The sequence below is a fragment of the Anthonomus grandis genome, chromosome 11 (genome assembly GCF_022605725.1).
Source record: "Anthonomus grandis grandis chromosome 11, icAntGran1.3, whole genome shotgun sequence".
Taxonomy (NCBI): Eukaryota; Metazoa; Arthropoda; class Insecta; order Coleoptera; family Curculionidae; genus Anthonomus; species Anthonomus grandis.
In genome coordinates, this window is record NC_065556.1 from 21585782 (window position 1) to 22162497 (window position 576716).

The 576716-nt window shown below is 30.7% G+C and overlaps 2 protein-coding genes, 1 long non-coding RNA gene and 1 other non-coding gene across 6 annotated transcripts; 2 read left to right on the forward strand and 2 right to left on the reverse strand.

Annotated features, from left to right (window-relative positions):
• Positions 1-215: 215 nt before the first annotated feature.
• Positions 216-31647, reverse strand: LOC126742307 (chromosome alignment-maintaining phosphoprotein 1). Its single transcript, XM_050448947.1, has 18 exons — positions 31401-31647; positions 31226-31342; positions 30955-31173; positions 30721-30900; positions 30222-30671; positions 30110-30169; positions 30000-30053; positions 29780-29951; positions 29523-29727; positions 28772-29475; positions 28586-28720; positions 27807-28021; positions 27652-27754; positions 27428-27583; positions 4828-5013; positions 1418-1571; positions 575-840; positions 216-518 (listed from the first exon to the last, which is right to left on the reverse strand). The coding sequence occupies exons 1-18, from the start codon at positions 31510-31512 to the stop codon at positions 257-259; spliced, it is 3750 nt and encodes a 1249-aa protein (XP_050304904.1). The 5' UTR covers positions 31513-31647; the 3' UTR covers positions 216-256.
• A 32079-nt stretch (positions 31648-63726) lies between these two features.
• LOC126741979 (protein tiptop) lies at positions 63727-345440 on the forward strand. 3 transcript variants are annotated; one of them, XM_050448485.1, is made up of 4 exons: positions 194367-194381; positions 285768-285842; positions 340127-340313; positions 341157-345440. In XM_050448485.1, exons 3-4 carry the CDS (start codon positions 340198-340200, stop codon positions 344407-344409), a joined length of 3369 nt encoding a protein of 1122 aa, XP_050304442.1. In that variant the 5' UTR covers positions 194367-194381; positions 285768-285842; positions 340127-340197; the 3' UTR covers positions 344410-345440. The 3 variants fall into 3 exon arrangements, with proteins under 3 accessions (XP_050304441.1, XP_050304442.1, XP_050304440.1); XM_050448484.1 differs by lacking the exons at positions 194367-194381; positions 285768-285842 and adding an exon at positions 63727-64217; XM_050448483.1 differs by lacking the exons at positions 194367-194381; positions 285768-285842 and adding an exon at positions 255596-255891.
• Positions 124814-126098, forward strand: LOC126741981 (uncharacterized). Its single transcript, XR_007662452.1, has 2 exons — positions 124814-125904; positions 125973-126098. It is a non-coding gene; the product is annotated as an uncharacterized LOC126741981 (long non-coding RNA).
• On the reverse strand, positions 175434-175504 carry Trnag-gcc (transfer RNA glycine (anticodon GCC)). The gene has a single exon. It is a non-coding gene; the product is annotated as a tRNA-Gly (tRNA).
• Positions 345441-576716: the final 231276 nt, after the last annotated feature.

Consider the following 576716-nt stretch of genomic DNA (forward strand, 5'->3'; position numbering starts at 1 on the left):
GGGCCAGACCACACATTCGTGTCTTGGTCCGCGGGTCTCCGTCAATGTGTCCTCGCTGTCACACATACGCCCCTCGTAGATTTGTATGCGGTGTCCTGACAAATTGTCCTCTCTGTTTTAGCAGCGTACGATTTAACGGCTCCTCGTTCATTTCTTTTCAACCAGTTTTTTTTTGGAAGAGAGAAAAACGAAACCTTTAATAGGGATGGAAAGACTTTGTCTTTTTAAACATAATTTTATTTAAAGAAAAAGTACATTAAAAATGCTCCCTAAAAAGCTCCTCATCTTCTTCACTCTGGAACGACACTAAAGTGCCAGTTTGATCAACATCATAACGCCCAATCAGATTCCACGCATCCGGAGCGGATATTTCGACAGTGGCCACGTCATCTTTCGGTATAATGAACATCGGCAACATCTGATCCAGCGTTCTGTCCTTGTTCTCTAGTTCGGTTGGTTGCATCACCGGATCCTCATTGGTGTCCAGCTTTAAGATACCATCAGCTTTTGGTATAATTCTAAATAAAAAAAGATAAATGACAAAAAAATTTATGATGAATTACTTATGACATACTTCTCAGTAATTTCTTCAGGTTCATCCACATTTTCGGAAATGTCACCACAGTAAGTGCTGTCTTCGTTTGCCTCATAGATTCCAGTGATATAGGTGGCTGCCGTATTGTTCGAACCAAAATCCTCACGATGGTGTAGGATGAGGTGCTTTTTGAATTCTGCACCGTTGTTAGTTTCGTAGTTATGACGAGATTTGCAGAATTTGCACTCGTATACGGATTTTCCAGGGTGTTTTCCCGTGGAGAGAATATGGCGTCGAAGATTTGCCTAGAAGGATCATATTTTGTTCAGTCAAAGGATTCAAGGGAACGGAGTAAAATGCTTAGAAGAATTATCTTCAATTGCCTGGAAAGATAGGAAATGAAACTCTCTATTCTTTTACTCAAATCTGTCCCAAAAAAAGACATTCGACTATCTAGAAGAGATAAAAACTGATCCTAAACTGCCTGGACAAATTGAATAATGACCTCTATAAAAACCTATTTTCTACTTCTAGAAAAGCATCGATTCCACCAACCACTTCTACGAGTCTTCATGATAAACCATGGTTAGATATTTTGTTCATCAAAGTCATCCTTATTCTTGATTAAACCTGCATCATTCATTCAATCTGTTCAAGTTACATTTAACAGTTATGTTACTCCAAAAATCCACGGTCACATAACATCCATACTAAGCACGTTAAACTCTGGAAAGGATATTTTTATACGGTTACTGAAGATTCAGTTCAGATTGAGGCTAACAAAGATCACATGATCCACTTGATACAGAGCTATTTGCTATTTGGATGACTCACTAGTTGTACTATTTTTTTAAATAAATCAACTTAAGTAAAAATACTTACCATATTATTGCATTTATAATCACAATAGGGGCACTTATACGGTTTCGCCCCGGTATGTAGCCGGACGTGTCTTTTCAAATGGGAAGTTGATCTGCAAGTGAACTGGCATACGTTACAGCTAAACCTCTTGGTCTCTTGATGAATAATCATATGTCTGCAAGTTAAAACTATGTGAAGGAATTTGACACTCTCTTGCAAATATTTTATGAAATAACTAAGTGAAGGATATGTCTCTGATGAATTCATTTAACGTTTTACTTCCTGCTCTCCACACAGATCCCCCAATCAATCTTATTCAGTGGTTAAATAGGGTATTTATACCTTTCTAGCATACATGGACTATAAAATCCGCAAAATTAAAATGAGGGAGTACTAATAAGTGGCAGAGTAAGTATAGGGTGATATATATGGGGTTGTAATGCCCATCAAATGAAAGGCAATTAAATTCTAGTAAAAAATATCTTATGAGTTTGTTTTTGAAAATACATAGTTTTTGAGTAAATGGGGAAAAATTGAACCGACACGTACCCCTAGTTCTTTGGCATAAAAATTTTATTTACCTCGTTTCTAGTTGCAATATATATCAAATTAAAGAAAATTAAATTTTCTTTAAAAAGTATTCTGTGAGTTTTTCTGGGAAGTGTATATTTTTTAAGTAAATGGGAAAAAACTGAACCGACACGCACCCCTAGTTCTTTGGCATAAAAATTTTATTTACCTCGTGTCTAGCTGCGATATATATCAAATTAAAGGAAATTAAATTTTCTTTAAAAAGTACCCTATGAGTTTTTCTGGGAAATGTATAGTTTTTAAGTAAATGGGAAAAAACTGAACCGACACGTGCCCCTAGTTCTTTGGCATAAAAAATTTATTTGCCTCGTTTCTAGCTGTTATATTAATAGCAGCCAACCGATTTGTTACCGAGTTCTAATAAAAAGCAACATCTAGGACTTAAAAGGATCGAGATCCAAGCAATGCTTTCTGAGATACTACGAGATGAGTAGATCTTGGTTTAGTTGACCTACAGATTTCAAAAGGTGATTTGTCTTTGAAAAGCTGCACATAATCTGTATACAAAATGTGCTATAAGTTCTATCATTTGGGAGGTGTAAAGTGCAAAAACTAAAGGCTTTAAAATTGATCCCTGGGAAAAGTGGAAAACCCGAAAGACAGTTGCTTAGAGTCAGAACCAAAGGCAAACGTGAGAAAAAGTTAAAAAGAATTTAAGGGAATGAAATCTGAAAAACCATGATAGCCTAATAAATCCTGACTCTTTTATTCTTCATTTAGGCAGCTACAGTTATTAAAGATAAAAAACACAAGAAAATGAGTCATTGCAGGAAACTTAAAATACAGTTTGTTACACGCCAGAAGTACGAAACAAGAAAATTTACGATTTTCCATCTTAAAAATAGAGAAAACCGATTCAAGAAAATCCAAAATAGACTTATGGAATTCGGAAATGAGGCTTAAAAAATCCAAAGAAATAAAGGAATTATTCGTAATAGTCGAATAAATTCTAATTTTTAAGAAAGCGTTAAGTTATAACCTGGATGATATTCATCATTTCATGTAGTTGAGATTGGAAAATTATGAAATTCCAATGAATGCCATTCACTTTAAGCTTTTGTCGTCCACCCTGAAGATAACTTGCAACAAGCTTACAAGACTGACTATCCAAAATATTTCAAAATTGCTAGAAGAAGCATGCGATTTATTTTGTCAAACGCTTTTGAGTAGTCAAGGAGCATTAAAGTAGTCAATATATCATTTTCTATAGAGTAGAATATGTCATCCGTTACTTGACCAACTATATCCTGGTCGAAATCCGTACTGTATTTTCGGCAATATATTATACCGTCAAACATGTTTCTTTATTTGATTATTGAGGATTCGTTTTAAATAAAGTTGAGATAACATTAACTGGTCGTAAGACTTTTAGCTCAAGTAGATTATCTACCTTCGGAAGAGCCTTTCCATTGGTCAGAGAAACATGATGTTTCATGTGTAATTACAAAGAGTATTAACAAACAATAATAGAGTAGTATGTCAATTCCAATATCGTCATCTCCTATAAAGCATCATGAACCTTCTCTAAAGTAGCAAATCTAAAATTAAATATATGTGGATTTGATGAACTATTATTTGAGTAAAACCTCAATAAATCTAAGTCTGGAGCAACTTGAGAAATACTTACAAAATTATATCCTCTGCAGACCAGTGATCGTTAGAAAAAATGTTAATACATTATCCGTAAACGTTTAAGTCCCTTATAAGCTTTCAGTTCTCGACCGACCCATTCAATCGACTTTGACTTTCAAGATATCCCTTCTGTTCTCTCCCAGTTATAATACATAACATTTTTATTTCTTCCGGGCAGTTGAGTGGAATTGATCACCTCACAGAAGGTATGTATAGCATCAAGTTCTAACTGGACTTCCTGGACGAAAGTTTTAATTTTTTGTATGTCATTATTTATAAATAGAGCAGTGGTATCCAACTCCTTAGATGAATTTTGAAAGTTTTCAAGCTATTTAATTGTATTTCATCAGTTATAGAGAGCACTGGATTGAAACTCGACTGCCTGGAATATTTTTTTTATTTCCTTCAAGCAGTCGGATACAATTAATGAGTTTACAGACGGTAGGCATAGCATCGGGTTCTAATTCGACCTATCAAAGCGTTATTTTTAAGTAATAATTAAAGATAATATCAAAAAATGCAATTAAAAGGTTAGCGAATGCATCCACATTTGCATTCATATTTGGTAAGTAAAAAACATCATTAAATGATGATTACACTTAGTATATTAATTGGAATGCTCTATATAACTATGTAGTTTCCACAGAATTAATAATTGGTTGTATCAAAATCGCGTCAATTCGCGCATTCAAAGAAAAACCGAAAAATTTACTGAATTTTCTGATCAATCGGGGTATATAGAACATAAATTAGGTGAGTTACACTTGTACAGTCGGATATAGGGTCGGGTTAAATTGACGTTCGGTAAGCCATGGCCGTGTAATTAGGCGCTTATCGAAGTCTTGATCTGGTGCCCGGCTCTTGTCTGCGCGTCAAGACGGAACTTTATTGTCACGTTCGCGAACCCGATAGTTCGGAGCTTTACCTTATCGGAATTTAAACGCATTTTATGCCGAAACGTTGTACTCATTAACGAACCTTTGAAAAGGGAATTTAAGACTTTTACAATGGAGGTTTACTGGGGCGTATTTTGTTTCAGATGGCAAGAGAACCACTAGGAATCACACTCACATATCTTAGACCTTTTTTCTTCTTTTAGCACTTTCGTATATAATGTGTGAGAAGAAAATCATTATTGAAATATTACATATGCTGTAAGGGAAGTGCCAAAGTTTAAAAAGTGACTTAGAAAGGGTAAAATAGTATACCTGCTCAGTAATCTCTTGGTTTTTCCTTTATACCCGCAAAGGTCACATGCGAAATGCTTCTCGGTACCGTGGGTCTGTAGATGCTCTTGTAGCTCACTCATTTTCCTGGCTAGAAAGAAACATCCGATCTCTGGACATCGGCATATCTTACCGCTGTGGGTCAGCATGTGTTGTTGAAGAATAAATCTGTAATAAATGAGAAGATTTGAAGAATTTCATCATTGATATTCTCCGCGCCCTTAAAAGACTAATAGAATATTTGATTAAAAATTAATAATAAGAATAATAGCTAACAAATTTATATAAAATGAGCCGATTGATTCTGGGAGAGATTCTGGGACGAGGAAAACTTAATCAAACCCAGGCAGTAAGGTGTACGTTCAATATGCGAAACTTTCCGAAGTTGACTTAGGTTGTAACAACAGTGCATCAACTCTGATGAGGTACCACAATGTCATAACTAAGACAACATTATTTTTGTTTCTTGAATCAAGATGATCGTTGATATCAACCTTCAATTAATCGTTGAATAGATGTTTTATTGATTTCACATGATCTATGTATACAGAACGTTTCAATTTTGACTCATCATCATTCTGTTCTTGGTAAATATAATAAGGTTGTCAAATTGAAGCAAGGTGCGCTTGCACTACAGTAATCTCAGTTTGAGTATAGAAAATTGTGCACGTATCTAAGTCACTCCATTTCAATTAAACCATTCTATAATTATTATAATATCATTACTATTTTAAGATAGATTAATGTTTCTTTTTAAAAATCAAGTCTGCAATTACAATATTTAGCTCCCGGAAATTACGTTGATCGTCATGATGCTTTTATAATATCTATTGACCGTTGGTTTTTGATATAGCAACGTCTACGTTGCTAATCGACCTTTCTTCAACGTTGATTTAACTGTTCTTTGCTACTTAAGAAGCTAGTAAAGCAGTAGAAGATAAACAAATGAGAGTCAATGCTACTGCCAAATCTTTTAAAATCTCACAAAATACACTGAAACGTCGTCTAAAATCACAAAATTATTTCAAAGGAGCTATGGGACCGTCTGCATTATTGGGGACAGAAAATCAAGCAAAAATCGTCAACCACATAAAAAAAAATGCAAAATCGAGGACATACTCCTTGTCGAAATTCTATTTGAATTAACAGAGATAGTGAAAAGAAATAATATTCAAATTCAAATTCAAATTCAAATTCAAAACAAATTTATTTATCATGAAGGTAAATAAATAATCATATGCAATATTGTAGCATAATAATATACATATGTTGTACAACCTATCAAATACATGATAAATAGGACCATGCCTCGATTATAGAGAACCGTTTACACAGGTTCATCATAAGATAGAACCTGTGTGGCATAGCCCTTCAAAAACCTTAAAAGTAAAAAGTAAAAAAAAAAAGATTTTCTTAATTAATCGAGACATGCATGTATTGAGTATCATATTTAAGTATTTAAGTAAGGCAAAGCAGGCGGGGGTTCTGGATATGCAGGAAAGGTAAATTAATTAATATTTATAACAATAATAAGTAGACAGCAATAGAAGGCCGAGCGGCTCAGCTCTTTTAATTTTTATTGTAGATTAAGTATTGTTTTTTTGAGAATCAAGCAGTTTATTATGAATATATTTTTTATATGCAGTAAACGGAAAACTTTTGCAATTAGCCGGAAGTCTATTCCAAAGTTGAGAGGCGACAAAAACAAAAAAAAATTTTGAAAATTTGCTGTTCTATGTTGTGGTATTCTAAATAAATTTATAAATCTAGTGTTATGCTCATGAAGAAAATTTGTAAAATTGTTAGCTAAATATAATGGCTCCCTAGTTTTTATAACTTTATACACGAAGGAATACATATGATATTTTCTACGATTTTTCATATTTAGAATTAAGTTATTGTTTAAATAAGGAGAAATGTGACTTCTAAATGGAATTTTGTAGGAAAAACGCATACAACAATTCTGAAGTTTTTGTATTGAGTAAGCGGAGTCTTCAGTCAATGAATCCGAATATACCACATCACAATAATCAAATAAGGATAAAACAAGTGTGTTACATAAAAAATATTTAGTTTTAGGAGGTAAATGATTTTTTAAGCCGTAAAGTTTTCTTAAGCGCATGTATGCAATTTTGAGCTTATTCTTTATATGTGTTTGAAATGAAATACCGCTATCAATGTATACTCCTAAGTTTTTGACCTCTCGTACTACTGGTAGCTGTTCATTACGAATTTTTGCATTTAAAGTTGTTGCTGCATTAAGGGCGTTCTTTCCACCACCCAGAAAAATTATACATGATTTAGACGAATTTAATTTCAAATTATGGTCGCAGGAAAAGTTATCTATATTTTCTAAATCCTTATTAAATTGTTCTTCTATTATGGGTAGAGTTTCACGTGAAAATGAAGTATACAGCTGGGAATCGTCAGCATATTGTTGTAACATTGAGTACTTTATGCAGGATTTCATATCTGCAACATACAATGAAAAAAGCAACGGCCCCAAAATAGAACCCTGGGGAACACCAGTAGATACAGGATAATAACTTGATTTTTCAGTTGTAGAAGCCTTGTTGATTACTACGCAATTCACTCTATTATTAAGATATGACTTAAAGAAATCAATCGCGTGATTCGAAAAACCAAAATAATAAAGCTTTGCTAATAACATTTCGTGGTTTAAAGTATCGAAAGCTCTACTAAAATCCAATAATCCAAGACATGTTATTTCCTTTTTTTCCTCATTAATCCTACAGTTATTAAGAAGGTGTACTAGACTCGTGGTAGTGCTAAAGTTCTTTCTAAAACCCGATTGGCAGTCCGGGATGATATTGTAAAAATCGATAAAGCTGCATATTTGTTGGTGCACAAACCTTTCTAAAATTTTAGAAACCAGAGGCAGTATACTAATGGGTCTAAGGTCTTTAAACCCTTTTGGATTAGCCACCTTTGCTAGAGGTTTCAAAATAGCTTTTTTCCAAATTGTAGGATAAAAATTTTGTAATAAGCAGCTATTTAAAATATTTAATAATGGTTTTGTAAGATATGGTAGGCACATTTCTAGATCTTTTAAGCCTATGGAGTCTTCACCTATTGGGTTACAGTGTATTGTTTTAATGATTTTAATTAATGTTGGCTCATCCAATTGTGTAAAATTTAGGTAAGACCTTGTGTCAAAATACCTATTAGCTTTATAAAAATTAAGTTTTTCATTTGAAGTTGTATCAGCTGTAGTATTTAAACCTGAAAAATAGTTCCTAAGAGCAGTTGCATTTAAAAACTTGTCTGGTAAGCCAGAATTCCTCTTACAGCCAAGGTTTAATTTTCTTGCAGCATTCCAAAATTCTCTTCCATGCTTTTGTGACATTGTGTTGAAATAGGTGATTTTTTCCCTCGCAACAGCATGCTTAGTGAAATTCCTTAATTGCCTATAGTACTGGAGGTGTGCTTCAGTTTTTTGTTTCAAATATCTACGATGAGCCTTATCTCTTTCTTTCATAAGAAATTTAATATTATTTGTAATCCACGGCGTAAACGGTTTTTCTTTTACCTTTTTGGATAATAGCGGAGCATGTTTATTTATTAAAAATAATATATTCCTATTAAATATGTTAATCTTTTTATCTATATCTTGTGTATAATATATATTATCCCATGGTAGCTGTTCTGCGTCTAAGTTAAACTGATCGCGATTTATATTATTATAATTTCTATACTGGATGTATTTAACAGTATCACGTCCCTTGGCAAAATCCAAAACAGTATATACCATATTATGGTCTGAAATGTCTGGCGAAATACTTACTGAACCTGATTTTTTTATGATTGATGATTGGTTTGTTATAATATCAATGAGGCTGAAACTATTTGCAGCAAAATTTATTCGAGTAGGTTCTGTAATAACCTGTTTTAGGTTAAAAATTTCTAAGAGTCTTTCAAGTTTTTTTTTCGGTGAATGTTGTTTTAAAAAGTCAATGTTAATATCTCCAACAAAGATAACCTGATCGTAAAATGGCAAGGATAAGCTACATATTTCCTCTAACCAATCAATAAAATGATCCGCATTAGATGAAGGCGGACGATATACAGTTGTAAACAGAATTGATCTTTTATTTATATTAAGTTTAATGCTAGCATATTCAAAATCAGCTGAAATTACATTAAAATATATATTTTCATTTTTATATTTGTTTTTAATGTATATCCCTACGCCTCCACCCCTTCCTACTCGATCTCTCCTAATAAGTTTGTATCCAGGAATTTCGAAGCTACTGCTATCATGCTCAGGAGTTAACCACGTTTCTGACAGTCCCAAAATGTCAAAGTCGTAATCAAACACATAATTTGAAAATTCGTCAAATCCGGTATTCATCGATCGAATATTAGAATGCGCAACAGTAAAATTCATACCTACCCTCTTATAATCTTGATTCATCAAATTATCTTGCTGATTAACCGCTCGTATTGCTGTATTAACCGCCATCACCCCATAAAAAATATCCTGACCCACGCACATCCACCCACCCCCTTCGCCATGACAGTAAAACTAACAAATATTTAATACAAACTATCAACCATACATTCTCAAAACATAAATTTAATTGAAACAAAACGCATATCACAACAGCAGCACTCACTATGCTTTGACTAAACATTGCATAGGTGCACCTTGGCCTATTTAAATAATATTCACAAGATATAAGATTACATCCTTGAGATTTGAATATATCAAAAAGAAAATTAATAAATGAAGTGATCACATTGGATCTTGTGTCGTAACTTAGAACCAGAAGTTATTTTTTAACTAAACTAATTTATAATTGTAATTTAAGATGAAAAAAATAATTATAATTAATCAGTGTTATATAAATATACACACCAAACTTATACACATAACTGTGATTAGAAAAACTGGATATGAAAGACAAAAGTTCATAAGCTTTAATCATTATATCATTATAATTTTAATAGAGTGAGAGTAAAAAAGATATACAATATAGGCCTTGTCCTTCCCATCTGTATAGACCCAATTACTCAAATACCGAAGATTGAGAATCTTAATACTACAAACTAAATAACTAATAACCCAAAAAATAAATGATACACAGAGAGCGTAAGTTTTTTGAAAAGCATTTTGAAAGGTAAATAATATAATATGGAGTTTCCTGATATAAACAACATAAAAAATGCAAGATACATGAACTGAAAAAAAAATTAAAACAAAAACCAAAAAAAGAAAATCACAATGAACCGGAAAAAAACACCATATTCAAGTCGTTAACCTTCTTTGATCAATTCAACACATTTACACTTTGAACCCAACTTAAAAATAAAAACACTTACATTAGTAATTACTCGGGTCCTGATTGTTGTCGTTCTTCCTTGTAAGTTCACCCAGTTTGTCTTTAGAATTTATTAGCACTTTAACACCTTTATGCACAACAAACACTTGCCCCCCTTTGGTCCAGCAGGAGTTTTTATATTGAACTTGAACTTTTTTTAACAAACTATGCTGGGAAACCGTAAGCAGCTCGGATAACATGACTTTTGTCCCCTTCAACGACCGTTTACTGTAGAAAATTTTATCGCGCAACCATCTCTGGCAAAATGAGACCACAACTGGCCTAGGTTTTAAGGCCAGCTGTTGATCTTTACTGCCCAGCCGGTGACAAAAATTTATATCATATTTGCGTACCGGAATATTTATTTTTGTAGAAATGAGATCAATAATACCGTCGTACAGATCGTCATTTGAATTTTCTTCAATGCCGTGAACTAATACGGTGTTTCTATTGGTTGCCGTACTGTGTTTTGACACTTGAAGGTTTAATTGCGTAATGTTTTGACGGATATTATTTATGTTTTCTAATACAGTTTTTTCAAAGGTAGAAAATCTTACTGATAACTCAGCAATATCCTCCAAATGAGAGTTATCCTTTGAGGTGGATGTCGATGTGGTTCTTGCTTTTAGATTCTTCTTAAAGCTGTCAAATTCGATTTTAAACTGGGACGCCATTTGCTCTACTCGTTCATTCAACTTTTGGATTTCGGGATTTTGACTTACTTGGGCGTTTGACGAATTAACTGTATTTCTCCCCATGGCTGGAACTACTTAAAATAACACCTTAAACACTTGTAACTAATTATTTTTACAATAATAGGACATAAATTAATGAAATTTACGGACCGAGGTGACCGAACGTTGTACTTATCTACGCCGGCGCATAATCTATGGTATAACCATAACTTCTGTTTAACAGTTTTATTGTGAAGAATCTTTCTACAAAAAAAAATTAATCGACTTCAATTTAAAACCTTTCTAAACACATCTTGGTCGAAATCTGTCTGCTTTGACAACGATAAGACTTTGTTTGCTCATTAAATATGCAATTCCCGATGATATCTATTTGTCAGAAGAAACACAGATATGAAGTAGCTGACGTCTAGGTTTCTAAAATTGAAGCTGGGAATAAAAACACAATTTCCTGTGAGGCATCGTCACCTGTAAGACTTAATTTTAGATCAATCGAGCACATCGAAAGATACTCTTGATAGTTTCAAGCTGCAGGCTTAAATTTGAAGTTTATGCAGTTCAGTTTTAAGCTTCTTAACCCAAAAAAATTAATAAATTAAACAAGAAACTTAAATAGGAAATTTATTAATTGCAGCTGATTCCTTTTAAATTGACCTACCTCCCCAGTGAAGGAATACCGAAACAGAAGAATGAGAATCAAAGAAAGAAATCCGAAGAAGAGAATATAAAGAACTGCATCAATTGCAGTTCGAAGATCGACTCAACATCTGAATCTCACTTCAACTCTGATGACCTTGTGAAAGAAGACTATGATAGGTGATTTGTGAAAGAGTGGGATGACAATAATTGTGTAGGTCATAGGATGAACTTCAATAAAAGCAACAAAACTGAATTAAGTGTTCAACTTGTTTTCGTTGGTTCCACGATGGTTGTTCTAGATATGAAGGCCAAAGTGTATAGGTATATCACTCCCAATTATGTGGTCAATTTCATCCTTACACCTTAAATGAGTTGGACCATTGTATAAACAATTATTTTAGATCAATATAACATAAAAGTTTTTTTTTTAGGTATACGTATTATTTATTTCGATTAATGTCTTTAAGTTAGATTTATTAAGCTTAGAAAAACCATGTTCCATCTCTCCTGGACTAAAATGGAACGTCTTGACATATGGATTGACTATTTCCTTCACTCTATATGACCATAAAACAAGAAATTTTCAATAATTTGTGGATAAAGCATGAAAAATGGCAAAAGATGGACTTATGGCATGTTGACGAATATCTCGGTATATGCACGTCTCCTGAAAAAAGATCAAGAGGACACTCTAAGGATATTATAAATTCATATTTTTAAAAGAAACACCTTATATTTCATTCCATTTTATCTAATGGCACATAAATCTACAAAATAACTCCATTTCACTCGTTCGGATTCTTGGGCCATTACAACTGTAACTGTAAAACTAATTATCAATATATCAGCTATTTTAATTTGTGTTTTATGCCGGCTTCATGTTGTGCTGCGGGGATACCTGTAATAAGATAATTCAACTTTATAAGTCCAATAACTTTATCTTCGGTGTGGTGCATTTTCAGTTATTCAATGATCTTATTGGGATTTTATACGATTTTATGATATAGGCGCGTTTGTTTCGATTGGAATTGCGGAAGAAATCTCTTTAGGATCTTAATAAGTATTAGAGTCTGGATTTCTAAGCGTATACTGCTTATTGTAATCATTAAAGAAAAGTGCATTTATTTTTTTTAGATATCTATTGAATAAAAGAGGATTTTGTTTACCAGGCCTCGTGTCCCATGTATATATCACACGACAAATTCAGATGCCTGTAAGAAATACAATAATGATGCCAAAAGCTTGAAAAGCATGAATCAATTATATTAAATTTATAGAAAATATACAAAATTACGCAAGTGCTTTAAACAAAAATGAAAAATTACTGCAAATATCTGAAAGACACCAAAATATATTTTCAATGTATGAAAGGCATAAAATTATTAAACCAAAGTCTTGGTAGACCTAAAAAATTCCTTCAGATCCCTAAAATAAATGAAAAATGACTTTACAAACAATTCTTTAAAGGCACCAAACGTAATTTTTAGTGGTGATGATTCCAAAAGCCTGGAAAACATTTATAATTATAGCAAATTTGTGGAAAACATATAAAATTAGGTCAATGCCTTGAACAAAATGAAAAACTGTCTTAAGGAACAAAACCATGTCTGGAAGTCTAGAAAAAACAAACACTTTAAAGAAAAAATTTAAAATAGCATCAAATGCCTTAAATAAATTTATGACTTTAAATGCCAAGAATATAAAACAAATGAATATAAATGCCTAAGGACGCAGGAAGTGTCCCACTAGTCCTAAAGACAATATACAAAATATAATGCAAATAGCTATAAAGAACTTCTAAGTCTTATAATAATACTTCACCTAGAAAAAAAAACTAAAAAAAATACTTTAAGGAAAAAAATTCTAATAGTTTCAAATGCCTTGAATTAATTTATAATGACTTCAAATGCCTGGAATATTAAAGAAATAATTTTTAATGTTTAAGGACACAGGAGGTGTCCCATTACTCCAGAAGACAATTTAAAAAATATATTGCAAGTAGCTGTAAGGAACATCAAAGTCCTGGAAGAAAACTAAATATATAGAAAAAACAAAGAAATTATTTCAAGGAAAAAATTTATCAATAACTTCAAATGGCTTTATTAATTTAAAATGACTTCAAATGACTGGAATATATTAGAAATAATTAAAAATTTTCAAGGACAGAGGAATAATGTCCTATAAATCCAGAAAAATACTTAAGGGACATCAACGTCCTAGGATAAGACTAAGTATCTAGAAAAACAAAAAAAGTGCTTCAAGGAGACAATTTCAAATAGCATCAGATGCCTTCAATAAATTTATATTGGCTCCAAAAGTTTGATATATATTAGAAAGAAGTGTCCCATTAGTCCAGAACACAATTTAAAAAATATAATGCAAATAGCTATAAGGAACTTGCAAGCCTTTGGATAAAACTAAATACCTAGAAAGAAGCAAAAAAAATATTTGAAGAAAAATATCTACTAATAGCTTCAAATTCTAATATTTCTATAATAATATTTCCAGAAATTAAAAAAAAAATACTTTAAGAAAAAAAATTCAAGTAGCTTCAAATGTCTTAAATTGATAAATTTATAACGACTACAAATGTCGTATCTAAGAAAACAGGAAAAGTCTCATTAAAAGTAGAATGCATGACCTGGAGAACTAGAATTTCGATAAAATTTTATCAAGTGTTAATTTATTTGTAAATATATTTGTCCGTAAAATAAATTGCAAATGCAGAAAGACAACGCGAACACGCTATTATTTCAATCTTGCTGTTTTTCCACACTTCCTCGTTTTGCAATTTCCCCAATATTGCCGTCTTATCTTACTATTCCCAAATTAGCTTTGTAGGTCGCGTGTACCATATACGTCATGAAAACTACAGTCATGAAAACTACAGTTCTTTAAAGCATACTAAATAGCCTCCAAAACTCATCATTTTATTGAAATCGTAAAAAAAAAACCATAAATCTCTCAAAATATTACATTAGCGAAGGACGTTAAGACACCGTATTCCAACAATGGACCATCAATCGAAATAGGTCCGTCCTCCATCCCACACCTACAGGACAAGGATGGGCGCGCCATCTCGCGATGCCAATCTTGCCAATTTTTCAGTCGGTCTCGCGAAAACGCAATTTATTGACCACCACGGTCTGTTATATATGCCCTGTGGCCCCTTTGGGATCGAACAATAAATTTTACCGCATTCTTCTTCTTCTTCTCCTCCTTCTTCGGAAGTATCGTGTATATATGGCTCTTCTTTTTCTTGATCTCTCATCATTGAAGAGCGCTTGCATAAGGATCTTTAATGTCAATTGTACAGGTTGCCATGGCAGGTGAAAAAGAAAAAAATCATTAGTTGACTATAAGGTTTAGCATCCGCAAATTCCTATATTAAAGTAGCTTGTAAGGTTTATATAACAAGTCCTGGAAATTCTATAATGAGGATTTTGTCTATAATCCTCCGCAGATTATGAATGCTGCTGCACTCTATCTGACGATTTCAGTCATGTACAATGTGCTTCTCATATCTATGAATTAAATAATTTGTATATATATATATATCATCCTTAAAAAAAATATCAAAAAATTAGAAGACTGAATGACTTATTGTATTTATGCTTTTACTGAAACTGTTTGTATACTTTTTAATTTGCCACTATGCACATACACTCTTCCCATCGTCTGATCTTATCCTATCTTTAAATTAGGAGAAAGTAATTTAGTGAAGAACTATCGCTCAATCTTCATTTTGTCAAGTTTTACTTGAGATCTGCTTTACAGCAATCTCTCAAATTAAACATCTTTATCAGCATCGTTTTTTCAGGATCACTAATTTAACATTATTTTTCAGAAACGCATAATATGAGGCTATAAATTGCAAATATGAACTTAATCTATGACTGTGCAATGTATCTGCATAGCTTTGCTAAGTCCTGTAATAGGTTGTACCAAGATCTCAATTTCTTCCAAACACTTCTAAATTGTGACTCAGTTCGTGGTATATGGGTATCTGTTGACAAAGACCTTACCTTTAACGCTAATGTAGCTCAAGGGATATTTTTTTAAAAAGCAATATTTTATTATAAGATTAACAGAACTATGTTCTTTCAGCAGAACAATTTTGTTTTTAATATTTTTAAAATATTTTCCCTGAGATTCAGCCTGAAGTTATTGCTTTTAAGGTTTAATGCACTGTCTCTTCATCAATCTGCTGTTTAATCAATCTGCTGTAGTGACGCTTTAATGTTGATCTACTTCGCATGACTTTCAATAATTTCAAATCTGTTCTATAGATAGAATTAGTTAGTTGTTTAAGCAGTTAACCTTTTACCTACTATTGGTTTTATATCGCACCAGTTAATGATTTTGATCTTGTTGCATTACTGTAAATATTTTAATAACTGTCTTATTATTGGAATTTATTTCCTGTTGAATAATAAGACTTTTAACAGCTAACTTTCAAATCAATTCAGGTATGCAAACAAGATATACTAACAACCTCACTACGGTTGGACATATCACATCCCACTATCAAGGAAGTACCATATGTATATGATAATAATAGCCTACAATAAATTACCCTATCATATAAAATCTATTAAAAAATCTCATACTTTAAGAGTGTACTAAAGAAGGTACTTGTCGAAAATCCCCTACATTCCTATAATCAGTACTTTGAAGTAGAGTTAGGCCAGGCGTGATAATGTGTGTAACCAAATTTTAATTGAGAATTGAAATATTACGTGTTTGATTTTAAACTGTAATTGCATGACTTTGACTGTTATAGATATAAGTTTGATTTTATTATAATTCTCTTGTTAATAGTTTTCTTGTGAAATCTTTGTATGAAGAATAAATAAATAAAAAGAATAAAAAATCATTATCTTTTTTCTATCTTACTGCGAAAGCCATGCCGGAAAAATAGAATTTTTAAAAGATTTATGCAGTCATTGGTAAAAAAAATTATATAAGAAAAGAATTTAGAAAAATTCAATTTTCCAAACATGAACCCAAATACTTGGGAAAAAAATTATGTGAAACGGAAAGAATAAGCTAAAAATATCAAGATGAAGAAGGAAGAAATTCATAAATTCTTAAAGGACTACCGACCGGTTAGAAAGGTGTCCGCAACGCGCTCTGTATATATTTAATATTCTCTAAATAAATTTTAAACTTCAGTCATAACTTGAAAAAATATAAAAATCCGGTAAAACAAAAAACAAACCAAATAAAAAAAACGACGAGGAGAAAAAGTATTATGAGCACCCGGAGTCCGCGTGTACAGTCGTATTCCGCAATTTGAAATCCATTTGGTTTTAGGGGCAGTCATTTAGACCCGGGCCGGCGACATGTTTAACCTGTAATATATTGCTTTGTGTTAACAATTAGTGCCTAAAAAGTGTTGTTTGTGGGCTAGTCGGTGAAGTGGTGCAACGGTAAAGGGACACAAATCGGACAGTGAGCATTTGCGCCGTTATTTACGGCTCATATTTCGCCGTAAACTGCGCGTAATTAGAGGAAAGTGCGGTCAGGTGAATTATTGGACACCGCGGAAGGGTTGAAAAGTACTTAGAGTCCGTTCGAGTAAATTTCGTCTAGAATAGATTTATGTGTGTGCTTTCTCAGTTTTTTTTCGTAAAAAATTAAATTTTAATCGAATCTTATCCACAAAAGGCTTCCAGTTCCACGTGATATCACTTGAAGAGAGGGAAAATATTTTACTCCTAAACACTTCCCTATTACACTTTCTCCTACACAATACAAGGTGTCAAGTTGAAAAGGTACCACCCTCTATATTTCTACCCTTGTATAAAATTTAAAAATTTCAAAAAACACGTCAATATTATTTTTAAGGGGGACATTTTTTAGGTTAGTTTGAGCTTTTTGATTGAGAAGTTTGCGAAAAATCAAGCGAACTTGATAGAGTTCCTCAACTAGTACTTGCGTGGTAATCACTTTAGTAATGATTAACAAATTAGTTAAAAAGTTGTTAAAAAAAGTCAAGCGTTGTGGGCTCTTAAGTATTTTTTAGAAAATGGTGTTTAATCTTAAGCAAAGAACGGAAATTATTCTTATTTACGGAGAAAGTTAAAGATGTGCAAGAAGAACGGCAGCATTGTTAACCGAAAGATATACTAATAGTCAATTAAATCATAAATATGTTTTTAAATTAATTGCTAAGTTTATAGAAACTGGTTTGGTTGCAATCAAAAAAAGAAGTAATCGTCATATTTTGGATGTGTTCTCTACATCACTTCGCAGTGTGTCACTCCGGGTACGAATGTCTCATGAAACAGTAAGAAAAGCACTAAAGTTACATTAATTTCACCAGTATAAAATGCAAATTCTTTAACAGCTTTTTGATGACGATTTTGATAAAAGAATTGAGTTTTATGAATTAATGACTAATTTTATAAACAATAATCCAAATATTTTACAGAATATTTGCTCTACTGATGAGTGTTAATTTTTTTTTAAATGAAAATGTCAAGAAACAAACTTGTTGCTACTATCGCTATATTTCTATTATACAGTATTGGCAAAAAGTAAAGCAACTTTTAAAAGAAATATATTTTTTCTCTCTTCTCACTGCCTTATTAACTTTAACTATTATAAAATATAGATGAGCAGTGTACGTTTTTAGAAAATACATACAATGCTAATAAAATCTGAAAATATTTATATATATATATAAAAAAACATTTTTTGACCTGGCCAAAAGTAAAGCAACTATTTATTCAATTTATGTTTTTTAAATACCAAAATAATTTTATAATGAAAAAACTAATATTTTGTAAAGTTTCCATTATTTTTAATATCTTCCAGACAACGGTTCCGCATTGAAGATACCAGATAATGTGGGGATCTATATTTTTCCATGCCAATTCTATAGTTCTTCTACATTTAAATAGGTTTTTGCTCTTGTTTTCTTGTCCAATATTTTCCATACATTTTTTATCGGATTTAGATCCGGAGACTGCAATGGCCACTTCAAAACCCTTATTTTTTCTTGGCTAAACCAAGCCTTTAACTATTTGGACGAATGTTTGGGATCGTTATCTTGCTGAAAATAATACTTTAAAGGCATTATTAACATTGGTACCTTTAAAATGTCTCTATAAACAAATCGATCCATAATACCAACTATTCGATGTAAAGGACCAATAACAAATCCTGAAAAGTAGCCCCAAACCATAACGAAACCGCCCCCATGCTTTACAGTTGGAACAGATTTAACAGTTTTATATATTTTGGATTAAACCTAAATTTCATTGCTGTTAAATAGACTAAACTTTGATTCATCACTCCAAATGACTCTTCCTGTAAATTCGATGCGGGCACGTCTGTCTTTTTTCGAGAGGAGAGATTTTGGCCTTCATTTGAGAGGAAAACAAAAATAAATTTCTTTTTGAACATTTTAAAATTTGCTTCTCTTCATACGGGGTAGTTTTATGGTCTTCCTGTCTTCAATCTTGAAGACACATGGCCTTCCTTCTGAAGTTGCTGTAAAATTCGGGATACAATTAATTTATGAATGCCAAATCGTCTTGCTATTTACCACTTTTTTCGCATCTTCACGAAATAGATCGACAACGCGACTTTTAATTTGTTTCGGTATTACTTTTCCTGTAGGTAATACGAATAAACGGGTTTTAAAATAATTATTTGATTTTATTCTAATCTGCCATATTTATAATATGACCTAAAAGTTGCTTTACTTATTGCCAGGTCAAAAAATGTATTTTTTTTGTCTGTTGAAATATGTCCGCATTTTATCTGCATTGTATGCATTCCTGGGAAGGCACAGGGGTCATTTATATTTTATTATAGTCAAACATAAATATAAGATAATAGTAAGAGAGTAATTTTTTTTTTTAAGTTGCTTTACTTTAATAATACATAACTGTAGGACCAATGAAGAAAATCTAACCGGTGAACTCTACCTTAATCTGCTGGAAGCCACAATGAGACCCCTTAATGACACCTAGCTTTCCTGATTTTCTGGCAGATGAATTGGTCGACAGGGAGCGATTGAATGGCCACCACGATCACCCGATTTATCATCTTTAGATTTTTTTATGGGGACATTTAAAACCAATTATTTTTAAAACACAACCTAGTAATTTGGAAGATTTAACAAGAAGAATCACAGCTGCATGTAGAGAAATCCAGACAGAACGTTTTTAAAATGTTAGAAAGGAGTTTGAGAGCAAAATTTATTACTGTTTGAAAAAAAATGGACATCATTTTGAACATTTCATAAACTAAGTTACCTTTTATTACTTTTTTATGTTCTATTTCATTACAGTAGTTATTACTTTAAAAAATAAATATCTTTGCGGTTTTAATTTGTTTCTTATAAAGTATTAGCAAAAAGATAAAGTATGTGGTATCTTTAAAAAGGTAATTAAAAGACCCTTAAAATAAGGTATCACTCGACTTCCATTTCCATTTCAAATTTTAGAGGTTATATCGACCCCCGCCAGGAGGCTGCTACAATTTGATTGAAAACTAACCTAAAAAATGCCCCATTGGCAGAAATATAGGGGGTGGTACCTTTTTAAATTGACACCCTGTTATATGATAAGATAAGCCACTGATGTCCATTTTAATAAAATCCAAAGACGTTTTCTCCTTTAAACGTCGTTCTCTAGTAATTAATCCGCTCTCGATGGGCCGTCTTCCTCAGAAAAAAAAAGAGCGACGTACGGAAAAGGGCAGAAACCCAATAAATCCATCGTCTAGTTATTGTGTGGCCGTTATTTATGTAAACGAATCAAAATGTTCGTCGGTTCGGTATTCGGTTCCCATCAAGAGCATCAATCGCTCGCGAGGTCGGAGAGCCGTGACTGTGCCCCTTGCGCTTCCATAATTTTTCGGCTATGACAGCAGTATTAAAAACACTTTTTACGGGTTGGGTTCAATCGGACCGACGAACTACCAACGTTGGGACCTTCTTTTACACTCTTCATTTTACTCCTTCTTCTTAACATTTTATACACATAAATTGTATCTATTATTAAATGTCGCTCAGTTCTCAATAGAGCCGTTCAGTTCTCCGTCCGACCATTTGCCACCAGACTACATTTTGTTGCAAGAGGCCTTGGAAAGTTACCAAGTTAATTTCGTTTAAATATCTTTAAGGGAGGGTGCCTATCAAAAAGTTGTTTTAGTGTAGTGTAAACAAATTTTACTTTATCGTCCATATCATTTATAGTGTAAATGTAATGATTCAAGATCTTTTTAAAAGTTGATAAGATTTATATTATTAAAAAAGCGAATAAAGAAATATACTGGTCCTTGTTATTCCACTTGAAATTGAATTTTTAAATATACCGCAAAATGGTTAGACAGAAAGGCGTTTTGGACCTCAGGGTCCTGACAAAATTACTAAGCTATGCTCATAAGTTTGTTGATTTAAATTGTGAAATTCCAAATTTCCAATTTAGCCCCTCGCATGTAAATTTGATTATAACTCAGAAAGTTCTTGAACTAAAGTATTTCTTAATACACGAAATTGTTCAGTAATATTGCTAAAATTTCGAGTGAAAACTCCATTAAGATGTCTTAAGTATTTCTTGAATAATCAGGGATAGGAATTCAATTTTTAAGGGAAAAAAATGCTTCAAGACATAGCTCAACTGAAACTGGTATAGTTTAAGAAGTTCTTCACTTAAGTAAATATTTTATGCACGGAATTATTCTTCAGGAATCCCTTTACAATTTTCCTAAAAAATTATGAAAATCCCTTACAAAGTTGCTGAGTTATACTCATGAGTGTGTTGACTTAAATTAGGAAACACATTCTTGAAATTGTCATTTTATTTACCTAATAGATTATAACTCAGAAAGTTCTTGAGCTGTAGAAATTCATAATATATCAAATTGTTCAGTAAGAATTCCTTAAATTTTGAATGAATTACTAAGATGAAACCTCACTAAAAGGCATTAAGTGGTTTTTGAGTAATCATGGATAGAACTTTAATTCCTGAGGGAACTAATGCTTCAAGGCATGCCTCAACTTAAACTGCTGTAAGTTAAGAAGTTCTTCACGTAAAATGATGATTTATGCATGGAATTCATCCTCAAGAAATCCTCTATACTCTCCTAAATATTTCAATTTCCTATAAATTTGCTGAATTATACTCCTGAAAATGTTACATAATTTTTTAACCTCATTCATGTGAGTGGAGAAATTCTTTAGATATAAAATTATTTAGTAAAAACTTCTTAAACTTTAAGTAAAAGCTTTATTAAAAGTGGCTTTTGAGTAATCAGAGATAGAAGTTCAAAAATCTTTGAGAGAAAAAGTGCATCGAGGCATGCCTCAACTAAAACTGCTATAGCTGAAGAAATCCTTCACTTAAAAAGATGTTTTATGCATAGAATTAATCCCCAGGAATCTCTTTATACTCTCCTAAAAAAATTATGAAAATACTTTACAATAAATTCTGAAACTCATTCTTGAAATTCCCGGTTTATCCCATTATAAATGAATCTGACTTACTAACTTAAAAAGTTCTTTAGTTACAGGAATTCTTCATATATAAAATTATTCAGTAAAAAGTGCCTAAATTTTAATTGAAAATTTCGTTAAGATACCTTTGTTCATGGTTTTTAAGTAATCATAGATAGAAGTTCAATTTTTGAGGAAAAGTGCATTCAGGAATAGCTTTACTAAAACTGCTGTAGGGTAAGGAATTCGTCACTTAAAATGATGTTTGATGCATGGAGTTCATTCTCAGGAATCCCTTCACAATTTTCTAAAAAGTCCCAGAATTGTCACCTGAAAGTCACTTTGAAAAAGAAACTATGGATAAATCACAATCACTCAACTTTGATTGATAAAGTCCGAAAATATCTTCCTAAAAGGCCCAATTAAGAGAATTGAGGTTTCACTTGTTCAACACTGGAAAAAAAAACAGAAAATCTTATTATATTTGTGCATAATTTAATTGGATACCACTCGCATTTCATTACAATAACATATACAAGTTATCCCGTATCTTCAAATTTTAAAAGCTTAAAGGACACTTACTTGTATATAAATTTTTATTTATTCCATCACGCCCATGAATGTTATTTGCAGAGATTAATAAAAAAAATTGTAAAGCAAATAAAGAATGATTTTATTAAAAAAGTCAATTGAGAATATTTTTAAAATGCTTTCAAAAATCGTAAAAAAAAAAGAATTAAAGATAGAGTTACAAAATTCTTTGAAAAAATATGGATTATTATAAAGGGTGTCCCAATAGGAACGCACGTTTTGAATTGCGCAGCATTCTTTTTTTATCGCAGTATGTCAAAAAAAAAACTGAAAAGAATAATGTAAACAGTTTGCGATTAGTAGCCATGGAACGATATACGGTCGAACAACGAATTATTATTGTTAAAACACACTACAAATATGGAGAATGTTTTGCGCAAACAGTTCGTAAATTGCGGGACATTTTTGGTCGACACGATGCACTAAATCACACGATTGTCCAAAGACTAATTGATAAATTTGAACAAAATGGTTCTGTCGTGGATGTAAAAACACCAGTGCATCACAGTACTACCGTTCTGTTGAATTGCCTATAAGATTCAATTGACCCAAGAATTAAAGCCAGTGGACCATGCGACGTGCCGTACATTTTCTTCTTGGGTATTGCAAAAACAACAAATGAATGTCGATTTTTCGAAAAAATTTTGTTTACCGAAGAGGCACACTTTCACCTTAATAACTTTGTTAATAAACAAAATTGCCGAATTTGGGGCGAAGAAAATCCTAGAGTCATTCATGAGAAGAAAATGCATCCATTAAGAGTCACTGTTTGGTGCGGACAGGTTGGACAGGTGGAGTAGTTGGACCGTACTTCTTCGAGGACGAGGCTGAAAATACAGTTACCGTGAATAGCGAACGCTATCGTAATATGCTCACTGAGTTTTTATGGCCTCAATTGGATGGTATGGATACGGGCGGTATGTGGTACCAACAGGATGGTGCGACATGTCACATTACACGTGAAGCAATTCAATTGTTGCAAAGAAAGTTTCCCGGTCGTGTCATTTCATGGAATGGAGACCAGAACTGGCCCGCAAGATCATGCGATTTAACGGCTTGTGACTTTTTTCTTTGGGGTTTTTTAAAATCCCTCGTATACGCTAATAACCCAACAACAATTCCACAGTTGAAAAACGAAATTAGACGTATTATTAGCGAAATCGGGCCGCAATTATGTGAAAATGTAATTGAAAATTTCTCAAAACGAATAAGAGTCTATCACGAAAGTCGAGGCGAGATTTGCCAGATATTATTTTTCACGTTTAATTGCAGTCTATTAGCTTTACATTAAAATATAAATAACACTCAGTTTTACATAAATTATGACTTTTATTTACCAATTAAAATGTGCGCTCTTATTGGGACACCCTTTACAAGAAGCAATTTGGTTTTAGAGAAGTGTCAAAAGAAGATGCAAAATTTTATTTGACAACAAATATATCTGACAAATTTGAAACTAATTAGTTTGTGTTTTTCTTAATTTGCCAAACTTTTTGACATGACTAGTATACAATTTTAATCATTTAAATAAAATTAATATTGGGAGACATGCATTAAATTTTAATTTACAGATCAGTAACAAATTATCAGTAAAAAAATTATTAAAATTTCTATAATTTATAATTTATATGATAATAATAAATTAATAAATTTCTATTTATAGCTTGGTCGAATTTAGCATCAAAAATGTATTTACGTAAGTCCAATTTATGATTATGCTTGCGTTATTTTGTATATTTTATTCTGAAGCTGTATTAGCGGTTAGTACTAGATACATAGATATTTATATTTTACTTTTATTGGCTGTTGTTTTATTTTTATATTTGTAAACATTTATGGATCTAAAGAAAAGTATAACATTGCTAAATGCTGAAAGACCTATCCGTCATGACTGTAATTGTGAACCAAAACAAATAAACTTTTAAAATAATAAATTACCAAACTTGTTATATAAATATATTGAGTTTAGGCAAGTTTACTATTTGAACTGTAATATTTGCATCTACTCAAAGACATATTTCTTTTATACTACCTAGAGAAAAAAATTTTTCCACATGAAAAAAATGCACAAAATTATCACAAAATAAAAAATAAAATAGATCTTTGGTAAAATAATAGTTTAGAATATATTTGCAGACAAATAACAGGTTTTAATAGTAATTTAATGTTAATTTATTAGAAAATTATTTGTACAATTATTACTCATAATGACTACAGTAGGGTTAGTATTACAATTTTGATTTAAACAATATTTTTAAAGCATTTATCCTTCCTTGTTAACCTCATCAAATTCTTATAGGAAATACAGGAAATTTTATAATTTTTGTGCATAATTTAATGAGATACGAAGTCTATTTTATTTTCACCATATGAACAATTTTGGAATATATTAGCAATTTAATCAAACGGACTTTTTAACCCATTGTTCCTTCCTTAATAATTTTACAAAACGTGTTTAAATAAAAATTTACATTAAAATTACGCATAATTGAAGCGGAAGAATAATAGATTGTTTCCATTAGTCTTGATAGAGTGTCTCTAGTATATAAGTATTAATAATACATATTATAGCTTTTTCACAATATGGCAAATAAAAAATAACATCAATAATTGATAGAATGTAAACCGTTAATTAAAGATTCCCTATTAATTAATTGAATCTAAACTCCTACATAAATGACTCGTGTCTACTTCTTTTATAGACATTTTTCTTTATGAATAAAATTGTATGTGTTGTAGAAAGAGAATTAATGAAGTAATTATTTAAAAATTTTGAAAAATCTTGCAGTTATTAGTACCTCTAGTTAAATTTAATTTACGAGCATTTTTCCAAAATAATTCTGCAGATTTATTGGAAAATAAACGTACATATTTTTTTCACGAGCTATAGCATTCTTTATAAAATTTCGAAGTTATCTGTAGTGTAATTAGACATCAGTTTTATATAATATAAATTTTCGGTACAGCTGGTCCCCAACTTTAATATAAGTAGTGTAATGTTAGACGTGATCCACGATGTAAATGGTATTTCTTTAATTATTTTTTAAATTAAAAACATGATATATGTATTAGAAATATTAAATAATTTATGGTAAGAGTATCCATCTCAAACGCGTCTCTAATAACATTATTATAATCTCTGAAAGATATAAATTTTATAGGTGGCATATCATAAATAATTTCACGAGATAATTTTTCCTATTTTTTGACTAAGAAAGTTAAAAATTGACTAAAAAATTTTAAAATTTCCAATAAAAATAGGGTGATTACAAAAAGATACACTAAGGCTTAAAATGTCTAAAAAGTTCGGAAGAGGAGGTTTCTATATAGTAGTAAAAATTACATTTTTTTAATTTTATATATAGATATTCACATGATTTTGAACTTGTTGAGGTTGAAAACCTTAATAATTAATATGATTTTTTAAGTACACCCTATGTTGGTAGTCTAACTGGCAGCCACTTAGCCTAAATCAATGTTCATCATAGAAAGGATTCAGCCAACTTTCTGCAATCCCCACCATCTCAAATTTATTATTATAAACACAGTAACAAAAATTATCGTATAACCTATATTCAGTGAGCATATATTTAGATGTGCAAAAGTGAATAATCAATAAATTATAATATATTCTATTACTACTTAGATTTGACAACATTCTTTAACACATTTATCCTTCTTTTATAACCTGCCAGAGTTATTACAAAAAATATGGAAAACATAATTATTTTTGTGCATAATTTAATAAGGTACGAGGTGCATTTTACTCTACCATATGAGCAATACCAAAATGTATTAAAAATTCCTTGTACTAGTATTCCTTGTTTAGTAATTTTGCTAAAGCTCCTAAAAGAAATGCATAATTTAAATGGATACGACTTGCATTTTATTATAATTAAAAATCGTGAAATAAAGGTGGGTGGACCAATCAAGAGAGCACTCTGGACAATCTTTTTTGTCATAAAATGATAGAATTGCAACAATTTTAAAATCGAAATGTCCACTTGCTCTATTTTAATTTTATTCTGGCATGTGATCCATCACTTCTTTGGTATTTGTGTATTGACGTCTTTGCGCCTTTTTCATTATTTTACTGTCTTAATTTTAGTACTTGCGAGAGTCCAGATTTTATTACGTCGTTGCACCGCATCAGACATCTGAATTATTCTTTCTATAATAGCCTTAAGGGATTTTCAAAAAGAGTTACTGTTTAATACATTCAAAGTCTCAAACGGAGTCTGAAATATTACCATCAAGATTAAGGCATATTTTGTTTGTTTCACTCCTAGTGGCCACATTTTTCGGGGGATTTCATTCAAATTTAGGTAAGTACACTAATATTAACCCATTAAAGAATATAGGAAGATTTATTAAGATTTTAAAATTTTTTTGTTAATAGATGCATAACCTTAAAAACCACGATGAAGCTCAATATATTAGCAATTTCATAAATGGCGAAATGACGCTTGAAAATGTCCATTTCGGTGGGCATAAACACACACACACACAACATCGGAGAATTACAGAAAACAGGAAAATTTAAAGTCGTCCGCGCGCACGGTATCTCTACATTATTAATATTATTTATTACATATTGCCTGAGTGCCCGTAATTTATGGCCCTAGTATCGAAAATACCGTTCGGTTCGGTTTTAGGTAAAGCATTTTAATGTTTGCTGCACGAACTAAGTGCTTGTAAATCAACTATTTATATTTCCTCTCTTTGTTTGACATTTCAATGGGGGAGTTATTCCTTTTTACATAGTCACAACCTAACCATATATCACGAAAATATGTTGAGAACAACTGATTAATTCATTGGCCGCTCAAGAGAATATAATCAATAAATTTATAAAATTAACTTACTTTCTGGTAAATCCCACTCCACAGGTCGAACACAAGAACTTCTTCTCTTCAGTGGCTTCCCTTTGGGGTTGTTTCAAGTTTTTATGGATTTTTTCATGGTAGTGCAGCGTGTTCTTTTTTGTAAAGCTCGCATTACAGGTTGAACAAATATAGGGTCTACAAAATATCAACATTTATAATTTTACCGCATTAGGGTAGAAAATTTTACTTTCAGTGCATTATACCTTTCTTTAGTGTGTTGCCTCACGTGTGGCAACAGTGACAGTTTCGGAAAAAACTTATCACAAAGTGGGCATTTATATTTCGGTATAGGTTTTCGTTTAATATCTAAAAGAATTGATAAGATTTTTTTCAATCATTTTACAAAAAAAATCAATACCCCTTGCATCCAAATACTGTATAATCAAAGGCTCAGAATGCATCAGAGACTCGTGGTACAGCAGCTCAGAAGGTGAATCTGAAGAAAATTGACATTTGTCGCATTGGTAGGCGTTTTGGGTGTGTTGTGGGATATCTGGAAATTTGCACGCCTTGGCCCTTATGTGGTTTGCCAATTCTTGGGATACCAGGAAGTTTTTTCCGCAATATGGACATCTAAAAGGGTTAGAAAATTAGGTGAAATCAAATTCTTTTAATAATTGCAGACGTACAGGTTCTTAATGAAATGCTACTTTCCAGATTCAAGTAATGACTAAAAAACTAAATACAGTACAATTCGTGTGATTAAAGCAATAACTAATCAATGAAATGAGAAAGAAATTCCAAGAATTACAGAAAAGAAATATCTTATCCTATTTGAGACATGGTTTTCCACATCACACTTTTTCTCTTTTTTTTTCCAAAGATTTTGGAATTTTTCAGATGTTCTTAATAAATTTAACTTTTAGGTCGAATGCTTTCCAATCTGCCTATCACTCTATATAAGATCAGTAAATATTTCTGAATTTATGTAAATGACTCCCATTATGTTTGGGGTACTTTAGAACCCCCTATACTAAACTACAAATTTCTTTCTTTTACAGTTGAAACCTATTGAACTAAACTCCTAGTCATACATACAAGTTAAGTTGAATACTCAAAAATTAAAGTTTTTTTAGAAGAACTTGCTAGAAGATCCACTACTGGTCAAAAATCAATGAAAAACCATATCTTTCATACCTAACTTTATGCTCTGGATGTACCTCCTTAAGATGCTCCTTCAACAACATGAAATTTGGAAAAGTTTCATCACAATATTCACATCTTCGTTTCGTGCAGGCACCTCCTGGTCTCTTCTTATCGAGAAGTGTAAATCTACAATTGAACCTTAACAACTAAAAACAACCTCAATAACTAAAGTCTTACCGATGTTTTGAAGACCCTCGATGCTTCTTCGCCTCCAACTTAGAAAGAAACTTCAAATTACAAACGCTGCAAAAGAAGTAGTGCTGCTTATGCTTCTTGAGCAAGTGACGTTGTAAACAAACTGCTCGTAAAAATTTCTTGTCGCACTCTTTACACTCATAGTCATCTTTGTCATACTTGGGAACGTTAGAGGAGTCGTGATTCAGTTCTCTACAGTGATTTAACAGTTGGATGTTTAAGGTGAAGGTCTCCTCACAAGTGAGACATGCCATTTTGCTCATTTTCTTAATAATAATCGGAACCGACCTGTTGATGACAGACACAACTTCCAAATGTTCCTCTGACGATAAATGATTAAGCATTTCTTCAGTGGTGTTCAATGAGGTTTTACAGAAACTGCACCAATAGTATCCTTGATATTCTTGATCTTTAGTGATATGGAGTGAAGATTTCCAATGGTCCAAGAACTGAGCCTGAGTATTGCAGAAGAATTTGCAAACGCTGCACTGAAAAGGACTTTCCAGGATTACGCTTAGGATGTTATCCAACACCAGCTGTTTTGCCAACTTGGTGGATATGTCTCCTTTTCTCACATGATAGTGGGATATGAGGTGTTTACCTATAAGGGTCTTATTAACTTTTGAACGACACACTGGACATATTTCAAAGATTTTACGTCTATTGCGTTTCTTTTCTGCTGAGGGCTAAAAATCAATTATTAAGAGTGAACTTTCTAGTAAAATAAATTTACCTTTTTATTTAAATCATCTGCAAAAGAGTCATCGGGACTTTGCTCAACTTTTAATGTTTTAATAAAAGCTGCATCGTCAAACTCAACGTCTGCAGATGACCTTTTAAAGTGCAGTTCTGACTTCAGGTGGCGCTCGTAGACTAGTTTGGAGGCCAGGCGTCTATTGCAAGGACTACACCAATACTGAACTGTACCACTCGATTTTCTAGAAAAAATGTTTTATTAAATATTATATTAAGGGTTTCGGGTGAATTTACCTTAAAAGAGGATCATCTGAATACCCTCGAATATTTTCAATTTTTATAGGAAAATTTGCTTCTTCTACTTCATGAGGAGGAACAGTTGTTTTTGTATCCAAATTTGATACTAGACTAGAGGAGGGTCCTGGTTTATTATTCAGTGAGCTGGCTTCAAAAGCAGCTATAGAAACTTCAGAAAAAATCACCCGTTTTAGCTTGAAAATAATAAAAAAATTACCTTTTGCTGGGTCACTTAAGCTTGCATCTAACTCTGACTTTGGTTTCCATTCTCCTAAAATTCAAGCACCTTATCACATACTTGTAATAATTAACATTGAGAAAATATACCTCTTGTACACTGCTCAGCTGTAGAAATCTCATTGCACTCAACTCTCAACTTTGATTTTCCTAAAAACAGTCAACACTCTTTAACAAAAATCACAACTAAATCATCATTTACCTTTTCCTTTGCCAATAAAAGAATCATCTTCATCTTGCTCACACCGCGGTTTCCACTTTCCTTTTGTGTGACCAGGTGGAGGATACTTCCCACCAGCACTAACCTCTTCAGGCTTCCACTTGCCCCTCGTGTATCCTGGAGGAGGATACTTACCTCCACTAACCTGATCCTCCATAGGTCTCCACTTACCTTTAGTGTAGTTTGGAGGAGGGTGCTTACCATCATCTTCCGCAGGCTTCCATTTACCCTTTGTATGACTTGGTGGAGGGTCCTCCTCAGGTTTCCACTTGCCTCTGGTGTGACTGGGAGGAGAATGTTTACCTCCAGTATAGTGAGCTGGATATTTCCCTCCTGCACTTGCTTGTGCGTCTTCGTCAATGCTTGGCTTCCATTTGCCTTTGGTATAAGAAGCCGGGGGTGAGTGGGGTCTTTTGGGCTTCCATTTACCACCTAAATATTTCTTTGATTTATAAATAAAATTAAGTGAGTTCATTGGTACCTGTGTAGGTTGGTGGAGGTACGTTCCACTCTCGTTCCACTGGTCTATTATTCCACTGGACCGGTGAGCTTGGCTTCCATTTGCCCCCGGTGTAGTACTTTGGAGGCGCAAAGTCTTCCTCTGAAGACTCCTCGTCCTCGTAGTCATACTCTTCTGAGTCATCTTCTGAGTCCTCATATACTGAAGGAAAAATCAATAAGTTCTAAAGGTTCTTCAATAAAGTAGTTGACATACCGATTCTTGGTGGTGAGCTGGTGCTAGCAGCATCTTTTCTCCTTTCAAGGTTTGCCACAGCTTTAATAAGTTTGGATTGATTGTCTCCAGTGCCTAAGTCTTTAAGCTGATTGCCACCAATCCAGACATTTTTTCCAGACTTTGACTGTTGGGGTTCGGACTCTTTCGGGATAGTTGCACTTATTTTGCTTCTGGTTAGGATACCATTGAAGTTTTTGCCTAAAAAAGTACTGCAGATCAGCATAAGGGTTAAAACAGAGAACATTTTAACCTGAAGTTGAAGGCACTGGCTTCTTGGAGCTGCTTCTCAGCTCGAGAGATGAAAAAAAGTCATCGGCTTTCAGTTCTATCTCGTCTGGGGGTAGAAGCTGACTTGCAAGCGGGGTTTCTAAAGAAGATGTGAGTGGATTTATGCTGATTTAAATGGGTTAAGTGGGTTTGTTTACCCGGTTCTAATACTCTGCCGCAAGATTCTTTTTTGTGGCTTACATAGTTGTCTAGTCCCAAGATTGTTGCATGGCATTTGAGGCAGTAGTGAGTGTCGTCTTCGAAGTCCATGATTTTTGCAACGATGTGGCAACAATGTTGGAGCGATCAGCCACGGATAGTGACGAGTCTTAACCTGATGGGCTAAAATAAGACTTGTACGCAGCACATTGTTGCCGTATGTCAGCAGGTAAGTGAAAGATGAATGTGTTTAAGTTATTTTTATGTACTGGAAGGTATCGATAAGTAATATACGTATATCTAAAGTCGATAGTCGTCGGCTCTTTCGACGACATCGAGGAAAATGGCAGTTGTAACTCAATAATTTAACGCCCACTGTTTTATTCAACCCGAAAGCAGTATAGACTCTTTACGATAGTAATACAAAAGAACAGAAAACCGATCGATGTAAGGAGCTATTATCAGGCCGTCACCCTTCTTCCACGGTTCTGACTGATGCGGAACAGACTTTTATAAATTTTTCAGCTCATTATCAAGTTTTCTGTTTTATGCTGAGTGTCGCATAGGGTATAACCAATTTGAGGGACGCTATTAGGGGATTTAAATGTCAAAAAAATTTAGATGATATGATGGTGAGTAAAAGACAATGAGACAAAAAATGTGCAACTCATTTTATTTTTGGGGTATATAGGGATTTTTTTATAGTAATAATGACCATTTTTAGTTATTGCTTTAAATTATTTTCGTTGTTATAATGCTAATAGCAATAAAAATTAATGCTAATCAAAAGATGACAGGTCAAAAAATCTATGAAAATAGAGAAAAAGCAGCACTAGCACTGGCCTTTTGGTCCAGAAAAGCTTGATAAAAGACTCAAAAATTTTATTTTCTTAGTATAATAATTAGAATTTTGACTTTTATTACAACAATTTTACTAAAAAAAAATTTTTATTACAGACAATTTCTAGTTTTATATAGTACATCTGAAGGATATCCTGAAGGATATCTTTGAAATTTCACGAAATTTTGATGATTTTGTTGACAATTTTCAAGACTGATAATTTTCTCTGTACATTTTAGAAATTGTAGATAATTTCTTCGTAGACAGATAAAGGCAAATAAAAAAGAAATAAAATAAAATAAACTTCTGTTTTTTATTAAAGTTTTGAATTTATCAATGTTTTGATATTTTAAAATAGTTTTCTTATTAGGTTTTAAAACATTTTTTAAGGCATTTTTCTTCTTTTTTTTGACTATTTTTGAAAAAAGTTCAAAACTCTGATTTTTTAAAATCTATTCTATTCGGAATTTGGTAAACAAGGAAAAATTAAAAGTAAAATTCTGGTTTTTTGAAGTTAATCTCTGGAATTCATCAGATTTTTTCGATATTTAAAAAAAAATTCAAAATCATTTTCTTCTGTATTTGAAAAAATTGATTAAAAATTCATGGGACCTTGACTAAAATTCAATACAGGATCACAATAAACAACTTGATAATGGCGATCAAAAGACGAAATGTCTAATGACAAATCCAATAAAAATAGCAACACAAAAGTGCAATAAATTGTAAAAAAAACAAAATTTGTCATGAAAATTTGTTTACAGGAATTTGTTCTCCATTAATCTCAATATTTATACTTTCATATAAGTGTCTCAGAATTCCTGAATTACAGCCATATAAAATGATGTTAGATTTAGCAGGGTTAATTTTTAAGTTATGCTCATTAGAATAATTAACTATGTTTAGTATATCCGATTTAATTTTTTGCTCAGAAATATTAAAATTTAAAAAATTGAATGGCACGTATATCTGAGAATCATCAGCATATTGTTGTAATTTACAATGTTCAATACAGTTAGAAAATAAAAGGGGTCCCAATATGGGGCCCTGAGGAACACCAATTTTCGAGTCAAGTTACTTTGAGTGCTCCAAACTTTCATTGTTGGTTTTTAGCAACACCGAATATGATCTATTTTTAAGATAGGAATAAAAAAAAAGAAACTGTGGATTCGGAACAACCAGAATATCCTAACTTTGCAAGGAACATTGAGTGATTTATTGTATTAAACGCTTTGCTAAAATCAAGCACCGCCATGCAAGTACTTTGTTTATATTCTTCGTTATCTAACATTTCCACCAGACTAGTAATTGTACTATAATTCCTCCTAAATCCCGATTGCGTATCTGGAAGTATACCAAATGAGTTAACAATTATAAAGTTGTTGGTGAATATGCTTTTCTAGAATTTTAGAAACTACTGATAAAATACTTATAGGCCTTATGTCTTTTAGTTCTTTTGGATTAGGGATTTTTGAAATGGGTCTTATAAGTGCTTTTTTCCAGATATCGGGATATTTATTTGTAAGAATGCAGGTATTTAAAATGTTTAGAAGTGGTTTTTTACAAAAAGGTAGGCAAAGCTTGATATCATTTATACAAAGTCCGTCAGCTCCTATAGCATTTATTATTCCATTTATTTTCTTTGTAAAAATTTAATTTGGTTTGTGATATATTATTGTTAATTTGGTTAATGCATTGAGAAAAATAATTATTTAGGGCTTCTGGAGCACTAAAATTACAAGGCAAATGGGTATTTTTTGATTTAGTTAGATGTAGTTTATTAGCATTTTTCCAAAAATCACGATTTTTTTTTGTAGAAAGTGTGTTAAAATATGATTTTTTTTTTTGCAGTTCTTTATCTCGGGGCCTCATAAGCAATTTAATATTGTCAGTTATCCAGGGAGTAAATGGTTTATTTTTAATAGTTTTAGTCTTAATTGGCGCATGTTTGTCAACTAAACAAAGTATATTGTTGTTGAAAGCCACAAGTTTATCGTTAACGGAATTTGGGTAATAGATACTATCCCAATTAAGTCTTAAAGCGTCATGCTCAAATAAATCCGTATTAATAACACTATAATTCCTACATTTCATTTTAAAATGTCCCTCTTTACTTTTAGGGAACTCAAGACAACAGAATACTAAGTTGTGATCACTAATGGTTTGTGGCAAAGACAACGAAACGACTCCATTAATTGGGAAATGTTTATTTATAATAATGACATCAAGATACCCTACTTGATTGTATTGTTAGATATATTCCATCTTGTAGGCTCGGTTATTACTTGATTTAAATCAAATGTATTCAAGAGTGCTAAAAATCTATCAGAAAGTCTACACTTCTTTAGTAAATTAATATTAATATCCCCCATAGAAACCACATGATCAAATAAAGGAACAATATTTGTAAATAGATCCTCAAGGGAATCAAGAAAACTGTTAATATCTGATGAAGGTGGACGGTATATCACGGTAAACAAAATATTTTTGCTAGGAGTCTGAGTTTTTATGCTTAAGAATTCGAAGTTCTGTGGCGGGTTGTGAATATGATAAACTTCAAAATTAACATATTTTTTAACATATGTTAATTTTTCTTGAATTTTGACAAAAAACATCCAGAATTTTGGTTTGGTAAGAGAATATTAATTGGAATTTATTTTTTTTGTGACCATTTTATATAACAATAATTTTCTATTTAAATTTAAAAAATTAAAGGAATATTTGTTTTATAAATTAAAAACTAGTAACAAAAAAGGAAAATGAAACAAAAATTTCAAGGATATTTTTGGAACTTTACGAAATTTTGATATTTTTAGTAACAATTCTAAATTTTTTTAATATAAAATTACTTGTATATTTTAGAAATTTCAGATAATTTTTTAATTTTGTTGTTAGATAAAGGTAAACAAGGAAAAAATTAAAAATGAAATAAAAACTTATTTTTTAAGATTGACTCCAAAATTTATCAATATTTCAATATATTAAAATAATTTCCTTTTTATGTTTTAAAAATTGAAAGGCTATTTTAATGTAAGGCAATTTTAAAAAAACTAATCCAAAACTTGGTTTTTTTAAAGATATTAATCGGAATTTGATTTAGTCAAACTTATGTGGCAAAGTGAAACAAATTATAGTTTTTTAATGTTAAAAATGTCCAAAAAAATCTGGTTTTGTAGACAATTAAACATATAAAATAAGGAAAAAATTAAATTAAAATTTTTTTAGCTATTGGTTTCAAAAACGTTTTTTCTTTAATATTTTTCAGTTTTTTTAAGACAATTTTGAGTTTTGTACGCAGGCAAATGCAAAGAACGAAAAACTTAAAAAAAATAAAATTTCGATTTTATCGAAATATTCCTATTTTAAAATAATTGTCTATTTCCAAATATCAAGGTTTTTCAAGTATCAAATTCTTTTTTTTTATTTTCACTTTACTTATGTAGCTTTTTTTTTAGAAACCAAAATGGCTCTAGTTAAGCCAATTTTTTATAAAATAGTTCTTTAAATAGACACAACTGCAGATACAGTGATAAAAATCCGCATGTTTTCAGAGAAGGATACACACAGTAGCCAGACAAAATCAATGTGTGGGCGGGAATATTGTGTGATAATATTGTTGGGCCTCTATTTATTAATAATAACCTTAATGGCGAAACTTACTTGAAAACCACCATTCAACCCAGAATTATTGAAGAATTAGAAAATCAGTTGGATATTCATGGGGGTTGTGAGGACATTTTTACATGATGCGTTTCCTGATCAGTAGATTGGGCAAACAGGTCCCATGGAATGGCCGGCGAGGTCACCAGATCTAACAACCCTCGACTTTTTTTTCTGGGGTCACTTAAAAACTGCTGTGTTTAAAACGCAAGCAGCGAGTAAAGGTGATCTTCGGCAATTGTTTTTATTTTAACGATAAATAAATTTATTTTGAATTTTTAATTTGAACACATGGCAACATCGCTTGGAAAAAAACCCAGGCAAGTCTATAGCGAATAGACGACCGCGCCTGAGAAACCATTTCTTTCAAATGCTTTATGAAATGCGATGTTGCCAATACGTCTATATTTTTCTAAAAAATTGTAGTAATATTAAGGAAAATACGTAAATTTACAAGTCTTATATACATTCATGCCATTATATAAGTAATATATAAAGATCCTCCTGACAATGTTACGTAAAATATGTAAATTTCATCAACAACCTGACCTACTTTTCAACCGCGTCGTAGTGGACTGAGGGAGGGGGGATAGATGGAAAAAGGGGGGTTATCAATAATTAAAGAAAAAAAAAACCCGGACGATACGCCCCTGCGCACAGGCTTGTCCAAGGTGGGCCATTATGGTGCGTAATGGGGGGCCGCGTAAGACAGTGCGCGCAGAAATCCCATGCATCGATTAGACATAACGTTGTCGGGAGACAGACTCCATCCCGTACATCGTAATGGGGGGATGTTGAACGAATAAAGGGGGATAAAGGGGGCAGCTGACATTATAACGTGAAAATTATACCTTATGTTTAGCCCGGGGTATGAATATCTAAAATTTGCGATAACGAGTTTGTTATATTGGAGGTCTTCTTGCTTCGGAGTGTCTTACATTAGTGGTTTGAATTGGTTTTCTTACTTATGTCGGATTTTTTTTTTCAGTTCTTAGCAGTGGGGGCAGTTTGCTCTTTTTTAGGCTTTTAGCTCCTCAAGGCTATACTTTCAGTTAAGCACTAGGAGTAATAGATGGACCAAGACTTTTGCCGAGCAACTTCTCTACCTGAGAATATTAAATTCAGGTAGCGTTAATTGGGGTAAGCAGAATGTGAAATGGGCAATTGACACATTAGAAAAATATAGACAAAAATATATCGCCTTGTGGTCTGTCTACTAATGAAAGCGCTCCAGTATTGGACAAATAGGTATGGTGAAAATAAAGTGTCCATTCAGTGTTAGAAAGCTCACTTCGAAGGAAGGGATAAAAAATAAAAACGGAGAAATTAATTAAAACCACAACTAGATAGACTTTAAATAGAGGAGTATGTTTTTGGGTGTAAAAAGATCATTTTGAAATTTGAAATATTAGCGACAAAATAAAATATCAGTTGATCGATTCTCAAAAATTCAGAAGTATGGATATTAGAAATAATATATTAAAATAAATTTAGACGTTGTTATTAACATTTTTTCTCTTACTTGGTTTTTAATATATTTTAGTTACGTTTTGTATTATTTTATTCCTATAAATAAATAACATAAATTCCACGCAAACAAGCAAAAAAACTAGAGAGATAATTTTCTTACTTCTTTTATAACCTGATTATTCTGCTTATAATTGTTTATATATCTTCACTGATTTAGTGTACAGAGTGTGCATATTATTTATTGTAGAGGGAGGGTAGTTAAGGACGCCGACTAGTTAAATTGCGAGATTTTTATTATATATATTATATAATTTAAAAGAATATACAAGATCAAAATATATAGACTGTTTCATCTGAGGACTATAAAAATTTACGTAAAAAAAAGATTTAAATCAAACTAAATACCATATCTGGCAGAATAATTCAAATCTAGGAAATTTACCCATTTTTTTAAATATATTTCATGCAGGGTTATTTATATTTATATATAATTATTTCTACTTAAGAAATTTTGTGTTAAATTGAAAATAGCGTAACGATAATGTAAACCGAGAAATGACACAAGTATTACACTGCACGACATCTCGAAGATTAATCGGGAGTCTTCCGGAACAGCGTTCTGCCGAGTATATAAACAGCCGCATTCGCGATAGTTGTCAGTTGTCAGTACAGTGAAGTAAAGTTCGTAATATGGAGCGATATTTAAAAAGTTGTAAATAAATACGGTAAAAATAAATATTTCTAATAGTTGTGAGTGATTCAGTTTACGTAGTAAAGTGTCTAAATAATTTAGATGACTATTTTCGATTAATTTAATTTACACCTAACGAACGAGAAAAACACTACAGTATAATTTAGCCTCACAGCCATTTCATTACAAAAAATGCATTATTTAAATAAAATAAAATACTGGCTTAAAAATCTTCTATATTTTAGGAACTATGTAAGTATAAGTATAGATAGTAATAAAGAGGCCACTAAGTCACTTCACACTTGATCCATTCTTTTGCGAAAAAAAATCATACACGACTTTTGGTATTGGTAACAATTGGTACCAATGTTAATAAGTTCACAATTTCATTACAAGAAAAATAGACTTAAAAATAACTATAAATCTAGGTCCATACAAATTATTATTGCTCAAGCAGTAATTTTGCAATTAAATAGAAACTATTTTGACCTCGTCATCATTATATTACCTTAAAAACACCATTTAAATAAAATAAAATACGAGCTATCTTAAAATACACTTTTAACGCTAAAAATGCATTTTACGATGGTTTTCTTTCTATCAATAGATATAAGTTTTTTTTAAGCTTTTATTCACAGAACGTTTTTTAGATGACTAAAACTACTTTAAAATATTACATGAGATCTACTAATTTGTTTTAAATATTTACAAAATATGCCAAAAAAACTTTATTTTGTAATTAAAATTTTTTAGAAGATTTATTCTTTTAAATAATTTATATCTGGGTCTTATGTGCTTCAATTTTTTCTGTTCTTTCACTTAGTTTCTTAAGTTGCATTTAAATGTGTTAAATAATATATATGGAAATTGTAGAAAACCCAAAATAATTTACTGTACTTTTTAAGTAAATTCATACATATAAATAAATTCTTTATTTTTCAGAAATTTTTATTTATCCTTAATAAAAATTGGCATGAAATTTATATTCTAAATATATATTATTATTTCTTAATTTTTTTTAATCTTAATTCTATATTTTTTTGTATTTAATTTTTTTTTATCTTTAAATATTAATTAATTTTATTTATTTATGCATATTTATTCTTTAAATTTCATTCTTAAAAAATTTTTCCCTTGTGAGATTACATAATTCATTAAGTACGCACTTTTAATAATTACTGATTTAATAACAAGGAAAAAATTAAGAAGTGACAAAAATGTAATCATTAATATACAGTGCGTTTTTCTCTTTTTCAATTTAGGATTAATAAAATATTTTTTTTTAAATAGATTTATTCGTTAAAAGTATATGTAAACTTTTTGTGTTTTTTGGCGAATTCAAATATGAAATTACCATTATAATGGTAACTTTAAAATAAAAATACATTTCATGTAAAACATTGACATCAATATTTGTGGTAATTATTTAAGTAATTATATATAAAAGCATAAAAGTTATATAATGAAATGAGCAGAGAGTAAATTTTCTGTTCTACAAAAGAACTTAAAAAGTTAAAAGAAGCTGCTTCCAAGGGACAATAATGAAAAACTTTGGCGCCCAACAATGTGGGGCCTAATAAAAGCGAACAATTTCGATCTTAAATAAACGATACTAAAACATCTGATAATTGAAAAAATACAAAATATCCGGAATTTCTTAGGATCCACCACTGGCGATTCTCGCAAATATAAATGCCACCATGCAAGTAGTTTTATAAACGTATGTCGTCTGTCGTAAATACCAATTTATAGAAGGTTTATTTTGTGGTGGTCTTTATGTGAACTGCTCGGTAGCCAATTAAACAGATTTTTTTATCAGCACTGAATTGCAAAAACCTATTACCGGTGACATTAAAATTAAAATTAACGGGACGATATTTTCGATTTTTAATTGAAGATCTTGAGTGATTTAAACTTTTCTCTGTGAATTTTAATGGCGATTAAGATACGGTTGTTTATTAATATATGTTAATAAATAAAAAAAACCGACAAAAAAAGAAACGCTAACAAATCAAAATCCTCCCTCAAATCTCAGTCAGTTCAGGTCATCTTCATCTTTTAATTAGTGGGTTTCACCTGTTAAGAATTCGACGTTCACCCGGGCCTCAATAACAATAAATTAAGCCGGAAAAAATAAACCTGACTTTTTAATTATATTCATCAACGTAATACCGCGATAAATATTCATCTTTATGTTACGTATCCTTGGCTCTGTTTCCATTATGTTGAATTACAATGAAAAATCCCTAATAAATACTTCAAATCTCTACAATAAATCGCGTCACAACACACAACAAAAAAAAAGAGAAAAGAGAACCCGCCGAACACGGATTCCAAAATCACATATCAACTTTGGGACAGTGCCGGAGAAAGTGTATGGAAAATTGAACTATTATAATACTTGTCGAATTAAAAAAAAAGTAATTTTTTTAACAGTTCTAAACCCCTTCTATTGTAAAATGACGTAAACTAGTAGTTTATTTTAAATCATTAATAAATAATTTGCAAGAGACTTCTCGTTGTTTACAATTTTATTCGTTATTCATTAAAATGTTCTACTCTTAGCTAAAGTGATCATTAAGCGAAATTTATTCGATAAACTTCTATATGTTAACTCATTTTCTTGTAAGAATTTAATGGTTACATTATTAAAACTTAAAATGATTTGTTTAATTAAAGTTCTGTGTTCGTAATTTTCACAGTATATTGGTTAAATTTAATAAAAAAAGTTCTTAAAATGAACATTAAATTAAACATTTTTTTTAATTGGCAAAAAATTGCGATATTTTTGATACTATTTGAATACCTTAAGTGAGTTTTCTTTTTCTTTAAGTAATTAAAAAAAATAAACCGTTTTAATACATTTGTAGAAGTCTTGCTGCTTATTCATTAAATAGTATGCATTTCTTTAATAGCATTAACAACTTTTTTTTCATTATTTGATACGTATATAAATAAGCTTAAAAATTAATGCTATGTTGGTTGTAAAATTGCATTTTTAATCATAAGTTTATTCATTAAAATCAAGTCCAGCTATATTTTCAATACATACGTTTTACTTTAAATATATCTTAATAACTAAACATACCTTTTAGAAAATAATACTCATAGCTAATAAACAAAGTCTTATGACAAATTTAATTTGTAAAAGTTATGTATGTCAATTTATAATTATAATAACCTGTATGTTTGCTTCCTTATAAATTTATTTTTTAATTACCCAGCAGAATTATTCATTAAATTCATGTTATATGCTCATTTCTTAATGCATGAATATGTGCATATCCCATTTTATTTATTACATTTATTAAATTCCTATTAACTTATTTAAACATTTAATGTATATTTATAGTATATTTATTCGTTAAAAGCGTATTGCTATATTTTATTTGAAAAAAATTATATAACTTTACACAAAAAATGCTTTTTTTTCAATAATTGTGAAATTTATTATTACTTTTTAATAAATGTTTATACAGATTAATAAAATTGGTAAAATTTAACGAATATACTTGTTTTAATAAATGATAAGAAAAAATCTTAAAATTTGAGGAATAACATAAATTTAATGAATAAGTATGCTGCTAATTCAATTATTTAATTTACGAAAAAAATTGTCAATATTTAATTTAAATGTAAGGAATAAATTAGCCTAAAAATTAAATTTGTATATGTGTGAACTTTTCTAATTTTCTTTTTCTTCTTGTCATTTTATTTAGGGATTGATTTAACTCTTGTTAATTTACTTTTAAGAGATATTCATTTGTTAAAAGTATTTTGCTTTACTAGTCTTTTGCTGAATAATTACATTCAAAATTTAACAAATAATATTATCATAAAAAGAAACTACATAAGTCTTGTGCACTTTCTTGCTACTTATTCATTAAATATTATGCATTGCATCCATAATAGCATTCAAAATTTTTTTTCATAATTTGAAACGTATTTATTAAATTAGCTTAAAACTAAAATAAAATAAATTTAAAAACTTCAATTACAACATAAATTTAACGAATAATTATGCAACTCGTTTAGCTACTAAATGAAAAAAATGTTCTCGTAAAATTGCATTTTTATTCATTAAAATCGTGTATTACTTTTAGATTATGTATTGAAATTGGTAGTCACAGCTTTTAAGCTAACTACTATAATAAATTTAATTCTAAATCTATATGTCAATTTAGGATTATAATAACAATTTTTTTTTTAATTTTTTTATTGCAAATTAAAATAGTTTTAATAAAAAACGATTCACCAATTTAATAAATTAAGTGAAGTAAAGTTAAACATCATAAAGACAAAAGCAGTTGACATTTTTTATTAAATTTATAAATTAAAGAACATCGCAAAATGCCATTAACGAATAAATATATTTAAGAATTTAGCTTAGTAAAATAGCAATTTAAAAAACTACGAAGAAAACCATATTTTTGAAAATAAAATAACTAACAAAATAAAATGCATATATTTATGAATTAAATTCATTCCTGTATTAATGTACATATTCTGCACTACATCTAATGTACTGATTTCATAGTTTTTTTTTAAAATTTAAAACACGATGAACACATCATGCTCAGTTTAATATGCTCGTAATTTAACTATTTAATCTGCCATTATAAATAAAAAACTAATGAATAAATTAATGAAGTATTGGTTTTGTTCATCATTTTATTCTATTTAAAAGCTACCTTTTATGGCTTATTTATTCGTTTAAATTATGTGGTAATGCTGGGAATATACTTAATATTAACATACTTGTTAATTAAAATTAATATTAAAAACATAAACATTTTTTATGTTTTTATTTTTTTCAGCCTAATTATTTTGAATCCAACCAAACTCAACTCACCCTAACTAAGTTTTAAAAAAATCTATAAAAGTTCAATTTTTTCTAAAATCCATTAAATTTTACAAATTAATAAATTGAAAAAAAAATTAGGTCTCAAAATTGAATAAAGAAGGTATTTTTACGTAAGATAGTGATTTAGCAGTTTTTCCAAAAACTCATTATATTCACATAAAATACAAATATTTTCTTCGATTTATATTTGATTTAATTTCGAAATGAAAAAACCGCATATTTAAATGAACAATTCAATTTCCTTTAAACAATCACTATTTTCGAAATGCTGATAATTCATAATCCAACGTTTTTACTTGTCAAACTTAAAGACGTGCTTAAAATGGTTCAAGAATATTTAGAAAATGACTCAAATTTTTATTTTGACGTTAAAATAGATATTTCTTTAATCTTCTGTTTAAATAATGCAAAAATATTTTCAATAAAAGAAGATTCCGTTTTATTTTCAATCAATTTTCGTTATAATCTTCCTCAATAAATAATAAATGTATCATTAAATATGAGTTAAATATCAATAGTTTAATTGCATTTTATGCCTAAAATATCCATAATATTTTCATAGGACCTTTATGGGATAATCCAAAGAATGTTTTAAATACATTTTTCGAAAAGAAGCTTCATCAGGGTTGACTTATTCACCATTTTTACCCTTATAAACTAAGTGTTCTACGGCACTGTTTAAATTAAAATTATTTGCATAAAAATCACATAAAATCCAAGACCCAGTACTGTCTACTCGGACGGACTTGACGGGCACAAAGGCAGCTTGTCCACCGTAAATCACCGATAGGACACGGCACCTCTCTCGCTCTCTCCCGGTATTCCGTGTAAGGCCGTTTCGTTTACTGATAGGATATGGTTCTTTTTCGGATGCATGGGAATTGATATACAAGAAAGATATATTAGGTAAATTGGAATAGGTATGTATATCTGATATTTCATTTGGGAATCGGGACTCGTACGTAAATATTTCGCTTTTAAATAGGTGCAGTCAATCGGGTAAGGGAGTTTTTATGGGGAATACAAATTGGGAGCGCTATTTGATTGCAATTTTGTAAGATCTCAGGATATTTATATCACTTTTTGGAATTACCATTACATTGGTAAATCATCTTTGAAATCTTAAATGCCTAACAAATGGAAATACAATAGATAACTGTGCCTACAAAATGGATTAAATAATTATTTTTGGGCATTGAACAGACAATTACGGCTAGGAAAAAGATTAATATGCATCAAAAGTGACCTATAGGTGAAAAATAGTTAATGATAATTGAAAAATTAATTAAATGTTAAATGTGGTTCTTGGGTATAAAATAGATAATTTTGCCTGAACATGTGTGTTGAGTTTTTGATCTTAAGTACAATTGCGCCTGAAACATCGACGAAATGTCAATTCTCGGGTCTAAAATTAATCATTAGGCCAAATAAAAAATTTTTTAAGCAATGAAACTATTAAAATAATAATATAATAAGAAACTATTAAACAAAAAATACTATTCATTATTTTGTTCTCGTAATTTTTTTTTCTTTATTGTTTTAAGCTGATATTTACTTAGTTATTCATCTTATTGTTAAGAGACATTTATTTGTCAAAAACACTTTTGCTTAATTTTTTTATCATCTAAACAATGTCAATTAAAAAAATGAATAATTATTTAAAAAAATTAATTTAATTTGATGAGATTTTGTGAAAAACAAAAGATATACATGCAAAAACGATGTCTAATAAATGACAAAAAAATCTTGAGTTATATTATGCGCTTAACAAATAACTATAACATTATTTTAAACACTAAATAAAAAATATATATTTTTTTAATTGTAAAATTGCATTTTTAATGTATATTCATTAAATTCGTATATTTATATTTGCTTATGTATTGAAAACATTAGTCACACCTAATAGGCTAGCTTATATGACAAATTTAATTCGTTAAAATTATACGTATTTACGTATTTTTGTTTTTTTTTTATAAATTTATTTTTTAGATATCCAGCAGAATTACTTGTTAAAGTCACGATGTACCCTAATTTTCTAAAGTATTGTTTCTACTTCTTTATAGTAAAAAAAATGCCTTTAATCTAAAAAGTACTTTTTAGTTAAATATAATTATTTTAAATAAATTTAATACATTATCAACACTGTGTCATCATTCATTATTTTACTCTTGGAAATACAGTTTTTTTTAGTAGTTTTTTCTAATTTGTATTTACTTCACTACGTTTTAATGCGTATTAATATGTATATCAAATTGTTTTAATAAATTACCTAAAAAAAGTCTAAAAATTTTAGGTACAATGTACATTTAATGAATAATTATACTGTTAGTTTAATTAATTAATTTAATTAAAAAAATAGAAAAATTTATTCTGTCTCTAAAAATGGGTTAAATGTCGACAACTGGGATTAAAATAACAAATTATTCCTAACAAATGGATTAAAAATATTAATTCTTACCTACTTTAAGTACCCAAAAACTGATTAAATGTTGAATTTTAGACCTGAGTTCAATAATTATGCCTTAGATGTCCACCCTTGCACCTTGCAGGGATAATTGTACTATAGAAATTGTTTACACCAGAGTGCCGAGTATATAGTCTAAAACTAATTATAATTCTAACTAATTAATTAATATAATCAAATCTCAAAAATTTATCTAAAATAGCTTAAAAAACTTAATTTAAAATATATTCTGAGGAAATATTCCCCATTTTCACTTTTCCAGGAATAGCATGCATTTGTTCTCAGGTTTTTTAAGGCACTTTAGAGTGCTTTAAACGGAACATACTCAAAATTTTACTGTTTAAAATGTAAATTTTCCAGTCATTTATAAAATTTCTAAGCAATTAAAATCACTCCTTGGAAAGGTTTTTTTTATTTTAAATAAAATTTAAACTGCAGAAAAAAAAATTATCATACAGTTAATTATTTTCAACTAGTTGATATTACATCGTTTTCAAGCGGTTAATAGCGTTATTGACCTCAACTGCATAAGTAATTGCGTTTTCTTTAAGAAACTGTTTAACTTTTTAATTCTAAATATGATTCCAATGCTTAGAAAGTTTAAGAAAGCATTTTTATTCACGGATTAAAAATAATTAATTTTCCAGGCATTTAAAGGCAATGGAGAGATTCAGTGAAGATCTTTTCTTGAAAAATTCTTTTTTTAATATTTTAATAGGGGTGTGGTATGCCTGGAAAAATATCAAAAATTATTTTGTATTTCAGGCAGGAAGTTCAATAATAATTCTCAATTTTGCAAGCGGTTGAAGCCATTTTGACATTTTTTTTTAATTATTTTGATTTAATAATTCTATTTTCCAAGCAGTCAATATCTACATAAATTAATTTTTTTGGAAATGGATAATGTGTTTAAAGAAGTAGTTATTATCTATTTTTGGGCCCCAAGATCCCCTTAAAATAGGTAAAATATCAATTTTTGATCCTAAATTTCACCATGTTCACTAAGATTTCCATTTTTATTTTTTTTAAAGGCATTTAAGAGTGCTTTAAATGGAAGATTTTTAGAATATTCTTGATATAAAATTTTAAGTAAATAAAAAATTGTCAACTTAAATGCTTAAAATATTTAAGAAAAAAAATTTTTTCCAGGATTTAAAAGAAACATAAATTTTTAGGTATTTAAAGTTAATAAAGAGCTGTTCTACTTCAATCTCTAAATTTTGAGTTTTTTTTTTAATTATGGAAAGTCACTTATTTACTACCATGCGCACAGTACTTACTTTACACACTTCCCGGGGCCTGTTTTAAATAAAGTTTCACTTTTTATGCACTTGTGCCTACAGAATTCAAGCAACACATCTCATATATATATTATACCCGTAAATATTTATATAATGATTTTTTAGTAAATTGTTGATTTTGGTATATGAATCAACCGTATATGGTCAAAGTATATTTATTAAACTGTAGAATATACGTACATCATATACGATTCTGTTTACAAAAGGCAGAAAATTTTGGCATTTAAAAAAATCGACACGGTATTTACATGTTTAGTTTTTAAACTTGATTACTACACCTTAAATATTTAATAAAATTCTTTTGAAAAATCACTGTTTTTCATCCATATTTTCCAATCTAATAACGCTGTTTTTATACTATATATTTATATATAAAATAAAAACAAATTTTAATAAACAGTGTTATTAAATTAAATATTAAATATATAATTTCTGCAAAAACATTGTTTTTCATCAACACAATCCTTACCCTCCCCCACCCACTGACATTTTTCCAGCGTATTATTTTGGAAAACAATGATTTTTGAAAACAATTTCTTACTGGTAAGTTGTGTGGGGTGGGTGGGGGGACAAGGGTAAGGTTAACGAAAAATTGGTGTTTTGCAGAAAATAATTGCCGAAGAAAAAAATGCTTCTCAAGAAAATTGTAGGTGATAAAAAAATCTATAATTTTTGTATCTATACTTTTCTAACATAACCTTACGATATTTAAGTAAAATGTGAAAAAACTCTATTTTATTTCTCGAAAGCAAGTCGTATCGCTATGAAAATTGCAGCAGTTGTTCAATTTTTTATGGCAAATAAAAAGAATTAAATTTTTTATTAATTAATCAAAGCCTATTGGCTAAATTCTAGATTAAGAACAATATTCAACGGACAAATAGATCATATTTTACGTGTTTATCTTGAAAACTTTCAAATGATCCAGAGATTTAATAAAAACCGGTTTTATCGCAGGTTAGAGCTACAGAGCTAAGCAATTCCCATCCAACCCTGTAGGAAAATCAAAACTAACCATTTCCTTAAAAAATAGTAGATCTTAATCTAGGAAACCAGAGCGCCCTGCCTTTACTGCAAATTAGCAACTCCTTATGGCATAAAACCCCCGAATTCCAGCATCCATTGCCCATTCCGAAGCAAGCAGAAATGCAAATTAAATTCATTAATTCTGGATGGTAAATTTTCCATAATCCCTGCCGGATTCGACGATATATCTTAATTTTATGGGATAGTGAGGAATACCGGGCGTGACGTAAATCAATCCGACTGGCGAATTAACGGACTCGCAGCTCGCGGTATATAGAAAACAGTAAACTGGTCGACGATAAACTACGGACGAAGAGGTGCGAAGGCCCAGATATTAAACCCGCGATAATAAATCCCGTTTAATTGAAAATTCTGGAGATTTGCAATTGGAATTTTTCCCATATAGTGCCGCTAAAAGTTTATTTTAACCCTCCATTATTATTTTAAGTTTATTTCATTATTTCGGCAATAAAAAGGAATTACAACTAGGAAAAACTAAGTATAATTTGATTTGGCGTTAAAGTCATTTTTCTTTTGAAGACGGATAACGACAGACGAAAAGTGGATACAGATACAACCGTTAATGACTATAAATCAATTATTGCGGTTGAGGTGGGATGACAAAGCGGACTAATCCGTTAATTCGTACAAAAGATGTTGGTTGCCCGTTACTATCCTTTGGGATGATGGATCCATTATTTTAGTTCGTCAAAATATAGAAATTTCTTGGGAAGATTAGTGCTAATAGATTTGCGGTTTTCCACTTTGATTTACGGGAAATAGCATATTAGTTCATAAAGTTTTAAAACTTGAAAGTGAGTGACTTTTTGTAAATTTTTATGTAAATGCTCTTAACAAATGCAAACTCATATTTAAGGGTTACTTTACGAAGATGGTGTATACTGTACCATTTTCTGAGCAAGTACTTCAAGCAAAATCTTTCATTTTCTTAAAGCAACAGTAGAAAAAAATTGAACAGAAAAAATTTTGTTTGTACTCTGCAATGGAGTTGTAGTTTACTACATTTACTAGTTTACTACATACTTGTAGTTTACTACATAGTTCACATTTACATTTACTATAAAACATTTCATTTATTTAATACTAAATATCTTTTATATATTATTTTTGTCATGTAGTTAAAGTGTTCTTTATTCAGTGGAAGCAATTTTACTAATAAAACAAAAATAGATTAGGCCATAGAAGCCATTTTTGCAAAAAAAAATAATGGGAGTTTAAGTGCTTGGAAAATTGTTAAAAGTAATCCTATTTCCAGGTAGTGAATCATCTTAAGCAACTTTAGTATTTTCTGGCATTAAAAATTATTTTCATAAAAAATAATTTTATTTTTTTAATTTTGAAATGAACCTACATATGCCTGGAAAATTTAAAAAAATATGTACCTGCTTGGAGAATTATATAATAAAGGGCCATTTACTAAAAGAAATAATTTTAAAAAAATCTCCCAGGCTTTAAGAACTCCCATTTTGAAATTTTAATAAAATATTTCTCAAATAAAATTATTTCTAATATATACAAATATCAAAATAGCCTAAATCGCCTGGAAATTGGGAAATTAAAATAAAATTCCTGCCTGAAAAAAAATTCTTTTCAATTTTTTTCAGGTATTTAAACTCCCATTTATAGCTTAAAATAAGAAAATGGTTTGTAATGCCCAAAGGAGATTAGCAAGTTACCTCAACCACCCAAAAAGTTAAATACTAAGACGATGTTCCTTGCCTAGAACTATGAATTTAAAGAAAATCTAAAATTAAAAATTGGTAGACTCATTTAAAATTTAAAAAAAAATTTTTTTGAAGAAAATTACTTCTAATGCTAAAAGACATTAAAATAGATTTAAATGCTCAAAAAATTACGAAAATATAATTACCCGGGCATATAAATGGCCGAAAAAATAGAAATATGTTAAATGCCTGGAACTAAGATTACTTTTAAAAATTTTCTTATTTATGCAAAAAAAATTAAAGTCGCTCCAATTTCCTAAAAATTTGAGGAAAACCTTCTTTTCAAAATTTTTACAAGCATCTTATCGAACCCTTTAGAGCTTAGAAAGCAGTACCTCAAATAAAAAGGTTTTTAATTCCTCAGAAGAATAAAAAATTACTTAACCTACCCGGAATTTTAAATAATAATACGACACTACCTGCCATAAAGTGAAAATTTAAAAAAAATCATCCTGGCATTTGCAGGTCCATACAGAATTTTTGTAAAAATAATTTCTAAAAGGAAATAACTCCTGATGCCAAAATAGATTAAAATGGCTTCAACTGCCTACAAAATTAACAAATTAACATAAATTTAAGAAAAATTATTTTAGAAATTTAAAGCTACATTTAAAGCTAAAAAAATAGTTTTTCAAAGGCAATAGCTTTGATAGGATAACAACTAATTAACTGCCTAGAAAATTGGAAAATATGTGTACTATTATATTTACTATACCTGACAATCCTTGTAATGGTTGCAGAGCTATTGTTCTTAAAATTAAAATTGATAAAAAACTTATTTAAGGAATTCCTTAAATCAAAGTTGGTTGAATCTTATTTGAAAGTAAAGTTGCTCGGTATATAGATGAACAGGGAAATATTTATAAAATAATAACATGTGCCACAGCTAAATTTTTAAAAGTTCTTAGTAATTATGTTTGTTCGTCAACTTTTATCAAAACTATTGTTATTAGTATTTTTATGTTATTATTTATTTCATAAAAAATATACGTTAATATGTCGTCTTTGCTTTTTATTTTTTCTTTTCTTTAATCTTAGTATGTCTGAAAAAAAAATTAAGAAAAAAATTCTTCCAAGTATTAAAAAGTAAAGGCTCATTTAAAGGTAAAAAAAGAAGTTTTCCGAAGAGCCTGATTGTCTTTTAACGAAAACAGAAATATTACTTTACCTGCCTAAAAAAATTAATATTTAATACTTTTAAAATTAAATAGTAAATATTTTGCTCTCAATATCTCTGGTTTGATTATTTAGAAATAATAAAAAAGCATTAAATGACTTTTAATGTGTAATAATATTAAAATGGCTTGGACTGCCTAGACATTTGAAAAATATAAATAAAATTGTGAGCTGGAATAAAAATTACTTTTCACAAATTTGCCAGGCATTAGAGCTTCAAAATTTTCCAACAGTTTTCAAAAGTTTTCCAGGCATTTGTAGGTCAAATTTCAAAAGAGATTAAAATAACTTTAATTATCTGGAGACATTTATTGAGAAATAGCCATTGATTTTCTGTTTGGAAAAAAGAATTTAAAAAAAATATTCCAGGCATTTGAACCTTAGTTAAATAAGTAGTTTTTTTAAGTAAAAAATTAAAATATTTTTTAATTACCTGAAAAGTTATTGAATATTTTACCTGAAAATGTTAATATAAATAAACATGTATTTTGCTTGGCCTAATTAGTTTGTTACAGATTAGGCACGAATATGGCAATCAATTTTTAAGAGAAACTTGTAAGGTTATATTATTACATACAGTGGCCGCCTAAAGTTCCGCATAAATCCGATAAAAATTAGAGGCATGATTTTTTGAGAAAACGCTCGGATCTGTCGATTTTTATTTTAAGTTGCGCATTATTTCACATAAATTTTTGTATGCAGGGTGGAACAAAAAAAGATATGACGTTATCGGTAATTTTTTTTAAATTAAATCCTATATTTTTTATTGCATTTATGAAATAAAGGCGAAATTCCAAGCAAGTTTCGTATGAAACACCTTATTTCAAAACTTAACTGTTTCCAAAATATTTACATTTAAATAACAAGTAAATAAATAAGTACGTCTATTTACAAATTAAGGTAAAATCAAGGATAAAAATAATGCTATAAACACTGCCAATTATTTCTATTTCCATGGTTGCACTTGTAAAGAATCTCCGTTTTCGAATGTCACTATCAGTTCGAAAATCAATAGTTTTTATCAGAATAAATTATGGCTAATTTAACGGAAACCCAACGAATTGAAATTTTGATGATGCTAGGGTACGGGGATCGAGTGCGCACGCAAAAAGAAGTAAGTGAACTATTTAATGCCAAATACCCAAATATCCTATTTCTCAGTCAACAGTTAAAAGAATAGAGCACAAATTCATAACTTCAGGTCATGTTAGCGATTTTTCGAGATCAGGTCGTTTAAAAATTTCTGAAGAAATAAAATTAAACGTTCTGCTCTCCGTTGAAGAAAATCCAAACAATGCAACTTCACAAATTTCAGTTGATAATATAGCCGGAACATCAGTAAGACGCATCTTAAAAGCAAATGAATACCACCCTTATAAAATTAGACTAATACATGAATTAAATGAGGACGATCCTGATCGAAGAAACCAATTTTGTGAGCAAATGATGAACATTTGCAATAATAACCGTCAGTTTGTGTTACGAGTTTTGTTTTCGGATGAAGCAACTTTTTGGATGAAGAAAACTTAACAGGACAACGTTATTTGAATTTTCTTCAAGAAGATTGTATCTATTTATAGGTACCTAATAAATGATTTTAAGCTGAGTTACCCTTATGCAAAGACCACAAGACTACATATTTATTTAAAAACCTCCCTAGAAATGCAATTATTTAAATAAAAATGTGCAGTAATTTAATCCAAGCATTAGAAGATTACCAAAATGGCTTAAATAACCTAAAAAAATAACAAATTAAAATAAGTTTTTAGCCTGGAAGAACTATATTTTTTAGGAATATTCCATCGAAGGCATTACAATATACCATAAAAACCCCTAGAATAAATGTCATCTGAATAGAATCTTCATGAAATTGTGCATAGACAGTCGGAATATCCCTGGTATATTTTTATTATTTTTTTTGAATAAATTTACTTTAGAATATTTCTTAAGCATTGAAGTTCCATACTGCAAAAAGCTTTAGTCAAAGAGTATTCGGCAGAAGAACACACCTTGATAAATTAATATACTCTATGGATATAATTATATCTAGAGTCGTCTGTATATGAAATATTCATTGTCTGGAATGATCTTTTTTTAACTTTCACATTTGATTTAGAACAAAGACATTTGAATTAATAAAAAAGACAGAAATAACAGCATTGACATGGCGTCAAATAGACTGAAATACTTGATTCTCAATATCCAAAAGCCTCTAAATTTAAGCATTACATTAAACTTATTTAAGAACATGCTTAAAATAATCTATTAATAGAATATTATAATAAATAATACAGAATATTAATGTTCCTAAATTATGAATCAAAGCTAATCTAAATAAAGACTTTCGCTGATACCCTATAAAAATTAATCAGAATATACGACATAAATAGTTCAAAAACAACATAAAATATCACTTGTAAACCCTAATTTTTTAACGTAACGCTATATTTCTAACGGTACACACTCGTTGTCTCCCCAGTTCACGCAAAAACTACGGCTGGCCGATGCACAGTTTTTAGGTTATATCAGTTTATATAGCCCCAAAAACGCTTATTTCCGCTTATAAAACCCTTATGACTACTTAAAATATATCCCGATATAACACGTTTTACTTACCGTACGGCAATTAACAATTTCCTTACTAAAAAACGGGTTTTTAAAGGAAATAACGAGGAAGATTTTACACGCGAGTACAGCGAACTTGTCGTGGCGTACACGGATTGTCAGGCAAGCGATTAGTTCTTGATATCGCCGTATATCGAGAGTATGGCGTTGCTGACCTTTAGGTACTAGGAATTATATTAAGGTTTTATAAATGAATAAGAGACAGAATTTTAAAATAGAGTTGTATAGAGGATTATAGAGTTTAATTGTAATTTTTTGTGCTACTAAGAAATCTTTTTTTTTTAATTTATTTTTTTGTACTATAATTTTAATAAAAAAATATATAAAAATAATTACTTAAAATGAAATCAAAAAACTCACAAAAAATTAAATATAATGAGTAGTGAGTATATGTAAGGACAAAAATTAATAAATAATTCTCTGAACAAATTAAAAAAAAAAACTTGGTTTACATCATTGATGTATGTACGTGTTATTAGAGTTTATTGATTAAATGTTATTTTTCACAAGAAAATTATTTAAAAAAAAATTATAAAAATTTGTTTCATAATTTAAATTCGGTGAGTAAATCTACTCATAAAACAAAATAAAATCAGTTCAAATATTTTATTTATACAGAATAAAATTATAAATAGCTGATAATATTTATAAAAAGTGTAACAAATAATTTTCAGAGAATTACAACTCAAAAAAAACCATGTCATATTTGCATATATCCATTATTTAATGAATAAATCCACTGAAAACTAAAAATTGATAAATAATAATACAAATAATACTAATACCCTAAATAATAATACAAAAGATTTCCAGTGAATAATGTAGATATTAACCAGCGATATATGAAAATTTCAGTTTTCATTCTTACATATTTCAATCTGAAGCATCATAAAGAATCGTTATAAAATTGTTTTTTCTATAAAAATTGATACATCCTAGATCCAAATAGTAGTATAAATATAGATATAAAAGGAAAGTTCAATTATCATTTATATATCGCTTTCCTAGTCTAAAATATCATGAAAAATATGTAAACTACATGCCAATATTTAAAAAATTGTAGTAAATAATTAAATAGTTTTATAGTAAAACAACCGCATTTTTCACTAACAAAGTCAATTTATTTCTTATATACATATTTTTACTTAAGAACATTCGAAGCTCCACAAACCATTAATTATATACTACATACTAAAAGAAGGCAAATGTAATAAAAATAGACAATAAATACATAATAGACTCACGGTTACCATTTACTTTCTATAATAATGTCTTATTCCACCCTTTCTGGCAGCGTTGCCAAGTAAAATCGTAATAAAATATGAAATAAAATAAATACTAAATATTTTTCCTTCTATAGCACTTTTATGTCGGGTTACAATGTTGTAATATATTAAAATAGAGCCTTTCAAAGAAATTTCCTTCTATAATAATTAGATATGTGCTATTACTTTAGATTTTCAAAATTAATTATAATATAATAAAAAACCTTAAATTCATAAATTACAATATGTGTATATACATTTTTGGGATTTCTATGTTAAACAAGGCAAGTACATTAATCTATGTTAACTATTTCTAAGAAATATTAAAAATGTAAGTACAAAAATATTCAGATGTTTTATAATTTAAATATTGAGGTGCGAATAGTATCCATTTAAGTTATGCATTAATATATTATATAATAAATGCTTTTTTTTATGTTTAATTAATTTGTACTGTGGGTGATAATTAAATTTTTAACTTAGTTATAGACCAAATTATGTATAGGGTAAACTATTGTTGTATGATCCATATTATCTATATATGAATGGATATCTCCTAAAATTTTATATGGAACCTTGATAAAAAAGTTTAATAATACTCTAACAAGTTAAGAAAAAAAATATTTATAAAAAAATAGGTTGGTGCGTATCATATTCAATTAAGTTATGCTTTCATATTAAAATATAATAAAATTAAAAAATATGTTGTGTATATTTTTAAGGAAAACATCTCGTTTCAAGTAAATACACTTATCAATCAAGAGAACATATTAATAAAGGAATTTTTATGGATTTTTAGTTTTATTTCTTAGGTGTAATGCCTTAGATTTACATAGAATTTTTTAGATTATTCTGGATATTATAATATTCAGAGGTCAATCGTATCCATTTAAGTTATGCATAATTATTATATAAAAGAGCATTTCGTCAGCATAAATTTAAAGTCGATCCTAAGTCATTCTGCCGAGTTTTAAAATATTTAAAGATTAGTAGTAGCTCAAGTACTTCTCATCCTAAGGTTAATTTAATGATTTTCTTCAATACAATGACTCAATTTAAATTTAAATAAGTAACAGAAGAACAAGTAAATAAAGCCAGACTTAAAATTAGGAGCACTGCATCTGCACCTGTATATCTAGATTGACGATTTTTTTTAACTAGTTTTTAAGGGTGGTTCGTTTTGACATGAAAGCATTGTATTATACTTACACGTATTCGAAATATTGTTAGTGATAAATACTTTTATCTAAACTATCGGGAAATACCCGTTTAGTTGTAAAAATTCAAAACGTTTTGAAAAAAACAAAATAAAACCTGCTTAAATCGAGGTTTAGTAATGTTAAGCTAATGAGGCAATCAATCTCCGCAAAATTTTTATGACAGAGTACTCGAAATTTTATATCTCTTATGTAGCTATGTTGATGCACATGAACCCACAGAAACAGCCCCTGTAGGAAGGGAATTATATAAAAACTGGCCTTAACTAATGTCATTTCAGATTAAAGAGAACCATTAGATGTATTAGACCTTCCGATTAGATTATTTATATAACCATTGAATAATTTAGTTAGATCTTACTATCCTTTTATTTATTACTTATGTTAATATTATATTAGTTTACATTAAATAGATTTATTTTTAATATTATATATTTTAGGCTCCTTTCTATGTTAAGTTTGTGTTGTGCCTTATAATTTAATTTTTAAATAAGTTATAAAAAACGAAATGATTTTTAAGGTAAACTACTCATATATTATCTATAGATTAATATGAAACCTTCATAACTAAGTCTAAAAGTTTTACAAATTTAATATTAAAAGACAAATTGGTGAACATCATGTTTAATAAAGTTATGCATTGAAATAATAATTTAATATTATAGTTAAAAATTACATGTTAAGTATATGTTTAAGTGCATTCAGTATTGCTAAGTATTCCTTTCGTATTTTTTTCTTTTGTAAAATACGCTTCAGTTTCAGCAATTTTTAAAACCGCGTATCCTAGAAACAGTTGAATAAAAGTATGAAGTTTTGTGTAAAAGCCAAAAATTTAATCATATATACGATGTTTTATTGAAAACAAGCAAGTTGGTATTGACTACAGCTACATGGGACACCATGTATATAAAATTTTTGTTAAAAAAATATTATTTAACGTATGCGAGCGTTTTTTTCAAACACGTCCTTATTTATTTTTTATGGAATTTGTTCCACATTTTTGCCGTTCACTGCATTTTTAGGGGCTACAAGCATCTAACATTTGCTTAGTATAACGTTATTACTTTTTAAGTTACGCCTCAAGCCTGGAATCACATATTCCAATTATGAATACAAAAATATGTTTAACGGAAAAAATTCATCATTATTTTATCTTTGACGTATCATACAAATCTCACAACTTGGCAACGTCGCGAACGTCATTTTTCGTCATCAAGCCGGATCACATCTCTCAGCGATGCTAATGCGCACCGGGTCGGGGTCACTTTGACAACGGGGAGGCGCCTCCACTCCGAGACTCCGCCCCTGCCTCCACGAGACAACGAGAAGAGGCAGTGGCCCCTTTCTGGGCGCCCGTCGACCTGTCAATCTTCCGGGGGCCTTCAGCCTTCGCGATGTTGATATGCGGCCTCGGCAACGTGGTTTATTGCTCCTGATAGCAGCAGCAGCAGTTTCGCTCGCTATATTCGCTTTTCCCGCCACGTTTATATTATAGCGTGTAGCGTCGACCAACCCGTCGATAACAACAGGTTCCACAATTTACCGATTTACAGTTTCAGGTTTTCTAATAAATAAAATTAGTTTTTGGGATGTGATCTTGTTTCATTAGGCCTCCTAGTAGTGATTAAACGAACAAAAACATTCGATTTATTAAAATTTTCCAGAATATTATCAGTAATATAAAGTGGCATCTCATGTCTTATTAAATTATGCATCTTAAACTTATAATAATTAACGAAATAATTAATTCGTTTAAGAACGACTAAGTTTTGCAAATTCTTCAGTGGCATACCGTGCTTTATGACATTATGTATGGTTTTAAGCGAAACATAGCAGTTTGTTAACAATAATTTAAATATTGATGGTTATTATACGAAACAGAGACATTTACTAGCAGGTCAGTTTTTTTTTTGAAAAACCCTCAGACTGGGGCATGTATGACACCACCACTAAAATCTTTAATAGAAAGGGAGGCCGTGTGATATCTTGTTTTAAAGGTTTTTCAATTTCCTTTATAATGATATAAAATTAATGTATTTTAATTTAGTAGTTTTGGAGATTTATTGATTTTAAGGTACATCAGATTAGTTTGTACTGCTTTCAGAAAAAATTTTAGGAAAAGTATTTACTTAATAAATAATAAGTGCTCTTTTTCAATACGCCCATGGTTTGTTAATTATTTTGTTGTTGAAAATAAAAATTAGGGCATTTTTTGTTGCACAAAGAGTTGCTTATTAAATAAAGATAAAGGAATGCCTTGTACCTATATAAAACAGGAAATTACAATTGATTCGATCAAACTTTGTTGCTAAAATACCTTTTAGTTCTTTATACATAAATTAAGCATGGTATATTTCACAGCAGAAAGGGTTGAAATTATAAAAATATTTTTCGGAAATAAATCGGTGCGCTAATACAATAGCATAAATATTTAATAAACGACATTCAATTCAATTTCGAGAAACTAGATCAGTCGCCAATAAAAAACGCCACATTGAAAATCCCATAAGGAACGAAGCAATAGAAGTGTGGATGTTAGGGCAAGGTTATGTAAATCTCACGTTAAGTACTCGCAAATTGGTTACTGTGTGTAATGTTAGTCGACGTAGTATTCAATGGATTTTAAAGGCCTATAGTTTTCATTCATATACTCAAATTCACCATCATTACATCAAGTACAAGAACTTAATGAAGACGATTTTAGCAGGCGATTACAATATTAGTGAACGAATTAAAAACAATAAACATTTTATATTTAACACTTGCTTTTTGACAAATGTTCCTTTTTCTTAAATGGCGTAGTAAAACATTATAACTCCCGATATTGTTCCGATTCTGATCCCAGAATTTATCATGAGGTACACACAAATTAAATGTTTGGGCTGGTATTTTCGGCGATCATTTAGTTGGTCCCTTTTTCTTACCTGGAAATTTGACTAGTGAAATGAATATTTAAAATTACTGCGTCATAAATTCTGAATTAACTGCCACAATTAATAATCAGAATGATCGGCAGTATATTGTGAGTAGGTTGATATTCCGACAAGATGATGCTCCACCACATTACGCATTACGTTTTCGACAATATTTAGATCAGACGTTTTCATAGTGATGTAGAAGAGGTTTATCACCGCCAGATTTATCACCTTTGGATTTCTTCTTGTAGGGTCACTTAAAAAGCAAAATCTATTCTACTCAGCCATTATCGTTTGAAGACTTGCGGCAAAGAATTGTGAATGAGTGCCCTCAAATTACTCCTCAAATGTTGCAAAATGTGCGGCAACATTTTGAGCAAAATGCTTATAGCTGCATGGAAAGTCTTGGTGGTCATTTAATTGCTTGACAAAAACAACCTTATTGATTCTAATAAAGAATATTTCTAAGATTTGGAAAACGTATATAATAAACAGTCTAAGGCTCATTATATACGAGTGAGGGGAAAAACAAATATATTACTTTTAATATAAACTGGCAAGAGTTCAAAGGTCAAATAGCCATTAAAATTGAATTTTTTAAGGAAATCTAAAAAAATAGCCTAAACTACTCAAATTTTTAATATTTTCACCTCAATTTTAAATGCTTACAAGGCAGCAATCTTAGGTGAAAATGTATTTAAAAAAATGTTTTATGAACAAGAAATTCATTGGCTCAAAAAAAGGTATGAGAAAGTTTAGTATGTGTTAAGAAAGCTCCATTGTCAGCCATTTTTGCTTCACTTAAAATTTGTTTAGTAGAGGGTAAATGTGTTTAATTTAAAGCATTTTAGATTAGAATATTTGCTAGAATTCGTATGTAAATACTGAATTTCATTTTCTATTCTTTTATATCATATTACTCGTATTTATATATTATTTATTTAAGATAGTATCTTTTCAGACGAATTGAAATTTCTAGTTATTATTAAATTTTTTTTGTACAGTTTAGGTAATTTTAATATACAAAATCTGGTCGCAATTAATAACTAAGTTATTTATTAGTTATAAGCAATTATGAAAAACCGTTTAATATATAATTTTTTTTGGGAATAATAGAAATAAACGGTTAAATGCAACTCGTATCTATTTAAGTTATGCTTCTTTTATGGGCCATGACTATTTTGTAATACGATTGACCACCAAATAATTAACTTTTAGGACAAGTTATTAATATATTATCCGGGAAATCATCTATGAACCGCTAATGTTATCTTAATTATTCTTAAGAAATATTTTTAACTTCTAAAAAATAATTAAATAAATCGCTAAATGTGTTTATATTAAAATAATTTAAAGAGGATCAAATTCATTTAACTTATACGTTAGAAGCTTATCTTTTTTCCAATAGGTATTTATTCTTTGTAATACCTAAATTTTAAAATCAGGGTTTAGCTCTATAATTTTCAGGGAAAGTCATGGTTATAATGTATTAGAAATATATGTAATACTATATATAAAATGTATAAATTCGTATAGTATCTCTTATCCCTCTTAAAATGACAATAAATATAATAATTTAGCAAGTGTCGCATCCATTAATGTTATGCATCATTAAATATTTTGTATATTTCTTTTAATTAGGATTCTAATATTAATAATTCTGTCTTATAAACTTTCTTTCTTAATTATTTTTTCAGTCAATTAATTAAATATATTATTATACAATATGAATGTAAAATAATTCACTCAGTAACGCATTTATGTAAGTAATGCATTAAAATTATTTTTTAAAGTATTATCTCCTATAAAACCATGAAAAACCCTAAACAAAATAAAAACTGTAAATAAATTAAAATAAAATTAATTTTGTGAGTATCATACTCATTTAAGTTATGCATTATTCAACATTTTCCTCCTAAAAACATACTATTTTTGCGGCAAAACTTAAAACTATTAATATTTTTAATTTATTATAAGGTGCTGTTAAAACCGCTAACTTCATCTTGATATTCATTATAAAGCTCCTTAAACTAAGCATCTTTTTTATTCGTGGATAATTGTTCCGCATAATTCAATATAGAAGTTATTTGAGGCTCACTTAAAAGCAAAATCTTGGGTTTCCAATAATTAGTTATTAAAATAATATTATACCTCTTATTCATATAACACTTAAATCTACAATACTTAAATCTAATTGCTACCTAATGTACCTACTTATTTGCTTAAGTACATTGAGTGGCAATTGTAGTTTTCTTCTTTGCATATTTTTGTTTGTAGAATTTACATCTACGACCATCTGAACATGTATTTAAACCAAGACCATGCGTTTTATTAGACAAAATACAATTTGCATATTTTGCAGTATTTACATTACAATTTTTAAAATCATGATATTTACAGCATACACTCTTTTCTCCTAAATTCTATATTCGTTGTACACCAAACAACGGTTTCATCGTAGTGGCATCAACTTCCATAACCATATAAAACATTTTATTAATCACATTTGATTTCTTAATAATTTTAATTTTCTTATTGAAAATATTATTTTTTTTGTACTTGTTACAAGTTTAGCTTAAAATGTGTCTGAAAAATAATCTTATAGACAAAATTTGAATTTATTGGCTAAATAGATAGAAAGTTTAATATGTGTTAGAGAGCCTTTAATGCTAAAAAAGCTCTATTGTCACCAATTTTTTTTATATTATTTTTATTAATGGTAAATCTATATGATATTATATTGAAAGCTTTTTAGCATTTTCTGCTTCTATATCATATTACTCGTATTTATTTATTTCTTAATTAATACAGTATCTTTTTATATGACTTTAAATTTTTAGTTAATTGTGCATTTGAAGTTAACTAGGTTTTAATATAATAAGAAGTAATAAAGTATTTTAAAATTAATATATATTATGCATGAATTATTAAATAAATAAATTTTTATGCCAACAATAGAAATAAATGAGAAAACGCATTTAAGTTATGCTTTTTTGTGGCTCATAATTAGTTTGAATAATTATTTACTGACCACCAAATTATTTACGTTTAGAACAAGATATTGATATTATATTATCCAAAAAATCATATATAGTTAACTAATGCATTATTTTATAACAAAATATTTTCCTTTTTAAATTAAATTTAATTTAAACATTTAAGTTTCAAAATGATTTTTGGAAAACTTTACATAATCCTGGGTGGATCTTAGCTCACGTTACGACTTTAATCCATTGGTTTTTCTCATTTTGCCATGAATAATATAAAAAAGCTCCATTGTCAGCAATTTTTGTCCCATTTAAACCTGTTTAAGTTGAGGATAAATGTATTGAGTGCTATATTACATTCTTTTTCAAAATTAAGTATAATAGCAAGCATTCAATTTAAAATATTGCCTAGAAGTTCATATGTGAATTCTAAATTAATGACTATTTTTTCAGGCTTTTGTATTATATAAAACGCAATTATTAATCATACATAATATAAATTATATTTGCAGTCTTAAAATAATATTTTAAATTTTGCATTCGTATTAATTTTTTGGTGACTTTAATATTTTTAAGTTAGTTTCAAAATTAGGTATTAAATAATTTTTAAGTTATTAATTGTTGTTTTTTTCTTGAAAGAAATTATTTAGAATCAAATGCCTTAATTTTGTAAATAAATTATTTATAGCATTTGACTCAATTAATACAAATTTTTTTATATAAATAATAGGAATGAATGGCTAAATGAAGATCGTTTTTCTAAAAGTTATGCAGTTTTTTTGTGGATAAATAAGTATTATTTCTGAGTCATATCTATGAAAATATGTCATGCACCAATCAAATAAAATTCAGGATAAGCTATTTATATATATTTTTTTTATTGGTAATCATTTATGGATTAATGCGACATTGACAATTCATAATTTCTGAAAAGAAAATTCCTAAGCATGTTAATATTAAAGTAATTTATAATAAAAACCCTATTAATTTAACTTATACATTGTTTTGCATTAAAAGGTTTTTTTTTAAACCAATTTAAATTATTTGTTACAATTAGGTTTCTAAATGATTTTTAGATGGCTTTAGCGTTCTATGTTTAAAAACAAGGCAGGAATATATTCCATTAAAAAATATATTATATAGATCTATGGCATTCCTATGTAGAACTCTATAACATCTCTCAACCCTCTTAATATAATTATGAATACAATAATTTAGTGTGTACTGTGTTTATTTAAGTTATGCTTCATTAAATATTTTGTGCAAAAAAAGTACAAAAAATATTATTAAGATTTGATGTTTGTCATACATTATTGCGCACTATTTATGCACATTTAAATCTTTTCTTACCTTAATTACTTTATTTTGAATTATATTAATTAAATATTTCGTTATATAATATATATGTAAAATAATTAAGTGAGTAAGGCATCAATTAAGATCATTATTTTTGGAGTTTTGTGTTTCATAAAACCATAACGTAATTTGTGCTTTTTTGTCTTTTGCAGCATTGTGTATACTACTCTTAATGATTTCTTAAAAAACTCTATACAAAAAACCAAAATATGTAACTACATAAAATTAAAAATAGTTTGGTGAGTATCGTATCCATTTAAGTTATGCATTATTCAGCATTTTTAGCTTTTTCTTCTAAATGCTGTTTTTGAGGTAAAACCTGACCACTAATTTGATGTTCTTCTAAAATTAACAGTTTATACCGTCAGCAAGTCATATTAAAAAAATCTCACATTTAATCACGAGAGGCTCGTTTAAAGATCAAAAAAATCCATCAAAAACAATCTGAAATTCGCATCTTTTTCCTTCCTCTTCTTATCCAACATCTCCAACAAGCTTCGAATTTCCATACGCACGACGACGTTTCGAATTCAAAAGCTGACGAAACGGCGCGTCGTTGTCTCTCTTCTTCGGCGTCGCGGACGTCGTCGTAGCGTCCATCGCGAAACGTTGAAGAGAGAGTGAGAGAGCAAGTGAACATCGGAGGAGGAGGAGGGAGGTGGGAAGAGGAGGGAAACGTCGCGTTCCGCGCTGTCACTCATTTAGTTCGCGAAGGCGCTGCTCGCGAGAAGGTCGCCAGAACGAACAAACGAACGTACGAATGTCGCGTCATTTGTTTTGATGCTCATTTGTTTCGGCGAGTGACAAGGACGCGATGATGTTTTGATGCTTTCACCTGTCAATCTTGTCACTTGACGGCTCGTCTCCTTGCCCGATCGCTACCGATCTCCCACGATGTATACGAATCTGTGATGTGCGTTTATTTATTTATCTTTTTTTGTTTTTAAGAAAAAAAATTGGTTGTTTACAAACAGATATATATATATATATATTTTAATATAAATACGCTTGTGCCATATATTTGTTATAAAAAAAAAAACATTTTCTTTTGTCGAAAATCGTTTCTGATGAATATGGGATTTTTTTGCTAAAGGGGTGCTAGAATAAACTTTCAAAATTTTGCGACACTTGAGGAGGTTGGAGGCTGGTGCCCCATCCACTTCAGCCAAGATGCCCAGAAGGAAGCAGGACTGTCCTAAAAGAATGAAATGTAAGTTTTATGCTTTGCATTAAAACTTTCTCGATTGTTAAAATTGTATATAAATGTATGTCCAATTCACGTAATTTTACAATGATTTTGATAATTAAATTTAGATTAATGTTAAAGATATGAGCATCATCCGGATTAAAATTATGCATTATGAAACTTTTTGCGATTTTTTTTTTCGAATAATTATTTTTGCATATTTTTTATAATGTAAATTTTTTATAATAAATTAATTATTATTAGCGTTTGAAAATTTGGGCAATTTTTCTGTTCGATAAAATTCGTCATAAATAAGAAATTGTGCCCTATATGCAGATTGTCCTAAAAGAATGAAATGTAAGGTTTATGCCTTGCAATAAAACTTTTTTTGCGGAACTTCCCTGGTTGTTTAAATTGTTTATAATAATATAAAATAGGTGTCCAATTTGCGTATAATTATAATAATTTTTATTAATAAAATTGGCATCAGAAGCATTAAAGTCATGCAATATTAAATTTTTTAAAGTTTTTTATAATATTAAATTATTTTGTATATAATTTAAGTTATATGTTTATTTTTTTATAGTAAATGTTTTATTAGCATTAGCAAAATTTGGAAATTTTTTCTATATATAAAGATTTTTGATAATAAAAAAATATGTTTAGTTTGGTTCATTTCGTAACAATTTTAATTACTTAAAATAATTTAGTAAGTTATGGGTATCGTATCCATTTAAATAATGCACTATTAAATTTTGTTGGTTCTCTTTCTTAACAATAAACAATTTTTATATTATAAATTTGCTTAATTTCTTTTTGTTATAATTTTAATTCTGTATTTGTCTCTTTAATATAAATTTGTTAATTACACTTTTTTTAAATAACTAAAAAACTTTATAATATATAATTAATTTTATTTTGTAATTTAATCCACTTGCTCGATAATTAACTATTACTTGTATAAAATCTATTTTTTATTTATTTTATAAAAAATTTATTATTTTATTTATATTCTTATTTAGGGATAACTATTTAAAGTTAAGCAGTTTAGTAAATACTTCGGGGATAATTTTCTGGTACCATTAATTTTTTTATGAATTTAACATTAATTTTATTAAATCTACTCGTTTATATATGAAAAGCTTTTAAATTTTTATACAAGGTCCTTTAAAAAATATAAAAAAATATTTCATAATTTATAAATACTAATATAATTAGGTGAGTATCGTGCCTATTTAAGTTATGCATCAATTATATTTGTGAAAAATATGTACTATTATTATATAAGTATTTTATATATTTTTTTATGCCTTTTAGAAGAAAAATATTTTTTGTTTATTGTGTATAAGCGTTTGTTACTTTATCAAAATGAATCTGTTGAAAAAGCTATGAAGAGTTTAAGAGGTTGGGCAAATTATTAAATAATATGCAATTAAAATTAACAATTTAAAAAAATACTAATTAGATATCTAGTATAATAATATAGTAGTTTTTTAACACAAAAACTCGATAAAAAATAAACCAAAAAATCGATAAATGTATTGGTAATTAAATAATTGGGTGAGTATCGCATCTAATTGAGTTATGCGTTAATAACCGATTCAGGCTATTTTCCTTAATTAAAATAATTATTTGGTTATAACTGAAATTGTAAATAAATTTTTTAATTTGAGTCCTAAATTCTAAATCAAAATTTATTGTTTAAATATGAAATAATTGCCTACATACTTATTTATACCTTTAAGTAAAAACTATATTTTTTTATACTTGTGTGGCGCTTATATAAAACTTAATAAAAATAACATTGATAAATGGTTTATTAATTAATAAGGTATCGTATTCTTTTAAGTTATACATTATATTTTTTTTTACTTTTCTCTAGGTTAAAATTTCTTTTTCTTTTTAATTAAATTTGCTAACGCTTTGTGACTTTGTGACAAGTATATTATAGAAAACAGGTGTCCAATTTGCATCATTTTGTAACGATTTTTATTATTTAAAATAGTTTAATATTAAATATGTGAGCATCGTAAGTATTAAAGTTATGCTTCTTCGTTAATTAACTTCTTAGAGTTTTTTTTAATACAAAATATTTTTTGTTATAATTTAGGTTTTGTATAAATTTTTTTATAAAGAAATTTCCTGTATGTCTCAGTTTTATAAGGTCTTTGATAAAGAAATGGCGCTTTATAGGAACTATCGTTATTTAACGTAATTTAATAGGTAGTTAATTTATGTGTATCGTACACATTTAAATTATGCATTATTAAATTTTGTTCGTTTACTTTCTTCATAAAAAAAAATTTTGTTGTTATAATTTTTTAATTCACTCTTTTATATAAACTTGCTACTAATTTTTAAGTTATTAAAAAGCCATATTATGACATATATAATTAATTTTATTATGTAATTTGAATTCCTCTTATGACAATTAGCTATCAATTATCTAAAAGCAAATTAATATTTTTTTGTTTATATTATATAATATTTCATTTTCAATTCAAAGTGACACTTTAAAAAAATAATAAAAAGTTAGTTATCAACGCCAAATCTTTGGTACCAATTATTTCTTTGTACATGACATTAGTATTCACTTTATTAAATTTAACTCTTTATTTATTGATAGCTTTCTAGTTTTTATAGGAGCTTTAATAAAAAATGATACTTTAACAGTAAATATTACAATATTAACATTAATATTTAAATAGATGGGTGAAATACTATTTAAGTTAGGCATTACAAAAAAAAATCCTGATAAACACTATTTTAATTGAATTTTAAGTAAGTTTGCAGCAATTATATTTCTTTAAATAATAAATAATAATTCTGTAATGGTTATGTATATATTTATTTTGTCCCTTAAAAAGATTATATAATTTATTTTCAAATAAAATCCGACACTTTCTTTTAACTATTTAAAAGAAAAAATAATGTTTTTTTTATTTATATAAATGTTTATTTAATGGCGTTTATTTGATATTTAAAAAATTCATTTACATTTAGAAAATATGGACTTAAATAAAAAAAAAGATATTTGCAATTTTATTTACAACCAAATAATTATTTTAGTTAAGGAAAATAGCCTAAAATGGTTATTAATGCATAACTTAAATGGACGCGATATTCCGCCAATTATTTAATTAATTAGATATTTATTGATTTGTTTATTTTTAATTGAGCTCTCGTTATTATTAAAATACTACTGCATAGTTGCTATTCAATTATTATTTATTTATATAGGAACTATTAAAAAAACATTTAAATTTTAATAAAATAATTTTTCTTTAAAACCGTTAACTTTAATTGCAAATTACCAAAAAAGGTATTTAAGTTATCAACTTAAAGTCTTCATATTTCTTTTAATAAATTAACTTTTACTTATTTAAAATAAAAATATGAATAAAGTAATAGACATTTACATTAAATAAACAGTTTTGTTTTCTTTAAAAAAGTTAAAAGAATATGTATGTTTAAATTTGTAAATAATGCTTATAAGATTTGTTTTTAATGGTAAAAAAATTATATAATAATTATGAAATTAGTGTTTATTTTTTCTTAAAAATATAATTATGACAAACTTATTTAAAATAAAAAAAATATTCTTATTAGGTTTGTTTATTTAATATAAATGTGTTGTTGTTATAATTATGTTTAATATGCATAATTTTTATTAATATTTTAATAGTAATAATAATTATAATGTAATAAATAATAATAATAATGTAATATTCACTAATAAATAATAATTTTTTTAATGAAGCTTTTCACTTTTAGAGGTTAAATATAAAAATGTTACTAAACTGTTAGAAATTATATAAAATAAACAAAAAATACATATCTTTTACATAATAAAGTTAATTATATAATATATGACTTTCTAATTATTAAAAAAAATTATTTACAATGTTTTATTAACGAAATAAATATAAAATTATGACAAAAAAAACGTCAAGAATATTTAAAATACAAACAGTGTATTTTAATAAGAAAGAAAACCAACAAAATTTTGTAATGTATAGTTTAAATGGACATCACGCTTATAAGTTAAACAATAAATAATTTAAAATAATCACACAATTTTTTATTTATGAAAAATCTTTCTTCCTCTTTTAATTCCTCCATAATTTACTGCTCAGAAATGTTTATAATCTTTAAAAAAATTAAAGTGATTAGATAATCAATAAGTAAGTGAGTATAGAATCCTTTTATGTTATGCATTATTTAACATCGTAGACTTATTTTCTTAATTTTATATTATATTTAAGTCGGCTAGTAATTATAGATACTTCATCAAAAATTAATAAAGCAATAAATAGAATAATAATAAAATAATTGGGCCAGTATCGTATCCATTTAAGTTATGCATTATTAAATATTTTATGGGCTTTTCCTATATTTGAATTGTTTTTACACTATTATTACATTTTAAATATTCTTTTAATCAAAGAGTCATGGATAGCTTGTTCAGAAAATAATAAGTGGAAAGATAAATATGTTGGAAAATAATTTAAGCAAATAATAATGTATGGCTAAATTAGATACAATATACGTTTAATAATGTTAATGTATTTTCTTATAATTTTACTTCAGAATACGAAAAAAAATCTGAAAGTTTCTAGAATGTAAAATAAAAACGGACATTTAAACACAAAAAAAGAACTAGTTCATAATACTGTAAAAGTTGCATGACCCAAAGTTATCACTAGGGATCCTAAATCATGCGCTTTTGAAAATAACCGTTTCGAAAGTTGACGGATTTATATGTAGCCGGCCATTGTTAGCCGGTATAATAACGAACGCAATAATATTTCGTACGGTAATATAAATAAACACAAATTGTCGGGAACGAAATGCTGTTATTTTGATTTAGGTTGTATTTTATTTATATTTTTTTGGGATTTTTATTTTAAATGGTCACGGTATTGGGGACCTACGAATGTTATGATAAAAGCCCTAAAATACCAAGTGGGGCTGTTTTACATCATAAAATGAATATTTTAATCCAGAATGTATGAAAAAGGTAACAGCATGTCGATTTGTAAATGAGGACCAAAATAATTCATTTAAGATAGTTGAAACTGCTTAAAAGAACCAAGGTAACATATTCTTTAATTTCTTCAACTGCTTGGAAGAAAAACACAATTTCATTAGCGGGCAGTTCAAACTGCGAAGACAATAAATCTAAAACCATCTGCTTAAGAAAATATGTTAATTTTAAACAACTGCCTAAAAACTTTCCTTGTTAAGAAGTTGAAGATCTAGATGAAGAAGATGAAGAATATATTTAACTGTGGAAATAATTATTCAAGCAGTTGAGGCTTTAATTATATAAATCTGAAGGGTGAATTGTCTTCCTCAACTGCTTGGAAGAAAATTATGTTTTAATTCCAGGCCGTTGAATTTCAAGAAAAATCAGAAATATCATTTTAATTATAGTATATAAGTACAAAACGTAATTTCTCTTTTACAACTATTTAGAAGAAAAATAATGATTTAATAATTCCATGCAGTTTAGGGTCGAATTGTATAATCAGAAATAGTTATTTTAGATTCCAATCAGTAGAGATCCAATAAAATTTTAGTTTACATGAACAACATAAAACTAGTGAGAAAAATAGAATTTTCTGAAAATAAATACCTTGGTTTTACTAAAAATATTCCTTTTAATGGTCCCAAGTATAAATCCAGCCAATTATATTCTTATTTAAATAAGATACCCAACTTAATACGCCATAGCGTAAATCAGATGTCAATCAGTAACTGATTTATAGTTTTGTTTATCAATTTAATATTATTTTTTTAAATAATGGCAGATGGTATTTTTGTCAGCCGCTCACATATTCCACAGTTAATTTATGGTTATTAGAACGTCTACATGGTAACTATCGTCAAATTAATGAATTTAGTGTCGTCTCTCGTCTGTTTTATTATCAACCTTGTTTTTTAATTTGGGGTGATAAATATACTCGTTTTACATATAGCAGTTCGTTAAATATGCAATAATAATATATTAAATATTTGTTTAAAATTCCTGCAGGAAATTCGGGATATTCTGGACATAGCTTTTTTATATAATTACCCTTCTTTATAATACCTCAGACTGAGTAGGCTATATAGAAAAACCTCTTCACAACCTTTGGTTCTTTATTACTCGATACTGCCACGTTAAAAGGATTTAATTAAAGTAGCTATACATTTAACGAGAGAGGTGTTACACGGCATAATTGTATAATCCATATATTTGCAATATATTAAGGTCAATAATTAGCTAAATATGTTAATTTTGATGGTAATTACACAAGTAATGCTATCTTTGAATACTGCTTAAGACAGACAGAAAGGTCATATAGGACTATTAGGTGTTTTTATTTCATACTTTTCTATTATACTAATTGGCCCTGAGAAAAAATTCAAATTTAAACATTTTATAGACTAATAAAAGACACACGTAGCAATTTCAATATAATCTAAAACAAGTCGCTCGATACCCATATTGACCGAGGCAATTTTATTCTGCCTACTTAAGCCTCCTTTGCCGTGTAATTTTAAAATTCTGGTTTGTCTCGGAGCGATATGCAAAAGAAAAGCATCGAACAGGTTTCGCTGGAAAAAAATACGCGATGCAACCGCTTATCTACCATCGGGTGACGGCCATGTTGGTTACGCACACACATAAGTATATTACCTAAAGAATATGTAAAATTAGCGCATTATATTATGCTTAATGTATTCATTAAATTAGTGGAAATGCACTTTGGTTTTTCGGTTTGGTCCGTTACGTTTATGAAGGAGTAAAGGAAGGACTATGGTTAATTAACTTTTATTGATAAATGAACTTTTTTTTTGCTTCAGATCATTTGCCATAAGTTTGTTATAATAATGCATAGCTAAATTCGATACGCAACCCGTTATTTATTGTTTAATTCTTAGTCTCTTAATAATAGTTTTTGTTATTATTTGATTAGGTTTTTAATGCAGATAACCTTCATAAAAAGGAAGAAGCACCTACTACAATAACTGGATTATAAATTAGCATAAATAGTGCATAACTTAATTGGGTACCATAGCTTTTTATTAATTATTTAATTTTTATTTTTAATTAAATTTTTTTTCATAGAGAAAGATATTTGTGGGTCTTTAGTTAACAGATTTAAAAATGTTTATTATACAGTGTATTTACTTAAGCAGGCTGGCAAGATATGGGAAACTTTTTTGTTAGTTTTATGCGAAAAAGTACTGCATAGTCCAAAACCTAAGATGCAATAATGAAATATAAAATTCTATTAGTTATATACGATATTTGTCAAAAATATTCAAGAGTACCTTTATTTTTGCGAATACCGAAAATTGTTGTAAAGAGTAATTGGTTAGAACTAAAATGATATTCAAATATGCAATTAAATTAAGGTATTTTTTTTAATTTTATCGTTCGAATACGTATATTTTATTTTAATGATTTTTTTTTAATTTTAAATCTAATGTTTATTATTTATCATAGTTTTACGATATTTTCAAAGTAAAAATAACGTTTTTTTCCTTAACTTAACGCTATATTTTCCTAAGCATATTAAAGGCTATTGTATCATATGCAAAAAATCTAATAAAAAATCCGTTAGTTTGTAATATTTTCACCTAAACCATACTGGTAAATACGTTTGAGAAAACAGATTAACTTTTATCATAATCTAAGTCTGATCGGCCCTCAGATCCATATATCTGATTAATTCCCTACTATAAAAAAAAAACAAACAACACAATTTAACCGAAGATTATGATTAAGTTCGGTCGAAATTTCATCAGCAAGAAGGGTCAAATTAACCTTCCGAGATAACTTGAGACCGACAAAAAAAAATTAAATGGTCCGGCAACGTCCACAAATTGGCCTGTAACCTGTCATTTACCGGATCAAAGTTGCCCGTTAGTGTGTAATAAAATGTTTTATAGTCTCTTAGTGATTTTAAGAAGATTTCATTGCAAAAAAAGAGCATATTTTAATTAAGTGACCATCCTATCCATTTAAGTTATGCATCGAAAATGCAATTGAATTTTTTCCCGTAAATCGTTCTTCTTGAATGGCACTTTTCAATATCGCATTCAGTTGTTTGCTGCCAACAAGGTTGCATGCTTCGTGAGCATTTACCTTTAAAACTCCAATCGGTAATTAGGCATCGCTCGATGCTGCTAAAACAATAAATTTCAACCCTCCCTCCCTCAATTACACCACCCCACCATCCCATCCATCCATCAAACTAATTATCTCCAGTAAAAATTTTCAATCACGCGACGAAACAAGGGCGCACCTTAACAAACAGAACAAAGAATGCCGCATCGCATCATCCTCGTGTTCTACACCCCCCTTCGCCCCTTCGAACTCCCTCCCCCCGCATCAGCGGGAGTTTCGCTTCTCCAAACTGCATTTTCTCCCAGGTCAGTCAGTAGCGTCGCCTTACCACCCCTTACTAGCCCTCCTCGCCCCCTCTTCCTCACCCTTTTCCGTCAGTTTCTGAGCTGTCCGTCTCCCGTCAGCCAGCCGTCGATCGATCAGTCTGTGGCTCAAAGCGATGCACGCTCAGGTCAAAAGACGTCTGCCCGGGCTCCGGCGACAATACCCCCCTTAAGTTTCCTCCCCCCATTCCACCCCCTAACGGGTCCCCTTTTTTAGTTACGTGCCCCCTGCCACCCTTTTCGAATTCGCGGACCACGGTTTAGGGTTAAGATGGACAAAACTAAAACTGGATAAATTTTTTTAAATATGGCGGTGGTTCCTGGTTATGTCAAAATGACAGTTTTAAGTTTTAAAATGCTGGATAGAGGTCGTCTTAAAAACAATAAATAAATAAAATCCCCTGGGACGATTTTGTTTTATTTATACGAGTCCAAGAGCCGGCTGCAAAATTGGCAGGATATTCCTTAGTGAACCTTTCAAATTGGAAAATATAGCACTTGATGAGTTACTTATTTTATTGGGTATTACGTCACTTAGAGCAAAAATCAATTTAGAAATTACACGTTCACGCTCAAAAAATTGAAAACAAAAATAAAATAGACTTATTAACGTATTTAAAAGAAATATGAACTCAAATCTATAATTATACCGTTCGATATACTTAATTAAATTTAAGTTCAATAAGATTTAAATACAATAATTTACGTGAGGTATAATAGATTTTTTATATACCTAGGAGCTAAGGTTTAATCTATTAACGTTGATTGAATACTATTATTCAATCAATTGAATTGATTGAATACTATTATTCAATCAATGCTAGTAATCTCTGACGTCGTTTCTTCTTTTCAATTTCCTGCCTAACATTGTTATGCATATTAAAATTTAAAAAAACGATAAAAACAACAAGAAGACCTACTTTTAAACAATACCTAATTTGAACCAAGGTTTCGGTAGTTATATCTACTACCGTTATCAAGGTAATTAAAGTAAAATTAAGTTAAATTAAAAATATAAACACAATATACTTATCTTACAAATCTGCTATATATAATATCTTTAAAACTCCATCCTAAATCGAGAATAGGTTAAATAATTATAAAACTGTTTTGAAAGATAACAAAAAATTCAAACGTTACTTCTTTAAAATTAAAGGGGTGTGATCTTAATGTAAATTAATGATAGAAAATATATGAATATCAAATATTTTAAATCAATAATCAATTTTGAGAATACCCTGTTCGATCTCTCTTTTTAGCAAAGGAATCCATGTATTATTAAAATCAAGCGAACAAGTAGCTAAGCATTTATCTTCATTTGACACTATAAATGCACGTTAACCTAATTTAGAAATTGGGTCCTTTGCTAAAATTGAGAAAGCATTCCAGTCTATTCTATGGTTACTGTCAAATGCATGTTGTGTAATTTTAGATTTTTGAAAATCATTGTTTTTTATGTAAGATTTATGTTCAATAATTCTTTTTGGTAATGGTCTACAAGTTTCACCTATGTAAAATTTACCACAAGTACACAGAATTTTATATATTACATTTTTATTCATTTTAATTAAAAGGTTTAGTTTTTGTTAATAAATATCGTAATGTGTTTTTGGGATTTAAAAATAGTTCTTATATTAAATTATTTAGCAATTCTTTTGAAATTATCAGAAAAACCTAAAATGAAATAAATAATTCATTATGAATTCGTCACAATAATACAGATTTTACTTAAAGCACTTGATGTGATACAAATAAGGAGCCACCAATAGGAGTTATAAAAAGCGCCTGGTTTTAAATAAATTAGACTTTGACCATCTGAATTTCTGGTCTGAGTGACTTAAAACGAAAACTTAATTTTAATGCTTGAAGCATTTTATCTAGAAGCAGCCTTCTTTAAGGAAGTCGAAGCAAACATACCAGGAATTAAATCAAATTAAACTATTAAATTATCACACATCATAAGTGTTTACCTACAAGTCGTGACACATACAGAGAATTTTAATTTGACACAAGTAAAACAAAAATAAAAAACTTTCGGCGTAAAAAACATTTTTTAATTTTTTTTTAAACCTTGGACACGTCGATTTTGTTTTTGAGGGAGACAATTTTTAATGAGCGGCACCCTCATGCCAATTACCCCTTAGGAGTAAGTGGGTTAATTTGGTTAAAATCCCAAATAGAAAGATGAATCCTGCGATCCTTACTTCAAAGATCTTTTAATTCTGAATAACACTGCCAAATTTGCAGTAGTTGCTGTCATTTTTCTGAATATCAGAGTTGATTGGAATTTCAAAAGTAGCAAAAATTAAAAAGCTAATTGGGACTCTGTTTGGTTATTTTTTTACAAGACGAGTCGATCTTATTTTGAAAGGGGTAAATTCTTAGAACATTGAAAGGCTAGAATTAGCATTGACGTTGAACTATGGGCAATTTGTTTGCTTTCAAGGACAGGAAGGTCAGTCAAGCGATTAGATTCTGAGATTTTCTGAATAGGAATTACATTAGTATATTTCCACTGACTAGAAAATTATTAAGGTAAAAACATCAATGAGTAAAGGAAAAATTATAGATATCTTTATTTTATCTGAACCAGTAGAGTCCGATTTAATACTGCTAAAAATGTTCATAACATAAGCAGAAGTAACTTCTGAGAAGGAATTAGATATAGCATACCTAGTGTCAATAATCCCAAGAAATAGTCCATCTTTTCTCAAAGAGATTGGCTTACATTAAATAATAATGAAACAAACTCCAAGTCACAGGCCTCAAATTTATTAAATTAAAGTCCTAGAATTACACGCGTTTCGCCCATACTAGGCATCATCAGATCCACTTGTGTATTCACTAATAAAAAAAATAAAAAAGAAGCAGAGAACAGCACTACATGATACAAATCAAGGGTAGAAATTAAGTTCAAATTGGTAAAATCAGACAGAGCTAGGGCAAATTTAATAAAATTTAATTTAATTTAATAAAATTGAGATCTGTGACTTGGAGTTTGTTTTATTACTATTTAGTGTCAATAATGTTACTTAGCATGTTTTGAATCTTGCTGAGTAAGATAAAGCTAACAAAGTAGTTACTAAATTTTTTAGAACTTTTAAAATATACTTGGAGTTCTTCGAGGCTAAATTAATACTTTAATAAATAACTTAATATTTTCCAAAATTCTTTTGGATTTGATTTAAATTTAGAATAAAGATATGATTTTTGACGAACATCTGTTTTACCAAAGTTCTAAAACTACTAAAGTTCTAAAGTTAGGAAATTCTTAAAAAAACAAAACGACCCAAATTAGGAACTTTTATCACCGATTTTTCGAATTTCCTCCATTGTAATGCCTGTCACAGCACCGAGACGTCGACGTTTCAATCTGAAGGAGACGGACAGCGACACCCGCTGCAACTGCAGCAGCAGCAGCAGGAACAGCAGCATCACCGAGGAGTCGGGGGGACGGGATGAAATTTCTGGAGTTCTGGAGTGGCATTGATTTCATATTTGTTATTCGGCCCAGTTTTTCTTAGCGTGACCCCGATGCATTTTCGCATTGTTCGACAAAAATGCACGTTTTGTATGTGATTTTTTAGAAATTCTGTTTTTTTTTTGTTATAAAATATATGAGTAAAAATTACTAAAAAAGTTCCTTTTTTACTCTCTTTTGAATTGGGGACAAGCGAGGAACGAGAACGTTTCAATCCGACCGTCACGTCAGTTACGGTTCACGTCCGACAAGGACAACGTTGTTCCCCCGGAAATCTTTGATGTCTTAATTAGTTCTCTGGATTCGGGAGCGTTTTGCTCCTGTAGGACAATTTGACAATACGCTGACGACGTTATCTGTAGTTTATATTTTATTAATTTCTGATTAAGGGATATTAAATGTTGTTTTTTTCTTAAGTCAACCGTTGGTACTTGTTTTTTTAGCGTAAATTTGAAAATACACCAAAATCATGATACACGCTCATTAAACTATAATGTTTCTAGCTACTGACAAATTGTTAACGAATAGTTGCATTCCTTATTTTAATAAGTTACCAGCAAAATTGAAAAAGGTGAAAAAAGAACATTCCATTTTTTAAAAAAATCTTTAATTATCATTATGTAGCACATGTTACTAAATAAATATATTTTATTATTATTATTATTATTACAGTTATACTTCGTTTTAAATTGTCTGTCAATTATTTGTTTTTTGAAAAATTAGCTTCATTTGACTTTTGGCTACAATTCAATTAACTGTTTAATGTATATACAAGTTTTATATTATATGGCTCTTAGAACAAAGAAATATTGAATTGAATTTGCCGCGTTTCTTCTAATATCTCAACCTCTTGATCGCGACCTTTTTATGGAATATTTAATCATTTCTCTGGAACCCAGAATTCCAGTGATTGATGTATTATCTCATTAGTCCTTAGTCGTTCCTGTGTCTTATTTAATTCGTTTTTGAGATAATCCAATCTGCAATTCTTCTCTCATCGTCTTGAGGTGTTCAGTTTTTCAGGTTGATCTTCTTTAAGGCTATATCCAGTTTTATGCCTGTCGTTAAAAGGCAATGTATGGATTCGAAACCATAGTGCTAGAAATTCAAAAAGTTCAACGTGTCCTGCCTAGAGAATTTCGCTACTCGTCTGCAAAAATGCCTCGAGAATAAACGACGCCACCTAAACAATGTAATATTTCGAAGCTCAGTGGTTTATTTAAATTTAAAGGATAATGTTTAAGCAATATATTAAAATAGTAGATTTTTAAATAAAGGGGAAAATAATTACATGGCAGCCTTTTTTAAAATCGCCATATCTCCCTGCCCTGTATTTTATTTCAATGATTTTTCTAGAATAACTGCCTGGAGAAAATTTAGGAGTTTTTAAAAAATTACCTAGAGCTAGAAGAACTGAAGATTGCTGAACATCTGTAGACGAGTCGATAAAACTTATGAATTTTGATAAAAATGCAACGAATTACAGGCATGTAATATTTTCCCATAATTTGGTAGTCCAAGCACCTAGAAAAAATTAAGAAATTTCCAAAAAATATAAAATTTGAGGTAAAACCTTCTATTTTTTAGAAAAAGTAAAACCATTAAAATTATCACTTTAGGCCTCTTTATTTTTCCTTTAATGAACGTTTTACTAAAAAACTTTTGATTTTCTCAATTGTCTTATTTAACTTCTTCTACTATTTCTTAAAATAGTATTCTTTTCTGTATTTCTTTAATTCTTTGCTAATGGTGCCAAAAGTAAGTAAAGGAGGATGCACGTATGTAGGCGAGCCAATAAAACCCATTAATTTTGACAAAGAGGAAGCCAATTAAAGGCATTTCACTTTTCCCCAAAATTTGATTGTCCAGGTGCCTGGAAGAAATAAATAATTTTCCAAAAGTTTGCCAATTTATAGCATAACCATCTCCTATGCTTCAAAAAAGCATCAAAAGTGTCCTTTTAGGTACTTTATTTCGCCTTTTGTTACCGTCTTACTGAACATTTTTTAGTTTTCTCATTTTTGTTGTTTAATATTCTTACAATTAGCTTTTTTATTTTAATTTTTTTCTAGCCTGTCCAAGACCCAAACAACTGAAGAATTTCAAAATTAATCCGCTTGAAAAATTGGGGCAAATTCATCTGTCCAGCACAATAAAAACCTTTAAGTTCGCCCCATTAAGCTCTTATTTTCTTTGTTATTAATGTTTTACTAACCATTTTTTAGTTATTTCGATTTTGTTGTTTGATGTTCACATTATTTGTTTAATTAGTAATTTTTTCTGTTTTTTTTTCTAAATCTCTTATTAATGGTGCCAAGAATAACTGAGAACCTGGAAAAAAGGTAAACTATAATAAAAAACAAATAATTAAAGATATTTAACTCTCATGTCTTAACAACCTGTAAGAAATTAAGGGATTACGCCTCCTTGAAGACCGTAATATGAAGTCCAAATTCTAAATTTTTTTCTGAGAAGATAGAAACCAGTGAAAGAAATTATATTGTTGATTTAAACAATGATTAAAAAAATGTATTAAATATTTTTAGAAAATCCGAACAATCGGCTTTAAAGGATTTTATTAGAAAAGTTCTAATGTATCAATTATGCAAATTGGCGAAATATTGTGAAAGATATAATCAAATTCCACATTTGCACCTGAATAATAGGATAAAGTCCATCTGGTTACGAGCAGTGTTTTCCAGATAGTCTTGGTTTTACTTGTATGCAAGGAGAACTATGTATTTGTCCCTAAAATCTCTCTGAATGATGCTCAGATTATTCGGTATATTTTAGTAGTCTTTTAATGCCGTCGTAAAATGATTCTATTTCCTCTTCCTGGTTCCTGTTTCCTGATCCTGATTCTGCTTATATTTTTTAACTCAGATTAACCGTACAATACGAAGCATGTTACACTCTTATCCATGATAGTGCTTTATCGATATTACGCTGTCCAGAGTCTGGCCATCTGCAGAGCATTATTAGATAATTTTCACTAAAGTCAATTTTAATCTTTGCATTTTCTTGATGATTTCGTCAGTCTCATATAGATTAGATACATTCTATGATTCAATGTGATTTTTAACTCCGAGGATTCTTGGTAACCTTTTTTTCTAGAGACTGAGGGTCATATCTTTTTATGTACTTTTCTTGCAAGATTAAGTATTATAAATATTGTATATATTAAGACGACCACAAATATATTTTGTTTTTCACTGGATTCACGAATTTTTAATTTTTTTTTTACATTAAAGAATAAAAGCGATTTTTTTAAGAACTTTTATATTTGATCTTATATTTTACATTTAATTTTTAAAACAATATAAAAAAGTTGCTTGTTTTTTTTTAATTTAAAATACCTTTTCATTATTTTCTTAGGAAAGCGAAATTATTTAGAAATATCTAAATTCTGCCCTATCTTTAGGCAAAATATAAAGTTGTCAAGCATTTTAGGGTAATTTCTTTATTTGTAAACTAAGTTTTTTCTCAATTAAGTTTTTACTTTTCTGTAACGTGTTATGTCTGTATTTTGCTTTATTTATATTTACAAATTTAAGCTTTACCATTTTTTTTAAATTCTTTTTAGATTTAGTTTTTTAAACAAACGAAAAATAATAAATATAGCATATCATCGTGGAAAAATATATATTAAATATCTGGAAATAAAAAAAATATTTCCAGGCATTTTTTGATTTTTTTCAGAAGTTCCAAGTTCCAAAAATATAAAAAAGCAATTAAAATTAATACATTTTAATTGTAGTTGCAAAGGAATAAAAAGTGATTTTTAAGTTCAAATAGATTAAAAAAAGTTTACTTTTTTTCATAATTGAGCATAAAATATGCAAAAAAAATGATAAAAAAACACATTTTTAATATTACATAAGTTTATTATAAATGAATAATATTAATTCATCATATTTAAACCATTAATAACAAAAAAGTTGCAATACAAAATGTTAATTTAAAACTACCATTATTTCTCTAATATGTGTAGCAGCCCATATAGGAACTGTACTAATAATATTTATTCCATGCATTAATAACTCTCTTATACCAAATATTAATAAATGAATATAAGTTCTAAATAAAAATCACCAATTAGAAATCTTTAAATATAAAAATCACATCCTGCCATTACAACAACATCCAAAAAACAAAAATTAAAAATTCTTTTAACCTTTTTTTCGAACGGGCATTTTTGCATATTAATCGAGTCCGGTCGGTCATAAAACTGTTTTTCCTTTTAAATTTTGCAATAAATAACGAAAAACAATCAAATAAATTCTGTTTCATCAGCAGATTAATCACCGAACAGTATGATGAAACGTCCGAATAGAGTGAATTAATGTTTTCAGGTTTCGAATCAGGTATTGGACATATTTTATATAATAAATAAAACCCGGTTTTTGTTAGGATTTTGTTTAAATTTACCGAGTGAAACGAATTAATTTGGAAGTTTTTCGGTTGCCCCGATAAATTGGATGAATTTTAAAACGTTGTGTTTTTAACTTGATAACGAACACTCGGTTATTATTGTTATTGAAATTCTCCTGCTTTTTTTTATATATTATGTATCAACCAGGTTCAATTTTTAATTAAATTCTTATTGATTTATTGATTTTGTATGAAAAATTTTAAAATCGACGTACTAATGCAATTAAGAAAAAATCAAGTGCAATGATGATATGAATCAACTTTGACAGAAAAATAATTAAGACTAAGGTACTAATTATTATTTTTTTTTATTTCAAATAATATAATGGTTTTTAAGTCAGAATAATAAAGACAAAATAAGTGATTTTCTAATGGTAATAGACATTCCTACAATGCTCCACCATGTTTAAGAACATTTTGAAATAATAAGGGTACTTTTCGCATATTATAAGAATGTTAAAGTAATAATTTATTCTAATAATAAGTAAGTAAAAATTATAGCAGAATAAATTTAGTTATTAAAGAAAATTAGAGAAAAATTAGAAAATATTAGAGAAAATTAGCAAAAATCCTCAAAGACAATTGACAAAAGTTTAATAAATAACTGTCATTAATTGCAATTTCGAAAACTTTTCAAAAGTGAAGGAATATTCAAAAAGAGAGATATTGGCTCTTGATAAATACATGACATAAGGTAGATTCGTAATCCACTGTTTGAGGGATGAGGTATAGGTATAATTTGGAAACCTTTAACCACAAGTCTATATATTTCAACAAGTCGGGTCACTCTTTTCTTCTCCTCGAAATGTCAATTATGGAAAAGTAATATTATTTTAAGATTATTTACGCTAATTTTAATTTTTGATTGCTATAATTGTATTGCAAATATAGCTGATATTTTTAATACACATTTCCAGACAGCACAATGTGTCATATGGACAATCAAAGGTTTCGTCTTTCTGGTTTAATAGACATCTGTTAATTTCTTTAAAAAACACAAGGTCCGTAGGATGTTACAAATATAACAAAGTAGTACTAAAAGTAGACCCTTATAGGACCATTCAATAAAATTCAATGGTCTTAATATATCTTTGGTAATGATTTTTGTAACTTTAATATCTAAACCTATAACTAGACGATATATGAGAGGATGATGATAAGACTTATTATCGTAAATTTTAAGAAGTACTTAATATTTACTCATTCATGTTAATATATTAACACAAAACAAATTACAAAATACTGCTTATAAATGGAATAAAAGTTTCTCCATTAGCTCAAATTATATTTTAACTTCGTTAATCTATCGTAGGTCCTGTATATTTAAGAAGCATTTTTCGACCAAAGATGGACGTCTTTTATTTTTTTTTAAATAAGAGTGATATGAATAATGGTTTCTTGAGAAAGTTAATCCACTGGACTCAAATTAACCAATTATACTTTTTAAAGCATCTTTTGGATTTTTTTTTGCTTATTTAAAGTCATATTGGGGTCTATTTGCACGAAACTTTTCAATCTTTTGAAAGGCCAAAGAAATTCCACTAGAAAATGTTCTTTTTCATAATTCATTCATATGCTTGGAATAAAATAAAAAAAAATTCTTAAAATACCTTAAAGGTATAAAAACTTATTTGCAATACCCCAGAGATATAAAAGAGTCTAAAATAAAATGAAAAATAAATGAAAGATATTTTTTATACTTTTCAGGCCGCTGATTACATAATTTTGATATCATCCAGGCATTGTAAATGACTAAATGACAGAAAAAAATTATAACCTATGTAAAAGCTTAAAATAACATTGAAACTGTGTTTAAAAATTTGGAATAAAAAGTTAAAAATAATCCAAAGGGCTCGTATATAAAAAACATGAAGTTACTTGAAATACCTGAAAAACATGAAATAGTTATTTATGTAAAAGTGTGTAAAATGATCCATTTTTTATGAATCGGAAATTTGTCATTCGCCTAAGGCTCACGCCACAATTCCCATGGATAAAAAATAAGAATTTTTTTAAACGTGTAACATATAAAAAAATTTTTTTAGTACCTAGGAAAACATAAAAAAATCGAAAATTGCATTTACATACTAATGCGTAAGAAATTACTTTACGTACTAGTGCGTAAAAAAACGTCAAAAATTTTTTTAACAAATTAAATGTCAAATAAACGGCTAGTGTGCACTAGCGCGTAATAAATAAAACTTATAATTATAATTTTTTTTGAATTTGAAGTGAAAAATTACCGAAAAAATTAAAAAATGTAAAAAAAAACCAGATGCCTAAAATAAAACATCAAATACTAATAAATCTGAAAAATCACTACCAGTAGCTTATAGATAAAAAAATGGTATGCAATTCCTAAAATAAATATTCCTTAAAGGATATAAAAATTAATTTCCACTGTTTGAAGGATATAAAAAATCACAAAAAATACATGGACACCTGGATACCTGTCACTCTAGGTATTTGGAAGGAGCTTAAAATAAATTCAACTGCCCAAAATTACTTTAAAAGACCAAAATTCATATAGAAAATTTTAATTATAAACTTTTTGCAAAGTCTTATATTTTGATAATAAACGACGCGTTTAATTTAGGAAAAAAGGAAAAATTACATTTTGCAAATGAAATTTTTAAGTTTTCTATTTTTCGTTTTATTTCAGTTATTAAATATATTTTCTTATGTCATTTGTAATAATTTTTACTTTTGTTCCAGGCATTTTAAAAAGTTTCTTTCTTAATTTTAATCTATTTTTTTAATATCTTCTAGTTATTGGATAACTCAAAATTATTATCCATTATTAATCCAGGGACAATTTGACTTAGTTTGGGCCAATCAATTAAAGGATGTCTCAGGTCATTGAAATTCACTTGTTAAAATTTCAAAATCTCTTTTAAGAATGGCAATTTCTTCCGTATGTTTATTTTCAAGTAAACAAAAATCTTACTTCTTAACTCTTTGACAAGAATCAACGCATATGTACATACTTATAGAAAATGGTCAATAAAAAATCAATTGGATTAAACCTACATAAACTAAAAAAAATATCTACATACAGAAGAAATTACTTTTTCACCTGTTACTTATTTACAAATTTTCTTTTTTTCAATTCAAAATTATTCAAAATATTACGCTTAGGGTCTTCCTCTTGTATCCCTTATTTGCAAATTAAAGTATGTATTAAATTAATTTCTATTCCTATAAGCAAAGAAAGAAAGTATTTGTATTACCACTTTAACATAGGCACACACAGTCAAAGAGTGATGCGAGTGATGCGAGGGATACTTTTGTGGAATTTCGAGAGTAAGCCAAGTTGTTGAAATATATAAACTTTTCTTTGAAAGAAAAACAATAAAATAACTGCTCTGAATAAAATCCTAATCAGCACGCAACGATGAAAGCAAAGATAACCAGTTCATTATGTCGCTGACTTTAGTAATTGCTCCAGGCAAGGTCCTTATGTTATGACAATAACACTTATTTGCGCGCCTCACCGACGACTGTATTTACTTAGGCCGGGCTCATTTAGTGCCATACCTCCTCGTTTAACCGCTTTTATCTAAGATCAGGCCTTTTTACGCCAGGGTTTAAGCTGTACCGGTTTCTGAACGCATTTCCACTTATGGGCTTTTAACCAGATTTATTCGAATTCTTCGAGAAATTAAACGGCCCGAGCGATACGCGTTACTTGCTTGCTCCTGCTTGATGATGGTTCCAGGACGCCTTTATACCACTGTTTTGGCATTAACTTTTATATACACATTGATTTAAGAATTAATGGTTGAAGGTAATTTATGTCAGGATGTTGAAAATTTTGAAGAAAACCATCTTGAAATTCAAGTCAACTTTTTATCTTACAAAACATGTTTACCACTAAATATGTAACTAATGGAGTGAGAAATCCGATGAAGCATCGTTTGAGAAAGAAACACGCTAATTTAATTATATAATAATTGTATAGTCGTCACAAGAAATTTCAAGTTAATCAAACTTAAAGCGGTCCCAACTGTATCGACTGCGTCTGCATACTCAAAAATGTTATGGATTAATGTAAAAAATGAAAATCTAAAAAAAGTCATGCAACATGATATGAAAGGAGAAATTTTGGAGTTTTCTACCATATTACGTCATTTAAAATCACCAATATGGAAGTTGAAGACCAATTATCCTTTTACGATTAATGTTTTTCATGTTATATGAACTAAGTTTTGTAAAGTATGTTAAATAGTATTATGAATAGTAAACAATTTATAGATTTGCTGCTCCATTTATCAATTAACATTAATTATTTTCAGTATTTAAAAAGTTAAGTATTGTGAGTATTGTTTTTCCACTCACCGATTCAATAGACTATAAGATATTGAACCTTTATACCCACTAAGAATAGTGTCTTGATTTTTGAATATTGCTAATGTTTCGTATGCCTCTAATTTTCTATTGTTAGTAACTGTTTAAAAAAATTTTAAGCTGTCTATCCTAGCAAATTGGGCAGTATTTAAAATATGTTTAGCACATGTTCTTTAAATCTGACATTAATTGATTTGCTTGTTTGCCCTATGTACTTTTTATTATAGTCGCTACAATTATTAAGCTCATAGATCCCGGACTTTTCATTGGTCCACATTTTATCTTTTGGGTTTCGTGATTTCTTAATATTAATAATAATAAAAATGACTTTATTAGTAACAAATAAGGCTATATAATTTAAAAAAATGCTTTAACTTTTACAATAAAAATAATTAATAATAATCACGATTAAGGAAAAAGTCGTTTATTTTGGGATTGTTTGAGTGAAAATTTGAACCTTAATTATATAAAATAATAATATTTATGCTAAAATAATTTATATTTTGAGTAATATGATTAAAAAATAAATATTTCAATAGAACATTAATTTTAAGTAGGGTTTGCTAGTTTGTAGTAACTAGTTTTGCAATTTTTCAGAATTTTTGAGGAACATTTATTTAAAAAGGAATTTAATTTAGTAAAATTAGATTTTGAAAAGGCAATTGAAAAAATTAAAAAAAATCCAGGAAAATGAGAGATTAACCAAAGTCATTTTTTATTTAAATTAAATTATTTATTGGTCTATCACAAGCTGTACTAAAAATTAAAATACTGATGCAAAAAATTAATTGCAATAGGCATGAATTAATTGTTAGTGGCAAATAATTAATAATAATCATTATATTTATTAATTCTATATTTTTTTTTAGTTTTGGTTTATTTAAATATGTCAAATTAATATTCTTAATTTTGGCTTTTCTATGTAGTCATTATGCTAATAAAGAAAGACGATTATTATTTAGGTATATGTTTTTCTTCTGCAATTTATCTTTGTTAAAGTGGGGTTTTAAGCTAATATAATATAAATTGGGTATAAATTTCCAGGTTAAATAAATAATATAATAATTGAGTAAAAATAATTTTTTTCAAATTAAAACCGCTGATTTTTTTAATTTTAATTTTGACTATAATTTTTTTTCAAGAATTTTTGGAAATTGTTAGAAAGTTGAAGGTAAAATTAAAACATTAAAAAAAAATAAAAAATTCAGTCAGGTGAATAAATTTTTAGAAAAAGCTACTGAATAAAAAACTCTAAAATGTTTAAAAAATTATTATTTTGAATTTCTTTTATAATGAAATGCCAAATAAGCCTAAAAAAATATAATTTAAAAAAATATATATAAAAATCAAGTAGCTAATTTATAATTTAAAATTATTAATTTATATCTAAAAATTCTAAATAATTTTTAAATTATAATAAGAATGTTTAATAAAAAAAAAATAATTTGGGATAATTAATTTTTTTTACCTTTAGCAAACAGAAATTGGATATTTATTGCTGACCTTTTGCAGGATTTTTCAGCTCTAGCAATAAATGTAATACATATATGACTCAAAAGAATTAACAAACATTTTAGCAAATACGCTTTATAAAAATCGACATATTCGTCGACTTCAAATTAGTATAGAAGATGTAGAAATAAGTTTTCTTGTTGTTCAGTAGAAACTAATATTAAAAATATTATAAGGAAACCTGTTGAAACCGATATAAGAGGAATGGGGTATTAGGTAACCCAGAATGTGTAGAATTTGTAAAAATCAACAATATAACACGTATAAAAGCATCAACCATTAAGAATTACTTTAACCAGATGCTTAAGGCAAAATTTTAAATTATAAAAAAAGTTCTCATGAGAATAGGTTTAAAATTTTTTATTTATATATTTATCAATAACCAGCAATAAATGAATTAAACCTGGAACTCAACAGTTGCCAATAATACAATGGCTTGGTAGCTCTTAGAACACTTCAATAAAATTATTTGCAAACCTTCAATTTTTTTTTATTTATCCACAACACACAAAACTAATTTTAATTAAGCAAGAGGGTGAAGCATTTTCGGCCTACTAAACTAAACCTTCCCAATTAATAAAAAACGTTAAATTTTGTAAATAATTGAGAATTTAAACGCCTATATTATGTCACTATCAAACTTCCTTGGAGTTATTCTGAATATATTTAGAAAGGCCGTTCAATTACAGCCCTTACAAAGATCCTTCTTAAGAATTTATGGGCTATTCCTGAAACGTTAACTGAAACGTTAACTGAAAACACACATATATATTATTGGAATATCTTTGTATTATTACCGTTAAATATCTCCTAAACGGCCATAATTTTATTACAAACGAAATTAATTTTTAATTGGCAGCAAACGCATTTACCTGAGCAATAAAATGCGCTTATGATAGCATCTGGTTGCGAGACAAATAAACGCTGCTTAAGAGTCCGAATTAATTTAACGGTAGCGATAAATCAGGGCAACAAAATTGCAACATAAAAATCCGAGAAAGCATATTTCGTATATAGCAATCAAAAGCGCCAAATATTAAGGAAAATTAATACAGTAAAAAAGGCGAATTTATTAAGACAAGTCTTCGAGTCGGTCACAACTCAGGCATTTTATGAACTTGATCCGCCATTGCTTGCATGCTGAGTGTGTGTATTGTCAGTGATGTATACGTCCGTGGTGGCCATATTTTAAAGCGGTATAATGCGGTGTCCGGAGAAGTTATGGAGATCCTGCTTTAAAAGAATGTTTTTGATCCGCGGCCACTTCTCAGGCCTATTCGAAGCCGACATGATTTGTGTCTTATTAAAAAAAAAGCTACCTGAAGATATTTATAATATTGCTGAATTAACGACGGTGCCTTCCATTATTAAAGACATTGTAAAAAGAGTACTAAGCTGCGTTCATTTCAATTCAGTTATAGTTAATTGAGCAGTAATTCAAAGCTATTCTTTAGAATTATATGGCATAAATATTCTTGATTTTTTTTTAAATCCAACATTTGATAAATCAGTAATTTAATATATATTTATTAATTAAATTTAGAACATTGAAAGGCTAGAATAAGTAAACAACAACTTTGTTTGAGTTCAACATATGTACAAGGGCAAGGAGAGTGTTCTATTTACAAACATATTCATTAATTCTCTCATTTACCTTTGAATGTTGACTTCTTTATAGAGTATTTTATCATATTTTATGTAAAAAAAGTAAAATTTTAATGATATTATAAAGTGTTTTTTTTCCATTTCTACATAAGCATTTGGCATTATTGCGTCATAGATGTTTTAAGCAAACAAACTACCCATAATTCCATGGCAATGCTAATTCTAGCCTTTCAATGGCCTAAGTTAAAAAGTAAATCTGGTTGTTTTTTTCAGATAATTTTTTCAAAAATTTCCCTTAAATATCTGAGAATTAATTAATAATTAAAAAAAAAATAAATTGGTATTAACTAATTCTTATTTAAACATAATAAGCCAAAAATACTCTAAACAATTAAAATTTACGTAGTGAGACATTTTAATTATGTCTATTACCGTTAGAAAAATTACTTGTTTTGTTTCTATTATATTGACTTAAAAAGAATTACAAACTAATAACAAAAAAATTAGACTATTGATTATTTGGCTATAAAAGCTGATTCGTGACTATTGAGTTTAATTTTTTCAATTGTATTAGTACTTCCATTATAATATTTTACCTTTAAAAGTAGTTTTTTCATACACATTAATAAATCATAATAAACTTAATTTAAAGTTAAATCAAATTAATACACTTAGTTTTTTAAATACTTCCTTTCTTCTATTTCTTCTCCCAATAACTTATTACCTTAAACTACATTTATTAGTTAATGGTTTTTAAATCTACCGAAAAATGTATCTTATCAATCATAGTCAAAATTTAGTTAATGTTTAGCTTAGTCTTGATTATTTGTCTGTCAAAGTTGACTCACTGCACTTAATTTTTTTTTAATATTGCCTTAGTATCTCGATTATAATATTTAATTTTTAAAAGTAGTTTTTACCATACAAATCAATAAAACAAGAAGATTTTAATTAAAAATTGTATTTGGTTGATACATAAAGAATAAAAAAAAGAGAAGAATTTCAATAGCAATAACAACCGAGTGTTCATTACTAAATATTTAAACATACTACCAGATTTATTTATAATCATATTATAGGATATTCTCCCTCTTCTCCAGCGAATAAGACGTAACATTACCGAAAAAAGGACACATTCGTTATAATTGGGGGGGTCCAAAGGTGGACGAGATAGCCCAAATATACAATTCCCCGACATCCTATTTATCCTTGGGGTTGGCAGCACATCTTCGTGAGCATTTTCCCGTTCTATGGGCCAACGCGGACCGGATTTTGATGACTGCTGCTCGATAAATGTTAATACCCCAATATGCAGTATATTTGTCAGTTTTTGTTAAAAGACCGGGGTGAGAAATGAGGGGATCGTGTTTTTTTTTTCGTGGATAAAATGTTGTTTAAATTGGGATAGAGAGAATTTTTAAGTTGAGGTGATTTAAAGTTAAGGGTGAAAAACACTTAATATTTTAGGCTTAATACTTACTCATGCTTGGTAATTACAATCTAATATTGACCAATTATTCTCTAGTATTTTGGCACAATAAAATCTTACCAGTTTTTCCATAAAATATACTATTACTAGGCAGCAACTGTGGTATTTATGTAGTTTTAAATTCTCGCCTAATATCATGGAAAAAATTGCATTTAAATTGACCAGTACAAAGTGTTGTAAAAATTTAATAGGACCAGCAATTGTGATATGTTTATTGTGTAAAAAATCTATTTCGTTAATATAAATATCATTAATTAACGGACTTACTGCAATATAAAATATGGCATTTATTTGAATATAAAAATTGATTATGCTTGCTATTTAATTAAAGAAGTAATATGTAGCAGGGAAAAAGTGATACTTAACGAAAATGTGTCATTTATTTTAAGGTTGGTGTTAGATTAAAGCCGGAAATAAATTAAAAATTAAAATAAATTTTTAGAATTTTGGTCTCTTCTACATTTGTTTAACCTATACAATACTTCAATAATCGAAATCAGAACTAAGAGACTATTTCTTGCTATAAATATTTATTAACTGGTATATAAAAAAAAAATTAGGAAAAAAAGCTGGAGCGTAAATTGAACCACTGGATACAAATTGAACCATTGGGTACGAAGCATAAAACGTTTAAGCTTCGTACCCAAATTCCTTCCATCCAAATTTAAAAATTAACCCAATTCTTTGTTTTAATCTAGTTTATGCTATTTTTTACTACCATAAAAACTCAAAATATTTGTCTTTCAAAATGTTGCATTCAAAAAAAAATTTATTGCTCATGCGTAAGCGAACTACTGATACAATTCGCTGACTATTTTTGATGATATTGTACAAAGCAACCAATATGCAACTGAACATTACACTTGGTATAGAGGTAAATTGTATGACTATGACATACTCAACATTTGCGCCACGAATTTTGAGTATGAGGAACCATTAGGTGCCTTTGGATATCGAATTACCTTAATTTATCAATACATCTACAAATATTAATATCTCTTAGGGGTCTACGAATATCAATTTTAAGAAGACTCCGAGGTATTTTATGTGGGGATATCTAAAAAATGGTGTTTATAGGTGAAATTTTGAGAGTGAAGAGTAAAACGTGTACAATGTAATATTTTAAGATCACTCATATATTAAGTTTACATTGAAATATAATAACACCCCAAAAAATTGTTTGAAAAAGGAACAGTTAGCCAATTTATTCAACTTAAGACCTAGCAATCGTAGGAACTTTCAATGAAAAGAACTATTATGATTCTCTTGGCCAAAAAATTAAAATTGTTGCGTATTAGACCTTGCTAATGTTTGAGATATAAACTGCACCATAAAAACTAAGTTTTTTTGCAACAATCGGCAACGTTCTACTCAAAGTAAAGTTTATAAATCTAGGTTAAAATATTATGCAAGCTTTTTTGGACAGGACAGAAAAAAATCAATTTAAATTAGGTCGACGTTTCGGTAATGTAGCTTAAACCTTCTTCAGGGCAATGTTTTAAAACTTTTACACTATTTATAATAAAATAATGTTAACATATGGGTAGGATAATTATGAAATTTTAATAATTCTAAGCCAGTTTTAGACTAAAGCTGCCATTTTTTTACTTATGTTTTACCAGCGAACTTAAGGAAAACATAAAACTGACTTAGATTAACTTAATTCAAGTATTTTTATTATGTATACAAATACAAATTTCCATGTGAAATTAATAAAAATAAAAAATGTTAATATTTTGCTTTGCTTAATTGAAGCTATATAGCTTTTCAAATAATGATAAAAAATTAATTATATTTTTGTTAATTTTACACCTGCATTTTCATCATAAAAACATGAAATTCTGCAAAAATTGTCTCAACAATAACCTTTAGTGTACGTGCACATAGGACGCGATTAAGCGATAAGCTTTGCTATGAGATACGATGCTATGCGATGCTATGCTTTTGATTACTTGCTATGTTTTAATAGAAGGCGATAAACAATAGCGTAGTAACTTTCAAACCTCTGCCTGCGTCAGTTCCAGCTACCATGGAATTATTATTATTAGAAAATTCATTTTTACGATATATGTATATAAAAAAAAATGAAAAGTAAAAAAAAGAAATGGATGCATGAAATTTATCGTGAACGATTAACCAACAGGGAATTTCATTATTTGTTCTTCGAATTAACCCTATATTCTGACAAATTTCGAGAATACTTCCGAATGTCTTTGGAAACATTCATACTTATTGAAAATGGTATACACATAACCATTAGTGGAAAAAGTGACAACAAACTGGAGGGTTCCAATCAGCGTTAAAGAACGCCTTGCCGTAACGTTAAGGTAAGAAAAAAATGCTTAGATATATGTGAGTACTTAAATATTTTATTTCAAATTCGTTACAGTTATTTAAGAAAAATAAACAAATTGAAATATGTCTTTTTTTTTCTTCAGGGGGGAATTGTGTAAGAACTATTTGTTTCTGTGGAATAAGCGGCTGAAGCCAATGGTGTTGCCACAAAAGTGTGTGTTATTTGAGGCTGATGAGTTGGCATATTATTGGCAAAACTTATATTTTCAACATGGTGCTTGCTCACTGTGGCTTGGTAAAGAAGTTCCTGCATCTTGAGACGAAACCACATATTTGTTTCGAAACGAATTTTTTTTAGCGGTGTATAGAAACTCATAAGAAAGTGATTAAAAAAACGGAACGTCAATTTTTTGTTACTCTAATTTCAAAAATTCTTCAATATCAAAGTCTTCTTTTCTTTTAGCTGCTTTTTTTGCAGAACGTTTTGGCGGATACTCACAGTCAGTTGGCTCTTGACGCACATTTTTATCTGAGCTAGTAGTTGCAATAGTTTGGTTGTTGTGATCAGATAATAGTTGTTCTGATTCAATTCTTTCATCCGGAGTATAAAAGAAAGAGAGAAATAAATGATCATTGAATACATCTTCGTTTAGTTGGCTTGCGTTATCGTCAGTGGGTGTGTTGCCAGTTAGCTGTCTCGGAGTCATTTGATCCTTAAGGAACCATAAAATCTTAAAGTAAGTCCACTTTGAACTAAAGTTTGAAGGAGTTTCGTCTCCAGATTTAGGTTTCGGCAACTTCCTCAGCTCATTTCTGAAGACATCTCGTAAAGATTTCCATCCTTTTTTAGCAGCTTCTTCTAAAAAAAAATAAAATTGTATGTTTTCAAAAAGTAATCTTGTTTTTATGAATCAATTATTAGTTAAAAATTAACAGTAGAATGTTGACATATCTCTTAACATATCACTACAGATAATTCACTAAGAGCCAGTTCTACAAACATGGTATAACTTTTTTCCTGGAGTAATTACTATGACAACGATTGTTGAGACAATTGAAATTTTAGCAATTATTCTAAAAATAAACTTATTCCATGATTGTAGAACTGGCCCTTAACCTGATACCGCAGTGCAAGCCAGTTACCTGGAGGGTAGTGGGTAGCCAGGCGCTAAGCAACCCTCCAAGTAACCCGCGAGGTATGTTTCCGACGAGCGATTTTAACCAGAACAGCCGCATTGCGAGCCCCCTCCAACTTAAGCAGCGTAGCAACTCGCCAAGCAAGCCACTTGAGTATCAATCACGATGGATATTTTCAACCAGGCGCGAGGTGTTTGGTCGCAAAATAGAGAAAAAATTAATTGCGGCTGTTTTTAAACGCAAAGCTATATGAGACCCAGCAGACGAATTAAGAAAAAACTCAAAAATCAAGGGGCATGATTTTAAAGTCACTCACGGGAGCTACAATTTACGACTGAACTTGATTAAATTGGTCATTGTAATAATATTACGAATCTAATCAAATAATTTTTCATAGAATTAGTGCGCATAAGGTATATTAATCTCTACCCATTAACCTTCACCCTCTACCCGTCAAGCTGCTCTTCATTCGTCTATAGTGCGGGCTCGACTTTAGTGATAATAACACACTAATTGATTCTCCTTTTTCCAGGTTTCTGGCGACAGGTGCCTTAAGAGGCATCCTATTAGAAGCCTAGCATTCTCTTTTCGCCTTGGCGTTTCAACTGTGGCCAAGATAGTTAAACAAACATGTGAAGCAATATGGAAAGTTTATGTTGCTACATATTTGCCGGTCCCGACGAAACAAATTTCTGACCATAGAAGTGGGTGCATATGGAAAACAAAGCAATGGAGGAATCTTTCAGTCGTCACAAAAATATGCTTTGTTAAAAAATGAAAAGTTTAATTTACCCAAGACAACAACATTACCTGATTCAGACATAGAATTCCCGTTCTATTCGATTGGAGATGAAGCATATCCGTTGACACATTTCCTAATACGACCATTTCCTCGAAGGCAACTCACAGATGAAAATGAGAATTTCAACCGTAGGTTATGCAGAGCTTGGAGGTGTGTGGAATGTGCATTTGGTATTCTAGTTGCTAGGTGGAGAATATTAACGAAAGGAATAGAGACCGACCCTTCCGTAGCAGAAATCATAATTAAATGCGCTTATTTGCTACACAATATTATAATATACCGAGAAGGAATCCATGATTATGATATAAACAATCACGAACAAACTTGCAGTGAGATGATCAGCCAGCCTGCCTCACGTGTAAACAATAAACAACAGAGCGTCAAAACAAGCATATGAATTAAGAGATATTTTGAAATCGTATTTAGTAAACCACTAATATAATTGTTATTATATTTCTCGTAAATTAAAAAAGTTTTTTTTTAAATATAAAATAAACTAGTATATAAACACCATGTTTAACTTACTTGAAACGTTTAGTTCTGCAGCTACCTTCTGCCATAATTTCTCAACTTTGTCCCGATCTCGATAGCCTTTGTTTTGTTGATCCCATAGTGGAAGACGCACTCGGACTGCATTTATTAATTTTTCTGCATCCATATCAAATGAAATATGGACAAATAAAACTAGACAATAACTAGCAGCTTGAGGACCCAAGCGATTAAAATCAAACAGACGCGCGCGATCGCGTTGCATCGCATCGCATCTTAAAGCAGCAACAAGCGCGATGTTTGAACGCTTGCTTTTGATTTTGGAGGTTTGTATTAATCGCACAGCACCGCATCGCATAGCATGGCTTATCGCTTCATCGCGTCCTGTGTGCACGTATACTTACGTAGTCTCTAATTATCGGCAATCAAATAAAAATATTTTGTTATTAATTTTTTTGAAAATAAATAGTGGTTTATCAACTACGCGTTATAACTGGAAAGTGTTTAAATGTTTAATGACAACTGCTCTTGAGGAAGTGTTTTTTATGAGTCTTTAACACAGAGGAAGTTAGAAGCAGTGTTGAAAGACGTTTCAAGAGTAAAGAATAATGAAAACGGTTAGTTTCTTTTACTTATTTTTATATATTTGAACAATACATTATTTTCAGCAAATTGATATAATCTATATTTCACCTAATGCTGACATATTAATAAATGAAGATACTGACGAGCATAACAATTTACGGAATAGCCAAATGACATAGCTGGAACTTCTGAGTTGTACATTGCACTAGAAAATGAGAATGATGTTATAGGTATAAATGACGCCAAAGACCCTAGAAATGCATTAGAATGGGATTCCTTAGACGATGAAATATTGGGCTTCAAGAAAGCTGCTAGTACCTACAAATATGGAAGATGATGTTGATTTACCAAAGTGGAAAAGAGATCAGAAAACCTATACTCCCAAGCCGAATCAATATACTAAATTTTAGTTTAGGGGGAATTTGAAATAACAATCTTCATGGAAAGTCTCCTATTGAGATCTTTTTCTTAATTTTCGATCAAGATCTAGTAAAACTCTTAAGAAATTTTCTGTCCTTAGTCTATGTCTGCAGTGGAAATCATTAAATCAATAAAACTTTTTTCTCATTTCAATTAAAAAGATTTTTTTGCCACATCGACCATTCGTGATAATCGAACAAGTGGTTTATTAGACCATAAAACTATTGGAAAAGCTAAACAAGGTATTTTAACCACTTGGATGAGTAAACAAATAGTACTGCAACTGGATTGAAAAAACTAAACATTCCTCTCCTCTTCTTCTTATGGCAAGGTATTGGCAAAGTAATATATTTTTAGTAATAGTGCAGAAGTTTCAATCTTTCGGAAAGACTCAGAATTCTGTGTACTTCCAGGCTATGCCAAATTGGTTTTAGCTTGAAAAGACTATTGAGGAGTTTCTGGATAAAACGTATTTTTTACTTGAATTTCTACTGCATTCCATATTTCTTTTATTATTGTGAAATGTTTTTATTTTACGATTATTTGTTTACTGTAGATAAAAAATATTATTTTTTTACTTTTTCTATGATTTTTAAATCTAGATTGGAAATTTGAAAAAATTTATATGTCAAAATATGTTAAATGTAGATTTTTTTTATTATCTAGCTTGTGCTCCTATCGCAATTCCTTGTCCGTTTACAAATCATCTTAAAATATAAGAATTCTTATTATTAATTAATAATGATCACTGACGAAGTGCATTATTGTTTTATGCTTCGATGCAATTGTTGGATATAAAGTAGGAAAGTGTGTCTTAAAATATACCAATTGTAGATTTAAAAACAATTTTTTTAGCATCATCTTTCTTTCTCTAATTACCATCTATGTCACCATAAAATATTGATGTTTTTAAGTCTGCTATTTACAGTTAACGAGTTGCATTTAATTACAATATACCCCACGAATATTCACTGTGAGATGGATAATCATGTCCAAAAATGGACTTAAAGTATATATTAAAGCAATTTTTTAAGTGTATACCTCAATTTATTTCCCAATTATCATCTAAGTCGTCCTAAAATGTTAATTTTCATTACAACGAACCAGCACCACTTCATTACGATTCTCCGCGATCGTTGCATATAAGGTATAAAATCGTGTCGAAAAGCGGCTTATATTTTTTACGATTTTTTTAGGTTTTATTAATAAAACATTAAAATCAATATATTGTGTGTATTCTGGTTGGTATTGTAAGTGTATGTCCAACGTTGTTTATACTAAATTAAGAAAATCAATTTTATTTAGTTTAATTTTAATTGCACAAACATTTTTGTTGTTGTATTTTAGCGCCCTGAAGATGCAAATATATTTTAACACGATTGTACTTTTATTTTATTGATCCCTAAACTCAACAACATTACAATATATTAACATCAATATGTCCTATGGTCATTTGTAGTATATTTTTGCCTTAAATATATTATCTTGAACCCCATAAGGCTTAGTGCTAAACCACACCTGTTATACCTTAAAATTAACGGTTAAGTACAGTTCTGCCCACTACCTACCATACTTAATCTTCACTTCTAAATAAATTATTTTAATAATTTTCCCACTTTGAAATAAACCCATAATAGATAACCTGATTTATGTTCCGAGAAATGATTCACAGTTAAAAGCACTGATGCGCATATATGTATACCTGTGAAAAACAGGAATATTTTTTTATTACCCGATTAACATTCTTACCGTCATAAAATATTGTTTATTCTGTGTATGATAAACGTTGTTTCATATGTGTAGGTAACTGATTTATGAACAAAAGCGAGATTATATCAAACGAATAAAATTTATTGATATTGGTTGTGTCAATCAGACACGAACGGCCGATAAACGTAAAACGAAACAAACAAAAAAAAAAGAGGAATTTCTCCTATAAATTCGTAATTAATTTATGGTGTACATGCGAGCACACAGATTCTGATTAACAAAGCCTATTTATATCGCCATGTCATCTAATTTCATCAGCCATAAAAATTATGTTACGCCTATAAATTCATATTATGTCTGTGACAGAAAGCTTTTAGTCTCTTGTCACCAAAGAGCTCATAAAAATGATTCATTTAAAATAGCTCCGGACCAGAAGCCACCACGTGATGTCATTTCTATGTTTACAGTGTAAACGTTTTAAGTAGTACCGAAATTAGACTTAATTAAATTAAAGAGGGTTTTTTTGTGCTAATTTTAATTAGTTTGAAATAAGCTTGTGTGAGGTAATGTGCAAAAAAATATTTTTGGTCTTTTCAGTGTAGGATATAATTCCTTGCTGTGCAAATTTATATGAAATAGGCAGAATAAGCCAAATTTTTTAATTCTTGATAGATTTATGAAAAAAACTAAAAATAAACTTTAAAATCATTAATTATGTATAAAATTTGTTGCTCTGTTGGTCGGTATTATTTAGCAATTTGATAAAAATAAACTAAAAGGTTCATCCAAATAATTTGTTCTTGTCTGCCTAATTCAAATTTATTTTCTATAAATATTTCACAAAATTATCTAAGATTTTGCCAATTCAAGAATATTTATGCATAACTTAAATGGCTATGACACACTTTTATATGTTACCTCTTGAAAGCCTTATTAATTAAAAAGTATGTTCCACTCTATGCATTTAAATTATGTATGGAGAATGGCTGATTGACAGCTTAGAATAAAATAAATTTTACTTACTTTGATGATTTTGATCGAAAGCAATGCGTAAGTTATTTAGACTAAAAAATTAATACAGATATGATTTAATTATCTTGTCGCTGTAGTACAGATTTTGATTATAACTGTACAATAATTGAAGAAAATATCCCAGAAGAAATTCTGAAAATGCATCAATACCAACTCTCAATACTTTTCTTTTATTTATTCTATAAATTGTGTGTTATATTTTGTCATTTTAATAATAAATATGCCTAACTTAAATGGTATGACACACGCATATTTTTATATAAAATAATTAAGATTTTACTAAATAAAAATCAATGACAAAGATCAAAGACTAAAATTATTAAAAAATTATCAAAAATATTAGTTTCAATACCAGATTGGAAAAAAGTTTTGGAATTATTTGTCCTTTATAGAAATAGATCATTTCTTTACAAGAAACCACCATTGTAACACCGTATTGCCATCTAAGATATAAGAAAACTTTAGAAATTAAAAAGTGTGTATCATAGCCATTTAAGTTATGCTTATTATTTTTGCTACATTCATTTCAAAGTATTTTCTGCTCATCTGTTGAAGAAACCTATTATATGCCTGGACTAATTAAGGTATTTATGTTGTAAAATCAAATAATCATTATTCTTTTGTAGCTGTAGTATAGCCTTTTAATATGGCTTTACAAATAAAATTATGTCATACAACAATATTAGGACAGATTTCGACTCATTAAACATTATCTAATATAAAAAATGAAGCCTTTGTTTAATAAATGTTTGGAGTGTCAGGTATGATAATACCTAACTATAACACCATAATCTATGAAACCAAATAAGGAACAAAATATGCGCAAAAGCTTGGAAAAACACCATTTTAATTATTCTAGGCTGATAACACGCAATTTTATTTATTTCAGACTATTGAGGAACAAAACTATGTATAGGCCTATGTAAGGGCCTTTTTTGAATATATCCCTATTTTATTATTTTCTTTTATATCATTAATTTAATTAAAAATAATTTTGTATTGACAAAAAAGAGTTGTACATGATATATAGAGAAAATAAGTTAGTAAACCTTTCAGAAATTAAAACTTAGCATTTGCCTGTATATAGAAGACATTTAATTTTCCACCAAGTTCTTCCTGCTTCACTGTCTTTATCTCACAAACTTATACGAGGAGGGATTACACATAGCACTGTACTGTTTTTAGTTTCACACCAAGAGGCTAGAGTTCTTGAAGCTAAAGAATTACATCCCTATAAAATAACAAGCCTCCAGGAACTCCATGAAGATGACCCAAATATGAGAATACTAATTCTACAAATGGAAAATGTCCTATTTTCTAATGAATCAATGTTGGTGGTAAATGGTGAAATAAATCGTCAAAATTGTCGATATTGGGCAAACAAAAATCCACAGTGGATGAGCGTAGGCTATACTCAACATCCAGAAAATGTCAATGTTTTAGTAATGATTGAGTTAGAGGACGACTTTTATTTAAAAAAAAATCCTAATGGAGCACATAAAAGGATTAAATGATGTACCTGTTAAAAAATTACTTTTTAAGACATCACTATTTTTTATCTGCAATAATAGAAAATCTCAAGTATTAAAACTCGTATGCTATATTCACTTTAGTTAAATATTTTAAGAATTTTAAATTAATTTTTGATTTTATTGTACCTATCTTTTAGCTTTCTCAGATTGGGCTTTTAAATTTACTTAGGGTATAAAATAGTACAGTTTTATAATAGTATTTATATTAATTTAATTATATTTTTGTAATCTACATTATTCTTAAAACGCCATTTCAATTGCAATGTTTGCTACTCAAATAACATTTTTTATGCATAACTTAAATGGACATGATTGTTAGTTTTTTATGTTTAATTTTTTAAGTCGTGTTTATAGCGGGCAAGCAACTTTGCTTTTAATTTTGATCAATAACATTTTCAGAAGTCTAAGCAGTAAGTTTCTGCTGTATGCTATGAGGATGACATAGACATTTTTGGTCTTTTTAATAGTCTGCATGCAGATCTTGATAGGGTTTATGAATAGTGAAAAGTTAACAGATAACCCACTTAATATTTAGAAATGTAAGAAATCAATTTCCTTGCGTAAAGATGAGATTTGAACTATTTTTTAATTCTTCAAGCAGGACCATTTTGTTTAAATACCTAGTAAAACCGTACCCACTGTATGCTTGTCTATTATGATTTTCTAATTTTTTTAGGTTGAATGGTGTATATTCTAAGAAAGGCTTCAGTTAGATTTCTAAATTTGATGTACTGTCTCTTCAGCAATCTTCTGTTTGTGAAAGTTTGTTGTTCTGATTTAAAATATTCAACAATCAAATTCATACTACAAATCTCTTACCAGCTTTAAATTTTGCTGTTCTTTACACCCATACAAGAAGATACAATGTACTTTATTTTAACATTTAAGGGCACCAATTTGACGAAGAAAGAGACCATATATAGAGAATGCAACTGGTTCAATAATTTAAAATCTGTTATTTCAGATAGAATTAGTTTGTTAGTTATTTAAGTACTTAATATATTACCTACTATTAGTTTTATATTGCACCACTTAGTAAGTTGGATATTGTTATTTGGTAAATTACCGAATCTGTCGATATTTCAATAGTTGTCTTATTATTAGTTTTTTTATTTCCTGTTGGACAATAAAACCTTGAATGTCAATTTATATTTTAAATCATTAATTTTACAAGAATACAAATAAATGTTTTAAAATAGATCTGTAAGTAAAAGTATTTGATGGTCTAAGATTGTATAAAATAATTTATATTTTTTCTATAATGTGTTGCTTTCGATTCATTTAGTTCTATCATATGGATAAACTAAATAAATCTTAGAATCTAAAAATATTGTTTATTTTTTTACAAATTAAACATATTAAGTGCATAACTTAAATGCCTGTGATACACGTAAGTATTTAAAGTTTTATTGCATTATATTGCACGTCTTTAAGGTGTTAAAAAATGAATTTGATTATTGACTCTATATAAACGACTTCGTGTAAAATAAACTGAAATTGTTCCTATTAGAATACATTGATGTGGAAACAAGTAAAACTACCCATTGCAATAAATAAACTATAAAAACGTCTAAAAACTCTCCACAAATTCTCATATTGCGGTGACATATAATTTCTAATGCCTATTTATAGGTCATGCAGACTGGCGGTTAGAGTAATGTTTCCGCGTCGGTCCGTCATAAATCTATCACAGAGCATAATAATTAAAAAGAGTATTATTAGTTTTGTTTCCAAACGCTTGTCACGACACACCAGTGAAATTTATTGTTGCCAACAGGCTAATGTTGAATTTATTTGAATTTTATGACTATTGTAAAAATAAAACTTGAGTAAACGATAGAGAAGTTGCTTATTGGTTGCTTAAAAAGAAAGCACCGTTTTTTGCGAAAAAGCCAAAAAGTGTGTATCAGAGCCATATAAGTTATGCATAGAAAGTGTTACGATCCTGGTAAAATTTCCAAATAATTAATTGTATGCTTTTTTAAATGAATTATGCTATAAATTACGCTGACATTTACCCTTTTGCGAGATAAGTCGTGAAACAATCAATCACAGGTTCGCGGAGAAGGTGTGTATTAACGAGACAGCATCAACCAAAGTTGCTGTGCAAGTTTTTCGTTTTCTCATTTGCCATTATTTCTTGCCAACGTCGTAATTCTTTTTATACAATCCCACAAACGTGTATAAATTACATGTGCAATCGTTGATAAATTACTTAAGGATCGGTTTTGGTGGCAGGAAAAAGTTGGCATTATATAAGAAACAGAATACTCATACTCTAGAGTATAAAAAATTCGTAATACTGAAATCAATTTTATAGTGGATTTCCTTATATGTTAAAGAGTCTAGTTAGCGATTATGCTTACTACCAGATTGTGTATTTAGTCATAAACATAAAACCAAATCATATGATTAAATTCCAACTGAATGCTAATTAGAAATTTTATGAATTTGTTGACCTATTATAAACGCTCACGTATAATATAGGCATTTATGATTATTGCAATAAATCTTTAAATTATCATATTTATGATGACCAAGGATTGTCATGTTATAGCCGTTTTACGATGTATTAATTTAGTATGATCCCGTATTTAAGGTTTAATAAGCAATATTCAGTGTGTTACGTATGCCAAAGACCAACAGTGGTACATCACTCTTTAATTTAAAAAACCCATGTGTAAGAGATCCTGGAAAGGATATTGTATTTGTGATTAAACGATTATACCATGCAATTGATCAAAAGTCAAGGCTTATCTTTACAAAAAAAAAGTAGCCTCTTTTAAAATTTCTTTACCTATTCTTTTACGAAATTTTCATTTTTGCATCTGCATAACCAGAGATTTAACTAAGATTTTTATTTAGTTTAGATATTTTTCTAAAATTAATTTTCTTGTACTGGACTTGAATACCAAACCTAATATTTTAGAAATAAACTAAAAAATGCAGTAATACAATACAGGTATTTCCTTAGTACTTTTGTAAATAAAAATATTGTAATTGTCTATCTTAAATATCCTGAATTTACTGCATATTTCATTCAGTTTTATTCAGTTATATAGCACTTTCATGGTACAGGTCTATCTTTTAGATTAATAAATAATTTTTTTATGTTAAATCCTTCAAAAACTACCAATGATTATGCCTTTAATAAATCCTTAATTAATTATCTATTTTAAAAAACCTTGAAAAAATAAGAAATACTTTAAAACAAGTAACCCTAAGTTAAGTAGTTTGCTCATAAATAAATATATAAAAACTCTAAACAAAATGAAAATGTATAAGCTCTCGATCTATTTCTTTTTATTTTTATTTTATCATTTATGCATAGCTTAAACGGATATGATATACATACATTTATATATAAAATAATTAGGATTTTACTTATCAAAAATTAAAGGAAATAATCAACGGTTGAAGCTAACTGTATGAAAATGTTTTTCACCTAGACTCGCAAGCTTTTCTTTACATGAATATAAAACATTATTTTCAGCACCAGATTGGGAAATAATTTTAAATTATTTATCTCCTATAGGAATAGATCATTATTGTCCAAGAAACCACAATTGTAACACCATTTTACCATCTAAAAAACTATAAAACTTTAGAAATCAAAAAGTGTGTACCATAGCCATTTAAGTTATGCATATTTTTTTATTTAGAACAATTTTTTCGGGAATTTTAAAGCATTGTAAATTTCCTTCTGGTCTGTTAGGGACATCTCTCATATGCCTGAGTTTTTTATTTGTATAAACTCTTTGAAGGTTTATTAGTCCAGAAGTGCATTCCATAGCCATTTAAATCCTTTATAGAGAGTACTAAATAGCTGATTAGTAGCTTAGAATATGATAAATTTTACCTTAGTTGCTCAGAAAATATACAGAAGCCCAGATTTCCTAGCAAAAAAATTTGAATTACCAAATTTTAGGACACATGCCTAAATTATATTGAAAAACATACCTGAAAAAGTTGCCTTAAATAATATAATATTAATATATAAATATTAATTTCTAGGGATACAAGTCTAAGTTGCATGGAAGAAATTTAAAATTATCCAGTTTTGGTTATCTAGAGTTAAGTTACCTATCTACTCAATTTACCTAGAAAAAGATACAGAATCTGAAGTTATTTGAGAAATAAATATTTAGTTGTAAGGACGAATAAGGCGTTACAATAAGGACCAACGCCTAAGTGACATAAAAAAAAATAAAGAAATACTCTATACTTTAGAAGTGCAAACCTAAGTACCTGGAAAAAATAAATTAATATGAAAAAAAATTAAAAATACTAAGTTCTGGTAATCTAGAGTTATATTACCTAGTAGACCTATGTTATCTAGAAAAATATAGAAAATCTGAAGTTTTTAAAGAAGGAAAAAACGTTAAAAATACTCAATTCCAGGAGCACAAATCTAATTTACCTAAATTGTTTAAAAAAATATACAGAAACTCAAGTTACCTAGTACTACTACTAGCTACCCTCTTACTTATTATTGTAATTTTTTACATATTTTGCTAGAGTCTGTCTCTGGTATAAGTCCACTCTTTATCTGAAGGCAGTAAACAAACACATTTTGCTACATTTGCTAATTCTTTCCATTTCTCAACTTTGTCTATTTTTTTTCAATGGTTAGAAAAGGCTTCTAAGATAATTTGTCTATTTTTCTTTAACTTTTTGTAAAAACTGCATTTTCCTCTCAAAGAGTACTGGTTTGCTGGACGAAGCTACAAATATTTTTTCACTTGCAGTAGATGCACTTTAATGCAAATGTAGAATATGTCAATTGTTACGGGAAATCAGGACACTTGTAGCTATTATCGAATTACTTGTAAGACATTCAATTCTAAGCATACATGCCTAAGTTGCAAGAAATAAATTTAAAAATACTAAATTCTGATAACCTAGAGTTAAATTACCTAAAAAAATAAACTTAAACTTAAGTTATGACAAACTTATTTAATCTTTGTAGAAACATGTTAGATAAAAACTTAAAATATCAAAGCAAATTTTTAACAATCTTAAGTAAAGAAAATACACAATTTTTAAGACATATGCTTCTTAAGTTCCTTAGAAAAAAACCTAAATACTTAATTCCAGGAGTACAAATCTAATGCTGTATATTTCTTTGCAACCAATTTGCTTATCGTAATAATAATAAGGCTATTGAATTACTATATCAAGACAATACCCAATCCGTACTGCAATTACCGTTTAACATTATCCTGCAGCAAAACGTCACTAACTCGAGTGATTTAATGCCTCTAAGTAAGTCCGATTGTCTGTCACCTTGCCGGATAATTTGCTGACGTTTCCAGATCCCTTAAATCCATCCAACACACGTGTCGTTGACGTATTATAATAATAATCATCGGATCCAAGTGAATTAGTGTATTTGGACTCAATGCAGCATAACCGATTAAAAAAGCCACAAAGAAATATTCCGACTGCACTGGCACCAAAATATACTTCGGCATTCATAAGCCGATATTTCAGCGAGGTTTATGTTGGCTGCGGAGTGCTCGACGGGCAAAACTGAAACTATGTGACGAGTGATTGACGGCTTTGATGCATGCAAACTATGATTCATTCCCAACGATGTATACGAGCACTTGCCATTTTGGCTCGCTGCATCGAGCAGTTATGAATATTTTGCCAGTGATATTGCCATCGATAATGCATACGTTTCGATGATATAGTATTGATGGTTTCAATGACTTGTATAAACAGCAGGTTTATCACTTGCTATTTTAATGGATGAGCATAAGTGATTTTTCAATTTTGTGAAAAAAAAGTCAATTATCTATAGAATTGATGCTTGGAATTAAAATAAAATTCCCAAAGATATATGCCTCAGTTACATGGAAAAAATTAGTTCATCCAAGGCACACACATTTACATCACCTGGAAAAAATATATAGGGATATACACTCAAAAAGCCTCCATTCATGTTATGTTATGTGGAAAAAAAAGTCAATTCCAGAAAAGCAAACCTAGGTTGCCTGGAAGCAAAATAAACATAAACCAAATGGCCTGTACGACACGTATAATTAATACATGGAAACTTAACAAATGATGGCCTGAAAAAAACATTAAAAATACTCAATTCTTAGGACGCATCGTTCGAATCCACCTGTTTTTTTTGAGATATCTAATTTCTAACAAAAACACTCACTTTCAATAAAATTCTTTCAATAAAAATTAAAAAAAAACAATAATACAATTTGCATAGAAGAAAATACTCATTTCTAGGGAGGCAAACCTAAGTTACCTAAAACCAAATAAAAATATTCATTTCAAAAGTTGTCTAAAGAAAAAAACAGAATGGATCCCTATAATTAGCTTAAAAAAATATCTGGGAATTATTAAAAATACTCAATTTAAAACACATAGCTGTCATATGTCAATTTATCCTGTTTTTTCCTAAATACTAAATCTCTTATTGTCTAAAAAAAAAGGCACTGCTAAAATCATAAGCTATATTTCTTAAACAAAAAATTTAAGATCAAAATCTATATTTTTTGATAGAAAATGACAAATACAATTTGCCTAAAAAAAAATACTCAATTTCAGGGAGAAAAACTTTAGTTGCCTAAAAAAAGAATTAAAAATACACATTGCTGACATCAATCAAAATTTTCCGTATTTTTTTGTAATACCCAACATTTTCTTGTCTGTAAAAAAAAATATGATGACAAGTTACTTTGCTTTAACAAAAATCACAAAAAAAAATACAATTTTCCTTGGAAAAAACAAGAGTTGCCTGGAAAAATGTAAAAACACTCAATTCCTATACTGATAACTCATTGCTGATATAGTTCCCATTTTTGCTGGTTTCTGAATATCTTTTAGACTCGAGAAAAACACTCAATTTTTGGATCATAAACTATTTTTATTGACTGAGTTAAAAATACTCAATTTCGGGAATGCAAACCTCAGTAGCCTAAGCATAAAATTAAAATGCTCAATTTTTAAGGCTGCAAACTCAAGTTGCCTGAAAAAAATTTAAATCTAAGCTGTAAAAATAGAATCTTGAGGTAGATATTCTAAAATTACCTGAAAAAGAAATGCTCAATATTAAAGAATTATTTAATCACTGCCTAATCAACCCCCTAATTGCCTGGTCAAAAGCAAAATCCTAAGCTGTAGAAGCGAGAAAATATTAAAAAATACACTCACATTAATTGCCTGAAAAATAATTGAAATATACTCAATATGAAGGATAATTAAGTTGCATTGGAAAAAAAAAATAATTCCAGGAACATAAACTTAAGTTACCTGGAAAACATTTATTTTTAAGGTAAATATTAACTGCCTGGAGAAAATAAAAAAAAAATACAAATCCAACTTGATTCGATAAAAATTTTTGAGAATTACAAGGATTCAAGCCTAAGTTGCATGGAAACTATTTTTCATTCTAAGGTAAATTCAAATAATCTAGAAAACCATAAATATATAAGTCTAAGCTTTATATTAAATACATAGATTAGTTTGAAGAGTTTTTTATAATATTTTAAAAACCAGGTTGCTTGGAAAAAAATTGCAAGAGTAATGCTTTTAGTGATGAATATATTGTATACAGAGTACATTCATAAAAAACAAGAAAACCAATTTTTTTTTGTATTTTGATTGACTCTTCAAAAAATTACCGTATTAAAAGGCTCCACTACATCTACAAAATAAATATTATTTGTTTTATGTTACAATACAAATAACTTTATAAGCTGAGGCATATAAGAGCAGCCCCCAAGAGAAAACTCAAAATCTTTGAAATAACTGAAAATATATAGCAAATGCATAACTCAAATGGCTATGATACATACATTTTAATTTTTAATGTTTTCTGATACTTTAGATAGTAAAATTGCGTTACAAAAATGGTGTCTTTTGAAATGATGATTTTGTTTTCCTATACGAGATAACTGGTTTTACACATTTTCCTATTCTGGAGCTGAAAGTAATGTTTTCAATCCATGTGAGAAAAACTTTGCGAACGTAAGCATAAATGGTTTTCTAATAATTTCAGCTATTGATCTTTGCATTAAATTTTAAATTAATAAAACCCTAATAACTTATATATAAGTATGTGTGTATCATAGCCATTTAAGTTATGCATAGTTATTATTAAATTGATAAAATAATTACGATAGAATAATTAAAAAAATTGATAGAAGATGTTTTTAGAATTTCTTCTGGAAAATCTTATTCAATTAATATTCAATCATGTTAAAAAGATGTACTATTGAAACAAAATGAATAATAGCTTTAATATTTCTTTACTCTAAGCAATTCAAATAATACTTTTGAGCTTTTGAAATTTTCTAAACGTAAATAAAATATATTATACTCTATAATCAGCTATAGCTTAGACTAGCTATCAATCAGCCATTCAGCACTCTCTATTCATAATGTAAATATCTATCAAATACACTTTCTGATTGATAAGCCTTCAAAGAGTTTATATATAGGAGAATATGAATCATAGCCACTTAAGTTATGCATACATGTTATTAAATTTAAAAAATATTATATACAATTTATAAACCAATTAAAGAAAATGGATCGTATAAGTATTGTATATCCGTAATAACTGTGCTATTTTTTTTACTCTTAATCACTTCAACAGCCCAGGCTTATAAGAGGTATCAATAACACACTAGAAGCAAATAAGAAAAAAATTATATTATTTGGTGGTTTTTTGAGGATTCAAAATTCTCTTTGATTATAAAAGGTTAATAAGGCTGCAAAATCCTGAAACATATAAAAACATTAGTTTTATTACCTAAAAGAAAATCATCACAATTTCATTTATCTTTAAGAAATGCAAATTCAAATACCAATAAGAAAGTACTTGAGTAGTTCTTAAAGCAGTTGTACGTATACAAAATAAATTAAATCTAAGACATATCCTGACCTTTACCGATCTCCTTAGAAATTCTCATTACATCAGTAATAAAGAACTAACGAACGAAATAAAAGAAACGCTTAACTGGACTGACATTTGGAAAACGTCATGTCAATATCCATTGTTATAAAAAAACTAGATAATGATACTGATATTTTAAATTGTTCCCCAGCTTGTACCCACTTAACGGCCGACGAAAGTAGAACAGTACCCGCAGTAATTTTCATGAAATCCGATACACATCACCGATATGCATGGCCGACCTTAAGGCCAATAAAATATATTGTGGTTTTGGTATTATAGTGACATATTAATTTTCGTTTATTTAATGCGATAACGAAATTAGATTTTCAACAATAAGAACGTGCTTTATATATATAAACCCAAGAATGGTATTCTATAACCTCAAAGCTTCATAAATCTTCTTAATAAGCGTTGCATATCATTTTTTGTTGTTGAAATATTCCCATTATTTCTCAACTGTTATGTGCGAATAAATAACAGAACGTCATAAGGTGAAACATATTTATTGGCGAGGCAGGTCTAGCTGTTGCAGAGTTGCTTCATCTGTTACATATTCATCTTTTATAATTGTTTTTATGGTAATTATTTGCAATTATTAGTTCAGGTTGTATTGTGTTTGCTCTGTGAAATCATTTAATTTAGACATAATTAAGACATAAATAATGTAAGGATTTAGTTCAGATTTAATTAGATGTAGGTTACGGAGCTCCCTATATCTCAATTAAAATTACTTAAATGCGTTTGTTATTTTTGTAGGTAAATGCATAAAAATATTATATATTTAATAAGTTATGTATATTTGTTGTTTCAGTAAGTTTTATTTTTATTATATTTTTTTAAAATTTAAGCTCTATTTATTGTTGTAGAAGTGCTTCTTTTATAATACTTTTTAATAGCTCTAGTAAAAAACGTTTCACGTATATAAATTAAAGAAGTGCGAGTAATGACCAACGAAATTATGCATTGAAATTCTCATTTTTTTGGTAAAAAATCCATTGAACGAGTTATAGGTTACATTTATATTATTTTAACATTTACCATACTTTTGAAAATACATTTCTACTGAGAATATCTGAAAACAATGTTCTTATTTTCATGTAACAATCGGTTTAAAAATGTCCTTTTTTATGTATAACTGGCAAACAAATCATGTTTAATGCAAGCAAATAGTTTATTAAGTACTTAAAAAAAAAAAATTCTGTGCATAATTTAATAGTATATGTGGTACCTTTACCTAAACTGTTAATAAAAAATAGGAGACGTATTTTTCATCTTTACAAGTATTCCAATATTTTTTACTGTTTTAAACTAATTTCTAAATTATGCCAGGCATTTGTCTTATTTTTTTGTTGCGAGGATTTGGTATTATTACCAAGAAATCTGTCCAGAATTTTGATTTAATTTTCTATAATATTCATTAATTTTTTAGACAGTTATTCCAAGAGTCCGAATTGCTGGAAAAAAATTAAATAATATTTCATATACTTAAAAGAAAACTCAATATTTCTAGATGACATAAAAACGACATCAACTGCCTAGAAGACAAGAGAAAAAATTCCAATTCCTGGAAGATCAAAAATTTCGTTAAATGATGTTGAATAATAAAGAACATTACTCCAAAAAATTGGAAATAATAAAAAATACGTCAGCTGCCTGGAATATAATAAACAATTAATTTAAACATCTAAAGAAATATGAAATACATTAAAAAATTTGCCTCAAAAACCTGGAAAAGGTGAAAAAATATTTTTAAACCCTGGAAAAGTATTAAGTTTAAATGCATGTAAATTAAAAAACAAATTACAATAAATGCCTGAAATGAACTGAGATATTAACTATAAAAATTCGCAAAATAGATCATACAGCAATTGCTAGTTTACTACAATAAATTCAAGTTTTCTCACCAAATACTGGAATATATATAGAAAATAAATAGGTACAATATTTCTCGATTTACCAAAAGCATATTATTGCTTACATAAAGACCTACTGCTAGAAATGTTAATTTTTTTCATTAAAAGTCTAATTATTCTGGAAAAAATCTAATAAATGAGCGACTTATTTCACTAACAATATTAAAATATTGATAATAAATTTCTATCACTATTTTTATGATTCTATTAGTGGCAATTATTTACTTTATAAAAAAGGTTTAGGAAATTACCGTGTTCATTTATTTCTTTCAAGCATTTTCAAATTTTACATGTAAAAAGGTAGATAATAATTATATCAAATTAAGAAAGGCATGTCGTGACCATTTAAATTATGCAGGTGAAGTGTTATGGCAAATTCCTTTAAACAAACAAAGCATTTTATTTCAAATATTTAAATAATTAATTTAAATTTTTAAATAAATTTCTATTAACTGGCCACTATTTTTATGGTTTTTATTGGAAAATGTATTTTATAAAAAATGTTTAGGTGGTTATTGTTTTTATTAATTTATTTCAAGAATACACAAAATTTTATGTGCCAAAAAGCAAATAAGCATAATGAATAAAGAGACGAATGTCATGACCAATACAATTATGCACTAAGAGTCTAAACTAAAAATTCCCTTAAATGAGCGATAAATTTAATTAATAATATCTAAATTTTGAAAATAATATTCTACTAATTTGTCGATATTTGTATAATTCTCTTAATGAAAATATTATCTATTTTATAAAAAAGGTTTAGGTAATCAATGCTTTTATTTAATTTTTGTCAAGAATATACGAAGTTTTAAACACAAAGAAATTGATAAGCATATTACATTAAGAAATGCAAGTCGTGACCACTTAAATTATGCACTAAAAGTCTCATAACAACTATTAAATTTAATTTCTGAGTAACTAACTGGTTTCTATTTTTATGAGACTTTTAACTAAATTATTTAATTTTACTAAGAAGGTTTAGTAAATTCTTTTAAGTATATGTAATGTTCTAGATTCCCTTAAGTACCGGTGCCTTTGATAATTTTTCTTATTACTTCATCTCTTTTTTTTGTAAACCTTTCTTAAAATATAATATATTTTTAAAATTAATATACACATTTATAAAAGAAAAAAAAATTCTATACCAACATTAGCGTGATCCAAGGCCTTTAATTATGTGATTCAAAAAGTTGTATTAAATTAGCTCTTACGTTACAGAATACATAAACTCTTAATATTTTCAAAATTATATTCACAATTCTTTTAGAACGTTTAGAAAATTTTGCATAAAATTCAACTCTTAATTCATAAAATATTAGAAAAGATCAGGTTTCAGCGCCATCAAAGGCTTTCTTGTAGTCCATAAACTTTAGATGTAGGGATATGTTTTATTTCGTTGTTTTCTCTTACTTTGACTGCTTTCAGTGTTTGCACATGATCTGTAGTACTAAGGCTCTTTCAAAACCCTGCTTATTTTTAAATAATGCAAAGTTTTATACACAAAAAACCCAAAAGACTATTAACTAAAGAAGTGTGACTAACGACCATTTGAATTATGCACTAATTTGCTAAACACATATCCTTAATTAAGCAATGAGTTTTATTGATATTATTTAATTTAATATTCACAATTAATTTAGAATAACTTATTGTTATTTTTATAATATTTTTAATCGAAATTATTAATTTTGATCAACATGTCTAAATAGACACCCTTTTTATTAATTTTATCTTAAAACTTATACGCCAAAAACATCACAACGCATAATAATAAAAAAATGACACTTATGACCATTTAAGTTATGCATAAGTTTAGTTTTAATGTTGAAGACTACCCAAAAATTTAATGTGAAGTGAAAGTCCCGAAGAGTTATCGGATTAATCGCGAACCATTGGATCACCGTTGATTTTGGGCGAGTCGCGCTAATGAGGAATTCCGATCTTTTACTTAAAAAAGTTAAAAACCACTAACGAAGGCTATTTGTTAACCGAAGACTGACTTATCGCTTCTGATACCAAGAAACGATACGTGTTCGTGTTAGTGTCGATTTGTTGACGCATTTTCAGTAGCGGTAGCCAATGGATAATAATGCAAATTATTTTCTTTTGTATGATTGTTTTTTTGTTTCCAATTTTAGAATATTTGTTTACTTAAACTTATCCTAAATTATTTGTTGTAATTTTACGGCCAATTTTCAAAAAGGATTAGGTTACTTTATAGGTCTCAAATGTATCAAAAATCTCTTGGAGGGTGTGAAACATTATTTCAATTCCCTGGAAGGTATAAAAAAATTACAAAAGCCTGGAATAAAAGAACTCTTGCTTCTTAAGTTTTAAACACCCATAGGTATGTTTTAAACTATGTGTATGATAACCCAGCATAATCTATTTAAATTTAACTTGAATTAATCTGGAGTAATTTTATATTTTTTTGACCTTTTTCTCAAATAATACGCGAGTCGTTACTGCAAAAATAATATTCTCCCTAGATAATATATATATATAATCAGTTTTCTATGTAAATTAATACATTATATGCCTTGTTGTAATTGTTCTCACACATATACCTGTCAATTTACATAACGCACACTAACTTATCTAAAATATCTATTATCCTTTTGCTGATGACTAACACAATGTCGACAGAGCAAGAAATCGTAGAATCCCACACGTACTTATTTTCTCTCGCATTAAATAAATTTATTATAATACATTTTCCATTACTGACGTATCAATACTTTTACCGATCACGGAATATTCTCGGAGTTTTAGTTCCGTCATAAAATCAGGTATTTTATTTACTGGCTGATCGTTATCATTTCTCAACGCCGACGATGATGACGATGATCAGTGATGCTATTAAACTGTACGGGTTTTAGTTCTTTGTTTCCATTTGATGGACCAGAGTAGGAGTTATCAGTTTTTTTATGCTAAGAAAATTCAAGTTTTGTGGATGTAAAGCTGGGTAGTTCATTTTATATGGCAAATGGCAAAAAAGGAAAGTTCTTAGAAAATATGTCATGGCCCAGTTATTTTTTTCGATGTTTAGTATGAGAAATTAATCAAAATTCAATTGCATCATCAGGTATCACAAGCCCTGCTCACTTTAGGTATAACCCAGTGAAATTAGAAATTAAATATAAAATAATTCGGACAGGCCATTTTTTGGTTCAATTTAGTGAACCCCCATTCCAAGATGCCAAATTCAAGTTTTTTAACTAAAATGTTGGGAGCAATAAATTTTGATAATCTGATGTTAAATATACATCTATCTACATGAAACATGCAAACTAAAGAATTGAATGCATACATGAATGCCTTTTAGAGTACTAAAATGAACTTTCTAGATGCAACATGCATTAAATCAATAAATATATTGATGTGTATAAAACTTTAATCCAATCACGTGCAATTTTATTTCAAATTTGATTCTGCAAAATAATATATATATAAAATGGAAAAAATTATATTGCTGTAAACAAAGAAATGTTGTAATAAATAAATTTAATATCTGAAACAAATGTTGTGTCAAATAACGTAATGAAATTATTGTGCTTATTATTGAACCTGATGCTGCATTCAGTATAATTTAATGTTGAACGCATCCCCCAAGCCAAATTTTCTGTTACACAAGAAAATGGTCTATTACAACAAAAAAATTAAAAAGCATGATTGCATACCTTATGAACCAACTAATAGGGTTTGTAAGTAACCAATAGATTATTTGATTACTTATAATTTGCTATATCAAAAATACGTGTCCGAATATTTTTTATTATTATATAATTTTATAGTTAAAGTAACTCAATTTACTAACTGCTCGATATCGTTCGTTGTACATTTAATTAAGCATCTTTATGTATTCCCCGTTCCTAAGTCTTCTGGACATTTTTTTAATTTTATTCCAGCTAATTGAAACCTTTTGATTATTTCTTCCAGGTATTTAAAATCGTAAAGTATAGACTTTTGTGGTAATTTTTGTGTGTTTCAGGTACCTCTGAGTATTCAGATTTTATTACTTATTTTAAGTTTTTTTTTTTAATCGAATTCTAAATTTTAAAACGTTAAATTTGAAAAGTTAAATAATTTTTTAACGTCTTTTAAATCTTACCCCATTCGCAGACAAAACAAAATTTTTTGGGGTCTTCCTAGGATATTTTTTTTTTTTTAGAATCGGCATGTCTTAAGGTCATTTATTATATGTCAGTTAGATGTTTTTTGTTTGTAGTGTTTTTTGGTAAAGAAACAGCCAGACTGCCATCGCAGACTTGTCCCTTTGGATAACAACTTGCGTTATATAGGGACAAGACAAGACTTATGCAGACAATATATTTATTGAAAGGTTGCATAGGTACTACGAAATAATATACGAAATAATATAAGAAACTACAAAAATATTAATTCATATGCTTATAGGTATAGGTATTACAAAAACCGAAATTCATTTATTGGAATAAAAATTTTCAAAGCATTGCCCAACACACAATGGGGGATGCGTTTCGCAAACCTTACATCTCCATGATGTCTGCCCGCGTTTGTCATGCTTAGAACACTCCCGGCATCGCAGGAAATTACTTTTGCGTTTAGAGTTGGGCGGGACTGGTATTTTTTCTAAGGTAACGGTAACGTTTCTGGTAACGAAGGTTCTGCGTCATTCGATGCTGAACTGATATCCTCGTTCTCAGAAGCGGTACTTTCTTGAGTTTCATCAGAGCTATTATTTGATGGAACATAGTCTTCATCCACACTTTAGAGTTATGATAAGGATCCTCATCACTTTGTTGACTAGCCTCATCCGAACTAGACGATGCTGATTCAGCAGTCTCGACTTTATCATAAAACTTTAACAGCCTAGCTTTTTCTTTTTCGTCCATTTTTCTGCAAAAAAAATTAAATTTTACTGGTACTGCCGAGACAAGTAGCTAATATAATACAGAATGTCATTCACAGTATGTACTTGCCTAGATTTTCTGGCGAGGAGGGGCTCATGCAATGAGATGTTTTTTATCTGTTTTGGTTACGAAAATCTATACACATAAAAAAATTTTGAACCTAACCTAACTACCACACAACGAATTTTCGGGCTACACAACGGTAGCTACATAAGCAAAAACGTGTAAAAACAAATTATTATACTGGGCCCTAGATATTTATTGTATCTACTACTTTTCAATGTTAGTTTTCTATTATTACCACCAACTCCAGATTGAAACTGGCTAAAACCATATGCAAATACAATTTCCAAAAAAAAAATGAGCCCCTACTACTTATTTTTCACCTCTAAAACTTACCGAACACAGGTGCACTTTATTGGGACACAAACCACGTCTGATTGTCTAACCTTATATAGATTTTGTCTGCACTTGCAGTCTTGGCGCCAAAAAAAAAGCTGACTGTCAACACATGCGCAGGTTACATATATGCATACTATACGCTTCGTGGGTCGATTCGCAGTATTATTGTAGTATTTAGTGGAACACAACAGATCTTTCTAAGCCTTAGTACACTCTAATAACGACTGCAAATGAAGACTTGTCCTCTGGGGACGATCAAATTGCGTCTTCATATGCAGGCGTGTCCCTGCACGTCTGTCTGCATATGTAGACGTGTCCGTGAATGGGTTACAATCAATTTTAGAAGTAATGTGTATATTTTCTAAGAGTCAAAGTAATGTTGAAATGTGTTATGAAATATATGTATGAAAATAATGTTAAAACCATTTAAGACACATAAAATTATGTTTGTAGGGCACAATAAAAAGTTCATAATAAAAATTGTGTAAAAAAAATTCAAAATCTTACTACTCTTAGTAAGTGGTTCTTTTTTTTTAATTTTTCAAAAATTTGGCATATTCGTATCGTGGGCATTTCAGACTTTTAGGATAATATTCAGTTACGGTACAGGTGCTTTAATTTTCTTTCTGATGGTGTTTGAAGCAATTGATTTTTTTTAGGACTATTTGGACCATGGTTCTCGGTATCCTAAGCAATAATTCCTTAAATATTCCAGATTTTTTAATTCGACCTTGATTTTATAATAGGGTTTAAATCAACTTCTTTTTTTTTAAACTTTGAACTTCTTTTTATTCCTTCACGTAATTTTCCAGAGTTCTTCAACCACGTATTCCTGATAAATAAAACAGTTTTTCACCAAATCCAAGAATAATATATTTGACGCAACTGGAATATCGGTTTATTTATTTTAGAAAATTGTAGTGATTCTTTATGCCTTTCAGGCCTTTTAAGCTATATTAAGTAAATCACATATTTTTAAATCACTGTATTTTTTTGGGAAAATATTAATTTCATTCAATGATATTCAAGAATTCTTTATGAACTCTGTATAAAATTCCCACTGTTCACCTTCTATTTAATTTAAACCAGCCAATCATGACTCTATTTAGGAACCTCGATTAATTAATTCTTTTGGACCAAATGATTTGTTACTAAGTGGAAAGTATTTCACAAAATTAATTTAAAAAAAATAAATATTATATTAAAAAATTAAATTCAAAATGGTCGTCCATATAAAACAAGGGAATTGATTCGACCCCTCGCAGCCAGTACATTAATTTGCCCCAGTGGATAATAAAATTTTATGGAATAATAGTGTCATTATGTATTGTAATAGCACGTAATGTGGGGGTAATTTATTATTTTTGGGTCCGCGCTCATACAATCGGATTATAATTATTCGTTCAGTTCTTTGTGTCTATAGTGCGAATCGTCGTTGCCCCGTTGTTTAATGGGGAATCAATATCGACCGGTCGTTTTCAATAAATTTTAGTCGCCAATCACAGTAGCGCGCGATTTTTCGTTTTGTTTAAACAATAGGACCACTGCGGATTAAAGTATTTAAATAGTTTGAGAGATGTTCAATTCTGATTGGGCACACTCGGACAGAAAAACACAACTTTCGGAAGATCCACTTACTGAACTAGACTTAATTAAAGTCTGAAAAAAAATCATAAATAATGCATAAATCGACGATTTCGAGCAACAAGTAAAAAATGCAACAGTTGAACCCGATGGGCAACGGCAGATCCTGACGACGCCGATCCTGCTCGCTCGTTAAGTGGGTGTGAAAAGCAGGTTGTATTTATCAGGGAACGTGTCAAAACTGTTATTTTCCTAACGGAATAAAATGCGGCAAAACAACAACTATTCGTACTTTATCGGCTTTCAAGAAACAATAATGGGACTGGATGACGATGTTCAAAGCTTCGTGGCTTTCGATTGAGGCGGACATCTATCGGCCTATCGACAAGGCTATTGTATCATACCGGTCGATATTTTTAGAAATCGGACTTTTGTGGGCGAATTTTTCTGTTTTAGGCCCGGTATTGTCGGATTCGCTTTCGAGTTTTGCGGTTTTTGTTTTCGCTTTTTGTTCAGGTGTTGTTTTTTTTAAATGTTGTTTGGCCTGATTTTGACTGAATTTTAACGCCTAAAATTAATTATTAGTTATGCAATAATTAGGTAAACTTTTATCCAAATATTTAAATCATACATTAGCCCATTTTTTTATTACTTTTATATCATTTATTATAGCAAATAAGATATCTAAATTGACTCAAAATAAACTCCTTTTGTGTGTCTTTGTAAAAAAAAAAATACAAAATTTTAAACCACATGTAACCGATATTATAAAGGACATATTAGCTTGAACATATTTGGTGACAGGTATCATTTTGTAGGAAACGATAGAGACCAAAAGTCCATAGGTGGAGACTACTTAGTGCTTAGTAATTAAATATAAATGAGTTATTAAATACCACAATTCTAGTGACACAATTTTTTTCTTAATTTTTAGATTCTAATGGAGAAAAACTTAAATGCAATAATTTCGATGTTCTATTTAAAGCATATTTTAATATACCATTTTATATTAGAAAAAGCTGTAAAAAAAAAAGATTTGAAATATGTTCCTAAATATTTATAATTTTAAAGAGCTTTGATAAATCCTATGGGTAGAAATGTGAAACATCAAATTTAACTGGTCTCTCAAATTAAAAAATTAAAACCCTAAAAATGTTTTCCCTCATAAATATCAAGGCTCTATTGACGTTTTTGTATAGCCTCTAAATTTTTAATAAGTCAATTATTAGTGAAATTTTACTTAATATTCTTAAAATATTTTATATTACTTCAATCTGTAAGAGGGGAGATAAAAGCCTAATTCGAAATTATAGATCAATAAGTGTTTTAAATTCCTTAGACAAAATCTTTGAATCAATAATTTATAGCAATATACAGGGTATCCCATTATTCAAGCTAAATATTTTACTAGCAGATTCTGAAAAAAAAATAGGTTAAGGTAAATTTTCCTAGTCCCAAGGTCAAAGACAATCAAGACTTAAAATACTACCACCTATTGACTTTAAATTTTAAGTTAAAATCAGTGTAAAAAAATTAATTTATTAGCAAAATATGGCCAGGAATTAACATTTTTTGGTTTTATTTGACACATAACTAATTGGTCTTTTATACCAGCATTAATTAAGCTTAATTGGCCAGTTGTTTCTTTAATTAATTCAAAATTTTAAAATGTTTTATTAATTAGTAAAACTAAAGAAATCCTCGTAAAGTTAAAATTTTAGAAGCAAAAATTTGTGCTTAAAGAACGCTAATTATTTAATAGTTGTCTTTTAGTTAAAACAATAGCCAAAAAAAATATATTTTATATTTATTAAACCTGCCACAAAAGTCTTAGCGTTTTATTAGAAAACCTCCAAAAAAAAGATGTATCATAAAGTAAAAACTCAGATATTGTAGACATCTTTGTGCCAATTTTTAAGATTATTGCTTAGTTTATTTTTGTCAAAAACAGCTTTAAAAATAACCAAATTTTAATTAATTATATTCGTGCTTTAACTATGATAATCTTAAGAAGAAAAATCATTTAGAGAAAATTTAAATATTTGGATCAAATCTGGTCGAAAAGTGAAGAATATGACGCAACAATAAACCTTATAGTGACTTGGGTTTTTTTTTCAAACTTAAAAATATTTATTTAATTATCTTTTTACATATCTAAAAGAAACCCAGAAACTTATTGCATAAATGCTTTAACTATATTTTTAGCATGTTTGGTCATAAAAATAGTTTACTAGGCTAAAAATTACAGTTTGCTTAAATTTTAGATGGATTAAATGAAAAACACCCATTTAATCCATTAGAACCCAAGAACATCCTTGTTTTATTTTTACATTGGAAGCAAACCTCATATTCATAAATATTCCCCAGTGCAATTCCACTATTCCTTCTGGTAGTAATTTTGTTTGCTATTAGAGCATGTAAAATATGATTTAACGCCTTAATGCGCTTTGACACCACATAATACATGCATTTTACACATCGCACATTGTGGAGAACAATAATAGAATTCATTTCCTTCTGTCTCGTGTAAGAACCTGTAGGAAGCAATTTTTTACTAGCATTTATACTCTTAGCATAAAAGCGCAAGGATGCGTTTAATCAATGCCACATCTGAATGCTTCCTGTAAGTTTATCATTGTCAATGTAATCATTTTCTTATATATATATTTTAATTTGCTTCAAGCACATAAAACTGTAGTTTATTATAGTCGATAATATATTTATATACGATTTTTTTTTCTACCGCATTTGCACGCCATCCATTAATGGTTTTTTTGGGGGTAGCAGACCCTGTATATTATGGCAAAGCCAGCATGTATAATAAAGTCCCGTAAATAACTCAAGTTTTCGTTTAGGAAACAGCCGGCTTCACGCCACATCAGGGTCTGAGCGACAGCTATCGAGATTTATTGCAGTTTACTTTCACTAATAATTCATTTTTCGCAAAGAACTCCACTGACGCAAATAGAACAAAGGGACGTTACAGAAACCTCACAGTCATTGGCGGAACATGTTTGTTTTATCTTTTTAAATAAAATAATATTTTCAGCTTGAAAATTCAATAAAATTATATTTTTGGGAAATCGGTCAATCATGTTATGCATTAAGTTATGCATAAAATTAATATTTTAATTTTCTAAAGTGAACACACAAATTGTGTGGATTTATTATTATAACAAAATAATTGATAAATAATAGAGTATAATATTGTGCGTCATAACCTATTAAGTTATGCAGAGAAAAAATTTTAATCATTTAATTTGAATTAAAGATGTTTCAATTATCATTTCAACAATATTTTTTATAAACTAAATAGTTTTAACAATTTAGATATTATAGCCTATTAAGTTATGCAAGGAAAATCTGATATCATTTTAATTTTATTCTATTATCATGTTTTAAATTCCTGAAATGAAAACAAACATTGTTGGAAAAGCAATAAAACAGCAGAATTAGTTTTTGAATTTTAATAAACTTATGATAAAATTTCAGAATAAGAAAATGTAAAAAAAGCGTCTTTAATACAATTAATTTAAAAAAATTTTAGTCGTATACATAAATTAAATTTAATTGCCTGGAAATGTATAATAAATTTAAATACAATAAAAATAAGATAAGATAATGAAACTGTGAGTATCATAACCTATTAAATTATGCACATAATATCTAATTTAAATTATAATTGCCAACATTGCCTGGTCAAATAAACAATTTAATGTTGATAAAATTAATTTAAAAATATTTTTAGTTGCCTCAAATATGCACCAAAAAATGAAAATGTAAAGTCCTGAAAAACTATAATAAAATAACCAATGAAGGTCACAGAAATTCTGGTCATTAAATATATAAAAAGTGAAAATAATTCAGATATAAATATTTAAACTAAATATATTTATTTTTTAATAATATAACATGTTTTTTCTGCTAAAGACATCATCAGTCTAAAAATATGAAATAAATCCAAAATTTTCGTTTAACCTGCTGGTAAAATATAATAAAATGGCAAAATAAATAAAAAAAAAGTATTTTAATTTTCAAATTTATTTAAAATATATTTTGAGTGACAATAAAATGTACTTTTAGCAGCTGGATGAGTATAATAAAATAGCACTTTATGTAATTTAAAAAAAATCCTTTATTGATATATTCTTAGTTGCTTGTAATAAACATGAAAATTTAATTTAAGTTTATAAAGAAGTATACTAAAAGAATAAAAGACGGTTACAGAAACCTTAACGTTATTAGCGAAACATTTTGGTTTTACCATTTTATTATATTTAAAAAAATATTTACTGCTAAAAAATGCAATAAAATGATTTTACAGGAAAATGGGTATCCTCTCCTATTAAGTTATGCACAAAAATAATTAAGATTAATTTTCAATAAAATTATTGAGCACAATGTTCTACTAAGCTATGTAGGGAAATTTCATTTGTATTCTAAAAGTTGAATTTTACTGCTAGGAAAAATACAATAAAAAGCCATCATTAATTTTTTGGTCTTATAATACTGGGTATTGTGCTCTATTAAGTTATGCAGAGAAAATCATATTTAATTTAAAATTGCCTTCAAATATTGTTCTAAGTACAAAATTTATTTCAATTATTGTTTTAAAATTTTAGTGCCTAGATGATTGACTAGTAAAATTTTAAAAATAAAAACATATTTAATAAAATCCATTTTGGAATATTTTCAGTTGCCTGAAATAAACACTCAGACCATACTTTTAGGCTTTAACTTTTTATTGTATTTAAAATTGAATTTAGTTCTTGCAAATGGAATAAAATTATATAATGGGAAAGTGGATATCATTCATTACCCCTAAATTATGCACAGAAACTATTAAACATGATGATCCACTGAGTTATGCAGAGAAAATCTTATATCCTTTTATTTTTATTCCAAATGTTGCGATTTTCTAGAATAAATAGAAAAATTTAATTTTAGTGCTTTAAAAAATCAATAAACCGACAATATTATTTTTTTGATATTATAAGCCTGTACCGTGTACCCTATTAAGTTATGTGGCAAAAATAATTTTAAGTTCGAAATTGGCTAGAACTATTCTAATAAACCTAGACAAATAATATTGGATATTTTAACCCAACCCAACTGCCTGGAAATCAGTACCTCTGCCTGTAATAAATACAATAATTTAGTTTAATAGCTTCGAAAGTGCAATAAATGACGAAAGAAATAACTTGCTATAGGCATTGTACCCTACTATATTATGCAAAGAAATATAAGCATAAATAAATACAAAATCTACAGTATTTAAATTAAATATATTTGTTTTTTAATAATGTAACATATTTTTTTAATTTAAGGCATCATAAGTCCAAAGACCATCATCTTCAATTAAGTTATGCATAAAAAATTAATATATTTACAATATTCATATAAAAATTTTCTAATACGTAAAAACTAATATTTAATCATTCGATGCTGTATTTTTATTTAATTTAAAACCTGTATACTGTAACACAGTAAAATCATGAAACCACGTATTATAATTATATATTTCAAGTACTTAGTGTAACAAAACAATTATTAAATTAACTACAAAGCCCTCCCGAAGCGAATTAACAGTTAATTACTAAAGAGAGAAATTTATATTTTTATTACTTCCGAGCCGGGGTATGAACATAATTAGATCGAATAATTACGTGCTCCGATCAAAAACACAAAACGATTCATTATTGCCCTTTTGCGTAACATATTAAAGCATCAGTTTGATCGGTCACCTATGAAATTGGAATTTGTATGTATGTATGTATGTATTTATTTTGTCTGCGTTTGAATCTTATACCTGCGTTTACCTGTTAATTCGGTATGTTACAAACAGGCACGGGATATTCTCAAAAAAATACATATATTTATTACTAACTAGTGAATTTTTGTGTAAATTCTTGAGTGGATCGTTAAGCCATGTTGAAGTTATTAGAGCAACAATTCAATCTAAAAATTCTTTAATGCATGGCCTTAATTCAAGTACTGAAAGGTCATAGAAAAAATTAAGGTAAATGCATCTGCACGAGTTTAATAAAAGGCCTTATTAAGTTATGCAGAGAAAATTAATTTGTATTTAATATTTGAACTGCCTGGGAATAAATGCAGGTGGATCACTTATATAAGCAAAAACTAGAAATAAATTTATTCATTAATATTGGAGAATAACCCCCGAACAATAACAATAAAATCCATACACCCCCGTGCCGGTGTTCAGTCAGATGTCAAAATTGAATCTGGATATATGCAGATATCAAAGAAAATTAAATAATTAATGTTGTACGAGTTCACTGATTTACAACCCGATTATCGTCTGATATAACGTCGGGTTTATTATTTTACTAATTTACCTTGGGTTGATTAGATTTGTTTGTTTTACGCAGTCGAATGTAAAATGCTCCTATTACTAGTCCGCAAGTTTTTATTTATTATAAAAGGATTTTTAATTACAAAAGTATAAAACGTAATTAATTTTTAATGATGTTTAAATGGGAGATGCTCTATTGGGTGCTCATAAATTTTAACCAGGACAAATGAGTATGGCTCTAAAGTTTTTTCTACGGTTTGGTACTTATTGCGTTTTTTTACAAGTTATTGCTAAGAGTTCATATTCAACATTCAACATTCTTTGTTCTGGCCACTTTGTAATGAAGGTTAGCAAAGAACCTTTCTCGGATATTTAGGTTCCTGGACATTTTTTCGATTAAAAAATTATATGCAGTCGGCATATTATCTGTAAAGGCAAAATCTTTTTTTTTTAATAGGCTAGCAATTTTTTTAATACGAATAAATGTAATAGATTTGGATAAGAATGGTATCATAAGTAAATTTGTTGTGGTATGTATTGGGTAATTTTTTTTAATTATTTTTTTTTTAAACTAAAACTAATTTTTTTTTATTTCTTCTTTTACAGTAAATTACACAATACTAGCACAATTCAAAAATCTGATATTTTAAGTGTGTTAATAAGCGTTTTGACACCAATTACGGATCTGTATTTTTATTTATTCTTAAAAAATAAAAGAGGACCTGATGTTGGTTCAGTTTAGGCGGTTGAGGATAAAAATGTAAGGTTCTAATAAACATTTAGTCGCCTGAAAAAATTTTTCAATTTTTAACTTTTTTCGTGCACTTAACAAATTTCTTATTATCTCTATTTAAATAAAAATAAATTTATAAATTAAAATAACATAAAAGTAAAATAACTTCATATTAAACCAGTCTAGGCAGTTGAAGAGAAAATTTATAAAAAGTGCCTTTTTATTCGCTAATTAACTGCCTGGAAGAAATTTCAAAATTTTTATTTTATTTCAGATATAGTATTCGTCAAAACAACTCATTAACGCATCAATATTATATTTATTTTTTTACTCTGTTATAATATTTTTTCTACCATTACATATTAAACAAATATGACTATTTTAACAGAAAACACCATAGCTATTAAAATTCGAGATGAAAAAAGTTAATTAAGTTACTAGCAAACAACTATAGATTTTTTAACTGAACATTTTAAGATTCTTTCATATATACCATATTCAATTTTTTCCAGGAAATATAATTATTTTTTAAAAAATATAACAAGCAGACTAAAGTCTTCAACTACCTGGAAAAAAAATGTATTGTCAAGTTCACATGTTGTGTCCATGAATTACTCAACGTCCTCGATAAAAAGTTCCAAGTAATCACACATATGATTTTAATCATATACAAGCACTATAAATTAAATATTATATTACAAACACGTGAAATTTATAGACAGTTTTGTTCTTATTGGTGTATTTGATAAAAGCTAAGAATTTAATTCTGTAAAACCCTATAAACTAAAGTCAAATCTGTCCAGATGATTATTAAAACAATTTTCAGTAGCAGAAGTTATAACATCTAGACGTAGCACAGGTAGACTTCCAAATATCGAACACTCTATTTGCCAAAAACATTTGACGTGTTTTTATTTCATAATTATTTTTTCAATAATTCTCCTAGACCACAGCTCCAATAATAATAAAGAATTCTGAAATTTAAAATAAAATCAGCACGTTCCTTCCAAGTTAGTAACTTGAGATTTGAACATTTCTTGCAGTCGGTTGGTATTGGAACACATAAACCATACAGGACCTTAATATCCAATAGACGGCCATATAGACAAGTGTTTTTTACAACTTAATAAAATTGTGAAATTTCACAGTTGATGCAATATGCTGGGACCAAAAGAGATCCTTAGTTACTATTAGTCCGAGATGTAACACTATACATTTGTCCACGTTAAAAGGAAGTAACCATTCGCTGCACCACTTCCAAATAGAGCACAGATCTGTTTGCAGTTGCTTTTGGTGAGAAACTAAGGGAAGTGCGTAGATTTTTGTGTCGCCTGCAAACATTGACACTTAACATTGTAGTTCTAAAGGCCAAAAACGGAGCCCTCGGGGACTCCACTCGATAGTTTTTGTATTTCAAGAAGTCTAACAAACCTCCTTTAAGGCCAATATATTCTAACTTATACAACAGTCGTTTCGTAGGAACTGCATCAAATGCCTTAGCAAAGTCAAAGTAGATGAAATCCATTGGTTGATTTTTGTGCAAGAATGATATAAGAGGCGCAACTAACACTTTACAATATTTAAAAAAAAATGCCTATTATTATGATTAAGAACTGCATAACTTAATAGGGTACGACGCGCAGTACTTTGGTTTTAAAACTGAAATATTAATTTTGCCATTTTATTGTATTTTTTTAGGCAGGAAAATTTAATGTTTCCTTTGATTCCAGGCAATTGGGACATTAGGAATAAAAATCAAATGATACGATATTTTCTTTGCATAACTTGTTTTTTGTGATGTAATATATGGACCATGCCTCGAAATGACGTATTTAGGTTTTACAAAACTTGTATTAGATTATATATTTGGTATCCTCAGACGCAACATTATTTCACATGGATTAATGGATGTTAAGTGGCCTAAAATAGAAAGACGCAGGAAACATCAGACATAAATCTCTTGTTGATATTTAGACTATTTAATACACACAAAGTCTTGGATTCGGTTCCATCTCTGGGAACATTTATGGGTATGATCTTAAAAAAATTGTTTATATCTAATGCGTAATAAGTAAATATGAATTTTTGATAAATTAGTTTAATTCATGTTCTCTGAGCTGTTCGTCTCTTGGATTAAAAAGGGAGTTTTGAGGGTGTCGCATTTTTGTTACTAAAGTTTCTGCAGTTGTTATCTTTTTTAAAGCAGGTAGTCCGAGATTAAAAAATATTCTGTGGCCATATTCTAAAATAGGTCTGAAAATTGATTTGTGAATTTTTATTGCCATTCTGATATTAATTAAATGGTTTTTATACATTAATGCTCGGAAATGCTTTACTCTGTTTATTGCTTTAGAGTATTTCTATAAACTGAATTTGGTATAAATTTTAATCCTCAGATATTTAGCAGTCGGCAATGGTCTAATGGATTGGTCGAGTAAGGTTATTTGAAATGAAGTTGCTCGAATTGAGTGGAGGCATCAATATTTTAATGAATTTGGAACTGTAATTTTCCAAACCAGACCTCAATTTATTGAGTGTGTTATTGATTGGCAGCTTCTGAACAAGATCTTGCATGTGTAATTAATACGGTGTCATCGGCTAACTGCAAGATATATTTATTCACCTATATATAAGTAATGTTCAGTTATGTCGTATACATTATACAACAATAGTAATAATTCTGATACGTCTTGTTGAGTATATTTTTCTGTGTAAATTTTTTAAAATTTATTAATAAAAAAATATATTTGTAGTTCTAGTTTTCAATTGGTAATTTGACATTTGCACTGATTTTTTAAATCATGTTATTTTAAATGACCAGTTATTTTGTCGAAACACATAACTCTTAAAGTAAGATTATCATTCCTTAGAGAGAACGTCTATATTATATTTCGTAATTACTTTTAATCAAAAAAACTAATGAGATGCTATTGTTATGCTACACATTTTCTTCAATTAACTCACCTATAAGAAAATCAATAATGACAAACGTGAAAAACACTTACCTTATCCATTCGCAATACCCAATTACCGAAAGTGTTGTTGTATTTCTTGAAGCACAGACCAAAGCCGGGGTCGTCTGAGAGTGCCTGTCTCCATGCATCACTCGAGTGACACCCGGTGCCCCATATATCACGTGCTGGGGACGTCTTCTGGCTACCCCCTCGCCCCCTTTCTCCTCTTTCTTGGAATTCGCGGGCTCCCTTATTTGCATACAGCGACAATGTCGCCCGTTTCTTCTTTTTTTTTTATCTGGCGATTTATGGGTCCTCTAATGCGAGACGAACGACTTGCCAGGGCAGTCGATTAGACGAGTGGATTTATTTTATTTTTGCTCTTCTGGGATCGAATAACATTTCGTAGTGTTGATGCGTTTTGGAAAAAATATGGTTTTGACATTCATACATGATTTTTACATTCATAAAGCATAACTTAAGTGGATATGACCCTGCTTTTAATATTGTGTTTTAAAATATGCTTCTACGTCTAAATTAAAATGATGTGGTGTAAACGTGTCATAATAAAGACAATAAACAGAAACCTGAGTTATTCAATGTCAATTGTGTGATCTCAAATTTTGTGAGTTGCCTATTTTTTTTGTTCTAAAGAAGTCAAGAAGAAAAAAAGATAAAAATTCTTTAGGAATATATTCCATTGAGATTCATAGTAAGTTTTCTCGGTTTCTCAACTTATCAGTTTTACAACAATCATATTTTTTTCAGTTTGGTTGATGGCGCCTTTGAGCGAGATTATCAATATGCATACAAAAATTTTTGAAATCGTCAACTTATTACAAGATTTTTAATTACCACCAAATTATGTCCTAATATCAGTGGATATTATTGTTCTTCATTTACAAATGTCCCAGCATACCTTGTCATTGCAATTTTAACAAGAAAGTGAGATTGAATAATAGACTGAGGGACGTTATCATGGCAAGAAGTTACAGAGCTCTTCACTTTAATTTTTCAAATTAATTGTTTTAATTTTAAAGGTCAATTTTACCAATAAATTTTTGAACTAGGTATGGGTAATTGTTCATCACCTATTTGCTCCGACATCATTATAAGTGAACTATAAAGAACATGCACTAATCAATTATCTTTTTTTTTAAGCGTTTATCTTTTTTCAATTATCTTTTTTTTTCTAGCGTGCCTGCTGAGAAAATTGATGTTCTTTTTAACACATATAACTGTTTTCATTAAAAATTGCAATTTACATTTGAAATAGAGTATAAACAATTCATATATATCATAGCAGTAGTATTCCTTCAAAAATAAGTAAAAATACAGTTTTCTAGTTTTAATTGCATAAGCTTACACACCTGAAATTAGGCTTATTAGTCATATAGATTTATTGTACAAGAGTCCACTGATTATTAAAATTTTAAAAGGGATTATTTTGCGTTTTTTTAGCATAGATTTCCTTATTTGTTTGTATGCATGCTACAGCAGGTTATATTTAATATTTATCAATTTAAACTTATTCTTTTTTATTCACCGATAGGTGAATACACGTTAGATTTATAATACTATTTCCTTAATTCCAAAATGCTTAAAGGCTTATATTTTAAATACATAGATGGTACTGGCTAACACACCTGAAATTAGGCGTTGCTTGTTTGTAACTCGTTAATACTACATTGGTTTAGTTTTTCCCTTGACATTTTATTATTTACAAAATTATCTAAAATATAATGAAAACTGACTCGAACATTCTCAGAAAATGTTTTATACTATTACTTTAAACTAAGATATTACTCTAATATAGAGTTAAGTTATGCAATACGAGCTACGAAAGTTTAAAGCAAAAATTAGCCTTAAATATAACTTTCATTATTTTATGCACATTTTAATTAGGTGGAACGCACGTTCTATAAATTTTGAAAATTATCTCATCATTTTTTACTAGGACATTACTTTTATTTTTAAATTATAAGGTGAGTAGTGCAGCTAAATTAATAACACAGATGAGTAAAAAAATGCCTAACAAAAAAATTATTACAATAATATAATCTAAAAAAATTTAAGAAATCGTGCATAATTTAATAATATAGGATACACGTATTCTTATATAATTTTAAATTTAGCTCAAAATTTTTAGCTAATACATTGAATTTATAATGTTGGTAGTAGAACTAAGTGAGTAAAAAGGGAACTGAAAAAATAAATCTAATAATTATAACCTAATAATAATATCATCAAATAGATGATATTATTATTAGGGTACCTTCTGACCAATAAAAATAAATAATTATTGTCCATATATTTAAAAATGGCCGAAAGGACAAAATTAAAAACTACAGTTGTATAAAGAAGATCCAATGCAACAAGTTTAATTAATTAATTAATCTTATATTAATCAAAGAAGGTAGGCCAGTAGATATCAGATATACTGACTTTTATAAAGCATTTAATTAGGTTTTTTTTGATAAAGTTTTCATACTCAGTTGAAAAGTTAGCTTGGTGATTGTATTTTGCTATATTATGATTTTATATGTATTCTTATTATTGGAGTTTGCTCTCTTATTTTAATTTTAGTGCTTTGTATTATATGATAACTCCTATTAAACATTTAATATGTTTATATTCTGGTAAATTTGTGACATTTAATAGAAAATTTAATGGAATAAATAAATAAATGAATTTCCTTGATGACATAGAATAACCATGTAATGAATTAGGGATACAAGAAAAAAACAAATAATTTCTAAAATAAATAAAGAGTCTACTTATAGTTTTATGCAGGCCACATAAAAAAATTCATTTTATGACACACCTAAAGCGTTTGCAAATAGAAACGTTTTATTTATGGCCAGCATATGTATAATCAAAAAGTACACCCATAGGACCCTTCTGTAAATAGAAAATTACATTAAAAATAAAAATCCAACCGTTAAGCAATAAACCCGCACAAATACAGAAATATGAGCATAATTTTTCACCATTACCCCCATTGACAGGCACGGCCCCTGAAAGAGCAAATCTATCTTTTGTTCGACAACTATTATTTATTTAAAATTTATGGGCCACAACTGCGCGTCAATCAAACAAATAAATTGCGCCACGGTGACGTTTACCGATGGGTGGGGGTCGGCGAGTTTTGATTTATTCATTTTCGTTTTTTTTTTTTTCATCGTAAATAATCAATAACTAATTGGCATGTGTAAGCTAAGCTAAGCACTAATATTTTAGGCATAACTTAAATGGATATGACTTTCATTTCTTTAAGTTTGTACCTACATATATATGTAGGGTATTGCAATATATTTTGGAAATACGGGGTGTTAAAATTCATAGAAAACAATAACGTAAAAAAAGTACGAAATTAAATTAAACAAAAAAACATTTTCAACAGGTATACATAGTCCCTAAAGAAAAATAAACAAACATAAACTTCTAGATTAAATTACTCCTAACATTGTAATTTTTAATCTTTTTTATAAGGAAATATAGATAAATTTCTTTAATTGAATTTTTGTGTGACAAAGCTTAACAAGCTAAAAAGCTTAATGGAGAATATTATTTGTTATACGTTCGGACGTAAATGTACTCGTAAGAACTTTTAGTACAAAATCCACATGTTCTCTAGTAGTATATTTGTGCATATTTCTAAATATTCTTGTTTTTTTCACAATTGTATCCTTACGGAAAAACTTATTTTTGATATCAAATTTTATATTAATTTTAATTTTTGCTCTTTTATGACTTGAAATGTCAGTGGTGTATCATACTTATCAGTGGTGTCCATACGTGATTTTTAATTTAATATTTTTGATTAAAAATGGTAACATTGTTGAATTCCTGGCAAATTTGTTCGTGGATGCAAGGTTTTCCAGTAAAAAAAATAAATACCTTCTACTGAAAGTGTTTTTGCAGAAAATCTGCAGATCGAATCTCATGATGCATCATATCCATGATCTTGAGACAGAAACTCATCATTCACTGTCACATATATAAAACAATTCATTAATAAATTTAATCCATTAGAAGAGTTTACCAAAACAAAAACACTTGAATATCCGAATGATTAGTATTAGTATAATTATAGTAAAGCCAGCCGAACTATATAGAAATTCTAGATATCTTAGTTATGTTGAAATCTTCAGCTCTTTTCAAAGGTCTAAATCACTAAGGACCAAAATATAAAACATTTTACAGAATCACTAGTAAACTTGTCTCTCTAAACTAATGGTTAATAAGAGGCCAAAGAACTGGAAATGGCAAAAATTAATTTATCTTGGCTTCACATCTTGAACTAGGTCTAAAGAGCTTAAGTTCATCTCATCCTTTTCTGACTTAAATAAAAAAATATCCAATACATTTTTCAAAGAAAATTGTAACTGGAGCTGATATTTGTGGCCATAGATGAGATCCTACGAGGCAATCTAGGAAATTTAAAGTATATCTCAACAAACAACGAATTTATGAATGAGTTACGTCCATTGGAGATACTGGCATAAACCAGAGATTTACGTAAGGATTGTGATGGATTTTGGAGTCTCACCAAGAGGTATCAGAGGCTAAGAACTTCGAAATGCTAATAAGTCATCTTGGTTTTATGTTGGACTGGATGTAAAGAGCTTATCTCGTCCTTTTCTGAGGAAAATTAAAAATTTCATTACTATAAAGTTCATATTCGAAGACCTTGGAAAGTATGAACAAAAGGCAACGCATTAAATTTGCTCCAAACTGAAAAAGGATCTAAGAAAAAAATTGCTTTTAGAAAATTCAATGGCGTACCATTTTTTTTCAAGAATATTTAAATAAGAATGTATGCAGACACTCGTGAGATTTAATTTAAAAATTATTTCACATCAAATAATGCCTTTTGTTACTCCAAATCCGTGCACAAAAATTCATAACTGATATTATATTTAATAATTATTTATGCATAACCAAAATGGATATGACGCTTTTTTGCTTAAAATTATATTAATAAAGTTATATTTCTTGTTAATTATTATTTCGAAAAAAATACATTTTAAGGACTTTGCTGTGGATATTTAAAAAAAACTATTTAACCATTTTTCGATGTTATTTTTGGTAGGAAATTATTTTGACTCAGTTTTGAAACATGGTTTTAATAATCGTGGAGGTTTAAATATATATAAAAAAATTTAAATTAAGTCGAATTTCCTTGTCAATTGTATGAATTCTGGGTGACTTTATTTTATGTTTGTTGCCAATTGGTTATTTTTTTTACGTGATATAATAATTAGACAAAAAAATAATAATTTTTTGTATTAAAAAACCAATGTTTAATAATTTTATTAAACTTGTACTAAAGTTATATACAGGGCTGTGATTTAATAATAAATAAATTCAATAAAAGGGGTGGTATTTTTTTTTGAAAAAATCTTCGGACACGTCGATTTAATTTTTAGATCAGGGATATTTTGACAACTATATTATTACTCTGTACATCTACAGAATATCACAGAAAAGTGTTATTTTTTCTTAATTTTTTTTTGTCCATTTTTTATATGAAAACCGATCGTAGCTTTGAAAATCATGGACGATTGTAATGGAATTACGTTTATTATGTCTGAAGAACATAATCATCAAAACTGACTTTAAAAACAAAATTAACTTTTTATTCATTATTTGACATATTTCTCAGCTTTAAAAATCATACACGATGAATAATTTATGTGAAAAAATGTTGGATCATTTTAAAGGGACCAGGAAAGGAACTAATTGGGTCAAAACTCAAAAAACCCCAATGTTTACTTAATTTTTGGTTATAAAACAAAATATCTCATATTATATTAGAAAGTCTATTAAGCATAACAAAAATGGATATTACACTGCTTTATTTAAAATGTTTGTTAAATACGTTTTATGGCAATTATCACTTATTCTCATTATTATTTAGACAATAATTTGGTGCATAACCAATACAAACATGAGGCTCATTTCCTTAATATAACATTTTGCTGTTAGGTTTTTCTATTTCCAAAGAAATAAAAACAATTTAAGCACAAATTACAGGTGTATTTTTCTCGACACTTAAAATTGGGATTTAAGTGATGATTTATACAGGTTATAAAGCGTCTTTGCTCGAAAAAGGATAAAGCATTCATCATGCAGTTTATTTCGCGGCAACTGTCGACACATAAATATGCCAGGGGCACGGCGAAAAATCGACGAAGGTTGTAAAAATGTCACTGTTAATTTGTTGATGTGAAACGTTGCAGATGCCCTTCTTTATTGAATTTTTACCGGGGTGCCGGATAACTCCTTTAATTTATGAACTGTCGGCTTGATCTGGCAACAACTTTCCACCATATTTTTTTATTGCTTCTAAATTAACAGCGTTTTCAACAAAAAAATTGAGAAAATTCCTTTTATTACATACAAATATTATTAATTTTAATGGTGAAGGATCACAGTACACCAGTAATTCATAAATCGCATATTAAACTGGCAAAAGTGCACAAACATCTCTAAGAACCGGTTAAAATGGGTCAAAGAAATTTACGACGAAACACACACAACATCTTAAAATAATTACATTCATTTTATTGCGACAGTTAAATTTTATATACCAAGTGAAATTGTGCGTTTTTGACAGAAATATTTATTGATATTTTTTATGACATCTCATACAAGCCGGCTGTTCATTCGCATTTATTTTAATAAATAGTCAAAAAAGTGACTCCTTAGGAAAATTAGCCATAATTACGAGCCAGTCGTTGTTGGATTTACGACCCTTATCCCAGATGGGGTATTAATATTTACATCTGGCTCCGAGGCGAAACATTACGCAAGCCGGGGGACCATAAGACCCATTGCCAAGAAGAGGAGACAAGCGGGGCCCTCTCAGTCGCGTAAATCACTCAAAAGTGACGTGGAGAACGCTGACTGCACAAGATTTGCGACTAAGCAAATGTCACAGATCGGCCAGAAAAAACAACCTTTATCTTCTGTCTGTCCCCGGGATTCTCTCTATCTCGCTCTCCGGCTCCTACGTTAAAACCGGCGTGACGTACGACCGCATACTTGTTGTTTGTTACAATAGAATGGAATTTGTTCTTGTTTGTATACACTGACTTTGGGATGTTTGAACTCCAAGTTTAAAAAAAAAACGTGTTTCTCATTTAGTCAGTCAAGTTCAATTCGAGCTTAAATTAATTATTTCTGCATAACTTAATAGGATTTCATACCCGATATTATAAGATAAATTGTAGATTTTCCGATATATTCAAACAGCAACATACAAATACGCTTGCATTTCATATAAACCATCTATGACGATTTTTTTCACCTAGAATATTATAACACAAACGGACATATTGTTAGAGACAACATTACTAGTAGAATCAGCAAAAAATCAAAATGCAAGGGACCTTAAATTAGATCGGTTAAAATTAGATCTTCAGTCTATTAGTCTTACGGAAATTATATGCATAAACGAGAACTGATCTTATTAATTAAATAATAAAATTATTGACTAATCACTATCTTCTCAGAAACCCCTTTAAAGAGTGGAGGAGTGATAATATTTCCTTAAATTGAGTATGCCTGCTGCAGTTTATTGATGAGCGATTCCAGTTTTCATCTAATCTTCTTGGGCGATATAAATTTTTTCTTAAATTTAGTAAATTATTTAATGTTAATGCGTCAAGGCTATTAAAACCAACCAGCATAGTTTTTTAAAATATCCACATTTAAGGTTGATTTCAATAACATCCAGTCAAGGGAGGCTCGGGCAATGGAAAATGAATTCTCTTCCTTGGGCCGGAATATTTGAGGATACTATTAATATTGTTGATAAATTCAAAGAATAATGTGACTTTACTAGGCAAGATTGGGATTTTTTAGTACCCTTGACTTGAAAATCTATTTTTATGAAAAACTATTATAATTTTTAAAAAATTTCAAAAATACTAAAAATTTTCCTTTAAATAACTTTAATATATATAATTTTTCTACTACAGTTACCGTTTTCAAGTTAAAAGCCAAAATGCAGCTTTACTAGACAAGGTTGCATTTTTTTAGTACCCTTGACGTGAGAATCGATTTTTTTGAAAATTATCCGATTTTTGAAAAAAATTCCGAGGATACTCCTTGGTAGTGAATTTTCTTTATATAACTTAAATGCACCCACTCTTTCTAATAAAGTAACAGTTTTTAAATTACATGCCAAAATGTGATTTTACTAGTTAAAATTGGATTTTTCCCAGTTTTCAATTTTTTACTTCCTACTGCCATAGTGCTTTTCCTTGAACCCTGATAATAATATTAATAATGTATTTATTTAGCTTGAGCTACAAAAGGTAATACATAATATAGATAATATAATACATATTTAAAAAAATAATAAAAATTTAAATCAATAGAAAAAAAAAATGCTAATAAATTGAAAAAAAAATGGTCTGCTTGTACAAAATGGCATACATATACAAAACACAAAAAGTCTCACATACAGAAAATTTATTAATAAAATTAAGGCCTAAAATAAAATAAAAAAAAATACGAGTTACATTTGTAAAAAAAAAATAAATACACATACACACTACAACTACATAAATAATGGTAAAACGAACGATAAAGCAAAGTATGTACAAATAAAACTTACAGAAAAAGTATAAATAAAACACGAGTCTAAAATAAATTACTAAAATAAAATAAAGTAGAAAACGTAAAACTAAAATAATATAAATATAAATACAAAGTTTAAAAATAAGTTTTTTTTTAACTCTATTAATAAACCCAACTTTCTTGGAAAATTTTCTCATGGCGTAATCTGCATGCGCAATAAAATCTAAATTTGCATCCAAAATTGTACCTAAATACTTTCCCCACCTGCGCTGATATTCACATTGCAATATTTATTTGATTATTTTTCGATTTGCTTGTAAAAAGGCAAGATTTTTGATTTATTTGTATTTAAATATAATTTGTTGATACAAAGCCAGCTGAAAATTTTAGTTAAGTCAGTATTTATATCAGTTATTATCTGATCAATTGCACCCAATCCAGAAGAAACCACTTTATATTATTTAAGATCGTCGGCAAACAGTAGACACTTTAAGTGTCCAAATATTTCGAAAATGCTTTCTATAACATGTTACTTAGCTTCTACTGAAAACTTCTTTAGTATGATGTTGGGGTATCAACCCAACATCCAATTGTTATAAAATATAAATAAATATAGAGGAAGGTAAACATACCACTTGCTTGCTATTTCATTAAAAAAGCCCTTCTCATCTTTAAAACAGAAAATTATGGGATACGAGGAAATTCCTTCAAGTGACTAATGGCTTTTAAGTAACCGCTCACAGAAAGCAGTAATAAACCAAACCAACGTAACATTTGTTTCCGAGTATTTAGTCACTGGGCCACTTTTGTTCATAATTTTTGTTAATTGTAATTTTTCTATCTACTCTAATACCTGACGCTCTTAGCGGATGACACTTTTGTAGTGTTATAAGAATCAAACAGCTTCAAAGCTTAAATAAATTTTAATTAGAGGTAAATAAAGTTCTTTGTAATTATGCTTTTTACTCAATTTAAAACTAAGTTGAACACGGATTTGATATGAGATATGACAGTGTTAATGGGCTGATAAGCTTATGTTTGTTACTCCCTTAATATTTTTAATATTGTTTTTTAGACTAAGAAGTTTCATTTCTTGTATTATATTTATATTTTTTTGTAATTTTATATAATGGTATCTGATAACATCTTAATTAACAAATGACGGTTTTTTTTCAAGTTATTAAAATAATGACAATTAAAAAGGTTTCTCTGCATAACTTAAGAGGGCCCGAATCACGATTCTATATAGAACTTTATGAAACATATTAATCCTTAAAAACCTACAAGCCTAACCTCAATGGTGGTCCATTTCCGACAACCTAAACACCCATTTAGCTGACAAATTCCAATTTTACTTATTGGCATCTGCCTATAGGGTCGTTGATTCTACCACTGTCGCCGGTTAATGGCAGATATCAATCACGACATTCAACGTTAAGCGGAGGAACACGTGACTCACCGGTCTTTTCCTTTAACAGCCGACCCTTCGGTATTTGATGGGGTGTAAGATTAGAAATTTATAGTTATTTTTATGTGAGTGTTTAATTCCTATTTGTGAATCTTTTCCTATATCTTACCATTTATTAACATGAGAATCTCCCTAAAATACTAGAAAACTAACCTGATTTCCAAAAGAGTAAAAGAAACATGTTTGGCTCAAAAACACTTGACGATCGAGAAGAAATGTTCGGGGTGGGGGTCAAAGTAGAGGGATGTTAAGAAGGAAAGAGGGCGCCCCCTGGTGGCAGCCCGCTGCCCTGATTTATGTCATTCCGGAATCATGGCTCTCGTCGGGCGCATACAGCGCGGATATTTATTTTATACATCTGTTCGCCTTGACGTAATGTCCCTCCATATATCGCGTGCATGCTTTTAGACTGAAGGCTGTTAAGGAGCGAGACGGCCAGGGAAATTGACGGCTGAACCAGGGACGGAGAAAACAGTTCTTTCTTTTTTCTCCCTTTTTTTTTAAGGATAAAAACTTCTTTATTTTTGGCAAACAAAGAATCTTCTTTTGACGAATAAGCATAATATTGTAACGAAATTCGGGAACACACTTTTATTGGCAACGTCAAAAACACTAACCCAACTCTCGCCTTGATTGTCGTTTAATTATTTTTAAGGTAAAAACTGACTAAACAATTAAAACTGAATATAGATTATCTTTACGTTCACGTCATCAGTCTTTACTTCTATTCAAGACAATCAGTATACTATTGTAGTAGCTTTAATATACCCCGAAAACTTAGAGAATATAATGAACGAATGTCTTGAGTCGAAAAGAAATACGTATTCTAAAAACCATGTGTCAAACAAGGATAAATACCACATGTTAAACAAACAAAAATAATATTCGTGTTTCCGACATTCGATATTTGACACAGACCATTGGCGTTGTTGTTTTGTAGTTTTATTTTTTGATATTTAGATTTTCAGCTGTTTGTTTGCTTATTTGCGGTTAGAATTTTATTTCTATTAATTATTATATTTAAACAGTTGTTTTGAAACCTTTTACTAGTGTTTAAATAATAATCAGGAGTTGCTACTTTGTTATGATTATTATAACATAACCTCAACATGCCGGGAAAACGCTTGAATTCTCAAGCACGTGTCCTTGAGAATTCAAGTGTTTAATGATCCAGCCAGTGTTTGATTTTTATTAATTCATTCATTCATTGTAACAGCATCAACATCCAGATCTGTCAAGGAATTTAGATAGGAGATAAATAATATGGGACTAAGAACTGTTCCTTGAGGGACACCAATGTGTCTCTAATTTTCACTAATTTTGTTTGCAGTCATTAAGATATGATTCAAATAGTTGTAACACATTGCCTCTGATTTCATAATTCTCTAACTCGTTAAGTAGTTTTGTTTGGGGCACTGTGTCGAATGCCTTAGCTAAATCTAAGAAAGTTGCAATGCTTTTCTTACCCATGTTTATATTGCTTGTTATTTTTGATACTAACTTATATATTGCATCTGTAGTATTTGACTGATTTTTTGAAATAATGCAGTTTTCCCCAAAAAAAGCAAGAAGTCTATCTTTAAGACATTTTTCGAATATTTTACCAAAATTATTCATAACACTTATAGGTCTAAAATTGTTAATGTCATGTATATTTCCTGATTTATAAATTAAAAAACTTGTGAATAACATGATTATAACATTTTCAGTTTATTTCCAAAGAAATGCATATTTTCTTATTTGATTTTGTACTTTTAATTACTCTGGCCATAAATATGGTATTACGAGAGCTTTATTAGTTCAAATTTTGTATCCATTTATCACTAAAAATAGAAGTAACGCATAGATTCAATGGTTGGTTATCATCAAGAAAAACCTCGCTAAATTTGATAAAATCAATTTGTCTTGTAGAGCTCCTCAGTACGATTATAAACCATTCAAATAATCATACGACAATATTTCATAATTTGAATGTTTTATAATTATGAATAGTTATGAATATTCATGATTTTCATAATAAAAGCAAAGAGTAACTATATAGTAGTTATAGCTTGATAAAAGATTAATGCGACGAACCAACGAGCCTGTTTTTGGATTTGAGGTTAGCTTAGACCATTGACAGCATATCTGGTAAACAAATATCATAAGCGAATGTGCAGGTATATTTAAAATCAATATAGTCGAGTTATTTAACTTTTTTAACTAGATAATGTAAAAAATAAAGCACTTTTTAAAACTTAATTAATAGTTTATTTGAAGTAGAAACCCTCAAACCGACGACACTGAATTAACAGCTGATTGAATCGGATGAATGTCGGCCATGTTTTAATGATGACGTGAACGCAAAGATTTGTTGATCGAACTATAAAATGTTACGAAGCGCGTCCTTTTTAAAGCCCGATGAAACAGTTTGGAAATACCAAAGACGATTTGAAAATACCAGATCAATCAACGCCTCCCGAGCTATCGGAGTCATAATAAGGCGCTAACCGGACGATATACTACGTCGTTAATTCTGGTGACCACATGAAACGGACCTTTCCAATCCTTATGAATCTTTGGTTACTTGCCCTTTGTCCTCCCTGGATTATATATATACGTACTCTGTCCCCAGGATTAAAACCATTAGATTACGCCTTTATGTCATAACGTGATTTCATTTTGTTACTTTCTAGATGAAGTTTATCCCATGCCTTTTTATGGACCATTTGTAAATGCTCTTGTAGATGCTCGACGTACTCCTCAAGGCTTTCTGCATTGTCGGGTTTCTCAGTAATAGTGTTTAAAGGTAAACGAAGTTCGTCACCAAGTACAGCTTTTCCCAGTAGAGTTGTGGATAAAAAAACGATATGCCAATAGAAATGGTTTTGGAATTAGACACCAATACGACAAATCCAGTTCTGGAACTGCACTTCAGCTACTGTCGTTGCTTCTTGTTTTGGAATCGGATACACCTCTGGCCACTTACTAAAGTAATCCATCACAACAAGAGCATATTGATTTCCGGAGCTACTAGTAGGAAAAGGTCCTGCTACATCTATGGCAATTCGTTCAAAGGGTGCACCAACAAGATATTGCATCATTTTTCCTCTTGTCCGGGTTCTTGGACCCTTGCTTGACGAATACTGCTCTCACTGTCGACACCAGCGTCAACATTTTCATGACTGTTTCGCCAGTAAAACCATTCTCTCACTTTTGCCAAGGTCTTACTAACTCCAAAATGTCCTCCGCCAACACCGCCATGGACAGCTTCAAGAACTTCTGAAATTCGTTTTCGAGGAAGGGTTGTCAGATGTCTTTTCTTTCCTATCTACGCTCTCCCAGACTCTTTTTAACAATCAGTCTTGTATAACCAACGAATTCCATTGAGACCAATAAGTAAATAAGACCAAATACTAGTTCATCACACTGATCCTGGATTAAACTAGCTGCATCCCACTTTTTACGACTGTTAAGGCTAATACGATTACAAGTAAGTTCTTTTGGATGCTGTTTTAATTCTTTTTATTTTTTTGAATTAGAATTTTATACCTAGAACTAATTTTATAATGGTTGTATAATTTTTTGACTAGGTGTGTGTACAGTGTACAATGCTTGTACAGGGTGCCCGTTTTATTAGGGGCCTATACCTTTTTTCAGAATCTACAGGGTATGCAAAAAAAATTCTTACAGAAGTATTTTCGTTTTAAGCGAATTTTTAAACTAATTGAGTTTCATTAATACAGGGTGTTCAAAAAGTGCTGCACCGACTTTAACACTAGAATTTTTAATAGAACACCCCGTAAATTTTTATATTTTTAGGTTTCTTGGGAAAAATAAAGGAAACTTTCATAAGAGCTACCTATCATTATATTATCTATTATTCTGTAGCTATGGATACAACAAGAGTGGATATTAACCATTGTTATTTCACAGTTTACTACGGTGAAATACTAAATTAGCAAAAGTTGTTCAAAGAGCGGTATTATTGTAGAGAGTTGAAATTATATCACCGCAATAAAATTCTAAATATATACTAAACACTTAGATTTTGGTAAAGGATATATGTATATTGATTAATAGCTTATCTTGCTTTTTTTAAAAATGCTATATAAAATACACGGTATTCCTTTTAAAAAAACTGAAATATTGCGAACTGAAAATTTAAAAATATATCTTGTTACCTGAGACACCCTGTATAAATTTAAAATACCCTGACACCGTCAGTCAATAGGAGGTAGTCTTCTTAAGTCGAGGTAGGAATTTTATTAAAAAGTCTTAAATACCAGCATTACAAAACACTGTATGCCGAGGACGTAAATTTGCTAAAAAAAATACAAACCCTTAATTTCTGTCTAAACTACACAAAATTCGGAGAGGTAGTTCTTATGAAAGTTACCTTTATTTCTCCCAAAAAAACCTAAAAATATAAAAATATACAGGGTGTCATATATAAAAATTCTGGTGTTAAAGTCGGTGCAGCACTTTTTGAACACCCTATATTGATGAAACTCAAATAATTTTAAAACTCGCTTAAAACGAAAACACTTTTGTAAGAATTTTTTTTGCACACCCTGTAGATTCTGAGAAAAGGTATAGGCACCCTGTACATTTTCACATATATATTTTTGTACTTTTAATTTTAGATTGTAGACATGATCCAGAACTCTTATCCAGAGTAAATCATTTTGCTGGTTTCCTGGTCAATTTTACAGGTTCCTAATGAAGAAAATAAAAACAGTATATAAACAGTTAAAGTCTAAGTGGTGCGCCACTGGTGAATCGTGCCTCCCCCCCATTCGTTAAAATGACGGGTTAGTAAATTTCACTTGATTGACGGTCTCGGATAAAATCGGTTCGATTATTAACTAATTACTTTGATGTTTTGTTTTATATATAAGACGGATAGGTTTCATTATAGATCGCTCAGAGCTTTCTTCTCGATGCTCGTGCACGGAAACGGTGATTCAGCGGTTTATCTTTGTCTTATTAGGTTCGGTTTATGATTCGAACAGCGGTAAGATTATTAAGTTCAATTGCCTATTGCGAGTTCGGTTAAGGGTTTATTGTTTTTGATGATATATTTAATCGGTTAATCTATATGGCTTTAAAAATTGAAATTTTTATGTAACTTTTGATGAAATGATCAATTTCAAGATCGTCACTTTTTCAACTACACAATATGGTATCAGCAGCCTCCAACACAATTTCATTATATTGAGTATATTGTTGTAGTTCTTTTGTCGTAATTTATATGCATCGTCACCATATTTCACTGATAACATATAAGTTTATCTCTTTTTTCAATAATGAAGAAGTTATTCCAGTCAGAGATAAAATTGACCAAAGAGACAATTTTAGAAAAAATCGCTAATAGAAAAATGATTAAGCTAAACAGATTGAATTGAGTTTATATGACTTCTTAGATATAGCTCTCAATTAATCTAGAATCTTAAAAAAACGGTTTCAAGTGCCTAGTTTTTTCCTTTTAGGTTAATGATTTTTTTCCAGTCTTTCTATATTTTTAAAATGCCTGGAAGATTTTTTTTTTAAATAAAATATTTTATATGGCCAGATAAGGGCAATAAAAAAGAATGACCCACCTTTAAAAGGATTTTTCTCTTCTAGATTCTTCTATATTTTTTTCTTCCAGTGACTATTTTCTTCTATGGCTATCCATCTAGATCATCATTATTTTTCACTCTATTGTAAAATTCAAACGAGATTTCTCATTCTGGGTCTCTTTTTTATGACACTAAAAGGTATTGAAGCTAGAAGCTTCTTCTTTATTAATCTTAGCTTTTAAGTGGATTTAATTGAAGTATAGGACTCAGTTAAATCATTAACAGTGATTTACCGCTATTTGGTTTCAATTAAAAACAAGAATTAATAAAGATCAAAAATTTAGATCGAAACTAAATGCAACTTTTGCTTCTTGTTTAAGATAAATTATATACAATAATTTTTAAATGCAACTTAAATGTTTTAAATTTAACTATTATCCTATTTTACTCAATTTAAAAATCCTTGGTTTTGTTTATGGAATAACCCAACTTGTAAAATAATAATAAATAGATTTAAGGTAAGAGAGAATCTTACTCAATTAGAGGTTTTTATTGCTAAAATTATGGGAACGAGGAGGGTCAATTCTACGTCAAAAATAACAAAAATGACAGCAACTAGAAAAAATTGTAAAGAAAATGGTAAACGTGCTAGATTTTTTGGGTCAAACTCACATTCAAGTGGTCTATTTTTTTATCGATCGTTAAAAGTTTTTTTTTGAGATTAAATTAAGGATGATTGTTAGTGCAAAAATTAGGATAAAGATTATATTTCTTTGGAAAAAAAATAATTTTATTATTTATACTATTAGTATAGATTTTTTAATTGAAAGTCAAATATAATAAATTGTATTATATAAATAGGTTATCTCCCTCATCAGTAGATAGAAATATAAAGGAATAGCCATCGATACTACATCGATAAAATGTCAATATCAAGTGGCAGATGAGAAATTGACCAATGAGAAATTGACCAATGAGGTAAATTCAAGAAAAATAGTATATGGAATTTTTTTTTGATTATAAAAGATCCAATTGAATTCAATCAAAGGCTTTCCAGATATGCATAGTTTAAGTTGTTTTTCAATAATTTTGAAGCCTTGAAAGAACTGTTTGAAGTGCCTGGAATACAATTAGTTTTTCCCTTCAAGTTAACGATTTTTTTCTGGAACAAAATATTTAATATGTGGTCGAATAAGTAACGTATAATGAGAAATTAAATAATTGATCCGTAAAAATTTGTATGTCAAGACAAGACTTTCCTTCAGTAGATAAGAAATGACTCCCAAAGCCTATAAATGGAATTTAAATGCCTGAAATAAATTTAAAAAAGGTTCTGGAAAAACTTCAAAATATTAAAAAAAAACTGTACCTAAAAGAAATAAACACTTTTTTAAATCTAACTCCTATTAATTTAATATAAATAAAAATATAAGTAAATCGTTAATGTTTATAGGTTTAAATAGTAAAAGGCACTTGTACCTGAATTAAATTTGAAAATGGCCCTGGAAAAAGTTTGTAATATGGAACATAATAAAAATTACTTTAAGTACCTGGAAAAAAACTATGATTTTATCAGACTTCTTATAAAATAATATAAATGAAAATATAAGCAAATTCACAATATAAATTACTTCAAATTGTAAATAGCCTTCGCGTGCTTGGAATAAATTTAAAAATTGGAATATGGAATATATAAAAAAAATTCTGGATGAAGAAATGTGAACAAAATGAAAAATCAATCTAAAATAAATAACTCATAATTTGATTAATTTCAAAAACATTAATTATGTCAAATACTTGAAAAATTCAAATTCGTGGAATAAAATTAAAAATTACTTTAAATACCTAGAATATATAAAAGACATATGTTAGACCTTTGAAAAAAAAAACATGAATTAACCAGCTTCTAATATTTAGAAAAAAATTTAAAAAATTAATAAAAAAAAATCAATTGGCTGAAATAAAATTCACAGGGACCTCAGATATCTTGAGCATATAAGAGATTACCCTAGATCCTAAAGAATTTAAAAACGTCCCTACCTCGATTGTAGAGATAATCCTAAAAAAAAATAAATTAAGGTGTGGTCCAAAAAAAATAATTTCTGCGATTTACTATTAATGCAATCTTAATCAGGTTTCAGGTCTCCCTAAAAACACGAAATTTAAAATAATTTCTTCTTTATGTCAATTTTTTTATAAATACCATTTAAATTAACGATCAAATGTAAAAATATCATTTAATTTTATCACTTGCTAAAACTTTTTATTTCACTCTCTACACTGAACCACATATTCTCTTAATTCAGAGAGTAAAATAAAGAGTTTTGATTTGAGATTTGAACATTAATGTCAAGAGATCGACCTACAAGTCTTAAATTCCCGTAATGCATATTTTTTTGTCAAAAAAAAGCAGTTTATGTAAGTAAACAGTCAATTAATGAAAAAAATAGGTCTTCTTCTCAATTGAAAAATTTTTACGCCATAGTTTCTACTTCAGGTACCCTGTATATAAAATTTGTATTGCAAAAAACGCGCAAATGATAATGCTAATCGACGTGTTCGAAAAAAAAACACCTGAATTTTAAATAAATTTGTTTCTTTCATCATGAATGAATGCACTATAGTTCTATAGGTCGTCAGCCTATAATACTAATTTTGAGGTTCTTGAAAACGAAACATCGTTAATCTAATTTAATCCAGAATACAAAAAATCATAGCCAGGATGAGGAAAAGGATTTGTACCATTTCTTTGTCCATATCCTCTATACACCTTTAAAGGTAATTTTAATATTATTTTAGTTCTGTAACGGCTACCAATTTGAATATTAATGTATCATTTAGTTTTTATTTTTTTTTAAGTATACCAGTTTCGGCTTTTTCCGTTATTTTAAACCTTTGTTTATTTTTTTGCATTTCTCTTTATGTGGTATGTACTCTTTGACAAAGCAGTTCTGAAGATGGTCTAGCAAAGTCTAGTCGACCAAAGCGCTTAGGGGATAATAATACTTAAAAATTACACTGACATATTAAAACGTTGTCTTATTTAAAGGTATAGTAGTATAGTGTTCTACATGATACACATACATCTTAGAACTTTGAATGCCTAGAATAAGCCTACCTGCAAATCACAGGCGAGGTTGTTTGATTTCACCATCTTTCAGACAATGATGTTCAATCGACTTTCCAATTTTTTATTTAATATATATTTTTCTTAATCTACTGCAGATATTTGCATATTTTTTTAATGTGTTCTATTTTATAACAGGTAAAAAATATGCTCTTTAAAAGTATCGTTTATTTGCTGACTATTAATATATACTTTAAGAGTTATCAACAAATTTTTCAGAATAAAAAAAGATTCCTAACAAAAAAAAATATGAAAAAAAGCAACTTGGCGACGTAGAATTGTTTGAAATGTATCTCTTGAAATTCCCAATGAATTTTAATAATTTTTTGTCCAGGTATTAACAATCAATAATTAAATCGACAAAATACAGTTTTTTGTGAAAATTACTTAAAAAGTCGAATATTAAGGAAACGAAAAAGGCTCCCAATATATAAAATTTATTATATATTACAGAAAAAAGTTTAATTCTAATCTTTTGGAAGTTTACCTTATAATTAATTTTTCCAAAAAAACCTTAGTTTGTCGAGGTTTTAACTAACTAAATAATACCCGCTATAAACCGATTTAGTTATTCATTGTTAATATCTAGACAAAAAATTATTAAAACTCCTTTGGAACTCCAGCAGATACGGGCATTATATTGATAAAATAACAGTGGGCGCGGACTATAAATATTTTGCTCGCAAACGACATATGCTGCATTCTCGATTTGGTTGCTGGATATCGACCAGACACTACCTTCATTTTTGTATTATTTGTGCAACATTTCGGGTTCTAATAAGCAATAAATTTGCTAAGTTATAATAATATACTTAATTACAAAATTTTATGAATATTTTAGTAAAAGAAATGGAGGAAAAAAGCTTAATTTTGGTATCCAATACTCAATAGATACTCCACAAATCTGTCGTCTTTTATAATATTATAATCTAGAAGGATCACACCATTTGACCATTGATACCTCACTCGCCTGTGAAAGGAACGATTTGAATTTTCTTTTTCTCAATATATGTGACACACTTTAGACTTCTTTATAATTTTTCAGCAAAAAGGGAGTTTTTAGTTTTAATAGTAATTTAATAAACGCACTGAAACCATTCAAAACACCCTTTTAATACTAATATTATACGAAAGGGGCACCATCCAAAAGTAAACGAGCGCAGTTGACAAATACCTTTATCGCGAGAATAGTTGTTGCCGCTGTGTGTGGAAATATGGTGATTTAAATAATCCAAATTAAAAATATTTTATTATTAGTGTGTAGTGTAAATATAGTAAAAAATAGTTGTGTTTATTAAACGAATTTCACTCTTTTTTTTGCTTTATAATAAAAAATGCAATTCAGTTTCTGCTAATTATAATAATTTATTATCTCAATTTATTTTCATCTGTTAAAATTGAGTAATCACTGGCAACATAGAATACTAAGCATGTTTTTGAACAAAATATCCCCTCTACCCCTGTGTAGATGTTGACCTCAATCCAAAGCAGCCAATATTTGTTCTAGTGTATTCAATGGTCTAAGACATACACTGAAAACAAATGTCTTAAATTGAAGGACATAAATGCAGTATTTGAGTAAACTCGACCTTCCAAAATCACTCCTTGCTCTTCTAAAACTATTAAAAAAAATTTACGATAAAAACTATAGAAACATAATTTTGCCAAAAGTAGATTTCCCAAATCTGTTTGATCCTACCCTCTCAGCTGCTTCAAAGTCATCAATTTTCTAAAACATTCAATTTTTTTAAAATCATAATTATCAATAAAAAGAGAGCTTCTGAAGAAGAAGGGTTATAACGACACCCGATTCTTTCCCACCGAATCTTATTTAAGAAAACAAAGGTGTTAATGGTCCGGTCCATTTATCACCCCGACAAGTATCGCTCAAAACTGGGCCGGTAATAAATGTAACTCGTGATGCCCGCAGTAGAAGTCGGAGATTGATAGCAGGTATATAAAGAAAAAAGGCCGTGCCTTTCGCCCTTAATATGACGATTTTTCACCGCGGTTATTAATAGAGCCTCTATAAATAACGAGAATTCCAGTAGCTTCTAGAATCAATCGGAGCTGTCGTCGGACAGAGAGTGATGAATACAGTCCATCAGTCGTCGCGCGGCCTAATAAAAGCTCGCGCTGTCTGAGCGATTGCTGTCGTTAGAGCCCTGCCAACTGACGAGATATGGACGACGATAGAGGCCCCCGTTAAGGACCTCTCTAATGATCTTGAATTTAGGTAAATAATTGACAAGATTTGTTTTTTTTTTTTGCTTGTAATTGTTATGATTTTAATTGCCCCCTCGTTTATTTGAGGTCATTAGATGGAGATCCTTGGTTTTGTTATTCAAAGAAAACTTGAAATATGATAGGGTATAGACCAGTTATTTCAGAATTTTTAAGTAATTTTGAGTTGATTTTCTAGGGGTTTTAGGGCAATTTTTTGTCATCTTTTAACAATATTTCTTGCAGATGTTCCAGATATTTGAAGACATTTTTCCAGGCATTTAAAATGTTTATAATTTTATTTTTAAGTTACGTCTGAATATGTATAAATTAGATTAGACCAATGTATCCACAATTATTCTACCAGTGCTTGAATCAAGGTTTAATGGCAATTTCAGGAAGCTAGAAATCCTAAAAAGTAATATTAATAAAATAGGCTTTAAAGGCAATATGAACCAATGGATATAACGGGTGTACAGACAAATTATTCATAATATAAGAAATAATAATATTAGGACCAAAATGCTACTTGCTATAGTATTGTAATATAAACTAATTATAATACTTATTCTTTTACTTATAACCTACTCCATTACCTGATTTTAGAATATAAGTAACCAAATAAGGATTTTTTACCGACTCACGATAAAAGATACAGATAAAGACTTTTATCCAAAAATTGAGACTTTTGTACACTTCACTTATATTACACGCATATTTAAGAAAAATGTTAGTTTGTAGTGTTTTATTATGTCTAAATATAGTTTTACCCTCACAAGCAAGTTCTTTTGCTTTTGAGTTTTTTTGCTTCTTTGAAGCTGTTGTTTTATTCTTCATATTTAAGTTATTTGTACTGGCAAATAAACACTATTTTTATTATTATTATTATTTACAGCCAGTTAAGGCTCGCGCTCCCTCTAAGGGTGCGGGGATCATTTACTTATCCCAGATACCTCCGATATCAAAAGGATTAAGCTCTGTGGTCTGTGGGGGTCTTTTCGGTGCCCTTAAGTGACCTGAAATGTAGAGTTATCTCCTAGGAATTTTCGGGTGCGAGCAGTTGCCAGTAGTACTGCCTTTTGCATGTGCTTATATAAATATTTGCCAGTTCCTAGTTGTTTAAGGTATTCCAGTAGACTCTTTGGTATTACACCCGTTGTCGATATAACAATTCTCCATTGCCTTCTGATTTGAATTTCTAGATCTCTGTATTTGGCGATTTTCTCAGTGTGTTTCTCTTGCAGATTATTGTTGTTCGGTATGGCTACGTCAATTAGAGTTGTTTTCCTGGAAATTTTATCTATTAAAATAAGATCTGGTCTATTATGCCTTACATGTTGATCGGTAAGTACACTGCGGTCCCAATATAACTCGGTCATTTTCCACTACGGGTTCTGGAGTATATTTATAATACGGAACCTTCTCTGTTGTATAATAAGTTCCAACTTCATTGCCAGCTCCTGATGTAAAATTTTCCCAGCTGAGTCGTGCCGTTCTTTGTATTTTGTTGCTGCAAAGGCCTGACATCCTCCTGTTATGTGCTGGATTGTCTCTGATGTTTGGCATCCATACCAGCATTTGTCGTTTTGTACGGACGGATCTGTGACGATGTGCTTGAGATAATTTCTTGTTGGTATAACCTGATCTTGGATGGCGAGTAGAAAGCCCTCGGTCTGGTTCTGGAAACATCTTGCCTGATACCAACCAATAGTTCGACGAAGCAGTGTCGACATGATTTTGGCTGATCTCATTAGGATGCCGCCCATGAAGGGGCTTCTCCATCCAGATGCGGAGTTTCTCCTGGTCCGTATGATGGTAGTTGAGCGTTTCATCGCTCTTAAGTTGTAGAGGAGTGGAATCGTCTATTTCATTTATTGCGCGATGCAGCGTGGAATTTTCTCCTTGCCTGTAAAAATAGGATCTTAAGTTGTGATTTGTTTTTCAAGTTGTTTACCCAGATCTATTAATCCTCTTCCTTCAAGGTGGCGGGGAAGCATTGTTCTTTCAGTGGCACTTCGAGGGTGGTGGTTGTGCGTTTTAGTAAGTAGGATCCTCACTTTTCTTTGTAGCGTTTCTATGTCTGTCCTACTCCAATTAATTACCCCAAAAGAATAACTAAGAGCTGAACATGCGTAGGAGTTAAGTGCCTTAAACATATTTTTGCTGTTGAGATTGGTTCTCAAAACTTGTCTTACCCTTTTCACAAACTCGTTAGTCAGTTCGCATTTCATTGTTTGTTGTTCAATCGTTTGTGATTGTTTCGTCTCCAAGTATTTGTAAATTTCGTGTTCGCCCATGGCCTCGATGGTCTGGAAATTCTGCATCTGATATTCTCCTGGCTGAATTTTTCCTCGGATTATATTGAGAGTACGGCATTTATCTAGTCCAAATTGCATGCCGATGTCGTTGGAGAACTCTTCTACTATATGCAGCATTTGGTTTAGCTGGTTCCTAGTTGCAGGCATTATTTTTAAATCATCCATATACAGTAAGTGATTTAACTTTGCAATCTGGGTGTTATTATCTCGGATGCTAAACCCATAGTTGGTAGAGTTAAGACGGTTCGAAAGAAGGTTCATAGCAAGGCAGAACCATAATGGGCTCAGTGAGTCCCCTTGGAAGATTCCTGTTCGAATTGGAATGTTGTTTGTACTTACTGCGCTTTTTCCCTGTACTTCGAGCTGGATCGTTGTTCTTCAACTTGCCAACTTGTCATAGCGCTCTCTTTTTATTATAATTATTATTATTACTATTATTATTATTATTATTATTTTAATTATTAACCTGTGTCAGACGTTTGGAATTATTTTCAATTTTATTTCAAGTATTTTATACGATCAAATGCAATCGTTATTTTTTCAATTTGCAATCGTTGTTTTAGGAATCTTTTGCAACATTAATAAAAAAATTATTTCCTAATATTATGCATTTTACTCTATACAAATAGGCATATATTTTTTGAGATATTCAGCTTTAAAGTGAGTGCTTGCCTTCATGATCTTTGGATCCTACTAAACAAAAATACTTTTATTTTCAAAACTATTATTTAGATTCTTTTGGATCCAAGACAAAATTTATAAAAAAATTACCACTCAATATTATACATTTATCTCATGCAAATAGGCCTATTAGTTTTTGAGATATTTAGCTTTAAAGTAAATGCTCACCTTAAAGAACAAATATGATCTTGGTATCCGACTACTAAGCACGGCTGAATGGCACCCCATTCTGCGTTTAATACTTTTTGCTATTGCCATACCTGTTAATGTCAAGAGATAAGCAAGGTAAGATAGGAGTAAATTTCTTACTTCTTTATATAAACCCATAACTAAGTTTGACAAGTGACAGGAAACTTAAAAAGAGAAACTGAAATGAAACCGCCACTTTGCGTTTAACACTTTATGCTGTTGCCATACTTGTCAATGTCAAAACAATAGGTAAGGTAGTAATGCTTTAAACTTTTATTTAATAAAAGTGACAGGTTGTTACATAAGGAAAAAGAGAGAAAATTCATATGGCAATAAGAAGTCTCAATGTATAAGTTATATTTGCTTAGAGAGGGTATAAGTCATGGTATAAAAGAAATTTTTTATAGTCTAGAGAAGTTCATGTCATAATAATTACAGAATATTAGGAATAATAATGTCTCATCAATTGAACGATTTTTTTCACTATCACTATCATTTCATTTGTTAGTGACAACTGGAGGCATGGCACTTGTCAACTGCCACTGTCACACCACAATTGATGATTGAAACTAAAAATAAAGCAGTTATTTCGTAAGCGATCTAACAGCTATATTCTGTCAGATGTCAAGTAAATGAAGCAAAGTAAAGGATGACAGCTGTCAAATCAGTTTACCGAATTTTTTCACTGTTATTATTCCTGTTACTGTCATTTCATTTGTCAGTGACAAGTGAAGGCTTCGCACTTGTCAGATTGGCATTGTCACAACACAATTAATGATTGAAACTAAAAATGACTCAGATATTTGATAAGCGATCTAACAGCTGTGTTCTGTGAAATGTCAAGTAAATGAAGCATGAAGGATAACAACTGTCAGTTGTCAATAGTAGTTGTATGAGTAGCCGTGAAAAATTAGACCATTTCCTTTGACTTCTTAGACACGATGAGTCCAAAGATGCTGAAAAAAAGAAAGATTGCATAATTCCAGGTGTGTCTAAACAAAAAAGTACCTTAGTTCTAAGACTGTTGTTTAGATTTTTTTGTATACCATATAGCATTAATAAGGAATTAATATTTTTTTATTATTCAATTTTTTTCATGTAAATACACCTATAACTTTTTGACATACTTAGCTTTAAACTGAGTGCTGACGAACAAACTGAATCTCAATATCCTACTACACAAAAAGTTCAATGTTCTCAACTATTACTTAGATTATTTTGAATTCAAAAGAACGTTTATAAAAAATTGATTTTTTGATGTACCGCATTTTATTTCCGACGAATAGGTCCATTATTTTTTGATATATTGAGCTTTAAAGTGAATGCTGCATTTAAAGAACAGATTAGATATAAAACTATTGCTTAGATTGTTCTGGATTAAAAAGAAACAACATTTCTAAAGAGTTGATTACGTGTAATATTATGCTTTATATTTAATGCTAGTAGGGCCATTAGTTTTTGAGATATTCATCTTTAAAGTAAGTGCTCACCTTAAAGAACAAACATGATCTCGGGATCCTACCATACACAAAGTTCCTTAGTTCCAAAACTGTGGCTTGGATTCTTTTGGATCCAAAACAACGTTTATAAAGAACTAATTTATAAATATAATGTCTACCAGGCTCCAATATTTCAAATAATAAGGACTGAATATCTGGAATAAAAAATATCTAAAAAACAATTCTGGACGACGACTTAGACAAAGCTGCCTTAAAGGCTCTTTCTAATTATTTTAATATAATTTTAAAATATAAGTATTTAAAGAAATTTAATTTTTCTTGTTTATTATTTTGAATTCTAATAAAAATTCTTTCACTGGTATTTTAAAATCTATCTTTGGAGACTAATTGTACAATGAATGTCTCGTTTCAGGAAGTTAAAGTCACTTGATGGATTTTCTAGGCATTGTCAATCATTTTCCATTTTATTTGAAATTTTTGAAACTCATGAAGTCGGGATTCTTCTAGGCTTTCGCACGTTTTTAGGTTTTCTAGTCATTTAAAGCTATTTTCTAATTTATCCTAATATTTGAAGGACGTCCTTTAAAGTTACCAGATAGCAGAAATTTGAAGTCAGCTTTAATTTAGTATTGACATTTGAATTTTTTTCAATTATTTTACTTTTATTACTATACATTTTAATATTTTCTTCTAATGGATTTTAAGATATTTTCTTTTTCTGTTGAATCAAATGAAATCGTGATTTTAGGTTTCAATAGTCATTCAAGGCTGATAAAATGTTATTTAACTTCATTCAGTAAATTCATTTTCAGAGTCATTTTTATATACTTTTCAGGTATTTAAAGTAATAAATAATTTTACTACAGAAATTGAAAAGTAGTCTTTTGGGTTTTTTTGATACTTTTTAAATTTTTTTCGGATCTTCTAAATTGTGTTTCTTAGTCCAATGAATTCACGCTTTATTACATGTATGTCTTTTAAAATATTTTTAAATTTTATTTTAGGCATTTAAAGTGATATTTGTATTTGGTTTTCACACCTTTTGAGAATTAATATTTTTTCCTGGCATTTGCCAAGAGGTCTTTGCCTAAAGGCTTATTTCTTCGTAGTGATTTTATATTCCAGGTACTTTTCATTTAAATCAATTTTAGACAACATCTAGATATTTAAAAAATTATTTTAAATTTCTTCATAATTCTTTTTTTTGAATATTGGTTTCTCTGGGCATCTTGATATTCTGAGTACTTTGATATTTCAAATAATACCTTATTTCTGAACTTTGGCATACATTTCTATTTTATTCCAGGCATTTGAAGTATTCTAGTATACTCTTTGTTTAGTTTTTTCTGATAAGTAATTTCTGCATTTATAAATAGCAGAAATTATAACTGTTTCTTTTTAAGAAATGTGACGTATATATTAAGACCAACTTAATTGACTGTCAATAACTAATCCTAAATATTTGACTCTTTGTACTTTATTAAGGCTTGAGTTATTCATTTGTGTATTCAGTTTGATATACGTTTATTCTTTTGTCTAATATTGTAAAATATTTATTTGAATATTATTTTTTAATTTATGATAATACAACTTATTCAAATTTAGTCCCAAATCCCTATTTACACATTTTACCAATGATTCCGCTCTCTCATCGACATACACTTGAAAAACGTACTTCCCAAAGTATTTCCTAATATGATTACTGCCCGATATTTAAATTATTTATTTATTCTAGGCATTTTTTATTTCAATTAGTTTTTCACATCGCGTCTAGACATTGAAATAATTTTAAACATGTATTTTGAGTCGTTGATATTTCAAGTAATGCCTTATATCTTCAATTTGAAATGATTTTTATTTTATTTGAGGCACTTAAAAGCATATTCCAGATATTTGAAATAATTTATTTATATGAGAAATCAGGATTGGATATGAAAATCGCGATTTGTTCCTTCCAGGCACTTAAAGTCATTTCGTTATATGTTTCAGGCAATTTAACTAATATCTTAGTCATTGTCTTTCAGGCATCAAATGTTCAAAATGCATAAATTTTAGAAAAACGCATTAGGAATAGGAGAGGAGAGAATCTACTTAACCCAATAATGTAGTGTCTTGGACAAATATACTCACTCACTCAATTTGTTTAAACACTAAGTAAAAAAGTTATTTTCGCCACTGACAAACGTGTTTTCGATATTTCGAAGTAGCAGTTTATCAAACCGACACCCTGATTAATATCGGACTTTTTAATGACTGCAATAACTAAGAGCCCGGTTGACATAAAGTCCCAAGTGTTCTATTTTCCGTTCCTATCGTCAAATCCCCCGCATGCGAGAGAGCCGGCGATAAATAATAATTTTCTCTATCTATCACCCGGACCGTCCCATTAAACGCGTCACATCGACAAGAAATACTGCCGTAGAAATATTAATTGTGAATTATTTTCATGTAGTTCTAATCCTGGCCAGTCATAAATCTGGCAACGCAAAGACGACACATCCGTCAGGGAGCTTTGCTGGCCTCTTTGATCCGAGAAACTGCGGATCCAGCTTTATTGATTTATTAGCGACACGTGAATTCATTATAGTGCCTTTCCTTGTGATCCCATTATACGATCGTGTCACTTCGAACTCTTTAAAAACTATTTTCGTTAAGCCGAATTAGTGTCACACCTGGATTACGTACTAGGTTTTCATTGGGAAAATTCGTTTCAATTACAGAAATTAGTGCTATAGTGTGAAGTTCATATTATCCTAAAGTAATGCAACAATATTGGCCTCCTTAGCTTCTTCGATTTATTTATCAAAAATTACGGGACAAAAATGAAAATCTGTCCAAATGCGATCAAATTCAAAACAGATCTTTGGATTTGGATCAAAAATGTTTGCTTGATTAATGCAAATTTAATTTTTTATTTGGGTGCAGCATACTTTGTGTATACTTTCTAGGTATTTGAGCCTACATTGCAAATTCTTTGTAGTAATTTGATTAACTTGAAGGTGGCACATGTTAACACTAGATTGTTATTATTCCACTTTTTTGTTTCCAAAATCAGTTTTTAGTCTCAGTTGTAATAATTACGATGTCATTGGGGTGATCTTTTTCAGATCTGACATCGATGTGAACTTTGTGAGGATAGTCGGGTATAACTTTTTTCTCAAAGTCGATTTGCATTTCTATCAAAACTATTAAGGCATTACCACTTATGCCTTAATAGTTTTGATCAATATAGAGTGCATAAATCATATATCAGACTCATCTAAATCTATAATTTAAATAGAAAAGATAGAATTACACTGTATCTTTGGAGATCTAATTTGATAAACATGAATCATTGGCACATTTGTATTAACAAATACGTAATTTTATTGTCATTATTAAATACATATTTTTTATGTTATTCCTGCCTTTGATAATGTTTTTAATAATTAATATTAAATATTATGAACAATTGTTTCATTCTCCTCTAATAAACAAACACTATAATGTATGTTCTTCGCCAATCAATTATTTTCTTGTCACTTTTGAATTTTTTTTTTATTTATTTAATTGCTTGTAATTTTTTTAAGCTATTTATTCCATTTGGATTAATTTTTGTTTAAATAAATAATAAATATTTTTTTCGAATCACTTAATAAAAATTACAAAAAAATCGAACGAAGAATTTATTCTTTAATTATTCATTAGAAATGTTTGAATTATTTTATATATTCTCCAAACTTAACAGTCTCCAATTTAAATAATTAAAAGTTAATTCTTATAATTTTTTATTAAATAGTTCATTATTTTGGGTAATAATTCATAAAGAGTTCATTAAAAAAAACTTCTAATAAAGTATCTTTGTAAATAATTCTTAATTAATAAAATCTTTTTTGATTTCTAGATGAATGTTTATTGATTTTTATTGTTTAAATTTTTGTAGCAATTATTTTGTTGCGTTTATATTTATTAATTTTTTCTTTTTTAATTAAAGACCTTTTTATTATGCACAACTTTAATTGTGATTTAAATGTTTTCAATTATCCCTTTTCCCACTTAAAAACTCACGTTTTGACTTAACCCAACCTAAAATGTAATCGTAATTTAGTTACCCGTAAATTATTTTTCCTTTAATTTTTGTTATATTTCTGGTTCCTTTTTCATTGGGTTTCATTCTACTATTTTTTTTTAATTTTCGACCCTGGTCTACCAGTCTGTCCAATAAATATACAATACTTTCTTGTCTTCTAAGAAACTAGAGAACTTTTTTATTTTTTCCAGACAAGAATTAATAAATTAATTAAACTTCTAAATTGAAGATTTACTTGTTTGACTTAAAAAATAAAATTTTGCAATTTATATAATATTTTATCTAATTTTTAATAATCACTCTGAGATATTTAGTATACTAAGAAGAACTGTTTTCTTTATTCTCAATTGATTATCTAAGAGGGTTTCTTTGACTTTAAAAATAATTTAAATCTATACCATATCTTATCGAAATTTTAATTATTTCCATGAGCCGTTAAGTAAAGTAAGTAAAATTTTCTAATTTATTCTTGCCAGATCTAAAATTAGATAAGTAATTAAACTTCTATCTTAATTATTCAGTTAGGTTTGTTCGACTTAAAATAAGGAATACTTGATATTTATGCCATATTTTATACCCTATTAGGCATAGAAGAAAAAACCTTTTTTACTCCTTCCAGGAGGTCCGGGAATTAATTATTTAAATAATTGAATTTCTAAATTGATTATTTGATTGGGCTTGTTTCACTTAAAAAAAGGAAATTTATATTATATTTTATCTAAATATTAATTAATAAACCTTGCCAAAGGGAAACTAATTAATACAAAAAATTATTCAAATTTTCAAACTTGAAAAAACTACTTAATTACCAGAAGAAAAAGGAAAGGAAAAATCAATGTTATATTTAAACTCTTAATATATGTATTTCATAAAGTTGGCATTTTCTAAGATGCTGTTTTATTTAACAGCCAAGAAAAAAACATTTATATTTTATTTTACTTTAACCATAGTCAGTTAATGATATTTTTTTGTATTATCTTGATCCATTTTAACTAACTTAAGTTGTTATTTCACGTCTTTTACGCAATTAAAGTTTAAAAAGTAATTTTTTTAACTGCCTGAAGGTAAAAGAGAATGAGGGAATTCCAATCCAATTTATAGCAATCTTCCAGTCCAATTTATAGCTTTCGATTGCGTAAATAATAATTTCATTCAAAATTAAGTATATAATGATTGTTTATAATGATAAAGCAATCATACGATTGAATATTACTAGTCATAAAGTGACAGATCAATTAAAAAACTTTTTGTTGCTTCCAGCCAATCCTAGATTAACAAACAGACAAAATTAAATTATTCATTAACTTTTATTTTAAATAAATCTTTGCTTTATATACTGTTACTTAGGTATATGAAGTATTTTAAGGTATGAGCCATGAAAACCACTTTCGCGATAATAAAATAGCAGCCACTATTACTTCTGCAGGTTTTTAAAAAGTCAATATTACTGATTCAGGTTAAGTCATTTAAAAAAAATCATCATTTTCTTAGAGGAATTGAAACAGTTCTTTTGCCGATACTTTATTTGATTTTTATACATTATGAACCGTATGAATGTTGCTCAAGATCTAGCAGCATTTGCGTTGATAATAAAAACATCTAAAGAGTTTCCAGAAAACAAGAAATTCAAAAACTAATGAATGTTAAACCTGCTTTTAAAAATCCACAACAAAAAGTTATTCAATTTAAATACGAAACTCAGAATTAAGAAGAATGTGTAGGTTTTGTCGGGAAATTTTTTAGTCTATTTTAAATTTTACAGGTATATTGGCCTTCTTCCTGGAAAAATACATTCTCTCGTAATTTACAATAATACGTAATTGTAAAAAAAGCCTAGCAATTATTAAATTTGAGAATTTCAATAATTTTTATGGTATTTTAAGGCTTTCTTTAAAGGCTTATTTATTTTTTTCATCTAGTAAAAGTAATTTACCAATATTTTCTTTCTGCCTGTCAAGCATTAAGTAATAACATTGTTATTCATTCATCTTGTCAAACGGTCTTGTTGTACGTAAACATGATATTAAAAAATCAATGGATAAATTAAAAAATTCTCAACAAGGGGATCTTCAAATTAAATGCAAAAATCAAAATTAAGAACAATGAATGAATTTCTACGGAAAATATTTTCAAGCACCTTCAGATTTTGCAACTATATTGTCTTAAGATGACTTGTTCTCTGGTAATTTTCAAAGACAAAAAATTTAATAAAGAAGATTAATAACCTAGCAATTATTAATCTAATGATCTCAATCCTATAACCCTTAAATGATCTGTAAAGTTCAAATAATAAATGATCAATTTGTTTTCCAGCTATATAGATCAAACTCTTATACGAACGAAAAAAAAAGTGATAATTAACCTCTGATAAAAGCGTCATCCGCAATCCCGCTGACCAGCAACAAACATTGAATTTCCAACTTGACCGAGGGACAAGTAGAAAAGAATAAATCATTCAGAAGGACAATTATCTGTTGGTACGTTTTACATTCGGGGTAATGATATCGTTACAAGGCTGTCCGTCATTTTGGTGTCGCGGACATGACGACACGGACATGCGACATGTCGCCCAGATTTAAAACGCGTCCTGTCTCTGACGTTATATACTGATGCTGTCCTTTGCTCGATTATTTTCAACCAGGTCTGATGGGAAGCCTTTTTCTGCTCGCTATGTTACATTGTGTACTTTATTTGAGTATTTATTGACTTAATGTAGGTATTTAAAAAAAATGAAGTTTTTCCTTAGGGTTTTTAACTAAATTTGTTATTCTTTTTTATTTCTTTACAGAAATGTAATTGAAATTGAACTCTTTGGTGGATAATTTATTTCTGGTCTTCTTGGACTTATTCTATCTATTTTGATGTTAAATACAAAGGAAGTTTTTCTTTAGGGTTTTTAACTAAATTTGTTATTCTTTTTTATTTCTTTACAGAAATATTATTGAAATTGAACTCTTTGGTGGATAATTTATTTCTGATCTTCTCCGACTTATTCTATCTATTTTGACGTTAAATACAAAAGAAGCAGCCTTCTACGCTAGTAAAATCACGTTACTTTTTAAATTTTAGGTACTTAAAGCCATTTTTCGTATGTTCCAGAAATTTTTCATTTTATTCCCGGCATTTCAATTTTTCCCAATTATTGCGTTCCTACAATATTTATTTTTTTATTTAGAAATTTGAAGTCTTTCCGTGAAAGCTGCTTCAATTATGAGTACTTTCTTCCAGTGCCATGTTTAAAGTTATGTAGACCTTTAAATATAGATTCAGTTTTATTTCATGTACTGCAAAGGAGAAAAATAGAACTGCTTTAAAGCCTAAAGTCTGTAAAAAATTCCTTGAATTATTTTTTCTTAATAAATATAAATAAATAAATATTATGTTATGAAAAAAAGATCTTTGAAATATAACGCTAAGATCAGATGAAATTAAAATCTTATTATTAAACCTAATATTCAAGTTATCAACAGTTTTACCAGAAATTAGTTTTTCTTTAAAATAGTCGGGACAAGATGGATTCCTAATTGTATTTAATGAAGAAACGAAATGCAACAATCTGTGCATGGCCGTTTTTAGATATCCCAATTTCCTGGTATAAAATTAGATACATCATCAAATTTCCGAAATCCATAAGCAAACCTCACACAAGCATTTTGAACTTTTGGAATACGTACCCTGCTTTCCAAATCTAGAAAAAACCACTGAATCACTGAATCACTATAATTAAAAACAATATATTTGCGTAATTGTTTACGTACCTTAACATTTAACATATTTCGGTTGCTATACAGTAGTTTTATCGACATAAAAATGTCTTGAAAAGCAGGTGTTCTTTCAATCCCAATTGATTATCTATAATCGCTCTTAAGTTTTTAGCAGACGTTACATATGTCAAATCTCGTATGATCAATAATCATAATATTTATATTAGATTTCAAAAACTGTCTTTGATTTTTTTTTGTTAAATATCGTAAGTTGAGATTTATTAGGATTTAGTTTTAAATTTATGCTTCCTAAATTCTAATATCTTAAGTAATTCTACTTTATTAGAGTCGTTGCAATGAACAGAACCTAAGCAACACATTATATATTATTATTGTTAAATATATATTTATTGATCGATTTTTTAGTAAATTTTTAGTTTTGGTATGTTTATCAACAGAATAGTAGAATATACGTTTATCAAATGTGATTCTATTCACAAAATGAAGAAAATTTCGCCATTTAAAAAAAATTACACGAGACTTACATATGTAATTTTTAAACTCAAGTACTACACCTCAAATATTTGATAAAATTCTACTGAAAAATCACTGTTCTTTATCCATCTTATCCAGTCTAATAATGCTGTTTTTATACTAATTATTCATAAATAAAACTTTATCAAATTTAAATAAACAGTGTTATTACCATAAATATTGAATATAGGTTTTCTGCAAAAACATTGTTTTTTATCAACACAACCCTTACCCCCCCACCCATAATATTGAAACTAAAAGCAAATTTTTTACATTAAATATTTAATAATATATTTATATATAATTGAATCAAATTAAATAAACACACAGTGTTATTAGATTAGATATTTATAACGAAACGAGCTGTTATTCGTGCGTATTATTTTAAAAACAATGATTTTTGAAACCAATTTCTTAGTGGTAAGTTGAGTGGGGTGGGTGGGAGGGTAAGGGTTGTGTTGATAAAAAACAGTGTTTTTTGCAGAAAACTTATATTCAATGTTTAATTTAATAACACTGTTTACTTTAATTTGGCAAAATTTGATATATGAATAATTAGTATAAAAACAGCGTTATTAGACTGGATAATATGGATAAAAACAGTGATGTTTCAGAAGGATTTCATCAAATATTTAAGGTGTAGTAATAGAGTTTAAAAACTATACAGGGTCCTGCAACAGTGCGTCGATCTTCCATAAAGCCTAAAAAAAATAGGTTAAAATTTTCTAACCTCTTAACAAATTTTTGGGACCTGATAGCGCATATCTGGAAAATATTTTGAAGTATACAGGGTTCAAAAAAGTAAGGCGATATAAGCAGCATTTTTTTTAAATGGAATGCCATTCTTTTTATTTTATTTTTAAGACCGCCTTAGGCTACCAAGCATACGCGCCAGATATGGCTGCTTTGCCATGCGTAGTTTCACTGAAATAATTTTTTTTATAAAAAAAATCTAAAAATCATTACATCATTTAATTTCATCTTGATACTAGAAATGTTAATTCAATGTCAATATTGGACTTAATTGGGATTCTAGAAGAATGGAGAATTACTTTGACTTAAATTGTTTCCTTCTGTCATATATAGGGTGTTCGTAGTTAGCAATCATATTTTACGCATTTCAAAGTTCCATTTCTCGCTTTTTTTTAATGGAACACCCTGTATATTTTTTATCCATTTAATGAAGATTTAATACATGAACATTTTTTATTGTGTAAACATATTAGCTATCTTTAGTCGTTTTTAAAATATTCACGATAATTATCCGTAGATAAAAAATGTTTAAATAAGAACCAGGAAATCTGCATTCATAACAAAATAGATATTTTAATACCTTTTTTGTTGCCAAGTAAAATATTTCACCTGTTTTTCTAAATACATTTTTGACATTTTGGTGAGAATATCATTTTTGTATGTGTATTATCACCTTAAGTATTCAGTTATTTGAAATATCGTAACTTTGTTTGTAAAAGAAATTTGGAGTTTTGTTTCAGAAATCTAATCTGAACGAAAATTGCATACTTATAAAATGCATTTTAGCAAAGACGAACTTGTTGACATGATATTTGTGTTGGGGGAATCTGAAAAGAATTGCCTCTTAGCCTCTCGAATGTCTGGGGCGCGCTATCCTGATAGAAGATGTCCAGAAGAAAAAATCTTTTAGAAGGTTACTAGCAAGATTTGTGGAGACAGGGAGTGTTTGTTACCACAAGCAAGATAGAATGAGGCCTGTTACTAATCAGGAGAAAGAGTCAGATGTGTTATTAACGGTAACCGAGCATCGGAGCATATCAGAGCAGCAGTTGGAATAAGTGAAAGATCAGTGCAACAATTTAAAAAAAAAAATCATTTTCATCCATACCACATCCATGAACATCAAGCACTTTTTGATAGGGATATACAAAGCCGACTTGAATTTTGTACTTGGAGCAGAAATAAATTACAAAACAACCTCATGTTTTTTAATAATGTCCTATTTACGGTGAGGCAACATTTCATAAAAACGGATCAGTAAATAGACATAACTTTCATTATTACAGTGCGAACGTAAAGGTTGGAATAAATTCATTTAAAATTCAGGGGTATGTTCAAAAAAAAAACGCTCGGACATGTCGATTTTTATTTTTAACTGCGGGTTTTCTTACTATAATTTTATGTATACAGGGTGGCCCAAAAATAAGTTACGGTCATCAACGTAATTTTTTTAAATGTAAACACCTATTTTTTATTTTAGATTTAGGTTCTACATCAAATTCTAAGTACATTTCATGTACCATGTCCTATACCTAAACTCGACCGTTGACGATTGAACACAATAAAAGGCTATTTTTGGAAGAGTTATTTATATCAAGCAAGAATACATAAAAATATTTTAATTAATTTATTAAGTGTTGAAAATGGCTGCCACGAACCTCTTGGCAATATCCCAGTTGATGCTGAAATTCTTGTAAAACGTTATCGATAACAGAAGGTTCTATCAATCTTATTTCTTCCGTTATTCTAATTTTTAAGTCTTCAATGTTGTTTGGCCGATTAACATAAACTTTGGACTTAAGATACCCCCACAAAAAAAATCTAAAGGAGTCAGATCCGGCGATCTGGCCGGCCATTCAATTGCACCCCTCCGACCAATCCAACGTCCAGGGAAAACGGTATCCAGGTACTGGCGCACGGGACGAGTGTAATGGGCTGGAGCTCCATCTTGCTGATACCATAAGGAATTATCTAATATATCCGGGTCTTCTGGATCGGGGTATAAAGTAGCAAGGCATGGAACCAAGTCATTTTCTAAAAACTCTAAATACCTCTCACCATTCAAGTATCCGTCAAAGAAAAAGGGCCCTATAACCCTGTTTTCAATCACCCCCGCCCAAACATTTACTTTTTGAGGGACTTGGCTGTGGCACTCCATCATCCAGTGCGGATTTTCAGTAGCCCAATATCGGCAGTTTTGCCGGTTTACACTACCATGAAGACAAAACGTTGCCTCATCAGAAAATCCATTTTTTTTTGAAAATTGTGGATTAGCATGGCACAAGTCCATAAGTCCTCACAAAATTCTAAGCGCCTATCTGGGTCATCTTCATTTAGTTCATGAACCAATTGAACTTTGTAAGGGTGCCATTTATTTATACCTAAATACTTGACGGATGTCTGGGATATCTGATTTTCTAACGCAATATTGCGAGTCGTTTTATGACAAACTTCTTCAACTGCCAGCAAAACATTTAGTTGCTTCTCTTCTGATATACTTGACCGACCTTTCGTATAATTATCCCTGACATGACCCAAATCCCGATATTTCTGTTCTATTTTACTGACAGTACTTTGAGATATACGTGGCCTATCAGGATACTTGGCATGATAAATTTCACAGACTTCCATCTGAGTGCGCATCCTGTTTCCATAACCAATCATCATCAAAATCTCTATTCGCTCTCGCTCACTAAGACGTACCATTTTTTGAAATTTTAATTTTATCTTTTGATAAACTTAACACAAGCAAAACTTTGCTTAGGCATCTAAATCAAACTAAATTCACTCAAAATTATTTGATGTCAACAAATTGTGACAAGTTAACAATCAAAAACACCAACCACAAATGTAAATAACCAAACAATAACTGATAGGTTGCTTGATATAAATAACTCTTCCAAAAATAGCCTTTTATTGTGTTCAATCGTCAACGGTCGAGTTTAGGTATAGGACATGGTACATGAAGTGTACTTAGAATTTGATGTAGAACCTAAATCTAAAATAAAAAATAGGTGTTTACGTTTAAAAAAATTACGTTGATGACCGTAACTTATTTTTGGGGCACCCTGTATACATAAAATTATAGTAAGAAAACCCGCAGTTTAAAATAAAAATCGACATGTCCGAGCGTTTTTTTTTTGAACATACCCCTGAATTTTAAATGAATTTATTCCAACCTTTACGTTCGCACTGTATTTATCCGAAAACCCCCATTTTATGCGGCAGATCGACTACCAGCATAGGTGGTCATCAAATGTGTGGGGTGGAATTATTGGAAGCACCATTATCGGTCCCTATTTTTTTAATAGTCATCTCAATGGAGAAATGTATCTTCAATTTTTACAAAATGAACTGCCTAGATTACTTGCAAATATTCCATTAATTACTAGAAACCGAATGTGGTTTCAACAGGATGGAGCTCCTCCACATTTTTCTCGAAATGTCACTGAATATTTAAATGTAACCTTTGAAGAAAAATGGATTGGAAGGAATGGAACTATTAGTTGGCCAGCCAGATCACCTGACCTAAGAAAATTAGATTTTTTTATGGGGTTTTGTAAAAGAAATTGTTTATAGTAGAAATCTACCTACAACGGCAGTAGATATGGAGCAGAGAATACGGGATGCGTTTGCTCAAGTTTGCCACAAATGCTACATGAAGTAGAAAGAAGTTTTCAGGAATGTATTAATTTATGTTTTGAACAAAACGGAGGACATATTGAATACTTAATGTAATAATAATAAAATGATAAATTTTTTTATTATGCTTGTTTAATTATTATCGTGAATTTTTTAAAAACGACTAAAGATAGCTAGTATGTTTACATAATAAAAAAATGTTGATTTATTAAATCTTCATTAAATGGATAAAAAATATACAGGGTGTTCCATTAAAAAATAGCGAGAAATGGAGCTTTGAAATTCGTAAAATATGATTGCTAACTACGAACACCCTGTATATGACAGAAAGAAACAATTTAAGTCAAAGTAATTCTCCATTTTTCTAGAATCCCAATTAAGTCCAATATTGACATTGAATTAACATTTCTAGTATCAAGATGAAATTAAATAATGTAATGATTTTTAGATTTTTTTTATAAAAAAAAATATTGCACTCAAACTGCGCATGACAAAGCAGCCATATTTAGCGCATATACTAGGTAGCCTAAGGCGGTCTTAAAAATAAAATAAAAAGAATGGCATTCTATTTTAAAAAAATGCTGCTTATAACGCCCTACTTTTTTGAAGCACCCTGTATACTTCAAAATATTTTCCATATATGCGCTATCAGGTCCCAATATTTTTTTATGAGGTTAGAAATTTTTAACCTTTTTTTTTAGGCTTTATGGAAGACCGACGCACTGTTGCAGGACCCTGTATATGTAAATCTCGTGTTAATTTTTTTAAATGCCGAAATTTTCTCCCTTTTGTGAATAGAATGGGGGTTATTAGGGGTAGTAAGGGTAGGGTTAACTAAAAACAGTTTTTTTTGCAGAAAATGTTTGCATATATACAGAAAATATATGTATCGCTCTTAAAATTGCAATAGTTGTGCTATTTACTATCGCATTAAGTTTTTACAATAATTTTTTTGGTTCTGTTTAACTTTTTATTATTTAGGTTCAAAAATATAGTTTTTCAATTGTTAACTATTGGTATATTTATCAAGCATACATGATCAAGTTATATTGTTTAAACTGTAGAACAAAAAAATAGGATATGCAGACATGAACTAATATTAAGACCGTAGTATAATAAAAAATATTATTAAACGCTTTAGAGAAATCTGATATTACCAATATGCTAGGCATATTTTTATCCTAGGCTCTAAATATATCATCAGTTACATCAAAAAGTGTTACTGAAGTGTTTATGATTAAAGATAGAATAACTAGACATCAGATTATAAAGAAAAAATTTCAAAAATGTTAGAGACTGCAGAGAAAATACTTATAAAACAAAGCTCATTAAAAGCTGCAGGAGTACAAGTTTTAGGCAGAGGTTTTCCCATTAAAGTTGGCCATTGATCTGAAAAGTAACCCTCTTTGATACAACACTTTTAGATCTTAATGTCTAATACCATCGCAATTCTTTTCCTTTTAATAGAGAAAAAGGTTATATTCTGTTCATTTTTGATTCCATCAAACCACTTTAACTCTTATGGACATTTCACGTAAAATTTTTTTTCTTAAATCAGTTTGCCTGGTGATTATTTTCTTGATGAAAAAAAAGTAGTCTGCCCCTAATACCACCAAACAATTTTGCTACCAAAATTATTAATTTCTTCATTGCATATTAATAAATGTCTCATAGCCATTTAAGTTATGCACAAAGCAATTTAAATAATATAAAAACGAACGAATAACACTTTTTGTAGAATATTGTTGTAAATCTAATAACATAGCAATTCCTTTTTCTTTAATGCCCGACTTCATAAAACCATGTTGGGCATTTAAGACAAAAAAGGTTTCCTTAAATCAGTTTTCTTGCTGATTAGTTTCCTAATGAAAAAAAGTAAAGAAAAGTGGCATTTTGTTCCGCCCCTGACACCACCGAAAACCATTTTGACCCTTACATAAATTTTTTAAAAGTTTCCTTAGCGGTACAGAGCAAAAACTAATACCCAATATATATCTGAAAGCCATCAACTCTGTCAAAAACTCATAATATATCGACACCGATATCTGAAAGGTTGAAACGTGGCAACTCACAATGAGAGAACTGATGAATCGGGCCCCCTTGACTGATTTATGTCCAACTGGCTAAATTGTGTGTAAATGGATTTGGCCAAAATGGTTTGTTCAAGGGTCTATGGGTCGGGATCAATATCCTTTAGCAGTTTTAAGTCATGAAAAATATATTTAAGAGTTAAAACAATTTTTATTATTATTGATATTATTATTGTTCTTAGTACAGCTTCAATATTTCCAGGTCTACTGTTTCCTCAAGAAGACTTTTAGGCACAGGATAACTTTGGTATCATAAAAACTTAATACTCTACAGTGTTCTTTAAATAATTTAACTTAATTCTCTTCTTGGGTCACGTAAATCATTTTTTTATTCATTATAACCAAAAACAAACTAATTACGAAATTATCCGACACAAAATTTACCCGATCCAGTCACAAAGTAACTTTTGATCTTAAAACTTTACATGAATCCCAATTATCTAATCCGACGCACCGCCCTTTTAACAAATTAATACTGAGCAACTACCCAGGGGCGGAAACTTTGATGCAGAAAGGAATATCTCAGATCTGATTTACCTTTGTAGTATTACGGTATTGACGAAAGCGTTTTCTTTTGGGATCGGTGAAGTTCAGTTAAGATATCAGAACATGCAATGGAAGTCTTAGGATTAAGTATATTTGTATAGGGAGAAAATTAAATTCAATTTTTTTAAGGGGCTGGTAGGGGGTTTCTGCATACTAAACTCAAAAACCACTTTTGAAACCTGGGGAAAGAATTTTTATTAATTTTTTAAGTTGGGTTATTCGTTAACCTAATTGAACTGAACTCGAATATCCCCTTTGAAAGTAGCAAGTATTTATATAAGTTCTCCTTTAGATTTAAGAGCAAGGAAGTCCAAGAAAATTTAAGTGTTCGATTTAAGTTACAATTCTGCCAAAAAATAGCAAGGAATAATAAATTTCACTTAAGAAAAAGTTTGGAACAGGCCTGGAAATTTTAGAAAAAATAAATGCACCAAATAATTCTGAAATCTAATTTTAAATTGAAAATAACTTTAAATACCTGGATGATATCAAATGCAATTTTACTATTTTATACTTAAAAGAAAAAAAATAAATTAGCTTTGAAGGAAAGGCTTCCAATACTAGAAAAAAAAATCTCAAAAAAAGAGAAAATTAATTAAATACAACACTTCAAGTGCCTGGAATACATATAAAGGCTTGGAAAGTGTAAAAAATACCCCTTTATTCTATATTATTCTATTATTTAACGTTAAAAAAAATTCTAAATGCCTGTAAAATATATAAATAAACTCTAATTATCTGAATAAAATTAAATGCAGTTTTATCAATCTTGATCATGAACCAAATTGCAAGCTTTATATGCTTGGAAGAGTACTGTCTGGAATAGAATAAAAACTGACTTTAAATTTTTGGTAGATATAAGAAGTACCGATACCAAATAAATCGTCAATTCATCAGGTTTGAAGAAACTGAAGGAATATTAGGAAAATATTTAAAATGGCTTGTGATATCTGGAAGACCTAAAAACGAACACAACTAAATTTCTCCAAATACTCTTCTTTAAATGTCTGCATTAAGATCAGTGTTATTCATCGTCCACAAGTGTTTTTTAGATATTTACTCCATATATAAAACATATAAAACATTGGACTCTGGAAGACATAAAAAATATTTAAAAATTACTTTAACTACGTAAAAGAAAAAAAAACATAAATGCATCAACTTCGAAGGAAAAAAATTAAATTGCCTCAGAAACCTGAAGTATGTAAAAACTTGCGTTAATTAATTTTTTTCCTAATTCGTTGCTTAAGGTCTGTAAGGCCAATATTTTAGCATTTTTTTAAAATATTTTCCAAAGTTTAACATCAGTATGAAAGAAATGAGTAAAGAAAGACTAGTATGAAAAAGTATTAGTTTTTTCTCTGTACCGCTAAGGAAACTTCGAAAACATGCCTAACTTAAGTAAATATGATGCACATTTAATATATTTTACAGGAAGTCTTATTTATACCTTTCTACACAATTTAAATTGCTTTATGCATAACTTAAAGGGCAATGATACATTTATTTATATGTTTTTAAGAAATTAATAATTTTCTTTTGAATTTTGGCGTTTTTGACTTCTAAACATATTTTAATTTTTTACAGTTTATGAATCCTGGAAAGAGACTTAATTTTAATTAAAGAAAAATAATTTTAGAAAATTAAGGCTTCGATGTCAAAATACAAAAAGTTATCCGAACCCTTTTCTTACAAACTGCTAAAGCTTAAAGACCGTAAGAGGCATAATTTAAATGGATCTAATACAGTCTGTTTTATGTACATATAGTTTTCTCACATAATAACATTTATATTTTTAAATATCTTTTTTTTTATCTAAATTATTGAAACTTCTGCAAAATAAATAAAAAATTATCTATATATTGTACTAGATTTTTAACATAATGCTTATAAAAATACTTATAATAAAAACACAATTAAAATCTTAATTTTGTTTTCAGAAATTTTGATTTTTTATTGACCCCGACCTTAGTGATCACTAGATGATCTATAAACAATGTAACTTTAAGCAGTTGAAAAAAAATAAATAAAAACTAATATAAAAAAATTAAATTACGAGACAAAAATAATTATTTTTACCCTCGACACGTGTTTCGCTAATGATGTTAGCATCTTCGGGAGAAGATTAAAACTCTATAAAAAACTTAACATCTGAACATTAAATCTAGATTTTAGTTAATAAGGTTAAATAAAGCAGTTACAAAAAATGGAAAAAAGCAGGTTAGAAAGGTATCGCACAACCATTTTTTAAAAATAAAACGTTGGTATAACTTTACTAGATATGATTAACATCTTCGTAATAACAAAAAAATATTTATATAATTTTCTTCCTATTAAATTGTGTTGCATAACTTACATGAATGTGATACACTGTATTTTAGGTACCCCGAGTTTTTTTATCTCATGACATAAGATTTTTAGAAGAAGTTTTTTATTTTACGAGAGTTCTACTTTAAAAATGTTTTTCCAAGGCCAAAATTAAAGAAATGAGTGCGAAAATAACCGATTTAACACGTTCACTACCAACGTCCAGTTAACTAGCATGGTATCTTTCATAGGGTACCGCGTCTAGTTAACTAGACGGATTTCAAATGCATATATATTCGGTTCATTTTAATTGACTCAGTATTTAGTGTTGGGACAGAAATTACTAATAAATTTTTATGCTAGAAATTTATTTTTCTAATAAATTTGTTAGTGCAGAATACCCCTAATGTGTTTTGTAGGTTGGCTAATATTCTCATTTTAACTGATTTGATGAGTGTTTACGTAGCGGTTGAGATTTAAAGTTTGTAATTTTGCTTTTTTTGTATATTATGGCTGATGATCGTGACTTACCAAGGTAAGTACAAAGTAAATAATAATGCCGTTGTAGTTGTACATGTATGTAATATCTAAAGTTGTTATTTTTCAAATATAATAAAATTGAATTATATTGTAAATATATATTTGAAGTTAGGTTAATTTGGTGGTTCTGTCAAAACTTATTTGCGATATTGCCATAACTTGCTAAAAGTCTTTGATTTACATGGTATACTCTTTTTTTGAAATTTTTTGTTGCAGATCTGTTTGGCTTATTTTATATTACGTCTTATTATTTAAATTGGGCATATGTATTTATTTACAAATTAAATTGATAATGAGTAAGTATTTTTATCGGATTGAAGCATCCTAAAAGCAAGATTCTAGTTTGCTTTTTTTTAGCACAGTTAAAAAATAGATAAACATTATAAAATACGGTATATTTTATAATAATAATAAATAATATATTTAATTCACATAATGATATGCATTAGGCATTAAAAAATAAAAATAAACTTTCAGCCCTTCTGGATACAATAAAAGGAAACGTCACTGTATTGAAAATCAAAAGCCATTAACAGAAGCAGAGCTAGAGCAATGTTTTCTTGAATCAAAAGAAAGTGGATCCGATTTTTCTAGTGACGATGATTTACAAGACAAAACATTTGTGATATCTGATGAAAAAAGTTCTGAATCCGATGACGTCGATAACCTTTTCGACGGCTCCGAGCCAGAAGATGACGACGCTATTCAGGACCACCCTGCACAGATCCTCCTAATATTCCATTTACAGGGGTGCCACAAGTGTCTCCAAATTTAAATGTAAATGAAAATCCGTCACAATACTTTTTTGAACTTTTTGATGATGACTTAGTTCAACTAGTTTGTACAGAAACAAACCGAAGAGCACATGCAGTATGCCAACAAGGACCAGTAAACATAAGAAGTGGAAGGACACAACTGTTGAAGAAATGGAAAAATTTATGGGTTTGTGTATACTGGGAGACATGATAAAATTTCCTGTTCTTTCTAAACAGTGGAGTACTAACCCATTATATTTCCATCCAATATTTGGCAAAACTATGGCGCGCAACCGATTTCAGGATATTCTTAGGATGCTGAGATTTGTAAATCATGATAATGTTGACATAACCGACAAATTATTCAAAGTCCGCCCAGTTTTGAATAAAGTTTTGGGAAACATAAAAAAGTGTTCTATCCTAAGCAACACCTTTCAATAGACGAGGCAATGATAGATTGGCGAGGCCGACTATCTTTTAGGTAATACATTTCCAATAAACACCATAAATATGGAATAAAATTGTATGAGCTGACTACTGATGATGGTTTTATTCTAAACATCGTTCCTTATACTAGCAAGGGTACTCTACAAGATGAGAAGTCCTCGCACGCTGAGTCCGTTGTAAAAGATTTTTTTAGATAATTTTTATACTAGTTTGAGTTTAGCAGAATTTCTTTTGCAGCAAAACACGACGATGGTCGGAACATTGCGAGAAAATCGGAAAGGAAATCATAGGGAGACAATCAAAAAGAAATTGAAAAAGGAGAAGTTTGTTGGAAAAGAAAGGGAAAAGTGGTTATTACAAACTGGAATGACAAGAGAAACGTGCGAATGATTAGCAGCAAGCATAAACACACAATGGTTGAAATTGTTGCTAGAAGAGGTACAAAAAAAATAAAACCGGCTTGCGTTATTGATTACAATAAGCATATGTCCGGTATAGATCTTTCCGACCAAATGCTTTCCTACTATTCGGTTCCGAGAAAAACGTTGCGCTGGTACCGTAAAATATTTTTTCGTTTATTGGATATTTGTATTTGGGATGCTTGTTACATTTACAATAAATACCAAAATAAGAATATCGTCCATTTAGCATTTCGAGAAAGTCTTCTAAAAGACTTATTGGGCCTAAACGCAATAAGTTTGCCGGCACTTAATAATACGGAACAGATGCCCTTGGTGCAGCATTATTTGGAACCGGTACCATCAACCGAAAAAACAAAAACGGCAATGAAAAGATGTCGAAAATTCGAAAGCGAACTCGTTATCAATGTGCAAGTTGTCCATGCTTTAAAATAAAGCATGAGTAGTAATAATGTATTTTCTTTACTACATTTACTTCTATAACTTTGTTAATAAATATTTTGTCTTAAAAAAAGTTGTTTTTCTTTGTGTCCAGTTAACAAGACAGGGGTATATTTTATGAAAGTTATAAAAATATACCGACGTCCAGTTTACTGGACGGTTGAAAATAAAGGAAAAATACATATCTATATAATATTTTCACTCTATGTATTAATAAAAGTACATAAATTTTTACCTAGTATATAAATAACCAGTTGGTCCACGAGGAAAGTTTAACGTTTTAGGCGCGGTAGCGAACGTGTTAAAGAAGTTTTCTTTCTAAAATTCCCATGGGAGTCAAAATAGTTTGATGGAGTCACAAATAGAACAATAAGTGTTTTTTAAACGAAATTAAGAGAATTTCCGTTTTGCCAGACCTTAATTTTTTTAAATATTTTCCAAACATCAGATTGGCAAAGGAAGAAACGAATCACGAGAGCCCACAGGAAAAAAAAAACTAATTTAAGGAAACGTTTTCCGTTTTAAATTGCCAACTTTGGAATAAAGGCAGCGAATTTGCTAACCAGGGGGCCGGCGGCGATTCGGACATCAAAGGAGGGCGCGCCATTTGATATTCCGAGATATAATTGAATATGAAATGTAATTTTTAAACTTCATCAACATTCTTGTTTAATTCAATTGACGTTTCAATAAGCTTTTTTTGGCAAAAGGGCTCCAACTCTCTCTCTCTCTCTTTCTCTCCCACTCACTCGTTCCGCGACTTTGTGGGATTAAAAACTGTCGAAATAATTCCCCTTTTCAATTACTTATGCCCGCAGACGTTTGTGCTTGGATTTTGAGGCTTTTTTTTAAATTTTTTTTCTTTGAAAATATGCTAAAATGTTTTTCAGTGTTTTCTGGCCATATTTTATCACTTACGCATTGAAACTCCGAAAAAATTTGTAAATTTTGTTTAAAGTTACCTAAAGGTCATCTGGAGAGGTGTCAAGGCTAAGAACTAAAAGAATAGAAAAAACGTCATCCAAAATTTCTCATCTGATAAGTCACTTTGAAGCATAAAAAATCTATCTTCTTTATTGCTTTAAACAATGATGATGAAACTACCTCTTAATGCCATGGAAAATATGAAATAAATACCAAAATCCAAGAAATATTACTGTAAACAAAATAAATTTGAAGGAGGAAGCTAAAGACGCTTTTGTCTGGAAACAACGAAAATATGCCTAATGAGATATTTTTTGATGGTATCATTTGCACACAGAAGGCTGACATTGCATAGAAATTTAATAAATATTTTTGAAATAGTGTTGAACGTATTATACTTAAGATAATTCTCGAGAGGCTAAGTGATTCTACAAGAAACCTGTACCAACTAGTTAAATGACAAAATTTAATAACAATTTCATGAAAAGAATGAAAGGAATACTTGAAGACTTAAATAATGTTGGTCAGAGTAGGTTTTATGTAATGTGACTTATGCTAATTTTTTAGGCATAAAAAATACTTTAGTGAGAACTGGTATCTTTCCAGATGCTTCATAAAAACTACCTACTGATATTCCTGTTTCAAAGTACAAAATACCAAATGAGGTCATGAATTCTGGCCTATTAGTACTGTGCCAGTCTAGGTGAAACTTCTTCAAGTTTGTTTCAAGGAACAACTTCTTGATCACTGTAAAAAGAATAAATTGATTATCCTTGTCTAGTCAAGCTTCCATGAGAATCACTTATGTGAGTTTGTTCTTGTTGTTATAGTTACTTGTTTTCTTAAAACCATTGACTCTGATACCTATGTTTTAGCTGTGTTTTTAGATTCTAAGAAAGCATTGGAAACAGTGAGCAGGGAAATTTTGATTAGAAAATTAGAGCATTTAGAAGTCAGGAATAACGTTTTGACGTGGATTCAGTCTTACTTGTCTGATAGAGCTCAATGTTTTAGGTATAAGAATGATGTGTCTCCAAGTATTAATATTAAATATGTTGTGCCATGAAGAACAGTCTTTTGCCCTTTGTTCTTTGAGTACATGTAACTCAAAAGTATAAAGTTGCTATTTGCAGATGACACAATGTTGTGTGTAGTAATCAGAGATGTTCTTCAGATACAGCAGGACATGAACATTAAATTGCATAAATTATTCTCCTGGCTCTGTGGAGTAATAAATTGAGTTTGAATGCAAAGAAATCGAAATTTAGATATTTGGTAAAAAACTATAGATTATTATTATTTACTTATCATTATCTTTTATTAGCTGAATTTATCTTTTTTCTTCCTATAAAAAAAGCTTTATTATCAGTATATTTTATGGTACAAATCAACTGAAGTTGTTGAATTTAATTATAAAAGCAAATAAAAAATACTGCATCGGCCGGGAATCGAACCCGGGCCGCCCGCGTGGCAGGCGAGCATTCTACCACTGAACCACCGATGCTACATTGAGTCAGGAATAATAGAGAAATATTAAATATCTATCAAAGTTCGAATGTTCAGTACGTTGCTGCTATATTTTAAGAACATATTTAATGCCTGAGATAATTAATTAAATTAATAATAATAATCTTAATCAATCTTTAACAATAATTAATAATATTAATCCACTAACTGATCCAACAAATTATGTGAGAAATACCTATAAGTAAAACTCATCATTATATCTAAATATCATTATTTATGAAATGTTTTTCGATCTGTTTGATTTATTTAATACTTCGTATTGTCTTTAAAACATATTTTTCTTAATATTATTTTTTAGAAGTTCTTGCGGTTCATAGAACTGAAAACTTCTTTTTCCAATTTTAATGGAATTGCCATTAAACCTCAATTTTGAACTATGATAGAATAATTATGTCAAAATTTATTAATTGCATCACAAATTAAATCATACCTCACATACCAGATTTTAGCAGCATAATCGGGCTAATAGCAAAAAAGTTATAGTCGTCACGTGACCTGGAATGCAAATGTCAATCATCTGTTAAAATTTATTAATTGCAAAAAGTAGACCTTAATGGTTTAAAGGCGATTTCCAGAAAAATCTGCTACATGTATTTTATAAAACAAAATACCACTATGGTGCTACGTTTGCAACGATAAAAATTCAAATATAGTTATCACCATAGGTAAATTGTAAAATACAGAGTCTAAGTTTTTCCAATTTAAAATAAACTATTACTTTTTCTAGCCGTAATTTTTCGAAAAATATTTAGGCTACATTTGTTAAAATTTTCTTAAAACTTCCTTATTACCTAAGCTAGCTTACACTGCACAAATGCTTCCAAAAATGTTTGAGACCGTTTTAAAAAAATATTATGAATAGTGAAAAAGTAACCTCACATTTCATAAATCTTGTTCAGAAAAGCTATCAAAGTAGTTAGAACATTATTCCAGGCACTTCAATTAACTCAGATCCTTGTAATAAGATTCTTAGATTATCTAGAATTGTACGATTCATAAGAAAGAGATGCGGATTGAATCATATTACCCTCACTCAGACTCAGACCTCTGTTACAGGATCCCCAGGTTATCTAAAATTGCATGATTTATAACAGATAATTCAGATTACTCTCAATTGCCTTGAAGATCTCCCAGATCACATAAAATATTATTCGAGGCTCTCCAATTGGCTTAGATCCTTGAACCAAGACTCTCAGATCATCTAGAGTTGCCAAATTTATAGGAGAGAAGTGCAGATTAACTCAGATTACACTCAATTGCCTGGAAGGGCTTTCATAGTACTTCGAAGAATACACCAAGCTCTTCAAGTGACTCAGACCTCTGTCATAGGACTCTCAGGTTATCTACAATTGTATGATTTATAACAGATAGGTGCAGAATAATTCAGATTACTCTCAATTGCCTGGAAGATCTTCCAGATCACATAAAAGATTATTCTAGGCTCGCCAAGTGGCTCAAATCCCTAGAATAGGGTTTTCAGATTATCTAGAATTCTAAGATTTATAAGAGAGATGTACAGATTGAGTCAGATTACACTCAATTGCTTTGAAGATCTCTCAGAATACTTAGAAGAATATTTTAGGCTCTCCAATTCGCTCAGATCCTTAAAACAAGACTCTCAGATCATCTAGAGTTGCAAGATTTATAGGAGAGAAGTGCAGATTGACTCAGATTGCCCTCAATTGCCTGGAAGAGCTTTTAAAGTACTTAGAAGAGTACATCAGGCTCTTCAAGTGACTTAGAGCTCTGTCATAGAACCTCAAGTTAGATAGAATTGCCTGATACATTTAAGAGACAGATGCAGATTGACTCTGGTTACTCTCAATTGCCTGAAAGATGTCCAAGATTACATAAAAGGTTAATTTACGCTCTCCAAGTGGCTCAAATCCCTAGAATAAAATTATTAAATTAGCTAAAATCACAAGGTTGATAAAAGAAAAATGCAGATTACATTCAGTTGTCTTAAAAGGCTTTTAAAGTAGTTCAGAGTCTCCAAGTAGCTCAGATCTCTGGAATAAGACTACTAAATTATCTAGAGTTGCAGGAATATTAAGAAAGAGACGTAAAGTCGGAAAACTAAGATTCTTGCAGGTTCTCCAAGTAGCTCAGATCCCTGGAAGAGGATTTTTTAGATATCCAGAATTTGAAGGTTCATAAAAGAGAAATGCTGGCTTAACTTAGATTACTCTAATTTGCCTAAAAGAGCTCTTAGAGTGCAAAGAAAATTATTTCAAGTACTCCAAGCGGCTCAGATCTCTATCAAATACTGGCGTTGCTAAAATATCTAAAAACCGTTCAACGCCTTTTTTTCTATACGATATAGGAAGTGTTTCTTTATTTATTATGTATTTTTAAATGTATATATTAGGAAAAAAAATCATCTGAAAATACATGAATAATTAAGCCAAATTAAAGGGGTAATAGACCTTTATTTAAAAAAAAAAATTTTTTTTACTTAACACCATATAAACCTATCTGAATCACTGTGAATCTTTCACAGTGGCTGGAATTCCTAAGGACTTTCCTAAGCTTAAATAAAGCAAGATAACTGTAATTTCTGGACGGGAAATAATGAAAAATAGCTGATATTACTATACACCATCAGCAGCGTATCGTTAACAATCGTTGGCATCGAACCGCATTCCGTTGTTCTCCTGGGCTTTGAGTGGTCATTATTTTCGGCCAGATACCTAATTACCCTAATCTATTAAAATAAATTTGATGCGGCTAATTAACACCCGAAAATATACAGCCAAGACATCAGACGGATTTTAAATTGTGTCACCGATTAATCACTAAGTGGGGTTTTTTTCACCGTCAAGTTTAACCGGACGACATTCTTTTGGAGTAAGGAATGACATGAGATACCGTATATGCACACTTAAAACAAGATTCTCATGTGTATTTCATTTTAATTTAGTTAACATAATCACATAATATATTTCATTATTTAAATAGATTAATAATCTTTAAAATATTTTATAGAAATAAAAAAATTGCACTAATTCAAAAACGACTGTTTTTTTTTTAATTATATAAAGCCTTCAAATTAAAAATATATGAAGGTATGAAATTGTGGACGAAGGTATAAAAACTGGTCTAAAGAACTGGCATAATGCATCTGATTTTGTTCTTGTCTGATCACTGTTTTTCCTGATTTTTATTCTCATTGTACCAGACCAGTTGTAAGGTTTACCTAAAAAAGACGTATTGAAAATTTAGGGTATTGACGAAAATGTTCTTAAAACATTCAGAGGTAAATAAAAATCCACTTAAATCATATAGAGCGTTGAAGAAGTGCTGTGTGCCTCGATACTGTAGAATTGCGTATGCGTAGTCAACCAAATCATTTTTACTGTACAATTTGAGTACTACCTATATACTACGATAATAATTATAATTAACAGCCACAAGTGAAAAAATTAACTTGAATATTTACTGTTCACATTCAAGAACATGACGAACAGACCCAAGTTTTGCAAACGTTTGCAATTTCAAATGTAATTAAAAAACGGGATCTTAGATAAAGTAGTGTAAATTGAGGCCTATTTCATTTCGAAATAATAAAGAAATATAATTACTGGGACCATTTGAGGGTCGGATGGAGAACTGAACGGTGCACACCTGGCCATGTTTGGGTTAAAATATGTGAATTTTAATCTAGAGTGTTACGATTATGTACAAGCAGTCCAGTAAGTTTGGAGAAATTTACTGAACCTTCATTTATTTGTTCTAAGTCTATTTACAGGCAGTTGATTTAAACCAGAGTTCGTCTTCTTCTTTAATGACGTCAAATGCCTGGAAGAAAATATTGAATTCTTCTTGGACAGTTGCTTTACTAAATCCCGCACTTTTTCCTGAATATCATCAAGTGCTTGGAAGAAATTATTGAATTTTCCTTTTGTAAACAATTGATTCCTTTATATCCGCTTTCTCTTAATTTTAAACATTGAATAAGAGTTTGGAACCCATTCGAAGATCGGATGGAGGACTGAACGACGCGCACACTTGGCCGTGTTTGTCTTAAAGTATGGGAATTTTATTCTAGCGTGCCACGACTATGTAAAAACAGTCTAGTAGGCTTGAAAAAGTTTATTGTACTTATTGTTTTTGCTAGATTGAAATGAGGATCAAAGTTTTTTTGCAGAAATTATAGATATTTTGATCGATTCATCCAATCTAAAGGTACAATTTTGATACTCATTGTTAGACCTACAACGTCGAAAAAACCAATGAAAAAAATATAAATTTGAAGAAATTCCTAGTATGATTTGCAAACATTCGGAAAATAATTACTATGCATATTTTTTGCTCATAAAAAATTTATAGTTAATATAATTATTAATTTTGTATTCTATTCTAAATTATTTTATTTTATGATATTAAGAATTAATATTCACCAGTTATAAAGACGTCATATCACTGTCATTAATAAGCAGACTTTTATTTATTTTATCAATTAAAGATATTTTTTTCATAATATAATGAATAGTTGTTTTATTCTCATGAATAGTACGATATCTACAATATTAAAAAAAATTAGAATTTAAATCACATAATTTCACAATAAAGTCGCTAACAATAAATGGGACAATTTACCTTGTAAAGTTTAAGCCTTGAATTCCTTAAATTAAGAACTGGGAATACTCTTAGGGCAACTAATTAAATTTTTACTTAAAAAACTTAATTAATAGTGAATCCAAGAACATAAGAAAATACTTTATATTGAGTCTTTTGAGTCAATGTTAAATACAAAAATCTTTAATTAAAGATCCGGTTTAAGTTACTGTAATAATTCCGTATTTTATTTATGTGGTATCCGAATCTAAAAGAAAAAATAAATTTCCGTTAATCGAATAAATTTGCTCTTTCTAATAATAACATTCTATACTTGAATTACTAAATGATATATAATTACTGATTTTTAATTTTCCAAGATTTTGGGATCATTCGAAGGTCAAGTGGAGAACTCAACGGTATACACCTGGCCATGTTTGTATTAAAATGTGAATTTTAATCTAGCGTCTCACGACTATGTAAAAGCAATCCGGTAGGCTTGGAAATATTATTGAACATTCATTTGTTTCTTTTAAGCCTACTTACAGGCACTTGAGTTCTTCTTCTTTAATGACGTCAAATGCATGGAAGAAAATATTGAATTCCTTTTGAATACATAGTTTTTCACTCAGTTTCTCGCTCTTTCCTTAATAACGATTTTTTCTTTAATGAACAGTTCATTTTCTAGATCACAAAGTTATTTTTCTTTTTCTACGGCTTGATTACTCCATATCCTCTTTCCCTCAAATTTAAACAAATTTGCAGATCTTTGATTGTCTAAAACTTTGAAACTCATTCGAAGGTCGGATGGTGGACTGAACGGTGCGCACACCTGACCATTTTAAAATATGTAAATTTTAATCTAGCGTGCCATGACTGACTATGTAAGAACAGTCCAGTAGGTTTAAAAAAATTTATTGTATAGTCACTTGTTGCTTTTAGGCCTACTTACAGGCACATGATGTAACCCAGAGTTCTTCTTTAATGACTTCAAATGCCTGGAAGAAAATATTGAATTCCTTTTAAATAGACAGTTGTTTTACTTAATCCCTCACTTCTTCCTCAATAAAGAATTTTTCTTTTATAAACAGCTGAGTTTCTAGAGTTCATAAATTAACTGGGAACAAACAGGATGTTTCACTATATTATTATTATAAATCAAAACTATACTAACAGTTTATTTTAAAATACATGTGAAACATTCAAATACATGTCTTCTAATTATTTAAAGAAAAAACTAAAAATCTGCTATTTTCTAAAATAAATTCCTAAGGCTAAACATCTCTGAACGTCAGCTGCAGCCCCCGTTCCCGAAGCTTGTTATCATCCCGGAAAGTCTATTATGTGACGTTTCGGGATAGTTGACCAGGACGTCCCATTATCGACAAACGTCCCACTGACTGAATGCACTGGCTCGCGAATTTCTTAACAGACGAGAGACGACTGTCTGTGACAAGTTGACGTTAAAGCGCCTAAAGGATTGCCTAGACATAAAATCTTTTCTGAAATGGATCTGCTATATAGGGTTTAGTTATCTTTCGAAAGGGACAAATAATACTTTTTGTAAAAGAGACACTGCACACTGACGTTGTTAATAATGTTATCAGTTTTATGCTATTCGGGTGCTTTTGAGTTTGAAAACTGAATTCGCTTTGTAATAATTTCATACAATCGGAGAACGTAAAATTCCCTTGATAGGTTTATGTAAACATAAAAAAATAGAATAATTTAAAGACAAATTTACTAGTAAGGAACCCTTAACCCTATAACACAAGTTGGCCTCTAAAGATGCAGGATTTTTGGCTAATAAAAAAGATACGACTCTACAGGTTAAGAGCAAACTAAAAAAAACATGAAAATTATAAAAATTTCCCATAGAAGACTTCAAAATTTAGGATTTTTCACTTTTTCGGTATCTCTATTTGTTGGAATTCGAACTAACTATACCAACCTGTCCATCACCTAGGTCCCGAAAATACCGAGTTATAACAAAATACATGAAGATCTAGGGATGTGAGAGTAAATATTCAGAATTTGCGATTTTTTATGTCAGATCACACTAATACCGGGTTTTAATTTGATCTGAATAAAATTTTCCTAAGTACAGAATTTAATAAATTTCTCTTAATTTTTCCCTATTAAAGTCCCAAAATTATTAACAAAAAAACTCAATTTAAATGGTCATTTTTGGCCTCTCTCTATGTGCCGCTAGTGGATTTACTGTTAACGTATAAATCACCGCAGAGTTGGAAATATAGACCATAAATTCGCCGATTTTTAAAATTGAGTCAGTTCCACACACAGATAAATAGAGTTCGGAAAGGTAAATCGTTATAATTTTATGATGCAAAGATCCTGTTTTCGCTAATGCGTTTTATACCGTACTTCATAATGCAATTTAGTTATATTTTATCAATGACAGTTTATTAAAATACTATGCGGTGATAGATGCTATAAATTCATCTGCGTTGAGAGAATATAAGTGGGCAATGCATATACGCTAGCCAACTCTAGATTAAAAGCTTTTTTTTGTTTAATAAATTCTTTTGCCAAATATATTTATTTATATCAAGCCACAAATATATTAATTTATTGCAGTTATAAAAAATATCCAAATTTATAGATTTCTTATATGCAAAATGTAAGCAAGTAGGAGCCACGGCCCACTGGATATAAAGGTCTCCGGAATATATTCCTCGAAAAACTCAGAAGTATCAGCATCGGAATTGCCCGATTACCGATCAAATGGAGCCGAAAGGGTCTTCGGGTAAATTTCCTTCTCAAATGTTACGCTTCCTGCTTTTCTGTAAATAGTTTCCGAGAAACAACGTTGCTGTTTGCTTCATACGTTTTTAATAAAAATACCAAATAGGACTCTCCTGCGATCATAAATTAGCCAAAAGAACCGAAGAGAAAAAATCCCGAACTGACGATGGCACTGGGTCTCTGCCCGAGAACTTTTATTATTTATAGATTTGTTTATTCCGACAACTTTCATATTCTTTATCGTGGTGTCATTAATATGTCAGTGACTAGTGCTGATTTCTCGAAAAAAGACAAGAAATATGGTGATGTTCCGCGCCGTTCGGGCTGACGATATATCAAAAGCCCACGCTACGGGTTCGACCGTATGAAAATGGGGGATTCTTTAAGAAATGCCCAAGATGGTCGAACGAATGCTTTAGGACCAATATATGTTTTCAATAAACCAAAGAAATGAAAGTATTTTAACTGAAATTAATTGTTCAAGACGTCTTGAACGTGAGTGGTAACATTTTAATTCTGGATAAAAGGAAACAGATCAGCAATTGATTTAAAAATTCAGAGATTGGAGGGACACAAAGTCAAATGGTTTCAAATTATGTTTATTTTTTAAAAAACGATTACACGTCTTTCGCCCTAAGGCATCGTCAGATCTAAAAGAAAATAGAAAGCAACCCTAGTATAAAAACAACAATGCATAGACAAGACACAAATTACAATGTTGAGATATGACTTACCGGTAAAGCTACTGGATTAACACCACAACCATTTAAGTTAAAATAAAAATAAATACTTAAAAAATAAAAAATATTGTTGAAATCGACACCCATTTTATAGGCAGTGATGCGTATACGCAACACTGCACTAATGATTTATTTACAAAAAAAATGCCTTTTCGCCTGAAATATGGGCTGGTACCATTGACGCAAGGTTGAACAAAAGTGACAGAATTAAATTTGAACCATTTCTTTCATTTGCTTTCTTGTACGAATTTTTTAAAAAGCCGGATTTTTTCTTATATATGGCCGCACATTTTTAAAAATCATATACTCCTATTTAATGTTTTTATTTCCAAAGTTTTATATTTTTTTAAAACTAATTACATTCCAAAGTACACCATAAAATTGAAAACCGGGGCTTAGGTTGAACCAGGGTTTTCCTAATTAGGTCATAAAATATGCTGTTGCGTTCTCGCATCACCGGCCGAATAACTGAAATTGCCTGTCACAAGTGTGTCTATAAGATTATAGACAAACGTTTTAGGGCAGTCGACTACTATGTTTTATTTATACAATATTTAGTCTGAGTGTGTATCTAATCGAGTGCGTGTTATTTGTAATAAGAGTTGTTTGTTGAAAAAAATGAGAAAATTTCTTACTCAAAAGGAGTTAGAGTTGGCCTTGGAGGAGGTTGTAAATGAGCTTGAAAATGAAGTTGGTAAGTATTTCTTGTACCATTTTTTCGCTTTTTTTTAATTATACAACAATAATTTGTGATTTTTAGAACAAGTCGACGCTGTCTACATTCCACCCGAGGTAGATCAACTTACAGACGAGGATCCGGAAAATATCGAAAATAGCCAGAATGGAGATATAGCGGGAATTTTCGAGATCCACACCGTTCGAGTCGAGATTTACGATGAATCTGACGAAGAAGATTTAGCAACAAAATGCCAAAAAATCCTAGAAAAAAAAGCGGTAAGTTACAACCCGACTTGGAGATCTGGATTATTCATACACAAGAATTTACCTTTATCCAAAGAAGAGGAACACATTAAAGAACTTAGGGGCGAATTGGAGGGTTTGTCACCGTTAGACATTTTTTTCAAATTTGTCGATGAGAATCTTATGGATTTGATTATCCAATAACAGACACGAGTTTCATCTTTCACAAGAAGAACTGCTGAATTTTCTTGGGATCCTAATTTTGTCTGGATATCACAGCTTACCCCAGACAGATATGTATTGGTCTTTAGATGAGGACAAAACTGTGCATATTGTCAGAGACGGCATGAATAGGAATAAGTTCAGATCGATAAAGCGAAATCTACACTTGAGTCATAATAATAATCTGGATGAAAGAGACAAGTACACAAAACTCCGCCCTTTTTTTGATACAATGAATGAAAAATTCTTACAGTTTGGCATTTTTTCATCTATTGATGAGCAAATGGTTCCTTATTTTGGACGCCATTCTGGTAAGATGTTTATAAAAGACAAGCCTGTGCGTTTTGGTTTCAAACTTTGGTGCATTTGTTCGAGTGGATACCTCTACAAGTTCATTCCTTATATGGGAGCAGCAGAGAAGAACAGTGATATTAGACTTGGTGCGACTGTAATTGTTGAACTTTTGTCAATTGTGAAAAATCCGCAAAATCATAACGTCTTTTTTGATAACTTTTTTTCATCCTACAAGCTCTTATCTCTTTTGAAAACCAAAGGCTATTTTGCCACAGGAACGATTCGCGAAAACAGAACCAGTCATTGTCCTTTGGTTGATAATAAAGTCATTTCAAAAAAAGAAAGAGGCTTCTATGATTCCCAATTTGATGAATCCACACACATTTTATTGGTAAAAAGAAACGATAATTCTATTGTCATGGCAGTTACTACCCATTATCATATAGAACCTGTTACTTCTGCTAAAAGATATAATAGAAAATCGAAAAAAGAAGTGTCAATCCCACAACCAGCTGTAATTTCAAGATATAATAAATACATGGGAGGAGTAGATTTGCATGATAATGGCGTGGCAAATTATAGAATCGGTGTGATGGGTAAGAAATGGTGATGGCCACTATTTAAAAATACAATAGACAGTACTTTTGTCAATTCCTGGAAACTCTACAACACGGTGAATCACAATAAAATGTCACAACTGAATTTTAAATCAATCATCATTGCCTAACGCTTATTAAAAACAAAGAACTTTGTCGCTAGACCACTTCCCTTAGAACCACCCAGTGAAGTGAGGTTGATCACTCCGGACATGTAATCAGTAGGACTGACTCCCGAAGAAGATGTCGTGTATGTAGAAGTCAAACAATTTACATTTGTGAGCGTTGCACTATTTATTTACACGCTGACTGTTTTCGGCAATATCACTTAACACTATAGGCCATTGATGCATTTACGCAACACCACTTATTTCAGAAAGTACCAGATTTATTTCTTTTCTGATTTCACATATGTGTTTCTGTAATGTGTTTTTATAATTAAAATATATAATTTAAAAATTTTAAGTTTTATTTCTATCCTTGGCGGTAAATCGGTTAAATCCGGTTGTCAAAACTAAATAAAATAAAAGTAAACAAAACATGCAGAATGAGGTTAAGTTGAACGGGAGAACGGAAATAAAGAAAAAAAAATAAAATAAAAAATAAAAAGTGAAATATGACTTGGTCGAGAAATGAACCAGCGACCATCGGGTTCGTAGGCAAGCGCTAAACTCATGTGCTATCCAGGTCGTGATAAATTTTGTTAAAAATTAAATGCGGCTCAAAGGTGAAAACATAATTCACACAAGACAGTACCAGACTCCTTTTTGCCCTTGTGATCTCTATCTTTTCTAATAAGTCAAGGTTCTTTCCCTTGGGGCACTCATGAAGGATTTTTACATTTTCCGGGATGGAAGGAAAGTGTTTTGAGGATAACAAATAACTTGCAAAAGCCGATTTAGTCTCGGTGATTTCGGTATCTTTGTGTTTAATATATTCTCTTAAGTGTTTCTGCATTCTCTTTTCTATTTTCCTTCCAGACTGACCAATGTAAACGGCATTACAGTTAAGTGAGTAAACTCCCAATTGGGTTTAGGGTTCTCCTTTATCTTTAATGTTTACAAGCTTTTTAAATAATGTGTTGGAAGTTTTGAATGATATCTGTAAATTATAGTTTTTAAAAAATTTAGCCAATCGGGAGGAGATACTACCAAAGTAAGTGAGGCAATGAAATTTAGAATTTTTAATGCTGTTGTTATGGATTAAATTATAGGAAAATTTGAAATAAATTTTATTAATTATACTTAATGGAAACCCATTATTTACTGCACTCTGTTTAATTATAGCTAACTCTTTTTGAAAGACGCTTGCTGATAATGGTATTTTGAATAACCGGTAGAAAAAGGAGTTGAATGCAGCAAATTTATGAGAATACGGGGAATTAGAATCAAACTGGATAATGTTATCCGTCGAGGAAGGTTTGCTATAAATATCAAAGATGATTTTGTTGTAAGCTTTAGTCAGCAAAAGGTCTAAAAAAAGGAAGCTTACCGTCTTTTTCTTTTTCTAAAGTAAAAGTTATGTTAGAATGTAGAAAGTTTAAAAATTACAAAAAATTATCCAGTCCGAGTTCATCCCCACTCCAGTCCAAACAGACAACATCCACATAACGTTTGTAAAAAACAATGTCCTTGGCGAAGGTACTGCACATTTTATGCATAAAAATCTCACTGATGGACGGGGACCGACAAGAGCCCATCGCCAACCCATTGGTCTGTTTGAAAAAACAATCGTTAAATTTAAAGAAGTTTTGGTCCAGAAGAATCGATAATAAAGTTATTAGGTTGTATATGATTAGTTTAGGTAAGGAGGTTTTATTTAACAAATTCAAGAGAAGATCAACGCAATCTTTGGGAGGTATACTTGGAAAAAGGTTTTTACCATCTAAAGATATTAATATCGTTTTTTCAGATATTGGTGTATCTTTAAGGGTGTCGGCAAAATCTATAGAATTTTTAGTGGAGTAAATGTTATTAATTGCTGTTATATCTCTTAAGACTTTATTAACCCACGAAGATAGTAAATAGCAAGGTGAATGTAAAAAACAAACTACAAGACGAATGGGGTAGCTAGTCTTATGGACTGTAAAGTAAGGGTGTTTTCGGGTTCATGGGGTATAACTTATACTTATTAGTGTGGAAGAAGTCGAGAGTGAGTGCGGTGTTATCTAAAGTATTTTTGAGTTTATTATAAAATGAGTATATTGGGCCTCTAGGAATAGGTATAAACTCATTTGGATTCAAAAAATATAGATCTTTTTCGATATAATGACATCTCTTTATGAGTACCAAGCAATTACCTTTATCTGCCTTCGTGACAATCAAGTCCTGAACCCTGATTTTGTCTTTAATTGTTTTTAGGATTTTCTGATTATAGTTCAGCCGTTTTTTGTTACGAACGCTTGAATTGAGGAAAGTAGTTAACTTTAATCTTAAAATATTTTGCAGAGAAATATCTATGTTTTGAATAATGCTTTCGGCCTATGAGAAAAATTATATTTTAAATTTCGTTTTAACACATCCTCTTCCGCTTTAGAAAGAACAACGTCGCAGAGGTTTAGAAAGCGGTTTTTGAAAAATAAACACAATTTGAGACCACTGACTTTGTGTCCCTCCAATCTCTGAATTTTTATTATTAAGAGGTCTCCTTGAGAAAAATGGACTACTTTTTTGAAATTGAGCAATTAATTTGTTGAATTGGCTTAAAATTTGTCTTTTGCAAGTCCTTTAAATTGACCTGATTTCTGCCTAATGAACTTGCACAGTATTTGCTAAGTTTAGTCTGCTTAGTCCTGCAAGGGTATCTGCGAAGTTTTAGACATGGAATTGTTTGAATAAAATCTGTATTGTTTTGATGAATTCATAATGAGTTACTCATTTTATTGGGTATTAAATTACTTATAGTAAAAATGAATTTAGAAAATACTATCTCACACGCTCAAAAATTGAAAAGAAGAAGAATATAGTCTTATAGACGTATTTAAAAGAAATATAAACTTAAATATTTGATGATACCGTTCGTTATATTTCATTTCGTTTAAGTTCAATAAGTTTAAAATACACTAATTTACATAATGTATAATATTTTTTTTTGTACTTAGGAGCTAAGGTTTTCTCTATTAATCTCTAAGCTCGTTTTCTTTTTTTCAATATTCTGCCTAAGCCTTTATAATTTCACGGTTGATTAATAACTCGACATTTTTTTTACCTTGGTTAAACCAACTGGCCAGCTTTTCTCTTTATGATAAAGTAGGAAAAAACAAATAAATAAAAAAAATCAGTTTAAATTTAAGACCAATAATATTTTAAGCCTCTCGAGATCAGACCAAAATCAACTGACAAACTGTTTTAAAAGATGGAAAATTGGAATTGTTTCATTACTCACTCGAAAATCCACATAAATTCTAAATTTCTGAAAATTGTTTTTTTTTGCTAAACCTTTCCTTACTTATATCCCTGCATTCGTAGACCATGCATACGCGTAACTTCTCGAGATGTCAACTTTTCTTGGCCGTTCAGCTCCAGACATTTTCCCGTGGATTTTCCCGCCCGATTTTCACATGCTTGACGTCACACGTGACAAGGAGTCACAACCAGCCGTCTAACGTCTCCTCTTACGTTTGTTTAGGCACTAACTAAGGCGTAAGTAGAACGTATCCAGTTTAAATCTAATGTAATTTTTAAGGAAATGTAAAATGTTACTTAAATAACAGTTCAACGGTTTATATGGTACTAAAAAGGGTTCAAATAGAAGAGGATTATCAAGAAATCATTTGGTTAAAAAAATGTTTTCCCATCATTTGTAATATTTCAAACTGAGATGGAATAAGAATTATTAGTGGCTGCTCGTGGAAGGGGGGTCAAAAAATTATTGGAAGCAGTTTGACATGCCTCATTAAAGTCATTCTAGATCTCATACTTTTGGACTCATTTTCGATTATTCTATGTATTTGAGGTCATTTTAAGTCAAGGTAATTTTAGGTCCTATACCAGTAATTGGATATAATTTTTTGTTATATTTCTTAGGCATTAAAAATATGTTTTACCACCAAATAAACATTTTTTAAAACTGTAAAATTTAAAAAAATTAATTAGTAATAAAAATCACCATTAACCATAATAACTTAATTACTTAAATCATTAACCACTTAAATCGATTGTAGATGAGGTAAGGTGACAAATAAGAGCTTTGACATAAATATTAGAGAAAAATAATACATAGGTGACAAAAGTAGTAATGGTAAAAGTAGCATGCCGTAGAACTATGGGCAGTTTATTTGCTTCCAACATCTCTGATGCGAATGTGGAAATTGTAAAAAAAACTCTTAAAGTCCAATCGATATCCAGCAACCAAAATCGAGAACGCAGCATATGCCGGTTGCTAGCGATCAATTTATAGTCCGCGCTCCCTGTTATTTAATCAATATAATGCCCGTATCTCCTGAAATTCCCAAAGGATTTTAATAATTTTTTGTTCAGATATTAACAATGAATACCTTAATCGACTTTGGGAGTTTTGAAAGTTATAGTCGTTTATACTTTTCTACATCTAACATTTCAATAATTTTTTACTAAAAAACTTTCGTTTGTAGAGGTCTGCAACCATATTAAATCGATTAAGGTATTTATTAGTAATTGATCAAAAAAGTCTTATTCGAATCCTTTGGGAGTTTTGGAAGTTATAGTCGTTTATATTTTTCTACATCTAACATTTCAATAATTTTTTACTAAAAAACTTTCGTTTGTAGAGGTTTGCAATCATACTAAATCGATTTAGATATTTATTGGTAATTGACCAAAAAAGTTTTATTCGAATCCTTTGGGAGTTTTGGAAGTTATAGCCATTAAGTTTTTTTAATACATGTAACAATTCAGTAATTTTTTACCAAAAAACTTTTGTTTGTAGAGGTTTGCAACTATTTAAAATCGATTTAGATATTTATTATTAGTTGCGTAAAAAAGTTTCATTCTAATACTTCGGGAGTTTTGGAAGTTATAGCCATTAAGTTTTTTTAATACATCTAACAATTCAATAATTTTTTACCAAAAAACTTTCGTTTGTAAAGATTTGCAACCGTCTGAAATAATAATTATGTTTATTTTCAAATGTATGTAAAATAACAAAAGAAATACAAGTAAATTTAATAAACATCGGCAACAAATACATAATGCCCCCAGCCCTCAGGAGCTAGTACGCTGTGCGAGGACTTGCTGGTATTTTTTTTCGCCTTAATATAAACCTAAATTGCAACAACAACAAAACTAAACTAAGTTACAAAACAAACAATCTAAACTATGAATCTATTGCAATTGCAATGCTATTTGCAACGCATAAAAATTAATTAAAACTCATAAAACTAATCAAAAAAAATCAAACAATTCAACAAAACATTTTTATAACAGGATTACCAAACTAAAGACCTACTGTATTTTGTAGTCCTTTGAAAAACTGTTATTACCGTACTGCACTAAAGGAAGACACAGATCAAGATTAAAATTAAAGGGCCATATAAGTGTACATGTTAATTTCTAATATTTACCAAACCATCAATAAGCTGTCTATTTTGAAGGATAATAAATTTTTTGATCCTACTTTTAACCAATCGCAATGAGTTGCTTCCTAGAATAACACCTCTCATTTCTACTGGTAAAAAAGTATAACATCTGGCAAGAAGATAAGTAAAAAAATTTTGCCCTATTGTCTTCCTAGTGGTTTGTGAGGAATTCTGTTGACGATTTTTTTATTATACTGATGGGTAATTAAAGAAATGTTTGACTTATATTTGTGTAAATATGTTAAAATATTATAAAAAAATATTTGACGAATATCGAAAATTTTTGTTTCACTGTACAGTAGATCTGAGGAATATAGTCTAGGTTTTTTATAAATAATTTTAATGATACTCTTCTGAACGATTCCTAGGAATTTTAAAAATACGACTCTAGCCCCTCCCCATCCTAAAATTCCGTATTGAAGACGAGATTCTACCAAGGCATAATAAATTATTTTTAATCGGTTTAAATATTTATTAGTAATTACATAAAAAAGTTTCATTTGAATCCTTTGGGAGTTTTGAAAGTTACAGCTTTTAAATTTTTTTTGTACATCTAAAAATTCAATAATTTTTTACCAAAAACCTTTTGTTTGTAGAGATTTACAACCAGCCAAAATCAATTTAGATATTTATTATAATTTATAGAAAAAAGTTTTATCTAAATCCTTTGGGAATTTTGGGAGTTAGAGCCATTTTAAAGTTTTTTAACATTTAAATTTTTAATTAATTTTCACAACAAAACCTTAGTTTGTAGAGGCTTGAGACCATCGTCAGTCGATTTAGGTATTCATTGTTAATATCTGTACAAAAAATTATTAAAATCCACAGACGCAAGGAATCACCACCAGTGACGTCGTTAAAAAATATTTATGTAATAAATATTTAATAAAAATAGAGTACACTTTACATATAAGTAATAGTACCACGTATAAACTATTTATGTGTTATTAACGCACTTCATACAGTAAAAGTACGTACCTAATAAAAAGCATTTATGTCAATTAAATATTTAATAGATTTTGAATAATTCATGTTTTTAGATACAAATTTTTAACGTTTTGCATAATTTTATCATCAGTTAATATATACAAGGTGCTGACTTCTTGAAAAGGACAGTTATGCTATATCGCAAATTAATCTACCTAATGTCTTGATTAAAAATACATAATAACTAAAGATGGGTACCTATACATAGGTATTATGCAATTTTCCTGCTAAGACAACAGATATGATAAAATAAGTCCTGTTATTATAATTATGAACAAAACTTCAGTTTTCTTTTTTTTTTCTGGTCTACTTTTAGTTAAGTGTTTTCAAAAAAAATTGTATTTTAAAAATATTTCACTGAAATTCGTATTAAACACACACATTCACATTCAAGTTTTTATTTAGGCTGATTTCTAAGATCCCCTATTCTACGTTTATGAAGACGGTTCCCCCATTATGAGATGTTATGAAAGTATCGGTTATTTCATTTACTACATATATCATTTACATACATATATCATTTACTTGTGAAAACATCGGATTTAATGGCCTTTTTTTATACTGCAGCACAAGTTCTTACCATCGTAACAGTTCACTAAAACACTCAAATGAGACTTTTCTTTTTTTGAACCAGAAACTAAATAAAAAACACAGAATCTCACAAATTCCCAGTGTAAACAGAAAGTCGTTTCACGTTATGATAATAACGTGAGTTGATCACGAGTGATAATAATTTTTAATAAAATAAAATATTTAAAAAAATATATTATTTTATATTTATTATTATTTAAAATAAAAATAATAATAATCATATTAATTTTTTTTTGTTTAAAGATGTTGTATTTACTCTTTTTTAAATCTAAAATGGAAAACAAATAATTTATATTGTGTGTTAATATATATACATAGCTGAAAATTTCCTCTTTTGAAAATACGTGTAAACCTGACAACAGAAAATCGGTTAATATCTTTGTAAACAAAACATGTTGCACCTGAGCACATGTTGAACTTAAATATAGTTGTTGGTTACTGATTCTAGTCTTATATATCAACTACTTTTGCAACTTTTTACAAGTTTAACTTAATTTAACCCATCATCATGAAATCTCTTATATCAAATCTTACATCTCTTTATTATGAGGGAAATTCATAATGCTTGAAAAACTTAAAGTAATGGAAGTAGAAAGAGTTTACTTTCCTTCAAAAATTAGTATTGATTCGTTTAAAAAATACTATCAGGAAGCTCTCATGCAAGTCTGGAAAGTTTCACTTTCTCCTGCTTCTTCATGTATAATTTCCTAGTGAATTTATTTACAGCTGCACGGAATACTTCAAGAGAACGCCTTCCTTAAATTTTTCTCTCTATATTAGTTTGCCTCAATTTGATAAAAGCGTTTGATAAATTTCTTCTTCTTTGCTTATACGACGCAGCACTTTGACTATCTTATTTCTGGATTTTGTTTCTTGTGACTGTTCAGCAGTTCCATTTATTATTGTGCCTAAATAATAATAATGTTGAACTTTTGTTGCAATTGCAATGCTATCAATTGATAAATTTACATCTATATTTTGTGGTTTTGTGATAAGCGTATCGTATGATTTATTTAAATTCATGTTAACTCCATATCGTTTACATAAGTCATTTATCCTTTAAAGTAGATTCTGCTGAATGCTGCATGTCTGAAATACAATTGGTCTAGCCAAAGACTGTATGTACATAGCAGTTGTAGTCGTTCCATTGCTATGAATAGATGTTTCGATATTTTCCAACTGCTCCAGGTAAACTTGAATTAAAACGTTAATAAATTATTAAAGGTCCATTTCCGATCAAACGGATTGATGTTAATGAATACGGAAGGAGATCAAATAATATAAAACCGGAAACTGAGCGAGCAAGATCCCGCGCCCTAATAGATTTCTATATGACGACGATACGATATCCTGGGTGCATCGGTCGTGGCATTTTGCCAGACGTAACGAAACTGTAGCTGGAGCGTTTCGTATTTTTATTATTAGACAATTTTGCCGCTTCTTTATTACGGGAAATTTACATAGACGAAAAGTTGGACCGAGCCGAGGGGCACCGTTAAAACAGAAAACCGACAAAGTTGCAGTGCCGCGTTCAAACCGAATGGCACATTCGCGATTTTCGCTCAAGTTTGCGCTGCTTGCTTTCACGACGAGATGAGTCTCTTCTATGTGAAAACTTTCGGGGCTGTACGTATAGAATATCGCCTTGATGGGTTTCGGGTATTGTCTGAAATATAGCGGCGAACTGTGGAATGCATTTTGCAATTTTTTGATATTGCCCTCTGTTTTAGTTTGCTTTTTTTATTAACAAATTAGGTTAACAAAAAAATTGACTTCTTCAGTAATAATTTGGAAGCTGATTCACAAAGAAACTGCTTTAATACTTTTATATTATTCTTTATGGGAAGCATAAAATAATTAAAAAAATTGAAAATCAAAAAAAAATTAATCTCGTGAAATCTTCTATGTGCATATTGCATACTATGTACTATTGCATTAGTTATTAATAAAATGTTAGTGTTTTTACATATTAAAATATCTCTCTGCAATCTACTCTGTAAGGCAAACCTCCTATAAGACGAACGGCCTTTCTCTGCAGTCTAAAAAAGGTCCTTTTTGCTCCTCACTATAAATCCAAGTAAGTGATTCTTACTCACAAGAGATGTGAGAATAATAACAAAAAATATCAGTATCCTTATTTAAACGTATTTGGTTCGCTGTTTTTAAAACCAAATTATTGTGAATTGTCTGTCTGTGTTGTTTATCATAGAGTAATATATAGAGTTGTTTATTATTACTATATAAACCCTTGCTAATTACAAACCTTCAATAAAATTGTACCAATTAATGTGGAAACAGATAATAAATGGAATCAAAATAATAAAACTAATATTTTAAAATGCTATATTAAGTTTATTGAAATTTTGTCTCATTTTAGGTTAGGATAATTTTCTTTCATAAATTTTAACGAAATTCTTAAAGAAATACAAGAGAAATCTCAGATCTAACGCAACTACTAGTATCTTAAATCTAACTAGAATTCTTAACTTAATATAACTTTCTATTTTGTTTTTGTAAACATAACCTCCCATAAACTTTAATTGTTTTGTTTGCCTATAGTTGGCAAAACTAAAATTTGTCAGAGTGACCAACATCAAAAGGACACAATCACGCAAAATGGCAGCCACCGAGTAGTGGTCATTTACTTTTCATTGAATTAGCGGTCCAGGTATATTTATTAAGTTCGTATTGGGACTATACATAGTTGGAAGAATATTTTTAAGAGCCTACAAGAACAATTTCTTCTTCGCCTTCAACGCCCTTCGTAATAATACGTATTCCAATATTACCCCATAATCATTTAGAGTTAAATAATTAAAATACTAGTGAGTTGTTCCATTTATAAAAACACAAGGGAGTAACCTAAAATAAAGCCTCCCTCATACATAAAACATATTTGAAGTTTAATCATTGACATTACGCCTGAATTATGTACCCCAACATCGACGCCACCACCATTAACAGATAATTTTACACAACAATGTAATCGTTTCGCTAAGTGGACGATCCGCCAAACGGCCGATTCTGCATATGGGTACTAATCTCATTTAAATAATCCGCGTTTAATATAATAAAACGAGGAATTCTGCACAATATTTTACTGATAAATCGACATCGGCCGCCTCTTCGCTTTAAAAACAACTACCTCCATCTCCCTCTTGACAGTTAATTGAATGTCCAGGTGGTGCGTGGCCTGCTATAAAGTGTCATAAACTATGACTTCGCATGTCCATATAGTACCTACAATACAAGACAGCCGGGTCTTGTCTCATAAACAAGACATCAGCCACATTTTTAGTACTAGTAACGCCTCGGCACGGTGACTTTACCGGGTGGTAAACTTGATACCTTTCTATGGATTTATTATATGTTGACTCGTTTTCATTGATATTCAACACATAAAAGATACATGATTTGTTTACAAGGTATCTTAAAATTCACTTTGTCGGGGTCCTTATGTAATATCTCGCAACTCCACTCATTATAAATTAAAACGAAATTTCTTATCAGGGTAAAATTTCTTAAAAGTGATTTTTCAGAACCATTAGATTGATTTCTTAAATAACCTTATTTCCTCTTTTTCTATTAGGAGGTTCCTTTTTAGAATGTTTGTCTTCTGGTATCTAGCTCATAAGCTTTATTTATTAGAGGTCAGACGTAGCTGACCATCCAGCATCTTTCTTTTGTCAGAAATAGTTAAAATTCATAGGATCAGAAGGAAGAAGTGTACTTAGTTCCCTTTACTCCTATATTTCTCACTTTATCTCAAATCAATATTGTAAACAATTTTAGTTGAACTACTTTTTAAGGTCCAGTTTTTTATTAATGTTCTTCTTCACATTAAAAGATGGATTGATAAAATTGCTTCAATGACCTTGTCAAAATTTTAATTTCCTTTGTATCAAAGTAGATTTCTTTATACACTCGTCAATATTTAAAAAATAGTCACCTAGTAATTAATGCAAATCAAGCCAATTTTAAACTGTGAGAAAAGGACATGCTATATATATTTTAAGAATACTTAAAATGTATAGTTTCACTATTTTTTATTGTTTACTCTTAAGCTTAGACATGATTACATAGTTTTATATTTCACTTGTAACTGTTATATAAATCCAGAAAGTTTTAGAATAAGAAGGTAATGCCTAAAGGAGTAAAATTCTTAATTGGTGAGTGATTAATTATATAACAGGATAACTGCAAATAGATACATGTTTAACTGTGTAACCGATAATAATATTTTGAAAATAATTAAAAAAACTTAATCGAAGTCAATTGATCCAGACATATTAAATTTAAATTTAATATTATTCTGTTGTCTATTTTTAGTTCCTCGTATAACACATTACCTAAAAAAACCAGCCTAAATATTTAAATGACCTCCGTTAAATTTCAATTTTTATCTTAAGTCATGTAAAAGGTAATGGATATTTAAATTATTATTTCCTTACAATAAAACTAAAACAATATTTTACCAGAAAAAAAATTAGGTTTTAGAGAGGGATATAGCAGCCCAAGGGCTTTGGCGGAAATATCAGACTCTATAATTAGACATTAATAGAGTTTCTGTTGTTTATGTTCTTAGATTATTCTAAGGCATTCGATATTCTAAATCAGAGGATGTTGCTTGCCACTTTAAAATTTGCCGGATTTTTATAATGGCATTTAAAACCAATGAAGTTATATTTAATAAGTAGAGTCCAGAGTTCGTGTTCACTCTTTTTGTTGGTATTTCACAGTTTTTACATTTTTAATTTACACATCTAATGTTCATGAATATTTTCAGTATTGGTCGTCTCAAATGTATGATGGTAATACTTAGTTGATCTATAATATTGACATATCTAAAACTAAATGAATGTGTTTGTGTTAAGTGATCTTAGTAGGTTGTCAGATCAGTGACAAAGTCTACTGTTACATCTTAATCCAAGGAAATGGTTTTTCAGACATATCCTTGTCTCAGTTCTTTAATATTCCCGGTATCATTTAAAAATTATATTTTTCTATTGCAGTTTATTTAGTTACGTATGAAAACACTCATTTCATAATAATTCTTTGCTTATTTTTAAACTGGGTCCAGGATATAGATCTCAGGAAAGGCAAAATCTCGACATTTTGGCCGACTTTTCGAACATATCCCTGTCTGAGTTCTTTAATATCATTGGTATCATGTTAAAATTATGTTTTTCTATTGCAGGTTATCTAGTTACGTATGAAAACACTCATTTTATAAAAGTTTTTCGATTATTTTTAAGCTGCGTCCAGAATATAGTTATATGAATAGGAGAGGCAAAATCTCAAATTTTTGGTCGTTTTTTTGGACATATCGTTATCTTAAAGTTTAAAATAAATCAGAGTAAGTATTGATTAAGCATAATGCCAGAAATTTTGTATTATCAATAGATTATAAATTATAGTAAAAAAAATGTATCAGTTAAAAATAGCACACTTACCTTAAATATTTAAAAATGCTTTATTCACATCTGTATTATTAAAATTAAGAGACCAAATAAAAAACACTACCTGAATCCTTAATTTTATGTCATTTTAATTTTTGCGATTCTATATGTTGTCTGGCATAACAAAACGGCGTATTTAAACATTGCAAAATTTCTGCTTAGGATTTATATTTGGAACACGTAGACGCAATAGTATAACTCAAAAATTGAAAAATGTCAAATGGTTAGATATGGCATTAAAAAGAAAGATTCATTATATTTCATTCCATCATAAAATTTTAAAAAGTCAGAGCCATTACCACAAATTAAAATTAGGAGCATACTGCGAATATAAGACATAAATATTTCATTATTGTTTCAAAGCATAATACGGAAATTTTTAGAGGGTCCTTTTTATGTAATGTTGCTAATTTGATGAATAAATATAAAGTCTTCGATTTTTCCCTATTAATTAAAAGATTTGAGAATGTGATCTGAAAAAAGCTTTATTATTCTTAGTACACTATATAAATTTGTACATGTATTAGAACCGTGCATTACCTTATTTTGCTTTTTCTTTCTCTTCCACTATTTTCAGATATAATTTTTATGTTTTCAAAGAAAATCATTGGTAGTATTATTTACTAATTATTAAAAATATTATTAACGCATTACAATGACAAAAAAAGACAAGTAAATTTCATACAGAATAAAAATAAAAAATCATTATGTAAATGTCAGTTTTTTATTTAAAAAAAAATTGTTTCACAAAAAAAATTAAAAACTGACACAGCTATAGTCGGATTACCGAACAGTAAATGATGTGCGCGAAATATAGGCCCGTTCATCGATGCTACCTTGAAAGATTTAGACGAGGAGAATTATGCCTAGTTATTTTAAATTATTTTACCGTACAGCTTTGCTTTGTAAGCAGCTTTTTTTAAAATATAATACGGTCGCCTGTAAAATGGGTCCAAACCGATTTTGAGGTTGTGCCAGGTAATGATATAATAATCCCTTTTAAGTATTTTGTTATGCAAAGTTATGTTAATATATTGGGGTTTACCGAAATGGGATAGGTAATTTTAACCACAACATTTTTTGTCATTTTTACGTATAAATTCGCTCCTCCTGGGACACACTGTATATTAAAAATATTTATTACCTGCTGCTTATGCTGTAAACTGGACTTTTTGCACTTTGTTGTATGCTGGATGCTCGTTATCACATGTTTTATATATGTTCATAATCACTTCCTTTTCAGCAATGGTCAAATGTTTTCGTACTCTTTTCTTGGGGGGTGACAATGGGGGTGTACGTGGCGCGTCAGCCATTATTTGTTAACAAACAAATTAACAAAAAAATAAACATCTCAACTTTTCAATATTGCGAAGATTCAAATATTCGAATAGCAGAAAATTCAACCAAAACGATCTAAAGCCGCTCGACTAATAAATTTAAATAAAACCCCTAGGCCACACCTCCGGCGCAGAACGATCACGTGACCACTCTATCTGTTCGGTAACCCAAGTATATCAAAAAAATTAAAAGCTTTAAAAAAATTGAATATTTGAAAAAAATTGTAGGCAAAATTCCTTAATTAAAGAATAAAATAAATAAATCTTAAAAAGCATGAAAATCAAAAATATATTCCAATATATCAGCTATTTAATTAAAGGAAAAATTAATAATTTCTCTAAATTTTTTTAATAAATTAAAAATTGACTCGGTAATCTAAAAAGCATTGAAGTATTAAACAAAAATAAAAAAAGCCTTTAAAATTTTGTATAAAGCGTTATTTAAGTTAAGATATTATAGGATTATTAAACTCTTTAGTACTATTTTTATTATTATTTTAAGAAGGATAGTTCATTTTATTTATAGTTACTAAGTTCTGAATTATAGGGTGCTAAAGTAGAAACAAAATATATAAATTTTGTTTTTTTAGTTATAATTTTTTACGTAATTTTAATGCAATTAAAAAAATAATTAGGGATATCTGTACAAAGAATAGGTCTCTAGCGATTATTTAAAAAAATTTATATGCTACTACTACTTTTTCTTAAGACTCCTTTAATTTTTATAAAAAATTCATTTACTCACTTGTTTTGCAAGTTTTGCATAAAAATTATACGTCAAATTATTAATAAATATCTATTTTTATTTTTTTTCGTCGTTGAAATTCGAGGCACAAGAACATTTGTTTCAAAAATTAATTTCCACTTGTACGAACTATTTTTATTAATTTATTTAAAATATCTAAGGCAGCCCCAATAAAAATAAGCAATAATGTTAGATATTTGTCAATAATTTGACAAATCATAATTTTTTTTTTATTTATTAAGAGCAGCTGCTGTCAGATGAAATATTAAAAATAAAATTTGACTTAAGGTTAATAAGGATTCCTTAATTTTTTATTTTAAGAAAAAGTAGTGGTGTACATAATTTTTTGCAAAAAATATGATTTATTTCGTTAAAATTCGAGGCATAGAAACACTTTTTTTATTATTTATTCTCAGCTTGGCCAATAATGATTTATTTTTTATACTTGATAGGTACTTCTAAATATTCTTATTTATTTAAACAAATTATCTACATTTCCTATAAAAATAAACAAGCATTTTAGATATGAATAATTTGATCATTCATAAGAAATTTTTTCATTTAGTTAATAGAAATATTAAAAATAAAATTTGAACTAAAGTGAATAGGACTTTTTGAAATATTTATTTAAAAAAAAATATAAGCGTACAAAATATTTTGCAACAAATGTCTAGTAATTATCGTGTATAGATGCTCCATTATCTGTAGGATGTAACCCAATTTCATCATATTGGATACAATACTCTATAAATGGATAATGTATACACTACTCTATGGATACACTTCTCTCTATTATAGTCGTGTTAATTTTAAATGTCCTATTTTTTGTTTTTTCTTAATATATTTTTCTTTCAACTCTAGAAGTTTAAATTTTAACGTTTTAATCTATAAAGTTTTATTTATACTAACATAATATTATTTTAACCTTTATTCTAGCCGTATTTTATTTATGCCGTACTCTATTATGTACCCTGTATCATATTTGGCATACTTGTTTATTCTTCGAGGTTTATTTATCAACTTGTAGGTTTGCTTTACATATAGTTAGTAATATGTTTTTTATTTAATACCCTTTTAGTGTTAATATACTCAATAAAATATATTATCATTGTTATTAAATTTATTATAAATTATAAAGGAATCAATCTCTTGGCCATTTTAATTATTCAATTTAAATGCTAATTATATTTTTAGTTTTACAAATTTTAAATAACCATACTTTTTTTTTAATTTAAATTTGTAAATACCCTCTGAATAAATTATTATAAATTTTATTTTAAGCAGAAATGTAGTATAAAACAATAAATATTTAAAATCAAGTGGATCCTTTAGTTTTAAAAATTTTAATATTTTCTCAATAATTTTTAAAACGACTTAAGTGCTTTAAGGCATTTTCAAAAGAACGAGATTTCTTGGCAAGTGCTTATCATAAGATAAAATTTAAAAAACTTTTTCACCCTCCCAATTAGAAATTTCGATCATTTTAATGAAAAAAATACTACTATTAATTAATTGATTTTTAGATTGACATTAAAATGAGTTATGAGCTGCAAACGTGTAAATTTCCTTTCTATTGTCTAAATCCATCGAAACCAATGACTGAAAACTTTCCTAAAAATAGATGATACATCTTGTGCAAGGTCGAATTAAGTTTAAGTTTGTGCAGGAATGATAGATCCGTGAAGGACTATCTATCTTGTCAGAGACAGTTCCAGCCCATATCAGTCACTGTCTCGAGCCGCGAGCCTTTTTTGAAATACATCCGTCACCATAATATTTATTTATAATCTACTTTTCGGATAAATATATATTAGAAATATTTTTTTTTTATATTTTAATATTAATATTTATTTCGTGAAATATTTCTGACCAGTTTGTTTCATATTGCTGCTCTTGACGTGGAGCTTTTAAAAGTAAAATGTTCAATAAATTAATCAAACCGAGTCGCTATAAAGTATATTATTTAAATAGGCCTTAATTGGAAATTACTGGTAGGGCTATTCTTTAAAAAAATGATACTAGGATGCAAAAACTAATTCAAGAATAATTTAAATAGCACCAATTAAACCATTATAACAATTTTTCACCGGTCCCGATAAAAACCCCCCGAAAACATACACAGTAAACATAATTTATTTCCTGGTTTTTATCCGTTTTTAGGATAATTTCTCATTACCATTTAAATCGGATCCGCGCATTTATTTCTAAAATGTCAAACCGTCAATATAAAATAACCGGGGAATATATTATTATATTTATTTTAAAGTTATTTTATACGGATTTAATCAGAAAAATTATGGCCTCCGCATTGACATGTCGGTCGGCGGCGATCTATCTTTTTGTCAGAACAAACATATGACGTCGGTTTAAACAACAAAAAAATAAATGTATTTAATTTATTTATATATTTTATAATTGTTTCGTTCTAGAATAAAACAATTTGTCGCTATTTAAAATATGATTATTAAATTATAATTTATGCAATGTTCTTTTACGAAAGAACTTTTAAACAAGGTATAACTCGAGACACTATTTCATTTAAATTTTTAAGGATAGTTCTATCCTGACTCAGAGTTGACAGATGGATTGACGTATCCGAGCTTTTTCTTTTTAAAACCCTTACGACCCCGACAAGGTAGCCGTTTGGTTTTCGTTTAGCCACCCTATATATCCCTATCTGAGTGTAAAAACTAGCAGCGCATTGGAATAAAATGGTGTTTTTAGGGTGTAATTAGATGTATTACAATAGAAAAACACTATTTCCAGCCGATCCAAACACTATTGAGAAAATGAAACGATGATATAAAAAATAGATGGAAAAGTCTATATAATGTCATACCTCACTTTCAAAATTAGAAAAGGATGGGAATAAAATTATATTTTTTAGGTATATTAAAAACATTATGAAAGAAAAACATTACTTTTAGCCGATCGAAACAATATCTAGAAAATGAAACGATGATATATACAATAGGTGGAAAAGTCGAGTTCTCATTTATATAGCCTTATCTCAGTTTAAAAATTTTAAAAAGTTGAGAGTTAAATGATGTTTGTCGGGTATAGTAAGACAGATTACGGGAAAAAGCACTATTTTCAGCCAATCCTGGCATTATTAATAAAATGCAATAATGATATAGAAAATAGCCGCAATTCTCATTTATATATCCCTATCTCAGTTTAAAAATTAGAAAAGTTTGGAAATTAAATGATGTTTTTCGGGTATAATAGAACAAATTACGGAAGAAAAACCTTATTTCCAGCCGATCCTGGCACTATTAAGAAAATAAAACGATAATATAGAAAATAGGTGCAAAAGTCCAGTTCTCATTTGTATATCCCTATCTCTGTTTAAAAATAAGAAATCACACAAGAATATGCAAAAATCTTAATTTTTCGAATCTTAATGTTTTACTCTCTCTTTTTTTATGGAATTCTTATATAGGTCATTTGTTGGTATATCAACTCCTTTTGACGAGTCTTAAAGCAGTTAAAATAAATTAGTCGTTATTGAAAACACCCTGTATAATAAAGCTGGTCTTAGTTATGTTTCATTTAAAAAAAAAAAAGAGAACTGTATATTCAAATTCAAATTCAAATTCAAATATATTACATAAAGTGTTATTGTTACATAGGAAAAATAGATAACAACCCTATTTCATGAGAGATGAAAAATAACGTTAAATACCTATATACCTAATGTAATAATCCAAGAAGAGGAATCGGCCTAAGGCCGAAAAAAAAAATTTTTGGATAATTATAATATTTTTTCAATTCAGCAGGCAGTGTGTTAAAAAGAACTGGTCCATAATAGGTTACAAATCTTTGGGTCACATTTGTACGTTTAAATGGAATAAACATATTTATCTCTTTTGTTGCTCTTGTGAGATAGTTGATAGAATCACTATTAATTGGTGATAATGTAGTATGGACATAGTTTAAAGTAGAATGGATATAAATATTTCTGACACTTAGTACCTAAATTTAGATTATTATATAGTTCACCAGTTGAAAATCTATATGGTCTTTTAAATATTATTTTTAGTGCCGAATTCTGAGTGATTAACAACTTCTTTATAGTATTGTTATACGCGCAACCCCATATAATAATACAGTACCTTAAATTTGATTCTATTAGTGCGTTATATAAAGTTTTTAACATTTTTACATTTAGGATTTCACGTACCTGATACAATTTATAGAAAATATTCCTAATTTTTTTATTAACGAATGCAATATGTTCCTCCCATTTAAGATACTGATCCAGTATAACCCCCAGATATTTGATTTTTTCAACTTTTTTTATTTTGATACAATTACATGCATCATTATGCGATAAGCAGTCATTATTATGAATAACAATCTCTGTGGGCGGTGGTTGATCTACTGACGTTGCGGAAAAACTCATATAATAAGTTTTATTAAAGTTTAAACTTAAAAGACTATTGTTGAGCCACTCATACATTTTACTAAGGCCAATTTCGGCTTTTTTAAAGACTCTCTTCCAAGAATTATCAGAAAACAATAATGCAGTATCATCTGCGTACGAAATAACTTCGCAGTCGTCCAATAAGCTTCCTATACTATTAGTATACACAAGGAAGAGTACTGGTCCCAGCACTGTCCCTTGTGGAACTCCGGTTTTAATGTATTTAGGAGAGCTCATTGTGTTCTTAATCCTAACAAATTGTTTTCTATCTGATAAATAATTTTTTAATAAGTTAAGAGGCCCGTTTCGAATACCAATTTTTTCTAAACGGTTAAAGAGAATTTCATGTGAAACGGTATCGAAGGCTTTCGAAAGATCCATAAAAACTGCTAAACTTTTTTTTCTGTTTTGTAGATTAATGTTAATATTATTAACTAAATCAAATACGGCTTTCTCCGTATTTTTTTTATCTCGAAAACCATATTGCTTTTGATATAAAAGATTATTCTTTTCCAGGAAATTCATTATTCTAGACTTTAAACATTTTTCAAATATCTTAGCAAAGTTATTTATGAGAGAAATGGGTCTATAATTAGTAGTTTCATCACGATTATCTGATTTAAATATAGGAGATACCAGAGAGACTTTCCAATCAGAGGGTAAGTTAAACGTTGAAAATGACAAATTTATTAAGTAAACTAAAGGTTTTAAAATATGAACATGTATTCATTTAATTAAATTAGTTGAAATTTTATCTTCTCCTGGTGCTGAGTTATTTTTTAATGTTTTAATGTGCATTATAAGTTCATTTGTATTAACTGGAAAAAAAAACATGGAGTTAGGATTAATTTTAAATTTTTCTTTAAAACTCGATGAATTTTTATTGATATTTTTTTGAATTTTTGAACCTACATTTGTAAAAAACTCATTAAAGGTATTACTAATTGTTACTTCATCTGTTATTATGTCATTATTTACTTTTATTTTAAAATTATTTTGAGGCGCTTTTTTTTGATGGTTGGTAATTTCATTAATAAATTTCCATGTTTTTTTGTAGTCATTTTTGGATTCATCTATTTTTAGCTTATAATAATTATTTTTTGCCAATTTCATTACCTTAGTTAAATTATTCCAGAGTGCAACTTGCAAGCTTTCAGCATCACAACCAAACAATTTGCTTCAGATTTCCCTCCTATTAAACCGATTTTTATCAAAGAAACTTGACGTTAGAGTGAACCCTGAAAATTTTTTAAGAGATTGCATTTGCGATAATAAGATGGAAAAAGTATATATAGTAAATCCAGGTATATCGATATATACAACATTTTCACCCCCTTAGCGACAATGTCTCGGAGGTCTCATAAACACATCAGCCAGATTGAGAGGCATCGCAACATTTCTATCAAGTTTGAGACACACGTGTGGCTTAAACTGTTATCCGCCATTGTGCCCTGTGACATTTTTACTGCGAAACTTTTGTTATTGATGGCACCAGACAATTGTGTTTCAAAGCTGATACAGTTATATTTTTCCGGTACGCGACGCTTTTGTTTCGCATTCTCTGGAAGATTTTATGCCCCCGTGTGGCCCGGAACATTTTATATTTTTGTTATAAAAATTATGAGGCTATAAAGCTATTTAGCCAGTTATTATTGGTACTTTTAAGGGGTTTTATATAGAACATTTTTCTATGGAGGTTTATAATTTATGGAGACTTTCATGAAAACGTTCTGGTTGTAGGACACTCCTTCTACTTCTGGTCTCTCTTTTTCACAAATCGTTACCTGACTGTTTTATAATTGAGAAGTTTGAGAATACAGTTAAGAAAATAAATTATTTTACCGCATAATCTCTCATTATGCCTTAATTCTTCTTAAGCTATATAGAAAGTCAGCTTTTATTAATAATGTAAAATAGACTTTACCAGACACTCAAGTCAAATAAATAATTGTAATTTTAATGAGTCACTTATTAATGCTCCGACTACCTTGAAGCCTTTCAAAAATCCTTTGACCTATTTGACTAGTAATTGTGAATTAGAATTCTGTTTAGTGGTTTAAGACATACCGATATATAAAAACGGGTCTAAGATGAACTTTAAAAACTATCAGCCAAATTTCTTTGATCCCACTTTTTGGTAAAATCATTGAGTCCTTACTGAAGGTTACTTTGAGCAAAATTCATCGCTTTATGTTAGGCAACATGGCTCTAGATATCAACACTTAACGGATACAGCGTTCAGGTACTTTTTAAAGGGCTGTAAGTGCAGTTTTCATTCTGAGGCAATAATTAATGATTGGTAAAAAGCTTTCGATTGTGTTAATCCTTCATTAGTCTCTTATACCAATATAGAAAACTGACGCTCTAAATTCTTTGATCCATGTAACGCATTCAGCATTAACGTTTAGCGTTGCTTTTTAAGGTACCTTTCGGGATTGACCGCGTTAATATTAGTGCAACCAAGGGTATAAAATAAAAGGATGGCTAATTTTTGACGTACGTCAAATATGACAATAATGACGTTAATGAAATTTTAACTGTCGTCTTCGACGATGGTCTTTTTTATGTTCCCTTCATCAAGGGTTGATAATTTTATTTTCTATTTTTGACATGTCACAGTTCTCCATTTTTTACAATTAATTTCTAGTTCCTAGACGTCCATTTTCCACCGATAAAAATGTCTTTGAAAAAAGAATTTGAATTTCCTTGTCTCAAACAAGTGGCCATTTGAAAACGAAACAGAGCCTATTTTGGGTCCCTCAGAACATTTACAAAAAAATCCTCGGACCCGTCAATTTTTGATTCAAGGGGGAACCATGTTTTTGCTAGTTTCGCCCCCCTGAGGGCAAAGCCCTAGCGGGGGTAACAAGGGCCCCCAACATTTTAAATGGAACGGGGGGTCGAGTCATACCTTATTTTGAAGGTATTTTTATGTGGATTATAACCCTAAAGTTTTAAATCGTTACTATTTGCCTAGTCGATACAGGGGCTAATAAAAGTTACAAAAACACGTCAACATTTTTTATGAAAAAAAATGCTTGTAAATTTAGCAGTTAAATAAATACCCGTAGGTATCTATGCCAATTCTGCAAGGGAACTCTTGGTTATTTTTTGTATTGAGTAGAAGTACTTCTTCTGATCCACTCTCCGTAGATATTAAAAGTTCTCTGAGGGTTCATTGCCTATTCTTATTTATCTTAAGTTGTTATCAGAAACCTGTGTAATAAAGTAGGTAAGCTGATCGGGAACTTCCATTTGTTTCAAAAAGTACCACAGGTTATTTATTCTACTGTGTCAAAGGCCTTGCTGTAATCCAGGAAGCATATAATGGCCCAGACTAATTTACGAGTAGTTCTCTTGTTCCTCGACCTGGCACCAGACCTGCTTGTTCTGGATTAGCAAGAAGATAGATCTTAAGTCTTTCCTGTATGATGTGCATTAAAATTTTGTTTGTGTGATTTATTAGGGCATTGTTCTGTAGTTACAGCACTTATCAATGTATAAGGATTTTATCCGTTTGTCTAGCAATTTTCCCGTTTTTCATACTTTTTGACAGATTTGGTGTAGGTGCTAGCTCTGTGACCATTGAGCGATTTTCTATTTCTAAGTTTTTAAAGTGGTTTCTCGGCTTTGTTTCTTAGAACTGATGGTGCATGCATCTGAATGAAGCGGAAAGTTTTCCTGCACGTAGTATAGGATTCTTATAGTATTGATGCCATCTTCCTTCCTATGATTTCAGGTAGGAAGCTATTGAGCTTCGAAGGCTTTTTAGAGAGAATCTTGCTTTTTTAAATAGATCTCTTTTTTAAACGGTCTATAAGAAGATATGTATTTTGTCTTTTAAATTTAACATTCTACTTAAATCGTAAGTCGTATAGAAAAATTCATAGAATGAATAAGCAGAGGTACAACGGAAGAAATTAGCAGTGCATTTGGCTTAATTAACATATTTTTAATCACTATTGTATTTTTATGTTAATTCTTTGATGCCTTCTAAGTTCCTCTCCATAAATTGTATAACTTTGCTCTCAGAATATATATTTTTTATACAACTTATAGTTTAGTCAAAAAATCAATTCCTTCAAGTACAACAACAAGTTCAGAAACTTTCCTCACAGATCGCAAATGACTATCAGACACTATAGTTTATAAGGAAATTTCTGTAGTAGTGTCAATATTCTAGAGAAAAGAGGATATCGAACCTCAAAAAAGAGAGATAACCAATGCAACGAATCATTTTCATTCGGACGGACTGCTGATGCGAAATGTTTATCCTCCGGCACTCAATGACGTCTAGTCGCGTGCATCGGGGTGCAAAGATTGGGTAGTAAATTTTCATTTTTACCGTTTCCTTTTTATTGAAATTACGCGGTTATTTACTGCCATTAAACCGGATAGAACTATTCGATATTTTTGATTTAATGCGTTTTCACTCGCGCTAGTCTCCTCCATGTTTTGTCAAAATCATGGATATACGTATCGTTCAACGAGTTTTGGATTTGGCGTAGCTGTGAAGTGTGCGGTTATAGTCCGATTTATTGACTTTGTCGAATTTTGTTGAGCGGTTTGTCATAAATCTCGGGCATTTTTGCTTATTTGTGATAAATGTTTACGATCAACAATAAATATTAATGATGTGCGGCCGTAATGTTTGTTTTTGAACCTTTGAGTTATTAGCGATGTTTTCGGGTAAACTATTATGTTTATAAGAGGGAAAATTTTACGCTTTATTCCAAAAATTGCTTTTGCACAACAGATATAATTATAAACTTAGTTGTATTAAATTAATTCGAATAACAAAACCTGTTTCGTATGTCAACCAGTCCAAGTTGATAAAGCGACACTTGTTGATTACAGTGTATATCGTTTTCCTCTGATATGGAACGCACAATATCCTAGTCTGCTTTATTCGATTTACTTCGCCCCTTTGGCAGCACTGAGGAAATTCTCCGGAAAATGTATCCTTAAAAGTTGGGGTTTACATACAGCTAGAATTGTATAAAACATTGAATAAGGAAATGGTTTGAGTATGTCATTTTTTGAATTTAAACGGTTTTTGCTTGAGAAGCAACTAAAAAAAATGTCACTTTTAGGGGAAGGAATTTTGTTGGTATATAATGGAATAAATTATGCCTGGAAAACATAGTTTTCCGATGATCCACACGATTGTAGAAAAATCCAAATGTGAGATTAAAAAATATTGTGAACTTTATTTCTTTGTCTTTGCCTTATCTTAAATAACAAGAGGCATCTAGAATAATAGTATTAAATTAGTTTTTTTTTATTTAAATAAAAAACGAAAAAGGTATTTTTTTTTATTTATATCCCCATCTTACTCTAACATATTTACTGTATGGTGAAAATCTGATAATTTTTTGATGTATCTGTGAAAACGACGCGACAAGAACATAATTTCCAGATGATCCAGACAGTGATAGAAGACAAAAAGATAAAATTGAAAAAAGAGGGCAAAGTTTTATTAATACATATAAAAAAAAGTGTTATTAATACATTTAAAAAAAAAAAAGTTGTTATGAACATATGTCCTAAACGTCTTAAATTTTGAGATACAGTGTGTTAAAGTTTTCAAAAAAAAATAGATTTTTAATAATAACTTATGGTAAATATATTCCATTGATCAAGACGCATTTTTTAATGTGGAAAAAAAAATTTTCTCAGCTAGTGGCGTTCTTACAGGTCTTCAATTGAATATTTCTAGAAAAAAAATACTACGCCACTGCTTTTTCTTAAAATAAAAATTATTTTTAAAATCCTCAATTACTTTTTTGCAAATTTGATCTCTCATTTTTTATTATCCGACGCATGGTTTTCGCTTAAAAAAATTAAAACAATCTTACGTCGGACGGAAAAAAACCAACAGATCAAATTTGCTAAAAAGTAATTGAGGGTTTTAAAAATTATTTTTATTTTAACAAAAAGCAGTGGCGTACTATTTTTTTCACTAAAAGACCTGTAGGGACGCCACTGACAGAGAAAATATTTCTTTTTGCACATCAAAAAATGCGCCCTGATGCATAAAATACATGTAGGGGAGACCGGGGCAGGTTGTAACAATTTATGGTTTATTTTTATTGTAGCAAAAACTTTTTGTCTTACAAATTTCGTATTTTTCTACTATATTCTACAAACCTTTATAAATGTTATAAGAGACTTAATTTTTTATTTATTATAGTATTATTTTAAAAGTATCAAAAATAAAGCAGGCATGATTTTGGTACAATTTACCCCGTCCTTGGGGTAAGTTATACCATTTTGGGGGTAAGATGTAACATCGTTTTCTACTTCAGAAAACTAGCTTAAATTATAGTTAAAGCAATGAGTATGAACATTTTGCTTAACAGGAAAAAAATAAAATGAAAATAGCTACAAAATAAACATTTATTTTTATTAAAAAAACATGTAATCTAACAAAAGAAAACAAAAATAAAATTCTAACAAAATTTCAATAATATAATCTTTATATATCAATAGCTTTTTAACGTAATAAGAAAAAACATAACTCAAATAAAGATAAAGTTCAAAATATGCATTTGTAGAACCAACAAACATTTTATTCGTCGTCTGAGTCACAGTGATGGCATATATAGAATCCGAGATCACCGGGAGTGCACTCATCGTGTGCCCACTGCTTACGTGTTTTGCATTGAATCCATCCTCCTCCTGATTTGCTATTAGAAGATTTCTCGCAGCAAACAATGCAAATTGTACCGTCTTCATCAGATTCATCGTCAGAAGACTCAAGAACCTTTCTTTTGGCTGCTTTAACCTTTGGCGCCAATGGTTTCCCTTTTTTTACAAGCTTTGCTTTAGTTTCCCACTTTAAAGCCTGCAGTTCGGGCGTATCAGTTAAAACAGCAGACTTTTGTTTTTTTCCGGCCTCTAGTTGTTTGTTTTTTTGGCGCAGACTTTAGAAATGGTCTCATAGGAAACGTGATTAGATGGTACAGCATGAGAGGTAGAAGGCAAGTCTTCAATTGCAGGTGTTAAACCAGCCAGATGTAGAGCTTGAGCAAAGAACTTTGATTTCCTAAGGCACAACCATCATCAGGTATGAGCGGGACATCAGGTGGTACTTCTTCATGTTGACGGTCTTCTTGTACGTATCAGTTATACTGGATGGCAAAAAATCATCTTACCCAAAAATGTTCCTGTTAAATGGTCCAATTCCAGTACATTGAAAGCCTTTGGTAATGTTATTTTGTGAAAGTGCCTCACGAGCAAGTCCTGGAATATAATATATTGTCATAGATTTTCCAGGATGACTACGCATCCAGGAGTCTTGTTGGGACGTTATATATTTTTTAAAGGACCATAAGCTGACCGGTCAAGAGGCTGGAGGCGATGGGAACAATGAGGTGGAAATGATACTAATACAATTCCATTTTCTCTGGCAAATTTAACAGTTTTATATGCCACGTGAGATTCATGGTTATTCAGTAGTAGTAGGATGGGTTTTTCAGTAGAAGGCCGAATGTGTGAAATAAAGTGTTGAATAAATATAAAAAAGTCATCCAACCTGATCCATTGCCAGCTCCAATGCATCCTGAAAGCGCTTTCGAGGAAATAGAAACATCGGCGGACGTGGTTTCCAATAGCGCTTACTGCAATGCATAGAGTTACTAGAACCCCTCTTTCACTGGATATTATACCCCCAACTTGTCTTGTGCCTCTTTCGGCTATAACTTTTCCTAGCCTTTGAACTGTAGTCAGCCCAGTTGCATCCAGATTCCATATGTCAGATGGAGTAAATTGAAATCTGTCCCGGACATTAGCAAGTTTGTCATAAAACAAATCAACATTTGTCTTATTAAAGTTTCTCACACATCCAATACTGGTTGCCTCGGGAACTCGAATGGATAAATTAGGATGTTTTTTAAGAAAATTCGTTAGCCAATCTTCGCCCGCTGTCCTAATTTTAGACCATGACTCAGGCACTTTAAATGCCATAGCATAATCATAAGCTAATTTTCTTACCCCTTTTGGAGAGAGACCAAAATAAATTTTTGCACACCGCTTAATATAAAGCTCAAGTTCATTCATTTGGGCATCTGTAAATATTTGTTTGTGTTTACTATACCCAAACTTTTCTAATGAGACATGTGTAATATTATTATTATCGTTTTTTTCATTAATTTTCTTAACATATCGGCTAAGTGTTACATGACAAATTTTAAGATCTTTTGCTACTGATCGAATGGATTCATTATTTAAAACTCTGGTTATAGCTTCCTCCATATCTTCTTTGGATGTCTCGTCCCTATTTGTTTTCTTCTTATAGTTTCTCATGCTAAAACTAAACAATAAAAAACTATTATCTTAACCGTTGCAATTTTTGGGGTAAGTTGTAACACGTTCCAATTTGCCCCGAGCTAAGTGTTTCAACTTACCCCAGCAGACATGTGTCCACTATTTTATTTTATTTCAAAAAACTAAAAGCTGTAATAATCGGCAACACTGTAAAAGTGCAACTATATACCCTAACAAACAGCACCTCAAATTAAGTTGAACAAATGGGAATACATGCAAAAAGATATTCAAATTATATTCCTACCTTCAAATTTTACTTTGACGTCACAATTTTCCTAAACCGCACTTAAATTTCAAACGGAACGTACGCACTCTTCGAAAGTTGGTGGTTGACTGAGAGGCACTAGAGATGTGTAGTTCACGAACGAACTAGTTCGAATGAACTACTCTCCGTAGTGAAGGAGATGAACTAGTTCGCAACAACCTTAAAGGCTTGTTCACTGCGAACTAGATAGGCGATCGCGATCGATGTGACAAGGATATAGGAGCAGAACCAAAACCGACTGAACGTAAAATCAAATGACTCATTTTGCATTTGCGCCGATCTTTCGTATTTGGTTCATTTCAGCTATTAGCTTGGTTTGTTTTGGTGGTTCTCCGATATTTAAAGGTTATGTTTTCAATTTTGTCCAGTTTATAGATTTCAGTTTAATATTTAATTATTATCAGTGACTAGTAAGAGTATATTTGACTTTTTTCTTTTGTTAAGACCGCGGAAGTGTACAGTGAACTGAAAAGTTTATAATTGTAAATAATAACTTTACATTATATAACATCGAAAAATGTCTAAGAAACGAAGTGATGCATGGACGCATTTTGACGTTGTGCCTGAAAATAATAATAAGGCTAAGTGTTGCTACTGTAAGCAAATTTTATCAATATCGGGGGGATCGGTTGGAAACTTGACCAGACATATAAAAAAGATTCACCCTACTATACCCGCTACAAGATCTGAGCCACCTCCACATGTTTCGAACACTGATACTTAAGCTTCATCTCAGTTAACTATGTCTAAAATCACAGAAGGACAAACATAAAATGGTAAGTTATATTTAATCCTTCATATTTCCTCACGCCCTGAGGGCTTCCACCTCACATATTTCCCGACGCATACAACCTACAGCGATTCAAGATAAATGCCCACAAATATCTTCGCGCAAGCACCACTCCATGAGTGGCATAGGACTTTCCTCTTGTGCTTGTGTTTACCATAAAAAAAAAATAAAAAGAAAAAAATATATATAACTGGAACTGCGTATAATATGTTAACTTTAAAGTTTGAAAATAATAAATAATAATGTGTCAAGTAAAAACAAAATAACTGGAAAAATAAAAAAAATAAAGTCTTTTACCGCAAATTCTAGTTATTTCAATATTTGCTTGCGTTCAAAATAATTCGTTTTTAAAACGATTTTAAGAAAAATTATCTATACTTTTTAATCCAGACTAATTTTAAGTTCGTTATGACCCTGGAACCAGCGAGATCCACAATACTCAGTGTAAAAAATTTAAGGTGAGTCAACTGCAATCTGATATTTCAACATACTTACGAAGTACAAAGCCGATACCTCTTTCTAAAAGCAATGAACTGGATTTTCAGTTATTAAGGATGATTGTCAAAAGATACTACCCTTTAAGTATGGTGGGAGATCCGGAATCTATCAAATTAATGGAACTTGCTTTTCCTAGATACAAGGTACCTAGCCGAAAAACAATAAGCGACAGTCTTATGTCAAAAAGTTATGAAAAAATAAAAGAAAAAATTGAAGCACAACTTTTTTCCGTCGAATATGTAAGTGTAACTACAGACTCCTGGACTTCAATAAATAATGATAATTTTACTGCACTGATAGCACATTATTTATTAGAAGAAAATGGCTTATTAACTCTTAAATCACATTTAGTTAAAAGAATTATTAAGATCAAAATTTGAACAATTAAAATAGATAATAAAATTGTCTGCGTTGTTAGTGACAATGCAGCAAATATTCTGGCGGCTGTGAGAAATGGTTGGTGGAAGTCCAAAGGTTGTTTTGCTTATTCAATTAACCTTTTAGTCCAAAATGGTTTAAAGGAAATTTCAGACCCTTTAAATAAAATTAAGGCGATAGTAACGTTTTTCAAACAAAGTTCTTCGGCGTTAGCAAAGCTAAAAGAAATTCAGAAGCAAATGGAGCTTCCTAAACTTAAATTAAAGCAAGACGTGGTAACCCGGTGGAATTCCACTCTAGATATGGTAGAAAGGGTGGTTACTATAAAAAATGCCCTGATTTCCACTTTAGCCCTTGTAAACGCAGAATTAAATATAGTTTCCGCCACAGATTGGGCTATGTTAGAAAAGTTGACAGACATATTGCGAATTTTTCAAGAAATCACAGAATAAATCAGTGCTGAGAAAAACGTTACTATTTCAAAAAATCTAGTCCTAGTTTATGCAATGTATCAGCATATCCAAACCTTTTACACGCAGGAAGATATAGAGCCAAAACTTAGGGCGGTACTTCACGTTTTCCGCGAAAAAAAAAAAGATGAAAGAAAATATGCGAACACAGTTGCAAATCTTCGAAAAAAATTGCCTCATATTTATTCCTCTAAAAATGCACTTCAACCCATAGAAAATCAGGAAGCACCTTCAACAACTCCATCAGAAAAAAAATCATCCATGTGGTCCATGTTTGATGAAACTGAAACAGCAGTCTTTAGTAGTTTTCATATTAGTTATTTCTTAGGTTAGTTATTCATGTGTTTGAATACCAACTTAGTTGTTCAAATAACTATGACTCATAATTAAGTTTTGAAAAAACTTGATTTTTTTGTCTTAAAATTTAAAAAGCCTTTTAAGTTGTTTAAGTAAAAATTTCATTCACTTTTTGGATAAATAAAAACCGTTTTATTTGTCCTTTTTTAATTGTATTAGGTTTATTTATTCAGTTATTTAAATTTGTTTGAATTGACGAATTAAACGTCTAAAAGTCTGAAAACTATGTATTTTATCATGGTTTCCTCATTCGAATAATTTTTAGAAGGTTAAAATTGTACATTCTAGTTAATTCTACTATAAAAGTAAACGTGAACTACTGTGAACTAGTGAACTAGTTCAATGAACTATTCTGGATTATGAACGAGACCGAGTGAACTAGTTCACGTAAATGAACTAAAAATCCCATCTCTAAGAGGCCCCAAGGCCTGCTTGTATACGCAATACGAGATTTGCCGAGTAGCGCCGGCTTAAAATTCGGCTACTGTTTCAACTTACCCCGTGTTGCAACGTACCCCGGTCTCCCCTACTAAATTTCATAAAAATGTCTATAATATTGTTTAAGTTATTATTAAACAACTGATTTTTTTTGGAAACTTTAACACCCTGTATCTCAAAAGTTAAGACGTTTAGGATATATGTTCATAGGAACTTTTTTCTGAATAGGTCCAGGAATCACTATCTTAAATATTAGCACGTATTTAAGGAACACCCTGTATATACTCATCTGTCCAACGAGTGTTTCTGAATGAAACTATTTTTTTTATACAGGGCGTCCCATAAATAAAAGTAAATAATTTAACAGCAGATTCCTTAAAAAAATGAGGTTAATTTAAATTTAAAAGAAGTCGTTCATTTTCTCAAAGAGACCTTAATTCAATAATCTAAAGAAAACTACTATACAAAGTCTCGGTCTCAAAAGTATTTATTACTTGTAACAGTTTGTTAACATAACAATTGTAACAGTAGGTTACACGTGTTTCGCTCATATTAAGAGCATCATCAGACCTTAAAAATTGACTACAAATAGTACATGCTTTACGGTCACATTATACACATACACTAGGTCATGTAGTCATACACATATTATTTAATAAATACTTTTGAGACCGAGACTTTGTGTAGTTCCTTTTAGCTTAAGTTAAATTTGTCTGGTCTGAAAGTCCAAGAGAACCAAGATACAGGATGATAAACTTAATGTCAATCATACTTTTAGCATTTATTGTTCCTTTTTAACAAAATTTTAAATATGTTTTTTTTACATGGTAAATTTAAAAATTAAACTTTTTTTTATATTAAGTCATAGAGGACTCCACTAGGAACATTCTTAATTTTTATTTAAATTTCGTAGTTTTAGAAGAATAATTTAATTTTATTTTTTTTTAAATATGCATTGTCCGCTTTTGTTAAAAAAGAATATACTTTAAATATTTTGCTACCATTACATTTTTTTTAGATATTTAAATTCTGGATTTCTAGTCACGTAGGAATAAATGGAAGTAAGATGGCTGATATAAGTCATAAAACGGTATTTTCCACGTATATGCCAGAAATATGTAAAAAAATTGTGATCAACTGTATAAAAATACAAATAAACTTCCCGAAATAAAACCAACATTTAAAAGTCTTCCAAATCTTTCGACAAGAGAAAATACACTCTGTCATGGACTAGATAGGTCAAACCCACTTAAAAGATTTATTTCTAATGAAAAGGGAATAAGCACCTAGAAAACAACTGAAAAAAACTAAGAAAATATATATTGTTATTAGATTTTTAAAAGGACCTAATTTCTATCTATGACAGAATTTAAAAAATAAATAGTAAACTACTACAGGACTTATCTGTATCTCAATTATAGACTATTCATGTTTGTGTATGTATTATTTATAGAATTATACATATAGACTATAGTCCAAATTTACTGTAAAGTCAGAATTATCCATTAAATACTGACAAATACAAGAATTAAATACAGCAAGAAAAGATAACAGTAATAGATAGTAATACACAAGAAAAGGTGATATATTATATCTTAAAGTTTGAAAAGTCCAATTCTCATATTTGCATCTCAGTCTAATGTAACTTAATAGATAGCAAAATTACGTTTCTTTTATATAATCGTGTAAACTACGTAAGAAAAACACAATTTCCATATACTTCAGACTGTAATATATAAATGGACGACTGATATACAATAAAGAAAAATAAATATTTCATATTAGAATCCCACAAACCACATATAATTTTTAAGCAAATAAAAGAACGCCAAGAAAAAGCTATAAATGTGCAAAGAAATCAAGAAATCATTTGGATAATAGAGAAATTCTCCCTATTTACACCGATGTCTTAGCCAAAATCAATTAAATAAATTAGTTTACTTCGAAGAATGCCCCAATTGCCTCATATACATACGCTACTACATAGAGCATACACGCAAATACACACACACACTTAGCCTGATTTGTAGCTGTTTCGCTCGATTCACCAGAGCCCATCGAGCATTTTAATTGGCATGATTCCCAGTGCCCTCTCTTTTGTTTTATTTGTTTTTATTTTATCAACATTTAATCTGGTAATAAACTACATTACTCTATATACCCGAAAAACTGTTTAAAACCTTAAGCAAAACACTCGATAAACGTACACCGACCCTCCCAAAAAGTATTCGGCTGATTACATCGTTCCGGCTCGGGGGGGCGAATATATCCGCCCTTAAAAGAGTCCGCTGCATCCACTCTACAGTGTTAATATGGTCACTATTCCCGGCTTATATACGGTTATGTATTCCCATTTTCGTGAAATAGATGCTTCGTTTTATAATGAAGAGTAGAAAGGAACATTTCAGCTTTTCCGTTTGGTCATTGTAGAGTCCGAACCCCAATAAGATAAAGTGCTTTGGCGTTTCTTACTCCGTATTGAACTGACAGAACTTTCTGAATTAGTTTTACTTTAGATGAAATGGGGGCACGTATATATATATATTGCTTTGTTACGTTATCAGGACAACTTTCATCAAGCCGACTAATCAAGCAGTATGATTTTGTGATCGATAGAAAGGTCATGCTATTCTTGATTGTGACTAATGATACAGTTCTTAAAAATCAGGTTCAATATCCTTTGGTCGAATTCGATATTGATTATTCGAAATTCTACTTAAAAACTTTAGGGTATGCAATTTCTTTGCCGCAGAAACCGCATTTTTTAATTAAAAGTATTTTCGATGTAAAAGTTGCATGTCACCAAAGTAATAACTCATCTAGGCATCAGCTGTCCTTAGAATTTTTACCTGGGAACTTAATAAGGGCACTACAAACTGCGTCACCTGAAGATTGATTGACTCGGCCTGTCGGCTTGATGGACAATTCATCAATCAGACCTGCCTCTAGTCATGCCACTTGACAACTGTCGCTTGATACCGAAGAACTGCAAAAATAAATGGTGTGTGTTTGTTCGGGGTTTTTGTACCTATCGATTAAGTAAACTTAATTTTTGCTTTTTTGGTTTAAAAGTTGTGAGAAAAAATTGTCTATACACAGATTTTTAGATTATGTTCATCGCTAGGTTGTTTTTATTTATCCAAATTCATGCCAATATACAGGATGGGTCAACAAGGTTTAAAGCAAAGATAGCATCTAAACTATACGACATAGAGCAAAAACTCTATAGGAAAGTTGTCGCGTTTCTAAAAATCTAGAAACTAAAAAATTTTTTTACATATTTAGGATCGGTAAAAAAAGCTAGCATAAAATATTGTTTTTTTTTTAATAGAATATCCTGTATATTATTTCACAAAATGATTAGGCATGGAATATATCATTTTTGAAACTTGCATGCGTCGTTGCCAGGTAATTAAATCTTTTGTGTTTTTTAAGATGTTTTTTTTTTAATTGTAACTAACTACGGATTCAACTTAAACGAAATTTGTATCACAGTTAGTCTAAGATCCCTGTTGAAGACCAGCAGCAATATTTTGTCATTTTTGTATTACATAGTGTTTGCTATAAATTTTTGAATTTACCAAAATTAAATCATTAATTAAAAAAATTATCTATGAGATACCTTAATTTTTTGCTATCCTATACCTAGTTAAATAAGTTTCTAACACGAGGGTGTTTTAAAAAACTTTTATTATGACAGGGTGTGACCGACTTACAAGACATACGAGCAAAGAGTTATTAAACAATAGGTTACATGAGAATATATAAGCTTAAAGTGATTACAAAGCATAATAAATTGAATACAAAGCATAAGATAAATAATTAATTAATAATCATATTTAAATATACAGGTCGTCAAAATTATACATATAACTACCTAAACCGTTAATTTTTTAGGATATCTTAAGTTCTCTGTAAGGTAGTCATAAAAAACGTATTGTGGGTATTTTTATCAAAACAGCTAAGCAAAAATTAAATTATTTTTAATATGCAGTTAGTTAACAAAGCCATTTTTACGACTAGTTCTCTTCTAGTTAATCGATCTATTATAAAGATTAATTATTAAATTAGTTAGGATTTTTAATTTTAATTATTCATGATAATATTTCCACGTAAGGAACTCATAGATATGGTATATGCTCTGGGAGCTGCTGAAAGAAATACTATTTTAGCTTCTAGAATTTATGGTCAACTATATCCTAAAAGAAGACATTCCCAACCACAAATATTTTCAAATCTAAAGGACTAATTTTAAAGAATTGGAAATCTAATATATGAAAAATATAAACAGGTGAAGTTAAAGATAAAAAAAAAGCCCTAGATAGCTTACTAGAGAGTTTTCTTTCAATGCATCACTAATTTCTTATTAGAAAAGATCCTAATGCATAGATTTTCATGGTTCTTATAATAGAGGCTAAAGAACATTGAAACCAAAGGAAAATTACTCTAAAAAAGGAATGAATTTATTTGTTAAGAAATGTTTGATTAAGGAGAGAGATGTTTTTAACAATATCTTAAGGGTTAGTGGTATAAAATGGTAAAAACATGTTGGTATAAAAAATCGTTGAAAGTGTCTGGCGTTAAAACTGAGGGAATCGCGTCATGGCGTTTAATATTTTTGTTTGTATTGTTTTTTTTATTTAAATAAACATAGTGTCATCGGTATACCAATTTTTTGCTTAAAAATAAATTTGATATTCAAGGTATCTATTTTCATTAATGGACTCTGGAACCAAATTAAACTATTTTAAAACATTTGAATTTCTTACTGATATCTAAATTGCCACACTGCTTATTTTTATTTTGTGAAATAATAGGAGCGTCAGCATGTATAATTATTATGTCCCTGCTCTCCGCCTTAAAAATCGTATTTTTCGGCAAATAAAAAATTCATATATTTGGCTTTATGAGTAGCGAAATGACGAAATTTGGCATGTCAGCTCCTAATACATTGATAATTAGGGATCTGTAAATAATTTTTTTTTCGGTACCCACAAAGGGAGCGGTACCAAGTTAAAGTCAAAAATTAGTAAAAAAACGTGTGAAGTTCCTTTCTCCGGCGAGAACTCAAATTTAAAGCCTTTAAACGACTTGACATTTTTAGCACATAAAGGTTATTGAGGGCTTAAGAACTGTAAACTTTTTGGGCAAGATCCGTATACAGGGTGAGTAAATATAGGCGAATCAAAGTGAGTAAAAAAAAATTTAAACTGTTTCAGAAGCTAAACTATAATTTAAATAAAAAAAGTGTTTCGGCCAGAATGCTTAGTTTTATATAAGAAATGACATATTTGGAGCTTTTTTTTTTTTTTAATTTTTAACAAGTTCTGGCATTTTCAGTTTTTTGGAATTTTACGCTAAACGGTACTTATTTTGAAAGAATAGTTTCTACGAAACAAAAACTTTATTATTTCTCCTTCAAATGCCATATAAACGAAATTTTTGTGAAATATACAGGGCGAGCAATAATGAATTTTTCCCATGAAGGTCCGACCCAAAAATCATATTTTCTTTAATAACTTTCTAGTGGCGCCACCTGGACCATTCATATTTTCAGGTATTAAACAATATAATAAGCTGATTATTTACGTGTAATTAGAATTTTTCTAACATTAATAGTTTTTGAGATATTTGCATTTTTGCGTTTTATTCATTTGCGGCGTCCCTGTACATTATTAGAAAATGAAACCTCATCTATAAGATCCCAAATTCTGTTTTACAACACATACTAAAATTTCAGCATCCAAGATACATTAGAAGTACCGAAAAAAATCATTTTTTCTCAAACAAGTCAATTTTCTCCGATTTTTTCTTTAAACGTCACCACAAGGGTGAAATGATCCGATATGGCCGCCAACAGCAGGTATCTCGGCATGTTATTTTTGGGAAGGGTGTCACAGTTTCGTTAAATTTTCAATGAAAATTACCCGGAACCTGTCAAGTAAAGGTACCGTCTAATCAGAAAAACTCTGAGCTTTCCGAATATGTGCATATTATTTGGGGAAATTGTATATTGCGGCCAGGAAAATTCGACAGTGTTTGACGTCTTCGAAAAATGCCGAATTTTCCACACATTTCAAGGCCAACTCGGGTGGCTCAAAAACAAATTGGCACTTTTTATTCATTTAAAAATACTGGGATTAATACACCGTAGATCGTATTAATTTATTTAATGTAGAATATGGATTTAGGTATTATAATAGGTATTATAATATTATTATAGGTGAGTTTTAGGATGTTATGCATTTTTAGTATTTGAGATTTGTTGAGGAAACAATTATTAAATTTTTAAAATTATAGATTTTAGGGTCACATGACTATCAAAACTTTCTTCCTATTTGTTCGAATTGATTGAAATTTGGTATTTGGGCTTAATTTAGGATACAAGTAATAAATTTTTACTGATATTTTGACATATTGAATTTTAAAGTCACGTGACTTTCATAACTCTTTTGCTATTGATCCGATTGGGTTGAAATTTGGTGTTTGGAGTTTATTTAGGATGCAATTAATATATAATAAATGTTGATAGATATTTGACACATAACACATTATATTGACAAACAACGCGACTATATAACACATTATGGTTCTTTGAAGCATGATACCCCAACCTCACTTTCCTTAGCATATAAGCTTTGACTTCCCCCGACTGACCAGACTTAAGTACACCTGATAATTTTTGTTTTTTTAAGAACTCCTTTATAGCCATTCACAGATAAGATCTAAAGGTTCCAAACTGGTCCCCACGGACCAAAGCTCTCCCAGACCTAGATTGTCCTGCATTATTTTTTGATCATTATTAAACCAACTAGGCTAATTTGCCTGAATTAAAGGTAAAAACATTTCATTATTTTCAGAAAAACTTTTAAATATGCACTCTATGCACTATGATATGATTTCTACTGCATCATTAAAAAAATAAATTTCCAATTCCTATCTTTAGTTTAGTTCAGTAAGTGGTCAAAAGATATGGCTTCTACTCGGTTATAAAAACTAAACTTACCCTCCTAAGTTATCAGTCTATATATCCTGTTCTCTGTTTTGCAGTTTTTGAACTTATTTATCTGTGATCTATGATTAATTAAATCGGGTTAAAAAATCTTATTCTAATAATAAATTAAAATAAATATGGTGTTTTTTTTTTAATTTAATTTTAGTCGACAATTTCTAGTTGGCTGAGCTAAAGCTAAGAAATAATTAAAACACTTAAAAGTAAAACAGTTATTTTTAAAATTTAATATTCCTACCTACTTGGAAAATTAGAATATTAATTTACCTAATTTAAGAGACACTTAGTTCTATACATTTAACATTAGAAAATGGAAATACTCGCATAAATCTCTACTCATTGAATTTTTAAAATTAATTAAATGACTGAAGGAACGCGGATGTCATAAACAATTCCGAAGTGGCAATTTAACATTTACTGGTGAATTTCGATTAAGGCAATAAATTTAAAATTATTGATCCGATACTTAATAGAAATTTCCTTGCGATGACATTACTATGAAGACATCGACATTTATATCATTATTTATGTCAGTTTTTGTGCTAAAAATTTCTTATTTTTACATAATCCTCCCGAAGTAATATTGATTATTCTATTAAAACCAGGCCAATTCATCCTTCTTAAGCCATTGATTTACAACGAATCCAAGTCACACAGACAATAATTTAAAAGGTATAACTTAACCATTACTAAAGTAACGTCGGACGTAAAAACCAATAATTCAGGGGGCCCCATTAGAAGACGTCACTTTTATTATTCCCCGGCAATATTTATCGTGATAATATCCAGAAAAATTATGTGAGCTCGCTCTGTGTGACTTGAGTGAGCATAGCCTTCAATCAAGTTACGGGGCGAGTGATATTGACTTACAGCTAATATTTATGGGCAATTTAGTGTCATTTTGCAGGGCACCGATATTGCTCTGATAACCACTTGCCTATAAATCAAAGTAATGTGCTATTATTGCACTGTCGGCGAAACTGCCACGATCCTTGGGACCCCCCTCTTCGATTTTGTTTTATATTACGTGTCGTTTAATTTAAGATTTATCAGGGATCATTTTGGATGGAACTTGTTATTCTCTAATTGAAAACTTGTGAGTAATACTGCTTTATCAAACCTTTAAGAAATCGCGTTAAGTTGGCTTAGGGCAAATATTCTGGGCAATTGCAAACGCTTAAAACGTTTCTAATCTTAGACCTATTCGTCTCCTTCCATTTCTTTTTAAGTTATTAAAAAAAAATATTTTTGAGCATGCCTTATTCAGGCTTTAGATCTTTGCATAGTATCACTACAGCCCTTGTGAAAATGACTGAAGTTGACTGAAACATATCGTCCATTCTTTCTCCAAGAGACCACACAAAAAAAAACAAAATGTTTATATAATAAAAAAGCTCGCTCCTATCGGAGTATCATCAGGCCTAGACATACACCTACGCAAATTTCATTACAACAGTTGTTGATTTCTGCTTAATGAGACCCTGACTTGGAGTTATTTACTTACTTGCTATATTTTCCTTCTGTTTTTCCTATTTACCTCGGATTTTTCAGATCATCTTAATATTGTCAATGCTCATCAATATCATGACGATCTCTAGCTTTATTATTGTTTTGACTATCAAAATTCCCATAGCTGAATCACGTAACAGAGATGATCCTAAAGTGATGTATGAGATGTCATTTTCACAAACCACATTAATTAAAGTGAAAGCAGTATAATCAGTTGAACAAAGGTAAACACAAGAAAAGGGGCAGGGATGTTATTTTTTCAAAATTTAATTACTTTATCAGTCGTTTCTTATAAACTCTTGCTATTACTCGAAGAACTAAGAGTAAGTTTGTTAAATAATTTTTTTATGATTGCTTTTTCTAAGCCCTCATATTTATATGTGAATTTGACAAATATCTTACAGTAGGTTGAAATATTTATTTTAGCAGTGATTTACGTGATTAAATTACCTTAGTTTAGTTATACCTTTGTTTCTATTGAGGAGGTTGAGGATTTCATGGACAGAATATGTGACCAACTTGGAGGTTTTAAGAACTGACTGGAAACAGTTGCCTGGAAGAAATGATCTTCAGTCACCTAGAAAACGAGCATATTTTCTATATATTTGATTTTTTTCCTAGGTAGAGGCCTTGGAACTTTTCCAAAGTTCTTTTGGGTGATTTCTATGTAAATCAACAGTTATTTGGTAGTAATTTTCTTTTAGTAGAAAAAATAGTCATATTTATGATATGCGTCATAAGGAAAAAAATTATTGAAACGTAAAGAATTAAATATAGAATTACTTATTTTAATTTTTTTTGCTAAAAACTATGCATGGAATAAGAGAAAAATTATAAATTTTTTTCCAGCCAGTTAAACAGCGAATAAAAAGGTGCTTTTTTCTGAATTTCAACTTTAACTGCCTATACTGATCCAAAATTCAAACATTTTTCTAGGCAGTTGAATGCCCAATAGAAAGTTTCTTTTTTATCTTCAAACACCTAGACTAAACCAAAATTAGGTAGTTTTTTTTTTTTAACTACCTCGAAAATTACGAGAAAAAATATATTGAAATAAAGTTGCCTATACTTTTTTATTTTTCGGATAGCTAAAGTGCGACTAAATTTCTTATTAACGATTCAACTGCCTGGACAATGACTCTATTTACCCGGCATTTGATTTTCCGCATAAATACGTACCTATAACAATAAATTTCTATGTTAGGATATAAAGTTGAGCCAAAAAAAAATTAAAAATGTAGAACCGTATTAGGACTAAAAAATACCCCATATATATCACAAGAAACTTACTTACGATCTCACCCTAATTCAAAAGTTTTAAACATATTCCTATAAAAAAAAAATTACGCTGCTTTTATAGATAATATACCGGTCGTATATAATTTTTCAATTTAAAAAATGTCCACGAAATTAAATCTCCGAAAAAGGTTCTTTGCCAAACTCCTTATTATCACATCAAAAAATCAGCCGACCGGTTAATATTCTAGAAAACTGCAAGACGTCGCCGTCTTACTAATTTAGTATGGCATCCGCACTTCTGCAGAAATCTCATCAAGTCCTCCGACCTGCATAATAACTTGACGTTGCCACGTTTATCCTGCGGAATTTTACGATATTAGGAATTTTAAATTATTCTTTTACTTAAGTGTGTAATTAGATTAATTTAATGAGTCTTCAGCTACATACCACCTAATTCAAATTTGTCCTTAACCTGTTTAATACTTGAAAGTTTTCGTTCAATTTTTTCTTAAAGTATCTGTATTGTGTTCTTCAGCTCTTCCTGGCCCTCTTTATATAGTGTTTGATTATTTATGCTATACCCACTCTAAGGTCAACAATAATCAATTTTCAAATAAGGCTCTACTACCTAATACTTTTATTACACTTCTCATGTCGTTATAAGCATAAATAAATGAGGAATCTAAAATATTGAAAAATAATTAAGCAAGTAAAGGAAAATGGTAATTTTAAAACCTATAACCTTAACTTTTTCATTTAAAAAAGTATTTTACACACATTTACTTTTAACACACTTTCTTATTCTCCAGCTATTTTTTTAAGACTTCCTTCACATTTTGTCAAAGTTTCTCTTGCGTTTTTTTATCCCTTGTACCTTTTCTTTATTTTTGCTTAAATTTTTTCTATGCCATCTTAGTTTGAAGTAACTAAAACAGTCTTTACTAACATTAGTAATTTAACTAACCAAAAATTAAGGCTGTTTTAATAAGAAAGCAACATTTGAATTACGCGCCATGTTTGACTGTCATTATGGTCACATGATTATGATGTGACAGATGAAAGTTAGTAAATGTGGAGCATTAAACAGTAGAATAATGAGCCCTGATTATCAAAAAATATTATCAAAATGGTAAAGCTTTAAATGCCACTATTCGTAAAGTGCGTCCAATATTCGATCGAAATAATGTTCCTAATTCATTTACGGTGAAAAAAATATTCAAAAATTGAAAAGTACTGGTTCAGTTAACGATGTGAAACCCACGATACGAGATAGTAATGGTCGTTTAGAACAAAACATCACAGCAGTTCGTGCAAGTGTGATAGAAAGACCAGAGACATTCAGCATCACGCAGAGAATTGGACATTTCACAGAATTTTGGACAGGCAGTCTTCATTGATTCTTCACTTCTACTGACTCAACCACTCCTACCAGCAATTGCATCCATAATCAATTGCTGATTTTGCAAACAAAATCATTTTGAATGATAAGGTCTATTTTCACTTCGACAGCTTCTTTATTAGGCAAACTGTCGCATTTGGGGCTAATAAAATCCACAAATGATTTATCAAAAAGCAATGCATCCAAGCGTTTCACTGTATGATATGCATTATGCTCTGGAGGAATAATTGGATCGTTCTTCGAAATCGAGGAAGGTAATGCAGTAACAGTCAATGGCGAACGTTATTGCGCTATAATACAGTTTCTTGCGCGTTATTTGGAAGCTATTGATCTTAACGACATGTGCTTTCAGCAGGGCAGCGCCACATATAATACCGCCTGGTCATGTTGTTTCTTGATTTGGTGACCAGAATTGGCCTTCAGACTCCTCCAGTTTAACATCTTTAGACTTCTGTAGGGTTATTTGAAGTCCCAGGCTTATGCCAATAAGCCTGCCATCATTGAAGCATTGAAAGGCGAAATTAGACGCTGTATCAATAATATACCTTCACATCTATACAAGAGCGTTATTGGAAATTTTGTCGAACGGATCCGCATAAAGTCGTGATCATCATTTACAAGATATTTTGTTATATATACAGGATGTCAATTTTAAAACTTTTGGTGTGAATATCTCTGAAACTAAAAAAGTTTGAAAAGCCCAAATTGATACAAATCACAGTACTTCACAGTCAAAAGTAACAAAAGTTTTTCTAATCTGATAAAAAGTTTATTTACTCAGTTAGATGATTGGACTGCTGCATTATTTAACTAAAGAAAGGCATGAAAGAGGCAACTAATTTTTATATTTGAAATAACAGGATCAGTGAAAAACAAAAAAAGAGTTCAGAATTAGTACTTAATGGAGCGGTACAAGTATTTTGCTATGAATCCTACATTATCTCTAGGACAACCTTTAGCGAGAACGGAAATTTGTCATAAATCTATACGTCATATACTTAATTGAAGTCATTTCCATCCATAAAAAATGCAATTTCTTTAGGAATCGCTTGAAGATGACCCTGATCAAAGAATAGAATTTTGCGAAGGAATGACAGAAAACATAATACTCTTAAGTCCGCATATTTTCAGGAAAGGACACACACAGTATTCAGAGAAAATCAATAATGTGTGGGAATATTGGGTAATACTATAGTCAGACCTCTATTTATTAATGGTGAGGCAATTTTGACATGACTTTGGGGAAGAGGTCCAATGGAATGGCCGGCGAGATCACCAGATCTAACACCCCTCGACTTTTTTCTCTGGTCCACTTAAAAACTATTGTCTTTAAAACGCGACCATCTTCACTTGATGATCTTCGGCAATGAATTATTACAGAATGTACATCTATTTTAAGAGAAGTGTTTTAGAATATGAGAAATGAATTTAAAAATAGATTATACTTGTGTTTAGCCGAAAATGGAATGCATTTTATGCATCTAATTAAATAGTTATTGCTTTTAAAGTAATGCAGTATATACTTATAGGAATAGAGTACAGGCATTATAGGGAAAAATATCTTCAAATAAAAATAAATTAAACAAATCTGCTGAATCATCAAGCACCCTTTGCAAAAAATTACAGTTTTAAAATAGGTAATACCGCAGAATTATATAATATAAAAAACATAAACTAATCGTTAACTCAATTATACAACAATATATAATCACATAAACCAAAACCATATTATGTGAATCATTAGAAAAGCAAAATACTAATTATTGATTATAAAACTTTTACTTAGCAGAAAAATAATGCAAGCTAAGCACTAACCCTAATAAATCAATTCCTAATACAAAAAAAAGCAAAGTTACTCATTCATTAATGATGAAGTCGGAGAATATTTAAAAAGTAATGTAAAACAGATTTTCCATTTTAAGGTAATATGTTGTTTAAAAAGCATATAAATTTATGCACACTAAATACAACCTGATCAAAAGAAATTAGACCCTGACGACGAGGAGCACACTCAAAAAATATGTGCTGAAAGGTCTGCTTTACATCTGCGTTACATAGAGTGCACATATCGTCTAAGATATCATAAGATCTATAGAGTAAGAAAATTCATCAAAAGTAGCCTTAAAAAACGGCAATTAGCAGTTCAAACATGGCAAAGAAACATTAAATACTTAAAACAATTTCCCTTAAATTGTAAATAGTTTTTTGGTTTATGTATGTTTAAAAAACAGCTATAAAAAAGAGGAAATACTAAAGCAAATGCAAATTCAAGGTCTTTTTGAATACAAACCTGCTTAAATTTATCCAGCAAGAAAATTTTATTCTTTTTTTTGTATATACTTGTCAACGACATAAATAGCAAGTTAAAATTATTAAAAAAAAAATTACTTTGCCACAAAGTCTCTTATAACAAATGTGTGGGTATATGGATGGTTTCAGAGCTAAAAATTTGATTAACTAATTTAAAAATAATTAAGGAAAGGTGTTTTACTCCAAATTCTAGATGCACAATGGTGTCAGGTGATTTTGGAGGCAGAAAAAGTAACTTTTTAAAAAGACTGACCTGTACACGTTCCAAAACCTTAATGTAGTAATTAAATAAAATAATACTTTATAAAAACATTGTTAATTTTATTTAACTTATAACTTTCTTTGAGCCTGTATAAAATTTTCGAAAAATTCTTGTCCAAGTGGATACTACTTCAGAAGATGTTTAATTTAAGATACCATAAAAGGGGTAGTGGTATTTTAAATTTTGTTCTAAGTGATGATTCACCTTATAACCAAAATATGGTAGTTGAAGTTCCCGTTACCTTTATAACATTTGATATTTGCATTGAATGTTTTCCAATTGATACCCCGTATAATTCCGAAATGTATGTGTTCTAAATCTATAAATATTTCAATAATTTAATACAAAAAAACCATGTTTTATTGAACACTTTTATTAAAATGTCATTTATTATATAATCCTAAATCCGATCCGATTACAATGGCAACACGGTACCCGAAGGAAGGATTAACGAACACCGAAACGAACAAAAAAGACCCGGCAAGACGTTGATTCAAACCTCCGTCACGTCACTCGCTCGTCTGATGTCATCTTCGGGTAAGTGACAGGGCGAGTGACGGACAGCCAGTGCTGAATTACGAACTGGAATTTTAATTCGCGGCCGGGGCAGACAAGAAGTCGACTTTAGCTTCAGCCCCAACTGATCTACTCAATCTTAACCAGAAGTAAATTAGATCGGAACGACGAAAATTTCTTTCTTTAGGATTTTTATTAGGATAGGTACAAACAGTGCTTAGTTGACGTTAAAATATCAGTTTTTAAACGAAAAATAAATGTTTTAAATATTTTAATATCTATTAAGGGTTTTAAATTAAAAGTCTGTCAAGGCTTTCAGAATCTAAGAAAGAACTTCAAGCTTGAACTTTTTTCAAGAACTTCAACCCTTTATTGGGTGCATAGTTGACAAGTGTCCGCATCTTCCTTTGTTTACTCAGAACTACCCAACTTCAATACCTTTCCATAGTAAAGGTATTAAAACTTTATTGTTACGTTATAATCAGAGGCTTTTATTGACATTGAGACTATAGTCTATGGTTGATACGATCATGGATATAAAATATGGGATATTTCTTAAAAATGATGTTGATATTTTGGATATTATCGATTATAAATTTTCACGTAAGAGGAGAAATAGTTTTCTAGTATTATTAGGTTGTTGCCAGCTATTCATATTATATGATTCAAACTCAGAATGAAATCCTTTTATTGTTTTCTCGTTCAGAATTTATGATAATACATTTTCTCCGTATATGTTCTGCCTAATCTTCCCAAAATCCTTCTTTTTATTTTCATACAACCTTTTCAGTTGTTCCTGACTTTGACAGATTAGAATAGAGACTGCAAATATTAAATCCTTTTTCTATCAAGAAGCCAGTAAAAAGTTATGTGCATGAAGGTAATGTTGATGTTACTTTTTATCTTGGTCAACAGCAAAGCACAAGTTTTTATTCAAAAGTTTCCCTGGGAACAAAATAAATAAAGGTGCTTATGAGATTCATAAAATCTTTCATAAATATTGCTAACTAATTGACCCTGCGATAATATCTATCTCAAAAATTAGGATTATCTGCATTTTAAAGGAAACCACTAGGGTATCCTTGAATAAAAAAATATGCACTCCGGCGCAGTAAGTGGAGAATAGAAGCAAACTTGATTGATATGTTGGTGCCGATTTAGATAAGTGCTATCCTCATTATACTTGATGACTGCAAAACTTGATGTTTGAACAGGAAGTTCATTGACATAAAAGATAAAAAAGTAATGGACCCTTTATAGACCCCTGAGGCACATCTGTATTAATTTCTGACGAGCTCCTATTCAAATATTCATTTTAGTTCTCTGCAGATGGCCAGACTCTGGACAGTGTAATATCGATAAAGCATGATCATGGATAAGAGTGTAACGTGCTTCGTATCGTACGGTTAATCTAAGTTAAAAAATATAAGCATAATCCAAGTTAATGGTTCCACCGTAGACAAACCCTAAGAGGAAACAGAATCATTTTACGACGGCATTAAAAGACTACTAAAATATACCAAATGATCTGAACATCGTTCAGAGAGATTTACGTGACTAATATTCAAATTCAAATTCAAATTCAAAAGCTTTTTATTTATCCCAAAATAAATTACACTTCATTTTTAAATATAACAATAATCTCGGTTGATGATAAATAAAGGACTACCCTGCGATTAATAAACCGATTCACAAGTCTGGAATTTTCAGAAATGTGTAGAGCGCCCCAAAAACTAAAACCTATAAAAAACTAAAACCTAAAGAAAAAAAAAATCACTATTTATACTTAACAATAAAGTTAATAATTTTCAGTTTATGACAATAATTTTGGTATCCGGTCAAGCACAAGAACCCCCCATAGGTCACTAGGAGAATAGCACTAATAATTCATTATTATTTATAAATTGGACTGACAGAGAACGCACAGATCTAGCCACAAATAGTCAGATAATTTCAACATTTTCTCACATTTTCATTAAATTGTACGTTGCTCTTGCAAAAGTTTATTTTTAATGTGTTTTGAAAATGTAGATATTGCTAAATTTTTTTTTTCAATTGGAATATTGTTCCATATTTGAGGTGCAACAAAAGCAAAGGATTTTTGGAAATTTGCAGAACGGTGTTGCGGTACAAGAAAATTGCCAGTATAGCGAGTTTGGTGATAGTGATCTCTAGATATGAAAAGTTGATATAAATATGGCGGTTGCTTGGATTTTAAAACTCTATAAATAAAATTGGTTAAATGTAGCGTACGTCGATTAGCCATAGATAATATTGAGTGTTTATTTAAGTGTGGAGTAATATGATCTCTATACAAAATATTATATGAAAATCGCAAACACGCATTTTGCAACTTCTGAATAGATTTAGAAATTCTGTTAGTCAAAGAGCTGTGATAAATGATGTCACCATAATCCAACAAAGATAAAACAAGAGAGTTACATAAATAGTATTTTGTTGTTGAGGGCAAAAATCTGTTTACTTGATATATTTTCTTCAATCTTAAATAGGCAATGCAAAGTTTCTTTTTTATATGCGTTTCGAAAGTTAATCTTGTGTCAAGGTAAACACCTAAATTCTTGACTTCTGTGACAACAGGCAACCTTTCATTATCTATCATAATATTTAAATGTTGATTAATATTTGCTATTCTGGCTTTGTTCTCTCCCAACAATATTACACATGATTTTGCAGCATTTAGCTTAAGATTATGATTATTTGCAAAACTTCGAATTTTTTTTAGGTCATCATTAAGATTTTTCTGAAAATGCTGCAATAGATCTTGATTAAATGAAATGTACAGTTGGGAATCATCAGCAAACTGTTGCATTTTGGAATTTATAACCTCTTTGTTCATATCTGCAACGTATAATGAAAACAATAATGGCCCTAATATCGACCCCTGTGGGACGCCCGTTGTCACCGGTATGTAATCAGATTTAATTTTGTTGGGCCCATTATAAAGAAGTGTACTCTGAACACGCCCGACTAGATAAGATTCAAAGAATTTTACAGCTTCCTGAGAAAAACCAAAATGGTGAAGCTTAGCCAACAACATCCGGTGACACAGTGTGTCAAAGGCCTTACTGAAGTCTAATAGGCAGAGGCACGTGATTTCTTTCCGATCCTGATCAAGCCTTACATCATTCACCAAGTTAATTAGGCAGGTACTAGTGCTAAAATTTTTTCTAAATCCAGATTGGCTAGGCGGAATTATTTTTTTAGATTCGACAAATGAAACAATCTGTTGATAAATGTGCTTCTCCAAAATTTTTGATATAGCCGGCAAAATACTTATGGGTCGAAGATCTTTAAAGTCTCCTGGATTTGAAACTTTTGGTAATGGTAAAATAATAGACTTTTTCCATAAGTCCGGATAACTATTTTCTAGAATACAAGTATTAATAATATTTATTAAAGCATATTTACAATAAGGAAAGCATAATTTAATATCTCTTATTGATATCTCGTCTTCGCCTGTGGCATTAGTGCTAATAGAATTTAAAATTTGGATTAATGCTTCTTCGTCTATCAGACCAAACCTTAACTCCTCGGTAAATGATTGATGCCTATTTTGTTTATAAAAATTAACCTTTTCATCTGAGGTAGTATATGTACTTGAATTAGAATTTACAAAATAATTATTTATTGCAGATGGATCTGGAAATAGCTGAAAAATGTCATTGGTATTTTTAGTTTTGGTCAGATTTAACTTTTCAGCAGATTTCCAAAAATCCCTCCCAGACTTTGTAGAAAGAGATTGAAAGTAAGCTACTTTCTCACGGGCTATGGCATGTTTAGTCGTATTTCGAAGTTCCCTATAGTATTGCAGTTTGGCGTCGGTTCCATGCTGTAGATATTTCTTGTGGGCCTTATCTCTTAATTTCATTAGCGACTTAATGTTATTCGTAATCCATGGTGTATATGGCCTCTCCTGGATTCTTTTTTGTTTCAAGGGAGCATGCTTGTTAAGTAAAAACATGATAAACGAATTAAAAATGTTTAATTTATTATTAATATTAGTTATATAATAAATAATATCCCAATTTAGTGCTCGAGCGTCCCTCTCAAAGTCACTCACTGTAATATCGTTATAATTTCTAAAAGAAACAAATTTTTGAAATGGCTTGTTTGAAATCAAATTAAAGCATGCAAAAGTTAAACAGTGATCAGATACACTTTCTGAAATAGGTACCACCTCACACCTTTCAGGGATGAATGTTTTACTTGTTATAATTAGATCTAATAAACTCGAGTTATCTCCAGTGTGACTAAACCGAGTAGGGTTTTTAACATATTGCTCCAAATCATAATTTTGAAGCAATTTGACAAAATCATTTTTTGGTGTAGTTTGGTTTAGAAAATTAATGTTATAGTCTCCGACAAAAATTGGATAGTCACAAAAGGGTACGGTAAGACTTAAAATGTCCTCAAAGCTGTCTAAAAAGTTATTAATGTTTGCAGTTGGTGGTTTGTATATTGTGGTGAAAATAACAGATTTCTTACCTATGTTAATTTTTATGCTTAAATACTCACAAGATTCTGAATTAACTTGAAATTGAAGTATTTCATATTTTAAATGACTTTTTAGGTAAACACCTACTCCTCCACCCCGGCCAACTCTATCCTTTCGAACAAATTTGTAGCCATTAAGTTTAAATGAAGTTTCGTCATGGGAAGGTGTCAGCCAAGTCTCAGTTATTCCTAATATCTCAAACTGATGTTGATGTACATAGTGTGAGAATTCATCGAATCCTGTATTAAGAGAGCGTACATTCAAATGTGAAATTTTAAATAGATTTTGACCAGAACTAGCGCACGACCCCATGTCATCCATTATCATTTAAAATATAATTCTCCCAATAACCACCAGCCGGAGCCCCTATACTGGACCAAAATAGATGCCTTTTATTATTTATACTTAACATTAAAATACAAACTAAAAACCCACAATCAAAATTTAAAGGTGATTTTTTTATCACAGTTATAAAATGATGTATATCATGCATTTATACTAATATGCCCTTAAAGAAGTTGATCCACTAATTAAAAAAAAATGATATGCTGAATAAAAAGCTCATTATAGTATTATCTCAAAATATAGTTTAATATAAAAAAAAATAAATTTACCCACAGAAAGGGAATATGTGGCATTAGCGCAAAATCATAAGATATAGGTACAGTCTTATTAAAAAAATAATAATAAAAAAATACATGTTAGATACACAATACGTAATACCCACTTCCCAAAGCCAGCCACAAATCATACAATAAATATATGTACATATTACTTACACTTAATTTTCTAAATTTCTAGATTTCTTAAATTTCTAAAAACTTACTTTAATAGATTTTATTAAAAAAAAAAATATATACATATATATGCATATGTAGGCTTATATACTGTGTACATACGCCAGATATGCTGTGCAGAAATGAAGGGCTACTTAACTTTGCTTCCCTTCCAAATAAGTCTTCAAGTTTTTTCTTAGCCAATACAAAAGGAAGGAACCCATTCATTTATACGTAAATCTAGGCAGCAATTTTGATTCTTTAGCCAAATAATAATTATTATTCGGAGTCACTAACCTGTCTGTCAGTTTGTGTATTGGAGGGCAGCTTACCGATTACGTCATTTAGTTTATCCATTGATGTAATAACCAACTTAGCACCCTCATTTAACACATACACTCGACCCCCCATAGTGTAACACGAACTTGGGAAGTATTTTTTGCACTCTTTAAAAATTTGTAAATTATCGACGGTAAGTAATTCAGACAGAAAAACTCCCGAACCTTTTAAGCGTCTTTTATTATTAAAAATGTTATCGCGTAGCCACCGACAACATACTGAGACTACTACAGGTCGAGGTTTTGTTGACACGGATGGTTTTTTTACGCCTAAGCGGTGACAATAGTTTAAATCACTTTTACGAATATTTACTCCAATTTTTTGGCTGATAGTGCTGCCAACCTCCTGATATATGTCCTGGTTTGCTTTTTCGGGAATACCGTGAAGCAATATAACATTTTGATTAGCCGCCATATCAGCTTTTAGCGTAGCAGATGTTATTTTGGAGATATTATACTTTATATCCTCGATTGATTTTTTTACAGAAGTCTCAAATTCTAGGAAACGTTCAGAGAGCTCTTCTAGGCCATTATTTGACTTACTTGTAGATGTAATCGCTCTGTTGTCAAGATCTTTTCTAAATTTATTAATATCTTCGGCGAACTTGGCAGCCATTTCTTCCACCTTGTCATTAAGCTTCTATACCTCACTAAGGTTTTGAGGTAAATCTGCCCTTTTTTGGATTCTTCTGATCGGTTTGCAGAACGAGTAATTTTCATTATACACCTAACTAGAGTTACACACACTTTCTATGAAATAAATTACATTAAATGAGCTTAAAATAGTTAAAAACTGTGGATCAACAATAACAATAATCCTATTCGCCACACATGCGCATCAGTGATCATCATTAATACATGGTTCTCCTTGCATACAAGTACAACCAAGACTCTCCGGAAAACACTGCTGGTAACCAGATGGGCTTTATCCTATTTTATCCTATTATTCAGGTGCAAATGTGGCATTTGATTGTATCTTTTACAGTTTTTCACCAATTTGCATAATTGATACATTAGAACTTTTGCAATAAAATGCTTTAAAGCCGATTGTACGGATTTTTTAAAAATATTTAATAAATTTTTTTTATCATTATTTAAATAAAAAATTTAGTTTCTTTCAGTGGCTTCTATATACTTAAAAAAAAATTTTAGAATTTAGACTTCATATTACGGTCTTCAAGGTGGCGTAATCCCTTAAGTTCTTACAGGTTTTTAAGACATGAGAGTTAAATATCTTTAATTATTTGTTTTTTATTATAGTTTACTTTTTACTAAGTCTTCGTCTTTTTCTAGATTCTTAGTTATTCTTGGCACCATTAGCAAGAAATTTAGAAAAAAAAACAGAAAAAATTACTAATTAAACAAATAATGTGAAAATCAAACAATAAAATCGAAATTACTAAAAAATGTTTAGTAAAACGTTAAAAACAAAGAAAATAAAAAGCTTAATGCGGTGAACTTAAAGGTTTTTATTGTGCTGGACAGATGAATTTGCCCCAATTTTTCAAGCGGTTTAATTTGGAAATTCTTCAGTTGTTCGGGTCTTGGATGGCCTAGAAAAAAATTAAAATAAAAAAGCTAATTGTAAGCATATTAAACAACAAAAATAAGAAAACTAAAAATTGTTCAGTAAGACGGTAATAAAAGGTGAAATAAAGTACCTAAAAGGACACTTTTGATGCTTTTTTTAAGCATAGGAGATGGCTATGCTATAAATTACCTAAATTTTTGAAAAATTATTTATTTCTTCCAGGTACCTGGACACTGAAATTTTGGAGAAAAGTGAAATGCCTTTAACTGGCTTCCTCTTTATCAAAATTCATGGGTTTTATTGGCTCGCCTACATACGTTCATCCTCCTTTACATACTTTTGGCACTATTAGCAAAAAATTAAAGAAATACAGAAAAGAATATTATTTTAAGAAGTAGTAAGGAAATTAAACAAGACAGTCGAGAAAATCAAAAGTTTTTTAGCAAAACGTTAATAAAAGTGAAAATAAAGAGGCCTAAAGTGATAATTTTAATAGTTTTCCTTTATTTGTAACCTAGCAGAAGGTTTTGCTTCAAGTTTAATATTTTTTGGAAATTTTCTAATTTTTCCAGGCGCTTGGACAACGAAATTATGAAAAAAAATTACATGCCTGTAATTGGTTGCATTTTTTTATTAAAATTCATAGGTTTTATTCTACAGATGTTCAGCGATCTTTAGTTCGTCCAGCTCTAGGTAATTTTTTAAAAATTTCTAAATTTTCTCCAGGCAGTTATTCTAGAAAAATCATTGAAATAAAATACAGGGCAGGGAGATATGGCGATTTTAAAAAAGGCTGCCATGTAATTATTTTCCCCTTTATTTAAAATTCTACTATTTTAATATATTGCTTACACATACAAAGTCTGAGACAATAAGTTAAAATATTACCTCTCATAGCAAGACTTGGTGTAACACAGTCAAAGGCTTTTGAGGGAACACAGAAAATGCCAGAGATATACTCACATTTATCAAAGTGTATAATTATGTAACTATTCATCTCCATAAGAGCCTCTCTGGTAAACCTATTTTTATTATTTACAATAGAGATAGAACTTCATGTTTTTCTAGAAAGTCTGAGTGTCCACTACTGAAATATACCTCTATTAGCTTTATTTAAACTGGTACGAGTGAGATGGGCGATAATTTTTAGGATTGTTTTTTTGATCTCTCTTTTTTAAAGTTGGCCTACGTTACTAAGGTTTAAGACCTTTTGAATCGAATAATCATTTAAAGGACATACCTTCATGAGTCTCTCTCTATTAACAAGGATAATAAAGATTTGAAGATTGACTTATTGTGTATGTAATGATTATGTATGTTGAAGCAAAGGTGAATATGAACTAAGAAAATCTACCATTTTAATTGCATGAAACTTGCCTCTTATTGATTCTTGGATAGATCCAATAACTTGTTCTATTTATTTTTAGTTCTCAGTCTTATTTTGGTCATGCTTTGAGTCTCTTAAAGTATGTGTTAGAAAGTTGAAAAGACCCAAAAACTGTGGGCCTTGAGTCCCAGTGCCTCCATATTCAAATTCAAATTCAAATTCAAATTCAAATATATTACTTAAAATTGTACAGTATTGTTACAAAGTTAGTGTTTGTGCCCTAAGTCACAAGTGACTTGTCGGGACACAGTATTTCAGAATACAATAATAATTTAATAATAAATTTGAGAGCTTGTTATAAAAACCAAATTAAATTAACTTAGATTAAATTTGTAAAAGTAATATTTAAATTAATTCATTCTTTTATTCTATCATTAAATAATATTTGCAAATATACCTGTAATTATAACATTTTTTTACATTAGAAAAGGTAGCTTTAATAAAATATTTTCATAGTTACACCTGATCCATTCGGTTATGCGTATATTAAATAGTTTTTTTCTTATAGCCTTAAAAGCGTGTGGTATGAAATTAAAGATTCTTGGCCCCACATAAGATATATGACGTTGACAAATTGTAAAATCTACTTTAGTCAAATAAACATGTTCTCTCGTGACAGATCTAGTAATATTAAGGCGTTGGGGTAGAATCTTATAAATGTTTTTATTCTTCATAAAGTTAAGGGTGCTCTTCAGGTAAAGTTCTCTTACAGTAAGAGCACCATTTTCCAAAAACAAATTAACTGTTGGGTATCTTTTTGGTTTTTTATTTATTATTTTTAGTATATATTTTTGAGTGATAACCAGGTTTGTTAACATTGTGCTACACGCACTACCCCAAATTCTTATACCATAATTTAGAATGGATTCAACCAGAGCCTGATAGACCATCTCCAATAACTCACGAGGCATAAATTCGCGTAGTTGATATAACTTATAAATTGTTTTCCTTATCTTTTTAGTTATGTAATCAATGTGCATATTGTATCTTAAATTTCTATCAATATAGACGCCGAGGTATTTTGTGTACGAAACTGAAGAAATCCTAGAGTCGCAAGTACAATTTTCCATCTGATTTGCAAAACAAGGATAAGTATGTATAGTTAGTTCCACAGGTTCTTCTTGTTGATTAGTGTTATAAATCGAGAAATTTATAAAGTGGGTTTTATTACTATTTAGAGTTAGAAGATGCTGATCCGTCCAAAGTTTAATTAATGTGATATATTTTTCAGCTAGCTTTTGCACTTCTGACCATGATTTTGCTTTTACTAGAATTACTGTATCATCAGCGTAACAAATAATAGAACAATTTATTTCAGGTAAAATTCTTGTAAGGTTGTTTATATAGATCAAAAATAAGAGTGGCCCCAGGACTGTACCCTGTGGCACACCACATTTAACTGTACCCATCTCTCCAACAAGATTATTAATTTTTACTTGTTGTGTTCGATCACTAAGATATGATTCAAAGAGAGCTAACTCAGTACCTCTTAAACCTACGTCACCCAGTATTTGCAAGAGAATGTGATGTGCCACAGTGTCAAAGGCTCTTGCGAGATCAATAAAAATGCCTAAGGTCTTATAACCCTCATTAAAACCATTCAATATTCGCTCTGTTAATTGTTGAATTGCATCTTCAGTACTCATTTTACTTCGAAAGCCAAATTGAGAATCTGATAATAATTTATTATTTTCTAAATGTTTTTCCAATTTAATTTTAATGCACTTTTCAAGTAATTTATTCAGGGTACTCGTTATTGCAATAGGCCGATAGTTTTCAATGCACTGGCTGTCACCAGACTTAAATATGGGAGTTATTATGGAGTTTTTCAGAATATTTGGGTAAATGCCTGTTTTTAGTACTAGATTTATCATGTGTAGTAAGGGCTTCATTAACGCTATATGATTGTCTTTAATTATCAATGCAGAAATACCAACATAACTTCCATGAATTTCGGATTAAAATTATCAAACAATATAAAGACAAATATGATAGAACTGCTAATCAGATTCATGAAAAAGATTGCTTACTAATTAAGCTTGTGACAGTCTTCATTTGGGAAATTTGGAAAATTCCTATTTAAGCCGTAAACTAAACCATGTCATCGATAAACTCCAGCATCGGACATCAAAAAAACCTTTTCCCGCACGTTCGGCAAAGCTATTTTTAACCTTCTCCTGCAAGTGACATCAGAGCTAGTTAGAGTGCACTTATAATTTTGTTACGATCCCCGAAAGGATGACATTAAAGCAACTTAAATAAGCTGTCCATCAACGTCAGGAAACGGGGAGCTAAAGAAACTTTATGTCTCGGCAAAATCCGATGTTTTAATGACGTGTCCATCGCAAGTGACGTTTTGTCGATAGAAAGGCTCGGAAACGTGTTCGCATATATATATACACACAGTATGGGCCGTTTGGCCGTTCTTTGCCAATAAAAAATGACGCTGTTATATGGAAAATGATATTTACAAATAGCATTTATATTACGATAATTTATTACGTAAAACTAATCTTCCCGGATGTATAAAAATTACCCATAAATAAATTAGAATCACCCCCTGTAGCCTGCATTTAAATTCGACGTTATATTCAAAATTTACGAAGAGTTATTCCTCCTTTCTCTCGGAGATGCAGCCATAATCGTAAAAAACTACGACTATCGTTTTTTATAACGCCCATTCAAATAAATTACGGGTCTCACCCGGCTGTATTCGGAAACCAACTGCTTTCAGTGTTTTCCTTATTGTATTGAAAAGATACGCTCTTTCTGCTTGATTAAAATATTTTTTTATAAATTTGTCACTGCTGGAACCTTGTTAATATCTCTATATTAAAAATTAACATTTTTTCTTTGAAGCATCACCTAATATACTACATTTATGTATCATTTATCATGAAATTATACATTATTTGCAATTAGTTTTAACTCTGACAGTTCCATTAATTTTGCCTATGGTGTATCTACATAAGTTCAACTAAGTTTCGTGGTGTAATTCTCGTATCTAGTTTAAAAATATCTAGGAATTATAAATAAGAAGAATAATTTATTCACTTTAATTAGTATATGCAGTAGTCAAATATTTAAAAAAGAACTTATAGGAGCTAAGAAGGTGTGTTATTTGTGTATCAAGCATCTACATGATATCCTAAAGTACCGAAAATAAATAATTTTTTTATGATTTGCTGACCTGATAAAAAATTGAGAAAGTTGAATTTTTCTTTATCTCTAGAAAATCTATTATTGTATATAATTATTGCAATAATATAAAGTAATATTTGCACTATATTAAAAAAAAGAGAAGAAAAAAATAATTGTTGGCTCAAGGTCTTTTGAGACTTTATTTTTAACCATGAATTTTTTTTTAATTTTCTTCTCTTTGAAGATTTAATTTAATTTCTTCTCAGTTTTCCTAACATTTCTAACAATTTTGTAAATTTTCTACAAACATATATTAACTTAATAAACCTTTAACCCTTTATAACATCTTTGCTATTTTCTCGCTTAATAATATAGTTTATTTAGTAAAAATTGTGCTCGCTTTTTACGTGCATCTTGTTTGATTTTCACTTTCCTTTGAATTCTTTAAAAATTATAAAAATACTTTTTAACTTTAAAATTCTAGTTTCTACAATTATTAGAATATAACATATTATTTTTAGCTTTATTCACAGGCAGTTTATTTAAAGAATTTATTTCTAATTAGTTATATTTTATAAAATAGGTGCATCTTCAGTACTATTTATTGTGCTTTCTTATTTGCATTTAATTTAAATTCGGTTAATTTAGCCAACAGTTGACGAATCATTATATTTCTATAAACTAAATTTTGTAGTAAGATCAAATATAATATACTCATAAATATAATAGTCAATAATAATAAAATAAATTTAACGAGGTTATATAATGAGAAGATGACATGATATATTATCAGCATTAAAGGCAAAAGCAAAAAAATAATAAAAGACCTTTAGCTATAAATATACAAATTAAAAATATTTTTCATTTGATCCATCTGGATTATATTGCAAATATGTTATGAGATGCACAGTGGGGTGGGTCGTTTTTATACTTTTTCTTTTATTTTGACAGACCTGTGGTTTAAGAACTTGCTATTAAGTAAAATAATCTCGTGCAAATTTAAAAAAAAATCATCAGCGTTTGCACCCCCCGCTACCCCCCCAAAAATACAAAAAACAATATAAAAAGAAAATAATTTGCCTGTGCTATAAAATAATGTAATATAGTCCTCTAATTACGCAAAAAAATATTATTAAATTGTAGACATATTTAGGCCCCCGCCAGCTCTTAAACCTAAAATTTTCAACTTTTCCACTTTTGTATATAAACAGATACAAAATAACCCAGAACTCACCACGGAGAGGTGGCTCCCATCGAGTTCCATCCCTGCCCACCCATCCACCCAACCATATGAGCAATTTCTAATTTCCTATTTCATAGTCTGATTTGGTATTAAACTTTGGCATCTGGCTTATAGATGCTATCTATACGTATCCAACTGTCTCTGTTAGTAAACCCATATACGGCCGACGATGCCTCTGTCACTAATTTGACACGTCTTTCAACAGCCTGCGTATGGCAGGGTAACTTCCATGAATCTCCCTCTGGATAGCTGCTAGTTTTAATAAATTCTTCAATTTCTTCATCAGACAGATGCTTCGTCATTGATGGCTCTGTTACTTTGCACTCTTGCCAATTTATTAAATCAATATATGATTCAGCTTCAAAATTGAACTTGGGAATTTCAAATTTTCTTATCGTGCTATTCAAATTTACAGGAATTTTTTTCTCATTCGACCTGCAACTTAATATTTTTCTGTACCCTAATTCTCTTATATGACGATGTGAGTCAAAGATCATCGTTAGTATAATACTTTCAGGATGGCCATAAAAGCCATTTCGTTGAATTACAGGATCAACTACAGCTTTAAGTTCTTCACTTAAATATTGAATTAGCTGCCAAAGGTGAAGAGCTCCAAATGTGCACAATGGTACAGTTTTTACTCGAAACCAAATCTTCACATATACTCGCAGAACATATTTTGTCAACAATTTTAATTTAGGCGGGGGATTTCTTATCGCAATGTAAGCCCACAAGATACGATTTGCTGTTGTTAGCCATCTTGCGTGAGATAACTTGCCAGGTGATTTATTCGCTAAATTAGATGGACAGTTTCCAGTAGATATGGCAGCGCAAATCTCGTATAAATATTTTTGATCGCTACTTAATTCTTTTAAATTTACCTCAGGCAAATTAACTTTGATTGTTTCGTAGCACACGACAGATAATCGCTCACATGTTTCAATAAGTTTGCCGATAGAACCCGAGAATGATAATGGTCCTATGGTATTTCCGTCCAGATGTCGAACCAAATGTCGCAATGGCAACTCGTTTGCATGTAGTTGACATATTAGCCATTGCAAAAGTCGTTTAAGATGTAATTCCAACAAATGTATTACACCACCGTGAGGCCCAGTGTTAATAACAGTACCATCGCAGACAACCGCAACTAACTTGCTAACTAATACTTCATTTTCGGTTAAATATTTTAGAATTGTTGAAGCTATGGTCTTTGCAGTACCATTTTCAGGTATTACGTGTCCTATATAGTCGCCATCTGGTTCCTTTAATAACACTATATATTCTTCGACAATGATTTTTCTAGACGACGATTTACCCTGTTTTTTAATGTGAAGATCTATCTTTGCGTCCATCAAAATAGAGAGCTTGAAGACTAGTACCATCTTTTATTATATTTTTTTGTTAATCAAGTCGTTGCCTTTTTCTTTGTCGATCTAATTTGGACTTGTCTATTACATAAGATTGTTCAGTTATGCATATCAATCCAACATCTTCCAGAACTGCACTGGCGATCATTGCTCCTTTTCTACTTGATAATCCAGCTCGGTCTGTTGCTTTTGCTAATGCAGGAAAGTCGAGGGTTATGCCCGTAGAAGTTGACGGCTCTGGTTCGAAGTCTGGATCATAGTCTGGTTCGCTTTGCACTGATATATCTGATAGATTGCCTTGTTTAATTTTTTTTTCTGATACATTACGCGAAATGTTTTGTTGACTTTGATCCTTCGGAAAATAAAAATTTTTGTGAGTGTGTTTAAAGCTATTTTTAGTTGTTTGAAGCAGCAGTCTTTAATAATACTAACGAGGGGGGGGGGAGGGGTAAAATAATAAAATAAAAAAAAAGTAAAAATTGGTATGGACCATTTGACAACTTTTTTTACTACAGGCATAAAAAACCTAGAGAACCGACCCACCCTAATGCACAGCCTTTAATTTAAAAAAAATTACCAATAATTATTTGTATGTAATTTAAATAACTTAAGTAGTAAAATCATTCAGTGGTAATTTTAGATTTATTCACATCAACCTTATTTGAAAAATGTTTTGGTGTTTAGAAGTAAGATAATAAATAGGCAGGAATTCAAAGGAGTTAAACAATAATAATCAAAGAATTATAATTCTAGATAGTAAATAAGAGGCGTTGCTATTGTAATAACTGGAAATGATTCCCAAGGTATTAACATTAATACTAATTACGGGCTGTATCAGAGAGACGTTAATAGATGTTTCAAAAACAAAAAAGTATTTGCCTGGAATAAGTCCAAATATATCCAGATATTCTAAGAAGTTATAAAGCATAATACCAATAGCATAGGCAATTTATTTTTTAAATTAAGAAGCACTTAAGCAATTAAAAAAAAACTCTCTTAAAAATTAATGGACCTAATTTTGGGTTTAAATAAGATAAAACTGTATTTCCTAAGAACACTATGATTTAGAGACTAGAAAGAAAGCAAACGTTGATGTAAGATTCTTGAGCTATACTGTCTCAAATTTAATACTTTTTAGTTGTACAAGCATTAAAAAACTGACCAGTTTGACTCAGGTGGTTGACAGGGTGTCTTTTAAGTTGAGTAATTTATTTTAATACCTTGCAAAGTAGTATGTCCACTAGTTTAGTGTTTTCATAAAATGGGCTAATTGTCCACCCAAAATAATCAGGAAAATAAAATATGCACTATTAGGCACATGCAAAAGGTTGTACTGCTAGTAACGTGATGATCAGTTTGAAAGGTTATGAGAAATTATTTACACAAATTTGAATAAAAATTCTGTTATCAAAAGGAATTGAATAAAATTTAATAAAAATGTTAAGAGCAATGCAAAGCATTAAAACTTAAGTGAATCCCCAACAAGCGAATCCAAAACATTTTTTTTTAATTTTGTTATACAGAAACTTTACCTGCATAATCTTAAATACAAAAAATCGGTATTTAAATGGAATTTAAAGAATCATTTTAATAATATTCAATAAAAATCAATTAAATTAAAACATTAGAATGCGAGTTGTAGTAGAGCGAACCTACGTATGTATTGTAAAATGTCTCGGCATTAATCTATGACTAAACTTAAATAAATTGGAGCATCACAATGCAAGTTATAGGCCAGCAAACCCAAAACATTTTTTTTAAATTTTGCCATACTGGAACGTCGTCTTAATAAACTTAAATAAAAAATCTATTGTTAATGGAATTTAAACATTTTACAGAAATGTTAAAAAAAATCTTGTTATTATATAGTATCAAAATCAAGCCAATCGAAAAATTAGAACGTGACTTATAGGTCAGCATATCCAAAATAATTTTTATAATTTCACTATACTGAAGCGTGACCTCCAAGAACTGGAATAAAAATTTGTTATTAACGGCATTTAAATAAAATTTCACGGAAATATTTATGAAAATCTTAGTATTAATTTAGGACAAAAACTAGGTAAATCGAAGCAATACGATACGAGTTATAGGCGAGCGAACTTAAAACTATGTTTCTGGTTTTTCTATACTGGGGCGTCACCTGCACAAAGTTGTATAGAAAATTTGCTGTTGAGGGAATTTGAATACAATTTTACAAATATGTTAATGAGAATTACAATATTTACTAAAATCAAGTAAATGGGAGAAATAAAATGCAAGATATAGGCCAGCAAACCCTAAACAATTTTCCTAATTTTGCTATGCTGGAACTGAATATCAGTTTGGCAAGCCCTATTTCCTGAATTGTCAAATGTAATTTCAGCATAGTTTTCTTGCATAGTTTACCCAATTGCATTAAAAAAAATAATTTCATTGCCATCTTCAAACTAAGATAAGGAGACAAAAATAAAATTTCAACTTTTCCACTATACCTTAGCATAAGGTTACCTTTAGAGCTTTCAAACGAGTATCTCCCAAACGCCCTAGACTATTTATAACACTTCTACAATATAAACAATAACAAAAAACCACTTTACTTCGCTCTAATCAATCATCCTTCTCTATAACAACCAATCCATCACAAAGATCAAGGATGACCAGACAGATAGTCGATATTATGTTCAATTAAAAAAACAACAAACAACCGGGCAGAATTTGTTTCGTTATTTAATTAATATTTTTCGTATAGTTAATACAGATTTATGTCTCGAATTAAACGCTAACAATTATAGTCAATGTCAGCCATCAATCATGGCAGTTTCATGGGATTGACCCCGATCGTTAATTTAGAAGTATTAAGTGTGTATATTATAATTTGGATAGCCTGAACTATTTACTGGACTAATAGTCCCATTTGCATACTTAAAATAATTTCTAATATAGGCATTAATTCCTACTAATGTGAGTTTCAACTATACAGTGGATAGTCGTTTATTTCTACGATTACTCACGCCTGCCTGAAAAAAAACCAGGTAGTTGACTTAAGATTACGAAGACAAATGACTGCATCAATTATAACTTGCATAGTAATTTACTTTTATCGAGCCATACAGCTAATGGGGATTTATGTCCCGAATTAAAATTATTAACTCGTCCGATTTATAGCCCACGTCAGCCATCAATCATGTTGCCCAATTACGAAAACATGTCAATAACCTTAGGCCTTAATTTTTCGACTTGAAGAAGTAGTTAAATATGTAAATGGCGGACTGGTACATGTTCCCGGACTAATAAATCAACATATTGCTTTAAATAGAGTGATTTATTCCAATTATCATAAATTTTGTTTAGTATGATAGACGTTTAGTGTGGCCGTGCACGCATAAGTCGTAAATCTAAATGTTTATTAAAGTAAGAAATAAGAGTGGCCTAGTAGCGTAAACTGGATATGATAAAAGCAACGTTTTGGTACTTTTTAATGGGAATTAACACTTTTTAACAAGTTAGATATTTTTGGAAATCACTGTCAGTAGACGCTTTTTAAATTGTATTTAGACCATAGGACTTTGGAGATCAAATCTAAAGCATCTGGTTGATAGGAGCAAGCTAAACAATTAATTCAACTAATTTTTCTTATGAAATAAGTAATTTGTATTTGTATTGTGTCACTTTTTTAATTTTTAAATTATAGGCATGTTGGTAACTAAAAAAAGAATTTTAAATGCAAAATTAACTTTTTTATCTTTCTTTACTTACTAAGGTCATCTTAGATTGAATTTAGTTAAAAAATAATAGTAAGAAATTCTATAATGGTAAATAAATTAAATAATACTTTATTTACAAAAATTTTTTTTTGATTTATTCTTAGCCTTTCCAGGATAGGATATGATAGGATAGGATTTTTAGGATCGTTTTTCATGTCATTAACAGAAACACTTTAACTTTTCCAAATATTATATTTTGCTTCATAAATTGTAAATGTTATAAAAAACCATTTTTTTAGGTCACTTTTATATTGTCAAAGTATTTCTTGCTGTCCCTATAATTTTCCATAATTATCTTATTTTTCCCAAAATATGTTCGGATCAATTCAACGCAAGAAGTTATTGAATTGAATTCTTATATTTCTAAATTAAAATTGGAAGCTAAATTGGTTGCCAGGGCAAATTTCAGAATTTCGATAAAATTCTAGCAGTACTGCAATATGTATTGGTGCCCTTAACTTGGCCACAGTATAACAATAAACAATAACAATAAGTTTATTTTTATACTGTGACTTGACCTTAAATTATCTAATACATAACTTTAATAAACCTAGTCTCAGAAAACCTCTTGGATTTTCTGTAACATGAAAGAAATGTGCTGGTTTAGTTCTTCAAACATCTTGATGAGCAATATCTTATTATTCAACTTGTCATGAATATAAATGGATAAAGGATTTCCTTGGTCTGACCATAATAGTGCCTCCAATAATCTTTAAATGGAGTTTTAAATGATCTTTTAATAATCTTTAAACCTCGAAATGGAATTTGTAATAAACGATTATGAAATATTATAAATTAGTAAGGCTATGAAACTTAAAGTTTCCTTGCACAAGTTGCAAATTATGCCTATAGGAGAAAGTCTAAGTAAGTATTATCGTGATATAAAAAAATAAAAAGACAACGTCTTTATGGATGATTTGAGTACAAAACGGAAGACAAAGCTGTAGAAATAGAATTATCTCTTTCGGAAATTTAGGAACGTAGTCGCAAGAAAACGATATGGAATTCACTTATAATTTAATCATCTAATTGACATTTATTACGCATGATCAAATTTTGATAGAACCATCACATATCAAGGTCATTGTTTTAAATTGATTGACCCAATTTTTGAATTTGATCAGCAAGTTGTTTTGACGTATGGCACACAATCAGCTGATGACTTTTCTGATCATAGGTTGATGTATATTAAGACCAGAAAACAGACGCCAAAATTGACTACCTCCGTTCTTTAAATGATTCACATGATTGCGTGATTTTTATTTTTTAGATGTTTTAGAGTCCTTAATAAATAAAATAATATAGAAAAAAAATAAAGATATTTAAAGAACTTCTTTCTGTAGTATAAAGTGTTCACGCTCTACATAAAATTGTTAGGGTCACTTTGCCAAAAGCTCCTTGGCTGAACACAAATTCAAGTCTTCTTGTGAAAAAAATAAGGCTCTATAAAAAATTAAAGCTTCAAAATCAGTTACCGATTTTTAGCGCAACATTTTTAGGTTTTTTAGATTAAAATACTCCAATGCAGGTTAAGTTTGAGTAGCTATAAGCTATACGTGCTTCGCTTTTCTTATCGGAACTTCATCAGGCCTTAAAGTAAATAAGAAATAGTACAAAAAAAAACGCTTATAAAATATGTTTTTTTTTTTTCAATAAAATTTTAATTTTTATTCATATTTTATATGCGTTCATTTTGTACTATTTTTTTTTACTTTTAGGCCTCATGATGCGATAGGAGCGAAACACGTGTAGCTTTTAAAAAAATATATATATATGACCCTGACTTGAAGTATTTTACTTTTGTTTTTTATGTGGTCTCTTAGAGAAAGAATGGATGAAATGTTTCTATTAGACTTCGCCTATTTCGAATATAATTAAAACCTATCTATAAAACTTTATGATGTACAATTTGACGTAATAAAAGGCGAATATATAATTTAATCCATAAATATGATTTTTTTTTATTATATTTAATAAATGAAGACAATCTGTACCTGAGTTATCTCTGTACAATGGCTGTCGTTAATACTGTAGCGTTCATATTAAAATACCCTAAATAACAGTGACATTTAACACAATCAGGCCTAGACAATAAAATGGGTTTTGTCCGTTTCGGACGCTTCTGGTGAAATGTTAACATAAGCCAGTCGTGTTGCGGCCATTGCGGTAAATCAATCCAAAACTGGGCCCGGTTTGATGCCGCGGCAACGTGAATTACGGCCCTGTACTCGTTTTGTTGCTGAGTTTAAGCGATATATTCGCCCATAGGTAAACCACGCTTATATTACTATCCGACAAAACATTAACATGTCACCTGTCTATATACACTCGTATTGGTTTTACATAAAATAAATTTAAACAAATTTAAGACGTCACGGGAATCATTAATAATTCTTTGTTTTTACTGAATTAATCCTAATGGCCGAATTAGGATTTATAGATTTACTAAGCATAATTTGTGTAACAGTTTGTAAACAAGTAGTCATTCACGTATTTAGATTGGCAAGTTTACAAGCTTTTTCTAAATAAGTCGACATCGTTTCTTAATGGGTTATGCAAAAGAATTTATATTTTGTGGGTTTTAATTAGTATCAGAAGTACATTTTACAGGCGTATTTAATTATTTGCTCTATATTCTTAATGCAATTTTTTGTTCAGTATATAATTCAATATAATTTTTTAATTTAGTTGAATTTATAGGAGCAAAAATTGACATATTTTTATTATTTGAAAGAATTGCCGTAACTTTAATATAAAAAGGGCGTAATCGGCTAAAACTAAATGTTGGCAATATTTAAAGACTTTTGTCAAAAACCACAATTTTAGATTTATAATTTGTTACTTTATTCTAGTTTATATTTAAAAAATAACTTTCTATGAGATAAAAACATAAACAAAGCAAATGCCTTAGAGGCAAAAAAAGTAAATTTTAAGTTAAAATATGTTAATAAAAATTCATTTGTGCTCAGTTAAGTTACGGACTCAAAAATAAATATTTAATTATTTTCGTATAATTAGCTATGAGATATCTTTTAAATTCATTCTTATACTTTTCAAAAATTCTTAAAGAACTACAAAGTTTGTAGTTTTTCGATTTGTATCTTCGGCTGGTTATAACATAGCAAGTTTCATTCCTAGTGGAAAAGAAATTACACTTTCTTTATATGGATATGTTTATCCTATAGATAGCTTACTCTTTTGAACTGCATAATATTTTCTTCGCAAAAGCATTTTAATAAGAGGATAATCGTCACGCCCATTTAAGTTATGCATTCAAACATAACTTTTAGCTTTCTTTCTATATTATGTCTTAGTTTTTTCAAACCTAATCTCGGAGTTTATTTCCTACATTAATGTGCGCATGACCACAAAGCTGATTTCACTAGGGAGCAAAATTTTCATACAATAGAGAATGTCCTTTGCAGATATGTTTCTTCTTACTTGACCAATGAGGTAAATGATATAGGAACTAGCATTTTAAGTACGTCAGTAGAAAGTATATTTTAATTTTCGTTAAGATACAAGAAATGGTGAATCATGGCAATTATAGAGTTCGATCGTAATAAAAAAAGACATAATTGCACCGGTGTGATACATCACACTGAAATCACTTTCAGCACTTAGTATGTAAGACATTAGTTCAAAATAAATATAATTTTCTTGGATTTAAAGTTGTAAGATTTTTTTGTTGGTTTTCTTCTTTAAGAAGCACCATAAGGTTACATGTGCCTAAAAAGATGCAGCTCATTATATCCTTAAATTGATACTTCTGGATTAATAGCTTACGAGATATCAATAATAAGCGGAATGCTTGCTGCTCTGGACAATAGCGTGTTGACAGGGGCGGCTCAATTTTTTTTTGCCTCTAATTTAAATAATTCTAACTACATATAACCAAAAATTCAGATTCATTTTTTAAACCTAATTTTTAAGTCAATACATTTAACGAGCGTATGAGCCAGTAATGTTTTTCCATTTTTCCAGGCATTTGAGTATTAGCGAAAAACATTAGTTAGTTAGAAAAGCTGCTAGTTATGCCTGGAAATGCAGGGAACTATTTTTATTGACTTTTTTTACTTGACCTGCCTGAAAATACGAGAAACTAGAACTAGAAAACACTTTCAGCTGTCTAAAAGTATGAGAAAGTAGAACTTGAAAACTAGTCCGTCTGCCTAGAAATACGAAAAACCGAAACTAGAAAATTACTTCAACTATCTAGGAATGCTTTAGCGAAAGTATAATTGTATCGACTTAAGTCGGGCATTTATTAATAATTATTAGTTTAAAGGTGTCCAAGTTTGACTCATTGGTCAATGTACTTTAAAAATCGGCAAGAAAATTATTTTGTCTTACTCAAAGGATTGTGAGTAAAAAATACCTTAACAGACCTTGATAAAATATTTAAAAAAATTGTCATCGTAGCCATTTAAGTTATGCATCTAAATTAAGCTATTAGAAATTTATATTTTTTTAATGATTGTAGACTTCTGTTAACATATTTTTATGCATATGTGACTGCATGTACGTGAAATTTAAATGTCACTTTAATACTCATGGCATTAAAGTGACATGGGCATAGGTATGGCAGTATTGTAACAAGGTTTAAAAGTTGCAAAATGTATATCATACGGTTGCTTAGAAAGCTCTAAATTTTATGTATTATGAAGGAAAGTAAAGTTTTTTAATGTATCCGTCATATAACTAGGAGTTCCTACTCTATTATATAAGAAAACCATCTTTCTTAATGAAAAAATTGCTATTAAATATATTTTATACATTGTTATTGATACCCATTTAAGTTATGCATCAAAGAAGCAAATCAAGAACACATCTCATTCTCAAAGAGATCAACCTGCTGTATTATTAACTACAGTGCTCTTAAATGTCCCATATCATTTTCTAATTTAACCTTTGTATAACTAGAAGTTCTTACTTTATTATATGAAAAAAATTTTTTTTTTAATTAATAGACTCCTGTTAAAATATTTTTATAATTTACAAATCTATATCAAGTTATGCTATTCAATGTTGTCAAATATTTATGTTTTTTATAGGTTGTATACTTTTTGTATGTGCATACACACAAAATTTCAACATAGTCTTAATTTAACAAATATGCCAATTGATACGCTTTAAAATCACAACAGGTCAGAATTGGCAAAACAAACACCACATAATAAATTTTGAGGTTATTGTGTCCATTAATAGTTTACAAAATACTTTTTTTATGTAAACAGTCGTTATAGGTTCTAAGAAATTTCGTTGCATAGTTTTTTCTTTATTTTAGAAAAAACTATGCAACAAGAGTTAAAAGAGTTACAGGTTTCATCCTAGAATTTTAAAACATCGCTTTTATATTAGATTAACATTTTTATATTCTATATACTATTATTAGGGCTTAATCAAAATTACATAATTATTAAAAAACTATGCAAAAATCACATTTAAATTGAAAAGAAAAAAAACGTATATCATACCCATTTAAGTTATGCATTTAAAACAGAAGTTTTTCGATGTCGATTCATTTATAAATTGCTTCTTTTATTTTGGAATAAACAAACATTATTTAAGACTGTACAATCAGTTCTAGGGGAAATAAATTAAGTCTCTATATCTGAATTTAAAAAACAATCAGGTATCATATTATTTAAATTGTTTTAAAAAACTCAAAAATGTTTAAGGTAAAATGAAAATCCTTTAGTCTCCCTCCACTTATTTAATAAACATTTAGTTAATTTAAAATTCCCTACATGTTTCGGACACAGTAATGTCCATCATTAGGGGGTAAAAGGTTTAAAATTGGTAACAGGCTTCTAAAAATATTTTTTTACATAAAAAATATTATTTTATCATGTAAATGCTAAATTTTAAAATAATAATTAAAAAAGGCGCTTTTTATGGAAGATATGAAAGCATGTTTTTTTCTGTCTTAACCTCAAGCAAATAAGAAAATTATAAGAAAAAATACTCCTACATGAAATTATATACCTCAAGCGGTATGAATTTCCCTGCTGGTGAAAATTCAATAAGCGAAATCAAGCATTGCCCTTATTACAAAAAAAAAATATAACTGTTATCGATATTATATAAAAATCACCAGTAAATAATCATGGAAAAGAATTAAATCCAGATTAACTGGTTATGTTGTTATTATTATAAGAAAAAGTTCAGTTATTCGTGTGCATAGGTTAAAGATTAAAAAATTCTTTAAGAACTTCATTCACGTTCAACATACTAGAAAATTACGTATTTTCTACAATAGCTTATACAGCATTATTAGTAATGAAATATTTAATAACAAATGTGTAACTTGGTGCACTAGAGAACTTAGAATTTTCTAAAATTCTCAAAAAGTCAGTAAAAAATAGTTTTGTTAAAAATATTTTAACAAACAGCCTTTCGTATCCATTTAGGTTATGCTTATAAATAACAAAAGATATTTATTTAAACAACTAAGTTGAGCCATATTTTAATGTATTACAGAATCCTTTCAGTAAATCATATACATACGTATGTAGATAAAAGTGACATTTCCTAGTAAAATGAAGTATTTATTTTAATTGCAGTAGAAACTTTACTTTTTCTAGTAACTTGAAGTCTATCTCTCAGAAGATTGACATTTATTTTGTAAAGAAAAAAATAGGTTTTTAAGAAAACATCCTTTTTGTTTTATATGACACATTTATTACTACAAAAATACCAATTAATGGTGCAAAAACAAAGAGGTCAGAATTGTTAAAATAACCGCCCCATAAACAAAAAAACACAACCCCAAAATTAATCCCAATTATCCCGCTCATATATTCTAAATCAAGAACAGTAAAACCCATGCCAAACGCACGCTACGAAACACATCTCATTCTCAAAGAGATCAACCTGCTACACTAACTATAATACAAGCCGATGACACGTATGTCCATCTCGGATAGTGACAGATCGGGGGTGGAGAGCGGATCGCTGTCACAACCACTCACAAACTGACTTTTCAAAGGGCTCCCCCCTCCGCCTTTTCTAGTCCTAAACACCGCGGAAAGGGCACCTCGTCGCGCCATGTAAACAGTTCAAGTTTGCCTCTCGTTACGATCGGGTCTCTGCCGAAGTAGCATCGGAAATGGTCGGCTTATAGACGTCGCGATTTTTGATTTAAAAGTTTTAATTTTTTTCTTGAATGTGATTTTTGACAGTGATCTTTTTGGATTATATCGGTTATAGTATTATTTTTTTTGGTCTTTGTAATAAGGCAGTTGAAAACGGATGATGTTTTGTTGAGAATTCAGTTCGCAGCAGGTGGAAACATGAGAAGCAAAAGTGTACCTGTTAATTTGTTGATTAGGAAAATTCACACCGCTTTAGGTACATGTTTTTTTTTAGATTTTAGGAGTTCGTTTTGTCATTTGGACTTAGAAAAGCTTTCGCTCGTGATCACTTAAATTACCACAAGTTAGGACTTCGAATCTGAACTAAGTTTATATTTCTTTTAGTGGAAAACAAACCTAAAGGAACCACTTTATTAAGTTTTGAACGGAATTTAAATAATATGTCACATTTAATATTTGACAGTAACCATAAATAGAATCTGACTGTTTTTTACATTCAGATATAAGAATTACATAGCCTAAAGTGTTGCTTAAACTAATACTTGTTTATCTCAAAATAAAACAAATAATTATAATTAAATCAAGATTCAACGTTGGCTTTAGGCGCATAACTTAAATGGTCAAGATTTACTTTTTTTTTTAAATTTTTCACACAGTTTTTTAATAATTACGTCGTTGTTGTTAAGTCCAAGTAAACAATTTATAACATTTAAGAATTGTCATATAAAATGTGTATTTCTAAATTACTTAATAAAAGTCAACTAATAAGTAACATGTTTTATTTAATTCTTGAAGATTAATTGAAATTAGATAAAACCGTTTAACATGCCTATGAAACTCTTAATATTCGACAACTTTTCCTAAAATAAAAAGATTTTTCTTAAAAGATGCAATAATATAAATCTACCATAATTTTTTTATCCACCTGAATAGATATTCTTGCATCATTTATAGGCATTTTATCAATATAATATTTTTTTATTCCGATTAGTTTTTCGCAATAAAACACTTTTTATTGGAATTCATGACGCTAATAGTTACATTTTTTATGATATACAAAGTTTCTTGGTGCAGTTCATTGCTTTTTTATTTTTGCATTAACGACTTTAAATTATAAGAAAAAGTTAATTTTTTTTTGTAATACTTCTTGTTATTAAATTTCTTCGTGTGATATTTATATTCATTTATATATATTTATCCTATTTTAAATTACTAGTAAACAAAAACAATATTTTTTCTTATAATTTTCTTATTTGCTTGAGGTTACGACAAAAAAAACATGTTTTCATATCTTCCATAAAAAGCGCCTTTTTTAATTATAATTTCAAAATTTAGCATTTACATAATAAAATAATGTTTTTTATCTAAAAAAATATTTTTAGAAGGCGTGATATTAGGATACTTAAAGTTTTCCACTATAATAAAATAAAAACGTAATCTTAGGACGTATTAATGAATTATTAAAACTGAAAATATAACCAAACTTAACTACCTAAATTAATAAATTTTCTTGTTATTATTAAGCATAACTTAAATGGATACAATAAACTTTTTGTTAAAATATTTTTCTAAGATGCGTAGATTTTAAATATTTTTGCTTGACTTTATGTTTGGTACTTAATTACTACTAAAATTTAAGGTTTCCTTTTGCCAATACAAATTTGTATTTTAAACATAAATAACCGTTAAATGTATTAATATTCCTCATATTAAATATAATGCTTTATAAGTAATTGTAGGAAAGACGATATATTCTTGCACGTTGAGCCTGAATAAAGTCCTCGAGGAAAATTTTAATTTAGAGCAATGTACATAACTAATTAAACTTTCCTTATTAGTTAATCTGGATTTATTATTACAGTTAATGTTTTATTGGAAATTATGTTCGAAGCAGGTGGAAACATAAGGAACAAAAGTGTACCTGCTTATTTGTTGATTAGAAAAATTAACACCAGTTTACATTTGAGGAGTGCGTATTGTCATTTAGACTAAGATGAGCTTTGACACATAGTCACTTAACAAACCGCAACTTCAAATCTGAACTGATTATAATATTCTTTTAATGGAAAATTACCCCAAAAGAATGAATAAGTTTTAAGGAGAATTTAAATAATGTCACATTTAATATTTAATAGTAACCGTAAATACGATCTGATCCTGACTACTTTTTAAAATTAGATATACAGATGTTATATAGCCTTAAATATTGCTCAAAAGAATGCTTGTTTACCTCATAATAAACCAGACAAATTATAAATAAGTCAATATTCAGCATTAGCCGGCCTTAAATGTTTTAAATGCATAACTTAAATGGGCATGATACTTTTTCTTAGTATTTATTCATTTCAACTTAAATTGGTGTGCTTTTTGCATGAAGTTCTTATTAGTTACGTAAATTTTGTCAAGCCCAGTAAATGATTTATAAATTGTAGAATTTTTAATAAAAAACATGTATTTCCAAAGAACTTAATATAAAGCAAGAAATATAAAATACATAATCTAAAAGTGATATATTGCACGTTTAGGAGCAAACATGTTTAATTTCTTTTTTGAAAACTCACTGAAATTAGGTGAAATCTTTTAATATTCTTGTGAATCTCTTAAAATTTATGATACTTAAAAGAACTTATAACCTATAAGCCTATTTTTTATTTTTTTATGATACACGATATTTGCTGGTGTAAGTGACTATTTCTCTCTTTTTTTGCATATATTATTTTAAAAAACTACCGCTCAATAAGGCCTTTAAAGTAAAAAAATTAACCTAAAATAAACAATTGATTGGTTTACTAAGGAGAATTGAAATAATTTGATACCTGATGGTTTTTTAATATCCGAAACACAGACTTAATTTATTTTCCTCAGAACTTATAAGACAGTCTTAAATTAAGTTTATTTGCTTTAAAATAAAACGAGCAAATTATAAATAAATCGACATTGCCAAACTTTTGTTTTAAATGCATAACTTAAATATGTATGCTCATGTAACATATTGCTCCAAAGTACTCAGACGTCCAGACATGTTAAATTTCCATTATGATCACAATTAGGTATGACAAGAATTGGGAGTTGAAGGCTTTTAATTTACCTTAGTTGTTGTTTTCTCTTAGTAAATTCAATAGTCAACCATTTTTATAGTTTATCAAACAAGTTGTAATAAAGTAATAAAAACAATGCAATACTTAGAGAATAAAAAAGATTTTGCAAATGTTGTTGTTATCTATAAGCATAACTTAAATGGATACGGCAAATTGCATGTTAAAATATTTTTATTGTGTACGTATTTATATTTAGGCTTGATTTTTTATCTATTAATTTTTGGAAATTCAAGGTTCTCTAGTACAACAAAATACAAATATGTTTTTTTCTGCGGAATTAGGCTTTAAAGAGAAATATTATTTGCTGAAGAATTATTTTTTAAAGCATAACTCAAATGCCTTTTTTGAAGTCATTATCTTTAATTATTAATAATGATGCTTCATTAATGTTAAAGTAATTGCAGTAAATAAGGTTTACTCCCTTTTTGATGCTAAGTTAAAAAAAATTAATTATTTAACTATGTAGAAGACTAATAAAACTTTCCTTTATAATATTAGCATAACCAGTGAATCTGAATCTCCTAATCCCGCCATAAATCTTTAATAAGAACATATTTTCCGGAGTGTGTATTTTTATTGGTGATTTAATACGTTTTTCGTTTTGACAAATTATTTTTAGCCCCGCCGAGACCCCCGTAGCATATTTTATATCAAACAGATTTTCAGGTATCATGTTTATTAAAGGAGAGTTAAGAGACGAATTGAAAAAAGCCATATGGTTCACCATAAATTCAGTTCCTGTGGACTCTCTTTGACATATAAAGGATTTAAAATTAGAGAAAAAATTCTTTTTTAAAAGTCACCTCTCGGATCGATGTAATAGCGATAACTGTTCACCTACGGCGTTTCCTAAATCATTATTTATAATGGAAAACAATAATATTTCCTAACGTTTATTTATGGCGCCCATAAGTAGTAATTATGTAAATTAAAATATCCACTTTTCTCTCTTGAGATTAGACCGGCGTTAATTTTTTTATGTTCCACGTAGGAGTCGGATTTATGTTATTTTTTCCTAAATAATTTACTTTTATAAAACGACGACGTCAATAAAAGTCGCTTGACTCAATCCGTAATTTTAAATCAAACTTTACCGGTCCATTGCAGACGACAAATGTCTGTTTAAATGTTTAATTTAAACTTGTTAAATAGTCGCTGGTAAGCAAGTTATAAAACTTTTCCAAAGTGACGGCTTTCCCCTTTTCAGTTGCCCCATTAAATATTTGTTTTTCAATAAACCCGAGTTCTCGCTGCAGTGACAATTAATTATATTTCTTTTTTTTTTCATTTTGAAAATCTTATCAGACTTTCTATAAGCGTACTGACGTTGAAGATGTTTGGAAACCCAATTAGTGTCGGCAAACAAAAACAGTATCAATATTAGAGCAGCAAACTTCAGAGCTAAGAAATCAAATAGAGCAAATCAGATTTAATTTGCCTGAATCTTAATTGCACCTGGACGCATAAATCAGTTAAAAGTGTGTCAGCTGCTTGTGTAAAGGAGCATGGCCACCAAACGAATTTTTATTATTTGATTTAGTGGTGGCAGGCTTGAGTTAATTTTAGAAGATTTGGGTCGAACTTTTGTGAAGCATCGACATCTATTTGATAAGCTGCTGCTGTACATTTTTTGTAGTTTTTTTTAAATTATTATTTATTTATCGTATATTGGTTAAAAGCTGGTGTTAGGTTAAGCTAATAAGTAGGTTTTACTACTTACTGCCTCGCAGATTCATCAGAGGCTCTCTATTCAAGTATTTTATAGAGATGACAACCATATCCATTTTAGTTATGCATTTTAGGAAGGACTGCAGAATAACTTTTAATAAAAAAGTCAAATGTTTTATAAAGATTGTTAAACGATGTTTTGTGAATTTCTTTTTTAGTCTCTGGCTATTCACAGATCTTTAAGTCCATTTTGTGGTATAGTTAAATATTTCAGTTTTTTCTAATAGTATTTTTATGGTTTCCTTAATTGCAGTTAAAGAAGATTTTAAGGGGTTCCAGTTGTTAAGAATCACACTTCTTTGCAGCTTTATATTAAGGATAATTATTGTTTCATAAAAGGAAAAGTGATCTTATATCATTCAGGTTCTTTTGTAAGAAAATTCTAAACAACTCATATTTGTCTATTAGAATTCTAATGATTTAATCACAGTAAAAAAAAACTTTAAAAGGAATTTTAACTAATATGAGTTACATTATTTTGAAGTTTTGTTGCGAAGATATTCACTAACTTACAAAAAAAGGTAGTGATGTTATATGGTCCAGGCTTTCATATAAGAAGAATCTAAATAAATCATCTTTTTCTACTGTGCATTTGAAACTCATTTCTCAAGTATTTTTAAAAAACGACAATCGAGTTCACAGAAGTTAGCATGTAAAACTTGATTATTGTTTATTTTGCTTCATCTTTATTGCGCATTTATGATTACAAACATGTCTGTTTCTAATTGTAATAAAGCCATTAACTGAAATTCATTAAAGCAAAGAGAATTTTGGAAAAACTCGTGTATAGTACTACAACGGAGAGTCTAAATTCTATCAGAGGTACCCAGAATAAAATAATATGTCTCTAATTAGTCAAATATTTAATTGCCTCAATTAAAGTCTTAAATTCATCAAAACAACTTTTGGAAAACTGATATTTAATATCATCAAAGATAAAACTAGCTTCTATTAGACGTGGCCAGGATAAGTTGTCTAAGATGAATGTCCAAATGCCTTAAGATTTTATGCAGTTCATGTCTGGTGATCAAATAAGAATTTAGTCTTCTTGATCTCAAGGCCATTGGACACCATACTAATGGTATTGCCTGAAGGCTGCTCCAGAAGTTTTATAAAACGAGTAATCATATTAATTTGCCAAATAAATAATATGCAATTATTGTCCAAATGCTATTTATATCTGGTAAGCAAGCAGGCCACTTACCTTCTAGATCTTAAAACTATAGGACAAGTTTTGCTTAGTACCTGCATCATAAGTAGAACATTTGATAAAAAGCGTGATCAGGCCCACTTAAGTTATGCATTTAAAATTTGATAATTGTCGGTTTTTCTCGCACGGGTACTTTTTTAGTTTAAATCCTCATTTGTGCTGACAGAAATGTCTGTTATTCACTGTGATAAAGCCTATATCTAAAATTAATAAAATCAAGGTAATTTCTGGAGAAACTCGTGTATAGTCCAACTGTAAAGATTCCAAATTTGATTGAAGATACCCAGAATCAAATTGTCCAATAATAGTTCCCAATAAGTCAAATATTTAATAATCTTAATGTTGGGTACGGTATGCATTAAAAAATTAATAATAATTGATTGTGGTTGGCTTCATTTGGTGATTATGGCGTCTATTTGAAATTACATGTTTAAATTAGTCCAAAATTCATCAAAGCAAAGTAAATTTTGGAAAACTCATTTTTAGTTCTAATAAAGGAGATTTCAAATTCTATCACACGTAGCCCGGATAAGTTATAAAAATCTGGTCTAGCAGCATTAGTCAAATATTCCGTACTGATCGTTAAAACTTTATTGACCCCAATATTCCCTGTTATAAATACCAAAAATTTCCCTGTTAGCAATTTTGGTAAAAAGAGTAATCATGCCCATTTAAGTTATGCATTTACTATTGTCCAATTGCTGTGAAACTCTATGCATTTCATAACTGATTCCGAATATGTAGAGTTAATCTCTGGATTTAGCTCTTTGAATAACTAATTAATTACCATCTGCATCAGAAGTTCTCTTGCAAAAGAGATTTTATAAAACGGGTAATCATATTAATTTTAAAAATAATCATTATGCTATTATTGTCAAAATATCATAAAATTATAAGGAGTTTATATCCGGCGAGCAAGCAGGCCACTTTTTTTTGGACTTTAAGGCCATTGGACACAACATTGCTTAAAATGTGCATCAAAAGTAGGAAATTTTATAAAAAGCTTTATTGTGTTTACTTCAATTATGCATTGAAAAAGATTTATGGTGTTATGATAATCCAATGGCCTTTAAATTAGAAACTGTTCATATCTGGTGACAAAGCGCGCCAACTCTTGATGTGTATCTAGGTTGTTATGCATTGAGAAATAATTATTATTCAATTATTGTCCAAGAATTTTAGATATCTATGGAGTTCATGTTTAATGAGCAAGCAGGCCACTGATCTTTTGGATCTCAAGACCATTAAACTTAGTAATATCTTGTTAATGCATCAGAAGTAAAAATTTTATAAAAAGCATGATTATGTCTACTTAAGTTTCGCATTAAAACATAATTATTACGCAGTCATTTTCCAAGTACTTTATAATTCCATGCACTATATCTGGTGAGTAACCAGGTCAGTCATCTTCTAGATCTCTAGGTCATTAAACATAGTATTGCCTAATGTGTGCATTAAAAGTAGACGATTTTATAAAAAGTGTGATTGTGTCCACTTAAGTTTTGCATCAAAAAATAATTATTATGCAATTATTGCAGAAGGCCCTAAAACTATATGGTTTATATCTAGTGGGTAAGCAGATTACTCGGTTTCTGGATCTCAAGGCCACTAAACATTGTATTGCTTAATATGTCCATCAAAAAGCATGATCGCAGCTACTTAAGTTATGCATTGAAAAATAATTATTATGCAATTATGGTCCAATTGTCTTTAAATTATATACAGCTCATATCTGGTCAGCAAGCAGGCCACTCATCATCTAGACCTCAAAGTCATTAAACACAGTATTGCCTTGTATGTGTGTCTGGCAAAGCAAATTTATTAAAAAATATGATCGTGTCTATTTAGGTTATGCATTGTAAAATATTTATTAAGCTTTAGATAAAGGTTTAAAAACACTTAATATTTTTATTAATTTAGCGAAATTCAGTAAGATATTGAGCAAATGCAGATATAATCAACCAAGACATGATGATTATGTTCGTATGACATCAAGTATACTCCTCTATTTCCTAAACACATATAAAATATACCGAAGTTTTTTAATTATACTATTTAAATGGTAATCCCAATAAGGAATTTAATGGTATTCGTGAGTGCATAAAAGAATTTTTTTCAGTAGTTTAGGTATTTTTTTATTTCTTCCAGGCAGTAGAATCCAGGAGTTCCTGGACGATTGAATATATTTTTTGAGGCCAAGCAAATATAAAATCCAGAAAATCGTCGTTTTGCGCCTGGTTTTAAGTTTTCGCATTTTTCTTATTTAGTTTTGTTAATCTTTCTACAGTTTATTTGTCTATATCTTATCTTAATTTTAATTACTCACATTCTTGGATAATACAAGGAAATTTTTTTTTCAGCAGTTGCAGTACTTCTTGGTCTCGTCCAGGCAGTTAAGACCAAAAGTATTTAAAGTGCCTTAAAGAAAAACTTGATTTCTATGATTTTTTTAGGTTTTCTCTTGCACTATATTGCTTATATGTGTCTTTTTTTTAATCATATATGACTCATGAAATGATTAATTTCCAGGCAGTTTAGTCATGGACAGCCTGGAAGAATAAAAGAATTTTTGAGACTAGATATATACTAGATCATGGAAATAGTCACTTTACACCTGCTTGATTCTAGTTTTATCACTGTTTTCAAAAGTATTTTTTAAATTTCTGGGTTTTTTTGTTTAATTTTGTTGTTGTTTTTAAACTTTATTTGTCTTTATCCTACTTCTTTTACAACAATTTTTGAATAATACATAAATATCTTTTTTCAGCAGTTGATGAAATACTTGGATTCTTTCAGGCAGTTGAAGCCAGAAGTACTTGAAATGCCTGGAAGAAAACTTGATTTCTATGAATTTTTGGGTTTATTTTTCTATGCTAAATCCAACTTGGTCAGTATATATGTGTTTCTTTTAGTCTTATCTACATACTACATATCTTTTCTTTGTCAGTTAAACTCTGGACTTCCCGGGCGAATAAAAATATATTTTTTTAAACCAAGCAAATATTAAATTAGTGAAATCGTCGCCTTACGCCTTTTTTTCCTAGTTTTATCACTATGTCCGCATAGAGAAAGTTTATCGGATCTGATTAGAATCACCGGTCACTGTAGACTCAAATAGTCAGAATTAAGAGGCGTTGTTTACATTTGTTTAAATTGCTATCTTAGTAAGCAAAAACAATGTGTTGAGAATAAAAACAACATAAGCAGTAAGCAAACTACTGAATATGGAGTTCAACAAGGAAAAGTCATAGAGCCGCAATTAATTATCATTTAAATAATAACTCTATTTGATCTTGCTTGAGAGAATTGTCTGTTTTGCAGATGATTCTGCAATAATATATAAAATAAAAACATGGCTAGAATTACAGAAAATAGTCGAAACTGGCCTCTCTAAAATTTTTAAATGATTTAACAAATATATTTTTAATAAAAGACTAACAGCCAAAACCGGCGTCATTTTCTATTTATTCTCTTTATATGAGTTAAAAGAAAGTATTGCCTGGCATGTGCATCAGTAGTAGAAAATTTTATAAAAAGCCCATTAGTGTCCACTTAAGTTATGCACTAAAAAATAATCATTACGCAACTATGCTTTAAAATTCTATGCATTTCACATCTGGTGACCAAGTAGGCCACTCTATTCCCTGCATCTCTAAGCTTTTAAGCACAAATACGTGCAATATCATGAATTTAATACCTATATATATTTTGGTTGTTCTCCGCCACTGGTTCGCTTCAATTTTCTCTTTCTAGCTCCCGCACATTAATATTTTGTCCCTTGACGGATAACGCTATCGTTTACCTCCTGCCATTTACCTTTCAGTCCAGAGGGGCATCCGTTCTGTCCGAGCTGATTGATAGCTGGCAATCAAGACCTGCAGTCACGTAAGCGCCGTGCCGATGAACACACCGTTTTTCATTTTGTGAAATAGACCGACGAGGACCTATACGAGAAAAATTGATATCAATTGGGACTTTTAATGATATTTGATCGGTTTACGAGGTCTAGAGCATTACTAAGTAATTAACTATAATAAAAAGAATGATAGAACAACGGTAGCATCTTTGTAAGAGGGGAACAGAAAGAACAAAACGGGCCACCCCCAAAATACAATTAACCCTGCCGGTGCAAATTATCCCTCTCTCGATCGAGTTAACCCGGTATCGGGGTCTCGAGGGGCCCTTCGACACATCAAACAGCGCGGGGGTTAACAATTGGCTTGGGGTTGATTTCGCCGCTCCAAAGCCGGAACAATGCCAAGAGAATTGTATAATAAGGTAAGGAGGTGCGAATTGCTTACCTTTTTTTATATTTGGACCCCAATTAATTATAGAATCTAATTTAGGGATTTGAGAGTTAATTATGTATTTTTTGTTGGGTGCCTAAAAGTGACTCTTTTATTATATGCTGGTATATTAGCCGACTCACGTATAAACTTTGACAATTTTAAAATAGTTTAGAAAACTTTCAACTTTATAATCCAGAAAATCTGAGCGAAGTCGTAGGAAAAAAAGCCTTCAAAAAAGCGTTACAGCGCCATTAATCAGAGCCGTTTACCGGTTGATTTATACCAGGTACTAAATTACACTACCGAAGATTTAGAACAGCTTTTGTAAAAGACATATGACCCCATCTGGAGATTTAATATCAAACTCTTGACAAATGCGGTCATAATATCCAGGCCCGTATCAATTTTAAAATATAAACGTACGAAGCGAGATCTTTTACAGTCTTTACGTTGCCCCGTTCTCGAAATGAATAATGATTTTTGATACCGGCGTCCGTCCGCTCCTTGTTCCTTTTTAAAAGGAGTTTTTATCGTCTTAAGGCTTGCTTAAAATTAAGCATTAATTATTCTTCTTCGAAGCATTTGTATTTTACTTGTTTTCAATGTTTAATTCTCCGTTTCAAGTGTGTATTTACAGTTAAATGCAAAATATTTCATTAGAAACTGTAAGAATAAATAAAACTATGTTGAAGGGAATATTGACAAATTCATCAAGAAACGCTTAACGCGGGATAATTAGTTAACAGAACTAAACTGTATAATTTATTCGCTGTTGTAGGCTTTAATTACAGGGTTTTAGGCCATAGTGCATCGTGTCCTTTTAAGTTATGCAGTTAAAAATATACGAACCCTTGAAAAGTTTTGTTAGGTTACCACCTGTTTTTTGGATGAATTATAAAATTTTAATGAATGTGTAATCGTGGCCATTTAAGTCATGCATATTTATTTTCCAACATTTTTATAGAATATTATTTTGTGGCTATCAAGGAACTATTTGTAGTATAAGAAACATACAAAAAATAATTGCAATATCAAAAAAATATTAATGGCGAGTTTATAAATTAAATCTTTAGGAACGTCAGGGTTAATCCAACCTGGCTAGTATAAAAATTAAATATATTTAGGTTATATTATTATAAACCCCCGTATCTTAAATTTTCTAGAATTTGTATAATTGCTTGCATTGACTGTCAGTATTCTCCTGAGATTATTGGTCTATTTTGGTAAAAACAATGAAAACAATTCTAAAGATTTCGAGATTCTTACATCAAACTTTAAAAAGGACGCGTGTCGTGATATTCTGAAGGGTAAAAAGTCAGTTGTTTCCACGACAGTCGGTGCAAGTTTTTAAGTCTGTGATTATTTTTAACTCGTTAGGAAATTCCAAAATTTCATTATAAATATTATGACGTTCTAATATAATTTAAACCACTAATATGCTGCTTGTTTCAATATCTTTAAAATCTTAAGAAAATGGTACGTTATAATAATAGATTTCTTTCATTTACTTAATTTTTTTTTTTACAAAATAGCAGTTTCAGGACGGTATATCTTAAGATCTTTAATAGAAATTCCATCAATTTGTATAATATAATAAATAGCTATATAGCTTTCTCTTCATATATTAGTTTATCCGTTATATGTATTTTTTTTAATGTTAATATTAATTTCTTAAATGCTACAGAGTTTAAAAAATATATTAAATTTTTCCGATTCAATCACATTATTAGGCGAATAGCTGCTTTTATTTTTGTAAAATTTATTTTTTTACCATTATTTGAAAATTCTTTTTTTTTAATAACTAAATGTCTCTGTAATAATTTAGACTATCTTTAGCTTTTTTTGACGCGCCTAGTAAACTAAAAAATAAATAGTTTTTCTTTCTATATATTTTAATTTATAAGGAGCATATTTGGTAATTAAATAAGAAATATTAATAATCATGCCATGTCAGTTAATGAGCTTCATTTTTAATGCTAAGGTATGTGTATTTTCATAACCCCGGCATTTTATAGCTTTATAATATGGCTTGCATTCAGAAATATTTAAAATTACATAGAATAAACTATGATCAGTAATATTTAAGGTATCAGAACAGATTCCCATATTTCACATTTAATAGACTAATAATTATTACGTCGACCAGAGTACCAGTATTGGAAGCACCGTTTTAAAAGGCAAGGTATCATCCTGTGAAGTTATGCATTTTACTGAAACCTCAAGTATTTCAAAATGAAAACCAGATAAGTAATTTACTAATTTATTGAACTATAATAGTAATAATAATAATAATAATAATTAATATTATTATTATTATTTTTATTTATATATAATAATTATTATTTAATAATACTAATCTTTATTTAGCATACATAGCTACATAAAAAAACAACAAATTTCCCAAAAAATTAATAAAAATAAAAATACATATAATATTAATAATAATGTTCATAAAGCTAATTCAACAACATATTTAGTTAGCAAGAGTACATATATAAATAAGCAATAAATATAAAATGCTCGGTTAATAAACATTCAATAACTCTTCTACTAGTAATAACTGCTAATATAAATGAACTTTTTTTTTAATATACCGAAGGGACTACCGTGAAGTTATTTAATTCTGATTTTTATATACGGTAGTAGTAGTCGGCGCGAGTAAGTGGAGTCCCTTGGCGGCCGAACAAATCGGTCGGTGTCAAAAGGGCCGCACGCGCCACCACAATGCAGCCATTCGGGCCCTGCTTTGCTTCTCTTCATCCTTCACAAAGGGATTTTCCGTATCCGCGACTTTCTTGTGCCTCTTTCTTTATTTTGTAGGTTTCTCCTTGGGTTTATTATTAAATTTTTTTGGTGCTAGGTCAGGAGTAAGCTACTTTTTAACTCTTAATTTGACAATTTAATTAGTCACCAATATAATTTTTTTTGGATGCATATTTGGATAAGGCTCTTATTGTAAGCCCTACAAATAATTACTTATGAAAATTTTAAACATCTTTTCCTAATTAACTAAAATATCCATTAAAGCACGTTTTGAAACTATAATTTTAATGCATAACTTAAATGGACACGATTACTTTTATGTTACGATGATGCTTAAAATCAGTAATACGCAGTGTTAAGACATTATATATCTCTACGCTTATTCATTTTGCAGCTGATACCATCGACCTTGTTAGGTATCATCCCACAGATCAAGTGGAAGATATTGAATATGAGCTTTAACAGATCTAAGACATAAAACCAAAACTTCAATCCTAATCTTTTACCCTGAAATACATATGTTTATTTTTTTGAAGTCATACTATAGGACATGTCTCAGAGCTGAGTAAAAAGCCTTCAAAATTAATTTTTCTTATAGGGACATCATCTAGAAAAGTATCTGTTTCCAAACTTATGGCAGCCTACTATTGATTTTTTCTGACTGATTGGAGATATAGTGCTCACTCGAAAATAATTTTTCAACTTCAAAGACCGCATTATGAACAGCACTTTATTGTCTTAGAAATTTTTACTTTTCCATCTCTGTCTAAACAGAACTAATTTGTCTACGTTAAGGAGAATGTCTTACTTTTTAATACCAACTGATTTACGTGAACACCTGACTTGGAACCGTAATAGTGATAAAGTTTTACTAACTTTCACAGATTATTAAGAATTCGGAGTTGGTAATATTAAGTTTCTTAATTGCCTGCCAAGACATGTAAGATAGCTAAAGAGTACAAAGTTTCTATTTAAAATTTTAAGTTACTTAATAAAAAGAGCGTCAATTGAGGTCTGTCTCCAAAATAACATTTCTAACATGTAATATACAGATATACTTATTTTTCTTTAGTAAGCTTCTATCAATTTAAAATGCTTGTCATAGATCTTAGTAATTGGAAATCTAATAAGAACTGTTAAATATTATTTAATTTGATTAGTATATGCTTATAATCTTTAATCAATAGCAATTTAAAATTTGTGTAAAATCTTATCCATTTTATCTTGTAAACAGAAAAACTTAGTATAATCCAATCTTTGACCTCGTAGGTTGGAAATATTAATATATATTTGATATAAAAATTAAATGCATAACTTAAATGGACATCTTGGCTTTTAAACTAAAACTATTTTTTTAATAATAAATTATTGCTCACAAAAAGTAGAAATTTCTTTTAAAGGGAAAATGTAGTGTTTCTTTTAAAATATCCAAAGCTGAGTAACCCTGTCGTTTATAGACTGTTTTATAAACTCATATTTAAAGCCTGTTGCAGTGAGTTTAATTTAAATTTGTCTATAAAATGTTCAATTTCTCCCACAATCTGTAAAAACTTATTGCATAACTAAAATGGATACGGGGACACTCTTATCTACAATTAACATAGGATCAATAACAAGCAGTATAAAATAGCTATAGGGTCAAGATATTATTCTGATGGTTGAGTTGACCTAAGATTTAATTTTTAATTTGAAAAAATAGAACATACTTTTTAATGCATAACTTTAATAGACTTGATGCTTTTTCACTTATTGTACGCAAGTAGAAAATTGGCTTACTATATAAAATGAGTATTTTTTTTAGCAAAGTACATGACTCCTGATATTGTTAGATTATTAATTTATAAATATATTTTTATTATTAATTAATAACTAAATGTTAGTGGCAATCACAAAGTTATTTTTCTCGTGGACAGTGGTGACTTTTGCAATAATTTCGTACTTTGTTGTCTTAATTTACTGATTCTTTTGATAATAGTTTTAATATTAATAAACATACCAAATGTTCTTGATTCATTTAAATTTTCTGATGTAACTAGTACTGATATTGTTAAAATAATTTCTACAATAAAAAAGGGCAGACCTGTAGGTGATGATATGGATGTTATAATGCTACCTTTAATAGCTCCATACTTACATAACGTTATTAATCAAAACCTCATTAAGTTTCTGTAATTTTCGAAACTATTGAAAGTTGGCTGATTTTATTCTTATACTATATAAAAATATTTCCAAGGAGTCTTGCCATAAATTCTAGTTTTTCGTAGTTGGTAGAATATTTAAATAGTTATTATTTTACTTTTAATGATTTACACATTTTGGCGGAAACCCCAATATAATAGAATATTCTTTAACCCAATTTTTCTAGTATTTTAAAGTGTTTAATTTTAAGACCAAAATAAACTAATTATTCTCCCTATAAACCAATTAAATCAAATCACAACAGTTTGATTATTATTTAGATATACCATAATTGACACAAGATTCTTCATTCATCAAAATTTATCATAAATATACTTTTCTGGTAAATAAAGTGTACTTTGCGTTTTTGAAACTAATACCCAATGCATGTGTGATAGAGGTGATAGTGAGCATCTGTAAGTAAAGATAAGGAAGATTCGGTTAATTCTTCTTTATTCCACTTTCAAAAAAGACTTCAAAAAAGACCTCCAATTAAAAAAAAAAAAGAAAAACGAAAAGTTGAGTGCAGGCGGACTTACTCAAACTGATATACTTTAAGATAGCGACCATGATAGCATGTCGAAAGCTTAAGATTAATTCAATAAAACAAAAACCGTAGCATTACCAGCATTCTGAAAAGCGTCGTCTAGTATGTCAGATGGAGCAGTGGAAAAGCTATACATTATCCGAAGTTCCAATAATTTTTCTAAGACTTTTTAATGTGTTAGTAAGATTGACATTGATCTCATTTCATTAAATTTAATAAGATTAGTTACTTTATATAAAAGTAAAACATTGCCCTATTCATCATTAACTATTTATTATATGAGTGATATAGGAAATTATAAATGGATAAACTAAAGAGAACAGTGTAATCTTTTGACTGTCCGCTCTAAAAGACAATATTAAGAATAATATTTTAAACTCATTTATCTCCATCGTCAATACAAGGAAAGTGTTGCTTATGTAGTCGATTATTCCTGTAAAAAAGATAATAATTCTGAATTACATTTTTTTAAGTTGTTTGAGAAAAATGCATATTTAATTCATTCTTATTTTCTAAATTATCAGATTTAATAATTTCTTCAGTTTAATAATTTCTTCTAGAATATAAATTAAGTAGTATTTTTTATTATTATATAATCAGTGTCAATTTGTTTGTCTTGAAAAATCGATTTTATTTATATTTTTTCTCTGTTTTTGGACTGATTTGACCAATTTTAGTTTATGTTTTTTATTTTACTTCAAGCTTTGTAAACGAGGGTATAACACACTCTGTGCGTATTTTTTGACTTTGAATTTGATTACTATTTTAATTCTAATGTGCCTAAAGTATCAGTCTTCATTTCAAAGGTTTTTCAATAATTGAGTGTTATCGGTCATCCATGGACTATATGGTTTCATTTGTTTATTTCTTACTTTCAATAATATACAAATCGACAATATTTAATATTGTTGAAGTTAAACAATGACTTTGCAATTAATATTATCGATCAAGTAGATTGAGACCCAAAAGGTGCCCTCTAGGAGAGCTTAAAATTTGATAATGGAAAAACTTATATTTATAACTTTTTTTATTCTCCCTATATAATTTTAGACGATACAAACAAATGCCTACCAGACCTGAATGTTCACAACGACAAAACCAGGTGGGTAACGCCATAAATTATATGTCCATCAAAAAGCTTATACGTATTTTTGGAGCAAACATCATTTTCGTTCCGAAATTGTCATGATGATTGATGGATAATTTTTGTAAATTCATGTACACATATTATTAGTTTTTGAAATACTATGCTCGGGCTGCCAGTCATTTCTCACGAAATTTTATCAATAACGTTTGATTGATACCTGGCAATCCATCAACTTAATATCTGGGTTGACATCCCGCTCTGTACCCAGCATTAGTCCGAATTTTAATTGATAGCTAGTGGTAAATATAGTTCCCCCTTATCAATTTTATTCCAGTTTTTCAGCGTCATAGATTTATTACTCTGACAATAAATTAATTTAAAGTGGTTAAGTGGCGGTCTAATTAAATACCCTTATTGAATAAAAACTCCATTATCTGACCAGAATATCTATAAACAGCCTGAAAATAACTAAAAAAAAAACTCTCTCAACAAGATCATTCACTGTCATTTAGGGGGGACAACAACCGACCAATCTGACAAGTGACATCATTAAAATTGTTTTGATCCGAGGAAAAAGTAATTAAAATAAAAAAAAACGACGAGAATCCTTCTACCTGGGCCTTCTCGCTGATGGCACATTATGTGAGGGAAGATTGACAGCGGAGATTAACGTTTTTAAGGTATCGACACTTTTTCCCTACGTGCAAGAACCGATTAATTGGACTTGATGGACGTCACATGTCACAGTTTTATCGAGAGCAGATAAACTCGACTAGACACCAACCGACGACTCCTGTCATGAGGGATTAGATGAATGGAGTCCCCCCCGGTTTTTTCGTTTCGCTTTTTTTTCTCACTGTTTTTCTTTCATCTTTTATATCTTATTAGAGTCGAGTCTCTTGTGTGGTCAAGATGTCTTGGGTTTAATAAAATATTATCAGCAATTTTGTTTATTATTTATATTTTAGGTTGTAGAAACTCAAATGCCTTTAATTAGACACACTTCTCTATCAGTATAATTTTTAGGCTTCTTTTTCATCAATCTTGATGCAAAGTGTAACCATTTAAGTTTATGGACATACCCAGATTCTCAACTCTGGATTTAAATTTATATCCACCTCTTTTAAACAGACCAGTTTAACTAAAGTTGATCTTTCGGTTGAATTTACGTATCATCTCATGAAACAAATGACTTACCCGAATCCTCCGCAAATCAATCAATCTTGATGCGAGGCGTAATTTTTAAAAGTCATAAAGCGCGATGGACAAGCAAGCAGGCAGCGTAAGTGGAGAGGTGTGCTTTAAGATAATAACGGCCATAAGTCATGTGCTAATTGTGTCCCAAACACGTGGGCGACACTAAGAACAACTTACACGGAGTTTTAGCTCTCTGATCTCTTTGGGCGATTCTACAGGGGCGTACTATTCGGATGTAGTTTAAAAAAATGTAGAAGATGTGATTTTAAAATGGGAAGTTGATGTATGCTAACGTGTATGCATCAAAAAAAAATTGAGTAGGTTATTTCTTTGATTTTAGAGATAGAGAAGTGATTTTAAGTGAAGTGCGTGAAATATTTAAGTAACTTTTATATATCAATGAAAAAAAAAACGTGAGGATTCAACGAATTTTTAAGAAAGTAGTAGTTTTAAGAAGAAAGTAGTCTTCAGAAGTAGCTATTTTAGGCCATATTGTGCAAGATCCTACACTGAGCACAAGGAAGTTATCAACTGTGTTTGGTATTAAGAGAAGCAGCATTCAGAAGATATTTAAAAAAAAAAAACAAGTTTCATCCGTACAAAATGCATCTCGTACAAGAACTAAACGAAGACGATTTTGATAGGCGAGTACAATTTTGTGAAACTATATCTGAACAAGCCGCCAATGATCCACACTTTCTATTTAATGTATGTTTTTCTGACGAATGCTCCTTTTTTCCTAAACGGTACTGTGAATCGTCACAACTGTCGCTATTGGGCTGATTCAAATCCCAGAATATTTCGTGAGGTGCATACACAACATCCTGAAAAATTAAATGTTTGGGCTGGCATTTTTGGTAAACATATCGTAGATAGCCCTTTTTTTACCTGGCAATTTAACAGGAGAGATGTACCTTTTTTTTTTTTTTTTTTTTTTTTTTGAGAGGTTTAGGACATCTGCATGCAGACTCCCCAGGCATTGGTGTTTGGTCGCCTGGGGGAGTGTGGGGATAGGGTGGCCAATCCGGCTTAGCCCCGACCCACTAAAACCTTTTCCTCTGATCATCCCTGATCCATCTGGAACTGCGCAAGCATTACTTCAGATGGAGGAGAGTTTTATCTAGCTTTCTTCCGTTTCTCTCTCTTCAGTATTCTTTTGGTGTAATATTTCATACAACATGTTACTTATTTGGTCCCATTTTTCTTCTCTTTCTAGCATTTCGGTGATAATATTGTCTGCAGTAAGTCTTTTCCTGAGATTGTTGTACACTGCCTCTCTCTCCTCTCTCCCATCTGGGACAGTAGAAAACCGTGTGTTCGGCTGTATCTTTTCGCCACATAGTATAGCTATCATCTGTTTTTCCTATCATTCTCGTAAAAACCCTGAAGCTTCCATGGCCGGTTAGAAATTGCGTCATATAAAAATTTACCTCTCCATGCTTTCGGTTTATCCATGGTTCTATCAGGGGTATTAGTCTTTTGGTCCATCTGCATGATTCAGTATCGTTGTCATTCCATTTGTCTTGCCATTTTTGAAGTGTTTGTTCTCTAGCTTCTCTCTTCTTATGTTTTCTTTCATTCTTATTGGTGTTATATAAGGCGTTTTTTCTTCCACCAGCAGCTCTATAGGATGTTGGTCTGCTATTATTAGTAAGGCTTCTGTTGGAGCAGTTGGATAGGCACTGCAAATCCGTACCGCGCCTTGCCTCTGTACTCTTCTAAGGATTTGTCTATTTTTTTTATATTTCATGGCATCGCTGAGGGTATCAGCTGCGTACAGCATTATAGAGTTAGCAACGCTAGCTAGGACTTTTCCGTTGCTGGGTCGCGGGCCTCCTATATTAGGCATGAGTTTGCTTAAGGCCATGGACGTTTGACTTGCCCTGGAAGCTATCTTCTCGATATGTGTTCCAAAACTCAGTTTCCGATCTATCCATACTCCAAGGTATTTGACCGCATGTTTTGATACTATTTTTGCGTTGCAAATGTTTAATGAGGCGTCGATTTTTCGCTTCTTCTTTGTCACTATTACGAGTTCTGTTTTCTCTGTTGCAAGTTCTAATTTGTTTTTTATTAGCTATTCATTAGTGGCTGTGAGCGCTACTTCTATTTTTGCTTGGATTTCCTCTAGGTCTCGTCCTGTGATTACCGCAGCGACATCGTCAGCATAACCCACTAAAGTGACTCCTTAGGAGAGATGTACCTGGAGTTATTAGAAAATACAATTTATCCAGCAATAGTGGAGATGCTAGAAAATAACAACGAGTACTTGGAAAATTGTCTAGTATTTCAGCAAGATGGGGCGCCACGCTACTATGCTGCAAGGGTTCGTCAATATTTGGACCAAAGGTTTCCAGGACAATGGATTGGAAGAGAGGAGCTATTAAATGGCCTCCTCGTTCCCCGGACTTAAGCCCGTTAGATTTTTTTTTTATGGGGCATTTAAAAACTAAAATGTATGCTAGTCAGCCAACATCGCTAGACCATTTGCGATAAAGAATAATTGATGAATGTCGTCAAATCACCCCAGAAATTTTGAAAAATGTACGGGAAAGGTTTGCACAAAACCTGTATTATTGTATGGAAGTCGAAGGCCAACATTTTGAACATTTACTTAATTGATTTTATCTTTAAGCCCTTTATTTAAAATTATACTTTTTAAAATTTTTTTGTAACTTTTATTAGTCCCTGTATCGACTAGGCAAATAGTAACGATTTAAAACTTTAGGGTTATAATCCACATAAAAATACCTTCAAAATAAGATATCACTCGACCCCCCGTTCCATTTAAAATTTTGGGGGCCCTTGTCACCCCCGCTAAGGCTTTGCCCTCAGGGGGGCGAAACTAGCAAAAAAATGGTTCCCCCTTGAATCAAAAATTGACGAGTCCGAGGAGTTTTTCGCAAATATTCTGAGGAGCTCGAAATAGGCTCTGTTTCGTTTTTAAATGGCCACCCTGTATATGACACTGGCTTGTTCCTCTCATCAAGGTGTCCTAAAACATCAGTAATTTGGTCACGGAATCCTTGTTCTTCACTAAATATATCTGGTTCTAAATCAAACTGTCCCCTAAGCATAGACCATATACACCTACGCCTGTAGTTTCCGATTACATTATTTTTCCAGATTTAAAGATTGGCAATAAATAACTGTGCTTCCAACGAGTTAGCTATTGCTAAATCTAATGTTCTTTTAAAAATGATATGGAATAGAAATGGGCATACTCTCATTAACCTGTTAAAAAGGCACTTGCTTGAAAGGCATTTTGACTATAAACTGAAGAAAAAAAAATTTGCAAAACCTTCTACATTGTTGTCACAGCTAACAAATTCTTGATTATTATAATCCATAATAACAGGAGTTTTACTAATTGCTCTTTAATTGTTAATCCTAAACAAAAAAGCTTTTAGGGTCACTATATAATAGGTAATTTAAATTCATAATATATTTAGACTTGGTAATAAATATCTGTCATGACTTTATATATCTCTCTTAGTCCTGAAAACACAAAACCTCGTATATTATTACTTCATAGAATTTAAAAATAGAAACATATTTCAAAGATTCATAAGAACCTCAATTATTGTGGTGATTTCTTTTAAATTAATAAAAAATAATAAAAAATGCCTGACTACTTTTATGCTTTAGGTGATTTTCAAAAACTTAATAGTCTCTTAGATTTTAAAGATAGAGACGTGATTTAAAGTTTTATAAGTGCCTCAATTAATAAAGTAATCTTTTTTGAATCAATAAAAAAATCTCAAAAATCAATAAATTCAGGCACAAATTATAATTTTTTTTTTTCTTTGAAACTTCTTTTTATTTTTGATGATAGATATCGAGACATGATTTAAAGGCTTGCAAGTTTAGTATCCCAATTAATAAAGTAACTTAAATGCATTAATCGAAAAAAAATTAATTTTGTCTTTTTGTCAGCCACTTTTGTGTTTCAGTCCATTTTCAGAAGCTTCATCATTTCCTAAAATCGAAAGATAAAGGAAAAGTGATTCAAGGATTTACAAGTGCCTCAACAAATAAAGTAATTCTTTTTTATTTAATAAGAAAGTTGTAAAAATCAATAATTTTTTGAAAAAATTACGAGTGCCCTTTTTTGGTATATCTTTGTGTTTTACGTGGTTTTCAAAACTCTTGTCATTTCTTATATTTTAAAGCTAGAGAGGCGATTCAAATATCTCTAAGTACATCAATTAATAAAATTATTTTTATGTATCAATAAAAAAATTTTAAAAATCAATAGTTTTTGAGTAAAATCACAATTTGTCTGTTTTTCGGCCTTTTTTGTGTTTCACGTGATTTTTCAAAAATTTTATAATTTTTTTATTTTTGTACACGTAATTTAAAGCCTTACAAGAACCTCAATAAATAAAATAACTTAAATCTGAAAAATTAATAGTTTTTAAGCAAAATTACAATTTGTCCTTTTATTAGCTCTCTTTTTATATGGTTTTTAAAAACTTTATAATTTTGATGATTATACAGCTCAAAATAAGATTTAAAAATTCACAAGTGTCTCAATTAATAAAGTAGTTTTTTCAAAAGCTTTGTCATTTCTTAGATTTAAAAGATAGAGACATGACAGAGACGTTACAAATTTCTAATTGCCTCAATTAATGAGGTTGTTTTTTCAAATAAATATGTAATTCAAAGAGTGCCTCAGTTTATGAAGTAGCTTTTTTTTTGTAATAAAAAATCTAAAAAATCAATAGTTTTTGAGAAAATGACAATTTCTATTTTTTAACTTAGTGTTTCAAGCAATTATCAAAAAAACTTCAATACTTCTTAGATTTTAAATATAGAGACACGATTAATATATTTCTAAATGCCTCAATTAATATGTTTTTTGAATAGATATAAAAGTCTCAATAATCAATGGTAATTGAAAAAATCACAATTTGTTTTTTTGGGCCATTTTTTCTTAATATTTAATGACTTTTTTTTTTAGAGTTAGACACATTTCATGTGGATCAATAAAAAAATCTGAGAAATTAATACATTTAAAAAAAACTATTAAATTTTTTGTTGCCATCTTTGTGTTCTTCAAAAACTTCCAAAGGTGTAATTTAAAGATTTATAAGTAACTTAATTATTGAAGCTATTTTTTCTGAATCAATAAAAAAATCTTATTTTTTTTTTGAGCAATTATTAGGTTTCATGTAATTTCCAAGCCCTTTATAAATTCTGTCATGTCATTATCATATTATCATAGTGCCTCAATTAACAAAGTAATTATATGAATTAATATAAAATTTAAGAAATGAATAATTCTTAAAAAAAAATAAAGTAAAAAATCCACTTGATTTCCAAAATTTATATTAAAATTGTTAAATATATTTATTTAATGATTTTTTTGTAAATTTTTGGTTTTGGTATATTTCTTAAACTGTAGAATATACAGAAGAAGGGATAAAGAGAAAAGAAACCGAGAAATTTTGACATTTAAAAAAAATTTACTCGGGATTTACATATCGAGTTTTTAAACTCAAATACTACACCTCAAATACTTAATGAAATTTTTCTGAAAAATCACTATTTTTCATCCATATTATCCAATCTAATAACGCTGTTTTTATTCTAAATATTTATATCTAAAATTATATTAAATTTAAATAAATAGTGTCATTAAATTAAATATTTAATTTATATGTTTTGCAAAAACATTTTTTTTTCATCAACGAAACCCTTAGCCCCCCACATACCCCAAACATTTGCCCAGTAAGAATTTTTTTTGAAAAATCACCGTTTTTCCTTCATATCTTATAGCACTGTTTTTGTATTAAATATCCATTAATATACATACATATAATTATATTAAATTTATATAAAGAAACTGTGTATTAGATTAAGTATTAACGACGAAACGAGCTGTTATTGACGCGTATTGCTTTGGAAAATATTGATTTTTGAATACAATTTCTTACTGGTAAGTTACGTAGGGTGGGTGGGGGGGTAAGAGTAGCGTTATTGAAAAGCATTTTTTTGTATAAAATAATTGTCTGAGAAAAAATTGCTTTTTTAGAAAATTAAAGATGATAAAGAATCTATATTTTTTGTATCTATACTTTTCTCGAGTAAAACGTGAAAAGAACACTATTTTATTTTTTGAAAGCAAGACGTATCGCTATGAAAATTGCAGCAGTTGGATAATTTTTTATTGCAAATAAGGGAAAATTCAGTTTTTTTAAGATAAAACATTGAGTTTAAAAAAAAAAAAGTTTTTTTGCGTTCTAGAGAACTTTGCATTACTTAGTTTCAAAAATGCAGTTTTTAAATTAGAACTTTTGGTATATCAACCGAATATGGTCAAGATATATTTATTAAACTGTAGAATATATGATACGTTTACATAAGGGAGAAAATTTTGGCATTTAAAAATTAGGGCTAATTAATCTTTTAAAACCTCTGCAATTTAAAAGCAAAGAGCTTTATGACGTCTGTTAATATTATTTTTTCTTGAAAAAATCATCGAAAGATTCATTTACTAAACACCCTATATACATTTGTGACCTATATCAGTCTACAAACATTATCGACATGACCGGTATTACGACGTCTAGATATCATAAATTATATTAAATCTATTTGTGGCAAACATTTATTTATTTATATTCAGCGGTGTCTCTCACGGATGATTGATTGGCGTACTTATGTAATAACCATCTACATGGAAACATTTGTTTTTATGCCACGACCAGGTGCAATAAAAGTGATTTTTTTTACCATTAAAGAGCAAAAGAGGAAGGGACATTATAAAATATTTAAATCTACAAAATAACCCGGAGAGCTGTCTCTGATCTGACAAGATTTAAACAGATCCCGGCATTCAGGAAATTCTTTTCTCGATAATCAGGCGACACGAGTCCGATTTTCGTACAGTTAATTTGAAAGTCAGAGAGAGTGCCGGGGAGTTGAATGACGGACGCTTTTATTATTGCCCGGAAAAGGGCCCCTGGAAAGAAGAAGAAGAAAAGTATGTGCTAATAGAACGCAATATGTCAAGAGTGAGGGACCAAGAGAGGAACAGGGCGGGCAGGGTACGCGACATTGTGTTTTTAAACGATAGTGTTTGCACTAATAAAACGGATAATTTTTTCGGTCTAAAAATGATCCATATAAGTTGTAAATAATATAAAGAAAAACCTCAACGACGGTATAGTCATATTTTGGACGAACATAAAACATTTTCTAGATCAAATTAAATCATATATTATTATGTTTCATGAAAATCTTGCAATTCTAGTAATTTTTTTGATAATAAAAATATTTCCTGATAACGGTATATGGCATAAAATAATTATCATGACAGTGATTTTTTTAGAGAATTTAATTTTTGTCTATATAGGGATTTTAACTATTGATTCACCAGGAACCAGTTAAAAATTGTATTTACAGATCAAAAAAAATATTCTTCCTACAATTAAAAATAGAAATAATATTTTACGGATTAATTAATGCGTAATCGGTACTTAATTATATTCTTTTTTACAAGTCTAGAAATTGCAAAATATCTTATTTTATATGTAAATATAAGGTTCACTGAAGTAACTATCATAATATTTATTTCAGAAGCAACTTTTTATTATTTAAATATTAGTCCATGTAAAATTAGTAAAAATATTTTTCATTATTTTATTGGTAGATTTTCAAAATGAGTCACTCTCTCGAAACAATTGTTTCCTTTATTAGCTATTAATTATTAATTATTTTATCTTAAAAAACATTTTTCATAATCGTTGACCTAAAACGTTAACAAGACGAGTTTTTTTTCAAAAAGGGTGAATTTTTCAGTTGTAAAACAGCAACAAAATTTTTTTTTTGCCATCTTTATAGAAGTAAACAATATTCTCAACAGTGATTTAAAACCTCTAGAAAAATGACTGTTTCATTCAATCACTATTGTGAATTTAAAACATTTATACTACCAGGGATTTTATAAAATTAATCAATATAGAAATGCTGAAATAGCGTTTTTTCACTTAATTTGTCACAAATATTAAAACGTTCATCTTAGTAGTGAGTCTAGACGTTTATAGGCGTAAAACCTTACCAGTAATTTTTTAAATTGATCAATGTCGAAATAATGGAACATTATTATTTTCACTTTAGCAGTTTGTTTTAGCAGTATTTCTAAAGCTTTATAGTAAGCAAGTATCAAAAGTTATTTTTTTATACTAGCTTTATATTGTTAAACGATTTATTTGAGCAGTGATTTAAAACCTTAAAAAATCACTGAATTCCCTAACAAATTTATAGGATTAATCAACGTGGAAATGCTTGATTATACTAAGAGTGTAAAAAAAGAAAATTCAATTAAATATTTATTATGATTGTTTCAGTTTTTGTTGAATAATATACGTAATAATTAAATTATAATTTTTTTCTTATTTAGTCCCTTTTCCATCTAAGCTGTTCTAAGCTGGTGTCAATAAATGACTTAAACACAACAAAATAACTATCTGCAGAGTGATTTTTAGGTTTACCTGCTTTATACTAGCAAAAAAATTTACTCAGCTATGGTTTTATTATGTCACCTACTTTTTAAAAGTTTGTAAAATAATTTTATTTGCAATCATTTAATACACTATGTAAAAAAAATATGTTTTTTATCAATTTGGTTATTTTAACATAATTTGTTGAGAATTATTTTTTATAGATTCAGGTACTCAGTATCAGGATTTTTTTTTGTATATCGTTAACATCTATGTGATAAAATATTAATTAGAATAGTGATTTTCGAATATTTGGTGGCAATGATTTTAGACCCTCGTCCAATGAAATTACAAAATAAAAACTGAACATCATCAAAAAAATATTTGAGATTTTCAAAAATTTGACTTAAATCTATAAAAAAATTTTCATTTTCTTGAAGTGTACTTCAAAAAAAAATTTTATCGGTAAAATAAAAATCTCGACAGTAATTTTATTGATTCAGGTACCTAAAATCTTAAAAATAATTTCTTGTTTATGGTGGATATGATTTATCTCAAAAATCATTATGCAAATTATTTGACTTAATTCATTTTAATAGAAAAGTATTAATATTAGAACCCTATGAAATTAGTGCATAAGTAAGTTATAGACATAAGTATATTCCTAAGTATCATTATCCTCCAACAAAGACTAATCTACCAAATAAATTATTCTTGTAACAATAGTGTTTTAATAATTAAAGGTATAATACAAATTTTCTTTGACAGCTCCCGACAAATTATTTCACATTTGTTTAGCAACAGAGTACGAATAAACGTTAAAAAATTGCTGTATGCTAAGGAGTTCTAAAATTAGGATAATTACGGGTATTATGATTATGTTAAAGAATATTAAAGTTTTTTTTAAATAAGACATTTTGCGAATCTTTATTATGTGATAAATAAAGGAAAACATGTGATATCTTTACCCATTCGTCATCTACAAAACTGAAAATTTATTTAAGAAGGAAATAATGTGATTTTTTTAGGAATATTAAATGAAAAACGCATGCCAAAATTTTGTAGATTTTGAACTGATTTTAATATAGAAAAAGTTATATTTCCGTAATTAAGTAAAGACAAGATTAATGAGTTGCATAAGTAATATTAAATTTTTTCTAAAAGATGCCTTTTAAATTTGTATAATTACTTTAGTCACAAATAGGCAATACTTAATTTTTTACTTATATGTATCAAATCATTAAATGTCTCAAGTTCTGTATAAACATATACTTCTAGCTATTAAAAAAAATATATAATAGCTATTGGCGAAGCAATAGTGGCTTTATATTTATATAAAAATAAGAAAACCACTCTGTATAGTTGCATTAAAGTCGTACTGATTATTTTTTGAGCGCTCAATTTTTAAACATTTAGGTCTCTCATCGCCTATCACCGCCTTAATTCCTCTGATACCCTGAATAATATATTTAATATTTTTAAGTAAAAGGTTAATTTGTGAATAATACATAACAAAAACATTTTTTTAAGTTCTTTTAAAATAATTGTTTATCGTATCCACTAAGATTATGCAGATTCTTCACATTTTTTAGTTAAAAACAGTTTTGTCTACTCAATGTGGAAGAAAATTTGTACCCTTATTAAACACAATTCTTAATATACCAAATATTCTTTGCTAATTCTTGCGTTAGCATTTTAAAATCTTGAAAACTACTTATCCCCGTTCATTGTCCAATATTCCGAAACAACGAAAGCTTCCCTCTTCTTATTCCGCTTTTTCCTCCTTCAATCTTACCTTGTATTAATGGTATTTTCCTCTCATAATATGTCTAAGTATAATTTTTTTCTACGTTTTATTATTTTGAAAAGCACACGATCATCTATTTGTGCACCTCGAACAACTTCTTTATTTCGTATGTGGTAAAATTTTACATCTCAAATGTCTCTAATTTGTTTATGAAACTTATTTTTAATGTCCAGTCTTTACACCATTTAAAAAACTCATTAAAAATATTATTTTAAAGGTTTGTATGTTTGTAAAATTTTTATTTGTAAGGAATTTTTTGAGTTTAACGAAGATTGCTCTTGGATGTCCTAATCTACATCTAATCACTTGCTTTGGGTACCAATTTTGGTTCAGCAGACATCAATATTCTTCTCATTTACTTGAATTTTGATTTGTGATATATACCTTTGTTTTTATGCCTAATTTTGTGCTTGTTTTATTTATATAATTCAATAAATTCGAAAGATCGTTTGGATTATCTGCGACTATTACAGTATCATCAGCATATTTGATATTGTTGATATATATCACGTTCACTTAAATACCTATAGGGTTATCTGAAACAGACACAAAACACTCTTTCCAAGTGGAGATTAAACATGATATAATTGCATATTAATTCCAGATTTACGATATTCTGCCTGTGTCCACTATCATTTTATTATTTTCATCTCTAAAAATTTGTGTTGTTTTTTTTATATATCCCAACTATTCCTTTCACTTTTTTGTGTAAGTCGAAAAGATCATTAAGACGACTGAGATTTTTAGCTTCTGCACATCCTTTAGTAAGCCTTTCTTGCTGCTCTAATATCATTTCTGATTCTGCTTTGCTTTTAATGTGTCTACTTGTTATTATCATTCTGAATTTTCCATAGTCTTCGTTCTTCTATTAGCTCTAATATTTGTAGGGTTATCCATTCGTTTTTTATTATGTATTTGTTATCTTAGAGAAACTTTTCGTTTGAGAGTTCAAAAGCTTTTTTCCTTTACCATTACTTACTGGAATTATGGTTTCGAGTTGAATATTTAAGTATTGGGTGTACTTATTCTGAATGTCCGTGTTTTTGAGCAGTTTTATGTCAAACTTTTTATTTTTTATTAAAATAATTTTAATATATTGACCATCGCGTCCATTAAAGTTATGCCTTTAACAATACAAAAAAATATAATTATTTAAATTCATCATAATTATCATAGTGGTTAATCATTACAAAATCCTAAAACAAAATAAGTCTTTATCCCCGATCCCCCATCGAGATTCAGCTTCCGAATCAATGCGCTCCGGTTCATCATTGATTTCTTTAGACGGACAACGCGATGAAACGACACCGAAGGGATCGGAAAACTCGGGGCGTCGCGACGGCTGCGGGGGGGCGTCGGGGGGAAAATGTCACTCGGACAACGACGCTGTCACTCTCCGAGACGTCTATTCCGAAGGCCCGTCTGCGGCGACTTACCTTCACGTCGACGGAAAATCGATATCGGGAACTGTGAGGAGGGTAAAGGGGGTGACATTGGGCGATTCTACTTTTATCAGAAGTGGGATTTTTATTGTCCAGTGGCGGTCTTTTTAAAGAATAATTAGAAGAATTATTTAAAAAGATTTGGAATATTGCTGCTTTATGCTGAATTTATGCCAATAGGCCAGCTTAAATTCTGGAACATTTTGTAAAGATATGTACACCCTATAGATATTTTCTTCCTTAATGTTTTTTAGCAGATTAGTACTTTCGGTTACTTCCGATTTTTAATTTTGGAATTAAATTTCCAATTAGAGGTTAATAATTTTTTTTTCTTTTCAGGTAAGGGTCTATGCCAAGACAGGACAATTCTTACGAGATAGAGTGACCACACCATGTCTTTTTAAAATTTAACAGGTTTGATTAGAAATATATTTTATGAAATTTGTAGAAAAACCTGCTTATTTTTGGTCAAGCTAAATATACGTGCTATTAATAAAAATATATATAATAAACCCTAAAGAATTAGTCATATTACTAGATATAAACTAAAATTTTTATAGGGTATTTTAGATATTACCGAATAAAATATATACTACTTTAAATTTCTCATAGAGCCAGGGTATTAAAGCCATTTACAATATGCATAAAATTATAATAAATAAGACATAAACTATATACAAATTAATTGCTTGAACATAATAAATTTTCACTTTTTAGTACACAAATCTCTTCTAAGATACTCCTATAAAGTCATTTGTGGCATAACCTTAGGTACACTATTTTTAAAACATATTTGTGCTTTTGAATAAAATAGTTATAGAAAATATATTAAATTATGTAACTTGCTTCTAATTTTATTCACTTTTGCCTGGCCCAAAATATATACGTATATATTTTTTAAATTATATTAAAACACCAATATAAATGCGTGATAATTTGACATCAAATGAATAATATGTATCACGTTGTCAGCGAAATTGTAAATCTTGACATTCTGGCCAAAAACTTGTTCAAAATCAACAAAAGACAGGTGCGAGAAAAATGACCCGTCCCTCATAATTAACCCGGATTAAAACTATTGTTGACATACATTTTCAAATTTATATTTGTCCACGTTAATTCCTCAGGTTCAATCTTTTTTTAGTGTAGATTGATTATTTTTAGCGTTTTGAGAGGACAAATTATCGTAAGACCCCAGAGGCCGTTATTCTTAAAATACGACCCAAGTAAATATGTCAAACTAATCGTTTAGTCCTGCTTTATTATGGCAGGCCTGTATAGTACACCGGCTTAACATAGTCATGTCACAAAATCACAAATAAATGCGTTAAGTGGTAATTTAACACGCTTTCCCAGAACAATAGCTCCACGTCACGCTCAAACGAAACTATATAACCTAAAAATAATAATATCTAAATAGTTTCAGCAATTAAACATGTCTGGCCACTCAGACCTCTATTAATAAAACGCAGCCTGTAGCAATCTTTTGTCATACATCAACCACCATTCGCGTAAATTGTCTTTGTAGAGTGGGACAAGTGTTAAATGCCAACGTTTGTGCGGGATTTAATGACACGTTTATTTTTTATTAGACGAGGAAATGTTGTTGAGAAAATTGTTGGGTGATAGAATGTATAATACAGGCTTGGAAAAATAGCTTTTTTTTACTAGGTATATTGCAAAAATGTTTCAAAAATTCTAAGTAATAAAAAAATTCTTAAAGATGAAAAACTCGAATTTTCATGAAAGTACCCTTATCATTTGTATTTTTTTATCATTTTATTAACTTGTGCGTATATATGGATTAATTCGCTTATTTATAGCCATATATTATGTTGGCTTGTTACAATTTTAAGCATAATTTAAATGAACATGATACAACAATTCTATAAGACATTATTAAATTAGCGAATAATATTGTATATTTCATATGTTGGAATGGTTTGGGTAACCTCAATAGAAGGTATATAAAATATAATTGTTTTATGAAAAAATATTCATAATTCTCAAAGGGAATTTAAATATATTAAAACCAAAATTTTAGTCAAGAACAATATGTATTTTAAACATATTTAAAAAGGTGACGCATGTTTTGCCGCCTTACGGTATCATCAGACCTAAATAAATTAACTTATTTTTAATTTGTTGTTGCATCTATTTAATTTATTTGCATTTTTAAAAATTAAATCCTTAGCAGATAGCCTAGGTTTATTATCTCGTGTTATGTGAAATAACTGTCCCAGTTGTATTAGTGGCTGTTTTAGATAGGCAATTGTTCTTTTTATACTTTTGGACTTATTTAGATCCAAACTGTATTATTTATGTATTGGATAGGATGATGGCATGTAATGCGACGAAACACGTGTCATATTTTTAAATATTTTTTAACATGAGGCTTGTGACTAAAACTTTTTGTTTTTATATAAATGCATTAACTAAATCTAAGAAATCTTCTAAAATCATTATAATTTTATGCATAATTTAAGTGAAGATAATAAACCTGTTTTATAATAATAATAAAAATAGTTAAATTGTAATGTAAATAAAGTCATTTTAAGTGTTTAAATTTGTTAAAGATTTTCGGAAAATGGTTATTATAATTGGAACAAAAAATATATTAAAGACGTTTTATTATAGATTTAGAGTAATATACCTAAAAAATGTATTAATTTATGTATCTTTTAACTTTATTCACTTTTGTTTTAACATATTTAATTTATAGCTGGTCCTCTAGGGAACCTTTTAAGTTTATTACATTTTTATGCATAACTCTAATGGATACAAAATGTAGGTTATATAAATATCTTTCAGATAATTTAAAATATTAGGTATTTTAATTGGTTTCATTAAAAGGTGATTTTTGGAAGGATTTTGCAATAAAAAAAACCAAAGTTATTTTTGAGTAAAATCTAAGCAACCTTTTATATTGGATATTATCTTATGCATAACTTAAATATATGTGGTATACTAACTCTATGATTTCTTTCCAAAAATGTTTCACCAAATTTCATTAAACTTTCACCAAGTTTCGTGAAAAACATTTTTTTTTGTAAAAAACCAGATTTGATAAAAAACCAGAAACTGGTTTTCTTGAATTTTTTACATACACTTTGAGGTTATATAAAAAAGATGTGTGGTAACTTTTGGTAACTTGTTTTGCTGGAAATCGAGATAAACTATTTTTAACCCTTAAAAACTCACCTTCTTCTACTTCCCGACCTCAGATCTTTCATTAATTATTTTACATTTATATTAATTTAATGGTCATGATACACTAAATCTATAACATCTATTTAATTACTCAATATCTTTTTAACTCTTATATATTGTGTTAGTTATACTAACGTGAGTAAGAGTTATAATTAAAAATATATTTTGTTATACAGAAATAATAGAGTTACATAAATATTGTAAAACGTATATAAAATATAATAATTTTAAGTTGTACTTACAAAAAAATCTAGGAAATATTCATTACAAATTCCATAAATGAATCTATTACATTTAGTTGATGAGAATATTAAAAATAATTAATTTTTAATTTAAATGCAAATTATTTTTTAATTTTTTGGTTTTGCAAGAATTTTCAGAAAAGTCGTATAATAATTGAAACAAAAACTTTATTAATGTATGTATCCTTGTTTTTATAAATTTTAATTTATACCTGGTCTCTTAGGTGATTTCTAGGCTTTCAAGTTTATTACAGTTTTATGCATAACTTAAATGGATACGAAATCTCGGTTATATAAAGATATTTCAGATAATTTAAAAAAGTAAATGTTTTAATTGGTGTCATTAGGAAGCGATTTTTGGGAAAAAGTAGGATTTTTTAGATTTTCTGGTTCGGCAAATTTTCCTATGGGTTAAAACTTTACTATTTTTCAGGCCAAACAACTTTTAGAGCTATAAATAATAATATAATAATAATACTTATCAAAACATTCGCACGAAATAGTAGGCACACTTTAAGATCATTACATAATATAATTAACAGCATTAAAATGTTAATCTGTTTTTAGTATTAATACTAGTGTTTCTGTAAAAGTGCATTAGATTTCTGGAGACTGTGTCAGATTCATTATCCATTTGTAGAAAAAAAAATTGTATATCTGTGATGAAGCATTATTTATATTGCAATTTATCAGAGTGTTTATATTTGTATGCAAGATTAATATTTTTTAGGGAAGTTGTGTAAGAATGCTTGTTTAAAATTTGGGTTAAATTGGAAACACTATTAGTTTTCAGTTGATTACAGATTAATAGTATATTCCCTGTTATAAACCTATCTAAGTTAACATTTTTTATAGCAATAGATAAATAAATCTGTATCATACCCATTAAAGTTATGCATAAATTTTACCAATTTTAGGAGATTTTTTAGGTATGCTTATAGATTCAACTTCTAATTTTCAAATCTCTGCAAATTTGAAAAACAGATTTAGTCAACTATCTTGACTGCACCTAATCACTAATACTATACGAAGATTTGGCATATAAGTAGGATAATGAATAGACCAAAAGTTGTCCCTTGTAGGACGTTGGAGGACGTCCCTCGTATCTCGAGTAATTCGAAAGTCGAAATCCGCTGAATGCTGGAAAGTTCACCGTGGTATAGCAAAGGCAGCGACCGGCCAATAAATTTCCAAGACATGTAGCAAATACATAATCAGCAGCATTGGCGGTGGCGCGAAAGCAGCTCGGGCCCGAAAATTAATTCGGCTCACGTTAACGAACGTTACTAAATTAAAGGAGAGGCCATGCAGAAGGACCGTTGCCCGTTTTATTGTACTGCCACCGGCCACTGCGGTCAGCATCGTTGCTGACACACACGCTACTGCAACTTTACTGCTGATTTATTTGTTGTTTTAATTTACGTCGCCATTAATTAGTGAATTTTGAGCGTTTCTGCAAATTTCTGCATTAATTAAACCGACTCGCCGTTCGTCATTCTGTCCCGAGCTCGAAGATATACAGTCAGCAACGAGACTAATATTAACAGATTCTTCTGCGCCTGTTACCACTTCATTTGTTAAAATTTACCCTATTTAACGTGTGTTAGCACTTAATTAATATTTTTAGTTTTTTTTTTGGTAAAAAAAATTGTGATTTTCAAGTTCGCTGAAATAGTACATGCTTTCTTAGTAAGACACAATGTCAAAGGCACAAAGAAAGGGAAGAATTAAGTTGATTACACGAATTTTTAACAGTAAAATAATAAATCTCAAACGCAAGCTTAATAAAATACCTTTAGAACCTTCCTCCCAATAAAAATACACTACTTATACACAAAACTATTACCCAATAAAATAAGGCTAGGTTATAACCATGAGTTGCAAAAATTAAATTAAGTTTAAAAAATTAAGGAGAGTTTGTTGATGTGAAGGGTCAAATCCACCATCCTTACAACTCTAGACAACACGTGGTAGAACATCAATTAAAGTGTTAAATTCAGGTCGTTGGAAGTTAAATGTGGCTTAAATTTAAAATCGTCATTGACACAATCGAAGCAAAATTAATGCATAACCTTTATGGAAACGGTGCATGTTTCTCTAAAAATTGATGTGAAACTATATCTCTCGCTAATATTGCCATAAACAATTTTTTATTAAATAATGTGATTATCGCCTTTTTTTGGCTTTAGTTATTTCCATCTTCTTTAATAAAACAAACTTCCCAAGCAGGCTGAGATGGTGATTTTTTGCGGAAAAAGAAACATAGATGATAAACTTTGTGCTTCTTAAAATCAGGCCTACGCATTTTAATTTTAAGTCCCTTTATTCTTTTTTCTATAGTATTCGGTTGTATTGTTATTGTATCTGTAATTGGCGCTCGAGGTGATTATACTTAATAAATAAATAAATAGCTCGTTCTGAGAAAGGGATTTTAAACAAACGATGTTAGAAGCAAAAATAAAAGTATCAAATGTGTGCGTATAGGGAGCATGAAAATTATATTCGTATGTATGTATACAAATAACAAAATTAAAAACCTGTCAACTTATCTTCACCTTCGTTCGAAATATATTTATATGTCATTAACGTATCTTTTATAAAAAGACAAACGTTAGCCAAAAGAACTATTGTAAAATTGTGCATAAAAGACCTTGCTTAAGAATGGTGACAAATAAAGCGTCCATTGATAGAGCTGTTACTTGTCTAAACAAATTGCTATTAATCATCCTCGAAAAATTTTGTTTTAATAACACAAAATAAAGTTAAGACTAAATTTTGTGTTACAATATTTGTGGCAAGACTGATCTATTTTAAATATTATTAATTAACGAAATGTATTCACTTAGTAGGAAGCTTGAGGAAGGGTCCTTAATATCTAAAGAAAGTAGAACTGCATTATCTGTGATCAGCATATCTTGAAGAAGGATTTCAAATTGTGTGGAGTATTTAAGTAAATAGGAGCTAATAAAGTCAGTATTCTGTTTTAAAACATAATTAAGTCAAGAGGAATATTTATAATAGGGCGAAATGCTAAAAAAAATTGGTCTATCCTATTAGACCCATTTTTTCTTGGTACTTTTCTTGGTACATCCAGTCTCTTGTGCTCCTGGGAGGCCATAAAGAATAGGATCTTCGGGATTCATAAGATTTGGTTTGGATTGGTTGTAGTATTAAAAAATTTTAATAGACAATAGTACGAAGGAGTAGAGTCTCTATTTATATGTTGAAAATGAACCGAGTTGAGGAACTTCATGATTTTATTGATATAATAACAATAAATAACAGCCTTCACAGCTCTGGTTAATATTAAATCGTTATCTTTAATTTTTCGTTTAAGTGATTTCGACTTTGTTATTCTATTTTGTTTTGTATTTAAAAAAATAAAAAAATTAATTTAGAGCAATATGAAAGAAAATTATGCATAACTTTTATAAACGCGATGCATGATTCTTTAAAAATATATAATAAACTCGCTAATATCGTCATATAACCTTCTTTATTTATTATTTATCATATATGTATTGATTATATGTAAAAATTTTGACGTTTATGAATTATCCTTTATGCACTCTTACGGATATTTTTCTTAAATTATGCATAACCTTTGTGAACACCAACATTTTTCTTTAAAAAAAATGTTATAGTCGCTATTAATCATGGCATTTTATGTACAATTTATGTACAACATGCAGCTAAAAAATTTAGCTAGTGCCTCATTTATACCATGCAATAATAATTGTCTTCAGTGACACATCTGTCTACGAATGATATTGGTGACATGACCGCATATGGGTCATAACTATGTTTCCTTATTGTAATTTTGAAAATTCTTTTCTTTGCTTGTTTTTGCAAGAGATCAACCTCGTGTTCTAGGGTATTTATAGCCCTTTTATCCCCTTGAGTAGTGCTTAGATTTTCCTTATACCTATGGGTAGTAGCATTAAGACAACTAAATATACGGTGCAATTGACAGAAAATTAACAAAAATATCGGATCAGATCTATGTTGTTTATTCTTACATAAATTAGAGTATAACCAATGAAAAATTAGCTAATATTGCCATAAACCCTTTTTAATGTATTCATTATTATGGTTTTTATGCATATGTAAAAACAGACTTATATAAGTTATTCTTTATGCATTATTTATATGTTTTCCTCTAAAATCATGCATAAACTTTGTGGACATGAGACATTTTTCTTTAAAAGAAAATCAGTACTTGCCAATAACAAGATTCCTTTCTTTGTAGTGATTTTAACATATAGAAGTTTTCAGTGCTCTCATTCTAATTCAAGTATGCCCTAATGAAGTACGTACATATTGGAATTAGATGTTTTTTTATTGATAGACATTTCTACGGCTTATAGTAAAATGGTTTGAATTTTAAAAGATAGCCGAATAGCTAATTCCATATTTATACCATGCAATAATAATTTTCTCCAGTCATAAATCTGTCTAGGAATGATATTGGTGACATGACCGCGTATGGGCCATGACTCACCGTGACAAATGCGACGCGCCTCTACGTGACAGTTGACAGACGGTGCTCGCTTCCTAATGCTCTTCCTTGGCGACAGTCTATTGTTAATATCGGTTAACTTGCATAATAATGTGCCGTGTTTACAACAGCCGAACTACGTCCGTAATACACCCTGCCCATGATGGACTCGTATCTGTTCAATGCCTGGGCTCATCATCATATAGTTGCCGCTATACATGCGTCATGGGGCTTTAATGAGAGTTATTATTAGGAATAACCATTAATCAAGGGAACAATGACGCATATTAGCAAATTTAACAAAAGAGGGAGGTCTAATGACCGCGAGATTTCTAAAAAAATGCTATTTTGGAAAGTGAAATAGCACTTTTAAGATGTCCAAAGTAACACACGATAGTTGTGTTTTTGGTCAGACTTTAACTATAAATACCGGATAAAATGTCTGTGTGATATACATTGAGGAATTTAATATTATGCTCATGTTTGTTCGCGTTTAAGAAGAAGGGTTATGCATGTTAAAACATACAAGCACATATATATTATATGTAAAAAATATACAATTAATATTTTATAAAAGCTAAACGTTTGTGTATGATGGTATATTGTATACTTTAAGACGGTTATAAAATGCGTTTAATGGAATGAGCTTTTTTTTAAATTTAAAGTTTATTATCATGGTAGATTTTTTTTTTAATTTGTAGATATGTTTTATGCCCCAGAAAATATTTTTCGATGTACAAACAAAATAATTTTTATCATTGACGTCCATAAGGGATTTATCGTAAATATTATTTAATAAAAAAAAGTACACCACTGCATTTTTTTACCATTATATAATTATTGTTTCATACAAGGCATTTCCTATTTTTTTATATTTTTATACATTTCTTTGTGTATAATATTATTAATATGATAATGTTATTACTGATTAATATGAAAAGTATATAGGATCCTACATAGTGTCATATATGTGATATCCGGATTAAAATATCGGGGTAATAGTTTTAATGAAAAAAAATTCTTTTTGAACCTAGATAATGAAAAGTTGTCTAGAAGTAAAAAAGACTGAAATTTTTAAAACTTATTGACATATAAAAAAAACTAAATGTTCACTTTCACTTATAACTTTTTAGTGTTTAGTTTTTCGTGCTTCTCAATGTTTTTCTCCTTGCAACCTTATGCATTTTGTAGTTTGTATATTTTGTACACTTTTTTTGATACCAGTTTTTGTATGTAGCCAATATGCTAAATAAACGATATTATTATTATTATTATACACGAAAACTTTAAGATTATATAAGAAAAGTATAAATACAATAATTATAGATTTTTTTATCACCTTCAATTTTTTTTAAAGCATTTTTACTTTGGCAATTATTTTCTGCAAAAAAACATTTTTCATTAATTTTACTCTTATCCCCCCACCCACCCCACACAATTTACCAGTAAGAAATTATTTTCAAAAATCAGTTGTCGTTAATATCTAATCTAAAAACATAGTTTGTTTATTTAAATTTGATATTATAATATATATGTATATTAATAAATATTTAATATAAAAACAGTGCTTTATATTGAATATTACGGACGAAAAATGGTAATTTTTCAAAAGAATTTCTTACTGGGCAAATGTTTGGGGTGGGTGGGGGGGGTAAGGGTTTTGTTGATGAAAAACAATGTTTTCGCAGAAAATATATATTTAATGTTTAATTTAATACCACTATTTATTTAAATTTGATATAATCTTATACGTATATAAATATTTAGTAGAAAAACAGCGTCATTAGATTGGATAATATGGACGAAAAACAGTGATTTTTTAAAAGAATTTAATCAAATTTTGAGGTTAAAAACTAGAAATATGAATCTTGTGTTAATTTTTTAAATATCGAAATATTCTCCCTTTTGTAAATAGAATCGTTTATGATAGTTTACAATTTAATAAATATACCTTGACCATATATGGTTGATAAATATACCAAAACCTAAAATTTACTAAAAAATCGTTGAATAAATATGTATCTTATGTTAATAATGTATAATGTACCGCTTGGAATTGCTGTTAGTTAAATGCAACCCAATTTAACTTAAGTGACTCCTGATGGCAAAATTTGAAAGCTTTATCCTATAATATATGCGATGGAAATAGAAATTACTGTGGTGTTGATCTATGTATGTGCAAAAAGTAAATGAGTCCTTATGTAAAAAAAAGATCTTTGTTAGTACCCTGCCTTAATGAATATATCAGACAAGTCCGGCCGTTTACATAACTCAAAAAAAAAATACGAAAAAAAAAGAACCGTCACGGCCGGCTCAACTAAATTAAAATTTATGAATATTCGACCGATAAATCGTAGTGTGTGAGCCCTGAAAAAGTTTTCTCTTCCTCCGACTGCGACTAAAAACGTGCCCAAAAGGCCTCTAACCAAGAGGGTATTTTAAGCCAGCTGTCATAATTTGATTTAGAGCTGTCATTATCTTGCGTCACACGACGGATATACTGCCTTTTTGCAGATGTGACGCCTGTACGAAGCATACACTGAGTACCAATAAATTAGGCTCCCCTGACACATTTAGATTTCACTGCAGTGACATTATATAAAATAAGGTTTCGGACGTAAATCAAGTTTGGGCTGACGTTATAAAGTGCCCCCGTTTCTTTTTAAGCGCTTAGCTCGATGTAAGAGGTCGGAGCTTGTTTTTTTTTCGAGTTAGTTTTACCAAATTTTTAATACCAATAGGGCGTTTTTTCGAAAAATATCCGGGGGTCTTGAGGGAGCATATGGTATACAATCTAATATCTGCTGCCTACATGATTATGTTTTGCCTAAATATTGTTAAATTAACTTATTTACATATTTTGTATTAGTGTTGCTTAATTTTTACTTTTTTTACATTTAGTATTTTTTGGAAGATTTCTATTGAAACCTTTTAAAAAAATTTTTTAAAGAAACTAAAAAATATGGAAAATAATAGAAAACGAAATCAGGCTTTTTTAGTTTAAATTAAATATCCCTTTAAATATCTTTTTTTTCCAGGCATTTGATGTAATTGTTATATAAGAAAACTGAAAGCAGTTGATTTCATTTTCAGATACATTTTTTATTTCTTCCAGGCAGTTGGAACCTTATTTTTTCTTCTAAGATTTTATTATTTTATTTATTTTTAACAGCCTACTTGAAAGAATTCAATGTATTTTTTTAATTATGTGATAATAATAATAATAATCAAACACATAAAAATATTGGAAATAATTAAAAATTTATACCAAAAAAAAAAATTAATAAAAGAAACGCTTATCCTAGTCATTTATTATATAAAAAAAATAATTTATTAAGTGTATTATATATATATATATATATATATATATATATATATATATATATATATATATATATATATATATATTAAGTGTATGTATATAAAAAATGTTAATTAAATATATGTATATACGGAGAATATTCATATATTTACTTAACCTTAATGGAGAATTTAAACGGTAGTTAGGATGGTATATTTAATTTTATATTATACTAATATTTGTATAGCTTAACGTTGTATTTTACTTTTTACTATTTATTCGCTTACTTTTATTTTTATTTTTTATATTTACTATTTTTATAAGATATTGTAAATATGTTTTTAAAAATCATAATATATATTATTTTACTTGTATGTAGCAATATGCTAAATAAATAAACATTATTATTATTATAAAGAAATTAAATGAAGGAATCGAGATCCTGAGTTGTTAAATTTTATTGTTTTAAATTGTTGATGTTATTAAAATTTAGACATTCTGAATTAAAAAATATATATATTTAAATAAATAAAAAACCTAGTTAAATTACATGCACATTTTAAAATAATGGAATAATATAAAAAAAATGAAAATATTACAAGTAATAGAAAAAAATTAAAAAAATGAAATGCAGGTGAATTTGAAGATTTTATAGATCAACCAACTAAAAGAAAAATGAAAATAATTATTTTTTTTTTAATTTGATATTTCTTTGTTTTTTTTTATTTGAAAAACTAAAAGTTTTGTAAAACATTTTAATATTAATTTTTATCGAAAATACAGAGAATAAAACAGGTTTAAAAAATATAAAATGAAGTAAATATAATACGTATAGAAAAAAAATTAAATGGAAGAATCGATATTTTAAGTTAGAAGTTACGAAGAAGTTAGAAGTTACGAGAAGTTAAGAGTCAATAACAGAAAAATACACGAAAAATACACGATGGTGTAAACTCGTTTTATTTTATATTTTTTTTTATTGATGTTAGTGTGAGTCAGTGTGTGGCTTTTGTATTAAGATAGGTCTGATGATGCCCTAATACGGCGAAACACGTAACCTAAAATAGATGCTTGATTTATGAGACTTTGAGTTTACTTTCTTTCTCCTTTGTTCTTAGAAGTCCTAGGTTAAAAAAAATATATTTAAATTAAAGAAGAAACTAGAAATAATTAATTAATTTTTATGAAAATATTAGGTAAGAATAATTAAATGCAAGTGTATTTGGAGATTTTAGAAATCAATCGACTAAAATAAAAATTGAAATATTACATAATTAAAAACAAAATAAAATTTTGCTATTTTGTTTTTTCAAATAAATTAAGGTAATAACACTTTTGCAAAATATTGTTAAATATATAGAAAAAAAATTGAAACAAACAATAAATTATAATATTTAAATAGTTTAGAAGAAAAATGTATTCTAAGTATTTTATTTAAATAAAAAATATAATTAAATTTTGTTTTTAAAAATTTATAAAAAAAAATTAATAAATGAAATTTTGCGATATTTTTTTTTTTTTTCTTTGAATGATTAAAAAAAATCAATATATTTGACAAATTGTTGGTTTAACTGTCTTTAAAGTTTGAAAATACTTTATTCTCAATCAATCATTTAGAGCCTTTTTAGAGTTAGTATAGTTATTAATATTCACCTTAATATCCTAGAAATGTAGAGTGCCTAATATGGTCTCATTCTATTAGAATTAAGTTTCGGTAGAACTAAATATACGAAAAACGTCTTAAGCAAAATATAAATTCAAAACAATTTCTATAAATTTCCGGCCATAATAAAACCAAATCACGTCCGTCCAGTTAGCAACACCATTCGGAAAATCGTTCCGAAAAATCTGAAAGAACTTAATGTCCAAGGAGCGAACGGATAGCGCAAAAAGACCACCCGGGGTCCTTTTTTTCGCAGCTAACTTCCGAGGTGTGCTGATTGCAGCTATCATCAGCCGGGCACTTTGCTGAGCGAGTGGAATGAAAATAAAGCGACGTGGAAAGGTCGGACTCTTCGCTTTAACATCGCCTTAGGCCAAATTACCTTACGTCTAATAAAATTAAATAATTTTTACTGAAAAGAGTTGAATCCTAGAAACACACAAGGAAGTAGTAACTCATTCTCGTTTGCTGCAATAAAAGCTTGATGAAAGCGAGCATAAAGGTCCAAGAAACCGCAGGATTCATTAAATAGAAAGCATGTTGGGCGCCAAACTTTTCTAGCCAAACATAAAAAACCCAATTTTTCACCTACACACTGTTTTGCCTATATGCCAAGCCTCATTCAAAACCGTACACTTTTAGTAAACATCCTGCTTATTTCCCCTTATAAACCCGGAACCGTTCGCGTCCTTATCCGAAAATTATCCAGTTAATTTCCTACTTATTCCCGTTGATTTTCGACTTTGCGTTGCCCAATTCCGGCTAATACGTCCCGAAGGAGTCACAAAACATTTCGGGAAAGCGCGTCACCGCCGTCGAAAAACGAATGAATAGACACAAAAGGGAGAGATAAAGAACGCGCCACCACGCCACCGGGGGTAAAAGGAATAATGCATAATTCCCTCATAAAATATGTCAGGGGGTGAGGGGGTTTCGCGAATCGAACGCTATCCTTCAAAGGGGGGCAGATTCGGCCTAAGATTTATATGGCAATAAAGTACTATAATTAAACGGGGAGGGAGGGGACACCAGAAACCGGGCGATGTCACTTTGGGTTTGATCTATAAATTTTAAGGGGGGTGACACAGGACCAGACCGGGTGGTCGAGAAGGGTTAGAGATCAAAGTAACGTCATGGGAAACCACAGGAATTTAAAATTATGATGTAATTCCTGTATTACCTTTTATAATATTGATAGAACTTAGTATATTCGGTTCTTCGTTCTTGACTTCCTCATCGGTCATCCATTTTTTGCTTCTTTCGTATTATTGTACCACTACTTTTTTGGAAGTTGTTTTAGAGCTTACCCTCATTTCTTGTGAATTTGTCTGTCTTAAGGAATCCCCAATCTGCTATTAGATTTTGCTCCAATTTTTGCTTCAATTGTTCCATATTGCCTGGTTCTAAGGTAGGAGTTATTTTTTCTAGTTTTGAATTATGATGTAAGCTAGTAGGGACTCATTGTCACTCTTAAACTTTTTTCCACGAAGATTTTTCACTTTATAAACGCTTGATTTTTATGAGTTTAATTTTTGTGTTGCACTTATGGAGATATGCATGTGTGACGGAATCATTCCTCTTTTCCAAGCAGTAGCTTCCGATCAGTTGCCTTATTTGTTCACCTTCTTACCTTGTATACATGTTACATCTTTACTGAGTATTTTTCTAATATTTCTTTCTACTTAGTACTAGGGTTTATTCATTTCCACTGTAAGAGACAGTTGGCCCGTAAACCTAAACTATATATAAGTACCTTATCGCGATAATTTTTGAGTTGTTAGGGTTCTAGCGGAATACACTTAATTCGATTTATTTATTAATGACTAAAACCACTGTATGTATTGAATAACATTAATGAACTATTAAGTCATTACATTTCCATTTTACAAGGAAAATTTATCTAAATATAAGCCTTTGAACCAAATTAAATAATTAAAAAAATTAATGCATAATTTTAACGGATATCATGTCCCTTTCTTTGCATGTTAAACTAATTATCACAAAACAAAATTTAAATAAGTTATAATTTGGTGGAAGCTTATTTTTAGATAGGAGTCTCATTTATTTATAATATAGAAATATTTGTTGCTAAGTTATGATTGGCATTATTAAGTAAATTTTTTCAGTTAATTAATTCAACTTTAATCTCCAAAAAATACTTTTTTTTTAAACTCTTAAGAGCCTGTAAAATAGAATCAAATATTTACTTGATCAGGCGCATAACTTTAATGGAATTGATGCCAGTTTCTTTATAATATCAATATTAAGCAAATATTTCTTATTTAAGATTTAGGATTTAAGTAAAGAAATATTTTTATAATTTTACTTAGAATTAAGTTATTAATCACTTTAAAGAAGAGAGCTTAAAATAGGTTTTAATTATTAACATATTTATTGATTTTATTTGTTAATTTTTAATTATTAAGTTTTTATAATTGTTAAAAAATTATTACATAGTAGATATCCAATAAATATTTATTTATATAAAAACAATTAAATACTTTGGTTACTCTTTATTTTTCTGTTAGTAAATTCACTTACCTACTAACAATATAAAGAATGTAATTATTATTTTATTAGTTAAAATAACAATATTAACCCAATATTTACTGATAAAGTATAATTTTATTAATGAATCTCCTATAAAAAATGAGTTAAATAAAGTTCATATTTATTTTATGAATGTACAAATAATTGGTACCAAAAATTATGCCCCAATTACTCACCTTAAAATTGTACATATTTTTCAAAAATTTCACGTTTAAAAGTTAATCAAAAAAAAAAATTTGTAATTTATTAAACAAAAAAAAATATATATTTTCTTTGACATAGTAAAGAATTAATTATCGAGCAAACGAATGAAATTACATAATAAATTTAATTATGTATTATGGCTTTTTACTTGTATAAATATTGATATTGCAATTTTTTTTTCTTGTTTAGTAATGTTTGTTTTTCTCGACGTTTCGACAATTAATTTGGTGATCATCAAGGCTCTGTAAAAATATTTCGAGACAATATTCTGAAATTTTGTCTAAAATTTTATATATTTATAGATAGTTTTAGGGATCAAATAGGTTGAAAATTATGCATAAATCCTTATATGTAAAATTTGATAAAAACTTTAATAGATACAATGCTGATTTTATTATAATATAATAATTATTATGTTACTTATTTTTGCCATTATTTCGCAATTTTTTTTGCTAAATAATCTGACTATCCAATATTTAAAACTGAATAATTTATGCATAACTTAAAGAGCTGCGAAACCCCTTTCTTTAGCATATAAGTTAATAATTATATACTTATTTCTAACATAACGCAATGAGTTTTTTACAATAAAATAATTCTTATTAACAAAAAATTTTTATAATATGATACATAATTTTAATGGAAAAAGTGCCAATTTTTTTTTATTATAAATAATATAATTTTTTAATTGGTGCTTGTTTATCTAAAGGTTTTGACAATTTAATTAGTGAGCAATGAAGCATTGCCACAATAATTTTAGGCAATTGATACAGATTTAATTAATTCACTTATGATACTTAAAATTGTATTTAATATCTTTTCTGAAAAAACTACACATTTTTATTTAATTCCTGTGGAAATTTAACGTCAAATTAGATTAATTGATTGATTGACATATGTGCTAAGTTAATTATTTTTTAATTGTGATTGGCATTACTCAACGAGCTTTCTGTAATAGCATTAGTTTACAAATAAGCAGGTTTATTTATTAAATATTTAAAAGTCATCTTAATTTAATTTTATTCGCTGATCTTAGTGTCCATACTTTTGTCTGCCCTATACACTTATTATACTGATTTATAGTGTTTTTAACATCTACATAAAGCAAATACAAATTAAGTATGCATTATTATTTTAGAAATCCGATTCTGTTTCATATAAATAATTAGTCCAGCGTAAATCACTTGTCAAAACGTAAACCGTTTTTAAGAAGTTTATTAGCGTCTGTTTTATTGTTTTGTAGAAATAATATACGTAGCTCCGGACAGATTTATGGACCTTTTGAACTCATCCAAGTGTTGTATTTTAATTTGTTCATGTGTCGGAGTAATATGTCAGGCCTGAGTCACACGAAAAACGATAAAAGGCATTCACATATCAGTTACAAAAAGACAAAGAGAATAATAAAAACCGCTCGTTGAAGTTCTTCGGTTTTCAAATAGATCGCTACTACTTTGCTATCATTTCAACAACAAAAATCAAACGTCGGCACACACCGTAAAAGAAACTAATAAAACCCATTAGATGGTCGTAAAGTCACACCGTAAAATTTAACGGACTTCGGCGTAAAGAAGTATAAATCGCGGAGTTTCGTTAGTATGCAACTCCGATCCCTTGATTATTGCTCCGCTCCTGGATACGAAAATCGTTGCTCTCGCGGGAAACCAAGTGGTAGCATCCATTCTGGAAACCGAGAAGACCTGGAAGTGAGATATAGTTTCTCTGTCGAGATCAGTGTACGATAATGTACAAGGCTGTTTATAAGAACTTACTCGGGTTGGAGAACTTAAGAGCTATAACAGTAATAATTAGTTTAAATTTAAAGTTGCAATGAGAACTACAAGTTTTAACAATAAAAAAGTTTCTTAGTAGAAAGAAATGAGCATTGTAGGCTTAAAGTCGGAAACCAAATTTGAGCTTTGGCTCAGTAGTTTGAGCTTAAATTTTGTCAATTGGTAATTCTATAAAACCTATAATTCAAATAAATAATCATCATTATAAAAAAAGAGCATAATTTGCATTAAAGTTATGCACTAGTTCAGACCAAGTTATTAAAAAAGATAATTTTGTAGAAGGAGTATAGTAGTATTTAAAAAGTGCCTACATTACAACTATTATTTCTTAACATGAAACTCAAATTATAAAAATCGAGATGTACCAATAATAACTAAAAATACTAAGTTTTTAGTTTAAAGAAATTAGTGTTATAGTCACTAAAGTTATGCATTAGATTTGGGCTAGTTGTAAAAAGTCTATATTGTACCACGGACCCAGTACCATGAGCTTTAATCTGAGTGAAAAAATGACTCCTGGAAGAAAAAAATTATTTTCTTTTGTTACTTGTGATATTTATAAAGTCGGAGACAACTCTTCTTAAATATTTTAAATGCATAAGAAAAAGGTTTTATTTTTTTTGATTTGATGAATATACTTAATTAATTGGGTTTATGTTACACATTAATGTTGCAATTAGATCTACAAGTAAGCACTCTCTTTGTAAAAGCAGATGAGTATCATAGGCATTAAAATTGTCCTCCAGATTTTGTACTGAACTGAATTTTACTATTTGAGCATTGTATTCATTACAGTTTTGCATTGGTTCTAATAAACATAACTAATAGTAAAAAATCGTAAAACGGATATAGTAGCCATTGAAATTATGCACTTTAATTATTACTATTTTATTTTTTATTGTATCAAGCTCACCATGAGTTTGATACTGAGCACAAAAAATAATTTTCTAGAAGAAATTATTATATATTGGAAGATGACGCTGACATAATTAAATAGGCTAAAAAATATGAAAGTATGTTAATATTAATGAAAACTATTTAATTTTTGGTTGAAAAGAAAGTAGTGTCATAGCCACAAAAGTTATGCATTAAATTTGGACCAGTGGTAAATAGTGTAGTTTGTAATACTGACTTAGGATAATGAGCTTAAATTTGAGTGGAAAAAATAATTCCTGGAAGAAAAAAATTATTTTTTAGGTTAGGTTTAAATTTATATAAATCACAGATGAGTTTAATTAAAATTATTAAATATATTAAAAAAGTTGTTTTGCAATAATAATGTAACGAACATATCAATATATATCACTAATTTGAATTATCTAAACAAAAAGACTTTGGGTTATAAAGAAAGCAATTAAAAAAAACCTGAAATATAAAATATGTCAAAATAAAGTAATAGTTAAAATAAACACATATGAAGGATAGTAAACAATGAACTATAGAATTTTAAATAAAAAAAAAACAGAAAAAATACAAAATTTAAAAATAAAAATACAATATTTGCTACTACTTATGACTTTACATTGCAAAATATTTTAATGTCCTCATAAATAATTTAAATAATTAGGTATTTTGTAAGGGTACTATTTGGGGTGCATAGATGTATTTTAAATGTAAATAATTACACAAAATAATTAATTTTGACGCCAAATAATTCCTGAAATAAAGTTTAAAATATTTTTAAATTTATGGGATTTAAATAGGTTTTATAGGCATAGAAGAAACCTAAAAATAAAGTAAAATCATTCGGTGCTAAATTACTGAAATAAAATAGGCAACTTGTTTGAGATAACTAACAAAATATGATAATTGTCTTGTTAATAGTAAATAATTTATGTGGTGAACTAGTCTGAAAAACATAAATCCTCATCCTTAGATTATCACAATCCTTTTCTTCTTTATTTATTGAACGCTCTCCAGTTAATGAAGGGTTTGTAGTAATACTTTTAAATATCACAATATTTTTATTCGGTAATATAAAAAAAAATAGTTATTTTCATCAGACCATTTATAGAATAGTGGTATCATCCGAAAATGACGTAAATGATTTATTAATGGTTATGGACGTTAAGGTCATGATATTTTCACTATTAAAATAAATATTGTTCTTAAAATATTGAAAAAAACAGCAGACCAACTATAACAGTCGTTGGCCAAAGCATTGACAGTATTTGCAATATACAAGTGGTCCATTACTTTGTATAGCCATCTTTGTTGCCGTCATTACAAGTGACACAGATTTTAAAGTTAGCATTGGTGACTAGACATGGATGGATGAATGGATAAGTTCTATGAATTATGGCAATGAATACTTAAGGGTTTACGCGGAGGTAGTTGAGTCAATTTTTGCAGTATTAAAAATGTAAACATTCCTTTAATTGTCTGAAGTGAACTATTTTTTTTCCAGGCAGTAGAATTAATTTCTCTGTTTTGAATGAAATCTCAATTAAAAAACGATTCTTCCAGGCTTTTGAGACAAATATAAATTAACTGGATAAAAGTCGTTTTGTTTAATTAAAAAGATAAAAACTGCTTTAAATACCTGGAATAAATTAATCATTTTTTTCAGGTACTTGATTTTATTTTCCTGTTTTTTTCAACCTTAATATAAAAAAAAAACTTCCAGGCTTTTGAGACTAACATAAACTGCCTGGAAAAATTTTATATAACTTTGCTTCCTTCCAAGAACTTCAGTTTAATTCTGGAAAACATTCACATTTACCTCAACTGCCTGGAAGAAAGTTGTTATTTTTTGTTTTATTCCAGACAATTGAGCACATTTTCATTCTTCTTCATTCGTCGTTTTCTATCCAAACCTCTATTTTTCTAGTAAGATGTAAATGACAAACAAGGTGGCAAGAACCGATCCTTGGAATAAGCTTATACTAGCAATTTTAATTATATAAACGAACTATGAAAAATTTATTTAAAATTATTAAATAAATTTGGAAGTTAAGTATGTTCTTATTAAAATCGTTTCTTTTATTGAATTTTTATCACAAATCATTGTTAACTCAAATTTGATAAATTATTGTAATAACTTCTTACAAAACTTGTTAAAATTAAAATTGTAATTATGTCTTTAAAACCTAACGAAAAATATATTTTAAATGAAATCCAACTGCATTTAATCAATTTTTTATTTTATTGAGTCTTGTACAATCTTTTATTAAAGCTCTATTCTTATAAGTAAATACTATCAATTCCAATATTTATTTGTATTGTATAGTAGCATAAAGCATATGCAGTACCTATAAATTTTTTTTTTAATTATTAAATTAATTTGGTAGTTAAGTACAGAAACTCAATAAATTATTGTAATAGCTTCTTACAAAATATGTTTTAATTAACTGTAATGATGTTCTTAAAAACCTGAGCAAAAATATATTTCAAATAAAATCCAACTGCATTTAATCAATTTTATATTTTCTTATTACTTTTATAAGTCCTATACGATCTCTTATTAAAACTCTATGCCTATAAGTAAATACTATTTAATTCCAATATGTATTTGTATTTTATAGTACCATAAAGCATATGTAGTACCAAAAGCAATTACCCTTTTTAATCAATAAACCACTCCGACTGCTACTTTATCATTCAAAATCGCCCATCAAATTATTTTATGCCACACCACGAAATCATTACTTAAAAGGTCATAACGTTCGGTTTATTTACATCAAGCCGTTTTACGGCACTTAATAGATTGTAAAGTCCTTTTTTCAAAAGTAGTACCGACAAAGGAAGCGGGAGTCATCAGCCCGTAATCGTAAATTTGTCATTAAAATATTCACCTTGTAGATAAATCACTGTTGGTAATAAACCAATCGTATACAACCGGAGGTACTTTTACGGTTTTCGGTTAGTATGCGATGAAGGGTTGCGCTACTCATCATCAATTAAAATTTTTCCGAACAGTGACGTATCTTGGGCATACGAAAAATCGTCGTCGATAATTCTTGAGACGGCTCACTGACCTAAGATAACGAGTGAGATTGCAAAGTCTCGACACAAGTCTTCAATTATTCCTACGGCCCCGCGTTGTCAATAATTCTTTGAAAGCAACAATTAAAATGCAACTCAATCAATCAACGTACCGATTTATTCAAAAGTCACATCATATACATCATGCCCTATCTGACAACAGTCATCTTATGTTCAGGTCTTTTATAGGCACGCATTCTCTAAGCAAGAAAGGTTTTTTTTGTTGAGGATCAATTAAGGGGAATAATTATCAGTTTTTTAAGAAATTTTCCTTAAAGGGAGTCATGTTTTGAAAAAGAAATCATTGCTTATTGAGAATTTGTTATTGAGAGGTTTTGGCTAAAGGAGGCATTACAGTGTTGATGAATAGGTTCCCAGTAACCGTACACCAAGAAGGATTACCTGATATTTTATCAGTTCTTTTTGTTGTTTTCTCACATTCGACGAGTCATTGCGATGAGGATGTGGAGACAAGAGCTGTCATTTCACGGGACGAATACGTTACGTCAATCATCACGTATCGGGTTCAAGATATGCGATAAATTTTTTTTTCGCTTTTAATCTGCTTGGGCTTGGCAGGGTGCTACATTGTTGGTAAATTTACACCAGCTTAAAGTAAAGCCAATGGAAGCTAAAGAAGGAATCGTTTTTATTTAGAAAAATTGGGTGGTAGATGTGTAAGTAGGGCATAAAAAAGTAAAATTAAAAGAACTGAGTGTGATGGCCATTAAAGTTATGCATCAAAGTTGCACTCAGTTGACTTATTCGATCTCGTCTTATGTTTCGTGTCTTATTCATCGACTTCGTTTTTTCCTCCTGGACTCTTAATAATATTTTCTTTGTCTCTTTTCTGAATTTTATAAGATCTTTCAAAAATGCTTTTTAAAAAAATTAGAGGTTACAAAAAATCTACAGTTTTATACTTTTCTCACATAACAATGCAAGGCGTATTGATATGAAAATTGCAATAGAGAAAATAAAATAATAACTTATTTTAGGAATTGTAAAATTAATTAATCAAGGGAATATATAAAAGACATATTTGTCAAAAAAAAACAAAGGCGTTGTATTTATACATATATACATATATCAACTATATGTTGTTTATTAATACTATAAATAAATAACTAAGATCAGATAACAGGAATTCTATTTTTAAAGTAAAAATATTTGTTTCTTTCTTAAAATAACACAACAAACATTAATTTCTTGAATAATTATAGAGATGGTATATCTCTTATTAAAATATGCATACCTAAGAAACTAATCATTAAAATTAAAATTTACTAAATAGGCCCACAAAGAAATATTAAAATAAATCAATTTTTTTAAAAATTGTTTTTATCGTTCAGTTAATTTAAAAGATATTAGGTTATTTGAATAGAAAAAATTAACATTTTTTTACTACTAGGAAATAATTAAATTCTCTTAACTGTAATTTTAATTATCTAGCAAACAACATAAATATTTAATTAATGAGTTTACTTCAAATATATTAATTCTAACGTGACTAAAACGTCATTATAAAATGTAAATAAAAATTATTACAAAAAAACAAAGTAAGAAAAAATATTTTTCGGAGGCTGACAAAATGAGTTTTAGGTTTTGATGAAATCGTGAGTAATTTTTATTTAAAATAGAGTGTAAGAAATATAGTGTAAATTTGTTTTCAGAATTTTAAAATTAATGAATAGACCACAGAAATTCTATTTTTAAATTAAACATGTTTGTTTATTCCTTTAAAATATATATTAATACAATTGAATACCTACAAGTCTATTTTTTTTTAATTGAAAAAACTTCAATTGGTTATAATAAAATACTATATAGAATTAAAAATAATACGCCTTTATGAAAATATAAAAGTGCATGTTGTTAAATATTAATCAAAATATTAAATTTACCTAAAACAATTTTTTAATTGTAAAAATAATGTGTTAAAATAATGCCAATGGAAGCTAATGAAGTAAGTCCTTCTGAAAAAAAAGTTGGTACTTACATAAATTTGAGTCATAAATGAGTTAAATATAAAGAATTGTACATCATCGCCATTAAAATTATGCACCAAATTTTATGCAATTACTTAAAATATTTTATTTTGTATGGCTGTTTTAGAGCCACATGTTTATTCACACTGGTGCCTATAAGAGAGAATTATTTCATGTGAATATGTTTATTTTAAATAAATTAACTAAACAAATAATAATTTACTAAATAAATGTAGAAATTATATACGTGTAATTGAATGATGCATACCTAAATATCTTAAATGTTTTAAAAATTTCCTATGTAATTTACCTAATATAAGAGAAATTACGTTAGTCAAATAGGGGAAAATCCACGTTTTCTACTCTTAAGTAATAATGTTAAAAAAGGTACTTTTTCTTTGGATAAAACGCAAAAATATTAAAAATAGGTGCATATTTTAAAATAAGTTTAATGCTGCCTACTCAAAATCGAAGCTATTACGCAAGTAGGTTTACGACTGAAACGGAACGTCCTAAAACATCAAACGGTAACAAGTCCGTAACAGATGTAAACAATTAAGTTGGCAGTAAATTAAGAATTATTTACAATCCATAAAGAACAATGAGACCGAAGCTAAAACGTCTGTTGGAAGAAGATCAGCACCGGCAGTCGAGTTATTTACACTCTCAAGTTGCGCCGCTTCCGAGCATCTCGCTACGAATAAATCACGAATAAATAATGAACAACAAACAAACGCTTATATTTATTAGCCGTAAAAGTTTGGCAGTTAAAAGGAGCACGCATATCGCCACGGAGTTTTCGATTTCTATTGTTATTGGGAAGTTTTTAGTAAACAATACCCAGAATTGATTTTTCTTTGGGAAAATGTTTAGTTTTATATTCTAACTTTATATAAATATATAAATAAATAAGCAAAACAAATGTATAATATATAATTAATGGTAAGTTAATCCAAATTCTTGCAATGATTTTATAAATATACCTAAGCTAATTCAAATTTTAATAAAATTAGGTAAATTATTAAATTCGTAAAGACTCCTCCGCATTATTCAGTCATAGAATTTATCAATAGCCTTTATAAAATCATCACATATGCTTACAATTCCCAACTCACATAAAACCATGTCTAAATCTATCACTCGTTTCTTAACAATAGTATTCAGTACAGCTTTTGGTGTTTTGTACCTTGGGAACTGGTATCACTGTAGATGCTTTCTAAAAATCTAGAAATTGGCCCAATGAAACTGAAGTATTATTAATGTGAAATATTTGATTTCCCATAATACTAAATGCATCCCTAAAAGAAAAGTAAGAAATTCTTTTAAAAAGTCACTGTTTTTCTTCCATAATATCCAATCTAATAGCACAGTTTTTGTAATTAATATTTATTCATATACATATATATAAATATATCAAATTTAAATAAACAAATTGTGTTATTAGATTAGTTATTAACGACGAAACCAGCTCTTATTTATGCTTATTGGTGGCTAAGTGTAGGGTTAATGAAAAATGTTTTTTTTTTTTGGAGAAAATAATTGCCCAAGAGAAAACCTCTTTTTAAGAAAATTGGAGGTGATAAAAAATGTATGGTTTTTGAAAATATATTTTTCTCTTATACCCTTGAGGTTCTCGGGTACAACGTGAAGAAACCCTATTTTATTTCTCGAAAGCAAGATGTATCGCTATAAAAATTGCAATAGTTGTGCCATTGTTTATCGCAAGTAAGTAAATATTTCGTTTTTTAAATAAGTCAATAAGTTTTTTTTTATTCTAGACAACATTTTATTACCTAGGTTCAAAAATACAGTTTTAAATTAAAACTATTGGTATATTTATCAACTGTATAAGATCATGGTATATTTATTAAACTGTCATCTATGTGTATGTACAAAAATGAGAAAATTTCTAATAATTAATAAAATGTTAAAATAATTCCAGTTTTAAATCTAATTTTAAATAAAACAATTATTTAATATTTGTTAACTTCTTACACTGTTTTCCTTTTGTCTTATTTAGTCGTTAAACCATTTTTTCATACTTAGTATTTTAAAAATAGGCCTCAATTTGCGAAAGTATTAATAAAATAAAGCAAAGTATACATTTGTTCAATATTTGGATATGAAGATTTTCAGCTTAATTTTTTATCTTTTAGAAAAATATTTATCAGCTTTATATTTGATGACTAAGATATAAATTAATTTTAAGAAAAAAAAATCTATTTTGCATATAAATGAAAAAAATTGAAATATAAATACACTATAAGTTTTACTAGTGTATTTATTCGCTAGATTTGTTAGAAACTCTTTGTAATTTATTAAAACCAAATTGTTCAATAAATTAATGAATTAACTATTAATCATTAAAATGCGAAGAAGGGAATTAAGGTTCTTCTAGGTAGTAGCAACCTAATTCTCAACTAACTAGACTGCTTCCTTATCAATTTCCTTTAATTTACTAATATTTCTTTAAATATTACACTCTTTTTAAAATTTTTCACTGGATCTTTAAATTTTCTCTTTTTTTAAATTTTTGCAATATTTTTTGCATTGTTTTCTTAGTATTTAATTCCTTAAAATTTATTATTGAAAGTAAAGCTAAATCTGTAAAATTATTTATTAAATCTTTATATTCCCTTTTTCTTCACATGCTTTTTTTTCAATAAGTCCTAGTTTTAAGTAGTAAAAAAGTGATTTTTTATTAATTTATTGCAATGCTTTCTTGTCGATTTTTTTCCTATATTTGATATTATAAAAAGAGGCTCATCATAATACTATATTAACCTAAAATTAATCCTCCTGTAGAGCATTCCGATTTACGATCTATTGGTATTTTACCGACATTTTCAAAAATATTAAAGAAAGGAGTCGAAATTCAGGTTACCTGTAAAGCTACGGTTCTGGAATGAAAGTAAGCTAAGTGTTATTTTTTTTACTAGATTACTTAAAGGCTTTTGATCTTTTAAACCATAAAATATTAGTGTCAATTTTCTTTTTATTGGTTTCTCATGCTTTTGAATTTTTTAGATCATTTCTTAGTAACAGTGGGCAGCAAGTTGTTTTTTAAAATTAAATATCAAATTTTGAAAAAGTAAATACAGGTGTGACCCAAAGAAGGATCCTTGGCTCTTTGCTTTTTACTATATACACATCTCAGTTTTATCAATGTCTTGATTTTTGCAGATCACACACAAGTTTACTGCTTATTCCTGATAGTAAGTGCAAGTGCAACTAACGTAATAAATGTAGTAAAAACGTTTTTTTCAATTTACTTTTTGCAATGTTTTTTTTTTATTTATTTGTTAGATAATTTTTTTTATTTAGTATTTTGAAAATATAGGTTATAAAATTATTTTTTAACTAAATCAAAATATTTTTCTTTCGTTTTTTTATCTACCATTGAATAGAAAAATAAAGTATCAAGTAGAACACTTTAAATCAACTGCCTGGGAAAACATATTTATTCATTCCAGGCAGTTGAGTGCACTAAATCATTGGACAGAAATGAAAGTATATTTGATTGCGTAACAGAGAGAGACAGAGACTCTAAATCAAGTGCTTGGAATCTTGAGGGACGCCTGATAGATGTGCGGAGTCTTCAGTAGGTAAGGAAAAAAAGACCACCAGTCAAGAAAAGAAGGAAAAGAAGAACTTTAAGATAATGCCATCGTGCCTCGTTTTTTCGAAGGCTTTACTAAGATGTAAAAAGACTGCTTAGACCTTAATTAGCAAGATATAGTAGGCGGGTAAAGTGGTTTACTGGAGTGATTTTTTGTAAAGCCGACTTTTGTGCAAATCTGGATACATCGGTTTCCAACTGAAATATTTGCTTTTAGAAAAACATTAGTCGGTCGTATATTTTGGGATTAAAAAATACCTTAAACACAGTTAAAAGAAACAATTTTTTTAGTATAGCCCCTTTAAACTCTTTAAAACTATTAAATTATTTGCGCATTTAATATTCATTAAATTACGAAGAAACACATCAAGATTCATAGAAATAACGTAATTTCTAACTAACTTTATTATTTCTTCACCAATTTCCCTAATTTTCTATGTAATTCCTTGAATATTGCACTTTTTTTTTAATAATTCACTAAATCTTCAAATTTCACTAAACATTTTACCAAAATTCCCCAAAAAATTTATTTAATGGCTTATTAATAATTCCCTCCTTTTTTCACACATTTATGCAAAAACCGTCATTTTTAAAGACCCTGTATGAAAAAAGCTCGTACAGCTTCACATGTGCATACACATGTCGCATCACTCCGAACAATTTACGATGAACAAGATAAATCGATGGCCAAAAATAAATTTTAACATAATTGTAATGTCCTCGGTAAACAGCATTGCATTCTGGTATATCGAAGTTCGATGTCACTCCATTTATACCCAGTCAACAGCTGAGTGGCCCGGCACCTGTTCGGCATTCCATCAAAACGGTCGGCCATTTTTCTTTTTCAAATTATGAAAGCTAATTAACGAAATTTCCTAGTAAACTAGCGTTTTCCATTAGAGATGATCGAGAGTAATTGCCGACGATTTGTTGTATTTGTGACTGACCTATTGTTACGTGTCGTGCATATCCTGGATATTTTGCCTCGTCCGTTCTAATTTTGTTATTTCGAAACATCGGGGATACTTGTCACGATTGTCTGATAAATTTATTACGGGGCGAGATGTTTTTAGGAGACAGCGGTATTATTGGATTTTATCCTGGAACGCTCACTATCACTCTGTCTCCTCAGATTTTTTTAAATGTTTTGCTTATTAGTGCCCTAGTCTGAGGAGACTCACAGAGGTCGAAACGGGTCCTTTGAATGCAACCCTCAATTTATTCTTTTCATTCGTTTCAGTTTATTCGGTTCAAAACAGGTTAATTTTATGATGGTTTATTTATTTTTTAAACTATGTTGTTAATTTAAACTGCATTACGAAGAAAAATAATTTTTTTTAGTACTGGTCCTTATTTCGCTATAATCGATTTAAAAATAACAAAGTTATAAGTAGTTTATTAAATTAAATGACCAAAGTAATTAATTGTGTCCAGGGAGTAAAAACAGCCACAACTTTCTTATTTTTTAACCGATTTTGCTTATTTTTAGCTCCTTAAAAAAAACAGCTTATAGCATACTAAATCCCTTATACGATGCTTTTTATTTCATATTTGTAGCTGTACCAAAGCTACAAAAAAATAATATTCTTCTTACAAGAGTTCTTAAATAAAAAGTTAGACCTTCGAAAATTCTACCTTATTTTATTTAAAACCACATATTTTTTAAAGGCTCTTATATTTAAAGCCTTCTAAATCTCTTATATGAAGTCATTAAAATCATGTTGAGAGTTCTTGATTAAGAAGTTAGAGTTTCGGGACTTCTACCTCAGTTTACTTAAAGTAACTTTAATACTTCTTTAAGTCTCTTCGGCTTAAAGCCTCATTGATGACCAATAAAATTCTGATTATAGTTGTCATATAGACACAAAAAATTGCGTTTTTCTTACAAGATTCTTGATCAAGAAGTTAGACGTTCAAAATATATAAGTTATTTCACTTAAAGCCTCTTTAATATTTTTAAATTTTTTTTTACATCAACTTAAATAAATAAATAAATACATAAAATAAATCCTATTAAATAAGACGATGTTTTATTTATGGATATAGCTCTAAGGCAACTATAAAAAATAATGTTTTTCTCACAAGGCTTCTTGAAAAAGTTGGACCTTCAAGAATTCTACCTTATTTTACTTAAAGCTCTTTTAACATTTTTCAAAGTATGATACACAAGGTCAAAACGTATAAAATTTTTGGTGCGAGGCTGTTTATCATGCGGCTGTAGCTATTATACAGCTACTGTTAATAAGATTTTTCTTACAGGAGTTCTTGATTAAGAAGTTCTGGGACCTCTGGGACTTCTACCTTATTTCTCTTAAAGCCCTTTTAATATTTTTTAAAGTTTTTTACATCAACTTAAATCCTATTAAATAGCCTAAAAGATGCTATTTACTTCATGTCACAAAGCTACAGAAAATCGCATTTTTCTTACAAGGTTTTTGATTAAGAAGTATAATATTTAGGATTTGTAATTACCTTCACTCGTTCATGTTTTTGTTATATTAGATTCCATGTTCTTTCGAATTTGTCCTTTATATTTTAAAGCACTTGTAGTTATAGATGTCTCCTTTCAGAAGACAGTTGACCGTAAATTAAAGACGTTATTACGTTTTTCAAAAAGTATTCATCGATTGACCCTCTTGAATTTTTTGAAAAGTAGAGGAATGTTAAAAAAATATGGCGTTCTTCTTCTTAAATGGAATTTCATGTATAATCCTTGGAAACTATTAAAAACTAAAGATTCAGTGACAGAATTTAATAAATGGTTGTAGGAAAATTCGATTACATAGCAGAAGATGCATGGTACCTTTTTTATTTTTTTTCCCAATTTAAGGAAGAAATCCTTAATTTTCCGTTTGCCTGGAAAAAATATATTTTTTAATTAATAAATAAAAAAATTAAAGTCTTATTATAGTACAAAAAATGTTTATATATAAAAATATTGGGAAAGAAATGTACTCTTTTTGCCTAAAACCTTTGTGAGAATATTCTCAATTATTTTAATCAAAATCATCAAAATATTTTCATTAAGGATAAAAGTTATGTCAATCAAAATTGCCCCAATTACCTAAACCCTTAAACAAAAATGACATTTTAACCCTTAAATCTATCCTCATACATTTTTCTGCATGAAGGTGAACATATTCCAGTTGCTCCTGAATTATGCCCAAAATACAGTTTGAGTTTTGAAAACCTAAAAGATAATAAAATTGCCTATATCTTAAAAGGTTTCTGAGGTACAAGAACCGTTATGACATTCAATTATTGAGGAAAAAATTCTATTCATGGACCAAATTTTTTTTAAGAATATTCTTATCATTTTATAAAAATATTCCCAGGAATAGTGGAAGTTTCTGAAGAATATTAGTTTATCAGCAAAAACTGCTTTTTTTTTAAATGGCAAAAAAGCTGTTTTATTTACCAAAATTATCAATCAAAAATTATGCTTTTACCCTCAAATCGATCTTTAAGAATTCTTCTGTTCTTAGTTTATGCTAAATCAAGTGCGATAATGAACAAAAAATACAAATGTGGCAATTTTAGTTCTCAAAATTCTCAAGCAAAAACCTTCATGTCCATTTTCTTTTTATTTATTTTAAATATGAGCCTTAATCTCCTGAATTATTATCACCTGTTATAAATACCCTTAGTTTATAATCATCCTGTATGTATATGGGGTACTAAAAAAAAATTTACAATATTGCCGATGTTTGCCAGCACACAGGCACCATAAAGCGGCTAATATCATGTAAATTTATGTAAAAAGCCACATATTAACCAATTTATAGGTTTTGTTTGCCTTGCCGGTAGTATTAAAAAAAAAGTGCCTTGCGTAAAATATTAATTTAGTATGTTTACCGATAAACAGACGGTAAAACAACAATTTTTCTTAAAAAGCGCGGTAAGCGACTCGGATCGACTGATATCACTTATTGTTTGTAGATTTTGTTAAAGTAATGCCGCTTTTGTGTTAAATAATTAGTTGTTTAACGGCGGGATCATAAATTTGTTAAGAAATTTGCTTTTTTAATACGTTGGAAATTTTCCCTCCTATTGTCTTAATTAAGCACAGAAAAGGTTAACTTTGCTCTTAACAATAATTTACCAATAATGAATCATTTGAATTCAGTTTTAAGCATTACGTTTTGACGGTTTTGTTATGACTCATCTGCAGATGCATCATCGGCCACGTTTTCCGTATCTCACTTCGTTCAAAACTTATTTGCCAAATGCTTTACCTATTGTCAATAAAATGACATAAATTTCTTGCACAGAAAAGGAAGATTAACAAGAAGAAGTACAAAAGTAGGACCATCAGAACCAAAAAGTCACTTGTCAAAGGAAGCTGAATTTTTCTTTTCCTATGCCTTTCAGCCCTTGTTGTTTAAAGTGAAATAATTAAATTCTATATTTTGTCTTGATTTTTTGTAAGAATTAATTTGTGGTGTCACCGTAATCATAACATTGGAGCAAGAAACTTTTTTATATTGAGAATTATATGCTTGTTACTTTTTGCTCAAGTATGTACTTCTTTCTTTATTTCTTTTAAGTCCAGAATAAGTTGTTACTTCATTTTTAATTTTTCAACAGTAGGTACCTCGTTTTACTGAATATAACCTATCATTGTCTCTCGATTTACTACCAGATCTATTTATTTTACTTATTAATTACTAATTTCCAATGTATTTTTCTTTGTTCAACTTATGATATCGTATTATTTGAAGTCATCAGCAATATTCATTTACCATCCCAACCTTTATATAGAGATGCTCCAAGGACAACTTACTTGACATCAAGGAAGAACAACAAGGCTTCATCCATTTTCTCAAAGAGACCAGGTATACCATAAACAAACGAAGAAAAACAACCAAGTCACGGTCTCACAAACATTTATTATTGACGACACGTGTTTCGCTCTATTAGAGCGTCATCATCAGCAGGTCTAAAACTAAAACACCAAAATACACATCACCTTTTACCCACAAATGATTGATTTGACACAACAATTGTGTGTAAAATGTGATAAAATGTGTATTTTGGTGTTTCAGTTTCAGACCTGATGATGCTCTAATAGAACGAAACACGTGTCGTCGATAATAAATGTTTGTGAAACCGTGACTTGCTTGTTTTTTTTTTGTATGTTTATTAAGGAAGACATCCATTTCTTGCAGAAAAAAAATCATTTGAACGTTTGTATATATCTTTTTGACGCCCTTGTGTAAAATCAATTAATTGTGTTAAATGTGATGTGTATTTTGATGTTTCAGTTTTAAACCTGATGATGCTCTAATAGAGCGAAACACGTGTCGTCGATAATAAATGTTTGTGAGTCGTGACTTGGTTATATTTCTTCGCTTGTTTATCAACGAAAAAGTCCACTTTATGTAAAAAAAAATTATTTGGACATTTGTTAATACCTTTTTGACGCCCTCTTTAATAAAAATTGAAAATTTGCAGCTGAATTGACTAAATTTAAGAAAATAAAGTTTTTATAATTTTACAATAATAAAAAAATTATACACATGTTCAGAAGGATAAGAAGATAGGAAAGAAACAGTAGGCACCTCAGAACATTAAAGTTATTTTTCTAAGACATCTGCATTTTTCTTTTCCTTCTTCTTCTTCTTTGAAAACATTTACATTCAGAATTATATACTTGTCACTTATAGTTTCATTTTTGCTTAAGTTGTTACTTTAATTTTGAATTTTTGCACGGTAGTTTATTTTCCTGTTAGAAAGTTATGCTCGTCTTTTATCTACATCTTAATGTAGTCTCAGATCTATTTCTTTTATTCATTAACTACTAATTTTTAATTTCTTATACTCTTCTTGTTTTTTCTTCTTGTAGCTATTTGCACCATTCGATTAATTGATTCCAGCCTTTATATTAGGATTTCCATTTGAGCTTATAACATACTTTATGAAAATCTATTTTCAGCTCCATTTCTCACATCAACTGACTCATCTGCATATGCATCATCGGCATCTAAATTTGATAAATTAAATATGATTTGCCAAATCTGTGGTGCAGGCAAGGCATATGTATTGCCCGCAAATATGTAACAAAAATTACGCCGACCAAAATATATAAGTCGATCATCTAAAGTGGTTTTCTTGCCCTATAATATTTATTAAAAATGCATTATTCTTGAACGTTTTACTCAATAAAACCGAACCCATTAGCAGCATGCCCCCAGATAGCATTAACAATTCAATTTATGCGATCAATGAGGTGTTCTACGTTTTGTCATTAACATAGCGACAGTAACAATATAATTGTGCTAGAAAGCAAGATTTATAGTTTTATGTAACTGGTATTGACCTATCATTGTTTCAGTAATGTACCATACATGAGAAGGCATAGGACAATAAGAGAATATGCTAATCATTCTTGGTCAAGCATTGACTGGTTAATATGGTTTTAATCAACTTGAGAATAAGTTGATTTTTTACAGGATCAATTATGTTCTTTTTCTTGCCTCTGGAGATATATTTAACACTTTTAATGAAGAAAACTCAGTCTTCTTCTTGATTTAGATATATTGTCATTTGGAAATCTTTTAACTAATCCATCCTCTTCTCTCTGTTCTTCTTTTTCTTCTTCTATTAGTTAAAACCAAAGAGCTGTCTGCTTCAAAAGATAAATTCTTCATTTCCAATTAATTAACCTTGATCCTCTTCACTGGCCTTCACACGATAGTGGCATTAAGTTTTGTTCACAAATTTTTTCGACTTCTAATAAGAATAGCTGTATCATTGCCGTATATGATGTTACTCAAAGCTTTGGTATATTTTATTTTACAAGTTCTTTATGGCGTGATGATCCTTGATCCAATGGCCTTTAGTATCTGCATTATTAGCCAGCAGAGCCTTTAAGAATTACTTGTTTTCAGTCTTTCAAATTCCTGTGAGATCCAACAATCTGAGGGCTCGCAAGATGGAATCACCAGCAAATAACAAATCATTCTTAAATAAAGAACATGGGGAAACTTAAACCAGAGTATCTCTGATGATCCAGGTTCACTAATACTGTAATAACCAGGTTATATTGAGTAACAAAAACTGAATAATTATTATAAACTACTTAAGGCAGGTAAAGAAACGATCCGGTACCATACTCTCTTGCATTTTTCGTGCACCTTGTCCCCTAAACTTCGAAACAATACGACCTCTCCGTCCGGCCAGTGGCAACTTTAGCAATTTATGCCCTATTGTCTTTCATTTGAGCGCATATTTCTCCTATAAGGCATTCTTCTCGGTGGCATAAGGTATTCGCCTTTCAGCCTCCCGTGTATATACCGTATCTCACGGAGAGTGGAGGCCCTCGTATTTATGCCCGCCTGCCCGTTTTTCTCCTATCTAATGTCTTATCAGGAACCGTTCTTGTCAAGGAGGGGCCTTTGTTGAAAAATGGTGTAGTACACCTGGTACAATTAGTTCTTGGAAAGGTTTGTATCGAGTACTACAGTTACCTATTATATTAGTATAAGGCAAAGTTGCATCTAACAGTAGATTATCAGTTGAAGCTGTGTCATTGGTAGAGCAAACCTCAAGTTGAAGTTACAAAACTACAGTACGTTCAGTTACAAGAGCTTCCAGAACTAATGATGATACTGTAGTATTATTAAATAATTTTAATAAAAAAGAAAAAGAAGAAGAAACTCTAGTAAAAAATGAAGAAGAAAAGGTCAGTCCATGAATGAATTTGGGCTTAAGTAGATTATTCTTTTTATTGTTTATTGCTCTTTTCTCAGATAAAAAAGTTCCTAGCATTAGTGAATATAATATACTTAAAAATTACACAAAAAAATATTATATAATATATTAACAGAAGAGGAACAACAAGCATATGTGTCTTAAAGGAAAAACAGGAGAAAAAAAGGATTTTTGAAAGGAAAATAAAAGTACAGATGAATAAAGAATGTAAAGAAGTGGTAGAGATGACACAAAGTTCTATTGTAGAAAAAGAGCTAAACTGAGGCAAACCAGTGTAAGCTGAATTGGCAATTTTAATGTAAAAACTGGGATCATTTAATGTTAAGTGAATGCTGCTGATGACTATAGATGTTATAATATTATAAGTCCATCAAAAAAGAACAAACAAAACAAAGGGGTAGAAAAAATTGAAAATCAGTAATTAATAAATAAAATAAATAAATGTAAGAGTAAATTGCGAGATAGAAAAAAGACAAGAATAAGTTATTTACAGAAAAACTAACTACTACTGAAAAATAGAAGTATTGAAGAAAGGAGTAGTTAAGTAAGTTAAGTAGTTAGGCATATAGGGTGGTCCGGTTTAAACGTCATTAATTTTAATGCGTGCTAGAGAATTCATAAAGAAATAGACTTTCATCATAAAATTTTTCTCAGAAATGTTTAATAACAAAGATACAGGGTGTCAAAGTTAAGAATAATTAATTGTTTGTTTATCATAACTTTTAAACTACCAACTCAGTTTCAATTAAATTTCGCGTGCAGGTTATTGTAGTGAATTGTTAATTACTGAAGAAGCCAATTTTTAAAAAATTGCCAGTGGCGTAACATACGGAGGGACCTGGTCCTTTTTTGCCTCAAATCTGCGAGGCGATAAAATATTTTTTTATAAGATGTCAACTGTTCGATTCTCCATTTAATTTGGAAAAAAACGTTACTCTTGCAAAATTATGATTTTAGGCACTGTTCTTAAAATATCTTAATTTAATTGTTTAGAAATACCTTCTAAAATGTATAAAAAATGGAAATCGGGCCTTGATTTGTAAAACAGTTGAATATAAAAGATGACCAAAAGTAACCTTAAGTCATTATTTCATTTGACATATTTAATTTAAGATTCAAGCCTAATTTATCTGTTAATTAAACTAAGATATTTTAAATACTGCTTTAAATCAAAATTTTGCAAAAATAACTTTTTTCCCAAATTAAATGGAGCATCTAAACAGTTGACTTTTTATAAAAAAATATTTAATCGCCTCGTAGATTTGAGGCCTAAAAGGATAATGTCCCTCCGTATGTTAAGCCACTGGCAATTTTTTTAAAAATTGGCTTTATCAGTAATTGACAATTTACTACAATAACCTGCATGTGAAATTTAATTAAAATTGAGCTAGTCGTTTAGAAGTTAACAAATAAATATTCTTAACTTCAACACCCTGTATCTTTGTTATTAAACATTTATGAGGAAATTATTGTATTTTAAAATCTATTTCTTTTTAAATTCTGTATCACGTATTAGAATTAATGACGTTTAAACTGGACCACCCTGTATAATTCTCAATATACAAAAGCTCCTTAATCAATGTCATAAATATTGTGATACCATACATTTATTTCTACAAAGGAGAACAAGAAAAGAAGGAGAAGAAGAAGATGTAGACACAACCTGCAACAATTTCCTTAGATTTCAATGAAAAGCAAAAAAATATGGACAAGAAAAATTGAGATTTTTAAGAACAGTAAATTCTTTGTTTTGATGTTCCTATTGTTTATTTTTTATATTTTTTACCTTCTTAATCTTCTTCTCTATTTTCAATAACTCTTATGTTACTCCATTAAAAATCCTTACCACACCGTCTTTTGTTCTTAGATTTTTTTAAATTTTATGTTGTTAAATTGATTAAAATAAGCATTACTTAGATAGTTTGCATCCTGTTTTTATTTATATAGCTTAAGTTTTTTTTTATCTAGCGGTCTAGATAGAATTTTTGATTTTTCAAAATCGTTTCAGATTGCATATTTTAAAGGTCCTCTGGTGTCTCTTTAATTTTTTGTGGTTATGTTTTTTAATTGGTATGTTTTTAATTTTGAAAAAAATTGTTTGGTAGCATATTTATCATTAAAAGCCATGTTAACATTATCATGAAAAAACTCTCTTACAATCTTTTTAGAGAGCTATCCTATTGGAGCATATCGGTGATAAATAATTTGCTTCGACATTAATCCAAAAACATGGTAAAAACTGACCATTAAAAATGATGTATATACGAAAAATGGTGAAATCTAAAAGCTCTATAACTTTTTGAAATGATAACATACATCGATCTTTATTATGTCCCACTTTCTTATGAAAATTGCTATGACAAGGTCTCTTGGAACATTTGTAAGCCAAAAAATACCATCATAACATACTTTGGTGATAACTGAAAATCTTGCAATAAATTGACTATTTCTTTTGCATAGCGATAATCTCTCTCAAGAGCACCATCAATTAAAGTGGCTAGAAACCTAATAATTTTTATGACTTGAAGGATATCTTTGTTTTGCTCTACGACAGCGTAATATACTAAGAAAACAGACACTAATTTTCCCCAGACTGAAAAGCACTCATCTTTTCACCTGTCCGCTTGCCTATCACGGTGACGAGAGAGAACATCCTAATGTTTTGCTGAAAAGGAACGCACTGTTGTCGGATTTTTAAGAAAATTTTGAAGTTTCCAAGTGAATAAAAGCCGACATATGATAAATTTTGTACTATTAAAAATATCAAATGGGCCTCATTATCACAATTTTCAATTTTGGTAGTAATTGCGAGCAATCAGTGTGAAATAATGTATATAAAACCAGAAGCGCAAAATAGTTTCTACGAGTTTGCAGAGAATAAGCCCTAAATCTTCCAAGTAAATCTTCGTGTAGAAAGCCCTTGATAACACAATTATACCTTAAATATTTAAAAAATTTCCTCTGAACCTGCTCTAAATAATGAATGTGAACGTCTGAAAAGTACAATGTTTTCACGGCTTCAACATTTTTAAAATATATTATATCGGTGTAAATTAGAAGAATCAGGTATTATAGTATCTATATAGAGAGTAAAGAAGAGTCTGGAATTGAAACATGATCCTAGATCCCTTGACTCGTTTTAACGGATTTTTTATTTTGTAATTAAAGGTTTCGGGTTTAACTTATTAGTTAAAGTCATCATCACATGACATTTGCTTACATTTAGCTTTAAACCATTATCGAGACATCAATTGTTAATCAAATTAAGATTATTTTGGTAAATTTTATAATTGCATATTATCCGCCTAAAGTAAAAAATCACAGTTGAATTTATCGCAAATATAATTTAAAATTAATGAAACAATAATAGTGCAAGCACGGCTATGAAGCTTAAATTTTGCACCATATAATTTAGTATAGTTTGCTTGCGTACACAGGTATGATTGAAAAAGAGCGACAATATAATTTAGTTTACTTAAAAATATGATTGTTAAGTTAAGATAGGTGATATCAACTTGGTCACCGATATTTATAGCCTCGGTCATTAATTATAACCCTTCCAACAAAAATGCAAAATCATAATCAGAATATAAAAATATATAAGAAAGTAATTTGCAAGGATGTAACGACTTATTAAGAAACAGTTAATTTAGTAATATTTTTTTATAAAATGACGTAAACTATATAGCAAATTGCAAAACAAATACATATAACAAAGTACAACTGGAAAACAAACAAATATAAAATTCAAAAAATCTTTGATAACAAGAGGATTAATCAATCAGCAGTAATAAGTCAAATAAAAAAGAGAAACAAACAATATCAAAAATAAAAGCGATTATAAACACAAACTGCTTCACCACCAGAACAAGATTATATAAAACCGAAAAATACATTAATAAAAAAACAATTTAATTACTGTAATTACAGATGACTAAATTCCCCTAAAAGAACTAGTTAAAAACACTGATATTTTTTTAAACACTCCATAAACTATATATAGAACTTTAGTACATTTTTAACAAACAAAATATTTGAATCTAGATATAGTATTTAAAAGAATTAAATCTATATACAAATTTGATGACAAATTTAAATTATTATGTATTATTATTATTTATGTATTATAGACTTATAAGTTAATCTACCACGTTAACCAGGATTTTTGATATAACCCATATATTTAAAATAGTTAATTTTCTAGGTTTAAAGGAGTTTCTACAAAGGTAACCGTTGTGCCGCAATATATTTGGATCTGGCAAAAGCCTTCAATATTAGTTTATGAAAACTTTTGTCAATACTAAATGATCGAAATAAAAGAACTGGTTCTAGATATAATTAAATCATAACTTACTGGACGAAATCAGTTGGCAAAAATTGGAGCCGAAAGTTGACGGTTAACTTCGGAATTCTTACGTGTCACCATGCGTGTCACATTTTTCATTTTTCGTTTTATCATTTAGGTAAGAACCTGGGAAGCGGTATGACACTTGCTAATATAGATTTACAAAAAAATGTCTTTTCTTTCCTAAAAAAAGGCTTACTGAGTAACCCAATAAATGTCAAGTTTTATTTAAAAAAAAAAAACAAAAATAGATTTTCACAGGTCCTTTGGCCGCAAGATGCCTCGGAGTAACGACGATTCACTGTTGAAATGACATGGTACTTACAGATAATTATACTGAAAACTAAGATCTAAGAAAAAGTAAGGAAAAAATAATATAATAAATTTGATTTCATATGTTTGTCTACTTTCCTGCGCTATATGCCACGTGTTATTTCTCTTGACTTGTTATTTGTTAAAGATTTTTTTTTTATTATTGCATTTTATTAATTTATTATAATAGTTAATATTAAAAAATTATTAGTTCCTTACTAACCCCATAAAATCGACAAAGACAATTAGTTCTTGCGTCAAAGAAATAGGACGTTTCATATTATTTGCAAAACTGTTACTATAATTTAATTTCCAAATACAAATATCATAGGATTCGTTGAACTAGATCTTCCCTAATAAATGACTTCTGTAATTTTGAATTATATTAACGACGTGAATATTAAAAATAGCTTTTTCTGATAAAACCAAAATGTGGCAACCCCGTAGCATAAAGAGATGTCTAGGCAAACCGATTCATCCGTCCGTCACTCAAAACCGAGGGCCACAATGAGCTCTGTCACTCAGCCGCCGCCCTCGCCGCTCATTCTCCCTGATAGTCTTCTTATTACTTGTCAACCCTGACTCGTTAGAGCCCATCAACATCACCACGCTTTCCTCCTTTTATTTATACCTTTATTTTAGTTATATCTCTACGTCAGTCGATCCGACGTTTTGTTTTTTTTTTGCACGGCGGCTCTGTGTTAATTTATTTGACAGAAAGGAAAACTTTTTGGTTTTGTTTTTTAAAGGGTATTTTGGAGGAAAGCGGTAGGGATGATTTAGGTATCCAGGTAAGACTAGCATTCTAATTTTATAAAATTCAATGTTTAACATTATAAATAAATGCCACTGCTTTTGAGTTCAAAATACTTTTTTAAACGATTGCGTTCATGATTTACGTACCAGATAAGCTTCATAAAACTTATGATTGCTGTGGTTGCTTCCAAAAGTGCATCTAAAAACCATGCACCCTCAACCACAAATCCTTACTTATACCAAATAGGTCTCTAATAGTTTCTTATTCATAGATATTATATAATAATATATTTATTAGTGCACATATTATTTCTTATAATAGAGTAATCGTTTAATTTTAAAAATGCTTTTAAACACAAATTATTTTTGCTATTAGAAATATTGAGATTTAAGCATTGGAATCTTATTTTAGGCTTATATTTAAGATCTACGCCGTATTAGTATTTTACTTGTTTTATTTAAAGTTCTGGAAAGTATGATTAAATCATTTTATTCTTAAAGTTTTATAAAATGGTATTTGAATATCACTAGGGTTTTACGAAGCAGTTTAGTACAACTACTCGCCTGGTAAATATTATCACTGACTTTAGGTATCATGAAGAACAAAAAACAATTAACAACTTCATGTTTATTGGATTTTAGTTAGGCATTCGACACTCTAAATCATAACGGTAATAAATTGCAGTAGTAGTTTGTGACCTGTAGTTTATAACACTAAGAATTTGGGTTTTGTTTTTGATAACACTTAAAGCGCTTAAAACATCTAAATGACCTAAAACGTCACTTATTGACTCAAACTAAGTATTCTTTGTGCAACTCTTTAATATTATCATTGGTTGATTATAGTGATATAATTTATAAAAACGTTATAGTATTGGAGAATTCCTTAATGCGGTTTTCTTTTAATATTTTATTTTTTTAAATGTCATTTATATATCATATTGTTCTTAATTCTGTGCTCAGATTGTGCATTAAAACGGGATTTAAATTACAAGAAAAATTTATAAATATGATAAATAAAAGGAATAATATTTATTAATACACAGTCGAAGTACACATGATCCCCTTTTCCTTATAAGAAAACAATATAATATTTTTTGTGTGTTTTGCATAATGATTGTATATGCTGGTAATATCTACCAAAATTAAGTGTATTTCTTTTAAAATAAACTTCTATTTGAGTTCAAATAGGAGCATAGCTACAATACTAGAATAATATAGTTAACATGTATTGCTCATAGACTTAAAATAACCGAAAAGTCTCCTTTGTATGCGTGTGTTAAATTGTTTACTGCCCTACCAGATCATATATAAAGAGCATTAACTTTATTAAAAAACTAAAAGATCTAATTAAAAAAATATTAATAACAAATAAACTTTATTTTATAGATTTATTTCGATGTTTTTTTTGTAGTATTTTTTTGTTCTGGCGTAATTTTACTTCAGATGCATAAATGTATATCGATTTAAAATTTTAAAAGACATTAGCAACCATTGAACTAATCGAAAAGGAGGAAGATTAAATAAATTTATATAAATAAAGAAAATAGTATTTAATAATGCATAACCAAAATGGACATGATTCCCTTTTCTCCATAAAAAAGCATTTATCTCGTGATTTATTTGCCTTATTTATGGTTTGTTTTTCTTCACTTTTCTTCCCAGACGAATAAGTATGATAACAAGTTAGCCAAATTTTAAGCCTTTAAGGTCTCATGTATCATGAGAGATAGTTGAAAACTAAGGTTGAAGTTACAAAGCAGTATAGAAGAAACAAACAATTTTTTAATGTCAACAAAAAATTAAAAGGAAGAATCGCAATTTTTTAGAAAGCTCAAAGAAAAAAAGGTTATGGATTATGATTTATTAATGCATAATCAAAATGGACACTATCCCGTTTTATTCAAATTAATCTATTTATCTTATGATATAGTTTTCTTTACTTACTACTCATTTTGAGGTTTGTTGTCCTTCACTTTTCGCCCAAGTGACAAATTTGTATGATAAGTTCTTCAAATTTTAAGCTTAGATTGTGAGTGATATGAAATGACAAACTAGGATTTACCATTTAGTTAAAAATTAATAGCAGTCATTAAATAATATTTAAAAAAATTTAAGAAAAACCTTTACAAATAATTTCGTTATTATTAAATAATAATGCATAACCAAACGGACACGCTCTTTGCGCTGTTAGAGGACTATTTTCATTGGCTTTTCTATTATTAGTAAAAATCTTTTATAACAAGTAAGTTATGTAATACAATTTAATTTAATTTTTTAACATACAGCACAAATGAAATTATACAGTTAAAATAAATTGTTAAAATAAAATTTTGAAAACTAGAAAAATAGGTAATAAAATGGTACTACAGGTTAAAACTAAATATAGGTACTTCTCATATGAAAAAAAGTGTCATGCGCAAGATACCTTTTAACTTATTTTTTGTACTGATTAAAGTTAATTATAATTGGTACGCAGTTAAGGGGCTTTATTGCAAAATGCCTTGAGCCATTTCTGGATGTTTCCATACTATTGTTATTTTTTGTGGAGTAGGTGTAAAAATCCTAATGACATTTGTATGAATTAAGATTTTATTTAATGTGCACAAACCCTGCATGATATACACACAGAATAAAATTAAATATTAAGGCTTATAAAGGAATTTTGAATGAATACGATTGCATTTTCTTTGTTGGCCAAATGCCTTATTAATTTGACACAAATAACGCTAGGTAAGAATACCATAAATTAAAATAGAATTGAAATTATAGTTTTACTAAAGGTGTTGTTCCTAGGTTAATTCTGCATATAAATGTACGCCATTCCATTTTACATTCAAGAAACAAAAATATTAATCCACTCTGAGTTACATTAATACTGCAGTTTTAAATTGCTTAAAGATAAGCGATTGGCAAAAAACCATTGACATAGATTTTTTCCTAAGTTTTGTAATTAAGATGTTCAACTTCTGAGGGGTGATAGTTCATATAAAAAGTTGTCTCATTGAAAAGAAACACGGTCTTGAATAGACATCCTGATCTAGATTAGAAAGATACAAGTTGAGCAGGTGAATGGCCTCATGTTGAAAATTGTAGAAAGATACAAGTAGTAGTAGTTATTTTGAGAGAATGGTATATGTATATGTGAATCAAATGCCTTTGTGAGACCTAGAAATGATGCAAGGGTATCAAGATATTTGTCAATAGAAATAATTACAAGACAAATAAATATACAAATGCATAACCAAAAGATACATAGTGCCCTTTTCTTTATAATTAAACAAATATCTTGTTATACTTCATTGTTTGTTTTAATTTGGTCTTTTTGAGGTTTACTTTCCATTACTTTTATGAACAATTCACTGGCCACATCTAATTAACGATCATTAGAAAAAAAGACACGTCAATTAAAGTTTCACCAGTCGCCATATCGTGGGTCACCAGACAGTACGTGTATAGTAAGTATATAGACCCAGGAATCTTTCCTGCAATAGATGGATCGCCTCGACACCATTTGACATACATGTGTGGGTGGTTTTACGAGTTCGCCGCCGATGCCGACCCTGTTGCATATTAATGGCGCCCAGGACTTAATTTATTAGTGCCGATTCCACCTGCATAATTCGTGTCAATTGACGTATATAATGTGTTTTACTGCAGCGGCATCGGCGGGCGGATGCATGTGTCAATCACATGTCGGTCACGTGATCAATATTTTAATGTATATTTAGAGGGGTTTTTATTCTGTAATAATTTTTAGTTAGTAATTTTTTTTTTCAATTTTAAAGCAGAATAAGTAATTGGAAAGTTAAATAATGTCTAGATACAATGAAATAGTTATTTTGTTACTGAGAGTTGAAGAAAGCAATAAATGAGCAATGTAGATGTACCATGAAGTACTCAAATTTTCTTGGGTGAGGAGTTTATTTTACCTTCCAACCCAAAATTTCTACATTTAAAAGAGCTGATTATTGATTTAAAATATATTTTGCCCAAAATGTCGGATTTCGAAAAACGAACCCTTAACCGAAACTCCGTTATCAAAATCATTTAAGCGATACATAATTCAATAAATGAAGGTCTGGACTTCCTGGAAAGTGACTTATTATTATTATATGCTACTCCAAATTCAATTTGAGATTTATTCAGGCTTACCAAAATGCCTTACATAATTTTATTTATTTCTTCAAAAAAGTCTCTAAATAAATTAGTTTATAGCAGTTTGGTTTGCCATGATGCTCTAACATTTTTTATGGAAAAATTGCAGTTCTGATGTATTAACTCCTCAAAATGCCTGAATTATTATTTTTATTGTGTTTAAAATATTTAGGTTTCAATAATATTATATACTTCAACTGACTACTACCTTCTTAAAGAAATCCAATTTCTTATTTATTCCAGGCAGTTTAACCCCTATGTATTTTTTGCTGTTATTCTTACTTGGATCTGGAGGTAAAGTTCATCCAAACTTGCTGATACTTTCTTGAAAAATTTTCTTTTCCTTTTTTTGCTTAAATGATACTCAAAATATTATTCCAGGAATTCAGTGTATCCATAGTAATTTAGATTTCTGGAATGAAATTCCAAAAAAAAAGTAAAATATTATTTAAAAGTTTATTCCAGGGAGTCCTAGTAAGTCAGATTCCTGGAATAAAACCATCAAGTTATCAAAGAATATTAAATTTCAAAGATATAATCCTGGAATTCCTCATTACTTTAAATGAGCTAGAAAAAGATGTAGAATACTTAAAATACACATGACACACATAGTGAATCAGACTGGAATAAAATGTAACTTACGTAAGATAATTAAATTCCATAGACCGTGGAATTTTTTATACTAAATTAAAAAGATTATTCCAGGGATTCCCAGTAAATCAAATTCCTAAAATAAAACAATCAAAAAATATTAAATTTCAATTTTTTTTTGGCTTGGACTAGTTTTTTTTGTACGCGGTGTTCGCAAAATAGACGGAGATATTTTAATGGGTGATTCTCTTGTAAAAAGATATGAGAAAAAGTTTTAATAAACATGGGTCCGGAAATGCACAGTTTTCAAGATACAGGGTGATTAATTTTTTAAAAAATATTAATTTGAGAAGGTGTACAGAAATAGATGATGGACATTTTCAACATTTGTTGTTGCATTAAAAAGCTCCTAGAAATGTTTTTGATGTTTTGTTTTCCAAGACACCTGTAATTTTTTTACCAAAAATTAATAAACCCATTTTATCCATTGGCATGCAATAAAATAATATTTTTTTTTGTCCAATGCTTAATCAAACAACAAATATTAAAGTTGAAAAAAAGGCAGTGGCGTATATTTTGAAATATCTCTGTCTATTTTTCGAACTCCCTGTATAGTATTAGTTATCATAATTTTAAACTTTAAATAATCAGGGCCATAATTGGTAACAGGGTCAATGTGACAATAATTGTCACGTGTTAAATTATTTCCTTGCAAATAAATCTTGTTTTTTTTGAATATTTAAAAAATCATCAAGAGATAGGATTTTAATGTTTTGGATTACAACTTCTCTTTCTTTGACATCTGTTAGGACATTTTTTTTACAAAGACACTTAATAAAGTCAATCACTTTTCACGTCTTTACATATTAGTTTTTGTGAAGTTTTAATATTAATTTGAAATAAACTATTTTAAATTTAAAATTAAAAAACAAAATATGTTCCACCCTAAAACTGACGTAAAACTAACTTTTTTTCATTCTAAAACCGACTATTTAACCTATGCAAACACCCAACTGTCACATAATTCGCCCTCACCATAAACTCATGAATCTTTTTTAATCTTCCTGCTCGCATATATCGCGTATAGTACAAAGAAGCTCAAACATACAACGGTAGCGAACGAACCAGGCACAGGCCTGGTGCACAACAAACATATCTATAACAAATCAGGCGCTTTCACGATTTACAAAAAAAAAAGCGAAAAAAGCGAAAAAAAAAATGCACCATCGCGGCGAGAGCATGCAGGAGCCGGCGAGGCAGCGGAATCGAAAGGCGGAGTGAATCCTGCTTCATCTGACCAATGACTCGGCGGAGCGACTCAGCATGTAGATACAACTGCTTAACGATACTAATTACTTTGATTTATCGTCGTATTGTTCATTGTTGTAACGAGTACGCCCTCTTTCGGGCCGCGCTAGAAGGAGCGCGAAGTGGGGAGTTTACATGCCGATATGATAAATTTAGGATGCGAAACGCGTTATGCATAACTTTAATGGATATTGCGATAATTTATGGGAATTATTTTTCGAGCGTGGCATATTTGGGTTAATTCAATTAAAAACGATAATTAAGTCAAATAATTAAGACCTATTTTCTTTATTCTGATATTTTGATTTTGAGGCGTTTAACTCTGCCTTGATTATATAAATGAAGAAGCACAGTTTATGACAGACAAAAAAGGTATGTGTGACAAAACCAAAGGCAACATGGTTTACGGATGTATTAAAAATTATCAAAAGAAGGCGAAATAAAACATTCTCTAAATATAAGCGAACAAAAAACTAGAAGATTAGCAAGCTTATGAAGAAATCAGGAATTATTTTACAAATGCTGCTCGAAAATAGAAAAAGGCCTATTTACAATTTGTAGCGCGAAAGCGCGAAATAATAGTAATAAAGATAAGTAAGATCTTAATATTTATGGGAAACAAAAACACAATATAGCAAGACCAAATCATTTAAGGAATCCCGAAGATATAAACAATTTTTTTATAAAATCAATTAATGCTTTAGCGATAGATATCACTGATGTTTGTATAAATAAATATACAAGTAGTTTGGTTATTCTTGGTAATCGGTCTGTTTAAATTTATAAATAAAAATCCTTTAATTTAATTTAGGAACCTCTATATTTCGCTACTAATTTGTAGCTTCTTTAGGGGAAAGCTAAAATAAAAAGAAAATTAATACACACTATTAAAATGTTCAAATGGTCCAAGAATTAAAATGAAAATAATTTAAAGTCATAAAATATATACAATGTGGAAATTAAAATTTTACATTAAGAGACATATACATAAAAAAAGGACTATTAGAAGTTAACGTTACATCTTAACGTTTACAATTATAATAAAATAAATCGAACCTACACAGTTACTAGCCTGTACATGATTTTACTTCTTATTCACAATATTCCCTAAACAATAGGACTGTGTTTTTGCTGATAACAATAAGAATATTAGATACGAGGTTAGTTATAAAAGGTATACTATGAAACAAAAAATGTGTATTATTATTATTTTAATAAATTGCAATATATCACACTCAGTTGGTATATGTCAAATCTAGAATTAATCATTGTTGATATGAACCATTTCCATAAACCAGCATTTCCGGTAGTTAGTCTCAGAATGCAATATAGTTACATTAATAATCAAACTGGTGGTTCGTATTTAAAAAATGAACCGCCAAGGCACAAGATTTTTTAGCTATGCGATAATCACTCTTATGTCGCGTAATTCTCTGTTTCAGTTTTTGGGTAGTTTGTCCAATATAGCAACCCTCAAAACCTGTACAAAGAGTGTTCTAAACTAGATAAGACCTTTGTAAAATAGGCGTTATATCCTTCGTTTTAGAGGAAATGCCCCTAGAAGTGGTTGTGTTGTATTTGGTAATCTTAATATTTGGTACTGACTTTAAAGTATTAATTAAGTTATTTGTTAAACCATTGATGTAAGGAAGTTTTTTATATTTAATTATTGTAGGAGCACCATCATCACTAGGGCCATCGAAAAACGTTGTTAATAATTGTATTTTAGCTTTCCTCCTGAAGAAGCTACAAATTAGTAGCGAAATATAGAGGTTTCTTAATAAGAATAAAGGATTTTTATTTATAAATTTAAACTGACCGATTCCCAAGAATAACCAAACTACTTGTATCGCAGTACGATCGAGAAAACGATAATAATTAACGATAAACAGGTACATCCGACGAGCAGTTTTTAGTTTACACCCTGTTTAGAAATTGATGTATTAAATGCAATTTTTACTATTAAATCAAATGCCTGTGGGTCGGATAGTATAACGATCCAAATAATTAAACTTTGCTGCCCGGTTATAGTCCCTTTTCTTACACATCTTTTTAATGAATGCCTTCTGTGTGGCCAAATGCCTGATCTGTGGAAATCATCTGTGGTTCTTCCTTTGACCAAAAATAATAAACTAATAACGTTTTCTGACTTACGACCTATAAGTTTGTTATGTGTGTGCTCTAAGATCCTGGAAAAACTAATTTACGCCCAAGTGACTACTTATCTAAAGCACTACTCTCTCCTTAGTCTTAATCAATCAGGCTTTCGTAAAGGCTATAGTATATCTATTTTATTGCGCGTCCTATACGACATATATGAAGCAGCTGATAAGGGTAATACTACAGCACTGATTCTGCTTGATTACAGCAAGGCTTTTGACACGATAGATAACAAGCTTCTGTGCTTTAAGTGAAGTTTTTTTGGATTTTCTCTTTCGTCCATTCGTTTTTTTTGAGAGCTACTTATTAGGTAGAACTCAGTCAGTGCCTTTTGAAGATGGGGAATCATCTTTGAGGCCTTTGACTAAAGGCGTGCCACTGGGATCGATTTTGGGACCCTTGCTGTTTGTTATTTATACGAGTGACATAGATTCTATTGTCAATAATTGTATAATTCAACGACACCTAAATATATACCAGTTTTTCTAAAGCAAATGCGGACGAAGCTGTTTAAAAATATTGGATTGCGACTGAATCCGTCAAAGTCGGTCGTAATTTACATTAGTCCTGATCATGAGTGGGCAACGAATAATTTGGCTATTCATGTATCCCAAACTCCAATCCCGATCGTAAGAGAATGTAAGAATCTCAACATTATAATTGATTCTAAGTTACGATTTCGCTGCCAATTGGCAAGGGTCCTTCAAAGGTCGTATATGTCATTGCGGAATCTGTACAGAAGTAAAGATATACTTGAACTGCCGTTGAGAAAGGTTTTATGTGAAACATTGGTTCTCTCTCATACTGCTTATTGTAATTTTGTGTATGGCCCAGCCCTGAATGTAACATCAAAAAAAAGATTACCACGCTTGCAGAATTCATGTATACGTTGTATTTACAATTTAAGGGCCCGTGATCACGTCAGATACAAGTTACCTGCACTAAGTGGTTAAATATGCAGGAACGAGAGACGGTACACTTCGCATGCTTTCTTCATAGAATTATCTCTAGTGAAGCGCCTGAGTATCTTAGAGATCGTTTAACTTTTAGATTCTCCACTCATAATCGTATTACACGTCAAAATACCTTTTTTAAATATACCAAAGCATCGCACAGCTATGTTTCAATGTAGTTTTTCGTTTCTTGCTTTAAAAATATATAATAGTTTGTTGCATAAATTGCATAATAGGTTTTAAGAAAAACACAAAAGGGTTTATGCTGAGTAAATATAGTTCTATGCCAGGGTTACTCTTAAATATATTTTGATTATTTTTATATACATCATAATTATTTTTACTAATTAGGACTGTTTATACCAGGTAATTTATAATAATATGTATTACGGATATCTGTATGCTCGGTTAAGAAAACGGCTTTGGCTACCCTTCGCTGAGTTTATTAAAAAGTCGTTTACTATTATTATTATTATTGCCTCAGACACTTTATCTTCAGGTACTTTAGTTTTCTATGATTTTGTAATACATTTTTTAGACCATACTAATAGTCACACCAGAGTATTATACAATATATTGCAGTCTTTTGATTTGAGCATGCATGTCAATCAACTTATCTTACGTAAAATACCACTCATCAACTATAATTGATTATGTATGTACAAACTTATGTTAGGTAACGAACACACAAAATTGTCAGTGCACAGGTGCAGGGTTATCTGCCAATGAGGCTACTATAGATAAGCCACAAAGATCTTTACAAATAAAACGTGGACTGTAGACTCTACGAAAGAAAAAATTTTGCTAGGTTTAGGCATCAGTGTTATAAGGTTAATCGTCTTTGAACATAAATAAAGGACATTTCACAAATTAATATTAAATAATTTTAATGATCATTTCTGATAATCAATGTAAAAAGTAAAAGAATAAAAGGTGCCTATATTATATTGGGAAATTTTCAATAAATAACGAAGCATTTATAGGGTATGTTAAAAATTGTAGGAAAAACTATAGAAACAATAATTATATTTCAGTTCCCGTATCAATATTTTTTCTAATAAATCTAAGGAATCCTGGCATATTATAAATTAAATAAATTCGAAAAATATCAATTTTTGATAAAAAAATTCGATACGGGGAGGTTACCTGAAAAATGAAAAATCACAAACTTTGGAGGTCGATATCTCGGCCTCTATGTATAGCATCGGCAAAATTCTAATGGTTTTGACTAAGTTTCGTCCTTTTGAATCCAACAAGATTATCCGCAAAATCGTAGCTCTCATGTTAGCTGAGATCTCGCATTTTTGGTGTCTATTTAAGTGCTCAAAAACGAGGTCAAAAAATGACTTTTTCCGAATGTTCAAAGTGTTCTCATTTTACTCGAATCCCGGTATACCCGGTGTTTCGTGATGTAGGTGATAGGAAAAAACCGCTGATATTGTTAGTTCGAATTCAAATCAATTTTTTAAAATTCAAAAAAGGAGGAAATTCAAAATTGAAGGTCGATATCTCGGCTTTTGTGGGTAGACTTAAGATTAAGAAGAAATAATTTTTAAATTGTATTTTTATTAGTGTTAAATATTATTAGCTTAATGGCATATATAGTTGATAGTCACTTAAACAATTTGAAAGTGTAATTTCGATATGTTAGCAACATCAAATAAAAAAAGTAATGGTGATAAAATTGAACATTGAGAAACGTCTTTTTCTATTTTGTAAAATTATAATTTTAAAATATTGTTTTCTATGTACTGGTATTACGCTGAAGTTTATACGCAAAAGGATGTTTTTTTTAAGCACACAGAAACCATACAAGTCACTTTTAAGATTCAGACTTCTACGCAAGGACGAGAACGTCCCTTGCTTGATGTGACGTCAAAAGTTAGACACCAGGCGGATGATGTTTGTGTTAGTTGCTTTTTAGTAATTAAAGAGTCTATTTTTTTTGTAATATATTTGAATTTATTTATGTTGATTTACTTTAGAGATGACCATGACCAAACAGATCTTTGTCGAATACAATTTTATATAGAATGTAAAATTGTAAGAATAAATAGAGTATTCCAGGTATCAGTAGCCATGTTTAATAATTCAACTACTATGTTGCTTAGTTTTTTAATTTTAAGCTTTCTTATAAATCACAGAAAGAAAAAATATTTTTAATTTCAACTATTTTATTATATCTGGTTTTTAACTTAACATCTAGTCCTACTTGGTATTACTACAGCTTTTGACAAGGCATGTAGTAGTGCTAACATGTTTCCTGAAATCACACGGAGAGGTTAATTGGAACTTATCAGTATATGCAGTTATTTGAATATATAACAATCGTTCTATTATTTCTTCTTTTGAGTCGTTCTTTTTTACTATTGGCTTGAATATAGCCTTTTTTCAGATATCTCGAAAAAGCTTCTAAAGAATTCAACAATATTGATTAGGGAAACAATAGGGAAACAACAAACCAGCATAATAATTTTTTTATAATGTACAACTATTTTGCAGTTCTTTTCGAATTTTTTTCTATTATTTGATTATAGTAACTATTATTTCCTTAAACTATTGCTTGTTTTAGTGATCTATACTTATTTTATTAATAGTTTAATGTTATTTATAATCCATGGATTAAGAAGTCTTAAAATTATAGTAAAAAATGTTTCTGATCATTTCTCATTCTGAAACAAAGAAACTTTAATAAACGATCTAATAGTGAAATATGCATAACCAAAATGGATATGATTACTTTAGAGGCTTTCTCGGTAATTCTACTTATACTTGAGTCATTAGAATTCTAGCAGATGATGAAAAATCACCATTTTCATGATAGAAGTTCGAGCACAGGCACCTGGTTATAAATTATGTGATTCTAGAATTAAAGGATTCCCTAAAAGTTGTTTCAATATTTATTATAAGAATCCCTAAATTTTTTTCAGAAAAAAAAAAGATATTAGATTTTTTGTTACCTGTACTTATTACATTTATGCATTTTTATCATTAACAGTTAATGTCTTGGTATCTGATGATAAACATATGATTAGTCTTGAAAAACTTCCTAAACTATGATTTAAAAAAAATATATATTTTAGCAGGATGCTTTTTCCAGCAGCAAATATTATAAAAATTAGTAAAAAACTATGTGTGCATAACCAAAATGGATACGACTATTATTTTTTTAATTATGCTGCCTACCGATATAAATTTCCCTAGCAAGTGTTTGCTACAGAATCCATATCTGGTAATAGGGAAAGCCCTCTACAAACCATTAGTCCTACCACATATTTATGGATTATGGTGATAAGGTTAGATAATATTTAGAAGCTTTATGTAATGACTTTCCCACGTTAGTCGCATAAGAATTTAAAGCTTTTTGCATTTTTTTCAGATGCTCAAACAATTGCTTTTTTACAGAAAACCGATAAAAAAATATTAAATTCCAAAAAGAAAAACTACTAAGTTAAAACAGCTGACTTAGATTTTCCAGTCACACAATTGCTTCTGACCTCAGACTGCTTATCCTATCTAAATAGAATTCCTTTTTTGTGTCCCATCTAAGAATTATCAAAAAACTTGAAACCGAGAGTATTTGCTGCATCTTGACTATTTCTTAGTTTTAGAGAAAATTCTGTTAAGTGTCTGGATAAGTAGTAAACAAATTGGATCTAAACAAATGAGTAAACTGAACCTGACCAGCTAGATTTAAAGGCTCTTAAAACTTTAATTTTCCATCTAGTTGAGTAACTAAAAATAATTGGTGATACTGCGGTTTCCTTTTCTCATTATTCAACAAATTATCTTCCAGCGTTGCTTAAATTCTATTTCTAATCACTCCTCCAGTACAACTCTTGGGGCAATTAATATACCTCTTTTCTAACAACAAAAAAAAAAGAAAATCTCCAACCACGAGTTACTTAATACCTAGAAAGCCGGCAATATCAGATTGCTGTTAATGAATGTGCGAGTGGTCCGGCGTCGATTTTGATCTTTCGCCAATTTATAGAATCGTTCTTGTTCATAGCCCCCGGGCAGCTTCTGACTGGGATTCCTCGTGTAACCGGCCTCAAACATGAACAATTTGTTGATAACATCGTACCGAGACGAGTACCGTGCTCGTATCTTGTCGAAGCGTTTTTCTTTTGCGGTAGCAGTAGCTCACATGAAGATCGATTAAAACTGGTGTGCTTTTGGAGCAAAACGTTTATCATGGTACTGTATCTGGGCTCTTTTACCTCGGAGGTACCACCTCGTCAAGTCAGATGAATAATAAAACCAGAGTACCGTCAAAGGAGCTAAACAAAGTATTATCTTAATAAATTCAAACATTACACATGCGGCTGTTATCTTTAGCTAGGCGCATCTTTTGAAAAAGTAGGTAATGTGAGGGGAGCTTAAATTAAACAGTGGTTTTATGACACTGTGTGGTTATAAAAGCGGCAATTTTAATAAAATTGGCTTAGTTTTATGTGTGATTTTGATGGTGAATAATCGACGTTTTTGTAAAAAAAAAGTGCTTCCGTCGTTATTCTTCAAGGATTAGAGCCTGTAAGTTAAGATATTATACCTATTCTCAAATTGCTTAATAAAAAAAAAACATATTACCAGTAATTTACCCACATAATTTACTATATACACTCGAGCAGTTCAACATTTATCCGCTTACAATTTTCTTCAACTCGGCCTTACGACACCACATATAGCAAAAACAAATTCCAACACGTTTTTTATTAAACGTATGACTGATGATTGCTCGTATAACAAACTGGTCCACATTAATAAGGGAACAATTTACTGTGGAAATACAGAAGTTATAAATCATTCAACCGTAGTGACATCTGTGGCTCGCCTTGAACTATCACGCTCTTAACTGGTCGCCATCTTGGTCTCACTTTATACCAGGTGTTGCTACTTTGATGTGCCTTTAAATTTTTTTTTTGAACATGACGACAATTTGGCGCCCAACACTATATTCTACTGAAAAAGATCAGTTTCTCGCTTAAAAAAGTCACCCAGGCCCTAATTAACGAACGCCGGTCATTAATAATTTACCGTTGAAAATAATGACGAGTGATATGCATAATTCGCTAGTAAAACGGGTGGCTGATATTCAGTTCTCCATCTTCCATCTGTTATTTTGTTTCTCAAGTTATAATTCCGCGATTTATGTGATGGCTCGACTTTATATCTTTCATTATAGTTTACATAAATTGAAACGTATTAACTTGCTGCCTTTTCATTTATTACCGTGCAATTACCTGTTTTGATTTTTGCAAGAACCGACCCGATTTTAGCTTTCACTTCTTTTTATTTATTTATAACTGTTGAATTTTTAATTAAATGGTCGTATCCATTGTTACAGGGGAAGGCGGAGAAGAGGGATCACCAGAAGAGGGCGATGACAAACTAGAAGGCGAAGAGGAAACTGGATCTATGACACCCACTTCTGTCACTCCTCCCATTGAAGAAGGCCAGTCACCACCACCTGGAGATGTACCTTCTCCCGATGGTAGCCCCAGGAGCTTTAACGAGGAATCTACATTACTAAGGTAAGCATTAACTAAAAAAAAATGTGTACACCATACCCAAGCAACACACGATAGTTAAATAAACCTTTATTTTTGGAATATACTTGTGGTGTATATTTTTGGTTGAACTTTAACGATAAATATTGGATAAAATGTTCGCGTGATATATGTTGAGAAATTTATTATTTTGTTTATGTCGTTTAATTTTGACCAGAAGGTTTATTACATGTTAATATTATACAATAATTATTTTTTAAACGTTAAATGTTAAAGTATGGTATATTGTATATTATTTACTCATTCTATTTTTGGCGTGCAAGAAAAAAAATAATTTTTACCAATGGCGTCCATCAGGAGTTTATCGTAAAAATTTTTTATTACAAAAAAAAGTACACCACTGCATTTTTCAATAATACATTATATTTTTTAAACCGTTGTTTAATTTTGATACTTGAAGAATACCTTGAACATATAGGGTTGATAAAAGCACAAAAACCTGGTTTACTACTTATAAATAATGTTTTTACAGATTTTAAAAATACGTTGAAATAAAAAAATACAGCCTTTTTTCAAAAATGCAACTTTTTGATTTTTCCCAAATATTTCAAAATCGGAAAAAGATAAAATTGTTCTGAAAGCGGAACTTAATTTGTAACTAAATGCCCTATAGCTTCCCCCCTCTTAACCAATTTTCTATCTCTTATAGTTTCCAAGATACTCATACATGTACACCCAATTTGGGCCACACTGTATATTTAACGATAACAATATATAATGTGTTGCTTGCGTAGCCATTTAAGTTATGCACTCTTAAACTTTAAACTCACAACCTTCACAAAACTAACTCGCTTCTATCTTTTTCAGAGACCAAAACTCCCGGTGCAACTCACGCGACTCCTCCGAGTCCCACCTGCTATCCCACTATCCATCGGGAGAAGCTGAAAGGATGCTCGCTGAACGTGCAGCCCTCCTCCAAGGAGTGCCCCTAGGTGCTGCCCTAAGTCCCGTAGGAATGGCCTTACCGCCCTCCCTACCCGCAGGGCTCTTACCATCCCAAAGTGCTGCAATGGCTGCTTACTTGAACGCCGCTGCGGCAGCTGTCCAGTCACATCGGCTCATGATGACTTCCCCACTTCCCGGAGGGTTCAGTAGGGCACCGATATCTCCTTTGATCAGTTCCACTTCTAGTCCACCCGGTTTGCTTGGGCAGTCATTGAATGATTTATCACCAAATGCTGAAGGAATCCTGGATTTTAGCCGAAAATCGAACAAGGAGGAAGAGACTGAGATTGATGCTGTGAATTTGGTGAAGTCCAGTACTCCACCTCCAAGTGGTAGCACCCCTTTAGACTTATCGGTGAGCAGCAGGAAACGGACCTCTGAAGAGCCCATACAGCAACCCCCTCCCCGCAAGCCGAAAATGGAGTTTAAGCCGACGATACCTGCTTGGCCTCCGGGGTTGGGGGCGCAGCACCTGCCATATTTTGCTGCTGCTGTAGCTGCGGCCGGTCTATCCCCTAAAAACACCCCTAATGACTTATGGAATGGCAAATTGAAGCCCAGCACTCCTGCTCCAAGTGATGCTACAAAAGCTCTGGAGAAAATGAGCGAGCTGAGCAAGATCGGTGGCGAAGATCTTTTTAGAAACATGAGCAGTTCCGTGCCTGGAAACACCACCAGTAACAGACACAGCGCCTGGCAGAGTCACTGGCTTAACAAAGGTGCCGAACAAGCCAAAGATGTCTTGAAGTGCGTGTGGTGCAAGCAAAGCTTCCCCAGTCTGGCAGCTCTGACCACTCATATGAAGGAAGCTAAGCACTGCGGAGTCAACGTTCCCGTCCCACCAATGCAATCAACCAGCGTGCTACCTTCTCAATCCCAAATGACTTCTCCATCAAACACCAACAGCTCAAGCAGCGCTGGATCGAGCAAACCAAGCCAAAACGACTTGAACATGCTCATAAAAGAAACCATGCCATTACCAAGAAAGCTGGTGCGTGGCCAAGATGTTTGGTTAGGCAAAGGAGCCGAGCAAACACGCCAGATCCTAAAATGCATGTGGTGCGGCCAAAGCTTTAGATCCTTAGCTGAAATGACGAGTCATATGCAACAAACCCAACACTACACAAACATCATTTCACAGGAGCAAATCATATCCTGGAGATCTTCAGATGATGCCAAAGGTGGCGGGGGTGGCAGCACGAGCAACCAAACTCCCCCTGGTGGCACCAGCAGTCATGTCAGTGCAGTTCTCACTTGTAAAGTGTGCGATCAAGCCTTTAGCTCCTTGAAGGAGCTTAGCAATCATATGGTGAAAAACTCGCATTACAAGGAGCACATCATGCGCTCAATCACTGAAAGTGGAGGTAGAAGAAGACAGACTAGAGAGAAGCGAAAAAAGTCTTTGCCGGTGAGGAAGTTGCTGGAGCTAGAGCGAGCGCAGCACGACTTCAAAAACGGGGAGTGCGGTACGATCTTGGATAAGCTTCAACGTGATCCCACAGGCGCCGGCCGAATAACATGCGAAAAGTGCGGAAATAAAATAGAAACAAACATGTTCGTCGATCACATCAGGCAATGCGTGGGAGGGATATCGAGTAACCAAAGAAACTTTCTAAAAAGCGCCTTGATGTCCAACAACGTCATCCTGCCTCCGGAGAGTCCTGAGAGGAGTAAAATGAAGACTCCATCCGACAAGTCACCATCACCGACGACTCAAAGATCCCCGTCAGTAAGTGACCTGAGCAACAAAGAATCAAATCCTCCCACAGAAACCAATAACGGTTCAAGCCCAAGCGTCTTGAACGCCATCGAGAAACTTATTGAGAAGAGCTTTGATTCGCGTTCAAGGCAAAATCCTGGATTTTCTGGACAAGGGCAGCCGCAAGCCCCAATGGGGTCAAGTATATTAAAGAGACTCGGGATAGATGAGAGTGTTGATTATACCAAACCTTTGGTAGACGCCCAGACCATGAATCTCCTCAGGAGCTACCACCATCAACAAAGCCACTATGGCAGAAGAGAAAGAAGCGGCAGCGAGTCCAGTTCGTTATCTGAAAGGGGCAGCAGTCGCGTCGATTCACTTACGCCAGAAAGGAAAATGGATCCCCCTGGGATCCCTTTAACCAGCACCCCTCGATCCACACCTGACATCAAACGCGAAAAGAGCCCTATGCCTGAAAAGCCTTCTCCCGTAAGCGAGGATGTGGTGGTAAAAAAAGAAAGAGATGATGATAGTGACCGACTAAACGAACCTGCATCAGAAACACCACTTAAAATAAAAAAAGAAAAAGAGGAGGAGGTTGAAGAGGACGAGCGGCAAAGCTACCACAGCAACGGTGACGTGGCAAAAGATGAAGAAGACAAAAGGCGGAGCCATACAGCTTCACCTCAAGCTAGTACGAACGAACCACCACCACCAAGCAGCCCTTGTCGAAACTCAACCAGCAGTCCGGCAAGCAGCGATCGCTCTGGTACCCCCAGAAGCACCACCAGCGATCGAAAAAGTACCCGAGGGGGAAGTTTGGGCGCATTAAGCTCCATGTTCGATAACTTATCAGGTGCTAATAGTTCAAGCGAAAACGCTTCGACATCCGGAACGAAAAAAGGGTCGAGTCACCCTCTGGCCGCATTGCAAAAACTTTGCGATAAGACTGAAACCCATACGAATAATCGAACGCACTCGGCCACGGTTACGTCGGCAAATATACCGAGTACCACCACGAGTTCCGCTGGTACCACCCCAGGGGCTATTCTAGCGTTCAGTTGGGCATGTAACGATGCGGTGATGACACCAGATTCGATTATGAAATGCGCTTTTTGTGATACACCGTTTATATCTAAAGGTGCCTACAGGCACCACTTGTCTAAGATGCATTTTGTGAAGGATGGGGTTATTCCGGATCCTGTTACCCTTAAGGCTACTGCGGGTGGGAGTAGTAGTAGTAGTAGCGCGATCGGGGTTCCCTTGAAAGGGACAACGGTGCTTCCTGGTGGAAGTGCTTCGGTGGTACCACCGAAGAGTCCGCCCAACGTGGGGGGGTTCGAAGAAAGTCCTCACTCGAAATTTCTAAAGTATACTGAGCTAGCCAAACAGTTGTCTAGTAAATACGTGTAAATATTTATAAAATTACATTCCTATTTTGTAAAAAGTGTTTTTGGGAGGTCAAAGAGTTAAATGCGGTTTGAGTATCTTGTAAATAACCAATTTGTCAGGATTTTGTTGTAAAAAATAGGCCAGTTTCTGACTCTTTGACTCTTTTTAATTTTAGTCTTGAAGGTATATACGCCCGCTTAAAAAGTCGGGTCCTTTGTGATGTTATCATATCGTAAATAATTTGATGCAAAAAGTGGAAACCAGTAGCGTTACGGTTTTTGTAGGTTATAGTTGTGAAGTTGTAAATTCTTTGCAAATGAAAATAAATCTCAAGTGATGATTATTGTTATACGAATTTTGAGTCAGTGTACATAGTGTATAAGTCAGTACTGTTAAGAACATTCAGTTTTCCCTTGAAAAGTGGGGCAAGCCGAAGCTAGGAATCTCGCTATATCCGTACTATTTTTTTCATGTATACAGGATAAAAATTTTATACAGTTATTATTATTATACTCTGTCCTGTATAAAAACCTTGAATTTATTTTTTTTTATTAATTTTCGCTTTGGCTTGTCCCCACTTTTATCAATAATAAGGTAAAAATAGTTGTTGGTTTAAAAACCAGATTACCTTCTAAAAGTATTAAAAAGTCGTAGTAGTGTAAAACCTGTGGTTTCTTTTAAAGTGATACACTGTGTTTTGTTTTTTGCGAAAAATTGGAACTGAAAAAAAAACGAATTTTGTAACGATTTCTTTGCTTTCATTCTTTACTAGATTGGAATCAAAATTATCTTACAAACCGTCAATACTTAGTATACGTATTTCATGAATATCTCTTCTTCCAATAAAAAAGTTTTAATGAACAAAGCGTCTATTTATTAAATAAAAAATTAATTATACTACACTGAATAATACAAAAGATGTATACGCAATTATAGCTAATAATCTTGGCGAAGCTCTTTTTATGTTATATTGAAATTTTTTAAATTTATTTAATTATTTTGTTGTATTTGATCGCGATAAAAGCTCAAATAAAAATATATGTTAAAAAATTAAGTTTTTGGCTGTTTTATTTAATTTTTTTGTTTTACCTTAAAAAAGGTCAATTTTTCTTGACCGGATCAATATTAAAAGAGGTGCAGCGATTTGGGTCGAATTGGGTAGGTATCACAACAGGTGGGTACTTTAATCTAATTATATTTCAACATACAATTAAAAAATAATTATAAAGAATTCATAGCTTTGCAGTATAATGCTTAAAAGTAGTCAACTACATTTGAGTTAAATTCATCTTTTTTTTATTTTCTCATGCATACTATACTGTGTATCAATATTATTAATAAACAATATTGTTATGTAGATCTCCATAAAATCCATTGATGTAATAAATTTTATTTTGACAAGAAGGTGAGTTAACTACTTTTATGCTTTGGACCGCAGAGCTATGAACTAATACCAGGATTTTCAAAAATATAACTTTACCCTTACCTTCTTACCAGACATGTTCACTAGCTGAAATACAACTCAAATTCTTTTTTTTTTAAAGATACAATCAAATTCTATGCAATACAAAGAGCGTTATCTGACATTAAATTCAACCTCTTTTAGTTCTATTAGTTTCTACTTATGAGATATCCAACCTAACTTCCCTTTATTAAGGACTTATAAAATATTAACAATCCAATTCTCTTTCAATTTATTTCAATATTAACGTAAGTTCAATTCAATCCTATTCAATTTTTTTTATTATGAAAGTATAAGAGGTTTATTAGATATTTAATACATCTCTGATAATAAGAAAGATACTTGCTTACAAGGAAATTTTTTTTCTCAGCAAAATGGAATGCTAATCTTGATTAAAGGGAGATGCAAATCAATGAGATAATTAACATTCAGAAGGATTTGGACAGGTTTGGGGGGTATTAATATCAAACTCTCTTTAACCCTTTTGCGTCGATTGGGACATACTTGTCTCATCAAAAATTTGGTTTTGAAAATGCGACTTTTTTATTTGACAAACTTTAGTGACTTTTAATTTATTTCTTTATTAGTACCTACCACAATGACAAAAATAGCTTAGGTTTATTTTTTTAACGTAAGTATAGTGTGGGCTATATATGTCCCAGCCGTATATTTGTTTGGGTTTTATATGTCCCAATAGTAAAATAAACCAAGATCAAGAAAATGTTCTTCCAGATTTACCAAGTATGTCAGAAACGGAGTTTCTTGAAGATTATCCAAGCATTAACAGCTGCGGTTAACAATAGCTTGTAATTAACTTTTTTCCACCATTTTAATGACTTGCGGTCAATGTTATATAGGCCTGTAAGTTGATCGAACAGGTCTACGCCCCCCATAAAGGAATTATATGTGTGTATTGCTTCGGGACAACTTAGTGTCATTTTTTTACCATCTTTACCAGTCCTTGCAACCTCGACTACATGATCGGTATCCATCCAATTGAATGCTTTTGTACCATAATTATAGAGGAGACATGCAGTGTCATCTTTTCACTGTCTTTTTATTAAATTGCTCAAATTTCGGCATATTCTTTCGAGTGGCTATGCAAGTTCCAACTTGAGGGAAAGGTAAGGTGTTCATTAAATTCACAGAAGTAAAAGAACGGTCATAACAAATAAGTACCTGGTTATCTGTTAAAGTTTCTGTCAATTTTTTTACTACTTGTTCACCTAGGGTGCCATTAATGATACCCGGTTCTCTTTCAGAATAAATATTAAAATCATAAACATAACCCGTATTAGAGTCGCAGCGTTCCCAAATTTGTATGCCTCTTTTGATTGGGTTTAATGGTAAGTATTGTTTTAATGATGAACGACCTCGAAACTTTATCATAGACTCATCTATGGATTGAAATTTGCTTTCGGTTCTAACTTTTGGGAACGTCGATTTGAGACACGCAATAATATCTTCAATATAATAAGTTTTACTGACGTTATTTGGCTTTTGTGGATGTTTAAAATACAGTTTACTAGCCAGAAGTCTTAAGGTACCTATTCACGTTCCCTGCCTGTCCGGCTATTATCGTCACTCTCTACACACGTACAGTTTGTTGCTAGGGTTTCTGTCGACAGTTTTCTATCCGATGCGTTATTTGCCGGACGTTTGGTTCACATTCAGTACTCACATTCAGTTAATGATTGACGACATATCACAAGAATACGCTGCAGCTATTGTTATTATATTGTCACAAAAACGAAAGAAAAGGGCAAAAAAGAAAATGTGGGGTAACTGAATGGTTAAAAAAACGTAGTTCCTTATCACATTTGGAACTTATACGAGAACTGCGGCAAACAAGCGACAGTGATTTAAAAAATTACCTTAGAATGGACAATGACTGTTTTCAATAGTTATTAAATTTGGTTAAGCCGTATATTGCAAAAAAAAGACACAATAATGCGACAAGCAATCAGCGCTGAAGAAAGATTGTTAGAATCCGAATTATATCAAATAAAAAGTTGGTATTGGTAAACATGTTAATAATACATAAAATACATTTCCTACTTTACGTTACTAACTAACTAAATGGCAGATACACAATTATTTTAAAACATGATTTGACAGATTTAGATTTATGGTTGTATTATCGGTTAACTTATTAGTAATTCCGTAATTTAAAATATTGTTAATCAAATGTTCAGTGGTGTTACGTTGATCCTCTGTCATGCGTTGTAATTTCCAAGCAACATTGCGCCAATCGTTCAAAACTCATCGTCTGTTCTGTTTAGCACTTCGTGTGCTTTTTCAAAGATTGATGAGTGATTTTTTGTTTTGTTGTCTTTCGGGGTGGATGTTCTTGATGGTGATGATGTTGATGGTGGTAAAAATGGGCTTGTTGTCTCCACATCATCTGAATCATACTCCGACTGCTGTAAATGATAAAGATTAAAATAATAACAATATTAATATTAAATATAATTTTCAATAATCACATAACAAAAGCCCATGAATGGCAAGAGGTAGCTACAAATTTTTGGAACAGATGGAATTTTCCCAATTGCGGTGGTGTATTTGATGGGAAGCACGTTCGTATAGTTAAACCCAGAAACAGTGGGTCTTACTATTTCAACTATAAGGAATATTTTAGTATTGTTCTAATGGCCCTTGTAAATGCTACCTATGAATTTGTTTATGTAAACGTTGGTTCCAATGGTAGAGTATCGGATGGTGGTGTCTTCGAGTGCACCGATTTTCATGACAAACTATTGAACAAATCATTAAACTTGCCAGATAACTAAAATACAACGGAAAATTTAAATTTTGTATTTGTAGTAGATGATGCGTTTGCATTGAACGAAAATATATTGAAACCATACCCTCAAAAATTTATCTCCGGAGCAGCGAATTTTTAACTATCGTTTGAGCAGAGCAAGACGCACTGTGGAGAACGCTTTTGGGATTCTTGCAAACCATTTCAGAGTCTTTCATACCGCAATAAATATGGATCCAAAAAAAGTTGATTTTATCGTGCTTGCATACTACACAATTTCCTATGCAGGCATTCCAAATCATCGTACACGATCAAGTACTTTCGACCAGGAAATGGTAGATACTGGTGAAATAGTACAAGGTGGCTGGAAACAGGGTCACACTTTAGATGGGCTGCAACTGGGTCACAATAAAAATGTGCCGAAAAAGGCAAAACAAAATCGTGAAAAATATAAGAAGTATTTTATAACTACCTGTAAACTATCTTGGCAAGATAATTTTTTGTAGTTATCGGTACCGAATTGGTAATTGTGTATTACTGTTTATAACTATTTATTATAATTAAACAACATGGCTTTGTATTATGTGATTATAAAGAAAACATAAATATAGTGAAAGTGACTGAGTATCAACTTACCGCATTTTCATTAATTTCTTCATCGTTATGCATTTCTTCTTGTTGTACATCACTATCTGAAGAAATAGTTGTCCGACACTCTTCGTGCTCAATAGTAAATAAAAGACTGTCATAATACCACAACACTGGCTTATACAAATCATCTGGAGAAGAACCACTTCTTTTCGATTGCTTCACTTTCTTCAGCTCTTTTGGAAAAGCACTTTTCATATAATTTATTTTATTTTTTACAGAATCGACTGTAGCATGTTGATCCACTGTTTTGTAAAGTTGCAATAACTCCTCATATGCCTTATTTCTAAGTGCTCTATTAGCATATACTGCATCTTTTACTTTCCATAAACATTTATGGGCACGGTACATTTCAATAAACTCCTTTGTAAATTCTGGATTGTTAGCCATTGCTTTATAAAGGGGTAAAAATTTTAGTCTAGAGTAAAATCAGGCCGGCCGGCAAATAACGTCCACAAAACACTACCCACGTTGAGTTTTTAACAATTCGCGATGAAAGACAGGACACGACCTGTCCCCCAACCGAACGTGTGTAGCGAGAACTGGCCGGCCGGCCGGGGCCGCCTGAACGTGAATGGGTACCTTAAATCTATCTCTAGAGATAGCTTCTTTTATAGCCTGGTTGCCCAAAGACTTATGGGAAGCCCAATAATGCTGCATTTGGGGCAATTTATTATAAGCCATTATAAAAAAACACCCTGTTATAATCATTATTTCGTGTGAATCAGTTAGAATTTGTTTCTTGTTTCGAACCTCTTTAAGAATTTTTAGGCGCTCATTGGTACACTGGGCAATATAAACAAATAAAGAAGGTGGCATCAGTTTGAGAAAAATATTCAGCTTTGTACTTCCACGATTGACCTGAGGTATTATTGTACAGTTTTACGGCATTTTCTGGGACCTTATACCGGGGTGAAAAATTATCAATTTCTTCCCAGATCACAATTGAACTATCAGCAGGAAAAGAGGCCGGAATATTAAGTTAGATGAATCAGGGGATTCATATAGGTACCATCTGGATAGAAAGATGACGTTCATGGTTCATTAGAATTAATTTTAATTTTTTTGTTTTTATTTATCGCAATTTTTTTGTTCTTGCGTTTTTTACTAAGCTCAAGAAAATCTGAATCATCACTGGAATCCGTTTCTTCCTGCTCGTATCCACTGCTCTTAAAGGGGCCTTCCTCTTCATCTGATGATAAACCTGCTTCTGCTAAAGCCTCTAGTTTTCTTTGTGTTAAACGTTTCCTAAAAAAGAGTTTTATATAAAAAATGGCTAAAAAAAGGGGCGATAATAAACCAAGTAAGTAAAAGTCGGTGGGACATATGTGTTCCACAAGAATTTCCTAATTCCATATTCGAAAAAATATCCGTAATTATTTTAAGCTGTATAACACGATGTTTGCTAAATTTGAAGCAAAAACAATAGCACGCTGTTGGTTAAATGACTGTACTAACTACCTATTCAAAAACAATTGACTGCGCTGCTTGAATATTTTGTTGACAACCATTGCTGAATGCGGATGGGACATCGGGCTATATAAAAATCATTGCATAATGTACCATCAGTATTTTTTGAAAGTTGGATGATATATATGACCCAACAGTAATTTCAGGCTATTAATTTACAAAATAAAGTCGACGCGAAAGGGTTAAATATCTAGTAGTGGGTTTCGAGGTCATTTTATAGAATTTATGAATTATCTATTAATGAAGAACCAATAGCTAGAGCAGACTCTCTTAAGGATTTCGAAGATACACTTCGACTAGAGTTAACATTTGATAACTGAATAAGTTTTTTAACTATTTTAACAATGTAACTCGATTTAAACTTTTATATTGTTCTTTGGCTCGTTCTATGCTTGAATCTGCTACTAAATGAATTAGTAAAATATAGATTAAATGCATCCTTAAACCAGTTTATGTTCTTCTAATGATTATAAGTTATCACTCTTAAAACATGATTGGCTTTGTATTTGGTGGAGAAAAGACTCTCTTTTAAGAACGTATCTTCCTAATTAATAATTTACTTTACTTTTTAAAATGGACCAATGAATAACCTTAATGTTGGGAAAGTTGTAAAAAAGAAAAATAAAAAAAATATAAGAAAATAAAAGAAAATTGTTAACCTTAAGGTTGAAAAATGAAATTATGAGGATTAGGTTAACTTGGAGTTAATGTGCTGACAAAGTCTTTGATAATAAATACTGGGTTGAGTTCATATTAGAAAAAATAAGATAAGTCGAGTTATACTCAGATTGGTACTAAAATCTTAGACAATGAACTTAAATGAAGCTAAAAAAATATCCAAGATAGGTTAAACATAAAAAAAGTAAAAAGTTTGGATTAGATCTCTGATAAGCCCCGTGTTCATTGATATTTAACAAAATTTAGGGCAGGTTGGGCTAAAGTTAAAAACAAAATATATTTATTCATCTGTATGTATAGATTAACCAACTTATCTATGTTAGTCAAAGGTATGAAATAAATTAATTTGGGTTGGACACCTAATGAGCTTCGTACTTCTTGATTTATTATCTATTCTTTATTATTATCTATTGGGTCCAATTGGGCTGGATCTATGGTAAGCTCAGTATGTTCGGTTAGGTATCTGATAAGTTTTGTGTGTCTTGATAAATATGGGATTCAAATTAATTGGACCTGTGATGATAAGCTTAGTTATTTAGGAAAATTATAATTCGTAAGTGTGTAAAAATATTAACATAGGTTGAGCTTAATTTAGAATTTTTTTTTTATTAAGAATGTTGGATCTGCTGATTAATAAATTAAATGCCTGCTAAATACTGTTTCGTGAGACTAAGAAATATTGGGAAAAGTATCTCGGATAAGCTCAGTTTTTATTGGTAATTTAGGAAAAATGAATTCAGCTGGTCTTAATTCAAGTAAGCCCTGCTTACAAAGTTTTAATTTTTCCGAATTTTCTCTGGATACACTGCAAATATCAAACCACGTTCACGTCTTTATAATCCAAGCTAAGTGCTCTTTGATAACTAGCACAATTTTACAAAGGACATCTGATAAATTTAGTATTTGCTCATAAATAGGAAAAATTAGAGCCAATCGAGTTTGATTTGTGATAAGCTTTGGTAATGATTTTGATAAGTATCTGTTAATAACTGAAAATAAATAAAAGTTGGTTATATTAGGAGTTAATATGAAAAAAGTATTTTTTTAATTTAATAGGTTTGAAGCAGAGCTGTTACAAAGGTTAGACGGCTAATAAGTTTCGTGTATTTTGATAATTAAGAGAAATTCAGATCTGTGATGATAGGTCTTATGTATAAACCATTGACAATATTTTTCCAGTTATTGATTAATAAATTAGTACTCGAGATGGGCAGAATTAAGAGAAAATGTGATTTTCTTTTAATTAGGTTGATTAGAAAGATGATATTGAGAAGCAGAAATCTAATATATCTGAAAACCTAAACAAAATGCCTAATAAATCATTAATTATATTGATTAAAATATAGATGGCTAAAATTTAAAAGAGTTAAAGACTTCTGAACAGTTTCGGATGTCTGACGGACGTCTGATAACTCAAAATAATTATACATGTTCAGTTATTAAAACTCTAAAGCTTAGTTAATTAAATCATAATACTTTTGTTGTCAAAAATATTGATGTTTTGGAAAAATTAAAATTATATTAAAAAAAATTGATAGTTTTAGTTAATTTTCCATTGTTAATTACATTGTAACGTTTTTTTGTTTATAGATTTAAATTTATGTGTAGTTTTTGTAACATAAACCAAAAGTTGCTTAGACTTTTGGTTTATGTTCAATTGCTTATACAACTCTGAAAGCATAACTTAATTGGCTACGGCGCTCAATTTATTATTTATGTGATAATTCATTTTAATAAAATTGAATAAAAATTTAACAAATACTTAACGATACTATTTAAGCAAGTTTAAAAGCATAATTTATACGCCTCTACTTTGTTATGTTAGTTTTGGGAAGTACGATGAATGGTAATGAAATTTAATACCTGGCAAATAATGTACGGTGGAAATAAGAAATATGAGCTGCAATATCTGACAAGCTTAATTCATGTGGATAATTTAGAAAAATGTATTTAAGCTAAACTGGGATCTGAAAAATCCTGTATACAAGTCTACATTCACGTCTTTAAAACTCAAGTGGTCAAGCCCCTCGTACGACTCATTCATAAATAAGCAAGGAGAGTACATATTTATTCTTTAGCCTTTAACTTGTGATACTCCAGGTACTGATCAGAAAATTAGGCATTAATTGAAACTGAATAAGTCCTGTTTACATTAACATTTTCAACTTTTACAAACGTTTTTTTGGTTGATACAATATACTAGAAAGGCCCCCAAACTAAATTTGTCGTCAAACGAGAACGAAAATGTAAATACCGACCCACATTTACGTCTTTAAAACCCAAAACAAACTGCGAACGCAACAAAGTCAAGGGCCAGACCCGTCCCTTACGACTCATTCATAAATAATTCAAGGGAGTACATATTTGTGCCCCGGTGCGGGCGGAAGTACACACTTTAACTACTTCACTGTCGTCTCCTTTGGATTTCACACATTTTTCCAACTGCCAGAGTGCACCGACTGCTTTATATTGTGTGTAAATGCTTGTAAAATCGTTTGCAGGTAATTATGTCTGCTAAATAAATAAGCCAGTTATCATTTTGTCGCTGTGACGATTTTATTATAGAGCTATGAGACACTAATGTGATACACAATGATTCTGTTTAATTCGTGGGAATTTTTTTTTAACCTGTATATAAAAATTAGTCACAATACTGCAAATAAAAGCTGTTAATTGATTGAAAACAATTAAATCGATAAATAATTATCTCACGAATGGCCTCAGTCGTAAAACATTAGCGAGACAATATTTAAGGAGTGGCCATTATGATCTAAAGTTTTTTTAATAATAGACGTAATTTTTCATTAAAGTTTGTTATAAATCATATTTTTTTATTTGCTGAGAGTAAAATAACATTTAATATTCAAGCAGTTATATTGTGGTGGTTTTTGTTGGAAAGCTATTTGCATAAATATGTATAAGTGCATGTTTTTTTTTAAATTAAATTACGTCAATTTTCTTTAACCTTTATCTGTAATATTGCAGGTAATGCTTTGACAAGCTGTTGATTTAGTGAAACAAGCAGTAGGTAATGTAAGTAATTTAGAAAATGATTAGGAGAGATACGATGTCCGTGACTCTGAACTGATTTTGTCTCTTCTAAATCCGTATTCGTGGTTTCAAATAATTTTTTTTTGGTTTACAGCATTTATTTCGATTTCGTTGCTTCTCTTTTCTATCAGAGAAACATGTTTGTGCTTTCGTGCAACTCTTTGTCCTTATGTTGTGTTTGTAGCTCCTCGATTTCTTTGCACTTTTTATTCATCCAGTGCTCTTTTGCATTTTTCGTCTCTCCTTGTATGTATTTATTTATTGATTTACATTTCTCATTTTTGTTTTTTACTGGGCGCAGGTCATACAGATGTTCTCCTTCTTGTTTAAAAATTCGAACGGGGATTTATTTAATTAAGCCCAATAACCTTAATAGAGAAGCCTCCGCTGCTTATTTTATTTCAATTCTTATATTTCTTTCTTTTTTTTCCTTTATTAAAACCCAACGGTTATTTATGGGTTTATATTTATTACTTTTTCCACAAATGTTACAGTTACAGATGCCCCCCAGCTCCTCGAGTTTTGATGTCTCTGTCATAAAACTTGATTGTCTTATATTGAAGTTTTGCTGTTGTCTTTTGTTGACTGCGTCCCGTATCTCACCCAGAAATTGATATCGCGCCCGGCTTATGTCTCTCGCAAGACGTCATTAATGCCCAAAGTTTCACGCTACCGCTGCCGCTACTGCTGTATTCTTTAATGAAAAAGAAACTTTGGGTTATTGGTGACGTCTTAATTAAAATTCTTAGTGTTTTCGTTATATCTATTGTAAAAGAAACTGGTTCTATAGTTAAACCCATAAAATAATCAACCCCTTTTAGACAAATTAATTGAAAATCCCGTCATCACGACCCCCCATTTGGCCGCTTGGAACGATGCGGTCTCTGCAAACAATCCATCTGTCACACGGTTGACCAAAAATAATTTTCTCAGCGTTATTATGTTTCAGCATCGTTAAATCATAAATTTACCTACGATGTTTGCTTCGTCGTTTGGTACAGTTGTTCCGCAAATATTGGACTAACAATTTAATAAACATTCGAAGGCTGCAAGAAAACCCTTTATTTTTTTTCTGTTGAACCCTCATTAAAATGACATCTTTATTAGATCTGATGGAATTAAATTAAAATTTTAAAAATAAAATAAGACACGAACTGGTTATGTTGATACACTATTTGATGAAGCATCGCATTTGTGGCCGGTTAAATTATGACAAAGAGGCATGAAACTCTTGAGAGTCAGCCAGTAGCTTCGGGTACCCCGCGGTGAATTATCATAAACATCGAAGATATTAATTTAAAAAAATTATTTGTCACTTTCAACTTGTTGTTTTTAGTTATTTTTTTTTTATTTGGTCACTTGGTACAGGGCTGGTTTTACTTCAGATTTAAATGGACAAGGAACTAAAAATGATTTTAAGTTTATATGTATGATGAAAAGTGTATAAAAGGGTGTATAGTCGCGTAATTCTTACTAAGCTACCAGGAGACTCAATTAGCACAAAAATTAATCCTATCTGAGGCAAATGTAAAAAAACTGCTGAATTCGTTTAGATAAGCAACATGACTTTCCAAGAGTCTGGAATAAGGAAGCAATTTGAAATTCATTATTTTTTAACGTTTACAATGTAGTAGTAGAATGTCGATATTTAGACCAAAAGGTGGTAAGAAAAACCTTATTTATTGAGTCTAAAAGTAGTAAAAGTATTTAGTCTTAGTATAAATTTGCAATATTAGTTCTACATGACTAAATTCTTGCTTTATATTTTAAATTTAGTAACAAAGAAATTGGCAAAATAGCAAATATAAATGAATGTATATCTTCCGTGTTCGTCGAGTGATCTCTTAAAAAGAGCAAAATCACGGGTACTCGATACTGTTTTACACTAAAAAGACGGTACTAATTCAGGATGATAATGGTTGAATATGCGGCCATGTTACGTGAGCTACTGTGAATTTCGTATATTAGTGCAATTAAAAGCAAAAATTAAAAAACTCTAGGAAGAGGAAAATATGTTTTTTAAAAAAGAAATTGAAAACTATAAAATAAAAAGCAAAATTCTTTTTGGCCTTAATAAGGACGTTTTTTGAAAAAAGAACATGTACCTGCTAATCTAAAAACAAAAATAAACAAAAACTGGGATGATCTGACTAAAAATCAGCAAAAGGATTTAAATAAAAAAAATATATATAAAACCATTTAAAAATTGTAAGGAAACAATAACCAGATAAAAGCAGCTGAAAGTAAGCGCTCAAAAATTTAAAAGAAAATGTAAATATTTTATAATTTTTTTAGTAGAATAATTTAATTTATGTAAGTTTAAAAAAATAAATCTGCTAATTATTAAACAAAACTGTTTTCACATACTGTTTTTGACTTTAAAGCCCACAGCTACAAATCCATAGTACATAATGATTTAAGCCGTATTAACTTAAAGCATTTTGATCATAATTTTATAAAATTATTTCAATTGAATATCTGTTGTGGCGTTAAAAATTTTGATAGCTTATTACTCCTATTGTCACAGATTAAAATAAATTTTGATATCAAAGTACTGACAGAAACTTTTAAGATAATGAACACAGATATTTTAAATTTCATGATATGATTTACTTTATAATCATAGTAATATTAGTTAAAATTACGGTGTTCTTATATACCTTATAACGAATATAAACTTTATTAACATCGGTCTAGCTGGATTAAAAAATATCTCTTTTAAAATTTAGCGGCAGATTCATTTAAGAAAAATGATGTTACATTTAATTTTCCCAATCGAAAGGTAATTTTCTTGAGTTTTGGCGATAAATTTTCCATTTACCGAAAAAGGGCGTTTTTGCATTACGCACTTAATATAAATAGCCTTGAAGATCCTAATGGCCACCCTATACGTGCCAAAGACCATTTTTTCCTACAACTAGAATTAAGTGAAAAATTAAGAAGATTATTTTTAAGATACGTTGTATTATACATTCTTTTAATGTTTTAGACGTTTGAAGTAATGCTTCAAAGAATTACAGGCATTCGAAGTGATACTCATAAAATAGTATTTGACATTATTTCTAATTTCTTCCAAAGATTTGAATTTAGTTTAAAATTCCTGCCTGCTATTTATAGTATATTTCTGGATATGCTAAATTCATTTCTCATTTCCAGGCATTTGAGGTCATATTTTGGAAAATTAGCTTCTTTATTCGGTCTATTTTTAAAGCAATTCAGTTTGGAAAAGTCAATTCAATAGTTTTTTCTTCTTCTTTAAGGCAATTTTTTTAACAGTCAATTGTTTTTTTCTTCTTCCTTTTTTTACTGTTTTTTTAGGGCTAGATTCTTTAATTAAATTTATTATTTTTCTTTTTTTTTTTTTTTAATTAACTCTAATTTTATTAAAGGTATGTGTCACTTGGAGTGCCTCGAATAATTTCTAAACTACCTTAGGGACCTTAAATACTTTAATTTTTTCTTTTCAATTCCCTTTTTAATCTTCTTCTTTTTTTTTCAAGGCTAGTTTTATTTATTTATTTTTTATTTTTAAGCAAACTTCATTCGTTCATTTTCAAAAAGTTAAGGAATTGACTCGAAAAATCGATTCAATTGTTTTCATCTTCTACAAGTAATTTAAGGCGAATGTTGGAATAATTAATTATTTTCTTCTTCCACCTCTTTTCTTTTCCTATATAAAGGCCAATTTTCAAAATTGCCTTTTTCGATTGTTTATTTTTCTACAGACCTAATTTCTGTATTTTTAGTGGTCATTTGGATTGCATGGAATAAGTTTTGAGGAACTACTTTGAGGACCTGAATCACTTAAATTTTTTTTCTCCTCTATCACTATTTCCCTTATTCTTCTTTGAAACCTAACAACTTAAGTAGCATCAATAATAGGTACTTTAGAGATTACTGGTCCAGTTTTTCTTTTATTGTTCTCTTCTTCTACCTTCTTCTGTTTTTTCCTTTTCGAGAATTTTTTTTAAATTAAATACAGTACATTACTTTTCCTTTTTTTCTTTCCCTTTTAAATTAATTTTATATTTTTCAAAGAATCCTTTGTCTACATGATGTACTTAGACAAATCTATTGCCGTGTCAACAAAATTATATTTTGAAAATATATTAAATAACGAAACAACCAAGAAAATGATGAAATGACTATGAAATTCGATCAAAAAAATTTGTAACAAAAACCAAAAAAATCAGAAAATTAAAAAAATTAAATGCAATTATATCTAATAAAAAACCAAACAATGTATTTGCTAAAAATAAACTTTTTTAACAATAAACCTGAAATGACAAACATGTTTTTTAATTTTATTTCTTAACAGAAAACAAATATCAAAACAAATATTAAATATTATAAAAGATTTGAACAGCAAAAGATCTCCTGGATTTGATGGTATACGTACCGAAATCTTAAAATCTAACTTATAGCTTATCAACATAACATTGAATCATAAAAATTAAATAAATAAACGCTCGGAAAAATAAAAACATTTGTTTCTTGGCTTATTGTTGATTCTAGTTTGCCCACAATAACACCTAGAATTTAACCCATGTAAAAAATAATTCTACGCTCTTATTATAAATGTGTTTTAATTATAACTTAAGAAACCTAGACTTAGGTAAGAGGTGTAATGTATAAAAAAAAAATACTTTTATACTATTTTTTTTATAAAAAATTTTTTTAAACGGATTGTACCTGAATATAATTTTAACTGTGTCGTGGTTTTTGTTTTTTGTTGTTTAAATTTTTGTAACTTAAAGAACATTTATTTTAATAGTGTTTTTTATGTACTTGAAATTACTTTGTTTTATCTCTGTAATTAATTGAATCCATTTCAGTGTCCTGAGGATGACTTAATATAAGTCGAAACGTCGACATTTAGGTAAACAGGTTTCTGTTTTATTTCTGACCCCACCCAACAACCCTCCGCAAAACTTAAAATTATTACCAAAGCATATAGATTTCAACTGTGTTATACTGTGTTATTACATAGAAAAATTTCACACTCATTACCGTTTTTAATAAATAAATGTTTAGAGAAGGGCAATTTTCCAAAACAAATTAAAATAGGTGTTATTTCTCCCTTAGTAAAATCTGAAAATAGGCTTGATATTATAAACTACAGTCCAATTTCTCTGATATCAAATATAGCAAAAATTTTTGAAAAAATTCACTATAGGTCGGGTAAAAAATGCGTACAATCATAAAACTTTTGAAAAAAAATACAAATTAATATCTTATGATAAATATGGGTTCATAGCGAGTAAATCGACAGAGGATGGAAGTTCTGAACATACATCACAAATATATAAGAATCTTGATGATATTACAATATATAACAATCCCAAGAGGAATGTAAATACTGGATTATATATATCTAAAGACTTATATTAAAAGGATGAAGACGGGTGTGTCATACAAAAAGCGAAATGCCTTTAATTTTTTTGATAATACCAACTTATGAACTTTTATTAACAATTATTGTAAATTTTTGGTGAATTTTGTAATCTGGTGTCTAATTTATTATTTATTTACTACTACAATGAGTAAAACAAAGATGAGTAGATATTAAAGGTTAGTTGAACTTGTGGAGGTTAATAGACTAATTCTGAATTTTCACTAAATCACTAATTCCAGATAAAAAAGAAGATTGTGTAGTGTACAGAGGCTAAATATATATAATTAATATTAGTTTAACTTTTAATTATTAGCAATTAAAAAAAATTATCTTAAACAAAAGAAGAAACATCACATAACACAAAATTTAGTATAATAACTTACACTCTTCGACTTTTACGCGTGGAACACTAATAAATATTTAAAAGTTCGTCATAGACTTTTTACCTTAGAATATAATATTTAGTTTCTTCAAAATGGGAAAATTGAACAAAAATTATGCATAACTTAAATGGACCTGTTGGCCCTTAAAAAAAAATTTTCTAAATAACAAATTAATGCTAACAAGAAGTAAGAAATTCTCTTACAGAAAAAATTTAGAGTTTTTTTTAATTATATAAAGCAGTTTAAGCCTGGCATTTATATTCTATTTATTTATAAGCTCGTATTTCGGACATGTTGCAGTGAGTGTGATTTAAGTTATTCTGAATCTATAAAATGTTTAATATTTCTCCCAACTTATTAGAAAGAACAACTTAAATGCATAACTAAATTGGAGACGATGACACAAGTACATTACTACATTAATTCATAAATAAATAATTAGTGGCAATCAAAAAGGTGTCCATTTTACTTATTTTTTAAAAATGTTATCAAAGTGCCAGGGGTAAATCATACGTTTTCCTAAAGAAAATCCACAAACCTAAAAGAATTTTCATATATATTCTTAATATTGTAGTAAATTTTTGGGTTAAAAAAATAGTGTTACAATAAGTGGAATCAAGATGAATATAGTTTTTAAATAGAAAATTTCAAATTATGGTAGCGACATAAAATACTACAAAGAATTAATAATAATTTAGGGCCTAAAATATTACGAAGAGTTGCTAATATTTTAGGTATTTTTTTAAAAGAAGTTTAATTTTCAAAGCGAAGCTCCATGACGTAATTTTGCAGTTTACCAATTTTATATGTCGCAATTAGTGGGACAAAAATTAGTGCCTATTTGGTCTCTTGAAATCGAATAAAAAACATGATATTCTTAATAAAAAAAATGAAGAATCTGGAAAACTCAAGTTCCTAAATATTAGAATTGACAATTTCCTTGAAAAATCATCAAAAAAAACCGCTTCTTTTATTAATAAATTTCCATTTAAAACTCTCCTTAATTTTCAATTGGAAAAAAAAATTATCAAATCTCCAAAATCTGCAACGTTGGTAGAGTAATATTTTAATAAAGTAAATTATTGGCTTTTACGTCAGCGATACTTTAATTTTTCCACCCAAAATAATATTAATAATCGAAAATCCCTTAAACCAGCTATCGTCCATTTAATTTAAAACAAAATACAAAATAATTCACTTAGTTTTATTGCCCACGCGCATTTTGATTATTAATATAAATAACGGTATAGAGGCGGTTAATATAAATAAAGTGATATTTCAAAAGTTTTTGATATTTGGTTGACTTCTATATGCGCCCGGTGATTTAGGACCATAGCGTTTTTAATAATTTATGGAATATTAAAATTATTTTACATTACCGAAATAAACGGATTAATAGCGTAAAGCGAGCCTTTTAATAATTTTTTGCGCGTATCAAATTAAAAACGGCGTCGCTTGATGTACGTTTTTTGTAATTTAACAGAATAGTTAATTCGTTTAATTTACTTCGTGTAATTATTATGCGGCTTTTTTAATAACTTAGACCTTAGAGTTTAGGGTTTTGTCATTTTATTATGCTTACGTATGTTAGTTTGGGTGCTTTTTTAATTGTTTTGGGCACTTAATTACATTTAAAAAGTGAAAGAAAATTATTGGAATTGCGACTTAAAAACACCCATTTGGTAAATAGAAATGCATAAGTTAATTTGCCCTTAGCTGTAAAATTATGATTTAGGTTATAAAAAAAATTTTAAAAATTAAATAATTTTTTCGCGAATTCGTAAATTTTACGTAGATTTATTTCCTTTTATCTGTTTTATGAGCTCGTTCCTTTTTTTTGGTCGAAAAGATTTTTCTGCATTTAATTAATTTTACAATATTAATTAAGTAGAAAAGTGACGACTAAACCTTGTGACATAAGAAAGTTGGTCAAAGGCAACTTATTATTATTAAATAATAAATAGTTTAAATATTAAAACAGAAAATGAAAAAAAATATTTTATAAAATCTTAAAAAAATAAAATTTTTTTAGAAAAAATAATTCTAACCAAACTTTATAAAAATTACCACTTTATGAACTAATTTAATTCTACCGATTGCCTCCTATTTTTATTTAATTTGTACTTAATAAATAAATTCTAAAGAATTAATAAAAAAATTCAAATCTTTTAATAAGATAAATTATAAGTAAAAACTACAATACACACAAGACCATAAAATTAACTGAACTAATAATTATGTTATATGCAAAAAAACCTTTAAAAGTTATATCATAAGTTAATTTACCTTAACGTTTTAAAAGTTAAAAAAAGAAATATTTCGCGAGGTTAAATTTTGTGTAAAATTCATTTATTTCTTAATTTTGGAGGTGGTTTTACTGTATTTATTTATTTTAACAATAAGTAGAAATAAGACAAGGCTCTCTTCTGATACAATAAAGTAAGTCCGCAACAATTTAGATTTATTAAACTATAAAAGAATTTAATTAAAAAAAAAATTATACAATTTAATTTTGATAATATAATTACTTTGTTTTATCTGTTGGGCACGAATTTTTAACATTATAGCTTGCATACTTTCTGTTGGATGAACGTTATTTTAATGAACATTTTTCAAGAGAAATTTAACTAAATTTAGTTTTATTGTTAATTGAAATGTTGAAAAAAAACGAAGCTACATAAAATTAAAACAAGAAAAATTATTTTACATTTTTAATAATTGATAAATTTAATAATGTAGTAACTAATTTTTTAACAAAAATCATTTTAGTTAGTTTTTTTAAATACAATTTTTCGATTTTTACTGTATACAAAATTCCATTTTAATTGAAGTTAATTAGTAATCCTTTGATGTTAGGTAACAGGGGCTTAAGTCAAAAAATATAGTTTTTTAGAAAACGAATTTGAAAATTTAAAAAATTGCTGTAAATCCGATTATTAATTTAAAGCCTGAAGGTTTTGATATTAGTCAGAGTATTTAATTCTTTTTTAGATCAAATACTATTCATTATCTACAAAAGTGTATTTTCAAAATTTGAATAACTTAAGTTTTTTTTTTAGCTTACTGATTTTTAATAAAGGACTTATGTCAGAATGGAGTAACTTTTAATAAGGCAAATGTTATCAAAATACATATTTTAAAAAACACAAACTAACTTTTTTTCCCTTAGAAACTAATTGATTCATTTAGCCTAAGTAAGTATTTAATTGTTCTACTGCTTCATCCACTAGATCTGGGTCATTATCAATAACCTTAGTATCGGTAGGTAAATTTTTATAAAATTGGTGAAACTTGTGGTTTATCGTAAAATTGGGATTTTCACTTTGAGCCTTTATAAACATAGCAGCGACATGACTGTTTCGATTTTGTCCACCACATGTGTCGGAATAAAAAGTTATATTATTTACATCAATGGGCAAATTTTTGATGTGAGTGTACAAGCAGGAAGCAATTTCATTACCTTCCCGAGCAGCCAATGCTTCATGCCACATGTAATGCGTCGATTCTCCATTGCTATCATGCACTGTTAATTATACGTTTAGAGCTGACGTTTATAGAATGCTACTGAAGAAGTTATAAAGGGTGTTGGAAGGCACTGCTGGAGATCAAAACTAAAGCATTTTTTATGGGGATTTATTTTAGCTTCCGTCTTCTTCCATCTTTAGTTTTTGCTTCGCATGCAGCATTAGCTTGGTTGTGATGCAATTCCAGTTCCTTCAGTTTCCAGTTTCCTGATTTAGAAGCAATCTGTATTTGCATACTAACAGTGTCGCATTTATAGCAGGTATCAACATATGGCTTTTTAAACGATAGTTTTAATTTGTGAAACTCTTTTTCATATATCGTTCTTCCCACGGGATTTTGCCTTTCGCAGATTTAGGTGCGATGGTACCTTTTAATACCTTTTATCATTTGTACGTCTTGTATAATGACTCTCGTGAGAAGGGAACGATTTACTATGTGTACGCACTTCATTTAATTCCTGTTCAGATTTTTTATTTACTGAAGGTGTTATACCTCTTTGATCTTCAACAGTAATGCCAGAAGTGCTTTGCATTTTGTTTTTTAAAACCACTTTTATAAACTTTTCCTTTTCATCCAAAGTCTTTTAAGAACAATCTTTGCATACAGATATTCTTTTTCCATTTATTTCAAAAAAATATTCGTAAGTTACTTCTCTGCTTTTTGAAGAGTCGCGTTTTCTTTTACGACTTACTTGGGTATCTTTGGAATTAATTAGATTTGCAATAAATGTCACCCTTTTGCTATGGGATCCTAAGGACCAATATTCATCAAAATTTTTTTTCGAACGTCTTCATTTAGTTTTTGTGAGCATTTTTTAAAGGCTTCACATGTCTTGCATTTACCATTTTACCGCTTATATTCACGTAACTTTGTCCAGAATGAATTTTTTCAGTTCTCTCTTTTCTTACAACTGATGACCACTTTTTTAATGGTTTATCTATATAAAATTTTGCCCTTTCTGCTCCAATTATTGTTGAGGAATCACTAGGTCTAGCTTGATCAGTTATATTTAATTTTTCTTGTGATTCTAAAATTTAAAAAATTTAACGATCTAAAAACTTAACATACTACCTTGAATATTAGTAGAGGAAATATTAGCCTTTGAACGACTTATTTTTCACTGAATGGATAATAAATCAATGTTGTCGTCACTGCTTTCACTTTCAGATTGTCCAGGTAAATAGTCCTTATATGCATAACTGTCATCTGAATTTAAGATAGCTGTCAAATCTGCCGTCAGTGAAGGGGCTGGCGATGATGTTACAGACCCTATATCTGGGATCTGATCTTCTGTTATTGTATCGCTGATAACTAGAAATGTAAGATTAGTCAGTAACATACACGATAAAATTACAAGCAAAAATGGTTCTTTTACTATACCGTTAGTAAGTTGGGTGATCAGTATTAGGCATTTCTTCGTGATCATTATCCAGTGTATGGGAGTGTGAAATAACTAGAATTAATAATTTATATTTTTGTAAATTTATATTGAGGTTATGTTATGTCGTATTTAAATACTTTACTAATAATAAACATAAGACAATTTTAAAAATTATAACAATGATATTTACCTGTTTCTTCACATTTTCTTGCCAATTGCAAAATAAGTTTACTTAATCTTGCACTCATGTTAACTCAACGATTTTCTACGATAAACAAACAACGACTACACATAAACTTCTAACTACGTGTAAATTGCACATAGATAATAATGATAAATTGATACGAAAGTCTTAGGTCAGCAATGCAATTTTAAATTTAAAAATAACGTTTTGATATAAAGGACTTAAATTGACTTAAGTCATTATGACTCTACTTTCCTTTCACAATGTTTTGTTACGAAGGTCTTATATAAACTTAAGACTCTATTACCGGACCAGAATTTTTTTTTACTTAAGTCCTTTGTACCAATTTATGGGGCCTAAATAAAAACGGTACGACTTAATTCTCTAATATCACCAGAACGAGCAAAAAATTTTGACATAAGACCAACATTTTTCGGGATTTCGTCAAAAAGTCACTTAAGACCTTTGTACCTAACATCAAAGAATTATTCTGGGACTAGTAGCGTCTTTTAATTTTTTTTTTGTCTAAATAATTTTATATTTTGACCCTTTTTTAAAACTAAAAAAAAATAAAAGCGAAGAATTAATTAGGAATTAACCGCATTCTTTTATCTCATAACTTAAAAATCGCAATATATATTTATATTAATAATACAAATATAATAATGATCAAGGTAATTTTTCCTTTGTTTTAATACAATGCAATTTGTTGCATTTAAGTTCATATTTATGAATTAATTATACAAATGCAAAATTATTAAGGAAATATAATATTTTTATATATTTCTACAATACTCTTATGATTCTAATGAATAATTTTCTAAAATCACAACTTAAAATTACAAATAGAAACATTTTTTTTAATTTAATTTTGAGTATATTATACTATATAAGAATAAGGTTGTCTTATATAAATATTCAATTAATGAATAAATCTACAAAATTAATTTTTTTTTAAGTAAATAATTAAAATTAAATTAATAGCTGTGGAAAAATACAATTTAAATAAGATCCTATAATCTTTTATTAAGATAAATTCCATTACTAGACCTCCATGAAATATAAAAATAAAAGTATTTAAGAGTGACAATTAAATATTCGAAGAAAAAACAGCTACAAGAAAATATCATGATTTACTAATTAAGTTCTACCGGTTGCTGTTATTTTTTGTATATTTTAAATTCTCTTATTTTTACTTAGGCTTTGTTTACAAATTTTACAATTTTTTGACAATAAAGCATTTTATTATTATTATATGCTTCACATTCTTAATTTATATTAATTTTTATTATATATTGTTTAACTGAAATCTAAACCTTAATTATTCTAAGCTGTTAATTCATTTTTTACTCATACTATATAAGTAAGTTCATTTACCTATATATTTACCAGATAACATATGTATATCATTATAAAGATTTGGATGGTAACGTCAAATACATTTACGAATTCTCGATTTTGATTCTCCAGTTTAGTCTCTCCTAGTTTCTCATTGTGCACTTGTTGTGCTTACATAATGGGAAATTAAACTAGCGTTTTATAAAAATTAATAGTTTCGCTTTTAAATAAATTAATTAATTAAAAAATATAATTTTAATTACTATTTATTAATTCGTAATTAAAACACAAAAATGAAAAGTCAAAATTAAAATAATTAAACGTTGTAAAATATATATCTACTAAAATAAAAGGAAATATAATTAAGTTCTACTAGTGCATTGTTTTTTTTTTCGAAAAAATTGACAATGAACATATTTAAAAATAAATGCGCCAAGAAGAAAAATATAAATAAGTTAAAAAATATGTCGACTAAAATGAAAATTAAAAAAAAAATTTAAAAATGTAGTCTAATTAATAACTAGAAAGGATCAAGTGGAGAACCGTGGAAAATCAGAAACCCTAAACTGCAACTCCTGTTCCAATCCATCGAGATACACGTCGTTAGTTATAGTCCGTGGCATGATTTAAGAGGGCTTTTAATGGCCCAATAAATAGTGGCATTTCAATACACGACAGCGATCACCAGCCATTTTGCTATACATTAACGGTTAGGTGGTCCGCCATTTAAGTCAGTCTTTAGATTTTGCGGGAATCGCCGGTATGCGGAGGGTTAGACCGATATGTCTGCGTAACTTTATGGAGAAACGGGATGACAATTGCGAAGATAGGTGCATGGCACCGCATAAATTTAAGACCGGTCCGCGCGTGGGTCTGCCTATTATTTGCACGGTAATTCTCAAATTAGGACTTAAGTTCCATGTAAGTAAATGAGAATTTTAAAACGGCTTGTAGATATGGTTAGATTAAGTTAATGAATAAATCTAGCCAAAGGATTCATGAGAATTATCTAATTTAAAACACTGTAAAATCTCCCCTTCTCTGCGAACATATAATTTACGTAGATACCTAACACATTGTTAGCCTATTATCCATAAAAAGTTACATGACTAAAATCCTGATGGAACAAGTATGGGCAAAAGCCACTTAAAGGAAGGACAAAAATTCCTTTATGTTCATTAAATATGACGGAAAACATGCGCCACCTGTTAATAAAAGAGGACAAATGAATATTCTTCCATGCACTTTCCTGCGGTATCATTCCATCGAAAAAAAAAACCGATCCCTCTCTCACCTGCAATTACTATTATTTATTAAATTGATCACAGACCCAGAACGGAACGGACAATATAAAATTTATAATGACAAGCGAAATAAATGTACGTCATAATCATTAATTAGAATGCAGATTTAACCCGGCTATGTTTATTTCTTATCGCGATCTGTTTTGCAGGAAAATAAGTTATTTATGGTCGGGGAGTTACCTGTTTTGACTTGTACAATTCAATGCGGACTTATAATATTATAAATCACAGAAAGCATTATCGTGATTGGGCCTGCCCAGCAATCACTCACAAATGTTGCGGATATTATAAAAGGCGTCAGGGGGTTTTGTTTTAATCCTTTTTATAGTATAACATCTCATAAAAGGCACCAGTTTAATGAGTAAGTGAAGTGAATATTATTAAGTAAAATAATTAATTAAATTTAACCTTGAAGCTTTGTGAGGATGAACTAATATTAGTCGAAACATCGGCAGTATTAGGGGTTAAGATCAAAGCTTTATTAGACTCTAAAACTGCTTAAAAACTCAAATCTATTAATGTCAAAATGCACGAATATCCCTTAAATTAATAAGAAATCGTTCATCATATCCATTAAAATTATGCACTATTTCTTAGGAAAATAAATATTTAGTTTACATAATCATAATACGTTTAAGTTATGCACAAATAATTAGGCGAAAATCGAGAATAAAATTAAAACGAAAAATTTAAATATTGATATAATATATATATTTTATTAATACATTATTTTTTACAGATGCATAGGTTTTATCGGGTAATAAAATACTTAAAGAAAGTTTCGTTCTGAAAATTTTTAAATATTGACATAATCTTAAAAATAATTATTACAAAAATTTAAACTAGAATAAATTAAAGAATTCCTTGTTAATGTTGTTATAGTCAAATTGAGTACAGAATACCTTGAAGATTAATTTTATTTAAAATCTGATACACTTTATTTCTATATCATATTAAGGACGTTATACTATATTAATACTTTATCTATGTTTGATGCAGATCACCCTTTGATGTGCTAATCCACAAGACAGATCAGAAATAAAATTATATAAAATTTTCTAGAGATAAAGAATTTTTTATATTTTCTGAAAATGCTTTTTTAAACGGTGATTAACAAAAACAATAAAGCTCCAAAAACAGAACCTTGAGGCAAACCATAGGTTGAATTTCTAAAATATAATTTTGTCATACCACTACCTGTGATCTATCAGGGAGATAAAATACAACCCATATTAAGGAGGCAACATCACGAAATTCATAAAGCTCCACTTTGCGAAAAAGAATTTCGTGATCAGCATTATCGAAGGTCTTAGTGAAATCGCAAAATACGGCCGCTGCTGCACTACCCTATAATGAAGCAATTGTATCTTTGGTAGTTAGATCGTTTTAACAACAAAATTGTGATATTGATAAGACCAAGTTTTTAGAAATTCTTGATCAAGAAGAAATTGATCTATAGTTTAAGGGAAATTCAATATCACCGTTCTTAAAAAGTGGTAAAACCTTGATCAATTTAAGAATAGTACGTAACATACCCTCCAGCTTAACTTACATTTCATAAATACCCTAAGTATTTAACCACATCCAAAAGAGAAGTATTTTTTCCTTGCATTGTTAGAAGTAGAACTTAAATAAGATAAATTACAAAAAAAATTAATATTGATTGATCATATCCATTTAAGTTATGCGTGGCTTTATATCGTTTCTATTGGTTCATTATAAATAAAATATTTAATAATAATAAAAATTGTAATAAAAAAACCTTTATTGTTTTAATAACGGACACTGTTATGGAAAAGAATAAATGATATAAAAGCATAAATTATTACAAACAATAGAAACAATATAATAAAAATAAAATATAATGGAAAATAATAAACAGTAATTCCTTCCTAAACGCTTTGTTATGTTTACCTTGAATTTTGTAAATTAAAGGGTTAAAAAATTTTAAACTAAAATAATAGGAAGAATTCTTTGTCAATGTTGAGATGACGTAGATCTTCTTTTAATGTATTGTTACACTAGACAGTGGTATCATCAGCTAATATAAAAAGTTTTTTGGAGATCTTCTAATATAAAAGGTCATTAACAAAAATTAAAACTATAAGGTGTAAGTAACAATTTTCTGTATATTTTTATTTTAAATTTAAAAAATAAATATTTCAAACAATTTATTTTTAGTTGTAAGTAGACTCATATTGCTATATCTTTAACCAAACTATAATTTAAATATGAATTCAAATAGTTGACAAATATTAATTCAGCATTTTAAATTTTAGTTTAACATTTAATTTTTTTTTATCGCAAAATATTAAATTAATGCACATTTTTTAATATTTATTTAATTAAAAGCTTTGTTAAATTAACACTGATGAACTGGAAGGCGTGAACGATATTTTTTTATCTAATAGAATGCGAAAACTCTAGTTTTTACGTATTCATATTTTTATAATATCTAATTTTCCTTTATATTTTTCCTAAAAGTAATTTTTTTAACTTACACTAAGTATTAAAAAAAATTTCACTTCCTTTGGATATTACATAACCCACTTTTATTAAATAGTATACATTTAAATATATATAAAGAACTATTTATCTAGGCTTAAAAGGGCAAAGAATAAATATATATTTGATAAAAAAAATTTACACTCTACTTATAATTTGACTCAAAATAATTGATTTTTTTTTAATTAATATGTTTTACAGTAACGCCCCAAAAATGCTCAAACTGAACGTTTAAAATCAACTCTTAAGCCGTCCTGTTTCAACCCACACCTCCGAACTAATGATACAATACTCATATAAAAAAATATCCTTCACTGTTATCGCGATACCGTAACAACATACTAAATCATTCCTTTTGTTTCTGACAGTTGGTACGGTGGCACCATAACTCATTGCGACACGATTATGAATAGAAGGACCAGCGTGGATCTTCTTGAAGACGAAGAAGTGACGCGATCGTTACCATGACAATGACGGCCATTTTTAAGGCAGGTGTCACATATGCATCCACGTATGTGTGACCAAGAAAATCTTAATTTATTGGGATGTACAGAGTCGGGTTTTAGGACTTAAAATAATATTAAGAAAGTTGAAGTATAATTTTTCTGTTACTGGCCATATTAAGGACACATTCTTCAGGTAATCTCAAAAATCTTAACCAAAACACTAAACTACTTTGGGCTAAGAGATATCTGTCCCAAAATAATAATGTTAAACTTAATATTTTATACATAAATCATGCATAACTTAAGTGGACCCGAAAAGCTATTAGCAAAGTTATTAAAGTTGTACATAATCCCGCTTGCACTTATCGTTCATATAACCTAATACATTTTTGTGTAATACGTAATAAGACATTTATTTTTCCAGAGAATAACAGCATGATCCAGAAGCCCGTGCATGCCAGAAGTTTGAATAAAAGGTCCCTCCGTAATATATTTATATTAGATATAGCAGTCAAATAACTCGAAAATTATGAGTGTTGTTCAAAAGGCGGGCGAAGCGAAGGGTAGAGTAGAGATGGCTGCCAAATTTACACCCCAAAAATATATAAATTATCGAGGCAGAAAAGATATCAGCGAAATTTAGTGCTTCTTAGTGCTTAGTTTTTTTCAGAAGAGCATAAATTTTCGGAAAATGGACGGGTTAATGGCTTTCAATATTTGCTTGTTAAGCGGAATTGGGTTCATGATGAAATATTGAAATAGTTGAGAATATTTTCGTTTATCGCACAAATAATATTGGGGCACTTAAATTTTTTTGACCATTTTTTGATTATGTGAAACAGTTTATTAATAAGGATCCCTAATGCATTCATACGTCATCGTTTTTTAATTAATATTTGTATTAGTTAAATATAGAAATATTTGTGTCCAACAAATTTAGCTCTCTTGTGCTGTTTTTTAAATTAAACTATGCATAACTTAAATGGGCATGATATGTCAATGTTTAATAATTTAGCAAATATTTGTGCCAAGTATGTTAGTAACGTATGAAAACTAATTAGTTACTAAGTAAATCATGCGTAATTTTTGAGTACATGTCCCAATATTATGGTTTAATGAATATAAAATACGTTTCATTTTATGGATAAGTTAATCTCGCATCTTTTTTTCTGATTTCCCACTGGTAGAATAGAAACAATAAGTGCCACAGATTAATGTCCTCTTTTTAAACGTAAAAACTCATATTAATTTACGGTAAGTTGACCATTTTCTAAATGTTGAAATAATATATTCAGGAGGTTTATGAAGTTGTTTTGAACCTCTAATTAATAATAAAATAAAGTGGTAAATTATGGTTTTTAGGATTTTGATTCTTATAAAGAATATTTATAATAATCTTCCATCAAACTCCTCAAACTCTTAAAACTAAATTAGGTTTAATAATTAATTTTTTTAATTTGTTCATCATTGGAATGTAAATGTGGAATATTAAGAATGTAAAATAGTTAAACTAAGAATATCAATTTTTATTTTTTTTTAATAAAAAAAATAAAAATAAAAGTTGAGTAAAATTAAAAAAAGCATATTAACGCAAAAGAAAATTTACTTTCTCTATTATAAAATTTAAAAAATTGTAAAATTTAAATATTGTTAACAAATTTTCGCTAAAATTAAAATATTTTAATGTTATAATAATAAATACTTTTTAAGTTAAACCCTTTTGAACACCAACAAAGAGTTTTTCGTATCCATTTAAGTTTTGCAAGGCTTTAATATTAGTATGTGGGATTGTTATATGGTGCATATTTGTCATAAACCTATTTTGGATATTTTACCTTTAAATTGGTTTAATTAATTTATTTAGGTTAACTGAATTATAAGTAAAAAAAAAAAAAAGTAATTTCTGTAAGAAGAAAAATTTCGTAATTAAGAATTTCATAAATTAAGGAACAAATCGAAAGAATTAATTTCTATAAAATTTTTTTATAGAAAATAACTAAAAGACTTATAGAGAGAGAAATGTTTTAATTAAAAGTTGTGTGAAGTATCAGAGGTTATATTTTTGTGAAAAAAAAAGATATTTTTCTATAAAAGACGTCAAGATATTTGCAAAAAACAGTGATAAAATTATAAACAATAATAATAGTAATAACATTCTTTATTTAGCATAAAAAAGATACATATAAAATTCAAAATATTTTAAAAAAATCTATGAAAATGACTTTTACACATCCAGTAGGTTGTACATAAGTCTTAAAATTCACTATCAAGATAAATATTTTAAAATCTTAGTTTTGATAAACAAAAACAGTGATTAATTAATATATATTTTCGAAACTACTAACTGTTAATTTCGAACAATTTTGTAAAAACGGCTACCATTTAAGTTAATAAAGGTTCTCTTTAAATAAATTTCAATAATGTAAAGTAACTCTCTTATTGCGCAACTTTTATATATGTGATTTTTGGTATATTAAAAACACCGTGTATAATGCTAGAAAAAAATTATTGCTCAGTTTATTATTGTACTAATATTACAAAGCATTTATATATTAATTAATTTTAAAAAACACTTGTAAGATAAATATTTTAAAATCTTACTGATAAATAAGAGAACCGATGAGTTTTGAGTCACTATTGAGATTTTAAAATATCAATATAAAACTTAGGGAAAAAAATTGTTTTTACCTCTGAAAATTTAATATTTTTGAAAAAAAATTTGTTTTTTTTAATTTTTTTTCAAATTGATAAAAAAATAATACTTTTTTTTAATTTGACCTTGACGGTCATTTAAAATCTTGATGTCAAGATGAATTAATGTAAATTTTTTAGGCAAATAAAGAAAATGTTTTAATAATATCGTTTATTTAGCATAATAGCTACATACAAAAAACTGGCATCAAAAAAGTTTATAAAATATATACAAACTACAAAATACTTAAGGCTGCAAGGGGAAAAAAAATACAAAAACCGTGAGAAGCACGAAAAACTAAACATTAAAAAGTGGTAAAAACTAACGTAGATTAGACATGGTAAAGATAAAAAAGTTTAAAATTGTTAATATAATTCCGAGATTAAAATTACAATTAATTGCTAATATAAAATGGTAAAGTTAAAATTGTAAATATAAAATTGTGAACTTAAATTAAAATGTAAAATTTTAGATATACAATGGCTACAAAATTACACTGACGAACTAAACATTTTGTTAGTTTAAGACAATAGAATAAATCTGGCTCTGCATAACAAAACTCTTAAAATCAATTCAATCAATAAAAAAAAAAATGTTTCACTGATTTTTTCATATTTAAATTATGAAAAATCACTGCGAGATAAATATTTTACAGGTTTGGTAAGAAATTAGCAAAAGAAAATAGAATCATGTACCGATTTCATATTGATTGATCTTTAAATATCAGTATTGAGATAATTCTTTTAATAAATAATCAATACAGAAAATGCTAATGTACGTTTTTTTTTCTATTTTTATTAAATCTCAAAGTGAAAAATCATGTTTTTCCGAATCCTCGTCAATATCCAATAAAAAACCGTGAAGTCCTAAAAAATCACTGTTAAGATGAATGAAGATGAAATATTTGTTGCTGCATTTACACGTTAATAAAACTTACATAAGGGTTTTATAATTTAAGTCATTATGAGCAAAACTATTTGGTCAATACTTTATAGTATGGAGAATTATTTTTGTTGGGTTTGGATTGCAATAAGCGGCAGTATCTCTCTCGTTTTGTTCGTTGAAAGTACCACCATCATTTCGGGTACCGCAAAAACCTTAATTCATTCATAAAAACTCAAATTCATGAGAACTATAAAGTGCACGAAGATCCAGCAACTAGATCCTCACGGGTAAGTCGTTAAGGCCCCTTTGTTTCGCCGCTCAATGGTGAATAATATCAAAATTTCTCTTTTTATACAGTCCACAATTTTATCTCATTTATTAGTCGATTATTCGCCATTTTTTATCCTTCTATTGCCGGATATCTCTCTAATCTTCATTCATTCCTTTTAGCTTAAAACTTAATTATAATTCGTTAAAATACATTTTAGTACACGTGAAAGGCTCCTCGCCTCGGGGCTATCTATAAACAATTTGTATAGAACCAAAAAATAGATGCGAAAATAACTAGGTTACACCTCGCTTCGAGGCTATTGTTAAATTCCCCAAATACCAATAGTCGTTTTACTGCAATAAGAGTAATTATTTCAATTGACTGGGATTAGTGTAAAAATAAACGCGTAGGTATTTGCAAATACCCGTTATCGTAGTCGGAAACTTTGGTTGACCTCTCGTTCTGTTTATTTATTTATTTAATATTTTCATTTAATTTGGTGACATTTAAATTGTAAAATGGCTCAAGTCGCGAAATTGGTAAAACAATATACAATAACTCGAAATATCGCGAGAATTAAAAGATAAGTTATTAGAAGTGATTGCAGGTTTTACTGAAGATGTGAATTTTGATGAATATCAACAAACTTATGGAAACTTTGATTCTTATGTGGCAGAAGTTCGTTCGTGTTTTCTTGAATTATTTGATGAAATTAAACCAGGATTAAAATCGGAAACTGCAAATAATATGTCAGGTAAATTACCAAAAATTACTTTACCAACTTTTGACGGAAATCGGAAAGTCTGGCCAGCCTTTAGAGATCTTTTTGACTCTTTAGTTCATAATAACAATTCTTTACAAAATATTGAAAAATTTCAATACTTGCGTTTATCTCTTACTGGAGAACCCTTGAGCTTAGTGAAATCAATACCCTTAGAAGCTACTAATTACCCTATAGCATATGATGCTCTTAAAAAACGTTTTCAAAATCGTCGTTTGTTAGCAACATCTTATTATACGGCTTTAATTAAATTGCCAAAGGTAACTATAAAAAATGTCGATTTACTTAGATTTATTTTAGATAGTTTTGCTGAAAATATGCTGAATGCTTTAAATGAGCTTGGATTTCCTACAAACCAATGATATACTACAAAAAATTGACTCTTATCTTATTAAACGTTTTGAAATTTAATATAACGTAATAGATATTAATAATGATATACCTACCTACAAAGAACTTTTTGATTTTTTAGAAAAACAATGCTCTGCTCTTGATACAGTTTCGTTTACACATCCAGAAAAAAAGCGTACAAGTTTTAATAATAATACTGTTAACTTAGCAACTCAAAAGAAATTTAATAAACATGGAAAAATGTATGTTTTTTGTCAAGCTAATCATAATATTTTTAAATGTGAATTTTTCAAAAACAAGAGCCCAAAGGAAAGGTATGATTTAGTTAAACAAAAGAAGTTTTGTCTTAATTGTTTGGGTACTTTTCATAAATCTTCCGAATGTAGGTCACATGGAAGGTGTAGTACCTATTTGTCAATACCCCCACCATACATTTTTCTAGTGAAAACTGTCAAAATGTTATCGTTGTTTTCGGGCAAATCCAAAGGCAATTCAGCCAATTATGGGTAATCTTCCTTATTAGTGTGGACATGGCTGGTAGTTTTCCTATAACTATTTCCAGGACCCGAGATGCCAAAGTCCTAAAGGCTTATTTTTGTATGTTTTACTACTAAAGTTGTTCATTTAGAACCTGTTTCTGACCTTAGCAGTGATGCTTTTTTGGCAGCTTTAAAACATTTTGTGGCAAGACGAGGTCAAGTCTCACATTTATTTAGTGATTGTGGTATCAATTTTGTTGGTGCTCACAAACAAATATTATCTTATTTTGAATTAGCTGCTCAACAGGAGCACATTAAATGGACTTTTAACCCTCCTTCATCTCCTCATTTTGGAGGATTGTGGGAAACAGGAGTCAAGTCAGTAAAGGGACATTTTATTAGAATTGTGGGAGGGCAAATATTAACATATGAAGAATTCTATACTGAATTCTATATCAGTTTAGATCCAAATGACTTAACTGTGTTAACTCCCAGGCATTTCTTAACGCTGTGTTCATTATCTTCTATTCCGGAGCCAGTTGTCACCACTTTAAAAGTTACTAGACTCGAGATGGCAATTGTTGCACCAAGACTTTTGAAATCGGTGGCATACCGAGTATCTACATTCCTTGGAACAACGACAAAAGTGGTATAAGGAAACTAATTTTCAAGAGGGGATGTTAGTGGTAATTAAAAATAAACTTTTTCCTCCTCTAAAATGGCTTATTGGGCGTATTATTACACTCCATCCTGGTGCAGATGGTGTAAATAGAGTGGCTACGGTGCGTACAGCCAATGGGGTATATAAGCGACCATTGGTAAAATTAGGCTCCTTACCAAACCAGTAGTTCTCTTAGTGTTAAAAATATTTTTAATAGTCATTAGTTTTCTTTCTTTTTGAATCAATTTTTTTCTTTTTTTTGCATAGTAAAATACTTTGCATTTTAGTGGGCGGTTATAGTCAATACTTTATTGTATGGAAAATTATTTTTGTTGGGATTGATATCAGTAAAATTAGAAGGAATGAATAAAGTAACTTTAATTTATCATTGCACCCGGTATCTTTGCGCGTTAGTTAAAAAAGATGGCCTATGCGACATGCGCTATGCGCGAAGAATTTTGGATTGAAATAAGCGGCAGTATCTCTCTCGTTTTGTTTGTTAAAAGTACTACCATCTTTTCGGGTACCGCAAAAACCTTAACTCTACAAACTCAAAATTAGTGTAAACAGAGGCACCTCAAATTTATGAGAACTATAAAGTGCACAAAGATCCAGCAACTAGATCCTAGCCGCTCAATAGTGAATAATATCAAAATTTCTCTCTTTATACAATCCACAGTTTTATCTCATTTATTAGTCGATTATTCATCACTATTTATTTGCTGAAGTAATCACTGTCTTTTACAAAGATGTACGCCCTAAAAATCGTTATTCTTAAATTATATTTATTACCCTTTACAAACCATCCCTCTCCGACGAGACAAAGAAAGAAACCATACTAAACCGAGTTCACTGATTTCGATTAGGAAACTCCCTGTTCTGCCATTAGCATGAACTGGAAATAAATATTTACCCTTAACAGTTTCTAATTTCGAAGAAGAACATAAATTACGTCGGCCTTATCATCAGAAAATTCTACCGTGTCGGCTGGAAGATGGACTGCCTGACGGAGGTTACGAAAAGAAAAAGAACCGAAATTTATACCAGACTTTCTGTTTAATGTATAAAAATCGTAAAAAAAATTACCGTTTTATCCACTTTTTGGCAAACAAGTTCAGGTGAAACCCCATTATTATAAAATATGATATGATTATTATAATAATATATTTTGGGGAAACTGTTATCGCCCCCCCTAATATTTTTTCTTTAAACCATAAAGCGGCATTTTTAGATACCGCTAGCCAAGAGTTGCTCAAATATATCGAGACAATATATCTCCTATGTCCCCATAAATTCCCCTGTACACATTGACTCCTTATTCATTGAACAACAGTTTTATGGCCTCGGTGTAAATGATGGGCCCCTCTATCTGCAAGCCAGCGGCCTTCATCTGGCATGAATGTCTTGGATTCGCGTCTAAAAGGACCTTAAATCATTCGGGTAATGGCGCTATGAATCTTGACGTCCGCACTGATCAAATTAAATCTCCGTCTTGGATGCTATTTACTTCGGACCGGCTACGTTTGACCGATTGAGGATATAAAACTCGTTCAAGAGTGAACTTATTAAATTTATTTTATTATATTATTTCTAAGGAAAATATTATAAAACGTCTTCTAAAATGGTGAGGAGAATCAGAGAACCTGTATTGTCGATATTATTACAAGAGTTATTTCTAAATCAAATAGGTTTCTTTAACGCAGCAGGAAGCTTTTCGAGTTAACTTGGAAAAACTTGACCTTCTATCCTCCTATCATCTGCAAATTGAGAAAACATACTTGTATTATGTTCAGGTAGACGTAAACGAGAACCCTTAGTCAATTTGATAAAATGCTGCAGGGAACTTATCGTATCCGATCGGAAAAACTCGATTTAGCGTAATACATGACGGTTTAAAGAAACGGCAATAAATGGCCTAATAAAAAAATGCACCTAGATAACTATTTGTTATTAAAAATGACTTCAAGTGCCTGGAAAAGATCAAGAAACTGGAAAAACCTAAAAAACATCTTTAACTGCCGGGAAAAAATTCATTAGGATAATTGGTCACCTAGATCACCAGACCTTAATCCTATAGATAATTGTCTTTAAGGGCAGTTTAAATCGCAGTTATATTCCAGTAAAGTAAATACAAGAGAATTAATACTAGATTTAATAACAGACGCAGCATAAACTCGTCCGAATATTATATTAAGCACTTAGAAATAAATGGTGGACTTTTTAAAAAGTATAAAAGCTAGTTTGCGTTCTATTAAATATAGTAGTAGAATAATCATTTTGTTGACAATTTTAACACATATTAATTATTCATTTTATTTATTTATCTTAAAATTTTGCTAAAATTAAATGCATCGTATTTTTTTTAAATCCAAATATCTCGAAAACAATTGCTGATATCCACTTTACATAGGTACAACTTTTTGACGTAAAAATTACAAAAAAAATATTTGCTGTATTTTAAAATGTGCCAAAAAGTTGTAGTCGTTCACAATAGTTAAAAAGAGATGTGAAGGTTGCGCCTACTACAAATAAGAGCCATACTAAGATTAAATTCAAATTCGTTGTACCAAAGAACCTTTGAATACCAATTTTTATTGCATTATTCACATTATTATAAATTTTATTTAAAAAAATAGAAAAAATAAGAAACGCCCTGTATTTCTGAAACAAAGGCATTTCAGACCAATATTTGTATAGACTTTTATGGTAGTTTTTAGGACCTAAATATGTGTCTTATGTTTCATCTGAAATATTCCAAAATCATTCTAAAAAAACTGACAGAAAATGCTCATTAAAATTATTTTCACGTCAGCTAATTAAAGCTTTTGATATATTTTGGCAAAAATAGATATTCAACTTGACACACTATTAGTAAGATGTTAAATGCCTGGAATAAATAAAATATTTTTTAGACTAACAAAAATCAAAATTTCACACAAGACAGTTTTATTTTTCTCAAACTTCTTGTAAATTTTATCGCTATTTTCTTTTTGTGTTTTCAATATTCGACAAGTATTTTTTTCTTAGTAGATAATTTAATAATGAATTTTGCCAGTTAATAAATAATATGCTACTTTTTGAATATTTTAAAACACTGATACCTAAAAATAAATTAACGATTCAAAACATTATTTTTCAGAATAACATTTTTAATCAGCCCTCACTTTTGAAACTAAGAACCACCAATTATTGTCGATTTAAGGGCATTATTTCTAGTTTTTTTTTCGAAGTTTTATTAAAATGTTGTTAGTTTTCTCGATTTTCTTATTTAATAGTCTTTTTTGTTCTTCTACCTTACTATTTTTGTCTGTCCTTTATATATAAAATATTTTTTTTAATTTTGCAAATTTTAAGACTTTTTCTAATGCAGTGATCTTTTTATTAAAATAGAAGCATCTAAAATTAGCATAAAATGATACTTAAGAACCTAAAACAGAAATAGTATAAGTCAAAATCGATAATACTTTAAAAAATTGTTTTAAAGGAAAATTTATCGGAAGTTTTTGTGCACATATTGCAAAATCATTATAAAAATGGACCATAAAATATTCGTCAAAAGTGGATACTTATATGTCAGGTGAGTTAGGTTCTGGTGGTCAATTGGCGAAAGTAGAGATTCAACTTGAAATGCTTTTAGTAAGGTTTTCCTGAAATAAATAAAATATTTATTAAATAAACTAAGAACTATAGAAACTTCAATAAATTAATATTCAAAATTTGTTTTTTTTTTCTGAAATTGCTTAATGAGTTTATTACTATTATTTTTTCTGTCTTTTCTTTATTATAAATATTCATTTTTAATCATACAAATAATTATTGAATTTTTGCATCAGTTTAAGTAAAAAAGGAGCATTTTTGTATATTTTAAAACCTTGTCATATAAAAATATATCAATAATTATTAAAGTTAATACAGAATTGTCTTAATAAAATGACAAAAGGTATGAATTAAAAGCCAGGCAAGCCTCGCCCTGTGAAAACATTTTTCATAAAATATCTATATAATTATATTACAAATGCTATTATTTATATTCCAAGAAAATTAAATATGGAAAAATGTATAGAACGTCCGAATTTTCCTTGATTTAACTAATGCATCTGACTGTGTGCAAATTCCATAGCTCTTTAAACTCGTATTATAAAAAATCTTGAGCAGCCTAATTTATACAAACTATACTTTTTAATTTGATGGTCTGCTACGCCGTAAATACTTCTAAAGGGTGTCCCAATAGGAACGCACGTTTTGAATTGCGCAGGATTCTTTTTTTATCGCAGTATGTCAAAAAAAAACTAAAAAGAATAATGTAAACAATTTGCGATTAGAAGCCATGGAACGATATACGGTCGAACAACGAATTATTAATGTTAAAACACACTACAAATATGGAGAATGTTTTGCGGAAACAGTTCGTAAATTGCGGGGCATTTTTGGTCGACACGATGCACCAAATCACACGACCGTCCAAAGACTAATTGATAAATTTGAACAAAATGGTTCTGTCGTGGATGTAAAAACACCAGTGCGTCACCGTACTAGCCGTTCTGTTGAAAATATTGCCGCAGTGCGTGAAAGTGTTGGCGAGAATCCGGGAACATCTATCCGTCATCGTGCACAGCAGTTGCACATTTTGAAGAGCACTATCCACCGAATTCTAACAAAAGATCTTCATTTACATGCCTATAAGATTCAATTGACCCAAGAATTAAAGCCAGTGGACCATACGACGCGCCGCACATTTTCTTCTTGGGTATTGCAAAAACAACAAATGGATGTCGATTTTTCGAAAAAAATTTTGTTTACCGATGAGGCACACTTTCACCTTAATGGCTTTGTTAATAAACAAAATTGCCGAATTTGGGGCGAAAAAATCCTAGAGTCATTCATGAGAAGAAAATGCATCCACTAAGAGTCACTGTTTGGTACGGACTTTGGACAGGTGGAGTAATTGGACCGTACTTCTTAGAGGACGAGGCTGAAAATGCAGTTACCGTGAACAGCGAACGCTATCGTAATATGCTCACTGAGTTTTTATGGCCTCAATTGGATGGTATGGATACGGGCGGTATGTGGTACCAACAGGATGGTGCGACATGTCACACTCCACGTGAAGCAATTCAATTGTTGCAAAGAAAGTTTCCCGGTCGTGTCATTTCACGGAATGGGGACCAGAACTGGCCCGCAAGATCATGCGATTTAACGCCTTGTGACTTTTTTCTTTGGGGTTTTTTAAAATCCCTCGTATACGCTAATAACCCAACAACAATTCCACAGTTGAAAAACGAAATTAGACGTATTATTAGCGAAATTGGGCCGCAATTATGTGAAAATGTAATTGAAAATTTCTCAAAACGAATAAGAGTCTGTCACGAAAGTCGAGGCGGCCATTTGCCAGATATTATTTTTCACGTTTAATTGCAGTGTATTAGCTTTACATTAAAATATAAATAACACTCAGTTTAAAATAAATTATGACTTTTATTTACCAATTAAAACGTACGCTCTTATTGGGGCACCCTTTATAATATCAAAAAAAAACTCGAAATATCCCTTAAAAAAGATGCAATTATCCAATTATCGGTCACTATCAAAAGAACTTTTTTACAGCCTCTTTATCTATCCAGGCATATAGCAAAGCTTTAAAACTTCTATAAATTATTTAATTTAATCACCTAAGATAGTCCGACATTTTTTATTTAAATCAAATTAGAATTTTCATATAATTTTTTTCACAACCAAAATATTAGAAAAACACTTTTTTTTTAAAGCTTAACTTTAGATGGTCACATAATATTGTCTAAAGTAGTGCAGTAAAAATAGTATATAATAACTATTTTGTATCTAATTTTGCAAAAAAAAACATTTTGGATTTCTAGTTTCTAAGTTTTATTTAAAAGGGTAATAAGATTAATCCTTAGAATTAATGGATATATTTCTTTAAGGGTAATGTTCATAGTTCTAAAATAGTCTACAGTAAAACAACGACTATATTTTCTTATTATGACTTTTATTTATAAACTTAAAAAAGGTCTAATGCCAAACTATTTTATTGAATTTTAACCATTAAGAACTAATATACTTAAATATTCTATAAGAAACAGAAATTTGAATACCATTGAATAGAACAAGATACAGCTTTACTACGATGTCAATGTTTTACATGGGTCTTAATGAATTTAATAAAGTACCTGATAATTTAACTAATGCTAAAACTGTGAATACGTTTAAAGAACTTTCAAAAAAATATTTTTATTGTCTACGTATTTTTTTAACTGTATTTTTTAAACAAAGTGATCAGTATTGCATTTTAAGCTAAGATTTAACATTACCGAAAAATAATCGGTGACAGCCATCCAAAAATAAATGGTTTTCATTTCAAGTTAGGATTTCAGCTAAATGAATATCTTTAACCTGGCATAAAATTCATGTTAAAGTTGTCTGTCATTTTAGGAGTATTGCTGTTCAAAAGGTGGATTCTAATTCTGATTTAACAAGAACAATAATACCGTCATTTTTGTTGTACTTGGCCTCATTGTGAAAAGTTACCTAACCCTAATATGTTATAATTGTCCGTAGACAAACAAAAGTCAGTAAATTCCAAATTAAAATTTTCTAATAAAAGAATTTAATTTTTTCTTAGCACTTCTCATGTTAAGATCTATTAAATTAAAAAGATTTACAATAAAACACTAATTTTTTTAATAAAATTTTTATGCTTTTTACTCATTTTTGTACCCATTAAGCAAATTTCATCGTTTTAATAAAACCGCCGTCTATATTCTTCATGTGTTGCTAAACCCATCAACGGGATGGAAGGCTGTCAGAAGCGTGCGGGCATCAAACAAACAATCTGTCCGTCTTAATTTCGCCGGAGCTTTCGTTTCGTCTAAATATGCATGAGAAGCTTTCCGAACGAATTTACTTCTCGGATTAGGTTATCGGCTCTTGATCGTTTTAATGCGAATATCGAGTTTAAATTATATTACCTTATCGCTATAAGTTAAGTCGAGACACTGCGGATTTTTGGCTGACTTGTTGGGTGCCTAAGTTTTTCTCGTATAATCGGATTTTGATGTGAATTTTTAGGCCGATAACCCAGAAAACGAACGAGGCTTTAAAATGCACGAAAAAAAAAACCATCACACGGCGATCATTATTTTGCAAATGGATTCGGGGGGTTATAAAAAGTAAATTAAAAAAGACGGGGCACGGCTGCGCTCGGTAAAAACTTAACACTTACATAATTCTTCGGATATTATCTTATATTTAGACGGGCTTCCTTTACAATAGAGATTTATAAGACGGCGTTAATGAAAGTTAGGTATTAAAAAGACGCCTCGTGTCAGCGCCACGGCGGCGGTTAAATATTAAACGCCGGGTAATGGGAGCGGTAAAAGACTGATAAGTGCGGTTTTACGGCCCCTGTGTTGTTAGCTTTTCAGGTAGATATATTTTACAGGTGTCAGAGACGAGAAAACTATAACCACATTTTAGTTAATAAGCACGAGGAAGGTACTAAGCCTCCAAATAAATAAATATATTTTAGATCAACTTAAAACCATTAAATTTTAAGGGTGACATGCCGTAGAGTTTTACACTAACATTAACTTTTCACACAGTTTTAGATAAATTACCCCATCTCTATAATTACTCCTTGACGATCGTAATAAAATAATTTTTTTCGTATATAAGGATCATAACTTAATAAGAAAAGTATAGTTTCAAGTTGATCCTAGATATTATTTAAGTGTGACATAGTATTTATCACAGCAGTAATTTTTAAGGTGGACTGTGAAGCCTTAAGCAAATTAAAAGTTCAATGATAAGTTACGTTTTTATAACAGGAAAACCAATAAACAAATCCTCAGAAGATCTAAAGCCCTTTTCATCCTAATATAATTTGTTACAACGTACATAAATGGCAAACTCAAAATTAAAAATGAGTCAATTAACTAAACAAACCTCCAGAAACCCGATACAAAGACACTCGACTGATGAATGTCATTGCCGCGAAGGGACGGACTCGGGAGAAACAAATAACTTTGGCGACTTAATGGGAAGTAATGAATACATTCTACAACATTATGGTTGGGATTATATGCCGACTATCAAGTTTGGGAACGGCGCGTATCAATCTCGCTTGGCGGTCTAATCCCTCGAGTCGGGTATGACGGGACGGGGACAAGGGAACGATGATTATTTCGCTAAGTGTCTTGATAATAAATTTTTTAAACTTTTTGTATATGACAGGCTTGTTAATGAATATTATTTATTTTTTGTAATGTTACTGATAATTGGCTAGAATTAATCAGTTACGGTGGAAAAATGTAAATACTGCATAACTTTATTGGACATGGCAGCTGTCTTTTATTATTTTAACTCTAGAAGAAATATAATTTTTTTTTTGCATAAAACGATATTTGGTTTGGATTTATAATAGCTTGTTTAAAAGGTATTTCAAAGTTTTTTATTTTGACGTTTGATTTTTTTAAATCGGTCGATTTGTTTTCGAGAAAATTAGAAAAATCTTTGTTTATCTTAATTTGTTCAGATAGAAAACAAAAACATGAAAATATCGTTTTTGGTCAAACAATGATATAGGCGATGTTCAAATTACATGTTGTGGGATATCATGGCAGCCGTCGATGATGCCTTGACGAAGTTCATCCAAACCTTCAGGTTGGGGAGTAAACACAATAGATTTCGAATGACCCCATAGAAAAAAGTCTAACGGCGTTATATCAGAAGATCTAGCAGGCCATTCTATAGGCCCCCTTCGCCCTATCCATTTATCTGGAAACTCGTCGTCTAGCCGTTGCCGAACGGGAAGAACATAGTGAGGAGGAGCGCCGTCTTGCTGGAAATATATTTCAGCCTCATCGAGTATAGGGTTTCCATCATCATCGATTTGATTTTTAATGGATTCAGTGATAAGCGGATTAATGGTATTTTCCAACATATCCAAATAAATGCCTTCATTTAAATTTCCGTTAATAAATAATGGCCCAATCACTTTATTTCCTAAAATGCCTACCCATACATATAATTTTTGAGGGTACTGGGTATGCCCTTCTACAAATGCATGAGGATTTTCATTGCTCCAATATCTACAGTTATGCTTATTAACAAATCCATTTAGATAAAATGTGCATTCATCGCGGAAGCAGATATTCTTTACATGAATAGTATTATTATTAATCTTTTCAGTCATTTTTTCACAAAACTCAACTCGCCTATCGAAATCGTCTTCGGTTAGCTTTTGCAATATTTTCATTTTTAATCGATAAAATTTATCAAGTTTGGTAACTGTGTAAGCAGAGCCTAATGAAATACCAGTAGCAGCAACAATTTTGCGTAATGAAGTATTAGGATTTATTCCAAAATGACCCAAAACTTCAACTTGAGCGGCTTCATCCAAAATTCGCCGATGATCACGTTTTTTATTTGCAACAGATCCAGCAAACTTAGTAACAAGGTCCAAAACATATCTATGCGAAGTTATCTTCTCCGGATGTCTGGCGTTAAACGTGACGGCAGTTTGCTGAGCAGATTGATTTTGGGCACCATAAATTAGAATAATTCCCACTCTTTCGGCTAGTGTGTAAACCATTTTGGAAGTAAAATCTTCAATTCAACAAATAAATTTTCACTGACGTCAAAATAAATTCTTTATTTTCCTTAGCAACTATAAATAACTAAGCAGGTATAACAATAAATACAGTTCGCCCAGGATAACTGTGTTGATAAAAAGAATGCGGAAAAAAATTCAGGTTGTTATTTAGTTTTTTTCACGTCTAATCTTCCGAATTGCTGTTTATGTTCTCCTCGACAAACCTTTTGACGTATTTCGGCGTTTTTTTTTAAACAGTGGTTTTCGATAAATCCGTGGTGGGAAGTTTTCAAACGAACACCCTGTATATTATAAATGTAGTATTTTGCTACAAAAACTAACAAAATTAAAAAAAATTGCATAACTTAAATGGATATGGCATTCTTTTCTTTATTAACATAATATAAGGCTTTTCCTATATTTCATGTGATACTGATGATTTAATAATTAGCTTCATAATTTCAATAAATTCGAAAAAGACTCATAACAATGTTAGACGAAATTAATAACTTCAACAAATTTTTCCTTAAGAATTAAATTTTTATATATAAGCTTTTAAAAGCACCGAAGAATAAAACAAAATTTATAGTTGTATTTAAAAATAATAAATTTCTTAAAAGTATAAAAAGGTGCAAAAATTTATTGTATAATAAATTTAATATTTGGACTTTAGTTTTTTTGCTTAAATAATAATATATTTTTAAGTATAACTTTTATAAATGGAGAAACATTTAAAAAAAGTATAGAATTACAATAAAAAAAACTGATTAATATTTTTAGTGAATAAAATTAAATTTACAAAATACGAGATAAAAAATAGAAACTACAAAAATTATAGAAAAAAAATTATCTTTAAGACATTTAAAAGCATAAATAATTAGAGTTTAATTATTTTAGTAATTTTAATAAAATATTATAATGGAAATAAATAGACTTGTATCAATAATAATATATTAGATAGAGTGTCTCCAACATTTTCTTAGAAAATATTTTAATGTTATTAATTGTTGCTCACATATTTAAGGATTCTAAAAAATAATCCACTATCATATTATATTATTATTAAAAATATAAAATTTTATAAAAGTTACGTATTAAAAAAAATCATTTTTAATGCATCGTCGTTGAACGATAACTTTTGTTCTAAATTTAAATAAAATCCGGAAAATCTTTTGTAAAATGCTATTTCCTAAGGGTTTAATAATATTTATTATTTATTATAAGAAATTTTATTGTGATAATAATTTAGAGCGGAAAATTTAGAAATTTTAATATTTTGGAAATTAACAAATTTAATAAAGCATACCTTAATTGGATTTGTTAAACGACTGATATTTTAGTCGAAACAAAATATTTTAAATAAGTTGATAATCTCATTGAAAATGACCCATATAAAAAGATTACTAGGAAACCCTTATCAAAAATTATTTTCCAGGTAATATAACATTGATATAGTAATTGATTACTTTATGTTTGACATATTATGTTTTTTTTTTCTTTTTGACAATTAATATTCGGCTCTACTGTTTTGGTGATAAAGTTGAAATTTTTAAATTTTAATTTTTTCCTTCCTACTTTTTTTCTTATATTTTTTTATCTGTTTATTTGTCACTCAAATTTTTTAATTCGTGCGTACAATAGGCAAAATCTTTTATTCTTCCAGGCACTTGAGTTGAATTTTTTGAAAGTTTTCCTGCCTTCTAGATCACTTTAAGTTCCTGGAAGAAAAAAATTATTAAATTATTCTAGGCAGTTAATTTGATAAACAAAAAATAGCAAAAACATTATCTTTTCCACGAAGTCCAGGATTAAGATTATTCACATTTTTTTAGGCTCCCTTATAATTTTATTTCAAATTCCTGGAAAAAGAAAAAAAAAAATTTCCAGGCAGTTGAGTTGGTTTTTTTACTAAGTTTCCATATTTTGAGATCAATTGAGTTCACTATTAGTTCTCGAATATACAATATTTGAATGGTTTTGGTAAAGCAAATAAATACCTTACCTTAAGAATGTTTCTTCAGTCAAAACAGTCAATAATTTAATTTTAAGTGAAGATGAAATTCTTGTTTTTTTTTTAATGTATCTTCCTTGTTTCCAAGCGTTTTTACATTAGAAACTTTGAAATATCTGATTGAACTTTTGGAAAGTATTGGTTTTGATAATATCCGAGAAGTAGTTAAATGAACAAAATTCTGCATGTCATGAAACATTTTTCATTAAGGCAATTCTTATTACAAACAACTTGAGGGTACAACCATGCGTAATTAATTGCTTCTCTTCCTTCCTAGCAGATCTCCTCATGAACCGTTTTGAGTTAAATGCAAATAATTTTTTTTAATACTGCATTAATAATAATTTTGTAGAACAAGTCAATAACTGTTTTCCATGGAAATTTACTTTAGAACAGGACACACATAACCAACTTCTATTTTTAGATACTCGTGTCATCAAATATAATAAGCTTTTTTACTTACGTTTCTGATTATACTATAATATAAATAGCAGAAATGGGAAATGTAGAAACTAGCATAAATAAAGCATAATTTCACTGGATATCATAACTTATTGTTGGCTTTATAATTTTCTTTTTTAACAAAAAAATATTTTTTGGATATATTTGCCAAAAAAACCTTACAAATGTACTACTAGTATCTGTTCAGCAACTGACAAAAAATTCAAACATCAGCATGCATAAGGCATAACTTAATTGCACATGACCACCATTTATTTATTATTAACTTCTAGACTTTTTACCAAATTTTTGGTGACAGATAAGGAACTTTCAAGACAAAAGGATGCTTTTTAGGAACATCACAATAAATTTCCCTGTAAAACGCTGGTAAAGTACCGCGTAAACAATAACGTTATTTCCGAAAGGTCCATCTGCGAAACAAACCGTAGCGAAGTTAATTTATAACATCGCATTCCTGCGAGAGAGTGCAGAATTTTCCAAAGCAGCTGCTTGCGCCTCAATAATTTTAAATTATGAATAAAGCGAACCGTCCATTCTTTTATTGATTGTCAGCGTTACCTGATAGATTGCTTAATTACCGGCCGAAGAGCTCGGGCATCGTTATATTTCATGCCTGCGAGCCGCGTCGGCAAAAAGACCAATTGCACAAAATAATTCGAGATAATTGGTTCTGTTGCCTCAAAGATTTACAGGACGGAATAATATTGTTATAATGCCGGCCCGGTTTGATGTAGACATTTGAAAAAATGTTGAATAAACGAATTTATCATATACACCAACCAACTTAGTTCCTTGTTTGGGAAAATGGGTTTAGGTAGACTTATTTCGTAGGTTGGCTGTCAAACAACAATAAACAAATCAACTGTACTCATATCAAACCAGTTTCTAAGGTTTTTGTCAACCATAAGGTTCGACTTCCACCCATACTTAATTTTCTTCGTACAAGATAGTCTGTAATAAGGAAAGTCTGTTTTCGTTTCTCATTACATCTCTCAAATATCGGAGCTTTCGTTCTTTCATAATATCAACCACTTCCCGTTATGCTGAGAACCTCGAAATTTCGATATTTGTTATGTAGTCTGTGCATGGAATTTTCAATATTCCATAACTCATTTTATGTCATGTCATAACTACATCCTCCCTAGTTATCTATGAAGGAGTTTTCTACTGAGATTTTTTTTCAGACTATTTTCCACACGTTTTTTTTCTAATAAGGCAGTCCATTTATTATTCTTTAAATTTTACTTCTTTTACAATATTTATAATTTTTTTTATTTATAAATAAACTTTTTTTATCGCAGGGGAGCTTTAGGAAAAAAAGACAGGTTTTTATATATACTTGCTACAATAACTGGTAAAAGCCAGCGTAAATAGTGCATAACTTAATTGAATACGAAAGTTCTTTATTTATTATTTGATTTTTCAGCTTTCTAATATTTAATTTTTTTGAGAGATAAATATATTTATGCCAAAAAGGATTTTTAACTAAAATATTAAGAAATGTTTAATTTATAAATTCGAAACTCGAAAATTTCTTACAGACATTAATTAATTAAGTCGAACCTAAATAATTAGTTTCATGATTTTATTTAGTTAAGAAACGACAATATTAATAAGTTAGACAAGATCAGTATCAACAATATTTTTTTGTACGACAAATTATATTAATTATTTTAATGCTTATATGCATTTTTAAAGGCACCAAAAAATAGAACAAAGTTAAGGATCGTATTTAAAGTAATAAATAAATTCCTTAAATTCTTCTTCTTGCTTAGTTAAGGCATGTGAGTAAGATACATATTTAGATACATAAATAAATTGCCGTGGTTGCACAACATGTGAAATAAAGAAAGAAAAGCTAGTTACAGGCTGCTTAAATACAATCTTCTGGTTCAAAATCATCTTCCTATATAAAGGAAATCTCTCATGTGTAATTCCATCTTTAATAACATTATGCTATATGGGTATGAGACATGGCAGTCAAATAATTTGATCTATTGGCACTAAAAATGGAAGAGCAGCTGAAAAATCCAGACTGGAAAAAATACCCAATAACCAGATTAGACAAAATATAGGAGTAGTTTTTTCATTGTTTTTTGATGCATTTAGAGCCCTTAAGAGCAACTTTTAAATAATTAGGAACTTAGAAATTAAATAATCTGCTAGGAACAGACAAACTTATATCAATAAGAATGTGTGTATGTCAAAATGAATATATCCAATTTTTTTTTGTACATATTAGTAAATTTTTTATTTATGAATTATTTGTATGGTGACAACAATTAGTTGGTAAATTTCAATCATAATTGCTACCCTAACAGTTACTTTTAAATTTTACATTTTGCCACAAAAAATAACTACTTAAATAATTTAGAGCTTAAGAAAATTTACACATCATTTGAAGCAAATAATACGCTTAACTTAAAATTACAATTAAATTTGGATTTTTCCCCAATTTTTACAGGCTCTTAAGAATTTAAATGAATCAATTATCATACCAATAGCACTTACTTATTTGCAATAAAGTATACTTAACAAACAAATAGAATTCTGCATTGTCTGAATATTGTTGATTGGTTCTCAAAGCATTTTAAAGTTTTATTAACAAATTAATCGTCACTCGAAAAATTCATGTCACATCAAAAAACCTGTAATATATTCTAAGCTGTTGTGTTTGTATTTTAATGTTTTCATATCTATAAATGAATAATTTTAATTATAAGACCATAATATAAAAAAAGAAAATTGAAAAAAATAGATACATTTTCAAATTACTATTATAAAGTACAAAGACTATAACACATAATTCGATCTCTCTTGCCAGCAAATCTCACCATGCAAGAGAACCGAGATGAAGAGGTGGAGCCAACGGGAGTGATGGATGTGGAGACACGCGACAGATAAAAGGCAAAACACTTTGATTTAGAGCCAGAGAGGTTTGTAGTTTTGCTTCGGAGAAATAGAGAGAATAAGTCTCCTTTTTTGTAATTAAGGAGCGAGAGTTGAGCGAGCCTCGGGATTTATGCGAGGAAAACAAATTTCGTGTTAATGCCTGCTAATGCTTTTGATATTTATGGCAGGGGTGGTGAATGAATACCGATTCTTTTTTTTTTTTGTTGTTTGAGTCGCTACAACTTGAAGTATAAAAATTGTAATTGCTAATACGATTTTCTTCCATCTCAATTTTTCCGCGTTAACCTACGTCGCATTTCGACGTTATCAATATTGGAGGCCCTTAATACTTCTCAATCAACGTCATTCAATCAATCTGCTGCTGTTTGATGTGCGACGCTATTTCTGGAAGACGCGATTACGTAGGGAATGACGTCTGAAGCAGGTCTGACAAAGTGTGATTGATTGATACTGATTAGGGTAAATACCTTGTCTGGAACAAGAGTATAAAGCTCCATATTAAATTTGTTATAAATTGGTTTTTTAGGTCTTTTTTTTCTCGTAAGAGAAATTGGATTTTTTTTGTAGGAATGTAAAAGTAGAGCAGGTTTATTATATAGATATTTACTTGTGTGAACATAGTTTTTTAAGTGACTGTATAAGGTCAAAATAAATTTATGTCAAAAGCCTTCTGAAGATATCGTCAAGTCTGAGTTTTTGGATTCTTTGGATAAGGCATATTAAATATTTAAAATGTTAACATCATATGTAAAAGTTGCGCTTAAGAACTAACGAACAAATATTTTTTAATATTTGTTAAATTCTATTTTGGCAATAAAAACTTATTAGATAAAATCTCTCTGTTTTAGGGGAAAAATTAATCTTGATGGCAAATTGTTAATATCCAGTTTTGCTTCCACTATAAAATGTTTGTTAATTTTCCCAAAATCAATAAAAGGTTACTTTTATAATATGGTGATTTTCTATAGAATTGACATAACAGTGGTTATCTTGCATAAAAGTTTTGAAACAGTTGGTCCTCATACCTATATTTGTTATTCTAATAAAGAAACTTAATTATTTTAAAAATTGACGTATTTGGTTAAAAATCGACCCATAATTGTATTTTTCTTTACTATTTTACTATAAAGCAAACATTTAAGATAAAGAAGTATTATTCGAGACTAAATTTTAGTGATTTCATTAATAATAATATCTAGGACTTACTCGAAATTATACTTTTCCTATTAACTTTCAATAAAAAAAAGTATGACACGTACTGTTACGTTTATTTTTTTACATAAAACATCGTTTTTCTACTGACATGGAGTCTAGCAGACTCCGCGACATAGATTTCTTACTGTTACTCCCACCACAAATTTTTCTAGCGTCTGCCGCGCCAAGTACCTTCCGCATTTTTAGTTGCCTGCAGCGTGTTAAAGTGGCTGTATCTTGGAATTTTTTTGCTCTAATTATACGCACTTGGGAGTCTGGTAGACTCCGTGTCAGTATTTACGTTAGTAATATTTTTATTATCATGGCTAGTTCAAAGCCTGGCACATCCAAACAAGTCAGTGTGAAGAAATCGCTAGAAAGTGGTATGAAAATCTAGACAGTGGTAATAGTGACATTGAACCCGCAGAAAATTAGTACATAGAGAGCGAGCATGAGTCAGCAAGCGAACAAGAGCTTAGTGATGATGACTCTAATTATGAACACCATAAAGAAACTCAAAAGATAGATGTTTCTAGCAGTGATAGCGATAGTAAAAATAGTAGTAATAAAAAACTAGACAGTGACCATTTATGTAACAGAAATGGAGAAAAAAGAAAAAAATACTTCTATGGGAAAAATAGATTCAAATGGAGTACAAATGAACCCACAAGAAATGTACGTACTTTAGCGCATAATATTGTACGTTTACTAGCGTTACGTGTTGTTGTAGGTGATAACACTAATCCAAAGGCATTTTTCAGTCAATTGTTTCCTGCCCAGATGTTTGAACTGATTTTAAAGTGGACAAACAAAAAATTAGCTTCCATGCGAACAAAATATAAACGGCAAAATAAACCAGAGCTTCTAGACACTGGCATAAGGGAATTAGAGGCGCTTTTGGGTTTATTGTTATATACTGCGATTTTCAAATCCAACGATGAAGACGTTAGAAGTATTTTTGCGACTGATGGTACAGGCAGGGATGTCTTTCGAACAGTAATATCTAAAGAGCATTTTCTCATACTATTAACAGCTTTACGAATTGACGATTCAGATGACAGGAAAGAACGAAAGAAGGAAAATCCAGTAGCTGCTATAAGTGAATTATTTAAGTTATTCATTGAAAATGCCAGAGACTCCTATACGATAGGTGCGAATGCTTACATAGATGAAATGTTGGTGGGATTTCGAGGCAGATGTAGATTCAAGATGTACATTCCCTCTAAACCAGAAAAGTATGGCTCTAACAGATGCAAGAACCCAATATTTATACAACGCCTATATTTATGCAGGCAAAGATAGTGACGGTCGTGGATTGACGAATGAAGAGAAAAAACTTTGTAAACCAACTCAGTCAGTCATAAGGCTCGCCAAATGTTTGTACAATTCCAATAGGAATATAACTGCTGACAACTGGTTTTCGTCTGTAGAACTTTCTAAATTAACTATTTATTCTAAATAAATAAAGTATAAAGGTAACACGTGTAATTCAAAAGATTGATGGCAAGAACAAGGATTTTTAGGCACTGCCTTGATCCAGAAGTTTACATATTGACCCTAATAAAATTTAAAACCTCATCTAAGAACTTGGAACTCACGAGTTTGAGCTCATCTTACCCTTCTCTAAATTAAATGAAGAAATTTGTTACAAAATATTTTAATTTCAATTTCTAAAGAAATAATCTCACTGGAGCTAATATCTGTGGCCTTGGATTGAAATGACTGATGAAGTGAGAAGTTTGATAGATATCTAGAGCCTCACCAAGAGTTATCAAAGACCATGAAACTTAAAAAAGGTAACCTTGGTTTCATGCCTGTAGATTAAGTCCTTCTCTAAATAAAATAAAAAAGATTTCTGCCAGAGTATTCAATCTTTTTAAAAGAAATTCTAACTAGAGCTAAGATTCGTAAATGAGATCATGAGAGGTAACCTAGAAAACTCAGAGATTATTCTCAAAAAATGACAGATCATTGAATGAAAGAAACTGAAGATCACATAAGGATTTTGATAAATTTCTAGAGACTTACCAGAGTTATCAAAGGCCGAAGGAACCGCTGAAGAAAATAAAGAGTTTCTTTGAAGGCTTTTTTAAAATTAAAATACAAGAATCTTAAGGTTAAAAAAAAATAAATTTAATAGTTGCTCTTTTAGACACGTATTAAAAATGCTGATAAAAAATAAGTAAGTTTCAAATCAAACATCTTGCAACTAAAGTTACAAGAACTATTACTATAGGTTTATTGGCATTTAAAATTAACCTAGTGTTATTGCATCCCAGCAAAAAACCAATAAGATTATTTTACAGCAACTTACAATCCGAAGGTGATTTCATGACCTTAAGCTTTTTTATGTCATCTGCAAAAATCAGTAATATTGTAAAAGAAAAGACAGATTCAATATCATTAAAGAAAGATTTAGAAAGCAGTGCACAGAAATGTTAAACCTGAGAAACACTTGTTCGACCCTTAAGAAAGTCACGTACAGTTAGTGTTTCTTTTTTATGTTCATCAGACTTTTTTCAAAGATCTATTAAGGATTTTTTCCAATCCAGCTTTATTTGTATTTTATCCTCCAATATTTCAGCATACCTCATCACAATTATTATTTAGGACTCATTTTCTGTCGGCCAAAAGTTTGTTTTTCTTGGTATTATTTATTTCCTAATCAGCCATGCTAATTGAGACTAATTGAAATATATCATCCATTCTTTCTCCAAGAGACCACATAAGAAAAAAACACACAAAAGTAAAAAACTCTAAGTCAGGGTGTCATTAAATATATGTATATATAATTTCTTAAAAAGCTACACGTGTTTCGCTCAGTTGTACAACTGAAAAATTGTAATCTTATCTGTGTAGATGTATGTCTAGGTCTGATGATGCTCCGATAGGAGCGAAACACGTGTAGCTTTTTAAAAAATTATATGTTTACATATGTTTAATGAGACCCCAAATTTAAAGTTTTTTTTTTTTTTATTGAGACTACGAAACACAGAACCTTTAAATTTTTACTTGAAAGTTAGACCACATTAAAAAAAAAATTATTCTTATTACAAATATATTTTAGAGTAATTGATTTAAGGTTTAGCCCTAATCCAAATTACAAAATCCAAGTACAGTACATTATAAAGGAAGAAAATTTATACCGGGTGGTGCGTCGCCGATCAGAACATAGGAAATCCCATGTAAATTTTTTGGGGTCAATTATTGGCTTCCCTGGACATTTTACAATTTTACAGAAAAAATGTAAGATAACTTTTTGAAAAGCCCAAATCTTCGTGCAAAATTTCAACAAATTTCAATAAGCGAATCTTGAATTATTCAATTAAATGTAATTGCAAAATTACCAAATTTTCAGTTCAGGTAAATCCAGACACCAGCCACCAGCAAACAATTTGTTATAAGGCTTTGTCAAATCTGACGTAAAGCCGAATGCAAGAAATATTTTAAAATAAATAATAATTTTTTAAAGTAAACTTAAAACATTTCAGATACTGCTCTAAAACTGTTGCCCGCACAATGCCACTTAATTATGGCTATTTTTTCGTCGATTGAACAATTCGTACTTGTTTTTAAATATGTCACTGATTTATTGATACTTTTCCTCACGTCAGTGACAATATTCATTTTACTGGTGCCCGTTTGGTTTTACCTGTACCGAAAATTTGCTAATTTTGCATTTACATTTAATTGAATAATTTAAGATTCGCTCAATAAAATTTTTTGAAACCTTTTACAAGCGTTTGCCAGATTGATCTCTTAAAAAAGTTATCTTACATTTTTTCTATAAAATGTACAGGGAAGCCAATAATTGATCCCCTTAAAATTTACACGAGTTTTCCTATGTTCCGCTCGGCGACGCACCACCCGGTATAAATGCGATTAGCTAAATACGTTTAAATTTCAAAACGGTGCATCCAGGTATTAGAAAAACAAACAAAACAAATAGTCATTGTTGATTTTAAAGTAAACCTGTCAATTTTGTTTTTCATTTTTTTAACAGGTTGTGTTCTGACATTAATTTTTGAATATTGATTTTTCCATGTTGCTTCAACCATGAGCATGGCAAGTTAAAATTGACAAACAAATTTAAGATTCTATTTCACGAGTGACGTTTTATATTATGGGTATTATGAGTTTCCCTATTGAATTAAGTAATGTGGTGGATGATTTATTTTTCATATTCACTGAGATTTCTGGCTTGATTTTCGCTAGATAACTCTGATTTGTCACACTTTCTTTCTGTACATTGGTATTGATTGACGTTGATCGATGTCCATTCCTGAACTTTGTTAAGAAATGTCAGGCTGAAGTTATCGGTGAAATTTTACATTAAATTTTAATGTAGTGGGAATTATTTGACCAATAAAGTTTCGGTATTATAAGAGCATAATATTTTCGGAAAGTTCCCTTCATGAGATTTAATTTTCGTAAATGGAATTTGATGCTCGAATTCATCACGTCTTAGTCAACTTCACTTTTCCATATCTTTAAAACCTAGTTTCTGTAGATTTCTGAAGGCTTATATTAACTACCAACTCAACCATTTACTCTCCACCAACTCAGTATATATTTTTCATTAAAATATTTCTTAAAATCACCTTTTAGTAACATACTAAATTTTAATTTTATGAATCAATTATATACATTCTATAACAAAAGCTCTAGTTAAAATGCATAACGACCCGACAATATCCGTGGCAGAAGAGTAATCAGATGGGGACGGGACTACAACGGCGCAGTTATTATTGACTATCTGTCTTAAAGTTGTAATTTACACCCTTAACATTCGGGGTGTAAAAACGGGTCCCAGTCTCAAACGCATATGAATCATTATGATGAATTAACGACAAACATTTAGAAAATACCCCCTCGAGCAAAGCGAGCAGATCTGCGGCCTCGCCAACGGACTTACCCCCTCACTCTTACCCTTCTCTTCATCGCTTTACGATGCGGTTATCGGGTAAGTTTGACTGGATTAATAAAAGTTAATTATTGACTGGTGAGAGTGGAGTTTATATTGGCTTGTTACAGGCTTATTAATGCACTCTTATCCTTACCTTCATCCCTTAGGGAAGCATTTATTCGATAAGGTTAAACGAATTATTATTGACTCTTAATAGAAGTTGTGGTGCTATAGTACTTTCCGCTTATGAAAGAAGAACTTACGTTTGTTATGGCCTATTGGGTATGATAATTAAAACCGAAATAGTCAACGGTAAAGCTCGTCGGCTAAACCTAATTTATACGTGCAATCCGCCAGTTGATCAGCAGAAGAACAGCGGCGAACAATAGAACGGCAATCGGTACTGGCTGGTCGCCTTAATTCCCTCGAATAAGATGCAATATGGAGATAAGCCGGGCAGATACGGTTTTCTTTCAAGCGAACCATAGATCTGTCAACGTAAAGTCATTTATGTCGCGAATGGAACGATAAACAAATCGGTATCTGCGCATGCGAATTGGCCCCCGGGTAGTCACGACACTGCCGGGAATTTGAATACAATGGACCCGGTAAAGCTCGCGATCTGTTTTTTTTTTGAGAATTTGTTTGAGAGATTGAGGGGATTTCGATCGTATGGAGAGTAAACGCACTTAACGTTTTGGTTTTCTGTGATGAACGTAACCAATTTAAACAGAATGCAGAGAGATGTTTACACAACTTCTGAAGACACGAAGGTTTTTATTTTATTAACTGCTTGTGTTCGACCCTTAAGAATGTCACGTACAGTTTTTTTTTAAGTTCATTAAACTTTTTTCGAAGATCTATCTATCGAATATTTTCTTCTAATTTAGCTCTACATGTTTTTTATCCTTTAATATTTTAGCAAACTTTATGACAATTATTATTTGAGGCTCATTTTCCACCTGTGCCAATGATACCAATTTTTCGTTGAGTATTCCGTCTATTTTATTGGGTATTACGTCACTTATAAAAATCAATTTAGAAATTACTATCTTACACGCTCAAAAATTGAAATAAAGAAGAAAATAGACTTATTCACGTATTTAAAAGAAATATAAACTCAAATCTATAATGATACCGTTCGATATACTTAATTTAATTTAAGTTCAATAAATATTAAATACAATAATTTACTTAAGGTATAATAGATTTTTTATATACCTAGGAGCTAAGATTTAATCTATTAATCTTTGAGCTCGTTTCTTCTTTTCAATATCCTACCTAACTTTGTTATGAATATTAAAATTAAAAAAACGATAAAAACAACAAGAACACTTTTTGAAAAAATACCTAATTTGAACCAACGTTTCGGTAGTTATATCAACTTAAAGAGTTTGATAATCTACGTATAAAATTGAATCAACGAATTTTTACGACAAATCTTATTCTACCTAAAATAAAATTGCTAAAAAATTTAATATAAGAACTAATTTTAAATCACGAAATACATTACGATATTTATTAACAAAAACTAACCTTTCAATGATAATGAATTTAATAAAAATGTAATATATAAAATTCATTGTACTTGTAGCAAATTTTAAAGAGGTGAAACATGTAGACCAATACCTAAAAGAATTAACGAACATAAATCTTACACAAAAAACAATGATTTTTTAAAAATCCAAAATTACACAACATGCATTCGAAAGTAACCATAGAATAAACTGGAATGCTTCCTCAATTTTAGCAAAGGAACCAATTTCAAAATTACGTAAATTAAAGGAAAGTGCATTTATAATGTTAAATGAAGATAAACGCTTCGCGACTTGTTTGGTTGATTTTAATAATACATCAATTCCTTTGCTAAAAAAAAAAGGTAGAACAGGTAGTTTACAGAATAATACCCGAAAAATGAAAAAACTCAAATTTTGAAGGCCGATATCTCGGCTTCTATGGGAGCTATCGATAAATTTCCAACGCTTTTGTCTTAGTTTCGTTCTTCTGAATCCAAAGAGGCCATCCGCAAGGTCGTAGCTCTCATATTATCTGAGTTCTCGCATTTTTGTGGCCCATTTTTGGGCTCAAAAACGGGGTAAAAAATTGACTTTTTTCCGAATTTTCAAAGAGCCATAATTCCACTTGTTCTGGTCGAATTCCGTTATAACCCGGTGTTTTCGTAATGTAGGTGATGGAAATAAGCCGCTGATAGGGGTTTCTATAGCTATTTTTGGGTCTAAAGAAAATCGATTCTTCGCATTTTCAAAGTGCTATAATTCCCTTAGTTTTTATCGAAATTCATTATAACCCAGTGTTTTCGTGTTGTAGGTGATGGGAACAAGCCGCTGGTATAGTTAATTCAAATTCGAAAAAAATCAATTTTTGGTGAAAAATTCGATACGGGGGGGTATACCCGAAAAATGAAAAAACCCAAACTTTGAAGGCCTATATCTCGGCTTCTATGGGAGCTATCGGGAAAATTCCAACGGTTTTGTCTTAGTTTCGTCCTTCTGAATCCAACGAGGCCATCTGCAAGGTCGTACTCCCATATTAGCTGAGATCTTGCATTTTTGTGGCCCATTTTTGGGCTCAAAAACGGGGTCGAAAATTGACTTTTTTCCGAATTTTCAAAGAGCTATAATTCCACTTGTTCTGGTCGAATTCCGTTATAACCCGGTGTTTTCGTAATGAAGGTGATGGGAATAAGCCGCTGATAGGGGTTTCTATAGCTATTTTTGGGTTTAAAGAAAATCGATTTTTCGCATTTTCAAAGTGCTATAATTCCCTTAGTTTTTATCGAAATTCATTATAACCCAGAGTTTTCGTGTTGTAGGTGATGGGAACAAGCCGCTAGTATAGTTAATTCAAATTCGAAAAAAATCAATTTTTGGTGAAAAATTCGATACGGGGGGGTATACCCGAAAAATGAAGAAACCCAAACTTTAAAGGCCTATATCTCGGCTCCGATGGGAGCTATCGGGAAAATTCCAACGGTTTTGTCTTAGTTTCGTCCTTCTGAATCCAACGAGGCCATCCGCAAGGTCGTAGCTATCATATATGCTGAGATCTTGCATTTTTGTGGCCCATTTTTGGGCTTAAAAACGGGGTCGAAAATTGACTTTTTTCCGAATTTTCAAAGACCTATAATTCCACTTGTTCTGGTCGAATTCCGTTATAACTTGGTGTTTTCGTAATGTAGGTGATGGGAATAAGCCGCTGATAGAGGTTTCTATAGCTATTTTTGGGTTTAAAGAAAATCGATTTTTCGCATTTTCAAAGTGCTATAATTCCCTTAGTTTTTATCGAAATTCATTATAACCCAGCGTTTTCGTGTTGTAGGTGATGGGAACAAGCCGCTAGTATAGTTAATTCAAATTCGAAAAAAATCAATTTTTGGTGAAAAATTCGATACGGGGGGGTATACCCGAAAAATGAAGAAACCCAAACTTTGAAGGCCTATATCTCGGCTCCGATGGGAGCTATCGGGAAAATTCCAACGGTTTTGTCTTAGTTTCGTCCTTCTGAATCCAACGAGGCCATCCGCAAGGTCGTAGCTATCATATATGCTGAGAACTTGCATTTTTGTGGCCCATTTTAGGGCTTAAAAACGGGGTCGAAAATTGACTTTTTTCCGAATTTTCAAAGAGCTATAATTCCACTTGTTCTGGTCGAATTCCGTTATAACCCGGTGTTTTCGTAATGTAGGTAATGGGAATAAGCCGCTGATAGGGGTTTCTATAGCTATTTTTGGGTTTAAAGAAAATCGATTTTTCGCATTTTCAAAGTGCTATAATTCCCTTAGTTTTTATCGAAATTCATTATAACCCAATGTTTTCGTGTTGTAGGTGATGGGAACAAGCCGCTGGTATAGTTAATTCAAATTCGAAAAAAATCAATTTTTGGTGAAAAATTCGATACGGGGGGGTATACCCGAAAAATGAAAAAACCCAAACTTTGAAGGCCTATATCTCGGCTTCTATGGGAGCTATCGGGAAAATTCCAACGGTTTTGTCTTAGTTTCGTCCTTCTGAATCCAACAAGGCTATTTGCAAGGTCGTAGCTCCCATATTAGCTAAAATCTTGCATTTTTGTGGCCCATTTTTGGGCTCAAAAACGGGGTCGAAAATTGACTTTTTTCCGAATTTTCAAAGAGCTATAATTCCACTTGTTCTGGTCGAATTCCGTTATAACCCGGTGTTTTCGTAATGTAGGTGATGGGAATAAGCCGCTGATAGGGGTTTCTATAGCTATTTTTGGGTTTAAAGAAAATCGATTTTTCGCATTTTCAAAGTGCTATAATTCCCTTAGTTTTTATCGAAATTCATTATAACCCAGTGTTTTCGTGTTGTAGGTGATGGGAACAAGCCGCTGGTATAGTTAATTCAAATTCGAAAAAAATCAATTTTTGGTGAAAAATTCGATACGGGGGGGTATACCCGAAAAATGAAGAAACCCAAACTTTGAAGGCCTATATCTCGGCTCCGATGGGAGCTATCGGGAAAATTCCAATGGTTTTGTCTTAGTTTCGTCCTTCTAAATCCAACGAGGCCATCCACAAGGTCGTAGCTTCCATATTAGCTGAGATCTTGCATTTTTGTGGCCCATTTTTGGGCTCAAAAACGGGGTCGAAAATTGACTTTTTTCCGAATTTTCAAAGAGCTATAATTCCACTTGTTCTGGTCGAATTCCGTTATAACCCGCTGTTTTCGTAATGTAGGTGATGGGAATAAGCCGCTGATAGGGGTTTCTATAGCTATTTTTGGGTTTAAAGAAAATCGATTTTTCGCATTTTCAAAGTGCTATAATTCCCTTAGTTTTTATCGAAATTCATTATAACCCAGTGTTTTCGTGTTGTAGGTGATGGGAACAAGCCGCTGGTATAGTTAATTCAAATTCGAAAAAAATCAATTTTTGGTGAAAAATTCGATACGGGGGGGTATACCCGAAAAATGAAGAAACCCAAACTTTGAAGGCCTATATCTCGGCTCCGATGGGAGCTATCGGGAAAATTCCAACGGTTTTGTCTTAGTTTCGTCCTTCTGAATCCAACGAGGCCATCCGCAAGGTCGTAGCTATCATATATGCTGAGAACTTGCATTTTTGTGGCCCATTTTTGGGCTCAAAAACGGGGTCGAAAATTGACTTTTTTCCGAATTTTCAAAGAGCTATAATTCCACTTGTTCTGGTCGAATTCCGTTATAACCCGGTGTTTTCGTAATGTAGGTGATGGGAATAAGCCGCTGATAGGGGTTTCTATAGCTATTTTTGGGTTTAAAGAAAATCGATTTTTCGCATTTTCAAAGTGCTATAATTCCCTTAGTTTTTATCGAAATTCATTATAACCCAGTGTTTTCGTGTTGTAGGTGATGGGAACAAGCCGCTGGTATAGTTAATTCAAATTCGAAAAAAATCAATTTTTGGTGAAAAATTCGATACGGGGGGGTATACCCGAAAAATGAAAAAACCCAAACTTTGAAGGCCTGTATCTCGGCTTCTATGGGAGCTATCGGGAAAATTCCAACGGTTTTGTCTTAGTTTCGTCCTTCTGAATCCAACGAGGCCATCTGCAAGGTCGTAGCTCCCATATTAGCTGAGATCTTGCATTTTTGTGGCCCATTTTTGGGCTCAAAAACGGGGTCGAAAATTGACTTTTTTCCGAATTTTCAAAGAGCTATAATTCCACTTGTTCTGGTCGAATTCCGTTATAACCCGGTGTTTTCGTAATGTAGGTGATGGGAATAAGCCGCTGATAGGGGTTTCTATAGCTATTTTTGGGTTTAAAGAAAATCGATTTTTCGCATTTTCAAAGTGCTATAATTCCCTTAGTTTTTATCGAAATTCATTATAACCCAGTGTTTTCGTGTTGTAGGTGATGGGAACAAGCCGCTGGTATAGTTAATTCAAATTCGAAAAAAATCAATTTTTGGTGAAAAATTCGATACGGGGGGGTATACCCGAAAAATGAAGAAACCCAAACTTTGAAGGCCTATATCTCGGCTCCGATGGGAGCTATCGGGAAAATTCCAATGGTTTTGTCTTAGTTTCGTCCTTCTAAATCCAACGAGGCCATCCACAAGGTCGTAGCTTCCATATTAGCTGAGATCTTGCATTTTTGTGGCCCATTTTTGGGCTCAAAAACGGGGTCGAAAATTGACTTTTTTCCGAATTTTCAAAGAGCTATAATTCCACTTGTTCTGGTCGAATTCCGTTATAACCCGCTGTTTTCGTAATGTAGGTGATGGGAATAAGCCGCTGATAGGGGTTTCTATAGCTATTTTTGGGTTTAAAGAAAATCGATTTTTCGCATTTTCAAAGTGCTATAATTCCCTTAGTTTTTATCGAAATTCATTATAACCCAGTGTTTTCGTGTTGTAGGTGATGGGAACAAGCCGCTGGTATAGTTAATTCAAATTCGAAAAAAATCAATTTTTGGTGAAAAATTCGATACGGGGGGGTATACCCGAAAAATGAAGAAACCCAAACTTTGAAGGCCTATATCTCGGCTCCGATGGGAGCTATCGGGAAAATTCCAACGGTTTTGTCTTAGTTTCGTCCTTCTGAATCCAACGAGGCCATCCGCAAGGTCGTAGCTATCATATATGCTGAGAACTTGCATTTTTGTGGCCCATTTTTGGGCTCAAAAACGGGGTCGAAAATTGACTTTTTTCCGAATTTTCAAAGAGCTATAATTCCACTTGTTCTGGTCGAATTCCGTTATAACCCGGTGTTTTCGTAATGTAGGTGATGGGAATAAGCCGCTGATAGGGGTTTCTATAGCTATTTTTGGGTTTAAAGAAAATCGATTTTTCGCATTTTCAAAGTGCTATAATTCCCTTAGTTTTTATCGAAATTCATTATAACCCAGTGTTTTCGTGTTGTAGGTGATGGGAACAAGCCGCTGGTATAGTTAATTCAAATTCGAAAAAAATCAATTTTTGGTGAAAAATTCGATACGGGGGGGTATACCCGAAAAATGAAAAAACCCAAACTTTGAAGGCCTGTATCTCGGCTTCTATGGGAGCTATCGGGAAAATTCCAACGGTTTTGTCTTAGTTTCGTCCTTCTGAATCCAACGAGGCCATCTGCAAGGTCGTAGCTCCCATATTAGCTGAGATCTTGCATTTTTGTGGCCCATTTTTGGGCTCAAAAACGGGGTCGAAAATTGACTTACACATCTCGTGAGAGTAGCTATAATTCCACTTGTTCTGGTCGAATTCCGTTATAACCCGGTGTTTTCGTAATGTAGGTGATGGGAATAAGCCGCTGATAGGGGTTTCTATAGCTATTTTTGGGTTTAAAGAAAATCGATTTTTCGCATTTTCAAAGTGCTATAATTCCCTTAGTTTTTATCGAAATTCATTATAACCCAGTGTTTTCGTGTTGTAGGTGATGGGAACAAGCCGCTGGTATAGTTAATTCAAATTCGAAAAAAATCAATTTTTGGTGAAAAATTCGATACGGGGGGGTATACCCGAAAAATGAAGAAACCCAAACTTTGAAGGCCTATATCTCGGCTCCTATGGGAGCTATCGGGAAAATTCCAACGGTTTTGTCTTAGTTTCGTCCTTCTAAATCCAACGAGGCCATCCACAAGGTCGTAGCTACCATATTAGCTGAGATCTTGCATTTTTGTGGCCCATTTTTGGCCTCAAAAACGGGGGTCGAAAATTGACTTTTTTCCGAATTTTCAAAGAGCTATAATTCCACTTGTTCTGGTCGAATTTCGTTATAACCCGGTGTTTTCGTAATGTAGGTGATGGGAATAAGCCGCTGATAGGGGTTTCTATAGCTATTTTTGGGTTTAAAGAAAATCGATTTTTCGCATTTTCAAAGTGCTATAATTCCCTTAGTTTTTATCGAAATTCATTATAACCCAGTGTTTTCGTGTTGTAGGTGATGGGAACAAGCCGCTGGTATAGTTAATTCAAATTTGAAAAAAATCAATTTTTGGTGAAAAATTCGATACGGGGGGGTATACCCGAAAAATGAAGAAACCCAAACTTTGAAGGCCTATATCTCGGCTCCTATGGGAGCTATCGGGAAAAATTCCAACGGTTTTGTCTTAGTTTCGTCCTTCTGAATCCAACGAGGCCATCTGCAAGGTCGTAGCTCCCATATTAGCTGAGATCTTGCATTTTTGTGGCCCATTTTTGGGCTCAAAAACGGGGTCGAAAATTGACTTCTTTCCAAATTTTCAAAGAGCTATAATTCCACTTGTTCTGGTCGAATTCCGTATAACCCGGTGTTTTCGTAATGTAGGTGATGGGAATAAGCCGCTGATAGGGGTTTTTATAGCTAATTTTGGGTTTAAAGAAAATCGATTTTTCGCATTTTCAAAGTGCTATAATTCCCTTAGTTTTTATCGAAATTCATTATAACCCAGTGTTTTCGTGTTGTAGGTGATGGGAACAAGCCGCTGGTATAGTTAATTCAAATTCGAAAAAAATCAATTTTTGGTGAAAAATTCGATACGGGGGGGTATACCCGAAAAATGAAGAAACCCAAACTTTGAAGGCCTATATCTCGGCTCCTATGGGAGCTATCGGGAAAATTCCAACGGTTTTGTCTTAGTTTCGTCCTTCTAAATCCAACGAGGCCATCCATAAGGTCGTAGCTCCCATATTAGCTGAGATCTTGCATTTTTGTGGCCCATTTTTGGGCTCAAAAACGGGGTCGAAAATTGACTTTTTTCCGAATTTTCAAAGAGCTATAATTCCACTTGTTCTGGTCGAATTCCGTTATAACCCGGTGTTTTCGTAATGTAGGTGATGGGAATAAGCCGCTGATAGGGGTTTCTATAGCTATTTTTGGGTTTAAAGAAAATCGATTTTTCGCATTTTCAAAGTGCTATAATTCCCTTAGTTTTTATCGAAATTCATTATAACCCAGTGTTTTCGTGTTGTAGGTGATGGGAACAAGCCGCTGGTATAGTTAATTCAAATTCGAAAAAAATCAATTTTTGGTGAAAAATTCGATACGGGGGGGTATACCCGAAAAATGAAGAAACCCAAACTTTGAAGGCCTATATCTCGGCTCCTATGGGAGCTATCGGGAAAATTCCAACGGTTTTGTCTTAGTTTCGTCCTTCTAAATCCAACGAGGCCATCCATAAGGTCGTAGCTCCCATATTAGCTGAGATCTTGCATTTTTGTGGCCCATTTTTGGGCTCAAAAACGGGGTCGAAAATTGACTTTTTTCCGAATTTTCAAAGAGCTATAATTCCACTTGTTCTGGTCGAATTCCGTTATAACCCGGTGTTTTCGTAATGTAGGTGATGGGAATAAGCCGCTGATAGGGGTTTTTATAGCTAATTTTGGGTTTAAAGAAAATCGATTTTTCGCATTTTCAAAGTGCTATAATTCCCTTAGTTTTTATCGAAATTCATTATAACCCAGTGTTTTCGTGTTGTAGGTGATGGGAACAAGCCGCTGGTATAGTTAATTCAAATTCGAAAAAAATCAATTTTTGGTGAAAAATTCGATACGGGGGGGTATACCCGAAAAATGAAGAAACCCAAACTTTGAAGGCCTATATCTCGGCTCCTATGGGAGCTATCGGGAAAATTCCAACGGTTTTGTCTTAGTTTCGTCCTTCTGAATCCAACGAGGCCATCTGCAAGGTCGTAGCTCCCATATTAGCTGAGATCTTGCATTTTTGTGGCCCATTTTTGGGCTCAAAAACGGGGTCGAAAATTGACTTTTTTCCAAATTTTCAAAGAGCTATAATTCCACTTGTTCTGGTCGAATTCCGTTATAACCCGGTGTTTTCGTAATGTAGGTGATGGGAATAAGCCGCTGATAGGGGTTTTTATAGCTAATTTTGGGTTTAAAGAAAATCGATTTTTCGCATTTTCAAAGTGCTATAATTCCCTTAGTTTTTATCGAAATTCATTATAACCCAGTGTTTTCGTGTTGTAGGTGATGGGAACAAGCCGCTGGTATAGTTAATTCAAATTCGAAAAAAATCAATTTTTGGTGAAAAATTCGATACGGGGGGGTATACCCGAAAAATGAAGAAACCCAAACTTTGAAGGCCTATATCTCGGCTCCTATGGGAGCTATCGGGAAAATTCCAACGGTTTTGTCTTAGTTTCGTCCTTCTAAATCCAACGAGGCCATCCACAAGGTCGTAGCTCCCATATTAGCTGAGATCTTGCATTTTTGTGGCCCATTTTTGGGCTCAAAAACGGGGTCGAAAATTGACTTTTTTCCGAATTTTCAAAGAGCTATAATTCCACTTGTTCTGGTCGAATTCTGTTATAACCCGGTGTTTTCGTAATGTAGGTGATGGGAATAAGCCACTGATAGGGGTTTCTATAGCTATTTTTGAGTTTAAAGAAAATCGATTTTTCGCATTTTCAAAGTGCTATAATTCCCTTAGTTTTTATCGAAATTCATTATAACCCAGTGTTTTCGTGTTGTAGGTGATGGGAACAAGCCGCTGGTATAGTTAATTCAAATTCGAAAAAAATCAATTTTTGGTGAAAAATTCGATACGGGGGGGTATACCCGAAAAATGAAGAAACCCAAACTTTGAAGGCCTATATCTCGGCTCCGATGGGAGCTATCGGGAAAATTCCAACGGTTTTGTCTTAGTTTCGTCCTTCTAAATCCAACGAGGCCATCCACAAGGTCGTAGCTCCCATATTAGCTGAGATCTTGCATTTTTGTGGCCCATTTTTGGGCTCAAAAACGGGGTCGAAAATTGACTTTTTTCCGAATTTTCAAAGAGCTATAATTCCACTTGTTCTGGTCGAATTCCGTTATAACCCGGTGTTTTCGTAATGTAGGTGATGGGAATAAGCCGCTGATAGGGGTTTCTATAGCTATTTTTGGGTTTAAAGAAAATCGATTTTTCGCATTTTCAAAGTGCTATAATTCCCTTAGTTTTTATCGAAATTCATTATAACCCAGTGTTTTCGTGTTGTAGGTGATGGGAACAAGCCGCTGGTATAGTTAATTCAAATTCGAAAAAAATAAATTTTTGGTGAAAAATTCGATACGGGGGGGTATACCCGAAAAATGAAGAAACCCAAACTTTGAAGGCCTATATCTCGGCTCCTATGGGAGCTATCGGGAAAATTCCAACGGTTTTGTCTTAGTTTCGTCCTTCTAAAACCAACGAGGCCATCCACAAGGTCGTAGCTACCATATTAGCTGAGATCTTGCATTTTTGTGGCCCATTTTTGGCCTCAAAAACGGGGTCGAAAATTGACTTTTTTCCGAATTTTCAAAGAGCTATAATTCCACTTGTTCTGGTCGAATTTCGTTATAACCCGGTGTTTTCGTAATGTAGGTGATGGGAATAAGCCGCTGATAGGGGTTTCTATAGCTATTTTTGGGTTTAAAGAAAATCGATTTTTCGCATTTTCAAAGTGCTATAATTCCCTTAGTTTTTATCGAAATTCATTATAACCCAGTGTTTTCGTGTTGTAGGTGATGGGAACAAGCCGCTGGTATAGTTAATTCAAATTCGAAAAAAATCAATTTTTGGTGAAAAATTTGATACGGGGGGGTATACCCGAAAAATGAAGAAACCCAAACTTTGAAGGCCTATATCTCGGCTCCTATGGAAGCTATCGGGAAAATTCCAACGGTTTTGTCTTAGTTTCGTCCTTCTAAATCCAACGAGGCCATCCACAAGGTCGTAGCTCCCATATTAGCTGAGATCTTGCATTTTTGTGGCCCATTTTTGGGCTCAAAAACGGGGTCGAAAATTGACTTTTTTCCGAATTTTCAAAGAGCTATAATTCCACTTGTTCTGGTCGAATTCTGTTATAACCCGGTGTTTTCGTAATGTAGGTGATGGGAATAAGCCGCTGATAGGGGTTTCTATAGCTATTTTTGGGTTTAAAGAAAATCAATTTTTCGCATTTTCAAAGTGCTATAATTCCCTTAGTTTTTATCGAAATTCATTATAACCCAGTGTTTTCGTGTTGTAGGTGATGGGAACAAGCCGCTGGTATAGTTAATTCAAATTCGAAAAAAATCAATTTTTGGTGAAAAATTCGATACGGGGGGGTATACCCGAAAAATGAAGAAACCCAAACTTTGAAGGCCTATATCTCGGCTCCTATGGGAGCTATCGGGAAAATTCCAACGGTTTTGTCTTAGTTTCGTCCTTCTAAATCCAACGAGGCCATCTGCAAGGTCGTAGCTCCCATATTAGCTGAGATCTTGCATTTTTGTGGCCCATTTTTGGGCTCAAAAACGGGGTCGAAAATTGACTTTTTTCCAAATTTTCAAAGAGCTATAATTCCACTTGTTCTGGTCGAATTCCGTTATAACCCGGTGTTTTTGTAATGTAGGTGATGGGAATAAGCCGCTGATAGGGGTTTTTATAGCTAATTTTGGGTTTAAAGAAAATCGATTTTTCGCATTTTCAAAGTGCTATAATTCCCTTAGTTTTTATCGAAATTCATTATAACCCAGTGTTTTCGTGTTGTAGGTGATGGGAACAAGCCGCTGGTATAGTTAATTCAAATTCGAAAAAAATCAATTTTTGGTGAAAAATTCGATACGGGGGGGTATACCCGAAAAATGAAGAAACCCAAACTTTGAAGGCCTATATCTCGGCTCCTATGGGAGCTATCGGGAAAATTCCAACGGTTTTGTCTTAGTTTCGTCCTTCTAAATCCAACGAGGCCATCCACAAGGTCGTAGCTCCCATATTAGCTGAGATCTTGCATTTTTGTGGCCCATTTTTGGGCTCAAAAACGGGGTCGAAAATTGACTTTTTTCCGAATTTTCAAAGAGCTATAATTCCACTTGTTCTGGTCGAATTCTGTTATAACCCGGTGTTTTCGTAATGTAGGTGATGGGAATAAGCCACTGATAGGGGTTTCTATAGCTATTTTTGAGTTTAAAGAAAATCGATTTTTCGCATTTTCAAAGTGCTATAATTCCCTTAGTTTTTATCGAAATTCATTATAACCCAGTGTTTTCGTGTTGTAGGTGATGGGAACAAGCCGCTGGTATAGTTAATTCAAATTCGAAAAAAATCAATTTTTGGTGAAAAATTCGATACGGGGGGGTATACCCGAAAAATGAAGAAACCCAAACTTTGAAGGCCTATATCTCGGCTCCGATGGGAGCTATCGGGAAAATTCCAACGGTTTTGTCTTAGTTTCGTCCTTCTAAATCCAACGAGGCCATCCACAAGGTCGTAGCTCCCATATTAGCTGAGATCTTGCATTTTTGTGGCCCATTTTTGGGCTCAAAAACGGGGTCGAAAATTGACTTTTTTCCGAATTTTCAAAGAGCTATAATTCCACTTGTTCTGGTCGAATTCCGTTATAACCCGGTGTTTTCGTAATGTAGGTGATGGGAATAAGCCGCTGATAGGGGTTTCTATAGCTATTTTTGGGTTTAAAGAAAATCGATTTTTCGCATTTTCAAAGTGCTATAATTCCCTTAGTTTTTATCGAAATTCATTATAACCCAGTGTTTTCGTGTTGTAGGTGATGGGAACAAGCCGCTGGTATAGTTAATTCAAATTCGAAAAAAATAAATTTTTGGTGAAAAATTCGATACGGGGGGGTATACCCGAAAAATGAAGAAACCCAAACTTTGAAGGCCTATATCTCGGCTCCTATGGGAGCTATCGGGAAAATTCCAACGGTTTTGTCTTAGTTTCGTCCTTCTAAAACCAACGAGGCCATCCACAAGGTCGTAGCTACCATATTAGCTGAGATCTTGCATTTTTGTGGCCCATTTTTGGCCTCAAAAACGGGGTCGAAAATTGACTTTTTTCCGAATTTTCAAAGAGCTATAATTCCACTTGTTCTGGTCGAATTTCGTTATAACCCGGTGTTTTCGTAATGTAGGTGATGGGAATAAGCCGCTGATAGGGGTTTCTATAGCTATTTTTGGGTTTAAAGAAAATCGATTTTTCGCATTTTCAAAGTGCTATAATTCCCTTAGTTTTTATCGAAATTCATTATAACCCAGTGTTTTCGTGTTGTAGGTGATGGGAACAAGCCGCTGGTATAGTTAATTCAAATTTGAAAAAAATCAATTTTTGGTGAAAAATTCGATACGGGGGGGTATACCCGAAAAATGAAGAAACCCAAACTTTGAAGGCCTATATCTCGGCTCCTATGGGAGCTATCGGGAAAAATTCCAACGGTTTTGTCTTAGTTTCGTCCTTCTGAATCCAACGAGGCCATCTGCAAGGTCGTAGCTCCCATATTAGCTGAGATCTTGCATTTTTGTGGCCCATTTTTGGGCTCAAAAACGGGGTCGAAAATTGACTTTTTTCCAAATTTTCAAAGAGCTATAATTCCACTTGTTCTGGTCGAATTCCGTTATAACCCGGTGTTTTCGTAATGTAGGTGATGGGAATAAGCCGCTGATAGGGGTTTTTATAGCTAATTTTGGGTTTAAAGAAAATCGATTTTTCGCATTTTCAAAGTGCTATAATTCCCTTAGTTTTTATCGAAATTCATTATAACCCAGTGTTTTCGTGTTGTAGGTGATGGGAACAAGCCGCTGGTATAGTTAATTCAAATTCGAAAAAAATCAATTTTTGGTGAAAAATTCGATACGGGGGGGTATACCCGAAAAATGAAGAAACCCAAACTTTGAAGGCCTATATCTCGGCTCCTATGGGAGCTATCGGGAAAATTCCAACGGTTTTGTCTTAGTTTCGTCCTTCTGAATCCAACGAGGCCATCTGCAAGGTCGTAGCTCCCATATTAGCTGAGATCTTGCATTTTTGTGGCCCATTTTTGGGCTCAAAAACGGGGTCGAAAATTGACTTTTTTCCAAATTTTCAGAGCTATAATTCCACTTGTTCTGGTCAAATTCCGTTATAACCCGGTGTTTTCGTAATGTAGGTGATGGGAATAAGCCGCTGATAGGGGTTTTTATAGCTAATTTTGGGTTTAAAGAAAATCGATTTTTCGCATTTTCAAAGTGCTATAATTCCCTTAGTTTTTATCGAAATTCATTATAACCCAGTGTTTTCGTGTTGTAGGTGATGGGAACAAGCCGCTGGTATAGTTAATTCAAATTCGAAAAAAATCAATTTTTGGTGAAAAATTCGATACGGGGGGGTATACCCGAAAAATGAAGAAACCCAAACTTTGAAGGCCTATATCTCGGCTCCTATGGGAGCTATCGGGAAAATTCCAACGGTTTTGTCTTAGTTTCGTCCTTCTAAATCCAACGAGGCCATCCATAAGGTCGTAGCTCCCATATTAGCTGAGATCTTGCATTTTTGTGGCCCATTTTTGGGCTCAAAAACGGGGTCGAAAATTGACCTTTTTCCGAATTTTCAAAGAGCTATAATTCCACTTGTTCTGGTCGAATTCCGTTATAACCCGGTGTTTTCGTAATGTAGGTGATGGGAATAAGCCGCTGATAGGGGTTTCTATAGCTATTTTTGGGTTTAAAGAAAATCGATTTTTCGCATTTTCAAAGTGCTATAATTCCCTTAGTTTTTATCGAAATTCATTATAACCCAGTGTTTTCGTGTTGTAGGTGATGGGAACAAGCCGCTGGTATAGTTAATTCAAATTCGAAAAAAATCAATTTTTGGTGAAAAAATCGATACGGGGGGGTATACCCGAAAAATGAAGAAACCCAAACTTTGAAGGCCTATATCTCGGCTCCTATGGGAGCTATCGGGAAAATTCCAACGGTTTTGTCTTAGTTTCGTCCTTCTAAATCCAACGAGGCCATCCACAAGGTCGTAGCTCCCATATTAGCTGAGATCTTGCATTTTTGTGGCCCATTTTTGGGCTCAAAAACGGGGTCGAAAATTGACTTTTTTCCGAATTTTCAAAGAGCTATAATTCCACTTGTTCTGGTCGAATTCCGTTATAACCCGGTGTTTTCGTAATGTAGGTGATGGGAATAAGCCGCTGATAGGGGTTTCTATAGCTATTTTTGGGTTTAAAGAAAATCGATTTTTCGCATTTTCAAAGTGCTATAATTCCCTTAGTTTTTATCGAAATTCATTATAACCCAGTGTTTTCGTGTTGTAGGTGATGGGAACAAGCCGCTGGTATAGTTAATTCAAATTCGAAAAAAATCAATTTTTGGTGAAAAATTCGATACGGGGGGGTATACCCGAAAAATGAAGAAACCCAAACTTTGAAGGCCTATATCTCGGCTCCTATGGGAGCTATCGGGAAAATTCCAACGGTTTTGTCTTAGTTTCGTCCTTCTTAATCCAACGAGGCCATCTACAAGGTCGTAGCTCCCATATTAGCTGAGATCTTGCATTTTTGTGGCCCATTTTCGGGCTCAAAAACGGGGTCGAAAATTGACTTTTTTCCGAATTTTCAAAGAGCTATAATTCCACTTGTTCTGGTCGAATTCCGTTATAACCCGGTGTTTTCGTAATGTAGGTGATGGGAATAAGCCGCTGATAGGGGTTTCTATAGCTATTTTTGGGTTTAAAGAAAATCGATTTTTCGCATTTTCAAAGTGCTATAATTCCCTTAGTTTTTATCGAAATTCATTATAACCCAGTGTTTTCGTGTTGTAGGTGATGGGAACAAGCCGCTGGTATAGTTAATTCAAATTCGAAAAAAATCAATTTTTGGTGAAAAATTCGATACGGGGGGGTATACCCGAAAAATGAAGAAACCCAAACTTTGAAGGCCTATATCTCGGCTCCTATGGGAGCTATCGGGAAAATTCCAACGGTTTTGTCTTAGTTTCGTCCTTCTTAATCCAACGAGGCCATCCACAAGGTCGTAGCTCCCATATTAGCTGAGATCTTGCATTTTTGTGGCCCATTTTTGGGCTCAAAAACGGGGTCGAAAATTGACTTTTTTCCGAATTTTCAAAGAGCTATAATTCCACTTGTTCTGGTCGAATTCCGTTATAACCCGGTGTTTTCGTAATGTAGGTGATGGGAATAAGCCGCTGATAGGGGTTTCTATAGCTATTTTTGGGTTTAAAGAAAATCGATTTTTCGCATTTTCAAAGTGCTATAATTCCCTTAGTTTTTATCGAAATTCATTATAACCCAGTGTTTTCGTGTTGTAGGTGATGGGAACAAGCCGCTGGTATAGTTAATTCAAATTCGAAAAAAATCAATTTTTGGTGAAAAATTCGATACGGGGGGGTATACCCGAAAAATGAAGAAACCCAAACTTTGAAGGCCTATATCTCGGCTCCTATGGGAGCTATCGGGAAAATTCCAACGGTTTTGTCTTAGTTTCGTCCTTCTAAATCCAACGAGGCCATCCATAAGGTCGTAGCTCCCATATTAGCTGAGATCTTGCATTTTTGTGGCCCATTTTTGGGCTCAAAAACGGGGTCGAAAATTGACTTTTTTCCGAATTTTCAAAGAGCTATAATTCCACTTGTTCTGGTCGAATTCCGTTATAACCCGGTGTTTTCGTAATGTAGGTGATGGGAATAAGCCGCTGATAGGGGTTTCTATAGCTATTTTTGGGTTTAAAGAAAATCGATTTTTCGCATTTTCAAAGTGCTATAATTCCCTTAGTTTTTATCGAAATTCATTATAACCCAGTGTTTTCGTGTTGTAGGTGATGGGAACAAGCCGCTGGTATAGTTAATTCAAATTCGAAAAAAATCAATTTTTGGTGAAAAATTTGATACGGGGGGGTATACCCGAAAAATGAAGAAACCCAAACTTTGAAGGCCTATATCTCGGCTCCTATGGAAGCTATCGGGAAAATTCCAACGGTTTTGTCTTAGTTTCGTCCTTCTAAATCCAACGAGGCCATCCACAAGGTCGTAGCTCCCATATTAGCTGAGATCTTGCATTTTTGTGGCCCATTTTTGGGCTCAAAAACGGGGTCGAAAATTGACTTTTTTCCGAATTTTCAAAGAGCTATAATTCCACTTGTTCTGGTCGAATTCCGTTATAACCCGGTGTTTTCGTAATGTAGGTGATGGGAATAAGCCGCTGATAGGGGTTTCTATAGCTATTTTTGGGTTTAAAGAAAATCGATTTTTCGCATTTTCAAAGTGCTATAATTCCCTTAGTTTTTATCGAAATTCATTATAACCCAGTGTTTTCGTGTTGTAGGTGATGGGAACAAGCCGCTGGTATAGTTAATTCAAATTCGAAAAAAATCAATTTTTGGTGAAAAATTCGATACGGGGGGGTATACCCGAAAAATGAAGAAACCCAAACTTTGAAGGCCTATATCTCGGCTCCTATGGGAGCTATCGGGAAAATTCCAACGGTTTTGTCTTAGTTTCGTCCTTCTTAATCCAACGAGGCCATCTACAAGGTCGTAGCTCCCATATTAGCTGAGATCTTGCATTTTTGTGGCCCATTTTCGGGCTCAAAAACGGGGTCGAAAATTGACTTTTTTCCGAATTTTCAAAGAGCTATAATTCCACTTGTTCTGGTCGAATTCCGTTATAACCCGGTGTTTTCGTAATGTAGGTGATGGGAATAAGCCGCTGATAGGGGTTTCTATAGCTATTTTTGGGTTTAAAGAAAATCGATTTTTCGCATTTTCAAAGTGCTATAATTCCCTTAGTTTTTATCGAAATTCATTATAACCCAGTGTTTTCGTGTTGTAGGTGATGGGAACAAGCCGCTGGTATAGTTAATTCAAATTCGAAAAAAATCAATTTTTGGTGAAAAATTCGATACGGGGGGGTATACCCGAAAAATGAAGAAACCCAAACTTTGAAGGCCTATATCTCGGCTCCTATGGGAGCTATCGGGAAAATTCCAACGGTTTTGTCTTAGTTTCGTCCTTCTTAATCCAACGAGGCCATCCACAAGGTCGTAGCTCCCATATTAGCTGAGATCTTGCATTTTTGTGGCCCATTTTTGGGCTCAAAAACGGGGTCGAAAATTGACTTTTTTCCGAATTTTCAAAGAGCTATAATTCCACTTGTTCTGGTCGAATTCCGTTATAACCCGGTGTTTTCGTAATGTAGGTGATGGGAATAAGCCGCTGATAGGGGTTTCTATAGCTATTTTTGGGTTTAAAGAAAATCGATTTTTCGCATTTTCAAAGTGCTATAATTCCCTTAGTTTTTATCGAAATTCATTATAACCCAGTGTTTTCGTGTTGTAGGTGATGGGAACAAGCCGCTGGTATAGTTAATTCAAATTTGAAAAAAATCAATTTTTGGTGAAAAATTCGATACGGGGGGGTATACCCGAAAAATGAAGAAACCCAAACTTTGAAGGCCTATATCTCGGCTCCTATGGGAGCTATCGGGAAAAATTCCAACGGTTTTGTCTTAGTTTCGTCCTTCTGAATCCAACGAGGCCATCTGCAAGGTCGTAGCTCCCATATTAGCTGAGATCTTGCATTTTTGTGGCCCATTTTTGGGCTCAAAAACGGGGTCGAAAATTGACTTTTTTCCAACTTTTCAGAGCTATAATTCCACTTGTTCTGGTCAAATTCCGTTATAACCCGGTGTTTTCGTAATGTAGGTGATGGGAATAAGCCGCTGATAGGGGTTTTTATAGCTAATTTTGGGTTTAAAGAAAATCGATTTTTCGCATTTTCAAAGTGCTATAATTCCCTTAGTTTTTATCGAAATTCATTATAACCCAGTGTTTTCGTGTTGTAGGTGATGGGAACAAGCCGCTGGTATAGTTAATTCAAATTCGAAAAAAATCAATTTTTGGTGAAAAATTCGATACGGGGGGGTATACCCGAAAAATGAAGAAACCCAAACTTTGAAGGCCTATATCTCGGCTCCTATGGGAGCTATCGGGAAAATTCCAACGGTTTTGTCTTAGTTTCGTCCTTCTAAATCCAACGAGGCCATCCATAAGGTCGTAGCTCCCATATTAGCTGAGATCTTGCATTTTTGTGGCCCATTTTTGGGCTCAAAAACGGGGTCGAAAATTGACTTTTTTCCGAATTTTCAAAGAGCTATAATTCCACTTGTTCTGGTCGAATTCCGTTATAACCCGGTGTTTTCGTAATGTAGGTGATGGGAATAAGCCGCTGATAGGGGTTTCTATAGCTATTTTTGGGTTTAAAGAAAATCGATTTTTCGCATTTTCAAAGTGCTATAATTCCCTTAGTTTTTATCGAAATTCATTATAACCCAGTGTTTTCGTGTTGTAGGTGATGGGAACAAGCCGCTGGTATAGTTAATTCAAATTCGAAAAAAATCAATTTTTGGTGAAAAATTCGATACGGGGGGGTATACCCGAAAAATGAAGAAACCCAAAATTTGAAGGCCTATATCTCGGCTCCTATGGGAGCTATCGGGAAAATTCCAACGGTTTTGTCTTAGTTTCGTCCTTCTGAATCCAACGAGGCCATCGGCAAGGTCGTAGCTCTCATATTAGCTGAGATCTTGCATTTTTGTGGCCCATTTTTGGGCTCAAAAACGGGGTCGAAAATTGACTTTTTTCCAAATTTTCAAAGAGCTATAATTCCACTTGTTCTGGTCGAATTCCGTTATAACCCGGTGTTTTCGTAATGTAGGTGATGGGAATAAGCCGCTGATAGGGGTTTCTATAGCTATTTTTGGGTTTAAAGAAAATCGATTTTTCGCATTTTCAAAGTGCTATAATTCCCTTAGTTTTTATCGAAATTCATTATAACCCAGTGTTTTCGTGTTGTAGGTGATGGGAACAAGCCGCTGGTATAGTTAATTCAAATTCGAAAAAAATCAATTTTTGGTGAAAAATTCGATACGGGGGGGTATACCCGAAAAATGAAGAAACCCAAACTTTGAAGGCCTATATCTCGGCTCCTATGGGAGCTATCGGGAAAATTCCAACGGTTTTGTCTTAGTTTCGTCCTTCTAAATCCAACGAGGCCATCCACAAGGTCGTAGCTCCCATATTAGCTGAGATCTTGCATTTTTGTGGCCCATTTTCGGGCTCAAAAACGGGGTCGAAAATTGACTTTTTTCCGAATTTTCAAAGAGCTATAATTCCACTTGTTCCGGTCGAATTCCGTTATAACCCGGTGTTTTCGTAATGTAGGTGATGGGAATAAGCCGCTGATAGGGGTTTCTATAGCTATTTTTGGGTTTAAAGAAAATCGATTTTTCGCATTTTCAAAGTGCTATAATTCTCTTAGTTTTTATCGAAATTCATTATAACCCAGTGTTTTCGTGTTGTAGGTGATGGGAACAAGCCGCTGGTATAGTTAATTCAAATTCGAAAAAAATCAATTTTTGGTGAAAAATTCGATACGGGGGGGTATACCCGAAAAATGAAGAAACTCAAACTTTGAAGGCCTATATCTCGGCTCCTATGGGAGCCATCGGGAAAATTCCAACGGTTTTGTCTTAGTTTCGTCCTTCTGAATCCAACGAGGCCATCGGCAAGGTCGTAGCTCCCATATTAGCTGAGATCTTGCATTTTTGTGGCCCATTTTTGGGCTCAAAAACGGGGTCGAAAATTGACTTTTTTCCGAATTTTCAAAGAGCTATAATTCCACTTGTTCTGGTCGAATTCCGTTATAACCCGGTGTTTTCGTAATGTAGGTGATGGGAATAAGCCGCTGATAGGGGTTTCTATAGCTATTTTTGGGTTTAAAGAAAATCGATTTTTCGCATTTTCAAAGTGCTATAATTCCCTTAGTTTTTATCCAAATTCATTATAACCCAGTGTTTTCGTGTTGTAGGTGATGGGAACAAGCCGCTGGTATAGTTAATTCAAATTCGAAAAAAATCAATTTTTGGTGAAAAATTCGATACGGGGGGGTATACCCGAAAAATGAAGAAACCCAAACTTTGAAGGCCTATATCTCGGCTCCTATGGGAGCTATCGGGAAAATTCCAACGGTTTTGTCTTAGTTTCGTCCTTCTAAATCCAACGAGGCCATCCACAAGGTCGTAGCTCCCATATTAGCTGAGATCTTGCATTTTTGTGGCCCATTTTCGGGCTCAAAAACGGGGTCGAAAATTGACTTTTTTCCGAATTTTCAAAGAGCTATAATTCCACTTGTTCTGGTCGAATTCCGTTATAACCCGGTGTTTTCGTAATGTAGGTGATGGGAATAAGCCGCTGATAGGGGTTTCTATAGCTATTTTTGGGTTTAAAGAAAATCGATTTTTCGCATTTTCAAAGTGCTATAATTCCCTTAGTTTTTATCGAAATTCATTATAACCCAGTGTTTTCGTGTTGTAGGTGATGGGAACAAGCCGCTGGTATAGTTAAGTCAAATTCGAAAAAAATCAATTTTTGGTGAAAAATTCGATACGGGGGGGTATACCCGAAAAATGAAGAAACTCAAACTTTGAAGGCCTATATCTCGGCTCCTATGGGAGCCATCGGGAAAATTCCAACGGTTTTGTCTTAGTTTCGTCCTTCTGAATCCAACGAGGCCATCTGCAAGGTCGTAGCTCCCATATTAGCTGAGATCTTGCATTTTTGTGGCCCATTTTTGGGCTCAAAAACGGGGTCGAAAATTGACTTTTTTCCGAATTTTCAAAGAGCTATAATTCCACTTGTTCTGGTCGAATTCCGTTATAACCCGGTGTTTTCGTAATGTAGGTGATGGGAATAAGCCGCTGATAGGGGTTTCTATAGCTATTTTTGGGTTTAAAGAAAATCGATTTTTCGCATTTTCAAAGTGCTATAATTCCCTTAGTTTTTATCGAAATTCATTATAACCCAGTGTTTTCGTGTTGTAGGTGATGGGAACAAGCCGCTGGTATAGTTAATTCAAATTCGAAAAAAATCAATTTTTGGTGAAAAATTCGATACGGGGGGGTATACCCGAAAAATGAAGAAACCCAAACTTTGAAGGCCTATATCTCGGCTCCTATGGGAGCTATCGGGAAAATTCCAACGGTTTTGTCTTAGTTTCGTCCTTCTAAATCCAACGAGGCCATCCACAAGGTCGTAGCTCCCATATTAGCTGAGATCTTGCATTTTTGTGGCCCATTTTTGGGCTCAAAAACGGGGTCGAAAATTGACTTTTTTCCGAATTTTCAAAGAGCTATAATTTTACTTGTTCTGGTCGAATTCCGTTATAACCCGGTGTTTTCGTAATGTAGGTGATGGGAATAAGCCGCTGATAGGGGTTTCTATAGCTATTTTTGGGTTTAAAGAAAATCAATTTTTCGCATTTTCAAAGTGCTATAATTCCCTTAGTTTTTATCGAAATTCATTATAACCCAGTGTTTTCGTATTGTAGGTGATGGGAACAAGCCGCTGGTTTAGTTAATTCAAATTCGAAAAAAATCAATTTTTGGTGAAAAATTCGATACGGGGGGGTATACCCGAAAAATGAAGAAACCCAAACTTTGAAGGCCTATATCTCGGCTCCTATGGGAGCTATCGGGAAAATTCCAACGGTTTTGTCTTAGTTTCGTCCTTCTAAATCCAACGAGGCCATCCATAAGGTCGTAGCTCCCATATTAGCTGAGATCTTGCATTTTTGTGGCCCATTTTTGGGCTCAAAAACGGGGTCGAAAATTGACTTTTTTCCGAATTTTCAAAGAGCTATAATTCCACTTGTTCTGGTCGAATTCCGTTATAACCCGGTGTTTTCGTAATGTAGGTGATGGGAATAAGCCGCTGATAGGGGTTTCTATAGCTATTTTTGGGTTTAAAGAAAATCGATTTTTCGCATTTTCAAAGTGCTATAATTCCCTTAGTTTTTATCGAAATTCATTATAACCCAGTGTTTTCGTGTTGTAGGTGATGGGAACAAGCCGCTGGTATAGTTAATTCAAATTTGAAAAAAATCAATTTTTGGTGAAAAATTCGATACGGGGGGGTATACCCGAAAAATGAAGAAACCCAAACTTTGAAGGCCTATATCTCGGCTCCTATGGGAGCTATCGGGAAAAATTCCATCGGTTTTGTCTTAGTTTCGTCCTTCTGAATCCAACGAGGCCATCTGCAAGGTCGTAGCTCCCATATTAGCTGAGATCTTGCATTTTTGTGGCCCATTTTTGGGCTCAAAAACGGGGTCGAAAATTGACTTTTTTCCAAATTTTCAAAGAGCTATAATTCCACTTGTTCTGGTCGAATTCCGTTATAACCCGGTGTTTTCGTAATGTAGGTGATGGGAATAAGCCGCTGATAGGGGTTTTTATAGCTATTTTTGGGTTTAAAGAAAATCGATTTTTCGCATTTTCAAAGTGCTATAATTCCCTTAGTTTTTATCGAAATTCATTATAACCCAGTGTTTTCGTGTTGTAGGTGATGGGAACAAGCCGCTGGTATAGTTAATTCAAATTCGAAAAAAATCAATTTTTGGTGAAAAATTCGATACGGGGGGGTATACCCGAAAAATGAAGAAACCCAAACTTTGAAGGCCTATATCTCGGCTCCTATGGGAGCTATCGGGAAAATTCCAACGGTTTTGTCTTAGTTTCGTCCTTCTAAATCCAACGAGGCCATCCATAAGGTCGTAGCTCCCATATTAGCTGAGATCTTGCATTTTTGTGGCCCATTTTTGGGCTCAAAAACGGGGTCGAAAATTGACTTTTTTCCGAATTTTCAAAGAGCTATAATTCCACTTGTTCTGGTCGAATTCCGTTATAACCCGGTGTTTTCGTAATGTAGGTGATGGGAATAAGCCGCTGATAGGGGTTTCTATAGCTATTTTTGGGTTTAAAGAAAATCGATTTTTCGCATTTTCAAAGTGCTATAATTCCCTTAGTTTTTATCGAAATTCATTATAACCCAGTGTTTTCGTGTTGTAGGTGATGGGAACAAGCCGCTGGTATAGTTAATTCAAATTCGAAAAAAATCAATTTGTGGTGAAAAATTCGATACGGGGGGGTATACCCGAAAAATGAAGAAACCCAAACTTTGAAGGCCTATATCTCGGCTCCTATGGGAGCTATCGGGAAAATTCCAACGGTTTTGTCTTAGTTTCGTCCTTCTAAATCCAACGAGGCCATCCACAAGGTCGTAGCTCCCATATTAGCTGAGATCTTGCATTTTTGTGGCCCATTTTCGGGCTCAAAAACGGGGTCGAAAATTGACTTTTTTCCGAATTTTCAAAGAGCTATAATTCCACTTGTTCTGGTCGAATTCCGTTATAACCCGGTGTTTTCGTAATGTAGGTGATGGGAATAAGCCGCTGATAGGGGTTTCTATAGCTATTTTTGGGTTTAAAGAAAATCGATTTTTCGCATTTTCAAAGTGCTATAATTCCCTTAGTTTTTATCGAAATTCATTATAACCCAGTGTTTTCGTGTTGTAGGTGATGGGAACAAGCCGCTGGTATAGTTAATTCAAATTCGAAAAAAATCAATTTTTGGTGAAAAATTCGATACGGGGGGGTATACCCGAAAAATGAAGAAACCCAAACTTTGAAGGCCTATATCTCGGCTCCTATGGGAGCTATCGGGAAAATTCCAACGGTTTTGTCTTAGTTTCGTCCTTCTTAATCCAACGAGGCCATCCACAAGGTCGTAGCTCCCATATTAGCTGAGATCTTGCATTTTTGTGGCCCATTTTTGGGCTCAAAAACGGGGTCGAAAATTGACTTTTTTCCGAATTTTCAAAGAGCTATAATTCCACTTGTTCTGGTCGAATTCCGTTATAACCCGGTGTTTTCGTAATGTAGGTGATGGGAATAAGCCGCTGATAGGGGTTTCTATAGCTATTTTTGGGTTTAAAGTAAATCGATTTTTCGCATTTTCAAAGTGCTATAATTCCCTTAGTTTTTATCGAAATTCATTATAACCCAGTGTTTTCGTGTTGTAGGTGATGGGAACAAGCCGCTGGTATAGTTAATTCAAATTCGAAAAAAATCAATTTTTGGTGAAAAATTCGATACGGGGGGGTATACCCGAAAAATGAAGAAACCCAAAATTTGAAGGCCTATATCTCGGCTCCTATGGGAGCTATCGGGAAAATTCCAACGGTTTTGTCTTAGTTTCGTCCTTCTGAATCCAACGAGGCCATCTGCAAGGTCGTAGCTCTCATATTAGCTGAGATCTTGCATTTTTGTGGCCCATTTTTGGGCTCAAAAACGGGGTCGAAAATTGACTTTTTTCCAAATTTTCAAAGAGCTATAATTCCACTTGTTCTGGTCGAATTCCGTTATAACCCGGTGTTTTCGTAATGTAGGTGATGGGAATAAGCCGCTGATAGGGGTTTCTATAGCTATTTTTGGGTTTAAAGAAAATCGATTTTTCGCATTTTCAAAGTGCTATAATTCCCTTAGTTTTTATCGAAATTCATTATAACCCAGTGTTTTCGTGTTGTAGGTGATGGGAACAAGCCGCTGGTATAGTTAATTCAAATTCGAAAAAAATCAATTTTTGGTGAAAAAATCGAAACGGGGGGGTATACCCGAAAAATGAAGAAACCCAAACTTTGAAGGCCTATATCTCGGCTCCTATGGGAGCTATCGGGAAAATTCCAACGGTTTTGTCTTAGTTTCGTCCTTCTAAATCCAACGAGGCCATCCACAAGGTCGTAGCTCCCATATTAGCTGAGATCTTGCATTTTTGTGGCCCATTTTTGGGCTCAAAAACGGGGTCGAAAATTGACTTTTTTCCGAATTTTCAAAGAGCTATAATTCCACTTGTTCTGGTCGAATTCCGTTATAACCCGGTGTTTTCGTAATGTAGGTGATGGGAATAAGCCGCTGATAGGGGTTTCTATAGCTATTTTTGGGTTTAAAGAAAATCGATTTTTCGCATTTTCAAAGTGCTATAATTCCCTTAGTTTTTATCGAAATTCATTATAACCCAGTGTTTTCGTGTTGTAGGTGATGGGAACAAGCCGCTGGTATAGTTAATTCAAATTCGAAAAAAATCAATTTTTGGTGAAAAATTCGATACGGGGGGGTATACCCGAAAAATGAAGAAACTCAAACTTTGAAGGCCTATATCTCGGCTCCTATGGGAGCCATCGGGAAAATTCCAACGGTTTTGTCTTAGTTTCGTCCTTCTGAATCCAACGAGGCCATCGGCAAGGTCGTAGCTCCCATATTAGCTGAGATCTTGCATTTTTGTGGCCCATTTTTGGGCTCAAAAACGGGGTCGAAAATTGACTTTTTTCCGAATTTTCAAAGAGCTATAATTCCACTTGTTCTGGTCGAATTCCGTTATAACCCGGTGTTTTCGTAATGTAGGTGATGGGAATAAGCCGCTGATAGGGGTTTCTATAGCTATTTTTGGGTTTAAAGAAAATCGATTTTTTGCATTTTCAAAGTGCTATAATTCCCTTAGTTTTTATCGAAATTCATTATAACCCAGTGTTTTCGTGTTGTAGGTGATGGGAACAAGCCGCTGGTATAGTTAATTCAAATTCGAAAAAAATCAATTTTTGGTGAAAAATTCGATACGGGGGGGTATACCCGAAAAATGAAGAAACCCAAACTTTGAAGGCCTATATCTCGGCTCCTATGGGAGCTATCGGGAAAATTCCAACGGTTTTGTCTTAGTTTCGTCCTTCTTAATCCAACGAGGCCATCCACAAGGTCGTAGCTCCCATATTAGCTGAGATCTTGCATTTTTGTGGCCCATTTTTGGGCTCAAAAACGGGGTCGAAAATTGACTTTTTTCCGAATTTTCAAAGAGCTATAATTCCACTTGTTCTGGTCGAATTCCGTTATAACCCGGTGTTTTCGTAATGTAGGTGATGGGAATAAGCCGCTGATAGGGGTTTCTATAGCTATTTTTGGGTTTAAAGAAAATCGATTTTTCGCATTTTCAAAGTGCTATAATTCCCTTAGTTTTTATCGAAATTCATTATAACCCAGTGTTTTCGTGTTGTAGGTGATGGGAACAAGCCGCTGGTATAGTTAATTCAAATTCGAAAAAAATCAATTTTTGGTGAAAAATTCGATACGGGGGGGTATACCCGAAAAATGAAGAAACCCAAACTTTGAAGGCCTATATCTCGGCTCCTATGGGAGCCATCGGGAAAATTCCAACGGTTTTGTCTTAGTTTCGTCCTTCTGAATCCAACGAGGTCATCTGCAAGGTCGTAGCTCCCATATTAGCTGAGATCTTGCATTTTTGTGGCCCATTTTTGGGCTCAAAAACGGGGTCGAAAATTGACTTTTTTCCGAATTTTCAAAGAGCTATAATTCCACTTGTTCTGGTCGAATTCCGTTATAACCCGGTGTTTTCGTAATGTAGGTGATGGGAATAAGCCGCTGATAGGGGTTTCTATAGCTATTTTTGGGTTTAAAGAAAATCGATTTTTCGCATTTTCAAAGTGCTATAATTCCCTTAGTTTTTATCGAAATTCATTATAACCCAGTGTTTTCGTGTTGTAGGTGATGGGAACAAGCCGCTGGTATAGTTAATTCAAATTCGAAAAAAATCAATTTTTGGTGAAAAATTCGATACGGGGGGGTATACCCGAAAAATGAAGAAACCCAAACTTTGAAGGCCTATATCTCGGCTCCTATGGGAGCTATCGGGAAAATTCCAACGGTTTTGTCTTAGTTTCGTCCTTCTGAATCCAACGAGGCCATCTGCAAGGTCGTAGCTCTCATATTAGCTGAGATCTTGCATTTTTGTGGCCCATTTTTGGGCTCAAAAACGGGGTCGAAAATTGACTTTTTTCCAAATTTTCAAAGAGCTATAATTCCACTTGTTCTGGTCGAATTCCGTTATAACCCGGTGTTTTCGTAATGTAGGTGATGGGAATAAGCCGCTGATAGGGGTTTCTATAGCTATTTTTGGGTTTAAAGAAAATCGATTTTTCGCATTTTCAAAGTGCTATAATTCCCTTAGTTTTTATCGAAATTCATTATAACCCAGTGTTTTCGTGTTGTAGGTGATGGGAACAAGCCGCTGGTATAGTTAATTCAAATTCGAAAAAAATCAATTTTTGGTGAAAAATTCGATACGGGGGGGTATACCCGAAAAATGAAGAAACCCAAACTTTGAAGGCCTATATCTCGGCTCCTATGGGAGCCATCGGGAAAATTCCAACGGTTTTGTCTTAGTTTCGTCCTTCTGAATCCAACGAGGTCATCTGCAAGGTCGTAGCTCCCATATTAGCTGAGATCTTGCATTTTTGTGGCCCATTTTTGGGCTCAAAAACGGGGTCGAAAATTGACTTTTTTCCGAATTTTCAAAGAGCTATAATTCCACTTGTTCTGGTCGAATTCCGTTATAACCCGGTGTTTTCGTAATGTAGGTGATGGGAATAAGCCGCTGATAGGGGTTTCTATAGCTATTTTTGGGTTTAAAGAAAATCGATTTTTCGCATTTTCAAAGTGCTATAATTCCCTTAGTTTTTATCGAAATTCATTATAACCCAGTGTTTTCGTGTTGTAGGTGATGGGAACAAGCCGCTGGTATAGTTAATTCAAATTCGAAAAAAAATCAATTTTTGGTGAAAAATTCGATACGGGGGGGTATACCCGAAAAATGAAGAAACCCAAACTTTGAAGGCCTATATCTCGGCTCCTATGGGAGCCATCGGGAAAATTCCAACGGTTTTGTCTTAGTTTCGTCCTTCTGAATCCAACGAGGTCATCTGCAAGGTCGTAGCTCCCATATTAGCTGAGATCTTGCATTTTTGTGGCCCATTTTTGGGCTCAAAAACGGGGTCGAAAATTGACTTTTTTCCGAATTTTCAAAGAGCTATAATTCCACTTGTTCTGGTCGAATTCCGTTATAACCCGGTGTTTTCGTAATGTAGGTGATGGGAATAAGCCGCTGATAGGGGTTTCTATAGCTATTTTTGGGTTTAAAGAAAATCGATTTTTCGCATTTTCAAAGTGCTATAATTCCCTTAGTTTTTATCGAAATTCATTATAACCCAGTGTTTTCGTGTTGTAGGTGATGGGAACAAGCCGCTGGTATAGTTAATTCAAATTCGAAAAAAATCAATTTTTGGTGAAAAATTCGATACGGGGGGGTATACCCGAAAAATGAAGAAACCCAAACTTTGAAGGCCTATATCTCGGCTCCTATGGGAGCTATCGGGAAAATTCCAACGGTTTTGTCTTAGTTTCGTCCTTCTGAATCCAACGAGGCCATCTGCAAGGTCGTAGCTCTCATATTAGCTGAGATCTTGCATTTTTGTGGCCCATTTTTGGGCTCAAAAACGGGGTCGAAAATTGACTTTTTTCCAAATTTTCAAAGAGCTATAATTCCACTTGTTCTGGTCGAATTCCGTTATAACCCGGTGTTTTCGTAATGTAGGTGATGGGAATAAGCCGCTGATAGGGGTTTCTATAGCTATTTTTGGGTTTAAAGAAAATCGATTTTTCGCATTTTCAAAGTGCTATAATTCCCTTAGTTTTTATCGAAATTCATTATAACCCAGTGTTTTCGTGTTGTAGGTGATGGGAACAACCCACATAGCAAACATATATTATATGTAAATGCTAATTATATTCATAATATCCTGACGTATATACATACAATGTCTATTTTTAATGCTCTGTTTATTTTATGGATATGAAATAAATATACATTTGTCACACATTAGGTAATACATGGAATATACTATTAGTACGTACTGTGAATATCCTGCATATACTAGATATTTAAACTATATTCAAGAGTTATATTCTATGGATGTCTCATAAACATCTATTATATTCTATGTATCTGTTACATGTATCTTTATAGAATATACAAATACAATTTTTAATAAATTCCAGGATATATAATAAATATTTAATATATATAAAAAATAGCATAAGGAACTTTAAGGTCTTAAACTAGTTTGGGAGGAATTGAATATTGAGAAAACATATTTTTACTTAAATTCCAAATATATATTTATTTATTCATTTGTAAGTATGACAAAATAAAGCAGAAATTCGTTGGTCAAGAAAACTCTAAAAAAGGAGGAAGGCAAATAGGAGGAAACATTCAGCACAAAAATACTGCATTACATTCACTACAACTTTTAATTTTAATAAAAGGAAGTTCGCGCCGATGTTTGCCATGTTTTTCTGTATTTTTTTTTATTTATAAACAAAATTAGATCAAGATGTAAACGCTATATAAAATAAAACTTTTTTGTATATAAACGGTATATTTCGGGCGGCAGAACATTACAAATAGAAGTAAATATTACGATTACATTAGAACCAATGTAGTCTTTTACATACCTACACTTATAAAACAAATATTTAAAATTATCTATTGTTCTTAAGGCATTCTAAAAGAAATTAATGATTTTATTGTTTAACTTAAAATTAAATCAAATAACAAAATGTGAAAAGGATGATTCCCTTTGCCAAACGGAGTTTGGAGAGTGTCAACATAGACTGCAACTGAAAAAGGCTATAAAAAAAATTTTATTGCACAATATGGCCGCCCACTTTGTCCATGAATACATGGCAGATGCAAGTGAAAATATTCATTAAAAAAAATTCTTGTCTATATTTTAACTCCTAAAATATGAAATAATATACCTCATCTAATGCAATATGGAATTTTCTTAAGATGATAAGTAGGTTCAACACCCAAAATGTGAAACAAACATTACACAATACGCCTTTGCCCGGGATCACCTGCACCGTATTTACTGTACAGCAAATTGTTGTTAATGTAACAAAACAAAAGTTGTTGTACAGCAAATACTGTGCAGGTGATCTTCGGTTGAATTCTCGACATTGTCTAATCTTTTTTATTAAAGACATCAAAGTGACTTTCCTAAAATGACGCCAAGAGACGTCATTGTCGATGTATGTATCAAAGGTATAGGCGACGGTAATGTTCACAAAATATTTATACTTGAACATAAAAAAAATTAAGTTAATCTCAATGTGTAATATATATACATAGAACATACACGATATTTTTTGCACTTTCTGGACTTTATAGGTATATACAGTGGATATCACATGCTATGTGGGAAGCCGCTGGTATAGTTAATTCAAATTCGAAAAAAATCAATTTTTGGTGAAAAATTCGATACGGGGGGGTATACCCGAAAAATGAAGAAACCCAAACTTTGAAGGCCTATATCTCGGCTCCTATGGGAGCTATCGGGAAAATTCCAACGGTTTTGTCTTAGTTTCGTCCTTCTAAATCCAACGAGGCCATCCACAAGGTCGTAGCTCCCATATTAGCTGAGATCTTGCATTTTTGTGGCCCATTTTTGGGCTCAAAAACGGGGTCGAAAATTGACTTTTTTCCGAATTTTCAAAGAGCTATAATTCCACTTGTTCTGGTCGAATTCCGTTATAACCCGGTGTTTTCGTAATGTAGGTGATGGGAATAAGCCGCTGATAGGGGTTTCTATAGCTATTTTTGGGTTTAAAGAAAATCGATTTTTCGCATTTTCAAAGTGCTATAATTCCCTTAGTTTTTATCGAAATTCATTATAACCCAGTGTTTTCGTGTTGTAGATGATGGGAACAAGCCGCTGGTATAGTTAATTCAAATTCGAAAAAAATCAATTTTTGGTGAAAAATTCGATACGGGGGGGTATACCCGAAAAATGAAGAAACCCAAACTTTGAAGGCCTATATCTCGGCTCCTATGGGAGCTATCGGGAAAATTCCAACGGTTTTGTCTTAGTTTCGTCCTTCTTAATCCAACGAGGCCATCCATAAGGTCGTAGCTCCCATATTAGCTGAGATCTTGCATTTTTGTGGCCCATTTTTGGGCTCAAAAACGGGGTCGAAAATTGACTTTTTTCCGAATTTTCAAAGAGCTATAATTCCACTTGTTCTGGTCGAATTCCGTTATAACCCGGTGTTTTCGTAATGTAGGTGATGGGAATAAGCCGCTGATAGGGGTTTCTATAGCTATTTTTGGGTTTAAAGAAAATCGATTTTTCGCATTTTCAAAGTGCTATAATTCCCTTAGTTTTTATCGAAATTCATTATAACCCAGTGTTTTCGTGTTGTAGGTGATGGGAACAAGCCGCTGGTATAGTTAATTCAAATTCGAAAAAAATCAATTTTTGGTGAAAAATTCGATACGGGGGGGTATACCCGAAAAATGAAGAAACCCAAACTTTGAAGGCCTATATCTCGGCTCCTATGGGAGCTATCGGGAAAATTCCAACGGTTTTGTCTTAGTTTCGTCCTTCTAAATCCAACGAGGCCATCCACAAGGTCGTAGCTCCCATATTAGCTGAGATCTTGCATTTTTGTGGCCCATTTTCGGGCTCAAAAACGGGGTCGAAAATTGACTTTTTTCCGAATTTTCAAAGAGCTATAATTCCACTTGTTCTGGTCGAATTCCGTTATAACCCGGTGTTTTCGTAATGTAGGTGATGGGAATAAGCCGCTGATAGGGGTTTCTATAGCTATTTTTGGGTTTAAAGAAAATCGATTTTTCGCATTTTCAAAGTGCTATAATTCCCTTAGTTTTTATCGAAATTCATTATAACCCAGTGTTTTCGTGTTGTAGGTGATGGGAACAAGCCGCTGGTATAGTTAATTCAAATTCGAAAAAAATCAATTTTTGGTGAAAAATTCGATACGGGGAGGTATACCCGAAAAATGAAGAAACCCAAACTTTGAAGGCCTATATCTCGGCTCCTATGGGAGCCATCGGGAAAATTCCAACGGTTTTGTCTTAGTTTCGTCCTTCTGAATCCAACGAGGCCATCTGCAAGGTCGTAGCTCCCATATTAGCTGAGATCTTGCATTTTTGTGGCCCATTTTTGGGCTCAAAAACGGGGTCGAAAATTGACTTTTTTCCGAATTTTCAAAGAGCTATAATTCCACTTGTTCTGGTCGAATTCCGTTATAACCCGGTGTTTTCGTAATGTAGGTGATGGGAATAAGCCGCTGATAGGGGTTTCTATAGCTATTTTTGGGTTTAAAGAAAATCGATTTTTCGCATTTTCAAAGTGCTATAATTCCCTTAGTTTTTATCGAAATTCATTATAACCCAGTGTTTTCGTGTTGTAGGTGATGGGAACAAGCCGCTGGTTTAGTTAATTCAAATTCGAAAAAAATCAATTTTTGGTGAAAAATTCGATACGGGGGGGTATACCCGAAAAATGAAGAAACCCAAACTTTGAAGGCCTATATCTCGGCTCCTATGGGAGCTATCGGGAAAATTCCAACGGTTTTGTCTTAGTTTCGTCCTTCTTAATCCAACGAGGCCATCCACAAGGTCGTAGCTCCCATATTAGCTGAGATCTTGCATTTTTGTGGCCCATTTTTGGGCTCAAAAACGGGGTCGAAAATTGACTTTTTTCCGAATTTTCAAAGAGCTATAATTCCACTTGTTCTGGTCGAATTCCGTTATAACCCGGTGTTTTCGTAATGTAGGTGATGGGAATAAGCCGCTGATAGGGGTTTCTATAGCTATTTTTGGGTTTAAAGAAAATCGATTTTTCGCATTTTCAAAGTGCTATAATTCCCTTAGTTTTTATCGAAATTCATTATAACCCAGTGTTTTCGTGTTGTAGGTGATGGGAACAAGCCGCTGGTATAGTTAATTCAAATTCGAAAAAAATCAATTTTTGGTGAAAAATTTGATACGGGGGGGTATACTTGAAAAATGAAGAAACCCAAACTTTGAAGGCCTATATCTCGGCTCCTATGGATGCTATCGGGAAAATTCCAACGGTTTTGTCTTAGTTTCGTCCTTCTAAATCCAACGAGGCCATCCACAAGGTCGTAGCTCCCATATTAGCTGAGATCTTGCATTTTTGTGGCCCATTTTTGGGCTCAAAAACGGGGTCGAAAATTGACTTTTTTCCGAATTTTCAAAGAGCTATAATTCCACTTGTTCTGGTCGAATTCTGTTATAACCCGGTGTTTTCGTAATGTAGGTGATGGGAATAAGCCGCTGATAGGGGTTTCTATAGCTATTTTTGGGTTTAAAGAAAATCAATTTTTCGCATTTTCAAAGTGCTATAATTCCCTTAGTTTTTATCGAAATTCATTATAACCCAGTGTTTTCGTGTTGTAGGTGATGGGAACAAGCCGCTGGTATAGTTAATTCAAATTCGAAAAAAATCAATTTTTGGTGAAAAATTCGATACGGGGGGGTATACCCGAAAAATGAAGAAACCCAAACTTTGAAGGCCTATATCTCGGCTCCTATGGGAGCTATCGGGAAAATTCCAACGGTTTTGTCTTAGTTTCGTCCTTCTAAATCCAACGAGGCCATCCATAAGGTCGTAGCTCCCATATTAGCTGAGATCTTGCATTTTTGTTGCCCATTTTTGGGCTCAAAAACGGGGTCGAAAATTGACTTTTTTCCGAATTTTCAAAGAGCTATAATTCCACTTGTTCTGGTCGAATTCCGTTATAACCCGGTGTTTTCGTAATGTAGGTGATGGGAATAAGCCGCTGATAGGGGTTTCTATAGCTATTTTTGGGTTTAAAGAAAATCGATTTTTCGCATTTTCAAAGTGCTATAATTCCCTTAGTTTTTATCGAAATTCATTATAACCCAGTGTTTTCGTGTTGTAGGTAATGGGAACAAGCCGCTGGTATAGTTAATTCAAATTCGAAAAAAATCAATTTTTGGTGAAAAATTCGATACGAGGGGGTATACCCGAAAAATGAAGAAACCCAAACTTTGAAGGCCTATATCTCGGCTCCTATGGGAGCTATCGGGAAAATTCCAACGGTTTTGTCTTAGTTTCGTCCTTCTAAATCCAACGAGGCCATCCACAAAGTCGTAGCTCCCATATTAGCTGAGATCTTGCATTTTTGTGGCCCATTTTTGGGCTCAAAAACGGGGTCGAAACTTGACTTTTTTCCGAATTTTCAAAGAGCTATAATTCCACTTGTTCTGATCGAATTCCGTTATAACCCGGTGTTTTCGTAATGTAGGTGATGGGAATAAGCCGCTGATAGGGGTTTCTATAGCTATTTTTGGGTTTAAAGAAAATCGATTTTTCGCATTTTCAAAGTGCTATAATTCCCTTAGTTTTTATCGAAATTCATTATAACCCAGTGTTTTCGTGTTGTAGGTAATGGGAACAAGCCGCTGGTATAGTTAATTCAAATTCGAAAAAAATCAATTTTTGGTGAAAAATTCGATACGGGGGGGTATACCCGAAAAATGAAGAAACCCAAACTTTGAAGGCCTATATCTCGGCTCCTATGGAAGCTATCGGGAAAATTCCAACGGTTTTGTCTTAGTTTCGTCCTTCTAAATCCAACGAGGCCATCCACAAGGTCGTAGCTCCCATATTAGCTGAGATCTTGCATTTTTGTGGCCCATTTTTGGGCTCAAAAACGGGGTCGAAAATTGACTTTTTTCCGAATTTTCAAAGAGCTATAATTCCACTTGTTCTGGTCGAATTCCGTTATAACCCGGTGTTTTCGTAATGTAGGTGATGGGAATAAGCCGCTGATAGGGGTTTCTATAGCTATTTTTGGGTTTAAAGAAAATCGATTTTTCGCATTTTCAAAGTGCTATAATTCCCTTAGTTTTTATCGAAATTCATTATAACCCAGTGTTTTCGTGTTGTAGGTAATGGGAACAAGCCGCTGGTATAGTTAATTCAAATTCGAAAAAAATCAATTTTTGGTGAAAAATTCGATACGGGGGGGTATACCCGAAAAATGAAGAAACCCAAACTTTGAAGGCCTAAATCTCGGCTCCTATGGGAGCTATCGGGAAAATTCCAACGGTTTTGTCTTAGTTTTATCCTTCTGAATCCAACGAGGCCATCTGCAAGGTCGTAGCTCCCATATTAGCTGAGATCTTGCATTTTTGTGGCCCATTTTTGGGCTCAAAAACGGGGTCGAAAATTGACTTTTTTTCGAATTTTCAAAGAGCTATAATTCCACTTGTTCTGGTAGAATTCCGTTATAACCCGGTGTTTTCGTAATGTAGGTGATGGGAATAAGCCGCTGATAGGGGTTTCTATAGCTATTTTTGGGTTTAAAGAAAATCGATTTTTCGCATTTTCAAAGTGCTATAATTCCCTTAGTTTTTATCGAAATTCATTATAACCCAGTGTTTTCGTGTTGTAGGTGATGGGAACAAGCCGCTGGTATAGTTAATTCAAATTCGAAAAAAATCAATTTTTGGTAAAAAATTCGATACGGGGGGGTATACCCGAAAAATGAAGAAACCCAAACTTTGAAGGCCTATATCTCGGCTCCTATGGAAGCTATCGGGAAAATTCCAACGGTTTTGTCTTAGTTTCGTCCTTCTAAATCCAACGAGGCCATCCACAAGGTCGTAGCTCCCATATTAGCTGAGATCTTGCATTTTTGTGGCCCATTTTTGGGCTCAAAAACGGGGTCGAAAATTGACTTTTTTCCGAATTTTCAAAGAGCTATAATTTTACTTGTTCTGGTCGAATTCCGTTATAACCCGGTGTTTTCGTAATGTAGGTGATGGGAATAAGCCGCTGATAGGGGTTTCTATAGCTATTTTTGGGTTTAAAGAAAATCGATTTTTCGCATTTTCAAAGTGCTATAATTCCCTTAGTTTTTATCGAAATTCATTATAACATAGTGTTTTCGTGTTGTAGGTGATGGGAACAAGCCGCTGGTATAGTTAATTCAAATTCGAAAAAAATCAATTTTTGGTGAAAAATTCGATACGGGGGGGTATACCCGAAAAATGAAGAAACCCAAACTTTGAAGGCCTATATCTCGGCTCCTATGGGAGCTATCGGGAAAATTCCAACGGTTTTGTCTTAGTTTCGTCCTTCTAAATCCAACGAGGCCATCCACAAGGTCGTAGCTACCATATTAGCTGAGATCTTGCATTTTTGTGGCCCATTTTTGGGCTCAAAAACGGGGTCGAAAATTGACTTTTTTCCGAATTTTCAAAGAGCTATAATTCCACTTGTTCTGGTCGAATTCCGTTATAACCCGGTGTTTTCGTAATGTAGGTGATGGGAATAAGCCGCTGATAGGGGTTTCTATAGCTATTTTTGGGTTTAAAGAAAATCGATTTTTCGCATTTTCAAAGTGCTATAATTCCCTTAGTTTTTATCGAAATTCATTATAACCCAGTGTTTTCGTGTTGTAGGTGATGGGAACAAGCCGCTGGTATAGTTAATTCAAATTCGAAAAAAATCAATTTTTGGTGAAAAATTCGATACGGGGGGGTATACCCGAAAAATGAAGAAACCCAAACTTTGAAGGCCTATATCTCGGCTCCTATGGGAGCTATCGGGAAAATTCCAACGGTTTTGTCTTAGTTTCGTCCTTCTAAATCCAACGAGGCCATCCATAAGGTCGTAGCTCCCATATTAGCTGAGATCTTGCATTTTTGTGGCCCATTTTTGGGCTCAAAAACGGGGTCGAAAATTGACTTTTTTCCAAATTTTCAAAGAGCTATAATTCCACTTGTTCTGGTCGAATTCCGTTATAACCCGGTGTTTTCGTAATGTAGGTGATGGTAATAAGCCGCTGATAGGGGTTTCTATAGCTATTTTTGGGTTTAAAGAAAATCGATTTTTCGCATTTTCAAAGTGCTATAATTCCCTTAGTTTTTATCGAAATTCATTATAACCCAGTGTTTTCGTGTTGTAGGTGATGGGATCAAGCCGCTGGTATAGTTAATTCAAATTCGAAAAAAATCAATTTTTGGTGAAAAATTCGATACGGGGGGGTATACCCGAAAAATGAAGAAACCCAAACTTTGAAGGCCTATATCTCGGCTCCTATGGGAGCTATCGGGAAAATTCCAACGGTTTTGTCTTAGTTTCGTCCTTCTAAATCCAACGAGGCCATCCATAAGGTCGTAGCTCCCATATTAGCTGAGATCTTGCATTTTTGTGGCCCATTTTTGGGCTCAAAAACGGGGTCGAAAATTGACTTTTTTCCAAATTTTCAAAGAGCTATAATTCCACTTGTTCTGGTCGAATTCCGTTATAACCCGGTGTTTTCGTAATGTAGGTGATGGGAATAAGCCGCTGATATAGTTAATTCAAATTCGAAAAAAATCAATTTTTGGTGAAAAATTCGATACGGGGGGGTATACCCGAAAAATGAAGAAACCCAAACTTTGAAGGCCTATATCTCGGCTCCTATGGGAGCCATCGGGAAAATTCCAACGGTTTTGTCTTAGTTTCGTCCTTCTGAATCCAACGAGGCCATCTGCAAGGTCGTAGCTCCCATATTAGCTGAGATCTTGCATTTTTGTGGCCCATTTTTGGGCTCAAAAACGGGGTCGAAAATTGACTTTTTTCCGAATTTTCAAAGAGCTATAATTCCACTTGTTCTGGTCGAATTCCGTTATAACCCGGTGTTTTCGTAATGTAGGTGATGGGAATAAGCCGCTGATAGGGGTTTCTATAGCTATTTTTGGGTTTAAAGAAAATCGATTTTTCGCATTTTCAAAGTGCTATAATTCCCTTAGTTTTTATCGAAATTCATTATAACCCAGTGTTTTCGTGTTGTAGGTGATGGGAACAAGCCGCTGGTATAGTTAATTCAAATTCGAAAAAAATCAATTTTTGGTGAAAAATTCGATACGGGGGGGTATACCCGAAAAATGAAGAAACCCAAACTTTGAAGGCCTATATCTCGGCTCCTATGGGAGCCATCGGGAAAATTCCAACGGTTTTGTCTTAGTTTCGTCCTTCTGAATCCAACGAGGCCATCTGCAAGGTCGTAGCTCCCATATTAGCTGAGATCTTGCATTTTTGTGGCCCATTTTTGGGCTCAAAAACGGGGTCGAAAATTGACTTTTTTCCGAATTTTCAAAGAGCTATAATTCCACTTGTTCTGGTCGAATTCCGTTATAACCCGGTGTTTTCGTAATGTAGGTGATGGGAATAAGCCGCTGATAGGGGTTTCTATAGCTATTTTTGGGTTTAAAGAAAATCGATTTTTCGCATTTTCAAAGTGCTATAATTCCCTTAGTTTTTATCGAAATTCATTATAACCCAGTGTTTTCGTGTTGTAGGTGATGGGAACAAGCCGCTGGTATAGTTAATTCAAATTCGAAAAAAATCAATTTTTGGTGAAAAATTCGATACGGGGGGGTATACCCGAAAAATGAAGAAACCCAAACTTTGAAGGCCTATATCTCGGCTCCTATGGGAGCCATCGGGAAAATTCCAACGGTTTTGTCTTAGTTTCGTCCTTCTGAATCCAACGAGGCCATCTGCAAGGTCGTAGCTCCCATATTAGCTGAGATCTTGCATTTTTGTGGCCCATTTTTGGGCTCAAAAACGGGGTCGAAAATTGACTTTTTTCCGAATTTTCAAAGAGCTATAATTCCACTTGTTCTGGTCGAATTCCGTTATAACCCGGTGTTTTCGTAATGTAGGTGATGGGAATAAGCCGCTGATAGGGGTTTCTATAGCTATTTTTGGGTTTAAAGAAAATCGATTTTTCGCATTTTCAAAGTGCTATAATTCCCTTAGTTTTTATCGAAATTCATTATAACCCAGTGTTTTCGTGTTGTAGGTGATGGGATCAAGCCGCTGGTATAGTTAATTCAAATTCGAAAAAAATCAATTTTTGGTGAAAAATTCGATACGGGGGGGTATACCCGAAAAATGAAGAAACCCAAACTTTGAAGGCCTATATCTCGGCTCCTATGGGAGCTATCGGGAAAATTCCAACGGTTTTGTCTTAGTTTCGTCCTTCTGAATCCAACGAGGCCATCTGCAAGGTCGTAGCTCTCATATTAGCTGAGATCTTGCATTTTTGTGGCCCATTTTTGGGCTCAAAAACGGGGTCGAAAATTGACTTTTTTCCAAATTTTCAAAGAGCTATAATTCCACTTGTTCTGGTCGAATTCCGTTATAACCCGGTGTTTTCGTAATGTAGGTGATGGGAATAAGCCGCTGATAGGGGTTTCTATAGCTATTTTTGGGTTTAAAGAAAATCGATTTTTCGCATTTTCAAAGTGATATAATTCCCTTAGTTTTTATCGAAATTCATTATAACCCAGTGTTTTCGTGTTGTAGGTGATGGGAACAAACCGCTGGTATAGTTAATTCAAATTCGAAAAAAATCAATTTTTGGTGAAAAATTCGATACGGGGGGGTATACCCGAAAAATGAAGAAACCCAAACTTTGAAGGCCTATATCTCGGCTCCTATGGGAGCTATCGGGAAAATTCCAACGGTTTTGTCTTAGTTTCGTCCTTCTAAATCCAACGAGGCCATCCACAAGGTCGTAGCTCCCATATTAGCTGAGATCTTGCATTTTTGTGGCCCATTTTCGGGCTCAAAAACGGGGTCGAAAATTGACTTTTTTCCGAATTTTCAAAGAGCTATAATTCCACTTGTTCTGGTCGAATTCCGTTATAACCCGGTGTTTTCGTAATGTAGGTGATGGGAATAAGCCGCTGATAGGGGTTTCTATAGCTATTTTTGGGTTTAAAGAAAATCGATTTTTCGCATTTTCAAAGTGCTATAATTCCCTTAGTTTTTATCGAAATTCATTATAACCCAGTGTTTTCGTGTTGTAGGTGATGGGAACAAACCGCTGGTATAGTTAATTCAAATTCGAAAAAAATCAATTTTTGGTGAAAAATTCGATACGGGGGGGTATACCCGAAAAATGAAGAAACCCAAACTTTGAAGGCCTATATCTCGGCTCCTATGGGAGCTATCGGGAAAATTCCAACGGTTTTGTCTTAGTTTCGTCCTTCTGAATCCAACGAGGCCATCTGCAAGGTCGTAGCTCTCATATTAGCTGAGATCTTGCATTTTTGTGGCCCATTTTTGGGCTCAAAAACGGGGTCGAAAATTGACTTTTTTCCAAATTTTCAAAGAGCTATAATTCCACTTGTTCTGGTCGAATTCCGTTATAACCCGGTGTTTTCGTAATGTAGGTGATGGGAATAAGCCGCTGATAGGGGTTTCTATAGCTATTTTTGGGTTTAAAGAAAATCGATTTTTCGCATTTTCAAAGTGCTATAATTCCCTTAGTTTTTATCGAAATTCATTATAACCCAGTGTTTTCGTGTTGTAGGTGATGGGAACAAGCCGCTGGTATAGTTAATTCAAATTCGAAAAAAATCAATTTTTGGTGAAAAATTCGATACGGGGGGGTATACCCGAAAAATGAAGAAACCCAAACTTTGAAGGCCTATATCTCGGCTCCTATGGGAGCCATCGGGAAAATTCCAACGGTTTTGTCTTAGTTTCGTCCTTCCGAATCCAACGAGGTCATCTGCAAGGTCGTAGCTCCCATATTAGCTGAGATCTTGCATTTTTGTGGCCCATTTTTGGGCTCAAAAACGGGGTCGAAAATTGACTTTTTTCCGAATTTTCAAAGAGCTATAATTCCACTTGTTCTGGTCGAATTCCGTTATAACCCGGTGTTTTCGTAATGTAGGTGATGGGAATAAGCCGCTGATAGGGGTTTCTATAACTATTTTTGGGTTTAAAGAAAATCGATTTTTCGCATTTTCAAAGTGCTATAATTCCCTTAGTTTTTATCGAAATTCATTATAACCCAGTGTTTTCTTGTTGTAGGTGATGGGAACAAACCGCTGGTATAGTTAATTCAAATTCGAAAAAAATCAATTTTTGGTGAAAAATTCGATACGGGGGGGTATACCCGAAAAATGAAGAAACCCAAACTTTGAAGGCCTATATCTCGGCTCCTATGGGAGCTATCGGGAAAATTCCAACGGTTTTGTCTTAGTTTCGTCCTTCTAAATCCAACGAGGCCATCCATAAGGTCGTAGCTCCCATATTAGCTGAGATCTTGCATTTTTGTGGCCCATTTTTGGGCTCAAAAACGGGGTCGAAAATTGACTTTTTTCCGAATTTTCAAAGAGCTATAATTCCACTTGTTCTGGTCGAATTCCGTTATAACCCGCTGTTTTCGTAATGTAGGTGATGGGAATAAGCCGCTGATAGGGGTTTCTATAGCTATTTTTGGGTTTAAAGAAAATCGATTTTTCGCATTTTCAAAGTGCTATAATTCCCTTAGTTTTTATCGAAATTCATTATAACCCAGTGTTTTCGTGTTGTAGGTGATGGGAACAAGCCGCTGGTATAGTTAATTCAAATTCGAAAAAAATCAATTTTTGGTGAAAAATTCGATACGGGGGGGTATACCCGAAAAATGAAGAAACCCAAACTTTGAAGGCCTATATCTCGGCTCCTATGGGAGCTATCGGGAAAATTCCAACGGTTTTGTCTTAGTTTCGTCCTTCTAAATCCAACGAGGCCATCCATAAGGTCGTAGCTCCCATATTAGCTGAGATCTTGCATTTTTGTGGCCCATTTTTGGGCTCAAAAACGGGGTCGAAAATTGACTTTTTTCCAAATTTTCAAAGAGCTATAATTCCACTTGTTCTGGTCGAATTCCGTTATAACCCGGTGTTTTCGTAATGTAGGTGATGGGAATAAGCCGCTGATAGGGGTTTCTATAGCTATTTTTGGGTTTAAAGAAAATCGATTTTTCGCATTTTCAAAGTGCTATAATTCCCTTAGTTTTTATCGAAATTCATTATAACATAGTGTTTTCGTGTTGTAGGTGATGGGAACAAGCCGCTGGTATAGTTAATTCAAATTCGAAAAAAATCAATTTTTGGTGAAAAATTCGATACGGGGGGGTATACCCGAAAAATGAAGAAACCCAAACTTTGAAGGCCTATATCTCGGCTCCTATGGGAGCTATCGGGAAAATTCCAACGGTTTTGTCTTAGTTTCGTCCTTCTAAATCCAACGAGGCCATCCATAAGGTCGTAGCTCCCATATTAGCTGAGATCTTGCATTTTTGTGGCCCATTTTTGGGCTCAAAAACGGGGTCGAAAATTGACTTTTTTCCAAATTTTCAAAGAGCTATAATTCCACTTGTTCTGGTCGAATTCCGTTATAACCCGGTGTTTTCGTAATGTAGGTGATGGGAATAAGCCGCTGATAGGGGTTTCTATAGCTATTTTTGGGTTTAAAGAAAATCGATTTTTCGCATTTTCAAAGTGCTATAATTCCCTTAGTTTTTATCGAAATTCATTATAACCCAGTGTTTTCGTGTTGTAGGTGATGGGAACAAGCCGCTGGTATAGTTAATTCAAATTCGAAAAAAATCAATTTTTGGTGAAAAATTCGATACGGGGGGGTATACCCGAAAAATGAAGAAACCCAAACTTTGAAGGCCTATATCTCGGCTCCTATGGGAGCTATCGGGAAAATTCCAACGGTTTTGTCTTAGTTTCGTCCTTCTAAATCCAACGAGGCCATCCATAAGGTCGTAGCTCCCATATTAGCTGAGATCTTGCATTTTTGTGGCCCATTTTTGGGCTCAAAAACGGGGTCGAAAATTGACTTTTTTCCAAATTTTCAAAGAGCTATAATTCCACTTGTTCTGGTCGAATTCCGTTATAACCCGGTGTTTTCGTAATGTAGGTGATGGGAATAAGCCGCTGATAGGGGTTTCTATAGCTATTTTTGGGTTTAAAGAAAATCGATTTTTCGCATTTTCAAAGTGCTATAATTCCCTTAGTTTTTATCGAAATTCATTATAACCCAGTGTTTTCGTGTTGTAGGTGATGGGATCAAGCCGCTGGTATAGTTAATTCAAATTCGAAAAAAATCAATTTTTGGTGAAAAATTCGATACGGGGGGGTATACCCGAAAAATGAAGAAACCCAAACTTTGAAGGCCTATATCTCGGCTCCTATGGGAGCCATCGGGAAAATTCCAACGGTTTTGTCTTAGTTTCGTCCTTCTGAATCCAACGAGGCCATCTGCAAGGTCGTAGCTCCCATATTAGCTGAGATCTTGCATTTTTGTGGCCCATTTTTGGGCTCAAAAACGGGGTCGAAAATTGACTTTTTTCCGAATTTTCAAAGAGCTATAATTCCACTTGTTCTGGTCGAATTCCGTTATAACCCGGTGTTTTCGTAATGTAGGTGATGGGAATAAGCCGCTGATAGGGGTTTCTATAGCTATTTTTGGGTTTAAAGAAAATCGATTTTTCGCATTTTCAAAGTGCTATAATTCCCTTAGTTTTTATCGAAATTCATTATAACCCAGTGTTTTCGTGTTGTAGGTGATGGGAACAAGCCGCTGGTATAGTTAATTCAAATTCGAAAAAAATAAATTTTTGGTGAAAAATTCGATACGGGGGGGTATACCCGAAAAATGAAGAAACCCAAACTTTGAAGGCCTATATCTCGGCTCCTATGGGAGCTATCGGGAAAATTCCAACGGTTTTGTCTTAGTTTCGTCCTTCTGAATCCAACGAGGCCATCTGCAAGGTCGTAGCTCCCATATTAGCTGAGATCTTGCATTTTTGTGGCCCATTTTTGGGCTCAAAAACGGGGTCGAAAATTACACATCTCGTGAGAGTTATAATTCCACTTGTTCTGGTCGAATTCCGTTATAACCCGGTGTTTTCGTAATGTAGGTGATGGGAATAAGCCGCTGATAGGGGTTTCTATAGCTATTTTTGGGTTTAAAGAAAATCGATTTTTCGCATTTTCAAAGTGCTATAATTCCCTTAGTTTTTATCGAAATTCATTATAACCCAGTGTTTTCGTGTTGTAGGTGATGGGAACAAGCCGCTGGTATAGTTAATTCAAATTCGAAAAAAATCAATTTTTGGTGAAAAATTCGATACGGGGGGGTATACCCGAAAAATGAAGAAACCCAAACTTTGAAGGCCTATATCTCGGCTCCTATGGGAGCTATCGGGAAAATTCCAACGGTTTTGTCTTAGTTTCGTCCTTCTAAATCCAACGAGGCCATCCACAAGGTCGTAGCTTCCATATTAGCTGAGATCTTGCATTTTTGTGGCCCATTTTTGGGCTCAAAAACGGGGTCGAAAATTGACTTTTTTCCGAATTTTCAAAGAGCTATAATTCCACTTGTTCTAGTCGAATTCCGTTATAACCCGGTGTTTTCGTAATGTAGGTGATGGGAATAAGCCGCTGATAGGGGTTTCTATAGCTATTTTTGGGTTTAAAGAAAATCGATTTTTCGCATTTTCAAAGTGCTATAATTCCCTTAGTTTTTATCGAAATTCATTATAACCCAGTGTTTTCGTGTTGTAGGTGATGGGAACAAGCCGCTGGTATAGTTAATTCAAATTCGAAAAAAATCAATTTTTGGTGAAAAATTCGATACGGGGGGGTATACCCGAAAAATGAAGAAACCCAAACTTTGAAGGCCTATATCTCGGCTCCGATGGGAGCTATCGGGAAAATTCCAACGGTTTTGTCTTAGTTTCGTCCTTCTAAATCCAACGAGGCCATCCACAAGGTCGTAGCTCCCATATTAACTGAGATCTTGCATTTTTGTGGCCCATTTTTGGGCTCAAAAACGGGGTCGAAAATTGACTTTTTTCCGAATTTTCAAAGAGCTATAATTCCACTTGTTCTGGTCGAATTCCGTTATAACCCGGTGTTTTCGTAATGTAGGTGATGGGAATAAGCCGCTGATAGGGGTTTCTATAGCTATTTTTGGGTTTAAAGAAAATCGATTTTTCGCATTTTCAAAGTGCTATAATTCCCTTAGTTTTTATCGAAATTCATTATAACCCAGTGTTTTCGTGTTGTAGGTGATGGGAACAAGCCGCTGGTATAGTTAATTCAAATTCGAAAAAAATCAATTTTTGGTGAAAAATTCGATACGGGGGGGGTATACCCGAAAAATGAAGAAACCCAAACTTTGAAGGCCTATATCTCGGCTCCTATGGGAGCTATCGGGAAAATTCCAACGGTTTTGTCTTAGTTTCGTCCTTCTAAATCCAACGAGGCCATCCACAAGGTCGTAGCTTCCATATTAGCTGAGATCTTGCATTTTTGTGGCCCATTTTTGGGCTCAAAAACGGGGTCGAAAATTGACTTTTTTCCGAATTTTCAAAGAGCTATAATTCCACTTGTTCTAGTCGAATTCCGTTATAACCCGGTGTTTTCGTAATGTAGGTGATGGGAATAAGCCGCTGATAGGGGTTTCTATAGCTATTTTTGGGTTTAAAGAAAATCGATTTTTCGCATTTTCAAAGTGCTATAATTCCCTTAGTTTTTATCGAAATTCATTATAACCCAGTACACATCTCGTGAGAGTGTGATGGGGAACAAGCCGCTGGTATAGTTAATTCAAATTCGAAAAAAATCATTTTTGTGAAAAAATTCGATACGGGGGGGTATACCCGAAAATGAAGAAACCCAACTTTGAAGGCCTATATCTCGGCTCCTATGGGAGCTATCGGGAAAATTCCAACGGTTTTGTCTTAGTTTCGTCCTTCTAAATCTAACGAGGCCATCCACAAGGTCGTACCTCCCATATTAGCTAAGATCTTGCATTTCTGTGGCCCATTTTTGGGCTCAAAAACGGGGTCGAAAATTGACTTTTTTCCGAATTTTCAAAGAGCTATAATTCCACTTGTTCTGGTCGAATTCCGTTATAACCCGGTGTTTTCGTAATGTAGGTGATGGGAATAAGCCGCTGATAGGGGTTTCTATAGCTATTTTTTGGTTTAAAGAAAATCGATTTTTCGCATTTTCAAAGTGCTATAATTCCCTTAGTTTTTATCGAAATTCATTATAGCCCAGTGTTTTCGTGTTGTAGGTGATGGGAACAAGCCGCTGGTATAGTTAATTCAAATTCGAAAAAAATCAATTTTTGGTGAAAAATTCGATACGGGGGGGTATACCCGAAAAATGAAGAAACCCAAACTTTGAAGGCCTATATCTCACACATCTCGTGAGAGTTCGGGAAAATTTTAACGGTTTTGTCTTAGTTTCGTCCTTCTAAATCCAACGAGGCCATCCACAAGGTCGTAGCTCCCATATTAGCTGAGATCTTGCATTTTTGTGGCCCACTTTTGGGCTCAAAAACGGGGTCGAAAATTGACTTTTTTCCAAATTTTCAAAGAGCTATAATTCCACTTGTTCTGGTCGAATTCCGTTATAACCCGGTGTTTTCGTAATGTAGGTGATGGGAATAAGCCGCTGATAGGGGTTTCTATAGCTATTTTTTGGTTTAAAGAAAATCGATTTTTCGCATTTTCAAAGTGCTATAATTCCCTTAGTTTTTATGGAAATTCATTATAACCCAGTGTTTTCGTGTTGTAGGTGATGGGAACAAGCCGCTGGTATAGTTAATTCAAATTCGAAAAAAATCAATTTTTGGTGAAAAATTCGATACGGGGGGGTATACCCGAAAAATGAAGAAACCCAAACTTTGAAGGCCTATATCTCGGCTCCTATGGGAGCTATCGGGAAAATTCCAACGGTTTTGTCTTAGTTTCGTCCTTCTAAATCCAACGAGGCCATCCACAAGGTCGTAGCTCCCATATTAGCTGAGATCTTGCATTTTTGTGGCCCATTTTTGGGCTCAAAAACGGGGTCGAAAATTGACTTTTTTCCGAATTTTCAAAGAGCTATAATTCCACTTGTTCTGGTCGAATTCCGTTATAACCCGGTGTTTTCGTAATGTAGGTGATGGGAATAAGCCGCTGATAGGGGTTTCTATAGCTATTTTTGGGTTTAAAGAAAATCGATTTTTCGCATTTTCAAAGTGCTATAATTCCCTTAGTTTTTATCGAAATTCATTATAACCCAGTGTTTTCGTGTTGTAGGTGATGGGAACAAGCCGCTGGTATAGTTAATTCAAATTCGAAAAAAATCAATTTTTGGTGAAAAATTCGATACGGGGGGGTATACCCGAAAAATGAAGAAACCCAAACTTTGAAGGCCTATATCTCGGCTCCTATGGGAGCCATCGGGAAAATTCCAACGGTTTTGTCTTAGTTTCGTCCTTCTGAATCCAACGAGGCCATCTGCAAAGTCGTAGCTCCCATATTAGCTGAGATCTTGCATTTTTGTGGCCCATTTTTGGGCTCAAAAACGGGGTCGAAAATTGACTTTTTTCCGAATTTTCAAAGAGCTATAATTCCACTTGTTCTGGTCGAATTCCGTTATAACCCGGTGTTTTCGTAATGTAGGTGATGGGAATAAGCCACTGATAGGGGTTTCTATAGCTATTTTTGGGTTTAAAGAAAATCGATTTTTCGCATTTTCAAAGTGCTATAATTCCCTTAGTTTTTATCGAAATTCATTATAACCCAGTGTTTTCGTGTTGTAGGTGATGGGAACAAGCCGCTGGTATAGTTAATTCAAATTCGAAAAAAATCAATTTTTGGTGAAAAATTCGATACGGGGGGGTATACCCGAAAAATGAAGAAACCCAAACTTTGAAGGCCTATATCTCGGCTCCGATGGGAGCTATCGGGAAAATTCCAACGGTTTTGTCTTAGTTTCGTCCTTCTAAATCCAACGAGGCCATCCACAAGGTCGTAGCTCCCATATTAACTGAGATCTTGCATTTTTGTGGCCCATTTTTGGGCTCAAAAACGGGGTCGAAAATTGACTTTTTTCCGAATTTTCAAAGAGCTATAATTCCACTTGTTCTGGTCGAATTCCGTTATAACCCGGTGTTTTCGTAATGTAGGTGATGGGAATAAGCCGCTGATAGGGGTTTCTATAGCTATTTTTGGGTTTAAAGAAAATCGATTTTTCGCATTTTCAAAGTGCTATAATTCCCTTAGTTTTTATCGAAATTCATTATAACCCAGTGTTTTCGTGTTGTAGGTGATGGGAACAAGCCGCTGGTATAGTTAATTCAAATTCGAAAAAAATCAATTTTTGGTGAAAAATTCGATACGGGGGGGTATACCCGAAAAATGAAGAAACCCAAACTTTGAAGGCCTATATCTCGGCTCCTATGGGAGCTATCGGGAAAATTCCAACGGTTTTGTCTTAGTTTCGTCCTTCTAAATCCAACGAGGCCATCCACAAGGTCGTAGCTTCCATATTAGCTGAGATCTTGCATTTTTGTGGCCCATTTTTGGGCTCAAAAACGGGGTCGAAAATTGACTTTTTTCCGAATTTTCGAAGAGCTATAATTCCACTTGTTCTAGTCGAATTCCGTTATAACCCGGTGTTTTCGTAATGTAGGTGATGGGAATAAGCCGCTGATAGGGGTTTCTATAGCTATTTTTGGGTTTAAAGAAAATCGATTTTTCGCATTTTCAAAGTGCTATAATTCCCTTAGTTTTTATCGAAATTCATTATAACCCAGTGTTTTCGTGTTGTAGGTGATGGGAACAAGCCGCTGGTATAGTTAATTCAAATTCGAAAAAAATCAATTTTTGGTGAAAAATTCGATACGGGGGGGTATACCCGAAAAATGAAGAAACCCAAACTTTGAAGGCCTATATCTCGGCTCCGATGGGAGCTATCGGGAAAATTCCAACGGTTTTGTCTTAGTTTCGTCCTTCTAAATCCAACGAGGCCATCCACAAGGTCGTAGCTCCCATATTAACTGAGATCTTGCATTTTTGTGGCCCATTTTTGGGCTCAAAAACGGGGTCGAAAATTGACTTTTTTCCGAATTTTCAAAGAGCTATAATTCCACTTGTTCTGGTCGAATTCCGTTATAACCCGGTGTTTTCGTAATGTAGGTGATGGGAATAAGCCGCTGATAGGGGTTTCTATAGCTATTTTTGGGTTTAAAGAAAATCGATTTTTCGCATTTTCAAAGTGCTATAATTCCCTTAGTTTTTATCGAAATTCATTATAACCCAGTGTTTTCGTGTTGTAGGTGATGGGAACAAGCCGCTGGTATAGTTAATTCAAATTCGAAAAAAATCAATTTTTGGTGAAAAATTCGATACGGGGGGGTATACCCGAAAAATGAAGAAACCCAAACTTTGAAGGCCTATATCTCGGCTCCTATGGGAGCTATCGGGAAAATTCCAACGGTTTTGTCTTAGTTTCGTCCTTCTAAATCCAACGAGGCCATCCACAAGGTCGTAGCTTCCATATTAGCTGAGATCTTGCATTTTTGTGGCCCATTTTTGGGCTCAAAAACGGGGTCGAAAATTGACTTTTTTCCGAATTTTCAAAGAGCTATAATTCCACTTGTTCTAGTCGAATTCCGTTATAACCCGGTGTTTTCGTAATGTAGGTGATGGGAATAAGCCGCTGATAGGGGTTTCTATAGCTATTTTTGGGTTTAAAGAAAATCGATTTTTCGCATTTTCAAAGTGACACATCTCGTGAGAGTCTACTTGAATATCCATCGAAATTTCAATGATTCAACAGACATGACTCTTGACATGGTATGAGAATTTTGAGATGAAATGATAATGATTTGAAAGAATATTGTATGATGAGCTCATCTATGTTTACTTGAATGATATAAAAATTTTGTGACTAACATGCCTATATCTCGGCTCCTATGGGAGCTATCGGGAAAATTCCAACGGTTTTGTCTTAGTTTCGTCCTTCTAAATCTAACGAGGCCATCCACAAGGTCGTACCTCCCATATTAGCTAAGATCTTGCATTTCTGTGGCCCATTTTTGGGCTCAAAAACGGGGTCGAAAATTGACTTTTTTCCGAATTTTCAAAGAGCTATAATTCCACTTGTTCTGGTCGAATTCCGTTATAACCCGGTGTTTTCGTAATGTAGGTGATGGGAATAAGCCGCTGATAGGGGTTTCTATAGCTATTTTTTGGTTTAAAGAAAATCGATTTTTCGCATTTTCAAAGTGCTATAATTCCCTTAGTTTTTATCGAAATTCATTATAGCCCAGTGTTTTCGTGTTGTAGGTGATGGGAACAAGCCGCTGGTATAGTTAATTCAAATTCGAAAAAAATCAATTTTTGGTGAAAAATTCGATACGGGGGGGTATACCCGAAAAATGAAGAAACCCAAACTTTGAAGGCCTATATCTCGGCTCCTATGGGAGCTATCGGGAAAATTCCAACGGTTTTGTCTTAGTTTCGTCCTTCTAAATCCAACGAGGCCATCCACAAGGTCGTAGCTCCCATATTAGCTGAGATCTTGCATTTTTGTGGCCCACTTTTGGGCTCAAAAACGGGGTCGAAAATTGACTTTTTTCCGAATTTTCAAAGAGCTATAATTCCACTTGTTCTGGTCGAATTCCGTTATAACCCGGTGTTTTCGTAATGTAGGTGATGGGAATAAGCCGCTGATAGGGGTTTCTATAGCTATTTTTGGGTTTAAAGAAAATCGATTTTTCGCATTTTCAAAGTGCTATAATTCCCTTAGTTTTTATCGAAATTCATTATAACCCAGTGTTTTCGTGTTGTAGGTGATGGGAACAAGCCGCTGGTATAGTTAATTCAAATTCGAAAAAAATCAATTTTTGGTGAAAAATTCGATACGGGGGGGTATACCCGAAAAATGAAGAAACCCAAACTTTGAAGGCCTATATCTCGGCTCCTATGGGAGCTATCGGGAAAATTTTAACGGTTTTGTCTTAGTTTCGTCCTTCTAAATCCAACGAGGCCATCCACAAGGTCGTAGCTCCCATATTAGCTGAGATCTTGCATTTTTGTGGCCCACTTTTGGGCTCAAAAACGGGGTCGAAAATTGACTTTTTTCCAAATTTTCAAAGAGCTATAATTCCACTTGTTCTGGTCGAATTCCGTTATAACCCGGTGTTTTCGTAATGTAGGTGATGGGAATAAGCCGCTGATAGGGGTTTCTATAGCTATTTTTTGGTTTAAAGAAAATCGATTTTTCGCATTTTCAAAGTGCTATAATTCCCTTAGTTTTTATGGAAATTCATTATAACCCAGTGTTTTCGTGTTGTAGGTGATGGGAACAAGCCGCTGGTATAGTTAATTCAAATTCGAAAAAAATCAATTTTTGGTGAAAAATTCGATACGGGGGGGTATACCCGAAAAATGAAGAAACCCAAACTTTGAAGGCCTATATCTCGGCTCCTATGGGAGCTATCGGGAAAATTCCAACGGTTTTGTCTTAGTTTCGTCCTTCTAAATCCAACGAGGCCATCCACAAGGTCGTAGCTCCCATATTAGCTGAGATCTTGCATTTTTGTGGCCCATTTTTGGGCTCAAAAACGGGGTCGAAAATTGACTTTTTTCCAAATTTTCAAAGAGCTATAATTCCACTTGTTCTGGTCGAATTCCGTTATAACCCGGTGTTTTCGTAATGTAGGTGATGGGAATAAGCCGCTGATAGGGGTTTCTATAGCTATTTTTTGGTTTAAAGAAAATCGATTTTTCGCATTTTCAAAGTGCTATAATTCCCTTAGTTTTTATCGAAATTCATTATAACCCAGTGTTTTCGTGTTGTAGGTGATGGGAACAAGCCGCTGGTATAGTTAATTCAAATTCGAAAAAAATCAATTTTTGGTGAAAAATTCGATACGGGGGGGTATACCCGAAAAATGAAGAAACCCAAACTTTGAAGGCCTATATCTCGGCTCCTATGGGAGCTATCGGGAAAATTCCAACGGTTTTGTCTTAGTTTCGTCCTTCTAAATCCAACGAGGCCATCCACAAGGTCGTAGCTCCCATATTAGCTGAGATCTTGCATTTTTGTGGCCCATTTTTGGGCTCAAAAACGGGGTCGAAAATTGACTTTTTTCCGAATTTTCAAAGAGCTATAATTCCACTTGTTCTGGTCGAATTCCGTTATAACCCGGTGTTTTCGTAATGTAGGTGATGGGAATAAGCCGCTGATAGGGGTTTCTATAGCTATTTTTGGGTTTAAAGAAAATCGATTTTTCGCATTTTCAAAGTGCTATAATTCCCTTAGTTTTTATCGAAATTCATTATAACCCAGTGTTTTCGTGTTGTAGGTGATGGGAACAAGCCGCTGGTATAGTTAATTCAAATTCGAAAAAAATCAATTTTTGGTGAAAAATTCGATACGGGGGGGTATACCCGAAAAATGAAGAAACCCAAACTTTGAAGGCCTATATCTCGGCTCCTATGGGAGCCATCGGGAAAATTCCAACGGTTTTGTCTTAGTTTCGTCCTTCTGAATCCAACGAGGCCATCTGCAAAGTCGTAGCTCCCATATTAGCTGAGATCTTGCATTTTTGTGGCCCATTTTTGGGCTCAAAAACGGGGTCGAAAATTGACTTTTTTCCGAATTTTCAAAGAGCTATAATTCCACTTGTTCGGGTCGAATTCCGTTATAACCCGGTGTTTTCGTAATGTAGGTGATGGGAATAAGCCGCTGATAGGGGTTTCTATAGCTATTTTTGGGTTTAAAGAAAATCGATTTTTCGCATTTTCAAAGTGCTATAATTCCCTTAGTTTTTATCGAAATTCATTATAACCCAGTGTTTTCGTGTTGCAGGTGATGGGAACAAGCCGCTGGTATAGTTAATTCAAATTCGAAAAAAATCAATTTTTGGTGAAAAATTCGATACGGGGGGGTATACCCGAAAAATGAAGAAACCCAAACTTTGAAGACCTATACCTCGGCTCCTATGGGAGCTATCGGGAAAATTCCAACGGTTTTGTCTTAGTTTTGTCCTTCTAAATCCAACGAGGCCATCCACAAGGTCGTAGCTCTTATATTAGCTGAGATCTTGCATTTTTGTTGCCCATTTTTGGGCTCAAAAACGGGGTCGAAAATTGACTTTTTTCCAAATATTTAAAGAGCTATAATTCCACTTGTTCTGGTCGAATTCCGTTATAACCCGGTGTTTTCGTAATGTAGGTGATGGGAATAAGCCGCTGATAGGGGTTTCTATAGCTATTTTTTGGTTTAAAGAAAATCGATTTTTCGCATTTTCAAAGTGCTATAATTCCCTTAGTTTTTATCGAAATTCATTATAACCCAGTTTTTTCGTGTTGTAGGTGATGGGAACAAGCCGCTGGTATAGTTAATTCAAATTTGAAAAAAATCAATTTTTGGTGAAAAATTCGATACGGGGGGGTATACCCGAAAAATGAAGAAACCCAAACTTTGAAGGCCTATATCTCGGCTCCTATGGGAGCTATCGGGAAAATTCCAACGGTTTTGTCTTAGTTTCGTCCTTCTAAATCCAACGAGGCCATCCACAAGGTCGTAGTACCCATATTAGCTGAGATCTTGCATTTTTGTGGCCCATTTTTGAGCTCAAAATCGGGGTCGAAAATTGACTTTTTTCCGAATTTTCAAAGAGCTATAATTCCACTTGTTCTGGTCGAATTCCGTTATAACCCGGTGTTTTCGTAATGTAGGTGATGGGAATAAGCCGCTGATAGGGGTTTCTATAGCTATTTTTGGGTTTAGAGAAAATCGATTTTTCGCATTTTCAAAGTGCTATAATTCCCTTAGTTTTTATCGAAATTCATTATAACCCAGTGTTTTCGTGTTGTAGGTGATGGGAACAAGCCGCTGGTATAGTTAATTCAAATTCGAAAAAAATCAATTTTTGGTGAAAAATTCGATACGGGGGGGTATACCCGAAAAATGAAGAAACCCAAACTTTGAAGGCCTATATCTCGGCTCCTATAGAAGCTATCGGGAAAATTCCAACGGTTTTGTATTAGTTTCGTCCTTTTGAATCCAACGAGGCCATCTGCAAGGTCGTAGCTCCCATATTAGCTGAGATCTTGCATTTTTGTGGCCCATTTTTGGGCTCAAAAACGGGGTCGAAAATTGACTTTTTTCCGAATTTTCAAAGAGTTCCACTTGTTCTGGTCGAATTCCGTTATAACCCGGTGTTTTCGTAATGTAGGTGATGGGAATAAGCCGCTGATAGCGGTTTTTATAGCTATTTTTGGGTTTAAAGAAAATCGATTTTTCGCATTTTCAAAGTGCTATAATTCCCTTAGTTTTTATCGAAATTCATTATAACCCAGTGTTTTCGTGTTGTAGGTGATGGGAACAAGCCGCTGGTATAGTTAATTTAAATTCGAAAAAAATCCATTTTTGGTGAAAAATTCGATACTGGGGGGGTATACCCGAAAAATGAAGAAACCCAAACTTTGAAGGCCTATATCTCGGCTCCTATGGGAGCTATCGGGAAAATTCCAACGGTTTTGTCTTAGTTTCGTCCTTTTGAATCCAACGAGGCCATATGCAAGGTCGTAGCTCCCATATTAGCTGAGATCTTGCATTTTTGTGGCCCATTTTTGGGCTCAAAAACGGGGTCGAAAATTGACTTTTTTCCGAATTTTCAAAGAGCTATAATTCCACTTGTTCTGGTCGAACTCCGTTATAACCTGGTGTTTTCGTAATGTAGGTGATGGGAATAAGCCGCTGATAGGGGTTTCTATAGCTATTTATGGGTTTAAAGAAAATCGATTTTTCGCATTTTCAAAGTGCTATAATTCCCTTAGTTTTTATCGAAATTCATTATAACCCAGTGTTTTCGTGTTGTAGGTGATGGGAACAAGCCGCTGGTATAGTTAATTCAAATTCGAAAAAAATCAATTACTACAACTACCGAAACGTTGGTTAAAATTAAATTTTTTTTTAAAAAGTAGGTCTTGTTGTTTTTATTGTTTTTTAAATTTTATATTCATAACAAAGTTAGGTAGGATATTGAAAAAAAGAAACCAGATTAAAAATTAATAGATTAAACCTCAGCTCCTAGGTATGTAAAAAATCTATTATACCTCAAGTAAATTATTGTATTTAAAACTTATTGACTTTAATTAAATTAAGTATATCGAACGATATCATTATAGATTTAAGTTCCTATTTCTTTTGAATACGTGAATAAGTCTATTTTATTCTTCTTTTTAATTTTTGAGCATATGAGATAGTAATTTCTAAATTGGTTTTTTCCATAAGTTACCTAATACACAGTAAAATAAGTAACTTATTATGCATTCGTCTCAACAATATAGAGTTTACTTGAAACTATTTAAGATAGAGTGACAATATTTAAAAACTTTTATTTTTTAATGCCTCGTGTGATATAAGCCGGCCTATGAAGCAAACTTATTAGTTTAATGCATAACAAAATTGGGTACGATTGACGATTTATTAATTCAAACTTTACTTGTATAAATAGTAAGGATACTTAAATAAAACATACAGATTAATTAAAATGTGCAAAATTTGATATGTTTTGATTTAGTTCTTTTCGAGTTTCAGGTCAACAAATCACTGCTGAGAAAAAAAAACTTAATTATTGTTAATACGATTAGGAAAGAAAATTTAACTAGTGCTGGCAATAATAATGTTCTATATTTTCATATATTGGTTTTACTAATAAAGCTCTTTAAAAATCACTGCTTAGATAAATTGTTTTATAATTTTCAAGCTTTAAATAGAAAAAATCAACATTCTATCAAAGCCTATATAATGCATCACAAAGACAAAGTCAAAGTCAAAAATATATAGGCTTTAATTATATTAATTAATTAACTAATTTTAAAAACGTTATAATTCTTCTGAAATTTAGCCACTAGTTATCTCTTAGTATATTTTTTTTGGCGATTCTGTCAGATCCCGGAACATCATGATTTTTATATCTTTCACTAGCTTGATTTCCAGATCCGGATTAGTTTTTAATAAGCTAATACTTTGCTCTGCAATATCCTGGTCTTTGTCATAAATCTTACGATCCACTTCAATAATTTAGTATATTTTTTTATAATTTTCAACCTGATCGATCGTTTTGATGTGCCCAAAAAAAGAAAAAAAAGGACATAATATTTAGCGCACTAAGAGACAGAAAATTCTCCCGAACACCCATCCATCTGGATGATATATCGTCTTGGTTAAAACAAGAAGACATACGGCCTCCCATTATTTAATCTCGCGCATTTGCGGTAAATATGACATCGTATTTATTAGTATCATAACTAAGGAGACATGTGGACAGAGTGTGTGGACGGTGACCCTGCTATACGGCATCTCTTGAGGGCCGTTCCCATCCCTGCGACAAAGAAATTGTGACAGCGGATGTGTCCAAGACAAATTATGCCTAAAATATGCCTCGGTTTACTCTTCTTGCACGACAAATACATGGTCATAACCACTTTCTCCATTACGATTAAACTGACGGTTAATTTCAGTTATTTTCGCGCACACACACACACTAGCTCCAGCCCTCGCCGATATGATGAATAAAATAAATTGCGATAATTTTCTTTTGTTTTTAAAGATTAATAAGGCTTACACGGCCGGGCAGGTAATAACGGATATGGCTTCGATTGGGAATGGTGATTTATATTGCAGGTGGCTTGATTTGTGACGAGGCGTTCCTGGGGATATGTTTCTTAATCGTCATTTTAATTGCCACTTTCGCGAATATTCTGCCAAATGGAAAGGCCGACTCGGTGACGGACCGATGCGATTTACGGCCATAGGCAAACCGCATGAAACGACTTAAAAAAAACTACGAATTACGGTTGAAATCTTTACCAAAGAATTCAAACTTAAGATGATTTATTTCTTGATTAATACCACAAAAAATATAGGATAACATTTTAGTCATAAAGTTTTTAGAATAATAGAATCACTTTTTTATCTCGAGTTGATGAGGTTGCAACATATGCTTTTAAAGGTACAATATAATATATTTGTTAACCATTAACTGACATTATAGAACCGTGTTCATATACGTAGTTTTTCCAAAAATTATTTTTGTATAAATTATCTATTGGGTTATCCATAAATCATATGGTTTAACTATTTTATTAGTTTTAAGTCACTCATATATATTTAAAATGTTGGTGTAAAAAATATTTATTTTTTTAACAATATTTCTTAAGTGGGTCAACTATCCCACTGAATTAAGGGTCCCTCCCCAATAAAATAGATAATATTCATATTTTCTAATTTCCAAGGAATATTTGTTATAATTTGTTATTTTATATGCTTGAATATACTGATACCAGGTCTTGGTGCGCAATAATTACATCAATAATATTAATTTTTATTTCGGTTAATTATAGCTTTAAATTCATTGAGTAAGGTAAATAATTTAAACATCAAATTAAATGACGTAGCGAGATTGAGACGAAAAATCCATGTTAAAATCACCAACAATGCATAATTAAATTGGCCACGATAGACGTTTTATAATTTCTTGGTGTTATTGTGTTAGCGTGTTTTTTCGGCTTTCTTCAAATTAAAAAGGTTCTTTTTAAGGTTTTATAGCATTAAGATCAGCGTATCATAATTTTTCCAATTTTATCATATCAAGCTGTCTGACTTTATAGGCCAGTAAAACTATGGGTCCAACCCGGAACAAATTTGGGACAAGCTGAAATTGTCAGGATACCTTTTGTAGGTTGTCGACAATGTTTCCTAAGAAATCGCACTAAATCGCATGGGCCGTACTCGCCCAATAGGGCTTTAAACTAAAAAAAACGTGCTTTTTTATTATTTTTCAAAAATATCTAAAAAACTATTATCGTTTTTAAAAATCTACAGGAAAACAAAATTATTGCCAATAAAAATACCTACAAAACGGTTTTTTGTTTTTTAAAATCGGCCTAAAAACAAAAGTTATGGGCTTATAAAAATTGGGCCGATTGGGCTTCGATTCTATTAAACTGCTTTTGGTAAATTCGACTTTATTAACGCTGACGCAAATTAATTGGATGTTTTTTATAACAAAAATATGGTAGTTGTCATGAACAACCAGTGTGGAAAATTGTATACAAATCACTAGGTACGATTTAATATTTTAGGTAAAGCGTTAAACGCAAAAATAGGTAAATAATACTATACTAAAATGTGTTGCTACTTACTCGTTTAATAATAATCTCAAATAATATAAAAAAAAAACAGAAACATACTATAAAACTAAAGTCTGTATGGCATGGCACCTAAATGACACTTTTTAAAAAGTTAGGCCAGTTGTATTTATCATTAAATTTGATACCAAACACAGTAATCATGTCATACAGTCATAAACAAAAAGTATACTTACTTTATTAAAACAAATTTTAATAAAAGAAAAAGAAGTTATTCTATACATTCATCATTTTCAACAAAAGACACATTTGTTGCATTGTCACAATAATCCAATGCAAATTGTACAGCTTGATGAACATTTAATTCCTACCTTTTTGCAGGGACACGTTTTGGAGCATACTGACTTGCATCCACAAAATAATAATTTTATCGGGAGCGATGTCCTTACTATTTCTTTGTGGGTCTAAGTAACCGTCCTTTTCCACCCAACCCCACTCTCTTGGATCTAAATTTTTTTCCAACTAACAACCAAATTGAGCAGCTTCAGTTATCGGGAGTAAAGAAGCTAGCTCAAAGTTACTACACAGTTTTTGGCGTGCTCTTAAAATTTTAGCTTCTCCTACTGCCGTACCATTTTAGAACAAAATTTTCTTCCAATTTTAATAAAGTGGCAATATCACTGAATACCCCTTTAAATTGAAGTAAATCTTCGGAAAGTTTTTCATTTTTAGACAAAACAATTAATGCACTTTTTTTGCCCTTTTTAAAGAAAGCCGATGTGGTATCGCAACCCGACATTGCATGAACAAATAATATCTCAACTAACAATAATAGTCCCTGATTCTTGTTAAAGAGTATTCGCTACTAAAATATAGTTCCTGAATCCACTTTGCTACTTAAAATGTTACTTTATAGAACATAGTTACTTTAAAGTATAGTTTAGAAGTCGCTGTCTGGTTCCTGCCACTAATATTTGTGGAAGATAAGCACGCATATGTTAAGTGGCAACGGTTCACTTTCAAGTAGTATCTTGAAACTACCCGAATCTTTACAAATGCCACGATAAAAGACCAGAAACTTTATAGTCACTTTTTATGGTAGCAGTTACTTATAAATGTTACTGTAATGCCTCGAAATAGTTTTTGTTACTTTGTGGTAGCAATTTAAATTCCAGGGTGGTTCCGGCTACGACAATTAGGATCTTTAAAAACATAGTCGCACCTATAGTTCCAAGATAGTTATTGTCACTATGGTAGGATACTACGAAGTGGCTGCCCCAGACGCCTTGCCACTAAAAAGTCGCCGGGATTAAAAATCGGTACTTTAAAGTGGCCGTTACTTAATACACCCCACTAAAAGAGCAAATAATAGGTCAGAACCAAGAAAATATCAAAATTTTCTAATAGTGTTACACTTGTTATAAAATTTTATTATTTTAGAGTACAGTAAAATGCCATAGGTAAATAAAAAAAGTTTAGACATTCCAGTACCTTTTACCGGAGAGTTAAAAAAACGGAATATGCCAGAAAGCGAATTATAAGAACCCGAAAATCAATTTTTGCATGATCCTGTAGTGCTGTTAGATCAACATAATCTCGTTGATGAAATTTTAGAATTTTCTTCAGGTGACTCTACCTGTGAAGATCAAATTAATTTAAAACCTGGAAGTAACATTAAATCAGAATTAATTCAATGGGCTTTAAAATACTCAATTCCCCACGTAGCCTTAACGGATTTGTTAATTTTATGAAAAAATGAACTTAAACTTGAAGAACTACTAGAGACAGTAGAACTTTAATTGGAACACCAAGCTCCTGTTCCATAGTCCCAATGGGATATGGTCATTTCTGGTATAATGGGATCCAAAAAAACTTGTATCAGCAATCATTTCTAACCTAGTTAAATAAGGATAAAGATATTTCTTCTATTTTTCTTATTTTTAATATTGATGGACTGCCTCTGTTTAATAGTTCTCCTTTACAATTTTGGCCAATATTACTCAAAGTAGATGAATACTCTAAATTAAAGCCAATGGCTATTGCTATAATATTTATTGTGGACCAACGAAACCCCCTCTTCAAGAATATTTTAAACAATTTGAAGAAGAGCTAAATGTCCTTCTAGAAAATGGACTTTATTTAAATAATAGAAAAATTAAAATATTGGTTCGATATTTTGTGTGCGATATTCCAGCTAGTTTTATTAAAGGTAAGTATCACTATTATTGTAAAATGTTATATATTGTTCGATAAATAAAATATTTCTATAAAGGCACTTTAGGCTTTAATTCAGCTCATGGTTGTTTAAAGTGTACAGTGATAGGAGTCTATGATAAAGGAGGAAGACATATGTATTTCCCAAATATTAAAAATCCTTATTTAAGAACAGATCAAAGTTTCCGAAATCAGTTGGATGAAGATCATCATTAGGAAGTAACACCTCTACTGAAGCTGCCCATTAATATGGTTGAAGATATAATTATTGCTGATTCACTACATTTATTTGACTTAGGTAATATGTATATAATATTAAATAATCTCTTAATTTTTTAATTTTTTCTTAAAAAATCTTTAATTATTTTAGGTATTATGAAGAAGTGCCTTAATGGATGGGTTTATAGTAATTACAATTTTAAAACCAAATTCTCTGGGAGAAATATTGAATATCTCTCAGAAATGTTAATATCATGTAACATCAGAAGGCCAACTGAACTTCATAGAGCAATAAGACCACTAAAGAATTTAAAATTTTGGAAAGGATCTGAATATCGGACGTTTGTACTTTACTTTGGACTAGTACTCCTTAAAGATATTTTAGCTGGTCCAGTATATCAAAATTATATTTATTTATTTTGTGCTACTACTATTTTGAGTTGTTCAGCTTATTTAAAATACATTAATGTAGCTGAGAAACTGTTATTTCAGTTTATTTCAACATTTAGTAATTTATATGGCAAGGATGCTATTGGGAGCAACGTGCACAATCTGTGCCATGTTGTGAATGACGTTAAAAAGTTTGGTTCTCTAACTGATATAAGTGCATATCCTTTTGAAAAATTTTGATTTAGTTTAAAATTATTAGTTCGTACTGGTAAAAGGCCATTAGCACAAATTGCCAAACGGCTGACAGAAATGCAAAGCTTAAAAATAGATGCTTTTCCTGGTTTAGTAACTCCTTATGCGATAAATGAAATTTTAAAGAAAAAACCAGAGTCTTTAGCACTTGCACGATACAGGTTATACAAAACCATTTATGTGTCAAATATTATGTTATCTAATAATATTAAAAATAAATGGTTTATGACGAGTGATAATATTATTATTGAGTTAATGTATGTAATGCAAGATAAAGAAGGATACTACGTTTACGGTGCTGGTATAAAAAATTATGCAGATTTTTTTATTTTGCCATTTAAATCGTCTAACATAAATATTTATGAATATAAGCATAAAAGTAAAAACGATTTTAGTTTCCCTAAATCATACCGTTTAGACCAAATAAAATGTAAATTATTTGCAATCGAATGGAAAGACAAGCTTGTATTTGTTCCTTTGCTTCATACTTTAAAAATTTAACAACTTCATTAGTTTTTAAATTTTTTCTAACTCTGTTTTTGGGTACATAAAAATATATATTTATTTATTATTATGATTATCCTAAATAAACACTTAACACTAAACAGGAACTAAAACAATAATTATTCTTTAAAAAAAGTAAAATAAATTCTTGCTCTTTGGCATATAAATCAATTTAAATAAATCACAAAGAACATTTAAAACTTTACTATTTATTTAAAACATTACGCGGCGCGGCGCGTCTCCACGATATCGAGGCGAGCGCTTCTGAAAGGTGGCGTTTTGGTTGCACGGGGAACTTTATAGAAGAGTGTTACTTTATAGTCACTAAAAATCCTTTGCAATACAGTTCCAAAAGAGTTCCTGTTTCGATATAGTCACTTCTGGGTAGTAACGATTGTTAATTTATTGAATTATATACTTTAAGGTTTCAAATGGGTAGTTTCGGCCTAATTATTCATAATTTTTACCACTTTATAGTAGCGTATGGAACTTTTTAGTAATTTTCATGGTATCGGCCATATTTTTTGAAAGCTTACGAGGTAGTCTCCAAGATTAACTAAAAAATTATGCATTTTTTCTCAAAATATGCATTAAAACCTTATATATGTTAACCATTTTTGACCATAAAATACTTTTGCAAGATACCAAGCACTGATTAAAAAAATTTGAGAAAAATTTTGTAATATTATATAATTTTTTAACATAAATAAAAAGGTTAATTCAGATAGTTGGTGCAGCGCTTCAAATTATTTTCATATAAACCTATAGTTTTAACCAGTAAACTCAATTGCGTCGATAAATTTACTTTCATATTCCTAAGAAAAACTCAAATCAATATTATGAAAAATCATAATATTATAAGTAAAATGGCTGTTTATGATTCGTTTGTCATCATACCATTTTAAAACAATCTTACAATTTAATAAAGGTGGCGCTGGTGAAAATGTTCGAAAAAGCATTAGTTTGCCACGAACTTGTGACCACGCACTAACTAGGCAGTCTCGTGGCATCTACGTATCTGGGACGAAATTATCTACTTTATAGTAGCACAACAGAGTAAATGCCTTAGTGGCAAAAACTACCCAAAACACTACCCAGCTACCCAAAATCATTCCCCATTTTAGTCGCAGCCTCGTAGCATCTTACAAATATGAGATGTGGCCGCCTAAGGTCGCCGACCCCTCTATAGTTTCTTTTAGAGTCGCAATATCGTTCCTGCCCACTATAAATGCTAGTTGGGATGTTTTTAACTAGTGCAGGATCTAAATTCGATTTTAATGTATGTATATTTGTTATTTTGTCCATTTGGCCTGCAACACCTGGTCTAAAAAAATACAGATTTTGTGTTTTGCAATGTTCAATGAGCAAGACAAATAAATCTGTGTCTTGTCCAACAACAAAAACATTAGATTGACTTTGCTCGGCCTGTGTTGCTGCGGTCACGGCAATCATATAATCTGCATCTGATTCTGATTGTTTAAGCCGTAATGGCCTAATATTTAAAGAGCCATAAGTTCTTTGTTTTTAAGGCGATTTTAAAAAACAAAAAGCGGTTTTGTAGCTAATTTTTAAATAGTTTATAATTTTTGAGATATTTTCAAAGAAATTTAAAAAAAATACGATTTTTCAGTTTAAAGTGCGATTGGGCGAGTACGACCCATGCGATTTAGTGCGATTTTTAAGGAAACACTGGCGACCATCTAAAGAAGGTATCCTGAAAGTTTCAGCTTGTCCCAAATTTGTTCCGGGTTACCCCATGTAAACACCTTAGTTTTACTGGCCTATTAATGTATAAGCGACAAAAAAACCGCTATTTAATTTTTAAGACAATTTTTTTATTCATGCAGTTTTTTTGATAGGTCGCTATCCCGATTTTTTTGAAACATTATTTATTTATTTTTAGTGTATAAAATATAAAAGAAAGCAATTTTTGTAAAGCTTACGCAGTCTGTCCTTTACTGATTTTAATTTTTTTTAATTCCTGATTTCACAGAACAATTTGCTTTATGCGAAAAGGCTGCGTTACTCTACTGTAATGTAAATTCAAACAAATAAAAGGATTTATTGAAATCCATGCAGTTTGTCTAAAAATACTTACCTGGTTCTAAATCCGATTTTAAATAATTTCCTTATCAAGGTTTTACAGTAACTTATATAAAGTGCCAACTCTGGTTCATTTTGTTGATTTGACGGAAAATAATTATTGAATTTGTATAAATAGTTTTTGTATGTATATTTCTTGAATATTTATAAAATGAAAAATAGCCTAAAAAAATAAAATCATCCGGTTTATTCCCATATTCCTACCTGATTTTAATTCGACTTTAAATCAGTTTGATAACAATGTTATTTTAATATATGTTATTTAAATATTATTTTAATAATGTTATTTTTAAATTAATTTATTAGAACCAACTTATATGTATCTCCTGATAATTTATATATTTTTTTACTCTTTATACAAAATATGTAATCTATTAAAATTCATGCAAGTTGTTTCTATATTCTTACCCGGTTTTAAATCAGTTTTCTTATCAAGGTTATATAATAATTTATATAAATCGGCTGTTGATTTTAGATAGTGGTTTTGCGTTATCAAATTATTGCACTTGGACAAATATCTATATTATTTTATATGAAAATTGCCTGATTATTTATATATTTATTTACATATAAAACGAAAAATGGGCTTTTAAAAAATATAATCTATTGAAATTCATGCAGTTTGTTCCTATATTCTGATCCGGTTTTAAATCCGTCAGTTTCTTATCAAGGCTCTCTCTATAACAATAATTTATGGGAAACATCTGATGATTCATAATGGCGATTTTGCGTTAATAAATTGTTAGAATTTGTGTCATTACATTTTATAAAATTTTTAAACATAATAAAATTTAATTTCGTAAAACCTTTTCAGTGTTTCTGTAGTTACTTATTTTCTTTTAATTTTTATAAATGTTATTAATGGGTCAATTTTTAATACTTAGGGTGATCTAGTAAACAAGAAAATGTAGTGAAATTCATGCAGTTTGTTCGCAGATATTATTAAAACAGTTCCTTATCAAGGCTTTATAATTTATATAAATCACTTTTGATTTATTATGGTGCTTTGGCCTTAACGAGTTATTTTTTTTATAAATAATTCCTGTATATCATTAATTTTATAATTAAATATATTTTATTAGAATCTATGCAGTTTGTTTCCAGTATTTTATCTTGACTCAAATGCGATGAGCTTTTATCCATTATTCTATAATAATTTAGGTGCACAAGGTAATTTAAAAAAAATTGTAAAACTCATTGCAATTTTTGGTAATTCCGGTTAATAGCCATAATTGCATGTAAACATTATTTCTTTTGTATATTTTTACTGTTTTTTATTATTTTTTATAATTAAATATAATTTGCATTTTTTTTATAAATTGCACTGACATCATTTATTCTTTTCCTTAATGAAACAAGAAAACGTCCTAGTGTCGCAGAATATTATTGAAAAACATCCCTGTAGTACATTTCTAGGATGTTCTAAGATGCTTTTAAGACTTGAAAAAATTAAACTAATTTTTGTTATAAAGGCAAAATAAAATAAATAAAAAAAAATCACTTTTTACAATTTTTTTTCTTACATCTACATTTACTACTACATCACAGAAAGCTCAAACGTTTAGTAACTTTAATCATAACGATTTTTTGTATGTTGCAAGTAGCCATTGTGCCTGATTATATTGAAGATTTCCAATTTTTTTCCAAATTTCATTTGAAGATAATTATTGGGTATACACTAAATAACTTAATTACACATTAATAATCACACAGTGTATAAGATCCGCCCGAAACCAGAAATCTTATTAAGCTCCCCGAAAAAAAATTATCTAATCTATCGCCCGTCGTCCAATATCGCCTTCTAACCGTAGCTGATGTTGATGGGTGTGCTACATCCCCCGGAATATCATAAAATATATGCACCACAAAATAAAAGTTATTATTAAAACCGTAATTTACTGCTTTTAATTTCTACATATTATTATTTATGGCGCGAGAACTCTCCCCCTTAATCCCGGTTTCTCATGCGGGTCAGAACAACGAGCAACTACGGCGCAATGTTGCCGACCATTAAAATTTTTCCTTTTTTTGAAATTAACGATGACATTTTTTCGTTTTAAATTGGATCCCAAAATTGGGTAAAAGCGGTTAAATGGGGTCAGTTTTAGAATTTATTGGTAACAGTTTACAAAACGGTTTTCTTCTATTTTACTATATTTCTCAATATAGGCCTTTTCTAGTGCCTTTATAGAGCACAAAACTGTCAGCGCTGCTTTAAAAAAAGTATTTTTTTGTGGTTTTTCTAGAAGCTCACGGGATCCGGGAGTAAATAGAGGTGCTGGATGGGGTAAATTACCTTCAAAATAGAGTGAAACAACATCTGTACTACATAACTAAACACAAAAAACAGTTTCAGGAACTGCTTTTGAACAAAATAAAGGACAAAAAAAAAACAAAATCTTTCGACAATTTTTTAAAACCTACAATGCAAAAACTCAACAACCAATAAAACTTGTTTACTGCCTATTCACTGACCTAGGGCGATGCTGCCATATTGACATATAAATAAGTAAAATACTGAAAATTATTTTTATATGGGAAAAAGGATTGAAGCTATTTTATTAAAATATATTTATAAGGGCGTTTAGTTAAATCCCAATGGACTTTTACCACAATCGGATTCTTGGATGCATTGAGCAATGTATTATCATAAAATATTTTCCACATTTTTCTTTATTTTTTGTATATTTTTTTTTAACTGAATAGAGACCTAACCTTATCTTTACCCAAGCTATCAGTCGGCAGAAAAAACCACAATCAATTTTCCACGATATATGTCGAAGAAATCCATTGAATTTAAATAAACGTCTTACAATGATGTTATTACTATTTTTGTAATGCGCTGTTACGACACATGTTGATTTCTCAAAAAAAAATTTAATAAAAGTCCTACAGATATCGAGATAATAAAATAATACAGTTTAACAGTTCATTTACTTATAAAAGCTGTTCAAAATCGTTTCCATTGACTCTAATGCAAGCTTGGGCACGTTTAATCCAATTTTGGCGCAGTAATTCAAATACACCTCCTTCCTGCTGTTCCTGAAGTCTCAAATTATCGGCAACCACTGTGATTCGGTCACGCAATTCTTCAATATTCTGAACTGGAGTACGGTATACCTCGTTTATCGAGTCCCCATAAAAAGAAGTCCAGAGGATTTAGGTCGGGAGACCGTGGAGGCCATGCAATTGGTCTATCTCTTTCGATCCAGCGTATCTGATGTACATGATTCAAAAAATCAGGAACTTCTAAATGAAAATAAACCACATCCGTGCTCAGACCGCCAATGGCACATTTTCAAGAAGGACCGGCAAATCATACTGGTGACCATCCATCCGATCTGGCAATATGAACGGTCCAATTAGACGTTCATCGACAATACCTGCCCACACGTTTAAAGAAAAACGATGTTGGAAGTTTGTCTGGACCACTGAGTGAGGATTCTCAAAGGACCAAACGTGTGTATTATGAAGATTGGTTATACCATTACCAGTAAAAATAGCTTCATCGGTGGCCAAAATATCAGCTGTAAAATGCGTATTTCGAGCATTTTCTTGCAAAAACCACTCACAAAATGTTACTCTTAGGGGATAGTCGGTAGGTAGCAACGCCTGGACGCTCTGGACGTGATAAGGGTACAGTTTGGCCATCATGTAATATGCGCCACGCTGTTGCATCTGACACTTCTGGGACCTGTTGGGCTAACCTCTTTGTGCTTATTCCTGGATTTTCTTCCACAATATCCAACATTTCTTCTTGGGCATTTAAAGCGCGTTGTGGGCGAACCCGACCCCCATCTACTCCACGTCTGGGGCGCGAATCTCTAGTTGCACGTGCATGTAAAACAATTAAACTAAATGTTTTGTGATGTGGTATGTGCCTATTCGGAAATCGGTGTGCATACAAACGAGACGCCGCTAGCGAATTTTGCCTTGCTTCTCCGTACGCTAAAACAATGTCCAGTAACTCCTCATTAGTGTACACATGTGCCATTTTTATTAATAAATAACTAAAAATTAAACTCGCAAAATAAATCTACAAAAATCGACCGTACTTCATTTAGATCACTTTATTTTATTTTGTCAGTTGTTTGGTACAACATTTGCTACAATAAATTATTAATGCGTATTCTAATATTACGACGATGAACGCAAAATGCAGATATTTATTTTTCAATATAGTATTGAAACTCAGGTTTAATTTTATTACATTTTTTTTTGAGAAATCAACTTCTTTCGTGCATATGTGGTTAAAATTTTTCGGATGAGTTGTGCAACACCCTGTATATATATATATACAATATAGATATTATTTTTTATTAAACTAAAAGAGAACTAGCCCATCTATGGGCTAACCCAACCCAGCCAATCTGATAAATTTCTATTTTTTTTTTTAAGTTAACAAAGGAGAACTAACCCATGCATGGCCCAACCCAACCAAAGAAAAAAACACATTTTATTAATTATTATAATATAATTTTTATTTATTTTATTATAATAAACGTCCAACGTGTCATCAAAATTGCTTCTTTTGAACAAAAATTCTGCCTAAATGTAATTCTTTTCGTCCATATCGTAGAATTCCTCCTCGAACGTTCCGCCGACTTCGTTCTACATTTTGAGTATATACAGTGGGGTCATCAGTATCAACAAAATTAATTGAGCGATTAATAGTAAAATGCTCAAATCCTTCCTGGTCTAATTTTTCACAGGATTTCCAGAATTCTGATATTATGGTGTCAGGCAATACCCATTGTCCAATGACTCCTAATAAGGTTTCGGCAGTCCTATCCAGGTACAAGAAACACCTTTCTGGTTTTCCATTCAAAGCCTCCAAAAACCCGCTGAACTTCTATTCGTATTTTCTATTTCTAAATTTTGCTTCATCAATTTCTATAACTCTTCACAAGTTTTGTAGAATTATTGGTGACCCATTTAATACAAACAGTTTTACAAAAGGAACTCGAATCCACATATGTGCGAGAACTATATATACTTCAGCTCCCGCATTACTAGACTTTGACGTTGATACGGCAGCCGTAGCCATAACACAACTAAATAGACGATATCTTTTAAAGGTTAATTATGAGCCTTATAAAACCACGATGATTTCTTAATATTTTTTTTGTAACACACTTTCGAGGCTTTTTTCATAAAGAGTAGATTTTTGAACAAGTGTAAGTCAAATTCTCAATATTTAGGTCTATCCTATGACCACAGTTGTTTTTTGCATTAAAAAAAAAATAGGCTTTCATTTACAAGCAAAAGGGCAAATTCGACTTTTCGCCAGCACATCTATAAACCTTATAATCAACACAAAGTGCCTAAATAAGAAATATACCTTTTATTAGTAAAAACGCTGAAAACCGTTTTGTAAATAATTAATTATTTATTAATTTAGTTCAATTTTATTCACAAAATTGAAAAAAAAAATTAGGTATATAATAATAACCTTAATTAAATCTGATAGTTGGGTTGTTCTCTTAAGATTTGCTTTTTTCCTTAATTACCAACCTTGCTCAATAATTTTACTGCTTAGGTTGATCTTTTCTATATTGCATTTTTTGTAGTATATTCTGACTGTAGTATCTTCTTTTAAAATACAGTCCTTTTATAATTTAAAATACATGTCATCTGATCCAAGATAAGGTTCAACTTCAGTCCTTTCAAAACATTCTTTTAAATTTACAAAACCTTGTAATAAATTTACAAAAAGAAAAAAATCTTTTTAATATATAAAGCATATTATATTGCACATGTAAAAGACAATAAAGCATGGCAAACTATTTTTTCCGTTAAACCAAACCGTGTCAAAGGTCACACATATATAAATCTCTCTCTTTCGAAAAGTGTTCGGGATTCGGCTTCACCTTTGTCACTCAACGACGTTGGCTCTTGGCGATTCCTCTTCTCTTCAGCACTCCTATGCATAATGGCCCCGTTCGCTTTTGCTGAGAGACGCGGAGAAACGTGTGAGCCCATTAAAGCAGTTTGATTTACAAAACCATAAAATTGATTTATGGCAGCTAATGCACGGTGCGTTAGGTAAAATACAAAAGGAACCAGTGACATAAATCGTGGCCGATCTTTGTGGCTCGCTGTCACTTCTACGGTGGGGTTGCGAGAGCGGCCTGGGTCGGGGTGAAATGCTGACAACGCCGGTGACGAACTTTTCTCTTCGTTCGTCATTGGACGGACTCGGAGCTCTTTTTTTTTAACTTAACATTGTTGTCAAATTTGTTTTTTTTTGTAACCGATTTTTACATAAAAGACATGTAACACTGATATCCCAAAACACCAATTTTATCTGGATGCACAAAAGAAAATGGATAGATGTGCTGGCGGAAATACAATTTTTTATTTGTAAATGAAAGCCTATTATTTTCATTAATGATAGAATATAAACTTACAGGTGTATTTAATATTTGAGGTAAATAAAAGCTAATGTATCAGACTCCTGCATGGAAAATGCAGGTTCTGTTCTACCTACATAGCTACAACCTAAAAAACTTTTTAAACTAAACTACTATTTAAATAAAACTAATGAATTAAACTAACAACTAATAAATTTAACTAAACTAACTACTAGATATAATGTACATACATTACATCTAGGTAGTTGATGATTTGGTACAGATTACAACAATACAACAATTAAATACGGAAGAATATATCTAATACTAGCCACTTAATTAAATTATAAAAATAAGAAAAATAAAAAAAATTTCTTTTAGCTCTAATATGCATGTTACGGAATGTAATTTTTTTGTATATGTAGAGAGGACTGCGGTATTTAATAATTTTATAAAATAGCACACTGGAATGTAGCTTACGTCTATTAAACATATTAAGCCACTTAAGATCATTAAGCTTATGTGATACATGACCTCGCCTATTAATACCATAAATAAAACGAATACAAGAGTTCTGCATTTTTTGAACTTTATAGGAGACCATCTAGACAAGGTCTATAAACCACATCACAATGATTAAAATTTGACAACACAAACGAGTCGCATAGCTCACGTTTAATATTCAGAACTAAGTAATATCGATGAGGGTACATGGTTTTTAGAGCACAATACGACTTTTTAAGATTATTTTATATGTGTCCACTAAACTTTAGCTGTGAATCGAGTGTTGAACCCAAGCTCTTGGTGCTCTCAACTAGTTTAAGTTTTTGATGTCCAACAAACAAAGAAAATTCTTCATAAATAATCCTTATTTGAACTTTACTTCCAAAGAGAATAACTACACATTTTTTAGGGTTTAATTTTAACATATGTTTACTAGAGACTTTGACAAGTGCATCAAGATCAGCATTTATATGGTTCAAAGCAGTTAAATAATCAGAAGGTGCAAAGGAGTGATACAACTGCGTATCATCTGCATAGAAGTGGTACTTACAGTATTCAAGATATTGAGGAAAGCATGTTGTATAAATACTAAATAGTAGTGGCCCCAATATACTACCTTGGGGCACCTCATTAAGAACTGAAAGACGACTTGAAAAGGTTGCATCAATTTTTACCATTTGAGACCTATTACTTAGAAATTACTTTATTAAAACTATAGCATGATTTGAGAATCCTATGTAGTGCAGTAAGGCTACCAATGTTTGATGATTTAAAAAAGCTTTAGTAAAATCTAGCAATACCAGAGCAGTGACTTTGTTATTATCTCGGGCACGAAAAATGTCATCGTTAATATCTGCCATTGCTGTTGCACAACTGTATCCACTGCGCAATCCAGATTGCTTAATGACATAAGTAATTTTTTAACCAATTTCTCGATAATTACTTAAAGCAATGCTATTGATGTGTAAGAAGAAGGTGATTCTGAAGCTCCCCCTTTAAACAAAGGCATGATTCTGGCCACCTTAAGACAATTAGGAAATTAGCCAGTGTTGCAAGAGTGTTAACTGCTGATACAAGCACCTCCAGTGCAGCATTAGATTAATTGAAAAATAACTATGCATTAAGTTCATCATAGCCAGAAGTATTTTTTCTCCTTATATCTTCCAAAGTAGACTCAAGCTTAAGTAGATCAGAAGGCAAAAGAAAGAATGAAGCTGATTCAGCTATATATTCACAAAACTGTTAATTTTTTATTCATTTTTCTTCAATGCAAAAACAATCAAACTTACGGCATTTAATGTAAATGCCACTATTGGGTGGCTTAAAATCATTTTTTTGGATTCACTCAATGATGACATATTTTATTGATTTTTCTTAAAATATTAGGTCTTACTTTCATAATTACTCTAGAACAGGGCTTCTTAAACTTTTGTCATTCACCACCCCATTTATGATTGCGAGTTTCTTGACAACCCCATACAAATATAAAAGAAAACTAAATTAATATTTTTTAATGATTTATTTATTAGGTAACAATATACATATACATATACATATATAGTTTTACAATTTGTTTTGAAACATCGAAAATCTAAAATTGAAAATTCCACAAAAAATTATAAAATTGTATTTATTATAGTTTCAAAAATAAAAGTGGATTCTGACCGTCTTTATTCGCTCGAATATATTCAAGTATTTGCGTGGTAAGTATTAAATTAAAATATAAGTAAAAAATTTAATGAGATGGATGTGCCTATTTTTTATTGCATAACAAATCAAATCTTGGTGGAATGTTTGAAACTGCTGGACGTAAGACCTCTTAAACATTTTTTAGCGCTGAACGATATTAGGATTTACTATGTGTTAAAGCTGAGAAAGTAACTTCACATAAATATTTGGGGTTGAATGGCAGAAGTACATTTAACACCATATCAGCGATTGTGGGAAAATCAGTTCTAGTTCCGATCCAGAATTCAGTCAAGGTCTTTTTTTGAAATTGTAGTTTTAAGTTTGAGTCACTCGAAAGCTCAGCAAATTCCTCTTGAGCTTTAAGTGGCAGATGATCAATCTCACTTAAGCCAATAAAAAACGGCTTTTGAATCCAAACTATTTTTTGGAAATCAATATTTAATATAAAATATGTATGGAACTGTATTTCTAGCGCTTTTAAGTGATCTACAATAATTTTTGCAATAAAAGTTTTACAATCAATTGTCGACACTGGAAGACATTTCGAACAAATTTTTTTCGACCCTACTTTTCCAATTGTTGATTTGAAGTAAATATCGCCATTTTTTCCATAAGGAGACAAGTTGATATTGTTTAACTTCGCAAAAATATCTGACAAATAACACTTGGATAGCCATAAGTCATTTTGAAAAAAAGCAGCAAGTTCACATTTTCGGTTAAAAATATTTCGATTTCGTCCTTTAATAACAATAATTTTCTTAAATTTTGACCTCTTGACAACGTCTTACGTCTGCATGTTTGCAACAAAGTTGTGTAGTTGGAATCCGTATCCTTACAGAGATTTGAAAGATCATAAATGCAAGCACATCTTTTAATTCTGGTGCTAATTTTTTTTTTCTGCAAGAGCCTATCGTTTAATAAGGAAGTGAGTAAACGTTATATGATCATAATGAGCAGCTTGAAAAAATGAAAAACCTTCTGCTTTTAAAAATTCGTCAACCTTACAATATATGTCTTTCCCTGTAGTATGGCCTTCCAAAGGTTGACAAAATAATAATTCTTCCTCCACGCTTTATTTATAAACATACCTGACTTATATACTAACAACTGAGCCAATTTATAAATATTGGGCTGTCTTCTAATTCTTGTAATAAGTTTTACTAATTGATCCTTGTTAATATCAGAAATTCTATTCGAGACAGTGTCGTTCGACAAAGGAATTTTTCATACATCATCGCCATATTTTCTTCCATGTAGTATTTCTACTATTTTAATAGCAGCAGGTCACACAAGATCTTCTCCAATGGTGAACGGTTTTTTATTTTTAGCAATACAGTATGAAACTTCATATGACGCTAGTAAATATTTTTTATTATTGGTTATAAGTTTTTCAAAGATTTTCTTTTCTTTATTTAAAGATTTAAACAGTCTTTTAAAATATTCTTTTGGTTTATTGACATAGGAAACATGCTTTGATTCAAGATATTTTTTTAATTTTGATGGTTTCATACTCTCCGAAGCCAATAATTCATTGCAGATCAAACTAAGAGGTTGTTCATTACCCTTATAATTTTGAAATGTAAAGCCAAATTGAAGAAAAGACTCATCATATTTTCTTTTTCGCATATTATATGCCTGTTTTCCAATACTTTGTCCTGCCTGAGAAGAGTTTGCATTATCATCTGCGTCATTACCATTTTTATTTAAGTTCAGCCATTTATCCATGTCCAAAAATTATTTTGATCCTAAAATACAGTAAATATATAAAAATAGCATATTGCACATAATAATTGATTTATTAATTACAAAATAAATTAAAAAAAAAACTAAAATCTTGTTACGGCGGAACACTGACAATTGATCACACTAGAAGAGTGTCCAAGACTTCACTAATTTACATTATAGTCAGTGTTATTGATTGATTGTTCAACCTCCCTTTGATAGTGAGTGATATTTAGAGGTAGCGGTCAGAGTGGGAAGTCAGCGGCGCGCAGTTTATTCAACATATATGATACCGACAAATGCACTAACAATATTATAAACCACAGTATAATAATAGCGATTATCGATCGTTTACTGCTGTTGGTGGAGATAGCTCAAAACCTTCAACAAATGCGCGTATCAACACGCTGCAATTCTACTGTATTCGGCCAACTCTAGTGATGTTATAAAATGGTATATATTTGACAGTAAAATCTCTCGCGACCGCAGAATTTTGCTACCCCAAATGGAGTCGCGACCCATAGTTTAAGAAGCCCTGCTCTAAACAAAAAAAGTCCAATAAAATCGACAAAATTTTGTCAAACTTTCGTTCTGTTAACATAGATTACGTGGCTAAATGATTCTAAACTAAATGTCTTTTAAAGTCTCTTCTGGAACTATTAAGAATAGTTTATTAGGTTATTTGGATATGTTGAGTTGGGATGGGATGAGTTCCAATAGGATGCGATGGGATAGGTTGGATTGAGATAAATTGTTTTCTATTAGGACGTCGAGCACATGGGAGGGTTAGGCGTCGACATTTCGACATTTACTAACCCTCTATATACTTTTTCATACGAATAGATTCTCAAAATATTAGAAAATGTGGAGGCTACGAACACCTGCATAAGGGATGAAGTTTCCAGCGCTGGGTATTAGCCTGTGTTCAAATAATGAAATCCGTTCATTAATATAATGTAAAAAAACACTGCTATCATTTTGGCAGATAGATATACATATATGTCTTAGTATACACTTTTCGACGTGTTTATTTCTTAGTACTTACTTTAAGCTTTAGCGTAATAATTATATTTATTATAGAAAATATACACAGTTTGGCGAGTTCATATGTCAAAAGTTTGACAATGTATTTACCAATGACAATATTAAATCACTATCACATAGACTAGATTAGAACTCTATTATAGTATATTTTAAGGAAAAAAAATAAATCAGAGATACTTAAAGTCGATAAGACCGCAGGTACATCAAAAATATATAAAAAACAAACGAAAATTTAAAAAATATTTTAAAATAATACATTGCCCAATGAGTTCAATAATCCGACTGCAGTAAAAGTCTATTGGGATTTAACTTAACACCCTTGTGAGTATAGTTTAATAAAATAGTTATCCAAAATTTAAACAAATACCCGTTTTCCCATCTAAAAATAATTTTCATTATTTGGCTTATTTGTATGTCAATATGTCAACATCGCTCTTGGTCAGTTTATAAGCAGAAAACAAGTTTTATTTGTTGTGGAGTTTTTGCATTGTATGTTTTGAAAAAATGTGCAAAAGATTTTGGTTCCTTAGGGGTTTTTGACCTTCATTTTGTTCTAAAACACCCTGTATCTGCTCTTTGTATTTAGGTATGTAGTACAGATGCGGTTTCACCGTACTTCATCCCTATTCACTCCCGGGTCCCGTCAGCTTCTAGGGTAAAGAAAACCAGAACAAAACACTTTTTTAAAGTAGGGCCGACAGTTTTGTATTTTATAAAGACACTAGAAAAGGCCTATGTAGAGAAATTTTTTTATAGTAGTAGAATACCAGAAAACCGTTTTATTCTATCAAAATTGTTCGAAGATAATTAAAAGTATTTGAATAACAGAAGATTCTATCTAAGATGAACCGAATGAGGATGACATAATATAGAATGACATTAAAATCACGATAATCAGTTCAACAATATTGTTATTATGAACAGAAAATACTATTTACACCCAAAAACCATGAATGATTGACGACTTTTACAGATAGTGTAAGAAAGAAGATTATACAAAAATACAGACAGCAACACATATAACCACAAACATAAATAGATAAGTAAAAAAATACCTGCTGAACCAAACAAACATGGTAGGAAGAAAAATGTACAGAAATAAAAGATTAACTAATAAAACACGTTGATCTTAAGCTTCATAAGAAATTAAGAAGTTATATATATCCAAGTACTAGGTGATCATGGAGGATAAAAAATAGTAAAATATTATAAGAAGAGGTAATGCACGCAGTACAAATGGAAAAAGGTAACAATTCTCTACGACACGATAAAATTCCAGTAGAAATTATTAAATTAATTACAGCAAATCAGATAGTATACAATATACAACACAGGAATTATTCGTCTGAATAGCTTATTACCAAAAAAAAGTTACGCTTTCAACATTTTTCTAATAATAATACATCAGACAATTTTTAGGAAATTAGAACAAGATATTAGCGAAACCCAATTTGGCTTCAATAATGCATTGGGAACAAAAAAAATCTTAAATTGTAAAGAACTACACTCTAAGTCACAGGTCTCAAAATTATTAAATTAAAGTTAAAGGATTACACGCGTTTCGCCCATACTAGGCACCATCAGATCCACTTATGTATTCACTAATAAAGAACGAAAAAAAAAGGAGAGAACAACACTACAAGTGACACAAGTCAAGAGTAGAAGTTAAAATTGATAAAATTGAACGGAGACTAGTTACTACATATTAAAATCGTTTAATCGTTTACTCTTAATTCATGAAAAAGTTAATCATGACAAAAGAGTCCTTTACATTTTACATTATGATAAAGTTTATTAGTAGTCTGTCTTGTTAAGTAATGCAAGACATTTGATGTACTAATCTTCTAAAGAACCCATATTGATTTGATATGAGTTTGATTGTAAAAGGTCCTATTTGGCACTATCAACTACTAATATCGACATTTCCATGAAATTTTATTCCTTCCCCTTCGTATTTTATACTTAACGTGCCTATAGGAGAACAAAATAAACCATCGATATTGTTCTATTCAATTCAAAGCATTTTGTGGGGTACAGCCTGGGCATACATAGATCGTAGAGTAAGTGCACCGGCTGGCATCCCATGCACGGTCCCTCCTGACACTTAGAAAAGACATGCAGAAATACGACACGCGGGCGTATATTTACATCTAGCACCTTCCACTTCTAATGAAATATTCACGGGCTATTGTTTTCCGATAAATAATTGCCACTTCTAACATTCCCCGGGCATTTCGACAAAGGATTGCTCGGATGGCCGGGATTTACTGAAAATTACATAACAACACCCGGTTCTTAGGGATAATGTACGTGCGGCCGCAAGGACAATGCACCGGTCGTGACTTATCCGCGTGTGCATAAGAATTCTCGAAGACATTTTTAATTTTTGTTTATTTATTTTATGATAAATAAATAAGCAAAGATGATCAACAAGTGAATGTTTTTTTAGGTCATGTAGGGCTGATTTTTTGATTCGAAGCTTTCCATTTACTTTTGTTTGACATAAGGCGATAGCCATACAACTGCTTGTAATTTTTTTTATAAACATAGTAATTTTTCTTTAATTTCTAAATATTTTCCTGCATTTAAAATAATGATAGGGCTTGTTTTGTAATGATACTTTTTTTATATTTTTTTTTGCTGCCATATACGATGTCGATGTGTCTTTTATAGCTAAAATACAATTTGCTTTAATGTGTATTAACTTTTATGTTTGCTATATTAAACATCAACCCAGATAGGATCATCCTTTTCACGTCATTACGGTCTATCAGGACAACTTTCAACTTGACAAAATATATAAAGTTGTTCATGGTTAAAATATTAAATCCTATTTGTTTTAGGTAGATAGTTAGAGCCGTAAATACTTTTATACTTTAAACGTTAGTAAGCGCATAACATGAAACGGATATGTAACTACATTCAGTGTTAAATTTTTTAATCAATTTTTTAAATAAATTTTTCACACTCTAGAAATATGTTATTTAAATCACCTATAGTTTTGCAGACTGTATCTACATTTATCAGATTGTAATAATTGTATTTTATTAAGATGCAAATTTTATGCTGATAATTGTTGTTACAAAACGCTTGGACTCATTAAGATTTTTATGCCAGAATTTGCAAGGTGTTTTTCAAATTATCTTACAGTAGTTTGTTGATGATTTCTTACAAACTTCTTCTTTTAATTTTTTCCATTTAACACCTATAACGTTTTTTAATGATATAGCAATATTACTAGTACAAGGAGAGTCTGATAAGTGTTCTTAACTTATCCAATTTTTGGCTAGCGTATCTAAAATTTTGTTACCCTTTAAACTTTCAATGCGCCTTAACTCATATGAATGTTAAATTTTTATTTTGATAAGTCATATATGTAATCAATTTCTTAATTTTCCATGTGCATCCATTTTTAATTGCTTGAAGTACAGACTTAGAGTCTGACAAAATAACGAAATTAGTGGATTTGTATTTTAAACAAAAATTAACTGCTTTCTTAATAGCAATAGCTTTAGACGTAAATATGCTGCAATGTTTATTAATTTGAAAATCGTATCTATTATATAAGCGGGAAATATATGTAAATTCCTGCCCCATTACTGTCAGCATTTTTTAAAACAACTATATATATTATGTATTTGTATGCTATCAGAGTGATTTCTTAATTCTGATTTAGGCAGGTTTTTATTAGTAATTGGCTAGTCAGCAAATCAAAGGTTTTCACGTATTGCATGTGTTTTGTAAAGAGCTTAAATAGTCAAATTGTAATAAATCAAAAGGGGTAATTAACTCTAACATTGTTAAAGTCTAGATCGACGCGTGGACGCCAGACAGACGTAAGCGCAAAAAAATGAGAAATTGAGATTTTCGTTTAGTCATAAGCGCCTTTTAATTTTCTATTCATTGATGTAAAATAGTAAAATATTTAAAAATAACTGGCGTATTAACGGCCATACCTTGAACGAGTGTGACTTTCAACGTGTTTAAGCGAACCGTACTATGCGCCAGTTTTTCCATAAGATTTTGAAGGGCAGTGTGGTCGTTTTTTTTTTTGGCAAAAATCTATTATTTAAGGTAAGTGTTTGTATATAAATTTAATTGTATTTCTTAGATTATTGATCATTCTTTAATATTTTCGTAAAACATAATAATAACTAATCGTTTTGGGCAAAAAAATCCCAATTTTATAAATGTCGCGCTTATGCTAAAACAGTTTAGGTCGGCCTTATTTATTATAAACGCCAAGACTCCATGCTTTGTTAATGGCAAACTTATTAAGATTTATTTAAATCTATGTTGATTATAATATCGTAATTAAAATACAATTATATTGAAATGAATTAGGGTTATAATTTTTTTGTTTAAAATATATACACAAGTAGTAAACTTTAGTAAACACCTAAAAGTAGCTGTTTTAGTAGTCTGGCGTTTACGACATTCTGATAAATTTATAATTATTACACTACTTTTCAATATTTTAGATGAATTCACATACGAGAAAAATTTTTGCAAATTTGCAACAAAATAATAATATAAGTACAAGAAAACGAAAACTCTAAACTTCTGAAATCACTAAATCACGACGTGATATTTATCAATAATGATCAGAGTCTACAAAATCTGGGTACCGTTGACGAAGATGTAATAAACTGCTTAGACAGTGATTTTATTTTAAATAAAATGTGAACTGTTCTATTTCCGAGCTGGATAATAATATTTATTATTCTTCGCAAAATAAAGAAAACATAGAAGTGAAGACTGTTCACTTACCAGTAATGCAGTATGATGATATATATCCAGGTAAATAGATAAAAAATAATAGCACTAAATAATATGTTTCTTTATTAGAAAATGGCGAACATGATGTAACTAAAGAACCGTCACCTGAGCCGACTGAAAGTGACTCCGATTTTATACCAGGAACATCAAAAAGTTCTAGCGAAGATACTGAAAGTGAAGCGTTAGTAGAAGAAGTTGGTAAAGGAATTCAACAAAAATCAAAGAAAAAAGAAACCAAAAAAAGCCAAAGAAAAATGCAAAGAAATTTGGGTTTAGATTATATAAATACAAAAGGTCAAATAGTCCCTAAATAAGAAATGAAAGCTAACCCTTGCAAAGGAAAAAAACCTGCCAAAACATGTGCAACAGCTTTACGGAAGAAGAACGTCAGGAGCTTTTTTCATATTTCTGGGCTTTGGGGAAAAATGAAGAACACAAGCGATTTCTGAGCTAGTATGTGTCCGTAGGTCAAGTAAGACGAAAACGCAAATCGAAACAACTGGTAGATAGAAAACTATCAAATACGTATAGTATAATAAAAAATGGTCAAAAGGTGCAAGTTTGTCAACAATTTTTGTTAAATACTTTGAACATAACTCAAAGAATTATAAGATCTGTAGTCGAAAATAAAAGTAATTTAGCTAAATTCGCAAGTCCCGATCGAAGGGGGAAATTTAAACCTCATAATAAGACCAGTGAAGAACAACTTACCTATCTAAAAAACTTTGGTCCAATCTCTACCAGCTGTTCCAAGCCACTACTGCAGAAGTTTTTACGTTTACAAGGTTTACGTTTTACAAAGAGGTAGAGATTGTTTAAGTCACCAATATTTATTGATTAAGTCATAAGTACTTTTATACAATAATAAATTACAATTACATTTATAAATTTACTTTATTTAGTTACAATTTATAAATTTTGCATAAAACTTCTGTATTTAGACATTTTTGTCTTATAAGTAACTTGAAGCATAGCAAACTCAGTACGTATTTCAAGAGAGCTTTTAATGCTTTAACTTAAAGTACTTTAGCAGGTGTAGCTAATACGTAGGGCTTTTTTTTATTGAATTCTATATACTTTTGGTAGTAAGCTATACCAATATAAAACTAGTTAAGACACAATTGGAAAAATATAAACAGTAATTTATTTCAGGAGTAGAAGAAGCATTGACCATTGCAGAATCTGTATAGATTGTATCTAGTTGATATTTGAAATTGCACTATGAAGAAATAATGCTGGGTTGGTAACTGTAGATCTGGACTTAAAAAACTCATGAATCTTTACGGTACAATAGGAAGCTTGGATGATAGTTTTTAACAGACCCAAAGACAAGATTCATCTTGATTGTTTTCAGACGTTAGAGACAGTAGTTGTACAAAGAGATACATAAATAAACATGCAGAGATGTTTAGTTAAAGCAAAAGCACAAGTCATTTAGGAGAAAACAACGTATAACGGAGTAATATGGTGAAAAAATTAACTCACATAAAAATTAAATATATAATGGTAATAATAAAATAAGTTTTTAACTCTTAATACTGGTCTGCCTGGATAGAATGCAAATGTTTTTTACAAGCATTGACCCACAGATATATTTTGGTTAATCCAGAACAAGAGAAAATACGGGTAAAACTTCAGTGGACTAAAATCAGTAATAGAAACTGTAAGATCATGTCTACCTAAAAAAAAAATATTTGAATATTTGTCATAAATTTACTGATTTGTTCCCGCCATTTCTTTTATCTTTCTATGCAGATTAAGCTTGAAATTCTTCATTTTCCATACATTCTTCCAGTTTCTCTTTTTCTTTGGCTATTTTTATTTTCGCCATTATTTCTTTTGGTGCGTTCATGTATTTTCTTATTTATCTTTAAAAATTTCCTTTATTCCATCAGTTCCAAGATCTCCTCCATCATCCAAGATTTCTTCACCTGTTTCTTAGGCTTTAGTACTTTTTTTGACTTTATGTGTAATTTTTCAAAGGATTTTAAGCTCTTTTTCTACATCATTTTCCTGCTTTTTAGTCTTTATCAAATGCTCACTTTTTACCAAATTGTTCGTGTACTTTAGTCTTGTGAAATCGTAATTTACGTGATTTTTTCTCTACTTTCTTCAAACTTATTCTTATTCTTCTCATCAACGGGTTATGATCCGATTGTACTTTTACTTTTAGATAGGTTTTTATGTTTATGATGCTGTCTCTAATTCTCTTAATAATGAGTATAAGCTCTATTTGATCTCTATTTTTCTCATCGTTCTATTTCCTCGCGTACCATCTTCTATGGTGTTGTTAAAAGAATGTATTGGCTGCAATCAAATCATGTTCTACTTCATTATGTTCTCCAGTTCTTCCTATGCAAGCCTATAAATTACTCATTTAGATATTTTGATGATATCTGATATTTGCTTATGGAACTTGTCTACCTCCTCGTTGCTGTAGTGTGTAGTAGGTGCAAAAATCTGCATAAGAGTTACATTTATGGGCTCTGCATTAATTTGTATCTCTCTGATAAACCTAGTCCCACTTTCTTCTCCCGTAAAATTATGTAGTTGCTATGACGCAGGAATGGTACACAGTCCGGTAGAAAGAAAATATGTGACGTATCCGTGTTATATCGCTATTAACATGTCAAGAAAATTTGGTCGCATGAGCTGTAGGTAAATTAAAAAAGGAGAATTAACATCGAGCTTATTTCCTGCAGGATCTTTTGCATGTAAGTCGGATGTTAAAATAATGCTGCTATAGAATTACAAGAATGCAGATTTAAGACGTAAAGTTTTTAGTATTATATAGTTTTTTCATATTCTTTTCTTAATCGAGATTTCCGTAAAGCATTACAAAATTTCTGCTTGGATTTAAATAAAAAATTCTTCTTTCTCTACATCATTAAGGCTAATTTTTTACAAAAGCCTTAAAAAATATTATCTTGGTACTAAAACCCTCGTTTTCTCTATATAAATAATGGCTTTTTCACAAGTTTTTTGAGAGAAAATACACTCCGCTATAATGCAACAAAAAAAGACAGAAGTAGAGTAAAAGCTTGCGTTTCACTTTATTAATACGGCCCAATGTCATATGCGTACACTTCCTAATCAAAGCTCGTTTAACACCTGCAGAACAAAACCTGATGGAACGACCACCGTCAGTAAACAAACCTGCCGCTTTTTTCAAAGGTACCTTTCATGTACTTTTAGGGTGACGAAAGACCTAAACAAATACCGTTTTTAAGATTAAAAGCAAAACAAACATACGCGCATTATAGTGACGGCACATACTCATTCAGTTATGCAACATATAAAGTACGGTTAACTTTTGATGTTGAAGCAAATATTGAATAATGGGGAACTTTTTATTTGGTTTATGCCGACGATTGTTCAAGCAGAAAATTAATACTTGCAGTAAACCCAAAAACCATATTACGAGAATGAATGGAAAGAATTATCAAGAAACGATTCTTACAATTTAAGCACCTTGTACTTCAAAACATAGTAGAAGCGTATTTTTTTGAGTATACCTATTGAGTTAATTAAACGGTCCGAACATTATAATTGCTGTAAGGTGTATGTTGTAAAATATATCTTATAGGCAAAAAGCGTAGGTAGCAAGCAAAAACACATACTCTACACAGTCATTACTCTAAGAAAACCAGTAGCCAAACACACACACTATATAACTACTCGATGCAGTAAGTACCCGACCTCGAGCCATCTTTTAAATCTCTCTGGTACCACACCGAACCGAGCCAGCGTATATGTTTGTTGGCTTGTAACCGCGGCTGTCAGCAAGGTATATGGAAGTCTAAGTAGCGCCTTATTCGGTACTGGGGTACTGAAAAAATCAGGCAAAGTCGTGACTGGGTCGGCAAGTACCAAGAGAAAGGTTCAATTTAAAATTCATCTTTGCGGGGCGGGCGGGTCTGTGTGTGTATGTCCTTTTCTTGCTCGTTGTTTTTGTAAATTATTAATAATTTATTTCAAAAGAGAGAAACCGAAAGAGGAAAAAGACTATGATATTTGTTGGTTTTTAGTTAAAATATATTTTGAGAGATATTAGTAGGAATTTCCTTTCCCGGTACCTTCACCAATTTTTGAAACTCTTGTTTCCAAATTTTCAAAAAAACTTAACTAGATTTGAATTTTCAACGCTTTTATTTATAAGAAAAAATAATTAAAATATTTTTATCTTTACGTCAGCTTAAACATTTCAAGATTCTTTATTCCTGGCTAATCCATTATTTTTACTAAAAGTTTAAATTGATACCATAAATGCTAATATTAATGCTAATTTGATTTATTTTATTAAGGCGAGGCTAAGGATTCATGAGAATGTCCATAAATATTACGCAACGTGTAAATTTGAGTTTCTGGCACCTCCACCATTTTTCGTATATTTAATATAGCGTCGAAGTTTATTCTTAATTTAGTTTTCTGACACATTCACCATTAAACATTAGAACTCATAATTTTTTAAAACATTCGAAAATATTATTTTTACGAAACACGTAAGATTCCGTTTTTCTTATTCCAATATTTTAAATATCGGACGACATCTTTCCATATCTAGAATATTCCATATCTATATAAACGAAAAATTAAAAAAAAAAATAAAAAACAAATAAATTTTAAATTTTATATTTAATCAAGAAGTTTTAACTCTTCTTGTGCCTTCACCATTTTATTAAAAAAACTATTTTATGTCTCTTAGGCAACCTTTAAAAGTTTACTAGTTTGATACTGTTTAATCTGTAAAAGTCTAATTGAGAGAGTTTTAAATTTAGTTTTCTAGTACCTTCGACATTTTGTATCAAGTACTTTTTTGGAAAGTTGCAAAGTTCATTTCAAATTTAGGTTGAGTTCCAATAAAAAAAATACCCTTTTCTGACACATTTCAATAATCCGTAAAAATTGTTTTTTTTTGTATTTTTTCTATTTTTCTCTTCTTATAATACATTTGTTGTTTATTTATATTAATACTTGAAAAAACATTCCTAAATAAATATTACCAAATTCATTTTTTTTCTAGTGCATTCACCATTTTTACTAAAAATTTTGATTCTTTGTGCAAATAGTACTTTGCAGATAAAATCTGAAATTGGGTTGTATGGTTGTAGAAAAATTGCACTATTTTACAAGAGTAGTAAAATTGTTGCCTGGCACCTTTGCTAATTTTATGTCGATTTTTATTATGTGTGTCTCCTCTAGAAATGATTTTTTTTTTAAAATAAGTTAAATATATTGATGGTGGCTGAATTAAAACATTCAAAATTGTATCCTTTAAGTCAAAAACCATTTACTAAGACTATGTTGGGTTCAGTTTAAATATCTTATTTTCTGGCACATCCATCATATAATTTTAATTTAACTTCACTAGATTTGAATTTTCAATGCATTTATTTATTAAAAAATTCCTTAAAAATAATTTTATTTTTACGTCAGCTTAAAGGTCTTAGGATTTATTTTTCTAATATATTAACCAGTTTTGCAGAACAAATTTTTTGGTCTCTACCTATTTCTTTGATTTAATATAGTGCCAAAATTTAATTAAACATTTTATTTTCCGACAACTTCCCCTTTTTTTGTAACTTTAAAGTACGTATAATTTTAAACACGTTTCCTAAAATAATTTTTACCTAACACGTAAGTTTGCAATCCATTTTCTAGGTCATCCCTTTATTTAAATAATATTTAACAAATATTTTCCTAGCTATTTTAATAGTAATTGTTAAAAAAAAAAATAAATACTCAATTTTGACTTTTACTCTTAATTCAAAAGCTTCTCTTAACTTGTACCTTCATCATTTTATTAACGGAATTATTTTAAAAGTCTTTTTAGTAACATTTAAGAGTTTATTTATGTGTAAAGGCTACAGGAATTTTAAATTTAGTTTTCCGGTACCTTCACCGTTTTGTGTAAAGGGCATTTCGACAACTTGGAAATAACAAAGTTTATTTATTATTTAAGTTACATTTGAGTATAGTAAAGCCTCTCTTCTGGCATCTTCACTATTAAAAAAATAATTAATTGGTACATTTTTACAAAAAAGAATAGAATTTTTAAGTTAAAATTGCTTGTTTTTATTTATGCTATTTTTGTCTTATAATTTTTAATATATTTGATTTTTTTATCTGTATTTTTACTTTAAAAAAATATTCTTAAATAAATTATACTACAATAAAGTTTTTTTCTAGTGGATCCACCACTTTACTAAATATTTCAATTTTTGTCTCACATAAAACGTTCATACCATTTTTTTGCAGTATACGTTAGGTTATAATCGGGGTTGTAAGGAAAATTACTCAAGTTTACAAAAATTTTAAAATTAGGTACCTGGCACCTCCGCCAATTCTTTAATATGTGTGTCTTGTCAAGTATTGAGTTTTTACTTTAAAAAAAAACATAGTTGGTGTGGATCAGTGAGTTAATCAGTGCATTTTGAAACAAAAATAAGAAGTATAAAAAAATTTACGTTCAATTCAAGGTTTTTTAAAAAGTTATTTTTCCGACAGCTTTACCTTTATGGTATATAATTTTATTTACAATATATATTTATAAAAAAAAATATATATTTTTTGAATCAACTACAGAACTAAATACTTAAAGAATTATTGCTTCTTAAAGAGTTATCTAGGTCTTTTAAGTGACCTTTAAAAATTTGTTTGTATATATTTGTGCAGATCTGTTAAGGTTAGAGGGTTACAAGAGGTTTATATTACACTATACCGAATTATTTTTTTTAGTGCATCCATCATTTTTAAAAAATTTTTCTTAAACACTACCTTGCAGATACATTTTTTGCATTAGATGACAATTTTAGTTATATAGTTGCAATAAATTATTTAGTTTGTTAAAAGTTTTAGAATTTCGTTCCCTGGCACATCCGCCAATTATTTGTCAATTTTTTAAATATGCATCTCGTGAAGTAATTTTTTTTAAATATAGATAGTGACCTTGGCACAAGCTGCAACTCACTGCATTTTAAGTCAAAAGTGAGAAGTAAAAGAAGACATTTTAGGTTTAATTCAAGGATTCGAAAGTTGATTTCTATCAACTTCACAAATTTAATAAGAAACACGAAATGTTTCTTTAATCAGCTACGATGAATGTCAATATATCTATCATAGATGAGTTTAAAAATTCCATATTATACACACATCAAAATGGTCTAGGAAACACATACAAATATGCTAATATTTTTGAGAAGATTGGAAAAAAGTTAATTATTGCAATTTTTTAACATTATTTGAATAAAATAACTAAGTAATTATTAATTTTTTTTGTAGATTATAATTTACTCATAATTTAGGGCCCAAATAAAAATAAAGAACAAAATCCCATTTATTACCGTTTATCAAAGAAAAAACTATAAAAATAAAAATTTACCAAATACAAATTAAACTAGTAGCCAGATGGTCCACCTCTATTATTAATAACACTTTGGCATCGCCTAGGCATACTTAAAATTATATTAATAATTAATTCTTGGGGCATTTCCTCCCAAACATGTGTCACAGCAAGACGAAGCTCCAGAGCGCTTTGAAAAAAGTCAAATCGTTGAAGAAGTTGCCTTTTTAACCAATCCCAAACATGCTCAATTGGATTAAGGTCCGGTGAGGTAGAGGGCCAGGGTAGAAGATTGATTTGATTTTCCTCAATAGCGATTCGTACAAGCCGTGCTCGATGTGGTGGGGCATTATCTTGTTGCAACAACGAATTTAGGCCCATTTCACGTAAATATAAAACAATTACAGGCAGTAGTATATTATCCCTGTAACTTATTCCAGTCATTGTATTTTCCACAAAAATGAGGTTCGTTTTTCCGTCAAGTCTAATGCCACCCCAAAACATTAGTGATCCACGACGTTGCCTTACTACTTCCCGGGGATGACGCAAACGACTTTCATTTCCTTCCTCTCTCCAGACACAAATTCTACCAGAATCAGGATAAAATGAAAATCGAGACTCATCCGTAAAAAGAACTGTGGCGCATCTTTCTTGATTCCAATTAACATGTTCTTGGCACCACGTTAATCTTGCACCTCGATTTCCTAAAGTTAACCGAAGAACCCTTATGGGTCTTCTGGCATAAAGTTCTCTCTCATGCAAACTGTTTCTAATAGTTTGACCTGAAACCTCGACGTTATGCACTCGTGAGAGCTGCTGAACCAAAACAGAGGCTGTTACCGTGGGATTTCTTTGAGCTTGCAAAGTGATAAAACGGTCTTGGGCAGGTGTGGTAGGCGCGACGGGCCTTGATGCCGTTCTCTAACATCATTTGTCTCTCTATATCTTGTCCACAAATGGTTAATTATACTGGGACGGTTAATTATATTGCAACGTCTCTTTGACTCGTTCCTGCCTCAAGCATTCCGACTACTCTTAGCATTTTCTCTCGAGTTAAATTTCGTCTTTTCATTTTTATTGAATAAAAACTAAATCACAATTGTTCGGTTGGAACCACAGAAAATGCGATATTGCGTGAAAATTTAAAAATTATGATCTGCGTTATTTCGACAAAATGTGCAAGTAGCAAAAAACGCTGTTTTGGCATGATTTTTTGTACCCAAATATTTATTTTACTTCGTTGGTATATTAATATTAAAGGTAGTATCTATTCCGTATGAAAATATAAATATATAAAAATTTATAAGGCGAAAAAAACTAAGTGTTTCTTAGACTTAGACCATTTTGATGTGTATATATCTATTCCTTCCCCCTTCCTTTTTACCGGTCTTATGCACGACTAATTACTTATACTTAAGACCGGTAAGTAAAAAAGTCATCTACTACACAGGACAAGTAAGGAATTAGGTCATCATGGTTGTTTAAAATTTAGCACTTTGTCTTTAAGGCATTTCATCCAAGAAATAAATTTGCCAGACCGGTATAGCGAATTACCAATACATGTAAGAAAAGATAATTTTAAATATTAAATTGGGATTAGGATTTAATGAAATTGTTTTAATTTTTTTTGTTCGACCTAGAAGAATCTCTTCTATCCAAATTAATAGGCTGCATTCCCAGATTATCATATAACCAACAATCTCTGGATTATTCATCTTATCGATTGATATTTTCCACTATTTTACTACTACTTTTTTCCCTTCTTACTTCCTACTATTTTAAAGAATTTTCCTAAATTTGTCATCAAAGGAACTCAGTTGTATGTGGGTGTTGATCGATTCACCTCCAAGACCCATCGTCGATAAATCGAGCGGATTAATTAAGGCAGCTTCACACTATCTTAGTACGAATCTGTATACCTCCGCCTCGTCTCGTAATAACTTTATAATTTACTGCCCTCCGATTCGAACCCTTTCTTCGGCCAGCACGGCCCCGGCGTGCATAATGGATTGCTTACATTTTACTCTGGATTCACCTTAAGGTGTTATCTTACGTACGTAGATAAGGCCCTCCAGATCACGGGGTTAAGTAACATTAACTGTTTATTGCAATTTATAGCTAAAGTTCTAGAAACGTTGAGACGGGTGATAGTCCGCATTTTGCTGCTGCTGCTGGAACGAGTTTGCATCTTTAATGTTTATAATTAGAAGCTTCTCAAGCATATATATACAAATGATGTCAATTGGAGCGTGCTAAATCAACTATTTATCTTTCTGCCCCAATTAAAACCCTCTGAATCGGTTAAAAACTGCTAAAAGTCAATTTCAAAAGGAAAAGTGGAACAAAAAAAAAAGAAGAAAAAATTTACCGGGGCGTGTGCAGACCCGCGAAAAACAAATGAGCATTCCTGTCAGTTGACAAAGCGGACGGAGTTCAAGTTCAACCCTTTCGCGAGCGATGCTGCGCTAGGGAAAATACGAGCGGCAGATCTGATAAATGGAAGAGTGACACGAGTGACTGATCCGACAATACAAACACTCAAATACGTAGTAAATTCATATCCGCGGTCGAGCCTGATGGCACACGGCTTACTCTTGAATTTCTCGCCGCAGACCGTTTGCATGGACGGGGATTTCGGATCGGCTTTTAGAAGGAAACTTCTAAAGGAGCTTTTCGGAGCTTATTGGCTATACTACAAAAAATTAGCAGGTAAATTTCAGTTGCTTTACGTTGGCCATAAAGGGACCCAGGTAAAGTGCTGCTGCAAAATTGCTGTGTAATTTATGTAAAATCTAGTTTAACTGCTGCTATAAATCACATTTTGCCTAAAAACTCCTATGTCACAAATCACTTTAAAAAAGAATAACAGGACTCTCGATATAATGTGCACGTACAGATCTCTTAATACCGGCAAATAACTTTTCTTCAAGATAGAAACCTTGCTTTAAATATCTTTTTGGGCAGTATTAATCGATTGAATAAAGAAGATAATTTGGTAAATTCGTATCTATGTCTTTTGGGTCATTTCGGTTATCTATCATATACAAATCAACCTCCAAGGGTAATATTTGATACTAACACCTGTCTTGATCATATTTTTGTAAATTACAAAAAAATTTTTGCTCTGTAAATCCATTATCCAGTTCTATTAAGTATATAAAATTTATTCAACGTCGATAAAAATTAATAAAAAATAAAAAAAAAGTAACAAAATAACAAAGTAACACAGACGTGTTAAATGCAAGTGGTAATTTTTATAAGACTCTTACAAACTCCTACGGTAACACACACACCTGCACTAAAAAATTCGACGAACAAAAACCTTGGATTATGGCAAATATAAAAAAGACAGACAAAATTAAACCACAACTTTTGCAAAATTATTCTTAATGATTTGTTTTAAATATACTGATCAGTAAAGGTAAATATACCTATTTTAAAAATAAAATTGAAAGTTCTGGCAGCAATATAAAACAAATTTATAAATTTGTAACCGAAGCAACTAATGGTCAGTCAAAAAAGCAAAAAAATTCTTTACCAAAATGTTAAATAAGATTGGAAACGTCCCTTTTAATGACCACAAAAAACTACCAAATTATTGCAATAAATATTTTATTAACAGAAGGTTAAACATCTACAGAAAAATTATACCAGCTCAAAATATGTTATTGGAGGATCCTGGTCAATACGCAGATTCATTATTTTTGAATCCAGTTAACAAAAACAAAGTAGTTAAACAAATAAATAGTCTTAAGAACGGTAGTTCTAAATTTTAACTATAATACAATCGCATTCGTGTGAAGTGTGTGTATGGCTTTTAGAGGCCTGATGATGCTCTAGCTAAAGCGAAACACTTGTAGCCCGTGATTATATGTTGTGAGACCGTGACTTTCTCTTTTCGTCAATTTTGTATGTTGGTCTGTTTGAGAACAATGAATGAGATTTTTATATTAGGGTTCAATTTATTTCAATTTTCTTTAGAAATAACGATTGTGCAAGCGAAACTGAATTCTCCTACAATGAATTACAGCGAAAATATCGAAATTTCGCCAAATAGGATCAGTTGCAAACAAACCTAGAAATGTGCTAGATCCAGTCCTAAATGATGCTGTAAAAGCTGCAGTTTTGGGTTAAATGGCAATCGATCCCACACTTATAAGAAAACTAAGTGAAATATCAGGTGTTTCACGTAGAAGTATCCAGAGGATTTTAGAGGAACATATGTTTCATCCCTACAAAATTAAACTAGTGCAGAAACTTAACGTAGATGACAATGACCGCCATTATTATTTGCAACCCGAAATTCAGTTTTAATGTTTGTTTTTATGATGAATGCAGCTTTTTCCTTAATGGTATTGTAAACAGACAATATTGCAGATATTGGCCGGATTTCAACCCTAGATTATTAACCTAGCCAATATTCCGAAAAATTAAATATATGGGCTGCAATTTTCGGCGAACGCATTATTAAAAGCTTTAGGTACTGCCATTGAGGAAGATTTAGTTTTTCAGCATTATGCGTTTCCTGTAAAGCAATTCTTGGATTAAAATTTTCATAGAACGTGGATTGGTTAGCGAGGTTCAACTGAATGGCCTGCCAGTTCTCCTGATTTGTCACCCCTTGACTTTTTTTTCTGGGGTCATTTTATTCCGAAAATTTATCCTATTTCTTAGATGATTTGCGACAAAGAATAGTGCACGATTGCCAGCAAATTAGGAGGGCATTTTCAACATTTAATTTATTAGAAATAAATTAAATACAAGTATAAGAACATTTTTATTGGTTATTTAACTCTTCTTATTTAGTCATCGACTGAAAGGAAATTAAATTTTTTTTTCTATTCTGTATGTTATTATTTAGTAAAGAAAGTGATATTGTGAAATTACAATTTTTAAACATATAAAATAACATCAGGTATTAAAAATATTTATTAGTTTTCTATTTATAATTATTCATATAAGTATCATTTATAAGCCTAGCTCGACACGGCTTACTCTTACGAGTATTTAATAAAGAAATAAAAAAAAAATCCTTTTAAAAAAAATCTGACAAGCTGTAATATCACAGAATCTGGAAACAGCAAGTGAAAACTTTGCCATTATAAAGCACATGAAAAGTTCTTTAAAATGACGTATCACTTGATCCCTGTTCCTATTTAAAATTTTAAGGGGGGCTAGAACCCCTCCGTAAAGGTTTATAAGTGTAATACTATTTTAGGTGCGAGTGTTTTTTGATTTTTTACGAAATCTTGGAGAATTCTGAGATATTCTAAATTCTCTGATACTCCTCAAAAGTTCAAGCTGAATATTCTTGGAACATCTATCAAATAAATCATAATTAATTCAGAATCCCTGTCAGGTTACAAAATACTTTAATTTTTTAAGTAGTACCTAAGGTACAGTACATACAGGTACAGAATGGTTTTCCACAGGGTTCTGTACTTGGTCCTCTCTTGTTCACCATATATATTAATAATATATTGAAACACCAACTAAATGGTAGTATAATAATAAGTATTGCAGATGATACGGCAATTTTTTGCCGCGCAAAACACTGGCGAGCCTTAAGAACCAAGGTGGAGGAGGATCTGAAATTTATTAAAATATGGTTAGATAATAATAAACTAACTTTAAGTGCAGATAAAATTAATATATTTTTTTTAATCCTACAAGTCAAAATTACCATTACCGGCAAATATAAAATTGTGCGACAGCAAAATTCCTAAAACTGGGTCAGTAAGGTACCTTGGTGTTCACATAGATGGTCAGTTAAAATATGTTCATATTAAAGCTATTATAACTAGAGTAAGAGGACTTATAACTAAAAATGTTTATGAATGGCATTTAAGAACTTTGGCGACGGTTCAAAAATATATAATTAAAATCATCTATGGTAAAAATAAACTAGACCCAACTGATTTTTTATTTTTTTATAGTCGGCTGTTGGATATGCGTCAGCTGTACTTTTTCGAGAACTTCATTAAAAAACTTCAAGAATAATAAAATAAATATAAACCTAAATAGCCATAATTTAAATACAAAAAATAGAGGTGCATATCCAACTATTGCTTTGAAAACATATAGGCAACGATTGCTGTATTATTATTCTCCAAGATTATACAATATGATGCCTGATTATATAAAGGAAATCCAAAGTATGAAAAAGTTTAAAAAGGAGGTACACGTATGGATTTTGAGTCAAGATATTCATATTTTTAATGATTTATTAAACCTTAAGCACCTTAAATAAACATATGCGGTATAGTTTTTTTTTCTGATATTTGATAAAGGGAAAATTTTTTAAAATTACCCGATTGAACTTATTAATTTATTGGATGGAAGACAATTTTGGCTTTTTTGCATCCAAATATTTGAATTTTATATTACTTTTTTATTTAAATTTATGGGCTGTTTTGTAGCATTTTTGTTTACCAATAAAAATATATATGTTACACACATATATATTTTTAATTTATATGCCTCCACAAGCACCTGCGAAAGAGCTTCAAGGCTATATTTGTTTATTTTATTCAAGTTGTTCAGTTTAGCATTGATACGAATTTTCTTGTGCAAGTTTTAAAATAAATGTATGATTTATTTATTTAGTAATTTTATTGCATGAAGAATATTCCTCAAGTTCGACTAGTGCATATTGTACGGTCCGAACGAAACACCTCTAGTCTAGTTTAAGTTTATAGTTTTTTTAGTGCCAATTGTGTTGTATGAAAAATACCCTTTATGTTCGATTGGTGCATATTGTACGGTCCAAACGAAACACCTCTAGCCTACTCCAGTTGATGGATGAATCTGCAAACAGTGCATCCGGCGGTTTCGGCTGGCAAATCGGCTCTGCTGTGCTGCCGCTGCTGCTTGTGCCGCGACCTGTTGATGTCGACGGGATGCTGCCGAATGCATCACCATTAAAAAGGGCAAAAAACGAGAAAAAAATCCGCCCTGACACTGATATGTGTTCGACAAATTAGCGCCTGCCACACTGCCATTTTTTACTGGATTTTTCACGGTTTTGTTTCGAATTGAATCAGTCTATTTCGCGCGGAGTCTATTTTTATTGCGGTTTTTATGTCTCTCCTATTGGAGATTTTTTAACTTATGGAAGTTTTTCGAACGTTGTCTTTTTGCGTATTTTATAACTAAAATATTGGTTTATTTGAATATATTATCTAGTTTTGTTCTATTTAATACCTAATATGACCAGAGACTATTAGAAGCTATAAAAATGGGAAAATATTAGAATGGCAACTTGAAGAGAAATTATTTTATATTAGATCCACTTGATATCTCTTTTACAAGGCATCCAATAAGAAATCCACCTGAATCAGAAGATTTAACACCGTAGATTTTTGTGGCCTAAAGCCAAACTGGTGATAAATTAATATCGAAACTTAACTAAACTTAGTCTTAGTTGCTTCCTAAATTAAAGAACATATTTCTAAATGAAAATTCAATTCTGAAACTATTTTTTAAGGTTGGTGAAATAAAAATATACTTTGAAATTTTAGAAATTAAGTTATCCCAGCATATGGAAATGGGCACAATCAATTTTCCCCTCAACGATCTTATACCAAATACTAATATAGTTTTACCATATGTTATAGTAGGTGACAATGCCTTTCCCCTAAAAAATAATATAATGGTACCTTATCCGGGAATACCTGATAAAGGTTCTTCAAAACGAATATATAACTACAGACTGTCCAGAGCACGAAGAATGATTGAAAATATCTTTGGAATTATGGCATCGGTATTTCGCATTTTTAGAACACCCATTATGCTTAATCCAGAAAAAGCAAATGTAATTGTACACACTTGTGTACTTTTGTATAATTTTTTGCGAAGGAGCAAGACCTCACGAAACAGTTATATACGAACTGGGACATTTGACGTAGAGGTAGAGGGTAATTTTGTTGCTGGATCGTGGAGAAATGATAATGACGGAATGGCATCATTTAAGCCATTGAAAAGGATTACTAGAAAACCTAAAAGTGACGCAGAAAAAGTTCGACTCGAATTTGCAAACTATTTTTCAAAAACAGGACAAGTTTCATAGCAAAATGAATACTAGCTTATCTACTATAGTGCGAACGCAGAGCTTAAAAGAAATTAATTTCGGGTTTTTTATGATGAATCTAAATATCAAGTTAAAAAGAGGCCTTTTTGTATTTTTGACAAGCCATAAAAGCCAAACTATTTAAGTTACAAAAAATCCGTTCTCTGTCTCTGTAAGTTTGAAAAAGACTTTCTTTTTTCTTTTTTAGTTCATCGATATTTTCAATGTTTATTTCTTCCGCGATGCTTTTGAAAGCATCATGGACTTTATTGCGATTTTTTTTTATTTTTATCGCCTGGATTCCATAAATATGGATGCAGTTGTATTTTTTGGTTGAACGTAAAAAGATTATCGTCATTCCATTTCCACAGCCGGCACTTTAAACAGTTTAAACAGAAAAATCAACAAAATAAACAGTTTAAACAGAACGTAAACATACATAACGACTTTTCCTCAACGAATGATTCGCGAATTAGATCTGCGACCGAACGCGTTTATAACTTCGTCGCTTCGTCGCTTCGTTCATTTTCCCTTTGATGACACGTCCAAATACCGACATTTGGGCGAAGTCTGGCGAAGCGCCGCAGCAACGAATCGCATCCATCGGCGCAGCGCGTCATACTCATTAAGCAATACTTCGTGAATTACTCCGACGAATCGACGAAGTAACGAATAGTGAGTAGCGGGCTTTAGTAAATTAACTACTGAGAAACTGCAATTAGTCTAATTTAAGACAAAAGTTACATTATCTAAATTTAGTATAAAAAATTGAAAATGTATCCAAGTTCCTAGAAATAAATTAGATTTAATTTACTTATTCTAGATGCTTCTAAAATTGTAAGTACACCAATACCGCCAGTACTGGACTCTATAATCCTTTAATTTTTAAAATTTAATTATTATATAATACAGTATTTAACTTTACACACTTAGCACAAACCAACTGATTAAGATTTATGTACTCTCCCTAGATTCCTGATAAAATCATATAACAGAAAGTATCAATGTAAAACACAACCATAAAAATAATGGTCTACTTTACAGAAAACAAAAAGTGCTTGTGAGAAATTAAAAAAAAAAGAAACCAAATATATATTAGAAACATTAAGAGATGGAATATAAATTGACGTTAAGTTCAAGCAAAAAATCACAGTAACCAAGTTGTTATCTCAAGATATCTTAAGATGCATCTAAATAATCTATTTGGAAGAATACTTATCAATGTGGATCAACTTTAGTTAAGAAAAGTAAAGTAGTAAAAAAGGCCTTAAAGAAAACTTATGGAAAATTATTTAAATACTTAGAAGTGATTTTTAATGCACCAAACTTACTGGATAAAGGAAACTTATATGACTCTTTCTCTAAATATTTAAAGAATCTCCAGGATCCTTTTAAATAGAAACAATTTTTTCTTTCAGTCATTTAATAATATTAGAACCCGATGTGTTTTTGGATTTGGTGAGATTTTGTTTCGAATCATTACTTTTGCAAATCCTTTTAAATATTCTGGCAGTATTAAATTGACTGATGATTCAACAGTTACTTTAATTTGCTCTAGGCCGTTTTTGTAGTTTGAAGCTACTGCAAATACACGATCCTTATTTAGAATACTGAGTTCTTCCTCGTTAAAAGAGAACTGATTTTCAACGATATTCATTTATGTTTATTTATCCTTTGAACTCATTAACTTTTTCTGCTTTTATTTAGGAAACAAAACTTGCGTATTTATTTGCGGTTAATAAACTCAAACATATTTCTTTAAAAATCACTCCATGCCTGATATTCTAATTCAATTAAGTGCATTTTTTAAAAGGGGTATATGCCTCTAACTCTAAAATGTCTCATTACACTTTTAAGTAAAATGCAATTTTTTTGTCGGAAAAACATCAGCCTTTGACGATCAAACGTTGGAAAAACTGAATGACGTTTGCAAGAATTAAGAAGCCAATTATTCTAATTTTAGCACTGACCTTTTTTGCTGTAATCTGTTTTGTGATATAAGTACCACACTATAGATTCGAATCACAGAACAACTTAATTTATTTAAAAAATTAAGTGACCGATTCGAAATTGCTATAAAGTTTAACTATAGGTTTACCTTAAAATCACAGTACCCAGGTTGTTAAGAAGTCTTCAGTTGCAGATGTGGATAGACTATAGTTAGAAGATGTAAATTAGTAAAAAAAGCCTTCACTCTCTTAAAAAAACTTATGAAGACTTCTTCAAATGCCTGAAAGTGACTTCTAATGCACCAAACTCACTTGATAGAGGAAAATTATATGATTCTTGCTCCACATCGACAATATTGCCAGAATCTCCGGTTGGCAGGCCCGTATTAAGAAGATATCTGGCTAATTTATAGTGTAGCGGGGGCCCTTGATTCCCGCTACGGACCCGGTAATATATTCCGACATTAGTCTCACTAATGTCTGCCAGAACGACGACGGTGGATTCAAAAGCTAAGCCGAGTTGGAACATAAATACGACCCTCTGGATCCGCGGCTGAGGGCCTGACGAAGCAAAGGTGACAGTTTTATTGCTTCATAATAAGCGAAACTAGTCTCATTTGAATACCGAGTTTTCGGTTTAAGTGCCTATATCTAAGCTACCCTACTTAAGTTCGTAGAGGTAGCAGGAGTGGCGTTTTTGCATTTATTAAGAAGAGGTGTCTGTAAGATGTGTTGCAGATGGTTTTTGCATGAAAAATCAGTAATTTATAAACTTGCAAGGATAATTTTAAATAGAAACCAGTATATCATGAAAATAGGAATGGAAAAGAAAATATTATCAAAATAAGCCAGATATAGTGACAAAACAGAGTTTTAAAATATAAATAGAAGACTTCCAGGCAAAATCCAGTTTTGGAAAAATGAAATTATTAAATGTAGTGGATAAGTATTCATGAATATTATTAGAACCTTCCAATTGATTACTTTTTTGAATTAAAAAATTCACATAAAGGGTACAATTATAAATTCTTAATAATAGCAGTGCTAGAGAATTTAAACAAGCAAAGAATTCACTACCAAGCTACTCTTGCAATTTTAAATTAAAATTATTTACATAAAATTGAAGTTAAAATGTGTTCACAATACTTAACTCTAAAATCATATAAGAGAAATATTACTTAGGTCTGAAAATTGAACAAATATTTATAATATTATGACTTTTATAAAAAAAATTGTAAACATTATCTGATTTACAAATTTTTTGTTTTGAATTTGATTGACAGTTATTTTTATTTTATATGAAAAAGTATTAAAAATTTTGAAGCCTTGCATGTTACATATTTTTGTGAAACTTTTATTTTTCCCATGATATTTTTTGTAATATTTGTCAAGTTCTGTGCTGATTTGAACTTATTTCTTCAATGATTTTGGGCTGTTTATATACAGGGTATTTTAAAGAGAACGGATCACTAAAGAGGGAGCCAGCTTAGCGTAGTCGGTTGGCTGCGCGTGCCTTCGTTATCGAAACATTTTTCAAAAGTAACGAATCTGTGATTACGACACAAAGAAATTTTCGTACTCACTTTGCGCTTGGTAGACATGATCCAGTTCCAGATCGCAAAACAATACTGTTGTGGGTTTCAAATTTTAGAGCTACAGGTTCAGCCTTAAGTGTTCGGACACCTGAAAACATTGCAGCTGTAAGAGAAGCAGTTGAGCGATCTTCTAGACGTTCAGCTGTTAAACATGCCTCTGCTTTGCGTTTGTTAGATCGTTCTGTAAGAAGAATTTTGCACACCGATCTGAAGTTCCACCCATACAAAATGATGATCGCGCAAGAACTTAGTGAACGGGACTGGGAAAATCGCCAAGAATATTCCAATGATATTCTTCAAAACGTCCCACAAAATGCGCTTTTAATAACGACTGACGAGGCTCATTTCCATTTGTCTGGCTGTGTGAGCAAGCAGAATTTTCGCTACTGGGCACCAGAAAATCCGCGGCAGCTCCATGAAAGCCCACTTCACAGCCAACGTGTTACCGTTTGGTGTGCTGTTGGTTCTTTTGGTATTTGGGGTCCCTATTTTTTTTGAAGAAGGAGGGGTAACGGTTACCGTAATTGCTGATCGATATGTCGACATGCTTCATAATTTTTTGGAACCAAAACTTAGGGAACTTGAACATCCGGATGTGTGGTTTCAACAGGATGGGGCTACAGCTCATACTGCAAGAAGGACAATTGACCTGTTAAGCGAAATGTTTCCAGGACGCGTAATCTCGTTACGTGGAGACGCTGGGTGGCCTGCGCGTTCACCCGATCTTGCCCCATGCGACTTTTTCCTTTGGGACTATCTGAAAGAGAAGGTTTTTCAACATCATCCCCAAACCATTGACGAATTGAAAGCAGCAATACGCCAAGAAATTACAGGAATATCGTCTCAAATTACTGCTCGAGTAATGGAAACTTTCAGAAATCAGCTTCGAATGTGTGTCGAAAGAAATGGTCGCCACTTGGACTCTGTAATTTTCAAAACTTAATAAAAACAAAATGGCATACCATATATTTTTAGTTAATAAAAATAAAATATAAATAGCATTTACATTGGCGTTTTTATTAAAAATCAAAATGTTGGAGATCATTTTGCCGGACCCTGTATGTATAGTAAAAGATTTATAGGCATATAATTGGTGCAATATCATTACGGGAACATGGAAACACAATTGATCTGTTGGATAGAGTGGATACTTGTCCCAAATTATCTTAAAATATCTATTTTGCAGCATTTCCAAATGATCTAACAATATATTATAGCTGCTACCTCAGGCGATTATTCCACACTACATTATACTATTGCTGTATCAAGATTTGCTAATTATAAAATAGGTTGCAGCTTTTTAAAAATGAAAACTTGTCTTCTAGGCTATCTAGAGTTATGCCTACAATATTTAACCATTTTAACAACTTCAATCTTTAAAGAACAGTTTTGCAACTTTTTGGCTTTCTTTGCAATTATAAATTAATACGTTTTCAAAAGTTGGTTTTGATCATAGATCAATAAGAAAACATTTTATTTTGTCACGGTTTAGTTAAGATCTAGCCATTTTTTTAAATTAATCTCAGAGCATCCTCATATTAATTTTTTTCCTCTTCTCAAAAACTTCCTTTTGACAAACACCCCCATGTGATCGGCAAACGTACCAATATAAAGTTCGAGGGTATATCCAACAAATCACTTGTATAAATTAAGAACAGAATGGGACGCAACACTGTTTTCCACATTCTACAATTTTTAAGATGAGAGGGTGGTTGACGGTGTCAAATGCTTTCTGTAGGTCTAAAAAGTCATTTAATATACAGGGTGTTTCAGAACTATGGGATCAAACTTCTAGGGGTTGTTCAGTGCAACAGTGGAATCCATTTGAGTATAGGAACCCATGTCCGGAAATGTGTCACTACGCTACTACGGCCCTAAGACGCGTTTAAATTTTGAAAAAACATTTATTACCTAAATAGAATCTGATGCATTTATTTTTACCTTTTGTATATGGTACCATCACAACAATTGTTCAAAATGGCTTCCTCGAACCTCAATACATCGATTTAATCGCCGCACAAGATTTCGGCGGACTACACTAAAAATTTGATCCTCGTTTTGAATGATTTCAAATGCTGCTGTTATTCGTCCAATTAAGTCTAGCTATGATTCTACTGGAGTTTCGTAGACTAAAGACTTACATGTCCCCACAAGAAAAAATCGAGCGACGTTAAATCGGGTGACCTAGGAGGCCATGAAACTGCTTCACCTCTGGCAATCCAACAATGCCCAAACCGCTGAGCCAAATAATCGCGTACTTGTACAGCAAAGTGAGCCGGCGCTCCATCATGCTGAAACCACATTTGCTGTCTAACATTTAGTGGAACATTTTCAAGGAGTTCTGGAAGAACTTCCTCTAAGAAACGCAGATAAATAGGTCCTGTTAACCATTCCGGTAGAAGGTATGGCCCAATTAAATAATCATCAACAATGCCTGCCCATACGTTGACAGACCAACGATTCTGATGTTTTCTTGGAAAAATTGCATAAGGACATTCCCAAACATGGCTATTCCTACTATTAAAAATACCGTCTCTTGTGAAAGAGGCTTCATCGGTCCACAAAACATATCGCAAAAAATTTGGATGTGCAATGATGTGATCCAGAAGCCATCGACAAAATTGAACTCTAGGATGATAATCGGCTGCAGTCATACCTTGAACTTTCTGGAAGTGGTAAGGATGGAGTTGTTGCTCGTGTAGCACCCGCCAGACAGAAGCGTTACTGATATTCATATTCTTAGCGACGTCACGTGTGCTATTTGATGGTTCATCGGCAACCCGCTGAAGCACCTCTTCTTCAAATTGGACCGTTCTTACGGTTCGAGCAACACTAGTATCATGCATCTTGGTCTTAAACATGCCTGTCTCAGCGAGACGCCGATGAACCGCAATAAACTCTTTGTATCCAGGATGCTGTCGTTCGGGATAACGTTCATGATACAACCGCGATGCTGCTCGTGCATTGCAGTTTGTTGCTCCATATGCCAAATGCATATCCGCCAATTCTTGACTGGTAAAGTTTTCCATTAGCAATAAATGTTTAAAAATTGTAAGGTATAAAATTTTTAAACATGACATTGAGAATTGATATTGATAAGCGTTGATTTGAGACAATTGTTGTTATGGTATCATGTACAAAAGGTAAAAATAAATGCAGCAGATTCTATTTAGGTAATTAATGTTTTTTATAAATTTTAACGCGTCTTAGTGGCGTAGTGACGCATTTCCGGACATGGGTTCCTATACTCAAATGGATTCTTCTATTGCACTGAACAACCCCCAGAAGTTTGATCCCATAGTTCTGAAACACCTTGTATGTATTGTCACTAGTCTAATGTATCATCTGTACTACGATTGTCTCGAAGACATTTTAATAACGTCTAGGACTACGTCAGTCTCTAATTTTTTATACAGCAACGGTTTCACTATTAGAGGGTAAAAGTGTTATATTGTCTAGCCCCGATGCTTTATTTGCATTTAAATCTTTAATGGCTCTTATTAATTCAAGCTGATTGATAGGGTATAAAACGTACGAAGGCATATGTTTTGTATCAAATTTCTTCAAATAGCTATATTGATTTGATACTTTTAATTGTTTCATCTTTTGCTTTATCATTTTTTAAAGATTTGCCCGACTCATTTTAGAGTTCTCTTATTTGATATTTTGCAATTTTTTGATTTTTTTTTTGTATTTTTCTCATTGATTTTTGAAGTATCGATTTTTGTTTTTTTTTAAAGAATGCATTTTATTTCTATACTTTATGTAATTATTTTTTAAATCAGTATTTCCGGAGGGATTAGATTTGACTTTCCAAGGAGTTCGTTTCTTTTTGTTCTTTTCCCTCTGAGTAAATGGGAAATTTTTCATGAGTTTTAAAGATAACATAAAGTCGTTCATACATTGATTTGAATCAACAATTTGCAGGACATTTCTACAAAAATCCTATGAGATGTTCAAAATCAATTTTCTTCCTTATTTTATTTCTGAAAGATATTAATAGGAAAGGAAAAACCTACTGCATGGTGGTCCATTATTTGGGCTTTTATTATGCGAGGTGATTGACGATCGATGATTTATTAGATGTATATGGAAAACGGAACGTAGCATTTTTCTGAATATTTGGTACCAATAGTAAAATTGCAACACCTTTGATATATTAAATGGAAGACCCTATACATCACTTTAAAAAATCATCTTGATTAGCTTCCCATAGACCCATTTAGTTATACAGGGTCTTTGAGTATTAAATTAATATCTTTCATTTACTAAAATGGCGAAAAGTCAATTTTTTCAACGGAACACCCTATATTTTATTTTATATTTTAAGGGACAGTTAAATACATTTAATTTAGTATAGCATAGGCCTATACCTATGTAGCCGCGTTTTAGAAATAAATACTAATTTTCGTGAAATTTGATAACTTGAAACATTTTTATTTTGTAAATTAATTAGTTAGCTATGAAAATGTTTATAAAATATTATATAGCTATAAAATATTTATACTACAAAATACTTCGTTAGTTACTTGCAGGAGTAAAAGTAGTAAAAAAAGTCTGATTATAGGAAATTTTCAAAATGAGAAGCATTATTCTCTTAATATTTAAAAAAAATATTTTCTACTGGATATAATCATTGCTCTTCTAATTTCGTTGCGTATACCCTTTCCTTTACATTACCTAATAAATAAAAATCGAGGGGTATTAGATCTGGCGATATGGCCGGCCAATCAGATGGCTCCTTGCACCTAAATCATCTATCATCAAACATATCGTACAGTTATCTTGTTACGCTGTCTCCATAGTAAGGCGAGGCCTTGTCAAGTTAAAACCAATAAGTACGAAAATCTTGTAATTGTAATTCCTCCAAAAAACCACGAGGTTTTGCTCTGAGCGTCTATTTATCGCACTGAATGAAATCCTTTCTTCTTTTACTTGAGGGTTCTACTAATGTTCACAATCCCTTTTTAAGGGTGTTTTTAATTTTTTATCTGCTTATCCTGTGACTTCTTGATTAGCTTTTGACTGTTGGTTATTCTTGTGTGATTGGTTTTGTTCTTTAAATGTTCTTAGGTCTTAAACAGGAAAAGTTTTTCCTTCAATTATTAATTTGTCATTTTTTTTGGCATTTTCACGAGCTTCTTTGAGATATTTTCTTAGTAGTTTACGATTCGAGTACTCCGCCTGATTCTGATGCCTGTTTTGCTTAGCTTCCTCTGGCTCTTCAATATATGGTTTTTTGTATTGTAGTTTGCTTATTTTAAGATATGATAATACATCTCAGGGTATCCAGGTACCCAACTAAATATCACTTTTTCCAGTTCACAAAGAACCACTATTTAAAAAATACCTCCGCCTAATTAAGAAACGCCCTGTATATTAATAATCCTTGAGAAAGCTTCTCTTTTAAGCATAAGAATGGAATCTATCTTTTTTTTTATCGATTTTGGATGGCCAAAAGGCATTTATTTCTTGCGTTACTAAATCAGTCGAATCGAAATGATATCTGCTAAGTTTCTCGGGCTAGTATTGATAGGTATCGGCATAAATAACTTGTGGGAGTATACGAGATTTATAAATAACTTTTGGCGAATGAGTTATATGCCCAGTTATTGGGCGGACTCTTCTTTTGACGTTCGCTCGATTTATGCGTCCGCGAACCGAGTGATGGGAGGATACCGAGAAATTTAGATTTGTATTATTTGGTTTGTTTTGTTAACGTTATAGCTTTTGCTTGACTGTGATTTATTTCGGATAACTCGGAAGATAGCACTAATATTAACTAGAATTTTTTTTTTAAATATCGTACGAAATTTAAAGAATTTAAAATCTTAGTGACCTTAGTGTATGGGTTATTTATTTGTATAAATGCTTATTTCTCATTTGTTTATGAAATTTGGTTCTTTTTTTTCCAAATCGGTATTTTGTTAGTCCTTTTTTTTCCGCTAATAATTTTTTGTTTTTATTTTCGGGCAGTAGGGACGATACGTTTGAAATAAATTAAATCTGAGTCCGCTATAAAACAATATTTTTCTTTTTGCTTTTAAATTTATAATCTATTTTTTTATTAGCTAATTAAATCTACCATATATTATTAAGCATATTTAAGTAGAAAACTATTGTTTGCACAAGGGGAAAAACAACTTTTCTTATCTATTTTATTTTGTTCTGTGCTATTCCTTAAATTATTATTGCTTTGCAACTTGAAGCACACAAGGCACTATGAGACCGCTGACAATTGCTCATATTAACATTAGGTCTTTGCATGCCCACTTTAATGAACTTAGACCTGGCTGAAAAAGTCTTTTGAAATTCCTGGATATAGGCTTTTAAGGTGTGATAGGGATGGTCGGGGCGAAGGTGTCGGCGCTTATGTAAGAAGTGAATTCGTTTTTTCGTTAATAAATTCTCCATTTGCAATAGAGCAGCTTTGGTTTAAACTATCGATTGAAGCAAAAAATATTGTTATAGGGGTTATGTATAGGCCACCAACTTTTTCATGCATGGAGTTTTTAGATAATTTCGAGAATACTCTGATAAATTTTATTCCAGTACATGATAATATCTATTGTGTTGTGGATTTTAATATAAATCTAATTAACTATGAAAATTCGGATGTAATTAAAATTAATGAGTTATTTAATGCATTGGGTTTGACTCAGGTAATTGAGGAACCAACGCGCATAACATCCTTTTCTGCTACATTAATTGACTATGCCCTGACAACGAACAAAGATTCTGTAATAGCTAGTGGAGCAACGTCCTGTGATGGAAGTGATCATGAACTTATTTATATAAAGGCTGTGTTTAATTTAACCAAGAATACACCTATTTTTAAGACAACACGCTGTTTCAAAAGTATAAATCTGCGACAGTTTAAGTCGGATCTTTGGTCTATACCCTGGAACAATATATATTATTTAACAGATGTTGATCAACAAATTTCTTTTATAACCGACAACATAGTTGCCTTGCTTAATTTACATGCACCATCTATAAAATTTCGCATTACCAAGCCGTACGCTTCATGGTTGACTGACGCTGTAAGGGCTATGATGCAGGATAGAGATACAATGCTAGCAAAATACAAAAAAAAAATATTGATGACTGAAATAGTTATAAACTCCTAAGAAATATGACCACTCTTGCATTACGTAATGAAAAAAAAAATCATATTTTAACTTACAATTAACTGCTACAAAAGATGTTTGGTCTTCAATAAAATTACTTAACCTAAAAAATAAACAAAATAGAAATAATATTCCTAAAAATCTTGAAAATGTTGAAAAAATTTATCAGTTTTTTATTATCTCTGTTCTAAAAATTAATTTAAATAAACATACTCTAAATTATTATAAAAGTGTAAAAAATAACTTATTTCAAACGAGTTTTAAGTTTTTGGCCGTGTCGGAATATAACATTGTAAAGGTTATTAATAACATTAAAACTACTGTAACGGGCATTGATGAAATAAATAAACTTACCATCCGACTATGCCTGCCTTTTCTACTACCTTATATTGTCCATGTCATAAACTTCTGTCTCAAAAATTCTGTTTTTCCTTCAATGTGGAAAAAAGCGAAAGTTAGCCTTTTACCCAAGACGTTAAATCCTCTTACATTAAGCGATCTGAGACCAATAAGCATTTTTCCAACGCTATCGAAAATATTAGAAAAAGTAATAGAAATGCTCAATTTTACCAGTGACACAATCAGAGCTTAGATCGAACCACAGCTGTTGTACGGCATTGGCCTCTATAACTGATGATATTTTATCAGCATCTGATTCCAATAAACTAACATTACTGGTAATGCTTGACTCCAGCAAGGCCTTTAATACTCTCAGCCATGATCTTTTAATAAATATTTTGCTATTTGTTGGTTTAGGGGAGGAGGCATGTGCGTTGATTGCTAATTATCTTGGAGATAGGTATCAGGCTGTTTCTTATAATGGGGTAGATTCTGGTTTTTTAGATTTCTTCTGGCGTGCCCCAGGGCTCCATCCTTGGGCCAATCCTTTTTTTAATTTATGTATCAAACATGGCAAAAATATTCATATCATCTCAGCAGCACTATTATGCTGATGATACCAGGTGAAAGTTCCAAAGCAGTGGCTGCCATTAACTATGACCTTGCTAATGCTTACGAGTTTTCTAAAAATCATTGCTTACAATTAAATTCTATGAAATCAGCATTTATGCTGTTTGGGGTTAAGGGTAGCCGTAAAAGTTTTTTACAGTATTATGGGCACTTAATTCATATCATAACGAGCCAATAAAATACGTCGAGCACTGCAAGAGCTTGGGTTTGATTCTGGATAGTGCTCTGCGATTCACTCAGCATGTAAATTTGTGTATCTGAAAAGGATTTTTAAACCTTAAAAATATTTATCGACATCGTTACGTTTTAAATAGAAAAACAAAAATTTTACTGTGTGATTCGCTGGTCATCACAGCTTAATCATTGCGATACAGTGTAGAAGTAAAATTTAACGTTGTAATGCCTATGAAAAATAAGTGTCACTCTTCCTTTAAGAACAAATTTTGAGAAAACGGTTAGAGATAAACGCAAACTTGTTGGTATCAAATTGAAGATAAAAGAATGTTCTATTAGAATGCGTTACTAGATACAGGGTGTTCTATTTTAAAAAAATAGCGCAAAATTTAATTGAAAATATAATTATTTGACTCACGATTTTGATCACCCTGTATAAAAATAAATAAATTTTGGAATTTCATAAGATAAAATGAACTTAGCCAAGGACTCTATATAGATTTTTTAAAAAGATAAACAACGTCGGTGGTAAATATTAATATTTAAGTGAAACATTGATTTTCGTGAAAATTTCGTTATGTTGTTATTAACTAGGCAACGTCGTATTTAAGAGCAAAACAATTTTAGGGTTAAAGAGAGAGTCAAATGCGACTCCCATTTCAGAAAAAAAATATAGGTAGTTCCATTTTAAAAAAAAAGTATAAAGTATGTATCACGCTTTTTTGGGACACCCTGTATCAACCAAGCTAATTTTATAAAGTGTTCCCTCTAACTCAATTAACATTCCCACTATTAAAGGTTTTTTCCGTTTCACGGTTTAGCCGCAATCAAGCACCGCGATATAAAATGGACACCATTACCTTAGTGTACAACTGAGACAATGTAGCATCAAAAGGCAACGTCAGTCAGCTACGGTAAGAACATCTGATATATTATATCGCATAACTAATTCGGACTGGATGGCGCCGTTCAAAGATGACTGTCACGTCATGTTACTGTAGTCTCGGAAGCTTTAGCAGGAGACACGTTGCCCGTCTACATCGCTCTCGTGTATGAAACGTAATAGCGACACTTTTAGGCTTCCATTGCCGGGGTATATTTAGATAAAAGGCACTTTGGAAGTATTATTATTTTTATGTGAAAGTATCAAAAGTAAGGATGTTATGGGAAAAGCATTGACAACAGCACTATAAATAGTATAGTATTGGTATTTACTTCTGCTGGGCATAATAAGAAAATCCAAGACAAACAGCAGCATGTAATGACCTGGATATAGTCAATGTAAAGATTTAAATTTTATCACGAATGCCCTTAATGTAATTTTTATAAAAGGTAAAAAACACGTAATCTACAGCATCACAAATACATTTAATAAAATAACGAAGGTTACATGTTTCGCTCGACTAGAGCATCATCAGACCTAAACAATAATTAAAATTATGTAACCCGAAAAAAGGAGAATTCTTATTAAGATTATTCTTCTTATTCTTATTAATTCTTATTAAGAGTATTCTTATATTAACTTACCATAACATACACAAAACACCTAATATTTAAGTAAACAAAGATTACAATAAAGTGGCACTATCTATGTACAAAGAACTCAACTAAACAATCAAATCCTTTATACATTTCAGAAATCTAACCATCATTTAGGAGTCTGGAACTACTTGAGGTTATTAAAAACTAGGTGGCCATCAAAATCAAACCTTTCATTAACACAGGACAGATCTGGGCTTTTAAAAGCTTTACTAATCTCCATTGTCTCCAACAAGTCTAGTTTTTTACTTTTATTGCATTGATGCAGTATTTTTATATTTTGGCTGTCAGGAAAATCATGTTTGGAGTCGAGAAGGTGATTAGCAAAAGCTGATCTGGTCACTGTGATTTCGGTATTTTTAAATTTATTGTATTGGGCCTTGTGTTCACTAATCCTAGTAGAAATCTTCCTACCAGACTGGCCGACGTACACTGCAGGGCACTCTTTACACCTAATCTCATAAACTCCTGGAGAAGATAGCGGGGGTAGTTTATCTTTAGTTTTAACTAGATGTCTATTTAAGGTATTATTGGTTTTAAAAGCTGGGGTTATGCCAAAGGGAGAAAAAAAGCGGGATAATTGTGACGAAATTGGTCCAAAATAAGTAAACGACCTAAAAGTTTTGATATTGTTTGTTTGTTGTCTGATAAAATTAAATGATAATTTATAGTTGTTCACATACTGAAAATACATTTTATATATAGGTTTAAGAGGGAAAAAGTTACTGACTGCTAGTTGTTTAATGGTAAGGAATTCTTTTTTAAAAGCTTCACGAGAAAGTGGGATGTTAAAAAGTCTGTAAAATAAAGAATGGAAAGCAGCAAATTTATGTGAGGACGGTGATGTTGAATTATATTGTATAATATTATCTGTTGTTGCTTGTTTACGAAATACTTCAAAGGATATCTTATTTCTTTCCCTCTTAAGTAATAAATCTAAGAATGGTAAGGTGTTGTTCTGTTCCCGTTCGATTGTGAACTCAATTTTAGAGTGAAGAGAGTTGACATAATTATGAAAATTTGTAAGCTCTACCTCACTTCCATTCCAAATCAAACATATATCATCCACATACCGTTTATAAAAGATGATGTTATTTTTAAAATTACTGCTCATTATTTTTGTTTCTAAGTTGCTAAGAAATACTTCACTAAGAAATGGCGATAAACAAGAGCCCATTGCTAGACCTTCTTTTTGTTTGAAAAAACGGTTGTTAAATTGGAAAAAATTTTGATCTAACACAGTAGAAAGAAGCAAAAGTAGATTTTCCACCAAAAGTGAATCAAGTTTCCCCCTGAGAAGATCTTTGACTAAGACCAGACAATCAGCGGGTGGAATGCTTGGAAATAAGTTTTTCACGTCTAGCGATATAAGCTGGGCTGTATCTGGAACGTGAACATTCTGAATGCCTTTGGCAAAATTCACTGAATTTGTTACAGAATATGGCGCTTTGAAGTTTGAGACATTTCTGAGAACGTTGTTAAGCCGTGTTTTTTACCTTTTATAAAAGTGTATGACCAGCATCTTTGGGATAATGGATGAGTTTTTCGACTTAATGTAATTATTGAATTTGATTATATAATCTACAAATAACATGAAGAGGTTATTCGAGTTGACGGTTATTGTGAGCTGTATAAGGAATAAAAAAAGGTACTGAATTGCTGGTATTATAACTAAAAATATTAAAAGGTAATTTAGATAAAAATGTAGATTTATTTAAAAGACCATTTACAGTTTTATATTAATATGCCAGGAAAAAATCACCCAGGTCCATTAAGTATCTGCTCCAGAAAAAAGACAAATAGACAAAATAGTCCAAAAGGCCTGTTTCTTTAAAATACATATAGCATATCATTTTTTTCTGGACTTTTTATTCCCATACTCTTCCAATGTACAGACTGAGATAGGGATATATAAATGAGAATACGACTTTTTCACCTATTTCTATATCAATGCTTGATTCTAGCAGTTGTGCCTCGATGGCCTACTAGCATTTTTTTTATTTAATTTGTCAAATTATACTCGAAAAACATCACTTTATATACATACTCTTCTAATTTTCAGACTGAGATAGGGATATACAGGGTGTTTGGAAGGTGAGTAGCCAAACGAAAATAGTGAATAGGTGAGATTACTGGCTATTTAAAATACCAAATTCCCCAAATTTAAGGAGTAATATATTTTTTCCTTTTTTTATTAGATTTTCCCCGTTTTTTTCCTTTAACCTTCAATTTTTTTTTAATTTTTGACCAAAATGGCGCACAATTAATTTTATTTTAAAGACTAATGTTGTCTCATTCAGATTTAGGTAATAACTGAGAAAAATATTTAAAGAGAAACTAATAGTGAAGTAACAAACTTCCTGAAATCAATAGAAAAAAATGTTACGTCAACTTTACAATGGAAAAAGTAATAATAAAAAAAGTTGTGGGGTTTTAAAATGTGACACCATTTTCGTTTGGCTACTCACCTTCTCAACACCCTTTATAAATGAAAATTCGACTTTTTCACGTTTTTCTATATCATTGCTTCATTCTCTTAATAGTGTTTAAATTATCTGGAACTAGTGTTTTTGTCGCTTAATTTGTCAATTTATACTCGAAAAACATCACTTTATTTGCATATTTTTCTAATTTTCAGACTGAGAGAGGGATATAACATTTATAGGTATGAATTCCAGACTGTTTGGGAGGTTATAGTCACCCATTACAATGAAATTCTTAAATGACTTACAGGCATTAGAGAAAGTATATGGGCGTCATAAACTGCTTCATCCATAATAGGGAAAATATAAACTGATCCAATAAAGCATGTGCAATTTTCAATTTTCAGAGGTACCCCTATTTCTTGTACAGTGAAGTTGTTAAGTCCCAAAAGCGTTAGTTTAAAAGAACTATTTATAGCAATGAGTCCATGCTATATATGCCGTAATGAGATTCTAGAAGTTTAAAATCACTACGAAAAGGACTTTTTATTTGGTTTTTAGTTCTAACATTTTGGTAATAAATAGTTGATAGGTTTTATTAATTGAGATGCATTGACATTTTTTATTTCTTCCAGGCAGTTGAGGATATAGTCTAGTGCAACTGCGGTAAAAAGGGGTTGCACCTCAATTGACCTCAATGATGCTGCCTGAGGGTTAAATTAAAGTCGATAGACGGGATCAGACTTTAATTCGTTTGAAAGCTTTGCTTAAAACTTTCTTAATAGATAATATAATTTTTAAAATTTTAAGCATTACTAGAACTAGACCTCAATGACTGTGGAAGAAATTAATAAATCAAAAACTATTAAATTAAAAAAAAGTTATTACAAAGATTGCTTTTAATCCCAAATGTTTATAAGATATTAACAGCAGTTAAACACTTAAAATTTTCTTTCCTTTTTGAGTTGACATGAATCCATATCCTTCATTTTTGGATACCTCGTGAAAATGTCCCAAAAAACTGAATTTGTCCCTGTACTACAAAACTAATCCATTAAAACATCGACTGCACCACTGTCTCTCTTTCTCTCTCCCATCCACGTCACTTTAATCTATCATAGCATATTCGCGTGATGTGCTGTCAGGGTGCTGTCTCCCTTTAGCCGCGCGACTGACACAGTTTTGCAATGAAGAGGCGTATTGTGTCACTTTACAATTATTGTTCTAATTATTCGCAAAGGTGAAGCGACAGCGACACTTAGTCTGTTGTTTCGCCATTGCAGAAGTGACAGCGCGACGCCTTCATGTCGTACATTTCGAAATTCCGTTACTAGTTTTGGTGTTTTAGGGAATTGTTACTGTGTCATGTATGTCAAGGCCTGAATGTAAATTCTTTATGCTCGATTAGCTTTTGTGTGTATTTAGGTTTTTGTTTATTTTGAAAATAACCTTTTTTTTAAATTTAAACTTTGGTATAATAGTGCTAGCCATCTAAACAAGATTCTTATTTATAAAATTTCGATATTATTTCGACTTTTATTTATTTTATGTTACTGTTTTACTATTATTATTTTTCCAGGTAGTGACAAACATTTTTTAAGTTTTGATCACGCAGTTTGATCAATTTTTTTCTTTATGAAAGTCATCAGATATCAAAGATCTTGATTATGATTTTAAATTTTTTAAAAAAGTCAAAAACCTTAACATGGCTTTTCCCATTCTATCCAGTTTCGAACCGGGCTTAAAGAATAAATCAATCGCAACCTCCCATGATGCGTGTGTACATCGTCTCGCTGTATACATCAATGTGTCATCCCGCGAACAGATAATGTATAAATATTGATACAATGAATCAGTCATCAGAATCGCATGATAGACAGCCAAGACTTTTTACAAATAATCTCTAAGAAACCATTTGTTTTCAGATAGGAAACTGCTTTAGACAGTGGCGTCCATACTAAAAAAATTAAATTCTTTAGATTGGTTGAAATATCCAACGAAAAGAATGCATGTTTCGAAAACTTGCCATTAAAGTTTGATAATTATGCATAACTTAAATGAAGATGTTATTGGTTTTTTATTATTTTGTGCTGTTTTATATGCAGTGAATTTTTGCATATTTATATCTATGTATCACTAAAAAATAATATAAAATTGCATAAAAAAATTCATCGTGCATTAGAGAAATAGCTATGACAGGCCATTTTATTATTTTTTAAATATTTAATTTAATGCTTATTTTATATGTTTCATATTAATTTACATATAATGACTAAAGTATTTTTTAGCTAATATTTAAAGTTCTTTTTATAAGGAAATTAAGCTTTCATTTACACAGTAATATATTTTCTTTAAAAAGACAAATGATAAAAAATGTATTTAAAAGAGAAAATAAAACTAGAAACTTAGTAAAATAGTATACTCAGCTGAAATACATTTTTTCGAGCTTTCTTCACAATTTAAGAATTTGTAATTATGCATAACTTATATGGCTCTCTTTATTACTTCTTTAAATAATGTCTTATTTGATGTTTAAATAAATGTTTTTATATATAAAGTGACTATTCAGTTAAAAGCATTATTTCCCAGAATTATGATAAAATTAGTTTTCACATATTCCTGGCCATATTTACCTCTAAGACCCTAAAAATAAAAAAAATAAATTTAAAAATGCGTTGACAAATTTCATATTCTTAACCACTTTTTTTTTGTTTATTTAATGAACTTAATTTGTATTTGTTTATGCAATTAAAACTAAAATATTAATTTCAAAACTGGGAGTACTATTAGCCTTTACTATTTTTTAACGATTATTTTACATAAAGTAGCTATTTGAAATTTTGACTATAAGAAAATAGATTTTTCGTGTACTGCCATATATTTACCTCTAAAATTAAAAATATAAGAAAAACTAACGCGAAAGTGCTTAAAAAACCAAAAAATTTTGTAAAACCGTATATTTAATTAAAATAGATTTTTTCGTGGTTTAAAAATTTACTTTTTAATTACGCATAACTTAAATGGCTATTTTTAGTATTTATTTAAATACTTTATTTCATGATTATTCAAATGCTTTTATATTTTTTTAACCTCATACATGCCCGTCATTCCTCACATTATTTTAAAAATTTTCAGAAGAAATAACATTTTCTTTTCACATCTTTATGGCCAAAATTTAACCTTACACAACTAAAAATAGAAAAATTAACTGTAAAAATGCATACAAAAACTACATATACGTACCCAGATTTTGTTTGTTCATTTAATAAACTTATCATAAATTCGTAATTACTTCAATATACAGTAAAAAATTAAAATAAAAGAACCAAAACTAGCATTTTTTAAATTAAAATTCACTTTCATAGTTTTTAAACATTTTATTTAATGCTTATTTTAAATTTCTTATAATTTCTCATATCGAATGGCTAAAATAATATTTTTTACTCACTATTATTTGACATGTTGCCAAAAAAAAAATAAAGTTTTCATGTCCTTAGCCATATATTTACCTTTAAAACTCCAAATATAAGAAAGATTAAGGAGAAAATTCTTATAAAACCTCAACTTTTGGTTAAACAGTATATTCAATAAAAATAAATTTGTTGAAGCACTTTGTCCTTATTTGCCTTTGATCATTTTTTAAATAATTTATTCGACGGGCATTCAAATATTTAATATATATTTATAAGTATAGTGGCTAAAGTATTTTTAAGATGTTCTCACAATAAAAAAAATTAATTTTATAGGTATATGGCCATTTATTTCTTTACCACTAAAACACAAAATACATCAAAAAAATTAAAAGCGCGCATGAAATAAAAATACATACTAATAAATGTATCTTATAATTAGGCATAACTTAAATGGCTATGATAGCTCGTTTACTATTTTTCCAAATATTTTTATAATTCTTTATACATATAAAGTAACTCCTGTCTATTGTCAGTTATCATCCTCTCGTATTATTATAAAGGTATTTAAGAAAATATAAAGAAATACATTTTTCACATAATAGTAATTATCACTAAATTCACTTTTAAAACACTAAAAATAAAAACATTTAATGTGAAAATGCATACAAAAACTGCATATATTTAAACAGATTTATGCATAACTTTAATGGTTATGGCAGTCAGTTCATTTAAATACTTTAATATGATTTGAAATTCTAGTAGTTTTTCTATGAAAAGAAAATCAAACTTTTAAGACATTAATATAATAAATAAATTTTATTTTTCTTAATAACCATCCAATTATTTCCTTAATGTAAATTATTGTCATTAGTAGTCACTTTCTCCTTACTTGGCAATAATTTTCTCGACACGTACTCTTCTGATAGTACACCTGTGCTTATTAATGACATAAATGCCTATTTAATTATGATTTTTTTTACCTTAATTGGCCACAGTAATAATTTTTTCTAGTCATTCCAACCTTAACTAAATGTCTTTTGGTGTTTTGGCTATTTAAATGTAAATAAATAACATTATAATGATTTAATTTCTATGTTTATATTTATTATTATCAATTTGCCTAATAGTTCATTCTAGGAAGATGTTATAGTAAAATTTACATAATTAGGAGTAAATCCATTAAAGAAACGCGAATGAATATTGATAATTTTGTAATAAATAAATAGAATTTTTTCAAGAGAATTAAATTAAATGAAAATTCGAATGAGTCAACTTATTAAAACATTTTTAGTTAATTATAATTGCCTAATTAATGAACTCGTGCTACTTATTCTTGTTTATTTGATTATTATATAAAATATTAGTACCAATATAAGCAATATTTAAAAATATAAATAGGAAATAAAATACATACAATTTACTTAAAAAAATAACCAAACAGAGATCTAATGTTGTAGAAGCATCTCCTTCCCTGTTCAAAGGACCATCCAATGTCCTCCATCGGCGAGATCATAAATAAGCAGGCAGTAGCGGAGCGATTTACAGCGGATTTTCAGCGTTTCTAAAATAAATCCCATGCCTTTTATAAATACCATAAAATATATTTCATTTAAACACTTCAATAAAATGTAGTAATTTACGATGACGGATTCCATAATTTACATTATTTGTTCCCGCTCTTAATACGCCCCGGTTCGATTGATATGTAACAGGCATCTAGTCTGGATAACTTATGAAATTTTATGCTATTAAAGAATTTCTTGACATAGTTTGTTTTTTATTTATTTTTTTATTTATTAACACCATTCAGATTAGCTACCATTATTTTTACTATTTACTCTTTATTGCGGTATGATGATTAATGATACCATTAGTTTTCCAGGCATAATTCAAATGGATAAGATAGTCTTTTAACTATTTTTTTAAACCACTAAAGACAGTGATGACTGTCTACTAAGTTTATGTTTTTATTAAAAAAAAAAGATTTTCGCTCATTGAATTTTGCAATAAAAATGTATAATGTACCTAATGTAAGGTATATAAGTTATAGTAATAATTACAGTCAAAAAAAAATGTAATTAAAAAAATATCTCTGATAAAAAGCTTCAAACAAAATGACCTTTTTAGGAGAAATTTGGCGAGTCTGGAATAAAATAAAATATATTTACTTTAAATGTATAAAAAATATGATAAAATTGACGTCAAAACCAATTGTTTAAAGTATAATAAAATAATTAACTGCCTGGAATAAACAGAAAACTTACGTTACACCTAAAAAGTCTGCAACTCACAAAAAATTACTTTAAATCTATTAAAGATTGCTTCGAATTGCCTCAAAGACACATTAATGTAAATAAAAATATTTTCAAAGTATTTTAACATTTTAATGACACTCTGTGACTAAATGACTTCACTAATACTATTGCATAACTCAAATGGAGATGATAACCTTTTTACAATTTATTAAATTGTGTGTTGTGTTATTGACTTTAATTCTTTATATATATTTTTTTAAAAATGATGAGATTCGCTGAATGGCCAATTTACATTAAAAATTAAGTAAATAAAGTGTGAGAATAAGAAATAACTATATTAAAACAAGCTGCTAAGATTTAAGTCACTTGTAATGCAAAGCTTAAATAGATATATTTTTTTAGTTTTTTTAAATAATTATTTACTCATAAAATATTGTATCAAAAGTATATATATAATTTAAAATATATAAGTTATACTTAATAATAGCGTTTTATACTATAAATAACTTCAAACTTTTTACATAAATTTTTTGTATGTAAAGATTAGTTTAATCGATAATAGATTTAAATTTAGATTAAGAAAAGCGTGATATAACAAGAGTTTTAAGCTGAAATAAATTTTATTTAATTAATACCTGAGAACCTACAAAATATTTAAAATTCCTGAATAAAGAAAAAATTACTAAAAGGTAAAAAAATAACATATTGACATAAAAATTACACCCGAAAGCCCGGAACAAAAGAAAAATGTATCTGGACAAAAAGCGATTTTTTCTAGAATATATTTAAAATAACTGGAATGAAATGTTTAATTACTTTAAATGTTTTAATGTATTTATTTTCATCATCATAATTCTAAAAGAACTACTACAAATGCGTGAGAAAATACGAACATATATTTTCAATCCCTGGAAAACCTTAAAAAAATATTTTAAATATCTGGAATAAAACCAAAAATCTGAGACAAACAAGAAATTATAATCAAATTATAATTAAATAAAACATTGATTTTAAATGCTTGGAAAATACAAGAATGTAATATAAAATAAAAAACTATATACAATAATTTTTACAATTTAATAAAACTCTTATTTTTATAAAATTCGAAAGTTTTTATGCATAACTTAAATGGATATGGCAACCTTTTTACTATTTCTCAAATATCTTGATGTTTCATTTTTAACTATTTATTTAATTCCTTTATAATTTTTAAATTAATTTGAAGTTTGCTGAATAGTAAATTTACATTTAAAACATACAATTTGGATATAATTAATTTATAATTCAAAGATATAACTGGATATGAATATTGTAATAATATCCACATATAATGGCATAGCGTTTTTTTAGAGTTGTAAGAGTATACGTTTAATTTTGAAGGTATTGAATTGACTTAAAAAAAAATTGTGTTTGCCTCACTACATATGCTAATAAGATATTGAAAGTGGGAATTATTTGTTCCAACTATGGTCTAAGTTCAATATACCTTAGTAAAACATCTCCGAAATTTAAGTCAAACGTTCGCTAAGATAGTAAATTCTGTTGAAACAACTTGCTTAATGTATCTACTAAAAAACGTAATTTTCAATAAAATTTTTAATGCCAAATAAGAAAACTAACAACACTTTTTTTCTTCGGCACATAAATTATCAACATATTAAAGTTAAGTTAAGAAAAATCAACCTAAAGCTCTTCAGCGAAACCCTAAAAGCTTGTCAACACTCTTGTCACTCACGCTCCGCTTTATGATAATTAGTGACCCATTACCACTAAAAAAGACAAGGGATGGAACGTCGCATTATCCCGAATGCTTGCTTGCTTGGGCCTTAACGCAATTATGTCAAATTATGTCAGACGATTACGGGCAAACAGGTATGTACCGTGGTTTTCACGAATTACAAATTCCGGCTAAGAGCAATAAAGACATAATTAATTTTTTAGGGTACTAAAAATTGTAAGAAAAAAAAATTAAACAGGCTGTCATACCCGTTTAGGTTATGCCTAATAAAAATTAATAAGATTTATATATTAATTTTTTTATTAGTAATATATGTGAGACCTTAAAGGGGTAACATTATTTATCAATTAAGGACCAAAAACCCTGTTAAAAAGAATGCTCAAAATCATCCGGTGGACTTTAAAGTATCTCTCAATTAAGTCGGGCCATCAGGTTTCGAGCGGGATCTCGATGATGTCGGTCCGGCCCCATCCGAAAGACAGACAATTTGTCGACATCACTCCATCCACCGAGTCTCTTTCATTCCAGTCACCAGCCGGGGACTTTAGCCGTCAATCACGTCTCCGTTCTGTCACGTCTCTATTACTTATCCGAAGAAAATATCTGTATTTTGTCGCATAGAGTTTATTACTACTATTAGTTTTCTTTTTCACTATTAAGAACTTTCGTTGAAAATCGTTTTTCAGTTCATGTGTAAAAAAGTTGCTGGAGCTAGTAAGAAATTAAGTATTTGAGACGTTTTTTACGAAAACCTAATTGAGTTTAAACGAATTATATTAAACTGGTCGTAATAGCCATTTAGGATATGCACAATATGTAGCGTTATTATTATTTGATTTTTTAATTAATATCTGAATTAGGTAAATAGTAAAAAAGACAATAAATTAGTTTTAAAAATAGCCAAATGATTCTCATACCCATTTAAGTTATGCATTTGTATTTATTACATTATTGAAAAAAGAAAAACTTAAATAAAAAATATTGTGTAGAGTTTTTTTAACATTCTTGAGTCGAGGCGTCTTAAAGCAATACTTTAGCAATTTAAAGGCATGCCTTGTTTGTTCCAAGCTCAAACTTTCTAACCATTCACATTTCCTCTTGATACACATAAGATAATTAGATTTGGAGCTCTTAAAACCTCACAGTATCCTTAATATGACAATGACCAAACTCGGCAATCTGCATCAAAGCATAACGCAATAACCATTGACTACGTTAATTAATTAATATTCACATTAAGATCCTATCAGAAATAAAACTTCTGTTCTTAATTATATTTATATTCCTAATAGACCATTTAATTTATGTTTCATTAAAAAAACACTGATTGATTAAATTAAGTTCTAAATATTCCAAAAGAGTTTTCCGTCATTAACTCGTAGAGAAAATAAGTGGTAGTGAAGATATGTACCAATATTAAAAAATTTAGTTTAGAGCATTAAGTGAACTATAGAGTAAGGATAAATAAATATCACAGTATCTAGAAGAACCATAATACCAAAATATTCAAGACACTTCACGAAATTCTTTTTGTAATATCATCTTCTGAATATTTAGTTCTTTCCTAGATTTCTTTGAGCTTATATTTTTTTAAGAAGTATATTTATATTTCTAGGTTAACCGCTTTAAGTATAATAGTAATTTTTATGTATGATCCAATCAGTGAACAAAGAATTCACATTTTTTAAAAATTTGTTTTTTTTTACGATACTTTACAAAATAATTAAATCATTTACTGCCAAACAACACATTTATATTAATTAAAACAATTCCTCCCAAAACATTATAACGCATAACAGTTAGTAATTTGAAAAAGTTATCAAGTTAAAATTTAAAATCTAAACGTATTTGTTACCTTATTATATCTGTGATATGTTGAGAGTCCTTGAAGATTTTCATAGTTAACTAGACATCTTACAGACTTTATATTAGTGGATAGATGCAACATTAGTCCGGTAAAGTGGTCCGGTTTAATAAATTAACTGTGATTATAAAAACATATGGTGATTTAAACCAGACTTTAAAAAATTAAATTAGTTAAGAAATAGTCAGTTTGTTTGTTTTTTAGCTTTAGTTTTAGTATTTCATTTATCCTTGGTTTAAAGTCTATTTATACGGTTTTAATTTAGTTTCGATTTATACTCATTTTTGTGTTATCTGTTTTGCCATTAGAGAATGTGTTTCTATATTACTTTTTACACTCGTTATTTACTGTAGATTATGCAGTTACTGATTATCTTTTTTTTAATAATTTTATGTAGCATTTATATTAAATACAGATTAGAAGCAGGTTTAAATTAATTATTGATTTGACTATTAAATTATTAATGCTGGTTTCATAAAAAAAATAAGAAGTGACTAAGACAAAAGACAGAAAAAAGATTTTAGATATTAACTGAAAATTAGTGGAAGCGGACATGCATATCTATAAATACAAAAAAAAAATCAAAATTAAGCTAGCATAGACCCATAGTCAAAGTCATTGAAAATATAGAAGAAATTTAAATCTATAACTATTAGGTTTCGAGTATAAAAAGGGTAGTAACCAGCATTTGATAATATCCAGTTGTCAAGACCAAGAAATGATGAACAAACATATCTGGTGCAACACCAAATAAGATGTTTAGGAACAAAAAGATGCAAGAAGCAGCTTATTATATGTTTAAGAATGAAAAAAAAACAAGTATTTGTTTATCTGCTTCTTCAAAATTGTAATAGGAAAAATGATATAGATAGTTATCTTTTATATGATTTGCCAATAAAGTCCACGGGTAATTCCACTATTGTTTTTCTTGACTATAAATCTATTTGGTTGTCTATCTGTTAAGCTGTTTCTTTTATTTTCGATACAGACTTGAGCTCGTCGAATCCATGAAGACGTACATGTACGGGCCAAACCAGGCTGTAGGCGAATTGCGTCACTGGCAGCGCTTATGCAATGTCGTAGCTCTTGCTCAGTATCAACTTCGTTTACATACACCATTGTTTTTATATGACCCCAGAAATAAAAGTCTAATGGATTAAGGTCAGGCGAGCGAGGGGCCACCCAACTGGACCATCACGGCCTATCCATCGTCCAGGAAACACACGATCTAAATGTTGTCGTACTGGTCGTGAAAAATTTGGTGGAGCACCATCATGAAGAAACCACATGTTCTGCCTAACATTGAGATTGAGATTTTCAAGAAGCGCTGGTAAATTGTTGCGCAAGAATTCTAAATACCGAGCACCAGTCAAACGATTTTCCAGAATAAAAGGTCCGATGAGCATCCCGTTCAGAATTTTAGCCTATACATTTACAGAAAAACTTGTTGAAAGTATGTTCTCCGTGTAATATGCGGATTTTCCAAAGCCCAGTAATGAGTGTTATGAAAGTTGAAAATTCCATTGCGTGTAAAATTTGCCTCATTCGTAACTAAAATGTTCATGGTAAAGTTTGGGCTTAACTGCTGCTGATGTAACAACCACTCACAAAAGTGTACTCGAAGCGGCAAATCTCTTGGAAGTAGGGCTTGTACCCTCTGCATATAAAACGGGTACAGCAACTCGTGCCTTAAAATTTGCCAACTTGTAGATTGCGATATTCCAAATCGCGCTGCAATTGTCCTAGTGCTAATTCCAGGTTGTTCTTCGATAACTTCTAAAATATCCTCCTCCAGATTAAGAATGTGCCTAGGTCTAATAGCTCCTCCATCTTGTCCAGACCGCAAATTGCCAGTTTCTCTACCCCGCTGTAAGAAAGCCTCACGTCTCGGGTGATATCTTCGGGGAAATCTTTGGGCATACAGATCAGCTGCTGCCACTGCATTCTGATGCGTTTCTCCGTAAACCAAAACCATGTCGACAAGTTCTTCGTTTGTAAAAATGTGCGCCCTTACATTTGACGCTTTTATTTTGTTCGTGTGAAAATAACGATTGAAAACGATCACAGCCACCAACAAACTAAGTACTGCTAAAGATTCCAAACAACAATTTCCAAACATTATGACTTGTTTACTATCATTTATTAATAAACAAAATAAGTTCGTCTGATACACGTTCTGTTGACATTTGTTTAACTTTATTTCGGAAACCAAAAATGTTTTACTAAATTTTTTTCTCATTATTACTCATTGTTGATCTCCATCTACCATTTCCCAAGTTTATGCGCATAGGTTAAAAATCATCCTGTATGTATAAATAAGCTCTTTTCTTTATCAAATGACGACGATCTTAGATGGATAATTATCCTGAGAAAGTAGATCAAAAGGCAACAACACAAGGTCCCGGTCTCGAAAATTATTTTATTTTATGAGTCAAAGTGGTGACACGTGTTTCGCTTCTAAGAGCATCATCAGACTTAAAAAATAATGTAAACAAATCAAACAAAATTACAAAAAGACCTTTAAGTAAAGCGTTGAATATACCTAAAAAAAAGAATAGGTCTAGTGAACAAGTTTAAAGACACCGAAATTTTTTTTTAAATTTTTCAAGGTTTTTTATCTTTTTCAGTATTTTTATCTAGAAATTAAAAATCTTTTTAGTCTTACTGTTGATAGTTTATTTAGGGATGATCCTACAAATATCAGCGTCATCAAAGACAATTTTAAACTAGTTCTTTTTATTCCCTTACTTTTTATTTATTATGGAAATTATAACTTTTTACTGGAAAATCATTAACAAATAATTCCAAATTTTTACTAAAATATTACCTAAATGAAGGTCAAAAACCTAAAGTTAGGTCATGGTATCTTGTTAAGTTATTTTTTTATCAACGTTTAAACAATATATTTATCACGATTGTGATTTTAAAGTCCAAAGCTAGCTACAGCATATTTTTCTATGCAGTGATTTCAGGTTTTTAAAATAAAAAGGTTTTTCTACTTATTAGCTTGGTCGCAATAAATTATTTATTACGCCAGTAACTTTGACTTATATGATCAAGTTAATTTTATAGTAAAGTGAACTGTTTAGATTCTGCTAATCCCCACAAGCGTATAGGTTTCTATTTTAAATCGTCAACGTTTCGGCTGATATGATGACTGCATCAAGACTTATTATCTTTCATTTTATTTGCACCCTTAGAATTAAAAAAAATATTCTTCTTGGACCTAATTTCAAATCGCAAATAAAATGTTTCTATTGGTTAGAAATAATTTACTATTGATATCATTAATCATGAAGAATAGGGTAAAAAATTATTTAGTTTTCTTGGCATCCTACGAGTGACAAAATATTCGCCCGTGGCTTCATAGAGAAAAAATCTTTGATTGCCTTAGAGCCGTTAAAACACTCGACAAATTAATTCTCTAATGCGAGTTTTATGAATAACAAAAACAAAACCCCAACATATCTTCGTAACAAAATGAAACCCGAAATTCGAAATCATACACCTGGCGAGGCCCAAAATTCCCTAAATTCAATAAGTTTCTCACCACTTCCCTCGTCCTCTTGCCCAATAACGGCAATATGGAGTGCTTCTGGATCCAATCTGCACTTAGAGGCATGTAAGAGCCAGAATAGAGGGAGCCGTCCGAGACAGGTAGAATCTTGCAGGATTTTTTGTCAATCTCGAATATTATATGAGTGGCTCACCGCCTGCGGTCGTCCTAAAGAAAGCAATTTTACGATTCAATGGGTGGGTTCATCATATCAGTGTAATAAACTCTACTGGCGGTTATTGAATCCTAAAAATTCTTGAATATAATTTTTCATAATTGCAAATGTATGCACGTCAATAAACCATAAAGCAGCAGTATGTAAAAGAAGTGATTTTATCCACATGGCGTCTGTATACTTAATTTAAGCACCGTAGAAAATGCCAATAGCAACATTATATTATGCAAACTTATCACATTAAGTTAAAAACCCATAATATGATATATATTTATTTTTTAATGTCATGCTTATTTTCTCTGCTTCTCGCAATAATTATTGGTGAGTGATTTTAGTTTTCGCAATGAGCCACGATAAATGTAGAGCTTTCGCTGCGAATAAATAAAAATTAACCATAAAACATGCCCGTAAATCTGGAACTTCAGACATACATCTTGCCCCAGCTAAATCGCTATTAATATTAAGTAAGTAATTTCTTAGTTTCCGCACTTTTTTGTTTAGCCATTTATTTTCTTAGTATGTTTGATTGTGCCCTTATATCATTGTCTTTGTCGCTTATCCAACCGGATCTATTAAAGAAAATAGTAATTTTAAAAACCAGTAAAACACATATTTTATTCCAAGTTAAACGTGATAAAGAATTCGGGAACAGTTATAATTCCTATTAAACCCTAAAAAGTCACTCAAGACGAATTAATTGGGTGCCTAAAAAAATATAATGTCCAGATAATATTTTATTTTTAAACGACTCATATGTTTTTACTGTATAAAACTGTGATTATTCTTATATAAAGAAAAACAACAAAAAGATAAAGGAACCGAAAATAGTAGTGCTTTCACGTGTCAGCACGGGGTGCAGAGGGTAAGAAAAACCCAGTAGCGAGTTTTGTTACTAAGTGAGCTGTCACGAGAGCATTCTGCCGCTGCTTCCGACGCTGCCGACGACGACGCTACGTCGGCCGGGATCAACAGTTTATTCAATCTGAACAGCTTTTACACCAGATTATGGGTTCAGTTTACAACAGAGCAACAGGCCAAAATAAGGCCCCTTTTGATTATCCGACACGACAACTATTTATCAGGTTTATTATTGATACCTGATTAAATACCATGACTTGATAAAAAATACTATTCTAGAAATTAAAAGGTTTGATGCGTATTTTATTTAGGGAAAATGTGACTATGTTGTAATTTTTGTAAATGTTCTAAATTCCCAATCAAACCTAACTCAACCCAACAATAATTTTTGGGAGTTCTTTGAACTTCTTAAACTGGTTTCGTCTTTGTCAATAATTGATATAATAAGTAAATAATTGTTTGTTAGAAAAAAACTTGCTAGCCTTTCCTTATTTATTTATGCTAGTTACACAACTCACAATAATTACACCTTACTCAGAAACACTATTAGATTATTTTTGTATAAATTTTAATTCAGAACAGGTTTGCGATATACATGCCTTTTTATTATTTTTCAATTAAAAGAAAAACAACGGCTAAAGAGTAGGTCTTATAGGTAATAATAATAATATTCTTATAGGTAAATATATTTTGAATTTTGGCAAAGAGAAAAATGAAGAAGTGATATTCAACCAAGCTTTTCAAGTGATACATCAAAGGGAATTTACTTCCCAAGACGAGCTAGATACAATAGTAAATAAAAGTTAAAGAGATGAATGATTATCTTTAGAAGCAGAACAAAAATATAGTAAACATTAAAATTAAACTTTTTTTAAGTAAATAAAGCAAATTAGACCCATATAAGGTATTTCCAGAAAACTCGGAAAACAAAATTATCTGACATAGATGCTAAGTTTTTAGAAAAATCTGAGTAAAATGTTAAATAGAACTTACTTCCTAAGACACCCGTTGCCTATTAAATCAAATAGGGAACAAGGATTAAAAATTAAATAAAATAAGAAAACTTAATTAAGAAAACATATAAATTAAGAATACAATAAAAGTCCAAAAGCTTTTTTCAATAGTTTTTTAAAGACATACAGTGAACTTTGACAAGGAAGAAAATAACAGACTATAATTTTTACTTTAATTTCCATGACTAATCTATCAAAAAGTAAAGACAAGTATAACGAAGTGACGTTGCAGCAAGAGGCTTTTCCAGACTTTTTTGAGTACGAAATTATCTGGAAAGGTCATACGATAATGACTTCCAAACAAGATTTAAGTAAAGACCGAGGACGATTTACTTCCCAAAACAACCCTTGTTTCCAGCTTAAAGAGGGTTGTAAATGCAACAAAACATTATTAATGAAAATTCATTTTTTTAACGCTAAATAAATGTTAAAGATTTTTCTAAAAGAACCCAATTTTGCCCCAAAATTGACAAAACATGCCTAACTTTACAAGTAGTTGTAAAATCTACATTCAAGCACTAAAAGTTGATTTTTTTATATCATAAGCGTGAAAATATACATTTTTAAATGCCCAGCATTTTCTTTGCTACCTCTCAATGGGCATTCTTTCGGATCTGCTTTTTGGACAGGGTCAATCTTTCCAATGTAAAACCACCTAGAAAAACTTAAGTTAAATTAATAATTATATACAGAGTGGACTATATATTCCTCATGATCTTTTTATTGATCTGTCCTAATAAGAGCTTCTCACTTCAAAAAATTAAAGGTAAACTAAAAAAAATACCTGATAAAGGTGTTTTGGTCGCAAAATAATGTAAAATCTAACTATATTATGCTCTTATTATCTAAAATTGAGTCCACAGCCAACCCATCCAATTAAAAAATACTCCAGAGAAAAAATATTACTGGGGACATACTGAAGTCACTCCCATTTTTGTCAATAAGATTGTTGTTTTATTTTTCGTGTATGCAAATTACAAAATATATTTTTATAGGGATACAAAGCCATACAAAATCTATTAATTTACAATCTTAGCCCCTAAAAAGTTTCAAAATTTTCTAAATATATATATTTTTTAATTATAGCAAAATCAAGAGCTAAAAAATCTTCGTACTTAGCGTATGTAGAAAAATCTTCATAATTTAAAGTTTTGTATTTTTTTCAATCATCCTTACTTTTTTATAAATGTTTTGACCACACTCAACATTCTATGTAAAAATTTTCAAAAAAAGTCGGTGTTTAGCCGCCTCTTTAACCTCTCAACCGGACCCAAACTCATGATCTAAAAACATCAATAATAATCTGAGATCTCTGCATACCTTGAAAAAATGTACAACTAATTCGTGTTTTCACAATTACTTTAAAAAAAAATAGGCTTAGATTGGAGATGGCTTACAATAAACACAAGGAAAATTGGAGTATTCGTATTGATTAACTCAGAGGTAACTTACTAAGAACTAAGCAGTATCCAATTGATGCAAGCCTGTTTGGTCAGTTTTACTTATTAATAAATTCTAGTTGCGATCCTATAGGTTTGAAATCTTGAGTTTAGTTGTGGGATGGGATCGAAGGAATAAAAACAAACGTCACTTTATGTACTGGCCAACGTTTCGCAATAATTTTATTGCTTCATCAGGGCCCTAAGGTCACAAAAAAGACACAATAAAAAAGGATTATTATATATAAACAAAATTTAACTTTTTGGGGTTATGTTGATACCAAAAAAAAAAGAAAAAAAAACACAGAAAAACAAAAAAAAAAAACAACAAAATCTTAGATTTGAAATAAAAAAAATTACACAACAAAAAAAAAATTATAAAATTGCTTACATAACAGTGTGATTTTGCTTGTCATAAAAAATCATGTTTACAGGACACACAGGTAACATAGAATATATAAAATATTGTTTTTTTAACAAAAACGGTTTAAATTGATGGGTTGTATCACAGACAGTTGCTTTAAAATTAATACTACGGTGTACAATAATAATTTAGCATCTAGCCAGAAAAACCGGGTATGCGAGAACACAATAGACGCATTCTTTTTAGTGATAACAAAGAAAATAATAGTAAACTATATATTCGTTAGTATAATTATCTTTGGTGATAAGAACCAAAACAGTCCCAAAAGTTTATATTTTGATTTGATTTATTAGATTGAAATAAGAGGAACTTAGATTGTCTATATCCGTTCTTTTATTTACCGCATTATTATGTTTTTTTATGTTTATCATTTCGGCTAGAAGTCTCTTTTTAAAAAGCTGCTGTTGCTAGTTGGTTTTTAACTTTTTTATTGTGTCTTTTTTGTTACCTTAGGGCCCTGATAAAGTAATAAAATTATTGCGAAACGTTGGCCAGTACATAAAGTGACGTTTGTTTTTATTCTTTCGATCCCATCCCACAACTAAACTCAAGATTTACTTATTAATAGCAGAGAAGCTAATAAATAATCTTACCTTCTTACTAGATCCCCTAGCTTTTACTCGACTTATTTCTATCAAGGACTCGTACTTTTACTTTACTACGGAAAAATGTATATGAGATTAAAAGTTTGCTTCATACAATTAAATTCTTTAAAGTTTATTACATCATGCATTTGAAATATTTTTTTTAATAGCTACGTTTCCAAATAACCTCAAACTATTCATTATTAAACCTCTATCTAAAGGTGGTGAACTAAATAACTTTGTTAGTTATAGACTTATCTCACTTTTATTATTTTAGATCATAGAAAAGCAAAGGATAACCTTCCGCAATAAGTACAGCATTATAAGTAAATATCAGTTTAATTTTTCGGTCGGTTTAAGCGCAAATGATGCAATATTTGCCCTTATTTAAGCTTGATTTTGATTTTCTGTGATTTCTCCAAAGCATTTGATTGCATGAATCACAGAGTACCCGTTAAGCCCTTTTGCTATGGTTTCAGAGGTATTACATCACTGAAATGGCTCAATTTATTCTTATCTGGCAGAAGGCAATTTGTCAAGTCAGTTAACTATTAATTTGCTGTAAGCTCAAAAGATCATGGAGCTCCCCAAGCTGCCGTACTTACATCTCTTGAAATGTCCTTTCATAATTTTTGCATATGACCCCATTATTTTATGGACTCATAATGAAAATTGTAGCGGAGGATTTAAAGTAGGGTTAAGCAATGGCGTGATTCTAATATTCTGTCTCTAAAGTAAACTGATTGATTATTGACATTTGACTTTGTTTGCACCGATCAAATGATTAATATACAAGATACAGAATTAAAAATAAACAACTATTATAAATTTCTTGGAATTTTCATCGATGCTTCACTTGCAAAAAATTATGGCTATTTTACATGATTAACAGTGCAGTATGGAGCGCCCTCTATAGGCCATAGTAAAAAGATGTCCATTTTCGAGTTTCTCATATCAAAAAACCCCTAGGTACCAATTGTCAAAGTAGTATGTTGCAAAATGTAAAGAAAATTATAATAAATTAATTTTTATTTTTTAATTTTAACCTTTGGGCTAAGGTAAATTGCTTTATCTCTGCTTATTTTGACCTCAGCAATATGTCCTAGGATTTTGTACAGACCGAGAGTGTGAGACCCTGTATATTTCCATAATTTGTTGTTATATTACCATAATTGTTGTACTTTTTTTTAATTTTTTATGTATTTAGAAAATTCATTCTATTACAAGGGTTATATTGGGTTAATAATTACAAAATGTAAAGTGATTTTGTCACAAAATTATAAAGAACTGACCTAAAAATAAGTTAGTTAGTAAATAAGTATCTTAAAACTTTATATATATAAACTGTATATGTGAAAATTTAAATTGGCCCAAAAGTATACAAATAATAATATAAAAAACTCTGTATTATCTACCAGAGACAAAAAAACAACGATATTTAAGCTATTAGTTAAATGAATATGATTAAAACAATAACTTAAAATCTACGTGTGTATATGCGCTACATGAATTTAATAGCTGCTTTTAGCATTATACCTTAAAGATCGGATTTACTCATTCCGCAAAAAAAAACATGCAGTTTAAGAATATTTGCTGCCATAAAAATATCTCTTTAAGTTTTTCTAAAAATAGATCGTTAATTAGATCTGTCAAATATTGAGAATATGTCCAAAGTGGTGGTTTAATATTGGTATGGTGGACATTAAAAAAAAGTGCATAAATGTTTCTTTTACATGAAAATTACACACCGAACGTAGGTCAACTAGAATAAACTGGCAGGATATGATTTTAATTAATTTACAAAAACACTTATGTGATGTAAGAATTTGTGTCCTTAGTATTATTTTTTAGAAAAATGGGAGCAATGTTATCGGGACCTGCACCTTTTTTGACACTTATCGTTTTTAGAGCATTTAGAACCTGCTAACTTGACAGAGTTAGACCATTAAGATCGATATTATTATTCGACCAAACAACTTTCTTAAAGTCAAAATGATGTCGAAAACACTAACAAAATAACTTTTAAACAAATTAGTTAAGCCTTTACGTGTATCAGCTGTATCGTTTTTCCAGAAAATTTCATTAGTAATTGAACTCACACATTGTTTTTTAATTGAAGCAAAACTCCAAAAACGATTAACATTACTAAGTAAATCTCCTATCGTTTGAACATAATTTTTAAAATCAGATTCTATGTATAATTTTTTTTGGTTGTATTCTTAGTTGTTTAAACAAACCATAATCATGAGGAGTTTTGTATATAGGCCATTTTTTAGGAACTTTGTGTTTTTCTTTAATTAATCTTATAGTATTAGAACGAAAAAATTTAGGAAAATACTAATTTTTTGAATATGTAGGTACAATTTTTGTATTAGATCATAAATGACTAGGTAAAATTTATCAATACAGTTGTGTAATGATTTGCCTTTAAACCTTGTTTGCCAGTTCACTTCAGATAATTGACGCGTAATTTCTTAGTAATCTGCTTTTTTTAAATTATAATAAATGTTATTATTTAAAGTTAGTTTATTCTGAAGTCGAACATCGTACAAAAATTCAATGCACGGATGAATGGGTTTATCAGACACTAAAGAGCTTGGTGTATTGAGTGACATTTGATGCATTTTATTTGTTGGAATATACCGGATCTAAAATTTTATTGTCGCTGTTAAACACTGTATTAAATTTCCTCATGTTGTGATATGCCAAATTCTGTTTTTTTTCAAATTCATGTTATGTTGACTAGATATATTTTATTAAATTCAAGCAAATAAATTGTTTAAAAAAAAAACTAGATTGCGCAACATCATCACGTCCGCCAAACTTCATTACATCTCGGCACCAAAGGTAAAGGAACAATAGAAGATCGAACCGTCACCGTCACAAGAATAGTCACGGCAGGTGACGCACGAGCGGTCATTTGAATGACAGGTTCATCTAGGGCGATCGCGAATCAAAAGGAGCTTTGACATTCCGTGTGCGCCATTACGGCAGAATTTCTAATTACGGCCCCCCGGCAGAACACGGCGGATCGATTAAAAATCGGACCTGAGATTGACAGTTCTCAGGACGATTTCAAAGCCGCCTTTTGTCCCGGATCGATAGCCGGAACTGCGGAGATGTTTTAAAGAGATGACAGTATTACTTTTTGTATGCCCGGTTAATAGTAAAGAAATTTGATGAGTTCGCTATTCAGGTCCGTTTTATAACGCGATAAAGATATGCTATGAGCTTTTATAGTGTTAAGACAAATTACTCTTACCAGATGCGAAATATTAATAATAATACAGGTGTCAAAATTATTTACTGCCAGGATGGAGATATTCTCTTCATGTGTAAATTAATAAGACATGCCCAGAAATGCAAAACATGACATAAAAAGAGAAACTTATTTCAATTTTAACTTAAAGTTTAAAAATAAAGTTATCAATCAATGAGCAGATCAACAAACAGAACAACAACATTAGGAAAAATCGCAGTATAGAGCTCTTTCTTTGACTTTTTTGGTTAAGGTAAGAAGAATTTTTTCAGTGGTAATAAAACTACTTAAAATTAACTAATAAGACTACTTAGCGGTCTCCGCAAAATTGACTTTTCTCTAAAGCTAGAAACATGATTTTCTTATGAAATCAGCATAATACGTGAGATCATCCAACACTCTGGATGTAGTGAATCTACTAAACATGAATTAATTATATTTCTTAGGTAGGACTGAATCACTGTATAACACAGAAACAACGTTTAAAAATTAATGGAATCGGGACCATTTGCCGTTGGTTTTGTCCAAAAGTTAATTTTTCAACATCTGCTTTATTGACATTTTTAAAATAAAAGGGTCTGACAAAGTTAGTATTCTTTTAATTTAAATGAAACTGTTTTAATTGTTATTCCAGCGGTGCATTATTTGTAGAAAACTGTCCAAAAGAGCATGTTATAAGTCATATAAATAAATAAAATAATACTTACAGGATTCTCTAGTAGGAAACTTTGATATTGCAAACTGTTGGGCGCCAAAGTTTCCATGGATGATTCTACTGGCTGCGCCACCCAGAAATATAGAGTAAAATGGCTTTCTTAATGCCAATATAATAAGAGACGATTTCTTGTGGCATTAGTCTTGTTTAGGATATTAGATATTTAATATAAGTTTCGCTTATAAAAACTCAAATAACCCTTTTTAACCAATTTTGTTGACAATTTTTGCCCTATGGCCTCCAATAGAATTTATTTTAAATAATTAATAATTTTCACGTGGATCTTAACATTTTTATTTCATCTTAACTTAAATCTAACTGTCTTTGTTTATCTTTTTGTTTTTTTTTTGTCTATATGACTGTAGTCTAAATTAAACATAAAATTTGACAAAAAAATTGATAAAGTTTATTCGTTATAAATTAATTAGAAAAATAGCTGAAATTGTTTTAGACTCTTTTTGTATAATTTCAAGTGGATTAATTGCCTTAATAAAACCCAAACTATATAAATAAATAAAATGCTACTTACAGAAATTTGTTTCAAAAAAGCCTCTAATATTTCACTCAGTTGGGCGCCAAACTTCCCATAGATGATCCTACCGACTGCGCCATCAACAACTACAAGACAAATTGACTTCTCTATAAGGAACAATTATAGATTGTTATTATTTCTAGGGACTGTCCAGCTAGACATAGAGAAGGTTTTAAGTTAAATTAATGAGAAACGATTTTTTGTTTGACAATTAAGTTCAGATTTTTGATACAGGATTTTGCTTAGGCGTTTAATACTCCCTTAATAAAACCATCATTATTCAAGTCTTTTAAGGTTTGTATATTTTTTTAATATTAACGTAAAGGCTATCAGATATTTAATAAAAATTGTACTTTTAGGGTCAAATTTTCGATAAATCATTTATTTTTCTTCATATTCATTTGTTAAAGTTATCTATACTGTGTTTTAATTTTTTCACATTTTAGCAAAAAGAACAAGAGAATGAATTCTTTTTTATAAAAAAAATATAAAAGAATGAAATGCTAATTTCAGAAACCTATTTCGTGAAAAATCTTAAAAAATTAACACAGTTGGGCGCCAAGGTTTTTATGGAAGTCCCACCGACTGCGCCATGTAGAAATAATATACAGTAAAATGTCTTTTTAATTGCCAAAATATTGAGAAACAATTTTTGTTGGCATTTAAATGCAGATTTTTGGATCTCGTTTACTCAGTCCCACCCTTTTTAACTAAATTTGTGAATTGTTGCCATATGGCCTCTAATACAACTTCAGATATTCAATCTTTTTTAAATAATTTTCACGTGGATTATTATATTTTTAAACCATATTCCACATGTTTTTTTAATTATCGTTACCTATGTTAATTTGACTTGAATTTAGCCATATTTAACAGTCAATAAAATTCAAAATTGGAATTCGGCATTAGGACTCATAGTATTTTTTCTATATAAATGGATTAAAAAAATAGGCTGAAATTGCTTTAGACTCTTTTTGCACACTTTTAAGTCGAATTATTGCCTTCATAAAGAACAAGCCATATAAGTAAATAACATGGCACTTTTAAAAAAAAAAAAAGCTTTTGATAGTCCACTTAGTTGGGCGCCAAACTTCCCATAGTTGATCCTACCGACTGCGCCATCAACAAATACAAAATAAAGTGACTTCTTTTTATGGAACAATTATAGATGAATAATATGTTAATTGCAAGGACATATTCTGTGGAGAATCTCAAATATGCCTGCTCCTGCTAGAAATACAGGAGACTAATTAATGAATTACGATTTTTTGTTTGGCATTTTAGTGCAGCTTTTTTTTGGATATTATTTAGGCGTTTGATATTGTGAAAACTCCTTTAACAAAACAATTGTGTTTCAAGTATTTTAATTAAGGTTTTTATATTTAATAATGTTAACGTGGAGATTATCAAATATTTGAAATAATTTGTACTTTTAGGGTCATTAAAGGAGGAGGAATTAGACGTTTAGTATATTTTTTATAAATCATATTTTTCTCATTATTCTTCTGTTTTCAGTATCTACAGAGTGTTCTAAGCCTTTTTTTTTTAATATTTCTCGAGATGTTTAATTGATTTCGGATTTGTTTAAAATATTCCCAATGCTGTAATATTCGAGTTTTTTTGCATTTATTAAAAGCCTTATTGCTTAAATTAATATAGGTTCTTAATTGCAGAATGATTACTTTTGGGTACCAGAGCATCCCAAATTTTAGCACATGAAAATTACCTTTAGAGTCTGGATTTCCTGGCTTACCTGGTTGTAACATTCCCTCTTTAATTAATGTTAATATTGATGTCAATTCCTATGATTCGTTTACACACTTGCTACCTTAATTTTCACCTAGATAACATATATTCATATCCACACGTCGAAAAGTATCCGCAGGTTATTTCACCGTCCATTAAGTCCATCTTTAAGTTCAATCCCAGCGGATCAGCGCTTCGGACGGTTTCCGATGAGGTCCATCGGCGTACGGATGACTCCTGGGGGAATCTCCATCCCGTCTTGGCCCCGAAATAACGCAGATTAATTACGGCTGTCATCCCCCTCGGTAACTTCAGGCTACGATAAGCGATATTTAACAATTAATTGTGACACATTGCCGGCCACGCTATAATAACCGCTCCTTCAACGTGGATTAGTTGGTCCACGAGTGGACAGGGCCATCGTCTCGGGACGAATAAGGAAGTTTAAGGGTGTTGAAGGGAGTTTAAAGAAGATTTTAAGGAATGTGTTTTAGAAGTTTCTTGGACAACTTACTGTCAAAGATCTATGAAATTTTCTTATATTGAAAGTATTTAACATTTTTATATTACTTTGCACTGATTTACTTATGAAATTAGTAAAAAATAGCTATGATCTAAGAGTTTCTGAACCCTGAACCAGTAAAATCATATTTTTTCTTAGATACCCTTGAATATAATATTATATTTATTTTATTCGTATTAAAATATTTTTTATTTTAATTGCAATTTTGCAGATTGTTACGCCGAAATCGATAATTTATTTTTACCTTTTATGTCAGTTTAAGCTTTGTCACCCTAAAGCCCGTAAAATAATATAAAATCTACTTTATCTCGAAGACTCAAAGCATCAGAGATCTCTTGCATTCGTTAAATTACTTAAAGTGGACTAAGATTTAAGAAAATCATGCTAAAAAAGGGATATGCTATTTTTTACTTTAGTATTAATTGTAATGTATTTAATAAAATTAGCTCAAATACTTTGGCAAGGGTAGAGAGTATCGCAATTGACCGATAATTTTATATGTTCGATTTGTCCCCTTTTTTAAATGCTGGACATATTCTGGCTCGTTTTCAGTAATATTGGCAAATGATAGTTTTGATATTTACAATAAATTAAAGACTAAAGTCCTCGGTAACAATGACCATCAGAGAAACATTTTAAAGTGTCAAGGACATTACTTAAAATCATTAAAAATATCTAAAAGTGACCTACTGAAGACCTGGATCAGACAAATCTCCGCAATATCACTGTCCATTTTCTCTAAAAATTTAGCAACATTCAGATCACGATGATTAATATTGGGCTTAATATAAACGACAACATCCCCATGAATCCTAACTAACCTACAGAAATCAGAGGAAACCTATAACTCTTCAATGTTAATACAGGCAATTGGCCAAGTTTAACCCAATGCTTATTGAAATAAACACAGTCAAAAAATTCTTTATTTAGGACTACTTTAAAACTATTTTTTTATAAATATTTTTAATATTCGTATGTAAAGCAGATAAATTTTTGGATAAAAATAAGTCTAATTTGACCCTTATGACCTATCTTTGTAGATGATCTGTCAGTCGGATCTGTATTTATTTCAGTTGACTTCTCCTAGGTGAAATCTGTAATAAAAAGGGTCTGTAATAATCTGTAATAATAAACATTTTCCTTTTATTAATGAAACAACGTTTTATTTTTGAAAAAACTGTATTTGTATCAATTTTCCAAATTAGTTAGCAGCTATTCAAGATGCTTACATCACAAAATTTGGATTAATTGCCAATATTTTAAATAACCCAATTATTAAACATGCAAATATAAACTATTGATTACGACATATTACTTATAGAGACTATTTTGAATACAATGTTTATTACTATATATTTATGTTCTTATATTACACCTCCGATAAAAAATAAAAATAAGAGAAAAAAAATGTTTTATATATCCATATGTTAGCATAATAAGTCCTAATTAATTGTATCTCTGCCTTTACTAATACTATTTTTTTTGCAATTTATCTATCTAATTATAATAATAATAATAATAATAATAATAATAATAATAATAAGTTCTGTTATAAACCAAATGCATATCACGTATTGAATAGTTCGTTCTTTACAAAGAGCACATTTAATGTGTATTGAAACAATTAAAAAATATCTATAGAACTTAAATTTTATACAAATGCAAATAAAATTCCAGAAGGTGACTAATGGGCCATGTTTTCAGACTTCCAGGGAACAACCCCTGTGAGATTCCCTGAATTCTGTTGAGGCCTTATATATATTTAATAATTATTAATTATAAATGACACTTATAAATAATAAACAAAAGCATTTTCCCAGTTAAAGAAAAAAAGAAGAAAGTTAATACAACACGAATAAAAAGCATACTGATAAGGATAAGGAGAGAATAGGAAAAGGAACTGGAATTGGACAAGGAAAAGGTTGGCACATATAAATAATTCGATTTTATAATTTAAAAATAAAAATAAAAAACAATTTTTTATTATAAATACTTAAGTGAGTAATTTGTTATTGATTTATTAGAATTAGTTTAGTTTTTATTTTAAAAGTTTTTTCTGACATGGTAAAATCATTTATACAATATTTGTTAGTATAGTGTGCTATTAAGTAAGAAAACGATCTCTTAAAAAATTCTTTATTGTGTGAAGGAATAGTTAATAATTGTTTTCTTCTAATATTCAAGTTGTGCACGTCAGTCCGATATCTAACTTTTCGATGTAAATATGAAGGAATCCTTGACTTAAGAATTTTGAAAAAGAAGCAAATAAGATGCAACACTCTACGATTGTACATATTTAACCACCCCGCAACCTTTAGCTTATGTGAACTAAGTTCTCTCCTTCTTATGCCATATACAAACCTAAGAGAGGAATTCTGAAGTTTTTGTATTCTATATGAGTCAATAGAATCAAGGCAAGGGCCATAGATGGTGTCACAAAAATTTAATTGGGATAGTACCAATGTTTCACAAAGCATTTTTCTTATAGGCAAATTTAGGTAATCCCTTTGCGAAAAAATCATTTTTAATGCGGAGTACCCACTTTTCATTTTAAGAGTGACATGATCCTTAAATCTTAGTTTGTAATCCATTAAAAGTCCAAGATTCTTAGCAGAATTTTTAAAAGTTATGTTGTCATTATTAATGTAAAGTTGCAAGTTATTTAAAATATTTGTTCGTTTATTATCACTACAAAAAAAAAAGCTGTGGACTTAAATTGAAAGGGGATCATGAAATACATTAAATTAAAAGCTCCCACTGAATGTTTTAGGGTCCTAGAATATTAAGTCATTACTTCATACCATAGCAAAATAGCAGCCTTTTAAAATTTTATCTTTTTTTACATTTTTATTTTCATTTAAAATATTTAAACTTTAGTTTTATCACAAAAGATGTTGAAAGTGTGCACCATTAACTTCAAGACAGTAAATTAATCTATTGGAGAACTCTTCACGAACATTTTGAAAAGTCGCAACATCAATTCTTTGACGTAGATCGAAGATAGATTCTGGCTGAGTGACGTAAACATTTTGTTTCAAGTAGCCCTATAAAGAAATATCCAGAGGTGCAAGATCGGGTAATCTGGCCGACCACTCGGTAGGTCCTCGTAGATCAAAGTTCTGCTAAAGTAAAGCGGTGCCCCATTTTATTCATGAGGATTGTTTTCAATAATCTTAAGGATCAGTGGTTCTACTGATCCTTCATTTCAGGGTCATTTTGTTAGTGGTGCTCTAGACATTGCTAACACATTTGCTGCATATTTTGAGTCAGTTTTCCGACAGTCTGAGGAGCCTAAATTTGAAAAATGTTCCGGCAGTTTTATGTTTTTCTTTAAATCTGACGACGACATTAAAGCAAGTATCGATCATTGGTAACGATCACATACCTTCCTATATTTATAAGGGATGTTCTGATATTTTGTGTGCTCCACTAGAAAAAAATTTTAATCTGTTGTCTAATGACGAATACATTTTCTAAGATGCTGAAGTATGCAACAGTAACTCCAATATTTAAATCGGGAGATGCATGTTTGGTTAACAATTATCGACCAATTAGTGGTCGATAATTATTAGTTATCTCAATTCTCTTGCAAACATTTTTGAAAACATTCTATACCAAGATATTTTGAACACCTTTATAAATAAATTTGCTCTACAGCACCACGGTTTCTTGCCGGGAGTCTCGACTGTCACCAATCTTGACCTTCTGACAGAGGCAACAGCTAAGGCTATTGACAATAAGGAGCAGTTAGATGTGATCATGACGGACTGTGAAAAAGCTTCTGATAAGGTTGATCACGGTGTGCTGATCACTAAACTGGGTAAATTCGGTTTTTCTCTGTCCGCATGTAAATGTATAGCTTCCTATCTAAAGAAAAGAATACAACGGGTTAAGATGGGTAGACAATTATTTGTGCAGTATCTGGAGTGCCACAGGGCAGTAACCTTGGTCCATTACTGTTGTTGATTTTTATTAATGACTTGCCAGATTCTGTAGAATGTTCTAAGTGTGTCATGTTTGCAGATGACTTTAAGTTATTTAAACATATATCATCTATTAAAGATTGTGATTAGTTGCAGAGTGATTTAGCCTCAGTGTCTGAGTGGTTTAAGGTCAATAGAATGTCATTAAATGTTGGTAAATGTCATGTTTTAACTTTTATGCGAAAAGTGGAATGTACCAAGTTTAATTATATGATTGATAATTTGTCACTAAGCAGGAAAAGTGAATGTAGGGACCTTGGTGTGTATATGCAGTCAAACTCTAAATTTAACCAGCACTATGAAGCTATTGTCAATAAAGCATATAAAGTTCTTGGATTTGTTATTAGAAACACTAAAAACTTTAAACAAATAAAATCAATCATAATGTTATACAATACATTGGTTAGACCCCATTTAGAATATGCCTCTGTTATTTGGTCACCACAGTCATTGGTGCATATTAATATGATTGAAAAAGTGCAAGAGAGGTTTTTAAGGTATCTATACTTAAGAACTCATAATACCTGTCCCTATATGATCTCTTATGAAAGTATGCTGACTGAATTTAATATGGTTAAATTAAGTATTAGACGAAGTTTAAATAATGTACTATTTATATTATAATATTGTCAACAATTTAAAGTATAAAAAATGTTCCTTAATTAACAACATAACTTTTGTGGTTCCTAAAGTAAACTTAAGAATAAGAAATAAAAAGCTGTTTCAATGTTTAACTCCAAGTAGTTCACCTATAAATCGAATGATGTACCAAGTAATGAATATATTCAAAAATGTGATATAGATTTCTTTAATAGTACTGCAGGACAAATTAGATCTGTGATTTTATGTAGTTCAAAGTATAAGTAGTACACATATTTGTTTTAGAACCTGCTATATGTATTTGTATGTTTTTTATATTGTTAGTTTGTTTAGTTAGTATATTTTCTAACTAGTATATTATCTTTCTAGTATATAATCTAAGTTGTAGTCTTTCTTTTTCTCGCCTTTACTGGCTTAGTAAGCATTCTTAACATGTAATTACATTTCCAATGTGTTTGTGAGAGTGTAATAAATAAATGAATAAATATGTTTATGTAATGGTCCTTTATCAAATTTTGGTCTAAAAAAAATGTGATTCCCTAATATGCCAGCCCACACATTTATTTTTTCTGGTTATTGTGTTATGTTTATGTTTCACGAAATATGTGGGGACTTACGTTGTTCCAATAACAGACATTTTGTCTAAGAATAGTACCATTTACAAAAAAAGGACATTTATCACTAAAGTAAATGTTTTTCATATAAGCAGGCTGGCGTCCTATTCTCTTGGTCATTATTTCACAGAATTCCATACGTTGATCAGGATCATGTTTTGTTAATTGATGAACCATTTGAATTTCATACGGATGAATGAAATTTATGATTTTTAAGTACCATTTTAGTAGCAGAAGATACATCACACCAACTGTAGAAATAGACTATTATGGATCTCTTATCGTAGCTCTTATAATATCCACCTGTTTTTCTTCTGTATAGCTGGGATGCCCTGGATTCTTCCTACTGGCAACTCGAGAATATACTTTCGACATACTGAGCGGTCAGGAATGCGGATATTAAAAATTCGGATCTTGTTGACTTTCAAGTATCTCCGATTTTGCAATATTTTAAAATTTGAGCAGAAAGAGTACTTTGAAAAGAACAGATTAAGAGAAACAAAATTACGGATTATTCACATAGAACGCCAAAAAATAATATTTAATTCTTTTAAAATATGCCAAAAAAAGAGGTCTACCCTAGTCTATTTTATGATCGAAACTCGTTGCTATTAATAATTACATTATCAAAACTTCGACACATGAAGTCGCGTTGTCAAATTGTGTATATTTTCTATAAGAAAACATAATTATTATGCTATTGTTTTGCTTAAAATTGTATATACAGAGTGTTTATACTGCAAATCACATACCACGTAAACCATTTTCAATAAAATAAAAATGTAAAATTTATTGACAGCAAAAACGTCAATTTTTCAAAAAAATTTTCGGCAATAAATAAGCGGTCGGGACCGTTCACGGGCGCGTCAAGCAAATGAACTCGAATATAAAACAGAGGGACCGAGGAACGAGCGAGATTTGCATAAAGCCGCGGCAATATCTACAAATTTCTGATACGGCCGAGGCCATAAAAGTAAATTTATAATTATAAGGGTGACGTAAGTGTAGGCAATAGCCGTAATTTATGATTAATTTCTTTGCGATAGGAAGCGGCGGGCAACCGTCTCTCTTCCCCTTGCCGCCCTTCTTGCCGCCCATATCTCTTCGGTAATCCTCATTCTCTTTATGTACGTCTTTCCAGGCGATCCCGAAATCCCTATTTATTGTTATGCCCATCGACCTGCTAGTCGCCATTAATAGGAAAAGTTTACGAGGAAATATGAGAAATCAGGATTTAGGGTTTTTGTTTGATAATGTTTGCCTAACAGATAAATATCACCATTGATATCTTACCTCTAGTCTTATGTATTGTAAATGATATCAGGGTTAAAGAGGATTCAAAGGAAATAACTTGCCAAACTCTTTTAGATCTAAGTAAAACATTTGATACCATTGATCACGAAATGCTTTTGGCAAAACTGCACTATTATGATTTTTCGGCAAATGCGATAAATTTTTTTAAAGATCGGTTACATTGTGTCCGAACGGTGAATGATAATGAATTTAAATTTTCAAGGTTTTTGTCATTTAAAAAAGGGGTGCCTGAGGGTTCCATATTAGGCCCCTTACTTTTCTCTTTATATATTGCGGACATGAATCAGTGCATCGAAAATTCTAAGCTGCACCAATTTGCTGACTACGCCCAAATTTATAATTATTTTAAAATATCAGACGTTCAGGTGGCACAGAATAAAACTAACGTCGAGTTAAATCAGATTCCTTTGTTTGCTGAAAACTTTAACCTCAAATTAAATGCTTCAAAGTCATGTGCAATATTTTATATCAATGGAATTTTTATATTAATGGAACAATCATACGAACCGTTGCGAAAAAACGTAATCTAGGGGATATATTCGATTCAAATCTCACCCACATTAAGAACAAAATTAAAATTGCTTACGGTCGTTTAAAAAACTTATATCAAAACAAAAATCAGTTGCCATCAAATATTTGCTTTGCAATTCGCTTGTACTATCTTTGGTGGATTATGCATACATTGTGTATGGCGACTCACTAACTGTATCTCTGTCAAGAACGGTGTAAAAACTGCAAAATAGTTGTATGCGTTTTTCCTTTAATATATCGTATAGGGACCACATTACTCCTTATCTAAATTCACATTTTATATTAAATATGAAAAATAGAAGGAAGTGTCATAGGTATAATTTAATTTACAAAATAATTAAATCAGGTCAACCGCCATATTTAAGGCATTTATTTTTTCACCATCATTATATACACAATGTAAGAAATCCAAACTAGATTAGAATTCCATTTCATCGAACATCAGGTTTTAAAAAAATATTCCAGTATGTAGGCACTCATATGTGAAACAAGTTACCGGATTACATTAAAAATAGTTCACCAAAGAAATTTATTGCATATGTTAAAGAAATTCACACCACCAAATTTTTACTAAAAATGTAATTTAATTATTTTTATTTAATTGCAACCCTATCATTTTTGAGTTCTTACTTTTTAAATCAACACTGGTCTTGTTGATCTTGCAGGCATAAAAATAAAATTTTAAATGGTTCATTTTGGGATACCTATTCCCATGTTTTTAGGGTTTAATAACTTATTTTCTAAATAATTATAATTGGGAAAGTCTTTATTCTTGTTTTAGCTGTGATTAGGTTAGTACCTTTCAACGTGTTATCGGTTGTTTTTATAATCGCAGTTCAGTCCGCATTACTCTTAGCATTGTGTAAATTCTTGTAATAAAGAAAAATGTAATTTTCTATGTACAATGTTTAAGTGGTAATAAAAGTCTTTTGAATTTGAATTTGAATATATAAGCTTAATTAGGCACAATAATTTTTGATTCTAATATATAAAAGTTTAGTTTAAGTTTAATACTAATATATAAAAAAGCTCGATGCATGTGCTCGAGCATATTGACGAGTCAAATCACAAAGGAATTTTTGTAAAAAAAAATTATAATTCTTTCATTATATGTTAATTTTGAGATAAAATTGTAAAAGAAACTATTCATTTAAAAGCCTACATTTTAACTTTTAAAAAAGTTAGCAAAAATGTATACAAGTAAAGATTTAAAAAAATACTTGATAGTTATGGACGGGACCTGAGAAATAGCTTCCAATTCTGTTATTTTTAAAAACCAGAAAATTTCTGAAATTGTCGTTTTCACAAAAAAGAAATTAAAAAAAGTTTCTGGTAGTCAAGGGTAAACCAGTAAGTCCGAAAAAATTATCTTAAAATAAGTATGCATTGAAATAAATGTATGATATACGATTTTTAAGCTTGAAGACAAGACGTCGTGGACGGGACACAAAATACTTTAAACATTTAAAAAAATATTATAAACTATTAATGTTTAGATATTTAGTATAAATTTTTGAACTAAATATGAATTAATGTTTAATATTAGAAATTTTTCTTAAATTATGTTGATCAACTTCTATTAATTTGTCTGCTAATGACTTAAAAACATTGCACGATTGAAGACCTGGAATGGCCAAACAATTTTCTCATCGACTGGTTAACATTTCTTTATTTTTTTGAATCTCTTGGCTGGATACATATGTCAGATTTATAGTGTTCTTATCTTTAACTGCATTTAAACAATCTATTGCATTATTTATTACCACTTTTCTAGTTCTCTTCAGCTATTCTCCTACTCCATCAATAGCGCCCTGACCAGAGATGTAGCAAAGAAATTCTAATATATATCATAATATTCTTTTATATTTCAAAATTCAAAAGGGTGTATTTATTTTTAAATTGTGCTGCACATACCTTAGAAAAAATTGATATATTTTTTTAAAAGAGCATATCTATTTCTTAGTCAACGGGTGATTTCTTTTATGAAAATTCCTTAGAACATTGAAAGGCCTTTCAATGTTCTAAGGAAAATTCATTCTGCAAATCGTTCATGAGACAGTTTATCACTAATAATAGCAGAGGAATGATGTGTGCTATTTGTCCTAGCAACCGTAGTAAAAATTATGACCTGTCTGTGACTCCAATGATGCACTTTGAATCTCGTCTTGACTTATACGAGAGTAGTTTTCAGCAAAAACCACATTTTCTTCATTTAGGTTACCCTTTACCTTTCAAAATAGCGCTCCTGAATTATAAATAAATAAATTTTAAATTTTTCCACAGATTCCTGCAATCTTTGGAGATTAACTTGCCATTACTTTTTCCATTTGATTTAATCTTCCAATAAGGAAAATTCTATTTCTGGGTCACATTTTTCACATTAATTATTCATACAGGCAAACCTGTTGGCTAGGTAGCATATAGACAAAAAATAATTCCTTGGATTTCTTAGAAAAACTACTTACAGTTCTATGAACAGCTTCAACTATAAAATAAAATTAACATAGTACTCATAAACGCAAGCATCGTCAGGTACTAAAGACCTTAAAAGAACGTATTTTGAACGAATTTTATAACTTTGTTAGTTTTATATTTGTTTAACAGACATAAATAACTAATATACTTCTTTAACAGTGATTGTCATATGCCGAGTCATTTTTAACTGCAACAACATTTTTTTTTCCCTGTTGCTTGTCTACTTATATCATCTTTCGTGTAAGATCTTTTAACACTTTCTTTCAAATTGCTTTTTATTTTATTCTCCTGAATTACTTTTTCTTCAGTTACTACTATGGATACTTTTAGAAATTCCACTAGAAATATTTTTTTAAAACCTTCTTATCAGGACACTTTGGTAACACAGATGTAAGTTTTTTTACAAATTTCCCGAGTGATTGTGGAGTTTTAAATGCATTAAGAGTTTCCTGTTCTTGACTTTTCTGATGTAGCCTATTTTTCTTGGGCAAGTAGTTCCTTATTGTTTTGTATCTTCTATTTACTATTGAAAATTACCTGTAATAGATCCTTGTTATATCATAGTTTTTAACTTTATTTTACTTTTGCTTTTTATTTTTTTTATTTATTTAGAATCTTTTTCTTTGAAAATCTTGTGGTTGGGTTAAATTTCAATTTCTTTTTACTAGATTTTCGTAACATGTTCTCTGTAACACAAAAAAAAATATTAAGATGAATTCACAAATGAAACATGTGCAGCAGTATAACAAAAAAAAATTGTAATTATTTTAAGGTATGGTATATATTTTTCCTAAATTAAAAGTTGAGTCTAATACTAATTTATCGCTCTATGAATCACGGACGGGACAAATAAAATAAATTTATTTTTATTACTTAACTATTACCCAATTTGAATCATATTTGGCTCTGGCATTTTCTAAATATCAAGTAAAGAGAAAATATAATTTCAACTACACATACACTATTATTTAAATAGTTAGGCTAATTTTATAATGATTTTGGTAACAATTTTATTAAGGAAATTTGATTAGTACCCTTATTTTAAATATAATATTTACTCCAGAAACGTTAAACGTTATGACCGCTGTTGTGACAGTATAACAAAAAACCATTTGTTTAATTCATAGCTCACTATCCAAAATAATCAATTTACCCTAAGGCAAGCACGTACAATACTCATAGATTAATGCACGAGTTATTCTCTATAAGAATTCAAATACATGGCCATTAAAAAAAAAAAAAAGAATTTAAATCTAATGAGCTGTTAAAACTTTCTAAGCGTTTAAATGCCGTTTAATAAATAAATGCTCAAAAAATACATTTCAATGAAATGTAATTTTTTATAGAAAAAATCCAAATCGCGTGAAATGGCCGTAATGCTACTTTTAACTGTCCGCCCTGAGTAAACTATAACATATCTACCTACACCTTTAAAGCCGTATAACTTCTCCTTTAAACGTCACGGTACCGTTACTATCCAGGATTTTATTAAAAACATAAATCTCTGGCACACAAAGAGTTTTGTGAGACGCGATAAGTCATCAACTCTGGTGCAAGATGGAGGCGGCAATGGCGTCTTCTCGTCCCTTCTATGCGGTCACTGATTTACCGCTGACAGTCAGCGTCACCGATGCGAGTTTTTGCGGATGATGTGTGCGCTATGCACTCGAGCTGACTCAGTTTCGCTAATTTTGTTTAGTGCCTTTTCAGCTATATTATTGGACGGGATGGAATTTTGTTTTTATGTTTTCACTCTAGTGTAATTTGGAAATGCATCTCTTATAAGTAAATTAAAGCAAATATTTTAGAGTGTAACTTTATTTTGGAAACTTTGATAGTTCTAGATAAGACACTTTTATATAGAATCAGAGCTACTACATTTGATCAATGCAATAAGATATAATATATTACTATTGGTGGTAAACATTTAACACTAACATTTAATTTTTTTTTTTACTTTCAAGCCCTTATTGCCATCTTAGTCTAAGGTTAAATTACCAAGATTCTTATTAAAATCATTTACTACATAAATGTAAAAATGATATTAAAGAGGCCATAGAAGATTTCGTATATCTTAGTTTTAAATTAAATTTAAATAATAAAAATATACTTGTTACAAACCTTTATAAAAGCCATATAGTAAAACTATAAACTCGATCTCGATTATGACAAAACTAATACCTTAGCATTTGAAAATAAAGCTCAGCAACTGCCGTGCCACGATGTATATTATACTAATATTATCAATGAAAAAGTGACGATAATTACCAATAATAATACTTATTTAATTAATAAATATGCCCCCGGTAATAGAAAAGTTATTAAAGAAAAACCATTTATACATTGGATTAGTACCAACATAAAAGTTTTAATGAAAACACACAGATAAGGCCCGCTAAAAATATATGAAGAAGAAAACCGAAAATAATCTAAATTATTATAGAGAGTTAAATAATTACACTAAATATGCAACAAACCGGGAAAAAATAGCTTACTTTCAACAAATGTAATTAAAAAAAAAGAGTTTTCGAATTAAGATAAAAAATTTTACAAAAAATAAAACCAGCTATTTGTCTATAAATTTAAATAATGCAGCAGAATTAAATTGTTTTTTTTTTCCAAAATCCATGGCACTTAAAAAATTTACACTTAATGAAAAAATCAATTTTTATCCTACTAATAGAAAAATTTGGCGCTTAAACGGTTCCTGTTTATATTGTAAGAAATCGGGTTACGGGAAGTAATTTTTGATTACTCGAAGATTTTTCCTTGTTTCTCCAGGAATTTGTTTATTTAACCTCCAATTTCCTACTTAAGTCTTTAAAAAAAGAGCTTCATCACTTAAGACTTTTATACCACAAACTGATCTGGAATGTGCACCAAGAAGTCTGCGACGTTAATGTAGTTTGTTCTAATTCAGCTGCTAATTTCTTCGACACTTCTGGCTTCCGGAGTTTTTTTTTCATCTTTGTTTACCTGTAACAACCTAAAATTAAAAACTAATAAAAATACGCGTGGTGTGCAAGTTATCCCGAAGTAGGTTTTATACTAAATTGGTTAAAGTCCTTTTTATCTAATAGGTGTCAGAGGGTGCGTTTTGGTGTAATTGACTCGGAGGAGTTGGGTGTTACTGTGAGTGTGCCTCAGGGTTCTGTGCTTGGTCCTCTCTTATATATATAAATGATCTACCATTGGTACTATAACATGGACGGTGCACATCATTTACTGATGATACTACACTTCTTTGGAGTGGCACAGATTTACATGCCCTCATCACAAAATATGGTGTGATGTTAACCGTTTGACTTTTAATGTCTCAAAGACAAATATCTTAAATTTCAAGTGTAGTTTAGATGATGGCCATTTTGGTCCACAGCATGTTAATGCCACAAATTTTAATAAATTTTCAGGGTTATTTATTGATGATAAACTAAAGAAAACTTGAGAAGTTTTGCACTAGATTGGCATCTGGCTGTTTTGCGATTAGAAGAATTAAGTGCGAGCTAAATAAGAGTATTGCTAGAAAAGCGTACTTTACCTTGATTGTTTCTCACCTGGCTTAGAGGGTTTGCTTCTGGGGCAACGCATCTCTTTCTTTATTTACTTCTGTATTCATTTTACAGAAACGTGCAGTTCGATATCTGTGCGGGCTTAAGTTAAGGGACTCATGTAGGCCTTATTTTATAGAGGAAAATATATTGACTCTCCCTTCAATTTTTATTCTTGACACTGCTTGATTAATGTATAAGAAATATTACTCTGTATTTAACTCTGTTAACTTAAATAATACCAGGTCAACTTTTAACATAAATTTAACCAATACCTACTTCTAGTTTGACAGAAAATTCAATTTTTAGAAGAGCAAAAAAATATTTAATCATCTTCCCCAGTCATTACGGAAGATTCAAACATATAAACGTTTTCGACAGCAGGTAAAAACAATCCTGCTTCATAAGGCATTTTATAGCTTGGAGGAATACTTCACAGAGCATTTTTGATTTTAGTTATGTTTAAAAGTACACTATGTGATGTCTATTGTTTGAGTTTGTAATGTAAGTACTGCTTAAGCAATAATAATGGACATATTTTAGATTTTGATTTCTTACTTCTGCTTTTTATTATTTATTTATTTCGATGTTACACCAATATGTTTTAGATTAATGATTGATTGTCTCAATTGTTGATTGTTTTCAAAAAGAAATAATTATATGTATTTTTTTTCCAACAGCTTTGTTAACAACACCTTGATGTTTTAGACGAATAAAGCTTTATTTGATTTGATTTTGATATTTTAGGTAATGTACTATAACATATTTAGCAAAAGCAAGAAACTGCGTAAAGACAATCATTGAAACTTTCCGAATCCACTCCTGGATTTTTCCTCAGGATCGTTGTAGAGGGCCATAACGTAGATCCCAAGCTGGAGCAGCCGTCATGGCGATGATGGACGTCCGCGCATAAAACTGACGAGTGAGTCATGGCGCCTTCACAAATGGCTCTGCGGAGCCCCGTATATCACTTTTATTACGGCCATCTTCATTTTCATATTTCATATTTGCATTTTCTGTGCCGTTATAAATCAGCCGCTTTATGGCTAATTAGGCCTTTGTGCCGGCAGCGGACGAGCGGGGTCTGCCGTAACGGCTTATCGGACGAGACCCCTGGGATACTTTCCTGGGGGGGAGGGGGGGGTGAGACCCCATCCCCTTTTATTTATTTATTTATTGTAGTGATAGGTAAAAAAGAAAACCCTGCGCCAACCAGAAATTTGAACACGTAAACTCTATTTAAGTCTGTCAATTGTAATTGTCATGAAGACACTCAAGTTTAATTAAACCCTCCCGGCAATAAGATCTGATAAGATGTGACATTTTCAGAAGGTTACTGCACCTCATTTTCATAAACTGTCACATCCAGGGCGTCTTTTAAATGTTTTATAATATTCTTGTAATTGGAACTGGGGATGTTTGTGAGGCTGATGGCCCTGTAAATGGATGACAACGAAAAAATTACGGATGTTATTTTCTAAAGGTTAAGTAGATTCTGCGAATTAAGCGGGTCGATCGATAGAGTAAAAAATAGAGAATTTGTCACCCCGACTTGAACCAGGAGAACGAACTCAACCATAAATTGTTAAAACAATCCGCAAAACTAGTGCTAAAGAATAATATTTTACGGTTATCCCGTTCGCTGTTATATTGAAAAGATAAATCAAGAAATCCCGGAAAGACACATAAAAGTATTGGTTGTGTCCTCAGTTAGGGAATCTTGGTCGACAATAAACGTGTGTGCCCGGCTATCTTTAACTGACCCATTTCTGATTGTCTTCGATATTTCCTTATAAAAATTTAAAATATTTTTTTTTAAATTTAATTCTTGAGTGCGATATTTATATCAGCAGTTATTTTTAAGAAGAGATCAAATATATATTTTAGAAAGTTTTCAATGTAATATCTCTGATTCATTAAAGGAGTTTTAGGGCAAGTCAGAAGCTAATAAATACTTAATACTTATATACCTTTAACAAGTTCATAGTAGCAATTTGCATGGATGTAAAAATCAACATAATTAAATTGGCCCATATTGTCTTCCCTGTAATTTAAATAGAGAACCTTACGAGAATTTCTTAAGAGAATATTTGTTTAAGTTTTTTAAACAAATTTCTTTGGCAATAAGACAGAATATCAGTACCTCAGAGGTAAACTGTACTAAGTCACATAAATGTAATTTTACAGGAGAGCAAAAATAAGAAAATAGAATTGAATATGTTGCCATATTTTTTACATTTTTATGGTTTTTAAACTCATATTTGTACAGGGTGAGTTTTTCAAAGCGCGGAGTAGTATTATGTATTGATGATATTATTTATCGATGACGTGCTCCTGGACTATTATTTGGTTAAGCATTCTTCACATTTTAAAAATATTTTGGACTATACAGAGTGCTCCGAAAAAGCAGGGCACTACAAAAGTTAATTTTTTTAAATGGAACACCCTGTATTGCAAAACATTTTTGAATTCTTTGCGTAATTACCAATCTTTTTTGATAATGGTTTAATATGCCAAAAACTAATAGTTTAGGAGATAAATCAAATTTTGTTAAAAATTTAGAATTTGCACGCATCTCTTTAATATTAAAATTTAGCACCTAAATTTTGAACACAGACTTAATTTTTATCATCAGAAGTAAAATAAAGTTACTTTGATATGCGTGCTATGTAAAATTATTCATTTTGTTATACAGGGTGTTTTTTTTGAAAGGCCAAACTTGCCCAACTTTAAATATAAAAATCTCTCTTATTTTAAATGAAACACCCTGTATATTTTCATGTCATCTAATAGCTTACTTAAGAGCCTATAAATTTTATTAATAATAATCTATCCCTATCTCTAATAGTTTTTGAAATATACTTATATTTCTTCATTTCGTGTTATTTTTTTCTTATAAAATGAAACAAATTTATGGACGTTTCTTTTTATTAAATTCACTTATTTTTATATAATAAAAGTTAATTTCTGTTCAACAAATGTTCAAAGATATGTCCTCCTTGTTCGATACAAATATTAATTCTTTTAATTATATTTTGTCGAACATGGTATAACATTCCTGGTGTTACGGTTTGACAGGCATCCCTAATTCTAATAATCATATCCTCCCTTGTAGTTGGTTTTGTTGCATAGACTTTATCTTTGAGATAACCCCACAGAAAGAAATCTAGCGGCGTAAGATCGCAAGACCTTGGCGGCCATGCAACAAATCCTCCGCGACCAATCCATCTTTGAGGATATTTTTGATCCAAATATTCCCTTACTGCACGATGAAAATGGGGAGGCGCACCATCTTGTTGAAACCACATACTTTGCCGTTCCTGGAGATTGACTTCTTATAATAATTCAGGCAATTGCTGCTGTAAAAATACTCGATATGAATGCCCATTCAAAGGTTCATTAAAAAAATATGGTCCAATTATACGGTTATTATGGATGCCGCACCATACATTAAGGGACCAATGATTCTGGTGCTGAACCTCACGTACCCAATGAGGGTTCTCTGTTGCATAATAGTGCATATTATGCCTATTAACAGCACCATTGCTTTTAAATGTCGCCTCGTCGGAATACATAATATAGTTAACAAAATTTGGATTAATTTCAATTTTGCGAAGTAACCATTCACAAAAAGTTACACGTAGCTGAAAATCTTGATTGTGAAGTTCTTGATGCAACTTAATGTGATATGGGTGGTATTTATATTTCCGTGTTGTCCGGTTTACCGTTGTCTGCGAAACATCAGAAAGTAAGGCTAACCTACGGCTACCAATGTGGGGATCCTCCTCAATTTGCAAAAGAATTTCAAGTTCTTTACCTTCATTTGCCACCCTATTAGCAACATTACGTTTTGGCAGATCCACGCTACCAGTCGTCATAAATCGGTCCATAACAACGCGAAAACTGCGAGAATCGGGTGTGCGCCGTTGAGGATATTTTTCTCTATATAGCCTTTGAGCTAGCAGACAATTTTTATTTGCTTCACCCAAAACAAAAATCATATCAATAAATTCATTTCTTGAATAATTCATTTTTAATATTGAAAACAAATATCTAAAAAACACCTTAAAACAAATCTAACTATTAATCTCTAATTAACTAATGTAACTGTCTTTTTGTTATTGAGATTTTTTTCATTTGTTTCCACGGCGCCTTGATGGATACATAAAAAATACGAGGTGCTTCAAAACTTTAAGTCGGCATTGTCAGTTTTTACAGGAGAGAAACAGAAAAATCCATGATATCTCAAAAACTGTTAGATATAGAGATAGGACATTATTAATAAAATTTATAGGCTCTTAAGTAAGCTATTAGATGACATGAAAATATACAGGGTGTTTCATTTAAAATAAGAGAATTTTTTATATTTAAAGTTGGGCAAGTTTGGCCTTTCAAAAAAAACACCCTGTATAACAAAATGAATAATTTTACATAGCACGCATATCAAAGTAACTTTATTTTACTTCTGATGATAAAAATTAAGTCTGTATTCAAAATTTAGGTGCTAAATTTTAATATTAAAGAGATGCGTGCAAATTCTAAATTTTTAACAAAATTTGATTTATCTCCTAAACTATTAATTTTTGGCATATTAAACTATTATCAAAAAAGATTGGTAATTACGCAAAGAATTCAAAAATGTTTTGCAATACAGGGTGTTCCATTTAAAAAAAAATAACTTTTGTAGTGCCCTGCTTTTTCGGAACACCCTGTATAGTCCAAAATATTTTTAAAATGTGAAGAATGCTTAACCAAATAATAGTCCAGGAGCACGTCATCGATAAATAATATCATCAATGCATAATACTACTCCGCGCTTTGAAAAACTCACCCTGTATAGCAGTGATATGATTACTTTAGGGTCACAATGTTTATGTCTTAAAAAAAAAAAAAACAAAAACAAATTTGTTTTAGTGGACTTGGTATTTTGCGCTTCAGAAAAAAATTGTAAAGTGTGGACATAGTATATTTTTCAAACTGATTTGGTGACTTAGTTCATTGTGCCTCGAAATATTTTTTTACAGTTTGCTTTTAGTACTGTTATTTTTAGATCTACATTTCACAAAATTATTTAATTAGGCAATAAAAAAAACAGTGTTTCTTAAAAGGATGTATTATTAATTATTTAGGGAAGTATTAACCTCTGCAAGGGATTTCAATTTTTTTAATTTAACAAATATTACTAAAAACCTAATAATAACACTAAAATATTATAGAATAAACTCAAAAAATATTTCAATAAAGGTCTAGTTTATTTCTTAAATAAAAAAAAGAAATACTGGACAAACAAAACAAAATTAATAGATGTTCTTAAAAGTATAAGAAAACCTATAACATAGCAACATTGGCAGACAACTTAAGATTAACCATACAAACAAATCTTGGGGCTAGCAAGTACGGAAAAAAACTGATTTTCACCATCATCATTTGTTTTTTTATCGGTGTAAGGAAGATTTTGGTAAAAAGGATGAAATATTTTTGGGACCCACTGTAATAAATTTTGAAGGTCTTTGTATTTTTTCTCACTGACTGGTTTTGGTAGGTCTCTTATAACTGGAATTTCTTTTGGGAAAACTGACTTACGGGATACTCTATTTAAATCAAGTATCTTAAAATTAGTATCATTAAAACTGGTCTTACTTAAAACCTTTCCAAATTGGTCAGAACAAACCTGAATATGAACCAGCTGCGATATTTTAAAATGTTCTCCAGTTTCCAGTTTTTTTCTCTGTAAAAATGGAGCATTGGTCCCTTGAAGTAACGACAAAAAATTTTTGAAATCCGATATCTCCATGTTAATAACATTAAACGGATTTTTATGACTAGCAAGGCGAACTAACTATTGCTAGTCCCATAGGGTCATAATCTGAAATTTTGTTTTTCTTTTCTCTCTATTTCAATTAAAGAGTGGTCACTATCTACTTCTAAGTGGGTATGCCCTCTAAGTAGGTATTTATGATTTATAACTTTTAATGTTGGAATGTATTTTAAAATGGTAAAATAAGCCAAAAGAGAGTTCATATTTCGGTTTTGAGAGGGGCAATTATCGAAATTATTAATTTATTATTCAATTAGCTGCAAAAATTTTCGCAGTTCTCGAAGACATAACCGCGTAGAACGTCCACATTCATTAGAAGCTAGCAAAACACTAAATTTAATTTACCGAATTATTAAAGGGTTCCACGGTAGCAGACAAGCCTAAACGTGCTAAATATGATGAATGAAAACTGTATCAAGTCCATGCCACTGGACATAACTTTTTTAGTACGCTGTGCTAAGTCCATATAGTACGATTTACCTCTGAACGCGAATGTGACTTAGTACAGTTTATAATTTAATAAATCAGCAGGGGTTTTAAAATCTAGAGTTTGGTATTATTTTTTTAATAAAGTATTAAAAGTTATGTGACTTAGTACAGAAAACTCAATTTTGGTAAAAAGTGGACTTAGTACAGTTTACCTCTGAGGTACTGATATATAATAGGCGTCCTCTATAGAACAATTCGAGGGTGACCACTGGAATCTCGAAAACCGTAAGAGTTACAGGGTCGTTTAAATAAAGGAAAAGTTGCACAATTTGGAGCTTAATAAAATGACTTTTTAAAAATTTTAAAATTCCGGATACTTCCGGAAAAAAATCGAAAATTGTCAAAGTCGTTTTTACCTTCTACTGACTTTATTTAAAGAGACATCGGAAAACTAAAAACAGTTTTTCATTGCCACATTTCTGTTCTACAATATGACGCAAAAAAAAAGTGTGACGTTTCGTTTTTTTTTCGAGCATCATCAACTTTATTTTTTCTTATAGACGCCAATTAATAAATTTTCTAATTTTTAAAAAGTATTTTTAATTGCCTTTAAAATAAGGTATCGCACTTGCATCCAATCCAACATGCAAACCAATTCAATGAAAATGTCTCAATTGAATACAGGGTATTTCATAACCTTGGTTCATATATAAAACAGAGTTAATGATAATTTCCCAGATAACCTTGTTAACAAATCCCGTTGATATAATCCCATTGAGTTCTTATGGGAAGTACTAGAAGGAGTAATCGGACATGCAAGTGCAATACCTCATTTTAAAGGCAATTAAATATACTTTTTAAAAATGAGAAATTCCAATATGGCGCCCATAAGAAAAAATAAAAAAACAAAACGTCAGACTATTTTTTTTTGCGTCATGTTATAGAGCATCAAAAGTGGCAATGAAAAGCTGTTTTTAGTTTTCCAATATCTCTTTAAATAAAGTCGGTAGAAGGTAAAAACGATTTTGACAAATTTCGTTCTTTTTTTAATATCTCCGGAAGTATCGGGGAATTTTAAATTTTTTAAACGTCCTTTTATCAAGCTCCAAATTATGCAACTTTGTCTCCATTAAAGCGACCCCGTAACTCTTACGTTTTTCGAGATCACAATAGTCACCCTCGAATTTGGGAAACCCTGTACATTTTAGGATTACGGTTAGATGCCCAATTTCCCGGTCAATGGATTGAAAGAGGTAGACCTATGTTTTAGCCAGTGAGAAGTCCAGATTTCGCGCCTATGGATTTTTATGTTTGCGGGCATATTAAAAGTCTCGTGTATAATGTGGAGCCTGTGCTAAATGTTAAAAACCTAAGAAATTAAATCCTGTAAAAGTTTAAAAATTTAAAGTCAAGTTAATCCAATATGGGTATTTACAATTTGTTCTTTAAAGATACGTTTTTCTTTCATTAACTTTTTCTACTGACTTGTAATTTATAGATTTTTTTAAATTTAAGTTTAAGGAATTACAATTTCTATATTAACCTGGAAAAAAATTAAGAATGAAAAAATTAAATATTCAATTCAACAGAGTCTATCAAACGAACACTAGTCTAAAAAAATAATTTTTAACTGCAAATTTAGGATTGTATGTAAAACAATGTTTTATTTTTGTATTCAAATCAAGGAATTATCTCAACAGAAATAATCAAAATTCACCTACAAACAAATTGCCTAGCAGAAAAAGACTTTTATTTTTTAAATAACAATTTTTTTTATGTAATATCTAGATCCTTTAATGAGAAAGGTAGTTAAAAATTATTTTTTTTGTTTAAATTAAATAGAGAATGGGAATATTTTTCGAAACAGAATCAATTAAAGAAATCACTTTTATCAGGAATTTTAAAGCTGTATGTAAAATAATGATTTTTTTGTTCTTCTAGATTAAAGGGCAAAAAATTATCATCTCAATAATTATTTTCAAGATGATTTGCTTAGCATTAAAATAATTATTGATTTTTTTTATTGGCCCAATAATTTTATAAGAAAATATATTTTTTTTAATAATATTCTTTTCTGTGCAAAAATATAAAACCAATATAAATACTTAATAAGTCTTTTATACAATATTACATTTAGACATTCACATTTAGATAAATACTGAAAATCACTGCTAAGGAATAATGCTTTAAATCGAGTAAGAAAAAAAAATAAGACGAAAAATATCTTATTTATGCTTATATCTGTTTTAGTTAATATTATATTTTTTCAAAATTTGTCCATTTTCTTCCTGATTAATGTAGCATAAATAATTCAATATTTTGTTCTAGAAAGTAATTTTAGATAGAAAAAAATACAATTTTAGTATATTTTTATTTCTTAAATAAGAAAATATTGTGCATAGTCTCTTAACCAAATTTACCTTCATGCGAACGAATGGAAAATTTATTTTTTAATGGCTATTTGAATTGTGATGAGTATTAAATTGAATTAGCTCTATGCATCCTTTGAATCTTTCATTGATTTCTTCAAATTCATGGGCATTTTCCAGCGACAGTAATCAATAGACATAAGGAGATCCAGGATGTCGAAATCCTCGATACCTAAAATCCGCTATTGGATGTTGCTTTAATGATCCACTAACTACCACTCTTCATGTGTTAATATAATTGAAAACTTAAACTTTTGGTCAAAATATTAGGCACACCTTATAGGATTGATCCTGACTAAACACGTCTTTTAAGTGTCATATTTTTTCATCAACAACCTTTGATTTTATTATGAAAATGAAAGCCCACATCATTGTTGACCAGTTGTTCGATGAAAATGGATTGTATGACTTATTCTGCTGTAAATTGCCTATTTTTTTTTTCCTAATTTTTGTGTACACTTGAGTAAATAGAATCATTTGACTTTTCTTAAAAGTGTATAAAAATTAATCTGTCCTTGTAAGTCTTCTGTCTTTGTGCTAAAGGTGTATTTTACTTTTATCTGAGTAGGTAAACTTAATGAATTCTTTGTTTAATTTTTTTAACATAAAAGAATGTTGGAAAGTAGAGCTCATCACTGTAACGCATTAAATGGATTGACGAGTTTCCTTCTTCAATGTTAAAACATATATTTTCTATGTGAAAACTATGGAACCGAATTCAGTAAAAAAAAATGTTATTTTTCAATTATTCTAATATAGATCTTAAATTATTTAAATAACAATTGTTTATATTTTGTGAACGTGTCAAGACAATTAGTAACTTTCTAGTCTTATAATAGTAAGAATACTTGCTGATATGCATTACTCTTGACAATAAAATTAGCAGTTTATCTTTAAAGAAAAGACTTCTTGTAGTAAATTTTTCTATGTTACATTATCTCGAATTCAGATTGGACTTTTTCCTTCATATTTAAATGACACATTGATCTTAGCAGTAATTTGTATAGATTTATCGAATAGAAATCACATTTTAATTTATATTGGCATCAATGCAACAATCAATTTTTCTAAATCGTGATTCTGGACTGTACTCTTACCCTTTTTTCCTTGCCTAAAGGTGAATAAAAATCGCTAAAATAATTGTTTTATTGCATTATAGGCTGATAAATTCCTGAGCCTTGTAATACAATGAATAATAACACTTTTTCTTTGTGATCCTAAATTAATTTATAGTAGATTTATATGGTAATGATTTTGTTGAATGCTGCTGCTATATGACTTCCTTTGCTATAATTCCAGATCAAATCGTGTAAGTAATTAAAAAGTTTTCTGTAATTCAGATTAGCCGGCAATAAAACTACTCGTATTAACGTCGAAGTTTATTAAATATTTCCCGATAATATTAATTAAAGTTGGCGAATCCCTACACGAGTATGGGCTAATAAACCTATCAGGCCATGGTGGCACTGCACATGTTGGGCCCCATATTTATGACGGACGGACCGTGTTTCTCTCCGAGATAAAAATTCATTTCTCAATCATATTTTAGTGATTTTATTGTTTAGCCGGGATGTAAAGTGGCATGGTTGATTGTGCGCAGAATATAAAGTTACTTATTTATCGGCATGTAATTTATAAGGCGCATTTATTATGGCATTGCGTGGTTGAGGCGATCCTCCACTCTTATGGGTCTCTTTAATCGACTGATCAACTTCGCGGTCGCAAATAAACCGTACGTTCGAGCGTTAGGGAACTAAAAGTTAACGCTCTTCCGTTAACATTATTTTCTTATTAGCCATACATTTTTCAAAGTGAGAAATTTATAAATCAACACCCTGTATATTCACTTCCTAATTTAAGTAAGGAATAACATAATACAGAAAAAAAACTTAAGTTTTATTGAAGTTTAGGGAGACTATTGCCACACGTTGGGCGCCAAACTTTTGAACTCTGGTGCTGATGTTGCCCTCTTGCGACAAACTAAAAAGGGAGAAAGGAGTCAATTTGATTTCAGAATCTGGTAAAAATAACTTAATTTTATATACTTTAGAGTGAATCAACCATAGTTCCCTATCGCGTCAACAAATAAACCGTATATTTAAAGATTGATGCATAATTTATCAGCCATAAACCGTAGTATTTATGTGGTTTTTGTCATTTTAATAGAGGCGAGCTATTTTGCTATATCGGCTTTCAAAAGTGCTTTTGCTGATAAATGTGCGGGACGGGTATCAGATGAGTGCATCGTTTTTTTATTCGGGGTTGTGCCGCGCGGTTGTATCATCGACGTTTACCAGGGAACAATGAAAAAGATTTTCCTTTTTTTTTTCTTTTTTTATTTGTTTGGGAAAACCAATGAGAATTATGGGGGTATTTAAACTCCCTCGATTAACAGGTGGGAGCATTGATAGTTTTTTTTTAATTGGGAATTTATAGCGTTAATTTGAAAAAGTTTTTTAGATGTTTAAGGGCCTTATGTTCTTATATGGTAAAATGAGAGAAAATGAATTTTTAGCCAAGAACTAAAAGGAAAATCCAGTAGAAATCAATTTCAAATTTAAAAGTTCGTTATTTCTAATTGTGTTACAATATAAGATACAATCAAAACAAAAATAAATTAGCAAATAAAAATAGACAAATAAATATAAAAGCAAGCTTGTGCATTTCTGTACTTTTGACAGTTTTGGTAAAAACATTATTATGTTGGTCTTCTCTTTATTCAGGATAAGTTGGTTTTTTGTGAATCACCTATTTGTGGTGTCATCTATATAACATGTAATATTTTTTATAAAACTATTTGCTATAAAGATTGACAAAAATTATGAATAAAATAGAACCCAATATAGTGCGCCGTGCTATATTAAACTTATTATGTAATATTTGTTTCTGTGCATCCGTTCCTCTCTACTTTTACATCTTATTTTCTATTAGTCAAATAAAAATAAAATACCTGCAAAGCATTTCCTCATACAGTATACAGTTGAAAATAACTCCCTATCAATACAGTCATAAGCCTTTGACAAATCCTAGCCTGAAATTATACTTTGCGAGTGGTTTAGTTTAAGTGGATTTATTTAAAGTGTAGCCATGATAAAGTTTAAAGTTTTTTTTGAGAAAATTGGTAATAGTATTGATCTGTATATAAATTTGCACCTCCCTCCGATTTTAATTGATCTGAAAACATGCCGTAATTAAAGAAGTTATTAATGGGAAAACACAATGTCACAAATCTCTAGAACTTTTGCCTTAATTAAACATGCTGGAACTTCATCAATTTCATAGCTAAATTTATTCTATATTTGTTTTGACTATTGACAAGGTTTCAACAGAGTAGCTGGTGTTACAAACATAAACTGAATATTTCTACATAAACTGACTTATATTATAACTATTTTTTTTTCTAATATCTTTAGCAACTCTGGTACACTTGATGATATATAATGATTATCTTTATTTGCTTGTTGACTGTATTTATTTGATTAAGTTCTATTTGATTTTCCTTTCTACAAGAATCACCATTTTTAAGCATTTTTTCAGTAATTTCATTATGTCCACATTGTTTTAATTTTATTATCAGACATTTCTATTTTTTTCACTGTATATTTTCGATCGTGCTGCCCGTGATAAACCATCATATTCTTTTGTTCACATTTCGATGCTCAATCTCTTGCAATGCTTAATTTGATCAAAATCATCTTTGTCATTAACCTCAGATTTAATAATCTCATATATCCCCGACCAATATAGTTTTTTTACAGCTATAGAAAATGTTGACTTGTTTTTAGATGAATATACTTTTTTTTTTAATTTACAGGTAAGTTGATTTGCAGTCGTCTAATTACTATCTACAGTTATTTTCTAGACAACTTGCAGCTATTTAAAATGTACAAAATATCAAGACCCCTTTTACAGGTAAAGGTAACCCTAGTGTGTAAGATATTCAGTTCTAAATAAAAGAAGTTAAAACTAATAATAGGTCAGCCTGTCCTGATTACATTTTAAAAACTTTACAATTACCAATTATCAAATTTTTTATCTTAGGTTTAGGTTGCCCGTTGGTGGTTGCAGTGTAAAGGCGGGAACAGACTAAGCAAACATTGTTGAGCAACAGCTGAAGAACTGTTGAGCAAGAGTTGATCAACTGTTGGCAAACAAACGTCGATGATTGTTGGAAAACATCGGCGAATCTTATTGCTGAAAAGTTCGTTCAGTCGAGCCAAAATGTACGACGATGACGATGCACTCGCATGGTGCACGTTTTCATTAATGAAGTTTTTACCAGAACTAAGAATGGAAGACCAAATGCTGTTCAAAAACTTTACTCGAGTTAATGCAACCGCATTTGAAAGTCTTATCGTTATGATTTGACCTAAAATTGCAAAAAAAAAATACAAACTTTCAGGAAGCCATATGCGTGAAAACAAAATGAATGATAACTTTAAGGTTTTTAGCCACTGAAGATTCATATGTCATATTTCATATTCATATTTCAAATTTCTAAACAGCTAATTGGTACTATAGTTCCTGAAACTTGCGAAGCCCTTATAGAAGCATTGGCCGATCATATTCAGGTAAGAAAAGAAATCAAATTCTTTTTTCCTTATTTAATCAAATAAAAACATATAAGAACGTAATATAGTTTTTATGAAATGTCCGTAGAGCTATCCGCTTGGGATCCAATTAGGGCGTCAATAAAGCTATGTTCATTTGGACTATCTTGATCAGAAGGATGTTGAATGTTTGTTGATGTATAATAAGGAGATGGAGCTGGTAAGAGAGCGAACTTGAGACAGGTGATACAGTTGGTAGTGGCAAATTCGTTGTTCTTGGAGTAAACTGCCCGTGTGAATGATAAAGTATTCGCATATCAGCATCATGGAGAACGCAATTAATTTTATGTTCTACATCAGCTCGAACAAATGCATCATACGTTCTTAATTTATTTACCACGTATTCCCCATATTATACTTCAAAGCTATCCCTTACTCTTCGATTTTCTGTAAGTGTTTTTATTGATTTAAAAGCTTCATCCATTTGAGGATCAGACAAATTTGGGCGCTTTCCCGAGGTTTTTTTCCTACTGGAACCAACTGCCTTACGGTGTCTCGTTGTGACGGTTCTGATTCTATTCCAATATTATGAGGATCCGAAGGGTTTAACTGCTTTCCAGAACTGTTCTTTCTTATTGTTGCCAACTGCTTCACTGTGTCATGAGGTGTTTCTGCTTGCTGTAATTGAAGAATGCTTGAGGAACCTTCAGTAAGGATGGTTTCTGATGAATCCTCGTATTGCCAAGTCCTGAAACAAAGTATACATGCCTATAATATGGGTATAATAATAATATGCAGAGTACACATTTAGATGTTGGGAGGTTATCGGGCACTTAATGAACAATTGCGGCCTTAGTTGGATATCCTTTTTTTAAATAATGTTTTTTTTGAGATACCAGAGTCACCTGAAGAGTGGCTTAAAATTTCCGATAACTATAAAAATTTATGGAATTTTCCTTAATGCTTAGGAGCCATTGACGGTAAACACGTCATACTACAATACCCCTTTAGTAGTGGAAGCGAATATTATAATTACAAGGACACTTTCAGTATTGTCCTTATGGCAGTAATAGATGCAAAGTATCGATTTTTATACGTAAACGTGGGATGTCGAGGACGAATTTCAGATGGTGGTGTTTTTAAAAATACACTTTTCGCGAGAAAACTAAATGATGGGACTTTAAATTGACCAGCTAAAAAACTCCTGCCAGGACAACAGGACGGAATAACACCTTTTGTATTTGTTTGCGACGATGCGTTTCCTCTACAGGAGAACCTGATGAAACCATTTCCCGGCGAACATTTGAAGGGGACGTTCCAACGCTCATTTAATTGCAGACTATCGTGAGCAAGACGAGTAGTGGAAAATGCTTTTGGCGTTATGTCGTCTGTATTTCGAGTTTTGCGAAAGCCCTTGCTTTTGCAACCTACTACTGCTGAAATAATTGTTCTTACATGTTGCTACTTACATAATTTTTTACAAAATACTAAAACAATCATGGGCTGTTATGCTCCCCCTGGAACCTATGACAATGAAGATGTTTCAACGGGCATTTTGGTTCATGGATCTTGGCGAAACGAACCAGAACCTTCATCTACATTTATGAAGTTAAATAGAATTGGTAGAAAATCAACCAGAGTAGCACAGGAAGTTCGAGAACAATTTGCACATTATTTTTCAGGCCATGGAAGAGTGCCTTGGCAAGACAGAATGGAATAAAATAATATGTTTCATTATAAAGACATAAAAAAGTTTACTTACTTGTTCTTGAGTATCTCTTGTATGTTTTGGTGTATTCTTGTCTTTTAAAAACATTAAATGTTTATATCCAAATCAACGGGACATGTATAATTCATGTGTTCCTTGGCCAGATTTTGTGACGCTTTTTACACATTCCCGTCTAAACTGGGTTTGCAGAACTTTCCATTTCCTCTCAATTTCTTCTCGGGATAGTTCTAGAGCGGTCGCTATAATATTGAATGCGTCAGTTCGTTTATTTTTGTTTTTATAAGCTTCATTTTCGGGATTCCATATATTTGAATGTTCCCTTATAAGCTCTATCAAATTTAGAACTTGGTCTTCTGACCAATCGTGCGACATTTTCAAATGAATTGAACGTTACTCTGCCGATGTACCGCTCTCGAATGCCTGAATTAAACTAACGCATATAGACAAGTTTGCGCACGTATACACCGGCGAAACTGTTGACGCACTGTTGGTCAACATTTCCTTTGATGTACCGCCTCGGGAGCGAACATCATGCAACAGTTTGTCAACAGTTGCGCAACTGTTGAGCAACTCACGAGTTGATCAACAATGTTTGTTTAGTCTGTTCCCGCCTTTACATTCTACATCAGAACACTCAATATCATTAACAACTGATAATTTATTTATTTTATTCCTAGGTTTATAGTCGATGTCATTTTAGTGACAGAATTATGTGCCTGAGATGAACTTATCAAAATTTAAAACTATAAGTTTATCCACTATTTTTGTTATTGCCATTGTCACTGTATGATTACTGTCTCTGAATTTAAGCTTATCACAGTTTGGACACATTTAAGTTCTATTGTTATACAGTCTCTGCTAGGATGCTCTTCTCTATATTTATGACCACATTCTTTTTCAGAACGATATTTAGCTACGTAGCCACAGCACTTAGACTCTAATCAAATCAAAAAAATTATACATGTTTAAAACCCCTTTGTTATCTCAGGTGGTAATCGAATAACGCCTTTTTTTGGTATACTTGTAGCATTGTTTTCTTGTTACTATTTGAATAATCCTTCTTCATCATAGCCTAGTTCTTTAAATATTTGGCTATTTAAATTGAGCAACTTTTCCCAGAACTCTTTATTCAAAAAACCGTTATTTATACCAGTTAACATGGATATTAGGTTTGTTTTAACTGATTGTTTGCATTTCATGGTTCGGTTTTTTATGAAATAGGTTCTATAATAAAAATGGTAGGTATGAATACCACCGACGTATGATCTAATGAAGTGTCTCATAAAGAAGTTTTACATTAATAAATTATTGTGAAAGGTCTCGAGGTTATATAGGGACGATTGCAAATAGATTGTACGTGTTTCGCCCCTAAAGGCATCATCAGACCTAAATAAAAACTATAACCTATAAACTACTAAAACCCTTTTAGTTAACAATGAAAATGCGTGTTCATTGTGTATCGTGGTGCAATTCAATAAAAAAAAGACTGACCCCAAGATAGGAGGTGGTGACCAAAGGTAGACTCCTTAAATTAAAATGGTGTAATGATTTTTTAAGATCTTGAGATATATATCCGAACATCTATAGTTTTATGTCTTGCTTGGTATATACAATTGAATGAGATTTTGTATTTGTTGGCAAATTTATTCTATGTACATTTAATAAATATTATTTAAGGGAAAAGGCATTATTAAAGGCAATGTATTTTAGTGCCTTAAACAGCCTTTGAAATAAATAATTAAAGACAAAACTTGTAAAATATTATCAGTTGCTGAAGACTTTCTATAAATTTAAAATTTAAGCTTATCATTTACAAGTCAATAATACGTCAAGAAAGGACAACTTACTAGTATTCTCTCTTTCCAATATTAATTCTATGGCAGGATCTAAAGTGTAAAAATCAGAAAATTGTTTGTCATTTCCTATCCATCTTATAAAAATATCGTCCACGAAAGTTAGAAAAACCACTTGGCATTATTTATTATTCTAATTTGCTCTAAAGACCTCTATAAATTAAATAATTGAATTAAAAAAACAAATTAGTCTAAGATTAATGGAAGGGACGATATTAGGTTAATTATCACAATCTCTAGGTATGGGCTAGAGCATAGCATCTTTTAAAAAAGGGAAACACAGTTTTTTGGAGGGATACAAGGAAATATAAATATATTTAAACGATTTAAAATATTAACTCTTCCATCTTTATTCATTCTTCAATCTAATTGCTTGGTTCGCAAGCATGTATCAGATATTCCTAATAGACCATCTCACAGTTATCCACTTCGAAACGCAGAGCATGATCTTTATGTGCCAATCCCAAGCTCAGAATTATTAAAAAGCTCTATTCTTTACAGAGCTAAAAAATCATATTTACTGGAGAGAGCTTTATATGCAGTAGATGATTTTTTTTTTAATTTTTAATATTAATTTTTGAGTATCATGCACGCACTGGCTAATTAATAAATTTTTTATGATGTAGAATAGCAATATTTTGTATTGCTAAATTTTTATAAAATGTTTTATGACTTTTTAAACATTGTATTAATGTTTTTGAATGTTTTTGTTACTTTTTTTACTTTTTTTATTTTTACTTTCTTGTTACTATTTTTATTTACTTTCCTATTTTCTTACTTTTTACATTAAGTATAGTAAATTTGACCAAGTACATTTATGTCTTTTGTACCCAGTTTTGTATATATTTACTTAGTATTTGTATTTTGATTTATACAGTGTGACCCATTTGTTTTCGGGTCACCCTGATAAAAAGTTTATTTTTGGTGCGATTGTGCTCCGGTTTTCTTTAAATGTTGGGTCCAGAAAAACTGCATCATTATAACAAAAAAAAATTCTGCCATGCAAATTCCAAGGCCTACTAATGTCAGTTTTTAAGGGTCAAATTTTAAGAAACCATGCTAGGCATTCTTTTAGCAAAAAACTGTGCACACCACTGGATTCGGCATCCCCCAAAACGGCCTTTACTTTTTATGTATAGCTTTGTCTACAAAATTTTTAAATTTTTTGACAATAAAGCATATTTGATTGATTTGATATATGTTGTTATCAAAATTAAAAATTAAATGAAGTTATTCTATAAACTAAGGTTTCTAAGGCAGATAGCAGAATGTATTGAATTTTTAATGGAATAAGGATTTCAAATTAAAGGGTTTCTCTACCAGTTTTATCGAATTCGGAGGATACACTGGTGATTCAATAAAGCATACTACAACTCGAATAAGGATATTTTCTTTGTGTATTTTCGGTAGGCTTTATATTTCGTAGCCAAGCATTGGTCTATGGTCTTTTTCATTTTTGTAAAAAACGAGTTGGTGGGGTTCTTGTTGACCTTATAAAAGTCATTTAAGTACATAAAATAGCGATTAGTTCGTTATCAATCAAGTTAATTTTTTAAGGATTTTATAAGGCTTAGATTGTAATTAGACTTTTTTATTTCTCAAAAGAAGGTTATTCAAAAACGTTATTATTTGTGCTCCTATTTTATTCCGAAATTAGCGAAAGCACAAACCAGTAAATCGAGAAGGAAACTAATCAAGGATAATCAGCCGGTAGCTCATCGAGGTGCACGTGTTGTTTATACCGGCTGAAAATGCAAATATCTCGCAACCAGCAAGCGAGCCTGGGCAGCCTGGGCAAAATATTCCCGCATTAGTCCGAACTGCACCTCACTCTAATAAATACCCGTTAAATCTAATTTGTGTAAAGTACGGCCGGTCGACAGTAAATGGCCGCGTTCATTTCTATATAATTATGCCAAGCTGTTTAATGTTGATGTGCGTACTGGGTTTTGCAGTGGACATCAGCATTATTTACTTATTTAAAGTGACCATTTTATGGGCCATTTATGCGCCGATACTGATGCTACTTTATTAGATGGACTGCGAAAATCTACGGGTTTTCTCAGGTGGGGACGATCGTTGATGCACGCGAAGGACAGATTAGCATTTATTAACTTGACATGTCATATTGGGAGTAATAACTTCAAAATTCTTTATCAATGTTAAATGCTTTTCAAATATTCGTTAATCAACAACTCGGTATGTCACACTTCTTCCGTTAGATTTAATAGCAGCTGATAATATTTGCTGTTCTTTTGCCAATTTTCCCCAATTTTTTCTTGTGCCTAGTTATTTAATACAGTAAATTCCTAGATAAGGCTCGGGACCAATCGGTATGAAAAATGATCCGAGTGATCGGTAGTAGTAAAAACTACCAACTGTTCTTATAGTCCCTTACCACATAGGACTGATAACTTAACTCAAACTTTTTAAAGAATCAGTATGTTTTTAATAAAACTAGTAGGGTTTTTTTAGAATTCACAATTATCGAACATAAAAAAGTTCAAAAATTTGGGGAAAAACTACCCCATAACCCTATATGTACTGATACCATACATGCAAAAAACTTGCGTCCTAAAAGGTTAAATGTAATCCTAATGTCAAAGTCACCGGCTGATTTAGAAAAAAAGCAAGCGATTGAATGTAATGCATTGAGACGAAAACAAACTTGAAATCAGACTTTTAACTATTAAACAAATACTTTTTTAATGTTAAATACGTTCAATTAATTTTAAAAGTTTGACGAAATATTAAAAAATGTCAAGTAAAAACCATGTGTTTGACAGTGTGAAATTCTTTAATGACCTAAATATTAACATTTAAAGTGAATTGAAGATACTCTTTTCCAAATTAAACAAATCTTCCTAAAATATTCCTTAAAATAAATTTAACGTTAAAACAAAATTCCTAGGGGGCAATATAAGCGTTTTAAAATATTGCAGCAATAGTTTTAAAGATTGAGTTCCCCTTATAAACGTTAAAACTCACATTACAAATTTGGTTATTCATGTTATGAATACTGAATGTTAAATTAGGTAGAACTGAAAGTTTAAAGAAAAATTATATACTTTTGCATCTCTTCACAAATTGTCATCTTCTAATATATTTACACCGAAAAGTAATTGTTATAATAGAAGTTTCCCGTGCAACTGTCTCTGTAATAGTTTTTAATATTTAGTTACATTTTTCAGTAATTTGATAATTCAATGTGAAAAAATTGTGAAAAAAAGTTAATTTTGTTTGTCATTAACAATTTTCCGCTTAAGTTATTTTATTATTATATTCTCATTAGGAAACAATTCTAAAGTTAAACCTTTTAACAAAAAAGAAAGAGTTTTTCATATGCAGTTAAGTTATGCATGCCAAATTGCCGAAAAAAAGTAACCAAAAAATATTGTGGAATAAAGTCAAAAAAAAATAACTTTCAAAAAACTTAAGTATTTTTGGAATTAAAAAAAAAGTTTTAATTTTAATTTAAACAAAAAAACAACGCTTTAAATTATAAAAATAAAGGAATTTCATTAGGAAACAATTCTAGAGTTAAAACTTTTAACAATAAACAAAGAGTTTTTCGTATGCAGTTAAGTTATGCATTGCTTTGATTAATTTTGGAACTGTTATATGGCGTATATTTGTCATAAGTCTATTGTGGGTATTGTATACTAAAATTGCTTTACTTTCATTTATGTTTAGTGAATTAAAAGCAAATTGTTAAATAGTTTCTGTAAGAAGGGAATTTTTGCTATAAATTTAAGGAAAATCAAACAAATGACATATACTGTTTTTCAGAATTTCGAAAAAAATTGAATCAAAAATTTAAAATATAAAATATGAAAAAATTAATAATAAAATTATCAAAAAAAGACAAAAAAAATATTTTTTCTTTTTTGGAATAAAGTAAAAAAAAATTTCAAAAGATAAGTAATTTTGGAATTAGAAAAAGGGCTTTGCTTTCGACAAAAATATAGTGTTATATGCAAAGTTTTAATTTTAATTTAAACAAAAAAACAACGCTTTAAATTGTATAAGTAAAGTATATATAAAAACAATAATCTTATTTTTCTTGTAAGAAGTAAAACTCGTATAGGAAATTTGGATAAGAGTATTTTCATGTAAAAGAAAATTTGCTATATCTATAATAAAAACTGATATAAATTTTGCATAACAAAAATGAATTTGCAATAGAATTATTTAGTTTTATTTTTTTTATTAAATAAGTTAAACCGTTTTGAATATAAACGCAAGGTTTTTAGTATCCATTTAAGTTATGCGTAATTTTAATTAATTTTGGAAATGTTATATGGTATATAGTTCTGACAATAATAATAGTATTTTTTATTTATCATAAAAAAGCTACATATAAAATTCAATACCAAAAAATTTGAGGAAAATGTCAAACTTTCATACACCCCCCAGTTTATATTAGTCTTCTTTGTAGGCATCGATTTTCCGTATTTTACCCAAAAGTTGATTTAGTTTTATTTATAAGTAAATTTTGAAATAGTAGTATCTCTGTAAGTAAATGCTCTTCATATCCATTTAAGTTATGCACAATTTTATCCCAATTTGTCTTCCAATTATTTCCAATCTCTTAGCGTTAATCAATTTACTTTAGTTAAATTTTTTGTCAGGACATTTTAATTAAAAAAAGATTTTTTTTGTTTAATAGATTTTCAAGTAACACAATCTTTTCTAAATAAGAAGAAAATGCCAATATTACTATAGTTTTTAATTTTTTTTTTATAAAAAAAATCTTTTTAAAATATTTTAAACAAACAGATCTGATCTGCAGATCCTTTTAAACAAAAAAAAAATTTGAGGAAGCGAAAATAGCTAAGGATTATACTTAATTTATGGTTAAAACTTTTTTAATTTTCAATCAACTCAACACGTTGTAGCTGCTATTCAATTTGATCAGTACAGTTGCCTGCTATCCATGAATAAATTATTTCGTATTTAATTTAAAATAATAACAAAGGCATATTGTATATTAAAAGAATAAAATATATCCTTCACTAGAACGTAAATTGTAATAAGAGAATAAGAGATTAATTTTGCCACATTCTGATGCATTTTGTATGTTAGGAACAATCCGGATTATATGGATTTATTACTTATCTGACGTATTTGTACTAAATACAGATGAATGCATGATTTTATAGCGATGGTCTATGACATCTGAATCCAAAGTAAACATTCATTCCGAATCAGGTTAGTGAACTACTCTACTGGATTCAATAAATACTTGACGTTCATGATCCCTCCTTAACGTTCAAATATACAGCAAACTTGGATTTATAAAAGCAGTGCCTAGGTCAGTTTGATGAACGTTACACTATTTAAAATAAAATTTGATAATTGACGAACAATTAATGATATTAAATAGCGGACTTCACTTTACAAATGTTCCAGATCCAGATCCAATTTATACTTGAAGTTCATAATGTTTGGACTTAAGTTAGATAAATTTTATCGTAACTGACGTCCGGATGGTCGTAATGGCGGCCGCGATACACGGAACGTGTCCTCCGAAGGCATTCCAAATATTTTCTTCCATTTAAGTCTTAATTCCATCGATCACAGTTTATCTCGGTCCGAGATCGAACCGTACCAGTTTGTTTTATGGTAATTTAGTGCATCTTAGGCCGAGAGTTACGCCCGTTCGCGGATGCTGTGACAGCACGACCGAAGGACCATATATCGCTTGTGTCAACATCTATTTGGATAAGCGGACAAACTGCATGGATAGGATGTTAGTTTAGATTTTGTTGACAGATGTAGATAATTGATTTTTCGCTCAGTTTTCGAATGCTCTGATAGCCAGAATCTGCGCGGATATGTAGACAATTTTGTTAAAAATGTAATAAAAACTATTAAATGAATAGGAAATTTTATTTTAGTTACTTAACAAAAAAATAATTACAGAACACACATAAGTAAACATCTAGTTGTGCATGTAAAAAAATTAAAATATACATGCTATTTTTAAACAAGCACTATATTAAGATACCTGACAAAGGGAATCTCTTTAGTTCCAATTCATTGTAGTTTAATAATAATAAAATATGGGTGCTTGGTAGGTGTAATAGGAAATGTCAAATAATTATTTTTTCTTTTAATTTAAAAGGCTCTATCTTGCCTATCTTCTACTGCTTGTTTTGTTGCTTCACAAGAGCTTCTAGGAAATTAAAATAACTGTTTCATCTGCATATGGATATTCTAACCAGGATTTTGACCAAACCTTACAAAGTACTAAACTGCTTTCTAAAGCCCGACTAACAGCTTGTATAGCTATAGGACTAAAATCGTTAGGACTAGCCAGTTTTGCAGACGATCTTTTTTCTTAATATTGCACGTTTAATATAATTTGTTAACTTTGGGTAATACTGCAGTTTCTCTTCAGTTCTGTTCTTATTGAAGGCTCGTCTAGCTTAATACTTTAAGTCATTCAAGGGATAAACTGTTCTCCAAAATTTGTTTGATATATAACGGAGCATATTTCTTTATCAAATGGTTATTATTTGTGTTAACTTGTTCGATCTTATTATAAGTGCATCAGTTTCGAATGTTGACGATCAACATAATAACTCTTACTTTGTTGGCGGCTGTGTAAAATAATTACATATAAAAAACTCATTTTATGGCAATTCTTTGCTTATTTGTTAACTGCGGTTAGTATATAGGTCTCAGAATAGGCAAAATCTCGACTTTTTTATTGGTTTTTTGGACATATCCCTATCTCAGTTCTTTAATATCCTCGGTATTATTCTAAAACTATGTCTTTTTATTGTGGTTTATCCAACTACGTAGGAATACACTTATTTTAAAAAAATTGTTTATTTATTTTTAAGCTGCATCAAGGATATATATAGGTCTCAGAAGAGGCAAAATCTCGACTTCTTGCCCGTCTTTTGCACATATCCCTGTCTCAGTTCTTTAATATCATTGGTAATATTCCAAAATTGTATTTTTCTATTGTGGTTTATTCAACTACGTAGGAATACACTCATTTTGCAATAATTCTTTACTTATTTTTATACAAATATACATAGATATACATAGGTCTCAGAACAGACAACATCGCGACTTTTTGCCGTTTTTCGGACATATCGTCTCAGTTTCTGCGAATATTTCTGAGTCTTCTGCATATCTGATGTTGTTTAAATATTGGCCGCTAACTACAATAAATAACATAAGGATAATACATATCTTTATCTTACTTCACGCTCTATTGCCATTATTTCTGTCAACTGGCTGCTACTCTTATGATTATAGTAAATATTTCTGATTATTCTTAGACTTATATTATCTATGCCAATCGAATGCCTTCTAGTAATTCATAAAGCATACATATGATACATATCACAACTGGCGACTCTGCACCTCTGGAACAAGACCTGTATAGCAAAAAGTGCCTGTATACCCAGAGTATCACGGAACCCAAATTGTGTCCGTGTTATTTATTCTTCATATTTTTTAAAGACTCTTTTATGGATGTTTTTAAGAAAGTAGCATATAATTTTTTACTCATTGCATATCATTGCATTTGGTTTCTTTGGTAAGGTCATAAATGCCGATTTTAAGCAGCTCAGAAGAATTTTCCCAGTAAAATAGATTTTTGAAAAAAACACAAACTGAATGAATATAAATTCGAACAAGCCTAATTTTATCGAATGTCAGTTATTTTTTTATGTACATTGCCAGTTCACTACTATTGCTTAAATCAAATTTTTATTAACAATGAAATAACGTTTATACAAAAATCTCCTAATTACTATTTCTAATACCAATATTTCTTTTCTCCACCTAAGCCGTATTTCCAAATAACAGCATTCATACACGTAATAATCTTCCTTAACAACCAAACCAAGTTCCTAATCGTCATCCCTTAATAATTGACACTTTTTCAATATTTTCTTTATTAATTTAATGTAGTAAGTAGTGCAGTTTGTCGTTATCTTTAAAATGTCACCATCCGTCGAGAAGACGTGGACAACTGGGGAGCGGGAGTAGCAGCAGAAGCAAAACCGCGGATCGGAATCGGCTCCGCATTGTTCCGCTACTGATTTACGGCCTTCGGGGGGGCACACAATGCAGTGATGGGGCACACGAGAGAAGTGGTGGGGTCCCTGATATGTGAGAGAAGTTGGCAAAAGACCATAATGTCTTCCCATGAGGCGATTATAAATTAAAATACTCTGGTGGACGTATTAGGGCAGATAAGATTAATATCTAAGATGTTTGTGGCTATTTTTTTTTGAGAATATATGTAGATAAGACTTTATTGCAAAATTAATAAATTAAAAAAATATCCGTATACATATTAAAAAATGTAAAAAGAAAATCATAGAAATAAAAACAATAAATTATAAGCAAAACTAAGCATAGCTTTTTAGCATTTTTTTGATAAATATTATGCTAAAATAGTTAATGAAAATATGTTTGGTTTTCTAGCAAAAATTATTTTGGTTATTGATACTTTTCGTTTTATAACTTTATTTTTTGAAACTGCAGGTAATTTATTAAAAGGGTCTAATATGTTATAAATATTTCAGCCACATTCGTAAGTTTAAATGGAACTATTACATGTTTCCTTTCGTTGATCTAGTGTTTTTAAATTATCGTCACGAGTTATCTTATTTAAATAATTAAGAGTTGAGTGAATATACAGATTTCTTAATATTCAAATATTTAAGTTGTTTGTTGAGAATATAAACGGTTCTTTAGGTATGAGCTGTAAAGCAGCATTTTCTGTTATTGATAACTTTTTAAAATATTGTTATATGCACAACTCTATATTATAATGCAATAACGTAAATAAGATTCTATTAGAGCGTTGTATACAATGTAAAAAGAATATGTACATATACATATATTTCCATTGGAGATGATCCAATATAACTTCCAAATGCTTTACTTTTCTAACTTTTTCCATCTTTATACAATTAGATATATTTCGAATGCAGCTTTTATTATATAATATATCTTAAAATTACATGTACTTTCTTAATAAAATTCCTATAAGTATTTCATTAATGTTTTTTTTTAAGTGATTAATTAATTGTCATTTTATTTTGAGTTTTTGATTCTATGTTATAAAAATACTACAAATATTGCATACATTAATTTCATCTATTATTGAATTTTTTTTTTTTGAACCTTAGCATTGGAAACTTAATGATTAGTTTTCATGTTTTTCTTGATAATCTTCTTTTGACTTATCTAATTTTATTCTATAGAAGACAATTTTTGCAAGTTTTTTTTATTTTGTTTTAAGTATTTCTATAGATTTCATATTTAACTTAATTTTGAACATTTCAATTTTTTATAAATATTTTTTTTCATACGGTCGCGTTCTTAGATAGAATTTATAATTCTTTGCGTAACCCAAGGTTTGCGTTTTCTTTTTTTACTGCTTATTAAAATTATTTTTGCTTGTTTTTTTAATTCGCAGGCAATTGTATAATCCCTCAATATCATGTTTGATAAAATGTCCTCCTATGGTTCATTCGAGAGTTTATTTTTAAGTAAATATGGTTTATCTCGTATTTTTCTTAATTATTATAAGAATTTGTCTCTGTACTATAATTTTTAATAGATAAGCCCACTGGATAGTCATCAATTAAATTAATTTTTAGGATAAGAGGAGTCATATATTTTTTTCGTAAATCAATTTGTTTCATTTTTGTAAGTATGTGGAGGTATTGGATGTGACTCTAGTTACTCCATTAGTGCAGGATATGTAGCCATTTTGTTCCATTATATTTAAATATTTATTTACAATAGTATCTTCTACTTTTGAGATATTTACAATTTACCTCCTCAACAAATGTGTCAGACATTTTTTTCTCTATTTAAAAATTCTTGACATTCCAATTGCTTTAAAAATTAATTTAAGTTTGTAGTCTTCAGAGTGCAGTGCAATGTTTTACTTAATTCGATAATTTCAAAAATTGCATATTTTTAATTTTATATAATTTTTACTAAAATAAAATAATTATATAAAATATCGAAATCTAAGATTAATAATAAAAAAATGTTTAAGAAAGAACTATATTATCCATGCATGTAAATTCAAGTTCATTTATGTATATTAATAGTTCACCAATATTTTTTTTTAGTTCCCAACCTCTCAGCCTCTTCTATCTCATTACTATATTCTAGAAATCATTTTCGTATGTTACCATTGATACCTACCGAAAAAGTATATAAAAAAAAAGAAAAAAGACGCATGAAACCTCATTAAACTAATTTTATTAGTAAATTAATTTAATTAAAATATTATTATATGGAAATTACTTAAAGCTTATCAAGTTTATATTACTGTAAATTTCTGATTTTAAATTCATTTAACGAAAATATGCCCACATTTAGTAAAGACGTTTTTTACTCCTCCTTTTCTTGAGCTTCTTTATATCATGTAAGTGTAATTTTAATAGGATCCTCCAAAAGACCTTTATTTAACCCTCTACATTTAATTATATTTTTTAAAAGTCTTTTCTTTATTTATATTTCATTTAAATTTATCGATTTAATTAATATGTTAAAAATTAAATTTTAAATAATTTACTTGTAAAATTTTAATCTTAGCTTTAACCTTAGTTTTTGGTATCTGTATATGACTTAATTTAATTTTTGTGTAATATTTTGTGTTAAAGCACATTTCACAACCATAAAATAAATTTATATTGTTTTTATTTTTAATCTATAAATCAAATTACAGTTTTTCTTGATGCTAATTAAATACTTTATTGGTTTGTTCAAAATTATTGATAATGGGTAAGAACCAGATTTTTTCGAAAGTTTTTTTAAAATTTTATGAAAAACTTTTAGAAAATGCCAAAATTGGATTGAAGTTTGAAAAAACACATAAAATTAGTAGAAAACTGACTTTTTGGATTATCGTTAAAATATTTTCAAAAATAGAAAAGTTTCATTAGAATTTACCAAATTTAGTTTCAAAATACCTAAAATGACCTGGAAAAGTGACTTTTTAGATTTTTTGCAAAATGTTTAAGAGTTGGAAAAAAAATATGAAAGCACTTGAAAAATGAAACACAAGAGACTTCTTTAGCTGTTGAAGATGTTGAATCTGAATTTAGAAAGTTCTAACAATGTTATGTTTTTAAAATTTTGAAAGAAATGTTCGAAAAAATCTAAAATCCAAGTCACTTTTTCAACTATCATTAGTAAATTTTCACCAAAACTTTTTTAGTTTTTATCAGAATTTAAAAAAAAAATTCTTTTCTATTTATTCTTTTTCTTAGTCTTTCATCCCAATTTTAATCAATAATTTTTTTCCAAAATTTTTAATCAAATTTAGAGCTAAAATTGGAATATCTAGACTAAAAAATTATGGTGTTTGCGTCTTGCAGTAGCCGAAATTCGTACTTTAAAATTCCCAGTTATCTGAAAATATAGTCCTATTAACTTTAAATATATGATAAATCTAACACCGTGAAAATCTGAAACAAAAAAGCAATATTTCAGTTGTCACCGCGAAAATGTGCCGTTGATCTCTTCTCGTTTCCCCTTGGGTTATGGCGACAATAAAACATCTACTTTATTACTGAAACACTGGATCACGCGAAATCCTATAACGAGTGTACTTTCTCAATTTCCCCAACCAATTTCTCTTCACGTACTAAAGCGGTTTTTGCATTTATTTCTAACTTTTTCAGTGCAATCAATCAACAAAAAAATCGTTCCATATCCATTAAAGTTATGCATTACTTTCGCTAATGTTATTTAAAGAAATTCTTCATGTTAACTTATAGTTAGGACATTTGGCAGCGATAACGATGTGTCGTTCAATAGATCACGGGACAGGACAGCGACGAGGCGGTCTGTCATCCGCATATGAACAGCTTTACTGCTTCACAGAAAACGGTTTTGAAAGATGGCCGCCAGCGGGTCACAGTCGAGTCATGAGTGCGGAAAAGTTTATGGCGTAATGCGTTTTTGGTGCACTCGGATTCTTGGAGAGCGGAATTTATGTTATAGCGACAAGATTGGGAGCCATAAATTCGACTTTCTTATACAATGTTTCTGAATGTCGTTTAGTTTTTAATGCGTTATAATGTAGAGCATAGGCGGTAAAATTCAGTCAAAAATTGTAGATTGCGAACGTTCGACCTGCTCATTTTTGTGGAGGAGTTGTAGAAAGATGCTAAATAAAAGAAATTTAAAAAAAAAAATATATGAATAACCAAACTGTCTATAATTTGTTTTTTAAAATAGCTTAACTCTTAAAAATATATAATTATTTTTCACATATTCCAGGAGCTTGAACAAGCGACAATATCCTCTCAAATAATTCAACTACCTGGACGAAATATTCGGTTAGTTTGCTTTTTAAATACTTCAATAACTTTAAACCTGGCTGTATATCAAAACATTCTTATTGATTAGTTGAAGTCAGATAGACTCAATCTAAGTAAACTGATCAAAGGCCTTTGATAATGTCAACCATGCTCCAAATTCTTCAGTGCACTTTCTACAGAACCGAACTCGCAGAGAGAGTCCAAGTGACCAAGTTACCACCCGATGTTTTTTGTCACTACATT

Excerpts from the sequence above, each read along its gene's own strand:
- LOC126741979 (XM_050448483.1), top strand. The coding sequence starts at position 255,834 with ATGAGAAGCAAAAGTGTACCTGTTAATTTGTTGATTAGGAAAATTCAC. Across the intron at positions 255,892-340,126 it reads GAAAATTCACACCGCTTTAG|GGGAAGGCGGAGAAGAGGGA; the intron begins GTACATGTTTTT and ends CCATTGTTACAG. Across the intron at positions 340,314-341,156 it reads GAGGAATCTACATTACTAAG|AGACCAAAACTCCCGGTGCA; the intron begins GTAAGCATTAAC and ends TATCTTTTTCAG.
- LOC126742307 (XM_050448947.1), bottom strand. The coding sequence starts at position 31,512 with ATGGACTTCGAAGACGACACTCACTACTGCCTCAAATGCCATGCAACA. Across the intron at positions 28,721-28,771 it reads CGAGGGTCTTCAAAACATCG|ATTTACACTTCTCGATAAGA; the intron begins GTAAGACTTTAG and ends GTTCAATTGTAG. Across the intron at positions 5,014-27,427 it reads GGAGTGGGATTTACCAGAAA|ATTTATTCTTCAACAACACA; the intron begins GTAAGTTAATTT and ends CATTTATTACAG.